Source organism: Pseudophryne corroboree, chromosome 3, assembly GCF_028390025.1.
Source record: "Pseudophryne corroboree isolate aPseCor3 chromosome 3, aPseCor3.hap2, whole genome shotgun sequence".
Lineage (NCBI taxonomy): Eukaryota > Metazoa > Chordata > Amphibia > Anura > Myobatrachidae > Pseudophryne > Pseudophryne corroboree.
Window position 1 is genome coordinate 107,302,982 of NC_086446.1, and position 485,822 is coordinate 107,788,803.

Below are 485,822 nucleotides of genomic sequence, written 5' to 3' on the forward strand. Positions count from 1 at the left end.
CCTGGAAGAAGGGGACTACATGATGTCTCGGGACATCAAGGATGCTTACCTTCATGTCAAAATTTACCCTTCTCACCAAGGGTATTTCAGGTTATGGTACAGAACTGTCACTATCAGTTCGGACGCTGCCGTAGGGATGGTCCACGGCACCCCGGGTCTTTACCAAGGTAATGGCCGAAATGATATCCCTTCGAAGGAAGGAAATTTTAGTTATCCCTTACTTGGACGATTCCCTGATAAGGGTAAGATCCAGGGAACACTTGGAAGTCGGTGTAGCACTATCTCAGGTAGTGTTGCGGCAGCACGATTGGATTCTCAATATTCCAAAATCGCAGCTGGTTCCGACGACTTGTCTTCTGTTCCTAGGGATGATCCTGGACACAGTCCAGAAAGAAGGTGTTTCTCCCGGAGGAGAAAGCCAGGGAGTTATCCGAGCTAGTCAGGAACCTCCTAAAACCGAACCAAGTCTCAGTGCATCAATGCACAAGGGTTCTGGGTAAAAATGGTGGCTTCCTACGAAGCAATCCCATTCGGCAGATTCCACGCAAGACTTTCCAGTGGAACCTACTGGACAAATGGTCCGGGTCGCATCTTCAGATGCTTCAGCGGATAACCCTGTCACCGGGGACAAGGGTATCCCTCCTGTGGTGGTTGCAGAGTGCTCATCTTCTAGAGGGCCGCAGATTCGGCATTCGGGACTGGGTCCTGGTGGCCACGGATGCCAGCCTGCGAGGCTGGGGAGCAGTCACACAGGGAAGGAATTTCCAGGGCTTATGGTCAAGCCTGGAGACATCTCTTCATATAAACATTCTGGAACTAAGGCCCATTTACAATGCCCTAAGTCAAGCGAAACCCCTGCTTCAGGGTCAGGCGGTATTGATCCAATCGGACAACATCACGTCAGTCGCCCACGTAAACAGACAGGGCGGCACGGGAAGCAGGGGGGCAATGGCAGAAGCTGCAAGGATTCTTCGCTGGGCGGAAGATCATGTGATAGCACTGTCAGCAGTGTTCATTCCGGGAGTGGACAACTGGGAAGCAGACTTCCTCAGCAGACACGATCTACACCCGGGAGAGTGGGGACTTCATCCAGAAGTCTTCCACATGATTGTGAACCGTTGGAAAAAACCAAAGGTGGATATGATGGCGTCCCGCCTCAACAAAAAACTGGACAGGTATTGCGCCAGGTCAAGAGACCCTCAGGCAATAGCTGTGGACGCTCTGGTAACACCGTGGGTGTTCCAGTCAGTGTATGTGTTCCCTCCTCTGCCTCTCATACCAAAAGTACTGAGAATTATACGGCAAAGGGGAGTAAGAACGATACTCGTGGCTCCGGATTGGCCAAGAAGAACTTGGTATCCGGAACTTCAAGAGATGCTCACGGACGAACCGTGGCCTCTACCTCTAAGAAAGGACCTGCTCCAGCAGGGGCCTTGTTTGTTCCAAGACTTACCGCGGCTGCGTTTGACGGCTTGGTGGTTGAACGCCGGATCCTGAAGGAAAAAGGCATTCCAGATGAAGTCATCCCTACCCTGGTCAAGGCCAGGAAGGACGTAACCGCAAAACATTATCACCGCATTTGGCGAAAATATGTTGCGTGGTGGGAGGCCAAGAAGGCCCCTACAGAGGAATTTCAACTGGGTCGTTTCCTCCATTTCCTGCAAACAGGACTGTCTATGGGCCTAAAATTAGGGTCCATTAAGGTTCAATTTTCGGCCCTGTCGATTTTCTTCCAAAAGGAACTGGCTTCAGTGCCTGAAGTTCAGACATTTGTAAAAGGGGTACTGCATATACAGCCTCCTTTTGTGCCTCCAGTGGCACCTTGGGATCTCAATGTTGTGTTGAATTTCCTAAAGTCACATTGGTTTGAACCACTCACCACTGTGGACTTAAAATATCTCACATGGAAGGTGACGATGCTGTTAGCCCTGGCTTCAGCCAGGCGTGTGTCAGAATTGGCGGCTTTATCATATAAAAGCCCTTATTTAATATTTCATTCTGACAGGGCAGAATTGAGGACTTGTCCTCAATTTCTACCTAAGGTGGTTTCTGCATTTCACATGAAGCAACCTATTGTGGTACCTGCGGCTACTAAGGACTTGGAGGATTCCAAGTTGCTTGACGTGGTCAGGGCCCTGTAAATATATGTTTCCAGGACGGCTGGAGTCAGAAAATCTGACTCGCTGTTTATCCTGTATGCACCCAACAAACTGGGTGCTCCTGCTTCTAAGCAGACGATTGCTCGTTGGATTTGTAGTACAATTCAGCTTGCACATTCTGTGGCAGGCCTGCCACAGCCAAAAATCTTAAAATGCCCACTCCACAAGGAAGGTGGGCTCATCTTGGGCAGCTGCCCGAGGGGTCTCGGCTTTACAACTTTGCCGAGCAGTTATTTGGTCAGGAGCAAATACGTTTGTAAAATTCTACAAATTTGATACCCTGGCTGAGGAGGACCTGGAGTTCTCTCATTCGGTGCTGCAGAGTCATCCGCACTCTCCCGCCCGTTTGGGAGCTTTGGTATAATCCCCATGGTCCTTACGGAGTTCCCAGCATCCACTAGGACGTTAGAGAAAATAAGAATTTACTTACCGATAATTCTATTTCTCGTAGTCCGTAGTGGATGCTGGGCGCCCATCCCAAGTGCGGATTGTCTGCAATACTGGTACATAGTTATTGTTACCAAAAAATTCGGGTTATTGTTGTAGTGAGCCATCTTTTATAGAGGCTTCTCTATTATCATGCTGTTAACTGGGTTCAGATCACAAGTTGTACAGTGTGATTGGTGTGGCTGGTATGAGTCTTACCCGGGATTCAAAATCCTTCCTTATTGTGTACGCTCGTCCGGGCACAGTATCCTAACTGAGGCTTGGAGGAGGGTCATAGGGGGAGGAGCCAGTGCACACCAGGTGATCCTAAAGCTTTCTTTAGATGTGCCCTATTTCTTTAGATGAGCCGCTATTCCCCATGGTCCTTACGGAGTTCCCAGCATCCACTACGGACTACGAGAAATAGAATTATCGGTAAGTAAATTCTTATTTTTTTCTCCCCCAAGCCAAAAAATCCTTCGTCACCCCCCCCCCCCCCCCATATCCCCCATAATTGGCACTAGTAAAGGGACAAATATGTGCGCGCCGTGGACGCGCGCCGCCAAAAAAGGGGTGTGGCTTCATTGAAATGGGCGTTGCTTTGCGTAAGGGGCGTGGCATTGCAGGAAAAGACTACCTTATACCCCAGTTTTGCACCTGCACGCCCAGACGTTAGCCACCACAGGAAAGAAAAATAATCCTGATTCATGCCCCTTACATTATTTGTAATTTTTCCTCCTTATAGTAATGCCCAGTATACATTATTCCACATACTGCAATGGCCTTAGCCATTATGCCACACACAATAATGCACATGACACAATATGCACACACTGTAATGCCCCCGACACATTATGCCACACACCGTAATGCCTGTGACACATTATGACAGGAATCGCAATGCCCGTTATACATTATGCTAAACACTGCAATGCCCGATACATTATAGCACATACAATGTCTGTGACACAGTATGACACACACCACAATGATCCTGAGACATTATACCACATACCACAATGCCCGTGATATAGTATACAACTCACCGTAATGCCTGACACATTATGACACACACCGCAATGTCCGTGATACATTATGCCACACACCGTAATGCCCATTACACATTAATTTCTACAGTAAGGCTTCTAATTACTTTTAAATTACCTGCTCGTTGCCAGGGGTTTCATGCTCTTGGTTCCATGCACGGTGCCAGGGGTTTTCATGCTCAGGGTGTCATGCTCGTTGCCAGGGGTTTCATGCACTGGGTGTCATGCTCGTTGCCAGCGGTTTCATGCTCTTGGTTCCATGCACGGTGCCAGGGGTTTTCATGCTCAAGGTGTCATGCTCGTTGCCAGGGGTTTAATGCACTGGGTGTCATGCTCGTTGCCAGGGGTTTCATGCACTGGGTGTCATGCTTGTTGCCAGGGGTTTCATGCACTGGGTGTCATGCTCGTTGCTAGGGGGTAGTGCTTGTTGCTAGGGCCATGCCCCCAGTGCCACATATGCCCCCAGTGCCAGATATTCCCCCACAGTGCCAGGTATATGCCCCCAGTGCCAGATATTCCCCCACAGTGCCAGGTACATGCCCCCAGTGCCACATATACCCCCCCCCCAGTGCCACATATGCCCCCTCAGTGCCTGCTCCCCCCAGTGCCAAATATTCCCCCACAGTGCCACATATGCCCCCTCAGTGCCTGCTCCCCCCAGTGCCAGATATTCCCCCACAGTGCCAGGTATATGCCCCCAGTGCCAGATATTCCTCCACAGTGCCAGGTATATGCCCCCAGTCCTAGATATTCCCCCACAGTGCCACATATGCCCCCTCAGTGCCTGCTCCCCCCAGTGCCAAATATTCCCCCACAGTGCCAGGTATATGCCCCCAGTGCCAGATATTCCTCCACAGTGCCAGGTATATGCCCCCAGTGCCAGATCTTCCCCCACAGTGCCAGGTATATGCCCCCAGTGCCAGATATTCCCCTACAGTGCCAGATCTTCACCCACAGTGCCAGGTATATGCCCCCAGTGCCAGATCTTCCCCCACAGTGCCAGGTATATGCCCACAGTGCCAGGTATATGCCCCCAGTGCCAGATATTCCCCCACAGTGCCAGGTATATGCCCCCAGTGCCAGATATTCTCCCACAGTGCCAGGTATATGCCCCCAGTGCCAGATATTCCCCCACAGTGCCAGGTATATGCCCACAGTGCCAGGTATATGCCCCCAGTGCCAGATATTCCCCCACAGTGCCAGGTATATGCCCCCAGTGCCAGATATTCCCCCACAGTGCCAGGTATATGCCCCCAGTGCCAGATATTCCCCCACAGTGCCAGGTATATGCCCCCAGTGCCAGATATTCCCCCACAGTGCCAGGTATATGCCCCCAGTGCCAGATCTTCCCCCACAGTGCCAGGTATATGCCCACAGTGCCAGGTACATGCCCCCAGTGCCAGATATTCCCCCACAGTGCCAGGTATATGCCCCCAGTGCCAGATATTCCCCCACAGTGCCAGGTATATGCCCCCAGTGCCAGATATTCCCCCACAGTGCCAGGTATATGCCCCCAGTGCCAGATCTTCCCCCACAGTGCCAGGTATATGCCCACAGTGCCAGGTATATGCCCCCAGTGCCAGATATTCCCCCACAGTGCCAGGTATATGCCCCCAGTGCCAGATATTCCCCTACAGTGCCACATATGCCCCCTCAGTGCCTGCTCCCCCCAGTGCCAAATATTCCCCCACAGTGCCAGGTATATGCCCCCAGTGCCAGATATTCCCCCACAGTGCCAGGTATATGCCCCCAGTGCCAGATCTTCCCCCACAGTGCCAGGTATATGCCCCCAGTGCCAGACATTCCCCCACAGTGCCAGATATTCCCCCACAGTGCCAGGTATATGCCCCCAGTGCCAGATCTTCACCCACAGTGCCAGGTATATGCCCACAGTGCCAGGTATATGTCCCCAGTGCCAGATATTTCCCCACAGTGCCAGGTATATGCCCCCAGTGCCAGATATTCCCCCACAGTGCCAGGTGTATGCCCACAGTGCCAGGTATATGCCCCCAGTGCCAGATATTCCCCCACAGTGCCAGGTATATGCCCCCAGTGCCAGATATTCCCCCACAGTGCCAGGTATATGCCCCCAGTGCCAGATCTTCCCCCACAGTGCCAGGTATATGCCCCCAGTGCCAGATATTCCCCCACAGTGCCAGGTATATGCCCCCAGTGCCAGATATTCCCCCACAGTGCCAGGTATATGCCCACAGTGCCAGGTATATGCCCCCCAGTGCCAGATATTCCCCCACAGTGCCAGGTATATGCCCACAGTGCCAGGTATATGCCCCCAGTGCCAGATATTCCCCCACAGTGCCAGGTATATGCCCCCAGTGCCAGGTATATGCCCCCAGTGCCAGATCTTCCCCCACAGTGCCAGGTATATGCCCCCAGTGCCAGACATTCCCCCACAGTGCCAGATATTCCCCCACAGTGCCAGGTATATGCCCCCAGTGCCAGATCTTCACCCACAGTGCCAGGTATATGCCCACAGTGCCAGGTATATGCCCCCAGTGCCAGATATTCCCCCACAGTGCCAGGTATATGCCCCCAGTGCCAGATATTCCCCCACAGTGCCAGGTATATGCCCCCAGTGCCAGATATTCCCCCACAGTGCCAGGTATATGCCCACAGTGCCAGGTATATGCCCCCAGTGCCAGATATTCCCCCACAGTGCCAGGTATATGCCCCCAGTGCCAGATATTCCCCCACAGTGCCAGGTATATGCCCCCAGTGCCAGATCTTCCCCCACAGTGCCAGGTATATGCCCCCAGTGCCAGATATTCCCCCACAGTGCCAGGTATATGCCCCCAGTGCCAGATCTTCCCCCACAGTGCCAGGTATATGCCCACAGTGCCAGGTATATGCCCCCAGTGCCAGATATTCCCCCACAGTGCCAGGTATATGCCCCCAGTGCCAGATATTCCCCCACAGTGCCAGGTATATGCCCCCAGTGCCAGATATTCCCCCATAGTGCCAGGTATATGCCCCCAGTGCCAGATATTCCCCCACAGTGCCAGGTATATGCCCCCAGTGCTAGATATTCCCCCACAGTGCCAGGTATATGCCCCCAGTGCCAGATATTCCCCCGCAGTGCCTGCTCCCCCCTCCCCCCACACTTTGCGTTGGAGGGACACGGAGCGCATAGCGCGCCTCTCCTGTGTCCCTCCTGGCTCTCCTGCCGGTCTAATAAAGGAAGTGCCGGTTCGTGAGCCAATCAGAGCTCACGAATGGCACTTCCTTTATTAGACCGGCCGGGGGAGAGCCAGGGAGGGACACAGGAGAGGCGCGCGATGTGCGCTCCGTGTCCCTCCTTACAGCAGCGGAGGGAAGGAGACCGCAGATTGACATGCGGACGCTCGTCCGCATGTCAATCTGTGCTAAGTCAGTGGCGCCCCCGCAGCCCCTCGCCCCCAAGCCACCGCGAGGACTGCGGGGGCAGTAGTTACGCCACTGGTCTACAGTGCAGTGAGCATAAGAAACCTGACAACTAGCAGGTAATTTAAAATTAATTAGAAGCATTACTGTGGGGCATAATGTGTAATGGGCATTACAGTGTGTGGCATAATGTAGAATGGCATTGCGGTGTGTGATATAATGTGTAATGGGCATTACGGTATGTGGAATAATGTGTCAGAAGCACTGCGGTGTGTGGCATAATGTGTAATGGGCATTATGGTGTGTGGCATATTGTGTAAGTGGCATTAAGGTGTGTGGTATAATGTGTCACGGACATTGCGGTGTGTAGCATAATGTATAACGGGCATTACCATAAGGAGGAAAAATGACAAATAATGTAACGGGCATGAATCAGGTTTTTTTTTTCCTGCGGTGGCCAATATCTGGGTGTGCAGGTTGCAAAACTGGGGTATAAGGTAGTAATTTCCTGCAACACCACACCCCTTGCAGAGGCCGCACCCTCTTTTTTGAGCACGCACGCCCATGGCACGCACTAATTCTTTACTTTTAATATAGCAATGGGAGGGACACCAGAATCTTTTTGGCAGGAGGGTGAAAAATGTATAGCTACCAGGGACCCCCCCCCCTCCCTTGGCCCCTGCGTAATCAGCTGCGCTCCCGCGGCCCCCCTCCCCCGCTCCCTTAGCCCCAGTGTGCCCAGCCTCGGCCCCCCGCTCTCTTAGTCCCCCCTGTGCTCAACTGCGATCCCGCAGCCTGCCTCCTCTCCTGGCCCCTGTGCTGACTGCTGAGCTCCCGCGCCACCCCCCGCACTCCTCTTGGCCTGCAGTGCAGTGTACAGACTGAGGGAGCTCCAGGTCAGGAACCTGCAGCAGCGCCGGAAGAAGAAATCATGTGAGTGGCTGCCTACACACTACACTACATTACACTACACTACATTACACTACAGTACACTGTACACTGAATCTGCGTGCGCCTTTGCAGGAAAACACTACCTTATACCCCAGTTTTGCAACCTGCACGCCCAGACGTTAGCCACCACAGGGGAAAAAATAATCCTGATTCATGCCCCTTACATTATTTGTCATTTTTCCTCCGTATAGTAATGCCCAGTATACATTATGCGACATACTGCAATGGACCTTAGACATTATGCCACACACAATAATGCCCATGACACAATATGCCACACACCATAATGCCCCCGACACATTATGCCACACACCGTAATGCCTGTGACACATTATGACAGGCATCGCAATGCCAGTTATTCATTATGCTACACACTGCAATGCCCCTGATACATTATAGCACATACAATGCCTGTGACACATTATGACACAAACCGCAATTTCCGTGATACATTATGCCACACACTGCAATGTCCGTGATACATTATGCCAGACACTGCAATGACCCTGAGACATTATACCACATACCACAATGCTCGTGATATAGTATGCCACACACCGTAATGCCTGTGACACATTATACCACACACCGTAATGCCTGTGGCACATACCGCAATGCCCGTTATACCCTATGCCATACACTGCAATGCCCGTTAAACATTATGCCACACACTGCAATGCCCCTGAGACATTATACCACATACCACAATGCCCGTGATATAGTATGCCACACACACCATAATGCCTGTGACACCTACCGCAATGCCCGTTATACCCTATGCCACACACCGCAATGCCCGTTATACATTATGCCACACACTGCAATGCCCCTGAGACATTATACCACATACCACAATGCCCGTGATATAGTATGCCACACACCGTAATGCCTGTGACACATTATGACACACACCGCAATGTCCATGATACATTATGCCACACACCGCAATGCCCATTACACTTATACAGTAAGGCTTCTAATTACTTTTAAATTACTTGCTCGTTGCCAGAGGTTTCATGCTCTTGGTTCCATGCACGGTGCCAGGGGTTTTCATGCTCAGGGTGTCATGCTCGTTGCCAGGGGTTTCATGTGGTAGGTGTTATGCTTGTTGCCAGAGGTTTCATGTGCTGGGTTTCAAGCTTGTTGCCAGGTGGTAATATTCGTTGCCAGGGGTTTCATGCACTGGGTGTCATGCTCGTTGCTAGGGGGTAATGCTTGTTGCCAGGGATTTCGTGAGCTGGGTGTTGTGCTTGTAACCAGGGGGTAATGCTTGTTGCTAGGGCTGTGCTCCCAGTGCCACATATGCCCCCATTGCCAGATATTCCCCCACAGTGCCAGGTACACATATGCCCTCAGTGCCAACTATGCTCCCCCAGGGTCAAATATGCCCCCCAAGTGCCAGATATGCTCACCCAGTGTCAAAATGCCCCCCCCCCCAAGTGCCTAATATGTTCCCCCAGTACCAAATATGATCCCCCAGTGCCTAACATGCCCCCCCAAGTGCCAAATATGTTCTCCCAGTGCCAAATATGCCCCTCCCCCAGTGCCAAATATGCTCCCCCAGTGCCAAACATGCCCCCCCAAGTGCCAAATATGTTCCCCCAGTGCCAAATATGCCCCCCCAGTGCCAAATATGCTCTCCCAGTGCCAAACATACCCCCCCAAGTGCCAAATATGTTCCCCCAGTGCCAAATATGCCCCCTTCCCCAGTGCCAAATATGCTCCCCCAGTGCCAAATATACGCCCCCTTCCCCACTGCCAAATATGTTCCCCAGTGCCAAATATGCCCCTTCCCCAGTGCCAAATATGTTCCCCCAGTGCCAAATATGCCCCCTTCCCCAGTGCCAAATATGTTCCCCCAGTGCCAAATATGCCCCCTTCCCCAGTGCCAAATATGCTCCCCCAGTGCCAAGTATGCACCCTTCCCCAGTGCCAAATATGCTCCCCCAGTGCCAGGTTAACCCCCCCCCCCCCCTCTGGGCTCCCCCGCTGCTGTGCTGTTTTGGGAAGCAGGGACACGGAGGGCACAGCGTGCGCCTCTCCTGTGTATCCTTCCTGCGTCTCAGGCGGCAGCGGCGTGTCTATCAAATTAAGTGCCGGTTCGTGAGCCAATCAGAGCTCACAAACGGGCACTTCGTTTAACAGACACGCCGCTGCCGCCGGAGACCCAGGAGGGACACAGGAGAGACGCGCGGTGTGCCCTCTATGTCCTTCCTTCCCAAAACAGAATCAGTAGCGGCGGCTAGGGCGCCCCGCAGCCCTGCGCGCCTCCAAGCGATCGCAGTGGCTGTGGACCCCTAGTTACGCCACTGAGTACACTACTGTCCACTACATTACACTACACTACAGTACACTATGCTACACTACAGTACACTACATTACACTACAGTACACTACAGTACACTACATTACACTACAGTACACTATACTATACTACATTACAGTACACTACATTACACCCTAAGGGTAGGGGGGGGGATGTAAAGTGCTCTACCTGCCGCAATGTGTAAAAGGGGGTCGTAGCTGCCGTAATGTAAAAAAAAGGGATCTCTACCTGCCGTAATGTGTAAAAGGGGGCCGTAGCTGCCATAATGTAAAAAAAATGATCTCTACCTGCCGTAATGTGTAAAAGGGGGACTCTACCTGCTGTAATGTGTAATAGGGGGCTGTACCTGCCGTACTGTGTAAAAGGGGTGTTCTACCTGCCGTAATGTGTAAAAGGGAGCTCTGCCTGGCGTAATTTGTGTAAGTGGCGCTTCTGTGCAGCGTAATTTGACTAATGGAAGCCCTGGACAATAAAATTACATTCATGTTCTCCTCCCACTACCTTCCCAGTCCCAAACACTAATTTTTTTTTTTTCTATAAAAATGTACAATATATCACAAGTATGATGAGCAGGCAGGTAGCAGGCATTGGCGGCAGTGGCGGCATCGGACTGAGATGCAAATTAGTGGCGGAGGGCTGGGTCAGTTGATGGTGGGCGAGTTTGTAAACCATTGGCGGTGGCAGCAGGTATTGGCTCAGGGCAGTAGCGGGCATTGGCTCGGCGGCGGTAGGGGTCATCGGCAGGATTCGGTGGACATTATGGCTGTAGTCCCTCACCAGCCACTGACCTCACTGCCCACGACTCCAGTCTTTACACTGAGAGAGTGCCAGCAACCATCCAAGCACGGCATTTAAAAAAAAAAAACTTTAGCATCTCCTCAGGAGGTTTAATTTTTCTCGAGTAGCTCACACCCCAATTAAGGTTGGAGACCATTGTTCTACACCCTGCTTCTCACATAAGGGTTTTACATACCCTTTACCTCCCGGGGTTCTATCTCTGGCAGCGGTGTTGTACCCCAGACTGTTAGGGTGTAATCGTGCCAGATATGGTATGTTTTATTGTTGCAACCAAATGATTTTATTTGAGTGTACGCTGAACGAAGGTGCTTTGACTTTCCAAAAAGAGCTGCTTCAGACTGACTGCCAGGGGTGCTAAGAGAGAGGGATCTTGAACGTAACCCATATTGAGATATTGGGCCAAATGTAATAGGGTGCAAGTAAATTTGTCCCGCAACTCGCAAATGTAATAGCCTGCGAATTAGAGCTTTCGAGGCTATTACAAATGTGAATCCATGCAAGTTTCCCTGTGGGTAAACTCGCATCTTGTAATGGTAGTTTCATTACAAGGTGCAAGTTGACAGAAACCTGCACGGATCACACTGTTTCTATGTGTATAAACTAAGAAAGGGTAAAAAAAAACAGGAAAAAGCATAACCAGCACCAGACGTTATGGTGCCATTCCTGGTTGTGAAAATATGGGGGGGTTTTACCTCATATTTTACACACCCAACAACGGGCACTTGAGGAGGTCCTGATACAGGAAATGTGTGTGGGGGGAATGTGTAGGGGTATCCTGTATTTCTTTCTAGCATGGGCATAATGCCACATCTGGGGGACATTCTTATATTGGTACCCTTGGCCGAAGAATTCATCACCACCCACTAGTCTGGCCAGGCCGGGGATTCCTGGAGAAGTGGAGACCCCACAATAATGGGGTCCCCCCCTCCAAGGCACCCAAGACATGGGCTGAAGCTCAGGGCTATCCCTGGCACCCCTGTGCGGTAGGTTCTAAGTGGATAGTTCATTTGTGTTAAAAATAGAATAATATTGTCTTTTACAGGGGGATTACTGGTCCCAGAAAGCTTCCTTCGCTTGCTGACATTTTGAGAACCACAAATGTCAGCATACGCAGCATTAAAGGGCCCACTGGCACCTGTAGTCCTCCTGTAAAATAAATATATAAACAAAGACAAGACACACACCATATATAGTACAAATTGAATGCATACACTCACACATACTCACCCTGTCACTGGTACCACTTACGTCCACTTGTTCAGTAGAATCCCCAATCGCTGTAATAACAAACCCATACTCGCCTATCCCTTGCGTCATCTCCTCTTCGGTCCATGTAGGCATTGTCAAAGTCAGAAAAATATCACGCTGCACGTTGCCATATATGCACCTCATGCGCGTGCCTGCTGCACGTGCACATTCTCTCCCGTGCGTGCGGATACACGCAGCCGCGTGATGGCGCCTCGGCCATGCGCTCGAGCGCGTGGTATGTGCATTTACGGTAGACTTTGTGTGCGTCTAGCGGGCGACTCAATCGTTTAATAATAGAACCAAATATCTCGTTTTATAGATAATGTTCCCCTTAATGATAACTGTAAGTTTGGTTAATGTGACTTGTTCACGGACTTGGGAATCCCTCTTTACATGGTACAAAGGGTCTGATTAAGGTTGAACAGCTGTGTCTGGTACCTAACTGAAGAGTATTTTAATAGCAATAATCCGGTGTTGGTTAGGTAAAGATTAAACGCTCCTGCGTGTAGTTATGGCCATTAGTAGTTTCTGGACATATTCTATATTTGCAGTTCATTATCCATGCGGCGGGAATCCGGAGATTCCCACCCACCTGAGCTGTTTAAAATAGTCACAGCCCACCTGTTCAAACTAACCTATGACCTTTTGATATGATGCAAGGAGACATTCCTGTGTCCAATGAACAATGAGATTGTAGGTCCCTTTGTAGTATACTGTACCCAGTGTATATAAGATCAGCCAGCCTGAACAGCTCTCCCACTCTCTCCACAAATGGTTTTCATATTGACAAACTCGGGGCTGGTACCAGGCTGCGCTGCGATCGTTCCCAGTGTGTGTGTAAGTAATTCTCTGTAATCATCTCGCTCTTTGTTTGTATTGGCCACATTCTCTCTCTCTCTCTATTTAGTTTAAGATTGTAACGTTATTGTATATTTATGTCTAGATATTCTGTTAGAATTATATGTTAGTATGTAGTGTATGACTTGTAACTGTTTTACCCCTTTTCGATATAACTAAAAGCTTGTTAGTAAAGGTGTTGGATCCTTAGCACGGTATTGTGTGTTCATTACATTGCAGAGAGTAATAGGAGCGTCTCGATCGCTCAAACAGCTTTGGTGTTAACAAGGTTAAGCAGCGTTATATCGCTACAGTGTTTCAGTACAAGGTTTACAGTATAAGAATATCCTTTCTGTGTGTTACATTCAAGGTTTACTGATTGTCATCTTGTGAGCGTCAGCGCCGCTCGTGATCTCCTCGTGGTCTCGAGCGTCCGCTACGCTGATAGCGTAGCATTACGGTTGTCGCTCGCCTATAGCGTGCTCGACACCACGCATTAAGCTGTGAGCGAGCGTGCCGCATGTGCGTCTCGATCACGACCTAGCGTATGCTACGCTAAATACATACCCTTACGGTACCCCATACGCCAATTGCGTACTGTGTCTCTTACCCATTATTGTGAAGGTTATAAGGTAATCATAATCAGCATTATCAATTGAGGGCTCGTCCGTCCTCCACATATCCGCACTAGCGAAAACAAACGTTATCCGTCAGCAAGGGCGGGAAGGCAGTATCCCTTCGTATCGGGATACAGTAGTGCTGACTAGATAAGCGTCTGTTTCGCTAGATTGAAGGAGTGCTGGTGGGATCCGGAACCGGAGGTAAGAACAATACGCTATTGTTTTTTTAAAAACTGTTTATTTCTGTTTTGCGTACACACGCACGCACACACACAACTATATCTCTTTTCATTTGTGTATTTTCACATATCACCTTCCTGTTTGCCATTTCACAATTGATAACGTGCTGAGAAAGATTTGTTGCTATTGGTAGTTAAAAGTTAAAATTAATACTTAAAGGAGTAATTATAAAAACACGCACACAGCCTGGCCTAGTTAAAGGTTGATACAGTGGAATCTGTGTGGTGTTCGGTAAATGATTATAGCTAAATATCATTTGCATTGATAAACGTGTTATTTGTGTTACTGCGGACGTGTCTGGCCTGTGTACACGTGTCTCTAACAAGGGGCAGAACGAGTGTACGCGACGCAAGGGTCGACGCACGGAGCGTATATTACGCAACGGAGCGTACGGATACGCCCACCGAAACTCAAATCGCACAATAGCATTGTTTTAGTGGGGGCGGTATAGTATAGCCACGCGATAATAGCACAAATTGATTTCAGTTTAAAAAAAAATTTAGTTTAAATACCTTACTTTACTGTAATGCCTCTGGGGAGAGCTATCAGATTACGGGAAATGATTTTTCTGATCAGAAAACTATAGAATGATAGTGGGTTGAAAACGGTATGAGTGTATTGAACTCCTCTTGGTGAAGTCTTGGTGAAGTCTTGGTGAAGTCTTGGTGAAATCTTGGTGAAGTCTTGGTGAAATCTTGGTGAAATCTTGGTGATAGGGCCTGCAAAAAAGGTCCACAATGGAAGCCAAGTGCACAGACGTTTAGCAGTCAGGGTTCAGACTGAAGAGGCTTGCAGACCCCGAGGGTCTGCTCGGTTAGTAATGTGGGGGAAGTATCGTCCCCACACTGAGACCTTTTGTGACGAATGGACACGAATGACTGTGGGGGATAAAGCACCATTTCCTGGGATAGGTAGTTTTGACTCAGAGGTATTGCATAATTTAAGGCGAAGGATCTGTCTCATAAAATCCGGGAAGCAACGAATTAGACATTATGATTGTTTACAGTTATGGCAACAGGAAGGTGAAATACAAGGAGGATTAGCTTATACAGCTGACTCTCACTGTGGTAACAAAAACATGGCAGCGAGAGAGAAGGTGGTTACAGAGAATGGCACACTGGTGAATGATAAACATGCACTTAGCAACTGTATTATAGACGATAAGAATAATTGTAATAAATGTAACAATGATAATTGTAATACTGTTAAATGTACAACTATTAACCCATGCAAGTTGCACCCCATGTTAAACTTCCCTCAGGATCACCAGCAAGAAAGTGAGCCCAGCACGATGTCGGCACCTTTTCCAGCAGCCATCACACAAGACATCCAGGTGGACGCGACCAATTCGGTAAAGGCAGTAATCAAACCCCCTAACGGAGGGTCAGGTGAGGTCGTGTCCACAGGTACGTATGGTGTTATATATCACGCACAAACAAATGTACCTCATATTGTAGAACCAACTCAGAATGACGTTATTGGACTTAATCCTGTCAGGGTAATTGCAGTGCCAAATGGGAAAACTGACACTTCAGGAGTCACTCCTGTCAGAAACATCGCCATGCACTGCCCCTTTTCCCGAACGGAATTAAGATCAATAGTGTCTGAATTCCCTGATCCTAGGAAAGATCTAGTTGCAAGCCAGAAGTACATTAGAGAGCTAGGAAATACTATGGAGCCCAATAACAAAGATTGGCGGGTATTGCTGAGGGCATGTTTACCCCCCAATGTCGACTCAGTGAAATTTATTGCTGACTGTAAACTAGATGAAGAGGTACCCCTTACGGATGTGTACAACCAAGATAATGTGAAAATAATAAATCTGCAGTTGGGAGTGTACTTTCCTGTTGTTGTCAAATGGAACAAAATTTTCTCCATCAAACAAAAAGAGGGAGAAACAGCTGCTGATTATTTCCATCGGGCATTGCAGGACATGGCTAGGTATATGTAACCCCTCCCCTAATGCTCTAATATGGAATTCTTACTTATCCCGTAAGGGATGGTTAGTTAATGTCTGTGCCTCCACCCAAGCTTAATATTTGGGCTTGCCTGGGTACGCCTCTCTCTAGTAATAATTGTTAACTGTAAAGCAGTCTATCTCATAAATGTATATATGAGTGCACCTTTTCTCTTAATGTTATACCTGTTCTTCTGATTGCAGTTCCAGGATCTCTGGATGGATTTTCAAGATTCACATTAGCATATGGTAAGTATAACACATGTATTTATTTATCACAAAAAAAGTGAAAAGGTGAATGTAGACATTTATCATCAATAAATTACAGTTTTCTATCTCATCCAACTAATTCCCTCACAGAACCTATACAAGTTATTTGCATGCAATACACAAAAATTACCTTAATGTTAGTATGAGAGTGACCCGGGTACTCCTAATAAAGTAGTGCACTACAATGGCCAATAATCTCATAAAATGAAACAGTACTTTAGAATAAATCTTTAACACCAAATCCGTAGCAAAATAATATTCTCCTTTCCTTTGTTAGTCTGTGATGCCAGGTGATGGTCTGAATGCTTAAATGCTACTGTAGCAAATCCTGTCTAGTATGTTGCACTGTATTGCTACTTAAGTTGCTCTTTTGACTATTTAATAAAAGGTGAATTTTCCTCAGTTGTAACCAACATCAGCTTTCCATTACTATTTCTGCTAGTGCAGTATGAATATAGACTGTCTCATAGGTGATATCTTGGTGGGAAAAAACACTAAATGGAATATACAGTAGATTTTAGATCATTTAAATCCTTCAGCCTTTAACTACAAGTCTCTTTGTATTTATATAAAATTTGGCTGGTTCTTGTAGACAATTTTACCCAGCCTCTCTTCAGAGATTATACCCAGCTTAGTTATTTATCACTGGGAGAGCCATAGTCAATTTTGGGCCAGCTAATTTAGTCTGATCCTCTCCTGAGATAACTAAAAGGTATTTTGCTGCTGGTATGCAGTGTAGACAGCAGATTAAATACAACAACACCTCTTCTCCCTGTTGCAACAGTAAGCTTCGCCTTATCTAGACAGCTGACAGTTCCTTCCTATGGCTTCAGGAATATGTATTTTTACCTATGGCCCAATCAGCTTAGGGTGCTGTGAGTTATTGCAGAAACTGGATTGATATGCTATCAGTAGTTTATGGTGTTATTCCAGTGTCCCTGTAAATAAATATCTTAAGTCCCGAATTCAGATCCTGCCAACTTCTCTGTATTTCAGGATATAGTTAATGCTTGTAAAAGACTACCTTCCACAGCTATAAACTTAAATGTCTCTTACTATTCTGTTCCAAGAATAATACAGGGTATGCTAGTATAAGTCACTCTGGTCACTTTATATATGTGCTTACTACTTCAATGGATACTAATGTTGCCTAGCACTGGTGTTCCTGTACATAGGTGTGAGAGAGGTGCAGGATTTTACACTCACACGTTTAGTAGAACTGCAGCTGAGCGCTCCCCCGACTCTCCTCCTTCTATTCAATGATGCAGTGGTAGGCAGGGCTGAGGTCCCTCTGTGTGTCACTGGCGCTGACTCGGCTCCACCTTTACCAACCAGAATAGCATCTCTGGTTGTTATGAGCCGCTGTCACTTTGCTGGCGCCGGCTCGCCTCTGGGACCCCTCCGTACTTGCCACCTCCTGGATTACACAGCTTCCGCTGCAGTACGCACCACCACTCCTCCGCTCCGCCGAGCGCCGATGCCTCCTCAGCCCGTCTATGCCGGGATCACACTGCGCCTCTCTGCCTCACGATCCCTGCTGGCACTTCGGGTAGTAGCGGCACAGCGGTGAGTACTCTTGCTAGTACCAGCCACGCTGCCTTTCCGCTCTCTCCAGTCAATCCTGTTCTGGCTACATCACCTGGACTCCGCCAGCCACTGTGACAGCTCTGTCAGCGGCATAGGAGATCCAGGCGTGCGCTCTCACAGGGGAACAGCATTCTGACAAGTGCCGGCGGGGAGCTTAATTTATACTGCTCTGAGCTACGGCTCGTGGCCCCCTTCTTCCCGCCTAAGCCTCGAGCTATACCCCCCCCGGTCAGCGGTACTGTAGCGCTCGCGGGCGCTCGCGATCCTCCCAGAACCTTCTGTCACAACTGTTTGTGCCATATACAATGGCTACTGACAGCAACTACTGAACCTATATAATTATTTTCTCCCTGTATTCTTTGCACTATTCTACCATAGGCCACAAGGTTAAACATCCCTGCACTTTTTTCACATTGTCTATACAATTTATACACATTTAATCCTCTCTAATTCCATCTGTATACATATATTTACAATATTATACATACATTACATACCAATACAAGAATAAATATAAATATATACCATACACATAACATTTCATATATCAACAGCCTAATATTCATATTACACTCTCCCCCTGGTGATCCATTTTTTGAATGATTTTAAGCAATCGGATCACCATTTCTAATTTGACTAACTCCAGGTGTGTATGGGTAAGTACCCATAGTAAGGCCACACATCTACCATATTGGGATGTATTATTCTGGGTACAATGCTAGGTTTTCCTAATTCATCATAAGTAAGCATAGATGGGGGTCGGCATACCCTTTTTGATCTATCCCATACCTGCTCCTTCTCTATTTCACTATAAGGATATGAAAACCTATCAGAGTCATCTGATACTCTTGGACTTTCAGCATTACAATAGTCCAGATTTCATTCCCAGGGATAGTTATCATTAGACTTTTGGATATTACCTTCCACATGTTCAAGGGGACCCTCAGTAACATGGTCATCAGTAATTTTGCCAAAATTTAAACATTCATCCTTATAATAATACCCTTGTATCTCTGGTTCATCATCTAGGTCATTTATCATACTCAATTCATTATGTATTGCATCTCTACTTCTTGTTCTTTCATTAGTCGTGCTGGTAGTATCGTTTAGTTCAAGCCCTTCTAACCGAACTTCTTTCCTTATAGGTAATAGATGTTGCCTATGATATGTCAGTATCCTGTTTTCTCCTGACTCAGGCTTGATCTTATATACAGGTAAGTTTGAAAATTTCTCAACAATCACAAAAGGATCTTCCCTCCACCTATTTGAAATTTTAAACTTTCTAGGTGTCCCTAGGTATCTCAGTAAAACTCGATCCCCTGGGACTAACTCATGGTCACGTATTCTCCTGTCATATCTGGTCTTATTTTTTAATCCCAATTTCCTGGCAGCACATTCGGCAATATCATAAGCCTCCTGTAATTCCTCCCGCAATTTCTTTATGTATTTTAAGTGGGAGATAGCAGGTTTGTCACTAGTGGATATCCCCATACATACATCTATGGGAAGCCTGGCTTCACGACCAAACATTAAATAGTAGGGGGAATACCCTGTGGCTTCATTCTGCGTACAATTATATGCATGTACTAAACGGTCAGTATGTCTTTTCCAGTACCTTTTATCAAAGGGATTTAATGTTCCCAACATATCCAATAAGGTTCTGTTGAACCTTTCGGGTTGGGGGTCACCTTGTGGATGATATGGGGTTGTCCTTGATTTGGTTATTCCACAAATTCCACATAGCTCCTTTATCAGTTTACTTTCAAATTCTCTACCTTGGTCAGAGTGAAGTCTGTTTGGAAGACCATAATGGACAAAAAATTTGTTCCATAGAGTGTTTGCTACCGTCGATGCCTTTTGATTGGGTGTTACATATGCCTGGGCATACCTGGTAAAATGATCAGTTATCACTAATATGTGGCATTTCTTTCCTGACTCTACCTCCAATGTCAAAAAATCCATGCATACCAAATCCATAGGTCCACTACTTTTAATATTTACCAAAGGGGCAACTTGCTTAACTACAGTTTTCCGAACTATACAATTCCCACAGTTTCTACAGTAGCTTTCTATTTCCTCCCTCATTCCTGGCCAATAAAATCTATCAGATATTAATTTTATGGTTTTATCGTACCCTAAATGGCCATGGTCATTGTGCAAAGCTTTCATCACTGTATTTCTGTGCTTTTTAGGCAGTACTAACTGTTGCCTTTCACCTCCTTCATGTTTTTTAGATACACGATATAACAACCCATTTGTTAGGAATAATTTGTTTTTCTGTCGTTCTAATAACTTAGCTTCCTTGGTGACTAGTCGGGACTTAGGATTCCAATTCTGTTTCATTTTTTCTATTACATCTCTTATGTCTAGATCTTGATTCTGATCAGTCTGTATCTGTCCTCTCCGGAGTCTTGGCAACCCTTCTAACTCTAAATTACTCAGCCAACAATATGATATGGGAGAGCTTTAGAAGTGGCTCCCAAAGAACTCAACCTTTCCCCTGGCATCATTTCTCCAATTTGTATTTGATGACATATCCCTTTCACATCTCCCATAGGCACTTCTATCCATTCTTCTTCAACATCACTATTTTCTTGGTTGGGAATCCTGGACAGTGAATCGGCATCAATGTTATTAATTCCAGGTCTGTATTTTAGAGAAAAATTATACAAGGTCAATGCTGCAAGCCATCTGTGTCCAGTAGCATCAAGCTTTGCAGTTGTTTGTATATATGTTAAGGGGTTATTGTCAGTGTGTACCTCAAAAGGTATACCATACAAATAGTCGTGGAATTTTTCTACCACACACCACTTTAAAGCCAAAAATTCCAACTTATGGGTAGGATAGTTCCTTTCACTAATGGATATACCCCGGCTAGCAAAAGATACAGGTTTCAGTTCACCTTGGTATTTTTGATATAATACTCCTCCTATTCCTTCTTGCGAAGCATCTGTATGAAGTACATATGGAAGGGTTGGGTCAGCATATGCTAGGACTGGAGCACTGATCAGTTTTTCTTTTAAAGCTTGGAAAGCCATTTCACATTTATGATCCCATCGATTTCCGAATGGTTCACTCGGCTTATACCAAGGGTTGGATATCATTTTGGTGGTTTTCTTTTTATTATTTGGGGGATATCCTTTAGTTAAGTCAGTGAGAGGCTTTGAAATGTTAGAATAATTTGGGACAAAACGGCGGTAATAACCACAGAAACCTAAAAAAGATCTAAGTTCTTTCAATTTAGTTGGGCAGGGCCAATTTTTTACTGCATCAACTTTGGCAGGGTCAGTTGACACCCCTTCTCTGCCTACAATGTGTCCCAAGTATTTCACAGAGGACCTACATAACTGTCATTTATCGATGGATAGTTTCAATCCTCCCTCTATTAATCTATCCAACACTTTTAATAGACGGGAGTTATGTTCGGCTAGGGAATTTCCAAAAACAATAATATCATCTAGATAGACAATAACTTCTCTGTAATTCATGTCCCCTATAACTTTCTCCATAGTCCTTTGAAAAGTAGCAGGAGCTCCCTTTATACCTTGCGGCATCTTTAAGAATTCGAAGAATCCCAATGGGCAGATAAATGCTGTTTTTTCTCTGTCTTCTGGGCACATAGGAATCTGATAAAACCCATTTCTTAGATCAAGTACTGAAAACCACCTGCTCCCTTGTAAGCAATCTAATGCCTCGTCAATCTTAGGAACTGTGTACTGGTCTGGTACAGTTCGAGAATTCAGTGTCCTATAATCTACACACATACGGATCTTTCCATTTTTTTTTTTTGCTATTACAATAGGAGAAGCATATGGGCTACGGGATTCTATAATGATTTGATTCTCCAGTAATCCCTTCAGATGTAACCGAACGTCTTCAAAATCTGCAGGTGCTATCCTACGGGAGCGCTCTCTAAAAGGACTAGTATCATTTAACTTTATGCCATGCTCTACTCCTTTTGCTTCTCCTAAGTCCCATTCTCCTGTTGAGAACGCCTGTTTCCTGTTTTCTAATTCCTTAATTAAAGATATCTTATCTTCTTCTAACATGTCGCTTTCCTGAAAACAAACATCAAATTCGTTCCCACTTTCCTTAAGATTTATTTCTGGTTGCACCAGCAAGGTATGTCCTACATCCATAAGTCGTCCATCTTTATTCTGGCACCAATTAGATAGTACGTGGTATAGCTGAGTGTTAGTCCCCACAATCACAGGGGGTCCATTTCTTTCTCCCTGAATTTCAGGACATATAAGAGCAATAAAAGGTACTTCTAAAAGCTCTTCATGGGTTTTCTTATCAAATTCAAGAGTTACTTGTACATAACCCAAGTACGGATATCTTTCGACACTTAATCCCCAGATGACTAGCCCACTGAGTGGTTGTATGGGTACATCCGATATATGATCTTTATACCATGCCTCAAAAATTATAGACACTTGGGACCCACTGTCTAACAGTACTTCACAGTTTTCTCCATTAATAGATGCAGGAACTATGGGGGCTGGCCCCAATAGACCCTCTGGCACTGTCCCGTTCCACCAGGAATTCCCCATTGCACAATAGCTGACTTCTAGGGGGACTGTGAGGGGTTCACAGCCCTCCCCGGTTCGTTTCCCTGCCCCGTAGAATTTCCTCTATGTGCATTATAATTTGTTACAGGCGTTCTTGAAGATGATTCATCAGTACTTGCGTTACATTCAAACGCTCTGTGTCCCATTCTACCACATCTAAAACATCCTCTTCCTCTATTATTGTAAGAGTTTCCTCTTCCCATGCCTCGATCAGATGAATTGTTATTACTCCTCTGAGAAGAGTTTCCTGAGTTTCTGCCATTTTGAGAGGCTATAAATTGCTCTATTTTCTTATTTTGCTCTTCTATCATTTTAACTACCTTATCTTCAAAAGGATTTACTTCTATAGAGGGTTGAACGACCTTAACCTTTTTTATTGTTTTTTCTCTCATTTCGATTAATACTTCTTCCTGCTTTATTTCTTTTAACAATTCGTTAAAAGTAGGAGTAGGTTCCCTTGTTCCCGAGCATCTAATTTTCTGGGCCACAGAATCAGTTGTCAGTGCTCCCCTTAATAACTGCTTCATTCTGCTTCTATCTACTTCATCCCGGGTAATTCCACCCTTTTCTACTATCTTGTATAAAAGTTTGTCCAATCTTATTAAGTAGGCACTTAACTTTTCTCCAGGTTCCTGGAACGTATGATGCAACCTAGATGTTAAATCCCCTACATCTTCTAATGTACCATAGGCATAATCTAACGCCTCAAAATATGTCTCAAGAGTAGCCTGCGGATTACTTCGTCTAGCTGCCTGTATTATTCCCATGGCAGGCCCCCTTAAGCTTTCAACCACTCTTTGCCTTTTTATTTGATCAGGGCATTGCCATTCCTCAGCTTGCTGAACAGCAGCTTCCTTCCAGGACTCGTACATTTCTTCACCTAGTGGTACAGGTACTATCCCCGAAAATATTCGTAATCTTCTATAGCTCCCTTCATAGTGCCAGCGTTCTAACTGGGTAACCACTCTATCTACCATTGTCTCAAACTGTGACCCATCTACATTTGCACCATTCCCTTGTGTATTACTATTTGCATTTTCCCTTTCAGGGGTGTCCACAGAAGTGGATATGTGTGCATTACTGGCTTCCTCATCTTTTCTCTTAGGCCAGATAATATACCACCGCCTCCCAATTTCCTCATTTGCCATTATCATCATTGGGATCATACATGGATCTAACTCCTTTTCAGCTTCTATTAATATAGCTATTTCTTCTCTCCATTTATCCACAATCTTAGGTCTTTTAACCCCATATAATTTGTCTATAATTGTTCTAATGACTTCTTCATCTGAAAATTCAGAGAAATTTCCCCCTATTGCTATACATTTTTTAGGATTTTTCTCTTTTTGCATACACCAAGTGTATATATCCTCTTCTGTTAAATTCTCCATTCTTACTGAACTCATATCTCAGCAGTGCCTCCAAATGTAACCCCTCCCCTAATGCTCTAATATGGAATTCTTACTTATCCCGTAAGGGATGGTTAGTTAATGTCTGTGCCTCCACCCAAGCTTAATATTTGGGCTTGCCTGGGTAAGCCTCTCTCTAGTAATAATTGTTAACTGTAAAGCAGTCTATCTCATAAATGTATATATGAGTGCACCTTTTCTCTTAATGTTATACCTGTTCTTCTGATTGCAGTTCCAGGATCTGCGGATGGATTTTCAAGATTCACATTAGCATATGGTAAGTATAACACATGTATTTATTTATCACAAAAAAGTGAAAAGGTGAATGTAGACATTTATCATCAATAAATTACAGTTTTCTATCTCATCCAACTAATTCCCTCACAGAACCTATACAAGTTATTTGCATGCAATACACAAAAATTACCTTAATGTTAGTATGAGAGTGACCCGGGTACTCCTAATAAAGTAGTGCACTACAATGGCCAATAATCTCATAAAATGAAACAGTACTTTAGAATAAATCTTTAACACCAAATCCGTAGCAAAATAATATTCTCCTTTCCTTTGTTAGTCTGTGATGCCAGGTGATGGTCTGAATGCTTAAATGCTACTGTAGCAAATCCTGTCTAGTATGTTGCACTGTATTGCTACTTAAGTTGCTCTTTTGACTATTTAATAAAAGGTGAATTTTCCTCAGTTGTAACCAACATCAGCTTTCCATTACTATTTCTGCTAGTGCAGTATGAATATAGACTGTCTCATAGGTGATATCTTGGTGGGAAAAAACACTAAATGGAATATACAGTAGATTTTAGATCATTTAAATCCTTCAGCCTTTAACTACAAGTCTCTTTGTATTTATATAAAATTTGGCTGGTTCTTGTAGACAATTTTACCCAGCCTCTCTTCAGAGATTATACCCAGCTTAGTTATTTATCACTGGGAGAGCCATAGTCAATTTTGGGCCAGCTAATTTAGTCTGATCCTCTCCTGAGATAACTAAAAGGTATTTTGCTGCTGGTATGCAGTGTAGACAGCAGATTAAATACAACAACACCTCTTCTCCCTGTTGCAACAGTAAGCTTCGCCTTATCTAGACAGCTGACAGTTCCTTCCTATGGCTTCAGGAATATGTATTTTTACCTATGGCCCAATCAGCTTAGGGTGCTGTGAGTTATTGCAGAAACTGGATTGATATGCTATTAGTAGTTTATGGTGTTATTCCAGTGTCCCTGTATATAAATATCTTAAGTCCCGAATTCAGATCCTGCCAACTTCTCTGTATTTCAGGATATAGTTAATGCTTGTAAAAGACTACCTTCCACAGCTATAAACTTAAATGTCTCTTACTATTCTGTTCCAAGAATAATACAGGGTATGCTAGTATAAGTCACTCTGGTCACTTTATATATGTGCTTACTACTTCAATGGATACTAATGTTGCCTAGCACTGGTGTTCCTGTACATAGGTGTGAGAGAGGTGCAGGATTTTACACTCACACGTTTAGTAGAACTGCAGCTGAGCGCTCCCCCGACTCTCCTCCTTCTATTCAATGATGCAGTGGTAGGCAGGGCTGAGGTCCCTCTGTGTGTCACTGGCGCTGACTCGGCTCCACCTTTACCAACCAGAATAGCATCTCTGGTTGCTATGAGCCGCTGTCACTTTGCTGGCGCCGGCTCGCCTCTGGGACCCCTCCGTACTTGCCACCTCCTGGATTACACAGCTTCCGCTGCAGTACGCACCACCACTCCTCCGCTCCGCCGAGCGCCGATGCCTCCTCAGCCCGTCTATGCCGGGATCACACTGCGCCTCTCTGCCTCACGATCCCTGCTGGCACTTCGGGTAGTAGCGGCACAGCGGTGAGTACTCTTGCTAGTACCAGCCACGCTGCCTTTCCGCTCTCTCCAGTCAATCCTGTTCTGGCTACATCACCTGGACTCCGCCAGCCACTGTGACAGCTCTGTCAGCGGCATAGGAGATCCAGGCGTGCGCTCTCACAGGGGAACAGCATTCTGACAAGTGCCGGCGGGGAGCTTAATTTATACTGCTCTGAGCTACGGCTCGTGGCCCCCTTCTTCCCGCCTAAGCCTCGAGCTATACCCCCCCGGTCAGCGGTACTGTAGCGCTCGCGGGCGCTCGCGATCCTCCCAGAACCTTCTGTCACAACTGTTTGTGCCATATACAATGGCTACTGACAGCAACTACTGAACCTATATAATTATTTTCTCCCTGTATTCTTTGCACTATTCTACCATAGGCCACAAGGTTAAACATCCCTGCACTTTTTTCACATTGTCTATACAATTTATACACATTTAATCCTCTCTAATTCCATCTGTATACATATATTTACAATATTATACATACATTACATACCAATACAAGAATAAATATAAATATATACCATACACATAACATTTCATATATCAACAGCCTAATATTCATATTACACTCTCCCCCTGGTGATCCATTTTTTGAATGATTTTAAGCAATCGGATCACCATTTCTAATTTGACTAACTCCAGGTGTGTATGGGTAAGTACCCATAGTAAGGCCACACATCTACCATATTGGGATGTATTATTCTGGGTACAATGCTAGGTTTTCCTAATTCATCATAAGTAAGCATAGATGGGGGTCGGCATACCCTTTTTGATCTATCCCATACCTGCTCCTTCTCTATTTCACTATAAGGATATGAAAACCTATCAGAGTCATCTGATACTCTTGGACTTTCAGCATTACAATAGTCCAGATTTCATTCCCAGGGATAGTTATCATTAGACTTTTGGATATTACCTTCCACATGTTCAAGGGGACCCTCAGTAACATGGTCATCAGTAATTTTGCCAAAATTTAAACATTCATCCTTATAATAATACCCTTGTATCTCTGGTTCATCATCTAGGTCATTTATCATACTCAATTCATTATGTATTGCATCTCTACTTCTTGTTCTTTCATTAGTCGTGCTGGTAGTATCGTTTAGTTCAAGCCCTTCTAACCGAACTTCTTTCCTTATAGGTAATAGATGTTGCCTATGATATGTCAGTATCCTGTTTTCTCCTGACTCAGGCTTGATCTTATATACAGGTAAGTTTGAAAATTTCTCAACAATCACAAAAGGATCTTCCCTCCACCTATTTGAAATTTTAAACTTTCTAGGTGTCCCTAGGTATCTCAGTAAAACTCGATCCCCTGGGACTAACTCATGGTCACGTATTCTCCTGTCATATCTGGTCTTATTTTTTAATCCCAATTTCCTGGCTGCACATTCGGCAATATCATAAGCCTCCTGTAATTCCTCCCGCAATTTCTTTATGTATTTTAAGTGGGAGATAGCAGGTTTGTCACTAGTGGATATCCCCATACATACATCTATGGGAAGCCTGGCTTCACGACCAAACATTAAATAGTAGGGGGAATACCCTGTGGCTTCATTCTGCGTACAATTATATGCATGTACTAAACGGTCAGTATGTCTTTTCCAGTACCTTTTATCAAAGGGATTTAATGTTCCCAACATATCCAATAAGGTTCTGTTGAACCTTTCGGGTTGGGGGTCACCTTGTGGATGATATGGGGTTGTCCTTGATTTGGTTATTCCACAAATTCCACATAGCTCCTTTATCAGTTTACTTTCAAATTCTCTACCTTGGTCAGAGTGAAGTCTGTTTGGAAGACCATAATGGACAAAAAATTTGTTCCATAGAGTGTTTGCTACCGTCGATGCCTTTTGATTGGGTGTTACATATGCCTGGGCATACCTGGTAAAATGATCAGTTATCACTAATATGTGGCATTTCTTTCCTGACTCTACCTCCAATGTCAAAAAATCCATGCATACCAAATCCATAGGTCCACTACTTTTAATATTTACCAAAGGGGCAACTTGCTTAACTACAGTTTTCCGAACTATACAATTCCCACAGTTTCTACAGTAGCTTTCTATTTCCTCCCTCATTCCTGGCCAATAAAATCTATCAGATATTAATTTTATGGTTTTATCGTACCCTAAATGGCCATGGTCATTGTGCAAAGCTTTCATCACTGTATTTCTGTGCTTTTTAGGCAGTACTAACTGTTGCCTTTCACCTCCTTCATGTTTTTTAGATACACGATATAACAACCCATTTGTTAGGAATAATTTGTTTTTCTGTCGTTCTAATAACTTAGCTTCCTTGGTGACTAGTCGGGACTTAGGATTCCAATTCTGTTTCATTTTTTCTATTACATCTCTTATGTCTAGATCTTGATTCTGATCAGTCTGTATCTGTCCTCTCCGGAGTCTTGGCAACCCTTCTAACTCTAAATTACTCAGCCAACAATATGATAATGGGAGAGCTTTAGAAGTGGCTCCCAAAGAACTCAACCTTTCCCCTGGCATCATTTCTCCAATTTGTATTTGATGACATATCCCTTTCACATCTCCCATAGGCACTTCTATCCATTCTTCTTCAACATCACTATTTTCTTGGTTGGGAATCCTGGACAGTGAATCGGCATCAATGTTATTAATTCCAGGTCTGTATTTTAGAGAAAAATTATACAAGGTCAATGCTGCAAGCCATCTGTGTCCAGTAGCATCAAGCTTTGCAGTTGTTTGTATATATGTTAAGGGGTTATTGTCAGTGTGTACCTCAAAAGGTATACCATACAAATAGTCGTGGAATTTTTCTACCACACACCACTTTAAAGCCAAAAATTCCAACTTATGGGTAGGATAGTTCCTTTCACTAATGGATATACCCCGGCTAGCAAAAGATACAGGTTTCAGTTCACCTTGGTATTTTTGATATAATACTCCTCCTATTCCTTCTTGCGAAGCATCTGTATGAAGTACATATGGAAGGGTTGGGTCAGCATATGCTAGGACTGGAGCACTGATCAGTTTTTCTTTTAAAGCTTGGAAAGCCATTTCACATTTATGATCCCATCGATTTCCGAATGGTTCACTCGGCTTATACCAAGGGTTGGATATCATTTTGGTGGTTTTCTTTTTATTATTTGGGGGATATCCTTTAGTTAAGTCAGTGAGAGGCTTTGAAATTTTAGAATAATTTGGGACAAAACGGCGGTAATAACCACAGAAACCTAAAAAAGATCTAAGTTCTTTCAATTTAGTTGGGCAGGGCCAATTTTTTACTGCATCAACTTTGGCAGGATCAGTTGACACCCCTTCTCTGCCTACAATGTGTCCCAAGTATTTCACAGAGGACCTACATAACTGGCATTTATCGATGGATAGTTTCAATCCTCCCTCTATTAATCTATCCAACACTTTTAATAGACGGGAGTTATGTTCGGCTAGGGAATTTCCAAAAACAATAATATCATCTAGATAGACAATAACTTCTCTGTAATTCATGTCCCCTATAACTTTCTCCATAGTCCTTTGAAAAGTAGCAGGAGCTCCCTTTATACCTTGCGGCATCTTTAAGAATTCGAAGAATCCCAATGGGCAGATAAATGCTGTTTTTTCTCTGTCTTCTGGGCACATAGGAATCTGATAAAACCCATTTCTTAGATCAAGTACTGAAAACCACCTGCTCCCTTGTAAGCAATCTAATGCCTCGTCAATCTTAGGAACTGTGTACTGGTCTGGTACAGTTCGAGAATTCAGTGTCCTATAATCTACACACATACGGATCTTTCCATTTTTTTTTTTTGCTATTACAATAGGAGAAGCATATGGGCTACGGGATTCTATAATGATTTGATTCTCCAGTAATCCCTTCAGATGTAACCGAACGTCTTCAAAATCTGCAGGTGCTATCCTACGGGAGCGCTCTCTAAAAGGACTAGTATCATTTAACTTTATGCCATGCTCTACTCCTTTTGCTTCTCCTAAGTCCCATTCTCCTGTTGAGAACGCCTGTTTCCTGTTTTCTAATTCCTTAATTAAAGATATCTTATCTTCTTCTAACATGTCGCTTTCCTGAAAACAAACATCAAATTCGTTCCCACTTTCCTTAAGATTTATTTCTGGTTGCACCAGCAAGGTATGTCCTACATCCATAAGTCGTCCATCTTTATTCTGGCACCAATTAGATAGTACGTGGTATAGCTGAGTGTTAGTCCCCACAATCACAGGGGGTCCATTTCTTTCTCCCTGAATTTCAGGACATATAAGAGCAATAAAAGGTACTTCTAAAAGCTCTTCATGGGTTTTCTTATCAAATTCAAGAGTTACTTGTACATAACCCAAGTACGGATATCTTTCGACACTTAATCCCCAGATGACTAGCCCACTGAGTGGTTGTATGGGTACATCCGATATATGATCTTTATACCATGCCTCAAAAATTATAGACACTTGGGACCCACTGTCTAACAGTACTTCACAGTTTTCTCCATTAATAGATGCAGGAACTATGGGGGCTGGCCCCAATAGACCCTCTGGCACTGTCCCGTTCCACCAGGAATTCCCCATTGCACAATAGCTGACTTCTAGGGGGACTGTGAGGGGTTCACAGCCCTCCCCGGTTCGTTTCCCTGCCCCGTAGAATTTCCTCTATGTGCATTATAATTTGTTACAGGCGTTCTTGAAGATGATTCATCAGTACTTGCGTTACATTCAAACGCTCTGTGTCCCATTCTACCACATCTAAAACATCCTCTTCCTCTATTATTGTAAGAGTTTCCTCTTCCCATGCCTCGATCAGATGAATTGTTATTACTCCTCTGAGAAGAGTTTCCTGAGTTTCTGCCATTTTGAGAGGCTATAAATTGCTCTATTTTCTTATTTTGCTCTTCTATCATTTTAACTACCTTATCTTCAAAAGGATTTACTTCTATAGAGGGTTGAACGACCTTAACCTTTTTTATTGTTTTTTCTCTCATTTCGATTAATACTTCTTCCTGCTTTATTTCTTTTAACAATTCGTTAAAAGTAGGAGTAGGTTCCCTTGTTCCCGAGCATCTAATTTTCTGGGCCACAGAATCAGTTGTCAGTGCTCCCCTTAATAACTGCTTCATTCTGCTTCTATCTACTTCATCCCGGGTAATTCCACCCTTTTCTACTATCTTGTATAAAAGTTTGTCCAATCTTATTAAGTAGGCACTTAACTTTTCTCCAGGTTCCTGGAACGTATGATGCAACCTAGATGTTAAATCCCCTACATCTTCTAATGTACCATAGGCATAATCTAACGCCTCAAAATATGTCTCAAGAGTAGCCTGCGGATTACTTCGTCTAGCTGCCTGTATTATTCCCATGGCAGGCCCCCTTAAGCTTTCAACCACTCTTTGCCTTTTTATTTGATCAGGGCATTGCCATTCCTCAGCTTGCTGAACAGCAGCTTCCTTCCAGGACTCGTACATTTCTTCACCTAGTGGTACAGGTACTATCCCCGAAAATATTCGTAATCTTCTATAGCTCCCTTCATAGTGCCAGCGTTCTAACTGGGTAACCACTCTATCTACCATTGTCTCAAACTGTGACCCATCTACATTTGCACCATTCCCTTGTGTATTACTATTTGCATTTTCCCTTTCAGGGGTGTCCACAGAAGTGGATATGTGTGCATTACTGGCTTCCTCATCTTTTCTCTTAGGCCAGATAATATACCACCGCCTCCCAATTTCCTCATTTGCCATTATCATCATTGGGATCATACATGGATCTAACTCCTTTTCAGCTTCTATTAATATAGCTATTTCTTCTCTCCATTTATCCACAATCTTAGGTCTTTTAACCCCATATAATTTGTCTATAATTGTTCTAATGACTTCTTCATCTGAAAATTCAGAGAAATTTCCCCCTATTGCTATACATTTTTTAGGATTTTTCTCTTTTTGCATACACCAAGTGTATATATCCTCTTCTGTTAAATTCTCCATTCTTACTGAACTCATATCTCAGCAGTGCCTCCAAATGTAACCCCTCCCCTAATGCTCTAATATGGAATTCTTACTTATCCCGTAAGGGATGGTTAGTTAATGTCTGTGCCTCCACCCAAGCTTAATATTTGGGCTTGCCTGGGTAAGCCTCTCTCTAGTAATAATTGTTAACTGTAAAGCAGTCTATCTCATAAATGTATATATGAGTGCACCTTTTCTCTTAATGTTATACCTGTTCTTCTGATTGCAGTTCCAGGATCTGCGGATGGATTTTCAAGATTCACATTAGCATATGGTAAGTATAACACATGTATTTATTTATCACAAAAAAGTGAAAAGGTGAATGTAGACATTTATCATCAATAAATTACAGTTTTCTATCTCATCCAACTAATTCCCTCACAGAACCTATACAAGTTATTTGCATGCAATACACAAAAATTACCTTAATGTTAGTATGAGAGTGACCCGGGTACTCCTAATAAAGTAGTGCACTACAATGGCCAATAATCTCATAAAATGAAACAGTACTTTAGAATAAATCTTTAACACCAAATCCGTAGCAAAATAATATTCTCCTTTCCTTTGTTAGTCTGTGATGCCAGGTGATGGTCTGAATGCTTAAATGCTACTGTAGCAAATCCTGTCTAGTATGTTGCACTGTATTGCTACTTAAGTTGCTCTTTTGACTATTTAATAAAAGGTGAATTTTCCTCAGTTGTAACCAACATCAGCTTTCCATTACTATTTCTGCTAGTGCAGTATGAATATAGACTGTCTCATAGGTGATATCTTGGTGGGAAAAAACACTAAATGGAATATACAGTAGATTTTAGATCATTTAAATCCTTCAGCCTTTAACTACAAGTCTCTTTGTATTTATATAAAATTTGGCTGGTTCTTGTAGACAATTTTACCCAGCCTCTCTTCAGAGATTATACCCAGCTTAGTTATTTATCACTGGGAGAGCCATAGTCAATTTTGGGCCAGCTAATTTAGTCTGATCCTCTCCTGAGATAACTAAAAGGTATTTTGCTGCTGGTATGCAGTGTAGACAGCAGATTAAATACAACAACACCTCTTCTCCCTGTTGCAACAGTAAGCTTCGCCTTATCTAGACAGCTGACAGTTCCTTCCTATGGCTTCAGGAATATGTATTTTTACCTATGGCCCAATCAGCTTAGGGTGCTGTGAGTTATTGCAGAAACTGGATTGATATGCTATTAGTAGTTTATGGTGTTATTCCAGTGTCCCTGTATATAAATATCTTAAGTCCCGAATTCAGATCCTGCCAACTTCTCTGTATTTCAGGATATAGTTAATGCTTGTAAAAGACTACCTTCCACAGCTATAAACTTAAATGTCTCTTACTATTCTGTTCCAAGAATAATACAGGGTATGCTAGTATAAGTCACTCTGGTCACTTTATATATGTGCTTACTACTTCAATGGATACTAATGTTGCCTAGCACTGGTGTTCCTGTACATAGGTGTGAGAGAGGTGCAGGATTTTACACTCACACGTTTAGTAGAACTGCAGCTGAGCGCTCCCCCGACTCTCCTCCTTCTATTCAATGATGCAGTGGTAGGCAGGGCTGAGGTCCCTCTGTGTGTCACTGGCGCTGACTCGGCTCCACCTTTACCAACCAGAATAGCATCTCTGGTTGCTATGAGCCGCTGTCACTTTGCTGGCGCCGGCTCGCCTCTGGGACCCCTCCGTACTTGCCACCTCCTGGATTACACAGCTTCCGCTGCAGTACGCACCACCACTCCTCCGCTCCGCCGAGCGCCGATGCCTCCTCAGCCCGTCTATGCCGGGATCACACTGCGCCTCTCTGCCTCACGATCCCTGCTGGCACTTCGGGTAGTAGCGGCACAGCGGTGAGTACTCTTGCTAGTACCAGCCACGCTGCCTTTCCGCTCTCTCCAGTCAATCCTGTTCTGGCTACATCACCTGGACTCCGCCAGCCACTGTGACAGCTCTGTCAGCGGCATAGGAGATCCAGGCGTGCGCTCTCACAGGGGAACAGCATTCTGACAAGTGCCGGCGGGGAGCTTAATTTATACTGCTCTGAGCTACGGCTCGTGGCCCCCTTCTTCCCGCCTAAGCCTCGAGCTATACCCCCCCGGTCAGCGGTACTGTAGCGCTCGCGGGCGCTCGCGATCCTCCCAGAACCTTCTGTCACAACTGTTTGTGCCATATACAATGGCTACTGACAGCAACTACTGAACCTATATAATTATTTTCTCCCTGTATTCTTTGCACTATTCTACCATAGGCCACAAGGTTAAACATCCCTGCACTTTTTTCACATTGTCTATACAATTTATACACATTTAATCCTCTCTAATTCCATCTGTATACATATATTTACAATATTATACATACATTACATACCAATACAAGAATAAATATAAATATATACCATACACATAACATTTCATATATCAACAGCCTAATATTCATATTACATATACAGGGATAGAAGACATTAAAACAAATGTGAATCATAGAGAAGTAGCTGTGTCCGTATTAATGGACGGCTTAAAAGACACACTAAGAATCAGGGTACAAACCTCTCTACCTCACTGGAGAGGTATCTCGGTGGCTGCATTAAGAGAGTCCGCTATCGAGCATGACCGTAATATCCAAAGAATCAGGGAAGCACAGGGAGAGCGGTTGATGGTGATGAGCATCCAAGCACTAAAGGAGGCATCAAATCGACCGAAACCTCAGGCCACTGGCACATGGAGGAAGCCAAGGGTTTGTTATCTTTGTAAAAGAGAAGGGCATTATGCCAGTAACTGCAACAGCCCACATAAAGTCAGACCCCCTAGACAAGAACACGAGCAGAGTTACGACACTCGGAAGTATAATCAAGTATCACACATGTCAAATTTTGGTCCACACATATAATTTATGATTAGGAAAGTTAATCATTAACCTTGATAAAGCCTGAGGTAACAGTTAACAAATTGGGAGGTCGTTCCTTGAAGACACAGGAATGACCGGGTAAAAATTGTAATGTATCTGTAAAATGTTTCTTTTTCCCCATCTCTGACGTTCACCACAACAGCTCCAACATCACCTGACTACCTGACCTTTTCAGAAGTCTACCAAACCCCAGTATGACCTACCAGCATCGATGTATCCTGGCCAGATACAAAGGGTGAGTATGGAAATACTGGTGGGAGAGACTATGCAAAGATACCATTGGACATGTAGATGTGACAGCCTGATGGTGAACGGAAGATCTGACAATGTTTCGTTGTTTATTGTTGGTTTATGCAACATATATATATATGAATTGTTCTCTCTCTCTTTTTTTTTTTTTCTTCTTTCTCATGTTCTCATGCTTTAAAGATGGTATGTCACACATCAGTTAGACAAATGGTAATGCAAGATTTTTGCTCCTTACAGAGAGATCGCTGATTTGGAAGGAATATTGTATCACCGGAGTGTTCGTTTGGAAGACTGAGAGACAGCACCTTTGAGATGACAATAAAACAAGAAGAACAACAAGACTAGAGAACTAATTATCGTAACAAGTTTCTCTCCCCCCTCAAACTGTTTTTTTGTACCCCCATTACAAATTTCTCTTTCTCCTCCTGTAAGATGGACTCGCCCCAAGAGACTGTGATCCGGATTTTCCTGTTGACCATGATGTTGACCAGAGCAGTCTGTTTCGGTGAGAGTACCAGTGAGGTCGAGAAAGGATCCAGAATGGATTTCTGATGACAGAGACGGAGGCGTAAATTTCCAATAGAAACACAATCACCGAGCAAAGGCGAGTACCGGAAAACGATCTAGCAGCCATGTTATTTGTAGACATTGTGAAGGATTGTTAGCTGAAGAGAACTGCATCTGTAGGCATTGTGACAATATAGTTGAGGATGGGTGCATAAAGAAATGTCAGTCCAGTTTTAATGTCCACATGGAACGGCATCCATTGAGTGACTATCACTCCTTAGTGGGTAAAGTGTTAAATCAGACAGACTGTTGGGTATGCTCTCAAGTACCTCAAGGCCATAGCAAATCAGCACTAGTACCATTCCCTTTAACGGTAGGAGAGGTACTTGAGCTAAGTGGTGGGAGGCCGGTGGACAAGAGGTTTAATATCTCTAGTCCTCCTAGTTTGAAGCTCCACCAATATTATGTGGATAGGTCCTTAGTGTGCTTTAACATTTCCAATCCCCGAAAGCCGGGAAATTGGGAAGTGTCATGGAGTAATCAAACCATGACATTCTTACATAGAGCCGACAGATTGCCCATAGACACAGAACTTATACGCCAGATAGCCGACCATAGGAAATTCTTTCGGTATAGGTACACCTTAGGAAGTAGGATCATGCAAGTTGGAGAAGTATCACCAGGATACTGTGCACAGATCGTACAAACTGATACGTGTACTAAACAGATGGAAGAATTAGGGCTAGGAGAGTTCACATGGAAAATTTGTAATATGGTTATGTCATACTCAGTCCCATATGTTCTCCCCGATGATGCATATTTCATATGCGGGAGGAAGGCGTATAAGTGGCTTGCCCCAAACTCAGAAGGGTTATGTTATATTGGAAAAGTACTGCCTGAGGTAATGACTGTATCCCACACTAAAATGAAAGATATTCACCGTGGTGCCCAAGCTCCTTACACTCACACTCATTACGAGCACATCGTTAAACGGCACTTGATAGAAAGAACAGAGCATTCAGCCTCTGACCTGATCCATGAATCCACCGGGATTCAATTCCTACTCGCGTTAGATATCACTCGTACCGCTAGAGGAGTGATAAATTATAAATATATATCTGCGCTTGCAAATTTATTAGACAATATCACCGAAATGTATGACGACACATTCAGGTACACTGGGAAAGAGTTACAAGCCTACAAAACGGAACTGGTTCAGCATAGGATGATTCTCAATTACCTCACAGCTGTGACAGGCGGGTATTGTGTAACCCTGGCAACTCAATATGGAATCAAGTGCTGCACGTATATTACAAACAGCACGGAGGACCCAGCCGAGGTCATAGACCAAAAGATGGATGACATTTTACAATTAAAATGGGAGTTCCGAAGGAAACACAATCTCACCCTGGCTGCTGTGGGTAATGAGCTGACCAGTTGGGTGTCATGGTTGAACCTACGAAATTGGTTCTCTGGTTTAGGAGAATGGGCCCAAGGTATTATCATGGATGTAGGGAAATTTCTTTTGTGTATTCTGGGTGTCATCATATTGGTCGGTCTGATATTTAGATGCGTTCGGGTTTTAACGAAGTGTAAACGTAGTGCCCGAGTGATGAGTTTAAGAAGCGAGGACACTGTATTAACAACGATTAATTTGATGTATGACCCAACAATAGAGACAATGTTGTGATGAAAATGTGATTCCACGGTCCGTTTCTTTCACCCGTTTCTCCTTTGTTTTCCTCCAAGGTACAAAGACACCCGCTTGGAAGAAGAATTTGACAACCTTTTACACAGACCATTGATGGACAATGCCATAGACCCCCATTTTCCCTAGTGACTCTAAAATTTTACGATAGCCCAACACTTCAAAGATTGTAAGTCTATGGACATTGAGAAAGCTTTTTGCTCAAGCAATTATAGCAAAAGCATCGGGAGACTACAGTCAACATGTACATCGAGACAAGACACAAGACAAGACCTCAATCAACAAATGTATATTAAACTCACATAGTTTATGACTGCATTTACCATAATTGCTTCTTATCTTCATTTCTACAACCTTCAGGTAATGACACACATAGTCGATAGGGAATATAGGCACAGATATCAGCACTCACATATCCCCCATTCATGTATCATCAACTAAAATGTGCTCCCCCATTTTGTTGCAACCAAAAGCCGAAAAGAGCTCGGTAAAGTTTGACAGCCCATCCACAGACCCGTACCACGGGATAAGAAGGAATTCAAATGTATACTTCGCAATACCTCAAAGCTTGATTTAAAACATGTACGGCACGATGATACATGACCCCTCAAACATGGACTCATACATACATGCTTCTACTATCTCACTAGGTCATACCTTTTTCCCACCTTCTTCTGTTCTCCCTTACCCAATCATAGAAATGTATTTTTACATGACATATATTTTTCTCTTTTTGAATTGTTTTTAGGAAATGGCAGTTATTGGTGACTGCCAAAGGGTGGACTGTCAAAGTCAGAAAATATCACGCTGCACGTTGCCATATATGCACCTCATGCACGTGCCTGCTGCACGTGCACATTCTCTCCCGTGCGTGCGGATACACGCAGCCGCGTGATGGCGCCTCGGCCATGCGCTCGAGCGCGTGGTATGTGCATTTACGGTAGACTTTGTGTGCGTCTAGCGGGCGACTCAATCGTTTAATAATAGAACCAAATAGCTCGTTTTATAGATAATGTTCCCCTTAATGATAACTGTAAGTTTGGTTAATGTGACTTGTTCACGGACTTGGGAATCCCTCTTTACGTGGTACAAAGGGTCTGATTAAGGTTGAACAGCTGTGTCTGGTACCTAACTGAAGAGTATTTTAATAGCAATAATCCGGTGTTGGTTAGGTAAAGATTAAACGCTCCTGCGTGTAGTTATGGCCATTAGTAGTTTCTGGACATATTTTATATTTGCAGTTCATTATCCATGCGGCGGGAATCCGGAGATTCCCACCCACCTGAGCTGTTTAAAATAGTCACAGCCCACCTGTTCAAACTAACCTATGACCTTTTGATATGATGCGAGGAGACATTCCTGTGTCCAATGAACAATGAGATTGTAGGTCCCTTTGTAGTATACTGTACCCAGTGTATATAAGATCAGCCAGCCTGAACAGCTCTCCCACTCTCTCCACAAACGGTTTTCATATTGACAAACTCGGGGCTGGTACCAGGCTGCGCTGCGATCGTTCCCAGTGTGTGTGTAAGTAATTCTCTGTAATCATCTCGCTCTTTGTTTGTATTGGCCACATTCTCTCTCTCTCTCTGTTTAGTTTAAGATTGTAACGTTATTGTATATTTATGTCTAGATATTCTGTTAGAATTATATGTTAGTATGTAGTGTATGACTTGTAACTGTTTTACCCCTTTTCGATATAACTAAAAGCTTGTTAGTAAAGGTGTTGGATCCTTAGCACGGTATTGTGTGTTCATTACATTGCAGAGAGTAATATGAGCGTCTCGATCGCTCAAACAGCTTTGGTGTTAACAAGGTTAAGCAGCGTTATATCGCTACAGTGTTTCAGTACAAGGTTTACAGTATAAGAATATCCTTTCTGTGTGTTACATTCAAGGTTTACTGATTGTCATCTTGTGAGCGTCAGCGCCGCTCGTGATCTCCTCGTGGTCTCGAGCGTCCGCTACGCTGATAGCGTAGCATTACGGTTGTCGCTCGCCTATAGCGTGCTCGACACCACGCATTAAGCTGTGAGCGAGCGTGCCGCATGTGCGTCTCGATCACGGCCTAGCGTATGCTACGCTAAATACGTACCCTTACGGTACCCCATACGCCAATTGCGTACTGTGTCTCTTACCCATTATTGTGAAGGTTATAAGGTAATCATAATCAGCATTATCAGCATCCAAGGTCTTCTTAAAATAAAAAAACAAACACTGCAGAGTGCAGACCCAGCAGGCATAGTAGTGATGAGTTCAGTCACTATTTCACAAATGTCCGGTAACCAGGACCATCTCTCATTGAAACAATGGGCAGAGCGTTGATTGGAGAGAGGCAAGCCCCTGACTTTCTCAGCCAATAAGCACTTCCCCTACTCACTTCAATGGTGAGAACCGCTAGGATGACCGCTGATAACCTAGTAGTTGTAGTGAATGAGTGAAGCGCTTATTGTCTGAGAGAGCTGGTGGCTCACCTCTCTCAGCCAATCATCGCTCTGCCCAGGTCACTACTATGTCCGCAGTGTTCGTTTTTTGTTTTTATTTTTAAAAGGACCATGAATGCCTACATAGAAGAGGTCATGACACAAGGGGTAGGTGCAGGGACGTAACTAGAAGTTTGTGGTCCCCATAGCAAAATTTTGAAAGGGCCCACCCTGCCGTTGTCACTGCAATGTCCCTTAGGGGAGCAGAAGAGACAGACAAAAAGGGTGGAAGGGGGAGAGAGAGAAAGAGAGGAGCAAAAAGAGAGAGAGAGAGAGGTGGGGGTGGGGGGGTTCAGGGAAAGGGAAGTCAGAAATAGAGAAAGGGATGAGAGGGGAGACAGAGAGAGGGCATCAGTAAGAGAGAGGGTGTCGGAGAGAGCAAAAAGTGTGTCAGAAAGAGAGAAGGGAGAGGAGCAAGAAAGGTAGGGGAGCGAGAAGGAGTCAGAGATAGAGAGTCTCAGGGAAAGGGTGTAGGGGAGTGATAGAGAGGGAGAAAGAGAGAGGGTGTCAGGGAGAAAGAGAGTCAGAGAGAGAGTATGTCGGAGAGAGATAGAGAGAGAGTTTCAGGGAGAGAGAGAGAGACAGTGTCATGGGGAGAGAGAGTGTGTCAGGGAGAGAGAGTGCCAAGGAGAGAGGAAGAGAGACAGTGGGGGTGATTCAGATCTTAATCGCTGGGCTGCTAACTTTGCTGTCCTGCGTTCAGATAGTCGCCACCCCAGGGGGAGTGTATATTCACAGTGCAAGTATGCGATCGCATGTGTACGCCGAGCTGCAAAAATCCACTGTGTGCAGTCTCTGCGCAGCCCAGGACTTACTCCTACAGTGCAATCACAACAGGCTGATCGGGGCCGGAGCTGACGTCAGACACCCTCCCTGAAGTGGCCTCTTCCTGTCAGTCAGCATGCGAATACCCGTGCAAATGAACTTTTTGCACCATCCTCAGGGCCTGATTAAGTGTTCTAGCCACCCTAGGCTAATACAGAAGTTCCGCCCCTCCCCCCCCAATCAATTTTTTTGCTCACATTCAGCTGTAAATGTGTATCAGGCTTGAGCCTCACCTCCATTCATATTGCGCTGATATTCCTCAGAAGTCCCAGTCCCAGCTCACTATAACAGCGAAGAGCCGGCTGTTGTTCTTCCGGCGGGCCAGGCACACCTTCCCGAAGGCACCGCGGGTGATCGGCTTCACTTCATGCTGAAGTCCTCGATGGACGGCGGCTGTGGGACCTGGAACTTGAACTTCTCGCACAGGGAAGAGTCCCGCCTGTCTGGCTCCCCCAGACCCATGCTGCAGGCGCAGTGACCGGACCACGGCGATGGCAGCGGCCTTGATGTCACTGTCCCCTGTACAGCAGCAACAATAACAAGACGGTGCAGACAGAGAGGAGTCCCGACAGCGCGTCTCCTTTTCAAATGGGGGGCCACGCCTCCACGTAACGTCACCCGGACTCCAGTCCCCACCAATAGTCTGCCTTCTTTGTGGCAGGGATGACAGCTAGGACCGGTTACAGCGGGCTGAACCTTAGCCACGCCCACTAGACAGTACTGCTCCATAGCCACTTCCACAGCCCAGCTAATGCCGTATTGTTTACTGGTGTTTAACTTCAGCTGCACCAGGAAGCGCTCCCATGCTGGCGCTGCGCCCCCCGCAGGACCCAGCACTGCAGGCTACAGCCTAATCAGCCTATTGGATAATCAGGCCCTGACCATCCTGTCGATGACTGGTGATGCCCATTGTTGTTGTCCAATGCGCATGCGCATTGCGGTGCATACGCATGCGTAGTTATAACCTGATTGCCCGCTGTGCGAAAACACACAGCAGCAATCAGGTCTGAATCAGGCCCAATGTCAGAGAGAGAGAGAGAAAGAGAGAGATAGTGTCAGGGAGAGGAAGAGACAGTGTCAAAGAGATAGAGAGAGACATGTCGGGGAGAGAGACACAGTGTCAGGGAGAGAGAGATGGAGAAAGACAGTGTCAGGGAGAGAGATAGTATCAGGGAGAGAGAATCAGTGTCCGAAAGAGAGAATGTCAGGTAGAGAGAGAGTGTCAGGGAGGGAGAGAGACAGTGTCAGAGAGAAAGTGTCAGAGAAAGAGACAGACATTGTCAGTGATAAAGGTGGTCATTCCGAGTTGATCGCTAACTGCATTTGTTCGCAGCGCAGCGATCTTGCTAAAAAACGTCAGTTCTGCATATGCGGTGCAATGCGCACGCGCGACGTACGGGCACAACGAACGATATAGCTTTGCACAGGGTCTAGCTATGCATTTCAGTCGCACTGGTTGCCGCAGAGTGATTGACATGAAGTGGGCGTTTCTGGGTGGCAACTGACCGTTTTCAGGGAGTGTTCGGAAAAATGCAGGCGTGCCAGGGAAAACGCAGGCGTGGCCGGGCGAATGCTGGGCGGGTGTGTGACGTCAAATCCGGAACTGAATAGTCTGAAGTGATTGCAAGCGCTGAGTAGGTATTGAGCTATTCTGAAACTACACAAAAAATTTTTTTCAGGCGCTCTGCGATAAAAACGTTCGCACTTCTGCTAAGATACACTCCCAGTGAGCGGCGGCATAGCGTTTGCATGGCTGCTAAAAACTGCCAGCGAGCGATCAACTCGGAATGACCCCCAAAGAGCGAGAGAGATACAGTGTGAGGAAGAGAGTAAGGGACAGAGAGAGAGAGAGTGTCGTCAGGGAGAGAGAGAGAGAGAGAGGGAGGGGCAGTGAGCACTACCTGACTCCAGCAGAGGTCTCTGATGGGGGCAGGCACTTTGCGGCATTAGGCTCCGCCCCCCTCTCCTGCCGCCGCACCTGGGGGGAACGGGGCTTTATGAGATCAGTACATCGGTGGGTGTATAGGAGCTACGGACCTTGGGTGCAGGGGGTACAGCGGGCCCTCGAAGCAGCTCGGGACCCATAGGAGCTGCACCCTTGGTAGTTACGTCACTAGGTAGGTGATTGTGGATTCTACTGGACAGGTGGACCAAGCGGTACCAGGGACAAGGTGAGTACATGTGAGGGGTATTGCTGTCTAAGTCAACTAGGAAAAAGTCGACAGTTTCTATGTCGACAGGCACATGGTCGCCACCTGAAAAAGGTTGACATGACAAAAAGATCAACATCGAAAAGGTCGACATGAGTTTTTTTACATTTTTTGGGGAGTAATTCACTCTAAAGTGACCGAGAACTAGTGCATGACGTCCCATCGCATGGCTCACTACGATCGCCATGCTTCAGGCAAGGCAGGTTACTATTCCAAATCGTAGTCCACTTAGATGCTAAAGTATGAAAAGGGCAAAAAAATGTTTTGCTTTGTCATGTCGACCTTTTCCTGTGTCGACCATTGACATGTCGACCTTTTGTCAAATTCGACCTTTTGACCATGTTGACCTAATGGCTGTCAACCATTTGTGGTCAACGTACTGACTGTCGACCTTACCCGTGTTGACCTAGCATCCAGATACCAAGTATGAGTGCATGTATGTATTAAACTTTTACTGTCACTGTGTGTGTGTCTTGTATTTTTTTTATATTTCGTTTACAGGAGGACTACAGATACTAGCGGGCCCCTGAATGCCGTGCATGCTGACACTTGTAGTTCACCACATGTTAGCATGGGGAAGGCTTGCTGGGACCTGTAGTCCACCTGTAAAAGATAATATTTTTCTATTTTTTATACTTGATTGCTATCAACTCAGCACCCACCGCACAAGGGTGCCGGGGATAGGCCTGGGCTTCAGACCAGGACTTGGGTGTCCTGGAGAGGGGGGGGGGGTGACCCTTTATTGGAGGAGTCCCCTCTTCCCCAAGAATCCCTGGCCTGTGGTGACCAATTAGGGGGGGATTGATGCTTGGTCCACCAGATCCCGTCAAGTGTGTCCCATGGCTGTGGCATTACCCGCCTGCCTGTGGAGCCGCATGCCATTCTAAAAATACAAGTGACCCCTACTCATTTTGTTCCCGGTATTTCTCTTACATCCTAGAAGATACTGGGGTCCATTTAGTACCATGGGTATAGACGGGTCCGCTAGGAGCCATGGGCACTTTAAGAGTTTAATAGTGTGGGCTGGCTCCTCCCTCTATACCCCTCCTACCAGACTCAGTTTAGAAAATGTGCCCGGAGGAGCCGGTCACGCTGAAGGAAGCTCCTGAAGAGTTTACTGCATTTATTTTCTATGTTTGTTATTTCCAGGCAGGGTTAGTTGGCAGTGGCACCAGCCTGTCTGCTTAGTGGGACTTAGGGGAGGGAACGGCCCAACCTCTTGAAGGGTTAATGGTCCCGTTCCCCGCTGACAGAACATTGAGCTCCTGAGCGAACTATTCGCAAACCCCACCACGGCGAGCGTACATTCCCGCAGCACGCCGTCACCCCTAACAGAGCCAGAAGAATGAAGAGTGATGAGTACTGAGCCGGCGTCGCAGTTAGCGGGGCACCGGCCATTATGGCGGCACGAGGGTATGGAGAAGCACGGCTTCTAAACGGGGCAGAATGCGTCTCCAGACACAGTACACAACTGCGTCTCAGTACACTGTACACAGTACCCAAACTGGCAAACACAGCCTTAAAACAGTTCTGCTTCATTTTAAGCACAAAAATTACCTCAGCCAGTATAAAAAAAGCAGGAAAACCATGCGCCAATGAAGAGGCGGGGCTTCACTATGAGAGTATCCAGCAGCTCACCAGCGCCATTTTCCCTCTGCAGTGACACAGACGCTGACTGACAGGGACGCGCAGCTCCTCTGGCGTGACTCCAAATTACCTCAGCAATACCAGGGGTTCATAGCAAGGGGGGAGCGACTATCAGGGTACTTAGTCTGCGACCCGGCTAAGATTGGCATTAGCGGTAAGGGCTGGCTCCAAACAACTCTGTGTCTCCCTGAAGGGCACTTTGTGGGTTACTTGTGCTTAACCTTTTCGTGTGTGTGTGTGTGTGCTGTCACATTTACATTATGGCCCTCATTACGAGTTGTTCGCTCGCAAGCTGCTTTTAGCAGCTTTGCACACGCTAAGCCGCCGCCTACTGGGAGTGAATCTTAGCATAGTAAAATTGCGAACGAAAGATTAGCAGAATTGCGAATAGACACTTCTTAGCAGTTTCTGAGTAGCTCCACACTTACTCGGCAACTGCGATCAGTTCAGTCAGTTTCGTTCCTGGTATGACGTCACAAACACTCCCAGCGTTCGCCCAGACACTCCCCCGTTTCTTCAGACACTCCCGCGTTTTTTCCAGAAACGGCAGCGTTTTTTCACACACACCCATAAAACGGCCAGTTTCCACCCAGAAACACCCACTTCCTGTCAATCACATTACGATCACCAGAACGAAGAAAAAACCTCGTAATGCCGTGAGTAAAATTCTTAACTGCATAGCAAATTTACTTGGCGCAGTCGCAGTGCGAACATTGCGCATGCGCAATTAGCGGAAAATCGCTGCGATGCGAAGAAAATTACAGAGCGAACAACTCGGAATGAGGGCCCATGTCAGGCAAACACTGTGTTTCTTGTACAGCGGAGTGTTGCTCTTCACTGGGTACTCAGGGTTCACAGAATAGCGGGGCTGAACCGAAGTGGGTTAATTCTCTTAAAGGAATGATCTCAACTCTTTGTACAAAATTGTCCCACAATGAGAAAGAGACGCAACACTTAAAACAGACTGTGGATGAGTTTATGAACAAAGACTCAGTCCCCAAAACAGTGTCTCAGTCCCCTCCCATTTGTCCGCAAAAGTGATCTCTGGCCCATATCCTTCAGTCTGACGCTGACAGGTCAGACATAGAGGAGGGGGAGGTGGACTCGGGGGGGTGGGAGGGGATGCAGCTCTGTCACAGGGAATAGAGGCTCTTATAGAGGCTATCAGAGATGTTCTGCATATTCCTGATAAAGTATCAGAGGAGTGTCAGGAATCTTATTTTAATGTACAAAATAAGTCCTCAGTTACTTTTCCTGTGTCAAAGGAATTGAATACCCTTTTTGAAGAACCATGGATAAATCCTGATATGAAGTTTCAGATCCCTAAAAGGTTGCTCTCATCTTTTCCTTTTCCTCTGGAGGATAGGAAAAAATGGGAAAATCCCCCGATAGTGGACGCATCAGTCTCTAGGCTGTCACATAAAACTGTATTGCCTGTTCCTGGTGCAGCCTCCCTGAAAGACACAGCCGATCGTAATATTGAGACTACACTCAAATCATTGTACACAGCTGTTGGGGTGGCCCGAAGACCCAGTATTGCATGTGTATGGATCACTAAAGCCATTGCTAAATGGTCAGGTAACCTAATTGAGGGGTTAGATTCCTTATCTAGGGGGGATGTTGTCTTACTCCTGCAGCATATACAGGACTCTATGAACTTTATGGTGGAAGCCATAAAGGAAATAGGTATGCTTAACGCACGCACCACCACTATGGCAGTGTCAGCATGCAGGGGCTTGTGGCTACGCCAGTGGACTGCTTACGCGGACTCCAGGAAAGGCGTGGAAGGCTTACCATTCACAATAAAGGCCTTGTTTGAAGACGAATTAGACAAATGGATCTCCACAGCTACTGCAAGTAAGTCTACGTATCTTCCTTCCGCAGCCCCCCCTTCCAAGAAGACTTATTCAGCTTCTAAGTTACAGTCCTTTCGGACGACCAAGTTCAAGGGCAAATCCAGAGGTGCTTCTACGTCCTCCAGCGGCGCAAGAGGTAAACCATGCAAACCAGCAACAGCAGGTGCTCAGGAACAGAGCTCAGGCTCTGCTTCCTCAAAGACTTCAGCATGACGGTGGACCGCAATGCCTGGAAGGCTGTCAGGTGGGAGCCCAACTACAATTCTTCAGTCAGATCTTATTTCCCAGGGCTACAGACTGGAGTTCCAAAAGCTCCCACCTCACAGATTCTTCAAATCAGGCTTGCCAGTTTCACAAGAGGCAAGTATAACTTTACAGCATGCCATCCAAAAACTGGTACAGACTCAGGTCATTGTTCCAGTTCCACCTCCTCTACTAAACAAGGGGTACTATTCCAACTTGTCCGTAGTAGTGTTCTTTCCATTGGAAAAGGCATTGGTAATCCAGTCAATGGTTCGGGATGTCCTGAAGCCAACCCGGGTGTCGGTTCACCTGTGCATTCACCATCTGGGAAAAATGGTGGCCTCTTACGAGGCACTTCAACACGGAAGGTTTCACGCAAGACCCTTCCAGCTCGATCTGTTGGACAAATGGTCCGGATCGCATCATCACATGCACCAGAGGATCCGTCTGTCGCCAAAGGCCAGGATCTCCCTTCTGTGGTGGCTACAGTCTTCTCACCTCGTCGCAGGATGGAGATTTGGAATTCAGAACTGGATTCTGTTAACCACAGACGGAAGCCTCAGAGGTTGGGGAGCAGTCACTCAGGGGGTGCAGTTTCACGGAAGATGGTCAAGTCAGGAAGTCATCCTTCCAATCAACATTCTGGAACTCACGGCTATATACAACGACTTTCTACAGGCCTCACATCTACTTCAAAATCGGGCAATTCAGGTCCAGTCGGACAATGTGACGGCAGTAACTTACATAAACCGACAGGGTGGAATGAAAAGCAGAGCAGCTATGTCAGAGGTGTCACGAATTTTCCTCTGGGCAGAAAAAAACGCTGTGGCGTTGTCAGCGGTCTTCATTCCGGGAGCAGACAACTGGGAAGCAGACTTCCTCAGCAGACACAACCTGCACCCGGGTGTGTGGGGGCTTCACCCAGAAGTGTTCAGGTGCTTGACAAGTCGATGGGGATATCCACAGATCGACATGATGGTCTCTCGTCTCAACAAGAAACTCAGGCGGTATTGTTCTAGGTCGAGAGACCCACAGGCGGTGGCGATAGATGCCCTGACGACTCCATGGGTCTATCAGATGGTGTACGTGTTTCCTCCACTTCCTCTGATCCCAAGAATTCTAAAACGAATGAAAAGGGAAAAGGTTCAAGCAGTACTCATTGCTCCGGACTAGCCAAGAAGGGCCTGGTCTACTGACCTTCTCGAGATGCTACTTGAAGATCCGTGGCCTCTACCTCTTCGCGAGAATCTTCTGCAACAGGGCCCGTTCGCCTATCAGGACTTACCGCTGCTACGTTTGACGGCATGTAAGTTGAACGGCTGATTCTAGCCAGGAGAGGGATCCCTAACAAGGTTATCCCGACTATGATCCAAGCCAGGAATGGGTAACGTCTAAGCATTACCATCGTATCTGGAAGAAAAACGTCTCTTGGTGTGAGAACAGAAATTATTCTTCGGTGGAATTTCATCTGGGACCTTTCCTGCTTTTTCTGCAGGCAGGCGTGGATGTAGGCCTGCGTCTGGGCTCCATAAAAGTCCAGATTTCGGCCTTGTCCATTTTGTTTCAGAAACAATTGGCTTCTCTCCCTGAGGTCCAGACGTTCTTGAAAGGTGTTCTGCATATCCAACCTCCCTTTGTGCCTCCCATGGTACCTTGGGATCGCAATGTGGTGCTGCAGTTCCTCCAATCGGACTGTTTTGAACCGTTACAGGGGATGGATGTAAGATATCTTATGTGGAAGACCGTCACACTGTTGACCTTGGCTTCAGCAAGACGTGTGTCGGAGCTGGGGGCTTTGTCTCACAAAAGTCCCTATTTAATTTTCTATGAGGACAGAGCTGAACTCAGAACTCGTCAGCAATTTCTTCCTGAAGTGGGGACCACATTTCACATCAACCAAACCTATTGTGGTTCTGGTTGTCACCGACACCTCTGCTACTTCAAAGTCTTTGGATGTTGTGAGGGCTTTGAAGGTGTATGTGAAAAGAACAGCTTGTCACAGAACGACGTACTCGCTGTTTGTTCTTTATGATCCCAATAAGATTGGGTGGCCTGCTTCAAAGCAGACAATTGCACGCTGGATCAGACTTACTATCCAGCATGCTTATTCCATGGCAAGTTTGCTGTGTCCAAAATCTGTACAGGCCCACTCTACGAGGTCGGTGGGTTCTTCCTGGGCGGCTGCCCGGGGTGTCTCGTCTTTACAGCTCTGCCGAGCAGCTACTTGGTCAGTTTCGAACACGTTTGCTAAGTTCTACAAGTTCGATACTTTGGCCTCTGACGACCTTCAGTTTGGTCAGTCAGTTCTGAAGGAACCCCAGCATTCTCCCACCCGGTTTGGGAGCTTTGGTACATCCCCATGGTACTAAATGGACCACAGTATCCTCAAGAATGTAAGAGAAAATAGGATTTTAATTACCTACCAGTAAATCCTTTTCTCGTAGTCCATAGAGGATACTGGGCGCCCGCCCAGTGCTTCGTTCTTCCTGCACTGTTACTTGGTTAAGTAATGGTTCAGCCGTTGCTGTTCCTGTTTCAAGTTTAGTTAGCTTGGCTTTCCTCTTGTTGTGTGTGCTGGTTCGGAATCTCACCACTATCCTTATCTATCCTTCTCTCAAAGTATGTCCGTCTCCTCGGGCACAGTTTCCTAGACTGAGTCTGGTAGGAGGGGCATAGAGGGAGGAACCAGCCCACACTATAAAATTCTTAAAGTGCCCATGGCTCCTAGTGGACCCGTCTATACCCATGGTACTACATGGACCCCAGTATCCTCTACGGACTACGAGAAAAGGATTTACCGGTAGGTAATTAAAATCCTATTTTTTAAAACCAGGGCCGGATCCAAGAGCACGATGCTGGTTCATTAAATACAGGGAACCCCTATGCAATTTTTCCCCTGTATGTTTTGAACCAGGACCGTTCTCCAAGAACACAGGGCTGGTTATTGTCACACGCCATAGGCGGCGTTCACCGCGCTTACCCCTGCGTGCCTGCTGGTCTGTGTTGCGGCCTCCGCCTTCGATGGTCCACGGGCTCCGGCGTCTGGCTGGCGCGGCTCCCGGCGGTTCCCCGGTGCAGGGGCGCCACCATGACACCCGGCATCACGTGGCCGGGGAGCAGGTGACGTCATCAGACTGTTCCGCCAATCCAGCGGGAGATTCAAAGGCAGACGCCGGGCAGAGCCTCGGCGCCTGAGTATCGTCTTTTCCCCTGAAGTGGATGCCAGTGCTCTTGTTCCCGGCGAATCTCTCTGCAGTCGTACCCCAGTGTCTCCGGCACTTCCAGGTGTCAGTTGCTGCACAGTTCCAGCGTATACAGCGGCTGGTGTGTTCCTCTGCAATCCAGTCACCAGTGCTTCTTGGGGTCAGCGTGGGCTGCGGGCTAAATGCAGCTCTCAAGTTCTACAAGTCATCAGTGTCTTTAAACACCGCTCTCAAGTTCTACAAGTCATCAGTGTCTTTAACCACCGCTCCCAAGTTTTACAAGTTACCAGTGTCTTTAACCACCGCTCCCAAGTTCTACAGTGTCTTTAATCATCGCTCTCAAGTCATACAAATCATCAGTGTCTTTAACCACCGTTCTCAAGTTCAACAGTGTCTTTAATCACCGCTCTCAAGTAATACAAATCATCAGTGACTTTAACCACCGTTCTCAAGTTCTACAGTGTCTTTAATCACCGCTCTCAAGTCATACAAATCATCAGTGTCTTTAACCACCGCTGTCAAGTTCCATAAATCATCAGTATCTTTAGTCACCGCTCTCAAGTCATACAAATCATCAGTGTCTTTAACCACCGCTCACAAGTGTTTCAAATCATCAGAGTCTTTAACCACCGTTCACCAGTTCTTCAAATCATCAGTATCTTTAAAAACATCATTCAAGTTCTTCAGTCACTATTATCTTGTACCAACACTCACACGTACTTCTTTTCCTGGATTCTTTAACATTGCTTACAAGTTCTCCTATAGGCCTGGACATTCCCCCCATACGTTCCTTCTGTGCTATGTGACATTATGACGTTGCTCTCTTCCTGCAATAAAGTTCTTTAATATTTTCACCAAACTTAACTGTTAGAGTTCTGTATGAGGAAGACCTATATCAAGCCATCCCTGTTCCGACCCAACTGTGGTTCCTCTTCCCTACCATCGGAAGAACCCCCGAGTTCACAACACCCCCAACCTAGGTCAGTGACAGTATACTCAGGCCTTATGGACCCGGGGGATCGGAGCCCAGAGGCAAGTACCATCCAGGACTTGATTTCTCGAGTACAAAGTCAGGAAGCAGCACAGGGCCAGGTGATGCATTATCTCCAGGAATTATCTGGTCGGCTGGATCAAATTCAGACTTCTCTGGCTTCAGTAGTACCGGCCCCAGCTCCAGTACCTGCTCCAGTGGCTGTCTCTAGTAATGTTCCATCCTCCTCTGGAACCAGGTCACGCCTTCAGCTCCCTACTCCTTCTCGCTATAATGGGAATCCAAAGAATTGCCGTGGTTTTCTCAATCAGTGCGAGGTACATTTTGAACTGCTTTCACATAACTTCCCTACTGATCGGTCCAAGGTGGCATACATTATTTCTTTGCTCGAGGGTTCAGCGTTGGATTGGGTGTCTCCGTTATGGGAGCGATCTGATCCATTGGTTTCTAGTTACACCAATTTCATTACGTCATTCCGGAGAATCTTTGATGAGCCCGGCAGGACGACCGCTGCCTCTGCAGACTTGCTTTGTGTCCGACAAGGCTCTCGTTCAGTGGGACAGTATGTGAATAATTTTCAGACCATAGCCTCAGAACTGCGCTGGAATAATGATGCCCTTCGGAACGGGCTCTCCGATCGTCTAAAGGACGAGTTGGTCACTAGAGATTTGCCGGATTCTTTAGAACAGTTGATCTCGCTCTGTGTAAAGGTGGATCTTCGCATGCAGGAACGAGGTGGCGAACGTAGTCGGTCAGATCGATCAAGGGTCCGATCTCTTCCGTCTAAGCAAACGGTTATTCCAAGTCCTGATGAACCCATGCAGATTAATCGATCTCGGCTGTCCCCAGAAGAACGTCAGCGTCGTCGTGAGGGTAGACTCTGCCTCTACTGTCGTGCCGCGGATCACTTTCTCAAGTTTTACAAGTCTCGCCCGGGAAACGGGCAGTCCTAGCTTGTTCCGGAGGAGTCGAGCTAGGGGTTTCTTCTAAACCTTCTCCGCCAGTGGACTGTTTACTCTCCGTGTCTCTGTTCTCCTAGTCAATAGCCAAACCCGTTAAGGCTCTGCTGGACTCAGGGGCTGCAGGGAATTTTATTTCCCTTTCCTGTGCCCAGGATCTGGGTTTTCAGCTACGGTCGGTCGAACGACCTATTACGTTGACTGCTATCAATGGTACCCAAATTTCTAACAGTCTGATTTCAAGTTGTACAGTACCAATCAAACTGCAAGTGGGAGCTCTGCATCAAGAACACCTGGAGTTCCTAGTGATTCGGGAGATGCCCCACGATCTGGTTCTTGGCCTTCCTTGGCTTAAACTTCACAACCCTCACGTCGACTGGAGTTCGACACAAATAACATCTTGGAGTTCTTTTTGTCATTCAAATTGTCTCACCCCTGTCTATCCGCTCCATGTATCTTCCAAGTCAGATGAAGGGCTCATTCCGGAGGCCTATCGGGAGTTTTCTGACGTGTTCTCGGAGCAAGCGGCCGATCAGCTACCACCGCATAGACCCTGGGACTGCCCCATTGAGCTCATTCCGGGGAAAATGCCACCTCGGGGTCGCACTTATCCCTTATCATTGCCCGAGACCCAAGCTATGTCGGACTATATCAAGTCTAATCTGCAGAAAGGATTCATCCGCCCCTCTACCTCCCCGGCGGGGGCGGGTTTCTTTTTTGTGAAGAAGAAGGACGGAGGGCTGAGACCATGTATTGACTATTGTGGTCTAAATGATGTCACCATTAAGAATAAGTATCCTTTGCCGCTCATTATGGAGCTTTTTGATAGAGTTCGCGGAGCCCGAGTTTTCACCAAGCTTGATTTAAGGGGAGCTTATAATTTGATACGTATCCGACAGGGGGACGAATGGAAGACGGCCTTCAATACCAGGGACGGGCATTACGAGTATCTGGTAATGCCGTTTGGCCTCAGCAACGCCCATGCCGTCTTCCAGGGATTCATTAACGAAGTCTTTCGGGATATGCTATACCTAAGTGTAGTGGTATATTTGGATGACATTCTGATATTTTCTAAAAATCTCACAGAGCACAGAATACAGGTCAAAGAGGTACTTCTTCGATTGCGAGAGAATCATCTTTATGGCAAGATTTCCAAATGTACTTTTGAGGTTCCTTCTATTCCATTTCTTGGTTACATCATTTCGGGCACGGAGCTTCGTATGGATCCTGAGAAACTCACTGCCATCCGGGACTGGACTCAGCTTCTTTCCTTGAAAGCGGTACAACGATTTCTGGGTTTTGCAAATTACTACCGGAAATTCATAAAGGGATTCTCTACCATCGTGGCACCTATTACTGCCCTAACCAAGAAGGGTTCTGACCCAAGTCATTGGTCCTCCGAAGCTGTAGCAGCGTTCGCTCAGTTAAAGGCAGCCTTTATGTCCGCTCCAGTACTTCAACAACCAAATTTTTCAAAACCATTCTTTTTGGAGGTTGATGCTTCCACGGTAGGCGTAGGTGCCGTGCTTTCGCAGTACGCTCCAGATGGGAAGTTACATCCATGTGGTTTCCATTCTCGCAAATTCTCTCCTGCGGAACAGAATTACACCATTGGAGACAAAGAGCTTTTGGCAATAAAATCTGCCTTGGAGGAATAGAGATATCTTTTGGAAGCTGCTAAACACCTAATTACAATTTTCACTGATCATAAGAATTTGCTGTACCTCAAGACGGCCCAGTGCTTGAATCCCCGTCAAGCTAGATGGGCGCTCTTCTTTACTCGGTTTTCGTTTGTTATTAAGTACCGGGCTGGGACTTTTAACACCAAGGCTGATGATTTATCCCGTTCCTTAACAGCTTCGGATGAGGAGAATTCCGTTGAGAAGGCTTTGATTCTCAGTCCAGTTTCTATGTCAGCGGCTCCCACCGCTCTGGGTCCTCCTCCTGGGAGAATGTCTGTGCCAGCTAAATTTCGACCAAGGTTGTTGCAGTGGGCTCATATTTCCAAGTTTTCCGGTCATCCTGGAGTTCAAAAGATGTGGGAGTTTCTACAAAGGTCTTACTGGTGGGACACTATGAAGAAGGATATTCAAGATTATGTCAACTCATGTCCTCAGTGTGCTCAGCACAAAATTCTTCGTTTGCCTCCTGCGGGGTTGTTGCATCCACTGTCCATTCCTCAGAGGCCTTGGACCAATATCTCTATGGACTTTGTCACCGAATTGCCCCTCTCCAAGGGTCACAATACTGTCTGGGTAATTATCGACCGTTTCTCTAAGATGGCACATTTTGTACCTTTGACCGGGTTACCATCAGCTCCCAAGTTGGCTTTGTTATTTATCCGAGAACATTTCCGCCTGCACGGCTTACCTCGGGAAATCGTCTCTGACCGGGGGGGTACAATTCACTGCAAGATTCTGGAGAGCTCTCTGTACGGCCTTACAAATAAAACTCAAGTTTTCATCCGCTTACCATCCACAAACCAATGTGTAAACTGAACGCGTCAATCAAGATTTAGAGACTTTTCTCCGTGTTTATCTTTCTCCCTCGCAAGATGATTGGGTGGAACTGTTGCCATGGGCCGAGTTTGCCCATAATCATCTGTACCACTCTTCGACTGGTGAGTCCCCATTTTTCATTAATTATGGGTTCCATCCTCAAGTTCCTGAATTACCCATTTGTCCTCCGGAGAATGTTCCTGCTGCAGCCTCTACTCTTCGGCACTTCAGCCAAATTTGGAGTCGAGTTCATGCTAATCTCAAGAGAGTCTCCGGCCGCTATAAGTTATTTGCGGATAGGAAGTGACGAGCAGCTCCCCAATACAAGGTTGGTGACAGGGTATGGCTTTTCACCCGCAACCTCCGGTTAAGGGTGCCCACTATGAAGTTCGCCCCAAAGTTTATTGGTCCTTACCCCGTGTTACAAGTCCTGAACCCGGTTGTCTGCAAATTGGGATTGCCTTCCCACCTCCGGATACCAAACTCCTTTCATGTCTCTCTCCTTCGCCCCCTTATTTTAAACCTGTTCCATTTAAAGTCCCCGAGGCCAACCTTTGCAGAGTCTGAAGCTGGAACGGACTTTGAAATCAAAGCTATTCTTGACTCTCGTTATCTTCACAAGAATCTACAGTATTTGGTGGAGTGGAAAGGTTTTGGCCCCGAGGAGAGGAGCTGGGTCAAGGCTACTGAAGTTATGGCTCCCCGACTGGTGCGGATTTTCCATTCCAGACATCCAACAAAACCTGGAAAGTGTCCGGGGGCCACTCCTGGAGGAGGGGGTACTGTCACACGCCATAGGCGGCGTTCACCGCGCTTACCCCTGCGTGCCTGCTGGTCTGTGTGGTGGCCTCCGCCTTCGATGGTCCACGGGCTCCGGCGTCTCGCTGGCGCGGCTCCCGGCGATTCCCCGGGGCAGGGGCGCTGCCATGACACCCGGCATCACGTGGGCGGGGAGCAGGTGACGTCATCAGACTGTTCCGCCAATCCAGCGGAGGCGGGAGATTCAAAGGCAGACGCCGGGCAGAGCCTCGGCGCCTGAGTATCGTCTTTTCCCCTGAAGTGGATGAAGGTGCTCTTGTTCCTGGCGAATCTCTCGGCAGTCGTACCCCAGTGTCTCCGGCACTTCCAGGTGTCAGTTGCTGCACAGTTCCAGCGTATACAGCGGCTGGTGTGTTCCTCTGCAATCCAGTCACCAGTGCTTCTTGGAGTCAGCGTGGGCTGCGGGCTAAATGCCGCTCTCAAGTTCTACAAGTCATCAGTGTCTTTAAACACCGCTCTCAAGTTCTACAAGTCATCAGTGTCTTTAACCACCGCTCCCAAGTTTTGCAAGTTACCAGTGTCTTTAACCACCGCTCCCAAGTTCTACAGTGTCTTTAATCATCGCTCTCAAGTCATGCAAATCATCAGTGTCTTTAACCACCGTTCTCAAGTTCTACAGTGTCTTTAATCACCGCTCTCAAGTCATACAAATCATCAGTGTCTTTAACCACCGCTCTCAAGTTCTATAAATCATCAGTATCTTTAGTCACCGCTCTCAAGTCATACAAATCATCAGTGTCTTTAACTACCGCTCACAAGTGTTTCAAATCATCAGAGTCTTTAACCACCGTTCACCAGTTCTTCAAATCATCAGTATCTTTAAAAACATCACTCACAAGTTCTTCAGTCACTATTATCTTGTACCAACACTCACAAGTACTTCTTTTCCTGGAATCTTTAACATTGCTTACAAGTTCTCCTATAGAGTGCACAAAATGGTAAGCTGCTCAATCAGATTGTGATGTCACTCAGGTGCTAAAAGGGGAGGGGTAATTCTGTGTAGGAAAAAAACAATGTGTTCCCTAATGCACACCGAGTGAAAAAATATTACTACATAATAGTCAGATAATACGGAGATCTTAGTTGCGTATATCTGCAGATATAGGGTTAAGCCCCCAGGCCGATCGACAAGGCTTCTCCGTCACTGGGGGTCCCTAATACTAGGTATGGGTCTGGGGTGCAGGACCCCATAACGTCGGCACAGGTCGGCTACCCCAGGTCAGCACACAGGTGAGAATTAATAAGGGTTAATAAGAAGCACAGAAGTGCTATGTAAGTGGTGTGATTAAAATAATACATAAATATATACAAAGTGATAGGGAAAATCATAAGTGTTAATAAAGTGTTAGGGTGTGCCGACCTGAAGCAGCCCAGCCACACCGACACAGGGGCCACCGCACCCCACACCCACCCCATAAATAATTACAAATATGTCTGGGTTAAATTCCCAGTGTAAGGCCACATGGTAATGGCTCCTACAGCATCTGAGAGCCAGCTCACCTGGAGATACCCCTAGCTTCTCCTATGGCACTCTGGAGTCAGCAATCCCTCCTAATGCTGACCCATCCATGCCTCTCTAAATACAATGCACAAAATGGTAAGCTGCTCAATCAGATTGTGATGTCACTCAGGTGCTAAAAGGGGAGGGGTGATTCTGTGTAGGAAAAAAACAATGTGTTCCCTAATGCACACCGAGTAAAAAAATATTACTACATAATAGTCAGATAATACGGAGATCTTAGTTGCGTATATCTGCAGATATAGGGTTAAGCCCCCAGGCCGATCGACAAGGCTTCTCCGTCACTGGGGGTCCCTAATACTAGGTATGGGTCCGGGGTGCAGGACCCCATAACGTCGGCACAGGTCGGCTACCCCAGGTCAGCACACAGGTGAGAATTAATAAGGGTTAATAAGAAGCACAGAAGTGCTATGTAAGTGGTGTGATTAAAATAATACAAAAATATATACAAAGTGATAGGGAAAATCATAAGTGTTAATAAAGTGTTAGGGTGTGCCGACCTGAAGCAGCCCAGCCACACCGACACAGGGGCCACCGCACCCCACACTCACCCCATAAATAATTACAAATATGTCTGGGTTAAATTCCCAGTGTAAGGCCACATGGTAATGGCTCCTACAGCATCTGAGAGCCAGCTCACCTGGAGATACCCCTAGCTTCTCCTATGGCACTCTGGAGTCAGCAATCCCTCCTAATGCTGACCCATCCATGCCTCTCTAAATACAATGCACAAAATGGTAAGCTGCTTAATCAGATTGTGATGTCACTCAGGTGCTAAAAGGGGAGGGGTAATTCTGTGTAGGAAAAAAACAATGTGTTCCCTAATGCACACCGAGTGAAAAAATATTACTACATAATAGTCAGATAATACGGAGATCTTAGTTGCGTATATCTGCAGATATAGGGTTAAGCCCCCAGGCCGATCGACAAGGCTTCTCCGTCACTGGGGGTCCCTAATACTAGGTATGGGTCCGGGGTGCAGGACCCCATAACGTCGGCACAGGTCGGCTACCCCAGGTCAGCACACAGGTGAAAATTAATAAGGGTTAATAAGAAGCACAGAAGTGCTATGTAAGTGGTGTGATTAAAATAATACAAAAATATATACAAAGTGATAGGGAAAATCATAAGTGTTAATAAAGTGTTAGGGTGTGCCGACCTGAAGCAGCCCAGCCACACCGACACAGGGGCCACTGCACCCCACACCCACCCCATAAATAATTACAAATATGTCTGGGTTAAATTCCCAGTGTAAGGCCACATGGTAATGGCTCCTACAGCATCTGAGAGCCAGCTCACCTGGAGATACCCCTAGCTTCTCCTATGGCACTCTGGAGTCAGCAATCCCTCCTAATGCTGACCCATCCATGCCTCTCTAAATACAATGCACCCCGCACCCATACCTAGTATTAGGGACCCCCAGTGACGGAGAAGCCTTGTCGATCGGCCTGGGGGCTTAACCCTATATCTGCAGATATACGCAACTAAGATATCCGTATTATCTGACTATTATGTAGTAATATTTTTTCACTCGTGTGCATTAGGGAACACATTGTTTTTTTCCTACACAGAATTACCCCTCCCCTTTTAGCACCTGAGTGACATCACAATCTGATTGAGCAGCTTACCATTTTGTGCATTGTATTTAGAGAGGCATGGATGGGTCAGCATTAGGAGGGATTGCTGACTCCAGAGTGCCATAGGAGAAGCTAGGGGCATCTCCAGGTGAGCTGGCTCTCAGATGCTGTAGGAGCCATTACCATGTGGCCTTACACTGGGAATTTAACCCAGACATATTTGTAATTATTTATGGGGTGGGTGTGGGGTGCGGTGGCCCCTGTGTCGGTGTGGTTGGGCTGCTTCAGGTCGGCACACCCTAACACTTTATTAACACTTATGATTTTCCCTATCACTTTGTATATATTTTTGTATTATTTTAATCACACCACTTACATAGCACTTCTGTGCTTCTTATTAACCCTTATTAATTCTCACCTGTGTGCTGACCTGGGGTAGCCGACCTGTGCCGACGTTATGGGGTCCTGCACCCCGGACCCATACCTAGTATTAGGGACCCCCAGTGATGGAGAAGCCTTGTCGATCGGCCTGGGGGCTTAACCCTTTATCTGCAGATATACGCAACTAAGATCTCTGTATTATCTGACTATTATGTAGTAATATTTTTTCACTCGGTGTGCATTAGGGAACACATTGTTTTTTTCCTACACAAGTTCTCCTATAGGCCTGGACATTTCCCCCATACGTTCCTTCTCTGCTATGTGACATTATGTTGCTCCCTTCCTGCAATAAAGTTCTTTAATATTTTCACCAAGCTTTACTGTTAGAGTCCTGTATGAGGAAGACCTATATCAAGCCATCCCTGTTCTGACCCAACTGTGGTTCCTCTCCCCTACCATCGGGAGAACCCCCGAGTTCACTACACTCCCAACCTAGGTCAGTGACAGTTATGCTTTTGGTGGGAGACCCCACACCAATCCTTTTTTCCTGATTATTAACTCCATAGGAAAACATCTGGGTCTTGATGCGAGTTTCGGCTATGTGCATAGTGGATTTGTGAGTAACATACGAGTTTGCATGTCTTCACAGCCTATTACATGTGCGAGTTTTAGAACTCGCACCCGATTACATTTAGCTCATTATATCTATACAAATCCCTAGGATCACCGGGACTTGCAATAAATCCCTGCTATTAGTCACATAAAAAATGGGGCATCCGGTCTCTAGGTCTACAATAGTTAGGTTGACAGTGTCTAGGTCGACCACTATTGGTCGACAGGGCCTCTAGGTCAACATGTTCTAGGTCGACAGGTCCAAAGGTCGACATGAGTTTTTGAATTTTTAACTGTTTTGAACTTTTTCATACTTTACAATTCACGTGGTCTACGATTGGGAATGGTAACCTGTGCCGAGCGCAAGCGGTAGCGGAGCGAGGCACCTTGCCCAAAGCATGGCGAGCGAAGCGAGCCATGCGAGGGGACGCGGTGCACTAATTGGGGTTCCCAGTCACTGTACGGCGAAAACTACACCAAAAAAGATTAAAAATCTCATGTCGACCTTTTGATCTGTCGACCTAGACCATGTCGACCTAGAGACCCTGACGACCTAGAGACACTGTCGTCCTAGTTACTGTCGACCAATAGTAGTCGACCTAGACACTGTTGACCTAAGTGTGGTCGACCTTCAATACCACACCCAAGTAATGGGATAGCTGAAATGCCTTAACTCCGATAGATTGTAAGCTTGCGAGCAGGGCCCTCCTCCGTCTATGACTGTTTGTTTTTACCCAGTTTTGTCTTCTAATTGTGTCCAGTTGTAAAGTGCAACAGAATTTGCTGCGCTATATAAGAAACTGTTAATAAATAAATAATAAACTTGCTCAGACACTGCAGTAACACCCTCTATCTTACCAAGTAAAATAAGGGACAGATTCAATGAACTATACTGCCTGGAGCTATTCAATTATTAGCCAGTTTCCCTTTGTGGTAAACCCACGGCTGTTCAATTACGCGTTAACCCATAGATTCTGGGTTAAGTACTTGGCATCTGTGGGTTACCCAGCGCCATGGCCGGATTAACAATGGGGCGGATGGAGCTGCAGCTCCAGGCCCCCATTGCAAATAGGCCCACAGCAGTGACAGGAAAAATCTCTTTCCTGTCACAGACTGCCAGCGGCCATGCTCTCTCCCGTGCATCTCCTCCTCCGGCTCCAGCACTCACCTGAGATCCGTGCAGGCAGTGTGGTAGCCGCCCCTCCCCTCCAGTCTCTCCTTCACTCAGAGCCCTGAGCCTGTCACATACAGGCCCAAGCTCCGCCCCCAGACTGTACGGGGAGCTGCTGCTGATGCTGGAAGCCTGGTAAGTTTAATGGCTTCTTGTTTAATGGAATCAACAGTGTGTGTGTACTGCATGTGTGGTGTGGTGTGTGTGTCTACTGCATGTGCGTGTACTGTGTGTGTGTGTATACTGTGTGTGTACTGTATGTGTGCTGAATGTATGTATACTATATGTGTGTGTGTAGTGTGTACTGTGTATATATATATATATATATATGTGTGTGTGTACTTTGTGGGGGTGTACTGTGTGTGTATACTGTGTGTGTATAGTGTGTACTGTGTGTCTGTATATGTGGGGGTGGTGAGTGTGTGTACTTTATGTGTGTGTAGTTTGCACTTGTGAGTGTACTGTATGATGTGGTGTGTGTGTGTATATATATATATATATATATATATATACACACACACACACACACACACACACACACACACACAAACACTGTTCCCCCGTTGCCCTGACGCTGTTCCCCCAGATGTACCCTGTCGCTAGGCAACGGACGGCGCGGAGGTGATCATGTCATAGCCGGCGGACGGAGACGCGGCGCTCGACTCACCGTGTGCTGGTGGCAGTAATTCCTACCTACTTAAGGTAAGCTTCTCACTATAGTCTTGTTGTATGTCACCTTGAAGAAGGGGCGTGTAAACCCTGAAACGTCGGTGGTGCATTTTTTGCAAATTATTTAAATACAGTTTTGACTTTTTTCATTAAGCCTCTGGAGTGCCGCTGTTTGTTTCCCCTAGCAACGGGGGAACAGTGTTTGTGTATACCATTCATACTGAGGGTACCGGAGCAGATATATATATTAGTCCATGTGAATGAACTAGCACTCTTTGCTGGAATCCTTATACGCAGGGTGCCATCACTGAGCAGTTAATGTGTAATGTGTCGAATAAACTGCGGCACTCCAAGTAGATGTAGAAAATCTTTAGTGGAAAAGTATCATTACATCAGAGTCATGTGGCTTATGTTTCGGTGCCACTCAAGCAACTTTCTCAAAGCAGACAAAAGATGTCTGCTCTGGAGTGGGGCTGTCACTTCCCTCCTCACGATGTATAAGAACCAGGCGCACTCGGTGGACTTGGTGAAAAAAATAGTGCTTTAGTGTGACAAAAATGCAATTAGGGCATAGCTTGCCAACGTTTCAGCGCCGCACAGCGCGCTTTTTTCAGGGCTCTATGCTGTAGAACAAACAGCATAGAGCCTTGAAAAAAGCACCCTGCATGGACCCCACATGCTCCCATCCAGCGTGGAGTGTTGTCATGACAACACGCACACTGGGGGGAGGGACGTCATCGGCCGGGAACTCAGGGAGCGGCCCTGGAAGTCTCCTGGAGCGGATGCCGCAGGGAGGATGCCTTTTCACTGGCGGACTTCTCACCTTTATAGGTAGGCACCTTTTTCTTAATTTTGTTCACATCACGCCCATTTACGCAGACCACTCCCCCACACCACTGGTCATGCCCCCATATCCCCCACATCATTAGTCACACCCCCAGCAGCAGCGCATAATAGGCCCTTTTGAAATTTCAGCTCCAGGCCCATGTGGACCTTAATCTGGCACTGCCCAGCGCAATTAGCTCCATGGGGTGCATTTAATGCAGATTTATTCTTGTAGCTCCAGAGGCTGCAAATCCATGTTAGGTACACCCTTCCGGGTCTTATTGCGTGGGGTAGCGGCACTAATTGAATAGCTCCAGGCAGAGCTTTAGCCGCGCAGTAAGCCCCGCAGCCAATTGAATCTACCACTTTGTCTTTCATATATATATTTGAAATAAGTCTGTTATAAAAAAAAATTTATGCATGAAAGAAAAATCCAGATTATTTCAATTTAGTTTCAATTCACATCACAGTCTAAAAATACAGCAACACAAAATGACTCATACATGGAGAAAACACAAAACACTGCTGTGAAAGAGGAACATGGACAAGGAAGTGAAAGCAGATCTGCCCGTAGCAGCAGGTTCCTCTCACTGATCTGATCCATCAGATGTAAGGGACTGTCGCTGGCTGCAGTCTCTGTGTATGTGTGTATGTGTGTGTGTGTGTGTGTGTGTGTGTGTGTGTGTGTGTGTGTGTACCTCCCCTCCAGCTGCCCAGGACTCTCCTCCCATTACTTGCTATGCTTCCTCTTTCACACATGGAGGAAAGTTAGAAGAAGTACGCCTGACATTTACAGGTACTGTACCTAATAAACGTCTAACTGTGAGTAGCGTCTAACTGTGGCGGTGACTGGAGTGCAGTCACAGGGATTCACTCTTGTACATGACAGTAAGAGTACTGGGCTAGGGGCTGACAGTGTGTTTGGGAACCCTGTTACATTAGCTGCCTTAGATCAGGAACTGCAATGTCCCAAAACCTTTGAGCTGGCATTCCTTTTAGTCTCTTCCCCGAGATATGCATGTATGGCTGGCTGGTATATGTGTGTGTGTGTGTGTGTGTGTGTGTGTGTGTGTGTGTGTGTGTGTGTGTGTGTGTGTGTGTGTGTGTGTGTGTGTGTGTGTGTGCGTGTATGTATGTATGTATGTATGCTTTACTTTTCAGTTCATGATAATGTCCTGTAATCAGTGTTACAATAACAATGGCCCTCATTCCGAGTTGTTCGCTCGCTAGCTGCTTTTAGCAGCATTGCAAACGCTAGTCCGCCGCCCTCTGGGAGTGTATCTTAGCTTAGCAGAATAGCGAACGATAGATTAGCAGAACTGCTACTAAATAATTCTTAGCAGTTTCTGAGTAGCTCCAGACCTACTCCTAGATTGTGATCAGCTCGGTCCGTTTAGTTCCTGGTTTGACGTCACAAACACGCCCTGCGTTCGGCCAGCCACTCCTGCGTTTTTCCCTGACACGCCTGCGTTTTTTTAGCAGACTCCTGTAAAAACGCTCAGTTACCTCCCAGAAACGCCCCTTTCCTGTCAATCACTCACCGATCAGCAGTGCGACTGAAAAGCGCCGCACGAACACCAGCAAATCTAAGTTTTGTGTTAAATAACTTAGCGCATGCGCGCTGCGTACCATGCGCATGCGCATTTTCCACCTATTCGCTGCATTGCGAAAAACGGCAACGAGCGAACAACTCGGAATGGCCACCAATGTCTCTAATAATTCAGTTCTCTCTGGCTCTGTTCGCTAACTCAGGTTTTCCCAAGCTCAGTCCTCAAGGCACTCTAACAGTCCATGTTTTAATGATATCCATGCGTGTTTAAATATGCATACCTCCCAACTGTCCTGTATTTCGTGGGACAGTCCTGTTTTTTTGGGACTGTCCCGCTCTCCCTCCCGCGGGCCGCAGTGTCCCACGGTGGGGGAGGGTGGGAGTTGGGAGCCTCCTGTCACTCACTGCTTTGCTAGGCAGACCAGCTGTGAATAGATGCTAATGAGGGGCAAAGTCCGAACTCTGAACCAAACAGGTCCTGGCACTGGTCCGAATTAACAGCATATCTTCCAATAGTCCCGATTGTAGTAGGCATGTTCCAAAATCATGTAAACCCCAAAGCCCAGCGATTGTTAGAAAGTGGGTGCAGTCTTGCCTGAATGTGGTCATGATTGTACAGGTTCAGGTCATGGTTTAGGACTGGGACATTTTTGGAACTAAAGTGTCTTTAAATATGAAATTAGAAATGTCACAGAATTGTCCCAGTGTGATGGGAGTAAGCTTGTTTAATTTTTTTTTTTTTTTTTTACATTTATGCCTAATGTGCACTGATTCCATTTTCTGCAGTGGGGTACACTGGGGTTCCACAGGGATAACATCGGGGTGTAGAGTTGGATCTTGATCCGAGGCACCAACAGGCTAAAAGCTTTGACTGTTCTTAGGATACATAGCACCGCCTCCTCTATAACCCCGCCTCCAGGCACTGGAGCTCAGTTTGTAAGTTGGTGCCTGCAGGGGATCCGGTCTGAAGATCGACAGTGTCTAGATCGACAATGTTTAGGTCGACCACTATAGGTCGACAGTCACTAGGTCGACATGGATGGAAGGTCGACAGGGTTTCTAGGTCGACATGTGCTAGGTCGACAGGTCTAAAGGTCGACATGAGTTTTTCACATTTTTTTTCTTTTTTTGAATTTTTTCATACTTAACGATCCACGTGGACTACGATTGGAACGGTAAAGTGTGCCTAGCGAAGCGGTAGCGGAGCGAAGGCACCATGCCCGAAGCATGGCGAGTGAAGCGAGCCATGCGAGGGGACGCGGTGCACTAATTTGGGATCCCGGTCACTCTACAAAGAAAACGACACAAAAAAAAAATCCTCATGTCGACCTTTAGACCTGTCGACCTAGCACATGTCGACCTAGAAACCCTGTCGACCTTCCATCCATGTCTACCTACTGACTGTCGACCTATAGTTGTCGACCTAAACATTCAGAGCCGGCCCTAACCAATATGATGCCCTAGGCAAGATTTTGGCTAGTGCCCCCTAGCACCACTGCTGGTTCTGCCTCTGACCTTGCACTTCTTTCCCAGAACCATCACCCCTCAGCCATAGCAGTCCTTATTTTGGTGTTTGTACCCCCTATATTTTAAATAGGAACAGTTCGCACATTTGGCGCACAGCCCACAAAGGGGTGTGTTTTTGCTGGCAAGGGGCATGGCCACACAATAGTAACCCCAATTCCAAATACGCCACACAGTACTGCACTTTATTCACATTTGATCATGCGATAGTTTCCATAATTCATATTACATCCCACAGTAGTATCACTTTACCTTATAAACGTTACTCCTCACAGTAGAGCCCCTTATTCACATTACATCACACTGAATTGCTCCTTATTCACATTACACTACACCCTATTGCTCTTTATTCACATTAGACGACACAGTAGTGCCCTTTCTATACGCAACACCACATAGAAGAGCACCTTAAACACATAATTCCACACAGTAATGCCCCTAACACATATGAGACACATTATTAATGTCCTTCTAAACATAATGTGCTTACACATTATGATGACAACCTTTATTAATGCCCTTTCACACATAATGTCCCTTACACATATGCCGCACATTATTAATGCCCTAATACACATAATGACACACATAGTGCCCCCTGCACATTTGCTGCACATTGTTAGTGCCCCTATACATATAATGACACATACAGTAGTACCCTGTTACACATACAGTATGCCACACATTATTAATGTCCTTAAACACATAATGACACACATAGTGCCCCTTATACATATGTTGCACATTATTAATGCATTTTTACATGACACACATAATGCTCCTTACACATATTCCGAACACTACTGCACAACCAACCCACTCACATGCACACAGCACTCACACTGCCGCTAACACTGTGACCTCTGCCTCTGCTTGGATACAGATGTGTCCTCATAAATATTGCCTCAGTGCTAACGTCGGGCAAATTGTTTAATGAAAATGCATCTTATTTGCATTGTTATGTGGCTAGGATGCACAAGCAGCTTCTGCTGATTAAAATGATATACAGCATGCCTTTATACTGTGTGAGACTGTGGCTGTATCTGCATATGAATTGCTACACACAGAATATAGGCATGCCGCATATCATTTTAATCAGCAGAAGCTGCTGATGCCCCTGGGCATATCAAATGCCCTAGGCAATTGCCTAGTTTGCCTATAGCTATGGCCGGCTCTGTAAACATTGTCGACCTAGACACTGTCGATTTGATGAACCACACCCGCCTGCAGTGCAGGCAGCTAACAGGGAGGGCTGTGCTGGGCAGCCCTGAAAATAGCTTTTCAGAAGACAGAGGACTTCAAGTGCTATATGTCCTTCTGACATATCATGCTGCGGCTTCCTCACTTCCCCCGGAGGCACTATATACTCCCGTGCCCTGGTTACCGGGTACTTACAGAGGAGTGCTCCAGTTTCCGCTAGGGCACACACACTTGCCGCTGCTCTCTGGGATTGCGTGACCGCATCAAGGGAAGAGGTAAGAGGGTCCCCCAGGCGGGACCCGCTGGAAATCGCGATCCGGCGCGGCCTTTAGGAGACGGAACGCGCACACTGGCGTAGACACTGTGGCCATGCAGGTACCCCACTAGACCACCAGGGCAAGAGCACAGGTCGGAATACCTCATAATCCGTTTTGCTAAGGCCCGCAGTACCCGGTGGTGAAGTCCAGCAAGGGGCTAAGGCTCTGACCTGTAGCCCCTCCCCCAGCCCCAGGCGCCATTTACTGCTAATGTTCCCACCCTGGTGCTGCATCTCTGCATATCAGCGTTTGGGCGCCATTACACACATGCTGAGCTGACTTTGGGACTGCTGGGTGCTGTCTCCTCTGTAAAGCCGCCTACATCATCAGCGCTGAGCATTTACAGAACGCTTAAGTATTCTACATGTCTTTTAGACAGTGTTAGTTAAGAACAAGTGCATACATTCAGGGCTATTTAGTACAAGTACCCTAGGATATACATCCAGTCTTTACTGTGCATTGTTATATCTATATACATATTTAGCATTACTTTGTGGTGCAGTTACTTAGTATTGCTAGTCCACTGCAGTTTTATTGTTGTTTGTAATAATTTCTGCATTGTACATGTGACTGTGTGTATGTGCCAGTAGCTGCTGTGTGATTTCCATTCCGTGTATCTCACATATACTGCTATCCCTATATTCTGTACCCTGAAGGGGGCTAAGGTGGTCATTCCGAGTTGATCGCTTGCTACCGTTTTTCGCAGTGCAGCGATCAAGTGAAAAAATGGCAATTCTGCGCATGCACATGGTACGCAGCGCGCATGCGCTAAGTACTTTCACACAAAACTTTCTAGTTTTACCCAAGCTCGAGCGACGTTTTTCAGACGCTCGAGTGTTCGTAGTATGATTGACAGGAAGTGGGTGTTTCTGGGCGGCAACTCGGCGTTTTCAGGGAGTGTGCTAAAAAAAACGCAGGCGTGCCAGGCAAAAACGCAGGAGTGGCTGCAGAAACGGGGGAGTGGCTGGCCGAACGCAGGGCGTGTTTGTGACGTCAAACCAGGAACTAAACTGACTGGAGTGATCGCAAGATAGGAGTAGGTCTGGAGCTACTCAGAAACGGCATGACATTTTTTAGTAGCAATTCTGCTACTCTTTCGTTCGCACTTCTGCTAAGCTAAGATACACTCCCAGAGGGCGGCGGCCTAGCGTGTGCAAAGCTGCTAAAAGCAGCTAGCGAGCGATCAACTCGGAATGAGGGCCTAAGTGCATCAGGGTTCTCATATAATATAGTGTTTCACAGGATATACTCTTGTGGTATTTTTCTCTGTGTACACCATGGGGGTAATTCTGAGTTGATCGCAGCAGAAATTCTGTTAGCAACTGGGTAAAACCATGTGCACTGCAGGGGAGGCAGATATAACAAGTGCAGAGAGAGCTAGATTTGGGTGGGGTGTTTTCAATCTGCAATCTAATTTGCAGTGTAAAAATAAAGCAGCCAGTAGTTACTCTGCACAGAAATAAAATAACCCACCCAAATCTAACTCTTTCTGTACATGTTATATCTGCCTCCCCTGCAGTGCACATGGTTTTTCCCAGTTGCTAACAGAATTCCTGCTGCGATCAACTTGGAATTACCCCCCATATACCTCTTAAATCCTCTGTGTGTGCTCTGCTTGCAGTCACACTATACAAGGGGATTTTTGCCAGGTACTTTGTCTGCTTATATTGTACTATACAATACAGTTTCGCTTTCATATAATGTCAGTTAAACAGGGTGATAAATAATTCTATGGCTGATCCTGCAACATGCAGTGCTACTGCCATTGATGTCTCTGAGGAGAATATTGCAGCTGAGGGTTCAGGTAGTGGGGGTTTTATACCCCTCAGTCAGTCTATAGCAATGGAGGCGACTCATGACCCGCCGTGGGCTACATTTTCTACTTTACTGACTACGCTGGTAAATAGACATGCACCCCCTATGGGACCTTCTGTGCCATTACAGCCACATATTGGGGGTCATTCGGAGTTGATCGCTAGCTGTCGTTGTTCGCTGCGTAGCGATCATTGAAAAAGGCGAATCTGCGCATGCGTATGCACCGCAATGTGCACGTGCGTTGTACGGGTACTAAGTCCTCTGTGGTTTTGCACTGGTTCTAGCGACGATTCCAATCGCACAGCCAAACGCAAGGAGTTTGACAGGAAGTGGGAGTTTCTGGGTGTCAACTGACCGTTTTCTGGGAGTGTTTGGAAAAACGCAGGCGTGGCCGGACGTTTGCTGGGCGGGTATCTGACATCATTACCGTGTCACTCGTCACAGCAATCATCGCACAGGATAAGTAACTACAGGGCTGGTCTTGTTTTGCACAAAATGTGTTTGAAGGCGTTCTGCTGCACAGGCGTTCACACTCCTGCAAAGCGCAAATACACTCCCCTGTGGGCGGTGACTATGCGTTTGCACGGCTGCTAAAAACTGCTAGCGAGCAATCAACTCGGAATGACCCCCATTGTCCCTGCAGTTAATCCGCCATGGGCAGGTACTCTGTCCTCTCAGTTACAGCAATTAACTTTGGCTAAGCAAAATCCTAACCCTCGCCTGCCTAAGACCAAGGGGTCATCTAAGCGGGCTATTACTTCCTCACAATCCACACATGTTTCAGTTACTTCATCTGATGAAGATGGCGCATATACTGACCCCTCAGACACTGATGCAGATGCTTCTGATGGGAAATCTATGACACAAGTGGATGTTCCTGACCTCTTGGAGGCTATCAGGCTGATTCTTCAAATTGATGATGACAAAAGAACCTCCAGCTCCCTCTAAGAAACCAGATAAGTTCAAGTGTCAGAAGGTTTATAAATTAGTTTTCTCTTACGTCCTAGAGGATGCTAGGGTCCACATTAGTACCATGGGGTATAGATGGGTCCACTAGGAGCCATTGGCACTTTAAGAGTTTGAGAGTGTGGGCTGGCTCCTCCCTCTATGCCCCTCCTACCAGACCCAGTTTAGAAAATGTGCCCGGAGGAGCCGGTCACAGCTAGGGGAGCTCTACAGAGCTTCTTTAGTAAAAGTTTTCTTTTAGAGTTTATTATTTTACATGGAGGCTGCTGGCAACAGCCTCCCTGCTTCGAGGGACTAAGGGGGGGAGTAGTCTCCGCCCTGCGGGGTCTGAGCCACTATCTCCGCTGACAGGACACTGAACTCCTGAGGGGATCGAATGTTCCCCGCCACAGGGGATCGCTCACCCCGGCAGCATGCCGCCACCCCCTTACAGAGCCAGATGATCAGCAGAGGCGAGATATGGTGGCACAAGGGTAGGAGCGCAGCACTGAGCAGCTGCGCTCCGGGAAGGCTCACCGGCACACAGTGTTGGCGCTTTGAGGGGCGTCCTGAGCCAGCGACTTAATACCCTACACTGGTCACAGACGCTAACCGGAGACTGAACCCTCAGGCTAGCGTCACAATCCTCCGTACTGAGACGCTCAACAGGGAACTAAATCCCCCGCCTTGCGACAGAGTCCTCAGGCCAGTATAAAGAATTTGTGAGGGAATACGCGCCATCTTCAAGGGGCGGAGCTTCTCCTCAAAGCGAACCCAGCAGCGTTCAGCACCATTTTCCTGCCTGCAGTTCCTGTACACAGACGCTGACAGAGCTATCCCTCCAAGCAACTCCAGCTATACTGTGCGGTACCAGCGGGTTATAGAAGGGGGGGGGGGGGGGGCGGTGAATTAGATCTGTGCAACTATTACAGTACACAGTGGGCGCTGATAAGGGGTGTATTTTATATATAACAGGGCTGTGTGGGGTTGGCTCTGATCTCTGTGTCTCTCTTGCCATTCTCAGGGGGGAAACTTTGTCTACCCTACCGTGTGTGTGTGTGTGTGTGTGTGTGTGTGTGTGTGTGTGTGTGTGTGTGTGTGTGTGTGGAGTGTTTGGGGTCTCCAGTTAGCTATGTCCAGGGACTCTGTGTCATATGCAGCCGAGGACATGTCCTCTCAGGATTATCTCATTCCATGTAATAAGGATTGCACTGTTGTAGCGCAGATACCAGCAAGGGAGCCGGAGTGGTTATCCTCTATCAAAACTATGATTTCTCTGATTTCTGCTAGGGTTGCTCAGAATGAATCTGCAACTCAGGTTTTACAGAATTCTATGGCCCCCCCCCCCCGTGGATTCCCACAAACGTGCTCTTGCCCAGATCATGCAAGACGACACGGATACCGACTCTGACACGGCAGACGGTGATGGGGACGTGCTCAGGGGGCCGCATCTCTTGCAAAATGGGTGCAGTTGATGATAGAGGCTATTAGAGATGTGTTGAATATAGAGATGAGAACCAAACCCCCCCAACTCCACGTGGTTTACACGGGTCCGAGGCAGCCTCGGTTCTTCCCGCCTGACTTGGAAAATCCGGACGAGGCAAAATGTCATCATCCCGCTGTCGGATTCTCGCGAGATTTTGATTCCATATAAAGAGACGCACGTCGCCGCCATTTTCACTCATGCATTGTAGAGAGAGCGAGAGGACGTGGCTACGTTCTCTCAGTGGAAAGCTCAATATCAGCTCAATATCAGTGCTCAGTATCAGTGCTGCATTGTGGTGAACAGTATACTACAGTACAATAGTCCAGTGCTGCATCTCGCTGCTCAGTGTCAATTCTAGTATCCTCATCAGTGCTCAGTATCAGTGTTCATTGTCTTGTGCTGCATTGTGGTGACCGGTATACTTACTACAGTACAATAGTCCAGTGCTGCATCTCGCTGCTCAGTGTCAGTTCTAGTATCCTCATCAGTGCTCAGTATCATTGCTCATTGTCTTGTGCTGCATTGTGTGGTGCTCAGTATACTACAGTACATTACTAATAGTGCGGGGCTGCATCTTGCTGCTCAGTGTCAGTTCTAGTATCCTCATCAGTGCTCAGTATCACTGCTCATTGTCTTGTGCTGCATTGTGGTGCTCAGTATACTACAGTACATTACTAATAGTCCAGGGCTGCATCTTGCTGCTCAGTGTCAGTTCTAGTATCCTCATCAGTGCTCAGTATCACTGCTCATTGTCTTGTGCTGCATTGTGGTGCTCAGTATACTACAGTACATTACTAATAGTCCAGGGCTGCATCTCGCTGCTCAGTGTCAATTCTAGTATCCTCATCAGTGCTCAGTATCAGTGTTCATTGTCTTGTGCTGCATTGTGGTGACCGGTATACTTACTACAGTACAATAGTCCAGTGCTGCATCTCGCTGCTCAGTGTCAGTTCTAGTATCCTCATCAGTGCTCAGTCAGTATCATTGCTCATTGTCTTGTGCTGCATTGTGTGGTGCTCAGTATACTACAGTACATTACTAATAGTGCGGGGCTGCATCTTGCTGCTCAGTGTCAGTTCTAGTATCCTCATCAGTGCTCAGTATCACTGCTCATTGTCTTGTGCTGCATTGTGGTGCTCAGTATACTACAGTACATTACTAATAGTCCAGGGCTGCATCTTGCTGCTCAGTGTCAGTTCTAGTATCCTCATCAGTGCTCAGTATCACTGCTCATTGTCTTGTGCTGCATTGTGGTGCTCAGTATACTACAGTACATTACTAATAGTCCAGGGCTGCATCTCGCTGCTCAGTGTCAATTCTAGTATCCTCATCAGTGCTCAGTATCAGTGTTCATTGTCTTGTGCTGCATTGTGGTGACCGGTATACTTACTACAGTACAATAGTCCAGTGCTGCATCTCGCTGCTCAGTGTCAGTTCTAGTATCCTCATCAGTGCTCAGTATCATTGCTCATTGTCTTGTGCTGCATTGTGTGGTGCTCAGTATACTACAGTACATTACTAATAGTGCGGGGCTGCATCTTGCTGCTCAGTGTCAGTTCTAGTATCCTCATCAGTGCTCAGTATCACTGCTCATTGTCTTGTGCTGCATTGTGGTGCTCAGTATACTACAGTACATTACTAATAGTCCAGTGCTGCATCTCGCTGCTCAGTGTCAGTTCTAGTATCCTCATCAGTGCTCAGTATCATTGCTCATTGTCTTGTGCTGCATTGTGTGGTGCTCAGTATACTACAGTACATTATTGATAGTCCAGGGCTGCATCTTGCTGCTCAGTCAGTTCTCAGTATCATCCTCATCAGTGCTCAGTATCACTGCTCATTGTCTTGTGCTGCATTGTGTGGTGCTCAATATAATACAGTACATTACTAATAGTCCAGGGCTGCATCTTGCTGCTCAGTGTCAGTTCTAGTATCCTCATCAGTGCTCAGTATCACTGCTCATTGTCTTGTGCTGCATTGTGTGGTGCTCAGTATACTACAGTACATTACTAATAGTCCAGTGCTGCATCTCGCTGCTCAGTGTCAGTTCTAGTATCCTCATCAGTGCTCAGTATCATTGCTCATTGTCTTGTGCTGCATTGTGTGGTGCTCAGTATACTACAGTACATTACTAATAGTCCAGTGCTGCATCTCGCTGCTCAGTGTCAATTCTAGTATCCTCATCAGTGCTCAGTATCAGTGTTCATTGTCTTGTGCTGCATTGTGGTGACCGGTATACTTACTACAGTACAATAGTCCAGTGCTGCATCTCGCTGCTCAGTGTCAGTTCTAGTATCCTCATCAGTGCTCAGTATCATTGTTCATTGTCTTGTGCTGCATTGTGTGGTGCTCAGTATACTACAGTACATTACTAATAGTCCAGTGCTGCATCTCGCTGCTCAGTGTCAGTTCTAGTATCCTCATCAGTGCTCAGTATCACTGCTCATTGTCTTGTGCTGCATTGTGGTGCTCACTATACTACAGTACATTACTAATAGTCCAGTGCTGCATCTTGTTACTCAGTGTCAATTCTAGTATCCTCGTCAGTGCTCAGTATCACTGCTCATTGTCTTGTGCTGCATTGTGGTGCTCAGTATACTACAGTACATTACTAATAGTCCAGGGCTGCATCTCGCTGCTCAGTGTCAGTTCTAGTATCCTCATCAGTGCTCAGTATCATTGCTCATTGTCTTGTGCTGCATTGTGTGGTGCTCAGTATACTACAGTACATTACTAATAGTCCAGTGCTGCATCTCGCTGCTCAGTGTCAGTTCTAGTATCCTCATCAGTGCTCAGTATCAGTGTTCATTGTCTTGTGCTGCATTGTGTGGTGCTCAGTATACTACAGTACATTACTAATAGTCCAGGGCTGCATCTTGCTGCTCTGTGTCAGTTCTAGTATCCTCATCAGTGCTCAGTATCACTGCTCATTGTCTTGTGCTGCATTGTGTGGTTCTCAGTATACTACAGTACATTACTAATAGTCCAGTGCTGCATCTTGCTGCTCAGTGTCAGTTCTAGTATCCTCATCAGTGCTCAGTATCACTGCTCATTGTCTTGTGCTGCATTGTGGTGACCAGTATACTATACTGCAGTACATTACTAATAGTCCAGTGCTGAATCTCGCTGCTCTGTGTCAGTTCTAGTATCCTCATCAGTGCTCAGTATCACTGCTCATTGTCTTGTGCTGCATTGTGGTGACCAGTATACTACAGTACATTACTAAAAGTCCAGTGTCTTGTGCTGCATCTTGCTGCTGTAGGGTGCTGTGGTAGTGTCCTGTCACTGTGCATAGGTCATCATCATTCCAGTCACAGTGGTATCTGGTATCTTTCTAGTGGTTTCTAATTCCAGACATTACTGTCTAATTCCATATATATTACTGGCATATAATTCCACACATTAAAAAATGGAGAACAAAAATTTGGAGGGTAAAATAGGGAAAGATCAAGATCCACTTCCACCTAGTGCTAAAGCTGCTGCCACTAGTCATGGCAGAGACGATTCAATGCCATCAACGTCGTCTGCCAAGGCCGATGCCCAATGTCATAGTAGAGAGCAGGTAAAATCCAAAAAACAAAAGTTCAGTAAAATGACCCAAAAATCTAAATTAAAAGCATCTGAGGAGAAGCGTAAACTTGCCAATATGCCAGTTACGACACGGCTAGTGGTTCAGCTTCAATTGAGGATGGAAGCACTCATCCTCCCGCTAGAAAAATTAAAAGAGTTAAGCTGGCAAAAGCACAGCAAAGAACTGTGTGTTCTTCTAAATCACAAATCCCAAGGAGAGTCCAATTGTGTTGGTTGCGATGCCTGACCTTCCCAACACTGGACAGGAAGAGGTGGCTACTTCCACCATTTGCATGCCCCCTGCAAGTGCTGGAAGGAGCACCCACAGTTCCTGATATTCAAATTGAAGATGTCACTGTTGAAGTACACCAGGATGAGGAGGATATGGGTGTTGCTGGCGCTGAGAAGGAAATTTACAAGGAGGATTCTGATGGTGAGGTGGTTTGTTTAAGTCAGGCACCCGGGGAGACATCTGTTGTCCGTGGGATGATTAAGGCCATTGACATGCCTGGTCAAAATACAAAAAAAATCACCTCTTTGGTGTGGAATTATTTTAACAGAAATGCGGACAACAATTGTCAAGCCGTGTGTTGCCTTTGTCAAGCTGTAATAAGTAGGGGTAAGGACATTAACCACCTAGGAACATCCTCCCTTATACGTCACCTAGAGCACATTCATCAGAAGTCATTGACAAGTTCAAAAACTTTGGGTGACAGCGGAAGCAGTCCACTGACAACTAAATCCCTTCTTCCTCTTGTACCCAAGCTCCTGCAAACCACCCCACCAACTCCCTCAGTGTCAATTTCCTCCTTAGACAGGAACGCCAATAGTCCTGCAGGCCATGTCACTGGCAAGTCTGACGAGTCTTCTCTTAACTGGGATTCCTCCGATGCATCCTTGAGTGGAATGCCTACTGCTGCTGTTGCTGCTGGCGCTGCTGTTGTTGCTGCTGGGAGTCGATCGTCATCCCAGAGGGGAAGTCGGAAGACCACTTGTACTACTTCCAGTAAGCAATTGACTGTCCAACAGTCCTTTGTGAGGAAGAATAAATATCACAGCAGTCATCCTGTTGCAAAGCGGATAACTCAGGCCTTGACAACTATGTTGGTGTTAGATGTGCGTCCGGTATCCACCATTAGTTCACAGGGACTTAGAGAATTGCTTGAGGTAGTGTGTCCCCGGTACCAAATCCCATCTAGGTTCCACTTCTCTAGGCAGGCGATACCGAGAATGTACACAGACGTCAGAAAAAGAGTCACCAGTGTCCTAAAAAATGCAGGTGTACCCACTGTCCACTTAACCACGGACATGTGGAAAAGTGGAGCAGGGCAGACTAAGGACTATATGACTGTGACAGCCCACTGGGTAGATGTATTGCCTCCCGCAGCAACAACAGCAGCAGCGGCACCAGTAGCAGCATCTAGCAAACGCCAACTCGTTCCTAGACCGTCTACGCTTTGTATCACCGCTTTCCATAAGAGGCAGACAGCTGACAACCTCTTACGGAAACTGAGGAACATCATCGCAGATTGGCTTACCCCAATTGTACTCTCCTGGGGATTTGTGACATCGGACAACACCACCAATATTGTGCGTTCATTACATGTGGGCAAATTCCAACACGTCCCATGTTTTGCACATACAATGAATTTGGAGGGGCATAATTTTTTTAAAAACGATAGGGGCGTGCAGTAGATGCTGACGGTGGCCCGAATAATTGCGGGCCACTTTCTGCATTCAGCCAACGTGTCCCGAAGACTGGAGCGCCAGCAAGCACTCCTGAACATGCCCTGCCATCAGCTTAAGCAAGAGGTGGTAACGAGGTGGAATTCAACCCTCTATATGCTTCAGAGGATGGAGGAGCAGCAAAAGGCCATTCAAGCTTATACATCTGCCCACGATATAGGCAAAGGAGGGGGAATGCACCTGACTCAAGCGCAGTAGAGAATGATTTCCATGTTGTACAAGGTTCTCCAACCCTTTGAACTTGCCACACGTGAAGTCAGTTCAGACACTGCCAGCCTAAGTCAGGTCATTCCCCTCATCAAGTGACAATATACAGATTTTCAAACCAGCGCTCCAACACAAAGCGCTTCAGGGTAGCCTTCACTGGTCGCCCCACTCATTCTGGTACGCAGAACTACCCCACTAATGTTGGTGGAGTTTATTTTATGAATTTATTCTATGAATTTTAGCTGCTAAATATAAAAATAAAAAACTGTACTTCACTATATTCCTTTTTCCTGGTTTATTTTGGAGGGACGAAGAGGTTGTCCGTTTGGCTCCTAAGGAAAAAGTGAGAGAATTACAGAACATTCACCAGAAACTAACTGGATATTAAGACTGTGGACTGTTATATACCTCAGAGGGTGCGCACTTTTGCAAATTGGAATTGCATTCCCCTCATCAGACTTTTGCAGAAGCAGCTGGAGAGATTGAAGGAGGAGCTAAAATGGAGCGATTCCGCTAGGCATGTGGGACTTGTGGATGGAGCCCTTCATTCGCTTAACCAGGATTCACGGGTGGTCAATCTGTTGAAATTAGAGCACTACATTTTGGCCACCGTGCTCGATCCTAGGTTTAAAGCCTACGTTGTATCTCTCTTTCCGGCAGACACAAGTCTGCAGATGTTCAAAGATCTGCTGGTGAGACACTTGTCAAGTCAAGCGGAACGTGACCCGCCAACAGCTCCTCTTTCATTTTCTACCGCCACTGGAGCTGCCAGGAAAAGGATAACGGTGATGCAGGGCAGTCAGGAGCAAGTGTTGACATCTGGTCCGGACTGAAGGACCTGCCAACGATTACTGACGTGTCGTCTACTGTCACTGCATATGATTCTGTCACCATTGAAAGAATGGTGGAGGATTATATGAGTGACAGCATCCAAGTAGGCATGTGAGACAGTCCGTACGTATACTGGCAGGAAAAAGAGGCAATTTGGAGGCCCTTGCACAAACTGGCTTTATTTTACCTAAGTTGCCCCCCCCCCCCCCCCCCTCCAGTGTGTACTCCGAAAGAGTGTTTAGTGCAGCCGGTCACCTTGTCAGCGATCGGCGTAGGAGGTTACTTCCAGAAAATGTGGAGAAGATGATGTTCATCAAATTGAATTATAATAAATTCCTCCGTGGAGACATTTACCAGCAATTGCCTCCAGAAAGTACACAGGGACCTGTGATGGTTGATTCCAGTGGGGACGAATTAATACTCTGTGAGGAGGAGGATGTACACAGTGAAAGGGGTAAGGAATCGGGTGATGAGGAGGAGGTGGACATCTTGCCTCTGTAGAGCCAGTTTGTGCAAGGAGAGATTGATTGCTTCTTTTTTGGTGGGGGCCCAAACCAACCAGTCATTTCCGCCACAGTCGTGTGGCAGACCCTGTCGCTGAAATGATTGGTTTGTTAAAGTGTGCATGTCCTGTTTATACAACATAAGGGTGGGTGGGAGGGCCCAAGGACAATTCCATCTTGCACCTCTTTTTTTTATTTATCCTTGCATCATGAGCTGTTTGGGGACTATTTTTTTAAGTGCCATCCTGTCTGACACTGCAGTGCCACTCCTAGATGGGCCAGGTGTTTGTGCCGCCCACTTGGGTCGCTTAGCTTAGTCATCCAGCGACCTCGGTGCAAATTTTAGGACTAAAAATAATATTGTGAGGTGTTCAGAATAGACTGGAAATGAGGGGAAATTATGGTTATTGATGTTAATATTACTATAGGATCAAAATTACCCCCAAATTCTATGATTTAAGCTGTTTTTGAGGTTTTTAAAAACAAAACAAAAACCACCCAAATCCAAAACGCACCCGAATCTGACAAAAATTCGAAAGGGAGGTTTTGCTAAAATGCGTCCGAATCCAAAACATGACCGCGGAACCGAATCCAACACACAAAACCCGAAAAATGCCCGCTGCACATCTCTAGTTGAATATTACTGACACAACACCTGAACAGGTTGAGGAGGTGTACTTCACTGACAATAAGAAAGCCTCGCTAACCTTCTCTGCGTCCAAAGAATGAAATGCTATATTTGAAAAAGCATGGGAAAATCCAGAGAAAAAATTCCAGATCCCTAGGAGGGTCTGGTTGCTTTCCCCTTCCCTGAGGAGGATAGAAATGGGAAAACCCACCCATAGTGGACGCATCTGTATCCAGACTCTCAAAAAAGGTGGTTTTACCTGTCCCAGGATCAACCACCTTAAAGGAGCCGGCTGATCACAAGATTGATACTACACTAAAATCCATATATACTGCTTCAGGGGCGATACTCCGTCCTACTATTGCTTGTGCATGGATTTCCAAAGCTATAGTAAAGTGGTCATGCACGTTACTTGAGGATTTGGATACGTTAGATAAGAGTGTCATTGAATTGTTTCTCCGTAACATTCAGGATTCTGCAGGTTTTATGGTTGGATCCATGAAAGACCTTGGTTCAATGGCTGCAGGAATTTCTTCCATGTCCGTCTCAGCTCGTCGAGGACTGTGGCTGCGCCAGTGGTCTGCCGACGTGGAATCCAGGAGAGGTGTGGAGACCCTACCCTACACAGGTCAGGCTCTCTTTGGGGAAGCATTGGATGTATGGATCTCCACGGCTACAGCGGGTAAGTCCCACGCTTCTTCCCTCAGCAGCTCCTGCTACGAAGAAAACTTTTTCTTCACCTGTGTCTCAGTCCTTTCAGGTTTCTAAACCAAGAAAGACCAAACCAGCCAACACCTTCTTTATAGGGGGCTGACCAAAGTCCAAGAAACCTGCTGCGGCAGGTTCCTAAGAACAGAAGCCTGCTTCAGGTGCACCAAAGTCCTCCGCATGACGGTGGACAGCGCAGCCTGGAGGTAGGGCCGGTGGGGACGAGACTCAGACATTTCAGTCACGTCTGGGTGTCGTCCGGCCCCCTGGGTACTAAATATTGTGTCCAAGGGGTACCGGCTGGAATTTCAAGATCTCCCTCCTCATCGGTTCTTCACATTGGGCTTGCCAGCTTTGCCGGCAGACTGGGCTACCCTACAGGGAGCCATCCAATAGTTGGTGGAGGCACAGGTCATTGTACCAGTCCCTCCTCAAATGCAGAACACAGGTTACTATTTGAACCTTTTCGTGGTACCGAATCCGGATGGTTCGGTCAGACCCATTCTGAACTTAAAAATCACTAAACCCCTTTCTGAGGGAGTTCAAGTTCAAAATGGAGTCTCTAAGGGCAGTGATATCAGGTCTGGAAGAGGGGGAATTCCTGGTATCCCTGGATATCAAGGATGCGTACCTCCACATTATGATTTGTCTGCCGCATCAAACTTATCTCCAATTCGCTCTGTTGGACTGTCATTTTCAGTTCCAGGCCCTACCATTCGGCCTCTACACAGCACCAAAGGTTTTCACCAAGGTGATGGCGGAAATGATGGTTCTCCGCAGGCAGGGGGTGAACATAATTCCGTATCTGGACGATCTGCTGATAAAGGCATCGTCCAAGTAGAAGCTGTTTCAGTCAATAGCTCTCACGACCCAGCTTCTCAAGGAACATGGTTGGATCCTGAATATCCCAAAATCACATTTGGAACCAACCAAGAGGTTGTCCTTTCTGGGAATGATCCTCGACACGGAGGTGCAGAGGGTGTTTCTTCCAGAGAAAAAAGCGTTGGTGATACAAACAATGGTCCGGGATGTCCTGAAGCCAGCCCAGGTGTCGGTTCATCAGTACATTCGCCTTCTGGGGAAGATGGTGGCCTCTTACGAGGCTCTGCAGTATGGGAGGTTTCACGCTCGGTCCTTCTAACTGGATCTCCTGGACAAGTGGTCGGGATCCTATCTTCACATGCACCAGAGAATACGTCTGTCGCCAAAGGCCAGGATTTCACTCCTCTGGTGGCTGCAATTACCTCACCTTCTGGAGGGCCGCAGGTTCGGGATTCAGGACTGGATCCTTCTAACCACGGATGCAAGTCTCTGGGGCTGGGGCGCAGTCACTCGGGGAAACCTTCCAAGGAAGGTGGTCAAGTCTGGAAGCCGGCCTGCCGATAAACATTCTGGAACTAAGAGCCGTATACAACGGTCTTCTCCAAGCGGCCCATCTTCTGAGAAATCAGGCCGTTCAAGTACAGCCGGACAACATAACGACAGTGGCTTACATAAACCGACAAGGCGGAACGAAGAGCAGAGCTACAATGTCAGAGGTAACAAGAATCATCCTCTGGGCAGAAAAACACGCGTTGGCGCTGTCAGCAATCTTCATCCTGGGAGTAGACAACTGGGAAGCGGACTTCCTCAGCAGACGCGATCTCCATCCAGGGGAGTGGGGTCTCCATCCGGAGGTGTTCAAGGAGGTAACAGATCTTTGGGGCGTACCCCAAATCGACATGATGGCCTCTCGTCTCAACAAGAAGCTTCTGTGGTATTGTTCCAGGTCGAAGGACCTGCAAGCAGTGGCGGTGGATGCCCTAGTGACTCCGTGGGTGTTCCAGTCGGTGTACGTGTTTCTTCCACTTCCACTCATTCAAGGAGTTCTCAAACTCATAAGGAGAACAGGAGTTCAGGCAATCCTCATTGTTCCGGACTGGCCAAGAAGGGCTTGGTACGCAGATCTTATGGATCTACTGCTAGAAGAGCCGAGGCCTCTTCCTCTTCGAGAGGACCTGCTGCAGCAGGGGCCGTTCGCCTATCAAGACTTGCCACGGCTATGTTTGACAGCATGGAGATCCTAGCTCGGAAGAGCATTCCGAACAAGGTTATTCCTACCCTGCTACAAGCTAGGAAAGGAGTAACGTCTAAACATTACCATTGTATTTGGAAAAAATATGTGTCTTGGTGTGAGTCCAAGAAGTTTCCTACGGTGGAGTTTCAACTGGGACGGTTTCTCCTATTCCTGCAAGCAGGTGTGGATATGGGCCTGAGGTTAGGATCCATAAAGGTCCAGATTTCGGCCCTATCCATTTTCTTTCAGAAACAGTTGGCTGCCCTCCCTGAGGTTCAAACTTTTTTGAAGGGAGTTCTGCACATCCAACCTCCCTTTGTACCGCCTACGGCGCCCTAGGATCTTAACGTGGTGTCGCAGTTGCTCCAGTCGGACTGGTTTGAACCTCTACAGGAGGTTAAGGTCAAGTTTCTAACGTGAAAGGCTGTCACTTTGTTGGCCTTAGCTTCTGCTAGACGTGTGTTGGAGTTGGGGGATTTGTCATGTAAAAGCCCATACTTGATCTTCCATAAAGATAGAGCTGAGCTTCGGACATGTCAGCAGTTTCTTCCGAAGGTTGTGTCAGCATTTCATGTCAACCAACCTATTGTGGTGCCAGGACTCCTCAATTTCGTCAAAGTCCTTAGATGTTGTAAGGGCTCTAAAAATCTATGTGAGGAGGACTGCTCATCACAGAAAATCGGACTCTCTGTCTGTCCTGTATGATCCCAAGAAAATTGGGTGTCCTGCTTCTAAGCAGAAGATATCTCGCTGGATCAGGTTCACTATCCAGCATGCGTATTCTATGGCAGGCTTGCCGTGTCCTAAGTCTGTTAAGGCCCACTCTACTCGTAAGGTGGGGTCTTCCTGAGCGGTTGCCCGGGGTGTCTCGGCTTTGCAACTCTGCCGAGCAGCTACTAGGTTGGGATCAAACACGTTCGCAAAGTTCTACAAGTTCGATACTTTGGCCTCTGAGGACCTAAAGTTTGGTCAAGTGGTTCTGCAGGAGCTCCCTCCTGTTCTGGGAGCTTTGGTACATCCCCATGGTACTAATGTGGACCCCAGCATCCTCTAGGACGTAAGAGAAAATAGGATTTTAATTACCTACCGGTAAATCCTTTTCTCGTAGTCCGTAGAGGATGCTGGGCACCCGCCCAGCGCTTCGTGATCCTGCAGTGGTTATTTAGTTCAGTACTGCTTAGTTCTTGGTAAGTACTGTTTTGTTACTTGGTAAGTAATCCTGTTCAGCCATTGCTGATGTTTCAAGCTTGGGTTGCCTTTTGTGTGAGCTGGTGTGAATCTCGCCACTATCTGTTTAATCCTTCTCTCAAAGATGTCTGTCTCCTCGGGCACAGTTTCTAGACTGGGTCTGGTAGGAGGGGCATAGAGGGAGGAGCCAGCCCACACTCTCAAACTCTTAAAGTGCCAATGGCTCCTAGTGGACCCGTCTATACCCCATGGTACTAATGTGGACCCCAGCATCCTCTACGGACTACTAGAAAAGGATTTACCGCTAGGTAGTTAAAATCCTATTTTGCCCCACTCTGACCACTTAGTTGACATACGACAGGAATCCTGGGAGTATCCAGGAAATAAATTCTCCCTGTCTAAAAAGATGCTAGCTCGTTATTCCCTCGCTGCAGAGTTAAGTAAAAATTGGGAAACGCCACCGCCGGTGGACTCACAAGTCGCGCGTCTGGTGGTGTCCTCTGCTCTGCTTGTCACTACTGTCACCTCTCTGAAGGAACCGACGGAGAAGGTGTGAAGGGTTGCTTGAAGTCTATTTACACTCTTGCTGGAGCTGTGCACAGGCCTACTATTGCGGCCTCTTGGGCTGCTAAAGCTATTGAGGCCTGGGTTCAGGAAGTTGAAGCGGAACTACCATCTAATTTTCCGATAATGCTAGACAGTGTCTTTCATACATTATTACAGCCTCTCATTATATTCAGGAGGCGGCAGCTGATGCAGGTATCCTGGCGGCCAAAGCGTCTACTACGTCTATTCTGGCTCGCCGAATCCTCTGTTTGCGGTCCTGGTCTGTAGATCTGGACTCTAAAAAGACCTTGGAGGTGATCCCTTTTAAGGGAAACATACTTTTTGGGGAAGACCTCAATAAGACTGTTGCTGACTTAGCATCGACTAAGGCTGCATGTCTACCTAGTACTACACTTTCGGCCCCGAAGGCTAAAAGTACTTCCTTCCGTTCCTTTCGACATCCAGGTAAAGCAAAGGGTCAGGCGTACCCGAAACAGGCTCGCACTTCCAAACCCACTAAGGCCAAACCTTAACATGCCTGGGCTGCCTGTCAGCCTGCTTTCAAAACAGACAAGCCTGCCGCATGACGGGGCGGGCCTCCCTCAGGGGGATCCCAGGGTGGGAGGCCAACTTCTACGGTTTGCTCAGGTATGGTCACAGACCACTTCGGACGTCTGGGTAAGGGAAGTCGTCGCTCACGGATACGCCATCTCTTTCAAGAAACGTCCCCTTCGCCAGTTTTGCTTGACAAACGTCTCCACAGATCCGGTGAAAGCAAAAACTCTCCATCTGGTGATGCAATCCCTCCTGGACACGGGAGTGATAGTGCCGGTGCCTCTGACTTAGAGAGGCAGGGGGTACTTAGAGATGAGCGGGTTCGGTTTCTCTGAATCCGAACCCGCACGAACTTCATGTTTTTTTTCACGGGTCCGAGCGACTCGGATCTTCCCGCCTTGCTCGGTTAACCCGAGCGCGCCCGAACGTCATCATGACGCTGTCGGATTCTCGCGAGGCTCGGATTCTATCGCGAGACTCGGATTCTATATAAGGAGCCGCGCGTCGCCGCCATTTTCACACGTGCATTGAGATTGATAGGGAGAGGACGTGGCTGGCGTCCTCTCCGTTTAGAATAGATTAGAGAGACACTTGATTTACTAATTTTGGGGAGCATTAGGAGTACTCAGTACAGTGCAGAGTTTTGCTGATAGTGACCACCAGTTTTATTTATAATCCGTTCTCTGCCTGAAAAAAGCGATACACAGCACACAGTGACTCAGTCACATACCATATCTGTGTGCACTGCTCAGGCTCAGGCCAGTGTGCTGCATCATCTATTATCTATATATAATATTATATATATCTGATTATCTGTCTGACTGCTCAGCTCACACAGCTTATAATTGTGGGGGAGACTGGGGAGCACTACTGCAGTGCCAGTTATAGGTTATAGCAGGAGCCAGGAGTACATAATATATTATATAGTGAGTGACCACCAGACACACAGTGCAGTTTATTTAATATATCCGTTCTCTGCCTGAAAAAAGCGATACACACAGTGACTCAGTCAGTCACATACCATATCTGTGTGCACTGCTCAGGCTCAGGCCAGTGTGCTGCATCATCTATATATATTATATATCTGTCTGACTGCTCAGCTCACACAGCTTATAATTGTGGGGGAGACTGGGGAGCACTACTGCAGTGCCAGTTATAGGTTATAGCAGGAGCCAGGAGTACATAATATTATATTAAAACAGTGCACACTTTTGCTGCAGGAGTGCCACTGCCAGTGTGACTAGTGACCAGTGGTGACCTGACCACCAGTATATATAATATTAGTAGTATACTATCTCTTTATCAACCAGTCTATATTAGCAGCAGACACAGTACAGTGCGGTAGTTCACGGCTGTGGCTACCTCTGTGTCGGCACTCGGCAGCCCGTCCATAATTGTATATACCACCTAACCGTGGTTTTTTTTTCTTTCTTTATACATACATACTAGTTACGAGTATACTATCTCTTTATCAACCAGTCTATATATTAGCAGCAGACACAGTACAGTGCGGTAGTTCACGGCTGTGGCTACCTCTGTGTCGGCACTCGGCAGCCCGTCCATAATTGTATATACCACCTAACCGTGGTTTTTTTTTCTTTCTTTATACATACATACTAGTTACGAGTATACTATCTCTTTATCAACCAGTCTATATATTAGCAGCAGACACAGTACAGTGCGGTAGTTCACGGCTGTGGCTACCTCTGTGTCGGCACTCGGCAGCCCGTCCATAATTGTATATACCACCTAACCGTGGTTTTTTTTTCTTTCTTTATACATACATACTAGTTACGAGTATACTATCTCTTTATCAACCAGTCTATATATTAGCAGCAGACACAGTACAGTGCGGTAGTTCACGGCTGTGGCTACCTCTGTGTCGGCACTCGGCAGCCCGTCCATAATTGTATATACCACCTAACCGTGGTTTTTTTTTCTTTCTTTATACATACATACTAGTTACGAGTATACTATCTCTTTATCAACCAGTCTATATATTAGCAGCAGACACAGTACAGTGCGGTAGTTCACGGCTGTGGCTACCTCTGTGTCGGCACTCGGCAGCCCGTCCATAATTGTATATACCACCTAACCGTGGTTTTTTTTTCTTTCTTTATACATACATACTAGTTACGAGTATACTATCTCTTTATCAACCAGTCTATATATTAGCAGCAGACACAGTACAGTGCGGTAGTTCACGGCTGTGGCTACCTCTGTGTCGGCACTCGGCAGCCCGTCCATAATTGTATATACCACCTAACCGTGGTTTTTTTTTCTTTCTTTATACATACATACTAGTTACGAGTATACTATCTCTTTATCAACCAGTCTATTTATTAGCAGCAGACACAGTACAGTGCGGTAGTTCACGGCTGTGGCTACCTCTGTGTCGGCACTCGGCAGCCCGTCCATAATTGTATATACCACCTAACCGTGGTTTTTTTTTCTTTCTTTATACATACATACTAGTTACGAGTATACTATCTCTTTATCAACCAGTCTATATATTAGCAGCAGACACAGTACAGTGCGGTAGTTCACGGCTGTGGCTACCTCTGTGTCGGCACTCGGCAGCCCGTCCATAATTGTATATACCACCTAACCGTGGTTTTTTTTTCTTTCTTTATACATACATACTAGTTACGAGTATACTATCTCTTTATCAACCAGTCTATATATTAGCAGCAGACACAGTACAGTGCGGTAGTTCACGGCTGTGGCTACCTCTGTGTCGGCACTCGGCAGCCCGTCCATAATTGTATATACCACCTAACAGTGGTTTTTTTTTCTTTCTTTATACATACATACTAGTTACGAGTATACTATCTCTTTATCAACCAGTCTATATATTAGCAGCAGACACAGTACAGTGCGGTAGTTCACGGCTGTGGCTACCTCTGTGTCGGCACTCGGCAGCCCGTCCATAATTGTATATACCACCTAACCGTGGTTTTTTTTTCTTTCTTTATACATACATACTAGTTACGAGTATACTATCTCTTTATCAACCAGTCTATATATTAGCAGCAGACACAGTACAGTGCGGTAGTTCACGGCTGTGGCTACCTCTGTGTCGGCACTCGGCAGCCCGTCCATAATTGTATATACCACCTAACCGTGGTTTTTTTTTCTTTCTTTATACATACATACTAGTTACGAGTATACTATCTCTTTATCAACCAGTCTATATATTAGCAGCAGACACAGTACAGTGCGGTAGTTCACGGCTGTGGCTACCTCTGTGTCGGCACTCGGCAGCCCGTCCATAATTGTATACTAGTATCCAATCCATCCATCTCCATTGTTTACCTGAGGTGCCTTTTAGTTGTGCCTATTAAAATATGGAGAACAAAAATGTTGAGGTTCCAAAATTAGGGAAAGATCAAGATCCACTTCCACCTCGTGCTGAAGCTGCTGCCACTAGTCATGGCCGAGACGATGAAATGCCAGCAACGTCGTCTGCCAAGGCCGATGCCCAATGGCATAGTACAGAGCATGTCAAAACCAAAACACCAAATATCAGTAAAAAAAGGACTCCAAAACCTAAAATAAAATTGTCGGAGGAGAAGCGTAAACTTGCCAATATGCCATTTACCACACGGAGTGGCAAGGAACGGCTGAGGCCCTGGCCTATGTTCATGGCTAGTGGTTCAGCTTCACATGAGGATGGAAGCACTCAGCCTCTCGCTAGAAAACTGAAAAGACTCAAGCTGGCAAAAGCACCGCAAAGAACTGTGCGTTCTTTGAAATCCCAAATCCACAAGGAGAGTCCAATTGTGTCGGTTGCGATGCCTGACCTTCCCAACACTGGACGTGAAGAGCATGCGCCTTCCACCATTTGCACGCCCCCTGCAAGTGCTGGAAGGAGCACCCGCAGTCCAGTTCCTGATAGTCAGATTGAAGATGTCAGTGTTGAAGTACACCAGGATGAGGAGGATATGGGTGTTGCTGGCGCTGGGGAGGAAATTGACCAGGAGGATTCTGATGGTGAGGTGGTTTGTTTAAGTCAGGCACCCGGGGAGACACCTGTTGTCCGTGGGAGGAATATGGCCGTTGACATGCCAGGTGAAAATACCAAAAAAATCAGCTCTTCGGTGTGGAGGTATTTCACCAGAAATGCGGACAACAGGTGTCAAGCCGTGTGTTCCCTTTGTCAAGCTGTAATAAGTAGGGGTAAGGACGTTAACCACCTCGGAACATCCTCCCTTATACGTCACCTGCAGCGCATTCATAATAAGTCAGTGACAAGTTCAAAAACTTTGGGTGACAGCGGAAGCAGTCCACTGACCAGTAAATCCCTTCCTCTTGTAACCAAGCTCACGCAAACCACCCCACCAACTCCCTCAGTGTCAATTTCCTCCTTCCCCAGGAATGCCAATAGTCCTGCAGGCCATGTCACTGGCAATTCTGACGAGTCCTCTCCTGCCTGGGATTCCTCCGATGCATCCTTGTGTGTAACGCCTACTGCTGCTGGCGCTGCTGTTGTTGCCGCTGGGAGTCGATGGTCATCCCAGAGGGGAAGTCGTAAGCCCACTTGTACTACTTCCAGTAAGCAATTGACTGTTCAACAGTCCTTTGCGAGGAAGATGAAATATCACAGCAGTCATCCTACTGCAAAGCGGATAACTGAGTCCTTGACAACTATGTTGGTGTTAGACGTGCGTCCGGTATCCGCCGTTAGTTCACAGGGAACTAGACAATTTATTGAGGCAGTGTGCCCCCGTTACCAAATACCATCTAGGTTCCACTTCTCTAGGCAGGCGATACCGAGAATGTACACGGACGTCAGAAAAAGACTCACCAGTGTCCTAAAAAATGCAGTTGTACCCAATGTCCACTTAACCACGGACATGTGGACAAGTGGAGCAGGGCAGGGTCAGGACTATATGACTGTGACAGCCCACTGGGTAGATGTATGGACTCCCGCCGCAAGAACAGCAGCGGCGGCACCAGTAGCAGCATCTCGCAAACGCCAACTCTTTCCTAGGCAGGCTACGCTTTGTATCACCGCTTTCCAGAATACGCACACAGCTGAAAACCTCTTACGGCAACTGAGGAAGATCATCGCGGAATGGCTTACCCCAATTGGACTCTCCTGTGGATTTGTGGCATCGGACAACGCCAGCAATATTGTGTGTGCATTAAATATGGGCAAATTCCAGCACGTCCCATGTTTTGCACATACCTTGAATTTGGTGGTGCAGAATTTTTTAAAAAACGACAGGGGCGTGCAAGAGATGCTGTCGGTGGCCAGAAAAATTGCGGGACACTTTCGGCGTACAGGCACCACGTACAGAAGACTGGAGCACCACCAAAAACTACTGAACCTGCCCTGCCATCATCTGAAGCAAGAAGTGGTAACGAGGTGGAATTCAACCCTCTATATGCTTCAGAGGTTGGAGGAGCAGCAAAAGGCCATTCAAGCCTATACAATTGAGCACGATATAGTAGGTGGAATGCACCTGTCTCAAGTGCAGTGGAGAATGATTTCAACGTTGTGCAAGGTTCTGATGCCCTTTGAACTTGCCACACGTGAAGTCAGTTCAGACACTGCCAGCCTGAGTCAGGTCATTCCCCTCATCAGGCTTTTGCAGAAGAAGCTGGAGGCATTGAAGAAGGAGCTAAAAGGGAGCGATTCCGCTAGGCATGTGGGACTTGTGGATGCAGCCCTTAATTCGCTTAACAAGGATTCACGGGTGGTCAATCTGTTGAAATCAGAGCACTACATTTTGGCCACCGTGCTCGATCCTAGATTTAAAGCCTACCTTGGATCTCTCTTTCCGGCAGACACAGGTCTGCTGGGGTTGAAAGACCTGCTGGTGACAAAATTGTCAAGTCAAGCGGAACGCGACCTGTCAACATCTCCTCCTTCACATTCTCCCGCAACTGGGGGTGCGAGGAAAAGGCTCAGAATTCCGAGCCCACCCGCTGGCGGTGATGCAGGGCAGTCTGGAGCGACTGCTGATGCTGACATCTGGTCCGGACTGAAGGACCTGACAACGATTACGGACATGTCGTCTACTGTCACTGCATATGATTCTCTCAACATTGATAGAATGGTGGAGGATTATATGAGTGACCGCATCCAAGTAGGCACGTCACACAGTCCGTACTTATACTGGCAGGAAAAAGAGGCAATTTGGAGGCCCTTGCACAAACTGGCTTTATTCTACCTAAGTTGCCCTCCCACAAGTGTGTACTCCGAAAGAGTGTTTAGTGCCGCCGCTCACCTTGTCAGCAATCGGCGTACGAGGTTACATCCAGAAAATGTGGAGAAGATGATGTTCATTAAAATGAATTATAATCAATTCCTCCGCGGAGACATTGACCAGCAGCAATTGCCTCCACAAAGTACACAGGGAGCTGAGATGGTGGATTCCAGTGGGGACGAATTGATAATCTGTGAGGAGGGGGATGTACACGGTGATATATCGGAGGGTGAAGATGAGGTGGACATCTTGCCTCTGTAGAGCCAGTTTGTGCAAGGAGAGATTAATTGCTTCTTTTTTGGGGGGGGTCCAAACCAACCCGTCATATCAGTCACAGTCGTGTGGCAGACCCTGTCACTGAAATGATGGGTTGGTTAAAGTGTGCATGTCCTGTTTTGTTTATACAACATAAGGGTGGGTGGGAGGGCCCAAGGACAATTCCATCTTGCACCTCTTTTTTCTTTTCTTTTTCTTTGCATCATGTGCTGATTGGGGAGGGTTTTTTGGAAGGGACATCCTGCGTGACACTGCAGTGCCACTCCTAGATGGGCCCGGTGTTTGTGTCGGCCACTAGGGTCGCTAATCTTACTCACACAGCTACCTCATTGCGCCTCTTTTTTTCTTTGCGTCATGTGCTGTTTGGGGAGGGTTTTTTGGAAGGGACATCCTGCGTGACACTGCAGTGCCACTCCTAGATGGGCCCGGTGTTTGTGTCGGCCACTAGGGTCGCTAATCTTACTCACACAGCTACCTCATTGCGCCTCTTTTTTTCTTTGCGTCATGTGCTGTTTGGGGAGGGTTTTTTGGAAGGGACATCCTGCGTGACACTGCAGTGCCACTCCTAGATGGGCCCGGTGTTTGTGTCGGCCACTAGGGTCGCTAATCTTACTCACACAGCTACCTCATTGCGCCTCTTTTTTTCTTTGCGTCATGTGCTGTTTGGGGAGGGTTTTTTGGAAGGGACATCCGGCGTGACACTGCAGTGCCACTCCTAGATGGGCCCGGTGTTTGTGTCGGCCACTAGGGTCGCTAATCTTACTCACACAGCTACCTCATTGCGCCTCTTTTTTTCTTTGCGTCATGTGCTGTTTGGGGAGGGTTTTTTGGAAGGGACATCCTGCGTGACACTGCAGTGCCACTCCTAGATGGGCCCGGTGTTTGTGTCGGCCACTAGGGTCGCTAATCTTACTCACACAGCTACCTCATTGCGCCTCTTTTTTTCTTTGCGTCATGTGCTGTTTGGGGAGGGTTTTTTGGAAGGGACATCCTGCGTGACACTGCAGTGCCACTCCTAGATGGGCCCGGTGTTTGTGTCGGCCACTAGGGTCGCTAATCTTACTCACACAGCTACCTCATTGCGCCTCTTTTTTTCTTTGCGTCATGTGCTGTTTGGGGAGGGTTTTTTGGAAGGGACATCCTGCGTGACACTGCAGTGCCACTCCTAGATGGGCCCGGTGTTTGTGTCGGCCACTAGGGTCGCTAATCTTACTCACACAGTCAGCTACCTCATTACGCCTCTTTTTTTCTTTGCGTCATGTGCTGTTTGGGGAGGGTTTTTTGGAAGGGACATCCTGCGTGACACTGCAGTGCCACTCCTAGATGGGCCCGGTGTTTGTGTCGGCCACTAGGGTCGCTAATCTTACTCACACAGCTACCTCATTGCGCCTCTTTTTTTCTTTGCGTCATGTGCTGTTTGGGGAGGGTTTTTTGGAAGGGACATCCTGCGTGACACTGCAGTGCCACTCCTAGATGGGCCCGGTGTTTGTGTCGGCCACTAGGGTCGCTAATCTTACTCACACAGCTACCTCATTGCGCCTCTTTTTTTCTTTGCGTCATGTGCTGTTTGGGGAGGGTTTTTTGGAAGGGACATCCTGCGTGACACTGCAGTGCCACTCCTAGATGGGCCCGGTGTTTGTGTCGGCCACTAGGGTCGCTAATCTTACTCACACAGCTACCTCATTGCGCCTCTTTTTTTCTTTGCGTCATGTGCTGTTTGGGGAGGGTTTTTTGGAAGGGACATCCTGCGTGACACTGCAGTGCCACTCCTAGATGGGCCCGGTGTTTGTGTCGGCCACTAGGGTCGCTAATCTTACTCACACAGCTACCTCATTGCGCCTCTTTTTTTCTTTGCGTCATGTGCTGTTTGGGGAGGGTTTTTTGGAAGGGACATTCTGCGTGACACTGCAGTGCCACTCCTAGATGGGCCCGGTGTTTGTGTCGGCCACTAGGGTCGCTTATCTTACTCACACAGCGACCTCGGTGCAAATTTTAGGACTAAAAATAATATTGTGAGGTGTGAGGTATTCAGAATAGACTGAAAATGAGTGTAAATTATGGTTTTTGAGGTTAATAATACTTTGGGATCAAAATGACCCCCAAATTCTATGATTTAAGCTGTTTTTTAGTGTTTTTTGAAAAAAACACCCGAATCCAAAACACACCCGAATCCGACAAAAAAAATTCGGTGAGGTTTTGCCAAAACGCGTTCGAACCCAAAACACGGCCGCGGAACCGAACCCAAAACCAAAACACAAAACCCGAAAAATTTCAGGCGCTCATCTCTAGGTACTATTCAACGCTGTTCCTAGTTCCGAAACTGAATGGTTCTTCCTGGCCCATTCTCAACCTCAAGTCTTTGAACAAGTTTGTGAAAGTTTCCAAATTCCGTATGGAAACTCTTCGCTCTATTGTTCTGGCTTTGGAGCCCAAGGACTATATGGTGTCCCTGGACATACAGGATGCTTACCTGCATATACCTATTGCAGTGTCACATCAGCAATTACCTGCGGTTTGCTATTGGCAAACCTTCATTTTCAATTCCAGGCCTTACCTTTTGGTCTGACTACGGCACCAACGATTTTCACCAAAGTCATGGCGGTCATGACGGCTCTACTCCGCCGTCAGGGTATCAGGATCCTTCCGTATCTGGACAACTTGTTGATCCTGGTGAACTCCCCAGAGGATCTCCTCCGTCCTGCAAGCCCACGGGTGGCTCATCAACTGGAAGAAATCCTTGCTGGTTCCTGCTCAGAGCATGGTACACCTGGGGGCATTATAACAACAAAATAAATGAAGCGCCTGTGCCTGTCCTCAGTGAACAAACAATAAATAAATAAATAAAGATATGCATAAAAAATGTGTGTATAAATAAAAATCTTATTTTCCTTCTAGAGATAAAACACACCTAAGCCCATGCTCGCATCTCTCCAGGGGCTGTATACACCCCTGAGCTGAAGTATTGGACACCAAAAAAAGAAAGAGAATTGAGCTCATGGGCTCATAGTGAGCTTATAATGTTAATGATATATTATAATATAATCAGAGCCGGTAAATAATATAAAAATGATTTAATAAGTATTATACTATAAATTACTTCAATAAAATATAACCAATATACGATTATAAGAACCTAAATATATCAGGCTAAAAAGTTCCTTGCTGGCCAGCAGTATTTAATGGCAAAGGATTTTTTAGAAAATCAGTGCACTGATTAAGCTGTAGTGTATTCAAACAGCAGATGGTAACTTAGTATCAGTCAATCAATGAACTGTAGCGCACTGAAGTGGAAGTGTCCCGGCTTGGAATATTTATTAAAGGTGTCCGTTTACCTCCTGGACTAATACAGTGGTGTGGTCTTGCCCCCACTCCCGAGCGTCCTCGGGTAGGATTACCTTTCCACGGGGGTTGCCTTTTCAGTCACCAACTATGTATAGTGAGTTGATCCACGGAGGAAGTATAACACTTAAGGCCGATGCTTCGTCCAATGCATAGAAGCAGCTTGCGGCGGGATGGACAGATGGCACAGTCCGATAGAACTCCCGCTCTGCTGAGCCGTATTTCCCCGTCTTTGCCACTGGTACTGCTGCAGCTACGGTAGAGTGGGCGGAGACTGACGCGTTTCGTCACGGATACCACGTGACTTTCTCAAAGTGGGGGCATTACTGGACACACACAACCAATGTTTGTTCTTGTCTCCAGTGAAGGTCCTGAAACTTCAGGACAAGATAAGATGCTTCCTCTCTCGCCCACATGTGTCGATACACTCGGCGATACAAGTATTAGGCCTGGTGTCGGCTTTCGACATCTGGAGTATGCTCAATTTCATTCCCGCCCTCTGCAGAAGTTGATACTCTCCGAGTGGGACGGCCTGCCTCACCGGATCAGGACTCACATGGTCTCCTTGACTCCGGAGGTCCACCTGTCACTGAGCTGGTGGCTACAGGACCAGCAATTGAGCAGGGATCGTCCCTTCTGGATATCCAACTGGCTCCTTCTGACGACGGATGCCAGTCTGCGGGGCTGGGGTGCGGTGTTGGAGCAACACTCTCTTCAGGGTCGGTGGACCAGGGAGGAATCTCTCCTCCCGATAAGCATTCTGGAATTGCAGGCAGTGTTCAATGCTTTGAATCTAGCCCTGCCTCTAGTACAGAACAGGCCTGTTCAAGTACAGTCAGACAGCGCCACCACGGTGGCATACATAAATCATCAAGGCGGCACTCGAAGCCACATGGCAATGATGGAAGTATCAATAATCCTTCATTGGGCGGAACGCCATCTGCCAGCCATATCTGCAGTGTTCATTCCAGGAGTCCTGAAATGGGAAGCGGACTTCCTCAGTCATCAGGACATACACGCCAGAGAGTGGAGCCTTCATCCGGAAGTCTTTCAACTCCTAGTGGACAAGTGGGGCCTAACAGATGTAGACCTGATGGTGTCTCAACACAATCACAAGGTTCCGGTCTTCGGAGCAAGGACAAGGGATCCTCAAGCAGCGTTCGTGGACGCGCTGGCAATTCCATGGAACTTTCGGCTGCCATATGTGTTCCCTCCAGTGTCACTCCTGCCCAAGGTAATAAGGAAGTTCAAGCAAGAAGGAGGAATACTACTTCTAATCGCTCCAGCGTGGCCCAGATGGCATTGGTTCTCAGACTTGCAGGGTCTCTCCATAGAGCGTCCTCTTCTACTTCCGCAACGCCCAGACGTCCTCGTTCAGGGCCCTTGTGTCTACCAGGATTTGGCCCGGCTGGATTTGACAGCGTGGCTCTTGAAGCTTCCGTACTGAGGGCCAAAGGATTTCCTGAGGCGGTCATTCAAACTATGTTAAAGGCCCGTAAACTGGTGTCTGCTCGGATTTATCATAGGGTCTGGAATTCTTACTTCACCTGGTGTGCGACTAACCATTATGACGCATACAAGTTCGGTACTGCCAAGCTTTTGCAACAGGGCCTGGACTTAGGCCTTCGTCTGGTCTCCCTCAAGGTTCATATTTCTGCCTTGTCGATATGGTTTCAGAGAAAAATTGCAACTCTGCCTGATGTTCATACATTCACTCAGGGTGTTTTACGGATTCAACCTCCCTATGTCCCGCCTATGGCTCCTTGGGATTTGTCGGTTGTTCTGGATGCCTTACAAGAGTCTCCGTTTGAACCTCTTGAGTCTTTGGACCTTAAGTGGCTTACTCTTAAGGTCTTGTTCTTACTGGCTATTGCCTCTGCTAGATGGGTTTCAGACTTGGGTGCCTTGTCCTGTCGGTCACCCTTTCTGATTTTTCACTGTGACCGGGCGGTTCTTAGAACTCGCCCTGGTTATTTGCCTAAGGTGGTGTTGTCTTTCCACCTTAACCAGGAGATTGTGGTTACGGCATTTACCTCTCCAGGTTTGTCCTCCAAAGAGCGGTCTTTGGATGTGGTACGGGCTCTCCGTATTTATGTGAAGAGAACAGATTCTCTTAGGAGATCTGATTCCCTCTTTGTCCTTTTTGGTTTTCACAATCATGGCTGGCCAGCTAATAAGCAGACCATGGCCAGATGGATTAGCATGGTGATTGCACATGCTTATGTACAGGCTGGCCTTCCAGCTCCTGCTATCATCAAAGCCCATTCTACTCGGTCTGTTGGACCTTCTTGGGCAGCCCGCCGTGGTGCAACCCTTGAACAATTAAGCAAGGCAGCTACTTGGTCCTCAGTGAACACGTTCATTAGGTTCTATGCCTTCGATATTTCCAGCTCCCAGGATGCCTCCTTTGGACGCCGGGTTATTGTGCCCGCTACAGTGCGTCCCCTCCCATGAGGAACTGCTTTAGGACATCCCCGATGTTATCCCTGTGGAACCCCGGTGTACCCCACTGCAGAAAAGGAGATTTATGGTAAGAACTTACCTTTGTTAAATCTCCTTCTGCGAGGTACACTGGGTTCCACAAGGCGCCCACCCTGACGCACTTAGCTTCTTTGGGTTTGTATGGCATTAGCCGCTGGTACCTTCTCCTGTTGTGAGAATGTGGTGTATGTGGCTACTAACTGTTGTCGTCTCTCTTACCTGCTACTGCATTGGACTTGTTAACAAAACTGAGCTCCTGTGCACGGAGGCGGGGTGATATAGAGGAGCCAGCACTAAGCATCCTGGGAACAGTCAAAGCTTTTAGCCTGTTGGTGCCTCGGATCAAGATCCTGTACACCCTGTTATCCCTGTGGAACCCAGTGTACCTCGCAGAAAGAGATTTAACAAAGGTAAGTTCTTACCATAAATCTCCTTTTTGCCATTCTCAATAAAAAACTGACGATATCTATACACATAAAAAAACTATAAGGGTTGTGTCTGTACATAGCAATTTTTTTGACAGCTATACTTCTAGGGACTGTGTATGAACTATGGAGACAACATTTTTTGGGCGGAATTTTTGTCTGTCTGTACGTTCTGGCATCACACAAAAACTACTGGATGAATTTGGATTGCTTTGTCACTACTGTATAGCTTAGTGACCCATTTATCAAAGTATATTTGCGGCTATATCCCCGAAACAGGTGTTTTTGGGGAGATAGCCGCAAATATTACAGATCTCCCTCCATTGCCGCCGGCAGCCACATCCCCCATAGGTTTCTACGGGGAATGCGATGCTGCCCGATTTACTTCCTGATATTGGTCCCCGCAGATACCGCCATCTGAAGATGGCGGTAGCCCATTGTAGCCTATGGACTGCAGATCACACTTGTGGCCGGCAGAGGGTTCCCCCGGAACCCTCAACGGAAGTGGCCTCTGTGCGTGTGCAATCAGAGCTGACCGTGCATGCTCAGAATACCCGGCAGATGTCACAGCACATCACAGGGACGGGCTCCTATCGGTGCTGTATCATACATTCAGGGGATAGGATCGCATATTTCAATGCAGAGGTGGATTTACACCTCGTTGGGCCCTAAGCATGACACCGTTTTGGGGCCCCCCCCTTCCTCAAATAATCCATAGCACTATATCATGTCATCACCGCCCCTGACTGTGCCTGCTGTTTGTGTGTGTGTGTGCCTCTTTCCCTCGCATGTCCATGAGGTCAAAATAAAAAGTGTGTGTGTGTGTGTGTGTGTGTGTGTGTGTGTGTGTGTGTGTGTGTGTGTATAAATACATACTGTGTGTGTATACAGTATGTGTGTACAGTGTATATATATATATATATATATATATATATATATATATATACGTCCACATGCTCCGGCTCTCCCTGGAATGGCGCTTATGCACTGGGTGCCTATACATGGAGAGATACAGCAGGCAGGTGGTATGGCACTCCAAGTGTCTTTATAAATGAAGCTCAAGACAGCATTTAGTAGACAACGTTTCAGTGCCTTTAATCTGGCACTTTCGTCAGGTCAAACAAAATAGGATAAAGTGAGCTTACCTTATAACAGCCATAGATCATTCAGTGACTGGCCTCTTCCGGAAAGCGGATCACCCGCCCGCTCCAGCCGGCGCTCAGACTTGGTCAATGATTACCCGGGTGCCCTACGCAAAAATAATGATGCATAAAGAACAAAAAACAGCGGCACTTTCGGGATTTGTGGAAAAAAATAATTCATTCTTGTTTAAAGTGTCACATAGAAAAAACAAAGTTTCTCTGACGTCCTAGTGGATGCTGGGAACTCCAAAGGACCATGGGGAATAGCGGCTCCGCAGGAGTCTGGGCACAACTAAAAGAAAGCTTTTAGACTACCTGGTGTGCACTGGCTCCTCCCACTATGACCCTCCTCCAAGCCTCAGTTAGATTTTTGTGCCCGGCCGAGCTGGATGCACACTAGGGGCTCTCCTGAGCTCTTAGAAAGAAAGTATAATTTAGGTTTTTTATTTTACAGTGAGACCTGCTGGCAACAGGCTCACTGCAACGAGGGACTAAGGGGAGAAGAAGCGAACCTACCTGCTTGCAGCTAGCTTGGGCTTCTTAGGCTACTGGACACCATTAGCTCCAGAGGGATCGACCGCATGAAACTGGCCTTGGTGTTCGGTCCCGGAGCCGCGCCGCCGTCCCCCTTACAGAGCCAGAAGCAAGAAGAAGTCCGGAAAATCGGCGGCATGAAGACTTCTGTCTTCACCAAGGTAGCGCACAGCACTGCAGCTGTGCGCCATTGCTCCTCATACACACTTCACACTCCGGTCACTGAGGGTGCAGGGCGCTGGGGGGGGGGGGGGCGCCCTGAGCAGCAATAAAAACACCTTGGCTGGCAAAACAATCACAATATATAGCCCCAGAGGCTATATATGTGATAATTACCCCTGCCAGAATCCTTAAAAAAGCGGGAGAAAAGTCAGCAAAAAAGGGGCGGAGCTATCTCTCAGCACACTGGCGCCATTTCTCCCTCACAGTTCCGCTGGAAGGAAGCTCCCTGGCTCTCCCCTGCAGTCTACACTACAGAAAAGGGTAAAAAAGAGAGGGGGGGCACTAAATTTAGGCGCAGTAAATATTATAGCAGCTCTAGGGGACATAATTCAGTTAGTCCCTGCATTATATAGCGCTCTGGTGTGTGCTGGCATACTCTCTCTCTGTCTCCCCAAAGGGCTTCTGTGGGGTCCTGTCCTCTATTAGAGCATTCCCGGTGTGTGTGCGGTGTGTCGGTACGGCTGTGTCGACATGTTTGATGAGGAAAATTATGTGGAGGCGGAGCAGATGCCCATAGAAGTGATGTCACCCCCTGCGGGGCAGACACCTGAGTGGATGGTTTTATGGAAGGAATTACGTGCAAGTGTCGACTCCTTACACCAAAAATTTGACGACATGCCAAATGCGGGACAGCCGGCTTCTCAGCTCGTGCCTGCCCAGGTGTCTCAAAGGCCATCAGGGGCTCTAAAACGCCCGCTACCTCAGATGGCAGACGCAGATGTCGACACGGATACTGATACCAGTGTCGACGACGATGAGTCAAATCTAATGTCCACTAGGGCCATTCGTTGCATGATTGAGGCAATGAAGGAGGTATTACACATTTCGGATATAAACCCAGGTACCACTAAAAAGGGTATTATATTTGGGGAGAAAAAACTACCCGTAGTTTTTCCCCCATCTGAAGAATTAAATGAAGTGTGTGAAGAAGCGTGGGCTTTCCCCGATAAAAGATTGGTAATCCCTAAAAAATGACTAATGGCGTTCCCTTTCCCGCCAGAGGATAGGGCATGTTGGGAAACACCTCCTAGGGTGGATAAAGCGCTCACACGTTTGTCTAAAAAGATGGCACTTCCGTCTCCGGATACGGCCGCCCTAAAGGAGCCTGCGGATAGAAAGCAGGAGGCGATCCTGAAGTCTGTATATACACACTCAGGCATTATACTTTGACCAGCTAGTGCGTCAGCATGGATGTGCAGTGCTGCCGCTGCATGGTCAGATTCCCTGTCAGAAAATATTGACACCCTAGACAGGGACACTATTCTCCTAACCATAGAGCATATAAAAGACTCAGTCTTATACATGAGAGATGCACAGAGGGAGATCTGCCGGCTGGCATCTAAAATAAGTGCATTGTCCATTTCTGCTAGGAGAGGCTTATGGACTCGGCAGTGGACAGGGGATGCAGATTCCAAAAGGCACATGGAAGTTTTGCCTTATAAGGGTGAGGAGTTATTCGGGGATGGTCTCTCAGACCTAGTTTCCACAGCGACAGCTGGGAAATCAGCATTTTTACCCCAGGTTCCCTCACAGCCTAAAAAAGCGCCGTTTTATCAAGTACAGTCCTTTCGGACCCAGAGAAACAGGCGAGGAAAAGGCGGGTCCTTTCTGTCCAGAGGCAGAGGTAGGGGAAAAAGGCTGCAACAAACAGCAGGTTCCCAGGAGCAAAAGTCCTCCCCCGCTTCTTCCAAGTCCGCCGCATGGCGGTGGGGCTCCACAGGCGGAGCCAGGTACGGTGGGGGGCCGCCTCAAAAATTTCAGCGATCAGTGGGCTCGCTCACAGGTGGATCCCTGGATCTTGCAAGTAGTATCTCAGGGGTACAAACTGGAATTCGAGGCGTCTTCCCCCCGCCGTTTCCTCAAATCTGCCTTGCCAACGACTCCCTCAGGCAGGGAGGCTGTGCTAGAGGCAATTCACAAGCTGTATTCCCAGCAGGTGATAGTCAAGGTGCCCCTACTTCAACAAGGACGGGGTTACTATTCCACACTGTTTGTGGTACCGAAACCGGACGGTTCGGTGAGACCCATTTTAAATTTGAAATCCTTGAACACATACATAAAAAAGTTCAAGTTCAAGATGGAATCGCTCAGGACGGTTATTGCAAGCCTGGACGAGGAGGATTACATGGTATCCCTGGACATCAAGGATGCTTACCTGCATGTCCCCATTTATCATCCTCACCAGGAGTACCTCAGATTTGCGGTACAAAATTGCCATTACCAATTCCAGACGCTGCCGTTTGGACTGTCCACGGCACCGAGGGTGTTTACCAAGGTAATGGCGGAAATGATGATACTCCTTCGAAAAAAGGGAGTTTTAATTATCCCGTACTTGGACGATCTCCTAATAAAGGCGAGATCCAGGGAGCAGTTGTTGGTAGGAGTAGCACTATCTCAGGAGGTGCTACACCAGCACGGTTGGATTCTGAATATTCCAAAGTCACAGCTGGTTCCGACGACACGTCTACTGTTCCTGGGAATGATTTTGGACACAGTCCAGAAAAAAGTGTTTCTCCCGGAGGAGAAAGCCCAGGAGCTGTCATCTCTAGTCAGAGACCTCCTGAAACCAAAACAGGTGTCGGTGCATCACTGCACGCGAGTCCTGGGAAAGATGGTGGCTTCTTACGAAGCAATTCCTTTCGGCAGGTTCCATGCCAGAATCTTTCAGTGGGACCTGTTGGACCAATGGTCCGGATCGCATCTTCAGATGCATCGGCTAATAACCCTGTCTCCAAGAACCAGGGTGTCTCTGCTGTGGTGGCTGCAGAGTGCTCATCTCCTAGAGGGCCGCAGATTCGGCATACAGGACTGGGTCCTGGTGACCACGGATGCCAGCCTTCGAGGCTGGGGGGCAGTCACACAGGGAAGAAACTTCCAAGGACTATGGTCGAGTCAGGAGACTTCCTTGCACATAAATATTCTAGAACTAAGGGCCATTTACAATGCCCTAAGTCAGGCAAAACCCCTGCTTCTACACCAGCCGGTACTGATCCAGTCAGACAACATCACGGCGGTCGCCCATGTAAACCGACAGGGCGGCACAAGAAGCAGGACGGCAATGGCAGAAGCCACAAGGATTCTCCGATGGGCGGAAAATCACGTGCTAGCACTGTCAGCAGTGTTCATTCCGGGAGTGGACAACTGGGAAGCAGACTTCCTCAGCAGGCACGACCTCCACCCGGGAGAGTGGGGACTTCATCCAGAAGTCTTCACACTGATTGTAAATCGTTGGGAACGGCCACAGGTGGACATGATGGCGTCCCGCCTAAACAAAAAACTGGAGAGATATTGCGCCAGGTCAAGGGACCCTCAGGCGATAGCGGTGGACGCTCTAGTGACACCGTGGGTGTACCAGTCAGTTTATGTGTTCCCTCCTCTGCCTCTCATACCAAAGGTACTGAGAATAATAAGAAAACGAGGAGTAAGGACAATACTCGTGGTTCCGGATTGGCCAAGAAGAGCTTGGTACCCAGAACTTCAAGAGATGATCTCAGAGGACCCATGGCCTATGCTGCTCAGACAGGACCTGTTGCAGCAGGGGCCCTGTCTGTTCCAAGACTTACCGCGGCTGCGTTTGACGGCATGGCGGTTGAACGCCAGATCCTAAAGGAAAAGGGCATTCCGGAGGATGTCATTCCTACGCTGATTAAAGCCAGGAAAGATGTAACGGTAAAACATTATCACCGCATATGGCGGAAATATGTTGCTTGGTGTGAGGCCAATAAGGCCCCAACAGAGGAATTTCAGCTGGGTCGATTTCTGCACTTCCTACAGGCAGGAGTGACTATGGGCCTAACATTAGGCTCCATTAAGGTACAGATATCGGCTCTGTCGATTTTTTTCCAAAAAGAACTAGCTTCACTACCTGAAGTTCAGACATTTGTAAAAGGAGTGCTGCATATTCAGCCCCCCTTTGTGCCTCCAGTGGCACCCTGGGATCTCAACGTGGTGTTGAATTTCCTAAAATCACATTGGTTTGAGCCACTAAAGACCGTGGATCTAAAATATCTCACGTGGAAAGTGGTCATGTTATTGACATTGGCTTCGGCCAGGCGTGTATCAGAATTGGCGGCTTTGTCAATTAAAAGTCCTTATCTGATTTTCCATATGGATAGGGCAGAATTGAGGACTCGTCCCCAGTTTCTCCCTAAGGTGGTATCTGCTTTTCACTTGAACCAACCTATTGTAGTGCCTGCGGCTACTAGCGACTTGGAGGATTCCAAGTTACTGGACGTAGTCAGGGCCTTGAAAATTTATGTTTCCAGGACGGCTGTAGTCAGGAAAACTGACTCGCTATTTATCCTGTATGCACCCAACAAACTGGGTGCTCCTGCTTCTAAGCAGACTATTGCTCGCTGGATTTGTAGCACAATTCAGCTGGCGCATTCTGCGGCTGGACTACCGCATCCTAAATCAGTAAAAGCCCATTCTACAAGGAAGGTGGGCTCATCTTGGGCGGCTGCCCGAGGGGTCTCGGCTTTACAACTTTGCCGAGCTGCTACTTGGTCAGGGGCAAACACGTTTGCAAAATTCTACAAATTTGATACCCTGGCTGAGGAGGACCTTGAGTTCTCTCATTCGGTGCTGCAGAGTCATCCGCACTCTCCCGCCCGTTTGGGAGCTTTGGTATAATCCCCATGGTCCTTTCGGAGTTCCCAGCATCCACTAGGACGTCAGAGAAAATAAGAATTTACTCACCGGTAATTCTATTTCTCGTAGTCCGTAGTGGATGCTGGGCGCCCGTCCAAAGTGCGGATTGTCTGCAATACTTGTACATAGTTGTTGTTCACAAAAGGGTTATTGTTATGAGCCATCTGTTGAGAGGCTCAGTTAAATTTCATACTGTTAACTGGATATGGTATCACGAGTTATACGGTGTGATTGGTGTGGCTGGTATGAGTCTTACCCAGGATTCAAAATCCTTCCTTATTGTGTCAGCTCTTCCGGGCACAGTATCCTAACTGAGGCTTGGAGGAGGGTCATAGTGGGAGGAGCCAGTGCACACCAGGTAGTCTAAAAGCTTTCTTTTAGTTGTGCCCAGACTCCTGCGGAGCCGCTATTCCCCATGGTCCTTTCGGAGTTCCCAGCATCCACTACGGACTACGAGAAATTGAATTACCGGTGAGTAAATTCTTATTTTCGGGTCCATAGCCCCTTTGTCAAGGTTCACACCTTGACAAAGGGGTTACGGGTCCTGAAACTTTGTTTTTTCTATGTGACACTTTAAAAAAGAATACATTTTTTTCACAAATCCCAGAGTGCCGCTTTCTTTTGGTCTTACATATTACATATATGGTGCCACCCTCATGGGCACGATGAGGTGACCTTCACAAGGATGGGTGAGTGAGGCTTATGGGTTCGGGCTGAAATGCCGGTGGTCAGAATACCAACCGTGGCATCCAAATAGTTAGAATCCCAATAGCCTAAACCTAACCCTCTTCCCCCACATCTTAAACCTAACCCTACCCAGCAGTGCCTAAACCTAACAACTCCATTTCCGCAGTCTAAACCTAACCTTCCCCAGCGGAGCCGCTTATACATGTTAAACCACAGAGGAGACGCTTATACACGTTACATCCCAGTAGAGCCACTTATACACGTTACACCGCAGAGGAGACGCTTATACACGTTACACACCAGTAAAAACGCTTATATACGTTAAACCACAGAGGAGACGCTTATACACATTAAACCACAGGGGAGACGCTTATACACATTAAACCATAGAGGAGACACTTATACACGTTACACCCCAGTAAAAACACTTATATACGTTAAACCACAGAGGAGACGCTTATACACATTAAACCACAGAGGAGGTCTGTTGTCGAATCTTTTGAAAGGGGTGCATCCTCCATGTCATATTAAACGCATGCGTACTTCATCAGGTATTTCTACTGACTCTAGTACCCAAATAGCAGAGGAATTTCGATCCTTCTATGCTTCCCTATATTCCGCTTCCCCCTAACTCCCAGGCTAGGGATTCTTTTTGGTCTTTTATTTCTACCCCTCAACTGAACTCCGACTTGGCTGCATCCTTGATGGCACCCATTACATCTAGTGATGTGTTGAAGACAATCCAACATATGAAATCAGGTAAAGCTCCTGGCCCTGATGGGTTTACGGGGGAATATTATAAAATTCCAGCACCTACTGTAGTTGATACTTTAACTGCAACTTATAACAGTATTTTATCCTCCAAATCTGTGCCACCCCATTTTAACTCAGAGGTCCTCAAAGTCTTACCCAAGCCAGGCAAAGATTTAGAACAAGCGGGCTCATATCGCCCTATAGCACTATAAAATGTGGATTATAAAATCCTTTTGAAAATTTTTGATTGCCATCTTTAATACATGAGGACCTGACTGGGTTCATATGGGGGAGGCATTCTACTACCAATTTGCGCAGGGTTTTAGCGGCGGTTCAGACAACCCTTCCTTCCGATTCCCCCTCCCTTCACACTATATTATCTTTTGATGCGGAGAAGGCCTTCGATCTGGTGTCCTGGGATCATTTATTTTATACGTTGCACCGGTATAGACTACCTGATGCATTTGTTACTTTATTGAGTGCTCTTTATGAACACTCTTCCTCCCAAATTGTATGCAATGGATATAGCTCAGATCCCTTTCTCATTCAACGGGGCACCAGACAAGGCTGCCCTCTGTCACCACTTTTATTTGCCCTCGCTCTTGAACCACTGGCTATTGCTTTAAGACAGTCCTCCCTGTTCCAGGGGATCCGGGTTGGTGCTTCTGAATTAAAAGTTGCCCTATTTGCAGACGACATGTTACTCTTTATGTCTGACCTGTCTTCCTCGGCGCAGAAGGTGATGCTTTTCATTGATCTATTTGTGTCCTTTGATGGTTACAGTGTTAATGTGGCCAACTCGGAGTTTCTACCCCTTTCTGGCTCCTTTTCTTATTTCTTATCTATCCCTATTTTTTCTCAGTTACGTCTAGCCACACCTACGATGAAATATTTAGGAATATACATCCCATATGATCCTGGAGGCTTGTTCACCTCCATTTTTACCCTTTTACTACGTACTATACCAAAAATGCTTGGAAATTGGGCGAACCTCCCACTTTCTATGATGGAAAGTATTGCTGTCATAAAAAGTGTCATTTTCCCCAAATTATTCTACCCCATGCAGATGCTTCCAATAGCTATTAGTAAACGCGGTATCTCAATATTACACAAACATTGTGGTAAGCCTCGAATAGCTTAGGCTAGATTGCGCTTGTCACGTACAGATGGAGGACTTGGAGTCCCGGATTTAACAATTTTTTTCTTTATCGTTTTTTTTCCGTTATATTTCCGATTGGTTACTGCATAGATCAATTTATACTGCTATTTCCGTGGAAACGGAACTGGTTGCTCCATTTTTATTAGCCGCCCTCCTTCACTCCCCCAGATCTAAAATTCCTCTGCATATCTGGGAATTCCCCTTGTTCAGGGATACCTACAAAGCATGGATAACAATTAATCGCAAATTGAAACATAACTGGAAATGTACCCCCCATATTTCGTTATGTCATACCTCCCAACTGTCCCGATTTCGGCGGGACAGTCCCGTTTTTCACGGTCTGTCCCGCTGTCCCACCCGCGGGTCGCAGTGTCCCGCGGGTGGGGGGGCAGTTGGGAGATCCCCCCCTGTCACTCGCTGCTCTGAGCAGAGCATCGGTGAATAGATGGTGTGCGCATGCGCACAGCGTCTATTCACGGCAGAGAGGGAGAGGGGGCATGACCAGCAGCTCTCACAGCGCTGTTCATGCCCCCATAATGATGAAAACGGGGGCGTGGCTTGCGATCGGGCCCTTTCTGTGAGGCCACGCCCCCTTTCCGGTAGGCCACACCCCCTAAAAATTGCCCGCGCACCTTAGGCTCGCGAAAGTGTCCCTCCTCGGATGAGAGAAAAGTTGGAAGTTATGCTATGTGGAAATCCTATGTTCATTCCCGCTCTGGATAATACACTGCTCAAAAAAATAAAGGGAACACTAAAATAACACATCCTGGATCTGACTGAATGAAATATTCTTATTAAATTCTTTGTTCTTTACATAGTTGAATGTGCTGACAACAAAATCACACAAAAATTATCAATGGAAATCAAATGTATTAACCCATGGAGGTCTGGATTTGGAGTCGCACTCAAAATTAAAGTGGAAAAACACACTACAGGCTAATCCAACTTTGATGTAATGTCCTTAAAACAAGTCAAAATGAGGCTCAGTAGTGTATGTGGCCTCCACGTGCCTGTATGAGCTCCCTACAACGCCTGGGCATGCTCCTGATGAGGTGGCGGATGGTCTCCTGAGGGATCTCCTCCCAGACCTGGACTAAAGCATCCACCAACTCCTGGACAGTCTGTGGTGCAACGTGGGGTTGGTGGATGGAGCGAGACATGATGTCCCAGATGTGCTCAATTGGATTCAGGTCTGGGGAACGAGCGGGCCAGTCCATAGCATCAATGCCTTCATCTTGCAGGAACTGCTGACACACTCCAGCCACATGAGGTCTAGCATTGTCTTGCATTAGGAGGAACCCAGGGCCAACCGCACCAGCATATAGTCTCACAAGGGGTCTGAGGATCTCATCTCGGTACCTAATGGCAGTCAGGCTACCTCTGGAGAGCACATGGAGGGCTGTGCGGCCCCCCAAAGAAATGCCACCCCACACCATTACTGACCCACTGCCAAACCGGTCATGCTGGAGGATGTTGCAGGTAGCAGAATGTTCTCCTTGGCATCTCCAGACTCTGTCACGTCTGTCGCATGTGCTCAGTGAGAACCTGCTTTCATCTGTGAAGAGCACAGGGCGCCAGTGGCGAATTTGCCAGTCTTGGTGTTCTCTGGCAAATGCCAAACGTCCTGCACGGTGTTGGGCTGTAAGCACAACCCCCACCTGTGGACGTCGGGCCCTCATACTACTCTCATGGAGTCTGTTTCTGATCGTTTGAGTAGACACATGCACATTCGTGGCTTGCTGGAGGTCATTTTGCAGGGCTCTGGCAGTGCTCCTCCTGTTCCTCCTTACAAAGGCGGAGGTAGCGGTCCTGCTGCTGGGTTGTTGCCCTCCTATGGCCTCCTCCACGTCTCCTGATGTACTGGCCTGTCTCCTGGTAGCGCCTCCATGCTCTGGACACTACGCTGACAGACACAGCAAACCTTCTTGCCACAGCTCGCATTGATGTGCCATCCTGGATGAGCTGCACTACCTGAGCCACTTGTGTGGGTTGTAGACTCCGTCTCATGCTACCACTAGAGTGAAAGCACCGCCAGCTTTCAAAAGTGACCAAAACATAAGCCAGAAAGTATAGGAGCTGAGAAGTGGTCTGTGGTCACCACCTGCAGAACAACTCCTTTATTGGGGGTGTCTTGCTAATTGCCTATAATTTCCACCTGTTCTCTATTCCATTTGCACAACAGCATGTGAAATTGATTGTCAATCAGTGTTGCTTATGTGGACAGTTTGATTTTACAGAAGTGTGATTAACTTGGAGTTACATTGTGTTGTTTAAGTGTTCCCTTTATTTTTTTGAGCAGTGTATTTACTTCAGGGACTGGAAAAACCGAGGCTTACGTTTGATTAAGGACCTATTTGACCCGGGAGGCAATATAATGCAATTTACTGACATTAGGGAATCCTATGGTTTATCTAATAAAGATTTCTGTATGTATCCAGTGTCGGACTGGCCCACAGGGGAACAGGGGAAACCACCCGTGGGCCCCACTACCTGTGGGCCCTCCTCCTCCTCTAGGGATCAGGTTCAAGACTCTAGCCTAATGCACTTGAATTATGCATTATACTTATGTTACATTATACTTTACAAGAATATGGTTTATTATATATTTACCAAGGGGTACTGATAAAGCTGATTAACTTACAGGACAGAAAAAGCAATGCCTTTAACTTATATTTGTGCAGGCCGCTGCGACCGCTAAGCGTGTGTGTGTAACCCCTAACAGATGTGTACACGTTGTGTAAGCACACCGTCACGCTGTAAGCATGGAGTAGCTACACGTGAGGCGGAATACACTTTATAACCCCTAGCAGGAAAGGAACACGACACTAATTGTATTTAAAAATGTTGGCATCCGACCCACCAACAGTTATTTACTAAAAGGGGGTTACAACAATAATACAATTACAATAAGAGAAAGAGGCTACAATCAATGATACATACGTTTGTTTCGCCAGCGCCACCCGGTCCCGGTCCTCGGTCAATCAAGATAGATGACTTTCAGAGAATGTGTGACCGGCAAGGCAGCTTGGCTTTTTATACATTTGTCCCGTTCATGATACAATAGACACTGGATGCTCTTCTTCCATTGGTTCGGGGGTGGTAAATATCCTGTGCACTGGAGATCATTGGTCAGCTCAAGCAGTGGGCGATGGCTAAGTCTTGAGATGTGATTTCTGTTGTTTGCATCTGAGTTCCTGCCCCATGACCAGTTAAACCCAGCACATTAATCATACATAAATCTGGTATTATTAATAACATTGTTGTAATATGTGACAATATTCTCATATGGGGAGCACATTTATCTGATGATACATGGAGGGGGAACATATATGAGTGCTACTATATGTGGATAACACCTGTCGACTATGTATGCCATTAACTGAGGGTTGCAGAGATGAGGGTAAGACATATATGTAAAAAAAATACATTCACATAAAATTTGGGTATGGTTGACGTTTTTTTCGGTTGGATGTTTCTGGGTAGAGGGGGAAACAGAGAGAAATGGTGAAAGAAACAGGCCATGAAATTCATTTGCAATTCGTATCATCACACTGTTTCAACAGATGGGTCATAAATCAAGTCTGTTGCTGTAACAACACCCTCGCTCCTTAGACTCATTAAATTTGTGCTATGCTTGCTCCACGTCAAAATTCGAACACACCTGAATATCAGACAAATAATTATGATGACTCCCAGGATACAAAGGAGAAACTTTCCCACATTCACAATAACATTCTGTGCCCACTCTCCTAACCCTGAGGACCACTTGCGTGGGTTCAACCATGAGACCCAGACGGTCAATTCATTAACCACAGCCATCAAGGTAAGGTTGTGCTTCCTCCTGAACTCCCACTTCAACTGCAAGATCTCGTCCATCTTTTGATCGATGATCTTCGTGGGGCAGGGCCGGCTCCAGGCATGTTCGACTAGAGCGGCCGCGCGGGGCGCCACCCTTAATGGGCGCCGCGCGCTGGCGCCGCCATAGTCATACCTGGAGCCGGCCCTGTACGCTGCAGCTCTCCCCGCCGTCCCCGGCCTTTGACTGTGTGTGCGCTGCGCGGCGCCGGCGTCTGACGCCAGACGCCGGCGCCGCGCAGCGCGCATGTAGAGCGCTCAAGCGGCCGGGAACACTGACAGACAGTCGGTGCCCTCAGACGGCAGCACTTCCCCTCCCAGCGCCGCCACAGGTATTGTGGTGATCATCGGGCACTGTGTGGGGGCATATCTGTCACTGTGGGATCATCTGCACTGTGGGGGCATATCTGTCAATGTGGGGGCACTGTCACTGTGTGGGGGCCTATCTGTCACTGTGGGGTCATATCTGCACTGTGGGGGCATATCTGCACTGTGGGGTCATATCTGCACTGTGGGGTCATATCTGCACTGTGGGGGCATATCTGGCACTGTGGGGTCACATCTGCACTGTGGGGGCATATCTGGCACTGTGGGGTCATCTGCACTGTGGGGGCACTGGCACTGTGTGGGGTCATATCTGTCACTGTGAGGTCATATCTGCACTGTGGGGGCACTGGCACTGTGTGGGGGCACTGGCACTGTGTGGGTGCATATCTGTCACTGTGGGGTCATATCTGCACTGTGGGGGCACTGGCACTGTGTGGGTGCATATCTGTCACTGTGGGGTCATATCTGCACTGTGGGTTCATCTGCACTGTGAGGTCATATCTGCACTGTGGGGGCACTGGCACTGTGTGGGGGCACTGGCACTGTGCGGGTGCATATCTGTCACTGTGGGGTCATATCTGCACTGTGGGGGCACTGGCACTGTGTGGGTGCATATCTGTCACTGTGGGGTCATATCTGCACTGTGGGGTCATCTGCACTGTGGGGGCACTGGCACTGTGTGGGGTCATATCTGCACTGTGGGGGCACTGGCACTCTGTGGGGTCATATCTGTCACTGTGGGGTCATATCTGTCACTGTGGGGTCATATCTGCACTGTGGGGGCACTGGCACTGTGTGGGGTCATATCTGTCACTGTGGGGTCATATCTGACCTGTGGGGGCACTGGCACTGTGTGGGGGCATATCTGTCACTGTGGGGTCATATCTGTCACTGTGGGGGCATTTATGTATCTGGCACTGTGGGGGCATTTATTTATCTGGCACTGTGGGGGCATTTATATATCTGGCACTGGGGGCATTTATGTATCTGGCACTGTGGGGGCATATCTGCACTGTGGGGGCATATATTTATCTGGCACTGTGGGGGCATATATTTATCTGGCACTGTGGGGGCATTTATGTATCTGGCACTGTGGGGGCATTTATGTATCTGGCACTGCTGGGGGGCATATCGGCACTGTGGGGGCATTTATTTATCTTGCACTGTGGGGGCATTTATTTGGCACTGTAGGGGCATTTATGTATCTGGCACTGCTGGGTGGGCATGTCACGTGTATCTGGCACTGCTGGAGGGCATGTCACGTGTATCTGGCACTGCTGGAGGGCATGTCACATGTATCTGGCACTGCTGGGGGGCATGTCACGTGTATCTGGCACTGCTGGGGGGCATGTCACGTGTTGCTGGCACTGCTGGTGGGCATGTCACGTGTAGCTGGCACGGCTGGGGGGCATGTCACGTGTAGCTGGCATGGCTGGGGAGCATATCATGTAGTGTTCCCGCTAAGCGTCTGTGGCTAGGCAATGTGTCTCAGTGCTCTGCCTGGCGCAATGTGTCTCAGTGCTCTGCCTGGCGCAGTGTGTCTCAGTGCTCTGCCTGGCGCAATGTGTCTCAGTGCTCTGCCTGGCGCAATGTGTCTCAGTGCTCTGCCTGGCGCAATGTGTCTCAGTGCTCTGCCTGGCGCAATGTGTCTCAGTGCTCTGCCTGGCGCAATGTGTCTAACATGCTCTGCCTAACGCAAAGTGTCTAACGTACTCTGCCTGGCGCAAAGTGTGTAGGAGGTTCTACCTGGTGCAATGTATATTAGCTGCACTACTGTGTGGTGTAATACGAATTGCCACTATTATGTGGCCACGCACCTTCCCCACGAAGCAACTGCCCTAAATTTTTGCTGCGCGCCTTCGGCGCGCACTGTCCATGCTCTGGCATGTGGGTAGGTGAGCACCAAGCATTACAGTATGTACAGAATTTCGCCCTCCTAACTTAAAAATGTGCCCTCCCTGTGATCAGCACCCTGTCCTAAAAAGTGAGCACTATCATGTGTAGCTGGCACGGCTGGGGGGCATATTGTGTGTAGCTGGCACTGCTGCGGGGCATGTCATGTGTAGCTGGCACTGCTGCGGGGCATGTCATGTGTAGCTGGCATGGCAGCGGGGCATGTCATGTGTAGCTGGCACTGCTGGGGGGCATGTCATGTGTAGCTGGCATGGCATGTGTAGCTGGCACTGCTGCGGGGCATATTACGTCTATCTGGCACTGCACATTATGTGTATCTGCCACTATACTGGAGACATTGTGTGTAAGGAACACTACTGTGGCTGTTATGTGTAAGGCTGCTAATTGTGTGCGTAGAGGGGGTGTGAAAATATATTTATAGTGTGATAATATGAGGCCACGTCCACTTTTCCAGGAGGCCACACCCGCTTTTCCTGGAGCGCGCGCGCCGAAGGCGCGCGCATAGGGTTTTGGGGGGGGGGGCTTTTATATTTTCTCGCTCAGGGCGCTAGTAGGCCTGGAGCCGGCCCTGTCGTGGGGTCGTCAGTGCTATTCGTAATATACGTACAGCACTTCACACCATATTGAGTTGCCAGAGTAACACAGTACCCACCTGTCACAGCCGTAATGTAATTAAGGACCATCCTGTGCTGGATCAGTTCCTTTTTGTAGGCTTGTAACTCCCTTCCTGTATACCTGAAGGTGTCATCATACATTTCGGTGATATTATCTATCAAGTTCGCCAGCGCATGGATGTACCTATAATTTATAGTTCCTCTGGCAGTACGGGTGATATCTAATGCGAGAAGGAACTGAATCCCGGTGGATTCATGGATCAAATCAGAGGCTGCGTGCTCTGCCCTATCTATGAGGTGTCTCTTGATGATGTGTTCATAATGGGTATGAGTATAAGGAATCTGAGCGTTGTGGTAAATGTCTTTCATTTTATCGTGCGCTATGGTCATGACTGTGATGTTAGTGTATTAGAATGCTTAATATTTGTAGACACTCCCTTACTAATCTGTGTAAGCCTGAATCTTCAGTGATGGTCCCTAGGACCAGGGGAATGCTGGGAAGTGGGTGGTCCAGTGTGCAGTGTGTCTGGAGTTGGTGATGGAATAAACAGCACAGCAGTAAACTCACATGTCTCTGTGTCCTGATGACTGGATTTACAAACATATGAACAAAACATGGTGTCAGAAGAAGTTAAACTTGGACTGCTAGTGCTCTCAGAGTGTGAAAGAATCTTGCAGAAGTCTGTAAGGCTGGGATACTCAGTGTCTGCAAAGCCTGCCGTGTGCTCCTCTCTTCAAACAGTGAGTAACCATGGATAAACTGGCTCCTCCAACCGGCATGCTGATGTCTGGTAACTTGCCTGAAAACTGGAAAAGATTTAAGCAAAGGTTTAATATATATCTTGCTGCATGTGGAGCTGATACAGAGGCTGACAAAATGAAGGCATCCATTTTCCTCCATGTGATAGGAGAGGATGTGCTGGACATCTATAATAGTTTTCAGTTTGATGAGGGGCAGAATATGGTGCTATCTTCTATAATGCAAAAGTTTGAAGATTACTTTGTGCCAAGGAAAAATGTGACATATGAAAGATATAAGTTTTTCACATGTGATCAGAAGTCTGTAGATGGATTTGATCAGTATGTTACAGAGCTGCAATCACTCAGTAAAACCTGTGAGTTTGGTGATTTAAAGGATTCACTGATTAGAGATCGTATTGTCTGTGGAATACCTGATAATGGACTCAGAGAGAGATTGCTGAGAGAGCAAGACCTAACACTAGAAAAGGCAGTGACTATGTGCAGATCTGCAGAAATAACTAGATTTCAAGCCAAAAAGTTACACAAGGAAGTTGATGCTGCTATCCATATAGTGCAGAACACAGAGCCAAGCAAACCTGCATTCTTAAGAATGAAGCAGTCTAAGCCACAGTCTAATAAGGAAATGTGTAGTAGATGTGGAAATGCTCACAATCCTAAAATGTGCCCTGCTTATGGTAAAAACTGCATGAAATGTGGTAGACTTAATCACTTTGCCAAATGCTGTAAAATCAAAAGGGAAACAACCAATGTGCATGCTGTTAAACAAACAGAGGAATTCTTTGTGGATTGCATTGAACTTTGCAGTGCAAATAAGAAAGAATGGATTGTCCCTTTAACTGTGAACGAGATTGTCATTCCCTTTAAGCTTGATACTGGCGCGCAGGTTAATTTAATATCATTTCAAGACTATAAGACTTTTAGAGTAAAACCTAAAATTCATCCAGCCAAAGTGAAAGTTACAGAGTACACTGGGGAGGAAATTCCTGTGAAAGGTACATGCTTAGTGACACTGAAATATAAGGGACAACAGTTTAAAACATCTCTACTGATTGTGGATAAAAATGTGCAACCGATTCTAGGATTAAGTTCCTCTGAGAAACTAAGCTTGCTAAAGAAAGTTTTTATGGTGACATCACAAGTAGAAGATGACTGCAAATCGATGTTTACAGAATACAGAGACTTGTTTGAAGGTCTAGGTTGTTTGCCTGGAGAGCATAAAATAAATATAGACACGCAAGTTTCTTTAGTGATACACCCCTGTAGAAAAGTGCCGTTTGCACTGAGAGAAAAACTGAAACAAGAGTTAAATCGCAAGGAAGCCTTGGGTGTGATACAGAAAGTTGATGATCCTACTGAATGGGTAAGCTCCTTAGTAATTGTTGAAAAGAAAAATGGATAACTCAGAATATGTCTAGACCCCAGAGATTTAAACAAAGAACATTTCAAACTACCAACCAGAGATGAAATCATGTCGCAATTTGCGGGAGCAAAATGGTTCAGTAAATTGGACGCATCATCAGGATTCTGGCAAATGAAGCTAGATGAGGCCAGCTCAAAGCTTTGTACATTTAATACACCAGAAGGTCGATACAGATTTCTTCGACTACCATATGGAATATTGTCTGCTCCAGAAGTATATCACAAAAAGATACACATGATTTTTTAACATATTCCAGGTGTTGAAACAATGGTGGATGACATTATTGTCTGGGGATCTACAAAGGAAGAACATGATTCTAGATTGGGACAAGTAATGGCACTTGTCAAGAAAGTGAATCTAAAGCTAAACAAGGAGAAATGTGAATTTGGCGTGAATACACTTACCTTTATGGACGACGTGGTCTCGGATCAAGGTGTAAAACCAGATCCAAGGAAAATATCAGCCATAGTGAACATGGAACATCCTAACAACAAAGACGACGTCAGAAGATTCCTAGGAATGATTACTTACTTAGGAAAGTTTATCTCTCAACTCTCTGAACGAACAGCCTCTCTTAGATGGTTGTTGGACAAAGATAACGAGTGGATGTGGTCACATGAACAAGAAGAAAGTTGGCAAAACTTGAAACAGATCATTACAGAGCAACCAGTGCTAAAATTCTTTGATCCTGCGAAAAGAATAAGAATTTCAGCAGATGCTTCGCAATTTGGCCTAGGCTCAGTGCTGTTACAAGAACATGAGGATACATGGCAACCAGTAATCTATGCATCAAGAGCACTGACAAGTGCTGAAACAAGGTATGCTCAGATAGAAAAATAACTTCTAGCGATCACATATGCATGTGAGCGATTTCATCAGTTTGTGTATAGTCAAACATTTACAGTGGAAACTGACCACAAGCCATTGGTAGCTATCATGACTAAATCAGTACATGACTGTCCCATGAGAATTCAACGAATGCTTATCAGACTACAGAAATATGATGTACACTTGCTGTACTGTCCCGGCAAATACATGTACATTGCTGATACACTTTCTCGTGCTGTGGACAAAAGTGAAGGTTCCAAAAGTCTGATGGATGAAGAGATAGAAGCCTATGTTAATTTGATCGTAGCTTCTCTACCAGTGTCTCTTGCAAGACAAGAACAGATTAGGAAAGAAACTGAGACAGATGACACAATGAAAGTGTTGAAAGATATCATTCTGAAAGGTTGGCCAGCAGAAAAACATGCGAGCCCGCTGTCTATCCATGATTATTGGATGTACCGCAGTGACCCTACAGTTGTCGATGGTATTATTTACAAAGGCAATAGGTTTGACATACCTGTACGACTAAGAAAAACTATGCTGTGCAAGATACATGAAGGCCACTTAGGAGAAGAAAAATGTAAGCGGAGAGCGCGTGAAGTTATGTATTGGCCAAGAATAAACCAAGACATAGGACAGACTACAGCTACATGTGAATTAAGTCTTACGTATAGACCGAAACAACAAGTCGAGCCACTGAGTCCTCACGCAGTGCCAGAGAGACCGTACCAGAAAGTTGGCGCAGATTTGTTTGATTGTAATGGGAAAACGTACATTATCGTGACTTATTATTACTCTAACTACCCTGAGGTGAAGACACTACATACAACTACTAGTATAGCCGTAATCAATTGCATGAAGTCAATCTTTGCAAGGCATGGTGTTCCTATGGAAGTGTTCACTGACAATGGTCCTCAGTTTTCCAGTGCTGAATTTAGACAATTTGCTGATGAGTGGGAATTTGTCCATACTACGTCAAGTCCCCACTATCCACGCTCAAATGGGTTGGTTGAAAGTTCAGTAAAAACTGTAAAGAGTCTCATGAAAAAAGCTCAAGAAGGTAAAGAAGATTTCTACAAAAGTCTTTTAATCTACCGCAGTACACCTTTACAGAATGGACTTTCTCCTGCACAAATGCTGATGGGAGCAAATCTCCCGATACATGATGAACTGTTTAATACACATAACTCAGCATTGGTCAGACTGAGTAAGGAACGTCAACAGGCGAAACAGAAACTGTTCCATGACAGGCGTGCAAAAAGCTTATATGATCTAAAATCGGGTGACCAAGTCCGTCTCAGAGATCACGAGAAAGGTATTTGGGGGCAGAAAGGTATTGTGTAAGCACAAGTAGCACCAAGATCTTATACTATACGTACAGAGCGTGGAACGGAAGTAAGAAGAAATCGGGTGGATTTAAGATCTCAACCTAACCATAATAAAGACAACATGACTGAAGAATACCCTTCATCTGACATGTATGATGATCCTGATAATGGTGAACCAACCACGATTCTAGGAAGGTCCAACATGGTCGATGAAACACAGACTGTGTATGAAAGACCCAAAAGGGAAATACGCAGACCTGAGAGACTCATTGAAACGTGTTAGATGATGTTCTTAATATGACGTTGTTAATTGTTGCATTGAAGCGTATAGGGCTTATCTTTAAAGAAAAGAGGATGTGATGTTAGTGTATTAGAATGCTTAATATTTGTAGACACTCCCTTACTAATCTGTGTAAGCCTGAATCTTCAGTGATGGTCCCTAGGACCAGGGGGATACTGGGAAATGGGTGGTCCAGTGTGCAGTGTGTCGAGTTGGTGATGGAATAAACAGCACAGCAGTGAACTCACATGTCTCTGTGTCCTGATGAATGGATTTACAAACATATGAACAAAACAATGACCTCTGGTAGTACTCTCCCAATATAGCACAATCCTTCAGAGCTCGGAGTAAGCCACTTGTGCGCTTTCCTCCCACATATGAAATAGGCATCATCTGGGAGAACATAAGGGACAAAATGTAACAACACCATATCACAAATCTTCCTGATAAAGAAACCAATCCCTAGTTCTCTCATTTGTTCAGTACAAGTATCGGGCTGGATGATGTGGGCACAATACCCCTGCAACACTTTTCCAACCCACATGGTTTTGATCCCACGTATATGCCGGTACCGAAAATACTTTCCACTGTTGGCTATCTTGCGTACAAGTTCAGAGTCGATAGGAATCCTATCAGCTCTGTGTGAAAAGGTCATTGTCTGATTATTCCAAGTCACTTCCCAATTTCCTGGTTTTCGAAAATTAGAAACATTAAAACACAACAGGGACCTATCTACATTGTACTGGTGGAGCTTCAAGCTAGGGGACCTAGATATACTGTATTGAATTTCTTGTCCACCGGTCTCCCACCCCGTAATTCGAGTACCTCATCTCTTGTTAAAGGGTATGGTACTAATCCTGACTTACTCTGTCCTTGAGGTACCTGTGAGCACACCCAGCATTCCGTCTGGTTTAAGACCTTACCCACTAATGAGTGGTAATCACTCAACAGATGTCGGCCCATGTCGGCATCAATGTTGGACTGACATCTTTGGATGCACCCATCTTCGACTATGTTCTCGCAATTTCTACATATACAATATTCTTCAGACAATAACCCTTCACAGTGCCTCCGAGCTCCGTGACTACCAGATCGCTTACTGATACCAGCCTTTACTAAAGTGATGTGCTGCTCCTGAGATCCTACAAATCCGTACTCGCCATCAAAACCCATTCCAGATCCTTGCTCGACGTCTCTGGGACCCTCACAAAAACAGATTGTCCTGATCAAAGACAGAGTTACCAGAAAAACCCGAAACGCAGTCTCTTGAGGTAGATCCATTTCGTTAAGGAGCAAAAAGAAAAATAAGAGGGAAAATAAAAGAAAAATGCAGTGGGGGCGGGGGGGGGGGGGGGGGGGGAAGAAAATAGTACGACAACCGTCCTTGATCCTGCCTCTCAGCTTTCCCGGTATAGACTCTCTAGTGATTCGAGGTTCTCTTCACCTTTATCTTTGTCACGAGTTTTCTCCAGGTCAGCGACCTTCTTGCAGTGGGACTTGATACGGTCCTTCCCACCTGTCTATGAGGCAACCTGAGCGTAAAAAATTTTGAATCATCACATAATCCCCAGGCTCAATGTCATGACAATTACTGTTCGGTAGATCAGGAATCACCAGCTTTAGATTTCTTTGTTGATTTCTCAGCTGCTGGCTGATCCTAACCAAGTATTGCACAGTTATTTCGTTATTGCACTTCAAATCATCCTGTGGGTCTATCATTACATGCGGTTGTCGACCAAAAAGAACTTCAAAGGGTGATAAGTTAAGCGGTGACCTGGGAGTGGTTCTGATGCTGTACAACACTAGTGGCAAAGCTTCTGGCCACAACAATCCAGGCTCAGCCATCACTTTGCTCAACTTATTCTTAATAGTGCTGTTCATTCTCTCCACCTTCGCACTTGCCTGTGGCCGGTAGGGAGTGTGCAGCTTGCTATTAATACCCATCAGTTTGCACATGACCTGAAAGACTTCACCTGTAAAATGGGTACCCCTATCACTTTCAGTCATTCTAGGGATACCATATCTGCACACAAAATCCTGCATGATTTTCTTTGCAGTGAACGTAGCAGTGTTTGTGGCAGCAGAGAACACTTCTACCCAGTTTGAAAACACATCAGTACATACTAATACATATTTTAAATTCCTACAGGGTGGTAACTGTATGGAGTCGATTTGTATTACCTGAAAAGGTCCGTCTGTAAGAGGGATATGGGATGGCTCTGTTGGTATTGCCTCACCAATATTCTTCCTCAAGCAAGTAAGACATGTCATTGCTTTCTTACCTGCATGAGAAGAGAACCCTGGTGCACTCCAGTAGGCTCTTACCAGCTTGCACATACCCTCCTTGCCCAGATGAGTCAGACCGTGTGCCGCCTCAGCTAGGCTTGGGAGATCTGCTCTGGGGGCCACTGGCTTACCGTGTCCATCTGTCCAAAGTCCTGAGGACTCCTGACCATATTCCTTCGCCTTCCAGACTGCCTTTTCCTGTAGGGAACACAAATTTTGAATGTTTTGAATGTTGTGTATTTGTTGTGTGGAGTAAAACCATCTCTAGAAAAGAGAAAATAGGGGAATAAAAAAGAAAATGTCAGGTTTGCGTTCATCATCAGGCTGTCACACCATCATGTAGATCAGTGTCTATACACAGTTTCCCTTCATTAGTATTCTCATTCTCCACCCTTTGTGCATGACAAGGCACACTGCAGTAATACTGGTGTCATTGTGCTGGTGAGATATACTGGGTTTGGGCAGAACTCTGAAGGACCAATTAGGCATGTGGTGTTTGAACTGTAATCGGGTCCATGTATTGCACCCTGCTGTAGGTGAACGTAGAAGATGGGGAGGAGACTATGAAGAATAATGACATAGAGGTTGGTAACAGATAAGTTTGTAGAGGTAAAGAAGATTTTATCAAATTTGACAACTGGATTGGGCACTACGGGGAATGACTCTCTACTTGGTCTACTCCCGTTAAAAATAAAAAAAAATTCTGTGTTTGTTGTATTGCTCTTGGGACTTTCCCAGCCATCAATCCAGTGTCTTGTCCATCCTAAGTTCAAAGGGAACACGGTATTTTTACGAGACAATTTGCTCTACCTGTGATGGACATGAATCTAGAACAGTGAAATGCAGCATTATTCTTCGTGGGTTTCTAACATATTTTGTACTTCCTGAGCGGGAGCACATTATTTGTAGTATATCATATTTAACAAATTTTCTGTTACGTTAGTCAGGGGCCATTTCTGATAGGGAAAAGTTTAGAATCATAGAGGCCCCATCTTAACCTCAGAAAGTTTTGTCAAAGGGTAATGTTGCATTTATTTTGTTCTTCCTGTCATGTCCCACGATATATGTGTTTCATGTTTTATTGCAGAGCTTTGCATTTTGTTAAAAATTGTCCCTCTTGATTTCCTGTAGCCAGGTTCTGATGTCATTAGACCTGCCCTCATCCTGTGCTCAGCTCTGTGTGTGTCGGCCATTTTAGATTCCAACCAGCTCTGGTAATACATCATCTTTTCACCTACTGCTGTTTTGTACAAGAATATCAGCTTGAAATAAACCTTCATCTGGATTCATCTCACATCTCGGCAGTTTTGAGTTGACACTATCTGATAAGGTCTCTTGGTGTGAGTACTGGTTAATGTAGACATATACCCAGAGTAACTGTCTGAAGAACACTATACTTACAGCCTAGTTATTGAGTCAGAATAGTGAAAAGATGTTTGATAAAAACTACCAGTAAGCCAGTTGCAGCTTCTGCAGATACAAATACATAACAAGCTTGCCTGCAGTGTAACAGGAAATCAGTGTTTGCAGCTATAACAGCTCATTATAGCATAACCAGCTACAAACTTACTCTAGCTTTATTCAGATCCATTTTCCTGTGTACTATCATGGCTGAAGGAAATACAGTTCCGGCTATCCAAGATGAACAAGCAGAAGTTATGGATCTCAACCTGCAGTCTAAACGCCCTGCAAAGCCTTCATGGAAGGTAAAAGAGAATCTTGAAGGTAGGAAACATGAACTTTCTTCCACTGTGCTAAACTTATGGCAAAAATTGCAAGGTCATATGTCCACCATTTCTCAGCCTGTTTGTGATGTGTCACCGCTAGAGGGCGCACTAGGACAGCTTTGTTCAGTATATGAACTTTATAAAGTGTCAAGTAAGGAATATATAAGCATTTTGAAGAAACTCAATAGCCAGGATTCTTTAGAAGAACTGCAAAACTTTTATCGTCTTAACTTGGATCGAGACAGTCTATTGCGAGAAGTTAAGTCTAAGACAGCAGCCAGAATTGCACAATTATTGGAAACATCATCACGCATTTCTGTGTCCACCAGGCGTTCAAAACGATCATCTAAGTCACGAAGCTCAAAATATTCCATGCTCAGCGAACAACTTATAAATGCACGTGCAGAAGCAGAAACTGCTAAAATACAAGCCGATTTTGCACGTGAAAGAGCAGAAATGGAATCTAGAATAGCACGTGAAAGAGCAGAAATGGAAGCTCTAGAGAAACAATGTGAGTATGCCACAGCAATGGTACGGTTAAAGGTTTTGGAACAAGCTGGCAGTGGAAGTGAAAGAGACAGCATCAGTTCAAGTGAAGTGGATGTGGAAGATCCTCTTAAGCGCACAAGAGACTACGTCCTAAGTCAAAACAGTGAACCCCTGATTGCTGCAAACATTCCTGACAGTGCGGACATCCTTCCAGGGGACATCCTTCCAGAACAAAAAGACTCCGATCCCTATGCAACACGCCACATCCAAGGTCAGTACAATGCACAATCACTTGGTCATCCTGACCCATTTTCACACAACACAGTGCACCAAGGCCCAACACCTCATCAAACTCAATATACAAATGCCTGGTCACAACCCAATATGCCAGTAAGTCACCAAATCCCTGGCAATCACACAGTTCCACATGCAGCGAGACCTACAGACCTTAAACCAGCTCTTAGGTTGAATGCCTATGCACCGCCCTATCTCCCTATGTCTCTTACCCAGAACACCACAAATAATATGAACAGCACTACACAGCCAGCAATTCCTTGCCCAAAGTCAGAGAAAACAGACATGTCAGACTTTGCAAGATTCATGGTTCGTCGTGAACTTATTAAGACCAGCCTCACTAGGTTTGATGACCAGCCTGAGAACTACAGAGGTTGGAAATGTTCCTTCAGATCCACAACTAATAACCTTGGTATTACTGCTGCTGAAGAACTAGATCTGCTGATCACGTGGCTGGGCCCACAGTCTACAGAACGCGTCAAGAGACTCAGATCCGTCCACATTGATAATCCTGCGGCAGGCCTCTTTGCGGCTTGGGAAAGGTTAGAACGAAGCTTTGGAAGTCCTGAAGCCATAGAGAATGCTCTGTTCAAACGACTGCAGGATTTTCCAAAAATATCCGGCAAGGACAATGAGAAATTCCAAGAACTCAGTGACCTACTCTTTGAACTCCAGCTGGCCAAAATGGACACTCACTTACCTGGCCTCAGTTACCTGGACACAGCTCATGGGGTAAACCCAATAGTTTCCAAGCTGCCATACGGTATTCAAGAAAGGTGGACTACACTTGGGTCAAGATATAAAAGAGAAAATCGAGTCTCCTTTCCCCCCTTTTCTTACTTCTGTGAGTTTGTCAAGAACATTGCGGAATCCAAGAATGACCCAAGCTTCTCCTACAGTGAGTCAAATCATCCTGGTTCACCTACCCCTAAGTTTGACAGCCCACGCTCTAACTACAAGAACCACAGAGGTCCAGTATCAGTGAAAAAGACTGAAATCCTTCCCACACCAGCATCAGCTCTTGTCAAGAGCAACCAAGGTGATAGGATCGAAAACCCCAACCGCATGTGTCCCATTCATAAGAAGCCACATCCCCTCAAGAAATGCATCGGTTTCAGAAAGAAACCCCTCCAAGAACGCAAGGAACTTCTAAAGAATTTTGGGGTATGTTTCAGATGTTGTGCTTCTACTGAACATTTTGCTAAAGACTGTAAAACTGCTATTAAGTGCATAGAGTGCGGCTGTGAGGACCACGTGCAGGCACTGCACCCATCTCAACCCAATACTACACCCCCTGCACATTTCCCCTCTGCACCAAGGCATGGCGGGGAGAATACAGATCAAACAGCAAGTCCTACTACTGTATCTTCTTCATGCACTAAAGTCTGTGGGGAAGATCTCCGGGACAAGTCTTGTGCAAAGATATGTCTAGTCAAAGTATACCCCAAGGGACAGCCAGAAAAGACTCTAAGGGTGTACACCATCTTGGACGACCAGAGCAACCAATCACTCGCAAGATCAGAACTCTTTGATCTGTTAAACTTAAAGGGAGATGCTTACCCCTACACCTTGGGTACCTGTAGTGGAATTACAGAGGAATCTGGAAGAAGAGCCAGTGGACTGGTTGTAGTTTCTCTCAAGGACAATCTTGAGATACCCTTACCCACACTTGTTGAATGTAATGAGATACCATCCAACGAAGAGGAGATTCCTACCCCAGAGGCCGCTCTTCATCACACTCACCTAAGGCCTATATACAACGAAATACCAACCCTTGACAAAAATGCAAAGATCTTACTTCTGCTTGGTAGAGACATTCTCAGGGTACATAAAGTACGCCAACATATCAATGGACCAAATGATGCTCCATTTGCCCAACGTCTTGATCTAGGCTGGGTTATCATAGGCAATGTCTGTATAGACAAGATGAAGACGCCTACCAATATTTCCTCATTCAAGACAAACATATTGCTTAATGGTCGCAGCACCTGTTTTCAGCCATGCCCACATCACTACTGGGTGAAAGAGAAGCTGGGCAGCAGTAATTCGCAGCATAACCATCAAGATAACATGAACATGGTCCTGTCTTGGGACGACAGCCTCGGATCGACAGTGTTCAATTCAACAAGTGAGGACAACAAGTTAGCATCTGCGAGAGAAGATAGAGAATTTCTCAAGATAATGGACAAAGACTTCACTCAAGACGATTCCAACAGCTGGGTAGCACCTTTACCCTTCCGCTTTCCAAGAGTTAAACTACCAAACAATCTACAGCAAGCAGTTGCTAGATTTTCATCTTTAAAACGAACTCTAAAGAGGAAACCAGAGATGGAAAAACATTTTGTGGCTTTCATGCAAAACATATTCGACAGAGATCACGCTGAACCTGCACCACCAGTAAAGGAAGGAGAAGAATGCTGGTACCTTCCATCCTTTGGCGTGTATCACCCACGGAAACCCAATCAAATTAGAGTGGTTTTTGATTCCAGCGCTCAGTATGATGACGTCTCCCTCAACAATCTGCTCCTTACTGGGCCAAACCTAAACAACAGCCTCATAGGAGTGCTAATTCGCTTTAGAGAAGAGCCTGTGGCAGTAGTAGCTGATATCCAGCAAATGTTCCATTGCTTCATAGTCAGGGAAGACAATCGGAACTACCTGAGGTTCCTGTGGCACAAAGACAACAACGTCAATAATGAAGTCATAGATTACCGGATGAAGGTACACGTATTTGGCAACAGCCCTTCTCCTGCTGTAGCAATCTATGGACTCAGAAGAACAGCCCAGGAAGGTGAGAAGGACTATGGATCTGACGCTCGTCATTTTGTTGAAAAGAACTTCTACGTTGATGACGGACTTAAATCCCTACCCACAAGTGAAGAGGCAATCGATCTCCTCACCAGAACACAAGAAATGCTTTCTGTAGCAAACCTTAGGCTCCACAAGATTATCTCCAACAGCCAGAAAGTAATGGAAGCATTTCCTTCTGATGATCATGCTACCAACTTGAAAGATCTTGATCTTGGTTCTGATATTCCTCCCATACAGCGCAGCCTAGGCTTGCTCTGGGACATTAAACAAGACATATTTACATTCCAGGTATCAGGCTATGACAAACCTTTCACCAAACGAGGAGTTTTATCTGTCATAAACAGTATCTATGATCCTCTTGGATTTGTAGCTCCAGTCACCATTCATGGCAAGATGTTGCTGAGACAGTTAACCAAGGTGAACTTAGACTGGGACACTCCATTACCTATTGAGCAACAACAAAGGTGGGAGACGTGGAAGAAGTCATTGAAGATATTGGAACAACTCCAAATACCACGTTGTTACACTCCCAGCTCCCTTTCAGCTGCTACCAGGAGAGAAATCCACATTTTCTCAGATACATCGATGGAAGCCATAGCCGCAGTAGCCTACCGGAGGATCTTTGAAACCAACAACAAACTACACTGTGGATTTGTCCTGGGTAAAGCCAAATTAACCCCAGAACCTGCACGCTCTGTACCAAGACTCGAGCTTTGTGCAGCTGTGCCAACAGTAGAAATTGCTGAAGTTATAAAGGATGAACTGGACATTCCAATTGATTCATTTACATTCTACACAGATAGCAAAGTCGTGCTTGGTTATATACACAACCAAACAAAACAATTCTATGTATACGTCAGCAACAGAGTAGAACGCATCAGAAGTTTCTCCACTCCTGAGCACTGGCATCACATTACCACTAGCCTTAATCCAGCTCATCGTGGAACAAGACCTTCACCAAAACCCAATCTCCAGATCGGTGACCTTGTTCTTTTAAAGGATAAAGAGGCCCATCGCAATGAATGGCCAATGGGACTTATCACCAAGGTTGTTCCCAGCGACGATGGAAAGATTCGTAAGGTAGAGGTTAAAGTGACCAAAGGAGGCTCTGCCAAAGTTTTCTTCCGTCCAATCACTGAACTAGTACTTCTCCTTCCAAAGGAAGATATCACATAAAGAAGGACATGGCTACTAGATTCACCTCATCATCGGAAGTATTCTACCTCAAACTTCCAGCTATGATATACCATCGACACCTTATTATTTGGATCATACTGTGGGTTGGTGGAAGTGTTTGCAAGTTGCGGCTTCCCCAATCCGAAGATGGGTTATCACCTGGAACTTGATCCAACATTTTCCTACTTTTATGGATTACAAGCTTCAAGACTTCGACTGAACTTATTTCTTGTTATCGTTGTTTATTGTTACAGGTTATCTCTTTTGTCTTACAGGTTGCAAGATTAGTTCTGGACTTCATCTAAGGACATTACTATAATGTTTGATTTATCGTGAAATCTAAAGATTTCAGACGGGGAGTGTCATGTCCCACGATATATGTGTTTCATGTTTTATTGCAGAGCTTTGCATTTTGTTAAAAATTGTCCCTCTTGATTTCCTGTAGCCAGGTTCTGATGTCATTAGACCTGCCCTCATCCTGTGCTCAGCTCTGTGTGTGTCGGCCATTTTAGATTCCAACCAGCTCTGGTAATACATCATCTTTTCACCTACTGCTGTTTTGTACAAGAATATCAGCTTGAAATAAACCTTCATCTGGATTCATCTCACATCTCGGCAGTTTTGAGTTGACACTATCTGATAAGGTCTCTTGGTGTGAGTACTGGTTAATGTAGACATATACCCAGAGTAACTGTCTGAAGAACACTATACTTACAGCCTAGTTATTGAGTCAGAATACTTCCCATTAGCCGAATCTGTGTTTTCTATATGGCTTTTGAATCCTTACTATCTGTCCCTTGGTCCCGTCTATGTGTTTAATACTGTGGCTTGTGTTCTTTGTCTAGGGGGTCTATATTGACTATGTGTCCTACTACTCCTACAATCCTGAGCAAAATGTCCTTCCTTTCTACAAATGTAACATATTATTGACTGTTTCTTACCATCAGAGGTCTGTGGTTTAGGCTGATGGGACTTCCCTGTAAGCAGTGACGTGCGGTGGGATCACAGGTTGGGGAGGCACTGGCAGCTAACACAAGCCCCCCCCCCCCCCCCCGGAAAAAAAAAAGTGTGGTCCCCCAACACATCAGGAAAACCAGCACTAGGCAGAACCAGCCAGGGGGAGTAGTGCCATAGCAGGGGAGACACTCAGTGTGGGGTCCCCCTGCCATAACATTAATCTGCCCCCCAGCCAGTCAGCCCAGGGTTGGAATTCCTCGGAAAGTGGGAACCCCAAAAAATAAAAATGGGGTCCCCCCTCCCGAGCAATAACCAGCACTGGGCTGATAGCCCAGTGCTATGCCCCGCACCCCTGGTGGCGGTGGGTGCGGGGTTCATTGTGTGTTAATATTGTTCTTTACAGGTGGCCTACAGGTCCCAGCAAGCCTGCCCCAGCATGCTGGCACTTGGAGAACCACAAGTGCCAGCATGCCCGGACATAAAGGGCCTGCTGGCACCTGTAGTCCACCTGCAAAGAATAGTAATATTGTTCTTTAAAGGTAGCCTACAGGTCCCAGCAAGCCTGCCCCAGCATGCTGGCACTTGGAGAACCACAAGTGCCAGCATGCCCGGACATAAAGGGCCCGCTGGCACCTATAGTCCACCTGTAAAGAAAATATTAAAATAAAACGCCACACGTCTTGAAAAGAAGCTTTATTTAACTGGGTCTTCACCTGGGGGCGGCGGCCGTTAAGCTCTTTTGCGTGGCCGCCGCCTTCCCAGGGCTTCCGGCGTCTTCACCTGGGGGGCGCCACCCCCCCAGGGCTTCCAGCGTCTTCACCTGGTGGGCGGCGGCTGCTAAGCTCTTTTGCATAGCCGCCGCCCAGCCAGGACTTCCAGCCGTCTTCTTTCTTCAGGAGCTCTTCACAGCTCCTCCTCCGCCGTCGGACTGACTCTCCTCCGCCTCGCGCTGACTTATATAAGTCAGCCGGAGGGGGCGGGGCGATGACGCGGCGAGCCGTGATTGGCTCGCGGCGGCCATCTTGAATTTCAAAAATGACGCTGAGGCGCCATTTTTGAAACTGGAACCGCTCCGCTGCCAAACTCTGCAGATAAAGGTAATTTTCCGCCGCCGCACAGCCGCCGCAACCCGCCGCCTGCTCCACCGCCGCCCGCACCACCGCCGCCGCATCCCGCCGCCCGCACAATCGCCGCATTCAGCCGCCCGCACAGTGATTGACAGCGGATCCAGTGACGGATCCGCTGGCCAATCACTGTAGCCTCACTGACAGGGACGTGCTTTCATAGGTTGAAAGCACGTCCCTGTAGGAAAGCGGCACCACTAATGGTGCCGCTTTCCCATACATTTTCAATGGGCTTTTACAGCCCATGGCTAGTCCCCGCCCGTGTCCGCCCCCCGCTCCCCATATTATCCCCAGAGATAACGGGAGGCACCACGATCGGTGCCTCCCAAACACATAAGGAGGGGAGCAATGATCAGAATAATATTAAGAAGATACATATGACACAGAAAATGTGTCATATGCATCTTCTTTGTATTATCTTAATCATTAATGACAGGGGAGGCACTGCCTCCCCTGCCTCCCCTGACTGCACGTCCCTGCCTGTAAGAGCCTGTATACTTACAGTTCTCAACCTCTCCTCCTGTTGTTCTCTGCGTATAGCGATATTCTTGTGATGTTCAATAACGCAATCTCTGAGATTATCTACTGTAACCCCTCTCCAATTAGTCAAAGCTGTTTGTACCCTGGCCCTCAATGCCTTATTGAGCCCGTCCATTAGCACAGAGACAGCCACCTCCCTGTAATTCGCATTGTTCCCTATATCCGATACCCCAGTGTATCTAGCCATTATTTGTAAGGCCCTATGGAAATATTCAGATGTCATTTCATTTTCTCTCTGTTTTATGGAGAAAATTATGCTCCACTTAACAGCAGTGCGGAAATACAATCCTAGTTGTATGTTAATTCGTTCCACGTTCTCCTGATTGGATTCGTCAGTCAGAAGATCGTCTGACTCTATTTTACACTCTGTGATAAATTTGTGGGTGTCAATATTAGGGGGTAGGCACGCTTTCAAAAGTATCCGCCAATCTTTGTTTGCAGGTTCATGGGCATTACCTAGATCCTTGATATACTTCTGACATCTGACTAAATGCTTCCGGGGATCGGGGAATTCCGAAATGATTGACCGCAGCTCTGATCTGGTCCACGGGCAATACATTGCATTATGCCTGGTGAGGGTTACTCCCTATCGGCCCTACTATTGGGAGTTACTATTTCCAAGACAGGATGTAACCCAACCATTCCATTCCTAAATTGCTCACTGTGAGGTGTTAATGTCTCTGTGTAATGAACAGTCTCACACTTACCAGTAGCTGTGATCTCACCAGTATTTTCAGTGGGAGACACCGTCACTGCTCTTATTAGTTGGGCCGTGCCCACCTGAGTTTCCTGCAAGGTGGCTGCCTGGATGAGGGCTGAGAGTGAGATGGATGCATTATTTTCCTCTGACCTATGACCTTGGAGAGAACTTAGGACAGGGTACAATATACATGGGTTACATTTACATGAATGTACATTTTACATGAATGTCCCTATCGTTTTCCAATGCACCATTGATTGTAGCCATTTTCTCCCCTTCGACCTGTGTCGGTAATGGTGTGCTCATACTCACATTCCTGCCAGGTTTGGAACCTGCTGTGCGAGTCAGTTCCCTTTGCGCCTCCCCCTCTTGCTGCCACAGATTTAAACAGTCGTTATGTCTGATCCTTTGTTTTCTAGATTTGATCAGACATATTCTAATACCTACATTCTGCAGTACCTCTGGTTCAAAGCTACCCATCCCAGGGAATGATGCCCTATCATCAGCAGTCATACGTACCCATTCATTGCAATAAGCCTCCGCGTGTGGACCATATTTCCCACACATTATAAACCTCGCTGACCCTCTGGGCCGCACTTCTTCTGCCTGAACCCTGGCTACTGAACGTCTCTCACTTGAGCAACTGGCTCCCATAGCCAAAATACACAATTCAAGCAGACGGTGAAAGTTCTCCGAGCGCTCTTCACCCGCTCTCGCCCACGTTGGCCAGTACAACGATACACTGTCGATAGTGGATCGCAATGTACCCAACCTAGGGCTCCTATAAGACCTTACAGCACTGCAATTTCTTTTCGGTGGAGGCTCTGTTGGAATATTTTCCTGAGAGAGGCAGCAAAAAATTCCTTTTCGGTATCTTTCCACTGGACTTTTTGTAGGGTGAAAAATAGAAAACTTCAATAACTATTGCTCACCCTTTCCAGTGGACTTCCACCAGGAACATTTCCTGACGTAATCAGCAAAAACCCCTTGTTTACACAATCACGTTTACGTGTGCTCCCCACAGCGCTTATGACACAATAGTATAACTTTGTGCTGTGTGGTACATACGGACGTGCGGTTCAATTGCACAGCGTATAGATACTTGTTATCTATCCGCCCTACGATCGCTGTCACCTGGTACACCTAGTTCACCTGGAACACTTAGTTCACTTGGGACACCTAGTTCACTTGGGACACACAGTTCACTTGGAACACCTAGTTCACTTTCAACTAGAGATGAGCAGGTTCGGTTTTACTCGGTTCTCAAAACGGCATCTTATTGGCTCACGGATGTCACGTGTTTTGGATAGCCAATAAGATGCAGTTTTGAGAACCGAGTAACACCGAGTAAAACCGAACCCGCTCATCTCTACTTTGAACACCTAGTTCTTTTCACATAAGGTTGCGAACCCTACGCCACTGGGCCTCTACTAACCCAGTGTTTCCTACGGGATCCCGAATTCTCCTCAGGGTTCAATACATCCACTCCTACTTTCACTCACTCAAATACACAGTGTTTTTATTTTCTGTACAGAAAATATCACTCCCTTTGACCGGCTACTTTACCCCAGAGGTAGTACAGTTTAAACAATATATTATACTAATCTGCTTTTGAAATCGGATAGTTATGTGCTATTGTATTAAATGTATACTATCCCGCCTTTAATTGAACAACTATCGTATGATTTATACCTTGCGCCACGTGTACAAACGTGCATCCACAACTCAACAAACCACACAGTCTCTATAAATGTGAGCAATAAAAGCTACTGTCGCTCACAAACACAACACACAATTTTTTACGTATAAACCTAAGTGACCACGCCGGAACTGCGTTTTGTATTTTACGATTACACCCTTAATACACTATTTCAAATATTTATATAGCAAACAAATGTATCTGATTTCACACAGATCTATAATGACTGTAATAAGCTATGACAAAAATATGGCAGCAGTATGTGAGAGATTATGCAAAGTATCGGTACGCTTTGTGTATGCTTTTGGCGCCAAAAATTTTACACACAGATTTTAAATAGCTTTTTTTCTGTGTAGACTAGACAGAGCAGACATGATCTAACAGCACAAAAGAGGGTTTTAAAACACTCAAGCAACCAGGAAAAGGTTTTACTTAAAGATGCGTCTCCACCCTTTGCTGATAGATCAAAGTCTGCTATGGTCTGCAAGTCTATGAGTGTGAGAAAAACCGGACTGAGCCCACAATTGATAAAGCTGATTAACTTACAGGACAGAAAAAGCAATGCCTTTAACTTATATTTGTGCAGGCCGCAAACATGTGTGTGTAACCCCTAACAGATGCGTACAAGTTGCGTAAGCACACCGTCACGCTGTAAGCACGGAGTAGCTACATGTGAGGCGGAATACACTTTATAACCCCTAGCAGGAAAGGAACACGACACCAATTGTATTTAAAAATGTTGGCATCCGACCCACCAACAGTTATTTACTAAAAGGGGGTTACAACAATAATACAATTACAATAAGAGAAAGAGGCTACAATCAATGATACATACGTTTGTTTCGCCAGCGCCACCCGGTCCCGGTCCTCGGTCAATCAAGATAGATGACTTTCAGAGAATGTGTGACCGGCCAGGCAGCTTGGCTTTTTATACATTTGTCCAGTTCATGATACAATAGATACTGTATGCTCTTCTTCCATTGGTTCGGGGGTGGGACATATCCTGTGCACTGGGGATCATTGGTCAGCTCAAGCGGTGGGCGATGGCTAAGTCTTGAGATGTGATTTCTGTTGTTTGCATCTGAGTTCCTGCCCCATGACCAGTTAAACCCACCACATTAATCATACATAAATCTGGTATTACTAATAACATTGTTGTAATATGCGACAATATTCTCATACCCACTGGATTACTGCTTATGTGACCCTGAGCAATATGATCCCACACATGTTATGATTATCCATTTCCACCCTCAAGATATACATATATATATTTATATACAGACATGTATATAAATATATATATGTGTGTATATATATATATATATATATATATATATATACACACATACATACATACATACATACATACATACATACATACATTCGTGCTATTACAATTTGTTAGGAAATATATATATATATATTTCCAAGAGTTTAGACTATAAATGTTATACCTCAGATATCTAAATGTCTGGTATGTAGTTTGTCAGCTGTTAGTGATTTGTACAAGCAAGGCTTGTGTTTTGTATATCTTATTGTCTTCTTGTTTGTCCTGGCTTCTAGTAAAACAATGACAGTCCAGTATCTGCTGTCTTCGACAGATACTGGACAACTCTAGAACAATGGGGGTAACCAAAGGTATATGCCTTCTTCATAGGATTTCAAAGCTTTGCGTAAACAAGTCAGTCTGATACTTTCAAGGCATTGTGCTTGAGTTTCTAGTAGAATCGCCTTTCTATGCATATGGGAGGTTTGATTAATTTATGTGTGAACAGTAACTTGCTATTGAAGGATGTACAGACAGTGTGTGATTTATGCACTATATGGGTAAAATATTGAATATGGCTTTCATGGCTTTTTTTGTGCGAATGCGTATGTTACCGTATTTACTCATACCTCGTGCTAACACGCAAGACCGCGTGAGCGATTATACGTAGCTTGTGAGTATGTGTACGCACGGCAGAACAAGCACCCGCACGGCGGCCATCTATGTGGTGTTTGTACGTGATGAGTGTGCCTATAATATTTTCGACTTTGACAGTACAGAACATGTACTCTGTAATGGTTAGTCACACCTCTGTGGTGGCTGGCCACGCCCTAGTGGAGCCAGGCTACACCATTAATCATGGGCCCCTACAATAGCATCCCCCCGAAGGGCCCTTCATGCCCCATTCTGACAATGTATGTACCTGCAGGTACATACACACTCTGCCCTCCGCATATTCCATTACGGAATCCTGTGACCCACTATTATCGTTATTGAGTTATGTAATGTCTCATACATACCATACTAGACTTCTAGTGGACATATTTTGGAAATAGCAACTTCTCCACGTCTGGAGATCTGTGTAATTAGCCTGGTCAAATGACATTCCCCAATTCCCAAAGATAGAAGAATTGATTTTACATTTTGATAGCACAATGAAACATCTCTGCACTGCGATGCTGCAAGAAACGAATTATAGAATTTTAAACAGGGCTTACGTTTCACAAGCGCAAAGGAGACACATGGTGGCAGATGTATCTGGCTGCTGTTTGAAATGCCATGCTTCGTCAGCAACCTTTCTGCAGCGGGTTACACTGTATTCCACAGGGAATAACATCGGGGTGTAGAGTAGGATCTTGATCCGAGGCACCAACAGGCTAAAAGCTTTGACTGTTCCCAAGATGCATAGGGCCGCCTCCTCTATAACCCCGCCTCCGTGCACAGGAGCTCAGTTTGTAAGTTGGTGCCTGCAAGCTGGTCACTAACAGGGAGGGCTGCTCCAGCAGCCCTGAAAAGAGCTTTTATAATGGAAAATAGAAGACTTCAAGGGCTGCATCATAGGTATTGAATACTAGATATCACTCTGACATCTCATGCTGCAGCTCCATCACCTCCCCCAGCGGCGCTGTATACTCCCACGCCCTGGTTGCCGGGTACTTACAGCGAAGGGCTCCGGTCTCCATCAGGACACAAACACTCACCGCTGCTCTCCAGGATCGCGTGGCCGCAACAAGGGAGGAGGTAAGAGGGTCCCCCAGGCGGGACCCGCTGAAATCGCGATCCGGCGCGGTCTTTAGGAGATGGACCGCACGCGCTGGTGTGGACACTGTGCTCGTACAGGGACCCCACTAGACCACCAGGGCAAGGGCACAGGTCAGATTTTACTAAAAATCCGTTTTAACAAGGCCCGCAGTACCCGGTGGTAAAGTCCAGCAAGGAGATAAGGCTTTGACCTGTAGCCCCGCCCCCAGCCCCAGTCGCCATTTACTGCAAATGTTCCCACCAGGGCCGAAACTAGGAGTTTTGTCACCCGGGGCGAGACATTAACTTGACCCCCCCCCCCCGGCATTCAACTGTGAGTATATATATATATCATAAATTCCGTAAGGGCAAAGGGGATAGCTATACATTTTCACACTTTTTTTATTTTTTATTTATTTGGGCTACAGATGAAGAAAAAAATAGAATAACTCACACATTGATACATAAAATCACACCCCTAAACACATACACGCACACATACATTCACTTACATACATACGTACATATAATCAATCACACACCTGTATAAATACATATGGGTCGGGGCTGTTTCGCCGACAGTCAGCACCCCGACACTGGGATCCCAGCCGTGAAATGGTGCCGGCGGGGTGGGGGTGGGGGGCGAGTGCAACAGTGGTTCTATTCTCACAGGTTCTACTCCCTCGCCACATGTTCTATTCCCATCCTATGGGTGTCGTGGACACCCACGAGTGGGAATAGTCCCTGTTAGTCGGCATGCCGACTGTCAGGATGTTCAGGGGGCGGGATGTAGGTGCTGGTATTGTGACCGGCGGTCAGGAGACATAACTACATCCCATACATATATAGTGACACATATACATACAGTGACACACGAGCACCCATACATCTATTCACGTACAGTCACACACAAGCACACATTCATACACACATTGTATATAGTAGTCACACACACATACACTGCCCCTTCCTTAAGTCATACTCACTATTTAGGCTGTGCTGCTGCTCTCTTCTCCTCCTCCTCTCTCTCATGCTGAGGGCTGGCTGGCATGACACTGTGTACAGTGCTGTTTAGCCCCGCCCCCTTCTCGGACCACAGGGTGCTTCTTTTCCAGTGCAGCACTGCAATGCACTGGCAGGGAGGGAGTGGAGGGGGTAACTTGTCCCCTGTGCCCACTCTTAATCCTGCTCTGCCGATCACACGCTGCAAAGATAAAACTGACAGTAAACTACAGATGTAGTTTATTTTCAGTTTCAGCGATGCGGTGTGCTCGGCTTCATAGACGGCAAGGTAGCGTCTAGTTTTTCCCACCTAGGCGGCACTGGCTCTAAGTCAGGGAATGCTGCCGCATAGGGAGGGGGCGTTAGGGGGGACTGAAGTGTCAGTCTCGGCGCCCTCTCCAATGCGGCGCCCAGGTCACATGCCCCCCTAGCCCCCCCCTAGTTTCGGCCGTGTTCCCACCCTGGATATGCTCTGCCTCCCTCACTCCCTGTCAGCGTTTGGGCGCCATTTCTCACATGCTGCGCTGATCCTGGGACTGCTGGGCGGTGAATAGACGCTGTGCGTCTGTTCAGTGGAGACAGGAGGAGAGGGGGCATGCCATCGGCTCACAGAGCGCTTGGCATGCCCCCTCAGTGACGAAAACGGGGGCGTGGCTTGCGATCGCGGTCCTCCCACGAACCCACGCCCCATTTGCACAGGCCACACCCCTTTTCGGGAGCTTCGCCGCGCGTGTGTCCCTCCTTGGGCCAGCACAAAGTTGGGAGGTATGCTTAGTATTGATAGTCCAGTGCAGTTTTATTGTTGTTTGTAATAATTACTGCATTGTACATGTGACTGTTTGTGTGTGCCAGTAGCTGCCGTGTGATTTCTATTCCGTGTGTCCCGCAGGTTTTGCTTTCCCTATATTCTATACCCTGACGTGCGTCAGGGTCCTATAGGGTCCTATGCGTCAGGGTCCTATAGATATAGTATTTCACAGGATATACTCGTTTGGTATTTTCTCTGTGAAAGTTACAGTCACTTTGTACCTCTTAAATCCCCTTTTTTTGTGTTCTGCTTTCAGCCACACCTGTAAGGGTTTTTTTTTTTGCCAGGTATTCTGTCTGCTTATATTGTACTTTTGATCACCCTAAGGATGGGCTTACAAGTAATGTCTGCTAGACAGGGTGAGGACTCCGGGTCTGATCCTGCACCAGGCAGTGCTGACGCCATGGAGGGTCTTGAGGAAAATATAGCAGCTGAGGGTTCAGGTACCGGGATCTCTGCACCCCAGGGTCAGTCGGCAGCACCAGGGGCAGATCAAGTTCCACTGTGGGCTACCTTTACTACTTTACTGACTACGCTGGTAACTAGGCTTACGCCCCCTATGGGACCTTCTGTGCCATTACAGCCACATATTGTCCCTGCAGTTAATCCGCCACGGGCGGATACTCTGTCTTCTTAGTTACAGCAATTAAACCAGACTCTGGATAAACAAAAAGCTAACCCTCGCCCGTCTAAGACCAAGGGGTCCTCTAAATGGGCCACTACCTCATCAGAATCCACACATGTCCCGGATACTTCTTCCGATGAAGATGGCGCTTACACTGACCCCAATGATACTGATCCAGATACTTCAGATGGGGAAACTCTGACACAAGTGGATGTTCCTGACCTCTTGGAGGCCATCAGGCTCATTTGTCAAATTGAGGATGATGAGGAGCCTCCTACTACCTCTAAGAAACCAGATAAGTTTAAACATCAGAAGGTGACTAAATTGCTTCTGCCCCATTCTGACCACCTGGTTGACATACGTCAGGAATCCTGGGAATCTCCAGGTACAAAACTTTCACTGTCTAAAAAGATGCTGGCTCATTATTCCCTCGCCGCAGAGATCAGTAAGAATTGGGAAACCCCACCTCCGGTGGACTCGCAGGTTGCACGCCTGGTGGTGTCCTCGGGTCTGCCTGTCACCACCGTCACCTCCCTGAAGGAACCGATGGATAAACTTGTGGAGGGTTGCTTGAAGTCCATTTACACTCTTGCAGGGGCTGTGCATAGACCCACTATAGCAGCTGCCTGGGCAGCGAAAGCTATTGAAGCCTGGGTTCAGGAAGTTGAAGCGGAACTACCTTCTAATTTTTCTAATAATGCTGGACAGTGTCTTTCCTATATCATTACGGCCTCTCATTACATTCAGGAGGCGGCTTCTGATGCAGGTGTCCTGGCGGCCAAGGCGTCTACTACGTCCATTCTGGCTCGTAGGATTTTCTGGTTGCGGTCTTGGTCTGTTGACCTGGACTCTAAAAAGACCTTGGAGGTGATACCCTTTAAGGGCAACATACTTTTTGGGGAAGATCTCAACAAGATTGTTGCTGATTTAGCGTCAGCTAAGAATGCTTGTCTACCTAGTACTACTCCTTCAGCTCCGAAGGCTAAGAGTACTTCCTTTCATTCCTTTTGGCCTCCAGGTAAAGCAAAGGGTCAGGGGCACCCGATCAAGTCACGCTCTTCCAAATCTACCAAGCCCAAACCAAAACGTGCCTGGGCTGCCCGTCAGCCTATTTCCAAAACGGATAAACCTGCCGCATGACGGGGCGGGCCTCCCCCTGGGGGATCCCAGTGTAGGAGGCCGACTTCTATGGTTTGCTCAGGTGTGGTTAAAGACCACTTCGGATGCCTGGGTAAGGGAATTCGTCACTCACGGTTACGTCATCTCTTTCAAGAAACGTCCCCCGTCTCAGTTTTGCTCGCCAAACATCCTTTCGGATCAGGTCAAAGCAAAGACGCTCCATCTGGTGGTGCAATCTCTCCTTGATAGTGCCAGTGCCTCTGGCTCAGATGGGCTGGGGGTACTATTCCACGCTGTTTCTAGTCCCGAAACCTAGCGGTTCTTCCTGGCCCATTCTCAACCTCAAGTCTTTGAACAAATTTCCAAGTTCCGTATGGAAACTCTTCGTTCTATTGTTCTGGCCTTGGAGCCCATGGACTATATGGTATCCCTGGACATACAGGACGCTTACCTATATATCCCTATTGCCATTTCGCATCAGCAATACCTGCGGTTTGCTATTGGCAACCTACATTACCAAGTTCAGGCCTTACCTTTTGGTCTGACCACGGCTCCACGAATTTTCACCAAGGTCATGGCGGTTATGACGGCTCTACTTCGCCATCAGGGCATTAGGATCCTACCATATCTGGACGATCTGTTGATCCTGGCAATCTCAACAGAGGTTCTCCTTCATCATCTGGAACTGATGGTCCACTTCCTACAAGCCCACGGGTGGCTCATCAACTGGAAGAAATCCTCCCTGGTCCCGGCTCAGAGCATGCTGCACCTGGGAGCGTTGTTGGACACACACAAACAGCGTTTGTTTTTGTCTCCGGACAAGGTCCTGAAACTTCAGGACAAAATAAGATACTTCCTATCTCGCCCACGTATGTCGATACACTCGGCGATACTGGGCCTCATGGTGTCGGCTTTCGCCATGGTAGAGTACTCTCAATTTCACTCTTGCCCTCTCCAGAAGTTGATTCTCTCCAAATGAGACGGCTTGCCCCACCGGATCAGGACTCACATGATCTCCCTGACTCCGGAGGTTCGCCTGTCTCTGTCCGGGTGGCTCCAGGATCAGCGATTGAGCAGGGGCCGTCCCTTCTGGATCTCCAACTGGGTCCTGCTGACAACGGATGCCAGTCTGAGGGGTTGGGGCGCGGTATTGGAGCAACACTCTTTTCAGGGTCGGTGGACCAGGGAGGAATCTCTCCTCCCGATAAACATTCTGGAACTGCGGGCAGTGTTCAATGCACTGACACTAGCCCTGCCTTGGATACAGAACAGGCCTGTTCAAGTACAGTCAAACAACACCACCACGGTGGCGTACATAAATCATCAAGGTGACACTCGAACGCATGGCAATGAGGGAAGTGTCAAGGATGCTTCAGTGGGCAGAACGCCATCTGCAAGCCATATCGGCAGTGTTCAATCCTGGGAGTCCTTAACTGGGAAGCGGACTTCCTCAGTCGCCAGGACGTACACACCAGAGAGTGGAGCCTTCATCCAGAAGTATTTCAACTCCTAGTGGACAAGTGTGGCCTACCAGATGTAGACCTGATGGCGTCTCGACACAATCACAAGGTTCCGGTCTTCGGAGCAAGAACAAGGGATATCCAAGCAGCGTTCATGGACGCACTGGCAATTCCATGGAACTTTCGGCTGCAGTACGTGTTCCCTGCAGTGTCACTTCTGCCCAGGGTAATAAGGAAGTTCAAGCAAGAAGGAGGAATCCTACTTCTACTCGCTCCAGCGTGGCCCAGATGGCATTGGTTCTCAGACCTACAGGGTCTCTCGATAGAGCGTCCTCTTCTATTTCCGCAAAGCCCAGACCTCCTCGTTCAGGGCCCCTGTGTCTACCAGGATTTGGCCTGACTGGCTTTGACGGCGTGGCTCTTGAAGCTTCCATCCTAAGGGCCAAAGGTTTTTCTGAGGCGGTCATTCAAACTATGTTTAAACTGGCTTCGGCTCAGATTTATTATCGGTTCTGGAATTCTTATTTCACATGGGGGTAAATTTACTAAGGTTGGAGTATTTTAAAATTGGTGATGTTGCCCATAGCAACCAATCAGATTCTATCTATTATCTCCTAGAAACAGCTTGAGAAATGTTAAGCAGAATTTGATTGGTAGCTATGAGCAACATCACCAGTTCTAAAAAAAACTCCCACCTTAGGAAATTTACCCCATGGTTTGCTGCTAAAAATGTTGATGTATTCAAATTCAGTACTGCCAATCTGTTGGCTTTTCTGCAACAGGGCCTGGACTTAGGTTTGCGTCTGGCCTCTCTCAAGGTTCATATTTCGGCCTTGTCGATTTGGTTTCAGAGAAAGATTGCGACTGTGCCTGATGTTCATACCTTCACTCAGGGTGTTCTCCGAATTCAACCCCCTACGTTCCTCCTGTGGCTCCTTGGGATTTGTCGGTTGTTCTGGACGCCTTACAAGAGGCTCCTTTTGAACCCCTAGTGTTGGTGGACCTTAAATGGCTTACTCTTAAGGTCTTGTTTTTGCTGGCTATTGCCTCTGCTAGACGAGTTTCGGATTTAAGTGCCTTATCCTGTCGGTCACCTTACCTGATTTTTCACCGTGACCGGGCGGCTCTTAGTACCCGCCCTGGTTATCTGCCCAAGGTGGTGTCTTCTTTCCACCTTAACCAAGAAATTGTGGTTCCGGCATTTACCTCTCAAGGTTTGTCATCCAAAGAGAAGTCTTTGGATGTGGTACCGGCTCTCCGTATATATGTGAAAAGAACGTAGTCGGTTCGGAAATCTGACTCTGTTTGTTCTTTTTGGTTTTCACAAATAAGCAGGCCTTGGCCAGATGGATTAGAATGGTGATTGCACATGCTTATGTACAGGCTGGCCTTCCAGCTCCTGATACCATTAAAGCCCATTCTACTCGGTCTGTTGAACCTTCTTGGGCGGCCCGCCGTGGTGCGACCCTTGTACAATTATGCAAGGCAGCTACGTGGTCCTCAGTGAACACGTTCATTAGGTTTTATGCCTTTGATACTTCTGCCTCCCAGGATGCTTCCTTTGGACGCCGGGTTCTTGTGCCCGCTACATTGTGTCCCCTCCCTTGAGGAACTGCTTTAGGACATCCCTGATGTTATTCCCTGTGGAATACAGTGTACCCTGCTGCAGAAAAGGAGATTTATGGTTAGAACTTATTGTTAAATGTCTTTCTGCAAGGTACACTGGGTTCCACAGGGCGCCCACCCTGAAGCACTTAACTTCTTTGGGTTTGTATGGCATTAGCCGCTAGTCCCTTCTCCTGTCGTGAGAATGTGGGTCTATGTGACTAACATCTACCATCTCTCTTACCTGCTACTGCATTGGACTGGTTAACGAAACTGAAATCCAGTGCCTGGAGGTGGGGCTATAGAGGAGGTGGTGCAGTGCATCCTGGGAACAGTCAAAGCTTTAGCCTGTTGGTGCCTCGGATCAAGATCCAACTCTACACCCCGATGTTATTCCCTGTGGAATCCAGTGTACCTCGCAGAAAGAGATTTAACCATGGTAAGTCTTACCATAAATCTCCTTTTTGGTCCTGTGTGCCAGAAAGAAAATTGCCACCCCCCGCTATTTCTCCACAAGGGACTCAAGGCGCATGCCTCATGGGGAAAGGGCATGGCAGAATTGATACCAGAGAAAGCCCATGCTATAATGCCCCTTCCCAGATTTTGTTATATGTATATATATATATATATCAGTAAAATGTGCGGCACTCAGGGCAACAAAGAATACACGTACACCAGCTTAGTGTCAACGTTTCAATTGTTCATGATTTTCGTCAGGACTCTCATTGTCCCGACGAAAATCATGAAAGAATGAAACGTTGTCACTAAGTTGGTGTACGCTTCCAGGACGGCAGCCTAGGTGCTATGTTGTGGATTCAGGGCCTCTGGGGATCTGGGCGTGGCTGTGGCGGGGAGGCACTTCTGTGACATTACGCGCAAAGGAGGCTCCGGGGCTCAGAGAGTATGCGGCGCAGGGAGGGCTATGAAAGCCTTCCGCCACGCCGCTTTCATACACATCTATGTTGGTGGCTGCAGCAGCTTTTGTTCCACTTGCGCCGCGGCTAGAAAGTGGGGATTGTTGATGCCGGAGGGGGCAGACGGACTGGCAGCAGGACATAGGACGCTGCAGTAAAAGTTTTTTTTTCCCCATATCTACAGTGCAGAGACTTGCTGCAGATGCAGTGTCATGCCCCCCAACTGTACTTTTTTGGCAGGTACAGTAAAAAAATGTATGGTCTGCACCGATTTTTGGCTCTCCAAACTTCCATTGAAAGTATAGGAAAAGGGGTGTGGCCACACCACTTTAGCTGTAACCACGCCCCCTTTTCGTATTTGTTCCGATTTTTATGTGTGAATTGTTGGAGGGTATGTTGCTGCAGATGCAGTTGGCCTATTTTGGGGTGTGGAACTGGAACTGCAGCTCCATCACCCCCATTGTTAATCCTGCTCTAGGAACACACAGCAGCCAAAGGGCAGAGCTCCCCATTGGATGAAACCTGTGTGGGAGGGCGTTTCTCGCCCAATCAGCTGTGGACTGGGTGTGATAGACCTGCTGCTAACCCAATGAGAGCTCCTAGCCACGCCCAGCAATATACACACAGTCATACTGGGCTATTTTATAGGAGATGAGAATTTCATTTAACTTTTGAATATTAAACCCATTTTGTCAAACTAGTTTGTAAATTCATATGCGGCTGGTTCCAGCATCAATGTATGGGCGATGAAGACGCACAAGGGGCTATTGATGTCATAGTAGTAAGGGGTATGCTATGACCTATAGGTGATTATTTGCCATCAGTTTTGTACATTGGCCCTCATTCCGAGTTGTTCGCTCGCAAGCTGCTTTTAGCAGCTTTACACACGCTAAGCCGCCGCCTACTGGGAGTGAATCTTAGCTTATTAAAATTGCGAACGAAAGATTCGCAATATTGCGATAAGACATCTCTGTGCAGTTTCTGAGTAGCTCCAGACTTACTCGGCATCTGCGATCAGTTCAGTGCTTGTCGTTCCTGGTTTGACGTCACAAACACACCCAGCGTTCGCCCAGACACTCCTCCGTTTCTCCAGCCACTCCCGCGTTTTTCCCAGAAACGGTAGCGTTTTTTCACACACACCCATAAAACGGCCAGTTTCCGCCCAGAAACACCCACTTCCTGTCAATCACATTACGATCACCAGAACGAAGAAAAAAACGTGAGTAAAATTCATAACTACATAGCAAATTTACTTGGCGCAGTCGCAGTGCGAACATTGCGCATGCGCACTAAGCGGAAAATCGCTGCGATGCGAATAAAAATTTACAGAGCGAACAACTCGGAATGACCCCCATTCTTAGGTAATAAAGGTTGGGATCTGGATAGAATGCCAGGAATATGTGGTAGTAGTGTATTTGGACAGTACTGGAGCTGTAGATTTGCAATCCCAGGCAGAACACTTATATTATATAATTTGTATTTAAAGGAGCAGACGCAGTGGGGTACATTTACTAACATTCGTAATTCCCGAAAATAGGTCAAAGTTCAATCACGAATGACATCGACAGTGTAAAACTGCAACTTTTTGAATTTATTACGATGGATTTACTAAGCTGTCGTATTCGGGTTTTTCTTTTCTTCCGATGTCGATGTCATTCGTTTTTTTTTACCTAATTTTACGGCAGTGATTAGCAAAACACTGCCGTTTTTTTTTACAATCAATCTCGGCCGGATCTGTGTGATCCGTGCTGGGGTTCTTTTTTTTTTTTTTTTTTAATTAAACAATGTAAAATCCCCAAAAAAAATGCGTGGGGTCCCCCCTCCTAAGCATAACCAGCCTCGGGCTCTTTGAGCCGATCCTGGTTGCAGAAATATGGTGAAAAAAATGACAGGGGTTCCCCCATATTTAAGCAACCAGCATCGGGCTCTGCGCCTGGTCCTGGTCCCAAAAATACGGGGGACAAAAAGAGTAGGGGTCCCCCATATTTTTAAAACCAGCACCGGGCTCCACTAGCTGGACAGATAATGCCACAGCCGGGGGTCACTTTTATACAGCGCCCTGCGGCCGTGGCATCAAAAATCCAACTAGTCACCCCTGGCCGGGGTACCCTGGGGGAGTGGGAACCCCTTCAATCAAGGGGTCCCCCCCCCCCAGCCACCCAAGGGCCAGGGGTGAAGCCCGAGGCTGTCCCCCCCCATCCAATGGGCTGCGGATGGGAGGGCTGATAGCCTTTGTTGTAAAATAAAAGATATTGTTTTTAGTAGCAGTACTACAAGTCCCAGCAAGCCTCCCCCGCATGCTGGTACTTGGAGAACCACAAGTACCAGCATGCGGCGGAAAAACGGGCCCGCTGGTACCTGTAGTACTACCACTAAAAAAATACCCAAAAAAACACAAGACACACACACCGTGAAAGTATAATTTTATTACATACATACACACATACATACATACATACTTACCTTATGTTCTCACGCAGGTCGGTCCTCTTCTCCAGTAGAATCCAAGGGGTACCTGTTGAATAAATTCTACTCACCAGATCCAGTGGTCCAGGCTCCTCGGCAAATCCAGGGATAATCCACGTACTTGAATAAAACAAAAAAACGGTTGCCCGACCACGAACTGAAAGGTGACCCATGTTTGCACATGGGTCACCTTCCCACGAATGCCAGAAACCCACTTTGCCTTCTGGCTAAGTGGGTTTCTTCAGCCAATCAGGGAGTGCCACGTTGTAGCACCCTCCTGATCAGCTGTGTGCTGCTGTCCTCACTGACAGGCAGCACACGGCAGTGTTACAATGTAGCGCCTATGCGCTACATTGTAACCAATGGTGGGAACTTTCTGCTCAGCGGTGACGTCACTTTAGGTCAACCGCAGGGCAGAAAGTTCCCATCATTGGTTACAATGTAGCGCATAGGCGCTACATTGTAACACTGCCGTGTGCTGCCTGTCAGTGAAGACAGGAGCACACAGCTGATCAGGAGAGTGCTACAACGTGGCACTCCCTGATTGGCTGAAGAAACCCACTTAGCCAGAAGGCAAAGTGGGTTTCTGGCATTCGTGGGAAGGTGACCCATGTGCAAACATGGGTCACCTTTCAGTTCGTGGTCGGGCAACCGTTTTTTTGTTTTATTCAAGTACGTGGATTATCCCTGGATTTGCCGAGGAGCCTGGACCACTGGATCTGGTGAGTAGAATTTATTCAACAGGTACCCCTTGGATTCTACTGGAGAAGAGGACCGACCTGCGTGGGAACATAAGGTAAGTATGTATGTATGTGTGTATGTATGTAATAAAATTATACTTTCACGGTGTGTGTGTCTTGTTTTTTTTTGGGTATTTTTTTAGTGGTAGTACTACAGGTACCAGCGGGCCCGTTTTTCCGCCGCATGCTGGTACTTGTGGTTCTCCAAGTACCAGCATGCGGGGGAGGCTTGCTGGGACTTGTAGTACTGCTACTAAAAACAATATCTTTTATTTTACAACAAAGGCTATCAGCCCTCCCATCCGCAGCCCATTGGATGGGGGGGGGACAGCCTCGGGCTTCACCCCTGGCCCTTGGGTGGCTGGGGGGGGGGGACCCCTTGATTGAAGGGGTTCCCACTCCCCCAGGGTACCCCGGCCAGGGGTGACTAGTTGGATTTTTGATGCCACGGCCGCAGGGCACTATATAAAAGTGACCCCCGGCTGTGGCATTATCTGTCCAGCTAGTGGAGCCCGGTGCTGGTTTTAAAAATACGGGGGACCCCTACTCTTTTTGTCCCCCGTATTTTTGGGACCAGGACCAGGCGCAGAGCCCGATGCTGGTTGCTTAAATATGGGGGAACCCCTGTCATTTTTTTCACCATATTTCTGCAACCAGGATCGGCTCAAAGAGCCCGAGGCTGGTTATGCTTAGGAGGGGGGACCCCACGCAATTTTTTTTTAAAAAATAAGCACTTTCCCACCCCTTCCCACTGATATACATGCACGGATCTCATGGATCCGTGCATGCCTATCCAAACACGAATAAAAAAAAAAGTTCTGTTTTTTTTTAGCACTTTTTTACGAGTTGTAATTTTTCACGGCAGTGTTTGTTCTTTTTTTGCTTTGCACTTCTTAGTAAATGACCGAGATTCATACTTAAACAGCCGCGTTTTGACCGATGGTGTATTCATTCGTAATTTTTTACCTGAACTAGCAAAAAATTACGAATGCCCTCATCACTGCCGTGATTAGTGTTTAGTAAATGACCGAGATTAACCGAGATGACACTTTGAAGAAAAAACGGCATCTCGGTCAAAATCGGGAGCTTAGTAAATATACCCCAGTGTTCCAGACCATGGCTCAGCTGTATCATGATGCCTCCATTAATGGAGTAGCAGCTGATGGGTGCTCCCTGACTGCCATGCCACAAGACGCCCCAGTGCTGGACGGAGTTAATGAACAGGTATGTTTGTCATGATATGAAATGCACCGTGGTTATTACTGCTGATGTCCTGGAAATAGAGACTTCTACAGTATATATAGTTGCTAATAGTCACACATGTCTGGGTTCCTGATATGAGTACCTCTTCATCAACTCTCTCAGAGAATGTGGGCACCATTTGTATGATTGAGACCTATTATGTCTCGCTTTTTTGGAATAATAAAATATTTACACTGATACCACATCTTTATATTTAGTTTGAATAGTGTTTCTACATTATTTTCCCTTTTAGTAGTTGATATTGCAGTACTGTTTTTATATTATTATATATTACTGTCACAAAGCGGCTACATAAACCTTCTCACCCTACCCAGTGCTACTGATTCATAGACTTGTGCATGCCAGCTCGTTAGTCATGTCAGGATTTACCTGTAGTTGTGGTCCGCTGCAGCGAGAGCATGGCTATCTTGCCTAAGGTCAGCTGAGCAATTCCAGCCATACACAGCTTGTCTATGCTTACATGACTCACACACAGAGTCGGACTGGCCCACAGGGGTACCAGGGAAACCACCGGTAGGCCCCACCACCTGAGGGCCCACTCCATCCTCTAGGGATCAGGTTCCAGACTGTGCACTTGTATTATACATGCTAGATATGTTGCATTACATGTTGTATTACACTGCACTAAACTATTGTGTATTTTAAGCCTCTGTGGAGACTGGCCACACCCCCTTTGAAGGCTGGCCACACCCTTAAGTATGGTCTTCTATCACTGCATTCCCCCGGTGGGCCCTTCATGCCCCAGTCCGACACTGCTCACACATCCAATCCACTGCTAGAGCTCCCTATTTAAACTGCTTCTGGCCACCTGTACCTTGCCAGTACAATAAGTCTCTTAGGATTCCTGGTCCCCTCTGGCAAAAGCAATTCCCAGTTCCTGAGCTCCAGCCTCTGAAACAGTGACCTGCATTTGTTACCTGAGTGCTCCTTTCCTCTGGTTCAGAGTACATCAGCGCTCTCCATTCTCAGCTGGTCTTTTCCATCTTCTCCTGCTGTAATCAGCACTTCCGCCTAATATGCTGTCTGCATCCTCCAGCCTACCTGTGCTTGTTCCAGTCAGGTATGCATGCAGTCTCCTCACACACTCCACCACTAAGCTGCTACTGACTGTCCAAGTTATTCTGTTGCTTCCGTAGGTACACATGCAAGAGTGTTTTCACAGACTGATCCATCCAGTACTCATTAGCTCTCCTTTGTAGTAGGTTTTAGATATTGCTACCACTGTCATGTAGAATACTGTTTTAACCTAGATTTGCTACCTCCTCGTATTAATCCATATTGGTTACTTCATGAGGAGAAGTATCATTCAGCCACCTTGCTTCATTCATCCTTGCCATAGCCAATCTTGCCCTGCGGCCCCAGCTCTGGGTACGATACAAATTCAGAACCTGACAATCACATTAATATATATTGTGACCCAAGTGCAATATTCTGCAGTTCCTGCCATTAAGCTGTACTTGTCACAATCTTATAAGTCATCTAACCAACTAAGAAGGAATACTCTGCACACTGAACACGAGTTGAAGCTAGGGTTTCAGTAGTTACGCCCTTACACCCCTGGGTGATGGACTCTGGTTATTCCCAGGTTGACACTGTTCACACCGTACCCGGGTCTTCCAGTGATCCAGGTCATCTCTAAGCGCTACTGTCCTCTCCAATCAACTTCTTTTAGACATGATCTGGGACCAGGGTCATAATTTTCAGAGTGCAGGTGACCCAGGTTGGTTCCAAGAATAACCCTTGTACTGAGTAGGGTCGTGGACCTGGGTCTGGTCTGCTCACACATATCCAAGACCAGGGACGAGCTGCAAGCCCAGGCAAAAACCCTGGCTGAAAGGGGTATTAGGCTGGAAGCCGGTGACCCATTCACCTGTTAATAGCCAGTCTTGTTTTATTGCCATCTTTGTTGCTAGTTGAAAAGTGCTGTGTATTTTACAGGTCCATACACACCACACATAACACATGGGGATGTAATTCATAATTTCCAGGGACTGTTCCAGGTTTATAAAAAGTATCCCTGGAAATGTAACTACAGGTTGAGTATCCCTTATCCAAAATGCTTGGGACCAGAGGTATTTTGGATATCGGATTTTTCCGTATTTTGGAATAATTGCATACCATAATGAGATATCATGGCGATGGGACCTAAATCTAAGCACAGAATGCATTTATGTTACATATACACCTTATACACACAGCCTGAAGGTCATTTTAGGCAATATTTTTTATAACTTTGTACATTAAACAAAGTGTGTGTACATTCACACAATTCATTTATGTTTCATATACACCTTATACACACAGCCTAAAGGTCATTTAATACAATATTTTTAATAACTTTGTGTATTAAACAAAGGTTGTGTACATTGAGTCAAAAGAAAACAAAGGTTTCACTATTTCACTCTCACTCAAAAAAGTCCGTATTTCGGAATATTCCGTATTTCGGAATATTTGGATATGGGATACTCAACCTGTATTTGGTTTTTAATTAGCTGCACAGTATTATTCATCTTATTCTACATACAGGATACTATTCTCAATGCCAGTGCCGTAACTAGACATTTTAGCGCTGTGTGCAAGAAACCGCATCGGCGCCCCCCCCCCCCTTACATTCATAAATAAGGGCCAGTGCGCGCCGGAGTCGCGCGCAAAAAATACAGGGGTGTGGCTTCATGGGGAAGGGGCTTTTTTTTTTTTACACATTAAGCAGACAGAGTCCCCTTTTTTTACACATTAGGCAGGCAGAGTCCTCTATTTAAAAAAAAAACATTATGGCAGGCAATCCCCCTATTTGCACATTGTAGCAGGCAGTCCCCATTTTTTTTTTAAACATTATGGCAGGCAGTCCCCATTTTAAAAAAAACAAAAAACATTATGGCAGGCAGTCCCCCTACACACATTATGGCAGGCAGTCCCCCGTTGCTGTTTTTTTTTTTTTACACATTATGACAGCAGTCCCCTTTGTATGAGGGGGGGGGGGGGGGGGGGAGAGAGAGAGAGAGAGAAAGACTCACCTGTGACCTTGCATCCATCTGCTGTGTTAATTTGGCAGGCTGGCTGCTGAAAGAGGCAGAGACCCGGGAGCTGATTGCAGCGCTCCCATGTCCCCTGCAGAGGCGGTGAGAGGAGACAGGCGCTGGCAGGACTCAGAGCACGGCGCTCAGAGTCCCTTCAGATGTGGCAGCTCTGGCGGGCGGCAGATGACGGGAGACAGGTGGCACTGTGGCTATGCTGGGGGGAACGCAGAGCTCATAGGACTTCAGTGGCGGTGGCTCCTGCAGCGGCAGATGACAGGCGGCAGCGCTGTAGTGAGTAGTGATAGTGGCTGCGACCGTGGCGGGGGGGCAGTTTGGGTGCTGCCGATGGTGCGCCTTCAGTGCAAGTGCGCTGTGGGCAAAGCACCATCGGCACACACCTAGTTACGGCCCTGCTCAATGCCATTTCTTATCTACTGTGCTATCTAAATCATTACCCAAAGTAAAGTAGAGTAGTTACACTGTTTATAGTATGCAGTATGATTAGATGAACCTGCTCAGAGCTCCGCAGGAAAAATTATCTCTTGGAATTGTTTAAAATAGTTGGCAGGTAAGTGACTGGGAGAAGGATCTGAGGGGAGGATTAAACTAGAATATTCAGTACAACCCAAGATTGCTCCTTATGTCCAGTGGTGGATTTTACCTATGGGCTTCAGTTCGTGAGCACTTTCTCCTGCTAGCGGGTCCGCCCTTTGTGTGATGTCACATGTTCGGGGGTGAAGCAGAACAGGGCACCTGCTGTGGTGCTGAAAAGTCCTGTCCATGCGGTACTGCTGTCCTAGCCTTCTGGCCAAAATGTACCCTGGGCTTTCTGGTACTTGCTGGAGGTGTTTCACTGCGTTCAGAACTCCTTTCTATATTTGGAGGTAGTTCTTCTCACTTCATCCTTTTTCGGAAGGTGTAATTGCTGCCTCCACTATATTTGTGGTGCATATACAGCATATTTAATGTAGAAATACAGCAGCACACCTTAAGGGGCCCATTTATCATTGCATAAATGCGGCTATGGGTGTTTTCAGGGGGTGGGCCACAAATATTAGGTAATACCTGAATGTATGAAGGAGGGACTGCCGCAGGTATACCCGATACCTGTTGCGCTCCCTCCATTCCTGCCGGCAGATGCATCCCCCATAGGTTTTTAGGGGGGATGCGATGCTGCCGGATTTACCAATATTTGGAATGCAAAGCATTCTTGATATCGGCCCTTACATCTACCACAATCGGTAGCCCATTGTAGCCCATGGGCTTCACAACGTGTAGCTGACCAGCAGAGTGTTCCCCCATACCCCTCCCCGGTGGTGACCACTGTGCAGTGTGGTCTTAGGTGACCGCGCATGCACAGACCCCCCCAGCAGCCGTCACATTCAGAGCCCTTGTCCCTGCGGGTGCTGATTAGTGCATCCGCTCGATGTGATCACATGTCGCAATGCTATCTCGGGTGGTAAGATCCTGCCCAGATTGCATTGAATATGTGATCCATGATAAATGGCCCCTAAATGTGTTTCAATACATATCTGTCATTAAGACAGTAGGTTTGATCAGGTTAATAGGCAGTAGGCTGGGAAAGCCAGGCATTCTTTCACCTGGGGAGAAGACACACACGCACACACACACACTCTTCAGAAGTGTGGCGGAATGGAAAATGTAGGGGTGGTATAAGGGTTTGAAGGGCTGACGTGATCCTGGCACTCGTAATCCTGACACCCGTCAGTTTGCTGATGCCGGAATCCTGGCAGCTGGAATCATGACAGTAAGTATGGCGGCTGGGTTAGGTACCATCAGGGGGAGGTTAGGGTTAGGCTACGGGAAGGGGGGGTAGTTATGTTTAGGCACCACCGGGGGGAGGTTAGGGTTAGGCACTAAAGGGGGAGGTTAGGGTTAGGCTATGGGGAGGGGGGTTAGGTTTAGGCATTACCGGGGGGAGGTTAGGGTATGGGAAGGTGGGATTATGTTAAGGCACCACCGGGGGGAGGTTACGGTTAGGCTATGGGAAGGGGGGGGGGGGGGGTATAGGTTTAGGCACAACCGGGGGGAGGTTAGGGTTAGGCTGTGGGAAGGAAGGATTAGGGGGTAGGAGAGAGTGGATGACATGTTTAACTCAACCCTGTTGGGATTTTAAACATCGGGATGCCGACGTTGGTATTGTGACCGCCGGCATTCCATACCAAACCCGTTGTACTGCTGCAGTGTAGAGGTAGGAGACCAGTGATATGAGAATACCACACAGAACTGCAGCAACAGCCTAACTATCAGAACAGCCACATGTGCAGGGCCAGATTAAGAACCACATAAGCCTGGGGTTGAAAATGATCAAGAGCCTATTATGAGAAGCGAGGAAGGTGTGACCAATGCTGTACCACGTGCGCCTGTACACCCTTACACTATCAGATCCACTGTCTCCTGAAAAAAAATAATAATAAACTAGTCTAATTTAGTATAATTAATGGATGAGGACAGACGGGGGGTTAACATGACGCCAAAGAAGTTCTACACTGTTTACGTTTCAGTGACATAGGTATATAGCAACATACCTGTTCTCCTGGGATGTCTGGGAGACTCCTGAACACTCCAGTAAAGTGGGCGGAACGATGATGATGGAATTCGCTGTGAATATCGGTATTACGCTGTGGGGACAGGGCCATGTTTATGTGATTAGTGGTACCACGACCCCATGCCTACCACGTGGAACTCCCAGAGGGCACCATTAAAAAAATGTGTGTGGGCCGAATGTGTACTGAGTAGTAAGTAGTTCAATGCAATTGTACCAATTGAATCTATTAATATAAACGGGATGTCTAGCACAGACCGCTCAGCAAACGCCTCTCCCCCCGCTCAGCACATCGCGATGCGCTGAGCGAGGGGGGGTGAACACGGGGGGAACGCTCATTTCACCCAGCGGTGAAATGAGCGAACTGCTAGATTGTGCCTGCATGCAGGCCAATCTAGCATCGGCGATAGCGACGCGCGGGACCGAGCATCACTGTCGCCGGCACTCCTACACACGGAGCGATGTTCTAAGCAATCCGTGTGTACCCCCTTTTAGGCTTTGAGGGGGAGGGTTAGAGTTAGGAATGGAGGGTTAGGTTTAGGCTGCAGGAAGGAAGTGTTAGGGTAAGGTTGCAAGAAGGGAGTGTTAGGCTTTGGGAAGGGAGGGTTAGGGTTGAGAGAGGGTTAGTATAGTTAATCCACAGTGTCGTGATTCTAAAATGTTGGAATGCCGCTGTCAGTCATGTGACTGCTGGCATTCTAAGTGCCGCTCACCCGTACCTGGGGCCTAATTCAGACCTGATCGCAGCAGAAAAATGTTTCTCTGACGTCCTAGTGGATGCTGGGGACTCCGTAAGGACCATGGGGAATAGACGGCTCCGCAGGAGACTGGGCACAATTAAAGAAAGATTCAGGACTATCTGGTGTGCACTGGCTCCTCCCCCTATGACCCTCCTCCAGACCTCAGTTAGATTTCTGTGCCCGGCCGAGCTGGATGCACACTAGGAGGCTCTCCTGAGCTCCTAGAAAGAAAGTATATTTTAGGTTTTTTATTTTACAGTGAGACCTGCTGGCAACAGGTTCACTGCAACGAGGGACTAAGGGGAGAAGAAGCGAACCTACCTAACTGGTGGTAGCTTGGGCTTCTTAGGCTACTGGACACCATTAGCTCCAGAGGGATCGCACACAGGACCCGACCTCGTCGTCCGATCCCGGAGCCGCGCCGCCGTCCCCCTTACAGAGCCAGAAGCAAGAAGTGTCCGGAAAATCGTCGGCTGAAGACTTCTGTCTTCTCCAAGGTAGCGCACAGCACTGCAGCTGTGCGCCATTGCTCCTCATGCACACCACACACTCCGGTCACTGATGGGTGCAGGGCGCTGGGGGGGGGGCGCCCTGAGCAGCAATATTAACACCTTGGCTGGCAAAACTGACACCATATATAGCCCTAGAGGTTATATAGGTGTAAATTACCCCTGGCAGATTTACACAAACAGCGGGAGAAAGCCCCCCGAAAAAGGTGCGGAGCCATCTTCCTCAGCACACTGGCGCCATTTTCCCTCACAGCTCCGCTGGAAGGATCGCTCCCTGGCTCTCCCCTGCAGTCCTGCACTACAGAAAGAGGGGGGGGCAATAAATTTAGGCGCAGTATATATAATACAAGCAGCTATAGGGGAAAACACTCTGTATAGTGATATCCCTGTGTTATATAGCGCTCTGGTGTGTGCTGGCATACTCTCCCTCTGTCTCCCCAAAGGGCTTTGTGGGGTCCTGTCCTCTGTCAGAGCATTCCCTGTGTGTGTGCTGTGTGTCGGTACTGCTGTGTCGACATGTATGATGAGGATAATGATGTGGAGGCAGAGCAAATGCCTGTGAATGGGATGTCACCCCCTGCGGGGTCGACACCTGTGTGGATGGACTTATGGAAGGAATTACGTGACAGTGTCAGCTCCTTACATAAAAGGTTTGACGACATAGGACAGCCGGCTACTCAGCTTGTGCCTGTCCAAGCGTCTCAAATGTCATCAGGGGCTACCTCAGATGGCAGACACAGATGTTGACACGGATACCGACTCCAGTGTCGACGACGATGAGACTAGTGTACCTTCCAATAGGGCCACCCGTTACATGATTGAGGCAATGAAAAATGTATTACACATTTCTGATAGTACCCCAGGTACCACAAAAAAGGGTATTATGTTTGGTGAGAAAAAACTACCAGTAGTTTTTCCTGCATCTGAGGAATTAAATGAGGTGTGTGAGGAAGCGTGGACTTCCCCCGATAAGAAATTGATAATTTCTAAACGGTTATTGGCAGCGTACCCTTTCCTGCCAGAGGATAGGTCACGTTGGGAAACACCCCCTAGGGTAGATAAAGCGCTTACACGTTTATCAAAAAAGGTGGCACTACCGTCTCCGGATACGGCCGCCCTAAAGGAACCTGCTGAGAGAAAGCAGGAGGCTACCCTAAAAGCTATATATACACACACGGGCATTATATTGCGACCAGCGATTGCATCGGCATGGATGTGCAGTGCTGCTGCTGCGTGGTCAGATTCCCTGTCGGATAATATTGATACTCTGGATAGGGACAATATTTTGCTGACAATAGAGCATATAAAAGACGCTGTCTTATACATGCGTGATGCACAGAGGGATATTTGCCGGCTGGCATCAAAAATAAGCGCAATGTCGATTGCCGCCAGAAGGGGGTTATGGACTCGGCAGTGGTCAGGTGATGCCGATTCAAACAGGCTACCCCACAGCAAAAGAAAGCACCGTATTATCAAGTACAGTCCTTTCGGCCTCATAAAAACAAGAGGGCTAGAGGCGCATCCTTTCTGCCGAGAGGCAAAGGTAGAGGGAAAAAACTGCAGCATACAGCCAGTTCCCAAGAGCAGAAGTCCTCCCCCGCGTCCGGTAAGTCCACAGCATGACGCTGGGGCTTCACAGGCGGACCCGGGTACGGTGGGGGCCCGTCTCAGAAATTTCAGCGCACAGTGGGCTCTCTCACAGGTGGATCCCTGGATCCTTCAAGTAGTATCTCAGGGGTACAGGCTGGAATTCGAGGCGTCTTCCCCCCCCCCCCCCCCCCCCCCCGCCGTTTCCTAAAATTTGCCTTACCAGCAACTCCCTCTGCCAGGGAGGCAGTGTTGGTGGCTATCCAAAAACTGTATTCACAGCAAGTGATTGTCAAGGTACCCCTCCTTCAACAAGGAAAGGGTTACTATTCCACAATGTTTGTGGTACCGAAACCGGACGGTTCGGTGAGACCCATCTTGAATTTAAAATCCTTGAACACATATATCAAAAGATTCAAGTTCAAGATGGAATCGCTCAGGGCGGTTATTGCGAGCCTGGACGAGGGGGATTACATGGTCTCCCTGGACATCAAGGATGCCTACCTGCATGTCCCCATTTACCCTCCTCACCAGGAGTACCTCAGGTTTGTGGTACAGGACTGTCACTATCAGTTCCAGACGCTGCCGTTTGGGTTATCCACGGCACCGAGGTAATGGCCGAAATGATGATACTCCTTCGGAAGAAGGGGGTTTTAATTATCCCGTACTTGGACGATCTCCTGATAAAGGCGAGGTCCAAGGAACAGTTGTTAGTGGGGGTAGCACTTTCTCGGGAAGTGCTGCAGCAGCACGGCTGGATTCTCAATATCCCAAAGTCACAGCTGGTCCCGACGACACGTCTTCTGTTCCTGGGAATGATTCTGGACACAGACCAGAAAAAAGTGTTTCTTCCAGTGGAAAAAGCCGAGGAGTTGTCATCTCTAGTCAGAAACCTCCTAAAACCAGGACAGGTGTCGGTACATCAATGCACGCGAGTCCTGGGAAAAATGGTAGCTTCGTACGAAGCAATTCCATTCGGAAGGTTCCACGCAAGGATTTTCCAGTGGGACCTGTTGGACCAATGGTCCGGGTCGCATCTCCAGATGCAGCAGCGGATAACCCTGTCGGCAAGGACCAGGGTGTCACTACTGTGGTGGCTGCAGAGGGCTCATCTACTAGAGGGCCGCAGATTCGGAATACAGGACTGGGTCCTGGTGACCACGGATGCCAGCCTTCGGGGCTGGGGAGCAGTCACACAGGGAAGAAATTTCCAAGGGCTGTGGTCAAATCAGGAGATTTCACTACACATAAATATCCTGGAGCTAAGAGCCATTTACAATGCCCTATGCCAAGCAAGTCCCCTGCTTCAAAACAAACCGGTTCTGGTCCAATCAGACAACATCACGGCGGCCGCCCATGTAAACAGACAGGGCGGCACAAGAAGCAGGAGGGCAATGGCAGAAGCCACAAGGATTCTCCGATGGGCGGAAAATCACGTGCTAGCACTGTCAGCAGTGTTCATTCCGGGTGTGGACAACTGGGAAGCAGACTTCCTCAGCAGACACGACCTTCACCCGGGAGAGTGGGGGCTTCATCCAGAAGTCTTCCGATTGATTGTAAACCGTTGGGAAAGACCACAGGTGGATATGATGGCGTCCCGCCTCAACAAAAAGCTAAAAAGATATTGCGCCAGGTCAAGGGACCCTCAGGCGATAGCTGTGGACGCTCTAGTTTACGTGTTTCCCCCTCTGCCTCTTTTTCCCAAGGTGCTGAGAATAATATGCACAGACACAGAGGCTGCATTCTTAGATGCAGTACCCAGAAACAGGCTGCATTCTCAGGTGCAGTACCACAGCCACAGTCGGTACGTGTTTCCCCCTCTGCCTCTTTTTCCCAAGGTGCTGAGAATAATATGAAGGGGAAGAGTGAGAACTATACTCGTGGTTCCGGATTGGCCAAGAAGAACTTGGTACCCGGAACTTCAAGAGATGCTCTCAGAGGACCCATGGCCTCTACCGCTAAGGCGGGACCTGCTGCAGCAGGGGCCCTGCCTGCTCCAAGACTTACCGTGGCTGCGTTTGACGGCATGGCAGTTGAACGACGGATCCTGAAGGAAAAAGGTATTCCGGAGGAAGTCATTCCTACCCTGATCAAGGCCAGGAAGGATGTGACTGCAACCCACTATCACAGCATTTGGCGGAAATATGTGGCTTGGTGTGAGGCCAGGAAGGCCCCAACGGAGGAATTTCAACTGGGTCGTTTCCTACCCGGAACTTCAAGAGATGCTCTCAGAGGACCCATGGCCTCTACCGCTAAGGCGGGACCTGCTGCAGCAGGGGCCCTGCCTGCTCCAAGACTTACCGTGGCTGCGTTTGACGGCATGGCAGTTGAACGACGGATCCTGAAGGAAAAAGGTATTCCGGAGGAAGTCATTCCTACCCTGATCAAGGCCAGGAAGGATGTGACTGCAACCCACTATCACAGCATTTGGCGGAAATATGTGGCTTGGTGTGAGGCCAGGAAGGCCCCAACGGAGGAATTTCAACTGGGTCGTTTCCTGCAAGCAGGGGTGACGATGGGCCTCAAATTGGGGTCCATTAAGGTCCAGATTTCGGCTCTGTCGATTTTCTTTCAAAAGGAACTGGCTTCGTTGCCTGAAGTTCAGACTTTTGTCAAGGGAGTTCTGCATATTCAGCCTCCTTACGTGCCTCCTGTGGCACCTTGGGATCTCAATGTGGTTTTGGGATTCCTGAGGTCACATTGGTTCGAGCCACTTAAAACCGTGGATTTGAAATATCTCACGTGGAAAGTGGTCATGTTGTTGGCCCTGGCTTCGGCCAGGCGTGTATCAGAATTGGCGGCTTTGTCGTGTAAAAGCCCTTATCTGATTTTCCATATGGATAGGGCAGAGTTGAGGACTCGTCCTCAGTTTCTCCCGAAGGTGGTATCAGCGTTTTCACTTGAACCAACCTATTGTGGTGCCTGCGGCTACTAGGGACTTGGAGGATTCCAAGTTGCTGGACGTAGTCAGGGCCCTGAAAATGTATGTTTCCAGGACGGCTGGAGTCAGGAAAACTGATTCGCTGTTTATCCTGAATGCACCCAATAAGCTGGGTGCTCCTGCTTCTAAGCAGACCATTGCTCGCTGGATTTGTAACACTATTCAGCTTGCGCATTCTGCGGTAGGACTACCGCAGCCAAAATCAGTAAAAGCCCACTCCACAAGGAAGGTGGGCTCATCTTGGGCGGCTGCCCGAGGGGTCTCGGCTTTACAACTTTGCCGAGCGGCTACTTGGTCAGGGTCTAACACTTTTGCTAAATTTTACAAATTTGATACCCTGGCTGAGGAGAACCTTGAGTTTGCTCATTCGGTGCTGCAGATTCATCCACACTCTCCCGCCCGTTTGGGAGCTTTGGTATAATCCCCATGTTCCTTACGGAGTCCCCAGCATCCACTAGGACGTCAGAGAAAATAAGAATTTACTCACCGGTAATTCTATTTCTCGTAGTCCGTAGTGGATGCTGGGCGCCCATCCCAAGTGCGGATTGTCTGCAATACTTGTAAATAGTTATTGTTCCACAAATCGGGTTGTTATTGCGAGCCATCTGTTCAGAGGCTCCGTTGTTATCATACTGTTAACCGGGGTTCATATCACGAGTTGTACGGTGTGATTGGTGTGGCTGGTATGAGTCTTACCCGGGATTCAAAATCCTTCCTTATTGTGTCAGCTCTTCCGGGCACAGTATCTTAACTGAGGTCTGGAGGAGGGTCATAGGGGGAGGAGCCAGTGCACACCAGATAGTCCTGAATCTTTCTTTAATTGTGCCCAGTCTCCTGCGGAGCCGTCTATTCCCCATGGTCCTTACGGAGTCCCCAGCATCCACTACGGACTACGAGAAATAGAATTACCGGTGAGTAAATTCTTATTTTTTTCTAATGTGCAAAACCATGTGCACTGCAGGGGGGAACAGATGTAACAAGTGCAGAGAGAGTTAGATTTGGGTGGGGTGTGTTCAAACTGAAATCTAAATTGCAGTGTAAAAATAAAGCAACCAGTATTTACCCTGCACAGAAACAAAATAACCCACCCAAATATAACTCTCTCTGCACATTTATATCTGCCCCCCCTGCAGTGCACATGTCTGCCCATTAGAAGAAAATACTGCTGTTGCGATCAGGTCTGAATTAGGCCCCTAATCCTTACATACTTACTATACTTACAATAGTGGGGGCCTATTGTAAAATCTTATGACATTGGTGAAATAAATAAAGCTGCTGCTTGTGGCACATACTAATTTGTATCTCCTAATAGGTCTTACTATCATTAAATTCTATTTTATCTGTGCTATGTAGTTTAATACTTTTTAATCTGATTTTATCCCTCGGCATAGAGTGCTATTGTTGTTACCCAGGATTTTCTACCAGACCATCGGATCCCCTTCCTGGATAATTGTATTAAGGCATGTCTTCATTGTTCTACAGATGGAAGAGTTTTTTGGTGACAATGGAGATTATGACGAGGAAGCAGAGGAGAAGAGATACTATAGGCGAAAGAGACTCCTAACGGTGAAGAGCGTAATATCCGCAAGCCTGGGCGCAGCCATAACATATGGGGTGTATCTGGGTACGTTATTACTCTAAGCAACCGGCAATGTACAGTTGTATACTTGTGTCATCACACAAACACACACTTATAAGAGACTGTGGGGCAGATTTATTAAGCTCGGTGAAGTGGTAAAGTGGAAGGTGATAAAGGACCAGCCAATCAGATCCTAGCTATCATGTCACAGGCTGGGTTTGAAAAATGACAGTTATGAGCTGACTGGCTGGTCCTTTATCACCTTCCAATTTATCACTTCACTGAGCTTAATAAATCTGCCCCTGAGGGGCAGATGTATTAAGCCTGGAGAAGTGATAAAGCAGTGATAAGTGCAAGGTGATAACGCATCAGCCAATCAGCTCCTGTCATTTTTTTTGAAACTCGTAATGATTGGCTGGTGCATTATCACTTTCCACTTATCACTACTTTATCACTTCTTCAAGCTTAATACATCTGCCCATCAGGGGTCTATTCATGAAGCAGTGAAAAAAGTGGAGACGTGAGCCTGTGGAGAAGTTACCCATGGCAACCAATCAGCTGCTCCGTACAATTGTATAGTATGCAAATTATAAATGTTACTTCAATGGTGGCTGTTGCCATGGGCAACTTCTCCACAGGCTCACTTCTCCACACTTTTCACTGCTTCATGAATAGACCCTTTATTTATAGTTGCATGTATCTGTTTTGTGATCATAATTTGCGATTTCTATTACTGCGTGTGCTTCATGGCTGATCACATGCAACTATGAGCAGCTGCAGGTGATTCCGAGTCCTGCAAATCTGTCACATATCCACGGAATAGGTGCGGCTGGCCGGCGTTTTGGCATTTGCATGTGGGCTAATCTTTCTGAGCGTGCGGCATGGAAGTGCAGATGGAATCACTGGCTATGGTAGTAGAGCAAATGCAGAGTCCACTCTCACAGGGATGGTGCAAATGATCACTGATAGTGACTTCACAACTTACGGATAGCACAACTGTAATTCTGTAAACAGACAAAGGGGTTAATTCAGACCTGATCACCGCTGTGCGTTTTCGAACAGCAGGCGATCAGTTCTGAACTGCGCATACGTATGCACCGCAATGTGCAGGCATGACGGAGAGCACCGGGCAGCGATGGGATTTTGTGAAAAATCCAATCGCACCGGCGATCACAAGAAGATTGACTGTGGGTGGCAACTGACTGTTTCTGTGGAGTGTCCGGAAAAACGCAGGAGGGACCCGTCGTTTTGTGGGAGGATTTGTGACGTCAGCTCCGGCCCCGTTCATCGCAGTGGCTGAGTAAGTCCTGGGCTGTGCAGAGACTGCACCATCTGCTGTTTGTGCAGCTCTCCTGCACATGTGTTCGCACCCCTGCACAGCGATTACCCCCTCCCCCTGTAGGCGGCGACTACCTGATCGCAGGGATGCCAAAAAAGGCCCCCCAGCGATCAGGTCTGAATTCCCCCTTAGATCCGGAATATTTCTATGCATGTAGGGGCTGATTCAGAGGCAGTTTGCAATATTTACAGATATGCGCACACATACACATGTGCAGATCAGGGGCTGCGCTGTCACTCGCAGTGCCCAAAATGTCACAGCATGATTGACATACTGCTGGTGGTTGTGGTGGCGTCAGGAAGCGTGCCATAAGAAGAGCATATTGGAACTGATTTCTGGGCATTGCAAAGCCAGTGGCTGCATCCTCGGACATCGCTTCACTGGTCCCGGCAGTGTTATTTTACCGCACGCCCTGAGTAACCGGAGGGTTACTCAGATGTCCAGTGTCACACAGAGTGATCTAATTCTGCGCCCACCGCAGCGGATCTGGCGAGTCGTCAGTGGGCTCCAGATGCCTCCTGTGGCTGTAGCGTAATATAGCACAGCTGCTGCGTACACAGTCATAGCGGCTGCTACAGCCTCCACCTCTGCTTCAGCCCCGTAATGCGGATGGTCAGTGTGGGATTCTATCAGCAAAACTGTGACTGCTGCACGTGTGTGTTTTTTATACCATGGAGCAAGAAGGACATGTACTTTACCCTATAGCAATTGAGATAAGACATTGGCCCTCATTCCGAGTTGTTCGCTCGTTATTTTTTTTCCGCAACGGAGCGATTAGTCGCTAATGCGCATGCGCAATGTACGCAGTGCGTCTGCGCCAAGTAAATTTGCTAATAAGTTTGGTATTTTACTCACGGCTTTATGAAGAATTTTCTTTGTTCTGGTGATCGGAGTGTGATTGACAGGAAGTGGGTGTTTCTGGGCGGAAACTGGCCGTTTTATGGGTGTGTGCGAAAAAACGCTGCCGTTTCTGTGAAAAACGCGGGAGTGGCTGGAGAAACGGGGGAGTGTCTGGGCGAACACTGGGTGTGTTTGTGACGTCAAATCAGGAACGAAACTGACTGAACTGATCACAGTGGCAGAGTAAGTCTCGAGCTACTCAGAAACTGCAAAGAAGGGGGCGTGGCTTGGCTGCCAACTGAGGTGGCTGCTTTCAATACGAGCTCCGGCCTGCTGCCTTCACAAAAACCCTCTTGGTCACCTCACCCCCGTGGGTAAGCGCAGCGGAATCGGGAGACGGCTTAGGCCGACTCCGCGGGTTGCGGCCTACCCACGTCCACTGAGCCGGGACCTCGATTTTGGGGACCTGACGGGCGGCAAGACGGAGCCGCCCGCGACATCCTGCTGCTGTGTCCCCTGCTGCGCTCCCAGTCAGCGCCGGACCCGCCGCTCCCCACTGCCGCCTGATTGCCTCCACTACTGGCCGGGACCCGGGGAGAAAGACGAGAGAGGACCTCCGGACACTCAGGCTCCGGTGCTGTGCTCATCTCTCCGCCGCCCACCGCGGACCTCCGGCCGCCCGTGCGGCTTCATCCTCCACTCGCTCCTGGCGCTGCCGGCCTCTCCGCCCCCGCTGCAACTTCCCCCGGTGAATTACCTGCACAGCGGTGCCCGAGGAGTGTGGCCGTCCGGGTGCTCTGTGTGGCGGCTCCCATGCCGGATCTCCCCCCTACCTGAGCAGAGCTATAGGAGCCCTGGTCACTGGCTGGACCGTGACCAGACTCCCCCTGCCTTCTGTGACCCCTGCATTGCCCCAGGAGGGGGGTGAGTACCCACACAGCTGGCCCATTTATATAAATATATATATACTTTTTTTTTTCTTTTCTTTTTTTCCTCCCTGAAGGGGAAGTTGGGTTCTGTACACTGCAGGATTCATCTCTGACTGTTTGGCTCCCCCCTGTGGTGAAAGGCTCCATTGACACCAGGATTTATATTTTTATTTTTTATATTTCCACCTATCTGCTTGACCCTGCCTGTATCTCTGAGCGATGCAGGGCCCCTACAGAACCACAGTTTTCTCCCCTAAGCTGCTACGTGACTCGCCTGGTGCTCTTTATTGACCCCCCAATGTCTCACCCCTAAACGTCCTGTCTCTCTCCCCTCTTGGCCCTGAGCCGAGCTACTGGAGCAACCCAGCTACCTACTTCTTTCTCAATTATCCTCGTCTCCTACGCCCTCGCAAGATGCCTAAAGGAGGTAAAAAGTCTCAGGGAGCTGACCTCACGCCCTTCCTCACTAAAAAAGGCGCCCCTGTCAAATCTAGACCTCACAATCCCGACCATTCCCATGGACTCTCCGACTCCGAATCTGAGGCTGACGATCTTGCGCCCATTACATGGCGAGACTTTCTCTCCCTTCTCAAGGAAGTAAGAGATGTTAAAACTTCTGTCCAAGCCCTCCACGCGCTGAAGTCCGACATTGCAGAGATCGGTTCCAGAACTGACCAACTTGAGAGGTGAGTTGAGGAGGTGGTGACGTTCCAACAATCCGTCGAGACCGACTTCCAGCAGATGCGCCAAGATATTTCTCAACTGCAGGAGGATCATGAGGACCAGGACAATAGGGCAATGAGAAACAACTTGAGGATCCGGGGTGTCCCAGAGGATGTAGAGTCCTCCCATGTCGACCTATACCTTAAACGCCTCTTTACCCAGCTCTCCCCTGACACCCCCGAAGATCACCTTCTTCTAGACCGTGCTCACCGTGCTCTTTGTCCTCGCTCACAGGATTCCTCCCGACCCAGGGACGTTATCCTCAGAATGCATTACTTTACTGCGAAAGAGGCCATTATGAAGGAGGTTCGCCGACTGCGTTCTGTTACCTTCGAGAATGCCCTCTTGCAGATCTTTCAAGACCTCTCCCCGATCACCTTAGCTAAACGCAGGGACTTTAAACCTGTCACTTCGAGACTTTCTCAGCACAACATCAAATACCGTTGGGGCTTCCCATTCCGTATCCTGGTCTGGCATCAAGGGAAATTGCTGACGGCCAGAAACCTGTCTGAGGCTCAATCCCTACTGTCCAAAGTAGGCATCCCCACTGATGGAGACTCTTCCACCGTACCCCCAATCACTCCAAAGCAGAGGATGCTACCTTTACCTCCCCGTTCGGAATGGTCTACAGTCCCGACAACAGCGACCTTTTCAACTCCACCTCCGGTGACCTGACTTGTCACCAGACCTCATCTTTTGTTACCTGATATCACCAGTTATGATGGTCTATAATGGCCTTGCTCCCTCTTCAGGGAGCCGTTTGAAGTTGTGTTCAGAACTCTTATGTTTTAACCTTGATAACCTTTAATTTTGCTCAAATAACTATGTTTACAGCATTTATTGTAATGTGATACCCTGCTTTTTCACTCCCTCCCTGCTTTTCTCCTGTTCTTGCTCCACCTGCTCTTCAGTCTTGCCTCTACTTCTTGCTTATCCCTCAGGTTCCCCAAGAGGGGATTGTTTGTTTGTATGTTCCCTCCCATTATTCCCATTGAGATGCACCACTCAGATGCCTTGCCGCGCCCCCTCGGGGCTTTTTGCCCTTTAGCTGACCTAGATGTTCTCCAGACATCTAGTATCGCTTCCTTTTGTCGGCGCCAATGGTCCTGGCCTCGAGTGCCGGATGACCAACTGTCCCTCCCTCCCTTCCGATCTCCTTCTTTCTCTACCTTCTCCCTCCTTCCCGCCACGATATCTCTTGTTTTCTGTTTCCTCCATGCATCTTTCCATTCCTCCACGCCATCTCTACGGTCCACCACTTTTTCTACTCTGCCTGTCTCTTGGTTGAATGCCCATGGGTCTGCGGGTTCTTTCTTTTAATGTAAAAGGGCTCAATAGCCCCCAAAAAAGAGGGAAACTTTTTGCCTCTCTTAAGCTCCACAAAGGTGACCTGGTTTTCCTCCAGTAGACTCATTTCTTGCACAACTCCCATCCTGAACTACGATGTAAGCTATACCCTGACTCCTTCCATGCGTGCGACCATGGTGCCAAAAAACGAGGGGTCGCAATTATGATTGCTCATCACCTCACTTTTGAACTTATTGAGTCTCATACTGATAAAGAGGGCCGCTTTCTTATATTGGTGGGGAAACTAAATAATAAGCTATGTACGTTGGTTAACATATATGCCCCAAATCAACGTCAAGATCAATTTTTTTCCAAACTAGACACTCTCATAACCCGATTTCGACAAGGAGAACTCATTCTCGCGGGGGATTTTAACTCTGTTCTAAACTCCACACTGGACCGCTCGGCCTCTGTACCCTCAGCCCCCTCCTCGGACTCCCTCAACTCTAGGTCTCTCCTCCGTCTCATGAAGTCCCAACTCCTCTACGATTCCTGGAGGATGAAAGATCCGTCTGCTCGGGACTATACGTTTTATTCTTCACCCCACAATTCATACTCCCGCATCGATATGATCCTGCTCAGTTATGAATTTGCTCTGAATCTTCAATCTGCCCATATCCACCCACTTATTTGGTCTGATCATGCTCCTATCTCCTGTGATATTTCAGGCTTACTCTCTCGCCCTCGTCCAATGACTTGGCACCTTAACGATTCTCTACTTCACAACCCTGAAGCCCTGTCCCATCTTCGCGACCAGCTCTCCGATTATTTTGCCCTCAACGACTCCCCAGATGTTTTTAGATCTACTCTTTGGTTGGCCCATAAAGCGGTTTTGCGGGGGCATCTGATCAGCATGGCTTCCAAGAATAAAAAACAATCCCTCACCCAGATTAACGCACTTTCCTTTAAACTCCATGACCTAGAATCCCAGCATAAAGCGTCTCCTGACCCGATTATTTTATCTGAACTTCGTACAGTCAAGGCGGAACTTGACCTCCTTCTTTCTAGGCAAGTGGCTACACGTCTTAAATGGCTTCGCCAAACGTTCTATGAGAAGGGGGACAAGGCAGACAGGATCCTGGCTTCACGACTGCGATCTACTAGGGCACGAAACAATATCATATCGATTAGAGACCCCCACAACCATCTGACTCATGACCCTGTTGCCATTAGAGCGGCTTTTCAAGCCTACTATACTGACCTGTATAACCTCCCCTCTCCTTCCCTCCCCTCCTCCTCTCTGACCCACGCCGACTTGATCTCTGGCTTCCTTTCCGAAGCTAAGCTCCCCAAAATATCCCACGACGCTTTGGAACATCTTAACACTGAGATCTCTGCGGAGGAAATTGTTCAGACTACAATGATTCAAAAATCGGGCAAATCTCCTGGTCCAGATGGCTTTACAGCCTTGTACTACAAAAAGTTCTCTACCCTCCTCGTCCCCCACCTCCAGTCCCTTTTCAATCAGGTATTCCATGGCGACCCTTTTCCCTCTGAGATGCTGGAAGCCAGGATTGTGGTGATCCCTAAGGAAGGTAAAGATCCACTTCACTGTGCTAGCTACCGTCCTATTTCCCTCCTGAACCTAGATCTGAAGATATTTGCTAAAATTCTGGCAAACCGTTTGAACCTGTATCTCACATCCCTGATCCATTATGACCAAGTGGGGTTTATTCCGGGTCGCCAAGCGAGGGACAATACCAGACGTGCTGTCGATCTTATTCATATCTCAAACTCCAGGGGATCCCCTACTATTGTCCTCTCTTTAGATGCTGAAAAAGCTTTTGATAGGATCTCCTGGAGTTTCCTCAAATCTGCTCTCGCAGCCTATGGCTTGTCTGGTGACTTCCTCACTGGCCTCCTGGCACTATACTCGACCCCCTCCGCTACAGTATTGATTAATGGCGTCCCATCTGCCCCGGACCATATCTCTAACGGCACACGGCAAGGATGTCCCCTATCTCCGTTGATTTTTGCCCTTATAATTGAACCGCTTGCCTCCCAAATTAGATCCCATCCTGATATACATGGTGTTCAAGTGGGCCATACCGACTCCAAAATCTCTCTTTTCGCGGATGACATTCTCCTCTCCCTGACGCAACCTGCAATATCCCTCCCGAACTTATTCTCGGTCCTCCGATCTTATGGTGTGGTGTCGGGCTATAAGATTAATTACTCCAAGTCGGAGGCCATGCTGCTCCATGTTCCCCCCCGAGAAGCCGACTCCCTCAGGGCAAATTTTACCTTCAAATGGCAAACCAAAAGGATCAAATATCTGGGGATATATCTCACTTCCCATTATGACTCTCTCTTCCGTGAAAACTTCCCACCTCTGTTTTCCAAGATGCAGTCTGACCTCTCATCTTGGAATAGTCTTGTTATTTCATGGCTGGGCAGGATTATCGCCGTCAAAATGAATATAGTCCCCAAATGGCTTTATCTCTTTCAGACTCTCCCTGTTGCCGTCCCTGCCTCCTTCCTTCGCAATATTCAGAAAGCCCTTATCCGTTTTATTTGGAACCACAGGCCCCCGCGTATTGCTGCAAACACCTTGAAAAGACCAGTCTCTGCCGGTGGCAGGGGTCTTCCTGAAATTAAACTCTACTATCTCGCCTCTCATCTCTCCGATATTATAGCCTCCTATGCTCCCCCTGGATCAGTTTCCTGGCTTGATATTGAATCGGCTTACATTTCCCTCCCGAATCTGACCCCCATATGGGGCCTACCTTCCACATCCCGACCCCTTACATCCAAATTACTTCCTACCATCAAATTTAATCTTAAAATCTGGGAAGGTTGTCCCGTAAAGCTGAATTTTACTACCCTCCCCTCCCCCCTGACCCCTATTTGGCAGAACCCTCTATTTCCTCCGGGATCCTCGGTTACGAGATTCCGTACATGGACTCAACTGGGGTTTAAATTCCCAGCTGATTTTACCAATCGGGGCCAATGGCTATCCCTGTCTGATCTCCAGCAGAAGAACCCCTCACAAACCTTTAACCCTTTTGAATTCCTACAAATTCGCCACTTTTTATGCTCTCTGCCCCCGCTCACGGTACTTCGTCCCCTTACCCCCTTTGAAACTCCCCCCTTTCCAGCTCTATGCCCTCCTATTAGACGCCACCCTTCCCCCTTCCAGACCCCATGAAACTGCCTGAGAACGAGATCTTGGACCTCCCCCAACAGCCGAGGACTGGGACGACATGAGACTGGGGATTGCGAGGAGCTCAATTGCAACCAATATTAAAGAGACCTCATACAAGGTTTATTATCACTGGTATTATACTCCTGACAGACTCAATAAGATCTACCCATCTACTTCTTCTAATTGCTAGAGAGGTTGTGGCTGTAGAGGTACTATGCTCCACATATGGTGGACCTGTCTGATAATAACCCCCTTTTGGGACTTAGTTCATGCTCTCTTGAACTCCCTCCTCGAGACCCCTCTGCTGAAAGACCCTTGGGTCTTTTTACTTTGTTATCCCCCCCCCCCCCCAGCCCTTGATACATTTTCAAAAAAACTAGCGACACATATCTTAATAGCGGCAAAATCACTGATAGCTCTTAATTGGAAAAAACCCTCTCCCCCTCCTCTCGCTGCCCTCAAAGCCAAAGTCTGGCACATTGCAGCAATGGAGAGGATCACCTACTACCTCCATGACCGAGGATATACTTTTGACTAGGTTTGGGCTCCTTGGCTACTTGCAGAAAGTAGATAGTCTCTTCCTCCTTTGCATTGTTAAGTTTTCCCGCGGGCCCGTGGGCGACGACTGATGTCCACCCCTTCTTCTAGCTCTCACTCTCCATCCTTTGCCTGGCCTCTTTATGCTCTTATGCTTCTCCCCCCCCCTCGTATCCTACATATCATAATGCGATATATACTTGTTGTTGTAAGATTGTATCGTGGTTTCCCTCCTCCCCCCCCCACCATTCTTCTTCAGCCCCCAGCAGCACCACCACCACTATATTAATTCGATACTGATTTCATTCTGGTTTTTGGTCTATGTTACTCTTTAAAATTACTATGGTCGTCATTGTTATGCTTTTGGGCTCTGTTTGCCCGTTTGCTACTCCTATTTGTACTGTTTCTACCTTACCTGACCATACAAAATAAAGAATAAAAAAAGAAACTGCAAAGAAGTTTCTTTCGCAATTCTACGAATCTTTCGTTCACAATTCTACTATGCTAAGATTCACTCCCAGTAGGCGGCGGCTTAGCGTGTGCAAAGCTGCTAAAAGCAGCTAGCGAGCGAACAACTCGGAATGAGGGCCATTGTGTTGTCTTGTGCAGGCTAATGAGTGTAAATGTCCATTTGGTCACTGCTGATTGCTCAACACTTAGGGGTAAATTTACTAAGATGGAAGTTCTATATAAGATGGGATGTTGCCCATAGCAACCAATCAGATTCTATTTCTCATTTATCTAGCACCTTCTAGAAGATAATACCTGGGATCTGATTGGTTGCTATGGGCAACATCCCATCTTAAATAGAACTTCCATCTTAGTAAATTTACCCCTTAGGCTTTTATTGCCTGATCCAAGGCACCAACAGGCTAAAAGCTTTGACTGTTCCCAGGATGCACAGCGCCGCCTCCTCTATAACCCCGTCTCCGTGCACAGGAGCTCAGTTTGTAAGTTGGTGCCCTGCAGGCAGGTCACTAACAGGGGGGCTGCTCCAGCAGCCCTTAAAAGAGCTTTTCTAAGAAGAAATAGAAGACTTCAAAGGCTGCAGCATAGGCATTAACAGTGCTAGATTTAATTCTGACATCTCATACGGCAGCTCCATCACCTCCCCCGGCGATGCTGTATACTCCCGCGCCCCGGTTGCTGGGTACTTATAGCGGAGGGCTTTGGCGCTGCCTAGCACACACACACCTGCCGCTGCTCTCCGGGATCACGTGGCTGCACCAAGGAAGGAGGTAAGAGGGTCCCCCAGGCGGGACCCGCTGCTAACCGCGATCTGGCGCAGCCTTTGGGAGACAGGCCGCGAGCGCTGGCGTGGACACTGTGGGCAAGGACACAGGTCAGATTACATTATTAATCTATTTTACAAGGCCCGCAGTACCCGGCGGTGAAGTCCAGCAAGGGGATAAGGCTATGGCCTGTAGCCCCTCCCCCAGCCTTAGGCTCCATTTACTGAAATCTTCCCGCCCTGGAGCTGCATATTTCTCTCTCTCCCTCACTCCCTGTCAGCGTTTGGCGCCATCACTACCTGCTGAGCTGATTCTGGGACTGCATGGGCAATGCTAGTCCAGTGCAGTTTTATTGTTTGTCATACTTTCTGCATTGTACATGTGACTGTGTGTGTGCATATAGCTGCTGTGTGATATCTACTCTGTGTATCTCACTCATACTGCTATCCCTATATTCTGTACCCTGAGGGGGCCTAAGTGCTTCAGGGTTTTCGTTTGATATAGGTAGTTCACAGGATATACTTATTTTGTATTTTTCTCTGTGATTTTCAGTCACCATATACCTCTTAAATCCTCTGTTTGTGCTGTCTCACTGCACAGGGGGTTCTTGGTCAGGTATTTTATCTGCTAATATTGTACTGTGTCGCCCGTGGTTTACGCTTTCATATCATGTCAGCTGCAAGGGGCGATAGTTCCGTGGCTGATCCCGCAATACGTGGTGATGATGCCGCAGACTTATTGGAGGATAACATTGCAGCTGAGGGTTCAGGTTCTGGGGGTTCTCTACCCCCCAGTCAGGTTGCGGCAACAGGGGCGCATCAAGACCGGCCTTGGGCTGCTTTCTCTACTTTACTGACTACACTGGTAACTAGACTTGCGCCCCCTATGGGACCTCCCGTGCCTTTACAGCCACATATCGTCCCTGCGGTTAATCCGCTGTGGGCAGATCTCTTGTCCACTCAGTTACAGCAATTGAATCACTCATTGGCTAAACAGAAACCTAACTCTCGCCCGCCAAAGACCAAGGGGTCCTCTAAGCGGGCCACTACTTCCTCACAATCCACTCATGTTTCGGATACTTCTTCCGATGAAGATGGCGTATATACTGACCCCTCAGACACTGATGCAGATGCTTCTGATGGGGAATCTATTTCACAGGTGGATGTTCCTGACCTCCTGATTCAGGCTGATTCTTCAATTGATGATGAAACAGAACCTGTAGATACCTCTAAGAAACCTGATAGGTTTAAACGTCGGGAGGTTACTAAATAAGTTTTGCCTCATTCTGACCACTTGGTTGACATACATCAGGAATCCAGGAAAGAAATTCACACCTCACAAGAAGATGCTAGCTCGCTATTCCCTCACTGCGGAGTTAAGTAAAAATTGGGAGATGCCACCGCCGGTGGACTCGCAAGTTGCTCGGCTGGTGGTGTCATCTGCTCTGCCTGTCACTACCATCACCTCTCTGAAGGAACCAATGGATAAGCGTGTGGAGGGTTGCTTAAAGTCTATTTACACACTTGCAGGAGCTGTGCATAGGCCCACTATTGCGGCTTCTTGGGCTGCAGAAGCTATTGCAGCCTGGGTTCAGGAGGTGGAAGCAGAGCTGCCGTCTAATTTTCCTGATAATGCTAGACAATGTCTTTCAAATATTGTTACAGCCTCTCATTACATTCAGGAGGCGGCTTCTGATGCCGGTGTTCTGGCAACCAAAGCATCTACTACGTCCATTTTGGCTCGCTGGATTCTCTGGTTGCGGTCCTGGTCTGTAGATCTGGACTCTAAGAAAACCTTGGAGGTGCTCCCTTTTAAGGGGAACATCCTTTTTGGAGAGGATCTCAACAAGATTGTTGCTGACTTAGCTTCCGCTAAGACTGCATGTCTACCTAGTACTGCTCCTTCGGCTCCGAAGGTTAAGAGAACTTCTTTTCGTTCCTTTCGACCTCCAGGTAAAGCAAAGGGTCAGGCGTACCCGAAACAGTCTCGTACTTCCAAAACCAATAAGCCCAAACCTAAGCGTACCTGGGCTGCCCGTCAGCCTGCTTTCAAAACAGACAAGCCTGCTGCATGACGGGGCGGGCCTCCCCTGGGGGATCCCAGAGTGGGAGGCCGACTTCTACGGTTTACCCAGGTATGGTTGAGGACCACTTCAGACGCCTGGGTAAAGGAAGTCGTCACTCATGGATACGCCATATCCTTCAAGAAACATCTCTTCGGATCAGGTAAAGGCAAAAACTCTTCGTCTGGTGGTACAATCCCTCCTGGACACAGGAGTGGTAGTGCCGGTGCCTCTGGCTCAGAGAGGCAGGGGGTACTATTCAACGCTGTTCCTAGTCCCGAAACTGAATGGTTCCTCCTGGCCCATACTCAACCTCAAGTCTTTGAACAAGTTTGTGAGGGTATCCAAGTTTCGTATGGAAAATCTTCGCTCTATTGTTCTGGCTTTGGAGCCAGGGGACTATATGGTATTGGCAACCTCCATTATCAATTCCAGGCCTTACCTTTTGGACTGACCACGGCTACGTGAATCTTCACCAAGGTCATGGCGGGGATGACGGCCCTGCTCCGCCTTCAGGGTATCAGGATCCTGCCGTATCTGGACGACTTGCTGATCCTGGCGAATTCCCCAGAAGTTCTCCTCCGTCTTCTGGATCTGACGGTCCAGTTTCTGCAAGCCCACGGGTGGCTCATCAACTGGAAGAAATCATCCCTGGTCCGTGCCCAAAGCATGGTGCACCTGAGGGCGTTGTTGGACACACACAACCAGCGGTTGTTCTTGTCACAGGAGAAGGTTCTGAACCTTCAGGACAAGATACGATGCTTCCTCTCTCGCCCGCGAGTGTCGATACACTCGGCGATGCAAGTACTAGGCCTCATGGTGTCAGCTTTCGACATGGTAGAGTACGCTCAATTTCATTCCCGCCCTCTGCAGAAGCTGATTCTTGCCAAATGGGACGGCCTGCCTCACCGGATCAGGTCTCACATGATCTCCTTGTCTCTGGAGGTTCGTCTGTCACTGAGCTGGTGGCTACAGGACCACCGATTGAGCAGGGGTCATCCCTTCTGGATCTCCAACTGGGTCCTCCTGACAACGGATGCCAGTCTGAGGGGTTGGGGCACGGTGTTGAAGCAACACTCTCTTCAGGGTCGGTGGACCAGAGAGGAGTCTCTCCTCCCGATAAACATTCTGGAATTTCGGGCGGTGTTCAATGCTCTGAAACTGGCCCAGCATCTGATACAGAACAGGCCTGTTCAAGTACAGTCGGACAACGCCACCACCGTGGCGTACATAAATCATCAAGGTGGCACTCGAAGCCGCATGGCAATGATGGAAGTGTCAAGGATTCTTTAATGGGCGGAACACCATCTGCCAGCCATATCGGCAGTGTTCATTCCAAGGGTCCTCAACTGGGAAGCGGACTTCCTCAATCGTCGAGACGTACACGCCAGAGAGTGGAGCCTTCATCCAAAAGTATTTCAACTCCTGGTAGACAAGTGGGGCCAACCAGACGCAGACCTGATGGCGTCTCAACACAATCACAAGGTTCTGGTCTTCGGAGCAAGGACAAGGGAAACTCAAGCAGCGTTCGTGGACGCACTGGCAATTCCATGGAACTTTCGGCTGCCATACGTGTTCCCTCCGGTGTCACTCCTGCCCAGGGTAATAAGGAAGTTCAAGCAAGAAGGAGGAATCCTACTTCTGATCGCCCCAGCGTGGCCCAGACGGCATTGGTTCTCAGCCTTACAGGGTCTCTCGTTAGAGTGTCCTCTTCTGCTTCTGCAACGCCCAGACCTCCTCGTTCAGGGCCCTTGTGTCTACCAGAATTTGGCCCGACTGGCTTTTACGGCGTGGCTCTTGAAGCTTCAGTTCTGAGGGCCAAAGGATTTTCTGAGAAGGTCATTCAAACTATGTTGAAGGCCCATAGACCGGCTTCTGCTCGGATTTAGGGTCTGTAATTCTTACTTTGCTTGGTGCGCGTCTAACAATCATGACGTGTACAAGTTTAGTACGGCCAAACTTTTGGCTTTCATGCAACAGGGCCTGGAGTTGGGCCTTCGTCTGGCCTTCCTCAAGGTTCATATTTCTGCCTTGTCGGTATGGTTTCAGAGAAAAATTGCGACTCTGCCTGATGTTCATACATTTACTCAGGGTGTTTTACGGATTCAACCTCCCTATGTCCCGCCTGTGGCTCCTTGGGATTTATCAGTTGTTTTGGTGGCCTTACAAGAGTCTCCGTTTGAACCTCTTGAGTCTGTGGCTTACTCTTAAGGTCTTGTTTCTGCTGGCTATTGCCTCTGCTAGACGAGTTTCAGACTTGGGTGCCTTGACCTGTCGGTCACCCTTTCTGATTTTTCAACGTGATCGGGAAGTTCTCCAAACTCGTCCTGGTTATTTGCCAAAGGTGGTGTCGGCTTTCCACCATAACCAAGAGATTGTGGTTCCGGCCTTTACCTCTCCAGATTTATCCTCCAAAGGCCCTCATTCCGAGTTGTTCGCACGCTAGCTGCTTTTAGCAGCATTGCACACGCTAGGCCGCCGCCCTCTGGGAGTGTATCTTAGCTTAGCAGAATAGCGAACGAAAAATTTGCAAAACTGCTACTAAATAATTCTTAGCAGTTTCTGAGTAGCTCCGGACCTACTCACAGATTGCGATCAGCTTAGTACGTTTAGTTCCTGGTTTGACGTCACAAACACGCCCTGCGTTCGGCCTGCCACTCCCCCGTTTCTCCAGACACTCCCGCGTTTTTCCCTGACACGCCTGCATTTTTTTGCAAACGCCGGGAAAACGCTGAGTTGCCGCCCAGAAACTCCCCTTTCCTGTCAATCATTTACCGAACAGCAGTGCGACTGAAAAGCGCCGCAGGATCCACAGCAAAACTGCTAAGTTTTGTGTTAAATACCTAAGCGCATGCGCCCTGCGTGCCTTGCGCATGCGTAATTTGCAACAAATCGCAGCATAGCGAAAATCAGCAACGAGCGAACAACTCGAAATGACCCCCAAAGAGCGGTCTTTGGATGTGGTACGGGCTCTCCGTATTTATGTGAAGAGAATGGCTTCGCTTAGGAGATCTTAGGAGATCTTTTTGGTTTTCACAAACGTGGCTGGCCTGCTAACAAGCAGACCTTGGCCAGATGGATTAGAATAGTGATTGCACTTGCTTACGTACAGGCTGGCCTTCCAGCTCCTGATACCATCAAAGCCCATTCTACTTGGTCTGACCTTCTTGGGCGGCCCGCCGTGGTACGACCCTTGAACAATTGTGCAAGGCGGCTACGTGGTCCTCAGTGAACACGTCCATAAGGTTCTATGCCTCCAATACTTCCGCCTCCCAGGATGCCTTCTTTGGACGCCGGGTTCTTGTGCCCGCTACAGTGCGTCCCCTCCCATGAGGAACTTCTTTAGGACATCCCCGATGTTATCCCTGTGGAACCCCAGTGTACCCTGCTGCAGAAAAGGAGCTTTATGGTAAGAAACTACCTTTGTTAAATCTCCTTCTGCAAAGTACACTGGGTTCCACAGGGCGCCCACCCTGACGCACTTAGCTTCTTTGGGTTTGTGTGGCATTAGCCGCTGACACTTTCTCCTGTCGTGAGAATGTGGTGTATGTGGCTACTAACGGTTGTCGTCTCTTTTACCTGCTACTGCATTGGACTGGTTAACAAAACTGAGCTCCTATGCACGGAGGCGGGCTTATAGAGGAGGCGGCGCTGTGCACCCTGGGAACAGTCAAAGCTTTTAGCCTGTTGGTGCCTCGGATCAAGATCCTACTCTACACCCCGATGTAATCCCTGTGGAACCCAGTGTACCTAGCAGAAAGAGACATAACAAAGGTAAGTTCTTACCATAAATCTCCTTATTATATAAAACCGTGTGATGACACTGACGCCTCTGTATTTCAGGCCTCCTCCAGATGCAGCTGATTTTACATTATGATGAGACTTACAGAGATGTGAAGTACGGTAACATGGGACTGCAGGACATCGATAACAAGATGCTGATGGGCATCAATGTAACTCCAATCGTTGCCCTGCTGTATACTCCTGTTCTCATCAGGTTCGTGGCTATATGTCTGCAGGAGCAACAGCAGCGTGCATCCAGGCTATACGTCTGCAGGGGCAACACTAGCGTGCATCCAGGGGCAACACCAGCGTGCATCCAGGGGCAACACCAGCGTGCATCCAGGGGCAACACCAGCGTCCATCCTGGGGCAACACCAGCGTACATCCAGGGGCAAAACCAACGTACATCCAGGCTGTACGTCTGCAGGGGCAACACCAGCGTGCATCCAGGGGCAACACCAACGTACATCCAGGCTATACGTCTGCAGGGGCAACACCAGCGTGCATCCAGACTATAAGTCTACAGGGCAACACCAGCGTGCATCCAGGGGCAACACCAACGTACATCCAGGCTATATGTCTGCAGGGCAACACCAGTGTGCAACCAGGCTATACATCTGCAGGGGTAACACCAGCGTGCATCCAGGCTATACGTCTGCAGGGCAACATCAGTGTGCATCCAGGCTATACGTCTACAGGGGCAACACCAGCGTATATCCAGACTATGGGTGGAATTCAAATGTTTGAAAAGTCGGTTGAGTGTCTGTTTTTTTCTGTCTATTAGATAGGAAAAAACAGACTCCCAACTGACTTTTCAAACATTAGACTCCCAACTGACTTTTCAAACATTTGAATCTACAGGGACAACACCAATGTGCATCCAGACTTTACGTCTACAGGGACAACACCAGTGTGCATCCAGGCTATACGTCTACAGGGACAACACCAGTGTGCATCCAGGCTATACGACTGCAGGGACAACACCAGTGTGCATCCAGGCTGTACGTCTGCAGGGCAACACCAGTGTGCATCCAGGCTATACATCTGCAGGGGTAACACCAGCGTGCATCCAGGCTATACGTCTGCAGGGCAACATCAGTGTGCATCCAGGCTATACGCCTACAGGGGCAACACCAGCGTATATCCAGACTATGGGTGAAATTCAAATGTTTGAAAAGTCGGTTGAGTGTCTGTTTTTTTCTGTCTATTAGATAGGAAAAAACAGACTCCCAACTGACTTTTCAAACATTTGAATCTCCCCCTATAAGTCTACAGGGATAACACCAATGTGCATCCAGACTTTACGTCTACAGGGACAACACCAGTGTACATTCAGGCTATATACATCTGCAGGGACAACACCAGCGTACATTCAGGCTATACATCTGCAGGGACAACACCAGCGTACATTCAGGCTATACTTCTGCAAGGGCAACACCAGTGTGCATCCAGGCTATACTTCTACAGGGGCAACACCAGCATGCATCCAGACTATACGTCTACAGGGGCAACACCAGTGTGCATCCAGGCTATACGACTGCAGGCGCAACACCAGTGTGCATCCAGGCTATACGTCTGCAGGGGCAACACCAGTGTGCATCCAGGCTATACGTCTACAGGGACAACACCAGTGTGCATCCAGGCTATACGACTGCAGGGACAACACCAGTGTGCATCCAGGCTGTACGTCTGCAGGGCAACACCAGTGTGCAACCAGGCTATACATCTGCAGGGGTAACACCAGCGTACATCCAGGCTATACGACTGCAGGCGCAACACCAGTGTGCATCCAGGCTATACGTCTGCAGGGGCAACACCAGTGTGCATCCAGGCTATACGTCTACAGGGACAACACCAGTGTGCATCCAGGCTATACGACTGCAGGGACAACACCAGTGTGCATCCAGGCTGTACGTCTGCAGGGGCAACACCAGTGTGCATCCAGGCTATACGTCTGCAGGGACAACACCAGTGTGCATCAAGGCTATACGTCTACAGGGACAACACCAGTGTGCATCCAGGCTATACGACTGCAGGGACAACACCAGTGTGCATCCAGGCTGTACGTCCGCAGGGGCAACACCATTAGATCATCAACATTTTTCAAAGGGGAGCATCCGGTGAGGCAGGGACGTAGCCAAAACTTTTGGGCCCTATAGCTACATTTTGAAGGGGCCCCCATCCCAATGCTTCTAGAGAGTCACCTCTCTGCAGCAGTTGTTAATTGTATACCCTATAATAGTGCCCTAATTCATTTTCTGAACCATAGTAGAGCCTTATTTAATATTATGCCTCATAGTAGTGCCCTAGTTTCTTTTATGAATCGCAGTAGTGCTTAAGTTCACCCTATGTCACTTTTCAGAGCTGCCAGTACCCCCAATTCACATTATGATATATAGTGCTCCCCGTTCATATTGTGCCTTATTACAGTGCTCCGGTTCATATTATATAACATTAAAATGCCCTCCAGTTCATTTTATACCACACTACAATGAGCAGGTCCAGGGGCATACCTAGATATATTGCAGGCCCCTAGGAAAAAGTTTGAAAAGACCCCTACGCACCACCCAATGGCGAAAAATGTATATAACACATGTAACTGTGACAAGGAATGTGGGCCCCTCTCAGCTCTGGGCCCCATAGCAGCTGCACTGCCTGCACCTATGGTAGCTATGCCCTTGCGATGAGGTAAGGGATGTTAGGAAATGTCTTACTTGTACAACATCAAAGAGGAATGGTCTGAAAGATGTCCTATATATAGGGGGCACAGCTGGTTTATTCAGTAAGGTCATGGGCCACCTTTTTTCCAGCTCACAGCCAGTGTCTGAGTAGCACAGAGTCCTGGGGAGCACTAGGGGGAGGGTTAGGTTGTGGAGGGAGGGGGGTTTGGCTTATGTCTTTTATTTGTGATCCCCTGAATGTACAACACTGTGTATATTACACAGTGCTGTACATTCAGGGGATCACAGTGCTATATCAATAACAAATAATAATGTTGTAATTATTAAGTATCAGTATTGTATCCTGACAGTGGCACTGTGTTCCCGATCTGCAGGTTCTTTGGCACAAAGTGGATGCTGTTCCTCTCCTCTGGGATCTACGCTTTATTTGTCTCCACAAACTACTGGGAAAGATACTACACACTTGTCCCTTCAGCCACTGTCATCGGGGTCATGATTGTTCCCTTTTGGGCATCGATAGGCAACTACATTACCAGGTAATGGTGCAAGTTACAGATATCAGTAATGGCTGCCTCTACTGTATATGGGAGACACAAGTTGTCCTAATATTAATCAACTTTCTGTCTACATCAGTGTTATGTATTATCTACATCTGTATACAAAATGTAATATCCTTTTTTTTTTTTGGGTGGGGGGGGGATTCCTGTTGATTAATAGCAATCCACCCCCCACTCCCACATGCTTTGTTATTTGATGACAGAATGAGCACAGCTTGGTGTATTACATATGCAATTACTCTAGCTCCAAACATTAGAACATCCCTGGACGCCGGAGGAATTGGGGAAGGTCATTCATAGCCTACTGGCAGACAAGGCACACGGCCCAGATGGCTACACTAATAAATTCTACAAATGTTTTAAAGATGTCCTTGTCCCAGTACTAGTCCCGGTCTTTAATGAAGCCTCGTGGACTGGGTCCTTCCCCTCTGAAATGCTGGAAGCTAGAATTGTTGCTTTCCCCAAACCCAGCAAAAACACTGCAATATTGTCCAATTATCACCCAGTTGCCCTCTTAAATTCTGACATCAAAATCTACGCAAAACTAATCGCTAACAGGCTGAATCCCCTGCTCCCATCTCTCATTAATCAAGATCAGGTCAGTTTCGTTCAGAATAGACAGTCTTCTGTTAATACCAGGAGAAATAATCAATGTTTTGGATGCCTTCTCTGCATCGACGGAACCCCTTTTGCTGCTTTCATTGGACGCAGAGAAGGCATTTGATAGATTACACAGGGGATACTTGCGGGCTGTTCTGCTTAAATCATTGGACGCAGAGAAGTCATTTGATAGATTACACAGGGGATACTTGCGGGCTGTTCTGCTTAAATTTGGTATAGCTGGAGGGGCTCTCCTCTATCACAGCTCTTTACTCCATCTGCTAGATTCTTTATAAATGGTATGCTCTCTTTGACTTTTAAGATCACTAATGGTACCTGTCAGGGTTGCCCCTTATCCCCACTAGAGTTTGTGTTGGCCATAGAACCCCTGGCAGAATCTATTAGGTCCAACACCGGTGTGTGGGGCCCGACTTTGTTTGGCCATACTTATAATGTATGTCTCTTTGCAGATGATGTCCTCCTCACTATTACTGAGCCGAACTCTTCCCTTCAGGGTTTGCGGGAAATTCTACACAATTATTCCTGTGTATCATTTTATAAATTGAGTAGCTCCAAAACGGAGGCCCTCGCAATCAATTTCTCTGCTCAGCTACTTGATAACCTAAAAGCTAAATATGATTATGCCTGGCAAACGAGTAGCCTGAAGTATTTGGGTATCCAAATCCCCACGAAAGTCTCTAATCTTGTTTCATGTAATTATCTGCCCCTGCTCCATAGATTCTCTCTCCTGACCCATGACTGGATGCTACAGAGTGTTTCATGGTTGGGTCGTATAGCGGCCATGAAGATGGTCATTCTCCCCAAACTAATTTATTTATTCAGAACTATCCCTGTCCTTTTGCCCAATCCTTTAATAGCTACATTTAACTCATTCCTAATAAAATATATTTGGAAAGGTAAGAAACCTAAGTTGGCTTGGCGTATAATGTCCCTGCCGCAATCCTTGGGTGGGTTAGCTTTTCTAGACCTGTCCTTTTACCAGGTGGCATGTATGCTTGCCCCTCTGGGGGCGTGGTTTGTGGACGACAACCCCAAACCTAGGGTCTCACTGGAGAGGGGACTCCTTTCCCCCTTTTCTTTATCAAATATTTTGTGGTTGCCTGTAATAGAAGGACTTTACTTAGCCTCAAGATCCTTAGTGGTTCAGTCCACGCATAAGGCCTCTAAAGTTGTAGAGATTTCCCTCCATTCTTTAGAACTCTCACTGCATGGAGTAGCGTGCCTAATCCCTGATCTATCATTTGAACTATGGTCCTCCCGGGGCATTAGGACCTTGAAAGAGGTTACGGAAGCGGGTGTTCTAATGTCTTACACTCATTTCCCAGCTTTATTTTCCCTCTCAAATAGAGATTTTTATAAATACTTGCAACTAAGACACTGGTTACATAGTGTTCTTCAGCCCCCCCACAGAGTGTCACGACACCTAAATTTGTGTATGCTCTAATTACAAGAGCGGATGGTAAAGGTGCAGTAGATGGTACACACTTGTAATTCATCCCCACAACATTGCTAAACTTAAATCTCAAATTAAATGGGAATCTGATTTACAGTGTTCCTTGACAGATTTGGAGTGGAAGTATGTATTTCAATCCTGCTTTCGAATCTCGAAATGTAGAACATCATTACAAGCTCCTACACCGTCAATATTTGACCCCGGCTTTACTGCATTCTATATGGCCATCAGTGGCGGAACAAGCAAGCGGTGGGCCCAGGTGCAACAAAATGCTTTGGGCCCCCCCATCCCATCCAAGTCCACCCCATGGGCAGTGCGCGGCGTAGGCGCGCGCAAAAATACATAGTGGCGTGGCTTCGTGGGGAAGGGGTGTGTCCACAAAATAATACCAATTCATAAAACGGTGCACAGTAGTCTCCATTCTTCAAATTACGCCGCACAGTAGCACCACTACACCAGGTAGAGACCCTTTTACTCCTTACAGCGAACAGATTCCCCTTTTTACACATAACGGCAGACAGTGTGCACTTTTTACACATAACGGCAGACAGCGTGCCCTCGTTACACATAGCGGCAGACAGCATACACTTTTTACACAATGGCAGACAGCGTGCCCTCGTTACACATAGCGGCAGACAGCATACACTTTTTACACAATGGCAGACAGCGTGCCCTCGTTACACATAGCGGCAGACAGCGTGCCCTCGTTACACATAGCGGCAGACAGCGTGCACTTTTTACACGTTACGGCAGACAGCGTCCCCATTTTACACATTACGGCAGACAGCGTCCCCATTTTACACATTACGGCAGACACCATACACTTTTACACATAACGGCAGATAGCGTGCCCTTTTTACACATTACGGCAGGCAGATTCTACCTTTTTACACATAGCGGCAGGCAGATTCCCCATTTTTATACATAGCGGCAGGCAGATTCCCCATTTTTATACATAGCGGCAGGCAGATTCCCCATTTTTACACATTGCGGCAGGCAGATTCCCCATTTTTACATTGCGGCAGGCAGATTCCCCATTTTTACACATTGCGGCAGGCAGATTCCCCATTTTTACATTGCGGCAGGCAGATTCCCCATTTTTTACATTGCGGCAGGCAGATTCCCCATTTTTATACATAGCGGCAGGCAGTCCCGACTCCCCCCTTTTTACACATTGCGGCAGGCAGTCCCAACAAATAAAAAAAGAAAGAGAAAGAAAGAAAGAAAGAAAGAAAGAAAGAAAGAAAGAAAGAAAGAAAGAAAGAAAGAAAGAAAGAAAGAAAGAAAGAAAGAAGAATTATACTTACCCTCTCTGTTGGCTCAGGCTCCTCGGTGCAGCTTCCCGGGCAGTAGAGAAGAAGGAGGAGGGAGGTGAAGGAGGGAGCCGCAGCAGCGCTGTGTTACTGGTGGAGGCGCTGCTGCTGCTGCCCCTCTGCTTCCCTATAGGCTGTTCTCAGAGACAGCCTATAGTGAAGCAGAGGAGCAGCAGCAGCAGCGCCTCCACCAGTAACAAAGCGCTGCTGCGGCTCTCTCCTTCACTGAGAGACTGTGACCTGTTTGTATATGAGGGAGGGAGGGACGGACCCTCCTCCCTCCTTCGTGTGCGGGTGGCCAGAATCGTTCCTTATGACGGGCGGGTCACGGGAGCGCTGGTGTGCGGCTGCGGCATGACATACAATGAGTCATTGTGACTCATTCATGTAATGCCGGCCGGCGGCTGTGGGCCCTTGAGTGCGGCGGGGCCCCAGTGCAATGCACTGCCTGCCCCGCCAGTAGTTCCGCCCCTGATGGCCATCTACACCTAACGATTGTTGGCGACACTGCAGTAAAGTAGGAACGCTTCCCCACATCTTCTGGTCGCGGCCTTTGATCACTACGCTTTGGAATCAGGTGTTCCTTCTTATTTCCAAAACTGGGGGTTTTGCGGTTAGACCTCAACCATCATTGGCATTACTTCATTTGTTCCCGGGATACTTACCCCATAGTACCCACTATGTTTTAGGCCACATTCTATTTTCCACAAAGTTATTGTTAGCACAAAAATGGCGCACATCCTTGATTCCCACAATATCCGTTGTTGAAACTGCAGTGCAATCCCACTTTAAGTTCTATCTAGACCGTCATTGTAACCTGTGTCTCTCCGATGATCGGACACGCGGCTAAATGGGCAGTGTGGACCAGTTATAAGGAAACTCACCCTATGTGTGGCAGTGACATTTTACCCATAGCCTAACCTCCAAATATATTCCTGGGTATTTCCGGCTATACTTTCGTGTTTCAATATGTAACCCCCCGATTTGAGATTTATTTCCTGGTCAGGCCTGATTCCGATTCTGGGATGTTTTCTTAACATTGGACATAATGCTCTACCCTGTGTTATTTTTGTTAGTCTCTGATGCTCACAACCAGGGACAGACACTAGGTCTACTAATTGTAAATGTAATCTTTAAAAATAATATATATAAATATGTATTCTCTAACGTCCTAGTGGATGCTGGGGACTCCGTAAGGACCATGGGGAATAGACGGGCTCCGCAGGAGCCTGGGCTCTCTAAGAAAGAATTAGGACTACTGGTGTGCACTGGCTCCTCCCTCTATGCCCCTCCTCCAGACCTCAGTTAGAATCTGTGCCCGGACGGAGCTGGGTGCATTTTAGTGAGCTCTCCTGAGCTTGCTAATAAGAAAGTATTTTAGTTAGGTTTTTTATTTTCAGAGAGCTTCTGCTGGCAACAGACTCTCTGCTACGTGGGACTGAGGGGAGAGTAGCAAACCTACTAACTGCGGCTAGGTTGCGCTTCTCAGGCTACTGGACACCATTAGCTCCAGAGGGATCAAACACAGGAACTTAACCTTGGTCGTCCGTTCCCGGAGCCGCGCCGCCGTCCCCCTCGCAGAGCCAGAAGACAGAAGCCGGCGGGTGAAGCAAGAAGACGTCAAAATCGGCGGCAGAAGACTCCTGTCTTCATCTGAGGTAGCGCACAGCACTGCAGCTGTGCGCCATTGCTCCCACACTAACCCACACACTCCGGTCACTGTAGGGTGCAGGGCGCAGGGGGGGCGCCCTGGGCAGCAATTGAGTACCTCCTGGCAAAATAGGGCATATATACAGCTGGGCACTGTATATATGCATGAGCCCCCGCCATTATTTTTACACAAAATCGCAGGACAGAAGCCCGCCGCTGAGGGGGTGGAGCTTCTTCCTCAGCACTCACCAGCGCCATTTTCTCTCCACAGCTCCGCTGAGAGGAAGCTCCCCAGGCTCTCCCCTGCAGAAGCACAATAGAAGAGAGTGAAAAAGAGAGGGGGGGCACATAAATTTGGCGTAAAAACAATATATACAGCAGCTACTGGGTTAACACTAAGTTACTGTGTGATTCCTGGGTCATATAGCACTGGAGTGTTTTCTGGCATACTCTCTCTCTGTCTCTCCAAAGGGCCTTGTGGGGGAACTGTCTTCAAATAGAGCATCCCCTGTGTGTGTGGTGTGTTGGTACGTGTGTGTCGACATGTCTGAGGTAAAAGGCTCCCCTAAGGAGGAGATGGAGCAAATATGTGTGTGAGAGTGTGTCTCCGTCGACAACGCCGACACCTGTTTGGATATGTGTAAGTGCTAAGGAGAATTTATGGCACAAAAGATTAGAGAACAGACAGGAAATCTACCCATGTCTGTCCCTATGGCGCAGAGACCTTCAGAGTCTCACAATGCTCACTATCCAAAATAATAAACACTGATATGGACACAGAGTTTGACTCCAGTGTCGACTACGATAATGCAAAGTTACAGCCAAAATGGCAGAAAAGTATTCAATATATGATTATTGTAATAAAAGATGATTTGCATATCACTGATGACTCATTGTCCCTGACACAAGGGTACACATGTTTAAGGGGAAGAAAGCTGAGGTAAATTTCCCTCCTCTCATGAGGAAAAACAGCGGGAATCTCCAGACAAGAGACTGCAGCTTCCCACGAAGAATTCTCAGGCAGTATCCTTTCCCCACTAGGGCCAGGATGTGATGGGAATCTTCCCCTAGGGTGTCACGTTTGCCCAGAAGGTAGCCCTAGCTATTCTCAGGGATCCTGCAGATAGCGTGCACATTCTGGTACACTACTCAGACCGGCGATTGTGTCGGCATGGGTTTATAGCGCTGTGGCGGCGTGGACAGGTACCTTATCAGCAGAAATTGAGACCCTAGTATGTATATATATATATATATATATATTTGTATATAGAGAGATATGTATATATATTAAAGATGCTGTCTTAAGAGATATATATAATCAAACATGCCCAAAGAGGCATGAGTATACTGGGTCCTAGAGTCAAAGCTATGTCGATTTCTGTTTGACGTGTCCTGTAGAATATGCAATGGACAGATGATGCCAACTTAAGTGGCATATGGAAGGCTGAGGTTTGTGTGGAGAAGGGTTCTCGGACCTGGTCTCCACGGCTATAGCTGGTAATACTGATATTTTGCCTTATATTCCTGCACAGCCTAGGAAAGCACGTCATTATCAAATGCAGCTTTTCGAACAAAGAAACAAGAAAGTCCGAGGTGCGTCCTTTCTTGCCAGAGGCGGGGCCAGAGGAAAGAAGCTGCACAACACAGCTAGGTCCCAGGAACAGAAGTCCTCCCCGGCCTCTACAATAATCCACTGCATGTCGCTGGGGCTCCACAGGTGGAGCTAGGCCCGGTGGGGGCATGCCTGCGTAAGTTCAGCCACAAGTGGGTTCACTCCCTGTTAGATCCCTGGGCAATAGATATTGTGTCTCAGGGATGCAAGCTGGACTTTGAGAAGATGCCCCCTCACCGACGGCCCTGCCGGCTTCCCCCCACGAGAGGGAAACAGTGTTAACTGCAATTCACAAATTGTATCTTCAGCAGGTGGTGGTCAAGATTCCCCTCCTTCAACAAGGAAAGGGTTATTATTCGACCATGTTTGTAGTACCGAAACCGGACGGTTCGGTCAGACCCATATTGAATTTAAAATCCCTGAACATATACCTGAAAAGGTTCAAGTTCAAGATTAAATCTCTCAGAGCGGTCATCGCAAGCCTGTAAGGGGGGGATTTTATGGTGTCTCTGGACATAAAGGATGCATACCTTCATGTCCCCATTTATCCACCTCATCAGGCGTACCTCAGATTTGTGGTACAGGATTGTCATTACCCATTCCAGACGTTGCCGTTTGGTCTGTCCATGGCACCGAGAATATTTACCAAGGTAATGGCAGAAATGATGGTGCTTCTGCGAAAGCAAGGAGTCACAATTATCCCATACTTGGACGATATCCTCATAAAGGCAAGGTCCAGAGAGAAGTTGCTGATCAGCGTAGCACACTCTCGGGAAGTGTTGCAACAGTCTGAATATTCCAAAGTCGCAGCTGATTCCTACGACGCAACTGCCCTTCCTGGGCATGATTCTGGACACAGACCAGAAGAAGGTTTTTCTCCCGGCGGAGAAGGCTCAGGGGCTCGTGACTCTGGTCAGAGGACTCTTAAAACCAAAACAAGTGTCAGTGCATCAATGCACGCGAGTCCTGGGAAAGATGGTGGCGTCATACGAAGCCATTCCCTTCGGCAGGTTCCATGCGAGGACCTTTCAGCGGGATCTGTTGGACAGGTGGTCCGGATCGCATCTTCAGATGCAGCGGCTGATCACCCTATCCCCCAGGGTGTCTCTTCTGTGGTGGCTGCAGAGTGCTCACCTTATCGAGGGTCGCAGGTTCGACATTCAGGACTGGGTCCTGGTGACCACGGATGCAGGCCTCCGAGGGTGGGGGGCAGTCACACAGGGAAGAAATTTCCAAGGACTGTGGTCAAGTCAGGAGACTTGTCTGCACATCAATATCCTGGAACTAAGGGCCATATACAACGCCCTAAGTCAAGCGGAGCCTCTGCTTCGCAACCAACCGGTGCTGATTCAGGCAGACAACATCAGCAGTGGCTCATGTAAACCGCCAAGGCGGCACAAGGAGCAGGGTGGCGATGGCGGAAACCACCAGAATTCTTTGCGGGGCGGAGAATCACGTAAAAGCACTGTCAGCAGTGTTCATTCCGGGAGTGGACAACTGGGAAGCAGACTTCCTCAGCAGGCACAACCTCCACCCGGGAGAGTGGGGACTTCATCAAGAAGTCTTCACACAGATTACAAGTTGTTGGGAACTGCCACAGGTGGACATGATGGCATCCCGCCTCAACAAAAAGCTACGAATGTATTGCGCCAGGTCAAGAGACCCTCAGGCGATAGCTGTGGACGCACTAGTGACACCGTGGGTGTTCCAGTAGGTTTATGTGTTTCCTCCTCTTCCTCTCATACCCAAGGTGCTGAGAATCGTAAGAAAAAGAGGAGTGAGAACAATACTCATTGTTCTGGATTGGCCAAGAAGGACTTGGTATCCGGAACTGCAAGAAATGCTCACAGAGGACCCATGGCCTCTCCCTCTCAGACAGGATCTGTTGCAACAGGGGCCCTGTCTGTTCCAAGACTTACCGCGGCTGCGTTTGACGGCATGGCGGTTGAATGCCGGATCCTAACAGAAAAAGGCATTCCGGATGAGGTTATTCCTACGCTAATAAAAGCTAGGAAGGACGTGACGGCTAAGCATTATCACCGTATATGGCGCAAATATGTTGCTTGGTGTGAGGCCAGGAATGCCCCTACAGAGGAATTCCAGCTGGGCCGTTTCCTTCACTTCCTACAGTCGGGAGTGACTTTGGGCTTAAAATTAAGGTCCATTAAGGTCCAGATTTCAGCCCTATCCATTTTCTTCCAAAAGGAACTGGCTTCTCTTCCTGAAGTTCAGACGTTTGTAAAGGGAGAGCTGCATATTCAGCCCCTTTTGTGCCACCAGTGGCACCTTGGGATCTTAACGTGGTGTTGAGTTTCCTGAAATCACACTGGTTTGAGCCACTTAAAACCGTGGAGTTAAAATATCTCACGTGGAAGGTGGTCATGCTGTTGGCCTTAGCTTTGGCTAGGCGTGTGTCAGAATTGGCGGCTTTGTCACATAAAAGCCCCTATCTGGTTTTCCATATGGACAGGGCAGAATTACGGACTCGTCCGCAATTTCTGCCAAAAGTGGTGTCATCTTTTCATTTGAACCAACCTATTGTGGTGCCTGCGGCTACTCGTGACTTGGAGGATTCCAAGTTACTAGATGTAGTCAGGGCTTTGAAGAATTATGTAGCCAGAATGGCTGGCGTCAGGAAAACTGACTCGCTGTTTATCCTGTATGCATCCAACAAGCTGGGTGCTTCTGCTTCAAAGCAAACTATTGCTCGCTGGATCTGTAACACGATTCAGCAGGCTCATTCTGCGGCAGGATTGCCGCATCCAAAATCTGTAAAAACCCATTCCATAAGGAAGGTGGGCTCTTCTTGGGCGGCTGCCCGAGGGGTCTCGGCATTACAGCTTTACCGAGCAGCTATTTGGTCGGTTTCGAACACGTTTGCAAAATTCTACAAGTTTGATACCCTGGCTGAGGAGGACCTTGTGTTTGCTCATTCGGTGCTGCAGAGTCATCCGCACTCTCCCGCCCGTTTGGGAGCTTTGGTATAATACCCATGGTCCTTGCGGAGTCCCCAGCATCCACTAGGACGTTAGAGAAAATAAGATTTTACTCACCGGTAAATCTATTTCTCGTAGTCCGTAGTGGATGCTGGGCGCCCGTCCCAAGTGCGGACTTCTTCTGCAATACTTGTATATAGTTATTGCTTAGCTAAGGGTTATGTTATGTTTGCATCAGGTTGTCTGATGCTCTGTTGTTGTTCATACTGTTAACTGGGTAAGTTATCACAAGTTATACGGTGTGATTGGTGTGGCTGGTATGAGTCTTACCCTGGATTCCAAAATCCTTTCCTTGTAATGTCAGCTCTTCCGGGCACAGTTTCCTTAACTGAGGTCTGGAGGAGGGACATAGAGGGAGGAGCCAGTGCACACCAGTAGTCCTAATTCTTTCTTAGAGTGCCCAGTCTCCTGCGGAGCCCGTCTATTCCCCATGGTCCTTACGGAGTCCCCAGCATCCACTACGGACTACGAGAAATAGGTTTACCGGTGAGTAAAATCTTATTATTGGCTGCACTTTGAATTTTCCATGTAGGATCCTGTAATAATGACAGCCATATGTTATAATGACAGCCATGTGTAATAACGACAGGCTTGTGCGGCCATGATTTCAGGAATTTCCACGTAGGTCCCAGAATGCAGAGGTCTAATATATACATTTTTGTGTTTAGTTTTTATATTAAACATTTTTGTTATATATTATAGCAATGGGATCTGATTGTACTGTGGAGAGCAGCGGCCATAGACAGGGCTACTGGGCATCATACGGAAAGTGATCTAAATGTGAGATGATGGACGTGCCTGGCATTTTGATTTACAGGATGGCTCAGAAGTATTACGAGTTTGTAAATTATAAGGAGGAAAATGTACGGGAACATCGCAGGGTTCCCCGAGGAGCCAGCCACAGATACATCATCATCTTCCAGTGCATCTTCTACTCCTTCTTCCATGTGAGTGACAGGTAGCAGAGTGTGTCCTGTCATGGTTCCTTTTTCATCCATTTTGTTTTATACCCCAGTGACTGTTTCTCTCCCTCTCAGATGAGCTTTGTCCTCTCCCAGTTTCCGATGTACTTCTTCCTCAACAAGTTCCTGTATTCCTATAACCACACGCTGTGTAACGTGCAACAGTGCGGTAGGTATCCTTCAGAGATTTTGTGGCGGCCATTTTGTCCTGCCTTCCATCCACATTGTAGAATCCTGTTGCCTCCCCACAGGTGCCTCAATACAGCACGGGATCCTCCCAGGGTTCAACGTGACTGTCCTCCACTCTCTACCTCCAAGCCTGAGCCTCATCTATGTGGAAAGTGCACTCATGGGGGCAGCGCTGCTTTCCATGCTGCTGGTGAGAGCTGCTGAGAATGGTATTATGGGATTAGTTGCCCATTGCAGTTTGCACATGTGTTACATTAACATACCCAATTTCCCCCATTCAGATTCTGGTCCTCTGTGGTTCTGCCTATCGGCCCACTGAGGAGATTGACCTGCGTAGTATTGGCTGGGGTAACATCTTCCAGCTACCCTTCAAGCATGCCAGGGACTACCGCCTGCGCTGTTTGGCTCCCTACTTCCTGTATAGCGGCTTTGAAGTGCTGTTTGCTTGCTCAGGATTTGCCCTGGTGAGTGACATTTATGTAGACTGCTGCTAAGTGAGCTGTGCATCTAATAACCAGATTATGTGTAAGTTACTGTTATCCAGATCCCTTGTACTATCTTCAGCAATTACAAATTATTTTTTTTTATTTGTTTTGAATGTCATGTTTCTTTTGTATTCATAATTATGTATTTATAGGTTTTTAGTGATGCTTCCCCTGTTGAGGCTTGTTCACACGGCTATTGCTGTACGCCAGTTTTCAAGCAGTTAGCATTGCTGTTCCCTTTGTGTATTCCGCTGCTGTGTCAATGAGCCATTGAGTCACTGACTTTTATAGTCATTTGAAGAAGTTTTTTCTTTTTTTTAAATACTTTCTGTTATTGAAACTTCAATAAGTCATATAAAGAACATGAATGAAGTATATCATTTGCATTCATCTTGAACAGTTTTGTCTGTGTCAGTATCACATGTAAAACAAATTCTATAACCTATTCCACAATAGATAACATATTCCATTAATATCAATAATTAAAGACAAAGGCAATTATGTGGGATTGTCAAATACAATTGGAAGGTCCTCCAATGCAACACGTGTTTCATACCATAAGGTTCCTTGGAAACATTTCACTAGCAAGTCTTTGGTAGATGTCGGTAAAGTCTCCATATAACTTTCCCATGATTCCAAAAATTTCCTGACACGAAACTCCTTTTGCAGGGAAGCCTCCAACCAGTCCATGTGAAATATAAAGAAGAGTTTTTCCTTAAAGAGTGTAAGGGAAGGTATGGAGTTTTGAGTCCACAATTGATATAGTTTACAAGCAGCAGATGACACCGCCAGTAACAGCTTCTGCACTCCTCTCGGAGTCCGAGAATTAACTGTCAGCATACCAAAGATTGCCCATTCAGGTGTTAGCGGGACAAAAGTAACTAAGTGTTCCATGGTAAAACGACCAACCTGTGCCAGAATTGTTTTATATCTGGACATGTCCAGGAAACAATGAAAAAAGGTCTGCTGACTCATGGGAACATTTGAGACACGTAGAACTTTCTAGAACTCCCATTTGATACCCTCTAGCCAGAGATATATATGCACGGTGAAAGATAATTGAGGAACATTTCTGAGAATTTAGCCATTGGAAACGTGTTAATTGAGTATTCTAATTGTTTCAATAAACTTTTAAATGTCACAGAAGAAAAATGTATCAACCATTGGGATATGCCAGTTTGCATGTTTGCATGTCCAAGGTATTTCTAAGATGTTTATAATTCGTAGATATCGCTCCCTTAGTCAAGGAGGTTATTGTTAGTGATTTGTCCAGGAGGTTATCCATATCCCCCGCCAGGAAAAGGCAGAGACCCTACTCACATAGGGCGGGATGTATTAAGATACATCGCCGCCCTTCGCCGCTTACCGCAGCGATGTTGATCGCATATGTACTAACATATGCAATCAATATCGCAATGCGGTGACGGAGGCCCCCCGCGATACCTGTGAGGTGGTCTGCGGGGGGTCTCCGTCACCTCCATGTGTTCCCCACACTGCCTTGATGCCGGGTAGCAGCTGCAGGCTGCCCCCTGCGCCTCCTCCTCCCCCCTGCAGCCGGAAGGACGTCCGGCTGCGTTGCTAGGGGGAGGAGGAGATTTCCTTCCGGGTCCGGTGCATCCTGGAGGAAGGTAAGCTGGGGGATAGGGGGGTCGGCTTCTGCGGCGGTGTCGACGGTGTCGGCGGGTTGCGGCGGTCGGCGAAAAGAAGCCCATAGGCTTCTATAGGGTATCGCCATCCAGAGATGGCGATACCCTGGACGCCGAAAACGCGGCGGTAGGGTGTTAGTAAATATGAAAATGCGGTAAAACCCCCATTTTCGGGGGTTTTACCGCATTTTTGCTTTAGTACATCCCGCCCATAGTGTTGAGCTTGTAAGTAAGAGAAAGTCCATCTTCCTATGACAGGGAATTTTGCCACAGCCTCAGAGCAAGAAAGAGGCTTCCATGTAGTAGCAGCCATCAGGTGACCTATTGTGCATATCCCCTCTCTTGCCCAACCAAAGAAATCCTGTGATACCATTCCATCTTGGAAATTTGGGTTATGTATAAATGGTATATGAATTGAAGCATGGGGATTCACTTTATATTTATGTCGTAAAAGTAACCAAAGTTTTCTAGTGGACATTAAGAGTGAGTAATTTAAAATCTCGGAGGGGATCTCATTATCTGTCATATGTAGAAAAGCTACAAAAGAGGTTTGGGGTATAACATTTTGTTCTAATGAAATACTAGTATAAGTAAGGCAAGCCGTCAGCCAATCTTTGAGGTATCGGAGCAAAGCGGTATATATGTCTGTTAATATATCTGGGACGTTATTCCACCATTCCCTTTTGGCTGATATAATTTAATCATGCCTATTCTTGCCCTTTTATTATTCCATATAAAATGACAAAATAATTGTGTGATAGATAGGACGTCCGTTCAAGACAATAGAATAGGGAGTACTTGTAGTGGATATAGGAGTTTTGGAAAGTAAATTATTCACAGTAAATTTGCTCTTCCTAGATATGAGATCTGGAGATGGCTCAGGCTCTTCAGAGCTTTAGTCAGTGTAGATATAATTTTGCTTATGTTATAATTATACAAACGAGTAATATTTTTGGGAAGAGTAATTCCCAAATATGACATTTGACCTTTAGCCCATTTAAGAGAAAGGGATGCCACCCATTTTGGATAAACAAATCCTTTTTTAAGGTACATAGCTTGAGACTTATCAAAGTTAAACAATGAAACCAGAGACAGGTCCAAAGGAATTTGATAGATTCAAGAGAGGGCGTAAAGATGTTGATTTGGGGTTTGAAAGATATATCAAAACATCGTCCGCGAAGGCAGTCATTTGATTTTCTATCTCGTCTACTTTAATACCATTCAAGTTTGGCCAAGAGTGAATCAGTCTAAGAAGAGGGTCAAGGGTAAGGTTAAAGAGAATAGGGGAGAGAGGACGTCCCTGTCGGGTTCCCCGGGACATAGTTACTAGATCACTCTGAGTGCCATTAATCAATAATGAGGTCATGGGAGAAGTATAGAGAAATTTAATAAAATTAATAAAATTGGTTCCAAATGAGTATGAAGATAACACTTGAAAAAGAAAAGGCCATGTTACAGTATCAAAGGCCTTGTGGGCGTCTAAACTGAGGAGCATATTTAGGGTCATTCCATGAAAATGGTCTTTTTATGTAACGTTTGTTACCAGTTTTCATGACAAGCTTTGCATCAAAATTAAAGCATATCATGTACCACACAAACAACATTTACTTTGCACAAAATAATCAAAACACATGCTCAAAAAAATATATTTCACATTAAATATATTTCAAATTGTAACGTTTGTTACCATGGAATAACCCATTAGGGGAATCAGGAGTTAAATTTGCAGCTACTATGGACACAATTGCAGTCTGTATCCCTTTTACAGAATGGCGTCCACTAACAAAACCTAGTTGATGGGGAGAAATGATTGTAGATAAAAAAAGATTGCAAACGCGTGGCCATAATTTTAGAGAGAATTTTTAGGTCTACATTCAATGAAGTTATAGGACGATAAGAGTCAGAGTGTGAGGAATTCTGACCTGGTTTTGGAATGAATGTTGTAAAGGCTTTATTAAAATTTAGATATCGTGGACAATGTTATTTTATGTATGGTACGATATAGTTCTAGTAATGTAGGAGTAATATCTAATTGCAAGATTTAAAAATACTCGCCTGAAAAAATGCCATCTGGCCCAGGAGTTTTAGATGTCTTAAGAGACAAGATTGCAGTGTTTATTTCTTGTACAGAAATCTCTGCATCTAAGAATTCACATTGTTCCATTGTAGGACAAGGCAAATCAGTTTTCATGAGTAATTTGTTCATTAATGGGTGGTTTGATGGTGGAGCAGAATAAAGATCAGAATAGAATTTATGAAAAACAGAAGAAATAATAGGAGATTTAGTCAAAGGTGGGAGACCATCGCTCGTCTTTATAGAGACAATATGTTTTTTTACGACGCCAGGTCTTAGTCAGAGAGTCTAAGAGACGGTCCGATTACCCCATCTGTAGTAACATTTCTCTGACGTCCTAAGTGGATGCTGGGGACTCCGTCAGGACCATGGGGATTAGCGGCTCCGCAGGAGACAGGGCACAAAAGTAAAAGCTTTAGGATCAGGTGGTGTGCACTGGCTCCTCCCCCTATGACCCTCCTCCAAGCCTCAGTTAGATTTTTGTGCCCGGCCGAGAAGGGTGAAATCTAGGTGGCTCTCCTAAAGAGCTGCTTAGAGTAAAAGTTTGTTAGGTTTTTTATTTTCAGTGAGTCCTGCTGGCAACAGGCTCACTGCTACGAGCGACTTAGGGGAGAGAAGTGAACTCACCTGCGTGCAGGATGGATTGGCTTCTTAGGCTACTGGACACCATTAGCTCCAGAGGGAGTCGGAACACAGGTCTCACCCTGGGGTTCGTCCCGGAGCCGCGCCGCCGACCCCCCTTGCAGATGCCGAAAAGTGAAGGTCCAGAAACGGCGGCAGAAGACTCTTCAGTCTTCATAAGGTAGCGCACAGCACTGCAGCTGTGCGCCATTGTTGTCAGCACACTTCATAGCAGCGGTCACTGAGGGTGCAGGGCGCTGGGGGGGGGGCGCCCTGGGCAGCAATGATAGTACCTTATTCTGGCTAAAAATACATCACATATAGCCCCTGGGGGCTATATGGATGTATTTAACCCCTGCCAGGTCTCAGAAAAACGGGAGAAGAAGCCCGCCGAAAAGGGGGCGGGGCCTATTCTCCTCAGCACACAGCGCCATTTTCCCTCACAGAAATGCTGGTGGGAAGGCTCCCAGGCTCTCCCCTGCACTGCACTACAGAAACAGGGTTAAAACAGAGAGGGGGGGCACTTATTTGGCGATATGTATATATATATTAAAATGCTATAAGGGAAAAACACTTATATAAAGGTTGTCCCTGTATAATTATAGCGTTTTTGGTGTGTGCTGGCAAACTCTCCCTCTGTCTCCCCAAAGTGCTAGTGGGGTCCTGTCCTCTATCAGAGCATTCCCTGTGTGTGTGCTGTGTGTCGGTACGTGTGTGTCGACATGTATGAGGACGATGTTGGTGAGGAGGCGGAGCAATTGCCTGAAATGGTGATGTCACTCTCTAGGGAGTCGACACCGGAATGGATGGCTTATTTAAGGAATTACGTGATAATGTCAACACGCTGCAAGGTCGGTTGACGACATGAGACGGCCGGCAAACAAATTAGTACCTGTCCAGGCGTCTCAAACACCGTCAGGGGCTGTAAAACGCTCATTTACCTCAGTCGGTCGACACAGACACAGACACGGACACTGACTCCAGTGTCGACGGTGAAGAAACAAACGTATTTTCCTTTAGGGCCACACGTTACATGTTAAGGGCAATGAAGGAGGTGTTACATATTTCTGATACTACAAGTACCACAAGAAGGGTATTATGTGGGGTGTGAAAAAACTACCTGTAGTTTTTCCTGAATCAGATAAATTAAATGAAGTGTGTGATGATGCGTGGGTTTCCCCCGATAGAAAATTATTGGCGGTATACCCTTTCCCGCCAGAAGTTAGGGCGCGTTGGGAAACACCCTTTAGGGTGGATAAGGCGCTCACACGCTTATCAAAACAAGTGGCGGTACCGTCTCCAGATAGGGCCGCCCTCAAGGAGCCAGCTGAGAGGCTGGAAAATATCCTAAAAAGGTATATACACACATACTGGTGTTATACTGCGACCAGCGATCGCCTCAGCCTGGATGTGCAGCGCTGGGGTGGCTTGGTCGGATTCCCTGACTGAAAATATTGATACCCTTGACAGGGACAGTATTTTATTGACTATAGAGCATTTAAAGGATGCATTTCTATATATGCGAGATGCACAGAGGGATATTTGCACTCTGGCATCAAGAGTAAGTGCGATGTCCATATCTGCCAGAAGATGTTTATGGACACGACAGTGGTCAGGTGATGCAGATTCCAAACGGCACATGGAAGTATTGCCGTATAAAGGGGAGGAGTTATTTGGGGTCGGTCCATCGGACCTGGTGGCCTCGGCAACAGCTGGAAAATCCACCTTTTTTACCCCAAATCACATCTCAGCAGAAAAAGACACCGTCTTTTCAGCCTCAGTCCTTTCGTCCCCATAAGGGCAAGCGGGCAAAAGGCCAGTCATATCTGCCCAGGGATAGAGGAAAGGGAAGAAGACTGCAGCAGGCAGCCCATTCCCAGGAACAGAAGCCCTCCACAGCTTCTGCCAAGTCCTCAGCATGACGCTGGGGCCGTACAAGCGGACTCAAGTGCGGTGGGGGGTCGTCTCAAGAGTTTCAGCGCGTAGTGGGCTCACTCGCAAGTGGACCCCTGGATCCTACAAGTAGTATCCCAGGGGTACAGACTGGAGATTCGAGACGTCTCCCCCTCGCAGGCTCCTGATGTCTGCTTTACCAACGTCTTCCTCCGACAGGGAGGCAGTATTGGAAACAATTCACAAGCTGTATTCCCAGCAGGTGATAATCAAAGTACCCCTCCTACAACAAGGAAAGGGCTATTATTCCACACTATATTGTGGTACTGAAGCCAGACGGCTCGGTGAGACCTATTCTAAATGGGAAATCTTTGAACACTTACATACAAAGGTTCAAATCAAGATGGAGTCACTCAGAGCAGTGATAGCGAACCAGGAAGAAGGGGACTATATGGTGTCCCTGGACATCAAGGATGCTTACCTCCATGTCCCAAATTGCCCTTCTCACCAAGGGTACCTCAGGTTCGTGGTACGGAACTGTCACTATCAGTTTCAGACGCTGCCGTTTGGATTGTCCACGGCACCCCGGGTCTTTACCAAAGTAATGGCCGAAATGATGATTCTTCTTCAAAGAAAAGGCGTCTTAATTATCCCTTACTTGGACGATCTCCTGATAAGGGCAAGGTCCAGAGAACAGTTGGAAGTCGGAGTAGCACTATCTCAAGTAGTTCTACGACAGCACGGGTGGATTCTAAATATCCAAAATCGCAGCCGTTTCCGACGACACGTCTGCTGTTCCTAGGGATGGTTCTGGACACAGTCCAGAAAAAGGTGTTTCTCCCGGAGGAGAAAGCCAGGGAGTTATCCGAGCTAGTCAGGAACCTCCTAAAACCAGGAAAAGTGTCAGTGCATCATTGCACAAGAGTCCTGGGAAAAATGGTGGCTTATTACGAAGCGATTCCATTCGGCAGATTCCACGCAAGAACTTTTCAGTGGGATCTGCTGGACAAATGGTCCGGATCGCATTTTCAGATGCATCAGCGGATAACCCTATCTCCAAGGACAAGGGTGTCTCTCCTGTGGTGGTTACAGAGTGCTCATCTTCTAGAGGGCCGCAGATTCGGCATTCAGGATTGGATGCTGGTGACCACGGAGGCAAGCCTGAGAGGCTGGGGAGCAGTCACACAGGGAAAAAATTTCCAGGGAGTGTGATCAAGTCTGGAGATTTTTCTCCACATAAATATACTGGAGCTAAGGGCAATTTACAATGCTCTAAGCTTAGCAAGACCTCTGCTTCAAGGTCAGCCGGTATTGATCCAGTGGGACAACATCACGGCAGTCGCCCACGTAAACAGACAGGGCGGCACAAGAAGCAGGAGGGCAATGTCAGAAACTGCAAGGATTTTTCGCTGGGCGGAAAATCATGTGATAGCACTGTCAGCAGTGTTCATTCCGGGAGTGGACAACTGGGAAGCAGACTTCCTCAGCAGGCACAACCTCCACCCGGGAGAGTGGGGACTTCATCGGGAAGTCTTCCACATGATTGTGAACCGTTGGAAAAGACCAAAGGTGGACATGATGGCGTCCCGCCTGAAAAAAAATAAATAAAAAAACTGGACAAGTATTGCGCCAGGTCAAAAGACCCTCAGGCAATAGCTGTGGACGTTCTGGTAACACCGTGGGTGTACCAGTCGGTGTATGTCTTCCCTCCTCTGCTTCTCATACCCAAGGTATTGAGAATTATAAGACGTAGAGGAGTAAGAACTATACTCGTGGCTCCGGATTGGCCAAGAAGGACTTGGTACCCGGAACTTCAAGAGATGCTCACAGAGGACTTATGCCTCTGCCGCTAAGAAGGGACTTGCTTCAGCAAGTACCATGTCTGTTCCAAGACTTACCGCGGTTGCGTTTGACGGCATGGCGGTTGAACGCCGGATCCTAAGGGAAAAAGGCATTCCGGAAGAGGTCATTCCTACCCTGGTCAAAGCCAGGAAGGAGGTGACCGCACAACATTATCACCACATGTGGCGAAAATATGTTGCGTGGTGTGAGGCCAGGAAGGCCCCATGAAGAAATTTCAACTCGGTCGTTTCCTGCATTTCCTGCAAACAGGAGTGTCTAGGGGCCTCAAATTGGGGTCCATTAGGGTTCAAATTTCGGCCCTGTCGATTTTCTTCCACAACCCCCTTTTGTGCCTCCAGTGGCACTGTGGGATCTCAACGTAGTTCTGGGATTCCTAAAATCACATTGGTTTAAACCGCTCAAATCTGTGGATTTGAAATATCTCACAGGGAAAGTGACCATGCTGTTGGCCCTGGCCTCGGCCAGGCGAGTGTCAGAATTGGCGGCGTTTGTCTCAAAAAAGCCCATATCTGATTGTCCATTCGGACAGGGCAGAGCTGCGGACTCATCCCCAGTTTCTCCCTAAGGTGGTGTCAGTGTTTCACCCGAACCAGCTTATTGTGGTACCTGCGGCTACTAGGGACTTGGAGGACTCCAAGTTGCTAGATGTTGTCAGGGCCCTGAAATTATAGTTTCCAGGACGGCTGGAGTCAGGAAAACTGACTTGCTGTTATCCTGTATGCACCCAACAAACTGGGTGCTCTTGCTTCTAAGCAGACGATTGCTAGTTGGATGTGTAGTACAATTCAGCTTGCACATTCTGTGGCAGGCCTGCCACAGCCAAAATATGTAAATGCCCATTCCACAAGGAAGGTGGGCTCATCTTGGGCGGCTGCCCGAGGGGTCTCGGCTTTACAACTTTGCCGAGCTGATACTTGGTCAGGGGCACACCCTGACTGAGGAGGACCTGGAGTTCTCTCATTCGGTGCTGCAGAGTCATCCGCACTCTCCCGCCCGTTTGGGAGCTTTGGTATAATCCCCATGGTCCTGACGGAGTCCCCAGCATCCACTTAGGACGTCAGAGAAAATAAGAATTTACTTACCGATAATTCTATTTCTCGTAGTCCGTAGTGGATGCTGGGCGCCCATCCCAAGTGCGGATTGTCTGCAATACTTGTACATAGTTATTGTTACAAAAATCGGGTTATTATTGTTGTGAGCCATCTTTTCAGAGGCTCCGCTGTTATCATGCTGTTAACTGGGTTCAGATCACAGGTTGTACAGTGTGATTGGTGTGGCTGGTATGAGTCTTACCCGGGATTCAAAATCCTTCCTTATTGTGTACGCTCGTCTGGGCACAGTATCCTAACTGAGGCTTGGAGGAGGGTCATAGGGGGAGGAGCCAGTGCACACCACCTGATCCTAAAGCTTTTACTTTTGTGCCCTGTCTCCTGCGGAGCCGCTAATCCCCATGGTCCTGACGGAGTCCCCAGCATCCACTACGGACTACGAGAAATAGAATTATCGGTAAGTAAATTCTTATTTTTTTTGTATAGTCTAGTTGCAGTTCAGCTTGAGATAGGAGAAAGTCATCAAGTAGGCTTTTAGCTTGAGTATAGACTATAAAGTAGATATGTGCGGGTTCGGATTTACCTGGATTTACCCGGATCTCAAAACGGCATTTTATTGGCTATCGGATGTCACGTGTTTTGGTTAGCCAATAAGAAAAATCCGGATAAATCCGAACTCACGTAAATTCTGGCGTTAAGTACCAAGTAAATCTGAACCTGCATACCTCTACTAAAAAGTTACTCGTAGAAGAGTCAGACACATATTCTGAGAAACGTGTACGTACTCCTTAAGAGTTTTATTACGATTGGCTATAATGTTGCCGTGCATTACAGTCTTAGAGGCTTCCCAAAACAAAATTGGGTCTCCCTAAAATTCAATATTATTGTCGACGTAGTCTGACCAGTGATTTTTGAGGTAAGACTTAATGGGGGAGATTCAAATGTGTGAAAAGTCAGTTGGAGTCTGTTTTTTTCCTGTCTATTAGATAGGAGAAAACAGACACCCAACCCACTTTTCAAACATTTGAATTCCACCCAAAGTCTTCAGAATGAAATAAGTATAAAGAGAATCTCCAAGTTTTATGTAGGGGCCCAATCGGTGATTGACGTACAGATAAGGTAATGGGCCAACGATCAGAAATGACTAGATGACTTATATCAGCTGAAGATACCATCTGAACTAAGGTTTCAGATACCAATAAGTAGTGTATGCGTGAAAACGAGTGATGGACTCCTGAATAAAAGGTAAAGGATTTATCAGATGGATGAAATAGCCTCCATACATCAGCCAGCTGATTTTGTATCATAAAATTGTTTAAAATAGCCCAAGTTTGGGAGGAAGGGTTGGATGGGACAGGGGATTTATCCAAGACTGGGTCCTTGATAGTATTAAGGTCACCTCCTAGTATACTGTAACTGGGAAGGTAGCACGTTGATCTAACAGTTGGGAGATATTGCTAAGAAAGTCTGATACTTGGTTATTAGGGGCATATACGTCATTTGAAGAAGTTTAATTATTTTTCATTTGAAACCATGGCCCTCATTCCGAGTCGATCGGTCGCAAGGCGAATTTAGCAGAGTTACACACGCTAAGCCTACGCCTACTGGGAGTGTATCTTAGCTTCTTAAAATTGCGACCGATGTAATCGCAATATTGCGATTACAAACTACTTTGCAGTTTCTGAGTAACTTCAACCTTACTCTGCCTGTGCGATCAGTTCAGTGCTTGTCGTTCCTGGTTTGACGTCACAAACACACCCAGCGTTCGCTCAGACACTCCCCCGTTTCTCCAGCCACTCCTGCGTTTTTTCCGGAAACGGTAGCGTTTTCAACCACACGCCCATAAAACGCCGTGTTTCCGCCCAGTAACACCCATTTCCTGTCAATCACATTACGATCGCCGGAGCGATGAAAAAGCCGTGAGTAAAAATACTATCTTCATTGTTAAATTACTTGGCGCAGTCGCAGTGCGAATATTGCGCATGCGTACTAAGCGGATTTTCATTGCGATGCGATGAAAAATACCGAGCGAACGACTCGGAATGAGGGCCCATGTACTAAAATATGCTTCCTTTATGATATGGTTCTCTTAAAAGATAACAGTAATAAAAACAATTTTTCCCCCATATGTTCTGAAACCCCAAAGATTGACGGATTGTCTGCCCAGTGTGTTCTGCTATGTAAACTCAAGCAGTTTTAGAGTAACACATGATATAAATGATGTATAGTGTGATAATGCAGATTGCTGATGTATTAACTATTTGTGTTGTCTTTTTCCTGCTTTATTCTTGCTGCGTTTTCTCACTGCCCTTTTTTTCCCTTCCTCCTGTCCTCACAGTGCTATGGAGTGTGCTCTCTGGGTCTAGAGAAGCTCCCGTATCTCATAACAGCCTACGGCCTGTCGGCTTCTATCTTTTCGTGGCTTGGTCTCAGTTTTCTCCGCCTGCCGCGCCAGGTCCCGATAGCAGGCGGGGCTGTACTGCATGCTTGCATCCTGATTGGTCTGTTTTTCTGGAGTCCGAAACCCAAAGAACAATCGCAGAGTTCTGTGTTGTACCTGGTGGCTGTGCTGTGGGGGATGGGCACCGCCCTGAACAAGACCGGTCTCAGCAGTGAGTATTGGTGATTGGAACACGGTGGGAAAGTGTTTTCTGCTTGTTTTCTATGTTTGCAATTACAGTGCATTCATGGGAAAAACACAGGCCCGTTAAATCAGGTGTGGTTCATAGGGTCGACCACACTTAGGTCAACAGTGTCTTGGTCAACCACTATTGGTCGACAGTAACTAAGTCGACGCCAAAAATAGGTCAACACAAGCATTAGGTCGACATGACAAAAGGTCAACGTTAGTTTTTGTTTTGTTTTTTGTGTCGTTTTCTTCGTAGAGTGCCCGGGAACCCCAATTTGTGCACCTTGTCCCCTCGCATTACTCGCTCCACTACCGCTGCGCTCGGCACAGGTTACCGTTCCCAGTTGTAGTACACGTGGATCGTAAAGTATGAAAAAGATCAAAAAATTAAGCAAATTGTGAAAAACTCCTGTCAACCTTTTGTCATGTCGACCTAGATCATGTCGACCTGGAAACCATGTTGACCTAATGCACGTCGACTAATAGTGGTCCACCTAATGCATGTCGACCTAAGTGTGGTCGACCTGGAGACCGGATACCCGTTAAATCAGTAAATGGCATTTACCCCTTAGACTTGTATTTTTGTATAGACCCTTGCAGTGTTCAAATTTCACATAAGTAAAGGAGAATCCAGCCATGAGAGGCACTTAATGTAGTGGAAGGATGAGTGCGGAATATAAGAGTTTTTGCTAAATAATATGGATGTGGTATCTGGATTGACAGTCAGTAGGTCGACACTATATGGTCAACATGATAAAAAGGGTGACAGGTTCCATTGGTCAACATGACAATGGGTTTAGTATGAAATACCTACAATCAAAATCCTGACGGTCGAAATCCCCGACAAAAATTGACCAACAGTCAAAATCCCGACAAGGGCCCTCATTCCGAGTTGTTCACTCGCTAGCTGCTTTTAGCAGCATTGCACACAACACACTAGGCCGCCGCCCTCTGGGAGTGTATCTTAGCTTAGCAGAAGTGCGAACGAAAGATTAGCAGAATTGCTACTAAATAATTCTTTGCAGTTTCTGAGTAGCTCCAGACCTACTCCTAGATTGCGATCAGCTCGGTCCGTTTAGTTCCTGGTTTGACGTCACAAACACGCCCCTGCGTTCAGCCAGCCACTCCCCCGTTTCTCCAGACACTCCCGCGTTTTTTCCCTGACACGCCTGCGTTTTTTAGCACACTCCCGGAAAACGCTCAGTTACCACCCAGAAACGCCCCTTTTCTGTCAATCATTCACCGATCAGCAGTGCGACTGAAAATCGTTGTTCGAACACCAGCAAATCTACTAAGTTTTGTGTTAAATAACTTAGCGCATGCGCTCTGCGTACCATGCGCAGTTAGCAACAAATTGCAGCATAGCAAAAATCGTCAATGAGCGAACAACTCGGAATGACCCCCAAGGTCAAAATTCCGACATTTAAAATACCGAAAAGGTCAAAATACCGACATTTAAAATGTCAACAGGTCAAACAGTCAACGCAAGTTTTTCATTGTTTTTTTAAAATGTGTTTGTTGCCATAGGTTGACATTGACACTGAAAAACTCATGTCGACTTCTTGAATTGTCTGTATTTTAAATGTTGGTAACTCTTTCTGCACATGTTCTATCTGCCTCCCCTACAGTGCACTTGGGGGGTCATTCCGAGTTGTTCGCTCGGTAAAAATCTTCGCATCGCAGCGATTTTCCACTTAATGCGCATGCGCAATGTCCGCACTGCGACTGCGCCAAGTAAATTTGATATGCACTTAGGTTTTTTACTCACGGCATTTTCATCGTTCTGGCGATCGTAATGTGATTGACAGGAAATGGGTGACACTGGGCGGAAACAGGCCGTTTTATGGGCGTGTGGGAAAAAACGCTACCGTTTCCGGAAAAAACGCAGGAGTGGCCGGAGAAACGGGGGAGTGTCTGGGCGAACGCTGGGTGTGTTTGTGACGTCAAACCGGGAGCGACAAGCAGTGAAATGATCGCAGATGCCGAGTAAGTCTGGAGCTACTCAGAAACTGCTACGAGGTGTGTAATCGCAATATTGCGAATACATCGTTCGCAATTTTACGATGCTAAGATTCACTCCCAGTAGGCGGCGGCTTAGCATGAGCAAATCTGCTAAAATCCACTTGCGAGCGATCAACTTGGAATTACCCCCATGGTTTTGCCCAACTGCTAACAAAATTCCTGCTGCGATCAACTTGGAATTACCCCCCATGGTCTTGCCCAATTGCTAACTTTTTTGGTTTGCTAACAACTCTGAATACTGTATTTATTGTTGCACATTTATTGTTGTACTGTTTCTCTTTTGGTAACAGATTTGTGTGTAGTCACAAACACATAATAGTTTCTGCAGCTGTGAGATATAGAAAAACTCTCAGTGATATATTACATATTTATACTATGGTTTAATATCAGCGCCTGATTTGAGTTTGTTTTGTGTATTCATAACATTGGGCCTAATTCAGATCTAATCGCAGCGACAAATTTGTTAGCAGTTGGAAAAAACCATGGTGGTCATTCCGAGTTGTTCGCTCTTTGCCGATTTTCGCTATGCTGCGATATGCTGCTAAATGCGCATGCGCATGGTACGCAGAGCGCATGCGCTAAGTTATTTAACTAAAAACTTAGCAGTTTTGCTGGTGTTCGTACAACGCTTTTCAGTCGCACTGCTGATCGGTAAATGATTGACAGGAAAGGGGCGTTTCTGGGAGGTAACTGAGCGTTTTCTGGCAGTGTGCTAAAAAACGCAGGCATGTCAGGGAAAAACGCGGGAGTGTCTAGAGAAATGGGGGAGTGGCTGGCCGAACGCAAGGCGTGTTTGTGACGTCAAACCAGGAACTAAACGGACTGAGCTGATCGCAATCTGTGAGTAGGTCTGGAGCTACTCAGAAACTGCAAAGAATTATTTAATAGCAGTTCTGCTAATCTTTCGTTCGCTATTCTGCTAAACCAAGATACACTCCCAGAGGGCGGCGGACTAGCGTGTGCAATGCTGCTAAAAGCAGCCTGCGAGCGAACAACTCGGAATGAGGGCCCATGTGCACTGCAGGGGAGCAGATATAACATGTGCATAGAGAGTTAGATTTGGGTGTGGTGTGTTCAAACTGAAATCCAAATTGCAGTGTAAAAATAAAGCAGCCAGTATTTAGTTACTCTGCACAGAAACAATATAACCCACCCAAATCTAACTCTCTCTGCACATGTTATATCTGCCCCGCCTGCAGTGCACATGAGGGGTCATTCCAACCCGATCGCACGCTGCACTTCTTCGCAGCGGTGTGATCGGGTCAGAACTGCGCATGCGCGGCATGCGCATTGTGCACGCACGTCATTGCCCGGCGACGGCTGTCGCCAGGCAGCGACGCTGGGAACGAGGAAAGTGGTCGCAGCGGTGACCGCAAGAAGATTGACAGGAGGAAGGCGCGTCAGGGCGTCAACTGACTGTTTCCCGGGAGTGGTCCAGCGAATGCAGGCGTGTCCAGGCGGTTTGAGGGCAGATGTCTGACGTCAAATCCGGGACCTGCATCGCTGGATCCGTCGCAAATGGTAAGTAGGTCTAGGGCTGGTCTTGTTTTGCTAGAAACTTTTTTTTAGCATAGCAGGGCTGCACAAGCGTTCGCAACCCTGCTGTGCTAAAATACACTCCCCATAGGCGGCGTCAGGTTGATCGCACGAGCAGCAAAATGTTGCTACGTGCGATCAACTCGGAATCACCCCCATGGTTTTGCCCAACTGCTAACAAATTTGCTGCTGCGATCAGATCTGAATTACCCCCATTGTCTCAAAGTATTTCCCCATTGGGCAGCTCTGGTTTTACCGTCATGCCCTAACATTATGTTTATATGCGGTAAGATTTGGAGAAACAGTGAACGATGGTGCATAAGGGAGGTAATTAAAGTAGATGAATTATCCTTGTGTTGGCCCCGCACTGACCATTTGTTTGTGCTAACAGGAATGTGGTTTTTTTTTGAGTATTACTTGGCGCTTCAATTGACACGGTGGCAGCCTCTTTACTTCACGATTGGACTTATCCTAATTTAGTCCAATAGATTCTAGTGAAAAAGTGTAAAGGTTGTGAAGAAGATGGCGCTACTGTGTCTGTGAGGAAAAAGATTATGGAAGAAGAGACCCAAGGTATACTTATCTCTATTACTGAGGGTCTTTTTTCCGGATGTAGTCTCTTCTCTGGATATTTGGATATGCTCAGAGATACATGAAGGAAATGATAAAAAAGAAAGAAAACGTGTAGGAATGTTTCAAATGGCGATGTATGTTACAGTGACAATTAAACACTATTCGAGTGCATGATTAAATTCTGAAGACCGTATCTGATGATATCTTGTGGTTATGAGGGCTGTATAATGATGCTGGCTAATCATATGCGTACCTCACTTACACAGTGAGAAGCACATTGGAGCACATCAAGATATCTTTACATAACAAATTCCTTTTTTCATACAGGAAATGTAGGTATGGTATCTGGCCACAGCGTACCTCACTTACACAGTGAGAAGAGAATTAGTGCCACGTAGCAGTTTCTTTATCATATTAGTAGGAACAGCTCGGAGCACATTCCGTTTTTCCTATGAACACTATGCATATGATGTCTAACCACAGCGTACCTCACTTACTCAGTAAGAGGGGGGTTGGTGCATATAATGGTTTCTTTATCACATGCAATAAGGCGTACCATTACTCACGGTGAAAAAGATGGGGATCCTCATTTCATGGTATCTTTACATCAACCACACTGGTATCACGATGTATAGCCAGAAAAATGTATTGTACAAAACACAGTATAAAAGGTTAAAAATAAACATAAAATTCCAGCATTGAGCAGGGGAGATGTGCAGATCTGATATGGAGACCCTGGATTTGAAGAGCAAAGTTCCGGTTCTATGCTCTGGGTCGAATTTCTAGATAAATATAAGATGGGGTCTTACCTTCTCAGAGGTGCACATAAAATCCATCTGGACCAAGGCCTCCTGATCCAACGCGTTTCGAGTAAAGAACTCTTTTTCAAGGCATTGTTTGTGCTAACAGTTTATTGATCACTTGTTTCTCCCTCCCAGTTATTATAGGCATGTTTTATGAGGACAAAGAACGTCAAGACTTTGTTTTTACCATATACCATTGGATGCAAGCAATCGCTATATTTATTGTATATCTATGGTCTGGATTGCACATGATGGTAAGAAAATGCCACAAATAAATACTCATTGTGTAACTACATTAAACCACTTCCTTCCTTCATGATTGATAAGCCCATCTTCCTATTTATTTCCTTGTAGGCCAAACTGGGGATCATGCTGGCCTCTGCTCTGATCTCTGTCCTCTCCTATCTATGGATGGAGCACAAGATCAGCTGCAAGGTGCCGCCCCGCGTTCCCAAGATCCCAGCACCGCGCCACAAGGTGAAAGGTTACCGCTACCTGGAAGAAGACAACTCTGATGAGTCTGACTCTGAAGGAGATGAAAGTGATAAAGAAGAAAGTGAGAAATCAGGAAGCGAGGAGGAAGATAATGAGAGAGAGCTGCCGGTCCGGGAGCGGAGGCGGCTCAAGCAGCATATGGTCTATGAGCAGGCAGTGGAGGAGGAGTGATGTAGGCTGACCTGGCCACACAGTCTGTATAGTCTCCTCCTTCCATCAGTTCCGTGGCTACAATTCGTTGTATTTTACACCTGTGGTCTCAGCTTTGCTCTTGTACAGTCCAGGTTTTGTGACCAATCGTCAGCACATCAGGGTTTATTTGTAACTCAGTCATTTGCTGACTGTTTGCTGAAACCTGCACTTGAGATTAGGCATAGTAAACATGGGCCCAGACACTGCACTGCATATACCTATTCCTCTGAAGACCCCTAACACAGCTGCCTGAGCTCTATGTGGTGAATAAAGCTACCTATGAAGTCAGTGCTTTTGTACATATAAGGGATTATAGCAATAAAACCACTAGTCTCTAACTGTATAAATTAATTTTCATTAGAAATAGAACCGTCACCACTGACTGTTATATAGTGTGCATGAAGGCTTTTCTAGTTTATATACATGGTTATAGTCTTTCCTGCATAAAACAAACCAAAAAATAAAACAGCTGTCAAACTAGCTGTTCACCATAAACTCCAATGGATCAGTGCCCCTAGTGGTCAATCATCCAAAGGATCAGTGCCCCTAGTGGTCAATCATCCAAAGGAACAGTGCCTCTAGTGGTCAATCATCCAATCGAACAGTGGCCCTAGTGGTCAATCATCCAAAGGAACAGTGCCTCTAGTGGTCAATCATCCAATCGAACAGTGGCCCTAGTGGTTAATCATCCAAAGGAACAGTGCCTCTAGTGGTCAATCATCCAATCGAACAGTGGCCCTAGTGGTCAATCATCCAAAGGAACAGTGCTCCTAGTGGTCAATCATCCAAAAGAACAGTGCCCCTAGTGGTTAATCATCCAAAGGAACAGTGCCCCTAGTGGTCAATCATCCAAAATAACAGTGCCCCTAGTGGTCAATCATCCAATGGAACAGTGCCTCTAGTGGTCAATCATCCAAAAGAACACTGTCCGTAGTGGTCAATCATCCAAAGGAACAGTGCCCCTAGTGGTCAATCATCCAAAGGAACAGTGCCTCTAGTGGTCAATCATCCAAAATAACAGTGCCCCTAGTGGTCAATCATCCAAAGGAACAGTGCCTCTAGTGGTCAATCATCCAAAATAACAGTGCCCCTAGTGGTCAATCATCCAAAGGAACAGTGCCTCTAGTGGTCAATCATCCAAAATAACAGTGCCCCTAGTGGTCAATCATCCAATCGAACAGTGGCCCTAGTGGTCAATCATCCAAAGGAACAGTGCCTCTAGTGGTCAATCATCCAATCGAACAGTGGCCCTAGTGGTTAATCATCCAAAGGAACAGTGCCTCTAGTGGTCAATCATCCAATCGAACAGTGGCCCTAGTGGTTAATCATCCAAAGGAACAGTGCCTCTAGTGGTCAATCATCCAATCGAACAGTGGCCCTAGTGGTCAATCATCCAAAGGAACAGTGCCTCTAGTGGTCAATCATCCAAAAGAACACTGTCCCTAGTGGTCAATCATCCAAAGGAACAGTGCCCCTAGTGGTCAATCATCCAAAGGAACAGTGCCTCTAGTGGTCAATCATCCAAAATAACAGTGCCCCTAGTGGTCAATCATCCAAAGGAACAGTGCCTCTAGTGGTCAATCATCCAAAATAACAGTGCCCCTAGTGGTCAATCATCCAAAGGAACAGTGCCTCTAGTGGTCAGTCATCCAAAATAACAGTGCCCCTAGTGGTCAATCATCCAAAGGAACAGTGCCTCTAGTGGTCAGTCATCCAAAATAACAGTGCCCCTAGTGGTCAATCATCCAAAGGAACAGTGCCTCTAGTGGTCAATCATCCAAAGGAACAGTGCCTCTAGTGGTCAATCAATAGACTTTGCAGCTCTTTGCAATTTAATAACAAAACGTCTTTTAGGCCTGTGTAGTAAGAACAGCTTGTCAAATCATATTGTTATTTTAAAAAAAAGATAATATTTCAGAATAATTCAGCTTCTGGATAAGTTGCCTACAATTTATAGTCCACTATGAAGACCCTCATTGTGTTGTTAAAGATGCAAGAAAAGTAAATTAGGTCAACAGAAGACAATGGCAACGTTGCCCCTGTAACAGAGCGGCCTTAGGGGCAAATTCAGACCTGATCGCTTCTGTGTGTTTTCGCACAGCGGGCGACCAGGTCTGTAATGCGCATGCATATGCACCACAATGCACCGGCGCGTCGGATGGTGCGAAAAAAGCGATCGCAAGGTGACTGACAGGAGGCTGCCGGTTGTGGGTGGCAACTGTCCGTTTTGTAGCAGCGTCTGTGAAAACGCAGGAGGGACCAGGTGTTTGGAGGGAGGGTTTCTGACATCAATTCCGGCCCCGATCATCGCAGCGGCTGAGTAAGTCCTGGCCTGTGCAGAGACTGTACAAACTCATGTTTGTGCAGCTCTCCAACAAATGTGATTGCCGGGTTGGTGACGCTGCTAGTGACGCGGCAGGGGCGGCGCTGGGAGATCACATGATCTCCCAGCGCCGCCCTCCCATACACTGTGAACGGGAGCCGTGTCGCCTCGACATGGCTCCCGCTCACACTACACAGCTTACCGGGTTGAACACGTGATCAACCCGGAAAGCTACCCGGGTAGGATTCCCGGATCACTTGATCCGGGAATTTGCAGGGGGACCCTTTTCCACCAGGAAAAAACACGGGTAAATGCACGCCCCCGCGCATTTACCTGTGTTTTAAAAGCTAGTGGTAAAGGGGTATTAGTTACAGGCACTATATAAATCTTACAAAAAAAACGGCTCTGCAGACTTCAGTAATCTTGCTCATTTTTATTTGGAGAAAGAATGATCTCACATGCTGGAAAAACCCGGCAGTGGCGTTTAATAACTAGAATTGCCATATAACATGTGTAAGTACATATTTAAAGTCTGGCTTTACAATCAGAAGTCCCTGGCTAACCTGTTTTGCTGGTTAGATGTCTTCAGAGGGAGGGTAACCCTAACCTAAGTCACACAAACTATCTTGCAAGAAAACGAGCATATAGGGGGTAATTCAGACCTGATCTAAGGGTGCGTTTTTTGCATCCCTGCGATCAGGTAGTCGCCACCTACAGGGGAGGTTATTGGATGTGTGCAGGTGTGCGATCGCATGGGAACAAACAGCAGTTTGTGCAGTGTCTGCTCAGCCCAGGACTTACTCAGCCGCTGCGATGATCGGGGCCGGAGCTGACGTTAGAAATCCTCCCACAAAACACCTGGTCCCTCCTGCGTTTTTCCGGACACTCCCTAGAAACGGTCAGTTGCCACCCACTAACACCCTTTTCTTCTCAATCTCCATGCGATTGCCAATGCGTTCGTAATTTTCGCACCATCCCGTCGCTGACCGGCGATCCCCGTTGCTGCAGTCCATCATGTCTGCGCATTGTGGAGCATACGCATGCGCAGTTCACACTTGCTCGCATGTGAGAAAACGCACATCAGCGATCAGGGCTGAATCGGGGGTGTGGTGTGCTTGACCGGCAGTCAGTATACCGACGCCGGGATCTCTGAACCACAAATGTTAACAAGTATGGGAACAGTGGGGGCTGGACAAACAGCAAACACAAAGGGGGATATGTATCAACCCTGGGAAAGAGCGATGTATTAAAGATGTTGCCCAATACAACTAATCTGCATCTGAAGGTCCATACACACGGTGAGATTCGGGCTGTCCCCGATTCTCACTATGCGACATGGAATGTGGTTGGTATTGCAAGCAAAGATGACTGTGCTTGTGATATCGATTTTGGCTAAGTGACAATTTTGACTATCTTTTACACAAGTAAAAACAGTCTGTTTTTGCTTGCGATGCCAAAGCCGCGGGAGAGCGCATCGGTATTGCAGCTGTGTACACACAGTGCAATGTGCACTAACTTTCCTTACGATTTTGACTATATAGTTAAGTGCATATCGCACCGTGTGTACACAGCTTAACTGTCTTATATCTAGCACAGTCACAGGAAGGACAGAATCTGATTGGATGCTTTGGGCATAATAGTTCTATGTAAAACATCTCTGTGCGTCATGGCAGCTAGCAGATAGGAAATCAGACAGGGCTATTTATGTACAGTACTCACAGTGCAAAACTGACCTTAAATCCCCAATAATGAGCAATAAGCCTTTATCTGTCTGCAGGGTCAGACTGGCCCACAGGGGAACAGGGGAATTATATATTAGTTTATTATATATTTACCAAGGGGAACAGAACATGCACTCTGTAATGGTTAGCCAAACCTCTGTGGTGGCTGGCCACGCCCCAGTGGAGCCTGGCCACACCCTTAAGCATGGGCCCCTACAACAGCATCCCCCCATGCCCCAGTCCGACACTGTCTGTCTGTGTCCAGCTGACCATGTATGTCTGGTTACTATGGGTACAGTACCTTTTGATTGAGATGTATGAAATATGATAGTATCACTTTTCCATGTATGTTTAGATGTCTTATGAAGTGTTCCGTGCCCAGTTATACTATAATGAAGCCTTCCTTGAAAAATAACATAGCAACAACAAAATCTTTATTATATTTGTATGTTAGTGAAAAGCTATTGTGTATAGATTGATCGGAATACATGTAATAGCTCTCGGTACGTGTGCTCTTGCTCCTTGGTGTTTAGAGATGGGCAGAAGTAGGGCATGCTGTGAGGTATGTACAGCCTCGGGGCGGCAGATGCCGGCAGGTAACTCACAGCAGGAGCTGACCGTCCTCTAATTCTAGAATATTGTATCTGAATGTGATGGTTTATAGCAGGGTTTTTTTTATGTTAATGTAGCATGGAACAATATAAGTGTTTTTATAGTTTATTGTTTTCATGTATTTTATTTTTTCCTCCATTTTGTACCTATTCTGTCTTGGAAAAATATATACTATGCCTGTATATTTGTTACAACCCTCTCTTTGTGCCTTTCCATTCTGACTTCCTGGTAAGAAAAGAACCAATCAGCAGAAGGTATTTCCTCTTAGACAAGAAGACAGAGGAAGCAGGAGTGGGATTACAACCTACGTTATTTATTTACTTTGTGCCCACAGGTTCAGTCTCTCAGAGGCAGTCCTCTGACTACATAATGTGCATTAGTCTGCACAGGGCTGGCTCCAGGCCTACTAGCGCCCTGAGCGATAAAATGTAAAAGCGCTTTCCCCCCCCATGCGCGCTTCCGGAAAAGTGGGTGTGGCCTCTGGAAAAGTGGTCGTGGCCTCGTAACCATATCATCAAACTATAAATATATTTTCACACAATTAGCAGCCTTACACATAGCCACAGTAGTGTTCCTTACACACAATGTCTCCAGTATAGTGCCAGATACACATAATGTGCAGTGCCAGATAGACATGACATGCCCCCCAGCAGTGCCAGCTACACGTGACATGCCCCCCAGCAGTGCCAGCTACATAAATGGCCACACAGTGCCAGATATGCACCCACAGTTCAGATACATAAATGCCCCCACAGTGCAGATATGCCCCCCACAGTGCCAGATACATAAATGCCCCCACAGTGCCAGATACATAAATGCCCACACAGTGCCAGATACATAAATGCCCCCACAGTGCCAGATATAAAAATGCCCACACAGTGCCAGATATGCCCCCACAGTGCCAGATACATTAATGCCCCCAGTGCCAGATATGCCCCCACAGTGCCAGATACATTAATTCCCCCAGTGCCAGATATTCCCCCACAGTGCCAGATACATTAATGCCCCCAGTGCCAGATATGCCCCCACAGTGATAGATACATTAATGCCCCCAGTGCCAGATATGCCCCCACAGTGCCAGATACCTTAAACGCTCGCTGAAGACCCGTAAAAGTATCCAGGCTATCGGCCCCTGTCTTCAGTGTGGCCTGGTCCAATGTGTAAATGCTTTTTCAGTAAGATCATATTCTTACCTTTACATACCTCCCAACATGACCCTCTCCAGGAGGGACACAATGCTCTGCTTCTGGACTTTTCTCCTAGTGTATGATTGCTGGCACCTGTGTTGAACAGGTAAATGGATAAGAAAGGTGTTTCAGCACAGGTGATGGCAATCATACATGAAGAGAAAAGTCCAGGAGCAGAGTATTCTGTCCCTCCTGGAGAGGGTCATGTTGGGAGGTTTGCCATTACTTCTCTCACTCATTTCCCGGATGCAATACCCTGGCCCTGACTTGTAAATTTGTTAAATGCTTTTAACTCCAAATAATGACTTCAGGTGGAAATTAGTGCGAGAAGCTGCACGCTCTCATTGTGCAGAGGCGTCTGGGTGGGCTTTGTACGCTGATATAATTCTAAAGCTACGCAATGCTTTCAGAACTGTTATGTTGAATATTTGCCTCCTGATATTATATAATTATATTAATAATTGTGCTTCTAGAAACGTAGCCTTTAACTTCAGGCCAGTGCTTGCTGAAAGGTATGGAAGAGTTTGCTATATATTCAGGCCTGGCCGGTAGCGTCCGCAGCTGTTTACCTGATGTCAGGCTGCACTCCTTGTGCTGGATCTCGTCCACTGGCCACACAATCTGCAGAGTCCCGGAGGCAGTAAGGTCCACGGTGTGGCGCAGACTAAGCTAAGGTCTGACTCTGATCGGCTCTGCGCGCCATGTGCGCTGTGCGGCGCCGCTGACGTCAGACGCCGGAGCCACTGCCGCCGTACAGCGACAGCGCGCACAGCCTGGGTAGTTTACATTTAGTCCGCGGCCCGCCCACAGTACTCCCCCTCGATGACTCATCATCGGTACGGGGCAGCAGGCACACCACAAACAGTCAGCCGCGGCTGTCCACTGCTGTTGTCGCTAGGCAGGCTACCTACTACCACTATTAGCAGGCGGGCGGGCCGGGGCGGGAATGGATTAATCATGGACGGATCGCTGTGTGCTGCAGCCGGTCACAGATGCTCTCCAGGCTCCACTGCTCCAGCCAGGTTCCAATATGGCGGCGCAAGCATGCGGCGCCCATTAAGGGTGGCGCCCTGCGCGGCCGCTCTATTGGAACATGCCTGGAGCCGGCCCTGAGTCTGCATTCAGTTAACATCTTCAATTATGTTAAAGTTTTTTTTGTCATCTGTTGACCATCTATGGTCTGATTCCTGCTACTCGGCCCTAACCAGGGCCCATCTTAATGTATGGATAGGCACACTGGGCAGCTGCCCAGGGCCCAACGATTGTAGGGGCCTTCGAGCAGGGGCGGGTGGATGATGGTCACACACTTAGAGCGGTGAGGCAGCATTCTCTTCCTGCCTCCCAGCCTGCAGCAAGACAGTGAGTGGCTGTCAGCATGTTGATTGGTGGATGGCTGGTGCTATCCACCAATCAGAGTGCTGATAGCCATTTACTGTTTGGAAGCATTTGGAGATATGCCGCAGGACCACATGTGGGGCATATTCTGATTTGTTTCATTTGGTTGTTGATGATTGGGTGTGTAGAGGCCCCAGTGCCTTCTATGCTGCTGAGATGGCCCTGGCCCTAACACTGTATAATGCTCCTCTATTTTCTTGTCGCGGGATGTCAGATTAGCCAGATCTGGCTGTCACCCTGTCAGATACAGCAGCTGCGGGGCAGTCAGTGCTGGCAGCAGATGAATACACAGACTGACATTGGTCATCTGCTGACTGAATTGTAATGCCCAATAAATGGCTTGATTTCAGTATGTGTGCCCTTGATTATGGCTCTTATTTTATTTCTACATTTGTGGTGACATTTGGGCAGTTTGGAAATATTGTGGTGTTTTTGACCTTCAATGTCCACGATACGTATTGTAAACTGACACTGCACAGTGACATTAACTGTGTGTTATTTTCAGGGCCGGTTCTTGCCCTTGTGGCGCCCCGGGCAAAACGTTAGGGACGTGGCTTAATACGGGGCGTGGTCAGTTACGCCCCCATTTGTAGCGCCGCTGAAAAAAAAGAAAAAAAAAGTATACTTACATCCCTGCTCCTGATTCCAGACCTCCGCCGGCGCCGCTCCTCTCCTCGGATGCATAGACACTAGAGGTCAATAATGACCCCTAGCATCTGTGCCACAATGCTGTGCGGTGCGCGATGACGTCATCGTGCACCGCTCAGCAAAGGTCCTCTCCACGAAGGGAAACTAGACGCGTAGCATCTGGTTCTCTTCACAGCGGGGGACCAGCGGGGGGGGGGGGGGGGAGGGGGGGGGCACAGCGGGAGGCACAGTGGCGGATCTTGCCATGGTGCGGCGCCCTCCGGAAGGCGGCGTCCCGGGCAAAAGTCCTGCTTGCCCATGGCAAGATCCGCTACTGGTTATTTTCACAGATTGATATATTATCATGTCCAGGCCACAGCTGCCTCCTTCACGTCTGGGTCTATACCTGTGTTATTCCCTGCCTCCAGAAACAAATGTCACCTTCATAGTAAAAAAAACAATAACTAATAATGAGCTGAATAAAAGTGACATTACATAAGACACATTCACATTGACAAATATATGAGACTTTGGGATAAATTTACTAAGATGGGAGTTCTATTTAAGATGGGATGTTGCCTATAGCAACCAATCAGATTCCAGGTATTATCTTCTAGAAAGTGCTAGATAAATGAGAAGTAGAATCTGATTGGTTGCTATGGGCAACATCCCATCTTAAATAGAACTCCCATCTTAGTAAATGTACCACTTTTTCAGAATGAAACATATTTGTGATTATTTTCTTAATTGTGTGGAAATAATTGTAACTTTATCGACCACTTTAAAATGCTTCTAGTTTTTATTTAGATAAGGGTATGCAAAATATCTTCTATCACAGTGTTTGTGAATGTGAAAACTTATTTTCATACGGTTCCTATATAAAAATATATACACAATTTGGATCTAGTTTGATACAAGGCAAATCTCTCATGGTGTCATTTTGCACAATCTGGCACAATTTTACTGAAATAGGCATTTTTTTATATCATATTAATTGCATTTAAGATGGTCAAACGACTGTTCTGAGTGATTACCGTTCAGTGTATGGACCTTTATGATAATTGTTCACAACGGCTTAAAATGTGTCTGGATCATTTGGTTTGGTTATCAGACATATCCTATCCACCCAACCATTGTTCAGCCAACTCTGGCCAGTGGGGGTCATTCCGAGTTGATCGCTCGCTAGCTACTTTTAGCAGCATTGCACACGCTAGGCCGCCGCCCTCTGGGAGTGTATCTTAGCTTAGTAGAATAGCGAACGAAAGATTAGCAGAATTGCGAATAGAAAATTCTTAGCAGTTTCTGAGTAGCTCCAGACCTACTCACAGATTGCGATCAGCTCAGTCATTTTCGTTCCTGGTTTGACGTCACAAACACGCCCTGCGTTCGGCCAGCCACTCCCCCGTTTCTCCAGACACTCCCGCGTTTTATCCTGGCACGCCTACGTTTTTCCGCACACTTCCAGAAAATGGGCAGTTTCCGCCCAGAAACACCCACTTCCTGTCAATCACACTCTGATCACTTCAACGATGGAAATTCTTCGGTCGGACGTGAGTAAATCTACTAAGTTTCAGCTAAAATACTTAGCGCATGCGCACTGTGTACCATGCGCATTTTCGCCTTAATCGCTCCGTTGCGAAAATCGGCAACGAGCGAACAACTCGGAATGACCCCCAGTGACCGTGAATTTAGATTGGATCTATACATCTTGCATACGTATGAAGGACTTCTGATTATCAGACCATTGCACCTTCCCTTGTCCATGTCAGCTGCACTATCGTGTAAGTGTATGGCAGCTTTACAACATAAAATGCATTTAGAAGTGTAGAGGATTTACGCTCCAGTCATTTCATTTCCGCCTAGGGAAGACTTATGGACACCCCTAGCCACTGTTGGTGCGGAGAGCAGGCACAGATATATGGACCTTCTCAGCCACTATGAATGCAATCTTCTTCTCGTAGTAAGCTGCCTCGTTAATGAACACAGGATAAATAGGTCGTTCTCCACTGTAAGGAATGGTTTTTCCATCAAAGTCCATGAAGGCGGGTTCACCGGGGTGGAGTGGAGAAAAATCCCTATCCTGAGGAGGGAAGAGACGTTACGCTGTTGTGTGGGTCACATTTCTTAAGCAATAAGCGCAATGATCATGTTACAGTAACCTAGATGTGTTGGGGACGATTGTTCTAAATAGACAATAGTAACTTGTGGATTTGGCCATTCTAAACCCTGTTCCACTGCAGCAAACTTTCCCATGTTTCTGGGGCCATGCGGATAGCTGATCCATCAGACCCTGACGATAACTGATAATTGTCAGATACTGTGACGTTCTGTGACACCTGGAAGAAATGCTTTTCACTTGAATTCTGGGTAATGAAAGCAGGAAAGCTGCTGGATGGATGGATTGTATGGGTCTGGGACTCAATGTCGACACACCTTAGGTCGACACCTGAAATAGGTTGCCATGGACAAAAGGTCGACATGGAAAAAGGTTGACATGAGTTTTTCAATGTTTTTTTGGTGTAATTTTCTCCGTAATGTTACCAGGAACCCCAATTAGTGCACCATGTCCCCTCGCATGGCGAATGAAGGCAAGGTGCCTTGCTGCGCTCGGCACAGGTTACCGTGCCCAAATGTAGTCTGCGTGGATCGTAAAGTAAAAAAAAAATTGGGTTTTTAAAAAAACTCACATTGACCCTTTTCACATGTCGACCTCTTGTCTGTGTCGACCTATTTCAGGTGTCGACCTTATTGGTGTTGACCTGGAGTCCGGATACAGGAACATATACACCGTTTATTATTGAAATTTCAGTCCCACTTATCCCAACTTGATATCTACCTGTAGGGAAGGGTGCACATATGCGGATATTTCTCCATCAGGTGACCGAGGAAAGTCTACATGTCCAGCATGCTGATAAACGTCAACTTCAAACGCCGGAATCTCCATTCCTGAGGGACAGAGAATGTGACAGCAGAAAATAACATGCAGGACCATCCAGTCGGCCCTTTTGTCTTGTTGCTGCCCCAATGAACAATACCCATTGCATTAACGCTTCTACGGTTACCCATCCTGCTCTTTTAAAGTTGGTTGCAAGGCCAAATGTTAATAATAATGTCCCTCCGGTATTACTGACTGTGATGATTTACCAGCAAAACATACAAAGAGCCCCCCGTGTTTTTCCCCACTGTTATAATTTCTCACCTTTACCTCTGCGTACCGTAATATAGTTGGACTTACCTACGCCCACTTGCTCACTACACATCCTGCTTTGCCATTTGTCCCATTTCCAATATACTATTTCAGTATTATCATCAGTTATTTCTGCTTATAGTATGTTGTACTTTTGCTTATTCCAGTGGATCACAAATGTTTTTGAATCACGGCGCCCTAGAGTATCAGAATTTTTTTCAAGGCACCCCTAGGCTAAAAGTTTCTTACTGAGAAATTTAGAAAGTGTCTCGGGGCACCCCAGGGTGCCATGGTACACAGTTTGAGAAGCACTGATTAATCTGTTTTGATACTGCCACCTACTGTCCCCTCTTTTTCTCTCTGCAATCTCCCACTGGATGTTACACTAGGGATTTCCATAGGGGAGTTAGCCATTGATCAGGGGCTGGCTGGCAACTTTCAGCCTGGACGGCAAACACAAGCATGTGTCCCTGGCTTTTCTAACAGCAAACCCCGTTGGAAAGATTAGTGTAACAAATATCTTGCAGGAGTGGTTTATCTAGGACACTTAAGACAATCGGATAACAATGGGGTCATAGAATAGTACCAATTCACATTATTCACATTACACCACACAGTAGTACCCCTTATACACTTTATACCACAGCAGAGCCGCTTATACATTACGCCTCGTAGTATAATCTCTTATACAAGTTACGCCACAGAAGAGCCCCTTATACACATTATGCCATGGTAGAGCACCGTATACAAGTTACTAGACAGTGGAGCCCCTTATACACATTATGCCATGGCAGAGGAATGTAGATCGTTGGGTCGATGGTAACTAGGTCAACACGGTCATTATGTCAACATGGAAAAAGGTCGACATGGGTTTGTTTTTTAAATGGTGCCGTTTTCTTCGTAAAGTGACTGGGAACCATTTCCCCTCATTAGACCATCGTGTCCCCTCGCAGCTTTGGGCAAGGTGCCTCGCTCCGCTACCGCTGCACTTGGCGCAGGTTACTATTCCCAATCGTAGTCCACGTGGATCGTAAAGTATGAAAAAGTTAAAAAAAGTGAAAAACTCATGTCAACCTTTTCACATGTCGACTTAATTACCATATCGACCTAAGTGTTGTCGACCTAAAGACTGGATACCATATAAAAAATAAGTCCACCTGTCACAGATGTTAAGGCACCGCTTCATCAATGTAGGCGCAGGGGTGTCCGGACCATTTGCTGGGCGGGCTGTGGCGGCTTCGTGATGTTACACACAGCTGCTGCGATCCAAAACATGGCGGGTTGCCGTCTGCCATAGCAGCTGTCACAACTGAGGGCCTGAGCTGACGGGAGGCAGCCTCAGTTGTAGGGGCTGAGATGTACCGGAACCTGGGAGGTTGTATCAGACCCCTGGACATGTAAGTAACATGAATAATAACTGCCCGAAGGCGTGACCACGACAACTTGGATAAAAGTCAATGATGTTTATTATGACAACTCCGCAACACAGCAGCAGTAAAAGAAAACGTAAAAGTCAGCAAAGAATAAATACAGTTCCTGGGTACTACAGGATGGCAGGAGCCACAGGGCACTGGTAGTGTGAGATAGTTCTTATGATCTTCTAGATGGAAAGTCCTTACCAGGCCCGACTGTAGCAATGGAGATAACCCAGGATTGTGCCAGCTGGTGTTCCAGGAAAAGCTGGGTTGCTGAAGATAAAACAGCTGCTGTGGATACTGGCTGGAACCAGACTGTTGTTAGCACGGAGTGGATACTGGCTGGAACCAGTTAAATAATAAATGAACTTGTGAGCGATGAAATATGAACTGAAATGTAGAACTTGAGAGCGGAGAAATAATAATACCGGTGGAGAGTGGTAAAGTGTAGAAAGGACACCGGCCCTTTAAGGGAAGCTGGACTCTGCTGGAAGCTGAGCTGGAAGCAGGTAATGTTGTAGCTGGAAACAGATGAATCCACAATGGATTGGAGAGTCAGGCTACACCGCAGGTGGAATGCTGGTGCGGGTCTCTATGGTGGAAGTCTTGAGACAGGAGCTGGAACCTGGAAGACAATCACAGGAGAGAGACAAACAGGAACTAGGTTTGACAACCAAAGCACTGACGCCTTCCTTGCTCAGGCACAGTGTATTTATACCTGCAGCAAGGAAGGGATTGGCTAGGCAATTATGCAGATTATCAATACTGAGAACAGATTGGTGGAAATGATCAGCTGACAGAATCCAAGATGGCTGCGCCCATGCAGACACTTGGAGGGAAGTTTGGTTTGTAATCCATGTGGTAATGAAAACAGTAATGGCGGCGCCGGCCACCGGAGACAGTAGGCGCCAGGCTGACAGATGCACATCCAACCACGCGGACACAGCGGAGGCCGCGGCTGACGTAATCGCCACTCAGACACTCTGCATGCAGAAGTTCAGGGACGGCGGCGGAGGCCGCGGGAGACGCCATGCCAGGTGTAATATGGCGTTTACTGTGACAGCGTCCCAGAGTGACAGGAGAGGATACAGGAATGTACACATCAGGATAACAGATGGGATCCGGTCCTGGAGCGCTGAGCCAGCCTTAGGAGGCATCTGATGGGTAAGAAATGGCGTCCAGATACCCGGATCGTGACAGCACCCCCCCTTTAGGAGTGGCCCCAGGACACTTCTTTGGCTTTTGAGGAAACTTGGAATGGAATCTCCGGACCAAGGCAGGAGCATGGACATCAGAAGCATTGGTCCATGAACGTTCCTCAGGACCATAACCCTTCCAGTCAATAAGATATTGTAGTTGACCGTAACGGTGACGTGAGTCCAGGATCTTGGCCACTTCATACTCAACGCCTCGTTGAGTTTGGACTTTCGGAGTTGGAGGAAGTGAGGAATGAAACCGATTCAAGATCAGCGGTTTCAACAGGGAAACATGGAATGTCCTGGGTATTTTTAAGAAGGGAGGCAACTGGAGTCTGTAAGCAACAGGATTGATGACTTGTTCAATCTTGAAAGGACCGATATAGCGAGGTGCAAACTTCATACTGGGAACTCTTAACCTCAAATTCTTCGTGGATAACCATACCCGATCACCCACCTTGAGAGCAGGAACTGCTCGACGCTTCTTATCCGCAAACTTCTTGTACCTGAACGATGCCTTGAGCAGAGCTGATCGTACGCTCTTCCAGATATTGGCAAACTGATGCAAGGTGATATCCACTGCGGGAACAGAAGTTGCTGGAAGCGGTTGGAACTCAGGGACTTTAGGGTGGAATCCAAAGTTAGTGAAGAATGGTGTTGAAGCAGATGAAGAATGATACTGGTTGTTATGACAGAACTCGGCCCAGGGAAGTAATTGAACCCAGTCATCTTGAGAGGAGGACACATAGATGCGGAGGAAGGCCTCCAAGTCCTGATTCACCCTCTCGGTTTGACCATTGGTCTGAGGATGGTAAGCCGTGGAAAACTTTAGCTTGACTTGGAGGACTTGACATAAACTTCGCCAGAATTTGGCTGTGAATTGAACTCCTCGATCTGAGATAATTTCTTCAGGAAGACCGTGGAGTCGGAAGATCTCTTGTATGAATACTTGAGCCAACTTGGAAGCTGACGGAAGACCGGTGAGAGGAATGAAGTGTGCCATCTTGGTGAACCGGTCAACTACCACCCAGATGGTATTGAACTTGTTGCACATGGGTAAGTCTGTAATGAAATCCATCGACAAGTGGGTCCATGGTCGACGGGGAACGGATAGTGGAACCAGTTGCCCCGCAGGCGACTGGCGGGATACTTTATGTTGGGCACACTTTGGGCAAGATGCAATAAACTCCAAGACGTCCTTTTTCAGAGTTGGCCACCAATAGGACCTAGAGATAAACTCCAGGGTTTTTTGGATACCTGTATGTCCGGCAAAACGGGAAGCATGGGCCCAATACATGAGCTTCTTCCTTAGCATCGGCTTCACAAAACTTTTCCCTGATGGGGGCGTAGAGTCCATCCCTACCGTGGAGAATGCCAACGGATTTATAATAGGATGCTTGTCTGAAGACTCTGACTCATTTTCTTGCTCCCATGAGCGGGAAAGGGCATCGGCCTTGCGATTCTGAGAGCCCGGACAGAACTGGAGTTTAAAGTCGAACCTGGAAAAGAAAAGTGCCCATCTGGCCTGACGAGGGTTGAGACATTGTGCGCCCTTCAGGTATAAAAGGTTCTTGTGGTCTGTAAGTATGGTGATTGAATGAGAAGCTCCCTCCAACAGATACCTCCACTCTTCTAGAGCGAGCTTGATGGCTAGCAACTCCTGGTCGCCAATGGCATAGTTGCGCTCAGCTGGGGAGAACTTCCGGGAGAAGAAACTGCAAGGGTGTAAATGGCCATCTTTAGCCCTCTGAGATAACACCGCTCCTACTCCAACGGAGGAGGCATCCACCTCTAAGATGAAAGGAGAGTCGATGTCAGGCTGTTTCAGAACAGGCGCAGAGATGAACCTTTGTTTTAAAAGATGAAATGCTTGCATGGCTTCTTCAGACCACTTGGACGGGTTAGCACCCTTCTTAGTGAAAGCAGTAATAGGCGCCACAATGGTGGAAAAGTCTCGTATAAACTTTCGGTAATAGTTGGCGAACCCTAAGAACCTCTGGACCCCTTTGAGGGTTAAGGGTACCGGCCAATTTTGGATTGCTTGTAGTTTCTCAGGATCCATCTCTAGTCCGGAACCGGACACAATGTACCCTAGAAACGGAATGGACTTGACTTCAAAGACGCATTTTTCTAATTTGCAATAGAGATGATTGACACGGAGACGGGACAGAACCTCTTTAACCCAAAAACGATGTTCCTCTAAATCGTTGGCAAAAATGAGGATATCGTCTAGATAGACCACGACATGACGGTATAGAATGTCTCTGAAGATCTCATTGACAAAATGCTGGAAGACAGCTGGAGCATTGCTCAATCCGAAGGGCATGACGAGGTACTCATAATGTCCGTCACGGGTGTTAAAGGCGGTCTTCCACTCGTCACCCTCACGGATCCGGATGAGATTGTATGCACCTCGCAAGTCCAGCTTTGTAAAGATGGTAGCTCCGCTAACTCTGTCAAAGAGCTCAGTAATCAGGGGTAAATGATAACGGTTCTTGATGGTAATGTCGTTCAAACCTCTGTAGTCGATGCACGGCCGCAGACCACCATCTTTCTTTTTTACAAAAAAGAAGCCTGCGCCGGCTGGAGAAGAAGAAGGTCGAATGAACCCCTTTGCTAGGTTCTCTTTAATATATTCCTCCATAGAATGCGTCTCAGGCAGAGACAACGGATAAGTTCGGCCTCGAGGTGGAACCTTCCCTGGAACGAGATCAATCGGACAGTCCCATTCTCTATGAGGAGGAAGGATATCAGCAGAAGCTTTACTGAACACATCCGTGAAATCTTGATATGGAGGAGGTGGAACATCAGACGACCTGGGGGAGGAAGAACAGACAGGCAATACTTTAAACAAACATGTCTCAGCACAGGAGGAACCCCATGCCAGGATTTGCGTAGTCGTCCAATCAATTGTAGGATTGTGAAGACGGAGCCATGGAAGGCCCAGGACCACAGGATGTGTGGCTCTTGGAATCACTAAAAAAGAAATAAGTTCGGAATGAAGAACTCCCACTCTCAGACGAACTGGTAGAGTCCTTAAAGAAATAACTGCATCAAAAATTTTGCTGCCATCCACGGCAGTTAAAGAAATGGACGAAGGAAGTCTCTCGGTGGGTAGGGACCACCGTTTAACATAGGCTTCGGTAATAAAGTTCCCAGCTGCTCCGGAATCAAGGAGGGCAATGACGTTCCGATAACGTTGAGCAACTTGAAGCGAGACTGGGAGATTACAATCTTGAGGAGATGGAGAGGAGATCATTACTCCTAGCCGGCCCTCTCCTTGGCGAGCTAGGATTTGGAGTTTCCCGGACGTTTGGGACAGGCATTAATGGTGTGAGACGGAGCTGCACAATAGAGACAGAGAAACTCGGAGAGACGTCTTCGGCGCTCAGCAGGAGTTAAACGGGAACGGCCAAGTTGCATGGGCTCATCTTTAGATGGTGACAGTTGACGAGGAGGAGGAGCAGAAGATTTTGGAGCAGATGATCTTCCACGCTCAGTTGCTCTCTCTCTGAAACGTAAATCAACTTTCGTGCAGAGTGAGATTAGCTCATCTAACTTAGAAGGTAAGTCTCTGGTAGCTAACTCATCTTTAATACGCTCAGATAAGCCATGCCAGAATGCAGCATACAGGGCCTCGTCGTTCCATGCCAGTTCGGATGCCCGGATCTGGAACTGTATCAGATATTGTCCTACAGTACGTGACCCCTGGCGTAAACGGAGAATCTCGGATGAAGCTGAGGTTACCCGGCCTGGCTCGTCGAAGATGCGCCTGAATGTTGACACGAAGGCAGTGTAGGAAGATAGCAGGGTGTCGGACCTCTCCCATAACGGTGATGCCCAATCAAGGGCTGAGCCACTGAGAAGAGAAATAATGTAGGCAATTTTTGTACGGTCACTGGGAAAATTGCCAGGTTGTAGCTCAAACTGAATCTCACACTGGTTGAGAAATCCCCTGCAGAATCTTGGAGATCCGTCAAATTTTGCTGGCGTTGGAAGATGAAGACGTGGAGCAGAAATGGGTAAGGTGGGTGGGGTTATAGCTGGAGTCACTGTGGTTGACGCACCAGACGCGCCTGATCCACGGAGAGTTGTCTGAATCCCATCCAGCCGAGTAGAGAGATCCTGGAGACAGCGGATGATGTGGCCCTGTGCAGCCTCCTGATGTTCTAGTCGGGCTGCCAGTTCTTGCATCGGCCTGGCCGCTTGATCCTGGTCTCCGGCTGGATTCATTAGGTCAGTGCTTACTGTCACAACTGAGGGCCTGAGCTGACGGGAGGCAGCCTCAGTTGTAGGGGCTGAGATGTACCGGAACCTGGGAGGTTGTATCAGACCCCTGGACATGTAAGTAACATGAATAATAACTGCCCGAAGGCGTGATCACGACAACTTGGATAAAAGTCAATGATGTTTATTATGACAACTCCGCAACACAGCAGCAGTAAAAGAAAACGTAAAAGTCAGCAAAGAATAAATACAGTTCCTGGGTACTACAGGATGGCAGGAGCCACAGGGCACTGGTAGTGTGAGATAGTTCTTATGATCTTCTAGATGGAAAGTCCTTACCAGGCCCGACTGTAGCAATGGAGATAACCCAGGATTGTGCCAGCTGGTGTTCCAGGAAAAGCTGGGTTGCTGAAGATAAAACAGCTGCTGTGGATACTGGCTGGAACCAGACTGTTGTTAGCACGGAGTGGATACTGGCTGGAACCAGTTAAATAATAAATGAACTTGGGAGCGATGAAATATGAACTGAAATGTAGAACTTGAGAGCGGAGAAATAATAATACCGGTGGAGAGTGGTAAAGTGTAGAAAGGACACCGGCCCTTTAAGGGAAGCTGGACTCTGCTGGAAGCTGAGCTGGAAGCAGGTAATGTTGTAGCTGGAAACAGATGAATCCACAATGGATTGGAGAGTCAGGCTACACCGCAGGTGGAATGCTGGTGCGGGTCTCTATGGTGGAAGTCTTGAGACAGGAGCTGGAACCTGGAAGACAATCACAGGAGAGAGACAAACAGGAACTAGGTTTGACAACCAAAGCACTGACGCCTTCCTTGCTCAGGCACAGTGTATTTATACCTGCAGCAAGGAAGGGATTGGCAATTATGCAGATTATCAATACTGAGAACAGATTGGTGGAAATGATCAGCTGACAGAATCCAAGATGGCTGTGCCCATGCAGACACTTGGAGGGAAGTTTGGTTTGTAATCCATGTGGTAATGAAAACAGTAATGGCGGCGCCGGCCACCGGAGACAGTAGGCGCCAGGCTGACAGATGCACATCCAACCACGCGGACACAGCGGAGGCCGCGGCTGACGTAATCGCCACTCAGACACTCTGCATGCAGAAGTTCAGGGACGGCGGCGGAGGCCGCGGGAGACGCCATGCCAGGTGTAATATGGCGTTTACTGTGACAGCGTCCCAGAGTGACAGGAGAGGATACAGGAATGTACACATCAGGATAACAGATGGGATCCGGTCCTGGAGCGCTGAGCCAGCCTTAGGAGGCATCTGATGGGTAAGAAATGGCGTCCAGATACCCAGATCGTGACAGCAGCTAGGCTGCGCAGGCAGAGGGTAACCCTAAACAAGTGATTGCATCACCATCATGCGAATGGGCTGGGCATTCCCCCGCATGCCAGTGTAATGGGTTGTAGATGTGCAATTTTTTGCACATCTACAACCCATGTTGAATTAGGCATGGATCGCTAATTAGAGAATTCGCAAATGGATTGATTATTGAATGACTGTGCATTCGTAGCGTTTGCATTGCACGCGCGCATGGGGTAATAGCAAGAGAAATTGCTTACAGATCGTAGACGCAATGCAGCTGCTGTTTGGCTGACAGGAAGACGGCATTTCTGGGCGGAAACTTGCCGTTTTCTGGGTGTGTCAGAAAAAACGCAGGCATGGCCAGGCGTTTTTGGGAAGGGTATTTGACATCGGCACAGACCACTTCCAGCCTGTCTCAGTCACAGATCAGTGGCAGCCTGAGACCTACTCACATTTGCTCAGACGGCAAAGACTCTTCGATATTCCAGGATTTGCGTATGCATCTGCGAGTGTATAAAGTTCTGCGATGCTTTCTCAAATATGCACGGGGCGCTTTTTCTTTCTGTCAGGGCGGCGCCTTTCTCTACTCGTAGACAACTGCAATTTCTCAGATTTATGATTCTTGCTGACTTAGGCCTTTAGGCAGTTCTGGATTTTTTTGTTTTTTTTACATTATTTTATTTTTGTTCATAATTTTTTTTAAATAATTCATTTAAAATAAGAATTTACTTACCGATAATTCTATTTCTCGTAGTCCGTAGTGGATGCTGGGGACTCCGTCAGGACCATGGGGATAGCGGCTCCGCAGGAGACAGGGCACAAAAATAAAGCTTTAGGATTAGGTGGTGTGTACTGGCTCCTCCCCCTATGACCCTCCTCCAAGCCTCAGTTAGGATACTGTGCCCGGACGAGCGTACACAATAAGGAAGGATATTGAATCCCGGGTAAGACTCATACCAGCCACACCAATCACACCGTATAACTTGTGATCTGAACCCAGTTAACAGTATGACAAACGTAGGAGCCTCTGAACAGACGGCTCACAACAATAACAACCCGAATTTGTTTGTAACAATAACTATGTACAAGTATTGCAGACAATCCGCACTTGGGATGGGCGCCCAGCATCCACTACGGACTACGAGAAATAGAATTATCGGTAAGTAAATTCTTATTTTCTCTAACGTCCTAAGTGGATGCTGGGGACTCCGTCAGGACCATGGGGATTATACCAAAGCTCCCAAACGGGCGGGAGAGTGCGGATGACTCTGCAGCACCGAATGAGAGAACTCAAGGTCCTCCTCAGCCAGGGTATCAAATTTGTAGAATTTTGCAAACGTGTTTGCCCCTGACCAAGTAGCAGCTCGGCAGAGTTGTAATGCCGAGACCCCCCGGGCAGCCGCCCAGGATGAGCCCACTTTCCTTGTGGAATGGGCCTTGACAGATTTAGGTTGTGGCAAGCCTGCCACAGAATGTGCAAGTTGAATTGTGCTACAAATCCAACGAGCAATCGTCTGCTTAGAAGCAGGAGCACCCATCTTGTTGGGTGCATACAATATAAACAGTGAGTCAGACTTTCTGACTCCCGCCGTTCTTGAAATATATATTTTCAATGCCCGGACCACGTCCAACAACTTGGAATCCTCCAAATCGTTAGTAGCCGCAGGCACCACAATAGGCTGGTTCAGGTGAAACGCTGACACCACCTTAGGCAGAAAATGAGGACGCGTCCGCAGTTCTGCCCTGTCCGTATGGAAAATCAGATATGGGCTCTTATATGATAAAGCCGCCAATTCTGATACTCTCCTGGCTGAAGCCAGGGCCAGTAGCATGGTTACTTTCCATGTAAGATACTTCAACTCCACCGATTTGAGCGGCTCAAACCAATGGGATTTGAGAAAATCCAAGACTACATTAAGATCCCACGGTGCCACTGGGGGCACAACCGGGGGCTGTATATGTAGTACTCCTTTTACAAAAGTCTGGACTTCAGGAACTGAAGCCAATTCTTTCTGGAAGAAAATCGACAGGGCCGAAATTTGAACCTTAATGGACCCCAATTTGAGGCCCATATACAATCCTGTTTGCAGGAAATGTAGGAATCGACCCAGTTGAAATTCCTCCGTGGGGGCCTTCCTGGCCTCACACCACGCAACATATTTTCTCCAAATGCGGTGATAATGTTGTGCAGTCACCTCCTTCCTGGCTTTTACCAGTGTAGGAATGACCTCTTCCGGAATGCCTTTTTCCCTTAGAATTCGGCGTTCAACCGCCATGCCGTCAAACGCAGCCGCGGTAAGTCTTGGAATAGACACGGTCCCTGCTGAAGCAGGTCCCGTCTTAGAGGTAGAGGCCACGGATCCTCCGTGAGCATCTCTTGAAGTTCCGGGTACCAAGTTCTTCTTGGCCAATCCGGAGCCACTAGTATCGTTCTTACTCCCTTTTGCCGTATAATTCTCAGTACTTTTGGTATGAGAGGCAGAGGAGGGAACACATACACTGACTGGAACACCCACGGTGTTACCAGAGCGTCCACAGCTATTGCCTGAGGGTCTCTTGACCTGGCGCAATACCTGTCCAGTTTTTTGTTGAGGCGGGACGCCATCATATCCACCATTGGTTTTTCCCAACGGTTCACAATCATGTGGAAGACTTCTGGATGAAGTCCCCACTCTCCCGGGTGTAGATCGTGTCTGCTGAGGAAGTCTGCTTCCCAGTTGTCCACTCCCGGAATGAATACTGCTGACAGTGCTATCACATGATCTTCCGCCCAGCGAAGAATCCTTGCAGCTTCTGCCATTGCTGTCCTGCTTCTTGTGCCGCCCTGTCTGTTTACGTGGGCGACTGCCGTGATGTTGTCCGACTGGATCAACACCGGCTGACCCTGAAGCAGGGGTTTTGCCAGACTTAGAGCATTGTAAATCGCTCTTAGCTCCAGTATATTTATGTGAAGAGACATCTCCAGGCTTGACCATACTCCCTGGAAGTTTCTTCCCTGTGTGACCGCTCCCCAGCCTCTCAGACTGGCATCCGTGGTCACCAGGACCCAGTCCTGTATGCCGAATCTGCGGCCCTCTAACAGATGAGCACTCTGCAACCACCACAGAAGAGACACCCTTGTCCGTGGCGATAAGGTTATCCGCTGATGCATCTGCAGATGTGATCCGGACCATTTGTCCAGCAGATCCCACTGAAAAGTTCGTGCGTGGAATCTGCCGAATGGAATCGCTTCGTAAGAAGCCACCATCTTTCCCAGGACTCTTGTGCATTGATGCACAGACACTTTCCCTGGTTTTAGGAGGTTCCTGACAAGTTCGGATAACTCCCTGGCTTTCTCCTCCGGAAGAAACACCTTTTTCTGAACCGTGTCCAGAATCATTCCCAGGAACAGCAGACGTGTCGTCGGGGTCAACTGAGATTTTGGAAAATGCAGAATCCACCCGTGTTGTTGCAGCACTAGTCGGGTTAGTGCTACTCCGTCCTCCAGCTGTTCTCTGGACCTTGCCCTTATCAGGAGATCGTCCAAGTAAGGGATAATTAATACGCCTCTTCTTCGCAGAAGAATCATCATTTCGGCCATTACCTTGGTAAAGACCCGAGGTGCCGTGGACAATCCAAACGGCAGCGTCTGAAACTGATAATGACAGTTTTGCACCACGAACCTGAGGTACCCTTGATGTGAAGGGCAAATTGGGACATGCAGGTAAGCATCCTTTATGTCCAGGGACACCATAAAGTCCCCTTCTTCCAGATTCGCTATCACTGCTCTGAGTGACTCCATCTTGAACTTGAATTTTTGTATGTACAGGTTCAAAGATTTCAGATTTAGAATAGGTCTTACCGAGCCGTCCGGCTTCGGTACCACAAATAGCGTGGAGTAATACCCCTTTCCCTGTTGTAGGAGGGGTACCTTGACTATCACCTGCTGAGAAAACAGCTTGTGAATGGCTTCCAATACCGTCGCCCTGTCTGAGGGAGACGTTGGCAAAGCAGACTTTAGGAACCTGCGAGGGGGAGACTTCTCGAATTCCAACCTGTAACCCTGAGATACTACCTGCAGGATCCAGGGGTCCACCTGTGAGCAAGCCCACTGTGCGCTGAAATTCTTGAGTCGACCCCCCACCGCTCCTGAGTCCGCTTGTAAGGCCCCATCGTCATGCTGAGGGCTTTGCAGAACCCTGAGAGGGCTTCTGTTCCTGGGCAGGGGCTGCTTGCTGCCCTCTCTTACCCCTTCCTCTGCCCCGAGGCAGATATGACTGTCCTTTTGTCCGCTTGTTCTTATAGGACCGAAAGGACTGCGGCTGAAAAGACGGTGTCTTTTTCTGTTGGGAGGGGGTCTGAGGTAAAAAGGTGGATTTTCCGGCAGTTGCCGTGGCCACCAGATCCGATAGACTGACGCCAAATAATTCCTCCCCTTTATACGGCAATACTTCCATATGTCGTTTGGAATCCGCATCACCTGACCACTGTCGCGTCCATAAACTCCTTCTGGCAGATATGGACATCGCATTTACTCTCGATGCCAGAGTGCAAATATCTCTCTGAGCATCTCGCATATAAAGGAAAGCATCCTTTAATTGCTCTATAGTCAATAAAATACTGTCCCTATCCAGGGTATCAATATTTTCAGTCAGGGAATCCAACCAGACGACCCCAGCACTGCACATCCAGGCTGAGGCGATGGCTGGTCGCAGTATAACACCAGTATGTGTGTATATACTTTTTAGGGTAGTTTCCAGTCTCCTATCAGCTGGATCCCTGAGGGCGGCCGTATCAGGAGACGGTAACGCCACTTGTTTTGATAAGCGTGTGAGCGCCTTATCCACCCTAGGGGGTGTTTCCCAGCGCGCCCTAACCTCTGGCGGGAAAGGGTATAATGCTAATAACTTTTTTGAAATTAGCACTTTTCTATCTGGGTTAACACACGCTTCATCACATACATCATTTAATTCCTCTGATTCAGGAAAAACTACAGGTAGTTTTTTCACCCCCCACATAATACCCCTTTTTGTGGTACTTGCAGTATCAGAGATATGCAAAGCCTCCTTCATTGCCGTGATCATATAACGTGTGGCCCTACTTGAAAATACGTTTGTTTCATCACCGTCGACACTAGATTCAGTGTCTGTGTCTGGGTCTGTGTCGACCGACTGAGGTAAAGGGCGCTTTACAGCCCCTGACGGTGTCTGAGACGCCTGGGCAGGTACTAACTGGTTTGCCGGCCGTCTCATGTCGTCAACTGATTTTTGTAATGTGCTGACATTATCACGTAATTCCATAAACAAAGCCATCCATTCCGGTGTCGACTCCCTGGGGGGTGACATCACCATTATCGGCAATTGCTCTGCCTCCACACCAACATCGTCCTCATACATGTCGACACACACGTACCGACACACAGCAGACACACAGGGAATGCTCTTATCGAAGACAGGACCCCACTAGCCCTTTGGGGAGACAGAGGGAGAGTTTGCCAGCACACACCCAAGCGCTATAATATATATGGGAACAACCTTATATAAGTGTTGTTCCTTATAGCAGCTTAAATATATCAAAATATCGCCAAAAAATGCCCCCCCTCTCTGTTTTACCCTGTTTCTGTAGTGCAGTGCAGGGGAGAGTCCTGGGAGCCTTCCTCACAGCGGAGCTGAGCAGGAAAATGGCGCTGTGTGCTGAGGAGAATAAGCCCCGCCCCCTATTTCGGCGGGCTTTTCTCCCGGAGTTTTAGATATCTGGCATGGGTTAAATACATACATATAGCCTCAATGGCTATATGTGATGTATTCTTTTGCCATAAAGGTATTAAATATTGCTGCCCAGGGCGCCCCCAGCAGCGCCCTGCACCCTCCGTGACCGCTTGGTGTGAAGTGTGTGACAACAATGGCGCACAGCTGCAGTGCTGTGCGCTACCTTCATGAAGACTGAAGAGCCTTCTGCCGCCTGTTTCCGGACCTTCAATCTTCAGCATCTGTAAGGGGGGTCGGCGGCGCGGCTCCGGGACGAACCCCAGGGTGAGACCTGTGTTCCGACTCCCTCTGGAGCTAATGGTGTCCAGTAGCCTAAGAATCCAATCCATCCTGCACGCAAGTGAGTTGAAATTCTCTCCCCTAAGTCCCTCGATGCAGTGAGCCTGTTGCCAGCAGGACTCACTGAAAATAAAAAACCTAAAAACTTTTTCTAAGCAGCTCTTTAGGAGAGCCACCTAGATTGCACCCTGCTCGGACGGGCACAAAAACCTAACTGAGGCTTGGAGGAGGGTCATAGGGGGAGGAGCCAGTACACACCACCTAATCCTAAAGCTTTATTTTTGTGCCCTGTCTCCTGCGGAGCCGCTATCCCCATGGTCCTGACGGAGTCCCCAGCATCCACTTAGGACGTTAGAGAAAAGAAAGTGGTAAATGGCTAACAGGCCAGCATGTGCCAAATGTACCTATATAATGATACAGCTATGCTACAAACCTCTCCATTTTGCCGTAGCCTAATAAGTACATATGTTAAGTGAAATGGTTGATTCCTAAAATGGTATTATTTTATTGTGAGACTGCTTAACATATTACACAGTAAAGTCACATTATTATGACCACCAGCTAATAGCCATAGTAACCGGGCAGTACGGATGGTGTAATGGTTAGCATTACTGCCTTCACAGCACTGAGGTCATGGGTTCGATTCCCACCTTGGCCCTAACTGTGTGCAGTTTGTATATTCCCCCCGTACTTGCGTAGGTTTCCTCTGGGTACTCCGGCTTCCTCCCACAATCCAGAAATATACTGGTAGGTATAATTGGCTCCCAACAAAATTAACCCTAAATGTGTGTACATGTGATAGGGAATATAGATTGTAAGCTCCACTGGGGCAGGGACTTATGTGAATGAGCAAAATATTCTCTCTGTAAAGCGCTGCGGAATATGTGTGCACTATATAAATAACTGGTAATAAATAATGTACAGCAGCTAGACAGGCTGAACTGTCATTTTAGACACACGTCCGGTAGTCCCCAGGTTCAACTTGAAGGTGAGCTGCTTCACTGTAGCGAGTCGGTCGGCCCTCATGCACCTTCGTAGCCAACGCTCACCTCTCACATCAATGGCACGTGGTGCCCCGCAGTTTCCATGTTGGTTATTTGCAATGGGGCCATTAGTCATGGATACACCTTCACCACAATAGCACGGAAACAGTTCACAAACTGCGCTGTGTCAGAAATACTGCCACCCTTGGCCCGAAAGCCATTAATCATCCCTATTTGCAACTTAGATATATCGCCCCTTTTACCCATGACAGTAATGAGTGATATGTGTGCAGTCGGCCTATCGCACACCTTATACACCCACTAAGCCAGCGCACGACACGTGACGTACTTCATGGACTACGCACTGACGACGTAAAATGTAGGAGGTGGTCATAATAATGTGACTCGACCATGTATATTGTATAATAAGATCACTAAACCTAAAGACTGAGGTTCCAACCCTTTAAATGTTCCCTTTATATTGCAGGCAGGTCCAAACTAATGGGCCTGGCTTAATAGATCGGTGGCATGTCCACAAAGAAATGGGCATGCAATCAGGGGCGTAGCTATGTCAGTCGGGGCCCCATAGCATAAAATTATGCCCCACCCCCACCCCCACTAATTACTCAAAATTCCTCTTCCCCAGTGAACTTCCAGCATCACTCACCGTTGGGCCACTGCCGCCTCATCTGCTCTCCTGGTCTGCCTGACTTCGTCTTGTGTCTCCTCACAGACGCTGGGAAGAGGTGTGGCCATGGTCCAGCATTAGTTAGCACAGTTAGTTCAGACGAGGCGGAGCCAGACGGGTGAGCAGGTGTGGCTGCAGTGCAGCAGCCACACCTACTGAAGGTAAAAGCTGCCAGCGTCGCCGCCAGGGTTCAGCATCAAGGTGCAGGGGAAGGCTAGGGCCCCAGAGACAACTCGGGCCCCATAGCAGCCGCATCCCCTGCACCTATGGTAGCTACGCCCATGCATGCAATTAGTTGGTATGGGATTATGAATTATTCTTTTCAGCTTTTTATTTGTTTTGTTTTAAATTTGATAGATCGATTAGGGATAAAGTTGTAAACACAAGGATATGCTAGACTGGCCCAGTGCAGGGACTGAAGCCGCTATTGGGCCCAGAGGAAAGGGTGGTCCATCAATGCCAAGTCAATCTCTCAAGGCCCCCTAAGAGAATGCTCGGGGGCAGCGCATGCACAGTGAAGCTCCGCCCCTGGTAACATGTATTGCTATGTGCACCAAGCTTCCTGTATTAAAGTAGGCTAAAGCCCATAGACAGTAGACCTCTATAAGTCTTTGATTGCTGATAACAAAGAGTGTACTGTAAATTAATTTTCAATATAAATATTTTGGGTACTTCTAATTTGTACCTTTATTCAGTTGGTTGATGAAGTCCAGAGTTACTTGAACAAGTGTTCTCATATTCTGCAGCGTGTCAGCTCGGACAACTCCTTGCGGTTGAGGACCCAGCTCAAAACCTGCAGACAAATGCTAAATAGCATGACCTGTATCATATAACATGTAGCTATGGCATCAAGTAATTGGCCAAAATTCCAAAGTGCAACAAGAAAATAAAATTGTTAGCCACAAGAGTGGCCATTATCCAAAACGGGAATGGTCTTCTCTGCCAACAACAGCTAAAACTATTTCTAAATTACACTTGGATATCTCCCGGGTGATCCTCTACACCAGGCATGTCCAAACTGCGGCCCTCCAGCTGTTGAGAAACTACACATCCCAGCATGCCCTGACACAGCTTTAGCATTCTCTGACAGCAAAACTGTCAGGGCATGCTGGGATATGTAGTTTCACAACAGCTGGAGGGCCGCAGTTTGGACATGCCTGCTCTACACCCTCCTGCTGCTGGTGGTCCTTGTGCCCTCCTGGTGCCGGATCTCCTCCGTGCCCTTTTGCTGCTGGAGCACCTCTGTGACCTTTACAGTTGAACAAATCTCCATCCTTACATTGAGCTGTTTCATGATTCCCAACTGTCTGGTTTCGCATGCTGTCGGCCCATATATGTCTGTATTCTTGCTTTATACTACATTTATGGTGTCCGTTTTACATTTTGTCAACTTGTTGTTTCTCCCATTTGCTTTGAGGAATATGGGCAGTATTCAATTGAAGTCGAAACTGCCGTCTAGTCGGAAAGACGTCAGTTTCCAACTTTTTTAGGTAGAATCATGATTCGACCTATTCAATGGGGCTGCCGTTTTTCCGACTTATCAGAAAACACGTGGTTCGGCGGATTAGCCGCGGATCCACGTGTTTTGACAGATTTGCGGCCAAATCCAACAGGTTTTAGTCCCATTTTCTACAATGTCAATCCGACTTTAAAAGAAGTCGCATTGACATTGGCGAAAAAAGGCCAAAACCCGTCAGATTTGGCCTCAAATTGAATACTGAACTGTTGGATCCTTTCCTTCGGAAAAGGATCCAACATCAAGTGAAAACACCTACATGTTGTTCTGTGCTTAGTGGGGAGCGGAAGGAGGGTGGAAAGGCTAATATAGAATGGTGGAGAAAAGAGAGAGGCTTGGGCAGAGCTGAATTAAGGAGGAAAGGGTGGGGGGCATGTGTGCGGGAACCCCTTAATAAGGTGCCTCCCTCAGCCTTTATTAATATCTGCAGTGTGGGAATGATCACCGATGCCGTCTGTGCTATACTTAAATAGCAAAACTATCGATCATATTTGCCAAACCAATAACGGTTGTTAACCTTTGAAGATGGATGGCCATCCCTACTGCGAGGCTGAGCTGCCATGTAGGTAGAAGAGGAGTAAGGGGAGCAGAGGTCCGAATAGGGAGCTACACAACACGTTGTACAGACTTGACACCTACAGGCACCATGGGCTATAGGAAGATGCTGCAGTCAGAGTGACACCTACCTGGACTGTAAGGTATGTTTGTGTATGTGTATCCAGGAAGAATAGAAAGGACAGGGACTGGAGTGCAGCCTGGAACTAGGCAGGCCACTTCTGACATTTGGCCATACCCATTCTGGTGGTAAACATTGGGTCACTTGGGTAGACTTTACCCAGACTTATAGTTGCCAGCCAGCTTCTAGACCCAGTACTCCCATTCTCGTCAGCTGATGCTGGCCCTTCCCTTGGCTACTCGCCTGCTTGATATTCCTGCATGCCTATCTCTCACAGACCTGCTGAACGGATCTGACTCTTGCGCACAGGAACAATAGCGCAAGCGTAACGGTCAAAAGTGTTACTTCTGATTGATTGTATATGTATACATGTTAATTAAATATTGTGTGATGGAATTGGTCTGACAGCCTCTTTAATGCTGACCACCTACTAATAGCCCACTTTCTTAAATTGTGACACATCGGGGGGCCCCAAAGCCTTAATCCTGCTTTGACGTGAGCAGGCATGCAGGGTGGTGACGATGGGGCGCGGGGGGGATTGGGGGGGGAATCAGAGAAGTGTCTATTTCTCTGACGTCCTAGTGGATGCTGGGTACTCCGTAAGGACCATGGGGAATAGACGGGCTCCGCAGGAGACTGGGCACTCTAAAAGAAAGATTAGGTACTATCTGGTGTGCACTGGCTCCTCCCTCTATGCCCCTCCTCCAGACCTCAGTTAGAATCTGTGCCCGGCTCGAGCTGGTTGCACACTAGGGGCTCTCCTGAGCTTCTAGTAAAGAAAGTATTTGTTAGGTTTTTTATTTTCAGTGAGATCTGCTGGCAACAGACTCACTGCTACGAGGGACTTAGGGGAGAGAAGCGAACCTACCTGCTTGCAGCTAGCTTGGGCTTCTAGGCTACTGGACACCATTAGCTCCAGAGGGATCGAACACAGGCCCAGCCTCGGTCGTCCGGAGCCGCGCCGCCGTCCCCCTTGCAGAGCCAGAAGCAAGAAGAACATCCTGGAAATTGGCGGCTGAAGACTCCGGTCTTCATTAAGGTAGCGCACAGCACTGCAGCTGTGCGCCATTGCTCCCTATGCACACCACATACTCTGGTCACTGATGGGTGCAGGGCGCTGGGGGGGGCGCCCTGGGCTGCAATTAGAGTACCTTACATTGGCAAACAGCACATAATATAGTCTAAAAAACTATATATGTGCAATAATCCCCCGCCATAATATAAATATAAGAGCGGGAGAAGTCTGCCGAGAAGGGGGCGGGGCTATCTCCCTCAAAGGGTAAAATAGAGAGGGGGGGCACTAAATTTAGGCGCAAACTGTATATGTAAAGCAGCTATAGGGAAAAATCACTTTGTGTTAGTATAAATCCCTGATTATATAGCGCTGTGGTGTGTGCTGGCATACTCTCTCTCTGTCTCCCCAAAGGACTTTGTGGGGTCCTGTCCTCAGTCAGAGCATTCCCTGTGTGTGTGCGGTGTGTCGGTACGGCTGTGTCGACATGTTTGATGAGGAGGCTTATGTGGAGGCAGAGCAGGTGCCGATAAGTGTGATGTCACCCCCTGCGGGGTCGACACCTGAGTGGATGGATATGTGGAAGGTATTAACCGACAGTGTCAACTCCTTACATAAAAGGTTCGATGACGCAGCTTTGGGACAGCCGGCATCTCAGCCCGCGCCTGCCCAGGCATCTCAGAGGCCGTCAGGGGCTCAAAAACGCCCGCTACCTCAGATGGCTGACACAGATGTCGACACGGAGTCTGACTCCAGTGTCGACGAGGATGAGACAAATATACAATCCACCAGGGCCATCCGATGTATGATTACGGCAATGAAAAATGTGTTGCACATTTCTGACATTAACCCGGTTACCACAAAAAAGGGTATTATGTTTGGGGAGAAAAAGCAGCCAGTGACTTTTCCCCCATCTGATGAGTTAAACGAATTGTGTGCAGAAGCGTGGGGTTCCCCAGATAAGGAACTAGTAATTTCTAAGCGGTTACTAATGGCGTACCCTTTCCCGCCAACGGATAGGTTACGCTGGGAGACATCCTCTAAGGTGGACAAAGCGCTCACACGCTTATCAAAAAAGGTGGCACTGCCGTCTCAGGATACGGCCGCCTTAAAGGAGCCTGCAGATAGAAAGCAGGAGGCTATCCTGAAGTCTGTGTATACACACTCAGGTACTATACTGAGACTTGCTATTGCTTCAGCATGGATGTGTAGTGCTGCAGCAGCATGGTCTGATTCCCTGTCAGATAGCAAAATAGTGTCCCTGTCAAGGGAATCAATGTTAACTATAGAGCATATTAAAGACGTAGTCTTATATATGAGAGATGCACAGAGGGACATTTGCCGGCTGGCATCTAGAATTAATGCAATGTCCATTTCTGCCAGGAGAGTATTATGGACTCGGCAGTGGACAGGTGATGCTGATTCTAAAAGGCACATGGAAGTTTTGCCTTATAAGGGTGAGGAATTGTTTGGGGACGGTCTCTCGGACCTCGTGTCCACAGCAACAGCTGGGAAGTCGACCTTTTTACCTTATGTCCCCTCACAGCCTAAGAAAGCACCGTATTATCAAATACAGTCCTTTCGGCCTCAGAAAGGCAAGCGGGTCAGAGGCGCGTCCTTTCTGCCCAGAGGCAGGGGTAGAGGGAAAAAGCTGCACCAGACAGCCAGTTCCCAGGAACAAATATCCTCCCCTGCTTCCACTAAGTCCACCGCATGACGCTGGGGCTCCACAGGTGGAGCCAGGTGTGGTGGGGGCCCGTCTCCGGAACTTCAGCGACCAGTGGGTTCGCTCACAGGTGGATCTCTGGGTTCTACAGGTATCTCAGGGATACAAGCTGGAGTTCGAGACGTCTCCCCCTCGCCGTTACCTCAGATCAGCCTTGCCTGCTACTCCCAAGGAAAGGGAGGTAGTACTGGCGGCAATTCACAAGCTGTACCTCCAGCAGGTGATAATCAAAGTTCCTCTCCTTCAACAGGGACGAGGTTACTATTCCACAATGTTTGTGATACCGAAACCAGACGGTTCGGTGAGACCCATTCTAAATTTGAAATCCTTGAACACTTATATAAGGAAGTTCAAGTTCAAAATAGAATCGCTCAGGGCGGTTATTGCAAGCCTGGAAGAGGGGGATATTATGGTGTCACTGGACATCATGGATGCTTACCTACATGTCCCCATTTACCCACCTCACCAGGAGTACCTCAAGGTTGTGGTACAGAACTGCCATTACCAATTCCAGACGTTGCCGTTTGGTCTGTCCACGGCACCGAAGGTGTGTTCCAAGGTAATGGCCAAAATGATGATACTCCTTCGAAAGAAGGGAGTTATAATTATCCCGTACTTGGACGATCTCCTTATAAAGGCGAGGTCCAAGGAGCAGTCGTTGATCGGAGTAGCACTATCTCAGGAAGTGCTACAACAGCACGGCTGGATTCTGAATATCCCAAAGTCGCAGCTGGTTCCTACGACGCGTCTGCTGATATTGGGCATGTTTCTGGACACAGAACAGTAGAAGGTGTTTCTCCCGGAGGAGAAGGCCAAGGAGTTGTCATCTCTGGTCAGAGACCTCCTGCAACCAAAACAGGTGTCGGTGCATCATTGCACGCGAATCCTGGAAAAGATGGTAGCTTCTTTCGAAGCAATTCCCTTCGGCAGGTTCCTTGCAAGGAACTTTCAGTGGGTCCTGCTAGACAAGTGAGGATCGCATCTTCAGATGCATCGGCTGATCACCCTGTCCCCGAGGGCCAGGGTGTCTCTGCTGTGGTGGCTGCAGAGTGCTCATCTTCTCGAGGGCCGCAGATTCGGCATTCAGGACTGGGTCCTGGTGACCACGGATGCAAGCCTCCGAGGTTGGGGAGCAGTCACTCAGGGAAGAAACTTCCAAGGACAATGGTCGAGTCAGGAGACTTCCCTACACATAAATATTCTGGACCTAAGGGCCATTTACAAGGCCCTAAGGCAAGCAGAACCCCTACTTCAAAACCAGCCGGTGCTGATTCAGTCAGACAACATCACGGCTGTCGCCCATGTAAACCGACAAGGCGGCACAAGAAGCAGGATGGCGTTGGCAGAAGCCACAAGGATTCTCCGATGGGCGGAGAATCACGTGCTAACACTGTCAGCAGTGTTCATTCCGGGTGTGGAAAACTAGGAAGCAGACTTCCTCAGCAGGCACGACCTCCACCCGGGAGAAGTCTTCACGCAGATTGTGAACCGTTGGGAACGGCCACAGGTGGACATGATGGCGTCCCGCCTCAACAAAAGCTAAAAAAGTATTGCGCCAGGTCAAGAGACCCTCAGGCGATAGCTGTGGACGCACTAGTGACACCGTGGGTGTACCAGTCGGTTTATGTGTTCCCTCCTCTTCCTCTCATAACCCAAGGTACTGAAGATAGTAAGTAAGAGAGGAGTAAGAACTATACTCGTAGTTCCGGATTGGCCAAGAAGAACTTGGTACCCGGAACTACAAGAAATGATCTCGGAGGACCCATGGCCTCTGTCTCTCAGACAGGACCTGTTACTGCAGGGGCCCTGTCTGTTCCAAGACTTACCGCGGCTGCGTTTGAAGGCTTGGAGGTTGAACGCCGGATCCTAACGGAAAAGGGCGTTCCAGATGAAGTGATTCCCACGCTGTTAAAGGCTAGGAAAGACGCTGCCTGAAGTTCAGACGTTGTTAAGGGAGTGCTGCATATTCAGCCCCTTTTTGTGCCTCCAGTGGCACCTTGGGATCTCAACGTAGTGTTGGATTTCCTAAATCACATTGTTTTGAGCCACTTCAGAATGTGGAGTTGAAGTATCTCACGTGGAAAGTGGTCATATATATATATTTGGCCTTGGCTTCGGCTAGGCGTGTGTCAGAATTGGCGGCTTTGTCGTGTGAAAGCCCTTATCTGATCTTCCATAGGGACAGGGCAGAATTGAGGACTCGTCCCCAATTTCTCCCTAAGGTGGTATCAGCGTTTCATTTGAACCAACGTATTGTGGTGCCTGCGGCTACTCGGGTCTTGGAGGCTTCCAAGTTGCTGGATGTAGTCCGGGCCCTGAAAATCTATGTTTCCAGGACGGCTAGAGTCAGAAAATACTGACTCGCTGTTTCTCCTGCATGCACCCAACAAGCTGGGTGCTCCTGCTTCTAAGCAGACTATTGCTCGCTGGATCTGTAGCACGATTCACCTTGCACATTCTGCGGCTGGACTGCCGCATCCTAAATCAGTAAAAGCCCATTCCACGTGGAAGGGGGCTCTTCTTGGGCGGCTGCCCGAGGGGTCTCGGCATTACAACTTTGCCGAGCTGCTACCTGGTCGGGGTCAAACACGTTTGCAAAATTCTACAAGTTTGATACCCTGGCTGAGGAGGACCTTGAGTTTGCTCATTCGGTGCTGCAGAGTCATCCGCACTCTCCCGCCCGTTTGGGAGCTTTGGTATAATCCCCATGGTCCTTACGGAGTACCCAGCATCCACTAGGACGTCAGAGAAAATAAGAATTTACTCACCGGTAATTCTATTTCTCATAGTCCGTAGTGGATGCTGGGAGCCCGTCCCAAGTGCGGATTGTCTGCAATACTTGTATATAGTTATTGCTTAACTAAAGGGTTATTGTTATGAGCCATCTGTTCAGTGAGGCTCAGTTGTTATTCATACTGTTAACTGGGTATAGTTATCACGAGTTGTACGGTGTGATTGGTGTGGCTGGTATGAGTATTACCCTGGATTCCAAATCCTTTCCTTGTAGTGTCAGCTCTTCCGGGCACAGTTTCCCTAACTGAGGTCTGGAGGAGGGGCATAGAGGGAGGAGCCAGTGCACACCAGATAGTACCTAATCTTTCTTTTAGAGTGCCCAGTCTCCTGCGGAGCCCGTCTATTCCCCATGGTCCTTACGGAGTACCCAGCATCCACTACGGACTACGAGAAATAGAATTACCGGTGAGTAAATTCTTATTTTTTCATTTCTAAAAGGTGCCAGTTATTGATCTGGAATTTGTATATTTTGAAAACAGGTGATTCATTCCATCTTCCAAATGTGATGAAAGGGTATGTAGTCAAAATGTCGACAAGTTATTTTGTCACCATTGTTAAAATGTTGATATTGAACATGTCGACATGTGCAGAATGTGGACATGTGAAAAACCGACATTATGCACTGACCGGTAGCGGAGGGTTAGGGTTAGGCAGCGGGAGGGGCGGTTGGGGTTAGGCACTAGGTCAGGCATGGCCAACCTGTGGCTCTCCAGCTGTTGTGAAACTACAAATCCCAGCATGCACTGTCACAGTTGTATCATTCCCTAATAGCAAAACTGTGGCAGGACATTCTGGGACTTGTAGTTGGACAGCAGCTGGAGAGCCACAGGTTGGCCAAGCCTGCACTAGGTGGAGGGTTAGGCTGCTGAAGGGGAGGTTAGGGTCAGGCACTAGGGGGAGGGGGTTAGGATTAGGCAGCGGGAGGGGAGGTTGGTCAGGCACTAGGGGGAGTGTTAGGGTTAAGCTGCGGGAGGGGAGGTTAGGGTCAGGCACTAGGGGGAGTGTTAGGGTTAGGCTGCGGGAGGGGAGGTTAGGGTCAGACACTGGGGTTAGGATTAGGCAGCAGGAGGGGAGGTTGGTCAGGCACTAGGCGGAGGGTTAGGGTTAGGCTGCAGGAGGGGAAGATAGGGTTAGGCACTAGGGGGAGGGTTAGGCTGCGGGAGGGGAGGTTAGGGTCAGGCAGTAGGGGGAGGGGGGAGGATTAGGCTCTGGGAGGGGAGGTTAGGGTCAGGCACTAGGGGGAGGGTTAGGGTTAGGCTGTGGGAGGGGAGGTTAGGGTCAGGCAGTAGGGGGAGGGGGGGAGGATTAGGCTCTGGGAGGGGAGGTTAGGGTCAGGCACTAGGGGAGGGTTAGGCTGCGGAAGGGGGGGCTTAGGCACTAGGGGGAGGGTTAGGCTGCAGGAGGGGAGGTTAGGGTTAGGCACTAGGGGGAGGGTTAGACTGAGGGAGGGGAGTTTAGGGTCAGGCACTAGGGGGAAGGTTAGGCTGCGGGAGGGGAGGTTAGGGTCAGGCACTAGGGGGAGGGTTAGGGTTAGGCTGCGGGAGGGGAGGTTAGGGTCAGGCACTAGGGAGAGGGTTAGGCTGCGGGAGGGGAGGTTAGTGTTAGGCACTAGGGGAGGGTTAGGGTTAGGCTGCAGGAGGGGAGGTTATGGTCAGGTACTAGGGGAAGGGTTAGGGTTTGGCTGCAGGAGGGGATTTTAGGGTTAGGCACTAGGGGGAAGGTTAGGCACTAGGGGGAGGGTTAGGGTTAGGCTGTGGGAGGGGAGGTTAGGGTCAGGCACTAGGTGGAGTGTTAGGGTTAGTTAGCGGGAGGGGAGTTTAGGGTCAGGCACTAGGGGGAGGATTAGGGTTTGGCTGCAGGAGGGGAGTTTAGGGTTAGGCACTAGGGGGAGGGTTAGGTTTAGGCTGTGGGAGGGGGGAGGTTAGGGTCAGGCACTAGGGGGAGGATTAGGGTTAGGCTGCGGGAGGGGAGGTTAGGGTCAGGCACTAGGCGGAGAGTTAGGGTTAGGCTGCAGGAGGGGAGGTTAGGGTCAGGCACTAGGGGGAGGGTTAGGGTTTGGCTGCAGGAGGGGAGTTTAGGGTCCTTCACTAGGGAGAGGGTTAGGGTTAGGCTGTGGGAGGGGAGGTTAGGGTTAGGCACTAGGGGGAGGGTTACGCTGTGGGAGGGGAGGTTAGGGTCAGGCACTAGGGGGAGGATTAGGGTTAGGCTGCGGGAGGGAAGGTTAAGGTTAGGCACTAGGGGCAGGGTTAGGTATACTGACTGCTGGTAGTCATCATCAAATGACCGCCGGACCCGGAAGACATCACTAGAGACGCTGGGCCAGGTAAGTCACTGGTAGACCACCAGTGACGTTTTGTCAACATTTCAATCATGTAGACATTTCATTAGTGTGGTCAATTTCATATAGAGCACATCATTTTCTGAAACAAAACTATTATTTCCATTCATATATAAAGTTACACTTACTGGTACTCACCAATGCCGTACCTGGAAACAGAGCATAGATCATAAAGGTTCGCTCCTGGGTCAGCATACAAATATATACAGGGGTTATAATTTGGGAGTTGGTTCTGAAGATAAAAATGACATTAATGAAAGCGAATTTAGTGTCCTGTCCACGCCAAAAATTACTTTATTGATTTATTTTGACATTATTAATTTGATTTTAGATACTCAGTAAATTTTAAGGGAGTAAATTTTCTTAATAAGTTACCACACACAATTAACAGATTATTAAAAGTAAAAAGTTACACTGCTCACAATTCATATTCCTTTAAAGCAGCAACCCCATGGGAAAAAAAATAGATGTGTTTTCTTGAACATTAGGCAATGCAGAAATCTATAAGCTGTAACTTTTTAATAAATAAACAATCATTCTTCTTCAGCCTGCTATTTATATTTCTAATTTTGAAATGTCATATGGGTACCGTGGCAACCACAGTCACATGGCACATTATGGGGCAGATTCAATTATGCCCTGAGCTATTCAAACCTATAGATTTTGCGTTAAGTGCTGGAATCTATGGGCTTCTATGCGCGCCTAGCTCTGGATGGAGCATTTAGCACAGGTTTTTTTTTAGCAGATCAGAGGCATAGCCAGAACTTTGTGGGCCCCATAGCAACATTTTGAAGGGGCCTCTGTCCCAATGCTTCTAGACAGACTTCACAAAAAATAAATACACCTGGCGCCAATATCTTCAAAGTACTTTGCAGCTAGTCTCGGGGATTAAGTTCCAAATACCCCAAATATAGAAGCAAACAAAAAAGAAAGAATTGAGACAGCGCATTTTACTTTGAAAAATATATATTTTTATATATAAAACATATTATTTTTTAATATCACATATGAATACCGGCCAGTATCCTTATTTAAAACAATTAATTATACAAACTAAAAATAACAAACTGACAGTGAAAAGAAACCACTTAGCATTTCTTGTGGCTACCAATTTCAACACTCTATTAGCTATAACACAGTTTGCCTATAAATTAGTCTATCCTCTATGGAGACAATTTAATAGGTATATTATCCAAGTTGCAGTCCCACTGTAGTTATTTCCAGCACAGTTCTCATAAATGCAGCATGCAAGTAATCAATCAGATTGAGTCAAACAGTCCTGTAAGCATGCTCAGGAACTAGTAGATTATTAATTTATGTTAGTAGAAAGCAGATTCTCCAAAGCAGTGATGAAATGGGACTAGGGCTTGTTAGTATGGGTTAGAGCTTCCCAATACTTTTAGAAACCATACACTTAATAACTGATGTTGTTATGTAGCAGTTCTTTTAGGTGCACCATGCAAAGCTTTGCATTGTGCACCTAAAAGAACTGCTACACAACAACATCAGTTATTAAGTGTATGGTTTCTAAAAGTATTGGGAAGCTCTAACCTAGGGGTGGGCAACAGGCGGCCCGCGGGCCGGATGCGGCCCGCGGACCGATCCTGCCTGGCCCGCTGTGCCCCACTAGAGTGCAATGACAAGCGGCCCGACATGCCGCTTGTCATTGCACTGCTCTCAGACGTGGTGCTGCTGAGAAAATCCCGGTCACGTCACAGGGTCAGCTGACCGGGATTTCCTCTGTTATCATGCGCTGGGCGGCACGGGTGGCGGGCACTGCAGTGAGCAGGAGCGGCGGGCGAGAAGCGGCGGCCAGTGAGGAGAGGAAGCGGCGGGCAGCGAGCGGGAGCAGGAGAGGCCACATCAGCAGTGACTCCGGCCGGCAGCAGCGCAGATCATCGGACAGCGGGGATCGTCTGCCACTGTGACAAACAGGTAAACCTCCTGTCCAGCCAGCCCCTGGATCACTGCTTAAGCTGCCATATAGGTTTAGGGGTGGGCAGGGAGAGGAGTTAAAAACTGCAATATGGGTTTAGGGGAGGGGGGGGGGGGAAAGGGGGTAGGGACTGTCTGCCGTAATGTGTAAAAACGGAGGCGCTGTCTGCCGTAATGTGTAAAAACGGGGACGCTGTCTGCCGTAACGTGTAAAAACGGGGGCGCTGTCTGCCGTAATGTGTAAAAACGGGGGTGATGTCTGCCGTAATGTGTAAAAAGGGGACGCTGTCTGCCGTAATGTGTAAAAACGGGGGCGCTGTCTGCCGTAATGTGTAAAAAGGGGACGCTGTCTGCCGTAATGTGTAAAAACGGGGGCGCTGTCTGCCGTAATGTGTAAAAAGGGGGCGCTGTCTGCCGTAATGTGTAAAAACGGGGGCACTGTCTGCCGTAATGTGTAAAAAGGGGACGCTGTCTGCCGTAATGTGTAAAAAGGGATCTCTTTTTGAGTATTTTGTGTGTGGCCCTCGAATATTCGCTGGAAGTGTTAAGCGGCCCCCCAGCTGAAATAATTGCCCACCCCTGCTCTAACCCATACTAACAAGCCCTAGTCCCATTTCATCACTGCTTTGGAGAATCTGCTTTCTACTAACATAAATTAATAATCTACTAGTTCCTGAGCATGCTTACAGGACTGTTTGACTCAATCTGATTGATTACTTGCATGCTGCATTTATGAGAACTGTGCTGGAAATAACTACAGTGGGACTGCAACTTGGATAATATACCTAATAAATTGTCTCCATAGAGGATAGACTAATTTATAGGCAAACTGTGTTATAGCTAATAGAGTGTTGAAATTGGTAGCCACAAGAAATACTAAGTGGTTTCTTTTCACTGTCAGTTTGTTATTTTTAGTTTGTATAATTGTTTTAAATAAGGATACTGGCCGGTATTCATATGTGATATAAAAAAATAATATTTTTTCTAGACAGACTTCTGTACAGTAGTTGTTAATTTATTGCATCATACTGATTCACTAGTTCAGTGGTTCTCAAACTTTTTTGAATCATGGCGCCCTAGACCATCAGAATTTTTCCCCCGGTACCCCTAGGCCATAAATTTCTTACTCCCATTTTATTCCCACCAGCAGCAAAAAAAAAGGAATAAAAATCCCAATCCAATGTGGTTTAACAAAAATATAAAGGAAATAATGGACAAAAAAAGATGAGCATTTCAAAAATACAAATCTGAGGGGGATGCGGAGTCATTTCAACACTATAAGGACTGTAACAAAATATGCAAAAAAGGAATAAGAGCGGCTAAAGTAGAAACTGAAAGACTAGTAGCAAAGGAAAGCAAAGCGAATCCCAAAAAATGTTTTAAGTACATCAACAGTAAGACTAAAGAAGGAGAGTAAAGGCCCTTTAAAGGACAAGAGGGGAGTCTTAATCAAAAATGATAATGACATAGCAAACAAACTAAACAAGTTTTTTTCAACGGTATTTACCAGAGAGGACCAAATGCCGGGTCTAACACAAAATCTCAACAAAGATAATGTCTCACTGGTAAATGCTTATTTGTGTGAGGAGGTAGTCTGTGACCGATTAAAAAAGTTAAAGATTAATAAGTCACCTGGTCCTGATGGAATTCACCAGAGGGTTCTTGGAGCTGCACGCTGAACTAGCAAGACCTCTATTTTTGATCTTCATGGATTTGGTTAAATCGGGTATGGTTTTCAAGGACTGGCGTATAGCGGAGTTAGTGCTGATATTTAAAAAGGGGAGCAAAGCTGAACCAGGTAATTATAGACCAGTTAGTCTTACATCTATAGTGGGGAAAGTATTGGAAGGTATTCTAAGGGACAGTATTCATAAGTTCCTTGAAGCAAATAAGGTCATTAAAAGGAACCAACATGCATTTGTGAAGGACAGATCATGTCAGACCAACTTACTTGGCTTTTATGAAACAGTAAGTGCGAACCTGGATCAGGGTAAGGAGGTGGATATAATCTTTTTAGACTTTGCCAAAGCTTTCGACACTGTACCACACTTGCGTCTTATCTATAAGCTACAAGAAATAGGGCTAGGGAGCACAATATGCACTTGGGTCAGTAATTGGTTAGATAATAGGAAGCAGCGCGTTGTGGTAAATGGATCATTTTCAAAATGGACTAAAGTACTAAGTGGTGTGCCACAAGGGTCTGTACTTGGACCACTTTTGTTCAACATTTTCATCAACGACCTAACAGTAGGTCTAGAGAGCATGGTGTCAATTTTCGCAGACGATAACGAATTGTGTAAGGTTATAAATACGGAGGGGGATGCTGAGTCTCTTCAGAACGCTTTAACTAAACTGGAAGCATGAGCAGCAAAATGGAGAATGAGATTCAACACAGACAAGTGTAAGGTAATGCACTGTGGGGGCAAGACCACAAATTACGCCTACATACTAAATGGGGTAATATTAGGGGATTCTGTACTGGAAAAAGACTTAGGGGTTCACATAGATAACAAATTAAGCAGCAGTACCCAAAGTAGGAGTGCAGCAAAGAAGGCTAATAAGATATTAGCATGCATAAAACGGGGAATTGATGCAAGGGACGAGAGTATTATACTCCCATTATATAAATCACTAGTGAGGCCACATCTTGAATACTGTGTGCAATTTTGGGCACCATATTACAAAAAGGATATCCTGGAGCTATAAAAGGTTCAGAGGCGGGCGACCAAACTAATCAAGGGCATGGAGACACTGGAAAGGCTTGCAAGGCCAGGCATGTTTACATTGGAAAAGAGGAGACTAAGAGGGGACATGATCAACATCTACAAATATATAAGGGGTCAATACACAGAGCTTGGGAGGGACCTGTTTTCTATAAGATCAGCACAGAGGACATGTGGTCACTCGCTTAGGTTAGAGGAGAGGAGTTTCCGCACATTGAGGCGAAAATAAGATTTTACTCACCGGTAAATCTATTTCTCGTAGTGGATGCTGGGGACTCCGTAAGGACCATGGGGAATAGACGGGCTCCGCAGGAGACTGGGCACTCGTGGGCTTTGGCTTTAAGTTGTTGGCTGTTTTCGTTGGCTATTTATTGGCGGAAAAGAACGGCAGTTTTGTATTGTAGGGAAAACTGTAGTGTTTTTTACAGTTTGTTGTGGTTTAGGTGCACTCACCTCCATCGACTTATGGCCGCTTGACCACCCGTCCGGGAAGGCAGCGGCAGGGCACCCAGGAGCGGTGGGTAGTCACTGTGGGGGTTGAGTTGTCACCTATTACCGGTTTATAGTAAGTTTTAGTAAATTTATAGGGTTAGTTATTTAAAGTTAATTCAGATTAATTGAGCCGTTCTTTTGGGCCGCCACCAAATGCCAGCTGGAGCGGCATATTAAATTAATTTCTTTATTACAGGTTTCCTAATGGATAGGGACAAATAAATAGCTAGCAATTTTCTGCCAAAATTCAAGTCTCAGTGTCGTTATTTCTGGTTCTAGGTTATGAATGCTTTACTTTCAAAGAAAGGGGTCCACCAAATATCACTAAGATGTTTACCACTGCCCTAGTTAATTTCCTGAACCATAGTAGTGCCCTAGTTAATGTTATGCCCCGTAGTAGTGCCTTAGTATGTTTTATAAACCACAGTAGTGCTCTAGTACATGTTATGTCACATTGTAGGGCTGCCAGTACACATTATGTAACTCAGTACCCCCCACACATTATGACATACAGTCTCCCAAGTTCATTTTATGTCACATTACAGTGCCCCCAGTTTATATTATGCCCCAGTAAAGTGCCTCCACTTCATATTGTGCCCCATTACAGTGCCCCAGTTCATATTATGTAACATTATAATGCCATTCCGTTCATTTTATGCTTCATTACAATGAGCAGGTTCAAGGGCATACCTAAAATACCCCAAATCAAAGGTTTGTAAGGGTCCCCATATACCACCCAAGGATGAAAAATGCAAATAACACATGTAACTTTGACAGGGAAGGTGGCCCTCTCAACTCAGGGCCTCATAGCAGCTGCACTCCCTGCATCTATAGCAGCTACGCCCTTGGCTCCCATGTAGTGAACAGAAAGGCAACCCTCTGAGTTGTTTCTACAGTAAAAGCCTCCTGCTTTTGAAAAGGAGATAATGATTTGTAGGACAGCTAAGAAAATGGTCATCTTACTTACCTAAGTTGTAGGACTCCTCTCTGGGAGAAGCCTGAAGAGGAGACACTGCAACCAACTTAGGGGAGCTGGGCTGGGCTAACACATCATTAGGCCCCGCCTTCATAGCGGGAAAATACCACGATTTGTGGTTCAACAAGGAAGGGGTGAGGCTAAATGACACGGTTTTGCATCATTTAGTCCTGCTCCCTCAAAATGGAGCAGCGATTTCCAGTGATTTCTCCACATCCTGCCCGCTTCCCTATAGAAGTGGGTGTGATGTGGGAGATCTGGTCACTCTCCCGGGTGTATGGGGGACTACCCAATAAATCAGGAATCTCCCGCAACTGTCGGGAGAGTAGGTAAGTATGCATTAGATGCATGTTTAACATTTTCTTAAAACTTTTTTTTTTTTATGTGGAATTGCTGCTTTAAGATCCATTTTCAAAGGGATGAATTTGATGTTTGGGAGTTCATTTAAACATGGTCAATTGTCACTTACAAAACCTTTCTTAAAACTATTTATTTATTTTAAATATTAACTCATGCATTATTTTGCAGCTCTGTACTAGAGTGAAATAAACAGAAATTAAACATAAATCAAGAATCTGGGTTATTTATATAAATGTGTGACATCTACAACACTTTTTTTGGACACTGGGGGGTCTGTATAGGTTCGCTGGTACGATAGAGTAATGGCCCGATTCTGAGTCGCAGGCACTGACGATGTTGGACTCGTCAGTGGAGCGATTTGTTTATATCACACTGCGACTGCATCTAGATCGCCCCTTTGGGTCTTGGTTACCTGTATGTGGTGGCAAACATGCATCTCCAGGTGCTGGTGGGCCTCGCTGAGAATCAGACAGACCCCCATGTTAGACGTGGTGTTGTGTAAATCCAGTATCATGTCAAAAGCATTTGGGCTGCCTCTGGGGCCAAGTACACGGTTGAGCTCTCTTGCCCTCTTCACTTCATATGGATCATCTTGTAACTCTGGGGAGCTAGAGAAAGGGTTTCTTGGTTATGTTGGTGAGACATTACTAGCAATGAGAGCATCTATAACATTAACCAGTGACTAGTACTGGTTGCACAAAAGATCAGTCTTCTTCAATCATGTAAGTAAACAGGAGCTTTCTCCCTCTGGCCCAGATTTATCAAGCCATGGAGAGAGGTAAATAGCACAGTGATAAAGTACCAACCAATCAGCTCCTGTCATTTTTCACAATCAGCTCCTAACATGGCAGTTAGGAGCTGATTGGTTGGTACTTTATCACCATGCAATTTATCACTCTCCAAGGCGTGATGAATCTGGGCCTCTGTTCTGTTCCCTATAACTGGAGTTATACAGCTATGGAATTAAACTCAAAAGCAAAATGCAGCATGACAGTAGTTATATCAACCTGACTGACAAATGTAAAGCTAATATATTGTCTAGAATCTTTTTATAGTTTTACTTTCCCAACCCCTAAAATGATGTCACTGTCAGTTCTTCCATTTCTCCAGCAAGCATAGTCAGTGACCGCATGTTAGGAATGGACATCAACCATCAATGTTTAACAGACATTGGGGTATATTTCAATTAGGGTCGGATCCATTCCAACATGCATTTGTCGGAATGGATCTGACAACCCCTAATCAATCCAATCTCAATTCGACTTCATTTGCTGGAGCCGGGTGGACGCTGCCGTGAGCGGCGCGGCTGTGATACATCCTCCTGCAGTGCTGTGCTGTAGCGCTGCTCTCCCCTGTATGCCCGCGGCTCTCCCCCCTCTCCTCCTCTAAGGTCCCTCATCTGAGTCCGACATTTTTTTATGTCGGACTGAGATGGTCGGAAACGGGGCCAAATCCTGTCGAATTTGGCCCTGTTTCCCTCAAAAGTACGTGAATCGGCAGCAATACCGCCGATTCACGTACTATTCGACAAGTCGAATTCCCTGTCTTGTTGAATAAAAATAGCTGGGAATGAATAGGTCGAATCACGATTCGACCTTAAAAAGTCGAAAACTGACGTCTTTTCGACAGATGGCAGCTTTTCGACCCTAATTGAAATTCCCCCGTTGATGGTTTGCCACTAATTGTAGATGTTTTGATGGTGACGCAACAATTTTTTCCCCTCATCACAAGTGACTTACCCCCCACCCTTCTGTGATTCGCTCCTTAGCCTTGCTCTCTTTCTCTGATTGACCCGCCACGGTTATGTTTACACTTATGTCAACCACTGATGGCTTAAACTATCAACGGTTTTCTGTCAATGGTTCCCTTGTCAATGGTGAAATTGAGGAAGACCATCAATGGTAAACCATTCAATGTCCTTCTCTTCTGTAAGTCAATCTGTTATTTTGGGCATGCTCACTGAGATTTTAAAATCGACCAATTGTCCTAAAGATCACATAGAGTACTTAAGGCCCATATAGACGGGCCGATGCGGGAGAGATGTGTGCTGAGCGAACCGCTCAGCACACATCTCTCCCGCCGCTGAGCACAGCGCGATTTGTGCTGAGCGTGCGGGGGGAGACGGGGGGGGCGCTCATTTCACCCAGCGGGTGAAGTGAGCGACCTGCTAGATTGGCCTGCACGGCAGGCCAATCTAGCAGCAGCGATAGCGATGCGCGGGGCTGCGCATCGCTATCGCTGTAGGGGGTACACACGGAGCGATAATGCTCAAATTCTAAGCATTCTAGTCAGATTGCTTAGAATATCGCTCCGTGAGTACCCCCCTTAAGGCGGACATGTACTAAGCAGCAGGGGCGGAACTGTGGGAGGCAGTGGAGTCGGCTGCCGCCGGGCTCCTGACCACAAGGGGGCGCATCTCCTCCACTGTCTCCCGCAGCCTGAGAACTGCGCTGCTATTGTGGACGGAGGAGCAGTCACTGACACGGAAGCTGCCTCCTGTAGGGAGAGATGGCACTGGCTGCAGCTAGGGGGAGCTCCAGAGCACAGCTCCTCTTCTAGCCAGCCGAGGGAAGCTCTCTGCTCCGTCAGCCTGATGATGAAAGCCAAAGGTAGACACTGTGTGGGGGGTAGGGGAGAGGTGTATTTGGGGGGAAGCACTGTGTTTTGTGTGTGCTTGTTTTTAAGTGAGGTGTGTGTGTGTTTTTAATGAAAGTTGTGCATTCAAGTAAAAGGCATGTGTGTGAGTGATGTGTGTGTGTGTGTAAGTGAGAGACATGTGTATGTAAGTGAGAGGCATGTATGTGTGTGTAAGTGGGAGGCATGTGTATGTAAGAGAGACTTGTGTGTGTAAGTGAAAGAGACGTGTGTGTGTGTGTTTAAGTGAATGAGGCGTTTGTGTTTTTTTTATATATATATCTAGTGTTCACGCTAGGTGTCTGCACCTTTTTTTAGACAGATGAATCCCACCCTGCCCGTTTTTGTGCGCCCTACCAACCCGCCGTTTTCTGCCTGCCGTACCCCGCCACGCCGCCAGACCCAGCCGTGCGCCGCCGGACCCGGTAAGCACATGAGAGTCCCCCTGGGCTAAATTAACCTTGTAAGTATTTTGCAGCTGTAAACTTCAATCTCAGTGCTCTCTACCTGGTGCAGTGTGCCTCAGTGCTCTCTACCTGGTGCAGTGTGCCTCAGTGCTCTCTACCTGGTGCAGTGTGCCTCAGTGCTCTCTACCTGGTGCAGTGTGCCTCAGTGCTCTCTACCTGGTGCAGTGTGTCTCAGTGCTCTCTACCTGGTGCAGTGTGCCTCAGTGCTCTCTACCTGGTGCAGTGTGCCTCAGTGCTCTCTACCTGGTGCAGTGTGTCTCAGTGCTCTCTACCTGGTGCAGTGTGCCTCAGTGCTCTCTACCTGGTGCAGTGTGTCTCAGTGCTCTCTACCTGGTGCAGTGTGTCTCAGTGCTCTCTACCTGGTGCAGTGTGCCTCAGTGCTCTCTACCTGGTGCAGTGTGCCTCAGTGCTCTCTACCTGGTGCAGTGTGTCTCAGTGCTCTCTACCTGGTGCAGTGTGCCTCAGTGCTCTCTACCTGGTGCAGTGTGCCTCAGTGCTCTCTACCTGGTGCAGTGTGTCTCAGTGCTCTCTACCTGGTGCAGTGTGCCTCAGTGCTCTCTACCTGGTGCAGTGTGTCTCAGTGCTCTCTACCTGGTGCAGTGTGTCTCAGTGCTCTCTACCTGGTGCAGTGTGCCTCAGTGCTCTCTACCTGGTGCAGTGTGCCTCAGTGCTCTCTACCTGGTGCAGTGTGCCTCAGTGCTCTCTACCTGGTGCAGTGTGCCTCAGTGCTCTCTACCTGGTGCAGTGTGCCTCAGTGCTCTCTACCTGGTGCAATGTGTATAACGTCTCTATCTGTCGCAGTGTGTAGGAGGTTCTATCTGGTGCAATGTGTATTAGGTGCACCACCGTGTTGTAATAAAGTGTTTGGCCCCTATTATGAAACAACGCCGCTAGATTTTTGGAGCGCGCCTTCGGCGCGCACTGTCCATGTTTTGGCCCATAGGTATGGGAGCACCAAGCATTATAGTATGTACCTAAGTTTGCCCATCCCTCCCCGTGATCAGCACCCTGCCGTAAAAAAAATCCTACAGTGAACACTAATTATATCGGCACACCACTGCGCCAAAGCATCTCCATCGAGACCTGCTGGCGGGTGAGGGAGCACTGTAGGTGTACTATAATGGTATGCTGGTGTCTGTTTTATTGTAATAACTGACTTGGTGTGCGTCCACTTTGTATGTGTATCTATATTACTACTGGGAAAGGTACCTGAGCACGCTGCTACTGTTCACCCTTAGTGCCGGATAGCTACATATGGTATGTGTGTGTATGTGTATATGTAGGGGGGCACCAACATTTATCATGCCTCCGGGCGACTGGGACGAACTTACGCCACTGCTAAGCAGTGATAAAAGTGGAGAAGTGAGCCAGTGGAGAAGTTGCCCATGGCAACCAATCAGCTGCTCTGTACATTTTTATAGTATGCAAATTATAAATCTTACGTCAATGCTGATTGGTTGCCATGGGCAACTTCTCCGCTGGCTCACTTCTCCACATTTATCACTGCTTAGTACATGTCCCCCTTAGTTTGAATTTTAGGCTCATGTCTCTGATTAATTTAATGAGAGTGACCTGTATCACGGCCAGGATTTATTTAGCATTTACTTTTTGACTGAACTGTCCTTGGGTCAGTAAATTACTTTATATGAAGAAGGCCTTTTTATATCAATGAAATATCAGAGTTTAATTTAAATAATTAAGTAGGAAATCTCAAACCAATTTATGAAATGGTCCATGTTAAAACGTTTGTCACTATAGAAACTGTGTTTTGAAACAACTGCAGAACTAAGATGCAATCTGATGACGCAATGTATAGTACTTCCTGGATTTTCCTCTCCTCTGCCCGCCATACCCATAAATGCGATCAGTACTAAATCCCGCTGGACGGGATCCCGGCGGTCGAAATCCCGACGCCGAAATCCCGACCATACAATCCCGACAGGGGTGGCGAGCAAAATGCAGCCCCTTGCGGGCTTGCTGCGCTCGCCACGCTGCGGGCACGGTGCCTCGCTATGCTCAGCACACTAATTTATTCTCCCTCTATAGGTGTCGTGGACACCCACGGAGAGAGAATATGTCGGGATTGTGCCGGTCGGGATTCCGACGTCGGTATTTCGACCGCCGGGATTCCGTACGGCGGGATCTTGACCGCATCCCCCATAAATATAAGAAAATAAGCTGTCATGGAGATTTCGCTGCAATAGCCCTAGGCTACACAGACATGAAGAACAAATCACAGCTATATAAGACTAGACTACGATTGTCGCAGCTGTCACCAGGAAATTTGCCCAGTCTTCTGGGTGTCCAATTTCCGGGAGTCTCCCGGACGTTCCGGGGCAATAGGCAAGTATGGGCCACCAGCAGGGCCGGTTCTAGACCTTGTGGCGCCCAGGGCGAAAGTTTGCTTTGGCGTAACCCTTCCCTCCCAGACAGGCAAAACAGGGTTAGTGCGCAGCGAAGGCGTGCGTAAATAAATGGGGGCATGGCTTCATATGGAAAGGGCGTGGCCCCTGTAGTTGTGCCTCCAGTAGATGTGCCCCCTGTAGATGTGCCACCAATAGAGATGCCCCTGTAGTTATGCCCCCTAGTAGCTTACAAACACAAAAAAAAACAACACTCACCAGCCCCGCTCCTGCTTCCCGATCGCTGCTGCTGCTGCCGCTGCTGCTCCGTCTCTGGACACCCGCTCCTCGGATCTATGGGAGAGATGTCATGGCGCCTCTCCCATAGCGCCGCACAGATACTAGAGGTCAATTAAGACCTCTAGCGTCTGACAATGGTGCCGACTGCAGCGGGTGCCCACAAGCCCATGCGGGTTGCTGGTGGGCTGCGGGTTGACTGCAGCCGCGCACGCGGGCCGCAGTGCCCCGGGCGCCCATCCTGCTTGCCCGTATCTAGGTCCACTCCTGGCCACCAGCTGTATCCTGTGTTAAACAGCAAAAAAAAAAAAAACATCTCCAGCTAATTGCTGCAATAAGAAAGCATCGCCAGGATGTATTAAAAAGCACAAGCAGGGTCAGGGGCTAATGCAACCACTTTACTTCAGGGTTCAGAACCCCAGCATGCTGCTGCACATGTGTAGTCATCAGACCGCACATGTGTGAGTGGCCACAGCCGGGGGAAGGATTATTTGGACGGTGTTAGCTCCACAATGTAAGCATTCCAGAGTTTGGGAAATTCGACATTTTAGTTTCCATGGGAGCTGCTTTTGCCTCCAATATCTGCTATGGTCCCCTCTAGACACATTCTAGTGATGCTTAATATTTGCGGGTGGTCCCCTAAAACAGGTGTTTTTCCCGGGCTGGCTTTCCATACCAATCCACCCCTGCCACTGCCTCTATGTATAAATACTCTTTCCCCTCTGCCATGTTTATTTAACTTAGCCATCCCATTTCTTTAAGTAGACCATAGAGCCAAGGAGCGCATTCACCTAGGTCACCTTGAACAGTCCTTCACTAATTACACTAATGTTTGAGAGTTAATAAAATTGCTGATTATTTCACTATGTAACAGATTTATCGCTACAGATACAGCATAGTTGTGGAACAGGCCTCACGTTCACCACAGATTGACCAATAACAGACTCTGGGACAATTAGTAACTATGGGGGTGATTCAGACCTGATCGTAGATGTACTAAATTTAGCACAGCTATGATCATCCACGCTGACATGCGGGGGGACGCCCAGCACAGTTCTAGTCCGCCCCGCATGTCAGGCCCGGCCCTACCGCACAAGTACATAAGCATCGCACAGCGGCGATGCTTTTGTACTTTAAGAGTAACTCCCAGCTAGCGCAGCTCCTGCGTGCTGGCTGGGAGTTACTCGTCGTTGTGATGGTCGCAGCGGCTGTGTGTGACGTCACGCAGCCGCTGCAGCCCGCCCCCGCAAGGTCCGGGCATGCCTGCGTTATCCGGAACGCACCCATAAAACGGCGGCCAAACACTGCCGTGCCGCGCCCTCCCGCCCAGCGACCACCTCTGCCTGTCAATCAGGCAGAGGCGATCGCTGGGCTATGACAGCCGTCGGCTGTCTGTCATGCGCCGGCGCACTGCGGCACCGGTGCATGTGCACTTCTGACCTGATCGCTGCACTGCGATGAACGGCAGCGTGCGATCAGGTCAGAATGACCCCCACAGTCTATGTCCAGCTTCCTTCATTCAAGGTAGATTGCCAATCTCTATTACTCTTACAACACAGGGTGAGATGTATCACATATTCTGTTTTATGTCAACACTATAACAGGGTGCCAATGCACCCTGTGCGTCATTCGCCCCCTGGACAACGTTCACGCCATCATGAGCAATCGACACAAGGGGCAGTCAGCTCGGTCTTATTGCACCCTCTTACTTGCTACTGCTCAGAGCGTCTTACAGACATTTCAAGAAGCAGCGAGCTCCCGCGGCACCAGGGGAGAAGACACAGTGCCGCTCTCCACACAGTACGGGAGTCGGAGCAGGGGGGCCTGCAGCTGACGGAAGGTACAGCTGGCACTGGCCCCAGGCTGTCCAGCCCTGTGCGGTCACACAGCCCACACACCCTTCCATATGGCCCTGCTCTATGTGATACATCCCACTCCTTATTTCATGCATAGCGGCGTTTATTAACGTCCTATGTATGAATAACTACATTAGCATCAGCTCTTCCAAGAAGATATGAGGACTTCCAGGTTTATGTCCCGAGAATCCTATTGTGTATGTGTGGCTGTCGTCTAGCACATGCCAAGTCGCGGTGTGGATGGAGAGGGATCTTTCGTATGTCATATGTGTATTTATTTAGGTCTGGAATGCTGCCCCATACCATTAACTTTACAGTTGGCATAATGCAGTCAGGCAGGTAACATTCTCCCGGTTTCCACTGCTCCACACTGTCCACAGTCCAGTGTCGGTGTGCTTTACAGCACTCCATCCGACGCTTGGCATTGGACTTGGCTTTGTGAGTCTTGCATGCAGCTGCTCAGCCGTGGAAACCCATTCCATTAAGCTCCCACCGCACAGTTTTTGTGCTTTAATGTCATTAATGCCAGTGGCAGTTTGGAACGCTCCAGCTATGGAATCAGCAGGGCGTTGGCGACTTTTACGCACTATGCGCCTTAGCAGTCATTTACCCCGTTCTGTGGTTTTACATGGTCTTCTGCTTCGTGGCTGAGTTGCTATAATTCCTAAACACTTCCATGTTCTAATAATTTCATTACAGTTGACCCTGGAATATCAAGCAGGGGTGAAATTTCAGGAAGCGTCTTATTGCAAAGGTGGCACCCTATCACAGTAACACTCTTGTAGTCACCGAGCTCTTCAGAACGACCCATTTTGTATCACAAATGTTTGCAAATGGAGACTGCATGGCTAGGTGCTTAATGTTATACACCTGTGGCAACGGGTCTGATCGAAACACCTGAATTCAATCATTAACAGGTGTGGCCAAATACTTTTGTCCATACCTATATACCACCTTCTCCTAATTCCCTAGTTAAGAAGGAGCTCTTTATTTGTATGGAGGGGAGGGGGATCTATATCACCCCTAAAGCTTTAGGAAACATATCGTCGACTCCTGACTATCTGCTGGATGGAGCATTGAAGTTTCTGCTGACTCATAAGCGCCGCCTCCAGAAAGGCCCATGGGAGGTGCTGCTGTTGCTGGTCAGCTTTAGAAGATCCCAGTGTGTCTGTCTCTGGGCGGGATGTGTTAACATACATCGCCGCCCCTCACCGTTTACCGCAGCGATGTTGATCGCATATGTACTAACATATGCGATCAACATCGCGATGCGGTGACGGAGGCCCCCCGCGATACCTGTTAGGTGGTCTGCGGGGGGTCTCCGTCACCTCCCAGGGGTCCCCACACTGGCTAGATGACGGGAAGCAGCAGCAGGCTGCCACCGGCGCCTCCTCCTCCCCCCTGCAGCCGGAAGGACGTCCGGCTGCGTTGCTAGGGGGAGGAGGAGACTACCTTCCGGTTCCAGGGCAGCCTGGAGGAAGGTAAGCCGGGGTGAGGGGGGTCGGCATCTGCGGCGGTGTCGGCGAGTTGCGGCGGTCGGCAAAAAGAAGCCCATAGGCTTCTATAGGGTATCGCCATCCAGAGATGGCGATACCCTGGACGCCGAAAACGCGGCTGTAGGGTGTTAGTAAATATGAAAATGCGGTAAAAGCCCCGTTTTCGGGGGTTTTACTGCATTTTTGCTTTAGTACATCCCTATGTGTGCCTAGTGTCTCTGTCTCTGTGTGCCCGGTGTGTCTCTGTAACTGTGTGCCCGGTGTGTCTGTCTCTGTAACTGTGTGCCCAGTGTCTATGTCTCTGTGTGCCCAGTGTGTCTGTCTCTGTAACTGTGTGCCCAGTGTGTCTGTCTCTGTAACTGTGTGCCCAGTGTCTATGTCTCTGTAACTGTGTGCCCAGTGTCTATGTCTCTGTAACTGTGTGCCCAGTGTCTATGTCTCTGTAACTGTGTGCCCGGTGTGTCTGTCTCTGTAACTGTGTGCCCAGTGTCTATGTCTCTGTGTGCCCAGTGTGTCTGTCTCTGTAACTGTGTGCCCAGTGTGTCTGTCTCTGTAACTGTGTGCCCAGTGTCTATGTCTCTGTGTGCCCAGTGTGTCTGTCTCTGTAACTGTGTGCCCAGTGTGTCTGTCTCTGTAACTGTGTGCCCAGTGTCTATGTCTCTGTAACTGTGTGCCCAGTGTCTATGTCTCTGTAACTGTGTGCCCAGTGTCTACGTCTCTGTGTGCCCGGTGTGTCTGTCTCTGTGCACCCAGTGTGTCTGTCTCTGTGTGCCCGGTGTGTCTGTTTCAGTAACTGTGTGCCCAGTGTCTATGTCTCTGTATCTGTGTGCCCAGTGTCTATGTCTCTGTATCTGTGTGCCCAGTGTCTATGTCTCTGTAACTGGGTGCCCAGTGTCTATGTCTCTGTAACTGTGTGCCCAGTGTTTATGTCTCTGGGTGCCCGGTGTGTCTGTCTCTGTGCACCCAGTGTGTCTGTCTCTGTGTGCCCGGTGTGTCTGTCTCTGTGTGCCCGGTGTGTCTGTCTCTGTGCACCCAGTGTGTCTGTCTCTGTGCACCCAGTGTGTCTGTCTCTGTGCACCCAGTGTGTCTGTCTCTGTGGGCCCGGTGTGTCTGTTTCTGTAACTGTGTGCCCAGTGTCTATGTCTCTGTATCTGTGTGCCCAGTGTCTATGTCTCTGTAACTGTGTGCCCAGTGTCTATGTCTCTGTATCTGTGTGCCCAGTGTCTATGTCTCTGTAACTGGGTGCCCAGTGTCTATGTCTCTGTAACTGGGTGCCCAGTGTCTATGTCTCTGTGTGCCCGGTGTGTCTGTCTCTGTGCACCCAGTGTGTCTATCTCTGTGTGCCCGGTGTGTCTGTCTCTGTGCACCCAGTGTGTCTGTCTCTGTGTGCCCGGTGTGTCTGTCTCTGTGTGCCCGGTGTGTCTGTCTCTGTGCGCCCGGTGTGTCTGTCTCTGTGTGCCCAGTGTGTCTGTTTCTGTAACTGTGTGCCCAGTGTCTATGTCTCTGTAACTGTGTGCCCAGTGTTTATGTCTCTGTGTGCCCGGTGTGTCTGTCTCTGTGCACCCAGTGTGTCTGTCTCTGTGTGCCCAGTGTGTCTGTTTCTGTAACTGTGTGCCCAGTGTCTATGTCTCTGTATCTGTGTGCCCAGTGTCTATGTCTCTGTAACTGTGTGCCCAGTGTCTATGTCTCTGTAACTGTGTGCCCAGTGTTTATGTCTCTGTGTGCCCGGTGTGTCTGTCTCTGTGCACCCAGTGTGTCTGTCTCTGTGTGCCCGGTGTGTCTGTCTCTGTGTGCCCAGTGTGTGTTTCTGTAACTGTGTGCCCAGTGTCTATGTCTCTGTATCTGTGTGCCCAGTGTCTATGTCTCTGTAACTGTGTGCCCAGTGTCTATGTCTCTGTAACTGTGTGCCCAGTGTCTATGTCTCTGTATCTGTGTGCCCAGTGTCTATGTCTCTGTAACTGTGTGCCCAGTGTCTATGTCTCTGTAACTGTGTGCCCAGTGTCTATGTCTCTGTGTGCCCGGTGTGTCTGTCTCTGTGCACCCAGTGTGTCTGTCTCTGTGCGTCCGGTGTGTCTGTCTCTGTGTGCCCGGTGTGTCTGTCTCTGTGTGCCCGGTGTGTCTGTCTCTGTGTGCCCGGTGTGTCTGTCTCTGTGCGCCCGGTGTGTCTGTCTCTGTGTGCCCAGTGTGTCTGTTTCTGTAACTGTGTGCCTAGTGTCTATGTCTCTGTAACTGTGTGCCCAGTGTCTATGTCTCTGTAACTGGGTGCCCAGTGTCTATGTCTCTGTAACTGGGTGCCCAGTGTCTATGTCTCTGTAACTGGGTGCCCAGTGTCTATGTCTCTGTGTGCCCGGTGTGTCTGTCTCTGTGCACCCAGTGTGTCTGTCTCTGTGCGCCCGGTGTGTCTGTCTCTGTGTGCCCGGTGTGTCTGTCTCTGTGTGCCCGGTGTGTCTGTCTCTGTGCGCCCGGTGTGTCTGTCTCTGTGTGCCCGGTGTGTCTGTCTCTGTGTGCCCAGTGTGTCTGTTTCTGTAACTGTGTGCCTAGTGTCTATGTCTCTGTGTGCCCGGTGTGTCTGTCTCTGTGCACCCAGTGTGTCTGTCTCTGTGCGCCCGGTGTGTCTGTCTCTGTGTGCCCGGTGTGTCTGTCTCTGTGTGCCCGGTGTGTCTGTCTCTGTGTGCCCGGTGTGTCTGTCTCTGTGCGCCCGGTGTGTCTGTCTCTGTGCGCCCGGTGTGTCTGTCTCTGTGCACCCAGTGTGTCTGTCTCTGTGTGCCCAGTGTGTCTGTTTCTGTAACTGTGTGCCTAGTGTCTATGTCTCTGTAACTGTGTGCCCAGTGTCTATGTCTCTGTGTGCCCGGTGTGTCTGTCTCTGTGCACCCAGTGTGTCTGTCTCTGTGCGCCCGGTGTGTCTGTCTCTGTGTGCCCGGTGTGTCTGTCTCTGTGTGCCCGGTGTGTCTGTCTCTGTGCGCCCGGTGTGTCTGTCTCTGTGTGCCCGGTGTGTCTGTCTCTGTGTGCCCAGTGTGTCTGTTTCTGTAACTGTGTGCCTAGTGTCTATGTCTCTGTAACTGTGTGCCCAGTGTTTATGTCTCTGTGTGCCCGGTGTGTCTGTCTCTGTGTGCCCGGTGTGTCTGTCTCTGTGTGCCCGGTGTGTCTGTCTCTGTGCGCCCGGTGTGTCTGTCTCTGTGTGCCCGGTGTGTCTGTCTCTGTGTGCCCAGTGTGTCTGTTTCTGTAACTGTGTGCCTAGTGTCTATGTCTCTGTAACTGTGTGCCCAGTGTCTATGTCTCTGTGTGCCCGGTGTGTCTGTCTCTGTGCACCCAGTGTGTCTGTCTCTGTGCGCCCGGTGTGTCTGTCTCTGTGTGCCCGGTGTGTCTGTCTCTGTGTGCCCGGTGTGTCTGTCTCTGTGCGCCCGGTGTGTCTGTCTCTGTGTGCCCGGTGTGTCTGTCTCTGTGTGCCCAGTGTGTCTGTTTCTGTAACTGTGTGCCTAGTGTCTATGTCTCTGTAACTGTGTGCCCAGTGTTTATGTCTCTGTGTGCCCGGTGTGTCTGTCTCTGTGTGCCCAGTGTGTCTGTTTCTGTAACTGTGTGCCTAGTGTCTATGTCTCTGTAACTGTGTGCCCAGTGTTTATGTCTCTGTGTGCCCGGTGTGTCTGTCTCTGTGCACCCAGTGTGTCTGTCTCTGTGTGCCCGGTGTGTCTGTCTCTGTGCGCCCGGTGTGTCTGTCTCTGTGCGCCCGGTGTGTCTGTTTCTGTAACTGTGTGCCCAGTGTCTATGTCTCTGTAACTGTGTGCCCAGTGTTTTTTTTTAAATTCAATAATTTTTATTGAGATTTTACATTTTGTAGAAACACAAATACAAAACAAATTAGAAATGCTGTAGCATGTGCAATTATTCGTGGCAGAGTATAGAATATACATCAAAAAGCTGCAGATCAAGATGACACATGGCATACGATTCAGCATAAGTAGGTTGACTCCCCACACCATAGTACGCAGAGGCCCACAGGCGCCATGTGGGCCCACACAATTTATCCACAGAATAAAATGAGGAGTATCTAGTCCCTACACATGTCACCGTGAAGTCACATTATCGTTAAGAATAATCCAATAGGATATAAAACGTCTGCCAAACAGCCATAAAAAGAAAAGAAAACCCACAAAACAAACCACCCCTATAACCCCCCACCCTGTATAGCCTACCCCCAACTCAGGTATACTTGGATCCCTAAAACCCCATCCCCCTCTCTAACTACACTAACTAGCAAACCTCCCCCCCCCCCCCCCCCCATACTAAACTAATAGGAGCAATAAACTAATGACCTTAAACTAGGCTAAATCCGTCTCTCCCGCTGAAGAGCATAACTTTCCTCCCGCGTAGCGTGCTGAGCAGTATATAAACTTATACATAGCATAGATAGGAGATTCAATCATATCAGAGACCCAACTCTCCCGCTACACATAAAACATCACTATAGCACAGTCGTATGAGAAAATAAATAAAAATAAAATAAAGTTTGAAATAAAATAAAAATAAAATACAAGGAGATGGAAACCATCCCCACCAGCAAAGCTTAGCCGACAATTGGGACACAGTGTTACATTAGTCCGGCCAAGGCTCAGCACCATGATAGGATATGCCGAAAAGGAAAAACCTGGTCCAGCACAGACAACAATCAGTAGGGGAATGTCCAGAGAATGCAAAAGTCAAATCCCCCAGACCTGGTGCGAACCAAAGAGATAGGGGATGGATTTTCGGAGAGGGCACCGTTAGCTCCATCCAGCCATAGTATGTCACGCTACACGGTGTCCGCATAGCAGCAGGAGAGACAACCCCAACAACTACAAAGAACACAGCACAGTCGAGGCAGTCAGAATGTAGACAGCAGAGGATATTAGGAGCAATTCCAACGGAGGATGACCGAGAATCCAAACGGGTTTTTGGCTGGACTGCAGGAGAGTCAGGGCATACAGGGATTAGATCAGCATCCTGTACATTAGAATCCACAGTGTCGGAATAGGAGATAGCCGGAGAATATTTTGATGCAGGAAGCGCAGTGAAGGCAACCATGGAGCTGGGGGATACATCCACCATTTTGGTAAGCTGAATATCAAGTCTCTCTGTAGTGGCATAAATAGCCTGGAGTATGTGACGCAAAGAGCCAGCCATCGTAAAGGTACGTGGACGCCAAGACAGGAGAGTGGGCACAATAGCCAAATCTGAGCACCAGCTGGAATGGCCACAAATGGTACAGACTGCAGGAATCTCAGGGTATCAGGTATAAACCTCCAGAGGCAAAATGGCGGCGGCCAGCACGCCACCAAGTCACATCCAGCAGGGAACTCGGATAAAGCAGCCAGCTAGTAGCAGCAGACCCGCTAAACAGGGGCAAAGAAACAGGCAGCCGTCGTCACCCTCACCATCAGAATGTACAAAGCAGGAATGATATCCAGGGGGCCGTCAGAGGAGAAGTAAGCAGCAAAATGGCGGCCGTCGGCGTCACACACACCCGCAGGCATCAGGAGCTAGGCAGACAGCAGAAGACACACGGAGGATCCCCAGAGACACAGCCGAAGAATGGGAGACAGCAACAGGTGAGTATCGCACACCGCACTGCAGCCGCTGGAACCAGAAGCAGAGGCAACGGGACTCTGTGCCGAGGCCGGGCCGGCCGTCCGATCTCCAAGATGCACACGTGGAGATCTCGAAATTTCGACACTCCAAGGAGCTCCGCAGCAGCGGGAGAGGGTCCAGCAGAAACACAAGGTGTTTGGGGGGAGAAAACAGCTTCTAGCAGGATATTTTCAGGATATCAGCGGGAGAGCCGGAAAAATGCTGCCTGTCCCCAGCTACTCCAGGCCACGCCCCGTGTGCCCAGTGTTTATGTCTCTGTGTGCCCGGTGTGTCTGTCTCTGTGCACCCAGTGTGTCTGTCTCTGTGTGCCCGGTGTGTCTGTTTCTGTAACTGTGTGTCCAGTGTCTATGTCTCTGTAACTGTGTGCCCAGTGTCTATGTCTCTGTAACTGTGTGCCCAGTGTCTATGTCTCTGTGTGCCCGGTGTGTCTGTCTCTGTGCACCCAGTGTGTCTGTCTCTGTGTGCCCGGTGTGTCTGTCTCTGTGTGCCCGGTGTGTCTGTCTCTGTGCACCCAGTGTGTCTGTCTCTGTGTGCCCGGTGTGTCTGTCTCTGTGCACCCAGTGTGTCTGTCTCTGTGTGCCCGGTGTGTCTGTCTCTGTGCACCCAGTGTGTCTGTCTCTGTGTGCCCGGAGTGTCTGTCTCTGTGTGCCCGGAGTGTCTGTCTCTGTGCGCCCGGTGTGTCTGTCTCGGTATCCGGACTCCAGGTCGACAGCACATAGGTCGACACACCTTAGGTCGACGCCAATTGGTCGACACACCTTAGGTCGACATGGACAAAAGGTCGACATGAGTTTTTCGCGATTTTTTTCTTTTTTTGAACCTTTTCATACTTAACGATCCACGTGGACTACGATTGGAACGGTAAAGTGTTCCGAGCGAAGCGGTAGCGGAGCAAAGTCACCATGCCCGAAGCATGGCGAGCGAACGCGGTGCACTAATTGGGGTTCCCGGTCACTCTACGAAGAAAACGACACCAAAAAAACAAACAAAAAACTCATGTCGACTTTTTCCACGTCGACCTTGTTCCTGTCGACCTTTTGTCCATGTCGACCTAAGGTGTGTCGACCAATTGGCAGCGACCTAAGGTGTGTCGACCTTTGTGCTGTCGACCCTCAGTCCCAGACCCGTCTGTCTCTGTGTGCCCGGTGTGTCTGTCTCTGTGCACCCAGTGTGTCTGTCTCTGTGCACCCAGTGTGTCTGTCTCTGTGTGCCCAGTGTGTCTGTCTCTGTGTGCCCGGTGTGTCTGTCTCTGTGTGCCCAGTGTGTCTGTCTCTGTGTGCCTGGTGTGTCTGTCTCTGTAACTGTGTGCCCAGTGTCTATGTCTCTGTGTGCCCAGTGTGTCTGTCTCTATGTGCCCAGTGTGTCTGTCACTTTGCGCCCAGTGTGTCTCTGTAACTGTATGCTCGGTGTGTCTGTCTCTGTGTGCCAAGTTAGTGGCAGAACTTGCGAGTGGCGGGCCCAGGTGCAAAAAGTATGCTTTGGACCCCCCTCCTCTGCCCCATGGGATGAGGCAGTGGGTGACGGGGAGAGGCAAAGGGTATCAGTGGAGTCATTGGTTGACAGTGAGTGACTGGTGAGGCAGAGGGTGACAAGGAGAAGCAGTGGGGGATAGCAGGAGGCAGTGGGTGACAGGAATAGGCAGCTGGTGGCAGGTGAAAGCAGGGGGTGACAGGGAGAGGTGGGCAAGTCTCCCGCTTTCCCCGCAGCCCCTCTGCATCCCCCCCCCTCGGCCGCCCACAGCAGAGAACAAGTGGGCGGTCGAGGGGATCCAATTAAGCGAGATGCGCTGAATCGCGCCATCGTCGCTCCGCCCTCGGCACTGTATAGTGGGGCGGAGCCACAATGACGCATTTGTAATGCCACACCCCCAGACTGCCCATTTCCCTGTCTGCCATGCCCCCAGACAGCCCACATTGCTTTCTAGTCACACCCCCAGACAGCCCATCTTTCCATCTGCCACGTCCCCCTGCGCCTACAACGCTGCCTCCTCCCGGAGGAGGTGGAAGCAAAGTAGGCAAGTATGACCTACCTCCCTCCAGTCTCAGTGCATGTCCTCGTGTTCTAATACTTCTCTTCATTTGAAGAATGTTTCCCTACTTGTTAAAACCCTTTAAAGTTTCTATCCTTTCCCTTCTCTGCTCCAAACTATACATATGGAGATTTTTTTTTGTCTTTCTGAGTATGTTTTGTGATGTAGGCCATGCACCACTTTAGTAGCCCTTCTTTGTGTAGTCTCTGATGTATTAATTTCCTTCTGAAGGTATGGCTTCCAGAACCGAACACAGTATTCTAGATGAGGCCGTACCAATGACCTATACAGTGGCATTATTACTTCTTTCTGCTGCTGATTCCTCTCCCTATGCAACAAAGCATCTGACTTGCCTTCCTTTTTGCTTTGTTACATTGCTTACCTGCCTTTAAGTCCTGAAATAGTGACTCCTAGATCCCTTTCCTCCTCAGTAGTGTTCCAGTATAGTGCCATTAACACTATATTTAGCCTTTGGATTTTTGAGACCCAAGTGCAAGATTTTGCTTTTTATTTTATATTAAACTGTAATTGCCACGCTCTTGATCATACCTCTAGTCTACCTAGTTCCTCAATCATTTGTTTTACCCCTCCTGTTGTGTCTACCCTATTGCATACGATTGATTCATCTGCAAAAATGCATACTTTCCCTTCAATACCATTTGCAATGTGCCCAATAAAGATATTAAAAAGCACTGGTCCAAGTACAGATCCTGGGGTACTCCACTGGTAACATTTCCCTCCTGTGAATGCACTCCTTTTACTACAACTCTCTGTTTTCTATCCTGCAACCAAGATCTTATCCATTCAACCATCTTAGAACACTATTCAGCATCAGTTGCAGTTTTGCTAAGCTAAAATACACTCCTCAGTGGGCGGCGGCATAGCGTTTGCACGGCTGCTAAAACTAGCTAGCGAGCAATCAACTCGGATTGACCCCCTTATTTAGCAGTGTGTGATGTGGGACAGTGTCAAAAGCCTTACTTAAGTCTAGATAAGCTATATGTATGGCCCCACTCTTATCGATTACTTTAGTCACACAGTCAAAAAAGTCATAAAGTTTGTTAGACATGATCTCTCCCCAGTAAATCCATGCTGTTTGGGAACCTATAAATTGCTGGATTTGAGATCATCTACAACTCTTTATTTTAAGAGTATTTCCATCAATTTCCCTACTACTGATGTAAGGCTTTCTGGTCTGTAGTTGCTTGCCTGTTCCTTGCTTCCACCTTTGTGAAGTGGTACCTTACAAATGTGTGCTAAGTGTGTCTGACCCTATAAATGTGTGCCAGGTGCGTCTGTCCCTATAAATGTGTGCCTAGTGCGTCTGTCCCTATAACTGTGTGCCAAGTGCTTCTGTCCCTATAACTGTGTGCCAAGTGCGTCTGTTCCCATAACTGTGTGCCAAGTGCGTCTGTTCCCATAACTGTGTGCCAAGTGCGTCTGTCCCCATAACTGTGTGCCAGGTGCGTCTGTCCCTATAAATGTGTGCAAAGTGCGTCTGTCTCTATAAATGTGTGCAAAGTGCGTCTGTCCCTATAAATGTGTGCAAAGTGCGTCTGTCTCTATAAATGTGTGCGAAGTGCGTCTGTCCCTATAAATGTGTGCCATGTGCGTCTGTCCCTATAAATGTGTGCCACGTGCGTCTGTCCCTATAAATGTGTGCCAGGTGCGTCTGTCCCTATAAATGTGTGCCAAGTGCGTCTGTCCATATAAATGTGTGCGAAGTGCGTCTGTCCCTATAAATGTGTGCAAAGTGCGTCTGTCCATATAAATGTGTGCCAAGTGTGCCTGTCTCTATAAATGTGTGCGAAGTGCGTCTGTCCCTATAAATGTGTGCCAAGTGCGTTGGTCCCTATAAATGTGTGCCAAGTGTGCCTGTCTCTATAAATGTGTGCGAAGTGCGTCTGTCCCTATAAATGTGTGCGAAGTGTGTCTGTCCCTATAAATGTGTGCGAAGTGCATCTGTCCCTATAAATGTGCGCCAAGGGCGTCTGTTCCCATAAATGTGTGCCAAGTGCGTCTGTCCATATAAATGTGTGCAAAGTGCGTCTGTCCATATAAATGTGTGCCAAGTGTGCCTGTCCCTATAAATGTGTGCGAAGTGCGTCTGTCTCTATAAATGTGTGCCAAGTGCGTCTGTCCCCATAACTGTGTGCCAAATGCGTCTGTCCCCATAACTGTGTGCCAAGTGCGTCTGTCCCTATAAATGTGTGCCAAGTGCGTCTGCCCCCATAAATGTGTGCCAAGTGCGTCTGTCCCTATAAATGTGTGCCAAGTGTGCCTGTCCCTATTAATGTGTGCCAAGTGCCTCTGTCCCTATAAATGTGTGCCACGTGCGTCTGTCCCTATAACTGTGTGCCACGTGCGTCTGTCTCTATAAATGTGTGCAAAGTGTGTCTGTCCCTATAAATGTGTGCGAAGTGCATCTGTCCCTATAAATGTGCGCCAAGGGCGTCTGTTCCCATAAATGTGTGCCAAGTGCGTCTGTCCATATAAATGTGTGCAAAGTGCGTCTGTCCATATAAATGTGTGCCAAGTGTGCCTGTCCCTATAAATGTGTGCGAAGTGCGTCTGTCTCTATAAATGTGTGCCAAGTGCGTCTGTCCCCATAACTGTGTGCCAAATGCGTCTATCCCCATAACTATGTGCCAAGTGCGTCTGTCCTATAAATGTGTGCCAAGTGCGTCTGCCCCCATAAATGTGTGCCAAGTGCGTCTGTCCCTATAAATGTGTGCCAAGTGTGCCTGTCCCTATAAATGTGTGCCAAGTGCGTCTGTCCATATAAATGTGTGCCATGTGTGTCTGTCCCTATAAATGTGTGCAAAGTGCGTCTGTCCCTATAAATGTGTGCAAAGTGCGTCTGTCCCTATAAATGTGTGCCAAGTGTGTCTGTCCCTATAAATGTGTGCAAAGTGCGTCTGTCCCTATAAATGTGTGCGAAGTGCGTCTGTCTCTATAAATGTGTGCCAAGTGCGTCTGTCCCCATAACTGTGTGCCAAATGCGTCTGTCCCCATAACTGTGTGCCAAGTGCGTCTGTCCCTATAAATGTGTGCCAAGTGCGTCTGCCCCCATAAATGTGTGCCAAGTGCGTCTGTCCCTATAAATGTGTGCCAAGTGTGCCTGTCCCTATTAATGTGTGCCAAGTGCCTCTGTCCCTATAAATGTGTGCCACGTGCGTCTGTCCCTATAACTGTGTGCCACGTGCGTCTGTCTCTATAAATGTGTGCAAAGTGTGTCTGTCCCTATAAATGTGTGCGAAGTGCATCTGTCCCTATAAATGTGCGCCAAGGGCGTCTGTTCCCATAAATGTGTGCCAAGTGCGTCTGTCCATATAAATGTGTGCAAAGTGCGTCTGTCCATATAAATGTGTGCCAAGTGTGCCTGTCCCTATAAATGTGTGCGAAGTGCGTCTGTCTCTATAAATGTGTGCCAAGTGCGTCTGTCCCCATAACTGTGTGCCAAATGCGTCTATCCCCATAACTATGTGCCAAGTGCGTCTGTCCTATAAATGTGTGCCAAGTGCGTCTGCCCCCATAAATGTGTGCCAAGTGCGTCTGTCCCTATAAATGTGTGCCAAGTGTGCCTGTCCCTATAAATGTGTGCCAAGTGCGTCTGTCCATATAAATGTGTGCCATGTGTGTCTGTCCCTATAAATGTGTGCAAAGTGCGTCTGTCCCTATAAATGTGTGCAAAGTGCGTCTGTCCCTATAAATGTGTGCCAAGTGTGTCTGTCCCTATAAATGTGTGACAAGTGTGCCTGTCCCTATAAATGTGTGCCAAGTGCGCCTGTTCCCATAACTGTGAGCGAAGTGCGTCTGTCCCCATAACTGTGTGCCAAGTGCGCCTTTCTGTATAAATGTGTGCGAAGTGCGCCTGTCCCTATAAATGTGTGCCAAGTGCCTCTGTACCTATAAATGTGTGCCAAGTGTGTCTGTCCCTATAAATGTGTGCCAAGTGCATCTTTTCCTATAAATGTGTGCCAAGTGCGTCGGTCCCTATAAATGTGTGCCAAGTGCGTTGGTCCCTATAAATGTGCGCCAAGTGCGTCTGTTCCCATAAATGTGTGCCATGTGCGTCTGTCCATATAAATGTGTGCCATGTGTGTCTGTCCCTATAAATGTGTGCCAAGTGTATCTGTCCCTATAAATGTATGCCAAGTGCGCCTGTCCCCATAACTGTGTGCCAAGTGCGTCTGTCCCCATAACTGTGTGCCAAGTGCGTCTGTCTCTATAAATGTGTGCCAAGTGCGCCTGTCTCTATAAATGTGTGTGAAGTGCGCCTGTCCCTATAAATGTGTGCCACGTGCGTCTGTCCCTATAAATGTGTGCCACGTGCGTCTGTCCATATAAATGTGTGCCAAGTGCGTCTGTCCATATAAATGTGTGCAAAGTGCGTCTGTCCATATAAATGTGTGCCAAGTGTGCCTGTCCCTATAAATGTGTGCGAAGTGCGTCTGTCTCTATAAATGTGTGCCAAGTGTGCCTGTCCCTATTAATGTGTGCCAAGTGCCTCTGTCCCTATAAATGTGTGCCACGTGCGTCTGTCCCTATAAATGTGTGCCACGTGCGTCTGTCTCTATAAATGTGTGCAAAGTGTGTCTGTCCCTATAAATGTGTGCGAAGTGCATCTGTCTCTATAAATGTGTGCCAAGTGCGTCTGTCCCTATAAATGTGTGCCAAGTGCGTCTGTCCCTATAAATGTGTGCCAAGTGCGTCTGTCCCTATAAATGTGTGCCAAGTGCGTCTGTCCCTATAAATGTGTGCCAAGTGCGTCTGTTCCCATAAATGTGTGCCAAGTGCGTCTGTCCATATAAATGTGTGCAAAGTGCGTCTGTCCATATAAATGTGTGCCAAGTGCGCCTGTTCCCATAAATGTGTGCGAAGTGCGTCTGTCCCCATAACTGTGTGCCAAGTGCGCCTTTCTCTATAAATGTGTGCGAAGTGCGCCTGTCCCTATAAATGTGTGCCAAGTGCCTCTGTACCTATAAATGTGTGCCAAGTGTGTCTGTCCCTATAAATGTGTGCCAAGTGCATCTTTCCCTATAAATGTGTGCCAAGTGCGTCGGTCCCTATAAATGTGTGCCAAGTGCGTTGGTCCCTATAAATGTGCGCCAAGTGCGTCTGTTCCCATAAATGTGTGCCATGTGCGTCTGTCCATATAAATGTGTGCCATGTGTGTCTGTCCCTATAAATGTATGCCAAGTGCGCCTGTCCCCATAACTGTGTGCCAAGTGCGTCTGTCCCCATAACTGTGTGCCAAGTGCGTCTGTCCCCATAACTGTGTGCCAAGTGCGTCTGTCCCCATAACTGTGTGCCAAGTGCGTCTGTCTCTATAAATGTGTGCCAAGTGCGCCTGTCTCTATAAATGTGTGTGAAGTGCGCCTGTCCCTATAAATGTGTGCCACGTGCGTCTGTCCCTATAACTGTGTGCCAAGTGCGTCTGTCTCTATAAATGTGTGCCAAGTGCGCCTGTCTCTATAAATGTGTGTGAAGTGCGCCTGTCCCTATAAATGTGTGCCACGTGCGTCTGTCCCTATAAATGTGTGCCATGTGCGTCTGTCCATATAAATGTGTGCCAAGTGTGTCTGTCTCTATAAATGTGTGCCAAGTGCATCTGTCCCTATAAATGTGTGCCAAGTGCGCCTGTCTCTATAAATGTGTGCGAAGTGCGTCTGTCTCTATAAATGTGTGCCAAGTGTGCCTGTCCCTATAAATGTGTGCCAAGTGTGCCTGTCCCTATTAATGTGTGCCAGGTGCCTCTGTCCCTATAAATATGTGCCACGTGCGTCTGTCCCTATAAATGTGTGCCACGTGCGTCTGTCTCTATAAATGTGTGCGAAGTGCATCTGTCCCTATAAATGTGTGCCAAGTGCGTCGGTCCCTATAAATGTGCGCCAAGGGCGTCTGTTCCCATAAATGTGTGCCAAGTGCGTCTGTCCATATAAATGTGTGCAAAGTGCGTCTGTCCATATAAATGTGTGCCAAGTGTGTCTGTCCATATAAATGTGTGCCAAGTGCGTCTGTCCATATAAATGTGTGCCAAGTGTGTCTGTCCCTATAAATGTGTGCGAAGTGCATCTTTCCCTATAAATGTGCGCCAAGTGCGTCTGTTCCCATAAATGTGTGCCATGTGCGTCTGTCCATATAAATGTGTGCCATGTGCGTCTGTCCATATAAATGTGTGCCAAGTGTGTCTGTCTCTATAAATGTGTGCCAAGTGCGCCTGTCTCTATAAATGTGTGCGAAGTGCATCTTTCCCTATAAATGTGTGCCAAGTGCGTCTGTTCCCATAAATGTGTGCCAAGTGCGTCTGTCCCCATAACTGTGTGCCAAGTGCGCCTGTCCCTATAAATGTGCGCCAAGTGCGTCTGTTCCCATAAATGTGTGCCAAGTGCGTCTGTCCCCATAACTGTGTGCCAAGTGTGTCTGTCCCTATAAATGTGTGCCAAGTGTGTCTGTGCCTTTTCCTGTGAATGTTTAATTAGCAGCTTGGCATATCATGGCCAGCAACACCCAATAATGGAGCACAGGAAACCTAGCGCTGTTCAGACGGCCATAATAGGCAAATACAGGCACAGGCGAATATCACAGGAAGGAGAGTCTGTTGCTGTACATACAATTATTAGTCAGGTGACACATTACTTACGATAAGATGTCCATGGTGAAACAACGGTTCAAGTCCCTTTCATAGAAACGCACGCATTTTTCAGTTGCCTTTGGATTGGCCAAAAGTGGTACAGCAGCGAATGTGTCCTTCACCAGCTCTGAGGAGTCCCTGAGCCAGTGTTTTACAAGAAAGACCCCCGACATCTCATTGCCGTGTGTGCCCCCAGTCACTGCCACAAGGCGGAGAGGACTGGCAGAGACAGTACTGGGCATCCTAGGAAAACAGAAAGATGCATTAGAGTCTGATGGAGCTAAACTAGTCATCTCAGGATGTGCAGTTGTTGATGGGATAATGCACAGGCCAGGCCTGTTGCTGTAATGCACTTACATTTTAGCAGTGACTAAGCTTTCTCTCTCAGCGAGTTTAATGAAATCACTCTTTCATGCTCACTTTATAAACTGTCTCACGTTGGTGGCTTCGGCCTCTGTGTGTGTCTGTTAGACACTCATTGCAGGATAGGTTAATGTATGCCACAAGTAATATCATTACCTATTAACCCCAGTAATGCTGACTGGATCAAAGGTCACGTGTAAATTTCTACTGCACGTTATTACAGGTGATTGGGAAGTCCGACCCCCTCCTCGCACATTCATACCATGGCCTGACCTCACACTGACTCTGACCCCTCATGTGTGCTCTCAGACAATACAATCATATGACCAGGACAACCTGAAATGTCACCACATTAACACCCTACACACCAGAGCCCTGCAGTGATAATTATATCACTACATCATTCACTGGAGAAAGAAAGAAAAAATCTGCACGCACAAAAACCATGTGGCTTTATTAACGCTTTATTTTTATATATAAAAAAACAAATGAAATTGTTTGATTATCCCAAACTCTGCAAATTAGTATCTAAAATAACGTTTCCATCCTTTTTTTCTTTTTTTTTTTTGTGTTAGAGAGAGCACCCTGCTCTGTCTCTCCATCCAGGCATTATGACCCCAGAACAGCTTAAGGCGTGACCTCCAACCCTTGTGTGCTACTGCGCAAAAAAACGGCGTGTCCAGCAAAGTCCTCCATGCATCCCGGCGGTCAGGAGGTCAGCAGTCATGTGACCTACGCCGGAATCCCGACACCACTCGGAATCCCAGCACCAGAACACTGAACGTCGGCATCCCGAAGGTAAGTATCGGGGTGACGGTTAGGCATAGGCACCTCATGAATCTTAGCCCTTGTTGAGGAATACAAGAGTCTAGTACAGTGTTTCCCAACCTCGGTTCTCAAGTACCCCCAACAGTTTATATTTTTCAGGTCTCCTCACAGGATTGCAAGTGAAATTATTTGCTCCATCTGTGGGTCTTTTAAAATGTGTCAGTGGGTAATGAAAACACCTGTGCACCTGTGAGGTGATCTGGACAACACAAACTGTTGGGGGTACTTGAGGACCGAGGTTGAGAACCACTGCTCTAGTAGAAAGTGAAATATACTTGCCTACCTGACCCTCTCCATGAGGGAGAAAATGCTCTTTTCCTGGACTTTCCTGGTAATGTATGATTGCCATCACCTGTGGTGAAACACCTTTCTTATCAATTAACAAACTCACCCCAGGTGATGGCAATCATACATTACCGGGAAAGTCCAGGAACAGAGCATTTTCTCCCTCATGGAGAGGGTCAGGTAGGCAAGTATGAAGTGAAACCCGGCAGGCCTGAGAACAAAAGTGTTAAGATCTGATAATTGTGGAGAATATGAAACCAGCTATCATGCTACTTTTCTAAAGATAAATGGTATCCAACACCAATTAACGGTGCCTACACCCCTGAGCAAAATGGCAGGAGTGAGAGGGTGACTAGAACAATGCTTGAGACATACCTCCCAACATGACCCTCTCCAGGAGGGACAGAATGCTCTGCTCCTGGACTTTCCCCTTCATCTATGATTGCCATCACCTGTGCTGAAACACCTTTCTTATCCATTAACCTGTTCAACAGAGGTGCCGGCAATCATAAATTGAGAGAAAAGTCCAGAAGCAGAGCATTGTGTCCCTCCTGGAGAGGGTCATGTTGGGAGATATGCTTGAGAGAATGTGAACTATTTTAAGTGATGCAGGTTTGGATAAAAGATTCTGGCGGAAACAGTTCAAACTACTGTAATGCTCAAGAATGGAACACCTTCAGTGGCAGTGAAAGATAAGACACCGCTGGAGGTGTGGTCTAGTAAACAGCCAAGTGTCAATTATCTCCATGTATTTGGATGTAAATCATAAGCTCATATTCCTAAAGAAAATGCAAGTTAGGTCCCAAGTCAATCTTGTGCTATGCTTGGATATTGTTATCAGAGAAACGGCTATAGATTCTGGGGCATTAATAGAGATGTGCACTTGAAATTTTTCGGGTTTTGTGTTTTGGTTTTGGGTTCGGTTCCGCGGCCGTGTTTTGGGTTCGACCGCGTTTTGGCAAAACCTCACCGAATTTTTTTTGTCGGATTCGGGTGTGTTTTGGATTCGGGTGTTTTTTTTAAAAAACACTAAAAAAACAGCTTAAATCATAGAATTTGGGGGTCATTTTGATCCCAAAGTATTATTAACCTCAAAAACCATAATTTCCACTCATTTTCAGTCTATTCTGAATACCTCACACCTCACAATATTATTTTTAGTCCTAAAATTTGCACCTAGGTCGCTGGATGACTAAAGGTGTGTACACACGGTAAGATATTTTCTTCCGATTCTGACTATATAGTCAGAATCGGAAGAAAATATAGTGCAGATCGCAAGGTGACAGTCACCTTGCGATCCCGATCCGATGCCGATGCGCGGCCCCGCGCGGTCGGCATCGGAAGAAAAAATAGGCTGTGCAGGCAAGTCAATCCTGACTATCTCTATAGAAGAGATAGTCAGGATTGAAATCGCACATAGCCAGCATCGCAAGCACAGTTATTATGTGCTTGCGATACTGGCTAAGTGCCGACCCGGCCCCCTGTCGCACGGTGAGAATCGGATAAGTCCGAATCTCACCGTGTGTATGCACCCTTAGCTAAGCGACCCTAGTGGCCGACACAAACACCGTGCCCATCTAGGAGTGGCACTGCAGTGTCACGCAGGATGGCCCTTCCAAAAAACACTCCCCAAACAGCACATGACGCAAAGAAAAAAAGAGGCGCAATGAGGTAGCTGTGTGAGTAAGATAAGCGACCCTAGTGGCCGACACAAACACCGGGCCCATCTAGGAGTGGCACTGCAGTGTCACGCAGGATGGCCCTTCCAAAAAACCCTCCCCAAACAGCACATGACGCAAAGAAAAAAAGAGGCGCAATGAGGTAGCTGTGTGAGTAAGATAAGCGACCCTAGTGGCCGACACAAACACCGGGCCCATCTAGGAGTGGCACTGCAGTGTCACGCAGGATGGCCCTTCCAAAAAACACTCCCCAGACAGCACATGACGCAAAGAAAAAAAGAGGCGCAATGAGGTAGCTGTGTGAGTAAGATAAGCGACCCTAGTGGCCGACACAAACACTGTGCCCATCTAGGAGTGGCACTGCAGTGTCACGCAGGATGGCCCTTCCAAAAAACCCTCCCCAAACAGCACATGACGCAAAGAAAAAAAGAGGCGCAATGAGGTAGCTGTGTGAGTAAGATAAGCGACCCTAGTGGCCGACACAAACACCGTGCCCATCTAGGAGTGGCACTGCAGTGTCACGCAGGATGTCCCTTCCAAAAAACCCTCCCCAAACAGCACATGACGCAAAGAAAAAAAGAGGCGCAATGAGGTAGCTGTGTGAGTAAGATAAGCGACCCTAGTGGCCGACACAAACACCGGGCCCATCTAGGAGTGGCACTGCAGTGTCACGCAGGATGGCCCTTCCAAAAAACCCTCCCCAAACAGCATATGACGCAAAGAAAAAAAGAGGCGCAATGAGGTAGCTGTGTGAGTAAGATAAGCGACCCTAGTGGCCGACACAAACACCGGGCCCATCTAGGAGTGGCACTGCAGTGTCACGCAGGATGGCCCTTCCAAAAAACCCTCCCCAAACAGCACATGACGCAAAGAAAAAAAGAGGCGCAATGAGGTAGCTGTGTGAGTAAGATAAGCGACCCTAGTGGCCGACACAAACACCGTGCCCATCTAGGAGTGGCACTGCAGTGTCACGCAGGATGGCCCTTCCAAAAAACCCTCCCCAAACAGCACATGACGCAAAGAAAAAAAGAGGCGCAATGAGGTAGCTGTGTGAGTAAGATAAGCGACCCTAGTGGCCGACACAAACACCGGGCCCATCTAGGAGTGGCACTGCAGTGTCACGCAGGATGGCCCTTCCAAAAAACATTCCACAAACAGCACATGACGCAAAGAAAAATTAAAGAAAAAAGAGGTGCAAGATGGAATTGTCCTTGGGCCCTCCCACCCACCCTTATGTTGTATAAACAGGACATGCACACTTTAACCAACCCATCATTTCAGTGACAGGGTCTGCCACACGACTGTGACTGAAATGACGGGTTGGTTTGGACCCCCACCAAAAAAGAAGCAATTAATCTCTCCTTGCACAAACTGGCTCTACAGAGGCAAGATGTCCACCTCATCATCATCCTCCGATATATCACCGTGTACATCCCCCTCCTCACAGATTATCAATTCGTCCCCACTGGAATCCACCATCTCAGCTCCCTGTGTACTTTGTGGAGGCAATTGCTGCTGGTCAATGTCTCCACGGAGGAATTGATTATAATTCATTTTAATGAACATCATCTTCTCCACATTTTCTGGATGTAACCTCGTACGCCGATTGCTGACAAGGTGAGCGGCGGCACTAAACACTCTTTCGGAGTACACACTTGTGGGAGGGCAACTTAGGTAGAATAAAGCCAGTTTGTGCAAGGGCCTCCAAATTGCCTCTTTTTCCTGCCAGTATAAGTACGGACTGTGTGACGTGCCTACTTGGATGCGGTCACTCATATAATCCTCCACCATTCTTTCAATGGTGAGAGAATCATATGCAGTGACAGTAGACGACATGTCCGTAATCGTTGTCAGGTCCTTCAGTCCGGACCAGATGTCAGCATCAGCAGTCGCTCCAGACTGCCCTGCATCACCGCCAGCGGGTGGGCTCGGAATTCTGAGCCTTTTCCTCGCACCCCCAGTTGCGGGAGAATGTGAAGGAGGAGATGTTGACAGGTCGCGTTCCGCTTGACTTGACAATTTTGTCACCAGCAGGTCTTTGAACCCCAGCAGACTTGTGTCTGCCGGAAAGAGAGATCCAAGGTAGGCTTTAAATCTAGGATCGAGCACGGTGGCCAAAATGTAGTGCTCTGATTTCAACAGATTGACCACCCGTGAATCCTTGTTAAGCGAATTAAGGGCTCCATCCACAAGTCCCACATGCCTAGCGGAATCGCTCCGTGTTAGCTCCTCCTTCAATGTCTCCAGCTTCTTCTGCAAAAGCCTGATGAGGGGAATGACCTGACTCAGGCTGGCAGTGTCTGAACTGACTTCACGTGTGGCAAGTTCAAAGAGCATCAGAACCTTGCACAACGTTGAAATCATTCTCCACTGCGCTTGAGACAGGTGCATTCCACCTCCTATATCGTGCTCAATTGTATAGGCTTGAATGGCCTTTTGCTGCTCCTCCAACCTCTGAAGCATATAGAGGGTTGAATTCCACCTCGTTACCACTTCTTGCTTCAGATGATGGCAGGGCAGGTTCAGTAGTTTTTGGTGGTGCTCCAGTCTTCTGTACGTGGTGCCTGTACGCCGAAAGTGTCCCGCAATTCTTCTGGCCACCGACAGCATCTCTTGCACGCCCCTGTCGTTTTTTAAAAAATTCTGCACCACCAAATTCAAGGTATGTGCAAAACATGGGACGTGCTGGAATTTGCCCATATTTAATGCACACACAATATTGCTGGCGTTGTCCGATGCCACAAATCCACAGGAGAGTCCAATTGGGGTAAGCCATTCCGCGATGATCTTCCTCAGTTGCCGTAAGAGGTTTTCAGCTGTGTGCGTATTCTGGAAAGCGGTGATACAAAGCGTAGCCTGCCTAGGAAAGAGTTGGCGTTTGCGAGATGCTGCTACTGGTGCCGCCGCTGCTGTTCTTGCGGCGGGAGTCCATACATCTACCCAGTGGGCTGTCACAGTCATATAGTCCTGACCCTGCCCTGCTCCACTTGTCCACATGTCCGTGGTTAAGTGGACATTGGGTACAACTGCATTTTTTAGGACACTGGTGAGTCTTTTTCTGACGTCCGTGTACATTCTCGGTATCGCCTGCCTAGAGAAGTGGAACCTAGATGGTATTTGGTAACGGGGGCACACTGCCTCAATAAATTGTCTAGTTCCCTTTGAACTAACGGCGGATACCGGACGCACGTCTAACACCAACATAGTTGTCAAGGCCTCAGTTATCCGCTTTGCAGCAGGATGACTGCTGTGATATTTCATCTTCCTCGCAAAGGACTGTTGGACAGTCAATTGCTTACTGGAAGTAGTACAAGTGGGCTTACGACTTCCCCTCTGGGATGACGATCGACTCCCAGCAGCAACAACAGCAGCGCCAGCAGCAGTAGGCATTACACTCAAGGATGCATCGGAGGAATCCCAGGCAGGAGAGGACTCGTCAGAATTGCCAGTGACATGGCCTGCAGGACTATTGGCATTCCTGGGTAAGGAGGAAATTGACACTGAGGGAGTTGGTGGGGTGGTTTGCGTGAGCTTGGTTACAAGAGGAAGGGATTTACTGGTCAGTGGACTGCTTCCGCTGTCACCCAAAGTTTTTGAACTTGTCACTGACTTATTATGAATGCGCTGCAGGTGACGTATGAGGGAGGATGTTCCGAGGTGGTTAACGTCCTTACCCCTACTTATTACAGCTTGACAAAGGCAACACACGGCTTGACAAATGTTGTCCGCATTTCTGGTGAAATACTTCCACACCGAAGAGCTGATTTTTTTTGTATTTTGACCAGGCATGTCAATGGCCCTATTCCTCCCACGGACAACAGGTGTCTCCCCGGGTGCCTGACTTAAACAAACCACCTCACCATCAGAATCCTCCTGGTCAATTTCCTCCCCAGCGCCAGCAACACCCATATCCTCCTCATCCTGGTGTACTTCAACACTGACATCTTCAATCTGACTATCAGGAACTGGACTGCGGGTGCTCCTTCCAGCACTTGCAGGGGGCGTGCAAATGGTGGAAGGCGCATGCTCTTCACGTCCAGTGTTGGGAAGGTCAGGCATCGCAACCGACACAATTGGACTCTCCTTGTGGATTTGGGATTTCGAAGAACGCACAGTTCTTTGCGGTGCTTTTGCCAGCTTGAGTCTTTTCAGTTTTCTAGCGAGAGGCTGAGTGCTTCCATCCTCATGTGAAGCTGAACCACTAGCCATGAACATAGGCCAGGGCCTCAGCCGTTCCTTGCCACTCCGTGTGGTAAATGGCATATTGGCAAGTTTACGCTTCTCCTCCGACAATTTTATTTTAGGTTTTGGAGTCCTTTTTTTACTGATATTTGGTGTTTTGGATTTGACATGCTCTGTACTATGACATTAGGCATCGGCCTTGGCAGACGACGTTGCTGGCATTTCATCGTCTCAGCCATGACTAGTGGCAGCAGCTTCAGCACGAGGTGGAAGTGGATCTTGATCTTTCCCTAATTTTGGAACCTCAACATTTTTGTTCTCCATATTTTAATAGGCACAACTAAAAGGCACCTCAGGTAAACAATGGAGATGGATGGATACTAGTATACTTATGGATGGACTGCCGAGTGCCGACACAGAGGTAGCTACAGCCGTGGACTACCGTACTGTGTCTGCTGCTAATATAGACTGGATGATAATGAGATGAAATCAATATATATATATGTATGTATATATAATATCACTAGTACTGCAGCCGGACAGGTAGATAATATATTTATTAGGTAATGATGACTGATGACGGACCTGCTGGACACTGTCAGCTCAGCAGCACCGCAGACTGCTACAGTAAGCTACTATACTATAGTAGTATGTACAAAGAAGAAAGAAAAAAAAAAAAACACGGGTAGGTGGTATACAATTATGGATGGACTGCCGAGTGCCGACACAGAGGTAGCTACAGCCGTGGACTACCGTACTGTGTCTGCTGCTAATATAGACTGGATGATAATGAGATGAAATCAATATATATATATATATGTATGTATATATAATATCACTAGTACTGCAGCCGGACAGGTAGATAATATATTTATTAGGTAATGATGACTGATGACGGACCTGCTGGACACTGTCAGCTCAGCAGCACCGCAGACTGCTACAGTAAGCTACTATACTCTATAGTAGTATGTACAAAGAAGAAAGAAAAAAAAAACCACGGGTAGGTGGTATACAATTATGGATGGACTGCCGAGTGCCGACACAGAGGTAGCTACAGCCGTGGACTACCGTACTGTGTCTGCTGCTAATACAGACTGGATGATAATGAGATGAAATCAATATATATATATATATGTATGTATATATAATATCACTAGTACTGCAGCCGGACAGGTAGATAATATATTTATTAGGTAATGATGACTGATGACGGACCTGCTGGACACTGTCAGCTCAGCAGCACCGCAGACTGCTACAGTAAGCTACTATACTATAGTAGTATGTACAAAGAAGAAAGAAAAAAAAAACCACGGGTAGGTGGTATACAATTATGGATGGACTGCCGAGTGCCGACACAGAGGTAGCTACAGCCGTGGACTAACGTACTGTGTCTGCTGCTAATATAGACTGGATGATTGATAATGAGATGAAATCAATATATATATGTATGTATATATAATATCACTAGTACTGCAGCCGGACAGGTAGATAATATATTTATTAGGTAATGATGACTGATGACGGACCTGCTGGACACTGTCAGCTCAGCAGCACCGCAGACTGCTACAGTAAGCTACTATACTCTATAGTAGTATGTACAAAGAAGAAAGAAAGAAAAAAAAACATGGGTAGGTGGTATACAATTATGGATGGACTGCCGAGTGCCGACACAGAGGTAGCTACAGCCGTGGACTACCGTACTGTGTCTGCTGCTAATATAGACTGGATGATAATGAGATGAAATCAATATATATATATATATATATATGTATGTATATATAATATCACTAGTACTGCAGCCGGACAGGTAGATAATATATTTATTAGGTAATGATGACTGATGACGGACCTGCTGGACACTGTCAGCTCAGCAGCACCGCAGACTGCTACAGTAAGCTACTATACTATAGTAGTATGTACAAAGAAGAAAAAAAAAAACCACGGGTAGGTGGTATACAATTATGGATGGACTGCCGAGTGCCGACACAGAGGTAGCTACAGCCGTGGACTAACGTACTGTGTCTGCTGCTAATATAGACTGGATGATTGATAATGAGATGAAATCAATATATATATGTATGTATATATAATATCACTAGTACTGCAGCCGGACAGGTAGATAATATATTTATTAGGTAATGATGACTGATGACGGACCTGCTGGACACTGTCAGCTCAGCAGCACCGCAGACTGCTACAGTAAGCTACTATACTCTATAGTAGTATGTACAAAGAAGAAAGAAAGAAAAAAAAACATGGGTAGGTGGTATACAATTATGGATGGACTGCCGAGTGCCGACACAGAGGTAGCTACAGCCGTGGACTAACGTACTGTGTCTGCTGCTAATATAGAGTCTAGACTGGATGATAAATTATTGATAATGAGATGAAATCAATATAATATCTCTAGTACTGCAGCCGGACAGGTACTATATATATTTATTATGTAATGACTGATGACGGACCTGCTGGACACTGTCAGGTCAGCACAGCACCGCAGACTGCTACAGTAAGCTACTATAGTAGTATGTATAAAGAAGAATGAAAAAAAAAAAAACCACGGGTAGGTGGTATACAATATTATATATATATATATATATTATATACAATTATATATATATATATTAAACTGGTGGTCACTTCAGGTCACGTTGCAACTTGCAACTAGTACTCCGAGGCCTAAGCAGACAATCACAAAATATATTATTATACTGGTGGTCAGTGAGGTCACAACAATGGCAGTGTGGCACTGACTCTGGCAGCAAAAGTGTGCACTGTACGTTATATGTACTCCTGAGTCCTGCTCTCAGACTCTAACTGCTCCCCACTGTCAGTGTCTCCCCCACAAGTCAGATAATACACTTACAGTCACACTATCTATTATCTAATCTAGTATAAATATCACTTCAGCAAGTAGTATAGTAGTATACAGTATAGTAGTACTCCTCCTAATAATGCTCCCCAAAATACTGTGTCTCTCTCTTCTCTAAACGGAGAGGACGCCAGCCACGTCCTCTCCCTATGACTCTCAATGCACGTGTGAAAATGGCGGCGACGCGCGGCTCCTTATATAGAATCCGAGTCTCGCGATAGAATCCGAGCCTCGCGAGAATCCGACAGCGTGATGATGACGTTCGGGCGCGCTCGGGTTAGCCGAGCAAGGCGGGAAGATCCGAGCCTGCTCGGACCCGTGTAAAAAACCTGAAGTTCGGGCGGGTTCGGATTCAGAGGAACCGAACCCGCTCATCTCTAATTACTAATCAAAAGCTCATAAAATCAAGAGATGTAATCTTCCATGAGGCAGCTTTAAGCAAAAACAATGTAATTGTCACAACTCCACAATGACTTGTGATGTTAGACCTGCCAACAGCTGGAAGCATGTCAGAAACAGAGATTACATGTGCAGATGATCAACCGCAGAGCAGGAGCTCTATAAGGAGCAAAAAAGGGCAACAACCTAAAAGATACAGCGGGGAGTTTACTAATTCTGTTTGCTATAAACCTCAAAAGATCTAAGAAGCAAAGTCAAGTGGTGGAAATCAGACATAGACAAAGAGCTTACTTACAGCCTAAGATGACAATGACACATGGACCATTGTGGACAGGCCATGCAACCGTAAAACATCAGCAAGTGGGTCTTTTGCAAGAAACTAAACACAGAACTTAATTCATACCCGATTACTGCAGCGGCAGCGATGTAGCCTGATGCCCTTTGGGGAGTGCGCAAGCGCACTGCGCACACGCACCCAGTGAGATGCGAAAACATCTCACTGCTGCAATCACCTCTGCCTGATTGACAGGCAGAGGCGGTCGCGGAGAGGGAGGGGGCGTGCCAACGGTGTTAGGATGCTGTTGTTGGTGTGCGGTCCGGACAACGCAGGAGTGTCTGGACCGTTGCGGGGGTGGGCCGAGGCAGTGGTTAACCAACTGCCAGCGCGGGGTGGGGCAGGGTAGGGCCTGACATGTGGGGTGGAATAGCCCTGTGCTGGGCGTCCCCGCCCGCATGTCAGAGAAACTGACCGTAGATGTGCTAAAATTACACACCTATACGATCAGGTCTGAATCACCCCCACTGATAGAAGTCTTGATCGCAACAAAGCCTGACTGTTACCAAGGGTAACACCCATAAATCAAGCATTGACTACGAAGAGATCTTCTCACCTGTTGCAAGGTTCGGTACGTTACATAATGTCATTGCTATATTTGCTATGTATGATTTACTGCTATACTGCCTTTTTAAACAGTTAGCCAGCTGAAGAAATCTACATGGAGACAACTGAACATTACAATGTAAATGCATCTCCAGAGGGAAATGTATTCTTAATGAAGAAATCATTGTATGGGTTAAAACTGATCACTGCCTATACTATAAGTAGAAAGAAAACAAATTGTTTATCATAGTTGCATTGGGTAGAGAGGAGTGGACTTCTATTGGGGGTAACTAGTTTCCCCATGAGTTCGCACTTAGTGTTGTGTTGCCCTGTGACACAGGGTACGGCATGCGTGCTGCCATCGGAACAAAAGGCAGTGACATGTGGTAAGGGCAGACTAGATGGGCCACGTGGTTCTTATCTGCTGTCAAATTCTATATTTCTATGATGCAGGAGATCTGTGCCACCCGCCCCCCAACAATCCTTGTACTCTCCCCTCCTCAGCAGCTGCCACTTGAGGGCGAAGCAAAGCTCAGCCTACTGTTCCCCGGCACAGTTACACCTGCTCCCGAATCCGACAAGGTGGCATCTCCGGTGCTAAGGAGAGCTGAGGGGGCCTGCACCTGGGTCCGTGTGCCTCCCTCTCTTACTCAGAGCGGTGAGTGCCTGGGGGAGCCCTGTACCCCTTTACTCACGTGTATGTGACCACCCTGTACCCCTCTACTCCAGTGTGTGTGTGTGTGTGTGTGTGTGTGTGTGTGTGTGTGTGTGTGTGAGAGAGAGACATCCTGTACCCCCCTATCTCAGTGGGAATCCAGCACTTAGGTCAACACTCATTAGGTCAACCACTATTGGTCAACATGCAATATGTCGACATTATCTATAGGTCGACATGGAAAAAGTTTGGACTTTTTCATACTTTACGATCCACATGGACTACGATTGGGAACGGTAACCTGTGCCGAGCGCAGCGGTAGCGGAGCGAGGCACCTTGCCTGAAGCAAATTTTTTTTTCAAAATTATGCTATGGGGCCCACAAAGTTCAAGTTACGCCCCTGTGTGGAATTACTGTATAATGCTTAACAGTAATCTAGCCTGATCCCTGGTCTCTTCCCCCCGTCGGTGCGTGTGTGCAGAGTAAGCCTGTGATAGAGTTTAAAGGTCAAGATCCTTGAACGTGCACCAAAGGACACTCTCATCAGTATTGGGATGTTGTTTAGACCCTATTCAGCTATAATGAGATTGACAGTTGCCCAGTGAACTGACAATCTGTGTGAGCCACTGCATACGGTACATGTGTATAGGTAACAATAAACTGTATAAGAGATAATACAACCTTGCATTTATGTCCTACTAAAACATGGGCTGGAACACATTTTTCTCAGCAGCTGAATTCATACTGCGCTACTGCACCAGTGTCAGATACTCACTGACTATCCTGTTATTGAAACTCTGCGTAGGAGCCCTTGTTCACTGTAAACAAAACAGAGTCTGAGCAGAAAAGAGCTGAGCTAGCCTGAGCGTGAGATCCATAGGAAGGGGACAAGGGGTTGCACCTACACCACACTGCCAAGTAATATGGGGTGAAATGTATGAAGCAGTGATAAGAGCGGAGAAGTGAGCCAGTGGAGAAGTTGCTTATGGCAACCAATCAGCATTGCAGTAACATTTTTATATTTGAATACTTTATACAATTGTACGGAGCAGCTAATTGGTTGCCACGGGCAACTTCTCCACTGGCTCACTTCTCCCCTCTTATCACTGCTTCATACATTTACCCCATGGATTGTAGATTCATGATGAGATCTGCCAGCAACATGACTGAAGCAGAGACTTATGATTGTATGTAGGTGGGGGATACCGCACTAAACCAAAGATACTAGGCCTATCGGCCTAAGCGAACCATAATATATTAAATGCTATGGATAAATCCCTATAGATTTAAGTATTGGTGGTGCAGTATTCAGTATGAACTAATCAATTGAACACCAGAGTGCACTCTTAGAACAGTCAAAAGACGACTATGATGTTGAAAATGTAAAACATATATATTTAATGTTATATATTAAAAATAAATGGTCTATTTCTCCCTGATGTACATATGATTGTATATCAGAGGCATTTATACACATAGTGCCGCTCCTCAACAAGATGTGTAAAACAGTCATTTACACAAGTTTGGGGATAGACCTAAGGCTATGCTAAACCTGCAAAAGCAAAGGGTTAATCAGTACAGGGCAAGGCCGCCCAGCATGCTAAATGGCCTGCCCAGTGGTTGCGACTGCAATTTAATTGCATTTACAGCACCTGTGGACGACCCCCTGCAGACGCAGCTAGGCTGCGTATGCAGGTGGTCCACCACCATTTTCTTGATTGGAGCAGCTGCCCCCGCAATGCTCGGTTGCTGCTCCCCGACCTGCCAGGATTATTGCGGTCCCATCGATTAGCAATGTGACCTGAATAACCCCTCCAAATACGGTCTGAGGGGCTTTTAGGATTAAAAATGGCTAGACTAGATGGGATGTGTATGTTGTTACTTATTAACAATTATTAATACAGCGTAGACACATTGCGTAGCACTTTACAGAGAATATTTGGTCATTCACGTCAGTCCCTGCCCCAGTGTAGCTGAAATCCACACACTAGAGAACATATAAACTCTGCCCAGATATGGCATTGGTTGGGAAATGAAACTCCTCATCTCGATGCTGTGAGGCAGCAATGATAACCACTGTTTAGTACATTATGGAAGATCGGTGTCATATTACAAAATTATATAAGCCGCTCATAACTTTATTGTGATTACATAAACCTTTTACTTAAGCTAGCTTATCACTAAATAAAACCACACCACACACTGAAATAAAGAGACGGACACCGTAGCTGGAGTTAAAGGTCAGACGATGTTTATTAATCGCTGACCAACTCTTTAAACTAATAATTGAGGCCGAATTAGAATTGAATTGAATATATAATTAACTTTAGTTTGGAGGATGGCAAACAGAAAACCGCTGCCAAACACCAGCACCCGTCACCTAGATGAAAAACCACCAAACCAAGGAGGGGAGTACACATACCCCGCCTCCTTCCCGCATAACCCGCATTGTGCTGGCCTTACCCCTCTTTCTCTGGCAAACGTTCGGTTCCCGCAGGGGAACGTCTAAATGTCCAACCGCAAGAAAAGGACACACCTGCCATCCATTTAAAGAGGGAGCCCCACAATGACCACTTATGCCTGTGTGACAGCTGGTTGGCAGCGATTTCCCGCCAATCTGGCTTTCAATAGCCCACAGCAAGAACAAAAAACGTAGACGCATTCTGGGAGGGCGGGCGGGCATAAACTGAAAGGCAAGAGGGAGTCTAGCAAAATGGCCACCCCCTATATACTAACCTAAGACCCTCCTCCTCATGCACAACACTCTAATCCAATAGGAAAAAACCAACCGGGAAAACTGATCTGCCTAGCAACTGCTTAGTCATTTAACAACCAATCACAAAAAGTTGATCGCTTATATGGCCTCAGGCTTATGCAGCCTTCAGCTTATCTAAGCCGCTCATAACTTTATTGTGATTACATAAACCTTTTACTTAAGCTAGCTTATCACTAAATAAAACCACACCACACACTGAAATAAAGACACGGACACCGTAGCTGGAGTTAAAGGTCAGACGATGTTTATTAATCGCTGACCAACTCTTTAAACTAATAATTGAGGCCGAATTAGAATTGAATTGAATATATAATTAACTTTAGTTTGGAGGATGGCAAACAGAAAACCGCTGCCAAACACCAGCACCCGTCACCTAGATGAAAAACCACCAAACCAAGGAGGGGAGTACACATACCCCGCCTCCTTCCCGCATAACCCGCATTGTGCTGGCCTTACCCCTCTTTCTCTGGCAAACGTTCGGTTCCCGCAGGGGAACGTCTAAATGTCCAACCGCAAGAAAAGGACACACCTGCCGTCCATTTAAAGAGGGAGCCCCACAATGACCACTTATGCCTGTGTGACAGCTGGTTGGCAGCGATTTCCCGCCACCAAGGTTTACCAAACCGCCACCGCCATCCGCAAACAGAACATTAACCAACCAGTAACTAACTAGCTCATACGGAAAAGACCGAAAATATCCTCCAGAAAAAACTGCACTCCTTCCGGAGAAAGGTGAACCCCATCGTCTCTATAGAACTGCCTGTTCCGCAGCACCAGCAGAGGATGCTTAATTGCCACTCCGCCTATGGCCTTGACAAAAAGAGACACCGTCGAGTTCACCTTTTTGCGTGCTTTCTCCAGCGCCGAGAAACGCACCGCACCACGCCAATGGAAACGGGGCACCATTTCCGACCAGACAATGCATACCCCAGGCCAGTGACAACGTATCGCCACCACATCCGCCTTTATAGACAAAATCAAGTCTATGCCTTTAACTCGGCCCAGATCATTACCACCCAGATGAATGATAATACAACTGGGGCGACCCCAGCGGCGCTCCCGAGAAAAAAGGACGCGCAACAAATCACCCCATAACATGCCCCTAACACCTAACCATCTAAATTGCCTGGACCCAAAAATCTCAGTCGCCCTAGATGCCATGGGATGTTTCTCCGCCCAAAAAACATAGGATTGACCAACCATCCATATTTGGTCTCCAAAATTGATGACAGCTGTAAAAGAAAATATCCTAATGTCAGATTATGCACATAATCTGTAACTTAAACACAACGTAACCAATTAAACCCAAGTGAAGGAGAAAACTCAAAAAACCTCCCGTGGACCTTGATAGAACAGCCAATTGAAATTAGGCCCCCTCGGAGGAAAAATTTTAAAAATTCGCTTCACACCCTCGATTCCTGAACGGTAAGCGTTCAAAAACCGACGAGTAAACATGTTTTGGGGTTAGCGCAACAGGCGCACTTATAACTTATCTATACGGACATAGGACTTATAGGAGGCCGACCTCCAGCGACCCAACTCCCGAATAGCCGCCGGTGATGAACCAGCGGCCGCCGCATGGGTAGCCGCCCCAATCCGAAAGGAATGAGTACCGAAGTCCGCCTCCTGCAAGCCCAACGCCGTCAAACATTTCTTGAACACCGATGAGAACTGAAACTTTGTCAGAGGGTCCGACTGCGCGTGCACCAACAACTGGTTACCCCCCGGAGGTCTTAACCGCACATACTCTTGCGTCAGCCGCAGCAGGCAAACGCCCGAACCTCCCTGAGCCTCCAAGGACAACCAGCGACCCCGACCTGTTTGATCTGTCTTGGACCGCACAATCCTACAGAGCAACAGGCCCTCCTGCAGGCGCACATTCTCGTAGAGCAGACCCGATTCCCGGGACGCCTTGCTGCTCGCCACTAACTCGCTCACCCGAAAAGCCCCAAAAAAGGCCAGGGCATACGCGCTACTAAACAATGCCACCTCAAATTCCGAGGACGCAATCTGAGGTAGCACGCGCAGCAATTCTGCTAGCAGCTGCAACGTTATAGGCCTACGCGAATCCGCAGGCGCCGGGTGCAACCTAGCCCAGCCTTTCAGCGCTCTGGAAAGGACAAACGACCCCGTGGGGTCCGCCGTCCCGTGGAGCCGCGAGTGAAAGGCGATGCCCGCAAGGGCAGTAGCCATGGCCGCTTTTGACCTGCCGTTCTGGTAATGCTCCCAAACAAAGGTCAACAGGGCGTCGGCCGAGGACTCACCTGCTACCCCGTACCTACTCTGAAAGGCTGACCAATCCCGCCATGCAGCATCATACGCTCGTAGCGTGGAGGGAGCCAGTGCACACCTGGCTAACGCCGTTAAACCGCTTCGACCATCTGCCAGACAGAAGGTGGGCACTGTAACCCCTCTGCCTCCGCACCCGGAACCAACGTCCTGAATTTGTCAAACTGGAACCGGGACAATGCATCCGCAATTCCATTGTCAACTCCAGGAACGTGGCGAGCCCTAAAATTAATATTGCGCTGCAAACAAACCAACACTAAATGCCTTAGCAGTCGCAGCGCCTGTGGAGAGGAGGAACGCTGATTATTAATCGCATGCACTTACCCCCAAGTTGTCGCAAAGAAACAAAATCTCCCTATTTGCAAACCGTCCGGCCCATAACTCAAGCGCCACTATGATCGGGAACAATTCCAGCAACAGAAGGTTCTTGGTAAACCCACGCGCTACCCAAGATGCCGGCCAGGCCGCAGCGCACCATGCGCCAGCGAAGAACGCGTTAAACCCTAGACTGCCGGAAGCATCCGTGAACAATTGCAGCTGCTTACTGGAACAACAAGGAGCGGGCCACAAAACCTCCCTGTTGAAGGACACCAGGAACGAGACCCAAATCCGCAAATCATCCTTGATCTCGCGGGAAAGGTACACGGAGTGATTCTGCCGAACCGTCCCCGCGGTGGCCCGCTCAAGTTTGCGACAGAAAATCCTGCCCATGGGGATAATCCGACACGCAAAATTGAGAGAACCAAGCAAGGACTGCACCTGCTTAAGTCGAACCCTGCGTTTTGCTAAACAGTCTGTAATCAAACCCAATAGTTTCCGCACCTTATCCTCGGGCAAGCGACAGCACCCCCCTACCGTGTCAATTTCTATACCTAAATAGCTAAGACAAGTGCAAGGACCCTCGCACTTATCCTGCGCAACCGGTACCCCTAAAGCGCAGAATAACGACCTGGCCACCGAGAGAATGTCCCCACAGACCGAACTGTCTCCGGGCCCTACAAAAAGAAAGTCATCCAGGTAGTGAGCCACCCCCAGCTGCCCGGAGGCGGTCTGGACGCACCAGTGCAAAAATGTGCTAAAGCACTCAAAGTAGGCGCAGGAGACAGAGCAACCCATGGGGAGACACCGATCGACGTAGAATTCGCCCCCTATTTTGAAACCCAGAAACCGCAGGGAATCTGGGTGTAGCGGGAGTAGCCGAAAGGCCGACTCCACGTCCAATTTTGCCAACAGACTCCCCGGACCACAATCCCGCACTAATCGCAGCGCGTCGTCAAACGACTGATATCGAACTCTGCACTGGGCTTCCGGGATAGCGTCGTTGACCGACAACCCCGGCGGGTGCGACAAGTGCTGTATCAAACGAAACTTACCTATGGCCTTCTTGGGCACTACCCCTACTGGGGAAATGCACAAGGAGGGCAACGGGGAAAGGGCGTAGGGCCCAGCCATGCGCCCCAGCCCAATCTCCCCGTCAACCTTCCGCCGGACTTCCTGCGGGAATTCCCGAGCCGATCTCAAATTCTGGCGTGCTACCACATACACCGAATCCGGGATTGGCAAACGAAAACCGTGCTGAAAGCCCTCCAAGAGGAACGATGCCGCAGACTCATCGGGGTACAAGGTAAGCCAGCGCTGCAACTCGGGAACTATAATCGGGGAGAAGGCCTTACTTGCCAATTCCACCGGCCTCGGTGGAAGCGGCAGGCTTACCGCCTGTCGCCGCGGTGCATTCCGTGGCCGGGTGACTGGCTCCGCACAACCTACATGAGTGGCGAAAATGACAACTCGTTCCCTTGACGCATTTGCCGTCGTTGTAGGCAAAGCACTTGCCTTTTCCCGTCAATCTAGAAGCCACCGCCCCGGCCGCCCCGGGCTTCTTGGCCGTGACGTCCGGGGTGGGTTTGACCTGCTGCGTGACCTCCAACCACACCTCAACATCCTTAAAACCCGCGGGCAGGATGGGGTTGCCATCCTGATTGCGACGAAACTTCTCGTCGTAATCCCGCCACGCGGAACCCTTGGATTTTAAGTACATATCGTGTACTAAAAACAAATATTTCACCAAGTTGGCATACTCCGCGGGACGCGATTCCGTGTAGAAAGCCATGAACACCAAAAAACCACGCAGCCACTGGTGAAAATTGCGAAACGCATTTTCCCCAATACCTCCCGGTTTCTTGGCCGCGTCAAAACCCTGCCGCATTTCCTCCGTAAGGGTGAATATGTCTACATACTTCCCCTTACGGATTTTTTCCCGCATGCGCTTACGAACCCCCCTTGTAATTGCCGTGTTGGCGCAATGTACCATCTCGCCGTAACGGGGAGGGTCGGAGGGGACCACCTGCGCAGGAGCGGCCACCTTATGCGCCTCCTTGGCCATTCGCCGCGCGATGAGCCTAGCTAATTTACGCGGGCGCCGCGGAGAGCCGGATGATACGCTGCTAGAAGACGAGGAACTACAAGTTGAAACGTGTAAAGGAATATTTAGCTCACCGGAGTTTGAAGGACCCGGAACCGCGTCGTCCGCTGCACCCGCCTCCGCTGATGGCCGTACCTCCACGTTCGCAGTCGCGCTCGCCCGTGACCCTCGCCTCGTGACGGGCGTAGCCCCTGAATTAGACGGGACCTGCAAGGGAGAAAAAGAGGGGACAACCGGCACCGGGGGAACCAGAAGAAGAGAGTATTGACTGCATAGGAGAGGAAAGGGTTAAACATCTGGGGAGGGGTGGACCTAGCTGTAAGGAAAGTACAGCCTTCTTTAAGGGGAGGGCTTGATATATATAGGGAAGGTGAAGGCATTTTAAGTCTCTTGGTGATTCGGTTAGGTGAGTGCTGCAGTGCAAGCAAAACTTTGTTTTATTAGGGGATTCTTGCTGTGCAAGTTACAGTTACAGTTCAGTGAAGTGTCTGGAGTCAGTGTCTCGGCACATGAGTCATGACTCATCTGTAGTGGAATGTGTTGCAGAGACTGCACATGAATCAGTGAGTTGCCAGTGCTGGAGGATCAGTGCTGGACTCATGGAGTTATTCAGCTGCAGTGATTGTACAGTGTATCTGGGGGAGGCAGCTGCTTATGCCCTGATAATAATATATTAACATAGATTTACTGTTATGTTGATATATTATTAATAACCACTTATTGCATACTAGTTATAGAATATGACATTACTTCTGGCTGAGGAGAGAAAGCTTAACAGCCATGAAACACATCATTCATTCTGTAACTAAACCAAATAAAAACGTTTTTTTTAATCTTGCATACTTTGCTAATTGGATGATTTTAGGTGGGCTTGGATTTATTATATCATCCACTATCTAGCCTCCAGGGAGTTTTCCACCCACAATCACACTGAGCAGGATCAGTGAGCACTGAGCCGAGAGCCCTGTACCACAGGGGCTCCACCTCCTTGCTGCATGAATCAGCTCCATCCACTGAGTCACTGAGTCTACACAGTGTACAACTGTCTCACTCACTGGCAGACTCAGGATGAATCATGATTCATGACATGGATCAGGCACAGCAGCAGAGCACTCACTGACTGGTGAGTCGTGACTGCTCCCTCCCCCCTCCCACTGGGTGTCACCTGGTATAGCCTCTGGCCAATCACAGCTAAAGACAGCAGAACACACTGACTGAAGGACACAGGACACAGAGTTTCCTCCCTCTGTCTGAGAGAAGCTGCTGCTGCTGCTGTCTCGACTCATGAAACAGTGAGTGACTCGAATCATTCACACTTCCTGATGATTCCAGCTACTGTGTTGAGACAGAGTCAGTAGCCATCTCTATTGTCAGCCCCCTGCATTTAGGTCACACATCAGTGCTCTGGCTGCCACTCGCCCACGACGGTCCGCCGGGACCCCAGCCCGTTACCGCTCATCTGGCGGTGGGGGCTGGTTCCGGGGGCGAGCTGGCTAGGGCCTCCTAGAGGGATCTGGCGGAAGCCGGGCCGGCTGTGACTGGCGGGAGCGGCCGACGAGGAGGATCAGAGAGGGAGTCAGGCCGCACGGAGGTGGGCGGGCAGCAGCCCTTGCCTCCAGGCATGGCCGGGGAAGCCCCAGTGCCGGGTGCCCGCGGGAGCGCGCCGCACTGGGCGCTCATCCAGGGACCGGAGACTGAGTTCGATGCCCAGCTCTTCCCCCTTGCCGGGGCCGGCTAGTGGTTCCAGGCAGGGGGAGGGCACTGGGCGGGGGACGGTGGCCAGCTGAGCGAGGCCTGTTGCAGGGCCTCGCACGACGTCATCCCCAAACGCTTCGGCTGAGAGAGCACGGACCGGAAGCGGTGGGACGCGCGCGCGCCCACGCGCGGCTCCGGCGGTGCCGCTCGCGCACGTGTGCGCGCAGCGGCGCCGCTTTCCTCCTTGTCTCCTCAGCCCTCTCCCCCGCAGCCGGAACACGGTGTGGAGCGGGGAGGGAGGGGGAGAGGCAGTGATCAACCAGGTTAAGCTAATGGGGCTCTTAATGCAGGAGCCCAGACAAGAGGCCTTGTGGTGACAGAGAGCAGTGGGGCGCGCGCCCGAGGTGCGCGCGCGCCCACGCTCGCCTTTGGCGCCGCTAGCCGCGCACGTGTGTGCGCAGCAGCGCCGCCGGCCCTGCTGTCTCCCCTGCTATCTCCCAGGCAGCCGGAATCCGGCGGGAGCCGGGGATAGAGGGGAGACAGGGCAATTATGATCACTGGCAGGGCAGTGCGATACCAAGGAGAAGGGGTGCGGCAGCAAGAGGTCACGGGGTGCGTGCACAGGAGGTGCGCGAGCCCGTGTCCACTGCAAGCGGAGCGGTGCGCACGCGCTCTGCTGCGCCGCGGGGTTCCCGGTCTTTTCAGATCACTCCCCCGGGGCCGGAATCTAGCGGCCTGCGGGGGAGGAGGGGGGACAGGGAATGGGTTAGTGGCCGCGGGGCTGCTGCACGCGCCGCAGGAACTCGCGGCGGTCACCCCCCCCCCCTCTGCGGCATCGGATAGTTCCGATACACGGGAAGAGGGGACAAATTCAGAGGCAAGGGCAGTGCGGGCGCCGACAGCGGTGCCTCCGCTTTCCCGCAAGGGCAGCGTGCGTCGGATGCCCGGCACACGCATGTCGGGCGGCGAGCGCGTGGTCGCACGCGGGCCCCGGCGAAGGACCCAGGACCGCGCTTTGGGGCAGTCACGACCCCTCCGGAGCGCTGGCTCGGCCCTGGCCACAGCGGTGAAGGTGTTAGGGCCGCTAGCCGCGGCTGCCTCCCCTAGAACGGCTGTTCGTTCCGGCGGGCTATGGCGGCGCAGCGGGTGGCACGCGCCTGCCGTGAGCTCGGGACGGCCGCCGCAGAATTACAACAGGGTCCAGGGCAGGACGCGGGGGAGCTCACGGCCGCAACGCCCCCAGCACGGAGGCCGCGGCATGTGCCGCGAGTACTGGAGGGGTCCTCCGCTTCTTCCTCTTTTTCAAGGGAGCTCGGGGATGAGGCGATGGCAGATTTCGAGGAGGAAGGCAACGATTGGGACGCGCCGGAAGATTCCATGTCGGGGGAGTCGGCGGCATCAGGTAAGGTGGTGCAGTCGGTATTCGGGTTCCTCCACGAGCTTTAGTTCGCGTAGTTCTTCCTCTTCCTCCTCTTCATCTTCAATGTCGTCACAGGCGTCCGAAGTCAGTAGCACAAATAGGGCAAAGAAGCGGGCAACTAAATTCGCCAAGAGGGCAGCGGAACAGGCGCAAGCGGCTTAGCGAGGAAGCGCGTAGGGCCAAGAAGCTCGCAATTTGCCCGGTGTCGTGCGATTCGTCTATACTGCTGTACTGCGGGGGCTGCGAGATAGCTGCCGCAAGAAGATTTGGAGGGGGGACTTCGTGGACGTGTTCGTATTGACGAAGGTCGCGAAGAAAGAGTATAAGGTGGCGGCGCAAAGAAGGGCATCGGGGCTGAGGCATTCCGTACCTTCGATAATTGCCTGGCCGGGTTCTGGGTCTTCGCGGCATCTTACCTGGAGGACAGGCCAGCAGAGCACACGAATATAATAAGGTACCTGCATCTCATACATGACATGCAGCGCACGTCTTCGGGATCGGAGTGGCGCAGGTACGATCAGGAATTCAGGGAACAACAGGAAGGTTTGCAGGTCATGGACTTCGGGTTCAAGGACGTTGAGGTTGGGCTCAAGGTCACCCGGGCTTCGCTACAGGCGGAGGAGCCCCGGAAGCCGGGGGCGGACGGGCACCACGCAGGGTCGTCCTCCCAGGGGTTCGGCGCGGACGGCGGATTGGCCAAGTCAGGTAGGTCGGCAGTCCGCGCAGGGGGGCGTGCCACCACAAAAGGAAAATGTTTCGCGTTTAACAACGCGGTGTGTTCCTTCGGGGGATGACTTGGTCATCTCTCCAGTGGGGGTGGTTCCTAAGAAGGCTCCAGGCGCCTTCCGGCTCATTTGAGTTCGCTTTTAGGTGTGTACTGCCGGAAGCTGTGAAGGGCGACTGCGGGGTGTGCCAGAACGCACCATTTCGTGCGTTTGTCCTCAGAGATTAAGAGGGATTTGGCAATATGGGCCTCGTTCCTCGAGGACTTCAACGGGGTGTGTATATGGCAGGCCCCAATGGCGGACAGCGCTAGGTTGCAGCTGTTCACCGACGCAGCGGGCGCCTCTGGATTCGGTTGCCATCTGGAGGGATCTTGGTGCGCGTGGCCGGCAGAATGGCATCGCGGGGGTTTCACGAAGGACCTTTTGCTTCTGGAGTTTTTCCCATTATGGTGGCGTTGGAGGTCTGGGGCGATCGGCTGGCTAATCGCAGCATTTTGTTTAGATGCGATTATCTGGGCGTGGTGCATGCGATTAATAACCAAAGGGCAAATTCGTTGGTGGTTATGCGGGTGCTAGGGCAATTGCTTTTGACATGCTTGCGTAGGAACCTGTGGTTCCGCGCGCAACATGCGCCCGGTTTGGAGAATGGTATTGTCGACGCTTTGTCGCGAGGACAGTGGGAGAGGTGTTGGTTGTTGGCACCTGAGGCCAACGAGCAAGGATTTCACTGTCCCGGTTAGGTTTGGCAGGTGATCGGGCCGGACTGGAGGGTATAGCGTTGCGGTCAGTCGCGCCAGCCACGCTCAAGGCTTACGGACATGCTTGGAATGAGTGGGACGAGTTTGTCCAAGGTCGTCAGCAACAAGGTAAGAGCAGGCATCGGCTGATGCTTTCTTTTATGTGGCAGCTTTACGTCTCTGGTAGGTCACGAGCAGTGGTTTCGCGGTATTTGGCAGGCATCTCAATTTTCTGCAAGCAGCGAGGCGTCCCTGACGTAACAAAAAGCGAGGTTCTGCGGAAGGCAATGAAAGGATGGGCGCGAGTCGCGCCGTCGCCACCGGATAGGAGGCGGCCCATCGATGCGGCGTTGTTGCCGGCCGTCATCGAGGCAGTAGGGCGAGTCGCGTCGTCCAGGTTTGAGACGCTTTTGTTTAGTTTGGCGTTCTCAATGGCTTACCACGGGGCCTTTCGAGTTTCTGAGTTGGTAGCGCCTTCCAAGAGAGCAGATTCGCGCATGCTGGTCGGAGACGTAGTAGTGGGTGAGAGGTCCTTGCTGTGCAGGTTGCGACGCTCCAAGACGGATCAAGGGGGGAGAGGGCGCTGGGTTACAATGGTTCCAGCGCTGGAGGAGAGCGTTTGCCCGGTGGGGCTGGCAAGGCAATACGTGGTGGTGCGACCCGTTAAGGAGGGGTCTTGGCTGTTGCATTATGATGGGCTGCCAGTCACGAAATACCAGTTTCGATGGATGCTGAGTCGCTGTTTGGCGGGCTTGGGCCTCCCACCCACTGTTTTTGGTACCCATTCCTTTCGCATAGGCGCAGCGACGTTGGCTGCTGCGGCGGGTTGCTCCAGAACTGAAATACAGGCGGTGGGGCGATGGAAGTCGTCAAGTTATAGACGATATATTCGCCCCGTCACATGAGAGGTCGGTTTGCGCTTGGGCTTTGTTTAAATTTGCAATGTATTATGTTGTTACAGTTCTGTGATTTTATGGTGTTGTGCGTCTGTTGGTGTTACCCCTTTTGTTTTTTTTTGTTTTTTATCCTACTCAGGGATTAGCTTACTCGCCGTTGCTGGCATGAGTCGGCAGCGGGGGTCTGGAGTTATTTGCGATTTTTTGCCTGACTTGACGGACTGAATTCTAATCTACAATTCGGCTAATTTGGTCTAATCAGAGTCCCTCAGCAGGTCTTTACGTTTCACCTCCAGCTGAGTTATTACATGTGTTTCCCATTTTATACCCCCGCCTCCCCCCCCCCCCCCCCTGTTTTTATTTCGTTTATTTTATTTGATCTTTCCCCTTTGTGTCTTTAATTGCGCTTTTAAATTGGCTACGAAACATGGTGCAGTCGGCTAGGCCGTGACTGCTGCAATAGCGAGATCTAAAGTTTTCTTTTTTGGCAGATCCTTCAGTATAAACAATTAATAAGCCTCTTAGTAATCAATTCTACCCCTCTTTTTCCCTTCAGGATGGTTCGGAGACTATTTGCCCATTTGGGTGGTTGGCCACTCTTACATTTACTGGGCGGCCAGGTTTGTGGCCTCGGAAGGGTCTCAGGCATTGCTTGGAGCACAGGGTGTCAGATGGCTTGGCTGGCGAGGAATGATGTGGGGTGAGCTGAGGAGTAGGTTAGTGAGTCAGGCCAGCAAGCATGGAGTCCCTAGGGTTTTTGGTTGTCCATCTAGGTGGCAACGACCTGGGGAAGAGGACATCCTTGGATCTGCGGTGGGCCATGATACAGGATCTGGCAAGTGTGACCGCGGCATGGACCGATTGTGTGTTGGTTTTTTCCATGATGGTGCCAAGATTGTGTTGGAGGGGTGTGGCGGATGGTCGCCAGATTGATGAGGCCCGGAAAAAGGTGAACGGAGCGGTGGCAAAGTGGGTGCTGTCCCACGGTGGGAGGGTGGTTCGCCACCCGAGGAGTCGGTTAAAAGACAGCCACCTTTTCCGGCGCGATGGAGTACATCTATCCAATGAGGGGATGATGTTTTTTCGGGAGGATCTAGGTTTCGCTTTGCAGGAGTTAGGGTAGGTTTATGGTGGCGGTGCGAAAGACTGTTGGGGATGAGTCTTTCGCTGTTGGCGGAAAAGAACGGCAGTTTCGTATGGTAGAGAAAACTGTAGTGTTTTACAGTTTGTTGTGGTTTAGGTGCACTCACCTCCATCGACTTATGGCCGCTTGACCACCCGTCCGGGAAGGCAGCGGCAGGGCACCCAGGAGCGGTGGGTAGTCACTGTGGGGGTTGAGTTGTCACCTATTACCGGTTTATGGTAAGCTTTTAGTAAATTTATAGGATTGAGTTATTTAAGTTTAATTTAGATTAAGGAGCCGTTCTTTTGGGCCGCCACCATATGCCAGCTGGAGCGGCATATTAAATTAATCTCTTTTATTACAGGTTTCCTAATGGTTAGGGACAAATAAATAGCTAGCAATTTTCTGCCAAATTCAAGTCTCTGTGTCGTTATTTCTGGTTATGGTTATGAATGCTTTACTTTCAAAGAAAGGGGTCCACCAAATATCACTAAGATGTTTAGAAGAGAGTATTGACTGCATAGGAGAGGAAAGGGTTAAACATCTGGGGAGGGGTGGACCTAGCTGTAAGGAAAGTACAGCCTTCTTTAAGGGGAGGGCTTGATATATATAGGGAAGGTGAAGCCATTTTAAGTCTCTTGGTGATTCGGTTTCCCACCCACCCGCCCTGGTATTTGGAAATGGTGGCACGTGGTGCTTTGGCTCTAAGTTGTTGGCTGTTTTTCGTTGGCTATTTATTGGCGGAAAAGAACGGCAGTTTCGTATGGTAGAGAAAACTGTAGTGTTTTACAGTTTGTTGTGGTTTAGGTGCACTCACCTCCATCGACTTATGGCCGCTTGACCACCCGTCCGGGAAGGCAGCGGCAGGGCACCCAGGAGCGGTGGGTAGTCACTGTGGGGGTTGAGTTGTCACCTATTACCGGTTTATGGTAAGCTTTTAGTAAATTTATAGGATTGAGTTATTTAAGTTTAATTTAGATTAAGGAGCCGTTCTTTTGGGCCGCCACCATATGCCAGCTGGAGCGGCATATTAAATTAATCTCTTTTATTACAGGTTTCCTAATGGTTAGGGACAAATAAATAGCTAGCAATTTTCTGCCAAATTCAAGTCTCTGTGTCGTTATTTCTGGTTATGGTTATGAATGCTTTACTTTCAAAGAAAGGGGTCCACCAAATATCACTAAGATGTTTACATCATTAACACTTGTCCGCAAGTGCGGAGGCGGAGAGCCCGTCCCTCCGCTCCGCGGCGGATGGCCGCCCGGCAGCTGCAGGGAGGGGGCCCCCGCCGAGGTGTACCCGATCGACTGCGTAAAGGCTGACCCGCTCACTGCACCAAAACTCGCGGGGTAAGACGGCCGCCCATCCGTATGCGGCGGGCAGCCGCCCGCCCCCGCCCATCCGTATGACGCCGGAAGGAACTGGGGGGGGCGCCGCGAGAGGGGGCCAACTCTGTGCCACCTGATACCCACCGCCCGGTGCCTGCCCTGACTGCAGGCCCGCAAAGGCCGGCAAGGGTACCGCGACTCGGGGGCCACCGACCGACCACGTGGACTGCACGCCGGCGCCCGCGCTGGCCCCGTGCGGGGAAAACTGTGTGCCGGACACCGTCATGAAGCCCATGGAAGGCATGCTGGCGGCTAAGGGGAATGCTGGAGCCGGAGGCCACGCAAAACCCCCGGGGAAGGACTGGCTCCCCGCGAAGCCTTGCTGCGCTGCTACCGAAAGCGCCCCGCCGGGCGTCATATAAGCCGCCGAGACGGATGTCTGTGTAGACCCAAACTGAAAAGGACCGGGCAGGGCGTGGAGAGGGGTTTGAAAACCGACGAGCGGGGGCGCCGTTAATGGCGGCGGGGCGTCTGACACCCAGGAGGAGCCCGAGCAGGCCACCGAGGCCGGGGGGAAACCCTGCCATGTGACTGTCGCCGGGGCGGGTGTGGCGGCAGCCGCTGCCACGTCCCCTGCCCCAGCGACACTAGGCCCAAACGGCCCAATATTATTTAAATTGAGGTGCGGTGTGCTAAACCCCTCGTTGGAGGGGGGTAGTATGGGGCCCTGTATTGTCCCGGGGACAGCGGGAGCCGCTACCCGCTGCCCTGGGCTCATATCCCCCAGCTGCATATTGACCCCCCCCTCGCCCCCCGCAGCTCTGCCGCGGCCGTCCGGCACAGCTTGTGCCCCCAGGACGCCGCTGAGAGCCGACCGCGGGGATGGAGGAGGAGGGCCGGAGGCACTTATGGAAGGAGGGAGGGAAGATGGTTCGCCCGCGGGAGGCGCCGGGGAGCGCGGCCCAGCCGGACCGCGCGCACCCGCGCCACGTGCAGAGCGGCCGCCGGAGGGGGAGTACTGCAGACGCCCGAGGCAGGAGGGAGGGGAGAGGCCCGTCCCGCTGCGAGCGCCAGGACGCGCGGCCCGGCCGAGCCGCGCGCATCGGCACCACGTGACGAGCGGCCGCTGGCCGCCCGTCTCCGTGCGGCAGGGGAGCGGGCTGTAACTGCCCGTCCCCGCCGCCTGTCAGCAACTGGGGAAAAGCCTCTCTGAGGCGCAATGCTCGGGGAGCGGGAGCGGAAGGCGCTCCCCGCTTCCACGAGGCGCCTGGGGGGGGGAGCTGATCGTCTAGGACGAGGCATGTCAGGGGAGGGAGACGTCGGCAAAGCAGGAATGACCGCACAGAGAGGGGGTACAGTACGATATAATGCCCTAGAGAAGGCAAATGAAATTCAAAAACCAAGTTGCAGGCAGTCAAATTAAGCAACAGTACTTATCCTTCCTGGGCATAAACTGAAAGGCAAGAGGGAGTCTAGCAAAATGGCCACCCCCTATATACTAACCTAAGACCCTCCTCTTCATCCTGATGCACAACCCTCTAATCCAATAGGAAAAAACCAACCGGGAAAACTGATCTGCCTAGCAACTGCTTAGTCATTTAACAACCAATCACAAAAAGTTGATCGCTTATATGGCCTCAGGCTTATGCAGCCTTCAGCTTATCTAATAATTGTAATACCGTACTATAATGAGGCATTCCATAAATGTACAGACCATAATATGCCCAGCATGTGGGAATGACACCAGTTGCTGCAGCTCTCTCTGTGATGTCACTGACCAGTTCTGACACGGAGGCCTGTTTCCATACTATAGTGCTGACGGCAGGCTTGGTGCTGGACACAAGATGGCCAGCTATGTCCTGCTGGCTATCCTAATTATCAGCACGCTGCTCACTACAGTGATCCATGGATACAATGCGAAAAGTGAGTCCTAGTGTAAAGAGAAATTCTAAGCATTATTATCTATAGTTTATATTGTTGACAAGTATATTATAACAAAAGGGGGAGGGAGATGCTTCAAGTGGGTACTACATTTTATAGGGTGACCATACTAGCCCTTTAAACAGGGACACTCATGAATTATACAGGTTCTGTGGCTTATTAAAACCAGGTGAAATGCAGGCTTGAAGTCAGCCAGCCACAGAACCTGTGTAATTCATGAGTGTTCCAGTTTAAGGGGTTAGTATGGTCAGCCTACAATGGCAGATCGCAGAGTCAGGCAGGTAAAGCTCACTGGAATGGACACTTTGTTGATAACCACAGTTTCACACAAATCAACCTTTTTATATGGACTTGTTAGGGCACAGGTTCTCAAACACGATCCCAAACAATTCATGGTTTCCAGGTCTCCGCACAATAAAAGTAATTAGGTCCATTTGTGGATCTTTTAAAATGTGTCACTGAGTAATAAGTACACTTGTGCAACTGCTAAGTGACTTGGGAAATGTGTCAGTAAGAAATGAGCACACCTGTGCAACTGCTAGTTGACCTGGGAAATGTGTCAGTGAGTAATAAGTACACCTGTGCACCTGCTGGGCTACCTGAGAAATGTGTCAGTGAGTAATGAGTACACCTGTGCACCTGCTGGGCCACCTGGGAAATGTGTCAGTGAGTAATGAGTACACCTGGGCACCTAAGTACAGAAGAATAAAATGGAGGGCGCTGTCAATAGCCGCTGGTGTAGGGGGTGGTAATCCCCAATATGTGGAAACACAGAAAAAACAAAAAACACCTGCGCTCTGTTGCTGATAAAAGGGATATATCCCTCTAATAGATAAAATAAAAATTGATTAATAATTAATAAGGACGGTAGGTTTAAGTTGAATTAATACATAGTCAGTTTAATTAGAATAATGTCTAGAAACATATAAGATGTCTTACATATAAAATCATCTCAATAAATAAATTCATAGGTCAAGGAACATTCACCAATCCCCTTAGGAGAAATATATCATACCCCAGGCTAGGATTCTCTCCGGAATATAGTCCACAAGTATAATTGCAAGTGAGTGGTAGATTCGATAGGTCCCTTTTAAGCACAAAGTGCAAGCTTTTCCATGCAGGTAGGGATGTCTCCAATCTCACCGTAAGTGGTAGTGTCCAAAGGAGAGAGTCCAATTGGTGCCGTCCGGGTAAAATTTAAGAGAAAGTTCTCCAGTTCCAAAGAGAGGATATTTGTGAAATGTCCAGCAATATCGTCGTTTCACAAATATCCCCTCTTTGGAACTGGAGAACTTTCTCTTAAATTTTACCCGGACGGCACCAATTGGACTCTCTCCTTTGGACACTACCACTTACGGTGAGATTGGAGACATCCCTACCTGCATTGAAAAGCTTGCACTTTGTGCTTAAAAGGGACCTATCGAATCTACCACTCACTTGCAATTATACTTGTGGACTATATTCCGGAGAGAATCCTAGCCTGGGGTATGATATATTTCTCCTAAGGGGATTGGTGAATGTTCCTTGACCTATGAATTTATTTATTGAGATGATTTTATATGTAAGACATCTTATATGTTTCTAGACATTATTCTAATTAAACTGACTATGTATTAATTCAACTTAAACCTACCGTCCTTATTAATTATTAATCAATTTTTATTTTATCTATTAGAGGGATATACCCCTTTTATCAGCAACAGAGCGCAGGTGTTTTTTGTTTTGTTTTTTTCTGTCTTACACCTGGGCACCTGCTGGGTGAGCTGGGAAATGTGTCAGTGAGTAATGAGTACACCTGTGCACCTGCTGGGTGAGCTGGGAAATGTGTCAGTGAGTAATGAGTACACCTGTGCACCTGTTGGGCTACCTGGGAAATGTGTCAATGAGTAATGAGTACACCTGTGCACCTGCTGTTGACCTAGGAAATGTGTCAGTGAGTAATGAGTACACCTGTGCACCTGCTGGGCCACCTGGGAAATGTGTCAGTGAGTAATGAGTACACCTGGGCACCTGCTGGGTGAGCTGGGAAATGTGTCAGTGAGTAATGAGTACACCTGGGCACCTGCTGGGTGAGCTGGGAAATGTGTCAGTGAGCAATGAGTACACCTGTGTACCTGCTAGGTAACCCAGGAAATGTGTCAGTGAGTAATGAGTACACCTGTGCACCTGCTAGGTAACCAAGGAAATGTGTCAGTGAGTAATGAGTACACCTGTGCACCTGTTGGGCTACCTGGGAAATGTGTCAGTGAGTAATGAGTACACCTGTGCACCTGCTGGTGACCTAGGAAATGTGTCAGTGAGTAATGAGTACACCTGTGTACCTGCTAGGTAACCCAGGAAATGTGTCAGTGAGTAATGAGTACACCTGTGCACCTGCTGGGCTACCTGGGAAATGTGTCAGTGAGTAATGAGTACACCTGTGCACCTGCTGGTGACCTGGGAAATGTGTCAGTGAGTAATGAGTACACCTGTGCACCTGCTGGTGACCTGGGAAATGTGTCAGTGAGTAATGAGTACACCTGTGCACCTGCTAGGTAACCCAGGAAATGTGTCAGTGAGTAATGAGTACACCTGTGCACCTGCTAGGTAACCCAGGAAATGTGTCAGTGAGTAATGAGTACACCTGTGCACCTGCTAGGTAACCAATGAAATGTGTCAGTGAGTAATGAGTACACCTGTGCACCTGTTGGGCTACCTGGGAAATGTGTCAGTGAGTAATGAGTACACCTGTGCACCTGCTGGTGACCTAGGAAATGTGTCAGTGAGTAATGAGTACACCTGTGTACCTGCTAGGTAACCCAGGAAATGTGTCAGTGAGTAATGAGTACACCTGTGCACCTGCTGGGCTACCTGGGAAATGTGTCAGTGAGTAATGAGTACACCTGTGCACCTGCTGGGTGAGCTGGGAAATGTGTCAGTGAGTAATTAGTACACCTGTGCACCTGCTGGTGACCTGGGAAATGTGTCAGTGAGTAATGAGTACACCTGTGCACCTGCTGGTGACCTGGGAAATGTGTCAGTGAGTAATGAGTACACCTGTGCACCTGCTAGGTAACCCAGGAAATGTGTCAGTGAGTAATGAGTACACCTGTGCACCTGCTAGGTAACCCAGGAAATGTGTCAGTGAGTAATGAGTACACCTGTGCACCTGTTGGGCTACCTGGGAAATGTGTCAGTGAGTAATTAGTAAACCTGTGCACCTGTTGGGTGACCTGGGATATGTGTCAGTGAGTAATGAGTACACCTGTGCACCTGTTGGGTGACCTGGGATATGTGTCAGTGAGTAATGAGTACACCTGTGCACCTGCTGGTGACCTGGGAAATGTGTCAGTGAGTAAAGAGCACACCTGTGCACCTGCTGGGTGACCTGGGAGATGTGTCAGTGAGTAATGAGTACACATGTGCACCTGCTGGGTGACCTGGAAAATGTGAACTGTTTTGGGTCCTAAGGACCGAGTTTGAGAACCAATAGGTTAGGGCACAGGTTCTCAAACTCGGTCCTCAGGACCCCACACGGTGCATGTTTTGCAGGTCTCCTCACAGAATCACCAGTGAAATAATTAGCTCCACCTGCGGACCTTTTAAAATGTGTCAGTGAGTAATGAATACACCTGTGCACCTGCTGGGTTACCTGCAAAATATGCACTGTGTGGGGTCCTGAGGACCGAGTTTGAGAACCACTGGGTTAGGGTATATGCATACTTGCCTACCTGACCCTCTCGATGAGGGAGAAAATGCTCTGTTCCTGGACTTTCCTGGTAATGTATGATTGCCATCACCTGTGGTGGAACACCTTTCTTATCAATTAACTAGCTCACCACAGGTGATGGCAATCACACATTACCAGGAAAGTCCAGGAACAGAGCATTTTCTCCCTCATGGAGAGGGTCAGGTAGGCAAGTATGGGTATATGAAGTTATGAACATAGGTTTGATTAAATAGTGAACCTAATTATTGACCTATATAGTAGATTATTTTTATTCTAGTAAGTCAGGTTCACATGCAGGACAGCGGGACAATCCTTCAGACTGCCACTGTCCCACCAGAAGCAGGACAGCTGGGAGAGTGACTTTATAAACATGACCTACTAACTGTATATTCTCTGCCCTCTCTCCTAGGCTGTGGTAAGCGCCCCCTGGTGGAGAGCTATGGCAGCATGCGGATTGTCGGGGGAGTGGATGCTCAGCCAGGAGCTTGGCCATGGCTGGTGAGCATACAGATCCCTACTCGGACTGGTCATCGCCACTCATGTGGAGGAACGCTTCTTAGTGAGGTGTGGGTAATGACAGCAGCTCACTGCTTCAAAGCCATGCAGAGGTGAGGAAGGGTAAACAATAATAACAACAATAAGGCTATAATTGATGTTATAATGAAATATATATTAGTCTTGTGGGCATATTTATCAACGGAACCCTTATCACGATGATAAAACTGGGTTTTTCTCCTTATTCATTGCTAATTACTCTTGTTATGCAATACCTGCCAAGAGCTGTAAGGATTAGTGCACTGCTGTGCAGGGCCAGTCTTTGCAGATGTATGCATGCGCAGTGCAAACAGAAGGCCAGAACAGATATCGCTGTGGTACAGGTATCGCCACAATACTGGTCAAGTAGGTTTCCAAAGTGCAGACTTAATGCTGTCAGGGAGTAACCCTTTGATGAATAGGGGCCTATTTATTAAGCTAATTTGCCCCCCAAATTGCCATTTCCACATGATGTCAAGTAACCTGCCTATGTAAGAAGAGTCACCGCGTTCACGCCAAACCAAGCCACACCCAAACGCGTTTCATTCATTCAGACTTTGCCACTGACGAAGTCAAAACAGATAAAACGCGTTTCATCCATTCAGACTTTGCCACTGACGAAGTTAAAACAGATAAAACGCGTTTGGGCGTGGCTTGGTTTAGCGTGAATGCAGAGACGTCACGGAACCGGGTTTTGCTGTGAGTGTGGCTGCATGCCGGAGTTGCCGGGGACTGCGATACAGTGGAATCTGATGCAGTTTTAAAAGTGAGTTTGTGATATATGGCATATATATCACCGCGTTTTATGTGGGTGTACAGATTTTAATCAGTAAAGTCTTCAACTCTTAAAACACTACACTATACTGTAGTGCGCCCCTCATTTTTAGTTTTTTTAATGTGTGTATATATATATATATTCCATAGACAAAAAATGTTACGGTTTCACAGGTCCCATTAAGGCTTCTTACACATGATCTGGCATTTCAGAAACCGGTTGTAACTCTTCCACTCAAACTCCAAAGAGCAATGAAATTCCGATAATTAAGGCTGACGCCTTAATGGACGTGTTCCTTGCGCAATACAGATATGGTATGCCATCACAGCCTGTGGGTAAGTGCAGATTCAGCACTCTCACAGAGTGACATTGCTGTCACTCACACAATGGTGGAGCTGCTAATTCACAGATTTGTGTGCTCATTGGAATACACACATGCAGTCTATGCAACTGAAGGTCTGAGCAGTTATGTGGTACTCCCATCACACACAGTGCCCACAACCATCCCATTAGGTCACCACAACAATCCCACCTTGTTACAACATCCTTGTTACTCCATATATCCATCTCATTTAGTATACACATTTTGCTCCCTCAAACATCTTGGTTAAGGGCTAAAACTTTAATACCCCATCTACGGTCTATGCATCTACACATACTTCCCCTATACACCCCCATGCTGCTCTGTTTTCCACAATCCCTACTGCTGTGTTCTCCCATCTGTGCTAGTCTGTACTAAATTATCTGCACCATCTGTCTTTCCCCACCTGTGCCTTGTCTGTACCACCGTTTCCTTCTCTCTGTGCTGCTCAGTGTTTCCCTCTTCAACGTCACTCTGCCTCCTCCAATACATGGCACACTGTCTTCTCTCCCATCTGCACCAGTTTTCTACCCATCCGTGCCAGTGTTTTCAACCCATCTGCATCGTTGCCCCCATCCGCACCACTCTGTCTCCCTTCCCATATTTGCTGCTTAATCTACCCCCTATCCATACCACTCTTACCCCATTCATGTAGCTGACATGCTGAAGGTAAGTTTCGTGGGTCACTATTGAGGGGGTTTGCCCTATCCAACCCACCCAAGGATTAAACCTAGCTGCCACCCCCGAAGGGAAGGTAAAAATACTTATCCCCTCCGATGTTGGGACTGTATTCCCCTCATCCATGCTGCTCTGCCTTCCTCATCCATGCCGTTTCTTTCCATCTGTACTGCTCTTACTCCTCCCACATCTGTGCTGCTCTCTCCCCCTCATCCACACGGCACTGTCCACCCATCCACACAGCTCTGTCTCCCCACCATCTGTGCCACTGTCTTTCATCCATCCGTGCCACTGTCTTTCCCCCATCTGTTGCACTCTTACCTCCCCCCATCTGTAGGGGTAATTCAGAGTTGATCGTAGATGGGCTAAATTTAGCACATCTACGATCATTTACTCTAACATGCGGGGGGACGCCCAGCACAGGGATAGTCCGCCCCGCATGTGTCAGGCCCTACTCCCCCCCACACACAGGTATAAAAGCACTGCACGGCGGCTATGCTTTTGTACCTGACAAGTAGCTACCTGGTATCGCAGCTTCTGCGCTCTCGGCAGGGGGATAACCACCGCAGCTCGCCCCCCCCCCCCCAATGGTCCGGAAACGCCTCCGTTGTGCGGACCATGCCCCGCCAATGGCGTTCTAACACCATTGGCATGCCCCCCTCCTTCCCCGCAACTGCCTCTGCCTGGCAATCAGGCAGGGCGATCGCAGCCAGTGAGATGCTGATAGCATCTCCCTGGGCTACCGGGGTACGCACGCGCAGTGCGGCTATTGCGCGTGCGCACCCCACAAACTAATTCAGACTGCGGTCGCTGCTTCTGCAGTCTGAATTACCCCGTGTTTCTTTGTCCCCCCCCATCAGTGCTGCTTAGTGTTCCCTCTATCCACACACTTCTGTTCCCCCATCCACACCGCTCTGTCTCCTCCCTCCAATCAACAACACTCTTACCTCATCTGAGCAGCTTTGTCTTCCGCTCAGACCTTCAGTTGCATAGACTGCATGTGTGTATTCCAATGAGCACACAAATCTGTGAATTAGCAGCTCCACCATTGTGTGAGTGACAGCAATCTCACTCTGTGAGAGTGCTGAATCTGCACTTACCCACAGGCTGTGATGGCATACCATATCTGTATTGCGCAAGGAACACGTCCAGATCATGTGTAAGAAGCCTTAATGGGACATGTGAAACCGTAAGGTTTTTTGTCTATGGAATTTCATCGCTTTTTTTTTCAATTTATTTTTTTAATTCAGAAATGTAATATTTCACTGTAAGAATAAACATTTGGGGCCAAATGCAATGGAGTGCAATTTTTTGGGTGTCTAAAAAAATCACATCAAATTGCAACATGTGATTTTTTTGCTAAAAATCGCAAATGTAATAGGGTGCGATTTTTTTTTTGGGAAAAATTGGAGGCGCATGCAATGTTTTGTGATTTTTTAGTAAAGGCAACATACGGTTTTTAGTAACAAAAACATGCGATTTGTAAGACATGTTTTCATTACTTTGTGCACTTAGCCAGAAGCATGCACAGTTCAGAGTGATCCGTGCATGCTTCTGTATGGAACAGTAAAGAAATAGTAAAAAAATAATGACATGCAGGTCGCCCCCAAATGCATAACCATCCCTGGGCTCTTTGAGCCCGTCCTGGTTGCAAAAATAGGGGGGGGGGAATTGATAAGGGGATCCCCGTATTTCAACAACCAGCACTGGGCTCTTGGACCGGTTCTGGTTCAAAAATAAGGGGGACAATAGAAGTAGTGGTCCCCCGTATTTTTAAAACCAGCACCAGGCTCCACTAGCCAGAGAGGTGATGCCGCAGCCTGGGAGCCAACCTGCGGCTGCAGCATCACTCACCCCTGGCCGAGGTACCCTGGGGGAGAGGGGACCCCTTAAATAAAGGGGTCCCTTCTCCGGGCACCCAAGGGCCAGAGATTAAGCCAGAGGCTGTCCCCAGCACCCAAGGGCTTTGGTTGCCAGGCTGATAGTCATTAAAAGTGTCAAAAAAGTATAATTAAATATTGGTTTTTGTTGTGGAATTACAGGTCCCAGCAAGCCTCCCCCACATGCTGGTACTTGGAGAACCACAAGTACCAACATGCGGGACATGAAAGGGCCCGCTGGTACCTGTAGTTCCACAACAAAATAAATATTCAAATAAAGACACACACAATGTGACAGTTTAAGTTTATTAAAACACACTTACACATACTTACCTACATCCCACGCTGCCATTCACGTCCCCTACTCCGGTAGAATCCATTAGGGTACCTGTAAAAAAAGAAAAAAATTAGAAACTCACCAACAATCCGGCAGAGATCGGTCCTCTTCGTTCCAAGTAGGCATCCACAGGGTAAAAATAAATAAATAAAAGGAAACAACCCGGTCCTCGCAACTAAAGGTTATACATGTTTACACATGTATCCCCTTTTCCCGAATGCCGGGACCCTTCGTGACTCCTGTCACTATAGGACCCGGCAGCCAATCAGGGAGTGCCACGTCATAGCGCTCACCTGATTGGCTGTCCGCTCCTGGCTTGTCAATCAGGCCTGGAGTGCATAGGCAATGATGGAGGATCGCGATCTTCCATTATACTCAATGGTGGTAACTTTGTGGTCTGCGGTAGACCACAAGGTTAGTTGAGGTCACCCACAAGAGTGTCAGGTACTGCGCGTGTACGTACGTGTGTGAGGTGACGCATGCGCGTGTGTCAGGTGCCGCATGTGTATGTGTCAGGTGATGTGCATGTATATGCATGTTAAATGCTATGTGAGTGTATGTGTGTGTCAGGTACTGCATGTGTATATTAGTGTGTCTAATGCTGTGCGTGTATATTTGTGTGTCAGGTGATGCTTGTGTATGTGTGTCAGGTGATGCTTGTGTATGTGTGTGTCAGGTGCTGCGTGTGTTTGTGTGTGTCAGGTGCTGCGTGTGTATATTAGTGTGTCTGATGCTGCGTGTGTATGCATCAGCTGCCACGCTCGTGTGTGTGTGTGTGTCAGGTGTTGTGCGTGTGGTTATCAGATGCTGAAGGTGTATATATGTGTCAGGTGCTGCGCATGTATATGTGTGTGTGTGTGTATCAGGTGCTGCACGTGTATGTGTCAGGTGCTGCACGTGTATATGTGTGTCAGGTTCTGCAAGTGTATGTGTGAGTGTCAGGTGCTGCGCATGTATATGTATGTGTTTTTCAGGTGCTGCGTTTTTATATTAGTGTGTCAGCTGCCGTGTGTGTCTCGGGTGTTGCGCGTGAATATGTGTGTGTGTAAGTGTCAGGTGATGCGCGTGTACATGTGTGTCAGGTGCTGCGCGTGTATATGTGTGTGTGTGTGTGTGTGTGTAAGTGTCGTGCGTGTACATGTGTGTCAGGTGCTGCGCATGTATGAGTGTGTCAGGTACTGTGTGTGTATATGTATGTGTGTGTCAGGTGCTCCGAGTGAATATGTGTGTGTCAGGTGCTGCGAGTGTATATATGTGTGTGAGTGCCAGGTGCTGCGTGCGCATATATGTGTGTGCGAGTGTCAGGTGCTGCGCGTGTATATGTGTGTGTATCAGGTGCTGTGCGTGTATACGAGTGTGTGTTTCGGGTTGCTGCGTGTGTGTTACATGGCACATGTGTGTATATGTGTGTGTGTGTGTGTGTCAGTTGCTGCATGTGTATATTAGTTTGTGTGATGCTGTGCATGTATATGTGTGTGTCATGTGCTGCCTGTGTATGTTTTGTGTCAGGTGCTGCGTGTTTGTGTGTGTGTCAAGTGTTGCATGTATATACAGTATGTGTTTCAGGTGCTGCGTGTTTATATTAGTGTCCCCGTGTGTGTGTATATGTGTGTATAAGTGTCAAGTGTTGCGCGTTTATATGTGTGTGTGTGTCAGGTGTTGCGCGTGTATATGTTTGTGCTGGCTGCTCCCCTCTATGACCCTCCTACCAGACTCAGTCTAGGAAAACTGTGCCCGAGGAGACGGACATAATATGAAAGCAGAACAAAACAACAGCGGTGAGGCAACAAGGCAACACACAACCATAAACGAAAGGAGGTCGCTCTCCCGAACAGGGGACAGCAACACCAACCTAAACCAGATAGCACGGCTATCCCAGCACCAAAATGGGACCGCAACACCGGTCCAACCAAATACTTACACAGGTAAGCAGGAACGAAGCACTGAGGCGGGTGCCCAGTATCCACTATGATCTAGGAGAAAAGGAATAGGTATTAAATTCCTATTTTCTCTTACGTCCTAGTGGATACTGGGGTCTTGTACTTTAGTACCATGGGGAAGTCTCAAAGCTCTCAAACGAGTGGGAGAGTGCTGAGACCCCTTTAAAACCGGCTGACCAAACCAAAGGTATCAAACTTATAGATTTTAACAAACGTATTCGAACCAGACCAAGTTGCAGCTCAGCACAACTGTAGGGCCTAAACACCCCGGGCAGCCGCCCAGGAAGAGCCCACCGACCTCGTCGAGTGGGCCTGAATAGACGACGGCAAAGGCAGAGCTGCCGAAGTATAGTATATGCACAAGAAGAGAAGTATGACTCTTGTTTGGGCACACTCTTATTATGATATCTAAGTGTTAATAGATAGGTGATAAGCCTAACAATCAAGAAAGTAGTCTTTATTCCTGCTCTTTAGGATACATAGAGACTCAGCATGACCTATAGGACATATGTCTGAAAAAATGAAATGTTCAGATCTTAGTTATGCCTGGATAACCGCATATTGGAGGGTAGCTACATATTAATCTGCTTCCGTCTGCCAAAGATCTGTACAAACTGTGTTTGTATTAATGCACCCTTTGTTGGGTTGAGTGAGTGGGTGGGAAAACCCACACACTATAGGAAATTCTGATAATCGACCACTGTCATGGATAGATCGTGACGAATGAGGATTCAAAAGTAATGAAGTAGAGTATAAGTGGTGATACTGCTGTTGGTGTTCTTCTAACAGGGAAGGAAAACCTCCTACTCCACTGGGTATTCCCTAGAGGTCGCCCATCTAGGTACTGACCCAGCCCACCTTCGTTTAGCTTCCAAGATCGGACGAGATTGGGCGTGAGCGCAGGGGTATGGTCGTAGAAAGGTTTGACCCTATGCCACCAATGAGAGTGCACCGAAACGGAAGGATGGAGTCCTCTTCAGAAAAGAATTAAGGATAGGACTGGGTGGTAGCTGCAGTTAGATGGAGGTTGCAGCAGTTGGATAGGTGTGAATCTGCTGTCCACGTTAGACTGAGGAGACGTGTCCCCTAGGGGGCACGCTCCCCAGAATCGTGGATGAGAGTTCACAGAAGGAAGACAGATAGAAAATGGAGGGGGTACAGAATAGAAGGATTGGTGCAGGAAGGTGGAGATGTTAACTAGTACAATTGAATTGCAATATAGCGAATCCCTTGTTGGTTTGACTGTCACTTTCTAGCCGAAATTTATTAGATAGGAACAGTTGTTGCTTTCTGTTGTAGGAGCTTATGCAGGAGGCGGCTAAAATATGCCATCTGTAATAGTCACTGGGGTGATTAGCCCTTGGAAAGCCTGAGGCAGACTGTTAGTGAAATTGCACACCACCTGTCACTATCACATAAGGTGTGAAGGAAGTGCCATATATCTCATGCTATACATAGACAAAATAAATATTCTATGTTCGTTCACTGGAAAATACCAGTATTGTAAATAGCAGGAATAACCTTTACAGATATCAGACAGGTAGCTGCAACCTCCATCTAACTGCAGCTACCACCCAGTCCTATCCTTAATTCTTTTCTGAAGAGGACTCCATCCTTCCGTTTCGGTGCACTCTCATTGGTGGCATAGGGTCAAACCTTTCTACGACCATACCCCTGCGCTCACGCCCAATCTCGTCCGTTCTTGGAAGCTAAACGAAGGTGGGCTGGGTCAGGTCCTAGATGGGCGACCTCTAGGGAATACCCAGTGGAGTAGGAGGTTTTCCTTCCCTGTTAGAAGAACACCAACAGCAGTATCACCACTTATACTCTATACTTCATTACTTTTGAATCCTCATTCGTCACGATCTATCCATGACAGTGGTCGATTATCAGAATTTCCTATAGTGTGTGGGTTTTCCCACCCACTCACTCAACCCAACAAAGGGTGCATTAATACAAACACAGTTTGTACAGATCTTTGGCAGACGGAAGCAGATTAATATGTAGCTACCCTCCAATATGCGGTTATCCAGGCATAACTAAGATCTGAACATTTCATTTTTTCAGACATATGTCCTATAGGTCATGCTGAGTCTCTATGTATCCTAAAGAGCAGGAATAAAGACTACTTTCTTGATTGTTAGGCTTATTACCTATCTATTAACACTTAGATATCATAATAAGAGTGCGCCCAAACAAGAGTCATACTTCTCTTCTTGTGCATATACAATTGTTTCTTTTTGACTCTGGGCGCACCGCCATACGGACAGATAGGAATTTCCATAAACAATGTCCACTTCTGGCTACTATTTGATTATTAATGTATTTTGAATCTAAGGTCGGTGCAGGATCAAAAACCCTCTCTTTTTTCTGCCGAAGTATAGGCCTGTTGAATGGTCAACCTGAGCCAATGAGCAATAGATTGCTTAGAAGCTGGACGACTAATCTTGGAGGCATCATAAAGGACAAACAGCGAGTCAGATTTCCGATGATGGGCCATCCTTTAGACATAAGTCTTCAGAGCTCTGACCACATCCAAGGACTCAGGACCAACGGATGCGTCAGACAAAACCGCAACCACAATAGGCTGATTCACATGAAAAGCTGACACCACTTTCAGCAAAAACTGAGTCATAAGTTCCGCCATGTCTTCATGAAAAATCAAATAAAGACTTTTACAGGGTAAGGCCCCTAATTCGGAGACACGCCTGGCTGACGGCAATGCCAATAACATCACCGTCTTCCAGGTGAGAAAATTCAACTCCACCCTATGTAAGGGTTCAAACTAATCCGATTGGAGAAAAGACAGAACCACATTGAGGTACAAAGGGCTTTTGCATATGAAGAACACCCTTCAGGAAAGTCTGTACTTCAAGCAGCAAGGCAAGCTGTTTCTGGAAGAAAATAGCGAGCGCCGAAATCTGGACTTTGATTGAGCCTAAACGTAGGCCCATATCCACTCCTGCTTGCAGGAAAAGTAGAAAATGACCAATTCTAAATTCCATAGGAGGAACCTTTCTACTTTCACACCAGGAAACATACTTTTTCCAGATACGATGATAATGTTTCGACATAGCCATCTCCCTGGCCTGGACTATGGTGGAAATAACCCGGGAGGGAAGACCTTTTCTTGCTAGAATCTCCCTTTCAACTTCCAAGCCGTCAAACGTAGCCGCTGTAAGTCTAGATAGACGAATGGACCTTGCTGAAGAAGATCATCTTGGAGTGGCAGAGGCCAGAGATCCTCCAGAGCCATGGCCCGGAGGTCCGAGTACCATGCCCGACAAGGCCAATCCAGAGCAATGAGAATTGCTATAATGCTTTCCCATCTTAGCCTTTTTAGCACCCTTGGGATCAGCGGTAGAAGAGGGAACAGGTACACAAACTGGTACGTCCACGGTGTCGTCAGCGCATCCACTGCTACAGCTTGGGGATCCCTCATTCTGGAACACTAACGGCATAGCTTCTTGTTGAGACGAGAAGCCATCAGATCTATCTGTGGACATCCCCACCTGCGAACTAATTGTTGAAACATCTGGGGATGTAGGCCCTATTCCCCCAGATGGAGGTCGTGCCTGCTGAGGAAGTCTGATTCCCAGTTGTCCACTCCTGGAATGAATATGGCTGAGATGGCCCGTGCGTTGGCCTCCGCCATGAGGAGGATTTTTGATACCTCTCGCATCGCCGCTCTGCTTCTTGTTCCCCCTTGCCGGTGGGAGGCTTGTAGAAGAGCATTGTAAATTGCCCTGAGTTCCAGGATGTTTATCGGTAAAGCCGATTCCTCAACTGACCACAACCCTTGGAACTGGGCCCCTTGGGTTACCCCTCCCCAACCCCGGAGGCTGGCATCCGTTGTCAGTAGAATCCACGAGTGGGCATTGAAACTTCTGCCCTCTACCAGGTGAGGAATTTGAAGCCACCATAATAGAGAAATCCGGGCTTTCGGAGATAGGGTCACTTCCTGATGCATATGAAGGTGAGAACCAGACCATTTGTCTAGCAGATCCAGTTGAAATGGCCGGGCATGAAACCTTCTGTATTGGATTGCCTTGTAAGCAGCCACCATCTTGCCCAGTAATTGGATGCAAAGATGTATGGACACCCTGCGAGGACTAAGCACCGTATCCAGTATCATCCCCAGGAACTGAAGACGCTGGGTTGGTTCCAGGTGAGATTTTTTGTAAATTTAGAATCGACCCATGATCCGTGAGTAGGCGAGTAGTCAGATCGATGCTGTGTAGCAGACGTTCCCTGGACACAGCCTTTATGAGGAGATCGTCCAAGTAGGGGACTATGTTGACTCCCCTCATGCTCAGTTGCAGCATCATCTCCACCATGACCTTGGTGAAGACCCTCGGAGCTGTGGATAATCCGAAGGGTAAGGCCTGAAACTGGAAATGGTTGTCCAAAATGATGAACCTGAGGTATGCCTGATGAGGAGGCCACATGGGAATGTGAAGGTAAGCATCCTTGACATCCAGAGACACCAGGAACTCCCCCTCCTCCAGAGCGGATACCACTGCCCTGAGGGAATCCATATTGAATTTGAATACCCGCAGATATGGGTTGAGAGACTTTAGGTTCAAGATGGGGCGCACCAAACCGTCTGGTTTGGGAACGACAAAAAGACTGGAGTAAAACCCCTGTTGCGTAACGGAGGAGACACAGGAACTACCACCCCTGTCTGCAAAAGCTTTTGAATAGCCTCTTGCAAGGTAACTTTTGCTGTGGGTAAAGCTTGTAAGCCCAACTTGAAAAACCTGTGAGGAGGTAGTGTTTGGAATTCCAGCCGGTATCCATAGGAAATGAGGTCCCTCACCCAAGTATCCCGGCAAGACTCCGCCCACACGTTGGTGAAGAGTTGAAGGCGAGCACCTACTTGAAAGTCGCCTTGTCTCTGGGGCCAACCGTCACGCGGAGGGTTTAGCAGCAGGGGACCTGGTGGTCTGGTCCAGGGAAACAGCAGGTGCAGGTTTACGAGACTTACCACGAGATCCACTGGAAGTGGTGGAGACCCCTGCCTCTGAACCTTGCCACACAAAAGCACTGCAAGGAGGGTCCGGTGTAAGAACGTCTAGCAGGTGGCGCAGCCAACAGCAGATAGGTAGACTTACCCGCCGTTGCTTGGGAGATTCACTTATTCAATTTGCCTCCAAACAAGGTATCACCTGTAAAGGGAAGGTTTTCTACACCCTTTTTGGAATCAGCGTCCGTCGCCCATTGACGTAACCACAGAGCTCTGTGCGCTGAGAGAGCCATAGCAGTAGTGCGGCCATAAATCTTACACAACTCCTTTATAGCCTTGCTCATAAAATTTGCAGCATCTTGTATATGTTGCAGCAGGGTAACTACCTCATCCCGGGCCATAGTGTCTAAACATCAATAACATGATCAGACCACTTTACCACAGCCCTGGAGATCCACCCACAAACTATTGTGGGGTGCTGTGCTTTGCCTGCTGCGGTATAAATGGCCTTGAGCGTTGTCTCAATTTTACGTTTAGCAGGCTCCTTCAGGGATACAGCCCCTGGGACAGGTAGAACCAATTTTTTAGACAGTCTGGATACAGATGTATCGACCAATGGGGATTTTTCCCAGACCTTCCTATCCTCAGCTGGAAGGTAGATAAAAACCTCTGAGGAATTTTAAATATTTTATCAGGGTTTAACCAAGCCTCCTTGGCCAGGGAGTTTAACTCCTTAGACACTGGAAAGGTAGCTGAACTCTTGGGTCTTACATTAAAGCATAACTCCTCATCTGATTCCGCCTCCTGGTTCGGTATGTGAAGGACCTCTCTTATGACAAAAATGAGAGCCTCCACCCCAGGGGACAGAGAGCTGTCCTCATCCATAACATCATTCACATCTGGTTGATCAGAATCAGAATCGGACTGTAAAACCTGTGGCAGTGAGTGTTTGTGTGGAGCCACTAGAGGGGACTGTGAAGCCTTCCTGGAATCTTCTGCCTTAGCTACACAATCAACTGAGTGTTTTAACACCTGTCTCTCCCTTTTAGCTGCAGCTAGTTCAGAATTGACACTGTGAATCATGCTCTTAAAGCTGTCCAACCAGTCAGGTGCCTGTGAGCTGGGCCCTTGAGGAGACAAGGAACATTGCTCACACATGAGAGACCCCGCGGAAGATGGGGTAGAAACACAAGCAGCACACATAACAAAGTCTTCAGACGGGATGCAGTCAGTTTACCTCCAATCAAAATCCCGACAATCAAAATCCCGACACCAATTGACCGATGGTCAAATTCCCGACATGGACAAAATACCGACATTTAAAATACCGACAAGGTCAAAATACCGACATGTAAAATGCCGACGGGTCAAAATACCGACCTGAGTTTTTCATGATTTTTTCCATTGAAACCGACTTGTTCATACTTTACTATCCCAGTGGACCTGGAGGGGGAATATAATAGTGTGCCGAGCGCAGCGAGGTACCGTGCCCGGTACACTTTATATGGTGTCCATATTGACTTATGTCGACATACACACAAAAACCAACAAAAAAATGCATGTCGGTATTTTGAGCTGTCGACATTTTACATGTTGGTATTTTGACCTTGTCGGTATTTTGTCCATGTCGGGATTTTGACCTTGTCGGGATTTTGACCATCGGTCAATTGGTGTCGGGATTTTGAACGTCGGCATTTTGATTGGAGGTATTTCATACCGATCCCCTTCAAACATTATACAGTAAACAACAGCGCAGCCCTATGCCCAACACCTAGAGAGCCCTTTGGAGTGACACTGAGGAGCGGACCAGCACACAAAACACAGCAGCATAATGGCCCTCATTCCGAGTTATTCGCTCGTTATTTTTTTTTCGCAACGGTGCGATTAGTTGCTAATGCGCATGCGCAATGGCCCTCATTCCCAGTTGTTCGCTCGCAAGCTGCTTTTAGCAGCATTGCACACGCTAAGCCGCCGCCTACTGGGAGTGAATCTTAGCTTAGCAAAATTGCGAACGAAAGATTCTCAAAATTGCGAATAGAAAATTCTTAGCAGTTTCTGAGTAGCTCGATACTTACTCTGCTACTGCGATCAGTTCAGTCAGTTTCGTTCCTGGTTTGACGTCACAAACACACCCAGCGTTCGCACAGACACTCCCCCGTTTCTCCAGCCACTCCCGCGTTTTTCCCAGAAACGGCAGCGTTTTTTCACACACTCCCATAAAACGGCCAGTTTCCGCCCAGAAACACCCACTTCCTGTCAATCACACTACGATCACCAGAACGAAGAAAAAACCTCGTAATGCCGTGAGTAAAATACCTAACTTAATAGCAAATTTACTTGGCGCAGTCGCACTGCGGACATTGCGCATGCGCATTAGCGACTAATCGCTCCGTTGCGGAAAAAAAATAACGAGCGATCAACTCGGAATGACCACCAATGTTCGCACCGCGCCTGCGCCAAGTAAATTTGCTAAGAAGTTTGGAATTTTACTCACAGCTTTATGAAGAAATGTCTTCATTCTGGTGATCGGAGTGTGATTGACAAGAAGTGGGTGTTTCTGGGCGGAAACTGGCCGTTTTATGGGTGTGTGCGAAAAAACGCTTGCGTTTCTGGGAAAAACGCGGGAGTGTCTGAAGAAACGGGGGAGTGTCTGGGCGAACGCTGGGTGTGTTTGTGACGTCAAACCAGGAACGAAACTGACTGAACTGATCGCAGTGGCAGAGTAAGTCCCGAGCTACTCAGAAACTGCAAAGAAATTTCTATTCGCAATTCTGCTAATCTTGCGTTCGCAATTCTGCTATGCTAAGATTCACTCCCAGTAGGCGGCGGCTTAGCGTGTGCAATGCTGCTAAAAGCAGCTAGCGAGCGAACAACTCGGAATGAGGGCCAATGTGTGAAAATAAGTGTATGTAAAATCAGTGCAGCTGTGTTACACACATGCTCCCCCTGTCTGTGACCCCCTGGTACCAGTTCAGACAGTCTGTAACAGCGTGGGTCCTGGAGGAGCAGCGTGCATGCAGCCTTCAGGTTCCGCAGCAGCAGAAAAATGGCGCCGTCCCACGCCGGGAAGCCCCGCCGCCAAACTACCGAGGACCCGCTAACCGGGCCCCCAGTGTAACACTCACCGCACCTGGTCTTCGGCATCTCTTAGAGGGTGGCAGCTATCTACTGGTGTGGGCACAGTGTTTCCAGTATGCCACCGGTATCAAGAATGGCTTTGTCCTGAGTTAGTAGGGTACTTTTGCTGTGTCATGGGGTGATCACCCTATTTGGTGGTGTTGTATAATGTAGAGCATTGAGCAAATAACAAATCTGCTCTGGTTGCTGAGGAAATAAATGGCACAGAGAACAAAGACCGCAGTTTAACGGAGGACTCTGGCTCAAATACCATCAGCAGGGCCTGGGAAGTTTCTCCCCTGGTGGTGAGAGTTATCAACACGTAAGAAGTCCCCTGTTTTTGGCATACCACTCTACATTATACAGCACCTCAAAATAGGGTGATCACCCCGGGACACAACAAAAGTACCCTACTAACTCAGGACAAAGCTGTTCTTGATACCGGTGGCATACTGGAAAAAGGCTCACAATTGTTTGAGTCATTGTACTGCTGCACCTCAGTGGGTGAGAATCTTGCTTTTTTACGAAATATAACAACCAGTGGTTGTAATTACTCTTTATAATGTGTGTGATTTTTAAAATTATTAAATATGTATCGAGTGCACAGGGCACACAGCCCTGGACGGCTGTGCCCCCCTCTGTCAGACCTGCCCTGCCCTAGATACGCCTCTGCAGGGGCAGCCCGGCAGCAGTGATGGACTGCCGCAGCTGCCCCTGAACCTCATCACGACTCCTGCTCCTCTGCCGCCTCTGCCGGGGATCCTGGGCTGCCCACCCCACCGCATTATGCCAGGTGATCGCGGTTGGGGGATATAGTTATTACGGGGGGTGGGGGGAGATCTTCCTCCCAGCTCCTGCTGGAGCTCTGCCGCTGACGGGTCCCGGTGTGACAGGGGCAGCCTGCCGCAGCTGCCCCTGGTTTCCCTCCGGCTCCACCGCCACTGCTGTCGGATCCCGGTGTCAATGGGGCAGCCGGGCAGCAGTGAAGTACTACCGCCGCTGCCCCTGGTTCTTCTCCTGTCGCTGCAGCAAATTGACAGGGACAGCCCGGCAGCAGTGATGGACTGCCGCAGCTGCCCCTGAACCTCATCACGGCTCCTGCTCCACTGCCGCCTCTGCCGGGGATCCTGGACTGCCCACCCCCCTGTATAACATAAACACAATTCCCCTAACACACTAGAATTTGAGTTAGCGGGCAGGAGTCGGCCATGATGGTGCACCCAAGTGAAGCCACTGTAAACCCCCTGCAGGTGGCTATGTACTGCGCAGGCGCAACAAATTTAAATTCCCTATCTCTATAATGGGGCATAGTTTACTAAATTTAAAAAAATCTGTAACTTTCTGAAAGACCACAACCCCAAAAGGCACTACACTGGGACAAGATCTATCTAATAAAACAAACCCCAAGTCTCAATTCGTCCTCTATCCTGAGTTATGCCTTCCCAAAAAACTTTCCATACACTATATGGGAAAACCATCCTCAAAAGCCAAACAGGAAGTCGCAGAAAAAAACTGACAGTTGAAACTTTAGGTTACTCCCAATTCCTAATTTTTTATTATTTTGCCCTAAAATTTGGCATGCAGCTCCGGGTGACGATTCTACGCGTCCATGCCAAATTTCAGCTCAGTACATCCAATCACTTTTGAGGTGTAGCCCCTCAAACACCATGACCCCATCTCAGAAGTTCCCTATGGGAGAATTCCGTTTGTTCGATTCAGCCTTATTATAGGGGCACGACCGTGCCCTTATAATATATATATATATATATATACACATATATATATATATATTTCTCTAACGTCCTTGAGGATGCTGGGACTCCGTAAGGACCATGGGGAATACTAGAGATGAGCGGGTTCGGTTTCTCTGAATCCGAACCCGCACGAACTTCATGTTTTTTTTCACGGGTCCGAGCGACTCGGATCTTCCCGCCTTGCTCGGTTAACCCGAGCGCGCCCGAACGTCGTCATGACGCTGTCGGATTCTCGCGAGACTCGGATTCTATATAAGGAGCCGCGCGTCGCCGCCATTTTCACACGTGCATTGAGATTGATAGGGAGAGGACGTGGCTGGCGTCCTCTCCATTTAGATTAGGAGAGAGAGAGAGATTGACCTGAGGCTGATACTGTAGAAGAGAGTGCAGAGTTTAGTGACTGACCACAGTGACCACCAGCAGTGCAGTTGTTTTATTTAATATATCCGTTCTCTGCCTGAAAAAAACGGTACACACAGTGACTCAGTCACATACCATATCTGTGTGCACTGCTCAGCCCAGTGTGCTGCATGCCTGCATCATCTATGTATATATTATATATCTGACTGTGCTCAGCTCACACAGCTTATAATTGTGGGGGAGACTGGGGAGCACTGCAGTGCCAGTTATAGGTTATAGCAGGAGCCAGGAGTACAAGACAGTCACATACCATATCTGTGTGCACTGCTCAGCCCAGTGTGCTGCATCATCTATGTATATATTATATATCTGACTGTGCTCAGCTCACACAGCTTATAATTGTGGGGGAGACTGGGGAGCACTGCAGTGCCAGTTATAGGTTATAGCAGGAGCCAGGAGTACATATTATATTAAAATTAAACAGTGCACACTTTTGCTGCAGGAGTGCCACTGCCAGTGTGACTGACCAGTGACCTGACCACACTGACCACCAGTATAGTTAGTAGTATACTATATTGTGATTGCCTGAAAAAGTTAAACACTCGTCGTGTGACTTCACTTGTGTGGTGTTTTTTTTTTTTATTCTATAAAAAACTCATTTTGCTGACAGACCGTGTCCAGCAGGTCCGTCATTATATAATATATATACCTGTCCGGCTGCAGTAGTGATATATATATATTTTTTATATCATTATTTATCATCCAGTCGCAGCAGACACAGTACGGTAGTTCACAGCTGTAGCTACCTCTGTGTCGGCACTCGGCAGTCCATCCATAATTGTATACCACCTACCCGTGTTTTTTTTTTCTTTCTTCTTTATACATACATACTACTACATCTCTTTATCAACCAGTCTATATTAGCAGCAGACACAGTACAGTACGGTAGTTTACGGCTGTGGCTACCTCTGTGTCGGCACTCGGCAGTCCGTCCATAATTGTATACCACCTAACCGTGGTTATTTTTTCTTTCTTCTTTATACATACATACTACGACATCTCTTTATCAACCAGTCTATATTAGCAGCAGACACAGTACAGTACGGTAGTTCACGGCTGTGGCTACCTCTGTGTCGGCACTCGGCAGTCCGTCCATAATTGTATACCACCTAACCGTGGTTTTTTTTTCTTTCTTCTTCATACATACATACTACGACATCTCTTTATCAACCAGTCTATATTAGCAGCAGACACAGTACAGTACGGTAGTTCACGGCTGTGGCTACCTCTGTGTCGGCACTCGGCAGTCCGTCCATAATTGTATACCACCTAACCGTGGTTTTTTTTTCTTTCTTCTTTATACATACATACTACGACATCTCTTTATCAACCAGTCTATATTAGCAGCAGACACAGTACAGTACGGTAGTTCACGGCTGTGGCTACCTCTGTGTCGGCACTCGGCAGTCCGTCCATAATTGTATACCACCTACCCGTGGTTTTTTTTTCTTTCTTCTTTATACATACATACTACTACATCTCTTTATCAACCAGTCTATATTAGCAGCAGACACAGTACAGTACGGTAGTTCACGGCTGTGGCTACCTCTGTGTCGGCACTCGGCAGTCCGTCCATAATTGTATACTAGTATCCATCCATCTCCATTGTTTACCTGAGGTGCCTTTTAGTTGTGCCTATTAAAATATGGAGAACAAAAATGTTGAGGTTCCAAAATTAGGGAAAGATCAAGATCCACTTCCACCTCGTGCTGAAGCTGCTGCCACTAGTCATGGCCGAGACGATGAAATGCCAGCAATAAATACCGATGAAATACCGGTGTTTGTGTCGGCCACTAGGGTCGCTTATCTTACTCACACAGTCAGCTACCTCATTGCGCCTCTTTTTTTCTTTGCGTCATGTGCTGATTGGGGAGGGTTTTTTGGAAGGGACATCCTGCGTGACACTGCAGTGCCACTCCTAGATGGGCCAGGTGTTTGTGTCGGCCACTAGTGTCGCTTAGCTTAGTCATCCAGCGACCTTGGTGCAAATTTTAGGACTAAAAATAATATTGTGAGGTGTGAGGTATTCAGAATAGACTGAAAATGAGTGGAAATTATGGTTTTTGAGGTTAATAATAATATGGGATCAAAATGACCCCCAAATTCTATGATTTAAGCTGTTTTTTAGTGTTTTTTGAAAAAAACACCCGAATCCAAAACACACCCGAATCCGACAAAAAAAATTCGGTGAGGTTTTGCCAAAACGCGGTCGAACCCAAAACACGGCCGCGGAACCGAAACCAAAACACAAAACCCGAAAAATTTCAGGCGCTCATCTCTAGAATAGACGGGCTCCGCAGGAGATAGGGCACTTTAAGAAAGCTTTGGATTCTGGGTGTGCACTGGCTCCTCCCTCTATGCCCCTCCTCCAGACCTAAGTTTTACACTGTGCCCAGAGCAAGATGGGTGCACTGCAGAGAGCTCTCCAGAGTTCTCTGCCTAGAAGCATTTTTTGTTTGAATTTTTTCTTTCTACTTTTACTACTTTTTCACAGGGAGCACTGCTGGTAACAGGCTCCCTGCATCGAGGGACTGAGGAGAGAGGAGCAGACCTTCTTGTCAAAGATAGGCTCTGCTTCTTCGGCTACTGGACACCATTAGCTCCAGAGGGGGTGAACGCAGGTTCTTACTGGGCGTCCACCCCCGGAGCCGCGCCGCCGTTCTCCTCACAGAGCTATAAGTACAGAAGACAGAAGTCGTCAGGCGGCAGAAGCCTTCAGCTTCACTGAGGTAACGCACAGCACTGCAGCTGTGCGTCATTGCTCCCATACACCTCACATACTCCGGTCACTGTAAGGGTGCAGGGCGCAGGAAGGGGGGGGGGGCGCCCTGGGCAGCAATATAATCCTCTGCATGGCAAAAAGACTATATACATGTACTGGTGGGCTCTGTACATGTATATAAAAGAGCCCCCGCCATATTTCACTAAGTTTGAGTGGGACAGAAGCCTGCCGCCGAGGGGGCGGGGCTTCTCCCTCAGCACTCACCAGCGCCATTTTCTCTCCACAGCACTGGTGAGAGGAAGCTCCCCGGACTCTCCCCTGCTTACACACGGTGAAAGGGTGCTTAAAAGAGAGGGAGGGGGGGCACATAATTGGCGGTTTACATATTACACAGCGCTGCTGGGGAAAAACATTTTGTGTTGGTCTCCAGGGTTATTGCGCTGGGGTGTGTGCTGGCATACTCTCTCTCTGTCTCTCCAAAGGGCCTTGACAGGGATACTGTCTTCAGGAAAGGGGTTCCGTGTGTGTGTGTGTGTGTGTGTGTGTGTGTGTGAAGTGTGTCGGTACGCGTGTGTCGACATGTTTGACGAGGAAGGCTCGCTTAATGTGGAGGGGGAGTGCTTGAATGTCAGGTCACCGTCGGCAACGCCGACACCGGAATGGGTGGATATGCTGAATGTCTTGAATGCAAATGTCAATCTATTGCATAAAAGATTAGACAAAGCAGAAGCTAGGGATCAGTCAGGTAGCCAGTCCATGCCTGTCCCTGGGGCGCCAGGTCCTTCTGGGTCTCAGAAGCGCACCATATCCCAGATCGATGACACAGATACCGACACAGATACTGACTCTAGTGTCGACTATGAAGATGCAAAATTACAGCCAAAGGTGGCTAAGGGTATACGGTACATGATTATTGCCATTAAAGTGGTTTTGCATATTACTGAGGAACCCCCTGTCCCTGACACGAGGGTACACATGTATAAAGGGAAAAAGCCTGAAGTCACTTTTCCATCCTCATTTGAATTAAGTGACTTGTGCGAAAAGGCTTGGGAATCTCCGGATAGGAGACCACAAGTTCCCAAAAGGATTCTCATGGCGTATCCTTTTCCACAAACTGACAGGATACGCTGGGAATCTTCGCCAAAAGTTGACAAGGCGCTGACACGTTTGTCCAAAAAGGTGGCACTGGCTTCTCAGGATACGGCTTCCCTCAAGGAACCTGCTGATCGCAGGCAGGAAATTACCTTAAAGCACATTTACAATCATTCCGGTACTATTGCTCGACCGGCTATGACGTCGGCCTGGGTTTGTAGTGCGGTTGTGGCATGGGCAGATTCCTTATCTACGGAAATTGACACCTTAGATAGGGATGCCATTCAAATGACCATATAGCATATTAGAGATGCTGCCTTGTATATGAGGGATGCTCAGAGAGACATTTGTTTATTAAGCTCCAGAATAAATGCTATGTCTATTTCTGCTAGGCGGCTCTTGTGGACCCGACAGTGGACGGGAGATGCCGATTCAAAGCGGCATATGAAGTCCTTGCCTTACAAAGGGGTGGAGTTGTTTGGAGACGGCCTCTCGGATCTTGTCTCTACGGCTACGGCTGGTAAGTCAAATTTCTTACCTTATGTCCCCCCGCAACATACAAAAAAGGCACCTCATTATCAAATGCAGTCCTTTCGTTCCAATAAAAACAAGAAGGTACGTGGATCATCCTTTGTTGCCAGAGGCAGGGAAAAAAAGCTGCACACAGCTAGTTCCCAAGAGCAGAAGTCCTCCCCTGCGTCTGCAAAGTCCACCGCATGACGCTGGGGCTTTCCGGGGGGAGGCAGATCTGGTGGGGGCTCGTCTTCGATTTTTCAGCCACGTCTGGGTTGACTCGCAGGTGGATCCCTGGGCATTAGAGATTGTTTCCCAGGGATACAGGCTGGAATTCGAAGACTTGCCTCCTCGCCGATTTTTCAAATCGGCTCTGCCGGCTTCCCCGTCAGAGAGGGAGCTAGTGTTGGCAGCAATCCAAAAATTGTATATTCTACAGGTGATTGTCACAGTTCCTCATCTCCAGCAAGGAGAGGGATATTACTCAACCCTGTTTGTGGTCCCGAAACCGGACGGTTCGGTCAGACCCATTTTAAACCTGAAATCTCTGAACCTGTACTTGAAGAGGTTCAAGTTCAAAATGGAATCACTCAGGACGGTCATCGCCAGCCTGGAGAAGGGGGATTGGATGGTGTCCCTGGACATAAAGGATGCTTACCTTCATGTTCCGATATTCCCCCCGCATCAGGCGTTCCTGAGGTTTGCAGTGCAGGACTGTCACTACCAATTTCAGATGTTGCCATTTGGGCTTTCCACGGCCCCGAGAATTTTCACCAAGGTAATGGCGGAAATGATGGTGCTCCTGCGCAGGCAGGGGGTCACAATTATCCCATACTTGGACGATCTCCTCATAAAGGCGAGATCTCGGGAGAAGTTGCTGGACAGCGTGTCTCTGTCCATGAAGACGCTGCAGTTACACGGCTGGATTCTCAATATACCGAAGTCACAGCTAGTCTGACCTTTTTGGGCCTGATTCTAGACTCGGACCAGAAAAAGGTTTTTCTTCCGATCAAAAAGGTTCAGGAGCTCATAGCCCTGGTTAGGAACCTATTAAAACCAAAGAAGGTTTCAGTGCATCATTGCACGCGGGTCCTGGGGAAGATGGTGTCTTCATACGAGGCAATCCCTTTCAGCAGGTTCCATGCGAGGACTTTTCAATGGGACCTCTTGGACAAGTGGTCCGGGTCCCATTTACAAATGCATCAAAGGATCACCCTGTCTCCCAGGACCAGGGTATCTCTCCTGTGGTGGCTGCACAGTGCTCACCTACTGGAGGGTCGCAGGTTCGGCATTCAGGACTGGGTCCTGGTGACTACGGACGCAAGCCTCCGAGGCTGGGGAGCAGTCACACTGGGAAGAAATTTCCAAGGTCTCTGGTCAAATCTAGAGACTTGTCTCCACATCAATGTCCTGGAGTTGAGGGCCATATACAACGCCCTGCGTCAAGCGGAGAAATTACTTCGGGAAAAACCGGTTCTGATTCAGTCAGACAATATCACGGCAGTGGCTCATATAAACCGCCAAGGCGGAACAAGGAGCAGAGTGGCCATGGCGGAAGCGACCAGGATCCTACGCTGGGCAGAAGGCCATGTAAGCGCGCTGTCAGCAGTGTTCATCCCGGGGGTGGACAACTGGGAGGCGGACTTCCTCAGCAGGCACGACCTGCATCCGGGAGAGTGGGGACTTCATCAAGAAGTCTTCGCACAGATCACGGATCGGTGGGGACTGCCTCAAATAGACATGATGGCATCCTGTCTCAACAAAAAGCTAAGGCGGTACTGCGCCAGGTCAAGGGACCCTCAGGCAGTAGCGGTAGACGCTCTGGTGACACCTTGGGTGTTCAGATCGGTCTATGTGTTTCCTCCTCTTCCTCTCATACCCAAAGTGTTGAGAATAATAAGAATAAGCAGGGTCAGAACAATCCTCATTGTTCCAGATTGGCCACGGAGGACTTGGTATCCGGAGCTGCAAGAGTTGCTCACAGAAGATCCGTGGCCTCTTCCTCTAAGGCAGGACCTGCTGCGGCAAGGGCCCTGTCTGTTCCAAGACTTACCGCGGCTGCGTTTGACGGCATGGAGGTTGAACCTCGGATCCTAGCGGAAAAAGGGATTCCGGAGGAGGTCATTCCTACCCTGATCAAGGCTAGAAAAGACGTGACGTTAAAACATTATCACCGTATATGGCGAAAATATGTTTCTTGGTGTGAGGCCAGAGCTGCTCCTACGGAGGAGTTCCATTTGGGCCGTCTGCTTCACTTCCTTCAAACAGGAGTGACTTTGGGCCTAAAATTAGGGTCCATAAAGGTCCAAATTTCGGCCTTATCCATTTTCTTTCAAAGAGAATTAGCCTCTCTTCCTGAAGTACAGACTTTTGTGAAGGGGGTGCTGCATATTCAGCCTCCCTTTGTGCCTCCGGTGGCGCCTTGGGATCTTAACGTGGTGTTGCGTTTCCTCAAGTCACCTTGGTTTGAACCACTCAAAACTGTGGAGTTGAAATACCTCACGTGGAAAGTGGTCATGTTGTTGGCGTTAGCTTCGGCTAGACGTGTTTCAGAATTGGCGGCTTTATCACATAAAAGCCCATACTTGGTTTTTCACGTGGATAGGGCAGAGTTGAGGACTCGTCCTCAATTTCTGCCAAAAGTGGTCTCATCTTTTCATATGAACCAACCTATTGTCGTGCCTGTGGCTACACGGGACTTGGAGGATTCTGAGTCCCTGGATGTGGTCAGGGCTTTGAAGATTTATGTGACCTGAACGGCTAGAGTCAGGAAGACTGAAGCTCTGTTTGTTCTGTATGCGGCCAACAAGGTTGGCGCTCCTGCTTCAAAGCAGACTATTGCTCGCTGGATCTGTAACACGATTCAGCAGGCGCATTCTACGGCAGGATTGCCGTTACCAAAATCGGTTAAGGCCCATTCCACTAGGAAAGTGGGCTCTTCTTGGGCGGCTGCCCGAGGGGTCTCTGCATTACAGTTGTGCCGAGCAGCTACTTGGTCGGGGTCTAACACCTTTGCAAAGTTCTATAAGTTTGATACCCTGGCTGAGGAGGACCTCCTGTTTGCTCAATCGGTGCTGCAGAGTCATCCGCACTCTCCCGCCCGTTTGGGAGCTTTGGTATAATCCCCATGGTCCTTACGGAGTCCCAGCGTCCTCAAGGACGTTAGAGAAAATAAGATTTTACTTACCGGTAAATCTATTTCTCGTAGTCCGTAGAGGATGCTGGGCGCCCGTCCCAAGTGCGGACTTCTTCTGCAAGACTTGTATATAGTTATTGCTTACTTAAGGGTTATGTTATAGTTTGTCGGTTGAACCGAGGCTATGTTGTTGTTCATACTGTTAACTGGGTAGTTTATCACCAGATACACATATGCCCCCAGCCCCAGCAGTGCTGCTTACCGCTGTTCACCGCCACCTGCTTGCTCTGCCGCCGCTCTGCTGAGAGGGTCCGGTCTCTGGCATCAGGGAAGGCGTAGTTCCTTGAGCCAGTCAGGAGCAGCCGCGATGTCTGACTCCTGCTACCCAGCGCCCTCCTCAGTGTGGCACCTTACTCAGCCGCATACACCAAGTATGCGTCGGGCCGGCTCTGAGCTTGACACAGGGACAAATCCAGAGGAAAATAACAGGGGAGGCACCATGATATTAATAACTGGATTTCTCCTTTCAGGATTCTAAGATTAAAGTTAATTTTTTTTATTTATTCTTTAAGTAGCTGTCTGTTTAGGAGGTAAAAGGCATACCTAAAAGTTCAGAGGGTGATCTCATATATGTGTTATCACTATATACCTTTCAAGATGATAATGCCCCCCCACACATACACACACACTCACATACACATACATGCATGCATACAGATACATACACAAATACTCACATACACTTTCTCACTCATTTTCCCTCAGGGTCTCCACTACTTATCATCTGGCTGGCCAGACCTGCAGCAGTTTGTCCCCCTCTGCTGTCTGGTCCGTGTAGCTCCGCCCCCTCAGCCCATGAAGCCCCCGCCCCCTTAGTTGCATCAAGCCCCGCCTCCTTTTCTTCTGTCAGATGTCTCAGTGGGGTAGGAGTCTGGCTGGAGGCTTCAAGCTGCCGATGCCTGGGCGCAGCAGCAGAGAGAGAGAGAGCGCCTCTCCAGCCTGGCGCCTACCTGCTCTGCATCCCTAACACCAGAAGCCGCATGGGGATGCTGGGCACCCACTGAGGTTATATTACCAGCGGGTGCTGGCACTTTCCTCTCAGCGGCAGCCGGAGCTCACTCCTGAGCTCCGACTTCTGGCTGTGTGCGGCTGTGCGACGCTATGGGAGAGACTTCATGACGTCTCTCCCATAGATCCGAGGAGCGTGCAGCCAGGTGGAGGTCAGCGGTCCGGAAGCAGGAGCGGGGTTGGTGAGTATTGTGTTTTGTGGGGGAGGTTTTGTATGTGAAGCAGCGCTACTAGGGGGCATAACTACAGGGGACAACTGTACTGGGGACAGCTTCTACTAGGGGCATCTGTACTGGGCATAACTACTGGGGGCATCTGTACTGGTGGCAGCTCTACTGGGGGCATCTGTACTGGGTGCATAACTACAGGGGGTATCTGTACTGCAGACATCTGTACTAAGGGCAGCTCTACTAGGGGCAGCTCTGCAGGGGACAGCTGTACTGGGGGCATAACTACAGGGGGTATCTCTTCTGGGGGCATAACTACAGGAGGCATCTGTACTAGAGGCAGCTTCTACTGGGGGCATAACTACAGGAGGCATCTGTACTGGGGGCAGCTTCTACTGGGGGCATAACTGCAGGGGGCATCTGTACTAGAGGCAGCTTCTACTGGGGGCATAACTACAGGAGGCATCTGTACTAGAGGCAGCTTCTACTGGGGGCATAACTACAGGAGGCATCTGTACTGGGGGCAGCTTCTACTGGGGGCATAACTACAGGAGGCATCTGTACTGGGGGCAGCTTCTACTGGGGGCATAACTGCAGGGGGCATCTTTACTGGGTGCATAACTACAGGGGGCCTCTGTACCGAGGGCAGCTCTACTAGGGGCAGCTCTACAGGGGGCATCTGTACTGGGGGGCATCTCTACAGAGGGCATCTGTACTGGGGGCATCTCTACAGGGGGCATAACTATGGGGGCATTATTACTGGGGGCAATACTACACGGGGCATTATCACTGGGGGCACTACTAATGAGTGCCTTGCATAGGGGGCACTTAACTTCACTCCTGGGGACATAAGGGGCACTACTACTGGGGGCACTGTATAAGGGGTACCAATACTATGGGCTTTGCATAAGTGGCACTACAACCGTGGGCACTACCACTAAAGTGGGCATTGCATAAGGGGCACTACTACTGAGGGCATTGTATAAGGGGTGCTACTGCTGTGGTCATGTTGGGTGACCACGCCCCTTTCTGTTTTGTGTCCCTTTTGTGACGCGCGTCTACGACGCCCGCGGGGAGGGGGGGGGGTTCCACCACCTCTCCAGGACCACTTTAAGCCCTGTGTATATATATATATATATATATATATGAAAGAGAAAAGAATTCTCGTGGGAGCCAATATGCCTTTTGTATGACAATAATTAAAAGTTTTTATTCATACAGAAACAAACGATATTTATCCTAAACGTTCGTCATTGATACAAAATTCTAAAAATTCAATAAAACAATGTTACAGTCTTATGCATAAACATATTCCAATTGATGTGAGGATTTTTACAGTCAGGTGATCACAGTCAGAGCTTGAAATAGATGTATCTCCAACCAGATGCTTGTAGAAAAGGATTAATTAACCTTAAAGCCTGGTCTGCGAGACATCCTTGAGCTCCTAGTCTGGGAACCACTGCATTAAAGTGGACCTGTAAGTGGAGAAGATCAGAGTACAAGATTGGCAACGTTCGACCGTCATCTGCTTCTGAAAGGGGATCACTGTATACGGGTCCATTTGGAGTTCAGGGAATAGCGCTGTTCAGGATTGGAAATTTTCCAAAGTCCTCTGTTTGGTGACGCTTATTGAAACAAAGGTGGACTATAGGGCTCCACCAACCCTGATGAGAATAGGGAATATAACATCACCTAACTTCAACCTAATTGTTATTTTTTGATTACGATGAAGTTTATTTAGATACCATATTTATTGAATCGAACATGTGATTGGATGTAACATTGGAAATTCTAACCTGTTCCAATCAGTGGTAATTACTTCTATTATAATAACTGATTGTAAACCCCTGATGAAGTCCTAACGGACGAAACGCGTTGGGTTTCGCGACATCGGGTTAATAAAGCCTTTTCTACAAGCATCTGGTTGGAGATACATCTATTTCAAATTCTGACTGTGATCACCTGACTGTAAAAATCCTCACATCAATTGGAATATGTTTATGCATAAGACTGTAACATTGTTTTATTTAATTTTTAGAATTTTGTATCAATGACGAACGTTTAGGATAAATATCGTTTGTTTCTGTATGAATAAAAACTTTTAATTATTGTCATACAAAAGGCATATTGGCTCCCACGAGAATTCTTTTCTCTTTCAAATCTACTTTTAATTGCTTATCTGACAGAGGGTATTTCTTAGTGGTTTGAGACTAGTGGTATAGCGCAGGAAATTAGGGTTGAATCTTTGTTTTGTGATAGATAGATAGATATATATATATATATATATATATATATAGATCTTGCTACAGGCAAGCAGGATTTTTGCCCAGGGCGCCACCTTCCGTAGGGCAAGATCCGCTACTGGTTCCACCCGCTGCTGTGTAAATGCTCGATGCTGTGAGGCGCGCACCGCACTGCATTGTGGGAGCGGCAAATAGAAGCTAGAGGTCATAATTGACCTCTAGTGTCTATGCGGTGCTATGGGAGGGACGTCACAGCAAACACTGTAGGGGGAAATCACCCCTAGCACCCCTAGGGTTGGGATAGCAGCACTGAGTATTTCAGGAGAAAACAAAACTATGAAAGGGCTGGAGCAATTTACACCAAACTTGGTACACATCTCCCTTACAATCTGGGAACAAACTCTGTGGGGGTTAGACACCCCTAGCACCCCTAGGGGTGGGACAGCAGCACAAAGTATGTCAGCTGACAGCATAACTGTGGAAGGCCTGGAGCAATTTACACCAAACTTGGTACACATCTGACTTACAATCTGGGAAGAAACTCTGTGGGGGTTAGACACCCCTAGTGCCCCTAGGGGTGGGACAGCAGCACAGAGTATTACAGGAGACAGCATAACTCCAGAATGCCTACACCAATTTACAGCAAACTACGTACACATATGACTTACAAGCTAGGAACAAACACTGCGGAGGTAAGACACCCCTAGCACTCCTAGGGTTGAGGTAGCAGCACAGAGTTTTTCAGCAGACAGCATAACTCTGGAATGCCTGGACCAATTTACACCAAACTTGCTACACATATGACTTACACTCTGGGAACAAACACTGTGGGGGTAACACACCACTAGCACCCCTAGGGGTGGGCCAGCAGCACAGACTATATCAGGACATGCATGATATGTAAGCGATGACAGGGCTGCATGTGATAGGGCCAGTGACATGATGTGAGGAGGGGAATGGAGCTAGCACGAACCCACACACTGATAGTTATATAGTGGAAGTAGCACAGTCCCCCAGCAGCACAGAGTATATCAGGAGATACATAATGGGGGTCATTCCGAGTTGATCGCTGGCTACCGTTGTTCACAGTGATCAGACTAAAAATCTGCATTTCTGCGCATGCGTATGCACCACAATGTGCACGCGCGACGTACGGGTACAAAGTCCTTTGTGGTTTTGCACAGGTCCTAGCGAAGCTTTCAGTCGCACGGCAGAACGCAGGAAGATTGACATGAAGTGGGCGTTTCTGGGTGGCAACCGACCGTTTTTAGGGAGTGCTTAGAAAAACGCAGGCGTGTCGGGGAAAACGCAGGCATGGCTGGGCGAGTGTGACGTCAAAAGCCATCCCTCCGTCGTTAGAATCAACGCACATGAAGAGTAACTACAGGGCTGGTCTTGTTTTGCACAAAATGATTTTGCAGGCACTGTGCTGCAAAAGCGTTCACACTTCTGCAAAGCGAAAATACACTCCCCAGTGGGCGGCGACAATGCGTTTGCACGGCTGCTAAAAGTAGCTAGTGAGTGATCAACTCGGAATGACCCCCAATGTGCTGTGCTATATAAGAACTGTGGAGTGTTTGGGGGAGGAGGATCTATCTAGGTACTTATCTAATATATAAAAGCAAAAAATTGTCCTTCTGTCTTGTTATATAAATCCACAGTTTACAAGCGAAGATCGTGAAATTTTACATACGAGCGTATTGTTATTTATACTGTGTGTTTAATATTAAAATTCACTTTTGTAAACAAACATTCTTAAAATCCCGGCCAACGCTGGGTACTCCACCTAGTGTGTGTGTGTGTGTGTGTGTGTGTGTGTGTGTGTGTGTGTGTGTGTGTGTCTGTGTATGTATGTATGGATGTGTATGTGTGTGTGTATATGTGTGTGTATGTATGTATGTTTGTATGTGTATATGTGTGTGTGTACATACACAGGGTATCCCGCACTCTCACCCAACCTAATCATCCGCTGGGGTGCCAAATTAGAGTCCAACCCAATCATGGGAAGGACCCATAGTACAGTACAGTGTTTTCCACCAACATTTCGGTCCCCATCTGGGACCTTTTTCAAGGTTTCGCAGCAATCCAGCAATAGCCGCAAGTGTAGATATGATATAGAAATGGAACTGGACTGAGAGGATGGGGACCGAAACGTTGGTGAGCAAAGTACTGTATACATCCGGAACTGTTTGAATTTGTTCAGTAAAAAACTTTTTTGTGAGTTGACTTCTAGTACTTTCCCCGTTGCCCTCCGCTTATTACTTATTACTTACTTATTACCCGGCGATGCATGGCATTAGTGATATAAACCATCCAATCCAGGGATAAAGAACAGGAACCTCCCCCCAGTAAATCCTTTGTTTGCCCCTGGGGTCCTCCGGTTCCATCAGCAGGCTTGCAGGTTTATTGTGAACACCAGTAAAAGTAGCAGCAGCGGTGACAATGGTAATAGATGCAGCAGTGGTGCAGCCATGTAGTTGTGGTAACAGATATTACACCTTGGCTATGATGAGCTTGGTGCTGTACATCTGTGCAGCACTGCGACACTCAGCACAGTGACATGCGCAGGGTCGCACATGTGCAGTGACTCTCCCGGGGACTATCTTGGAAAAGGTGCCTGGCCGGCTTTATTAAAGGAGATAGGAGACAACATACTGTAGGAGGAGCGCATTCTTCTCCAACAACACTGACGTATGGATTGCTGATTATCAGCCTAAACAGAGCTGGTCAATGACTGTGTGAAATCTCTGTACAGCGTAGTAGATACCTCTCCATGCCAGTTGATTTGCAGCTGAGGGCACCAGATTGTACGACTTGAAGAGGCCATTTACACAGGCAGCGCTTCTTGACTGATATAACCAAAGAACCAGTTATGAATGTGCATATAGATATACATGTCTCATTGTGTAAATCAGCCTATGCACTCCTATCACTCTCATACCTTCCCTTATGAGGGGTAGCAGTTGATTTACCGACGGACACAATACAGACGGTCATAATCCCGACAGCTATTGACTGACAGTCAAAATACTGACACGGTCAGAATACCGACATTCATTATGCCGACATGTTCAAAATGCCGATTCAGTCAGCATACAGACATGTCAAAATGCCGACATCCATTTTTTTAAGGATTCTTTGCCCCCAAACAGACTTGTTCATGCTTTACTATCCCAGTGGACCTGGAGGGGGAATATAATAGTGTGCCGAGCGCAGCGAGGGGATACGGTACACTTAGACGGTGTCTATGTCGACAATGACACACAAAAAACCCTCTTGTTGGTATTTTGACATGTCAGCATTTAAAATGTCGGTATTCTGACCATGTCGGCATAATGGATGTCGGTGTTTTGACCGTGGTGTCGGTATTTTGACTGTAGGTTTATGACCGTGGGTATTGTGTCTGTTGGTAAATCATACTGAACCCCTTATGAGATTGCTTGCCTGCTAAAGGCAATATGGAGAAGTCCAGCAACAATGGAAGCTACAGGGATATTGCCCAGGACACAGTCTCTGTGTCTTACTATTAGACCAGGATTATCCTTTGGTGTTGTAGTACTTCTGTATTATCAGGAAGATAAACCATTACTCAGCACTACGAGTCAGCTCACCATTGTATACACTCTCTGCCATTTAATTTAGATGTAATATATTATTACTGACAAAATATTTGCACACATTGATCCACAGTCTTGTGGGCTGACAATTGTCGCACGCTATTTTGATTGATCGTCAAGTTGTCCAAAGCAACTAATCAGGTTTTAGCTATCATTTCATGGAATGTTCTAGCATCAGATTGGTTACTTTGGGCAACTTCACTCTTTAAAGGGTATGATACATCTCCATCCTTATTAAAGGGTTTGTGCACCTTTACACAAACTATAAAAATAACTAATTAAAGCAATGTTTACCATGTTGTTTTCTGTTGTGACCTGGCAAGGTATGTGGACAAGTGGAAAATCGTTGTGGGTGGTTTCCAGTTGTCTGAGTTATCCAGTGAGGTCCAGATACGATCTGTCAAGTCGTACGTTCAGCATGAGGAATACAACCCGCGCATAGAGGCCAATGACATTGCAATGATTGAGTTGAATTCACCTGTGAAGTTTGATGATTATGCTCAGCCGGCCTGTCTTCCGAGGGCCACCCTGAACATCACCTTTTTGCATCCATGCTATATAAGTGGCTGGGGAGTCATGGCGGAGAACAGTGAGTAACTAATATTACCTTCTGCTCATGGGGAAGGGTTGGGAGAAGAATTAGTGGTATTTAGTATGTGCTTCATTTAATGTTAGGAGTAAATCCTGCTTTTTAGTTTTTACATCTAGTCACAAATACTGGGAAGATTTACTTTGACACTGTGGGGGGAATTCAATTAATTGACATGTTGCTCCTATACAATTAGTGGGGTTTAACCGCGTGCGGGCCCACAGAGACTCACGACTGGGTAAACCCTGCTAATTTACCAGGGACAGACTGAACCTTAGAGCTACTGGAAAAGTCTGAGTAAAAAAAGAAAATTGGTCCCATGCAGGAAAAAGAAACACGTGGTTTTCCTTGCGTGATTTTTGGGCATACGAAAAAGGCTATTTTATTGAATAGTCTTTCCTCGTGGCGCAGGTTTTTTTTTGCCGGCAATTGAATTGAATTCCCTACTTTAAGATGTGCCTAGTATCATCTTTCTAAAGGTGGCCACATGGGCTGATCTTGCTGCTTGGCCTAAGTGCCCAGTCACAAAATTACTATTTACTTTGTCCGCACACTTAGTTGGGATGTGATTTGCCCACCGGCATTACAAGTTTTCTGTGCAAGGGAAAATTTGCAATGCCAGTGGGCAAATGATTACCGTAAATAGCTGATACTGTATGTTGGTATCACCATGGTATCCGGCTGCGGGGCCAGATTAACAATGGGGCAGATGGAGCAACATCTCCCAGCCTTCACAGAAAATAGGCCCATCGTCATGATGACCAACGACAAGATGGCCACATAGTCGTCCAATAATCATAAATATTAAAATTGTATTTCTAGTTCCTTATGAAAATTACGCAATTTTTATACTTTTACCTATTTAGGGAGACATTGGGTCTGATAGTTTAGAGATGTACATGCCCACATTGATCTGGTCACACCCACACAGCACTGGTCACACCCACACAACACTGGTCATGCCCCCTGGTCACAGCTCCTCTGCTTCTCACAATAGGCTTTGATCATGTTTATTTTTTTATTTTTATTAAATTTGCAAAAATCTAAAAAAATCTTTTTTCACATTGTCATTATGGGGTATTGTGTGTGGAATTTTGAGGGAAAAAAATATTTATTCCATTTTGGAATAAGGCTGTAACATAACAAAATGTGGAAAAAGTGAAGGGCTGTGAATACTTTCCGGATGCACTGTACTTATTCTACACAATGTTGTGTCTGTGGCCAGATCTAGGGGCCCATTTACCATTGATCGCATATTGAATGCAATCTGGACGACAACTTACCGCCCAGGATCGCATTGCAGTATGTGTTCTTTCCGTCTGGATGTAACATACAGCACGTGCAGGTACAGGGTCTCCCAAAGGAGCCTGTCCCTGCGATGTTCTCAGACGGCTGCCGGGGGGTCTGCACATGAGCGGATATATGTGACCGCGCTGCGCAGAGCCCACGTTCGGGGAGGGTACCGGAGGAACCTTTGCCCGGCCACAAGTGCGGTGAGTAGCCCATAGGCCACAAAGGGCTACCGCCTCATCTTCAGATGGCGGTAGCCCCAGGGACCAATATCGGGAATGCTTCGCATTCCAGATATTGGTAAATTTGGCAGCATCACATCCCCATAGAAACCAATGGATGATGCGGTTATGGGCGGCAATGGAGGGATCGCAACAGGTATCAGAGATACCTGCTGCGGTCCCGCCTACATACATTCAGGAGATACCATATATTTGCGGCTAACCCCTGAAAACACCTGTTCTAGTCGAAAACACCCCGATACAGCCACAAATATACTTTGATAAATGGGCCCCTTAGTGTACAATGATGCTCTCACCATCTCCACAGGTGTGGAAACAGCAGATGTCCTACAGGAGGCTAAGGTGAACCTGATTGGACTGCAGAAGTGTAACAGCTCTAAATGGTACCATGGGAGTATCCGGAAGTACAATCTGTGTGCAGGGTATGAGGAAGGTGGTATTGACAGCTGCCAGGTAGGACACACAAAAATAAATCAAGTTTGATAAAGTAAATATGAAAACATTGAATGCTCTTATTTTATCTTGTTTTTGATTATTGTCTAGTGATTGGTTACTCTTCTAATGAGAAAAAAAATGCACATGCTGCTAATCCTCCCAGAGCTACATATCTAGTGAGACAAAGGGGATATCCAATTAATAGTAGTAGTAATAATAATAATAATAATAATAATAATAATTGTTATTATTATTTTATTTATATAGCGCTCTTTCTCCAATAGGACTCAAGGCGCTTAACAGATACATAGGATAATATAGTACAGAAAATAATAAAGTACAGAAAAGCTTTTCATAAAATACAGAAGCATGTAGATACTAAAGGGACATTATGGAAATGCTTGAGTAAACAGGAAAGTCTTGAGTATACTTTTGAAGGATTCTATAGTTGGGGCCTCTCGCACTGTGCGGGGAAGTTAGTTACATAGAGTCGGAGACGCATGACTAAAAGCTCGACCCCCAGAGGAATTACAGGAGATTCTAGGTACTGCTAAAAGTCCTTAATCTACAGATCGCAATAATCGAGTGGGGCAGTATGGGGTCAGAGGCTGCTTCAGGTACCTTGGGCCCTGGTCATGTAGTGCTTTGAAACTCAGTAAGCCAATCTTGAAGATGATTTGCCATCTTACAGGCAGCCAGTGAAGGGAGTAGCGGATGGGTGTTATGTGGCTAGAGCGGGGCTGGTCGGTTAACAGCCTGGCAGCTGTGTTTTGCACCAGCTGTAAGCGGTGCAATTCTTTTGCTGGGAGACCAAGGTAGAGGGCATTACAGTAGTCTAATCGAGATGATACAAATGCATGTATGACATAATCTGAGGGAATTAAGTGCTTGATTCTGGCTATGTTCCCAGGTGAAAGAATAAGGATTTGATTGTGGCTGATATCTGATGTTTGTGTCAAGCCACCATCCAGGACAACGCCAAGATTCCGCACACGATCAGTGGTTTGTAATTCTGAATCCCGAGTGTAAGTCCAGTTGGTTGGCTATGCTGCAGTCTTGTCCTTTGATGTTGCGGTCCTATCATAAGGACCTCTGTTTTATCTGGGTTCAGTCGCAGCCAACTGGCGCTCATCCACTCCTGGAGCTCAGCTAGACAGCCATTTAGGGTTGCTATTGGGTTATCCATGCCTGGAGCAAAGGACAAGTACAGTTGTGTATCATCTGCATAGCAGTGGTAGACCAGGCCATGGCACCTGATTATTTCACCCAGCGGGAGCATGTATACTGCAAAAATGATGAGGGATAGTATAGAACCTTGTGGGATACCACATGGAAATGGCACTAATGGTGATGAGTATACTCCAGACGATACTCTCTGTGACCTGCCTGTGAGAAATGATTTGAACCAGCTTAGGACTGTGCCATCCGGTCCACAAAAATGTATCAGTCGCTCAATCAGAAGCCCATGATCCACAGTATCAAATGCTGCAGAGAGATCCAGAAGGATTAATATTGAACAGTCACCTCTGTCTCTTGCCATCAGAAGATCATTTAACACACACACCAGGGCTGTTTCAGTGCTATGTCTTCTTCTGAATCCTGATTGGAATGGATCATAGATATCATGGGTTGTCAGGCGTGTTTCCAGTTGATTTGCAACCACTTTCTCAATAACCTTTCCTAGAAAGATACCGGTCTGTAGTTGGTCATGCAGTCGGGATCTAAATTAGTTTTTTTAAGAAGAGATCTAACAATTGCTTCCTTTAGGCGTCCAGGAAAAATGCCTGTCTGCAAAAAATCATTGAACAATTTTTGCAAAGACAGGACCAATTATATCCATACAACCTATTAGAAGCTTGGTTGAGGCAGGGTCCAGATAACAGGTGGTGGGACGCAAACTCCGAGCAATTTCAGCAATGTCCTTTACATCCACTCGGTCAAAGCTGGTCCATGAAGGCAGGTGGCTTATATTGGCGGTCTTTGTAGTTTGGCACTCCTTTGATGGCACTGTAAAGATTCCAGCCCGGATGGTGGATATTTTATCTGCAAAGAAGTTTGCAAACTCGTTGTATCTTGCCTGGGAGAGGGTTTCATCAGTCTGCAGGCATGCTGGCTTGCAGAGCATTTCCACTGTGCGGAAATGTTGAGCTGGCCTATTGTTTGCTGCTGTGATCTCATTTGACAGAAACTGTGATTTCTTACGGGTGATTGTCGATTGATATTCTTCATTATGCTTTTATTAGTTTTATTTTGTCATCCACTAGGTTAGTCTTCCTCCATCGTCTTTTCTCTGACGTCCTAGTGGATGCTGGGAACTCCGTAAGGACCATGGGGAATAGCGGCTCCGCCGGAGACTGGGCACAAAAGTAAAGCTTTGGGACTACCTGGTGTGCACTGGCTCCTCCCCCTATGACCCTCCTCCAAGCCTCAGTTAGATTTTTGTGCCCGGCCGAGAAGGGTGCATTCTAGGACTCTCCTGAGTTTCTAAGAAAAAGTTTAGTTTTAGGTTTTTTATTTTCAGTGAGACCTGCTGGCAACAGGCTCACTGCATCGAGGGACTAAGGGGAGAAGAAGCGAACCTGCTTGCTTGCAGCCAGCTTGGGCTTCTTGGCTACTGGACACCATTAGCTCCAGAGGGACCGAACACAGGCCGAGCCTCGGAGTCCGGTCCCAGAGCCGCGCCGCCGGCCCCCTTACAGAGCCAGAAGCAAGAAGAGGTCCGGAAAATCGGCGGCAGAAGACATCAGTCTTCACCAAGGTAGCGCACAGCACTGCAGCTGTGCGCCATTGCTCCTCAGGCACACTTCACACTCCGGTCACTGAGGGTGCAGGGCGCTGGGGGGGGGGGCGCCCTGAGCAGCAATAAAAACACCTTGGCTGGCGAAAATACCTCACATATAGCCCCCAGGGCTATATGGATGTATTTTAACCCCTGCCAGAATACAGCAAAAAGCGGGAGAAAAGTCCGCCGAGAAGGGGGCGGAGCCTATCTCCTCAGCACACAGGCGCCATTTTCCCTCACAGCTCCGCTGGAAGGACGTCTCCCTGACTCTCCCCTGCAGTCCTGCACTACAGAAAAGGGTAAAACAAGAGAGGGGGGCACTAATTGGGCGCAGTATTAACATAACAGCAGCTATAAGGGGAAAAACACTTATATAAGGTTATCCCTATATATATATATATATATATAGCGCTCTGGTGTGTGCTGGCATACTCTCCCTCTGTCTCCCCAAAGGGCTAGTGGGGTCCTGTCCTCTATCAGAGCATTCCCTGTGTGTGGGCTGTGTGTCGGTACGATTGTGTCGACATGTATGAGGAGGAAAATGATGTGGAGGCGGAGCAATTGCCGGTAATGGTGATGTCACCCCCTAGGGAGTCGACACCTGAGTGGATGAACTTATGGAAGGACTTACGTGATAGTGTCAGCTCTTTACAAAAGACAGTTGATGACATGAGACAGCCGGCTACTCAGCTTGTGCCTGTCCAGGCGTCTCAAAGGCCATCAGGGGCTCTAAAACGCCCGTTACCTCAGATGGCAGATACAGACGCCGACACGGATACTGACTCCAGTGTCGACGGTGAAGAGACAAATGTGACTTCCAGTAGGGCCACACGTTACATGATTGAGGCAATGAAAGATGTTTTACACATTTCTGATAGTACAAGTACCACTAAAAAGGGTATTATGTTTGGTGAGAAAAAACTACCCGTAGTTTTTCCTGCATCTGATGAATTAAATGAAGTGTGTGATGAAGCGTGGGTTTCCCCCGATAAAAAACTGATCATTCCTAAAAAGTTATTGGCATCATACCCTTTCCCGCCAGAGGATAGGGCACGTTGGGAAACACCCCCTAGGGTGGATAAAGCGCTCACACGCTTGTCAAAACAAGTGGCACTACCGTCTCCTGATACGGCCGCCCTTAAGGAACCTGCTGACAGAAAGCAGGAGAATATCCTAAAATGTATATACACACATACTGGTGTTATACTGCGACCAGCAATCGCCTCAGCCTGGATGTGCAGTGCTGGGGTGGCTTGGTCGGATTCCCTGACTGACAATATTGATACCCTGGATAGGGATAGTATATTACTGACTATAGAGCATTTAAAAGATGCATTTTTATATATGCGTGATGCACAGAGGGATATTTGCCGACTGGCATCAAGAGTAAGTGCGCTGTCCATTTCTGCCAGAAGGGGGTTATGGACGCGGCAGTGGTCAGGTGATGCGGATTCCAAAAGGCATATGGAAGTATTACCTTATAAAGGGGAGGAGTTATTTGGGGTAGGTCTATCAGACCTGGTGGCCACGGCGACTGCTGGGAAATCCACATTTTTACCCCAGGTAGCCTCTCAACATAAGAAGACGCCGTATTATCAGGCGCAGTCCTTTCGGCCCCATAAGGGTAAGAGGGCAAAAGGCTCCTCTTTTCTGCCCCGTGGCAGAGGAAGAGGAAAAAGGCTGCAGCAGACAGCCAGTTCCCAGGAACAGAAGCCCTCTCCCGCTTCTGCCAAGTCCTCAGCATGACGCTGGGGCTTTACAAGCGGACTCGGGTACGGTAGGGGCCCGTCTCAAGAATTTCAGCGCGCAGTGGGCTCACTCACAAGTGGACCCCTGGATCCTTCAGGTGGTATCTCAGGGGTACAAATTGGAATTCGAGACGTCTCCCCCTCGCCGTTTCCTAAAGTCTGCTTTACCGACGTCTCCCTCCGACAGGGAGGCGGTATTGGAAGCCATTCACAAGCTGTATTCCCAGCGGGTGATAATCAAGGTACCCCTCCTGCAACAGGGAAAGGGGTATTATTCCACACTGTTTGTGGTACCGAAGCCGGACGGCTCGGTGAGACCTATTTTAAATCTAAAATCTTTGAACACTTACATACAGAGGTTCAAATTCAAGATGGAGTCACTCAGAGCAGTGATCGCGAACCTGGAAGAAGGGGATTATATGGTGTCTCTGGACATCAAGGATGCTTACCTGCATGTCCCAATTTACCCTTCTCATCAAGGGTACCTCAGGTTTGTGGTACGGAACTGCCACTATCAGTTTCAGACGCTGCCGTTTGGATTGTCCACGGCGCCCCGGGTCTTTACCAAAGTAATGGCCGAAATGATGATACTCCTTCGAAAGAAAGGAGTTTTGATTATCCCTTACTTGGACGATCTCCTGATAAGGGCAAGATCCAGGGAACAGTTGGTAGTCGGAGTAGCACTATCTCAAGTAGTGCTGCGGCAACACGGTTGGATTCTCAATATCCCAAAATCGCAGCTGATCCCGACGACACGTCTTCTATTCCTTGGAATGATCCTGGACACAGTCCAGAAAAAGGTGTTTCTCCCGGAAGAGAAAGCCAGGGAGTTATCCGAGCTAGTCAGAAACCTACTAAAACCAGGCCAAGTATCAGTGCATCAATGCACAAGAGTCCTGGGAAAAATGGTGGCTTCCTACGAAGCAATCCCGTTCGGCAGATTCCACGCAAGAACATTCCAGTGGGACCTGCTGGACAAATGGTCCGGATCGCATCTTCAGATGCATCAGCGGATAACCCTGTCTCCAAGGACGAGGGTGTCTCTCCTGTGGTGGTTGCAGAGTGCTCATCTTCTCGAGGGCCGCAGATTCGGCATTCAGGACTGGGTCCTGGTGACCACAGATGCCAGCCTGCGAGGCTGGGGAGCAGTCACACAGGGAAGAAATTTCCAGGGCTTGTGGTCAAGCCTGGAGACATCGCTTCACATAAATATTCTGGAGTTGAGAGCCATTTAAAATGCTCTAAGCCAAGCAAGACCTCTGCTTCAAGGTCTGCCGATACTGATCCAGTCGGACAACATCACGGCAGTCGCCCACGTAAACAGACAGGGCGGCACAAGAAGCAGGAGGGCAATGGCAGAAGTTGCAAGGATTCTTCGCTGGGCGGAAAATCATGTGATAGCACTGTCAGCAGTGTTCATTCCGGGAGTGGACAACTGGGAAGCAGACTTCCTCAGCAGGCACGACCTCCACCCGGGAGAGTGGGGACTTCACCCAGAAGTCTTCCACATGATTGTAAACCGTTGGGAAAAACCAAAGGTGGACATGATGGCGTCCCGCCTCAACAAAAAACTGGACAGGTATTGCGCCAGGTCAAGGGACCCTCAGGCAATAGCTGTGGACGCTCTGGTAACACCGTGGGTGTACCAGTCAGTGTATGTGTTCCCTCCTCTGCCTCTCATACCCAAGGTGCTGAGAATTATAAGATGGAGAGGAGTGAGAACTATACTCGTGGCTCCGGATTGGCCAAGAAGGACTTGGTACCCGGAACTTCAAGAGATGCTCACAGAGGACCCATGGCCTCTACCTCTAAGAAGGGACCTGCTCCAGCAAGGACCCTGTCTGTTCCAAGACTTACCGCGGCTGCGTTTGACGGCATGGCGGTTGAACGCCGGATCCTGAAAGAGAAAGGCATTCCGGAGGAAGTCATCCCTACCCTGATCAAAGCCAGGAAGGATGTAACCATAAAGCATTATCACCGCATTTGGCGGAAATACGTTGCTTGGTGCGAGGCCAGGAAGGCCCCTACGGAGGAATTTCAACTGGGTCGATTCCTACATTTCCTGCAAACAGGAGTGTCTATGGGCCTCAAATTGGGATCCATAAAGGTTCAGATATCGGCCCTGTCGATTTTCTTCCAGAAAGAACTGGCTTCAGTGCCTGAAGTTCAGACGTTTGTCAAGGGGGTGCTGCATATACAGCCTCCTTTTGTGCCTCCAGTGGCACCTTGGGATCTCAATGTCGTTTTGGGGTTCCTAAAATCACATTGGTTTGAACCGCTTAAATCTGTGGATTTAAAATATCTCACGTGGAAAGTGGTCATGTTGTTGGCCTTGGCTTCGGCCAGGCGCGTGTCAGAATTGGCGGCTTTATCCTGTAAAAGCCCTTACCTGATTTTTCATACGGACAGGGCAGAATTGAGGACTCGTCCTCAATTTTCTCCCTAAGGTGGTTTCAGCGTTTCACCTGAACCAGCCTATTGTGGTACCTGCGGCTACTAGGGACTTGGAGGACTCCAAGTTGCTGGACGTAGTCAGGGCCCTGAAAATATATGTTTCCAGGACGGCTGGAGTCAGAAAATCTGACTCGCTGTTTATTCTGTATGCACCCAACAAGCTGGGTGCTCCTGCTTCTAAGCAGACTATTGCTCGTTGGATTTGTAGTACAATTCAGCTTGCACATTCTGTGGCAGGCCTGCCACAGCCAAAATCTGTAAAAGCCCATTACACACGGAAGGTGGGCTCTTCTTGGGCGGCTGCCCGAGGGGTCTCGGCTCTACAACTTTGCCGAGCAGCTACTTGGTCAGGGGCAAATACGTTTGCTAAATTCTACAAATTTGATACCCTGGCTGAGGAGGACCTGGAGTTCTCTCATTCGGTGCTGCAGAGTCATCCGCACTCTCCCGCCCGTTTGGGAGCTTTGGTATAATCCCCATGGTCCTTACGGAGTTCCCAGCATCCACTAGGACGTCAGAGAAAATAAGAATTTACTTACCGATAATTCTATTTCTCGTAGTCCGTAGTGGATGCTGGGCGCCCATCCCAAGTGCGGATTGTCTGCAATACTTGTACATAGTTATTGTTAACTAATTCGGGTTATTGTTGTGAGCCATCTTTCCAGAGGCTCCTCTGTTGTCATGCTGTTAACTGGGTTCATATCACAAGTTGTACGGTGTGATTGGTGTGGCTGGTATGAGTCTTACCCGGGATTCATGAATCCTTCCTTATTGTGTACGCTCGTCCGGGCACAGTATCCTAACTGAGGCTTGGAGGAGGGTCATAGGGGGAGGAGCCAGTGCACACCAGGTAGTCCTAAAGCTTTACTTTTGTGCCCAGTCTCCTGCGGAGCCGCTATTCCCCATGGTCCTTACGGAGTTCCCAGCATCCACTACGGACTACGAGAAATAGAATTATCGGTAAGTAAATTCTTATTTTCAGTCTACGCCCCCTTTTCTTGAGTTCACTAACACTGTTGTCGAACCAGGGAGCTCAACGTTGTGGTTTATGAGGTCTTATACGCACAGGGGCGATAATATCAATTGCAGCCATAACATCCCTATTATAATAACGGACTAGGGAACAGGGATCTTCACAGGCACCCAGGTATAGCAGAGAGATCCAGATTCGCTGTTAGAGCCTGGGGAGTCATACCCCTCCACGGGCAGAGATCTAATTTGAGGGGTTGCAACTGAGAACCAAAGGGAGTGGTGGTCTGACCAGATGACTAGGTTTATATTTAGGTCAGTGACTTCTAACCCAATCTGAAAGACAAGATCAAGATTGTGGCCACTTTTATGTGTGGTTACCCACAATAAAACATAGGGAGTGAAAAGCGGACATTTTTTGCGATTTTACCTGATGATGTTTCACTTATATTTTTTTTACAGTTTATCATCCAATTAGATCACCCATTAAAAAATAAATTTTCTCACAAAAACACACAGGTTCAGTTCCTCTGCTCATGCTCATGGTGATTTTAACATTAGGGAAGAAGCTTGTACTGTCTAATTGGATTCGTAGCTTCCCACCCAGATTGGAACAGCTGAAAACTTCTCTGTCATGTGCTTTGAACGTCAGTCCACCCTCCCTGACCTGGATAATAAGGGTACCCTGTTTTATAAAAAATGGGGCCCATTTATTGAGACTTTTGAGCACTCCCATCGCCAACATGTGTTACGGTTCTTTGATGAGATCTCTTGGAGCACTTAGCAGAGGTTATCCTCTGTCTAATAATCATCTGCACCCACCCTTTCCTATTTCCCCTTTTTACTTTGGAGGTTAGACACTTGAGCACTCCTCCTCCCCCCATTCCCCCCACCCCTGTCCTCTCCCTTCCCTATAGTCATGTCCTCAGTCCTTTGGGTTTGTTATTTGTGTCTCTTGTTTATTTAGAGGTTTGCTTTATGACTATTACTAATTTACTATGTTTGGTGACTTGACTCTTTTTGTATAATCTCTGGTGGATTCAGTCTGAAATACTGGAGGTTGAGATCCCGGCGGTTAGGAGACCGACGCCGGTATCCCGACATTCAGAATTCCAACGGCGAGCACAGCAAGTCCCCAGGTGGGCTCGCTGCGCTTGGCACACTTTGGGCCTGGTGGTGAGCTTAGCTCACCACACTATTATATTCCCCCTTCGGGTGGTGGCGTGGACCACCACCCGAGTGGGAATACGGGGCTTGGGTCGGGATTTCAACCACTGGTATTTACACAGCCGGGTTATTAATTGCATCTCTCTCTGATTGATAAAACCCCTGTTCTGTATATCATTACTGGATTCATTCCCTTACTTGATATGATGGACTATATTTGGTCCTTATCCCGTCTTATTACTTGACTCTGTTTCAGATTGGAATGTGGTCCTGATGTATTATCACATTGTCCTATTGCTGTATCATTGTCATTTGTTATTGAAAAATTCAATAAAAACACTTACAAAAAAAAACACACAGGTTCAGTGAAACCTGTATGTTTTTGCCGGCCACAGTGCCGGTAGGTGTGCAAAGACACATACCTAAAATTATCGTTACATCATCATCAGTCATTTTAAAGTACCATCCCTAGCAACTCATATAAGTGCGGTATCCAAAGAGAAAATTAGATGCTTACACTAAAGGTAATTTTTAATCTCTTTTTTTTTTTTACAAAGGTCAGCCATTATTCCCTCATAGCATAGTCAGAAGTGGAACATTGGCCAGTCCTCGTTTCCACACCTATATCTGCCCTTTTTCCATATTATAAAGCTGGTGCAATATTATTCATTTCTCATTGCCGCTTATCACGGCAATAAGAAATAATGGTTTGTCCGAATGTACCATTAAACACGTACAGTACAGTACATGTGATTTCTTAGTTTTTTTATTTTTAATAAATTTACAAAAATCTCAAAAAAACTTTTTTCATGTACACATTGGCCCTCATTCCGAGTTGTTCGCTCGGTATTTTTCATCGCATCGCAGTGAAAATCCGCTTAGTACGCATGCGCAATGTTCGCACTGCGACTGCGCCAAGTAACTTTATTATGAAGAAAGTAATTTTACTCACGGCTTTTTCTTCGCTCTGGCGATGGTAATGTGATTGACAGGAAATGGGTGTTACTGGGCGGAAACACGGCGTTTCAGGGGCGTGTGGCTGAAAACGCTACCGTTTCCGGAAAAAACGCAGGAGTGGCCGGGGAAACGGTGGGAGTGCCTGGGAGAACGCTGGGTGTGTTTGTGACGTCAACCAGGAACGACAAGCACTGAACTGATCGCACAGGCAGAGTAAGTCTGGAGCTACTCTGAAACTGCTAAGTAGTTAGTAATCGCATTATTGCGAATACATCGGTCGCAATTTTAAGAAGCTAAGATTCACTCCCAGTAGGCGGCGGCTTAGCGTGTGTAACTCTGCTAAATTCGCCTTGCGACCGATCAACTCGGAATGAGGGCCATTATGTGGTATTGTATGTAGAATCTTGAGGGGAAAAATGAATTTATTTCATTTTGGAATAAGGCTGTAACATAACAAAATGTGGAAAAAGTGAAGCGCTGTGAATACTTTCCGGTTGCACTGTACGTAAGGCAGCCACATGGTCTTCCATTAACACATTCATTAGACATTATGCCTTTGATAGCTTTGCCTCTCCTTAGTAAAAAGCACATGGCAGCCTGCCTGGAGTTTGCCAGAATGCGCCTGAAGGACTCTCAGACCATGAATTTTGAGGGAAAAAATAAATTTATTCCAGTGTGGAATAAGGCTATAACATAACAAAATGTGGAAAAAGTGAAGCGCTGTGAATACTTTCCGGATGCATTGTACAGGGACACATGCTCTGAAAGAAGTCTGTCCCTGCAACCAGGGCCGGTGCAAGGTCTCTATGCACCCTAGGCAAAGCTTCAACCTGGTGCCCCCTAACCTGCAACCCCCCTGCAGGAGGTGCCGTGGGGGCGCCCCTCTGGAGCCATAGTTACATCCGCCTCCTATATGCCTTCACATGACTTGATGTTATTTATATCGGCACAGAGGAAGTGCTGAGGCATTATGTGGTACAGCCTGACAATGGTAGCTGCACCTGGTTAGACCCGCAGCAGCAGCCAGCGCAGTGTAAAAGGAGGAGGCCGCATACAGAGACATCCTTCAGTTTTTTGCTAGATGAATTCAGTGACGCCCTCAAGGAGCTGATGCCCCTAGACAGCCGCCTAAAGCTGCCTAATGGTAGAGCCGGCCTTGCCTGCAACGCATTAGAAGAGAATGTAGTTAAAAGGTTGACATTTACCAGTGTCAACAGTTACGATGTCGCAATGGTTACTATATTCACAGGGAACGCACCAAAAGTCTTAAATTTGTCAGAAGGGTTAAGGTTAGGCTCTAGAAGGAGGGTTAAGGGTAGGGATTAGGGATAGGGAAAAAATACTGGAATGCCGGAGGATCGGAGGTTTGATCTGTAAGTGACCCTGAAGACGATGCTGGAGCCGCCAGGAGAAGGTAAGTCACTGCTGGGCCACCAGGGACAATATGTCGACATTCATCACTGTCCGTGTCTACATGTTGAATGTTGACATGGTCAATGTCGACATTAACAACTTGACATTTTCATGTCAACGTGATGTCAACAGGGCATGCTACTATTCCTGTGCGCTTTGCTGACCACGGATGTGTGGCTGCTCATTGCCAGGTGCAGTATGGTGCGGTAAGTTTCTCACAGGCTACAATCGCTAGCTCCTTCTAAAGAAACCTATGGGGCTGCTTGTGCAGTGGAAAACAAAGAACTGCAGTAGATATCTCCGATATCTCCCACGACCCCATATATTTGTTTGATATTTAACATTTGTGGGTACCCCTAGGAGAAGTGCTAGGGACATATCATTTAGGGGCGTTAATCATACATTTTGCAATGATGGGCTGACTTTTTGTAGTAAGCATTGCTTGTTTCGTAGCTACATACAGTTTCCGGTGTTTATACTGATCAGGGGCATCAAACATTAAGGGGGATATGTAATTGCCTCTGCAGCCCCCCGCAGAAAATGCAGGCTCGTGTGCAGAACGGGCACTGCGCATGTGCCCACATCTTTTTTGTAATTTTTGCGGTTGGAGCGCGATCTGCGATCTAACCAGAATCAGCCCCATTGTCCTTAAGGTGCCCTAACGGTCCAGGTTTTAAAGATATCCATTCTTGTGCAACCTAGTTTTGCCGTGTAAATGATGACCACTTGTAATCATTGGGCAGACTAGCCGGAATTCTTCCATTGCCTGCATCATGCAAGTTATTACATTTCCCCCTACATGCAATATCTATTACAGTCTAATAATAATAGTAATAATTTATACTGTAAATAAATAAAAAAGTTGAATTGCACAGGAAAGGGTAAAAATGTACTGAGACAAAAAAAATTGAACATTTTTATTCCAAAACAAAATAAATGTTTTTGAATACACGATGCATCTTCCCTAGTAATGCTTGCTACAACCCAATGTTTTCCCATAGGAACTATCCAGCACCTGTTAATAGTTTTCTTTTTCCAAAAAACCCTTGCAGGGTGACAGCGGGGGACCCCTCATGTGCCTGGATAAAGCTACCTCTAAATATCACGTGATCGGGGTGACAAGCTGGGGCCGCGGCTGTGCCAAGTCACACAATCCCGGTGTCTACAGCAGCACTAAGTACTTTCTGAAGTGGATCCTGGGAAAAATGGCTGATTCCTCCAGGCAGGCACCTGTCCAGAATAGTGCGGGAAACACATCACCGGTTACAGAGAAATGCTGCTCCTCCTCCTCCAACCCTGTGTAGTCAGAGAAGCTCACCCCATTCTGCTTTTCTATATTCATCTATAAAATGATCTCAGCAGAACTCTGCGGTTTGTTGTTGTGACAGAACTGGGCCTGTCTGCAAATATGAAATCAATTCCGAATCTTACAGTAATAACACTTTATTATACCATCACCTTCATTTTTTTAGTTACTGCTCAGTGAAGCCACGCCAGGCACTATACCGACGCCGGGATCCCGGCCGATTCGGAGCCCGACAGTCGGCATGTCGACTAAGAGGAGCTATTCATACTCGTGGGTGTCCATGACCGTGCCCGCTGCGTAGCAAATGCTGCGTGGCGAGCTCCGTTGCGCTTGCCCCCTCGCTAGCAATCTAAAGATTGAGATCCCGGCGTCGGTATGGTGACTGGCGGGATTCCATCGCCAGTCACCCGAACCCATCCCGTTTAAATAACTAATGACATTAAGGTACCCAGGGGCTAAATCCATTTTGAATGTCACAATCCAATTAACTCACCCCCCGCAGGTGAGGGGGGTGACTTGCCGTTGCGGTGGCATGTAAATGTAGGCAACAGCATCGGAACCCGCAGCCCTATCTTGCCCCAGATTTGTGGATGTTTGAGTGCTGCCCTACAGGGCGGCAAACAAATATCTGCAATTGTAGCAGTACTGTAATTGTGGCATGTAAGCGCACTTGCACCAACTAGTTAATCGCAGGTAATTGGACTATCCAAAATAAAATACACCTAGGTATAGCCAATTATAGCCACCTTTTAGGACGTGTATACATTGTACTGTTTTAATGTCCTAAAAATACTAAGGGGCCTTTTCATCAACTAATCCGTAAAGGATATTCCCCCAAAACAGTGTTATCGTTGGCGCATGTGCAGGAGTACTGATACAGGAGTGAGGAGACCTTTGGTGCAGTCACATGACTCCGAACCCATGGCAGTGACTGGCACCTTACAGAGCCCCTGTCCCTGAGGGTATATATTGATACATTTGGCCAGTATTTAATACCTTATTACGGAGAATAGCGATGATAAGAAATTACAACTATTGAGTCCATAACGAGATAATTGATAAATGCGTCCCATAATCTAATGTTTGCAGTTTGTGCACAGGTGCAGGATCATTTCTGCTGGGAGCCTTTATTACACCACAGAACATAAGCTCCACCCACTTCCAGCAAGTTACTCCAATCACAAGTAGATCCAGGCCCATATGTACTGTAATAGACTGCAGTTTGCTGGTCCCAACGTGATTTCAGCAAGATACCCACTAGATTTAAAGCAGTAAGGTGCCCATTTACCTGTGATCGCATTTGCAATGCAATCCTGGGTGCTAATATCGCGCCCAGATCGCATTGCATAATGCAATCGCATTGGGTGCATTTATCACCCGGCACAGGCGAGCCCATCCCTGTGATGTGCCGAGGCCGCTGTGCATGCGCAGTCATCGTGACCGCCATGCACAGGGGCCATTTCCGGTGGAGGGTTCCTGGGGACCCTGCCGACTCTACTGTACATCTCGCTAAGTGAAACCCATAGGCTACAACAGGCTACTGCAATCTTAAGATTGCGGTAGCGGCAGGGGCAAATATCAGGAATGCTTCACATTCCCAATATTGATACATCTGGCAGTATTGCATCCCACATAGGACAATATTCAATTAGTGTCTACGTTTTTGACAGGGCGGAAAGACGGCACTTTCCGCCGATAAACGGCACTTTTCAACACTTTCAATTGAAGTGTCGGTTTTCCGCCCAGAATCTCAGATCATCCATGTGTTTTCGACCCAGTCGCGGTCAAAAACGAGTCCGATTTCAACCATTCATTTTCGCCTATAAGAGAGGACAAAAATGAATGGTCGGAATCAGCGGGGAAACGGGCGGAAATGTCCCGCAAATAGAATAGTGAAGTGTCTCATCCGACACTAATTGAATTCCCCCATAGAAACCTATGGGGGATGCAGCTGCGAGTGGAAATGGAGTGATCACATCAGGTGTCAGAGATACCTGCTGCGATCCCTCCTTCTTACATTGCTGGGATATATAATATTTGCGGCTAGCCGCCCCAAAAAGGGTGTTTTTGGGGACATGCCGCAAATATTGTTTGATAAATGGGCCCCTTGGGCTTTATTTTTGTTGTAAAAATAATTGCTGCTTTAAATCTAGCGGGTATCTTGCCAAAATCACGCTATGACCAGCAAATCGCAGCATGTAACATATGGGCCGGAGTCTGCACTCCTGCAAATGAACTTCATTCTATTTAGTGAATACATAAACCTGGCTCCATATAAACCAGATAACCTGTGCAAACATTGATGCATAACAACACAATGCCAGAAACTGCTGCATTCATGGCTGTAGCTACTTAACTGTACAATGGGTGCAAGGGGTGCCATTGCTATGGGGCCCAGAGGTTAGAGGGCACACGGACCAGGGCATATACCTGTCTATTAAGTTCCCAGAAGTACCTGCTGAGCAGTTGAGTCCAGTCTGGTGCATGTCTTGAAGGTGGTGCCATTCAATTTTCAGTGAGTGGCATGTGTTGTAGTTGTTTTAATAGTAAGGGGGCACTGTAATGTGGCATAATCTGAACTGAACACTGTTAATGTGACATACTATGAACTGGAGGCCCTGTAATGTTGCACAATATGAACTGTTAGCACTACAGTGTGGCATAATATGAACCTGAGGCACTTCGGTGTGGTGTAATATGAACTGGGGCCACTACAATGTGGCATACTATGAACCGGAGGCACTACAGTGTGGCGCAATATGAACTGGGGGCACTACAGTGTGGCGTAATATGCACTAGGGCACTACAATGTGGCATACTATGAACTGGGGGCACTACAGTGTGGCGTAATATGAATTGAGGGCACTACAATTGGCGTATTCTGAACTGGAGATACTTCAGTGTGGGATAATGTGTTCTGGGAACACTGTATGACATAATGTGTATAGGGCGCACACAGGGCCGGATTAAGCTTTGGGGGTGCTCGGGGCACTTAAGAAAGGAGGGCTCCAATGGAAGGTGGGGGATGTAGATTAAATTGTGCATACTTCCCAACATGTCCCATTCCAGAAGGGACAAAATGCTCTCTATCTGGACTTCCCATTTAATATATGATTGGTGTCACCTGTGTTGAACTATTTAATTGATAAGAAAGGTACTTCAACACAGATGATTGCAATAATAAATTAAAACGGAAGTACAGGTAGAGAGCATTTTGTCCCTCCTGGAATGGGTCATGGTGGGAGGTATAAATTGTGTATATTAAATTTAAACCAATGGTGTATATTAGTTTTAACTAATAGTTTAATAATGCCTGGATCATGTTTATAGCGTCACCTAATTGAAAGACAACTATTTTATAAACTTTTCTTGTAGTGGAACAAAGACAACTTAACCTTAAAATACACATAGAAAAATAAAATAATTTATCTTGTCACATGGAAGAATAGCAGCATCCTCTGTACTACTTACACACTGGAACAGGACTCAGGAGGACTCTGTGTGTGTCTCTATCTCTAGACCCAAATGATTTGGTTGCATACCAGTTTACACAGGCAGAGTGGAGGAGAAGCTGGGATCCCTGTGTCACTTACAGCTCTCTCCACCCATTTATCTCTCCTCTCGTTAGAAATCATTGTCGGTAGCTCATTAAACATGATATTCCTGTGTCTCTGCCTGCGCTGCATACTGTCCTGCTTGCATTCTGGCTGCTGGTTCTGCTGCTGCTTAAGAGAGAAAGCTAGTGATGTCAGTGTGCTCTGGCCGGGGGTCCCCTGACAAAGGGGAGCCTGGGTAACAGTATGCCCTGCATTCCCCCCCTTAATCTGGCTATGGGGGCACGACACTCTGTGACATAATGAATACTGCCATTTTGTGAACTATTGTACGGTTCATAAAATGAACAAACTGCTGCAGACAGAGGTGTCTCATAGGAAGTATTAGGATAGCGGCAGTTCTAAATGTTGTTACGGGGCCCACAAAAGTCTGTCTACGCCCCTGGCTGCAGTGGTGCATGCAGGGCGGGGGGGTTTCTGAGTACCCAGAACCTCCCCATTCCCCCTCCCCGATGGAGCAAATTTATTTTGTTGCTAATTGCGGCTAGCAATTGTTGCTCCGCCAACTCATGTCATTAGGGTCCACCCACTCACAACATTTTGTCACGATGGGCCTGTGGATAGAGCTACACACACTGACCTCTCGCAGTCAGTGCCAGGTGAACCAGAGCTAATGGTCACAAGTCTTGTGAGGTTGCCTAATTTGAATGTGACCACACAGACTCATCCCTTTCTAGCTGATCTCGGTAAGGAACGTTTGCCTTCAATCAATCATTACTTAATATGCAAAAGGTCTTTAAACACAGTGGGCCTCATTCAGGTTGGATCGCAACTAGCGATCCAACCTCAAAAATTACTAAAATGATGCGGGCGCATGCGCATTTTCTGCGGGTGCCCCGCAGTAAATGAGAACGCTTCTGCCTGTCAATCAGGCAGAGGCGTCACGGGGCGGCAATGCTCCATTTCCAAGGCGGAGACAGAGCACTGCGGGGGCGGTGATTGGGCAACGGAGGCATGGTGGCGCGAACATGGGGCATGGCGTGATTGGGCAGCTACGTTACATCACATGGAGCCGCTGCGTTCAAAAAGATGGTGGCGGGCCTCCTGCAGGCAGAGCCAGGCTGTGCCGGCAAGGGACAACCATACTTTCCGCGATCACCCTGAAATTGCAGTCTCCAGAGGGGGTGTGGCTAGCTGCCATAGAGGTTTGGCTGACCATTAGAGAGTGCACAGCCTTGGCCCCTTGATAAATATATATAGTAAATACTGCTAGTGCATGCATTATAAATGTACACTATAGTCTTGTGCAGTATAAGGTAACATATGTATAATGTATAATTCAACTGCACAGTCTGGAACCTGATCCCTAGAGGAGTAGGTGGCGCCCCCAAGGCAGTGGGGTTGCAAAACAGCATTTGCTGTGTCTGAAGGCACAGTCGTAGCCCCCAGCAGCCTACATAAGCCAAAGCGTACTCAGACTGGCCGTCGGAACCCCTGTTCTGGGTCCTGGAACTCTTCAACCAACAACACAGACCTTGAGCTCAGCATGCCTACAAAACGAGGGTGACACACCGCAAGTCCTGCACAGAGGACAGGAAATATCTGTCCTCTGTCGGAGATCCTGGCTTATTCCCTCCCCCGTAATGGCGGGGACACACCTCCATTTGGAGAAAAGGATGCCGTCGTTGCCCCCTCCCCGCCCCCAAACGACATCAGACTGTCAATCACGGACAGTCTGTTGCCGATCAGCGTCTGTCATCGCAGGACCCGTTCATGTATGCACAAAACCTGCACATGCAGAAGGTGACGATAATCTATTTTTCTGCATGTAAAGTGACTCCAACCACATGTGAATTACCCCCAGGGTGCTATTTATGTGTCTGTCTCCTCCCACAGTCCAACACTAGTAGATTTATTGGCTTCCCCCTAAAAGTTTCCTCATTGTGCTTTTGTGCCTGTGGAGGAGAATATAAATTGTTAGCGCCGCTGCCAGGGCCGGGAACACAAATCTTGGGGCCCGGTACAGTGATATCTCAGGGGCCCCTTCAGATTATATATATTAAAGGGCAAAAGAATTTGCTGCTCAATATAAGAAATGTAGTAAATAAATAAATATATATATATATATATATATATATATATACTGCTCAAAAAAATAAAGGGAACACTAAAATAACACATCCTAGACCTGAATGAATGAAATATTCTTATTAAATGCTTTGTTCTTTACATAGTTGAATGTGCTGACAACAAAATCACACACAAATTATCAATGGAAATCAAATATTTATTAACCCATGGAGGTCTGGATTTGGAGTCACACTCAATATTAAAGTGGAAAAACACACTACAGGCTGATCCAACTTTTATGTAATGTCCTTAAAACAAGTCAAAATGAGGCTCAGTAGTGTGTGTGGCCTCCACGTGCCTGTATGACCTCCCTACAATGCCTGGGCATGCTCCTGATGAGGTGGCGGATGGTCTCCTGAGGGATCTCCTCCCAGACCTGGACTAAAGCATCCGCCAACTCCTGGACAGTCTGTGGTGCAACATGGCGCTGGTGGATGGAGCGAGACATGATGTCCCAGATGTGCTCAATTGGATTCAGGTCTGGGGAACGGGCGGGCCAGTCCATAGCATCAATGCCTTCGTCTTGCAGGAACTGCTGACGGCACTCTACCATATATCCCGCACCAGACTTAATAATTCAAATACAATAATGGTAATATATTCGAAGGAACCAGCTAATTATACCTTTCTCTTCTAAATTTCAACTTTCAAGTGCTGGAGGTGCTCCTGCAATCAAAGTAAACAGAACTGCTGACACACTCCAGCCACATGAGGTCTAGCATTGTCTTGCATTAGGAGGAACCCAGGGCCAAGCGCACCAGCATATGGTCTCACAAGGGGTCTGAGGATCTCATCTCGGTACCTAATGGCAGTCAGGCTACCTCTGGCGAGCACATGGAGGGCTGTGCGGCCCCCCAAAGAAATACCACCCCACACCATTACTGACCCACTGCCAAACCGGTCATGCTGGAGGATGTTGCAGCCAGCAGAACATTCTCCTTGGCATCTCCAGACTCTGTCACGTCTGTCACATGTGCTCAGTGAGAACCTGCTTTCATCTGTGAAGAGCACAGGGCGCCAGTGGCGAATTTGCCAATCTTGGTGTTCTCTGGCAAATGCCAAACGTCCTGCATGGTGTTGGGCTGTAAGCACAACCCCCACCTCTGGACGTCGGGCCCTCATACCACCCTCATGGAGTCTGTTTCTGATCATTTGAGTAGACACATGCACATTTGTGGCTTGCTGGAGGTCATTTTGCAGGGCTCTGGCAGTGCTCCTCCTCCAGCATGCACAAAGGCGGAGGTAGCGGTCCTGCTGCTGGGTTGTTGCCCTCCTACGGCCTCATCCACGTCTCCTGATGTACGGGCCTGTCTCCTGGTAGCGCCTCCATGCTCTGGACACTACGCTGACAGACACAGCAAACCTTGCCACAGCTCGCATTGATGTGCCATCCGGAATGAGCTGCACTACCTGAGCCACTTGTGTGGGTTGTAGACTCAGTCTCATGCCACCACTACAGTGAAAGCACCGCCAGCTTTCAAAAGTGACCAAAACATCAGCCAGAAAGCATAGGAGCTGAGAAGTGGTCTGTGGTCACCACCTGCAGAACAACTCCTTTTATTGGGGGTGTTTTGCTAATTGCCTATAATTTCCACCTGTTGTCTATTCCATTTGCACAACAGCATGTGAAATTGATTGTCAATCAGTGTTGCTTCCTAAGTGGACAGTTTGATTTCACAGAAGTGTGATTGACTTGGAGTTACATTGTGTTGTTTAAGTGTTCCCTTTATTTTTTTGAGCAGTGTGTGTGTGTGTGTGTGTGTGTGTGTGTGTGTGTGTGTCTCCAGTCGGCGGCACTCACAGCTCACTTTAAAAAACAGCCTGAACATCGGAGGATTCTGTCAACGTTTCAATGCTCATTCAAACATTTTCTTGACGAAAATGTTTGAATGAATATTGAAATGTTGACAGAATCCTCCGTTGTTCAGGTTGTTTTTTGAAGTGAGCTGTGAGTGCCGCCGACTGGACACATATATTGGATAGTATGTATTAGTATCACTGGAGGGCATCGGCCATTATGGTTCTATTCTAATACAGGGGAGTGAAGTGCTGCTGACTGCACAAGATATGTATATATATATATATATATATATATATATATATATCTCATACTTGCCTACTCTCCCGGAAGCTGCGGGAGGCACACGTTTTTTAGGGTAGCCCCCCGCACCCCTGGAAGAGTGGGCAGGTCTCCCGTATCCTGCCCGCATCACTAGAGATAATCTCCCGTATTTGCGGGTCCGTGCGGTTGGGAAGGGGTTAAAATGACGCAAATTGCGTCATTTTAGTCCCGCCCCCTTCCAGCGGACCCCCGAATTGCGTCATTTTCCAATGTTGGGATGGGGCTTGATGATGTCACAGCCCGGCCCCGCCCCCGCCCCCCAAAGTCTCCTGCAGCGTTTCCTCTCTGGGCTTCTCCCGGAGAAGGGAAATCTAAAGTAAGCAAGTATGATATAGAGAGATAATATATATATATATATATATATATATATATATATATATATATCTCAATCAAAGAAAAGGCGGCACTCGGAGACTGTCATAAAATCTTGTAATAGTGCAAAAAGAAATCAAAGTTTCGGGGACCAGTTCCCCTTCTTCAGGATAAGTGTAACCACAGCACTACAAACATTTAAATACTTAAAAGAAGTACTTACCCCCCACATCACACCCAATCACCTGGCGCCTCCCCTGGTCATGCCGCCGATCTCACCGCCCGGCGCCGCCCGGCGCGTCTGCCGCAGCCGGAAGTGACGTTGCGGGAGTATGCCGCGTTACCATGGAGACGCTGGCAATACATAATAGAAAAAACATATGCAAACATCGTTTTAAAAAAAATACTGTGCAAACTAGGAACTGGTTACATAATACATACTAGTGCAAATCTGTATTAAAGTGCTAATATCAAATGTAAAAACAGTGTTTATACACATATTATATACCCATGCAAAAAGGAGTTCTGTAAGAAGTGGGTGTCGGTGCTAAATAAGTGCTCAATGGACTTAATACTGCTGGTAGTAGAAGAGTCCACCAAAGAGTGTGAGAAGACTAAGGAGCAGATCACAAGTTTTGAGCAGGAACATGTTGAGCTTTTGGCGTCCACGGAGTCCAAACAGTGGATGGACAAATTAAAAGAACAAGTAGATACTTACAGGACCAATCTGATTAAATTTAAGAAGGAGAAGCTCCGCAAAGTGCAGATGGACTATGCGCACCACAGGGTGTACCCATGGTTGGGCAACTCTTCCAATACTAACACCAGACCCAGGTCCTTTGTGGGCAGGAGGGATAGGAGAGGCATGGTCCCTAACACCACCTCAGCCAGTGACTCTGACGACACACATGGGTCAGCGTCGGTTTCTTCTCAACGTGAGACCCCTTTAGAGCCAAGAACCCGTGCTGGGTTGGCCGCACGGGGACGAAACGATCCTACGCGAGGCGAGGGGGACAAAACAAGCGTCAAAAGCAGACCGAAAGCACCAAAAACGAAGAAACGGTAATCTTTAACCTCTCTCCAACACCATTGACACCAGCCGAGGTGAGAGTACTCAACAAGGGCCTGTCTTATGTTCCGACGAACTTTGGAAATTAATTTAATCAGAAAGTTAATTTTTACAAACTGCACCGCACTTTAAAATTAAAGGAATATTACAGTAAACAACCCCCACAACAAGCGAAGGCTCCGCTACTAGAGATGAGCGCCTGAAATTTTTCGGGTTTTGTGTTTTGGTTTTGGGTTCGGTTCCGCGGCCGTGTTTTGGGTTCGAACGCGTTTTGGCAAAACCTCACCGAATTTTTTTTGTCGGATTCGGGTGTGTTTTGGATTCGGGTGTTTTTTTCAAAAAACACTAAAAAACAGCTTAAATCATAGAATTTGGGGGTCATTTTGATCCCAAAGTATTATTAACCTCAAAAACCATAATTTACACTCATTTTCAGTCTATTCTGAATACCTCACACCTCACAATATTATTTTTAGTCCTAAAATTTGCACCGAGGTCGCTGTGTGAGTAAGATAAGCGACCCTAGTGGCCGACACAAACACCGGGCCCATCTAGGAGTGGCACTGCAGTGTCACGCAGGATGTCCCTTCCAAAAAACCCTCCCCAAACAGCACATGACGCAAAGAAAAAAAGAGGCGCAATGAGGTAGCTGTGTGAGTAAGATTAGCGACCCTAGTGGCCGACACAAACACCGGGCCCATCTAGGAGTGGCACTGCAGTGTCACGCAGGATGGCCCTTCCAAAAAACCCTCCCCAAACAGCACATGACGCAAAGAAAAAAAGAGGCGCAATGAGGTAGCTGTGTGAGTAAGATTAGCGACCCTAGTGGCCGACACAAACACCGGGCCCATCTAGGAGTGGCACTGCAGTGTCACGCAGGATGTCCCTTCCAAAAAACCCTCCCCAAACAGTACATGACGCAAAGAAAAAAAGAGGCGCAATGAGGTAGCTGTGTGAGTAAGATTAGCGACCCTAGTGGCCGACACAAACACCGGGCCCATCTAGGAGTGGCACTGCAGTGTCACGCAGGATGTCCCTTCCAAAAAACCCTCCCCAAACAGCACATGACGCAAAGAAAAAGAAAAGAAAAAAGAGGTGCAAGATGGAATTGTCCTTGGGCCCTCCCACCCACCCTTATGTTGTATAAACAGGACATGCACACTTTAACCAACCCATCATTTCAGTGACAGGGTCTGCCACACGACTGTGACTGAAATGACGGGTTGGTTTGGACCCCCACCAAAAAAGAAGCAATTAATCTCTCCTTGCACAAACTGGCTCTACAGAGGCAAGATGTCCACCTCATCATCATCCTCCGATATATCACCGTGTACATCCCCCTCCTCACAGATTATCAATTCGTCCCCACTGGAATCCACCATCTCAGCTCCCTGTGTACTTTGTGGAGGCAATTGCTGCTGGTCAATGTCTCCGCGGAGGAATTGATTATAATTCATTTTAATGAACATCATCTTCTCCACATTTTCTGGATGTAACCTCGTACGCCGATTGCTGACAAGGTGAGCGGCGGCACTAAACACTCTTTCGGAGTACACACTTGTGGGAGGGCAACTTAGGTAGAATAAAGCCAGTTTGTGCAAGGGCCTCCAAATTGCCTCTTTTTCCTGCCAGTATAAGTACGGACTGTGTGACGTGCCTACTTGGATGCGGTCACTCATATAATCCTCCACCATTCTATCAATGTTGAGAGAATCATATGCAGTGACAGTAGACGACATGTCCGTAATCGTTGTCAGGTCCTTCAGTCCGGACCAGATGTCAGCATCAGCAGTCGCTCCAGACTGCCCTGCATCACCGCCAGCGGGTGGGCTCGGAATTCTGAGCCTTTTCCTCGCACCCCCAGTTGCGGGAGAATGTGAAGGAGGAGATGTTGACAGGTCGCGTTCCGCTTGACTTGACAATTTTGTCACCAGCAGGTCTTTCAACCCCAGCAGACCTGTGTCTGCCGGAAAGAGAGATCCAAGGTAGGCTTTAAATCTAGGATCGAGCACGGTGGCCAAAATGTAGTGCTCTGATTTCAACAGATTGACCCGTGAATCCTTGTTAAGCGAATTAAGGGCTGCATCCACAAGTCCCACATGCCTAGCGGAATCGCTCCCTTTTAGCTCCTTCTTCAATGCCTCCAGCTTCTTCTGCAAAAGCCTGATGAGGGGAATGACCTGACTCAGGCTGGCAGTGTCTGAACTGACTTCACGTGTGGCAAGTTCAAAGGGCATCAGAACCTTGCACAACGTTGAAATCATTCTCCACTGCACTTGAGACAGGTGCATTCCACCTACTATATCGTGCTCAATTGTATAGGCTTGAATGGCCTTTTGCTGCTCCTCCAACCTCTGAAGCATATAGAGGGTTGAATTCCACCTCGTTACCACTTCTTGCTTCAGATGATGGCAGGGCAGGTTCAGTAGTTTTTGGTGGTGCTCCAGTCTTCTGTACGTGGTGCCTGTACGCCGAAAGTGTCCCGCAATTTTTCTGGCCACCGACAGCATCTCTTGCACGCCCCTGACGTTTTTTAAAAAATTCTGCACCACCAAATTCAAGGTATGTGCAAAACATGGGACGTGCTGGAATTTGCCCATATTTAATGCACACACAATATTGCTGGCGTTGTCCGATGCCACAAATCCACAGGAGAGTCCAATTGGGGTAAGCCATTCCGCGATGATCTTCCTCAGTTGCCGTAAGAGGTTTTCAGCTGTGTGCGTATTCTGGAAAGCGGTGATACAAAGCGTAGCCTGCCTAGGAAAGAGTTGGCGTTTGCGAGATGCTGCTACTGGTGCCGCCGCTGCTGTTCTTGCGGCGGGAGTCCATACATCTACCCAGTGGGCTGTCACAGTCATATAGTCCTGACCCTGCCCTGCTCCACTTGTCCACATGTCCGTGGTTAAGTGGACATTGGGTACAACTGCATTTTTTAGGACACTGGTGAGTCTTTTTCTGACGTCCGTGTACATTCTCGGTATCGCCTGCCTAGAGAAGTGGAACCTAGATGGTATTTGGTAACGGGGGCACACTGCCTCAATAAATTCACAGATGTAGAGAATAGAGAAGAGTCGTGGCGCCAACCGATATATGCTGCAATTAACTGGTAAAAGGGGAAAACCCCAGTCCCCAAATAGAATTGTGATAAGTGGAATTTAACCAGAAAAATATGCGCTAATCGGAACAATAAGTAATAAAATTGTTGTTACTTCCCTTATAAGACCACTTTCGTAGCTTCTCACATGAAATTCCAATATCAAGGATCCATATGTGGAAGGAAGATTAAAATATATGGTGTAGTATGTTCATAATAAATACTTAAGAATACACTTACGAAAAAAGAATTTGAATTTTTAAACGTTTCAGAACCCTCGATACCCACAATTTACATACTACCAAAAATTCATAAAAATGTGACAAAACCTCCGGGAAGACCTATCGTGGCAGGTATTGGAAGCCTAACTGCAAAATTATCTGAATTCATCGATGCACATCTACAACCTCTAGTAAGTAAAACAGAATTTCATCTAAAGGATACAACCGATACATTGCAAAAACTTAGAAGTATTGAGTGGAACAACAATATGTTTATGACAACTGCAGACGTGGAAGCCCTTTATACCAACATCCCTCATGAAAAAGGGATAGAAGCGGTCAAATACTATCTTGACAAGACGGATCTTACTGAAAATAAGAAAGAGTTACTTATACAAGGTATCACCTTCATATTGAAAAACAACTACTTCTATTTCAATGGATCTTACTACAACCAACTAATCGGAACTGCTATGGGCACTAAATTTGCGCCGAGTTTCGCGAACCTCTATATGTCATATTGGGAAGAGAAACATATGAAGGTGAATTCTAACTTTAAGACAAACCTCAAATTGTGGTTTTGTTATATAGACGACATCATATTTTTTTGGGAAGGCCCGCAGGAGGATTTGAATTCTTTTTGTCAGTCGCTCAACAACAATGATTTCAACCTGACCCTCACCTGCACAACAAGCCAAAAAGAACTTCACTTTCTAGACCTCAACATATATATCGAGGAAGGGAAACTGGAGACAAAGTGTTACAAGAAACCTACTGATGCCAATAATTATATAGATGTATCAAGTGAACACCATATGAACTGGCTAAATAGTGTGCCAAAAAGCCAATTCCTCAGGTTAAGAAGGAATTGCAGCAGGAAGAATGTTTGTGAAGAACAAATAGACCAAATGAAAATAGGTTTTGAAGAAAAGGGCTACGATAAAGTCCGACTGGGTAAATTTAAAGAAGAAGTGTTGAACAAAGATAGGGAAGAACTTCTGAAAGTGAAAGAATCTGAAAAACCAGAAGAGGTCACAACCAAATTGGCCTTCATCACACAATTCACCCAACAGCATAAAAAGATTGAATCAATAATAAAAAAACATTGGCATCTCCTACAGAGGGACCCTCTCTTGAAAGACACTATACCAGCAAGGCCCAAATTCATATACCGAAAAGCACCGAATTTAAAAAACAAACTCACTAAAAGTGCACTAACATCACAAGTCAATCATCCGATTCGAAGTAAAGGCTTTTATAGGTGCGGTACATGCCAGGCCTGTCGTGAAGTACAAACTGACAAATCAAAATATGAAGAATTCAACGCAAATGGGAATACCTATAAACTTCATAACTTTATGACCTGCCACACTACGAATGTAATATATCTTATAGAGTGCAGTTGTCATATGACATACGTGGGAAAAACCAGTCGGGCGTTAAAAACCCGTCTGGGTGAACACATAAGGAACATCAAAAAGGGAGTGATGACACACCCCTTATCCAGTCATTTTAAAGAAAAACACAACTCCTCCACTAAACATATTCTACAGTTTGTGGCAATTGAAAATATTAAAAACACTTGGAGACATAGAGATGAAACATCCCGTCTAGCAAAATCAGAAATGAAATGGATATTCAGACTTAAAAGCCTTATCCCTAATGGCCTTAACGCAGACTTTGAATTAAAATGGTTTCTCTGATCTCCGTCCCACCCTTCTATTCACTATTCACACATGTTTTTAATATTTTACCACCCATCTTAGGCTTTATATTATCTGTTTACACCTGCCACCAGCCACATGCATGAGTCACTTTATATATATATTTTAAAGTGCATAAGATAGATTTTTAACCTTACATAAAATATTTTTCTCATATCTTTTAATTATGCTACAAACTTGTTAATTATACTAATATTTCTACTAAAGCAGTCTGGACTGATGTAAAATGTACTGTTTTAAATGTTTATTAAGTGATTTACGATCTATATACCATAGGTTAATGAAAGGCAGAAAACGGATCCGTATTTCCTGTGTTTGCGGGTCATTGACAGGAAATACGTCATCGGAAGACGGTTTGCGGGTCAATATGCGTTCCAGATACCGGAAGTACCGGACGGACGCATGAGGAGGTGTTTAAACATGAAACACACCGCACCTAGCCACCATTACCACCAACGAAGCCAGACAGGAACTCTACAGAGTATTTATCTAATACCTAAAAGTGATTTTTAAGACTTTAAACTGAACTTAAAATCGCCGGACCGGAAGTGAAGTTATGACCACATCCGGTGATTACCCGATCATACTGCTTCTTAGTTACAGTTTTGTTGAAAAAACTATTATATTATACAGTATCCAAATAGGAGATAGACTTTTTGGTGATTATTTTATTATATGAAAAGATTGAGAGATTTTATGATGAATTTCAGTGTTGTTTATGTATGACCCCCTGACCCGGAAGTGCTACACTTGAGAGCTTAAATAGCACAATTTTTTAATAGTCTGTCATGCAGCCTTGATGAAGGGAGAGATCCCGAAACGCGTCGGCACTGTATGACAGACTAACCACTGAAGGAGGAAGCATTTGCCAGACGGATTGAGGATTGCTGGAGAATTTGGTTCCGGAGCCGATATCTCCCCCTGGGTAACATCTTGAATGCAATTACTTCATCTGAATCTGGTAAACCTCCACCTTCACTTGATTTCAGCATCTGGAAGTTTTTTACATTGTATTACTGTGCATTTACCTTTATGCTTTGGTAATTATACACCTACCACCTTTGCTTGCAGCAACTGTATACCAGCATTTTATTAATAAATTCGTTTATTATGAACATACTACACCATATATTTTAATCTTCCTTCCACATATGGATCCTTGATATTGGAATTTCATGTGAGAAGCTACGAAAGTGGTCTTATAAGGGAAGTAACAACAATTTTATTACTTATTGCCTCAATAAATTGTCTAGTTCCCTGTGAACTAACGGCGGATACCGGACGCACGTCTAACACCAACATAGTTGTCAAGGCCTCAGTTATCCGCTTTGCAGTAGGATGACTGCTGTGATATTTCATCTTCCTCGCAAAGGACTGTTGAACAGTCAATTGCTTACTGGAAGTAGTACAAGTGGGCTTACGACTTCCCCTCTGGGATGACCATCGACTCCCAGCGGCAACAACAGCAGCGCCAGCAGCAGTAGGCGTTACACGCAAGGATGCATCGGAGGAATCCCAGGCAGGAGAGGACTCGTCAGAATTGCCAGTGACATGGCCTGCAGGACTATTGGCATTCCTGGGGAAGGAGGAAATTGACACTGAGGGAGTTGGTGGGGTGGTTTGCGTGAGCTTGGTTACAAGAGGAAGGGATTTACTGGTCAGTGGACTGCTTCCGCTGTCACCCAAAGTTTTTGAACTTGTCACTGACTTATTATGAATGCGCTGCAGGTGACGTATAAGGGAGGATGTTCCGAGGTGGTTAACGTCCTTACCCCTACTTATTACAGCTTGACAAAGGGAACACACGGCTTGACACCTGTTGTCCGCATTTCTGGTGAAATACCTCCACACCGAAGAGCTGATTTTTTTGGTATTTTCACCTGGCATGTCAACGGCCATATTCCTCCCACGGACAACAGGTGTCTCCCCGGGTGCCTGACTTAAACAAACCACCTCACCATCAGAATCCTCCTGGTCAATTTCCTCCCCAGCGCCAGCAACACCCATATCCTCCTCATCCTGGTGTACTTCAACACTGACATCTTCAATCTGACTATCAGGAACTGGACTGCGGGTGCTCCTTCCAGCACTTGCAGGGGGCGTGCAAATGGTGGAAGGCGCATGCTCTTCACGTCCAGTGTTGGGAAGGTCAGGCATCGCAACCGACACAATTGGACTCTCCTTGTGGATTTGGGATTTCAAAGAACGCACAGTTCTTTGCGGTGCTTTTGCCAGCTTGAGTCTTTTCAGTTTTCTAGCGAGAGGCTGAGTGCTTCCATCCTCATGTGAAGCTGAACCACTAGCCATGAACATAGGCCAGGGCCTCAGCCGTTCCTTGCCACTCCGTGTGGTAAATGGCATATTGGCAAGTTTACGCTTCTCCTCCGACAATTTTATTTTAGGTTTTGGAGTCCTTTTTTTACTGATATTTGGTGTTTTGGTTTTGACATGCTCTGTACTATGCCATTGGGCATCGGCCTTGGCAGACGACGTTGCTGGCATTTCATCGTCTCGGCCATGACTAGTGGCAGCAGCTTCAGCACGAGGTGGAAGTGGATCTTGATCTTTCCCTAATTTTGGAACCTCAACATTTTTGTTCTCCATATTTTAATAGGCACAACTAAAAGGCACCTCAGGTAAACAATGGAGATGGATGGATTGGATACTAGTATACAATTATGGACGGGCTGCCGAGTGCCGACACAGAGGTAGCCACAGCCGTGAACTACCGCACTGTACTGTGTCTGCTGCTAATATATAGACTGGTTGATAAAGAGATAGTATACTCGTAACTAGTATGTATGTATAAAGAAAGAAAAAAAAACCACGGTTAGGTGGTATATACAATTATGGACGGGCTGCCGAGTGCCGACACAGAGGTAGCCACAGCCGTGAACTACCGCACTGTACTGTGTCTGCTGCTAATATATAGACTGGTTGATAAAGAGATAGTATACTCGTAACTAGTATGTATGTATAAAGAAAGAAAAAAAAACCACGGTTAGGTGGTATATACAATTATGGACGGGCTGCCGAGTGCCGACACAGAGGTAGCCACAGCCGTGAACTACCGCACTGTACTGTGTCTGCTGCTAATATATAGACTGGTTGATAAAGAGATAGTATACTCGTAACTAGTATGTATGTATAAAGAAAGAAAAAAAAAACCACGGTTAGGTGGTATATACAATTATGGACGGGCTGCCGAGTGCCGACACAGAGGTAGCCACAGCCGTGAACTACCGCACTGTACTGTGTCTGCTGCTAATATATAGACTGGTTGATAAAGAGATAGTATACTCGTAACTAGTATGTATGTATAAAGAAAGAAAAAAAAACCACGGTTAGGTGGTATATACAATTATGGACGGGCTGCCGAGTGCCGACACAGAGGTAGCCACAGCCGTGAACTACCGCACTGTACTGTGTCTGCTGCTAATATATAGACTGGTTGATAAAGAGATAGTATACTCGTAACTAGTATGTATGTATAAAGAAAGAAAAAAAAACCACGGTTAGGTGGTATATACAATTATGGACGGGCTGCCGAGTGCCGACACAGAGGTAGCCACAGCCGTGAACTACCGCACTGTACTGTGTCTGCTGCTAATATATAGACTGGTTGATAAAGAGATAGTATACTCGTAACTAGTATGTATGTATAAAGAAAGAAAAAAAAACCACGGTTAGGTGGTATATACAATTATGGACGGGCTGCCGAGTGCCGACACAGAGGTAGCCACAGCCGTGAACTACCGCACTGTACTGTGTCTGCTGCTAATATAGACTGGTTGATAAAGAGATAGTATACTCGTAACTAGTATGTATGTATAAAGAAAGAAAAAAAACCCACGGTTAGGTGGTATATACAATTATGGACGGGCTGCCGAGTGCCGACACAGAGGTAGCCACAGCCGTGAACTACCGCACTGTACTGTGTCTGCTGCTAATATATAGACTGGTTGATAAAGAGATAGTATACTCGTAACTAGTATGTATGTATAAAGAAAGAAAAAAAAACCACGGTTAGGTGGTATATACAATTATGGACGGGCTGCCGAGTGCCGACACAGAGGTAGCCACAGCCGTGAACTACCGCACTGTACTGTGTCTGCTGCTAATATAGACTGGTTGATAAAGAGATAGTATACTCGTAACTAGTATGTATGTATAAAGAAAGAAAGAAAAAAAAAACACGGTTAGGTGGTATATACAATTATGGACGGGCTGCCGAGTGCCGACACAGAGGTAGCCACAGCCGTGAACTACCGCACTGTACTGTGTCTGCTGCTAATATATAGACTGGTTGATAAAGAGATAGTATACTCGTAACTAGTATGTATGTATAAAGAAAGAAAAAAAAACCACGGTTAGGTGGTATATACAATTATGGACGGGCTGCCGAGTGCCGACACAGAGGTAGCCACAGCCGTGAACTACCGCACTGTACTGTGTCTGCTGCTAATATATAGACTGGTTGATAAAGAGATAGTATACTCGTAACTAGTATGTATGTATAAAGAAAGAAAAAAAAACCACGGTTAGGTGGTATATACAATTATGGACGGGCTGCCGAGTGCCGACACAGAGGTAGCCACAGCCGTGAACTACCGCACTGTACTGTGTCTGCTGCTAATATATAGACTGGTTGATAAAGAGATAGTATACTCGTAACTAGTATGTATGTATAAAGAAAGAAAAAAAAACCACGGTTAGGTGGTATATACAATTATGGACGGGCTGCCGAGTGCCGACACAGAGGTAGCCACAGCCGTGAACTACCGCACTGTACTGTGTCTGCTGCTAATATATAGACTGGTTGATAAAGAGATAGTATACTCGTAACTAGTATGTATGTATAAAGAAAGAAAAAAAAACCACGGTTAGGTGGTATATACAATTATGGACGGGCTGCCGAGTGCCGACACAGAGGTAGCCACAGCCGTGAACTACCGCACTGTACTGTGTCTGCTGCTAATATAGACTGGTTGATAAAGAGATAGTATACTACTAATATTATATATACTGGTGGTCAGGTCACTGGTCACTAGTCACACTGGCAGTGGCACTCCTGCAGCAAAAGTGTGCACTGTTTAATTTTAATATAATATTATGTACTCCTGGCTCCTGCTATAACCTATAACTGGCACTGCAGTAGTGCTCCCCAGTCTCCCCCACAATTATAAGCTGTGTGAGCTGAGCAGTCAGACAGATATATAATATATATAGATGATGCAGCACACTGGCCTGAGCCTGAGCAGTGCACACAGATATGGTATGTGACTGACTGAGTCACTGTGTGTATCGCTTTTTTCAGGCAGAGAACGGATATATTAAATAAACTGCACTGTGTGTCTGGTGGTCACTCACTATATAATATATTATGTACTCCTGGCTCCTGCTATAACCTATAACTGGCACTGCAGTAGTGCTCCCCAGTCTCCCCCACAATTATAAGCTGTGTGAGCTGAGCAGTCAGACAGATATATATAATATTATATATAGATAATAGATGATGCAGCACACTGGCCTGAGCCTGAGCAGTGCACACAGATATGGTATGTGACTGAGTCACTGTGTGCTGTGTATCGCTTTTTTCAGGCAGAGAACGGATTATAAATAAAACTGGTGGTCACTGGTCACTATCAGCAAAACTCTGCACTGTACTGAGTACTCCTAATGCTCCCCAAAATTAGTAAATCAAGTGTCTCTCTAATCTATTCTAAACGGAGAGGACGCCAGCCACGTCCTCTCCCTATCAATCTCAATGCACGTGTGAAAATGGCGGCGACGCGCGGCTCCTTATACAGAATCCGAGTCTCGCGATAGAATCCGAGCCTCGCGAGAATCCGACAGCGTCATGATGACGTTCGGGCGCGCTCGGGTTAACCGAGCAAGGCGGGAAGATCCGAGTCGCTCGTACCCGTGAAAAAAAACATGAAGTTCTGGCGGGTTCGGATTCAGAGAAACCGAACCCGCTCATCTCTATCCGCTACCACAGAGAATATCACAATTGGGCCCCAAGTCACGGTTTGACCCGATCACTCACAATGCATCATTAAAAACGTTTCACAGAATGCTGGAAATTCCTGATAAGAAGAGTGGGGCACGTAAATTTCACAATTTACAGCATGTAGAAAGAGGGGCTTTGAAGGCATTAAGTGAAAGAAAGGACATAGTGATCCGCGGAGCGGATAAGGGCGGCTCCGTAGTGGTCCAAAGTACCACAGACTATACTAATGAGTGTTTGAGATTACTCAGTGATGTTAACACCTATTGCAAGTTAGCAAAAGACCCTTCACAGACGTTTAAGTCTGAATTAATCCAGCTTTTAGAGCAAGCCAAGTCTGAGGGTATTATCACTGCTGATGTGTATGCAAGGTCGTGTCCTGATTTCCCAGTAACGCCCATCTTTTATACGATCCCTAAGATCCACAAAGACGCACAGAGGCCTCCGGACAGACCCATCATTTCTGCCAGGGGGTCTCTGTGTGAACCTGTGGCTATCTACCTGGATTGCTATTTGCAACCCTGTATACAGGGAACGAGCACACATCTTAAAGATTCCAGCACATTATTAAGAAAATTTCACTCCATTGAACAGGTACCGGCCGACACAACGTTGGTTACCATCGACGTTACTAGCCTATATACTTGCATACCACACCAACAGGGTTTGAATGCAGTAAGACGTTTAATCACAGGTAATGCATTGTACACTGGGCCGGATATAGATTTTTTCATGGAGTTATTACAGTTCACCTTATCTCACAATTTCTTCATTTTTGACGGGCAATTTTATAAACAGCGAACGGGGTGTGCCATGGGATCTTCCGTGGCACCCTCGTTCGCCAATGCCTTTATGTGGGAGGTGGAACGTCAATTGTTTTTGGCTGACGCAATAACAACAAGACGTTTGTTCATCTATTACCGATATATAGATGATGTACTGATCTTTTGGCGAGGTGAAGTGCAGGATTTAATAACCCTAATTGACAGTCACAATGCATCAGATAGCCCCGTCAAATTTACGATGAGTTTGAGCCAACATGAAATGTGTTATTTAGATATTCTTATCAAATTACACGAAGGCAGGATTGATACATGCTTGTATAAAAAACCCACTGACCGCAACACAGTGTTGCGGTATGACAGCTTTCACCCGACCTTCACTATTAGGGGCCTGCCATACAGGCCCGGCGCTACCCGCTCAGCAAAGGGATGCAATGCAGGTAGGCGCCAGGGAGGAGAGGCGCTTTCCCTGTACTGCATCCCCGCTGCTGCGCCGTCCTGTCCCCCCCTGCTGCCGGCTGCTGTGCCTGTCACTGTATGACAGGCAGCGGCGCCGGCAGATTAAAGCCTCCTCTCCTCTCCCTTTGACATTCTCTACGGTAACAGTTCTCCTCCCCCAGGCGGCGCTAACATACGCTACCCATTGTTTTTTCCCCGGGCCTCCCCTCGCTGGAATTACACTTGTTCCGCCTCTTTTCCGCCGCGGCCACTCAGACATCCCAAGCTGTGGCATGTGCGCATGCACAAGAAATAGCAAAGGGGGAGCGCGGCATCAGCGACGCTGAGACCTGAGTTGCCGCTGCGGAGCAAGTGTGATACCAGCGAGGGGAAGCCCAGGGACAAAACAACAGGGAGCGTATGGCAGCGCTGGCTGGGGGAGGAGAACTGTTACCATGCAGAATGTCAAAGGGAGCGCAGTGAAGGCAGCTGAGTACATCCTGCCCTAACTGATCGGACGAAGGGGGCGGAGCTTCACAGACGAAAAGGGGGCGGAGCTTCACGGTCGAAAAGGGGGCGGAGCTACACGGAACCAGAAGACTGCAGTACCACAGAGGAGCGGGAAGATCCTCTTCAAATGTAAGTAGTCTCTCTCTCCCCCCCTCCCTCTCCCTTCCTCCCTACCAACTTGACACTTGCCTGCCGTACTGTATAAAATGGGGACACCTGCTTGCATAATGTGTAAAATGGGGACACTTGCCTGTGTAATGTGTAAACTGGGGACTCTCGCCTGCGTAATGTCTACAATGGGGCACTTGCCTGATGTACTGTGCAAAATGGGGACTCTTGCCTACTGTAATGTGTAAAATGGGGACTCTTGCTTGCGTAATGTGTAAAATGGGGACTCTTGCTTGCGTAATGTGTAAAATGGGGACTCTCGCCTGCGTAATGTGTAAAATGGGGACACTTGCCTGCCGTACTGTGTAAAATGAGGACTCTCACCTGCGTAATGTGTAAAATGGGGACTCTCGCCTGCGTAATGTGTAAAATGGGGACTTTCGCCTGCCGTACTGTGTAAAATGGGGACTCTCGCCTGCGTAATGTGTAAAATGGGGACTCTTGCCTGCCGTACTGTGTAAAATGGGGACTCTCGCCTGCGTAATGTGTAAAATGGGGACTCTTGCCTGCTGTACTGTGTAAAATGGGGACACTTGCCTGCCGCACTGTGTAAAATGGGGACACTTGCCTGCCGCACTGTGTAAAATGGGGACACTTGCTTGCCGCACTGTGTAAAATGGGGACTCTTGCCTGCCGCACTGTGTAAAATGGGGACACTTGCCTGTGTAATGTGTAAACTGGGGACTCTCGCCTGCGTAATGTCTACAATGGGGGCACTTGCCTGATGTACTGTGCAAAATGGGGACTCTTGCCCACTGTAATGTGTAAAATGGGGACTCTTGCCTGCGTAATGTGTAAAATGGGGACTCTCGCCTGCGTAATGTGTAAAATGGGGACACGTGCGTGCCGTACTGTGTAAAATGAGGACTCTCGCCTGCGTAATGTGTAAAATGGGGACTCTCGCCTGCGTAATGTGTAAAATGGGGACTCTCGCCTGCGTAATGTGTAAAATGGGGACTCTTGCCTGCCGTACTGTGTAAAATGGGGACTCTCGCCTGCGTAATGTGTAAAATGGGGACTCTTGCCTGCCGTACTGTGTAAAATGGGGACACTTGCCTGCCGCACTGTGTAAAATGGGGACACTTGCCTGCCGCACTGTGTAAAATGGGGACACTTGCCTGCCACACTGTGTAAAATGGGGACACTTGCCTGCCGCACTGTGTAAAATGGGGACACTTGCCTGCCGCACTGTGTAAAATGGGGACTCTTGCCTGCCGCACTGGGTAAAATGGGGACACTTGCCTGTGTAATGTGTAAACTGGGGACTCTCGCCTGCGTAATGTCTACAATGGGGGCACTTGCCTGATGTACTGTGCAAAATGGGGACTCTTGCCTACTGTAATGTGTAAAATGGGGACTCTTGCCTGCGTAATGTGTAAAATGGGGACTCTTGCCTGCGTAATGTGTAAAATGGGGACACTTGCGTGCCGTACTGTGTAAAATGAGGACTCTCGCCTGCGTAATGTGTAAAATGGGGACTCTCGCCTGCGTAATGTGTAAAATGGGGACTCTCGCCTGCCGTACTGTGTAAAATGGGGACTCTCGCCTGCGTAATGTGTAAAATGGGGACTCTTGCCTGCCGTACTGTGTAAAATGGGGACTCTCGCCTGCGTAATGTGTAAAATGGGGACTCTTGCCTGCTGTACTGTGTAAAATGGGGACACTTGCCTGCCGCACTGTGTAAAATGGGGACACTTGCCTGCCGCACTGTGTAAAATGGGGACACTTGCCTGCCGCACTGTGTAAAATGGGGACTTTTGCCTGCCGCACTGTGTAAAATGGGGACTCTTGCCTGCCGTAATGTGTAAAATGGGGACTTTTGATGTTTGTTTTTTCCCCCTGTGGTGGCCGTGATGATGTCAGATGAGACCACGCCCATATCAATGAGGCCACGCCCCCTTGCCGGGAGCGCGCCCATGCTTTTTCTTTTTATAGCTAGGGGGGTGCTTTTTTTAAATGTAAATGGGGGGGCGCATTTTGAAATCTCGCACTGGGAGCCAAATTGGCTAGAAACAGCCCTGGACCACATCCTTTTATTCAGCGGCGCTGTCCCTTTGTAAAGTATGGGAGGGCGCACATTTATAGTTTGCAGGAGGGCGCCGAACACCCTAGCACCGGCCCTGCTGCCATACTCACAATTTCTGCGGGTATGCAGGTCCAATACAAATGTGGAGGTCAGGGACAAACAACTGGATGAAATGGAGGGCAGACTTCAGGACAGGGGCTTTCCCCCAAAATTGTTACGCAAGGCCCGTAAAAAGGCCACAGCCATGAGAAGAGAAGACACCCTCCAATCAGTACCACCTAAGGATACCTCCAGCTGTATTCCGTGGGTGAGTGCATACGATGTCAATAGCGGACAGGTTAAGAACAGACTGCGAGGGCTGTGGCCCATATAGTCCCATCGGACCCTGAGCTAACAGTCTTCAAGAATAAACGTATTATGCCGAGTTACACTAAAGGGCGTAGTATCAAAGACATCCTTGTCAAAACTGACATGGCTAAGTTAAAAGTGGCCCCCACCCACCATTTTTTAAGTAGAAAAAATGGGTGCTATAAATGCACGGGCTGCACGACGTGTGCACATATGTCCCCAGGTGATAGTATTTCCCACCCCTTCTCAGGAAAAAGTTTCAAGATCAGGTGGCCCTTAACTTGTAGCACCAGGCTTGTTATATATGCCATCATGTGCCCATGTGGCCGGTATTATATAGGGAAGACTGAGTGCCAGTTCAAAGTGCGAATGGCTCAGCACAGACAAGCTATCAGGAATGCTTTGGCGGCGGGCAGTGGTGAACAGCCGGTGGCTAAACATTTTGTGGAGTTCAGACATAGCATGGCGACATTTAAACATCGGATCATTGATCATGTGCCAGAATCCCCCCGGGGGGGGGGGATAGGGGTAAAAAACTTTTGCAGCTAGAATCCATGTGGATTCATAGACTGCAAACCCTGAAACCGGGGGGTCTTAATGAGAATTTAGGGCTCATTAATTTTCTTTAATTCTCCTTAGTGGCGAGGGGTATGAGGTCCTTAGTGTGCTAGTTGTTGAGTCCAGGATTGAATACACCTCAATAGTTTTACAGCACTGACAGGCGAGGAGGAGTTAGATGGACGGAATACATGATGCAGCAGGCCAGTGTATTCTTTTAGATCAATTTGCCTATAGTATGGAGGCTATTGGAGGAGTAGGTTAATATATGGTCAGGGATGAGTTCCTGAGAAAGATTCCCCAGAAGTTGTAATACTAGATACTTTATACATACATTGTCGACACGGTTCAGAACCAGGACGGACAGTAGCTACACTGGATATTAGTATTAGTATGCAGGATGTTTACTTTTTATTTATATTTTTTGCACGGGTATATAATATGTGTATAAACACTGTTTTTACATTTGATATTAGCACTTTAATACAGATTTGCACTAGTATGTAACCAGTTCCTAGTTTGCACAGTATTTTTTTAAAAACGATGTTTGCATATGTTTTTTCTATTATGTATTGCCAGCGTCTCCATGGTAACGCGGCATACTCCCGCAACGTCACTTCCGGCTGCGGCAGACGCGCCGGCGGCGCCGGGCGGTGAGATCGGCGGCGTGACCAGGGGAGGCGCCAGGTGATTGGGTGTGATGTGGGGGGTAAGTACTTCTTTTAAGTATTTAAATGTTTGTAGTGCTGTGGTTACACTTATCCTGAAGAAGGGGAACTGGTCCCCGAAACGTTGATTTCTTTTTGCACTATTACAAGATTTTATGACAGTCTCCGAGTGCCGCCTTTTCTTTGATTGAAATATTTTGGGGGGCCTCACCAAAGCCCTCCACGGAGGAAGGCACCGGAGCAGGACATATCCCCCAGCGGATACTGGGAGTGCCGGGGCAGTAAGGTACAATATATATATATATATATATATATATATATATATATATATATTTTATGTGGCAGTCCAGTCTGGATGCCACACCGGGTGTTTGCAGGACAGGGCACGACAGTTCGGGTGCTCTGGGCTAAGGCAACCTGGGTGTAGGACTGGACCAAGAGGAAGCCCAGGGAGGTGTTGGGACACAGCAGGTTGTCTCTTTAATGTTGTGTCAAAGATTATCTGGCAGTTGGAAAGGGTGGTATTCATGTGACCGCAGGTCAGCTGACCGACAGTCACATGACCTCCTCCACGAGCCCGACGGCTCACTTTCCCGATGGTCGGCATGCCGACCAACAGGGACTATTTCCACTCGTGGGTGTCCACGACACCCATAGAGTGGGAATAGAACCCGTGGCGACCGCAGGTCACCACCGAGCCCGCAGCGTGGCGAGCGCAGCGAGCCCGCAAGGGGCTTGCTGCACTCGCCCCTCCCCGCCGGGATCCCGGCGTCGGTATGCTGCCGGGATTCCGGCGTCGGTAAGCTGACCGGCGGTCAGGAGACTGCCGGTCAGCCATACTACACCCGTTGGAAATGATAGTATTGTATTGCTGTTGATACACAGAAATACCCTGCAATTTTATACATGAGATCCCTTCCATGTAGGTCCAGTCTAGGTATTGGAGCAAGCCCTCCCAGTAATCAGGCACACCTGTGCCACACTTGTATAAAGCTTGTTAGGGCAAGGGCTCAGGGCTCCTGATGCCAACAAGTGGCCAGGTGATAGTGTGATAGCCAGGCAGGGCCAGGCTCCGTCAGTCATTTTTAAAAGCATTGCACGCCAGGCCGTTTCGTCACATAAGCAAGCAGTTTATTCACAGTTCAGTCAGAGTTATCACGACAATAACATTTAACACCTTGTTCTTCTCTCCAGCGTAATATTCATATGGGTTACATCAGGTTACATCTCCTTTCTCTAACGTCCTTGAGGATGCTGGGACTCCGTAAGGACCATGGGGAATAGACGGGCTCCGCAGGAGATAGGGCACTTTAAGAAAGCTTTGGATTCTGGGTGTGCACTGGCTCCTCCCTCTGTGCCCCTCCTCCAGACCTCAGTTTTACACTGTGCCCAGAGCAAGATGGGTGCACTGCAGAGAGCTCTCCAGAGTTCTCTGCCTGAAAGCATTTTTTGTTTGGATTTTTCTTTCTACTTTTTACTACTTTTTCACAGGGAGCACTGCTGGCAACAGGCTCCCTGCATCGAGGGACTGAGGAGAGAGGAGCAGACCTTCTTGTCAAAGATAGGCTCTGCTTCCTCGGGTACTGGACACCATTAGCTCCAGAGGGGGTGAACGCAGGTTCTTACTGGGCGTCCACCCCCGGAGCCGCGCCGCCGTTCTCCTCACAGAGCCAGAAGTACGTCTCAGGCGGCAGAAGCCTTCAGCTTCACTGAGGTAACGCACGGCACTGCAGCTGTGCGTCATTGCTCCCATACACCTCACATACTCCGGTCACTGTAAGGGTGCAGGGTGCAGGGCGCAGGGGGGGGGGGGGGGCGCCCTGGGCAGCAATATGAACCTCTGCATGGCAAAAAAAAAACTATATACATGTACAGGTGGGCTCTGTACATGTATATAAAAGAGCCCCCGGCGATCTGAAAAGGGGGTGTGGTCTCGACTGTAGTGGGCGTGGCCTCACTTGAGTGGGCGTGGTCTCGTCAAATGGTCTGTTTTTTTCCTTTTGGGGGCGTACCCAGCGCTCTCACAGCAGCTGTGCAGCCTCCGCTCCCCTCCTAGCTCTGAATACATGCCGTGCGCGTGCGCACAGCATGTATTCAGTGATCACCGGCTGCTTTGCAGAGCAGAGCAGTGGGTGATCAAAGCCTCCCCTAACTGCCCCCCCACCCGCGGGACACTGCTGCCCGCGGGTGGGACAGCGGGACAGGGTCCGAATAGCGGGACTGTCCCGCTGAAAGCGGGACAGTTGGGAGGTATGCACATGTATAAAGAGAAAAAGCCTGAAATCACTTTTCCATCATCATTTGAGTTAAGTGAATTGTGCGAAAAGGCTTGGGACGCTCCAGATAGGAGACCACAAGTTCCCAAAAGGATTCTTATGGCGTATCCTTTTCCACAAACTGATAGGATACGCTGGGAATCTTCACCTAAAGTGGACAAGGCGCTGACACGCTTGTCCAAAAAGGTGGCACTGCCTTCTCAGGATACGGCTTCCCTCAAGGAACCTGCTGATCGCAGGCAGGAAATTACCTTGAAGCACATTTACACTCACTCCGGTACTATTGCTAGACCGGCTATGGCGTCGGCCTGGGTTTGTAGTGCAGTTGTGGCATGGGCAGATTCCTTATCTACGGAGATTGACACCTTAGATAGGGATGCCATTCAAATGACCATAGAGCATATCAGAGATGCTGCCTTGTATATGAGAGATGCTCAGAGAGACATTTGTTTATTAAGCTCCAGAATAAATGCTATGTCTATTTCTGCTAGGCGACTCCTGTGGACCCAGCAGTGGACGGGGGATGCCGATTCTAAGCGGCACATGGAGTCCTTGCCGTACAAGGGGAGGAGTAGTTTGGAGACGGCCTCTCGGACCTTGTCTCTACGGCTACGGCTGGTAAGTCGAATTTCTTTCCTTATGTCCCCCCGCAGCATACTAAGAAGGCACCTCATTATCAAATGCAGTCCTTTCGTTCCAATAAAAACAAGAAGGTGCGGGGATCGTCCTTTGTTACCAGAGGAAAAGGCAGGGGAAAGAAGCTGCACACAGCTAGTTCCCAAGAGCAGAAGTCCTCCCCTGCGTCTGCAAAGTCCACCGCATGACGCTGGGGCTTCCCGGGGGAGGCAGATCTGGTGGGGGCTCGTCTTTGGTTTTTCAGCCACGTCTGGGTTCAATCGCAGGTGGATCCCTGGGCAATAGAGATTGTTGCTCAGGGATACAGGCTAGAATTCGAAGACTTGCCTCCTCGCCGGTTTTTCAAATCGGCTCTGCCGACTTCCCCGTCAGAGAGGGAGTCAGTGTTGACAGCAATCCAAAAATTGTATGTCCAACAGGTGATTGTCACAGTTCCTCATCTCCAGCAGGGAGAGGGATATTATTCAACCCTGTTTGTGGTTCCGAAACCGGACGGTTCGGTCAGGCCCATTTTAAACCTGAAATCTCTGAACTTGTACTTGAAAAGGTTCAAGTTCAAAATGGAATCACTCCGGGCGGTCATCGCCAGCCTGGAGGGGGAGGACTGGATGGTGTCTCTGGACATAAAGGATGCATACCTTCATGTTCCAATATTCCCCCCTCATCAGGCATTCCTGAGATTTGCAGTGCAGGACTGTCACTACCAATTTCAGACGTTGACGTTTGGGCTTTCCACGGCCCCGAGGATTTTTACCAAGGTAATGGCGGAAATGATGGTGCTCCTGCGCAGGCAGGGGGTCACAATTATCCTATACTTGGACGATCTCCTAATAAAGGCGAGATCTTGGGAGAAGTTGTTGGACAGCGTGTCTCTGTCCATGAAGACGTTGCAGCTACACGGCTGGATTCTCAATATACCGAAGTCCCAGCTAGTTCCTACAACGCGTCTGACCTTTCTGGGCCTGATCCTAGACACAGACCAGAAAAAGTTTTTTCTTCCGATCGAAAAGGTTCAGAAACTCATAACCATGGTCAGGAACCTATTGAAACCAAAGAAGGTTTCAGTGCATCAGTGCACGCGGGTCCTGGGGAAGATGGTGGCTTCATACGAGGCCATCCCTTTCGGCAGATTCCATGCGAGGACTTTTCAATGGAACCTCTTGGACAAGTGGTTCGGGTCCCATTTACAAATGCATCAAAGGATCACCCTGTCTCCCAGGACCAGGGTATCTCTCCTGTGGTGGCTGAACAGTGCTCACCTTCTAGAGGGTCGCAGGTTCGGCATTCAGGACTGGGTCCTGTAAACCACGGACGCAAGCCTCCGAGGCTGGGGAGCAGTGGCACTGGGAAGAAATTTCCAAGGTCTCTGGTCAAGCCTGGAGACTTGTCTCCACATCAACGTCCTGGAGTTGAGGGCCATATACAACGCCCTGCGTCAAGCGGAGAACTTACTTCGGAGAAGACCGGTTCTGATTCAGTCAGACAATGTCACGGCAGTGGCTCATATAAACCGCCAAGGCGGAACAAGGAGCAGAGTGGCCATGGCAGAAGCGACCAGGATTCTACGCTGGGCGGAAGGCCATGTAAGCGCGCTGTCAGCGGTGTTCATCCCGGGGGTGGACAACTGGGAGGCGGACTTCCTCAGCAGGCACGACCTGCATCCGGGGGAGTGGGGACTTCATCAAGAAGTCTTTGCACAGATCGCGGATCGGTGGGGCCTGCCTCAAATAGACATGATGGCGTCTCGTCTCAACAAAAAGCTAAAGCGGTATTGCGCCAGGTCAAGGGACCCTCAGACGGTAGCGGTAGACGCTCTGGTGACACCTTGGGTGTTCAGATCGGTCTATGTGTTTCCTCCTCTTCCTCTCATACCCAAGGTGTTGAGAATTGTAAGAATAAGCAGGGTCAGAGCAATCCTCATTGTTCCAGATTGGCCACGGAGGACTTGGTATCCGGAACTACAAGAGTTACTCACAGAAGATCCGTGGCCTCTTCCTCTAAGGCAGGACCTGCTGCAGCAGGGAACCTGTCTGTTCCAAGACTTACCGCGGCTGCGTTTGACGGCATGGCGGTTGAACGCCGGATCCTAGCGGAAAAAGGAATTCCGGAGGAAGTCATTCCTACCCTGATCAAGGCTAGGAAAGACGTGACGTTGAAACATTATCACCGTATATGGCGGAAATATGTTTCTTGGTGTGAGGCCAGAGCTGCTCCTACGGAGGAGTTCCATTTGGGCCGTCTACTTCACTTCCTTCAAACAGGAGTGACCTTGGGCCTAAAATTAGGGTCCATAAAGGTCCCGATTTCGGCCTTATCCATTTTCTTTCAAAGAGAATTAGCCTCTCTTCCTGAGGTATAGACTTTTGTGAAGGGGGTGCTGCATATTCAGCCTCCCTTTGTGCCTCCGGTGGCGCCTTGGGATCTTAACGTGGTGTTACGTTTCCTCAAGTCACCTTGGTTTGAACCACTTAAAACTGTGGAGTTGAAATACCTCACGTGGAAAGTGGTCATGTTGTTGGCGTTAGCTTCGGCGAGACGTGTTTCAGAATTGGCGGCTTTATCGCATAAAAGCCCATACTTGGTTTTTCACGTGGATAGGGCAGAGTTGAGGACTCGTCCTCACTTTCTGCCAAAAGTGGTCTCATCTTTTCATGTGAACCAACCTATTGTCGTGCCTGTGGCTACAAGGGACTTGGAGGACTCTGAGTCCCTGGATGTAGTCAGAGCTTTGAAGATTTATGTGACCAGAACGGCTCGGATCAGGAAGACTGAAGCTTTGTTTGTTCTGTATGCGGCCAACAAGGTTGGCGCCCCTGCTTTAAAGCAGACTATTGCTCGCTGGATCTGTAACACGATTCAGCAGGCGCATTCTACGGCAGGATTGCCGTTACCGAAATCGGTTAAGGCCCACTCCACTAGGAAAGTGGGCTCTTCTTGGGCGGCTGCCCGAGGGGTCTCGGCATTACAGTTGTGCCGAGCAGCTACTTGGTCGGGGACAAACACCTTTGCAAAGTTCTGTAAGTTTGATACCCTGGCTGAGGAGGACCTCCTGTTTGCTCAATCGGTGCTGCAGAGTCATCCGCACTCTCCCGCCCGTTTGGGAGCTTTGTGGCTATGTTGTTGTTCATACTGTTAACTGGGTAAGTTTATCACAAGTTATACGGTGTGATTGGTGTGGCTGGTATGAATCTCGCCCTTAGATTTACAAAAATCCTTACTCGTACTGTCCATCTCCTCTGGGCACAGTTTCCCTAACTGAGGTCTGGAGGAGGGTCATAGAGGGAGGAGCCAGTGCACACCCAGAATCCAAAGCTTTCTTAAAGTGCCCTATCTCCTGCGGAGCCCGTCTATTCCCCATGGTCCTTACGGAGTCCCAGCATCCTCTACGGACTACGAAAAATAGATTTACCGGTAAGTAAAATCTTATTTTTATTTGCTTCACTGGCAATAACAGCATAAACAATGATGTGACAGCATTACAGTACAGTATATACCAGCGCAGTCTCTGGGAATCAGTAGTGCGGCATCCGCAAACTGAGATTAATTTCAGTGTGCTCTCCCCCATTCGCTAGGGGCTCCGTCTAAACGGGATCTCTCATGGACACATTACTGGGGGCCTTCCGCCAAACGTGGTTTCCTACCACTCACCCAGGTCCTCTCCCGAAGACTCACACCTCCCGTCCTGCTTCTTGGGTACCCCTGAAGGTGAAGATCCCCTTTGTTTCTTCCACTGATTGCTTATGCTGTTGCTGCTCTCACACTGCAAATCTGGATATCTCTTGCTCTTCCTAGCAGCACCTATATGCTGTTCTATAATGCCAGGGACTGTGGAGTACCATGCTTGTTCCACAGTCCTCAGACTGCGTTTCTCCTGGACACTTAGCCTGTGCCCTCCATCTCAGTCCTCAGCTCACACTGAACTCTAGCCTGTGTCTTGTTCCTTGTCCTAAAACCCCCTACACTTCCTGTCCTAACCTCTTACATGTGTCAGGGTCTGCCAGAACTGGTTTTGGGGCCATAAACTCCCCCACTCACTGATAAGAATCAAAAGGCTTTTGGAACTTTCCATTATCTCTTGTCTCCTAACATTCCAGTATGCCACATACACCCCTGCTAAAATCTTGCGTGTCCCCACGCAATATACCTATGAGCTTGCAAAAAGTCTAGCACGGAACAGTCTCTTATACTCTACAGCAAGGTCAAAACATAACACACAATAAACAAGAATAATTACAGTATATATCGCACACAATATAACAATCACATGAGCAGAAAAACATGGCATGCAAAACATCACATGAAATACAAATCACATATACTGCTGCCTTTTTCCTGTGAATTATAGTCTTGGGTCACAGATGATCATGAATGTTCCAACATCTTCTGGCAATGGTGCCAAACATTTAGAACCTGCCCGTGCCGGCCCTTGTCTCCCCCAGTTCGCTGGGTCAGAAGAGGTAGGTGGCTTTCATGGGCCCCTCCCAATAAAGTTTTCCCCCAAATTGTGAAATAAATCTTCGGTACCGATCCTGTTCGCGGACGCCAAGTTGTGATAGCCAGGCAGGGCTAGGCTCCGTCAGTCATTTTTAAAAGCATTGCACGCCAGGCCGTTTCATCACATAAGCAAGCAGTTTATTCACAGTTCAGAGTTATCACGACAATAACATTTAACACCTTGTTCTTCTCTCCAGCGTAATATTCATATGGGTTACATCAGGTTACATCTCCTTTCATTTGCTTCAATGGCAATAACAGCATTAACAATGATGGGACAGCATTACAGTATAGTACATACCAGCGCAGTCTCTGGGAATCAGTAGTGCGGCTTCCGCAAACTGAGATTAATTTCAGTGTGCTCTCCCCCATTCGCTAGGGGCTCTATCTAAACGGGATCTCTCATGGACACATTACTGGCGGCCTTCCGCCAAACGTGGTTTCCTACCACTCACCCAGGTCCTCTCCCAAAGACTCACACCTCCCGTCCTGCTTCTTGGGTACCCCTGAAGGTGAAGATCCCCTTTGTTTCTTCCACTGATTGCTCATGCTGTTGCTGCTCTCACACTGCAAATCTGGATATCTCTTGCTCTTCCTAGCAGCACCTACCTGCTGTTCTATAATGCCAGGGACTGTGGAGTACCATGCTTGTTCCACAGTCCCCAGGCTGTGTTTCTCCGGGACACTTAGCCTGTGCTCTCCATCCTCAGTCCTCAGCTCACATTGAACTCTAGCCTGTGTGTCTTGTTCCTTGTCCTAAAACCCCCTACACTTCCTGTCCTAACCTCTTACATGTGGCAGGGTCTGCCAGAACTGGTTTTGGGGCCATAAACTCCCCCACTCACTGATAAGAATCAAAAGGCTTTTGGAACTTTCCAATATCTCTTGTTTTCTAACATTCCAGTATGCCACATAGGCTGTTTGTGAACCGGTGCTTAATTGAGGTACCCCTTGAACATGCTGTGAAAAGTCTGTTTGCTATGCTGTGGAAGTAAACGGACTACTTTTCTTTTATACAACTGTGTCAGCGTTGTTTCTGGTGGAAGGTCGCTTGTTACAATATATATATTTATTTATTTATACACATATATAAATATGTATATCTTTCCTTCCTCCCCCCCCCCCCCCCCCCACACACCCAGGTGCTTCCCAGGTGCGACCCGGCTTGAGACCCCTTCAGACTTGTGGCCCGAACCGGCATATTGCCAAGTTGGTGATGTCACCGCTGACGCTGCCGGAGGCGGTGCTTGGAGATAATAATCTCCAAGCACCGCCTCCTCCTATGTAGAGAACGGGTGCCGGGTCACCTTGACCAGGCTTACCCGTTCACACTGCACTGCATCCCGGGTCGATTCCGGATTCATCCCAGGTCGAGACCAGGGATGAAATACCGGGACGCTCGACCCGGGATATTCTCTCAGGACCCTTTCACACTGAGCAAATTCCCGGGTTGATGCGTGTTCATGTGCAATAACCCGGGAAATATTTGTCAGTGTGAAAGGGGTATGTCTCCCTCTCGCCTTCCTCCCACACACCCCACAGTCTGTCTCTCCTCAATGACTCCATGCTGAATTCCCAGCTCCTCCACCCCATCCCAAAGTCCTGTATTCCCTCACCAAGCCACTCTTAAACCCTGAGGAAGGATTATATCCGAAACGCGTTGGTGCTATTACAGGAGGACCCCGGGCTTGACCACACCGCTGATGTTGGTAACTATTCCATGTTTTTTTTTCATCTTAATCCCATATGGGCTGATATCATTCCCCCATTCCATTTTAGGGGTGGAAGTGGAAGTGGCCTTGCCAGTTCTATCAGGGTGCCTCCTGTCTTTATATTGTTGGACTTTTTATGCTTCACAGTGTTTGTGAAAATAAATTGTATTTTTTGAAATAAGTGTTTTTTAAAGTCTGCTGTCTCAACTATACATTGGTGACGCAGGAGGTCCACATACAGGCGGGGACTTAAAGATGCCTTTCAGTGCACATAGGGCTTATTATAAAGGTAAGCCGTGTTCATATGGGCCATTTGTTATCAACTTGAGGTGACACTATCCGAGTATATGGAGTTTTAAAAGAAACCTTTATGGGAACGTGCCTTTTTTAATACAGGTCAGTTTCCGGTGACAGTAATCAGGATCAACAAAAGCATTTGAAACCGTTAATGGATGTGTCTTTTATTATGTTCTTTTTTGAGGATCGTGGAGAAATACGGATCTAAATCGTATATACTGTAGCAGCGCTTGGAGATTGCTCTTCTGTTCATGGGGGGTCGTTCCGAGTTGATCGCTCGCTAGCTGCTTTTAGCAGCAGTGCAAACGCTAAGCCGCCGCCCTCTGGGAGTATATCTTAGCTTAGCAGAAGTGCGACCGAAAGGATCGCAGAACGGGGTTAAAAAATTTTCTAGCAGTTTCAGAGTAGCTGCAGACCTACTCCTTCCTTGCGATCACTTCAGTCTGTTTAGTTCCTGTTTTGGCGTTCGGCTAGCCACTCCCCAGTTTCCCCCGGCACGCCTGCGTTTTTTAGCACACTCCCGGAAAACGGTCAGTTTCTCTCCCCACCGATCAACAGAGCGACGGAAAAGAGTCACTCGACCTTGTGTGAAACTGCATAGTTTTTGTGAAAGTATGTCGCGCGTGCGCACTGCGGCCCGTGCGCATGCGCAGAAATGCCGATTTTTAGCCTGATCGCTGCGCTGCGAACGGCAGCTAGCGATCAACTCGGAATGACCCCCATTGTTGTTACCCCGGGGAGAGACTCACCAGTGCTACACTCCCCAGTATCCAGACACAACACCGCACAGCAAGCACCATGTGGCACTCACACCCCAACAGGCCCCCAGCACGGCGCAGGGCACGGGAATCCTGGCCAGCAGAGCGGCTGCCATGTCACGTAACTGTCTGCAACAGAGTTGGACCTGGGAGAGCAGGTGCACACTCACATCGTACAGTCGCTGTGTGGTCTATTCATGAAGCAGAGAAAAGTGTGGAGAAGTTGCCCTGGCTCAGTTAATCCTATTAAAGGCCAAGATAAAGATGGCTCCATCTGTAGCAATTGGGCAAAACCTGCAGGTGGGGCAGATGTAACAGAGAGATTTAGATTTGGGTGGGTTATATTGTTCTGTGCATGGTAAATACTGGCTGCGATAAATACTGGCTGCTTAATTTTGACACTACAATTTAGATTTCAGTTTGAACACACCCCACCCAATTCTAAACCTCTCTGCACATGTTACATCTGCCCCAGCTGCAGTGCAATATGGTTTTGCCCAACTGCTAACTTTTTTGGTTTGCTAAACATACCTGAGTAACACCCAAAGGACGACAATGTAAGGAATTGAAATGGCAGACTATTAACACCTCTACCAATGAGCAGGTGGTTCAGCAAATAATGCGATTCACTGCACTATGGGGGTCATTCTGACCCGTTCGCTCGCATTGTTTTACGCAGCAGAGTGAACGGATCCCTACTGCGCATGCACCGTAGTGCGCCGGCGGGGATTCGATCGCCTCCGCCTGATTGACAGGCAGAGGCGATCTCAGGGCGGGAAGGGGCGGGAACGGCGGCATTTGGTTTGGTTCGTGGGTGCGGTCCGGCCAATGAGGCGTGGCCGGACCGAATGGGGGGCGGACCGCAGCGGCTGCGTTACGTCACACGATGAGTAGCTCCCTGCCAGCACGCTAAAGCAGAGTACAGCGATGAGTAGCTCCCGGCCAGCACGCTAAAGCTGCTCTGGTCGGGAGCTACTCTTGAAGTGCAAAGGCATCGCCGCTGTGCGATGCCTTTGCACTTCTGCGGGGGAGCCGGCACTGACATGTGGGGCGTACTAGCCCTATGCTGGGCGTCCCCCCGCATGTCAAGGAAGGTGATCGTAACTGTGCTAAATTTAGCACAGCTACGATCAACTCGGAATGACCCCCTATGCTCCCACATCTATCATGATGACCAACCTGGCTTCTAGAATCTCCCAGAGGTCACCATTCAAACATTGGCAGAATGACCTAACCAGATATTCCAGACTCTGCAATGCCCAGGGTATTAGCACATTCTGCTGCCCATCTGTAAGCCTACTACAAATTTGTTTGCTTGGTGATAGTCATATTTCTCAAATCCACCTATCACGGTCAACTATCTCCTGACTGCAGCTTAGGAAAACTCTTTGCCATAGCTCCCAACAGTGTCAAAAAGAAAAATGGGACACGAGTAAGCCTCTGTCACGATCCGCCATAGCCACATCCAGATCTATCCACACCACATTCAAATTATGACAAGGCCAAACCATACTTACCGACTCCGCAGGAATTTCTGGGTGACTGAAGATTTTGGGGAGTGCTACAGGAACATAGTGAGAGGGGACAACCTTTCCCGGGTCAAAACCCACATCTTATTTATTATTATTTATTAACAGTTTCTTATATAGCGCAGCAAATTCCGTTGCGCTTTACAATTTGAAAATAAGAATTTACTCACCGGTAATTCTATTTCTCGTAGTCCGTAGTGGATGCTGGGGACTCCGTCAGGACCATGGGGAATAGCGGCTCCGCAGGAGACAGGGCACAAAATTAAAAGTTTGACCACTAGGTGGTGTGTACTGGCTCCTCCCCCTATGACCCTCCTCCAAGCCTCAGTTAGGATACTGTGCCCGGACGAGCGTACACAATAAGGAAGGATTTTGAATCCCGGGTAAGACTCATACCAGCCACACCAATCACACCGTACAACTTGTGATCTGAACCCAGTTAACAGTATGATAACCGAAAAGAGCCTCTGAAACGATGGCTCCCAACAATAATAACCCGATTTTTGTAACAATAACTATGTACAATTATTGCAGACAATCCGCACTTGGGATGGGCGCCCAGCATCCACTACGGACTACGAGAAATAGAATTACCGGTGAGTAAATTCTTATTTTCTCTGACGTCCTAAGTGGATGCTGGGGACTCCGTCAGGACCATGGGGATTATACCAAAGCTCCCAAACGGGCGGGAGAGTGCGGATGACTCTGCAGCACCGAATGAGAGAACTCCAGGTCCTCCTTAGCCAGGGTATCAAATTTGTAGAATTTTACAAACGTGTTCTCCCCTGACCACGTAGCTGCTCGGCAGAGTTGTAATGCCGAGACCCCTCGGGCAGCCGCCCAAGAGGAGCCCACCTTCCTTGTAGAGTGGGCATTGACAGATTTAGGCTGTGGCAGGCCTGCCACAGAATGCGCAAGTTGAATTGTGCTACAAATCCAACGAGCAATCGTCTGCTTAGACGCAGGAGCACCCAGCTTGTTGGGTGCATACAGTATAAACAGCGAGTCAGACTTCCTGACTCCAGCCGTCCTTGAAATATATATTTTTAATGCTCTGACAACATCCAGCAACTTGGAGTCCTCCAAATCGCTAGTAGCCGCAGGCACCACAATAGGCTGGTTCAGGTGAAACGCTGACACCACCTTAGGGAGAAACTGAGGACGCGTCCGCAGTTCTGCCCTGTCCGAATGGAAAATCAGATATGGGCTTTTGTACGATAAAGCCGCCAATTCTGACACTCTCCTGGCCGAAGCCAGGGCCAGTAGCATGGTTACTTTCCATGTAAGATATTTCAAATCCACCGATTTGAGTGGCTCAAACCAATGGGATTTGAGAAAATCCAAAACTACATTGAGATCCCACGGTGCCACTGGAGGCACAACCGGGGGCTGTATATGTAGTACTCCTTTGACAAAAGTTTGGACTTCAGGAACTGAAGCCAATTCTTTCTGGAAGAAAATCGACAGGGCCGAAATTTGAACCTTAATGGACCCCAATTTGAGGCCCATAGACAATCCTGTTTGCAGGAAATGTAGGAATCGACCCAGTTGAAATTCCTCCGTGGGGGCCTTCCTGGCCTCACACCACGCAACATATTTTCTCCAAATGCGGTGATAATGTTGTGCAGTCACTTCCTTCCTGGCTTTAATCAGGGTAGGGATGACTTCCTCTGGAATGCCTTTTTCCTTTAGAATCCGGCGTTCAACCGCCATGCCGTCAAACGCAGCCGCGGTAAGTCTTGGAATAGACAAGGTCCCTGCTGAAGCAGGTCCCTTCTTAGAGGTAGAGGCCACGGATCTTCCGTGAGCATCTCCTGAAGTTCCGGGTACCAAGTCCTTCTTGGCCAATCCGGAGCCACGAGTATCGTTCTTACTCCCCTTTGCCGTATAATTCTCAGTACCTTGGGTATGAGAGGCAGAGGAGGGAACACATACACTGACTGGTACACCCATGGTGTTACCAGAGCGTCCACAGCTATTGCCTGAGGGTCTCTTGACCTGGCGCAATACCTGTCCAGTTTTTTGTTGAGGCGGGACGCCATCATGTCCACCATTGGTCTTTCCCAACGGACCACAATCATGTGGAAGACTTCTGGATGAAGTCCCCACTCTCCCGGGTGAAGATCGTGTCTGCTGAGGAAATCTGCTTCCCAGTTGTCCACTCCCGGGATGAACACTGCTGACAGTGCTATCACATGATTTTCCGCCCAGCGAAGAATCCTTGCAGCTTCTGCCATTGCCCTCCTGCTTCTTGTGCCGCCCTGTCTGTTTACGTGGGCGACTGCCGTGATGTTGTCCGACTGGATCAACACCGGCTGACCCTGAAGTGTCACAACTGAGGGCCTGAGCTGACGGGAGGCAGCCTCAGTTGTAGGGGCTGAGATGTACCGGAACCTGGGAGGTTGTATCAGACCCCTGGACATGTAAGTAACATGAAGAGAAACCGCCCGAAGGCGTGACCACGACAACTTGAGTAAAAGTCAATGATATTTATTTATGACAAACTCCATGCATCACAGTAGCAGTAAAAAGAAACATAAAAATCAGCAGAGAAATAATAATACAGTTCCTGGGTACTACAGGGTGGCAGGGGCCACAGAGCTCTGGTGGTATGAGACAGTTCTTATTATCTGCAAGTTGGAAAGTCCTTACCAGGCTCAACTGTAGCAATGAGGAAAGCCCAGGGTCGTACCAGCTGGTGTTCCAGAGAAAGCTGGACTGCTGTAGATAAAATGCTGCTGTGGGTACTGGTTAGAACCAGACAGGTGTTGGCACGGAGTGGATACTGGCTGGAACCAGTTAAATAATAGATAAAGCTTGAGAGCGATGCAATATAGATGAAATGTAGAATTTGAGAGCGGAGAAATAATAATACCGGAGGAGAGTGGTAAACTGCAGAAAGGACACCGGCCCTTTAAGAGAAGCTGTACACTGCTGGAAGCTGAGCTGGAAGCAGGTGATGTTGTAGCTGGAAACAGGTGAGTCCAGAATGGATCGGAGAGTCAGGCTACACCGCAGATGGAATGCTGGTGCGGGTCTCTATAGCAGAAGTCTGGAGACAGGAGCTGGAACCTGGAAGACATTCACAGGAGAGAGACAAACTGGAACTAGGTTTGACAACCAAAGCACTGACGCCTTCCTTGCTCAGGCACAACCTATTTATACCTGCAGCAAGGAAGGCATTGGCTAGGCAATTATGCAAATTAATAATACAGACAGCAGATTGGTGAATATGATCAGATGACAGAATCCAAGATGGCTGCGCCCATGCAGACACTTGGAGGGAAGTTTGGTTTGTAATCCATGTGGTCTGGAAAACAGTAATGGCGGCGCCGGCCACCGGAGACAGGAGACGCCAGGCTGACAGGTGCACATCCAACCACGCGGACACAGCGGAGGCCGCGGCTGACGTAATCGCCACTCTGAATGCAGAAGCTCAGGAACGGCGGCGGAGGCCGCGGGAGACGCCATGCCAGATGTATAAGGCGTTACTGTGACAGCGTCCAGAGAGACAGGAGAGGATGCGGGAATATGCACATCAGGATAACAGATGGGATCCGGTCCTGGAGCGCTGAGCCAGCCTTAGGAGGCATCTGATGGGTAAGAAATGGCGTCCAGATACCCGGATCGTGACATGAAGCAGAGGTTTTGCCAGGCTTAGAGCATTGTAGATTGCTCTTAGTTCCAGTATATTTATGTGAAGAGACGTCTCCAGGTTTGACCACACGCCCTGGAAGTTTCTTCCCTGTGTGACCGCTCCCAAGCCTCTCAGGCTGGCATCCGTGGTCACTAGGACCCAGTTCTGTATGCCGAATCTGCGGCCCTCTAACAGATGAGCACTCTGCAACCACCATAGCAGAGACACCCTTGTCCTTGGCGACAGGTTTATCCGCTGATGCATCTGCAGATGCGATCCGGACCACTTGTCCAGCAGATCCCACTGAAAAATTCGTGCATGGAATCTGCCGAATGGAATCGCTTCGTAAGAAGCCACCATTTTTCCCAGGACTCTTGTGCATTGATGCACAGACACTTTTCCTGGTTTTTGGAGGTTCCTGACGAGTTCGGATAACTCCCTGGCTTTCTCCTCCGGAAGAAACACCTTTTTCTGAACAGTGTCCAGAATCATCCCTAGGAACAGCAAACGTGTCGTCAGGATCACTTGGGATTTTGGAAAATTCAGAATCCACCCGTGCTGTTGGAGCACTACTTGAGTTAGTGCTACTCCGACCTCCAGCTGTTCTCTGGACCTTGCCCTTATCAGGAGATCGTCCAAGTAAGGGATAATTAATACGCCTTTTCTTCGAAGAAGGATCATCATTTCGGCCATTACCTTGGTAAAGACCCGGGGTGCCGTGGACAATCCAAACGGCAGCGTCTGAAACTGATAATGACAGTTTTGTACCACGAACCTGAGGTACCCTTGGTGTGAAGGGCAAATTGGGACATGGAGGTAAGCATCCTTGATGTCCAAGGACACCATAAAGTCCCCTTCTTCCAGATTCGCTATCACTGCTCTGAGTGACTCCATCTTGAACTTGAATTTTTGTATGTACAGGTTCAGAGATTTCAGATTTAGAATAGGTCTTACCGATCCGTCCGGCTTCGGTACCACAAATAGCGTGGAGTAATACCCCTTTCCCTGTTGTAAAAGGGGTACCTTGACTATCACCTGCTGAGAATACAGCTTGTGAATGGCTTCCAATACCGTCGCCCTGTCGGAGGGAGACGTTGGCAAAGCAGACTTTAGGAACCGGCGAGGGGGAGACGTCTCGAATTCCAACCTGTAACCCTGAGATACTACCTGCAGGATCCAGGGGTCCACCTGCGAGTGAGCCCACTGTGCGCCAGTATGTGTGTATATACTTTTTAGTGTATTCTCCAGCCTCCTATCAGCTGGGTCCTTGAGGGCGGCCGTTTCTGGAGACAGTAACGCCACTTGTTTTGATAAGCGTGTGAGCGCCTTATCTACCCTAGGGGGTGTTTCCCAGCGCGCCCTAACCTCTGGCGGGAAAGGGTATAACGCCAATAACTTCTTTGAAATTAGCAGTTTTCTATCGGGGGTAACCCACGCTTCATCACACACTTCATTCAATTCCTCTGATTCAGGAAAAACTACAGGTAGTTTTTTCACACCCCACATAATACCCCTTTTTGTGGTACTTGCAGTATCAGAGATATGCAAAGCCTCCTTCATTGCCGTGATCATATAACGTGTGGCCCTACTGGAAAATACGTTTGTTTCTTCACCGTCGACACTAGATTCGGTGTCCGTGTCGGTGTCTGTGTCGACCGACTGAGGTAAAGGGCGTTTTACAGCCCCTGACGGTGTTTGAGACGCCTGGACAGGTACTAACTGGTTTGCCGGCCGTCTCATGTCGTCAACCGACTTTTGCAGCGTGCTGACACTATCACGTAATTCCATAAACAAAGCCATCCATTCCGGTGTCGACTCCCTAGGGGGTGACATCACCATTACAGGCAATTGCTCCGCCTCCACGCCAACATCGTCCTCATACATGTCGACACACACGTACCGACACACAGCAGACACACAGGGAATGCTCTGATAGAAGACAGGACCCCACTAGCCCTTTGGGGAGACAGAGGGAGAGTTTGCCAGCACACACCCAAGCGCTATAAATATATAGGGACAACCTTAAATAAGTGTGTTCCCCTTATAGCAGCTTAAATATTATTAATATCGCCAAATAAGTGCCCCCCCTCTCTGTTTTTACCCTGTTTCTGTAGTGCAGTGCAGGGGAGAGCCTGGGAGCCTTCCTAGCAGCGGAGCTGTGTAGGAAAATGGCGCTGTGTGCTGAGGAGAATAGGCCCCGCCCCCTTTTCGGCGGGCTTCTTCTCCCGTTTTTCTGACAACCTGGCAGGGGTTAAATACATCCATATAGCCCCAGGGGCTATATGTGATGTATTTTTAGCCAGAATAGGTACTTTCATTGCTGCCCAGGGCGCCCCCCCCAGCGCCCTGCACCCTCAGTGACCGTTGGTGTGAAGTGTGCCGAGAGCAATGGCGCACAGCTGCAGTGCTGTGCGCTACCTCATGAAGACTGAGAAGTCTTCAGCCGCCGGTTTCTGGACCTCTTCTCTCTTCGGCATCTGCAAGGGGATCGGCGGCGCGGCTCCGGTGACCCATCCAGGCTGTACCTGTGATCGTCCCTCTGGAGCTAGTGTCCAGTAGCCTAAGAAGCCAATCCATCCTGCACGCAGGTGAGTTCACTTCTTCTCCCCTAAGTCCCTCGTTGCAGTGAGCCTGTTGCCAGCAGGACTCACTGAAAATAAAAAACCTAACAAACTTTTTCTAAGCAGCTCTTTAGGAGAGCCACCTAGATTGCACCCTGCTCGGACGGGCACAAAAACCTAACTGAGGCTTGGAGGAGGGTCATAGGGGGAGGAGCCAGTACACACCACCTAGTGGTCAAACTTTTAATTTTGTGCCCTGTCTCCTGCGGAGCCGCTATTCCCCATGGTCCTGACGGAGTCCCCAGCATCCACTTAGGACGTCAGAGAAATAACAATAACAAAATGGGTGATAACAAACAGTCATAGAGGTCACATCTCCAGTGAAGTGAGCAGATCTACTAATTATATTCATACAATGACATTATCCTACAAGCCAACGTTAGTGATTGGGATATCAGAGTGATATGCAGCCTTCTCGGCTACAGTGGGCTGTGTGCGGTGGAGGCACCTATTCTCTCTATGGCCAACATGGGAATACCACCCAACCTGACACTGGGGCAGCCCCCTCAAATAGGGACTGTGGTGCTGCTATTGGCACGGTTTGGAGAGATTCATTATTCCATGGATTTGCAAGTTTCTCGTACATCTGGAAGTCTCCCAGGCGGCTAAAGTTGTGTCTGCAAACAGTAGCGGATCTTGCCACGGGCAAGCAGGACTTTTGCCCGGGGCGCCGCCATCCGGAGGGCGCCGCACCGTGGCAAGATCCGCCACTGCTGCCCGCTGTGTCCCCCGTCCGCCTCCGCTGCCCGCTGCCGTCCCCCTCCTGTGAAGGGAACTAGACGCTATGCGTCTAGTTTCCCTTCGTGGAGAGTTACTTTGCTGAGCGGTGCGCGATGACGTCATCGCGCACCGCACAGCAAAGGTCCTCTCCACGAAGGGAACTAGACGCATAGCGTCTAGTTTCCCTTCGTGGAGAGGACCTTTTGCTGTGCGGTGCGCGATGACGTCATCGCGCACCGCTCAGCATTCAAGCGGCGCTAGCAATGTACAGGGGGCGTAACTGACCCCGCCCCCTGTATTAGGCCACACCCCTTTTCCTGCCCGGGGCGGCCGGCCCTGTCTGCAAACCAAGTCATCACGGGCCAACCATTGCAGCGTGTTAATGCCAAAACACACCAACCTGTAGTGGTGGAAGCCTCTTATATATCATGACTAAAACTCCGCCCACTGACTTTGATGATGCAAAAAGCATCATTGAAGCAACAATGTGTATTGCATTAACACGCCTTGCTCAATGATGCAAACTGCTTAACCCCTCCTCAAACCTACTAACCATGACCTGGCATATTTTACCTCTGTAGCTCTACAGAGGGGTTCAGTATGATTTACCGATGGACGGGATACCGGCTGTCAGTATACCGACAGCGGCATCCCGTCCATCATAATCCTGACAAGCAACCAGAAAGCCCACTAACCCTCCTCTACCTCCTACCTTAACCCTCCCTCCCCGGTCCATTGCCCTAACCTTGCCAGCCCTGCACTCTAATTCTAACCCCGCTTTTCCAACCTAAACCTAACCTCTCCCCCTCATTGAGTCCCGCAGTCAGGGCGATTGGGATGCCGGCATCCCAAGCGGCGTCGGTATCTAGACACTGGCAGTGCGTCCTACTTCGGGATCCGCTAACTGCTTCCCCTCCAGAGCAGGTCTACAAAGTCAGCAAATAAGTAAAGATTAAAAAAACTAATAAAAAAAATAAAAAATTATAAGAAATAAATTGGTGATTGGTAAATTTCATTTTATCTACGTGCCAATAGCGCCATCTAGCGGTCGCAACTTCGTCTAGTCTGCCCAGGTGTAGTTATATGTTTCGGCCATCTTGGATGTTCCCGGAAGGTCGCTGTTTTTGGAGAAACAGGAGAGCAGCCATCTTTGATGCTGGCAGTTAATTTTTTTTAATTTACCTTGTGAAAACTTAACAGCGTGGAGAGCGAGAGTGTATCAGCTACTGTGTTACATGGCGTTTCCGATGCCGCTTTGGTGACTTTCCATGCAAGGGCACCTTTGGCCTTTGCTGAGCCACGTCCCGGTATTGGCAGCCGGCAGGCCTCTCTGTGTTAGAGCTGGGAGCTTGAAGGTCAGGTCTGGTACGGGTCACTGATGACAGCTTTACCTCTACGTACATTTTGTCGCTTCTCCTTTCTTTTCTGTTATAAAGTAGGCGTGTTCTGTAATTTATCCTTGTAACTGTAAGAATTACCCCTATATCTGCTTTCTATCTACTGTATAATATCTATCTACTATAGATATATCTAGATCTATATATGTACATACATATGTATATCTATACACATATATAGATCTATATCTGTATCTCTCTCTCTCTATATATATATATTGATATAGATATCAGATAGATAGATAGATAGATAGATAGAACTCAGATAGGGGTAACTTCTCCAGTTACAGGAATAAATTACAGAACACATCTTCTATTACAGAAAATACTATCTATCTATCTATCTATCTATCTATCTATCTATCTATCTATCTATCTATCTATCTATCTATCTATCTATCATGGTGAATGTTCCGTAGAGAATAGAGGGGCAGATTTATTAAGCCTGGTGAAGTGATAAAGTGGAAGGTGATAACGCACCAGCCAATCAGCTCCTAACTTCCATGTTACAGGCTGGGTTTGAAAAATGACTGTTATACCCCTTTCACATCGCAAATAAACCTGGTATCGGCCTGGCATATTGCCGGGTCGGGAAGCCAGCGCAGAGGCTCTAATGCCGGATCCCACCTGGGAAGGACCCGTTTCCAATTTCCGGGTGGGATCCGGCATTGGAGATGTAAAAGGGGTATCTGGAGCTGACTGGCTGGTACGTTATCACCTTCCACTTTATCACTTCACCAGGCTTAATAAATCTACCGCAGAGTCACCTGATGGATCATCGATCCCTATAGTAGTGATCTGTCCCGGTCACACTTACGAATGAATGATCCATGCAGAATTACAGCGTGTTACACCTTTTTTTACGATTTTGACTATATAGTCAAAATCGTAAGAAAATATCTCACCGTGTGTACACACCATTAAAGACAACATATGCACAAGCTTATCTGTTACCATGCTGTTTTTGGTCCCCTCCCCCATTATGCCACAAACCGCACACCCATGCATGGATATAGAGGTAGAACAAAGCTAGCTGTAGAATGCACTGTTACTAACTAATAGCACAATTTCTTGATCAAATTCAGTACAGTCTTTCGCAGAAATGTAGCAGCGTGCGCAGATCAACTAAGAAATACTTTTTTATACAAAAAGTTGTGTTCTGATTTTCCACTTGTGACCCACCATGCAAGTACCCTTCAAGAACGTACAAATAATATATTTTGAGGTTTATTTGTAGTATTAAGGAGATTCTTGGGTGGTTAGGAGAAGGGTTATGGTTAGTTACACTGAGCGCTCCTGTCGGGATTATGGCAGACAGGAATCCGGGAGTCGTTATTCTGACCGCCGTCATCCCGTACCCAACCCGTATATAAACCTTGTCCATTTCCTGCTATGTTTTGTACTGTTAGCCACTTTCTTTTTCTTCCGTTCATACTCTCTCTGTTTATGTCTGGACCCCTTGTAGTGTCATATAAATAATACAGGTTGAGTATCCCTTATCCAAAATGCTTGGGACCAGAGGTATTTTGGATATGGGATTTTTCCGTATTTCGGAATAATTGCATACCATAATGAGATATCATGGTGATGGGACCCAAGTCTAAGCATAGAATGCATTTATGTTACATATATACCTTATACACACAGCCTGAAGGTAATTTTAGCCAATATTTTTTATAACTTTGTGCATTAAACAAAGTGTGTATACATTCACACAATTCATTTATGTTTCATATACACCTTATACACACAGTCTGAAGTTCATTTAATACAATATTTTTAATAACTTTGTGTATTAAACAAAGTTTGTGTACATTGAGCCATCAGAAAACAAAGGTTTCACTATCTCACTCTCACTCAAAAAAGTCTGTATTTCGGAATATTCCGTATTTTGGATATTTGGATATGGAATACTCAACCTGTAATATATATATATATACACAGCAGAAATTTGCGTCTCGCAGCTATTGATAAAAACCAAAACATTATGGGGCTTTAACTGTTTGTGGTTTCATCCTGTAGTATCCAATGTTCATACGTCCGTCTCTGCTCTCCCGTGGCCTCTGCACCAAGAACCCCCAGCACTGTCCTAGTGAAGCCCTATCCCCTGAGACCGAAAAACGTTGTCGGGAGATCCTGAGCAGAAGCCCTCTCCCCCAGCGGGCATCAGCTGGCGTTCTGGTGACCCTATGCACCTTCCGAGGGGCTCCCTCCTTCCTGTACACCTTGCGCTCCTCCAAACTGAAAGGGAGACATAAGGGTGATGTCAGGTAGGTGGTGGTCTGGACTATAATGAGCACAGTAAACCTGATAATGTAATATAATAGCGAAAAAGGGTTCAACTTTTTTTTTTTTCCCCAAGCTGGTACTTCCAAGTGGCATTGCTTAATTTTTATTTTATTTTTTTGAACTCCAAAAAATGCCCTATTGCATGTCTGACAATTAGGGAAACCCAAAAACAGACCCCGGAGTCACACTTGGGAGTTTGTTTATGTATGGATAAAGCTAGGGAGTACTGTGAAAGGGGATTAGGAATATTGCCAATTAGATAAGGGAATTAGGGGGAGGGAGCCTTGGAGTGCACAATCTAATTGCAAATATAATGAGAGGTGCTATCATGCTGAGACTTGTAGTTCCATAAAGAAAGAGAAAATATAATGCCGATGCACACTCCACATTACCAAGCACTGCTAAACAGAATAATAATTGTCAATTCTGCAATGTGACTTAGAGCAAAATTGAGGTTCTTTGCATGCTTTCTGGATCAAAACCAGTGTCCACCAACCAGTGTCCAGGTGACCTCGCCTCTGATATAAAGTTTGAGTATGTACACAGCAGGCAGTTGTAAAAATAAAAAAAACTGAATAGAACGCTTTTTAGCATTTTAATTAATGCCGCTCACCTATGTAACACTTTTTAACACATAGCTTTTGCTTCTTTCTTATTAACACATTATCCTCTCAGTGTGCTACCCTGGGGTGACTGGCCTTCACCGGCTTGGTGGGGTTCTGCACCCTGGACTAAACTTAGTAATAGGGACCCACCAGAGAAGAGGTCACCTAGAAGTCGGTTGGTGGGCTGGAATTTTTGGGGGGCAAAAAGTATGCTAAGTATCTAAATTTTGCTCTACAGCAGGGGTGGGGAACCTCAGGCCCGAGGGCCGTATAAGGCCCTCAAAGCCACTTGATCCGGCCCGGCCAGGCTCACCTAAACGAGAGGAGATGGCGAGTGCCTGCTGAGATTTTACCACCAGTGGGTGCCCGTCTCAGCAGCAGCCGGAGGCAGGAGCTCACTACTGAGCTCCAGCTTCTGGTGGCTCAGTGTACATGTGTGGCTGTGAGGTGCTATGGGAGAGACGTCATGACATCTCTCCCATAGTTCCAAGGAGAGGGAGGGCAGCGGTTCCGGAAGCAGGGCTGGTGAGCATTGTGTTTTTTTTTTCCCTTTTAGTGTGTGTGTGTGTGTGTAAGCGGCGCTACTAAGGGGCATATTTAATGGGGCATAACAACTGACGGGGCATATCTAATGGGGCATAACAACTGACTGGGGGCAAATCTAATCGGGCATAACAAGAGACTGGGGGCAGGCTAATTTTTAAGTTGATAATTTTTTTATGGCCCCGAAGGATTTTATAAATATCCAAATGGCCCTTGGTAGAAAAAAGGTTCCCCACCCCTGCTCTACAGTATGTCACATTACAGAGCTTATTATAATTATTCTGATAAGCAGTGCTGTAATGTGGAGTGTGCATCGGCCTTATATTGTCTAGTATATACACGGTTAGGATTTGATGGATTAAACAATAACAACTTGAATCTGTCCACTAAAATTATTCAGCAAACAGCTTTTAAATTTGGAGCTCATATATGCCGGGAAGTAGAGGCCTTTTGTAAGCTGACTCTTAGTAAATAAGTAAATAAACCCCCTGGATTCAGTCCTATTAGATTCTGATATTATAGCTTTAATAGTTAACTAAGGTAATAAGAAAGAGGGGGTTCAGCATGATTTACTGGCGGACGGGATGCCGGCTGTCAATATGCCGATAGCGGCATTCTGGCTACCAGAATGCCGGCAGCGGGGTGAGCACAAAGAGTCTCCTTGCAGGCTCGCCACAGGATCTGTTCCCACTCTGTGGGTGTCGTGGACTCCCACGAGTGAGAATAGACCTGATGCGCCGGGATTCCGTCTGGCAGCATTGTCGGCTGTCGGGATTCCTGCATCGGTATCCTGACCTCCGGGATCCCGACAGCCGGCAAATTACACACATCCCGAAAGAGGACCTAGCTTAGATGAATCTGAAGGCATAACGTGTAATGATAATTATGCTCTGCATAGTGGCAACATATTCTGCAGTGCTGTACAATCTTGCTCCGACACATCAGTCCCTGAGCTGCAGTAATTAGCCTGCTGTTTTCTGCTGGTATCAGTTTGGAAGACAGCCAATAAAAATAAAACAAATAAGTGTGGCTGTAACGTTATTGATGTGGGATAATTCATCCACATTACAGTATACTGTTACTGGATGCATGGTGCAAGTCAGGAGAGCACTAGAAGGACCGAGTAGTTAGGGTAGGGCCACACATAGTAGCCAACCGGGTCCCGCTGCTTGGCCACAAGGAGACCCCACATGGGCGCCTATGCAGGTGCCTACACATATGTGGCAGTCCCGCCACCGCCGGATCCTACCGCAGCATGCTGAACACATACATTTCAATGTATGTGTTCACACAGTGCGGTGAAATCCCGTGTGTCACTGGCCGGATCCTGTTCTGCGGCACCCCGCAGAACAGGATCCATGTGAACACAAAAAAAACTCCCGGTTCAGCGGGACCCGCTTGGCCGCTATTTGTGGCTTTGGCCTTAGAGTGGCACAGTGGTTATCAATGCTGCCTCACAACACTGGGGCCATGGCATCATGTGCATTCCCATTTCAGTGACACCGGTAATATTATTTAATGAATGAACCAGTTACACCGCCATCAGCAGTGGTTGCCAAAGTATCCATGCTACAAGTTGATATGTATATATTTTATGCTGTGTAGTTTCCCAGGAGGGAAGTGTGATGCATCAGACAGAGATGTCATAGACACTGCATTACGGGAGGCACAGGAAGAACTTGGGGTGGCAATCTCCCGTGACAACGTCTGGGGCCACATGAAGCCAATCACAGATTGGGTAAGAATAAGAACACTCAGAATATAACCTGCAGAGTACAGCATGCTCCTACAGAAGGAAAGCACTGTATGTTACTCCTTTACCTGCCCGGCTTGTTACTGTGGAACTCCGTATTTTCTGGAGTTCTTTGTCAATTTGATCCTGTGTTATTGTCCATAGTCACAGCCATTGGTAAAGTATTGAATGAATGATATGAATTGGCATTAGTGCTGGTGAGTAGAGGCACACTTATGCGGTACCACTGCCTAATATCTCTCCTTCTATTCTTGCAGACTGGGATGGTAATAGTACCCGTATTATCAAATATAGGATGTCTGGAGGATTTGGCAGCAAAGCCCAATCCAGAAGAGGTTAGTAACGTTGACAGAGATGTTACACAGTGTTTTAGACTCATGCCAAGCTATACAGAATATCTGTAGATTTTCATATGAAACAATAGCAGCTTTGCAAGAAAAAAAAAAACTAAAAATGTACTTAAAACACTTCATCTGTATAATGAAAACAGACACAAACAGCGGACGTGTTGTAGAGCAGCGCGGGCCATCAGCTAGAGGGGGTAAACAATTCTGTACAGGGTAGGTTGGGTACAGAATCCCGGCAGTTGGGAATCTGTCAGAAGACAGACAGTGGAATCCTGACAGATCTCTGTATGAGTATTTTCACCCTACCCCAAACCTCCTGCAGCCTATCCCTAACGGGGCCTGTTTCTGCCGAAAACACACAGGTTTCACTGAACCTGTGTGTTTTCGGGAGGTCAGCTTTTTTTTTTTTTTTTTTTTTTTTAACGGGTGGTCCATATTGGATAGCCTGTAAAAAACAAAAATTGGTGAACCATCGGAAAAAAAGTGTTCTTTGGGATCCAATTTTAATTCACCGGTAACTGGATATCCCCCTTAAAGTGTATGGCAAATTAAATTACTCAGTATGTGTAGTATGGCCAAGAAGCAACAAGAACGTAGAAGTGCATGTTACAGATTCAGTCAAGTATAGCGCTGTTTCACCGCCCATGCCTTAGAAAGCAGTCATATTGTGAGGCGTACTCATCTCTGGTTGTTAGACGTATTGTTTAGATAAAGGGAGCCATTCAATCCTCCATAGTTTCTGGCTGCTTATATCATCACTTATTACAGTAAGCAACATTTGCTCATATCCCTGCACACCTCTATGGGATGTGAGGAAAGATGAGGGAAGATAACCTACACCATAGAGTACTGTTCTGGTGGAGAGAACCTCAGTAACGTGTGTTCCCAAGATAGCGTACTTCCTGTGCCTGTTGGGACCTGATATGTTCCTAGATGTAGCCCCTCTTCTCTTTCTTATATGTAAGCTGACCCTGCCTGACAATGTGGTAAGCTAGCACTGGGAGACTTGCGTTGTTCATAATGTGCCTCATTGCCTAGTAGTGGAGAGTAACCTGGGAGGAATGGTCAGAGTCCACCTTTAACTTGAGGAGAATTTAAAAAAAAAACAAGAGGATACCAGGTAAATCCTTTTCTTTGAATCCATAGGAGGCACTGGAGTACACCTGGGATATAGACGGGACATTAGCAGGGACAGTCACATTTAAATATTTAAATTAGTAACCCTCCACCCCCTCCATACTCCCAAGGTACCTCAGTGTTTTTTACTGAGCAGAACAGGAGCGACAGAGAGGATGAACAATGGAGAATTACATATAACATAACATAACGGACAACTATAAAGTTGACACAACAATAGATAACAATCACCTTAACATTTGAACAAGTCGGTGAGAATGTGTTATTATTATTATTACATTTTATTTATAGGGCGCCACAAGTGTTTCGCAGCGCCGTACAAAGGACAGTACAGGGAGACAAAACTTAGCATAACAGTAAATAAATAACAAAAATGGAGTGCAGGTAACAAAGAGCAACACAATTCTCAAAACATAATACAGCTTAGATGTAAGTAGCGAAGGAGTAATCATTGTACTACTTGGGGCTGGCAGCCATAGATAGAGATGAGCCTTTACCAGCAGGAGAGAAAGCAGGTAAAGATGGTCGCTGAGTGAAATGTGTCAAGAAGAGGGTTTAGACAAGAGGAAAGAGGGCCCTGCTCTGAAGAGCTAACAATCTAGTGGGGAGGGGCAACAGACAGATGACATGAGGTGTTACCATAAGATTTACTGAACTTATCACAAGCCAGGTGACACTGCTCTGGGTGGGCGTCCAGTGTTCCCTGTGGATTCAAAGAAAAGGATTTATCTGGTAAATACCAAGTACCAAAATCCTCTTTTCTTTATCATCCACTAGGGGTCACTCGAGTACTTTTGGGACATACCAAAGTTTCCCCCATGGGCGGGAGAGCTGGTTGGCACCTGTAACACTAGACGGCCAAAGCTAGATGCTGATGCCGCAAACGTATCAAACTTGTAAAAGAGCACAAACATGTGCACTGATGACCATGTAGCCGCACGGCAAAGCTGCGTCGTAGAAGCTCCACGACCTGCTGCCCATGACATTCCCACAGAACGCGTGGGATGTGCTGAAACAGATGAAGGCAGTTTTAGACTAGCATGAAAGTACGCTTGATAAATGGTCAGCTTAATCCATCTAGCAGCTCTATCATCATGAAATACCAGATACGGTGCCTTGCATGACAAGGCACCCAATTCTGAAACACGCACTGCCAAAGCTAAGGCTTGGAGAAACACTGTATTCCAAGTTAGAAATTTAACATCCACATGTTGCAAGGGTTCGAAAATTGAAGACTGCAAAAAATCCAAAACTAGATTCAAATCCCATGGAGCTGTAGGTGGTATAAATCGAAGTTGAATTGTAAGGACACCTTGCAGGAATGTGTAAACTGTTGGCAAAAGAACCGAACGCCTTTGAAAGAAAATTGACAAGGCAGAGACCTGCACTTTTAGTGTAGCTAAACGTAGTCCTCCATCTAACCCCGCCTGTAAAACTAGCAAAAAACAGGAAAAGTTGAAAGAAGATATCGGAAACTTCTGAGCTTCACACCAACCTAAATAAGCTCGCCAAATTCTGTGATAATGAGCTGCTGTAACTGGCTTCCTAGCACGTAACATGGTTGGTATAACCGACTCTGGAATGCCCTTTCGTCTTGAGAGAGCGGTTTCAACAGCCACCCAGTCAAGCGCAGCCGCGTTAAATCGGGGTAAACGAATGGATCCTGTTGTAGTAGGTCTGGACGTAGCAGAAACAGCCACGGATCATCCGCTAGTAGACCGCGGAGATCCGAGAACCACACTCTCCGTGGCCAATGAGGCACCACTAGTATGACGGTCGTGGATTCTCTTTTGATCTGCTCTAGCAACCAAGGAAGCAGCGGAAATGGTGGAAACAAATACATCAGGCTGTACGGCCACGCTATTGTGAGAGCATTCACTGCCACTGCCTTTGGATCTCTTGTTCTGGACACATACTGGGGTGTTTGATTTTGGTGAGATGCCATTAGATCCACCTGTGGGTAACCCCACCGCTGGACCAACATCTGGAACACCTCTGGATGTAAGGCCCATTCTCCTGGATAAAAATCCTGATGGCTGATATAATCTGCTTCCCAGTTGTCCACTACTGGAGTGAACACTGCCGACAATATCACTTCAATTCAGTATTCAAGCAACTTCTCGCATGGTCTTGCGGCTTTGAGTCCCTCCTCGTTTGTTGATGTATGTGACTGCCGTTGCTTTGTGTGACTGAACCCCAGGACCCCTCCCTTGGAGCGAGTGAACTGCCTGTTGCAGCGCGTTGTAAATTGCCCAGAGTTCCAGGAAATTTATTGACAGTAATCCTTCTCGGTCTGACCATAGACCCTGAAGCTGACAATGTAGGACCACTGTTCCCCCAACATCTGAGACTTGCATCCATCATCAGAATTATCCAATTCCAGACTCTGAACCTTTTTCCCAGAGTGAGATTGTGTCTGTGGAGCCACCAGAGTAGTTATACTCTGGCCCTCGGAGACAACCGCACCATCTGATGAATTTGTAGATGAGAGCCTGACCACTGTGCGAGAAGGTCCAATTGAAAAGGATGTGAGTGAAATCTTCCGAACTGGAGTGTTTCGAAAGACGCCACCATCTTTCCTAACAGTCGAATGCACAAATGCACCAAGACTGTTTGAGCACTAAATGTACCAGATGACGAATACTTTGTGCTTTCTGTTCTGGCAGGTAAATTCGTTGATCCACCGTATCCAGAATCATTACTAGGAATTTAATTCTTTGACGCGGAAACCAGGCTTGATTTCTTGAAGTTGACAATCCAACCGTGCTGAACTAGTACATTGAATGTTAGTTTAGCATGTTGAAGGAGTATTTGTTGAGACGGAGCCTTGATGAGAAGATCGTCTAAGTACGGAACTATTAAAACTCCCAGGGATCTGAGATGAGCTATCATCACAGACATCGCCTTTGTGAATACCCGAAGCACTGATGAGAAGCCAAACGGTAGTGCCTGAAATTGATAATGGTTTTGTTGTACTGCAAACCTTAAGTACGCCCGATGCGGTGGCCAAATTGGAATGTGTAAGTATGCATCCCTGAGATCCAGCAAAATAATGAATTCCTGTGGTTCTAAACCTGCAATCACTGACCGCAGGGATTCCATCTTGAATCTTTAGTAAGTCACATATTGATTGAGCCCCTTCAGGTTCAATAGCGGTCTGACCGAGCCGTCCGGCTTTGGTACTACAAAAAGATTGGAATAACCACCTTGACCCTGTTGGTGAACTGGAACCTGAATCAAAACTGCTGAGTCTACGAGAGAGTCAATCGCGGTCTGTAGAACCGCCTTTTTGTCTCCTGACACAGACAGGCCTGTCTTGAAAAACCGCATTGGTGGTAGACAATCGAACTCTATTTTGTAACCTTTGAACACTAAATTGCAGATCCACTGATCTGTGGATGTCTGAAACCACGCCAAGTGAAACGTCTGAAAGCGTGCTCCCATAACGGACGATCCGAGATGGCCTGGAAGCCCGTCATGCCGCTGGCTTGTCAGTGGCCTTTGTGTTCTGACGACGGTTAGGGGTTTGTTGAAAACCACGTCCTCTATTACATCTACTCTGTATGGTTGTTACTCTCGCACGGCCTCGAAAGGACTGAGGTCTAAAAGATTTGAACGCTGGTACAGCGTTATTTCTATTTAGGAACTTGTGCGGGCAATGGCAGGAAAAGACTTTCCCCAGTAGCCTGAGAAATCCATTTGTCCAATTCAGGACCAAATAATAAAGGCAACGCTTCTATTCCTCGTTTTGACTCTGTCTGCCAAGAACGCAGCCAAAGTGCCCGCCGGGCCGCAACTAGTGAAGCTGAAAGCGGAGAACTAACCTGGCCGGCGTCCATAGAAGCCGTACCTAAATACTCAGCAGATTCACAGATGTAATCAGCAAGAAGTATAAGCTGGTCTAAGGGAAGATCCTGTTGTAGGCCCAACTTGAGCTGTGTTGCCCATACAACTACAGCCTTGTTAACCCAAACTCCAACTAAAGCAGGTCTAAGCAATACCCCTACTGCTGTATACATTGACTTTAGCATAGCTTCTAGCTTACGCTCTGATGGGTCTTTAAGCGTCATTGCAGCTGGAACTGGTATGGTTAACTTCTTTGAAAGTTTTGAAACAGAGGAATCCACTGTTGGTGGATTTTCCCATTTAGTTGTCATGGGTGGTCATTCCGAGTTGTTCTCTCGCTAGCAGTTTTTAGCAGCCGTGCAAACGCTATGCCGCCTCCCACTGGGAGTGTATTTTAGCTTAGCAGAAGTGCGAATGAAAGATCGCAGAGCGGCTACGTTTTTTTGTACAGTGAAACACAAGTCCCCACGACTCAGTAAAAACAGGATTTTGATACCTACCGGTAAATCCTTTTCTCCTAGTCCATAGAGGATGCTGGGGACCACATCAAGACCATGGGGTATAGGCGGTTCCGCAGGAGCCATGGGCGCTCTTAAGACTTTTCAATGGGTGTGAACTGGCTCCTCCCCCTATGCCCCTCCTCCAGACCTCAGTTATAGAAACTGTGCCCAGGGAGACGGACATTTCGAGGGAAGGACTTACTTTAATACTAGTGGTGAGATACATACCAACTCACACCCCCAACCATGCCGCACACATGGCATTTAACATAACACACGCCAACAGGCATGAATTAATTGCAGCAACATGCTGAACTTAGATAACACAACTAGTGTAACTCTAATAACTAAAACTGCAGGTAAAGTACGCACTGGGACGGGCGCCCAGCATCCTCTACGGACTAGGAGAACAGCATTTACCGGTAGGTTATCAAAATCCTATTTTCTCATACGTCCTAGAGGATGCTGGGGACGACATCAAGACCATGGGGTCTATACCAAAGCTCCAGTACGGGCGGGAGAGTGCGGATGACCCTGCAGCACCGATTGACCAAACTTTAGGTCCTCATCGGCCAAGGTGTCAAACTTGTAGAACTTTGCAAATGTGTTTGACCCTAACCAAGTAGCTGCTGCTCGGCACAGTTGTAATGCCGAGATCCCCCGGGTAGCCGCCCAGGATAAGCCCACCTTCCTAGTGGAGTGGGCCTTTACCGACGTCGGTAACGGCAATCCAGCCGTAGTAATGAGCTTGCTGAATCGTATTTCTGATCCAATGTGCAATAGTCTGCTTGGAAGCAGGATACCCAATTTTGTTGTGAGCACACAGGATAAACAGGGCCTCTGTTTTCCGTATACGAGCCGTTCTAGCCACATAGATTTTCAAAGCTCTAACCACATCTAGAGACTTTGATTCAGTGAATGTGTCAGTAACTACTGGCACTACAATAGGTTGGTTTATGTGGAACGATGAAACCCCTTAGGAAGAAAATGTTGTCGCGTTCTCAACTCTGCCCTATCTTCATGGAAGATCAGGTAAGGGTTCTTGTGAGACAAGGCCCCCCAACTCAGACACCCGCCTTGCGGATGCCAAGGCTAAAAGCATCACCACTTTCCAAGTGAGAAACCACAACTCTTGTAGAGGCTCAAACCAATCCGATTGAAGAAACTGCAACACCACGTTAAGGTCCCATAGTGCCGCTGGAGGCACGAATGGAGGCTGGATGTGCAGAACCCAATTGTTTTTGGAAGAACACTGACAAGGCCGAAATCTGGACCTTGATTGATCCCAATCGGAGGCCTGCTTCCACACCAGCCTGTAGAAAATGGAGGAAACGTCCTAAGTGAAACTCTTCCATAGGAGCCTTCTTGGATTCACACGAAGACACATATTTTCTCCAAATACGGTGGTAATGTTTCGACATTACCCCTTTCCTGGCCGAGGATCTTCTATGAGCAACTCCTGAAGATCCGGGTACCAAGCCCTCCTTGTCCAGTCTGGAGCAATGAAGATTGCTCGAACCCTTGTTTTTCTTATGATCCTGAGTACCTTTGGGATCAGCGGAAGTGGAGGGAAGACATATTGACGGGAAAACCCACTAGATCCCTAGTGCATCCACTGCTACTGCTTGAGGGTCTCTCGACCTGGAACAGTATCTCTGAAGCTTCTTGTTGAGGCAAGATGCCATCATGTCTACTTGAGGAACTCCCCAAAGACTTGTCACCTCTGCGAAGACTTCTTGGTGGAGGCCCCACTCTCCTGGATGGAGATCGTGTCTGCTGAGGAAGTCTGATTCCCAGTTGTCTACTCCCGGAATGAATATTGCCAACAGAGCTTGTAGATGTTTTTCTGCCCAGCGGAGGATTTTTGTAGCCTCTGCCATTGCCGCTCTGCTTTTCGTTCCGCCCTGCCTGTTTATGTACGCAACTGCTGTTACATTGTCTGCTGGATCTGCACGGGACGGTCTTAAAGAAGATGTACCGCTTGTTGAAGGCCGTTGTAAATGGCTCCCAGCTCCAGCACGTGTATGTGAAGGCAGGCTTCCTGGCGTGACCAACGTCCCTTTTAAGTTTTCTCCCTGAGTGACAGCTCCCCAGCCTCGGAGACTTGCATCCGTGGTTACCAGGACCCAGTCCTGAATCCCGAACCTGCGTCCCTCTAGTAGGTGAGAGCTGTGTAACCACCACAGGAGCGAAATCCTGTTTTTTGAGGACAGGATTATCTTTCGGTGCATGTGCAGGTGTGACCCAGACCACTTGTCCAACAGGTCCCACTGGAATACTCTGGCATGGAACCTGCCAAACTGTATGGCCTCGTAGGCCGCCACCATCTTCCCCAACAACCGAATCCACTGATTGATCGACACACAGGATGGTTTCAGTATCTGTTTTACCATTTTCTGTATTTCCAGAGCCTTTTCCAGCGGAAGAAATACTCTCTGAACTTCTGTGTCCAGAATCATCCTGAGGAAAGACAACCTTGTCGTCGGTTCCAACTGTGACTTTGGATAATTTATGATCCACCCGTGTTGTTGGAGTATCGACAGAGAGAGAGTGAGATGTTTTGTAACAACTGCTCCCTAGATCTCGCCTTTATCAGGAGATCGTCCAGATAAGGAATTATATTGACTCCTTTCTGACGGAGGAGGACCATCATCTCCACCATCACCTTAGTGAATACCCTCGGCGCTGTGGAGAGGCCAAAAGGTAACGTCTGGAATTGGTAATGGCAATCCTGAACCGCGAATCTCAGATACGCCTGGTGAGGAGGATAAATGGGAACATGCAGGTAAGCATCCTTTATGTCCACCGACACCAAGTAGTCCCCCTCCTTCAGACTGGAAATCACCGCCCGAAGTGATTCCATCTTGAACTTGAACTTTTTCAGGTAGCAATTCAGATCTTTTAGGTTTAGGATCGGTCTGACCGAGCCGTCCGGCTTCGGAACAACAAAGAGGCTTGAATAGAAACCCCGTCCTTGTTGTGACAACAGTACCAGGACTATGACCTGGTCCTGACATAATTTTTGGATTGCCGCAGTTACTGCTTCTCGCTCTGGCGGAGAAACTGGCAAGGTCGATTTGAAAAATCGGCATGGGGGAACGTCTTGAAACTCCAGCTTGTATCCCTGGGATACTATTTGCAACACCCAGGGATCCAGGCCAGACAGAATCCAACCTTGGCTGAACAGTTTGAGACGTCCCCCCACCCGAGCGGCCTCCCGCAAGGGAGTTCTAGCGTCATGCTGAGGATTTGGCAGGAGTAGGGGTAGACTTCTGCTCTTGGGAACCAAGAGCCGCTGCAGACTTCTTTCCCCTTCCCCTCCTCCTACCTGCAAAGAAGGGGGAACCTCTCGTCTTTCTGTATTTATTGGGCTGAAAGGACTGCATGTGCGGGTGATGGGTCTTTTTTGCCGGTGCAGGCGCAGAGGGCAAAAATGTCAACTTACCTGTGATAGCCGTTGAGACTAACGCATCCAGGCCATCGCCAAATAAGGCCTCACCTTTATATGGGAGAGCCTCCATGTTTCTTTTGGAATCTGCATCCGCTTTCCACTGGCGAATCCACAACGCCCGCCTAGCCGACACTGCCATGGTAGCGGCTTGTGAACTCAAGAGTCCGATATCCTTCATTGCTTCCAGCATGTAGGCGGCAGTGTCCTTGATATTCCCTAACTTAAGGAGTATCTCATCTTTATCAATTGTGTCAATTTCCGATGACACGCTTTCTGACCATTTTTCAATAGCGCGACTCACCCACGCGCAGGTAGTAGATGGCCTGAGCAGCGTACCATTGGCTACATAAATGGATTTCAATGTCGTTTCCATTTTACGGTCTGCTGGCTCTTTAAGTGAAGCCGTGCAGGGTGCAGGGAGAATTACCTTCTTTGTCAACCTGGAAAGTGCACTGTCTTAACACAGGGGGTGATTCCCATTTTTTCCTGTCCTCAGCCGGGAAAGGGTAAGCTATCTGAATCCTTTTGGGAATACGAAATTTCTTATCAGGATTCACCCACATCCCTTTAAAGAGAGCATTCATTCGTGTGAAGGAGGGAATGTGACTTTGGATTTCTTTTCCTTATAAAAATAAGCCTTCTCCTGAGGTACAGGAGTGGTTTCTGTAACCTCCAACACGTCCCTTATAGCCTCAATCATATATTGTATACTTTTCGCCAATTTTTGATCTATCTCTCTGGAATAACTATCGTCGACACAGGAATCAGAGTCCGTGTCGGTATCAGTGTTTATAACATTCGCAAATGGTCTCTTATGTGACCCAGAGGGGCCGCCTGCATAAGGAATAACAGAATCCTGAAAAATCCCATCTTTCACAGATTTTCTCCAGCATGCAGCCTTAGATTCAGACTTATCTAATCTACGGTTAATCAGATGCATACTGTCACGTATCTCTTTCACCCATGCAGGCTCTTGGTGTGCCGGCAGCGCCACCACATTACAAGTCTGTGTCCCTAAAATGGCTTCCTCCGGGAAGGAACTCCCTGCCTCAGACATGCCTCACACGTGTACAGCACACTCACAGACACACTGGGACTTATTTGGGGACAGACCCACAGTAAAATCTGTCAGAGGAACACAGTATAGGAGCAGCCAGTTCACAATCCCAGCGCCCGTAATGAGTGTGAACACAGAATGCCCACAGCCAACTAGCGCTTTTATACAGTTAATCACACTATAAAATTGCACCACAATGCCTTGTGCCCCCCCCAAATATCACCCTGTACTTGTCAGAAGTGGAGAGGACCAGCGTGTTCTCTGCAGCCTGAGAGAGAGAAAATGGCGCTGAGCAGTGTGCTGGCTGCCTGCGGAAGAAGCTCCGCCCCTGCAATGTCGCGTCCTTACACTCAGTAATCACAGTAATATTTATATTGGCAGGGGTAGGGCTGTGCCAGCGGCACCTTATGCCCCCTTTTAGCCAGTTTTGAGGTATATTTTTGCTGCCCAGGGCGCCCCCGCGCCCTGCAGTGCCTGTGTGTATGGGCAGCAATGGCGCGCTGCGCTCCCGCCAGCCGCGCCGGACCTCAGCCGTCACTTATTTGATAGAAGTTCATTCTTCTCATACTCACCTGTCTTCTGACTTCTGGCTCTGTTAGGGGGGTGACGGCGTGCTGTGGGAGTGAGCATCTAGACACGGCTAGCGTTCAGTACCCTTCAGGAGCTAATGGTGTCCTGTCAGCCAGAAGCAGAGCCATGAAACTCTTCAGGAAGTTGGTTCTGCTTCTGCCCCCTCAGTCCCACAAAGCAGGGAGTCTGTTGCCAGCAGATCTGCCTGAAAATAACAAACCTAACATAAGTCTTTTCAGAGAAACTCAGTAGAGCTCCTCAGAGTGCATCCAGTCTGCCTGGACACATTTCAAAAACTGAGGTCTGGAGGAGGGGCATAGGGGAGGAGCCAGTTCACACCCATTGAAAAGTCTTAAGAGTGCCTATGGTCTTGATGTGGTCCCCAGCATCCTCTAGGATGTATGAGAAAAATGTAACTAAAGTGTGTAAAAGTCAGAAAGTGCACAGCACCTGAAACACACTAAATTTGTTAAAGATGTGCTTCACTGAAATTTCTACGAACACCCCTGCACCCACCAGTGGCCGTTTCCTGTAGAAAGAAACAGGAAAGCATTTAAAATGGTGTCCCACCATGTGCTTTTTTTTTTTTTTTCCCCTCATGTAAAACATACATGTGTTAATAGGTCTACCACATGTACCATCCCAAACACAGTTCCAGACTTAATAGCCTAGAATAACGGTCAATCCGTTGCCATCCCCCCATATTTGTGGGGAACGATGGACTAGGGACTTCATCACCTGTCCCCCACCATTTGCTGCTACTGTAGACATAGCTATTTTCACCCCAAAGCACTACAAACCCCCCTTTACCTCTCCCCCTATACACTGTGAGAGGCAACGGCGGGGAAGGGACTGTAAGCGGCTATCAAGCATAACAGTGTCGGCAGAGAGAGCAGGGGTGACGGGCGGCCAGCGCGTGAGCTGGGACAGCGGGCTCCCAGCAGTGACAGCAGGGCTGTCCGCGGCTGTGCGATCAGGGACACAGCGGGCGCCCAACGATGGCAGCATGGCTGTTCACAGCTGGGCGATCAGGGACACAGTGGGCGCCCAGCAGCGGCAGCATGGCTGTCCGTGGCTGGGTGATCATGGACACCGCAGGCGCCCAGAGGCGGCAGCATGGCTGGGCGATCAGGGACACAGCGGGCGCCCAACGATGGCAGCATGGCTGTTCACAGCTGGGCGATCAGGGACACAGTGGGCGCCCAGCAGCGGCAGCATGGCTGTCCGTGGCTGGGTGATCATGGACACCGCAGGCGCCCAGAGACGGCAGCATGGCTGGGCGATCAGGGACACAGCGGGCGCCCAGCGGCGGCAGCGTGTACGCTGACTGTGGCTGGCCTGGAGAGGGGTGCAGGCATCAAAGCAAATATGAACTCCCTCACATGGCGGGGCGGCAGCAAGATTTGACCGCCCCTGCTCCTTAAAGCCCATTCACGTTACAACGTATAACGGAGCGGCGGCAGTGTGAGCTGCCTGCCCGCTCCTTACCCGTGTTAAGTGGAGGCTCTGACGGAGCTTCTTTGTCAAGCTCTGTCCAGCTCCTGCAGCATTAGGCTGAATCAGCTACTGCTGATTAGGTCTATGGCAGGGCTCCTCTGAGCGCCGACAAGCCAATGCTGCACTTAGCAGCATACCCAAACCCGGCCCCACGCTTCTTAAGCTGGGAAGGAATTGGGAAGTGGAAAAAGAAAAATCCTTTTTAAAAGAAAAGTTTAGTCAGGAGATCTTCTCCAAACGTGTGCCTTCCCGGCGAGGCATAAAAAAAACACTGAGGTATCTTGGGAGTATGGAGGGGGTGGAGGGTTACTAATTTAAATATTTAAATGTGCCTGTCCCCGCTAACACCCCGTTCATATCACCAAGAGTACTCCACTGACCCCAGTGGAAAAAAAAAAAAAAAAAGTTAACGAATCAACCCAATTTTACGTTCCTCCCTTTTCACCTGTGTGACTCTGCATTATGTGCCAAGTCTCCACACTGTTATTACACTCTCCATGCCGATACAGAACCAGTAGGTGGTGTATAAAACTCCTCAACTCATTCTATATTATCCACAGCATATGCCAGGGGTAGGCAACAGGCGGCCTTCCAGCTGCTGTAAAACTACACATTTGCTAACGAGGCATTCTAAACCTGTGGCACGCCATACTGGGATGTGTGGTTCCACAGCAAATGGAGTGCCACACATTCGCAGCATAAAGCACTGATTAAATACAGATGTGTACCAGCACTTTCCAGGTTGTTGTTTTTGTCTCCTGAATTCTTGCATTCAGCATCCTATGTCATTGTGTTTCCTCAGGTGGAGTCTCTTCTTACACTTCCGCTTTCCCTGGCATGTACAAACTCTGCCCGTGGGTACACGTGCTTCCGCCAGCATGGACGCTACTCCTACACCCTACCAGTCTTCCGGCTGCCAGGGCACAAGGTGTGGGGGCTTACAGCCATGATGACAGACTCGGCCCTTTCCCTGCTGTTCCCCAGCTCGTATAGCAGTGTCCTCTGTGGACCTCACTCCAGATAGCACAGCCACTGTACTGACTGGGCACCTCAGTGCTGCTGTCCATCCCAACAGGAAACAGAAGAGACTTTCCTTCCATGGAGACTACAAGTGCAGCACCATGAGCTGTTTATTACTGATCGCACAAACTTCTGGACAACGGCAGTCAGCTTAGAAAGTAGAGGTTTATTAGCACAAACATCACATGGTCCTCATGCACTTATTTGCGCTGTTAAATAAAATAAATTCCATTATGTCATCTTAATTCTCCTGGGTTCTCAGACGCTGGCCTGTTGTCTCTTCGCTGCGTGAAACAGTTTCATTCGTTCCTCCAACTCGGGACGGAAATGGCGGATTAGACCCTGCAAGAAGAACACAAACACTCAGAGTTTAGCCAGTCGCCCACCCCACTGGGATTTGTGAGAATACGGTACAGCTTTTATAATATGAGGTTTAGACCACAAGCTCTTATTTTGAAGCTTGGACATAATGAGCCATATATATCTAAACTGCAGATGGATACGGATACGAAAAATGTCTTAGAATCTAAGAATGACAACACTGCAAAGTAAAAAGACACAGACATAACGAAGTCAAACTTGTGGCTTCAGTTAGTGACATTCTGAGCAGATCATGTATGTGTAAGGGGCCACAGAACCATGTGCGGAACAGATGTTATATTGTCACAGGCTCAGGGGTGGGTGGTGTCTTTAGTCAGGTTCGTCGCTTAAAATACACACTTAATATATGTCAAACAATAAGTCACTATTTCTTTTGAGTTTGTTCCTAATATGAAATACTTGCATTGTGAAAGATGCAAAGGAAAGAACAAGCTTGAAGTGGTGAAGGCGCTACTATGTCATTAACTTAGAATATGACAGCAGTCGTCTGCTAAACACATGTACATGCACACACTTACACACTACAGTCAATGTTTAGTCCGGAGCCAATTAACCTGCCAGTATATTTTGGGATTGTGGGAGGAAACACATGCAAGCAAGGGGAGAATATACAAACTCTACACAGGGCCGTGGTGGGACTAGAACCCATGATCTCAGTGCTGCGAGGCAGTAACGCTAACCATTACACCATCCGTGCTGCCCATACTATTATGTCCCTCTTTCACCCATTTGAATACAGAACCGAATGTTTAACTCTAACCAACAGTCAGGCTTCTGTTACAGGTCAGTCACTTGTAAACATAACCCTAATTACATAAAGATGGCACAGATGCCAGGCAGGTATTTCTTCCAGGAACAGATTGGGTGCACTGGTAAGAGATTGCCGCAGTACGCATTTACCTGTACAGGCCATGCGGCACCATCTCCCAATGCACAGATGGTGTGGCCCTCGATTTGCTTGCTGATCTCCCATAACATGTCGATCTCTGCCTCACGGGCGTTCCCTTTGCACATTCGCCATATGACCTTATTCATCCAGTCGACCCCTGGTGGTAGATTACAGGTGCAGAAATGAGGAGAGCACAAATATAACATTTTCAGTCTTGTGTACTATGGGCCTGATTCAGAGTGATCGGGACTGTGAGTGGGACGCAGCAGATTCCTGAGTATCGGGAATCTGTGACTGTGTAAGGGGCCTTGTGCTGTTGTAATGAGTTCCTCGCTGCCTGATTGACGGGCAGCAGCGTTGAGGGGAAGGGCACTCCTAAAAATGGGGGGGTGTCTCCCCCATTTTCTAGGAGGGGAGAGCCAGGGGTCTGCGCTACACCATGCAGACTTCCTGGCCTCGCAGTTGACCCCCCCCACACACACACTTCCGTTGGCCAGCTGTGCCAGCCGAGGCATACTAAGCTGCCCGCCTGTGCGGAACATCACGACCAGCATCCCAGCAACGGTGGTTGCAGTGCCGGGATCGTAGCTATATGCAGGAGGCGTCTCTTCTACTGAGATGTCTCCTGCATGCCTCTCCTAGAGAGCGGACGGAAATTCAATGCTGCTTGCATGCAGCACTGAACTTCCATCCATTGCAGAAGATGTAAGAAGCAGTGACAACAGTGGAGAAGTGAGCCAGTGGAGGAGTTGCCCATGGCAACCAATCAACTGCTACCCATCATTTTATAGCATGCACTTGAGAAATGTTACTTTAAAGCTGATGAGAAACTTCTCCACTCCTGCACCCTTACTACCCTCTCCATATGTTCCTCTGCTCTCCCCACCTGCTCCTGCTGAACCTGAGGTGAAGTCCGGCAAAGACACCATCTTACCTTCTCTGCAGGGCGTGCACTGACCGCAGCTTTCATGTTTATAGAACTCTATGAGGCGAGCAATGGCTCGGACAATGTCTGTCTGCAATAGAGAGCACAGCAGGAATCAGAGAAGCCAGAGCAATGTTACAGCTATAGCCGATATACATGAGCTTAGTCACAGGGATAGGCTACCACAGACAGGGTACGTATACAGAACCGTGGCACTTACAGATTTATCCATCACAATGACTGCAGCGGTGCCCAGGCCAGTCTGTGCCTGGACTAGAGCATCGAAGTCCATGAGGACAGTCTCACATACAGAACGTGGGATGAGAGGGGTGGAGGAGCCGCCAGGAATCACAGCCAGTAGGTTATCCCAGCCACCAGTAACACCTCCTACAGGAAGGAGAGAGGGTCGGCCATTACACATCACTGGGCAGCAATGCAGTGCACAGACCACTCTAGTACTTACTGTACTGTAGATACATTATGCACAGAGGGCTCTGCAAAACACTAAAAGTCATCTTTTCAGTTTTAAGTTACGTTTTTTAGGGGATGGAGATAAAGTGGACGGAGATAAAGTACCAGCTAATCAGCTCCCAACTGTCATTTTTCAAACCCAGCCTGTGACATGGCAGTTAGGAGCTGATTGGCTGGTAGTTGATCTCAACCCAAGGCTTAGTAAATAGCCCCCTCAATCTCAGATTTATTTTTGTCTCATTCTATATTAGTTTTACTCTACTTAATAACACAGAACATGGCTCCAGAAAGAAAATAAATACATGTAAAGTTGATTAATCTTGAAGCGATTATTTACCACAGCTGACTCTGCTATACAACATCCACCCCCCACCCGTTAAAGCTTCCACCGCCAAGTACCGGCATGTCTTTCTATCAGCTCCTTGAGTGGGATGGACATCTCTTCCTCCACGGTACACGGATTGTTGACATGTCCAGAGATGTTGAACAGTTTGGTTCCAGAATTTCTTTCACGGCCAAAACCGGCAAACCAGGAGCCTCCGCGCCGGCAAATGGTGGGAGCCACAGCAACCGTCTCTACATTAGCAACAGTTGTTGGGCAGCCAAATACTCCTGCAAGAGAGGTGAAGACTGTTACCATTTCAGGTTTTCTTTAGGATTGGCAAGAAGAGCGCATGTTTAATGAAAATGTGCTAGTGGAGACAGCTAGAGGTGGGCATGCTGTGGTAGAGTGGGGACAGAGAAGTTGGAAGGGACTAGGGGCATGTAGGATGAGATGAGTGCAGAGAGTAGACTTTGGTTGCTGGAAAGAATAGACTGCGACTGGATTGGGCAGTGTAAAAGAAAGTGGGCGGAGCGTCTGGTATTTCAGCATTAGGAATTTTCTTGTTGAATGTTTAGGATTCTGTCTTTGAAATATGTAGCCAAATCATGGGTTATGCAGGGAGGAGGGGGTGGGCAGAGATGTTAGTATGAAGGTGGCAAGAGGGATTATTGGATATTAGGTAAGTGAAGTGCATTTGTTTGGTAAGTGAAAGGGCAGCTTTGTAAAATAAAAGAGCAATGGAGACAGGCTGCTTTGTAGCAGGATTTCCTCTAGTGACTCTCAACACTGCGGTGGCACGTTTTACAGTATGTGGATAGTTTGAAGATTAGATTGCGGAGGCCGGAGCGTCATTGCTAAGGGTTAAAGATAATAATATGTTGTTGTAGACAGAAGCAGTGACATCAGGACTGGACAGGGCAGTCATAAGAGGGAGAGGGAGTGGTAGAGTTAGTGAATATGAGATGTGTAATTGGGCAAGGTTATTTACGGTTCTCTGTTGCGGGTGGAAAATTTCTGCTTTACTTGTAAAGTCACTTAGCACATAAGCACTCATTAGTAACTTCAACTACCCTTATAATCTATAGAAGACGGTAGCATATACCCTATGTAATGGCAAAACTCGGAGAGAGATTGCAAGAGATAAAGGGGCAGATGTATGAAAGTGCGCTGTGGTTTCTGCTGACCACAGCACACGTAAACCATGCATTTACCACAACCCCGTAATGTATCAACGGCGTCTTAACGCTGTGTGCTTCACCTGCTGCGCGCCCCCGCCGCTTCGGCTTCCCCGCAGTCACCAATGGGACACGAAGGGCAGAGGCAATGTATGATTGCCTCTGCAGCCACTTTACGCCTCCTAAAGCCGCCGGTCCGGAACGCCTTCCCCGGGCAGGCGATGTGTGGTTAAAGCATTGGTGGATGTTTTTTTTTTCCTCCCACTAAAAAACTTTATTGATAGAGGACAAACACTGCCTCATAACGCCAGTGGCGCCAGCTAGAAGCAGGGGAAAAGGGCGCATGCGCACACACTGTGGCGCTGAGACCAGCATGCGCACACACTGTGGCGACGAGACCAGCCAAGCCGATGTGGAAGGTGCGCTATCGCGGGACAGGTAAGATAACGCCCTCTCACATCGGCTGCCACATATGTAATACATTGTGCCGCAGGGACCGGCTGTATCACCACGATAATGTGGTGATACGGCGCCAGGCACATAACGTCCGTAAGGACGTTTTTCATACATCACCCTCAAAGTAACTACCAATCAGCTTCCGCTTGCCTTACATTTTAAAGGCTATGCTTGAAAAATCACAGTTAGGAGCTGATTGGTTGGCACTTTCTCTCTCTCCAAGCTTTAATAAATACCCCCTTTAGGGGTATATTTACTAAGGTGCGGGTTTATAGAAGTGGAGATGTTGCCGATAACAACCAATCAGATTCTACTTATTTATCTATCACCTTCTAGAAGATAATAGCTTTAATCTGATTGCTCGCTATCGGCTACATCTCCACTTCTATAAACCCGCACTTTAGTAAATATACCCATTAAAGTGTGAAATACTGTAGGTCCAGGAAGAAACAGTTAGAAATCCCTTTAATTCACCATGGTAACATAAAAGCAATGATACGGCCAAGCCATCCCATAGCAGTACACAAGCTAGAAGTGTCCCAAGTAGCCCGGTCACTACAGATACTCCTGGTAGTGGTATCCTTGTTGGGTAATGACACAGATACTAACGAGAAATAATTGCAAGATAAAGACAATCCATACCAACGTCAGCGGGGAACGGAGGCTTGAGGCGGGGCTTCCCTTGCTTTCCTTCAATACTTTCAATTAGAGCAGTCTCCTCCCCACAGATATACGCTCCAGCTCCTCTCACCACGAACACATCAAAATCAAATCCCGAGCCACAAGCATTGCGACCGATAAGCCCTGCAGCATAAGCCTCTTGGATGGCCACCTGTTCCAATGACAGCATTGTAGTTCAAGAGCCAAGTTCCCAAGATTTATGAGCCTCCTACCCTTACCTGACCCGGTGAGTACCTGTAGGTTGGATGCCTCGTTGTAGAACTCTCCTCGGATGTAGATGTAAGCTGCCCGTGCACCCATGCTGCGGCCTGCCACCAGGCACCCCTCCACCAGCTTGTGGGGATCATGTCTCATGATCTCGCGGTCCTTACAGGTGCCTGGCTCCCCTTCATCTGCATTCACCACCAGATACTTAGGCCTGAGAGAGTGAGCAGTAGGAAAGTACTAAGCATAGACTCCTCATATATTTGTGATAGAGGCAGTTAGCCAGAGAACAGCTATAGGGGTATATGCAATTCCGGGCGAATTGCGGCACTTTTTCGCCCGTTTTTAAATTCGACACAATTCGACCGTCGAATTCCGGCAGGTGGGTGTCGGAATTCGACATATTCAATAAAAAACGGATTCGACAGTCCCGCTGTCGAAAAACGGCCGATTTGACGGATTTTGATTCGATTTTTAAAAATGTTAAAAAAATAAGAATTTACTTACCGATAATTCTATTTCTCATAGTCCGTAGTGGATGCTGGGGACTCCGTAAGGACCATGGGGAATAGCGGCTCCGCAGGAGACTGGGCACATCTAAAGAAAGCTTTAGGACTATCTGGTGTGCACTGGCTCCTCCCCCTATAACCCTCCTTCAAGCCTCAGTTAGGATACTGTGCCCGGACGAGCGTACACAATAAGGAAGGATTTTGAATCCCGGGTAAGACTCATACCAGCGACACCAATCACACCGTACAACTTGTGATCTGAACCCAGTTAACAGCATGATAACAGAGGAGCCTCTAGAAAAGATGGCTCACAACAATAATAACCCGATTTTTGTAACAATAACTATGTACAAGTATTGCAGACAATCCGCACTTGGGATGGGCGCCCAGCATCCACTACGGACTATGAGAAATAGAATTATCGGTAAGTAAATTCTTATTTTCTCTAACGTCCTAAGTGGATGCTGGGGACTCCGTAAGGACCATGGGGATTATACCAAAGCTCCCAAACGGGCGGGAGAGTGCGGATGACTCTGCAGCACCAAATGAGAGAATTCCAGGTCCACCTCAGCCAGGATATCAATTTTGTAGAATTTTACAAACGTATTTGCTCCTGACCAAGTAGCTGCTCGGCAAAGTTGTAAAGCCGAGACCCCTCGGGCAGCCGCCCAAGATGAGCCCACCTTCCTTGTGGAGTGGGCATTTACAGATTTTTGGCTGTGGCAGGCCTGCCACAGAATGTGCAAGCTGAATTGTACTACAAATCCAACGAGCAATAGTCTGCTTAGAAGCAGGAGCACCCAGCTTGTTGGGTGCATACAGGATAAACAGCGAGTCAGATTTCCTGACTCCAGTCGTCCTGGAAACATATATTTTCAGGGCCCTGACAACGTCTAGCAACTTGGAGTCCTCCAAGTCCCTAGTAGCCGCAGGCACCACAAATAGGTTGGTTCAGGTGAAACGCTGAAACCACCTTAGGGAGAAACTGAGGACGAGTCCTCAATTCCGCCCTGTCCGAATGGAAAATCAGATAAGGGCTTTTTCAGGATAAAGCCGCCAATTCTGACACGCGCCTGGCCCAGGCCAGGGCCAACAGCATGACCACTTTCCATGTGAGATATTTTAACTCCACAGATTTAAGTGGTTCAAACCAATGTGACTTTTGGAACCCAAAACTACAGTGAGATCCCAAAGTGCCACTGGAGGCACAAAAGGAGGCTGTATATGCAGTACCCCTTTTACAAACGTCTGAACTTCAGGGACTGAAGCTAGTTCTTTTTGGAAGAAAATTGACAGGGCCGAAATTTGAACCTTAATGGACCCCAATTTCAGGCCCATAGACACTCCTGTTTGCAGGAAATGTAGGAATCGACCCAGTTGAATTTCCTCCGTCGGGCCTTACTGGCCTCGCACCACGCAACATATTTTCGCCAATTGCGGTGATAATGTTTTTGCGGTTACATCCTTCCTGGCTTTGATCAGGATAGGGAGGACTTCATCCGGAATGCCTTTTTTCCTTCAGGATCCGGCGTTCAACCGCCATGCCGTCAAACGCAGCCTCGGTAAGTCTTGGAACAGACAGGGTCCTTGCTGGAGCAGGTCCCTTCTTAGAGGTAGAGGCCACGGATCCTCCGTGAGCATCTCTTGAAGTTCCGGTTACCAAGTCCTTCTTGGCCAATCCGGAGCCACGAATATAGTGCTTACTCCTCTCCATCTTATCAATCTCAGTACCTTGGGTATGAGAGGCAGAGGAGGGAACACATACCCTGACTGGTACACCCACGGTGTTACCAGAGCGTCTACAGCTATTGCCTGAGGGTCCCTGGACCTGGCGTAATACCTGTCGAGTTTTTCCCAACGGTTTATAATCATGTGGAAGACTTCTGGGTGAAGTCCCCACTCTCCCGGGTGGAGGTCGTGCTGAGGAAGTCTGCTTCCCAGTTGTCCACTCCCGGAATGAATACTGCCGACAGTGCTATCACATGATTTTCCGCCCAGCGAAGAATCCTTGCAGCTTCTGCCATTGCCCTCCTGCTTCTTGTGCCACCCTGTCTGTTTACGTGGGTGACTGCCGTGATGTTGTCCGACTGGATCAACACCGGCTGACCTTGAAGCAGAGGTCTTGCTAAGCTTAGAGCATTGTAAATGTCCCTTAGCTTCAGGATATTTTTGTGAAGTGATGTCTCCAGGCTTGACCATAAGCCCTGGATATTCCTTCCCTGTGTGACTGCTCCCCAGCCTCGCAGGCTGGCATCCGTGGTCACCAGGACCCAGTCCTGAATGCCGAATCTGCGGCCCTCTAGAAGATGAGCACTCTGCAACCACCACAGGAGGGACACCCTTGTCCTTGGTGACAGGGTTATCCGCTGATGCATCTGAAGATGCGACCCGAACCATTTGTCCAGCAGGTCCCACTGGAAAGTTCTTGCGTGGAATCTGCCGAATGGGATTGCTTCGTAGGAAGCCACCATTTTACCCAGAACCCTTGTGCATTGATGCACTGAGACTTGGCTCGGTTTTAGGAGGTTCCTGACTAGCTCGGATAACTCCCTGTCTTTCTCCTCCGGGAGAAACACCCTTTTTCTGGACTGTGTCCAGGATCATCCCTAGGAACAGAAGACAAGTCGTCGGAACCAGCTGCGATTTTGGAATATAGAGAATCCAATCGTGCTGCCGCAACACTACCTGAGATAGTGCTACACCGACCTCCAACTGTTCCCTGGATCTTACCCTTATCAGGGAATTGTCCAAGTAAGGGATAACTAAAATTCCCTTCCTTCGAAGGAATATCATCATTTCGGCCATTACCTTGGTAAAGACCCGGGGTGCCGTGGACCATCCATACGGCAGCGTCTGAACTGATAGTGACAGTTCTGTACCATAAACCTGAGGTACCCTTGGTGAGAAGGGTAAATTTTGACATGAAGGTAAGCATTCCTGATGTCCCGAGACATCATGTAGTCCCCTTCTTCCAGGTTCGCAATCACTGCTCTGAGTGACTCAATCTTGAATTTGAACCTCTGTATGTAAGTGTTCAAAGATTTTAGATTTAGAATCGGTCTCACCGAGCCGTCCGGCTTCGGTACCACAACAGTGTGGAATAATACCCCGTTCCCTGTTGCAGGAGGGGTATCTTGATTATCACCTGCTGGGAATACAGCTTGTGAATGGCTTCCAAAACTGTCTCCCTGTCAGAAGGAGACATCGGTAAAGCAGACTTTAGGAAACGGCGAGGGGGAGACGTCTCGAATTCTAATTTGTACCCCTGAGATATCACCTGAAGGATCCAGGGGTCTACTTGCGAGTGAGCCCACTGCGCGCTGAAATTCATTGAGACGGGCCCCCCACCGTGCCTGATTCTGCTTGTAAAGCCCCAGCGTATACTGAGGGCTTGGCAGAGGCGGGAGAGGGTTTCTGTTCCTGGGAACTGGCTGATTTCTGCAGCCTTTTTCCTCTCCCTCTGTCACGGGGCAGAAATGAGGAACCTTTTGCCCGCTTATCCACGAAAAGACTGCGCCTGATAATACGGCGTCTTCTCATGTTGAGAGGCGACCTGGGGTACAAACGTGGATTTCCCAGCTGTTGCCGTGGCCACCAGGTCTGAAAGACCGACCCCAAATAACTCCTCCCCTTAATAAGGCAATACTTCCAAATGCCGTTTGGAATACGCATCACCTGACCACTGACGTGTCCATAACCCTCTACTGGTAGAAATGGACAACGCACTTAGACTTGATGCCAGTCGGCAAATATTCCGCTGTGCATCACGCATATATAGAAATGCATCTTTCAAATGCTCTATAGGCAAAAATATACTGTCCCTATCTAGGATAATAGGATTTTGGTACTTACCAGGTAAATCCTTTTCTTTGAATCCATAGGGGGCACTGGAGTACTCTTGGGATATGGACGGGCGGAGCCGAACAAAGGCACTGAATATTCAAATTTAGGACCCTCCCACCCCTCCATATCCCCGAGTACCTCAGTGTACTATCTCAGTGTTTTTTACTGAGCGAACAGGAACGATATAGAGAGGTTGACAATGGAGAATACCTATACATAACGGACAACAACAATGTTGACCCATAACCTTACTGTCAACTAAACAGTTGACGCCATAACCGATAGAACTTTATAATTTGAACCAATCGGTGAAAATGTGTTACCATAAGCTCCTCTGAGCTTAATATCAATCAAGTAAAACTTGTTACCCTAAGCTCCCTTGAGCTTAAAACAACACAGGTAAACTGCTCTGGGTGGGCGTCCAGTGCCCCCTATGGATTCAAAGAAAAGGATTTACCTGGTAAGTACCAAAATCCTATTTTCTTTTTCATCCACTAGGGGTCACTGGAGTACTCTTGGGACGTACCAAAGCTTCCCTCGTGGGCGGGAGAGCTGTTTGATACTTGTAACAGTAGGCAGCCCAAGGCTAGATGCTGATGGCGCCCCATTTATAACGTGTAAACGTGCACCAACATGGTGCACATGAAGGCTATATAGCCGCGTTTTAGACACTCCACGACCCACTGGGTCTGACATTCCCACAGAACCTGTGGGATGAGTTATTACTGACGTAGGCGATTGTAACCTAGCCTTAAAGTAAGCCTGACTTGTAGTCATTATTATTACCCAACTGGATAATGTCTGCTGAGAAACTGGCTAACCCCAGTTGGCAGTATCATAGAGAACAAACAACGTATTCATATCACGTACTGTTGACGTTCGGGACATATATAAACGCGTAATGCGTGTACCACATTCAGAATTCTAGAATGTGCTGTCCACACAGGAACCCCTATTGGTACATTGATGTGAAGAATACGAAAGCGTGATTCGTCCGAAGATCTGCTTTGTCATGAGAAAACTGAAATACGGTGGCTTGGAATACAAGGCACCCAAATATGAAAACAGAACCCTTGCCGAAGCCAAGGCTAGAAGAAAAATGTTTTCCCAAAGTGAGAAACTTAATTCCCATTTGTTGAAGGGTTCAAAATATGAAAACTGTAAGAAATCTGAACCCAACTTCAAGTCGCCTGGCGCTGTAGGTGGGATAAATAGAGTGTGAACTTTGATGACACCTTGTAGAAAGATGTGTACAGACGCAAACAGAAGCAAACGTCTTTGAAAATAAGTTTACCACACAGATACCTGCACTCTTCGTGCAGATCCACGCAGTTTTCCATCCCACCCCGTTTAACAGAATACGGGTTACTTGAAGGATGATGTTGGAACTTCCGAGGTTTACAACCTATGTAAGCACACGAAATTTTGTAAAAATGAGCTGCCTTAAACGGCTTACTATTTCGTAACATGGTTAGTATAACCGATACTGTAATGCTCAATTTCTTAAGAGGGCGGTCTGAACCCTCACCCCGTCAACCGCAGCTGCGGTACTTAGATAATAGGTACATAGGTAACTATGGGTAAACTAACGTTCCCTGATGTAACAGGTTGGACGTATTATGAGCGGGCCAAGATCGTGTGCAAGTATTCCTTGAAAATTCGAGAAGCAAACGTCTCCGAAACCCATGAGATACCACCAGTATGACTGTGACAAACTGTCTTATGATCCGTTTTGACAACGGAGAGAGCAGTGGAAAATGGTGGAGCCAGATACACGATGCTGAATGACCACATGAATGTGAGAGACTCCACCGCCACTGCCCTTGTGATCTGTTTTGTACACATACTGAGCTTTCGTAATTGTGGCGAGATGCCATCATGTATACTTGAGGGTAACCCCCTTCTGTGGACTCACATATGAAACACCTCTAGATTTAATGTCCAGTTTTCAGGATCCAAATCCTGACGGGTGAGATCCTCTGTCTAACAGATGTCCACTCACATAATGATCTCTTGACATTTTCACATAATGGTGTTCTGAGCCATTGAGGATTTGAGTTACCTGCCGCATTGCCATGCGGCTACTTGGTTCTCACTGGTTGTTGTGTATGCAACTGCCGTTGCCTTGTTTGACTGCTTAAGGCCAGCGTGAGACAGGCATCAAAAATTTACCTGAAACTCATGGTTGTTCCTCTCCACAGCAATCTTTAGTACAAGGCGAAAGATTTATTCGTCCTGAAGAGAAACCAGAGTATATACCTGGTCCGACTGAAAGCGAATCATGTATAGCATTGTAAAATGCACAGAGTTCTAGGACATATATCGACAATCTGTCGTGTTTTAGAACCTTTGTTGCTGATTTTAACTACAAATCCTGACCCTCTGCGACTGTCGTCCAGAGTATATGCACCCTTTTCCCTCTGTGGGAAATGCGAGTGAAGGGTGGCGAACTAAATTGAAAAACCCATCGTTATTCTTAATAGGTGAATACACCAATGTACCGCTAGTGTGCGTGCTTTGCCCTAATTACTAGACGTACATTTGTTATTGCTGGTGTAGTAGGTAAAAGTCTTTGATTTACCGTATTTATCATCTTACCTAGGCATTGACATCGTTTAGACGGAATTAGATGCGATTGTTTTCGAACTTGATCTGCTACCGCAGTATACCTTAGTAGCGCAAGTTAGAGGAACTTTGTTGAGACAGAGTTCTTATGTGAGATGAGCTATCATCCCAACATCACTTTTGGTAAATACCCAAAGCGATAAGCAACGGTAGACATGAAATGGTTAATGGTTGTGGCGAATTGCAAACGCTAAAACCTGTGATGAACAAACCGGAATGGGTATATACGCATTGTGAAGATCAAATGCCAGTATTCAATTTTGTGGCTCCAATATGTCAATACTACCCGCAGCAAATCCATTTTCAAACTGCAGTAAGTGATTTGCTGATTGAAACTGCGACGGAGCTGTATGGATTGGTTCCCCCAACCAGAGGGGAATAAGCCACCCTGACTCTGCCTGTATTATAAAGACAGCTGAAACCCAGTAGAAACCAAATGGCTACCTGCCAATCCGTTCGACAGAGGCAGTCATGTCCCTGTTGAAGTCTGGAAACCCCGCAAAGGTAACATGTAAAGACGCGCTCCCACAATTGGAAAAGAGGTCATCAAACTACTGGCTTGCAGACCGTAGCGACCTGTCGTTACAAGGCGTGAGTGTGTGTATCACCGCCTTGAAAACTGAAGTCTAAAGGGATTAAATGCCGGCACAAGAATTCCGTTTCGATTAACGGCTGAATATCAAATGTAGGACCAACAAGCTGTGGCCTTGTGCTGAACTGGCGACGATGAAACGTCGTTAGAAGCTTTACAGATATACTCTGTAGCTTCTTTTAACCGTAATGTCTAGTGACCCAAATGTTTCATGGGTCTTTATAATGTTTGACACAGACGCATTTACCAATGTCGGATGGCGTCATATTGTAAACGATTAAATAGTGGTCAAAGTCTACTAAGTGGAACAATGGAGACCTTGACTCCCTGTAATTTAGCAATGTATGTTGGCAACAACCCTGCACTATCTGAGTGCTGGTCTAATGAACCCTTCTCACTCGTAGTTATCTGTGTGAGATTTGACATAGAATCGTGCATTACATTAGAAGACCAGTTAAATAAACACTGTGGTACCCAAAGGGAATTCCTTTGGAAAACTGTCTTTTGTTAGAGCTGGCGGAATAACTTCCGAGACTCCGATGCCAATGTTATTTTTAGTCTGCACTAGAGCCTTATTCGCTATGCAGACAGACACCCCAATAGGCCACGGACAGCCATTGCACGCCTTATGACGTTATCATGTCATATATATATATTGTATTGGTGAACAGCAAAATAATATTAACTCAAGGTTGATTCTCTCTACGGAAATCTTTAGTAAAAACAAAAGATTTATTCGCTGTGAAGAAAAAACAGAGTAATCTTTATGTGAAAAGCAGTTCACATGGCCTATGAAACCCGAACCAAATTCCTACTAACCCCCCTACGCCTCTGGTGGCTTAGAGATGTAGGGCAGGAATGTTCTAGAATCATGTAGAAAAACAGTTTACATGGCTTACTTATGCTGATTAAAAATTCCCACTAACACCCCTGCGCCTCTGGTGGCTCAGAGATGTAGGGCAGGAATGTTCCAGAATCACAAACTGGAAAACAACAGGCAGCATGGTTAAAATGGCCCCTTTGCCATGCTGACCTTTCCGTATAGGTTATTATACAGTATAACCACAGGACGGTTACAACTGTTCTATGAATAAATATATACATAAGCTGATAGGCCATTATCACACCAGACATTAATATTAATATATTAATATAGGCTCCCTCGCCTTGTTAATCGCAGCCATTAATATAGGTTCAACTCTGAAAATCACAGCCAGTAATATAGTTCAATTATTACTGTCAGTACCGGTAACAAGCTTATATCTGTGATAGATATATATATATATATATACCCAGCTGGTCATATATCCGCCAGCTTCCACCGTGCCTCTTCCCCCCCTATGATCATCTGCGGGAAGCCTGCACTTGTGATCGTCTCTGTACTGAGACTGATGGGCGGCCGGACGTAGCTGGGCGGCCGTGTTGGAAGCCTGCCCTGGCATTTGTGTATGCAGGCCGGGACGGAGCGGCGGTCATACTGGTACTAAGTATGGCTTACCTGCTGTGCAGCCGTACGGAGCCCAGTGTGCGGCAGGACGGAGCTGGCGGCTACCGGAGCGCTGGGACGGGCGGCCTGATGTCAGACGGAGCAGCTGCTTCGTATGATCTCCCCCTGCTGTGCGGCAGGAGGGAGCTTGGCGGCGACCGGAGCGCTGGGACGGGCGTGTCCCCGTCTTGATACATAGCGGCTGTTTAGCGTCGTCTGATCTCCCCCTGCTATGCGGCAGGACGGAGTTGGCGGCTGCCGGGGGACGGCTTGTCTCCTCAGAAGGTAGTGGCTGGCTTGGCGGGTATGAGCTCCCCCTGCTGTGCGGCGGGACGGAGCTGTATTGTATTAACCTACTGCACATTAACCCACACATAGCGGGGCGGCAGCCTGCGCTGACCGCCCCGCTCCCCAGCCTACCTTTCTGTAACTTCTGGCTGTGACGGGACTTTCTGTATAAGCTCCGGCCAGCTGCAGTGGTGTGACTCATGGCTGCAACGGCCTTCTGTAAGCTCCGTCAGCTCTGTAGTCCTGGCTGTGACGGGGCTTCTATGTCTGTAAGCTCCGTCCAGCTCCAGTCAGCTTCCAGTGATCTATGGCTGCGACGGCTTCTTGCAAGCCCGTCCAGCTCTCTAGTCCTGGCTGCTGTTTGTAGAAGCAGTGCTGTCTGTGGCCGTGAGGGTGCTCTTTGTGAGGACCGACACGCCATGCTGTCTGTGGCTGTGAGGGTGCTCTTTGTGAGGACCGACACGCCATGCGCTGCCCGTGCAGCGGCACTCCAAGTGTGGCTATACCACAAGCCGATGTTCGTGCTGTGAGCACCGAAAAAACACTGAGATAGTACACTGAGGTACTCGGGGATATGGAGGGGTGGGAGGGTCCTAAATTTGAATATTCAGTGCCTTTGTTCGGCTCCGCCCGTCCATATCCCAAGAGTACTCCAGTGACCCCTAGTGGATGAAAAAGAAATCAATATTTTCAGTCAGGGAATCCGACCACGCCAACCCAGCACTGCACATCCAGGCTGAGGCGATTGCTGGTCGCAGTATAACACCAGTATGTGTGTAAATACATTTTAGGATACCCTCCTGCTTTCTATCAGCAGGATCCTTAAGGGCGGCCATCTCAGGAGAGGGTAGAGCCCTTACAAGCGTGTGAGCGCTTTATCCACCCTAGGGGGTGTTTCCCAACGCACCCTAACCTCTGGCGGGAAAGGATATAATGCCAATAACATTTTAGAAATTATCAGTTGTTATCGGGGGAAACCCACGCATCATCACACACCTCATTTAATTTCTCAGATTCAGGAAAACTACAGGTAGTTTTTCCTCACCGAACATAATACCCCTTTTTGGTGGTACTCGTATTATCAGAAATGTGTAAAACATTTTTCATTGCCTCAATCATGTAACGTGTGGCCCTATTGGAAGTCACATTTGTCTCTTCACCGTCGACACTGGAGTCAGTATCTGTGTCGGCGTCTATATCTGCCATCTGAGGTAACGGGCGCTTTAGAGCCCCTGACGGCCTATGAGACGTCTGGACAGGCACAAGCTGAGTAGCCGGCTGTCTCATGTCAACCACTGTCTTTTATACAGAGCTGACACTGTCACGTAATTTCCAACAGTTCATCCACTCAGGTGTCGACCCCCTAGGGGGTGACATCACTATTACAGGCAATCTGCTCCGTCTCCACATCATTTTTCTCCTCATACATGTCGACACAAAAGTACCGACATACAGCACACACACAGGGAATGCTCTGATAGAGGACAGGACCCCACTAGCCCTTTGGGGAGACAGAGGGAGAGTTTGCCAGCACACACCAGAGCGCTATATATATACAGGGATAACCTTATATAAGTGTTTTTCCCCTTATAGCTGCTGTATAGTTAATACTGCGCCTAATTAGTGCCCCCCTCTCTTTTTTAACCCTTTCTGTAGTGTAGTGACTGCAGGGGAGAGCCAGGGAGCTTCCCTCCAACGGAGCTGTGAGGGAAAATGGAGCCAGTGTGCTGAGGAGATAAGGCCGCCGATAAGGGGGCGGAGCCTATCTCCCGTTTTTCTATGTATTCTGGCAGGGGTTAAATGCATCCATATAGCCCAGGAGCTATATGTGATGCATTTTTTGCCATCCAAGGTGTTTTTATTGCGTCTCAGGGCGCCCCCCCCCCAGCGCCCTGCACCCTCAGTGACCGGAGTGTGAAGTGTGCTGAGAGCAATGGCGCACAGCTGCAGTGCTGTGCGCTACCTTGTTGAAGACAGGACGTCTTCTGCCGCCGATTTTCCGGACCTCTTCTGCCTTCTGGCTCTGTAAGGGGGCCGGCGGCGCGGCTCTGGGACCCATCCAAGCTGGGCCTGTGATCGTCCCTCTGGAGCTAATGTCCAGTAGCCTAAGAAGCCCAATCCACTCTGCACGCAGGTGAGTTCGCTTCTTCTCCCCTTAGTCCCTCGATGCAGTGAGCCTGTTGCCAGCAGGTCTCACTGAAAATAAAAAACCTAAACTAAAACTTTCACTAAGAAGCTCAGGAGAGCCCCTAGTGTGCACCCTTCTCGTTCGGGCACCGAGATCTAACTGAGGCTTGGAGGAGGGTCATAGGGGGAGGAGCCAGTGCACACCAGATAGTCCTAAAGCTTTCTTTAGATGTGCCCAGTCTCCTGCGGAGCCGCTATTCCCCATGGTCCTTACGGAGTCCCCAGCATCCACTTAGGACGTTAGAGAAAACTGTAAAAAACCCGAAAAAAATTTGCGTGGGGTCCCCCCTCCTAAGCATAACCAGCCTCGGGCTCTTTGAGCCGGTCCTGGTTGCCAAAATACGGGGGGAAAAATGACAGGGGATCCCCCGTATTTTAACAACCAGCACCGGGCTCTGCGCCTGGTCCTGGTGCAAAAAATACGGGGGACAAAAAGAGTAGGGGTCCCCCGTATTTTTTGTACCAGCACCGGGCTCCACTAGCTGGACAGATAATGCCACAGCCGGGGGACACTTTTATACCGCTCCCTGCGGCCGTGGCATTAAATACCCAACTAGTCACCCCTGGCCGGGGTACCCTGGAGGAGTGGCGACCCCTTCAACCAAGGGGTCCCCCCCCCCAGCCACCCAATGGCCAGGGGTGAAGTCCGAGGCTGTCCCCCCCATCCAAGGGCTGCGGATGGGGGGCTGATAGCCATGTGTAAAAATGAAAGAATATTGTTTTTTTGCAGAAGAACTACAAGTCCCAGCAAGCCTCCCCCGCAAGCTGGTACTTGGAGAACCACAAGTACCAGCATGCGGGGGGGGGGGGGGGGGACGGGCCCGCTAGTACCTGTAGTTCTTCTGCAAAAAAAAGACCCAAATCAAAACAGGACACGCACACCGTGAAAATACAACTTTATTTCACACATGCCGACACATACATACTTACCTATGTTGACACGCCGACTGCCACGTCTCCAATGTCGACGAATCCGGGGTACCTGAAAATAAACTTAATACTCACCTAAATCCAGTGTCCTGTGATATTTGTAATCCACGTACTTGGCAAAACAAAAAAACGCATTTACCCGATCCACACGGACTGAAAGGGGTCCCATGTTTCCACATGGGACCCCTTTCCCCGAATGCAGAGACCCCCCGTGACTACTGTCACAGAAGGTCCCTTCAGCCAATCAGGGAGCGCCACGTCGTGGCACTCTCCTGATTGGCTGTATGCGCGTCGGAGCTGTCAGACGCGCATCGCACAGCCCCCTCCATTATCTTCAATGGTGGGAACTTTGCGGTCAGCGGTGAGGTCACCGGTAACCCCACCGCTGACCGCAAAGTTCCCACCATTGAAACTAATGGAGGGAGCTGTGCGATGCGCTGTCTGCCAGCTCAGACGCGCAAAGCCAATTAGGAGAGTGCCACGAAGTGGCGCTTCCTGATTGGCTGTAGGGACCCTCTGTGACAGTACTCACAGGGGGTCTCTGCATTCGGGGAAAGGGGTCCCATGTGTAAACATGGGACCCCTTTCAGTCCGTCTGGTTCGGGTATGCGTTTTTTTTGTTTTGCCAAGTACGTGGATTACAATAAAAGAACCGGACACTGGATTTAGGGGAGTATAATTTTATTTTCAGGTACCCCAGACGTCGACATTGGAGACGTGGCCAGAGTCGGCGTGTCAACATAGGTAAGTATGTGTGTCGGCATGTATGTAATAAAGTTATACTTTCACGGTGTCTGTGTCCTGTTTTTATTTGGGTATTTTTTTTGCAGTAGAACTACAGGTACCAGCGGGCCCGTTTTACCCCCGCATGCTGGTACTTGTGGTTCTCCAAGTACCAGCTTGCGGGGGAGGCTTGCTGGGACTTTTAGTTCTGCTGCAAAAAACAATATTCTTTCATTTCACAAAAGGCTATCAGCCTCCCATCCGCAGCCCATGGATGGGGGGGGGGACAGCCTTGGGCTTCACCCCTGGCCCTTGGGTGGCTGGAGGGGGGGGACCCCTTGATTGAAGGGGTCCCCACTCCTCCAGGGTACCCCGGCCAGGGGTGACTAGTTGGGGTTTTAATGGCACAGCCGCAGGGACCGATATCAAAGTGTCCCCCGGCCGTGGCATTATCTCCCCAGCTAGTGGAGCCCGGTGCTGGTTCCAAATATACGGGGGACCCCTACGCTTTTTGTCCCCCGTATTTTTGGCACCAAGACCGGACGCAGAGTCCGGTGCTGGTTCCAAAAATACGGGGGACCCCTACGCTTTTTGTCCCCCGTATTTTTGGCACCAGGACCGGACGCAGAGCCCGGTGCTGGTTCTAAAAATACGGGGGATCCCCTGTCATTTTCCCCCCCGTATTTTTACAACCAGGACCGGCTCAAAGAGCCCGAGGCTGGTTATGCTTAGGAGGGGGGACCCCACGCATTTTTTTTTCTGATTTTTAACCCATTCCAGAAAATAAAATATATATATAAAAAATACTTGTGCCTCCTAAATAGACAAACCAAGTACCTAATCCCTTCTAATATAAATAGATATGCTATTACCAATAAAAAAAACACCAAAAAAAACATGTTTTTAAAATTTTTTATTAGATTCCGCCAGCAAAGTGTGGCGGATTGAAAATGACGAATTTGCTGTCTAAAAGCACTGTTGTCGAATTTACAATCTTCAATTGAATATACTTTTGTCAAAATGCCGCATTTGTACCATTGCAGAAATGTCGAATTTGACAAATGTCGATTTTCAAAAAGTCGAATTTGGAAAGTCCATTTTTTTTTACGAAAAGTACTGAATTGCATTGTCGATTTTTTTTGGGGGGCGAAAATGTCCCGTTTTTCGACATTTTCGGGAATTCAACCGCAATTGCATATACCCCTAAATATTTTATATAGGTTTGAAAACACATTATTACACAATAATAACGTAAATAAATACCCAATTTTCACTGCTGAGGGAGCATCATCAATGTATCATAGGTCAGGGTTCTAGTAACAACCCATCCACACAAGAACACTGGGCAACAGAGCTTACAATACAGAGCTTGCTAAATAAGAATAACTCATACTTTTGGAAAACTTGGATAATCTGTAGATTTTTCTTGGGTCATAGGTAATCTTTAAGGATGAATTAAACTGTTCTCCCTTTCCTGCAGAGCAGAACTAAACTATTCCCTATCATTAATGCTGGGCATACACAGTCAGATAAAATGCATTTTATACCGACAGGCATTTTATCTGCCCCTGCCGATATCTGGGACAAGGGCAAACCATAATCTCCCCCACATACCAATTTTGCAAAGGGAACATCTCCTGGACAAATAAGCTTTATGTTAAGGGTCCAAAACTTGCTCTTAAAAACATCTATGTGGGATTTCACCTTTACGAACTCAGACCAAAACAAGTTTGTTGGAACATCCACACAGAACATTACCGTCCATCAGATGGCTTGTTCATAAAGCTCCATTTGAGCCCTGTAGGGAAGCCAGCACCTCCTCTTCCACGCAGGCCCGAAGCTTTCATCTCCCCCAATATCCAATCCACTCCTTTCACCAGAATTTCCTTGGTCTTGTACCAATCACCACGGCTCATAGCCCCCTTCAGCCTGCACAAAGAGAGATGGGGTTGGTGGCGATCAGGCAACAATGCAGGTACACGATAGGACAATGCTAAAGACAGAAGAACATGAAGCATGTACAGTAGGACAATGGCCCTCATTCCGTGTTGTTCGCTGCGTAGCGATAATTTAAAAAAAACGACAAAACTGCGCTTGCACCGCAATGCGCACGCGCGGTGTACGGGTACAAAGAGCATCGTTGTTTTGCACAGGTTCTAGCGACGCCTTCAGTCGCACTGGCGAACGCAGGGAGATTGACAGGAAATGGGAGTTTCTGGGTGGCAACTGACCGTTTTCTGGGAGTGTTTGGAAAAACGCAGGCATGGCCGGGCGTTTGCTGTGCGGGTATCGGACGTCATTACCGTGTCACTGATCGCAGCAATCATCGCACAGAATAAGTAACTACAGGGCTGGTTTTGTTCTGCACAAAATGTGTTTGCTGCCGCGCGCGCGGCTGCTCAGGCGTTCGCATTCCTGCAAAGTGAAAATACACTCCCCCGTGGGCGGCGACTATGCGTTTGCACGGCTGCTAAAAACTGCTAGCGAGCGATCAACTCGGAATGAGGGCCAATGTGTGCTCACCTCCAATCATGACGGCCATATAGATTAGTGAAAATTCGGTCCTCATCGTTTAAGGGCCCAAACTTTGTCTTCTTTGGCGCCTAGGAAGATAGAGAGACAACTAGTCCCTTAAGAGACATTTTCCAGCAGAAAAGTTGTTTGTACAATATTAAGCAGAATTATACAGTGGATAGTCAAATCTAAATAACAAACTTACTGGCCAAACATAAAATATAAGATGATGACAAAAGGATGCACATCTTGATAAGAAAGGAAAGGACGAGATGAAAGAGGGCACTGATCATGAGTGCTAACAATCTTATCTTGGGGGGGGGGGGGGGGGGGGGGGGGTTGCTTTTAAAACTTTGAAGGCAGTTCAGAGCAATGGCTAGGTGCAGAGCAGTAAATTAGAGATCTCTGAAGTGGGAGGGGGCACAGTCATTTTCAGAACAGAAAGTGGAAGATTGAGCTTTAGCAGGCTTTTAGGAGCCAGTGTAGGAATTGGCAGCATGTGAATGCAGGAGAGGAAACCTCAATCTTATATTGTCACCTACATGCTAAGGAAGGATGCAAGGGGGAGAGGTATGCAAGACAGGAGAAGGACACAGCAGCTCAGAGATGAGACATTATATCTATCTACAGTGTGTGTGTGTAAAAAGCATTAAGCTCACATCCTTCGCCTTCATGCGTGCACCCGAGATTCGCACAATTCAATTCGAATTGCAATTCGCACTATTTTTGCAAATTTTGACCAAAAAACAAACTGGGTAAATAGCATTAAAAAGTGAGGAGGCCTTCCTAGACCCCAAAAAGTGACAACTTTGTTAGAATTATATAGGAAACGGTTAGTGGGCATAAGGAAAGTACTACATTTTTTAAAAGGTGTCAAATACAGTAGCTGATTTGTGCTCTTTCTTTATAAAAGTAAAGCAATGTAAAAACCTTACGAATTTCATGTAATTACCAAGGAATTTTATGAAAAGTGCAAACAAAAAGAAGTGATTTGGGACTAATTTGAGGCCAATTTTTATTTTGTTTCCCTTTCTTTCTAATATGAAGTGCAAAAACTAATGTACAAGGTGATTTTGCTGTACTTTAAGATTTTGTCTCCTAAAATATGACATGTAATTATTGACTCAATTAATTTAATTGAAAACTATTTTTTTATTTTTTTTATTTCTTGGGGGGGAGCTAAGTGCTGACATTGTCATCCTACATTTTCACCTGCTCAGGGGGGTGTGGACAAGTGTTATGGTCGACAGTCATTAGGTCGACCACTACTGGTCGACATTGACATGGTCGACACATGAAAATGGTCGACACATGAAAGGTCGACATATGAAAAGGCCGACATGAGTGTTTTAACTTTTTTTGGTGTTGTTTTTTGCGTAAAGTGACTGGGAACCCCAATTAGTGCACCGCTTCGCTCGCCATGCTTCGGGCATGGTGCCTTCGCTCCGCTACCGCTTCACTCGGCACACTTTTCCGTTCCAATCGTAGTCCATGTGGATCGTAAAGTATGGAAAAGTTCCCCAAAAGAAAAAAAAGTTAAAAAAACTCATGTCGACCTTTTCATGTGTCGACCTTTCATGTGTCGACCATGTGTCCATGTCGACCATGTCAATGTCGACCAATAGTGGTCGACCTAATGACTGTCGACCATAACATGGTCGACCATGTGAACGGATACCGACAAAACCAGGCAAATTTACTCTGAAAATGGAATGCGAGTTGCAATGCGAATTTGCTGTGAATTGAATCCCTCCAAAGGGTCACACCCTGGCAATGTTACTGAGGTGAAAGTGACCGGCCTGGGTGACAACAAGGCACCGGACTTGAGGAACTTGTTGTCAGCAGTGAGGGAGATGTGGGGAAGACTATGGAAGAGGGAAGATGATGATATCACAACACAGCGACCTTTAGGTAGTGTTGAGACATTAATGAGGAGGTGGCAGAGAGACAGGTGGACACATGAGATAGGAGAGGTCAGGGAGAAGGTGTCTCGTCCACTTGAGGGGCGTGGGAGAATTGTGCTAGTTCGGATTAGTCTTTTCACAAATTCAATACAAATTGTTGTATACAAAATGCATTGTTTTACAGAGAATAATCATTTACATCAGTTCCTGCTCCATTTGAGTTTACAATCTATGGGGGAGATTTATCAAAGCTTGGAGAGAAATAAAATACCATCCAATCAGCACCTGTAATTTTTCAAACACAGCCTGTAAAATGACAGCTACAAGCTGATTGGCTGGTACTTTATCTCTCTCCAATATTTGATGAACCTCCCCCTATATTTTCTACCACATAACCACACTTTCTTTTCAACCAATCTGTATGTTTTGTACACTGGAGGAAACAGACACAAACATGAGCCCTGGTTGAAATGTAGTCCATAGCTCCGGAGCTGTACAACAGCACTGCCAACCACTGTGAATCTGTCCAGCCCACAGTATCCATCATTAGAACTATAGTGGATATATATTTTCTTCATGTACACGGTATATTTATATAGGTTGTATGATGAATAATGGAAGCCAGCTTTATAAACACCACAGCATTTTCTATATGCAATAGAGCAGTGGTCCCCAAACGCAGTCCTCAAAACACTCCAACAGTCCAGGTGTGTGATACGGGAGCCCGGCGGTCACATGACAGACACCGGCATCCTGACAACTAGAATGCACACAGGAGGCAGGGTAATAAATTTACCCCTCCCCTGCCCTAACCTTGACCCTCCTGGGTTGGCGGCCATTGCTAAGATAGTGCGGGTGGCGGCTAGGGCTAACCAGTCCCCCTTTAGTGCCTTTATCTAACCCTACCCCCGGGCCCTAACCCTAACCCCGATATTTACCTTCGGGATGGCGGCGGTCAGTGTTTTGGCATTGGGATTCCGGCATCCCAACCGCCAGGATGCTGACCGGATTCGTTAGGCACAGGTGACTTAATTAGTACCCCAGTAAATTAGATTATACCATCTGTGCACAAGCATGGATATCCCTAAAACCTGGACTGTTGGGGTGTCTTGAGGACCGCATTTGGGAACCACTGCAACAGTGTTCTGGTGGTTGGTGAAGGGACTCGCGCTGTGTGGGCATGTAATAGGTGCAGCCAACACTATCCCAACAGGAAATTATCTTGAGTCATCAGAATTTAATCCCACCTGGGAATAAAGCAAATGATTTCAGGAGGTAACAATCCACAGGATACAGGAATTGATATGGAATCATAGTGTGCAAGTGAGTCACAGGCAGGAGAGAGCGACCCCTGACAATGGGTAAGAGCAGCAAGCGGTGCACACAAGCAACAAACCACTATGATCTGTTCCACACAATGCAAGGCCTATGTTTAGTTGTGTAACCCCAGTATCACTGCTTTCACATACCTGTTCAGGTGCTGTAGAGTTAAACCTGGCAAAGGTGACCGCTGGAGCAGGGGAGGGAAGGGACAAACGAAAGATGTGTCGGACAGACAGCATCATCCTGGCTGGAGAAGGCCTACGAGAGACATCATGGTGAGAGAAAAGGTATGTAATCCATACAACAACCAATTTACCATAGTTACACAACATAACAGACTTGGAGGAACATGCACAAGTAATGGGTCCTACACACTTACAGATTTCACTGCACGATATGAACGTCCTTGTTCATATCGTACAGTGTGTAGGCACCATTGATGAACGATGTGCGGCCCCGTGCTCGTTCATCGTTGGTGCCGGGTCGCTTATACATGTAGGCCAATATGGACAATCTCGTCCATATTAGCATGCACTGCTATGGAGCCGGGTGACGGAGGGAGTGAAGAAACTTCACTCCCACCATCACTTTTGCCCCCCGCCGGGTCGCCCGTCGGCCGTATCCGCCGCCAGGCAGCTCGGCGGCGGATCGCCAAGTGTGTAGGGCCCATTAGGGAGGATATTAAATACGTACTGATCTACCTTGCAAAGATGGCATGAAGCCTTAATGTTGCCAATTACTTTGACATGTACAGGAGGCCTCGGAGTATATTTACTAAAGTGCATCTAGAATGTGCTTGATAAATGCTAAGTAGAACCTGATTGGCTGCTTTGGGCAACATCTCCCCTTCTGTGAACCCGCACTTTAGTACATAAACCCCTTAGGGTGAGCGTTACCATTGGTATTAGGGACAGAATAAAAAGAAAAACTGTTGACACAGCGTCATTTTTCAGAATGGTCAATGCTGACATCATGAACAGGTCGACGTGTTCGATCGCGACATTCTCATGTTGACTGATGAATATCGACTTTGTGATTGTCTAACATATATACTGAACTCTGACAGACAGTTCATTAGTAATTAAAACAAAATGCCCATTGAATTGGTCCAAAAAAGGGCATGGCATCTCAGGGACACCGCAGGCCCGCTAAGGTCAGCGTGTAATCATCAGGCAGCTGGGGTGCCCATGCCTCCATAAGGTCGGGGCATATTTGAGGTTTTTCACTTTTTTGTGTCGTTCTCTTCGTAAAGTGACTGGGAACCCCAACTAGTGCACCGTGTCCGCTCGCCATATTTTGGGCAAGGTCACCGTTACCAATCGTAGTCCACGTGCAACGTGAAGTATGAAAGGTTCAAAAAATTAAGAAAAAAAAAAGTGAAACATTTACATACAACCTAGGATTCCTTTTTTGTCAGAAGACAATTAAACTACCAGTACAGTATGTTTTTTGGTTTGTGGGAGAAAACCGGGAGTACCTAGAGGAAACCCACAAAAGCACATGAGAACATATAAACTCCACACATAAAATATCCGATGAGACACAACCTCTTGACCTCAGTGCTGTGTAAGGCAACAATTGGAAAATGTGGAAGAGGATCACATTGACAGGAGAAGCACATAGTAACAGACATGTATATAGATATAATTTGTTATACTGTATACAAGGGTTCGAGCAGGATATAGGGCCGGGCACCTTTGCACTAGACTGCCCATTTAGCAGGGGCATGACATAGGCAGAGTCAGGTATGGTATAGCACATGCATTGCTTTATGTAACCTGCAGACCCTGGCACCCTGTCCCATTCCCCTTGCAGCCAGGTGTACATGCCAGGACAGCACCCGTCACCTCGACAACGTGCCTGCTACTCCCAGCATAACAACCATGCACCATAACCCCAAAACTTATATCATGTTTACATAATGTCACCTTCAGTAGCGGCCCCTCTGCGTTATTGCACTCCTCCTCTTCCTGTGCCGGGGCGATGACGTCACTCCTGGCATTTATCACTCCGCGCTGACACGTCACCTGCACGGAGCGACCATATTTATTTCTGGCAAAAGCCTTCTCTGTTACATATAACAGGCTTATATAATCTATATATAGCAGATCGTACAAGCATGTTGTGGAAAATACGACATAGCATTAGCATAACAGCCCGCTAATATCAATGAATTTGCCACAGTTCCGTATTAGGAAAAGGGGATGCTGGGTTTTGTTGTTCCACAGAGGGGGTTTACTTATTTCCTAACTTATTTAGTGAAGAATATAAAAAATTTTAAAAACATTTAGTTGAGTTGCAAAGAGTTATATTTTTATTCACTTGTTATATCATGTCTATGGACTTAATGGGGCTATTTATACGCTCTATATACATGGGTGTGTATCATAGGGTCGACCACACTTAGGTCGACAGTCATTGGGTCGACACCTGAAATAGGTCGACATGAACAAGGTCAATATGGAAAAAGGTCGACATGAGGTTTTATTTTAAATGTTGGTGTCGTTTTCTTTGTAAAGTCACTGGGAACCACTGGCGTTTCTATAATGGGTGCAGTGTTTGCGGTGCACATGGGCCCTGAGTCCAGAAGGGGCCCCCACCGCGCACGCTGCACCCATTTTCTGAATACTCACCCCTCCGGAGTCCCGCGGCGACGTCCACGGCGGTGTTAAAACTCTGTGAAAATGGCCCAGCGGACATTTTCACGGAGTTCTGCGCATGCGCAGTAGAGAAATCTCAGCGAACATGGCCGCCGTGCCATTTTCCCGGAGATCTGCGCATGCGAAGTAGAGTCTGAGCGCTCTAGTGCTCAGACTCTCATCGCTGCCGGCAGAGAGGAGGGGGCCCAAACGGAGCAGGCTGCACCCGGGCTTCTTCCTCTCTTAAAACGCCCATGCCGGGAACCCTAATTAGTGCTCCGTGTCCCGTTGCATGTTGAGCGAAATTTGGGCAGGTGACTATTCCCAATCGTAGTCCACATGGATCGTAAAGTATGAAAAAGAAAAAAAAAAGGGACAAATTCATTTCGACCTTTCTCCATGTCGACCTAGTACATGTCGACCAATAGTGGTCAACCTTTTTACTGCCGACCTAAGTGTCGTCGACCTAGAGACCGGATACCGCTTTCATACAGTATTATTGGGCGTAGGGGTGTAAGGCTGGATATGTGCTGAATACAGAACTGTATAAAATGGAAAAGTTACGTTTGATGTACACAGTGCTTACTTACCCCAAATTTTGAGTTTATTACATATTTATGTTTATTATAGATAGATAGATGGATGAATGTTGTGGGCATGTGGCCACATCTCTGCTAGTTGAGGCGGGTATACAGAGAAGTGATGCCTTTTTGTGACAGATGTTTTGCACCCATTGTGTGGAGCGGGCAAGTGCAAATGGCAATACTTATGACAGCTGCAGATGGAAAGCCAGTGTGTGGTGCGACCATACACATACTGTAAGGCAATAAATCTGGCTCCCGTCAGAGCCTGCTGTGGACATCGGCACTTGCAAGCAGGGTCGGACTGGCCCACAGGGGAACAGGGGAAACCACCGGTGGGCCCCACTGCCTGTGGGCCCACCTCCTCCTCTAGGGGTTAGGTTCCAGGCGGTATCCTAGTGTACTTTAATTATACATTACTTTATACCACACAGGACTATGGACCCAGCCTATGCACTCTCTTATGGTTAGGTGGGTCTCTGTGGTGGCTGGCCACACCTCCACTATTGCCTGGCCACATCCTTAAGCATGGGCCCCTACCACAGCATTTTCCCCGATGGGCCCTTCTTGCCCCAGTCCGACACTGCTTGCAAGCGATTTACGCATTTACTTAGAATCAGGCCCATAACGATCAAATGGGATGTCTAAGATCGAGTACTATAACAGAGGTTCGCAAACTCCACTATTACAGTCCAGGTTTTAGGGATATCCATGCTTGAATTGAGATGGTTAAATCAAATTGACCAAGGTACTAATTAAGCCATCTGTGCTCAAGCATGTATTTTCTTAAAACCTGAACTGTTATGGAGCAGTTTGGGAAATGCTGTACAACAAGAAAGCTTTTTAAATGTGCTTCAGTCAGTGCAGGGTATCGTAATCATCAATGGTTTATGGCCAATGTCGAACGCTTTTGCCACCATCGATATGGAGAACCAGATTTCCATCCATCGATGGCACATCATAACCAATTTTTTTTTTTTACAAGGTGTTGGTACACTGAGCATAGATCTGACCCTGACAGGTGTGAAGCCCCCACCCCAGGTTCTGATTGGCCTGCTGGCCAGTCAGTCAAAAAACAGGGATAACCATAGGTTGGTAAAACCATTGATTGTCACCCATTATATATTTAGCAACCATCGATGGTCACTTGCCATATTGACATTGATGATAACCATCGATGGTAACCACACCGCTGACCATCCCTAGTGGAGAGAGGGGCCTACAAGTAGGCTTACCATACTATCCCTTTAAACGGTGAGATGCATGAATTACACAGGTTTTGTGGTTGGTTGACTTAAGCCCAATGTTGGACTGGGACACGCTGGGCCCACCGGAGGAATGTAGAGGTAAGGGCCCATGTTTAAGGGTGTGGCCAGTTTCCACAGAGGCTTGGCTAACCATTATAAAGCGCACGGTCTGGACCTCTTGATAAATATATAGTAAACACTGCTAGTGCATGCATGATAATGTATCAGATTAATAACAGCAATGCACTGTAGAAAATACACCATAGTCCTGTGCAGTATAAGATAACATATGTATAATGTATAATTGATAAGAAAGATGTTTCAACACAGGTGATTGTAATCATACATTAAGAAGGAAGTACAGGTAGAGAGCGTTTTGTCCCTCTTGGAATGAGTCATGTTGGGATGTATGGATTGTGTATATTAAATTTAGCCCAATGGTGTATATTAGATTTAAACTAATAGTTTAACAATGACTGGGTACTGTTTAATGCTCCACCTAATTGAAAGAACTCTATTTTATAAAGTTCTCCTGTAGTGGAACAAAGACAACTTGAACAACCTTAAAATACACATAGAAAAATAAAATATGTCACATGCAAAAATAGCAGCAGCCTCTGTACTACTTACACACTGGAACAGGACTCAAGAGGACTGTGTGTGTGTGTGTGTGTGTGTGTGTGTGTGTGTGTGTGTGTGTGTGTGTGTGTGTGTGTGTGTGTGTGTGTGTGTGTGTGTTTGTCTAGACCAGGCATGTCCAAACTGCGGCCATCCAGCTGTTGTGAAACTACACATCCCAGCATGCCCTGACACAGTTTTGCTGTCAGAGAATGCTAATGCTGTGTCAGGGCATGCTGGGATGTGTGGTTTCTCAGCAGCTGGAGGGCCACAGTTTGGAAATGCCTGGTCTAGACCCTCATTAGATAACAAGTTACATAGGACTCAGACACCCGGGTGTAGAGAGAGCTGTGACACAAGGATCCCACCCTGTGTCACTTACAGCTCTCTCCACCCTTCTGTCTCTCCTCTGGTTGGGAAGTTCCGTCGATAGTTAATAAAATCTGATACTCCTGTGCCTCTGCCTGCACTGCATACTGTCCTGCTCGCATTCTGGCTGCTGGTTCTGCTGCTGCATAAGTGGGAAAGCTAGTGATGTCAGTGTGTTCTGGCCGGGGGCCCCCTGACACAGGGGTCCCCGGGATACAGTATGCTCTGCATCCACCCCTTAATCTGGCTATGCATGAGAGCAGTGATCATACATATATATCATACACAGATAGGCAGAATCATTAGCACGTACCTGTAGCAAGTACAGTAGGCGCCTTCTAAGAGGTCTATGTGCTCCTGTTGCTGGGCTGCATCTGGTGAGCATGCCTTTGCTAAACATGGCCTACATAAGAACGCCACGTTCCTCCCCTCCTCTGCCTCTCTGGCTGTAAGGTTTGATACGTGCAGAATCCTTGTGTGCTTTATATATAGAGGATGTGCAGAGTGAAATAAGAGAAGTAACGCTACACCAAACTTACCAACTTTCTGTCTGTCCCCACTGGCAGTGCTGGGGGAGTTTGTGGCCAAGTGGGTGAGGCGTGATGGCATGATCGAGTCATTGTGGCCTGCTCCCCCTGGTATACAATTTCCATCAATGTTAAACTGCCGTGGGGCCACATAGCCCAATAACCAAGCTGCCCCACTACGCTTGGGAAATGGGCAGCAGCTGGTGGCTGCGAGGAGACTCCGGGAGATTTGTATACATTTCCGGGCATCCTGGAGAGCCACCTGAGTATATCCAACACAAATTGGCATATTACACCACGTCCGCTAGTGTTTAGTCACAGTACTGAAAATACAAAAACATTATGAGCTGCTGTTCATTAGCTGATCTTAAATTTGCACCATAAAGGGTTAATATCCATTTATAATACAGTCAAATGTGTCCCTGTACAGACACAGGGCCAAGGGCCTAATTCAGACCTGATCGCAGCAGCAAAAACATTTTTCTAATGGGCAAAACCATGGGGGTCATTCCGACCCGTTCGCACGCAGCGGTTTGTCCTACGAATAAAGCGGCGGTCGCAGATCCGACCGCAAGAAGATTGACAGAAAGAAGGCGTTCCTGGGCGGATCCGGACCGTTGGCTGCCGTTTTCAGGGAGTGGTAAGGAAAACGCAGGCGTGTCCAAGAGAACGGAGGGCGGATGTCTGACGTCAAAGCCGGCTCCAGCATCGCTGAGATCGTCGCACAGGGTAAGTATGTCCAGGGCCAGTCATGTTTTGCTTGAAATTTTTTCAGCTTAGCAGGACTGCACAAGCGATCGCAGCCCTGCTAAGCTTAAATAAACTCCCCCATAGGTGTGTTCTAGTTGATCGCAGCAACAGCAAAAAGTTGCTGGCTGCGATCAACTCGGAAAGACCACCCATGTGCACTGCAGGTGGACCAGATATAACATGTGCAGAGAGAGTTAGATTTGGGTGGGGTGTGTTCAAACTGAAAACGAGTTTTATGGTAAGAACTTACCCTTGTTAAAACTCTTTCTGCGAGGTACACTGGGCTCCACAAGTCTAGACAATGGGGTGTAGAGTAGGATCTTGATCCGAGGCACCAACAGGCTCAAAGCTTTGGCCTTCTTCCCAAGATGCATAGCGCCGCCTCCTATATCACCCCACCTCCCAGCACAGGAGCTCAGTTTAGTTAACCAGCCCAATGCAGTAGCAGGAAAAGAGACGACAACGGTTAGTAGCCATATACACCACACTCTCACGACAACAGAAGTGTCAGCGGCTAATGCCATATCAACCCAAAGGAGCTAAGTGCGTTAGGGTGGGCGCCTTGTGGAGCACAGTGTACCTCGCAGAAAGAGTTTTAACAAGGGTAAGTTCTTACCATAAAACTCGTTTTCTGCTGCGGGGTACACTGGGCTCCCCAAGTCTAGACAATGGGGATGTCCTAAAGCAGTTATTTATTGGAGGGGACGCACTGTAGCGGGCACAAGAACCCGGCGTCCAAAGGAAGCATCCTGGGAAGCGGCAGTATCGAAGGCATAGAGCCTTAAGAACGTGTTCCCGGAGGACCACGTAGCCGCCTTGCACAATTGATCAAGGGTCGCACCACGTTGGGCCGCCCAAGAAGGTCCAACAGACCGAGTAGAATGGGCCGTAATATGAACAGGAGCTGACAGACCAGCCTTCACATAACCATGCGCAATCACCATTCTGATCCACCTGGCCAGGGTCTGCTTGTAAGCAGGCCAGCCACGTTTGTGAAATCCAAACAAAACAAAGAGAGAATCAGACTTTCGAATAGAAGCAGTTCTCTTCACATAGATATGGAGAGCCCGTACCACATCCAAAGAAGCTCTTTGGGAGACAAATCAGGAGAGACAAAAGCTGGAACCACAATCTCCTGATTAAGGTGGAACGAAGAAACCACCTTAGGCAAATATCCGGGACGAGTCCTAAGAACCGCCCAGTCACGGTGAAAAATCAGATATGGGAAACTACAAGACAAGGCACCGAAATCCGACACTCTTCTAGCAGAGGCAATAACCAACAGAAACACCACCTTAAGGGAAAGCCACCTAAGGTCAGCTGAACCAAGAGGTTCAAATGGAGACTCTTGTAACGCCTCCAAAACCACCGACAAGTCCCAAGGAGCCACAGGCGGGACAGAAGGGAGGTTGGATATGCAACACACCCTGAGTGAAAGTATGAACATCAGGTAAAGTCGCAATTTTTCTCTGAAACCACACCGACAAGGCAGAAATATGAACCTTGAGGGAGGCCAGACGCAGGCCTAAATCTAGGCCCTGCTGTAGAAAAGCCAAAAGTTTGGCTGTACTAAACTTGGACGCGTCATAATGGTTAGATGCGCACCAAACAAAGTAGGAATGCCAGACCCGATGGTAAATCCGAGCAGAGGCCGGTTTCCGGGCCCGCAACATAGTTTTAATGACCTCTTCAGAAAAACCCTTAGCTCTTAAGACGGAAGCTTCAAGAGCCACGCTGTCAAAGACAGCCGGGCTAGGTCCTGGTAGACACAGGGGCCCTGAACGAGGAGGTTTGGGCATTGTGGAAGTAGAAGTGGACGCTCTGACGATAGGCCTTGCAGGTCTGAGAACCAGTGCCGTCTGGGCCATTCCGGAGCTATGAGAAGCAGATTTCTTTTTTCTTGCTTGAACTTCCGAATTACCCTGGGCAGGAGTGACACCGGAGGGAACACGCACGGCAGCCGAAACCTCCACGGCACTGCCAGCGCATCCACGAATGCTGCTTGAGGATCCCTTGTCCTTGCTCCGAAGACCGGAACCTTGTGATTGTGTCGAGACGCCATCAGATCCACATCTGGAAGACCCCACCTTTCCACGAGGAGTTGAAACACTTCTGGATGGAGGCCCCACTCGCCGGCATGCACGTCCTGACGACTGAGAAAGTCCGCTTCCCAATTCAGGACTCCCGGAATGAATATTGCCGATACTGCCGGTAGATGGCGTTCTGCCCAACGTAGAATCCGTTTGGCTTCCTTCATTTCCAAACGGCTTCGAGTGCCACCTTGATGATTTATGTAAGCCACTGTGATGGCGTTGTCCGACTGTACTTGAACAAGACGGTTCTGAATCAAATGCTAGGCTAGGTTCAATGCATTGAAGACCGCCCGCAATTCCAGAATGTTGATCGAGAGGAGAGATTCCTCCTTGGTCCACCGACCCTGCAAGGAGTGCTGCTCCAGCACCGTGCCCCAACCTCTTAGACTGGCATCTGTCGTCAACAGGACCCAGTTGGATATCCAGAAGGGACGGCCTCTGCACAATTGTCGGTCCTGGAGCCACCAGAGCAGCGACAGACGGACCTCCGGAGTCAAAGAGATCATTTGAGACCTGATCCGGTGAGGCAGGCCGTCCCACTTGGCAAGAATCAGCTTCTGGAGGGGAAGAGAATGGAATTGAGCATACTCCACCATGTCGAATGCTGATACCATGAGGCCCAGCACCTGTATTGCCGAATGTATCGACACTTGCGGATGAGAAAGGAAGCAACAAATCCTATCCTGAAGTTTCAGGACTTTCTCCTGAGACAAGAACAACCTCTGGTTGTGAGTGTCCAACAGCGCTCCCAGATGCACCATGCTCTGAGCAGGGACCAGGGAGGATTTCTTCCAGTTGATGAGCCACCCGTGGGCTTGTAGAAACCGTACCGTCATATCCAGATGACGCAGGAGAAGATCTGGGGAATTTGCCAGGATTAACAAGTCGTCCAGATACGGCAGTATCCTCGAGTGACGACTTCCCGTACCCAGGCATCTGAAGTGGTCTTCAACCATTCCTGGGTATACCCTAGAAGCCGGCCCCCCACCCTGGGATCCCCCAGGGGGAGGCCCGCCCCGTCATGCGGCAGGCTTATCGGTCTTGGCTGCTGGCTGACGGGCAGCCCAGGCTCTTTTGGGCTTCGGCTTACCAGGTTTGGAAGTGCGGGCCTGCTTATGGTACGCCTGACCTTTTGCTTTACCTGAAGGACGAAAGGGGCGAAAGGACGTGCCTTTGGCCTTCGACACAGAAGGAGCTGTATTAGGTAGACAGGCAGTTTTGGCAGTAGCCAAGTCAGCCACTAGCTTATTTAAGTCCTCCCCAAACAGAATATCCCCCTTGAAAGGGAGTACGTCCAGGGTTTTTCTAGAGTCCAGATCCACAGACCAGGATCTCAGCCACTATATCCTGTGAGCCAGGACTGACGTAGTAGAAGCCTTGGCTGCTAGGATACCGGCATCAGAAGCCGCCTCTTTAATATAGCGAGAAGCTGTGACAATATATGACAAGCATTGTCTAGCATGGTCAGAGGAGATTTCAACTTCTAACTCCAAGGCCCATGCTTCAATAGCCTCTGCCGCCCATGTAGCTGCAATAGTGGGCCTTTGTGCAGCACCTGTGAGGGTGTAAATCGCTTTTAGACAATCCTCGACACGTTTATCCGTAGGCTCTTTTAGAGACGTGACGGTAGTGACAGGTAGAGCTGAGGAAACCAGGAGGAGGCGTTTCCCAATTCTTAGACAGCTCTGGCGCGAGGGGATAGCGAGCCAGCATCTTCTTTTGAGGCACAAACTTCATACCCGGGCTTTGCCAGTGTTCCTGACGTATATCCACTAGGTGGTCAGAGTGAGGTAAAACTTTTTTAATCACCTTCTGACGCTTGAACCTATCTGGTTTCTTAGGAGGAACAGATGGCTCGGGATCATCCGTAATCTGCAGAATTAACTTAATAGCCTCCAAAAGATCAGGAGCATCCACATGTGAACTACCCTCCCCATCAGCCGTATCTGAGTCAGAACCTGTGGGGTCAGTGTATGTGCTGTCTTCATCAGACGAGATGTCAGTGACAGTAGTGGATTGTGAGGAGACGAGCGCTCACATAGAGGACCTCTTGGACTTAGGCATTGGTCAGACTTTTTAGTAGTCAGGGACTGGTTCAACTTCTTTAATTGAGCAGATAAATCGTCCGCCCACGGCGGGTTAGCTGCAGGGACCACATACGGTTGTACCGGCATTGGGGGTCCCATAGGGGGTGTTAGTTTATGAACTAGCGTATGCAGAAGCGTGGAAAAAGCGTCCCACGGTGGGTCAGTATGTGCCTCCGTTGCCACAGTCCCACGGGGGGCAAGAAGCCCCCAGAACCAGAGCCCACAGCTGCTATATTCTCCCCATATGTGCCTGTGGCTTCAGCAACACCAGCAGTGTGTTCCGCCCCAGAACCGTTACCCTCAGAAGCAGACATGATATAACTTGCAGTATGAAGTAACACAGTACAATTATTAGCAGCACTATATCCCTAAACCCAAACCCCTGCGCAGTGTAGTCAGCACCAGCAGAGATAAAGGAGAGATATAGTGACTAAATCACAGAGAAAAATACGTAATACAGTATATCTTTGTGAAAACCCTATATAAAATAACACCTGACGCACCAAGCCCCCTCAGGTTATAGAATATAGGGATAGCAAGTTGAGTGAAAGACACGAGATGGACACCACTCAGCTATCAATGAACACACAAATAGTCACAGTTTGCACAATGCAGAGGTTATTACTAGTGATGTGCACCGGAAATTTTTCGGGTTTTGTGTTTTGGTTTTGGGTTCGGTTCCGCAACCGTGTTTTGGATTCGGACGCGTTTTGGCAAAACCTCACCGAAATTTTTTTGTCGGATTCGGGTGTGTTTTGGATTCGGGTGTTTTTTTAAAAAAAAACTAAAAAACAGCTTAAATCCTAGAATTTGGAGGTCATTTTGATCCCATAGTATTATTAACCTCAATAACCATAATTTCCACTCATTTCCAGTCTATTCTGAACACCTCACACCTCACAATATTATTTTTAGTCCTAAAATTTGCACCGAGGTTGCTGGCTGGCTAAGCTAAGCGACACAAGTGGCCGACACAAACACCTGGCCCATCTAGGAGTGGCACTGCAGTGTCAGGCAGGATGGCCCTTCAAAAAAATTGTCCCCAAACAGCACATGATGCAAAGAAAAAAAGAGGCGCACCAAGGTCGCTGTGTGACTAAGCTAAGCGACACAAGTGGTCGACACAAACACCTGGCCCATCTAGGAGTGGCACTGCAGTGTCAGGCAGGATGGCCCTTCCAAAAAATAGTCCCCAAACAGCACATGATGCAAAGAAAAAAAGAGGCGCACCAAGGTCGCTGTGTGACTAAGCTAAGCAACACAAGTGGCCGACACAAACACCTGGCCCATCTAGGAGTGGCACTGCAGTGTCAGGCAGGATGGCCCTTCCAAAAAATTGTCCCCAAACAGCACATGATGCAAAGAAAAAAAGAGGCGCACCAAGGTGGCTGTGTGACTAAGCTAAGCGACACAAGTGGCCGACACAAGCACCTGGCCCATCTAGGAGTGGCACTGCAGTGTCAATCAAGACAGGATGGCACTTCCAAAAAATTGTTCCTGAACAGCACATGATGCAAAGAAAAAAAGAGGCGCACCAAGGTGGCTGTTTGACTAAGCTAAGCGACACAAGTGGCCGACACAAACACCTGGCCCATCTAGGAGTGGCACTGCAGTGTCAATCAAGACAGGATGGCACTTCCAAAAAATTGTCCCCAAACAGCACATGATGCAAAGAAAAAAAGAGGCGCACCAAGGTGGCTGTTTGACTAAGCTAAGCGACACAAGTGGCTGACACAAACACCTGGCCCATCTAGGAGTGGCATTGCAGTGTCAATCAAGACAGGATGGCACTTCCAAAAAATTGTCCCCAAACAGCACATGATGCAAAGAAAAAAAGTGGCGCACCAAGGTGGCTGTGTGACTAAGCTAAGCGACACAAGTGGCCGACACAAACACCTGGCCCATCTAGGAGTGGCACTGCAGTGTGAATCAAGACAGGATGGCACTTCCAAAAAATTGTCCCCAAACAGCACATGATGCAAAGAAAAATGAAAGAAAAAAGAGGTGCAAGATGGAATTGTCCTTGGGCCCTCCCACCCACCCTTATGTTGTATAAACAGGACATGCACACTTTAACGAACCCATCATTTCAGCGACAGGGTCTGCCACACGACTGTGACTGAAATGACTGGTTGGTTTGTGCCCCCACCAAAAAAGAAGCAATCAATCTCTCCTTGCACAAACTGGCTCTACAGAGGCAAGATGTCCACCTCATCATCATCCTCCGATTCCTCACCCCTTTCACTGTGTACATCCCCCTCCTCACAGATTATTAATTCGTCCCCACTGGAATCCACCATCTCAGGTCCCCGTGTACTTTCTGGAGGCAATTGCTGCTGGTGAATGTCTCCACGGAGGAATTGATTATAATTCATTTTGATGAACATCATCTTCTCCACATTTTCTGGAAGTAACCTCGTACGCCGATTGCTGACAAGGTGAGCGGCTGCACTAAACACTCTTTCGGAGTACACACTGGAGGGAGGGCAACTTAGGTAGAATAAAGCCAGTTTGTGCAAGGGCCTCCAAATTGCCTCTTTTTCCTGCCAGTATACGTACGGACTGTCTGACGTGCCTACTTGGATGCGGTCACTCATATAATCCTCCACCATTCTTTCCATGGTGAGAGAATCATATGCAGTGACAGTAGACGACATGTCAGTAATCATTGGCAGGTCCTTCAGTCCGGACCAGATGTCAGCACTCGCTCCAGACTGCCCTGCATCACCGCCAGCGGGTGGGCTAGGAATTCTTAGCCTTTTCCTCGCACCCCCAGTTGCGGGAGAATGTGAAGGAGGAGATGTTGACGGGTCACGTTCCGCTTGACTTGACAATTTTCTCACCAGCAGGTCTTTGAACCTCTGCAGACTTGTGTCTGCCGGAAAGAGAGATACAACGTAGGTTTTAAATCTAGGATCGAGCACGGTGGCCAAAATGTAGTGCTCTGATTTCAACAGATTGACCACCCGTGAATCCTGGTTAAGCGAATTAAGGGCTCCATCCACAAGTCCCACATGCCTAGCGGAATCGCTCTGTTTTAGCCCCTCCTTCAATGTCTCCAGCTTCTTCTGCAAAAGCCTGATGAGGGGAATGACCTGACTCAGGCTGGCAGTGTCTGAACTGACTTCACGTGTGGCAAGTTCAAAGGGTTGCAGAACCTTGCACAACGTTGAAATCATTCTCCACTGCGCTTGAGTCAGGTGCATTCCCCCTCCTTTGCCTATATCGTGGGCAGATGTATAGGCTTGAATGGCCTTTTGCTGCTCCTCCATCCTCTGAAGCATATACAGGGTTGAATTCCACCTTGTTACCACCTCTTGCTTCAGATGATGGCAGGGTAGGTTCAGGAATGTTTGGTGGTGCTCCAGTCTTCTGTACGCGGTGCCTGAATGCCGAAAGTGGCCCGCAATTCTTCAGGCCACCGACAGCATCTCTTGCACGCCCCTGTCGTTTTTTAAATAATTCTGCACCACCAAATTCAATGTATGTGCAAAACATGGGACGTGCTGGAATTTGCCCAGATGTAATGCACGCACAATGGCCCTCATTCCGAGTTGATCGCTCGCAAGGCGAATTTAGCAGAGTTGCTCACGCTAAGCCTACGCCTACTGGGAGTGTATCTTAGCTTCTTAAAATTGCGACCGATGTATTCGCAATATTGCGATTACAAACTACTTAGCAGTTTCAGAGTAGCTTCAGACTTACTCGGCATCTGCGATCAGTTCAGTGCTTGTCGTTCCTGGTTTGACGTCATAAACACACCCAGCGTTCGCCCAGACACTCCCCCGTTTCTCCGGCCACTCCTGCGTTTTTTCCGGAAACGGTAGCATTTTTATCCACACGCCCCGAAAACGCCGTGTTTCCGCCCAGTAACACCCATTTCCTGTCAATCACACTACGTTCGCCAGAGCGAAGAAAAAGCCGTGAGTAAAAATACTATCTTCATTGTAAAATTACTTGGCGCAGTCGCAGTGCGAATATTGCGCATGCGTACTAAGCGGAATTTCACTGCGATGCGAAGAAAAATACAGAGCGAACGACTCGGAATGAGGGCCAATATTGCTGGCGTTGTCCGATGTCACAAATCCCCAGGAGAGTCCAATTGGGGTAAGCCATTCTGCGATGATCTTCCTCAGTTGCCGTAAGAGGTTGTCAGCTGTGTGCCTATTCTGGAAAGCGGTGATACAAAGCGTAGCCTGCCTAGGAACGAGTTGGCGTTTGCGAGATGCTGCTACTGGTGCCGCCGCTGCTGTTCTTGCTGCGGGAGGCAATACATCTACCCAGTGGGCTGTCACAGTCATATAGTCCTGAGTCTGTCCTGCTCCACTTGTCCACATGTCCGTGGTTAAGTGGACATTGGGTACAACTGCATTTTTTAGGACACTAGTGAGTCTTTTTCTGAGGTCTGTGTACATTTTTGGTATCGCCTGCCTAGAGAAATGGAACCTAGATGGTATTTGGTACCGGGGACACAGTACCTCAATCAAATCTATAGTTGCCTCTGAATTAACGATGGATACCGGAACCACGTTTCTCACCGCCCAGGCTGCCAAGGCCTGAGTTATCTGCTTTGCAGCAGGATGACTGCTGTGATATTTCATCTTCCTCGCAAAGGACTGTTGGACAGTCAATTGCTTACTGGAAGTAGTACAAGTGGTCTTCCGACTTCCCCTCTTGGATGACGATCGACTCCCAGCAGCAACAACAGCAGCGCCAGCAGCAGTAGGCGTTACACTCAAGGATGCATCGGAGGAATCCCAGGCAGGAGAGGACTCGTCAGACTTGACAGTGACATGGCCTGCAGGACTATTGGCTTTCCTGGTTAAGGAGGAAATTGACACTGAGGGAGTTGGTGGTGTGGTTTGCAGGAGCTTGGTTACAAGAGGAAGGGATTTAGTGGTCAGTGGACTGCTTCCGCTGTCACCCAAAGTTTTTGAACTTGTCACTGACTTATGATGAATGCGCTGCAGGTGACGTATAAGGGAGGATGTTCCGAGGTGGTTAACGTCCTTACCCCTACTTATTACAGCTTGACAAAGGCAACACACGGCTTGACACCTGTTGTCCGCATTTGTGTTGAAATAATTCCACACCGAAGAGCTGATTTTTTTTGTATTTTGACCAGGCATGTCAATGGCCATATTCGTCCCATGGACAACAGGTGTCTCCCCGGGTGCCTGACTTAAACAAACCACCTCACCATCAGAATCCTCCTTGTCAATTTCCTCCCCAGCGCCAGCAACACCCATATCCTCATCCTGGTGTACTTCAACAGAGACATCTTCAATTTGACTATCAGGAACTGGACTGCGGGTGCTCCTTCCAGCACTTGCAGGGGGCGTGCAAATGGTGGAAGGCGCAAGCTCTTCCCGTCCAGTGTTGGGAAGGTCAGGCATCGCAACCGACACAATTGGACTCTCCTTGGGGATTTGTGATTTTGAAGAACGCACAGTTCTTTGCTGTGCTTTTGCCAGCTTAAGTCTTTTCTTTTTTTCTAGTGAGAGGATGAGTGCTTCCATCCTCATGTGAAGCTGAACCACTAGCCATGAACATAGGCCAGGGCCTCAGCCGTTCCTTGCCACTCCGTGTCGTAAATGGCATATTGGCAAGTTTACGCTTCTCCTCAGACGCTTTTAATTTTGATTTTTGGGCCATTTTACTGAACTTTTGTGTTTTGGATTTTACATGCTCTCTACTATGACATTGGGCATCGGCCTTGGCAGACGACGTTGATGGCATTTCATCGTCTCGGCCATGACTAGTGGCAGCAGCTTTAGCACGAGGTGGAAGTGGATCTTGATCTTTCCCTTTAACCTCCACATTTTTGTTCTCCATTTTTTAATGTGTGGAATTATATGCCAGTATCAATAGCAATGGCCTACTACTATATTTACTGCGCAAAACTAAAATGCACCACAGGTATAGAATGTAGATGGATAGTATACTTAATGGATGACGAGTGACGACACAGAGGTAGGTACACAGCAGTGGCCTACCGTACTGCTATATATAGTATACTGGTGGACACTGTCAGCAAACTGCAAAACTAAAATGCACCACGGGTATAGAATGTAGATGGATAGTATACTTAATGGATGACGAGTGACGACACAGAGGTAGGTACAGCAGTGGCCTACCGTACTGCTATATATAGTATACTGGTGGATACTGTCAGCAAACTGCAAAACTAAAATGCACCACAGGTATAGAATGTAGATGGATAGTATACTTAATGGATGATGACACAGAGGTAGGTACAGCAGTGGCCTACCGTACTGCTATATATAGTATACTGGTGGACACTGTCAGCAAACTGCAAAACTAAAATGCACCACAGGTATAGAATGTAGATGGATAGTATACTTAATGGATGACGAGTGACGACACAGAGGTAGGTACAGCAGTGGCCTACCGTACTGCTATATATAGTATACTGGTGGACACTGTCAGCAAACTGCAAAACTAAAATGCACCACAGGTATAGAATGTAGATGGATAGTATACTTAATGGATGACGACACAGAGGTAGGTACAGCAGTGGCCTACCGTACTGCTATATATAGTATACTGGTGGACACTGTCAGCAAACTGCAAAACTAAAATGCACCACAGGTATAGAATGTAGATGGATTGTATACTTAATGGATGACGAGTGACGACACAGAGGTAGGTACACAGCAGTGGCCTACCGTACTGCTATATATAGTATACTGGTGGACACTGTCAGCAAACTGCAAAACTAAAATGCACCACAGGTATAGAATGTAGATGGATAGTATACTTAATGGATGACGAGTGATGACACAGAGGTAGGTACACAGCAGTGGCCTACCGTACTGCTATATATAGTATACTGGTGGACACTGTCAGCAAACTGCAAAACTAAAATGCACCACAGGTATAGAATGGAGATGGATAGTATACTTAATGGATGACGAGTGACGACACAGAGGTAGGTACAGCAGTGGCCTACCGTACTGCTATATATAGTATACTGGTGGACACTGTCAGCAAACTGCAAAACTAAAATGCACCACAGGTATAGAATGTAGATGGATAGTATACTTAATGGATGACGAGTGACGACACAGAGGTAGGTACACAGCAGTGGCCTACCGTACTGCTATATATAGTATACTGGTGGACACTGTCAGCAAACTGCAAAACTAAAATGCACCACAGGTATAGAATGTAGATGGATAGTATACTTAATGGATGACGAGTGACGACACAGAGGTAGGTACCGCAGTGGCCTACCGTACTGCTATATATAGTATACTGGTGGACACTGTCAGCAAACTGCAAAACTAAAATGCACCACAGGTATAGAATGTAGATGGATAGTATACTTAATGGATGACGAGTGACGACACAGAGGTAGGCACAGCAGTGGCCTACCGTACTGCTATATATAGTATACTGGTGGACACTGTCAGCAAACTGCAAAACTAAAATGCACCACAGGTATAGAATGTAGATGGATAGTATACTTAATGGATGACGATTGACGACACAGAGGTAGGTACAGCAGTGGCCTACCGTACTGCTATATATAGTATACTGGTGGACACTGTCAGCAAACTGCAAAACTAAAATGCACCACAGGTATAGAATGTAGATGGATAGTATACTTAATGGATGACGAGTGACGACACAGAGGTAGGTACAGCAGTGGCCTACCGTACTGCTATATATAGTATACTGGTGGACATTGTCAGCAAACTGCAAAACTAAAATGCACCACAGGTATAGAATGTAGATGGATAGTATACTTAATGGATGACGAGTGACGACACAGAGGTAGGTACAGCAGTGGCCTACCGTACTGCTATATATAGTATACTGGTGGACACTGTCAGCAAACTGCAAAACTAAAATGCACCACAGGTATAGAATGTAGATGGATAGTATACTTAATGGATGATGAGTGACGACACAGAGGTAGGTACAGCAGTGGCCTACCGTACTGCTATATATAGTATACTGGTGGACACTGTCAGCAAACTGCAAAACCAAAATGCACCACAGGTATAGAATGTAGATGGATAGTATACTTAATGGATGACGACACAGAGGTAGGTACAGCAGTGCACTCTGCACTGTACTCCTCCTATATAATATTAATTATACTGGTGGTCCCCAGTCCCCACAATAAAGCAGCACACTGAGCACAGATATGGAGTGTTTTTCAGGCAGACAACGTATACTGGTGGTCACTGTCAGCAAAACTCTGCACTGTACTCCTGCTATAGCTGCTCCCCAGTCCCCACAATTAAGCAGTGTGAGCACTCAGCACAGATATATTATGCAGCACACTGAGCACAGATATGGTATGGAGCGTTTTTTTCAGGCAGAGAACGGATAAAAACTGGTGGTCACTTATCAGCAAAACTCTGCACTGTACTCCTCCTAACAGCTGCTCCCCAATCCTCCCCACAAATAAGCAATAAATAACCAATGAATCAAGTTCTGTCTTCTACAATAAACGGAGAGGACGCCAGCCACGTCCTCTCCCTATCATCTCCAATGCACGAGTGAAAATGGCGGCGACGCGCGGCTGCTTATATAGAATCCGAATCTCGCGAGAATCCGACAGCGGGATGATGACGTTCGGGCGCGCTCGGGTTAGCCGAGCAAGGCGGGAAGGTTCGAACCTGCCTCGGACCCGTGTAAACAAGGTGAACTTCGGGGGGGTTCGATTTCCGAGAAACCGAACCCGCTCATCACTAGTTATTACAGACAATAATACTGCACTGGACTAGCTTACACAGCTATATAACAATAGATATAACACTACACAGTAATAAACTGGATGTATATCACAGGGTAATTGTACTATAAACCCCTGGCTAAATGCACTCTTTCTTACTAACTGTTAGGGTCTCCTGCCCTGTGCTGCCACGTCGTCATGGCAACCGGGAGACAAGTGCTAGTGGAGTAACCTGAGCGCAGCTGATACTCCGGTTCGGGTCTTTTGCTGTGCAGTGGTTATAGGCTCTGTGCACGGCAGGGGATCCGGTGCTGGTTTTTGTGCTCACAGTCTGTGAGGTCTGAGTGGGGCGTGGACAGCACCTGCTTTATAAGGCCTCTTTTCAGGGTAAGCAGATGCTGCTGAATCTTTGTTGGTTAGTCAGTTCATGAAAGTTAGCCAGTACTGTGTAGCTTTGTATTTGTTTGTTGCTTACTGCAAATAGGCCTGGGGATTTGGTATTACACTCTGCCAATCCAGACCTAGCAGTAAGACTGGAGTCAGTCGTTTAGCTTGCTGGGGTTCTGTTACCACTCTGTGAACTTAGCAAGTTTGCGGCTGTATTCTAAGACTTGCCTGTCTAATCCTGTCTCACTGTGCTAGGTGTCAGGGGTCAGTTTAGTGGCAGTAAGCTAAAACCTGTGCACTGCAAGTGAGAAATAGGATTGTGGAGACTCTCCTTGTGTCTATCATTCCATCTCTGACCAAGGAGTTTACTGCCACACCCGTTGGTAACCCTTTAGGGTTTTGCTGTTGCCCTTAGCAACAGCATTTCGGGTTCTCTATGTATTAAAACACAACATCTTGCTTTTTCCATCTGTGCAGTTCTAATACAAGGGAGATACCCAGTTCCTTAGCCTCTGGGCTTCTCTGTTCACTTTGTGTGTATTTTGTTACCCTATTACCTTCTGTGTACGTTATGTCATATTCCCCAGTTTGTCTGTGAGTCCATTTGTTTTGCATAACAGTTCAAACACCAGTACATTCCTGCAGACACTGGAGTGCATAACAGTTCTGACACCAGTACTTTCCTGCAGGCACTGGTGTGCATAACATATTCAGCAGCCTAATACTCCTGTTGAAATTTTGTGGGACTATGGAGCATACCCCTCAAAATACGTTGCAACAGGTGGTCGATCAGGTGCAGGTCCTGACTCGACAATTTAATGATTTGTCCATTAAAATGCACACCTCCCAGGCTGCTGGTGGAGCTCCCGCAGCAGCAGCACCTGCAGGGGTTAAGGAGCCGAAAGTAAATCTCCCGGATCGTTTTTCTGGAGATCGCTCGCAGTTCTTTTGTTTCAAGGAGAGCTGCAAGCTATACTTCCGGCTTAGGCCTCAGTCTTCTGGGTCGGAGATTCAGCGGGTGGGCATAGTGATTTCCTTGCTACAAGGAGACCCACAGGTCTGGGCATATGGGTTGCAGCCTGACTGTCCGTCGCTTAAAAGTGTTGATGTTTTTTTTACGGCACTGGGCATGTTGTATGATGACCCTGACAAGACGGCCTCAGCCAAGGCTCAGATTTCGATCCTTAAGCAAGGGCGAAGGCCAGTTGAGGTTTACTGTACGGAGTTTCGGAGGTTGGCCCATGATACCCAGTGGAATGACCCAGCCCTGAGACACCAGTACCGAAGAGGTCTTTCTAACCAGATAAAGGACCAACTGGTACAATATCCCTTGCCTGATAGCTTGGATCAGCTCATGCAGTTATCCATCCGGGTGGATAGACGGCTGAGAGAGCGTAGGCTTGAAAGGGAGACTGAGATTTCCTTCCTTCCCAAGGGAACCTCAGACTCTGAGGAATTTTCTGAGGAGCCTATGCAGATTGGGGCTACCCGCCTCTCCTCGCGTGAGAAGACGCGGAGGAGACAGCAGGGGTTGTGTTTGTACTGTGGGAATAAAGGTCATGTGGTAGTATCATGCCCAGAAAAGCCGGAAAACTTCAGGGCCTGAGGGTGATGGGAAATATCCTGTCAGGCCAGAAGTCAGAATTTCCCAAGAAGACTTTTATCATTCCGGTGACCTTGAAGATCCTCGGTCAAACTGTCAAGACTGAGGCCTTTGTGGACAGTGGGGCCGACGGGGTTTTTATGGACCGCCAATTCGCCCTGAAACACTCTGTTCCCTTGGCATCGGAAATTGAGATTTGTGGGTTAAACGGGGAACCATTATCCCAAGGTAAAATTACCTCTTGCACTAGCCAGATTTCTTTGTTTATTGGAGCCACACACTCTGAAAAATTGTCCTTTTATGTGACTGTCTGTACTTTTGCCCCATTGGTGTTGGGGTTACCCTGGTTAAGGGCCCACAATCCTCAATTTGACTGGGTCTCTAGGGAGATTCTTAGTTGGGGTACTGATTGTTTCAGGAGTTGCTTGAGCCTTCCAGTCAGGCTCTCGCAGCTAAGTTTGCCAGGATTGCCAGGGTGTTATGCAGATTTTGCGGACGTGTTCTCCAAAAAAGTTGCAGAGGTACTACCTCCCCATCGCCCCTATGACTGTGCCATTGATTTGTTGCCAAATGCTAAGCTTCCCAAGAGCAGGTTGTACTCCCTGTCACGTCCTGAGACTCAGGCTATGGCAGAGTACATTCAGGAGAACTTGGCTAAGGGATTTATCAGACCTTCACAGTCTCCAGTTGGGTCGGGGTTCTTCTTCGTGGGTAAAAAGGACGGTTCGTTGCGACCCTGCATCGACTTCAGGGAATTGAACCGTATCACGATTAAAAACTCATACCCACTGCCTCTCATTTCGGTCTTGTTTGACCAGCTTCGTACTGCCACCATTTTTTCTAAGATTGACCTACGCGGTGCGTACAATCTAATCCGAATAAGAGAGGGGGATGAATGGAAGACTGCCTTTAATACCCACTCAGGGCATTATGAATATTTGGTGATGCCTTTTGGGCTCTGTAATGCCCCGGCAGTCTTCCAGGATTTCATGAATGATGTGCTCAGGGAATATTTGGATAGATTCTTAGTTGTATACTTAGATGACATCCTAATCTTCTCCCATTCCCTGGAGGAACATCGGAAGCATGTACGCTTAGTCCTCCAGAAACTCAGAGACCACCGGCTTGGGGCGAAGCTGGAGAAGTGCGAATTTGAAGTTCAGCAAATCGCATTTCTAGGATATATTATCTCCCCAGAAGGTTTCCAAATGGAGGGTTCCAAGGTACAGGCAGTCCTGGATTGGGTGCAGCCCACTAGTTTGAAGGCGCTTCAGCGTTTCCTGGGCTTTGCAAATTTTTATAGACGATTTATCGCTGGATTTTCGTCTATAGTGGCGCCCTTGGTGGCACTCACTAAGAAAGGGGCGGATGTTGCTCACTGGTCTTGTGAGGCTAAAGCGGCTTTTGCCCGTCTCAAAAGGGCATTTGTTTCGGCCAAGGTGCTGCGACACCCAGATCCAGAGCGTCCTTTTGTGGTGGAGGTGGATGCCTCTGAGATGGGTATTGGGGCAGTGCTTTCTCAGATGGGAGTGTCTGATAATCGCCTTCATCCCTGTGCTTACTTTTCCCGTAAATTTTCGCCTGCCGAGATGAATTATGACGTGGGTAACCGGGAATTGTTGGCTATTAAGGATGCACTCGAGGAGTGGAGACACTGGCTTGAGGGGGCTAAGTTTGTGGTCTCAATTCTCACTGACCATAAGAATCTGGCATATTTAGAGTCAGCGAAGCGTCTCAATGCCAGGCAGGCACGATGGGCTTTGTTTTTTGCTCGCTTTAATTTTTTTATAACATATCGCCCTGGGTCAAAAAACATCAAGGCTGATGCGCTCTCGCGGAGTTTTGCTCCAATCCAGGAGACCACCGAGGAGCCGTTGCCCATTGTTTCCCCATCATGTATTAAAGTGGGCATTACCCAGGACCTCTTATCATTAGTCCTTAGAGCACAGGAGCAGGCTCCTCCAGACCTTCCGGTAGGTCTTTTGTTTGTGCCTCCTAGGTTAAGACAGCGAGTGTTCCTGGAATTCCATGCCAAGAAGTCGGCAGGTCACCCGGGTATTGCCAGAACTCGGGAGTTGCTATCTAGGGCGGTGTGGTGGCCCTCGGTGGCTAAGGATGTGGATCAGTGGGTTCGGGCATGTGACATCTGTGCCCGAAATAAGACTCCTAGAGGGGTTCCTGTTGGCCCATTACATCCACTCTCTATCCCATCTAAGCCATGGACCCACATTTCAATGGATTTTGTGGTGGACTTGCCCAAATCCTCGGGGATGACAGCCATCTGGGTTGTCGTTGACAGGTTTTCGAAGATGGCGCACTTCGTTCCACTGGTTGGGCTGCCATCAGCCAGACGCCTGTCTGAATTATTTATGCTGCATGTTGTGCGTCTCCACGGGTTGCCACTTGATGTGGTCTCTGACCGCGGATCCCAGTTTGTGGCCAAATTCTGGAGGGCATTTTGTTCCGATCTCCAGATTTCTGTCAGCTTGTCGTCAGGCTACCATCCGCAGTCTAATGGGCAGACTGAAAGGGTGAACCAGTCCTTGGAGCAGTTCCTCAGGTGTTATGTCTCCAAGTGTCAGACTGACTGGGTTGCTCATCTGTCCATGGCGGAGTTTGCCTATAACAACGCGGCTCACTCTGCTACAGGGATCTCTCCCTTCCTTTGTGTGTATGGGCATCATCCTAAGGCCAATTCTTTTGACCCCCTGGACTCCACGCCTGGTGGTTCCTCTGTGGTTTCGGTCCTTAGAGGTATTTGGCGGAAAGTGAAGAAAGCCCTTGTGTCTGTGTCATTAGTGACCAAAAGGGTTTTTGATAAGCGGAAAAGACCCTGCAGCTTCAAATTAGGAGACTTCGTCTGGTTGTCTACCAAGAATTTGAAGTTGAGACAGCCATCTCATAAGTTAGGGCCCCGGTTCATCGGCCCATATAAGATCACCAGGGTTATCAATCCGGTGGCATTTCAGTTAGATCTGCCCCGTTCTTTGGGTATCAATAAAACATTTAATTGTTCCCTTTTAAAACGGGCGATTAGTAATCCTTCTTCCAGTGGAAGACCTTCCCCTCTTCTGATACGTGGCCAGAGGGAGTTTGTTGTTGAAAGGATTCTTGACTCCAAGGTGGTTCGGGGTCGGCTGTCATTTTTGGTGCACTGGAAGGGGTATGGCCCGGAGGAGCGGTCGTGGGTGCGCAGTTGTGATCTTCATGCCCCCAGACTGATACGCTCTTTCTTCTCGCAGTTCCCCGATAAACCCGGTGGTAGGGGTTCTTTGACCCCTCGTCAGAGGGGGGGTACTGTTAGGGTCTCCTGCCCTGTGCTGCCACGTCGTCATGGCAACCGGGAGACAAGTGCTAGTGGAGTAACCTGAGCGCAGCTGATACTCCGGTTCGGGTCTTTTGCTGTGCAGTGGTTATAGGCTCTGTGCACGGCAGGGGATCCGGTGCTGGTTTTTGTGCTCACAGTCTGTGAGGTCTGAGTGGGGCGTGGACAGCACCTGCTTTATAAGGCCTCTTTTCAGGGTAAGCAGATGCTGCTGAATCTTTGTTGGTTAGTCAGTTCATGAAAGTTAGCCAGTACTGTGTAGCTTTGTATTTGTTTGTTGCTTACTGCAAATAGGCCTGGGGATTTGGTATTACACTCTGCCAATCCAGACCTAGCAGTAAGACTGGAGTCAGTCGTTTAGCTTGCTGGGGTTCTGTTACCACTCTGTGAACTTAGCAAGTTTGCGGCTGTATTCTAAGACTTGCCTGTCTAATCCTGTCTCACTGTGCTAGGTGTCAGGGGTCAGTTTAGTGGCAGTAAGCTAAAACCTGTGCACTGCAAGTGAGAAATAGGATTGTGGAGACTCTCCTTGTGTCTATCATTCCATCTCTGACCAAGGAGTTTACTGCCACACCCGTTGGTAACCCTTTAGGGTTTTGCTGTTGCCCTTAGCAACAGCATTTCGGGTTCTCTATGTATTAAAACACAACATCTTGCTTTTTCCATCTGTGCAGTTCTAATACAAGGGAGATACCCAGTTCCTTAGCCTCTGGGCTTCTCTGTTCACTTTGTGTGTATTTTGTTACCCTATTACCTTCTGTGTACGTTATGTCATATTCCCCAGTTTGTCTGTGAGTCCATTTGTTTTGCATAACAGTTCAAACACCAGTACATTCCTGCAGACACTGGAGTGCATAACAGTTCTGACACCAGTACTTTCCTGCAGGCACTGGTGTGCATAACACTAACACTGACTAAAAAGCAGTGCCGGTTCAAGGGCGCAGAGCGCCCCGGGCAGGAAAGGGGCGTGGCCTAATACAGGGGGCGTGGTGAGTCACGCCCCCTGTACATTGAAAGCGCCGCTTGAATGCTGAGCGGTGCGCGATGACGTCATCGCGCACCGCACAGCAAAAGGTCCTCTCCACGAAGAGAAACTAGACGCTATGCGTCTAGTTCCCTTCTTGGAGAGGACCTTTGCTGTGCGGTGCGCGATGACGTCATCGCGCACCGCTCAGCAGTTACTCTCCACGAAGGGAAACTAGACGCATAGCGTCTAGTTCCCTTCACAGAAGGCGCCGAGGACGGGGACGGCAGCGGGCAGCGGAGGCGGACGGGGGACACAGCGGGCAGCAGTGGCGGATCTTGCCACGGTGCGGCGCCCTCCGGATGGCGCCAGCGCCCTCCGGAAGGCGGCGCCGCGGGCAAAAGTCCTGCTTGCCCGTGGCAAGAACCGCCACTGCTAAAAAGGCAGGTAGAATACTTAAGTGTCACGTAAAGGCACAGCGCTGACAACCAGGCGGCTTTACATAGGAGGATTTGCCCAAGCAGTCCCAGGAACAGTGAACTGAGGAGTAATGGCGCCGCAGACACTGACAGGGAGTGAGGAAAAGACAGAGTTGCAGCTCCAGGGCATACTTACCTACATTTTGGCTGCTCTCTACGGGAGAGAGCAGCCAGGTCAGCTCAGAGGGCGGGCAGGGGAGGCTGTGACGTCGTGGAGGGGGTGGGCCGGAGGCGGGACAGGGTGGAGTGGGGGCGGAGCGGGGGCGGGGTCATGATGATGCCTCTTTTAAGCCACGCCCCCACTCTGTAATGCCGCGGTCACCGGCATTACACTGCAGGGAGCGTGGCTATGATGACGCGATTCAGCAAGAATCGCGTCATCAACTGCCCGGACCGCCCACTTTACACACTAAGTGGGCGGACGGGCAGGGGGGACCCCACGAATCGGGAGACTTGCCTGCTCTTCCGGGGGGCCGGGAGGGTCACGCGATTTTCGGGAGCCTCCCGGCCATTCCGGGAGAGTAGGCAAGTATGCTCCAGGGCGGGAACACTTGCTGAAAATGGCGCCCTGGGGCTGGGGGAGGGTCTTCAGGTCTAAGCCTTATCCCCCTTGCTGGCAAAACCACCGGGTACTGTGGGCGTTATTAAAATCGGTTTTAAGAGAAAACCTGACCTGCGTCCATGCCCTGGTGATCTAGTGGGATCGCCTGTATCCACAGTGTCCACCGCCAGCGCGCGCGGCCCGCCTCCCACTGACCGCGCCGGGTCACGATAAAGACCGGGTCCCGCGAGCGGGACCCACTTACCACCTCCCGAAGCGCGGCCACGCGATCCTGGAGAGCCCCAGCCGTGTGTGTCTAACGTGAGGAAAACCTGAGCCTCCGCTGTAGGTACCTGGCAACCAGGGCTCGGGAGTGTACAGCGCCGCTGGGGAGAGCTGGAGCTGCAGCAGTGAATGTCACAAAACATTTACCACCGCTGCTGCCCTTGAAGTCTTCACTTTTTACCTCATAAAAAGCTTTTCTTAGGGCTGCTTGGAGCAGCCCCTCTGTTAAGTGCCTGCTTACTGCAGCACCAACTGACAAACTGAGCTCCTGTGCTGGGAGACGGGGTGATCTAGGAGGCAGCGCTGTGCATTCTGGGAACAGTCAAAGCTTTGAGCCTGTTGGTGCCTCGGATCAAGATCCTACTCTACACCCCATTGTCTAGACTTGTGGAGCCCAGTGTACCCCGCAGCAGAAATCTAAATTGCAGTGTAAAAATAAATCAGCCAGTATTTACCCTGCACAGAAACAAAATAACCCACCCAAATCTAACTCCCTCTGCACATGTTATATCTGCCCCACCTGCAGTGCACATGGGGGGTCATTCCGAGTTGTTCGCTCTGTAAATGTCTTCGCATCGCAGCGATTTTCCGCTTAGTGCGCATGCGCAATGTTCGCACTGCGACTGCGCCAAGTAAATTTGCTATGCAGTTAGGAATTTTACTCACGGTTTTTTCTTCGTTCTGGTGATCGTAATGTGATTGACAGGAAGTGGGTGTTTCTGGGCGGAAACTGGCCGTTTTATGGGTGTGTGTGAAAAAAACGCTACCGTTTCTGGAAAAAACGCGGGAGTGGCTGGAGAAACGGAGGAGTGTCTGGGCGAACGCTGGGTGTGTTTGTGACGTCAAACCAGGAACGACAAGCACTGAACTGATCGCAGATGCCGAGTAAGTCTCGAGTTACTCAGAAACTGCACAGAGATGTCTTATCGCAATATTGCGAATCTTTCGTTCGCAATTTTGATAAGCTAAGATTCACTCCTAGTAGGCGGCGGCTTAGCGTGTGCAAAGCTGCTAAAAGCAGCTTGCGAGCGAACAATTCGGAATGACCACCATGGTTTTGCCCATTAACAAAAGATTTTGCTGCTGCGATCAGGTCTGAATTAGGCCCACTAACCCTTAACTACAGTATATGTGTATTGTGTATATATAAGACTTGTGATGTCTTCATCACTGGCTGTTTGTGTGTTGCTGGCCTCACCTCAGGATACAGGACTGACTCATAGATTGTATCTCAGTCAGGCTCCATCCTACCCCAGGACCACTGGAGAGTGACCCCGCTGCCCCCAAGACAATGCCAGGAGATAAACCTCTGACCAAGAACTATGGGCTCTTTTCCTTCAAGGGGAGACGCCCAGACATTTTTACTTTTATCACTTATAAACAATGATATGAGTGGTGGAGACTTTCTGCAAGCCTGTATATCTGATGTCAGCTCCTGTCAAGGAGTGTTAAAGATTTATTACCGGTGCTCACCCTGCAGTGCAATTAAAGGGAAACACAATATTTATTGGTGTAACCAGGGACATAGCAGCCATTAAGCCCAGTACCCACGGGCCGATGCAGGAGAGATGTGTGCTGAGCGAACCGCTCAGCACACATCTCTCCTGCTGCTCAGCACAGCGCGATCTGTGCTGAGCGTGCGGGGGAGACGGGGGAGCCGCTCATTTCACCCAGCGGGTGAAGTGAGCGACCCGCTAGATTGGCCTGCATGCAGGCCAATCTAGCAGCAGCGATAGCGATGTGCAGGGCCGCGCATCGCTATCGCTGAGGGGGCTACACACGGAGCGGGTGGTCTTCTGTTTGCCGGCGGTCGGGCTCCCGGCACTCAGTATACCGGCGCCGGGAGCCCGACAGCCGGCATACCGACAATTATTTTCCCTCGTGGGGGTCCACGACCCCCATAGAGGGAGAATAAAATAGTGTGGCGCGCGTAGCGCGCCACCGTGCCCGTAGCGTGGCGAGCGCAGCGAGCCCGCAAGGGACTCATTTGCGCTCGCCAAGCTGTCGGTAAGCCGGCGGTCGGGCTCCCGGCGCCGGGATGCTGGTCGCCGGGAGCCCGACCGCCGGCCAGCCGTAGTGAACCCTACGGAGCGATCAGGCTGATATTCTAAGCAATCTAGTCAGATTGCTTAGAATATCGCTCCGTGAGTACCCCCCTTTAGTCTGCCCCAACACATGCCAAATTTTGAGATATCTGCTGTGGAACCTCCTTCATACATTTGGGGGATTCCCCAGGTATCCAGGGAAAAGTGTCAGCAAAATTCTCGACCATATATTCACATGCTGGAGGCCGCCCAGTACAGGGCAAGAGCGCCCAGCAAATCAATTGCGATTGCATCGAATAGAGGTTGATCCCTGCCTACGCAGCCTGGCTGTATATGTAGGAGCACTGCCGCCATGTTTCCACACACAGGAAACGTCATTGGCCGGCCCCGAAAATGGCCATGACACACCTGCATTCCCAGGCCTTCTTCCTGTCAATCTCCTTGTGATCGCCCATGCGAATGGATTCTTCGCACAAACCCATCGCTGAGCGGCGATCCGCTTTCGCGCCTGTGCACTGCGGTGCATACGCAGTTTGTGTCTGATCACCTGCTGTGCGAAAATGCACAGCAGCGATCAGGTCTGAATTATCCCCATAGGGACATGTACTAAGCAGTGATAAAAGTGGAGAAGTAAGCTTGGGGAGAAGTTACTCATGGCAACCAATCAGCTTCTCTGTATATGTTTATAGTATGCAAATTATAAATGTTACATCAATGCTGATTGGTTGCCATGGGCAACTTCTCCACTGGCTCACTACTCCACTTTTATCACTGCTTAGTACATCTCCCCCATAGACTGCCAGTGCCGTCACAAGGCTGTGCCGCCTCCGCCCCTTAAGCATGTGATGTCATGAGCGAGCGAGGCCACCAGCATCTGTCAGTGCAGTGCAGTGCAGCGCACCCCTAGTTACAGCCCTCAGAGGAGGTGCTCACTATGCCCTTCTGAGAGCAGACTGTAGGCCATGGAGACCATGGAAGCTGGAATGGCATTGCCAATCCTTCACCAAAACGTTGCTATGGGTGTGGAGATGCAGAGCTCGCCCCCTGTGGTTACTTTTACTGCCAAGGGCCACAGTGCCATATAGGTCACAAGACTCTTAAGAAAACATGCCACCAAATCTAATTTATTATGGCAGCAACTGTAGGCTGCTCTGGACAATCAAAATGATCTACAGTAATACATAGTTAGGGACAGGAGGCATTTGATATGCCGACTGTTGGGATCCCGGCACTCAGTATACTGGCATCGGAATTCCAATAGCCGGTATACCGACAACTATTTTTCCTCTTGGGGGGTCCACGACACCGCTGGAGGGAGAATAAATAGCACGGCGTGCGTGGCGTGCCACCGTGCCTGCAGCGAGCCTGCAAGGAGCTCTTTTACACTCGTCCCGCTGCCGGTCGGGATCCCAGCGCTGGTATGCTGGGTGGCGAGATCCCGACAGCCGGCATAACATACTACGCCCGTTATGGACAGGGTGGTTTTGGAACAAGAGTCCTTTCAAAGTGTTTTGTAATTACAGTATCCAGGATAGTCATGGCCTGGCAGACTGAATCCCTTTAAATTAGATTTCTTATTTCCCGCAATCGTATTTTTCTAGATATTAAACAGCCACTTGTATCCATTCATGGGCATTCCCGGAAATTAGTGGAACTCCTCGCAAAAAAGTTTAACCCTTTTCAGGAATAAGAAAAAAGAAACTAACCATTTCATTACCTTTTTCACTCTTTAGACTCCATACAGTTTATTACTTCTTTTTACTTAGTCTAATCCTAAATTTTTATGCTTTTATTTTAAATGTAATTTTCATTTTCTGTACATTGTTTATGAGTTGTTGTTGGGTTTTTTTTTTTGTTTTTTCCATTGCAGGTTTGACCCCTGAGGCCATATACATTTTGCTAGGACTTGTAGCCAAATCCGTAGGATTAACAGTACAGCAAACATAAATAACAGGTGCTAATTTAGTTTGGCCAGAGCATACATGCGGTGTAACATATTACCTGGGTCATTTGCTTAAGATGCAAATGAGTTAATTAGAGCTCACACTCTAGATTGCCCAGTGTAGTTAATGATTATTTAAGTCAAACACATACAGTATTATGGGCCTGATTCTTGTTTGTAAGTAAAGCATAAAACGCAAGTAACTTTGAGGGTCATTCAGACCAGGCCGCAATAGCGTCCCGCAGCACAGTTTGCCGGTGGTGATCTGGCAATGCGATCTCTGATGGATGCAACGCAATGTGATTGACAGGCCGGGATGAAGTTACGGAGTAGCAGGGGCGGCAGCCGCTCCGAAAAAAAAATGCCCGCTGACCGTCTGGCTGCGCTGCCAAGGGTCAACCTTAGACCCGATGCATCCGCAATTAGATTGCAGATTCATCGGGAGGCGGCCTCACACATGCTGGTAGGCCTTGTCCAGTGTTGGGCGGCCTCCAGCATGTGCAGAGATGAACGCAGATCTGGCTGCGTATGCTGCAATCTGCGTTAATCTCCGTGTCTTGATGTGTCTGAACAAACCAAGTTGCCATGCAAGGGGAGGAAATACAGTTATATTTTTCTGTGCAGGGTAAATGCTGTCTGCTTTTGCATGTAACCCACAAATGTTAGACAGCTTTAGTTTTACACTGTAATTTAGATTTCAGTTTAAACACACCCCACACAAATCTAACGCTCTCTGCACATGTTACATCTACCCCGCCTGTAGTGCCGCATGGTTTTGTCCAGTTGCTTGCTTTTCTGCTTTACTTACAAACATTAATCAGACCCTATATGACCAGGAATAATTCTTAATGACTGGGACCCACAACCGTCTGTCAGTAGACAGTTCCTCAAAGCTTGGTGACATGCACTAAAAATAAATGCATGTTTGGATATACTGTTGGGGGAGGGGCATCTTTGCTTTAGTCGTGTTTACATTTCCAGTGTGCAGTGAATCTATCTATATGTTACGATAATATGCAGTAACTGGACTGGCTGAATTAAGTCCACCTGCTCGCAAATAACAGTGGTTCTGAGTTAGAAGCAAGGCCCAATGCGGACTCATCCTGCGGACAGCTGCAAATTGCTCATGTGTCGTAGAAAGCAATCGTACACTTGGCATGCACCACTCCATGCATACGCTGAGAGGCGGGGATTGAAAGGGCAGATGGTCTAATCTGTCCATTGACGGACTGCTCTGTTTATGACGGATCTTTATCACCCAGCATGCACTCACATCAGTGTGCACTCACATCAAGTGTTCAGTGTATTATACATCCTGACTGTTCCTTGTTTGTACCAAACCCCTATCCAGCTACATAGTGTTTTCTCTTATAATGTGTCCCTCTATTGTGAATATGTGGCTTTTTATGGACAAAATCACCCATCGTCTTCTAGATGTATTTGTTTCTCTACCAAATGTTGGCCGACATGTCCTTTATATATTAGCGCATGCTTCAGTGTTTGTGTTGTTTGTAGTTGGGGTGTCTACTTAGCTGTGTGTTATTACAATACTGCTGAGACCCATGAGGAATGTCACTTGTCACTGGATGTCCACAAGTGAAGTATTATACATAACCAGACATTGGGCCGGATGTATTGGAATGCGAGACGGTGGAAGCTCCGAGACTCCGGCTGAACTTGTATGTTTTTTTTTCAAGCAGCAAATGTTTACAAGGCTTAACCAACCTGGTTTTGCTTTTTAAATGTTTGCTGCTTTAACATTTTTTACGAGTTAGGCCGGAGTCTCGGAGTATTGGCCGTCTCGCAATCCATTATCTCCGGCCCATTGGCTGAATACAAATACGTTGGGGCTTGTGACAAATTTTCCTGTAAATCGCAATTGTACTATGCATCCTGGAAATAAATCTGTCAGCGCTGGCCGAAATAGGCATTATGTGGCTCCTTTACTCCTGGAGACAACAGTGGTATATGCGCCTGGCTTACGCCAAGATATGTGGCTGCCGGTGCTAACAGTAAGTCACACACAATGCAGTTCATGTCCACATAGTATTAATAGCTAATAAAGTGACATAAACCAGGTCAAAGGAAATGACACTAAGACGCAAAGACAAATGAAAGTTTTTATTAAGTTCACAAAAAATACACTCATCCATCATCCTCATTCATAGATGAAAAGGAAATGTGCTTTACAGCTGATACTACTGTGATGATGCCAATGGATGGCTAGAACCAATATTACTATAGTAGTGACATAAGCAGGAGAGGTCCAGAATCCAGATACACCTAGCCAATCAGAAGCGAACATCAATCATCATCCTTATCCTGTATTTTGCATGGAGGGCTGAGAATCTGCGGGTGTTCTGCCTCCACATGCAAATGCACCTGTCTTGTCAGAATGACATGCATTTTGCGTGAATGTGCCAATAATACATATGGCAACACAAATACACCCCTTCCAACCCCATCCTGTCTGCCTTAGTGCAAGAGGTCGTATACATAAAATGCATCCCAGTTGGCATTGTGAATGCTGACAGTCGGCATGTCAGCAATGTGACAATGTGATTTCCCTTCATTTGTAATGTGAGAATAACCTTAACCCAAACTGCAACCTAATTCTAATCTAACCCTAATCCTAATTGCAGCCTATCCTTAATAATCTAATATCCTAAACCAAATTGCAGACTAATCTAACCCTAATCTGTTCATGTCGATATTCAGACCATGTCAACATTCTGGCTAGGCTTCGCGGTAGAGTATAGTTAAAAAAAGGGTATGGATCATAGCGTCGACCATACTTAGGTCGACCTCTATTGGTTGCCAGTAAGTAGGTCGACATGGTTTCTAGGTCGTCAGGGTCTCTAGGTCGGTTTTTATTTGGTGTAGTTTTCTCTGTAGAGTGACCGGAAACCCCAGTTAGTGCACCGTGTCCCCTCACTTTGCTCGCCATGCTTCTGGCAAGGTGCCTCGCTCCACTACCGCTGCGCTCGGCACAGGTTACCGTTCCCAATTGTAGTCCACGTGGATCGTAAAGCATGAAAAAGTAAAAAAAATGAGAAAAATAAAATTTTGTCGAAAAACTTACGTCGGCCTTCTGTCATGTCGACCTAGAACACGTTGACCTATAGACCATGTTGACCTTGAAACCCTGTCAACCTACTTACTGTCAACCAATAGTGGTCGACTTAAGTATGGTCGACCTAGAGACCGGATACCGTTAAAAAAGCCGACATCAGTACATGGATAATCATGGCAAAATGCCGACAGGACACGCTGCGTCGCTAGTTACACACGTAACAATAATAAAGCAGGAAGATGAAATCTCAGGTGCAAACCACAAAAATTCAGGCAAGTGAAAATGGGGGCTAAAGGCCACGGACCACCATAGGGCATGGAACCCTGTGTCTCATGTATGGTATCTCGTTTTATGACAGTTGTAACAGTAACTGTAGATATACAAAGACTCCCAATGCTATTTTAATTTTTGTCAGTGTTTCTAGGGTTGGTCAACCCCTGTTTCATAGTTTATTTTACTATAAAAATGTATTTATACATTATTAAATAAATATTATTATTAATATTAACTACCAAGTGGTACAATAGCTGGACGATATATCTGGCGATACGTCTGTGACGTCCGTCGTTCACAGACGTATCGCGTCGGCCCCACAGCACAGCCGACGGCCAATATATCTACAGATATATTGGTGCGTCGCTGTGTGTGTACGGGCGGTTGGCAGCCGGCGGTGATTGACAGCTGAACTGGGCGGGCGTGTGTACACGCCCGCCCAGTTCATGACGTCAGTTCCCTACGGAATGGGCAGTGTGTATGCTCAACACACTACCCGATCCGTCCATAGATATATCTGCCGATCAATTGATTGGCAGATATATCTATCAGTGTGTACCCACCTTTAGAATGATAGATAAATTAAATTGTTAATCTTAAAAATTAAAATTGTTCATAATGTGCAAAAAGATGTGAAATTCAGGTGCAATAGCTAAGTCATTGGTTCTTAATCGTTTTTGAATCACGCCGCTCTAGAGAATCAGAATTTTTTTCACGGTGCCCCTAGGCCAAACGTTTCTTATTGAGAAATTTTAAATTAAATATTAAATTAAGCAAACTGTGTTTATATGTCATCCTTAGGTTCCATTGTGTGGTGAGGGACAAGATTTGCTTCTGTTTGCCCACATATTTTATGATTGGCAGCCACCAACACTGGTCTTGACTATTACATTAGAAATAATATGAAATGGTTTTGGACCACCAATCCAAGGCACCCCTGCAAGTGTCCAGAGCCACCCCAGGGTGCCACGGCACACAGTTTGAGAACCACTGATCTAAGTATTTAAAATATGGGTTGGGTGACTGGCGGTCAGCATACCGACGCCGGGATCCCGTCCGCCAGGATGCCGGCAGGGGGGCGAGTGCAACGAAGTTCAATTCCTGAACATGACACCATATGTGTGGAGTTTGTATGTACTCTCTGTTTTTGCATGGGTTTCCCGTAGGAGCTCCTGTTTTAATCCTCACTCCAAAATTATACTGGCAGGTTAACTAGATTCTGACAAAAAATAATAATTTAATCCTAGTGTGTGTGTCCATGTGACGGAATGTAAAGATATATTTCTAAGCCTTAAATTATACCCCTTTTCCACTAGGGAAAAACACGGGTAAATGCGCGGGGGCGCGCATTTACCCGTGTTTTTTCCTAGTGGAAACGGGTCCCCCGGCAAATTCCCGGATCAAGTGATCCGGGAATCCTAACCTGGCAGCTAGCCGGGTTGAACACGTGTTAAACCCGGCTAGCTGTCTAGTGTGAACGGGAGCTATGTCGAGGCGACACGGCTCCCGTTCACAGTGTATGGGAAGGCGGCGCTGGGAGATCATGTGATCTCCCAGCGCCGCACCTGCCGCGTCACTAGCCGCGTCACCAACCCGGCAATTGCGGGGTTGGTGAGCGCTGTCTTTCGGGGCCAGTAGCACGGGTCGCCGCCGTGTCAGGCGACATGGCTGCGACCCGTGCTACAGTAGTGGAAAAGGGGTATTAGTGGTTCTCAAGCTCAGTCCTTAAGGCACCCCAAAAGTCCAGGTTTTCAAGAAATCCATGCTTGATAACAGGTGGCTTAAGTAGTACCTCAGTCGATTCGATTTAACCATCTGTGTTCAAACATGTGTATCATAAAAACCTTGACTGTGAGGCTGCCTTGAGGACTGAATTTGGTAATCCCTGCCCTAAATATTTATTCCTGTTCAAATTGCTCCAAGTCACTGGGCTACACACAGGTACACACTGAAATGTGTTACGTTGGAGGGTAAATATATATATAAATATTGTGGCTAATATGCTTATTTATTATTTGTGTGTATTTTATTAGATGCAGGGTCAATAATTGAACTCACACAAATGGGGAACTTTTTTTAAATAGAATTTGGTATTATTTGTTCCCAGCAGGACCCCAGACTACACAGCAGAATGTATTGTTGTCTTATCTGCTTTTTTCATAGACTAAATTCCACAAAATGCAAATGTACAAATTGAGCGCAGAATGATGAAGCTAAAATAAAGCTTGAAGATCGTATCGCACTTTTAAACAGCTTCTCCTGGTGCAAATCTCAGCTCGCTCACAGTTTCACAACCCCCTATCTACATGTGACAAAAGATGGTAAGGAATGAATAAAGAGATAAGCATGTAAGTAAAGGTATCCGCTCTCTAAGTCGACAGTGTCTATGTCGACCGCTATTGGTTGACAGTAAGTAGGTTGACATGATTTCTAGGTCGATAGGGACTCTAGGTCGACATGTTCTAGGTCGACATGACAAAAGGTCGACTTGAGTTTTTAACTTGTTATTTTCATTTTTTGAACTTTGTCATACTTTACGATCCACGCGGACTACAATTGGGCACGGGAACAAAAGCATAGCAAGCGAAGTGAGGGGGACACGGTGCACTAATTGGGGTTCCCGGTCACTTTACAAAGAAAATGACACCAAAAAAAAGAAAAAAAAACCCTCATGTTGACCTTATGTCATGTCGAACCAGTACATGTCGACCTAGAGTCCCTGTCGACCTAGAACCCATGTCGACCTACTAACTGATGACCAATAGTGGATGCATGCCAAATCTAGAGTCCGCGATTGCGCCGCGCATCGCTATCGCTGGGGGGCATACACACGGAGAGATTCGCTCTTAATTTCTAAGCAATCAGATTGCTTAGAATTTAAGCACGGATCTCTCTGTGTGTACCCCCCTTAAGACAAAGAGAATTACTGCCATGGCTGCAACTGTTCCTGTGAGCTTACTGCTAGGTGGTCTCTACTTTCCTTTCCTAGCTTAGATGTAGCCCATTAGCAAAGTCATCTATATGTGAGCCTTTCACTGCATAATTAGGACAAATGGCTTATTGGGGCTGTAATTAGCAGCTGTTAAGCATTCCACAAGAAAGATCATCAAAAGCTTCTATGTCTACAGACAGGTAGATAATACACATTATCAGACACAAATAAGCACACTGGAAGTAGTGGGAAATAACATAAAGCTAGTACTACTCAAACAAGACAAATAGACATGAATATTTATAATATGTACAGTCAGAGCACAGAGCCATATGCTGTGCTATCCAGTTAGGATTGCCAGACTGTGTCAGCACATTGGTGGTCATTCCGAGTTGTTGGCTCGGTAAATTTTTTCGCATCGCAGCGATTTTCCGCTTAGTGCGCATGTGCAATGTCCGCACTGCGACTGCGCCAAGTAAATTTACTATGCAGTTAGGTATTTTACTCACGTTTTTTTCTTCGGTCTGGTGATCGTAATGTGATTGACAGGAAGTGGGTGTTTCTGGGCGGAAACTGTCCATTTTATGGGTGTGTGCGAAAAAACGCTACCGTTTCTGGGAAAAACGCGGGAGTGGCTGGAGAAACGGAGGAGTGTCTGGGCGAACGCTGGGTGTGTTTGTGACGTCAAACCAGGAACGACAAGCACTGAACTGATCGCAGATGCCGAGTAAGTCTGGAGCTACTCAGAAACTGCTAAGAGGTGTGTGGTCGCAATTTTGAGAATCTTTCGTTCGCAATTTTAAGAAGCTAAGATTCACTCCCAGTAGGCGGCGGCTTAGCGTGTGTAAAGCTGCTAAAAGCAGCTTGCGAGCGAACAACTCGGAATGAGGGCCATTATACAAGGTTCAGTATTTACAAACAGCAATTTCCTTTATGTATTTTTAAGTTTATTTCAAAATACCTGTAAATGTGAAAGTGGTGACAGCGTCTACATGAGAAAGGCGGACAGGGAAGAGGAGAACGTGGGACCCAAGCTCACAATCAGCCGAATTAACAACAGGGGAACAGGGGCGATCATCCTGGGGCAGAGTTGCCTACTCTCCCTCATTCTGCAGGAGACTCCCTGAAATAGCAGCAATCTCCCTCACTCCCTGAATAGACCAGCAATCTCCCTGATTTTACCGTACCCCCAATTATAGAGCTGTTACATTCTTGGGGAAAAGATAAATTAGAGATATATACATTCAAATGGGATCATCAGCGCCATTTCCCTGTATTGGTTATAAGGCACAGTGATCCCTATGGCTACATTCATTTTAAATAAGGTTTCTCATGGTCACTTACAGTATATGTATATACAGTATACTAACTTTGGGGCTCATTTACGTTTTGATGTAAGTCATTTTTATGACACGTCTCTCAGATGTAGCAGCACACATCCGCGCTTATAGGTGTTGATTTCACAATCTCCCTGAAATGCTTTTTCAAAAGTAGGCAAGTATGTCCTGGGGCCTTTACACACATATACAGTAGCTATATTACCAACGTGGGGGCACTGTGACATGTGGATTGGGGTTCCTGTGTGGCATAACATGAATTGGCACTGCAGGGTGTTTAATATATTTGTGGCGCTGGGAGTATTTATGTACACATTATGCTTTTTAATAACATCGCCAGCTTATCTTATTGACAGTTTTATTGGTAGGGGCCACCACAAGTTTCCCTAGAGCCCCCACAAACCCTTATCTTCAATATGAAAGGCTTGTGCCAACACATCCCCATGCCCACTAGAGCAGTCTCACCATAGTCCTGTGCACAGCACTCTACCCAGAAACACAGCCATCTGGTTATCACCGTGCTCTGCCTAACATGTATAGCCCTGTGCCCAACATAGCTGACATATACCCATAAATAAAAACCCTGCAATAGCGCCAGCACTATCAAGTGTCAACTCCATGCCACCATATAGAGTTACAGAGGCTTGCCTATGTTCTGCATACAGCATCATGCCCAACACATGTCCCTGGCACCCACTAGGCTGCCCAGTATTAATAATAACAGCCCTACAATCTTGCAATATTATTTCATTTTATCTTACTGTGGATAGTGGTCATTCCATATTACCCAATCAGTTCTCTGATAGAGGAAGCTCTCCGTAGGACAGTACAATTACCATGGGATTCAGTAGTAAAGCTGCAATGTACTGAGGCCGAGCAATTATTACTCATATTGGTAGAGTGAAGATCAACTGAAGCTGTGTGGCCAGACAGTGGGCGGGATGTACTAATGTACATCGCCGCCCATTGCCGCCCTGTGCCACGATGCTGATCGCATATGTACTAACATATGCGATCAGCGTTGCGGAGGACAGCTCTACCGATTAGAGCTGTCCTCTGCGATGCACAGCGGCAGCCTGACTTCCGGGATTCGGCCCCAGACGTCAGTCTGCGCATGCGTGGGGTGACGGGAGCGGCCGCAGAGCATGCTGGGAGGGATCCGATTGGATCCCTCACACAGCGCCGCGGAGAGAACCTCATAGGCTTCTATGGACTATCGCCAGCAGCTGGCAAACCCCGCCGTGGCGCTGACCTCGCGTCCGGGGGATAGTACATCAGGAAAATGCGGTAAACAGGGGGTTTACCGCATTTTCCGCTTAGTACATCCCGCTCAGTGACTGAATGCACTGTACCATGTGATGGCTTTGCCGGCCCCCAATTGCACAGCACTATTGGAAGGTAAACTCTAAAGGGCTGGCGCAGAGTTGGCAATAATTGCACCACAAACTGTAGATGCAGTTTGCGTAACTTTGTGTTCATTTTAAAAACCGCAATTGCGTGCATATGCAAAACGGCACCTATCCTAAAATAACCGGCAACAGTGGCATATGCCTCTGCTAAAACTGTGGGTCTCCTAGGGCAGACTTAGTTCACTGTCTCTAATCATGTCTTGTAGTATGGTGATTTTAATAGCTCAATACTTACTCCTCCAGTGCGAAGAAACTGGCTGATCAGGTCCGGAGCTGATGTCACACACCCTCCCTGAAAAAGCCTGTGTTTTTCCTGACACTCCCAGAAAATGGCCAATTACCACCCACAAATGTCCTCTGCCTGTTAATCACCTTGCGAACGCCCGTGCGATTGAAATTTTCGCACCATCCTGTCGCTGTTTCGCGATGAGCCTGTGCATTGCGGTGCATATGCATGCGCAGTAGTTCGATAATCACCCGCTGTGCAAAAACGTCCAGCAGCGATCAGGTCTGAATCGGGCCTAATCATTTCATGCTTCAATAAAGAAAAATATTTTAGAAAAAAAACAAAAACAAACTAAAATCTCTCTAAAATACAGCAGAATTGTGCATGGAAAACAAAAGCATATGAGCATAATATATGCCCAAGGTACAAATAAATCACCAGTCACCACTAGTCTAACATCTGCAAACAGCAAATTGCAAGTGTTTCTCTAGTGTCAGGACCATAATAATCATCATCATCTACTATTTCCACCGTACCCTGACTACCTGTAAAATAACGTTTTCCTAGAGGGAAGCAGTCAGGATCCCGTCAGTCAGAGTACCGACGCCGGAATCCCAACACTATTCGAACGCCGGGATCCCGTGTGCCGAGATTTCATACCAGGGACGTGCGGTGAGGTAAATGGCTGAGGAGGCACTGGCTGGCACCAGAACCAGATTTACACTAAATAAATGAGCCAAAGGGTACATCTGGGCATTATACACAGGTGCAGCAGTATAAACTCCTGGAAATTTGGTGAGATTTGATCAGAGATGTGCGGATAAGGTTTTTGGCTATACAAATGATTAGAACAATGCAAAGAAGATATTTCTAACATATTCTTTGTATTTTTCATATACTTTACACAGTCAAAACTCTGGCACAAACGTTAGTATAACAGGAAAGGCTCTGCCTCACCTGCCTCACCCCACCGCACGTCACTGTACTGATCCCTTCCTAAAGCATATAGGCACCTACGTCCAGTCTGCATGTGTACTGGGCCCATGTTACAGCGCCCTCCGTTCCACCTAACCAGGCGAGAGAAGGCATAAGTGCAGAACCATGCAAATCTGCATGGGCTCACATGCTGTGCCCACTGTTCTGGGCATGCACTCAGCGATACCACGTAATATATGGCCCGCAAACTGGCATAGCACTAGATGTTGTATTACTGTGGTGCACACCTAATACTACAGAGCTTTGGTCCTGTGCTCAGACAGGCTGGGAGCTGTCAGCAGGTCAGGGACACTGAAATACAAACACTCAGATAAAAGTAATAGCCCTTATCAGAATGCTCTGCAGTCCTGTAGATAAAAGAGACAGCTCTTGTCAGATCCTCCTATAGAGTGAGATAGAAGAGACAGCTGGAATCTGGCACCAGGGACACATCTGGAGAGCGTCTGTCACATTGCCACACACAATGACCTGACACAATAATAAAATACATGCACAAAGCAACAAACATCCGCACACACTCTGGTCCATGTCAATATACAGACAGCAGGAACACTATGCCACAGTCTTACTATTAGAACAACATATCAGCCATTTTGGTCTCCACTGTACACGAATATCTTCCACAGGTCTCAAGGTGAAGCTGCCAATTCTTACACGGTTATTTAGGGGTCTATTCATGAAGCAGTGAAAAGAGTGAAGAAATTAGCCTGTGGAGAAGTTGCCCATGGTAACAAATCAGCTGCTCTGTACAATTGTATTGTATGCAAATTATAAATGTTACTTTAATGCTGATTGGTTGTCATGGGCAACTTCTCCACTGGCTCACTTCTCCACACTTTTCACTGCTTCATTAATGCGCACGCGCGAGGCCAAACTGCGGAAGAAATCAGCGTCTTTTTTTATCGCTAGGCGTACGCAGGTTGATTGACAGGAAGCGGACGTTTTTGGGGAGTGTCAGTAAAAACGCAGGTGTGGCCAAGCGTCGTCACGTCACGTCGCGTGTGTGACGTCAGCTCCGGCCCCGATCAACCTGATTCTATTGCACTGGAGGAGTAGGTCCTGGACTAAGCACAGACTGCACAGACTGTTCTGCTACACAAACATTCGATGGTGAGTGAGTTGCAAATGGATTTGCAGCTGACCGGCGTATGCAGAGCTTTTCGCACGGTGTATTCAGACTTGGACAGGGCGGATTTTCACTCTGTCTGGGCGGCACCTATCCGATTGCAAACCACTGCAAATTCGCAGAGGAGCGATCAGGTCTGAATTAGGCTCTTTGTGGTTGTAGTCGATGCACCATGCTGTTACTGTATTTTAGACATTGACTTCGACCTATAGTAGGACTGCATTGAAAGTCACCTTAGTCAGATAATGTAGATCACGCCTTGCTCAGAATAGGAGATGGCTCTCTTAAATTGACAACATCTCCCTACACAATGGGGGTCATTCCGAGTTGATCGCTCGTTGCCGATTTTCGCTATACTGCGATTAGTCGCTTACTGCGCATGTGCAAGGTACGCAGGGCGCATGCGCTTAGTTATTTTACTAAAAACTCAGCTGTTTTGCTGTAGTGTCTGCGGCGCTTTTCAGTCGCACTGTTGTTCGGTAAATGATTGACAGGAAAGGGTCGTTTCTGGGTGGTAACTTAGCGATTTCTCGGAGTTGGCTAATAAACGCAGGCATGTCAGGGAAAAACGCGGGAGTGTCTGGAGAAACGGGGGAGTGGCTGGCCGAACGCAGGGCGTGTTTGTGACGTCAAACCAGGAACGAAACGGGCTGAGCTGATCGCAGTGTAGGAGTAAGTCTCGAGCTACTCAGAAACTGCTATGAAATTTCTATTCGCAATTCTGCTAAGCTAAGATAAACTCCCAGAGGGCGGCGGCCTAGCGTTTGCAATGCTGCTAAAATCTGCTAGCGAGCGAACAACTCGGAATGCCCCCCAATATTATATGTTGTAGCTGGTGAGCAAATGCCCTTTATGTCCATTTACTATACTGTTTAAGCTACACTGACACAAGGACCAGTAAATGATAACAGCCTTGGTGTATACAGGTGATATATAAAAGCAGCAGCAGTGGGTACATACAGTAGGAGCAGTCACTATGTACTCAATACACTGCTCCCAAATATCCCACTTATTAGTACTACTATGAATGTTCTATTGGGTAGCCTTTTTATTATTATGTATCAGGTGGATTGGGATCTGCAGCAGTCGGGTATACAGGTGTGTAGAACCAGTGATAATCCTGACTCACACTGAATAATCCCATGCCCGACACAATAATCTGTGAATGTCCCTTATGTGAATTACAGCCTTTATTCAGCGAGTGTAATAATATTATGCTCAAATCTCTGCATTAGGAGTTTCCACCTATGGTACAGGTGTTAAAAGCAGCCACGTGTCGTGTACAGATGTGTTTTAGCAGCAGCCACATGTACAGATCTATTGTATTAGCAGCCACATGTACAGATCTATTGTATTAGCAGCTACATGTACAGATCTATTGTATTAGCAGCTACATGTACAGATCTATTGTATTAGCAGCCACATGTACAGATCTATTGTATTAGCAGCTACATGTACAGATCTATTGTATTAGCAGCCACATGTACAGATCTATTGTATTAGCAGCTACATGTACAGATCTATTGTATTAGCAGCCACATGTACAGATCTATTGTATTAGCAGCCACATGTACAGATCTATTGTATTAGCAGCTACATGTACAGATCTATTGTATTAGCAGCACATGTACAGATCTATTGTATTAGCAGCCACATGTACAGATCTATTGTATTAGCAGCCACATGTACAGATCTATTGTATTAGCAGCTACATGTACAGATCTATTGTATTAGCAGCCACATGTACAGATCTATTGTATTAGCAGCACATGTACAGATCTATTGTATTAGCAGCCACATGTACAGATCTATTGTATTAGCAGCCTACATGTACAGATCTATTGTATTAGCAGCCACATGTACAGATCTATTGTATTAGCAGCCACATGTACAGATCTATTGTATTAGCAGCCACATGTACAGATGTATTGTATTA

At 47.6% G+C, this 485,822-nt stretch overlaps 5 protein-coding genes, 2 long non-coding RNA genes, 1 other non-coding gene and 2 pseudogenes across 17 annotated transcripts; 4 read left to right on the forward strand and 6 right to left on the reverse strand.

Moving 5' to 3' along the window:
• Positions 1 to 10,166: 10,166 nt before the first annotated feature.
• Positions 10,167 to 20,477, forward strand: LOC135054916 (uncharacterized). Its single transcript, XR_010243589.1, has 3 exons — positions 10,167 to 16,235; positions 18,989 to 19,057; positions 20,401 to 20,477. It is a non-coding gene; the product is annotated as an uncharacterized LOC135054916 (long non-coding RNA).
• A 1,936-nt stretch (positions 20,478 to 22,413) lies between these two features.
• Positions 22,414 to 23,805, reverse strand: LOC135057212 (paraneoplastic antigen Ma1 homolog). The gene has a single exon (XM_063963105.1). It carries the CDS (start codon positions 23,803 to 23,805, stop codon positions 22,414 to 22,416), a length of 1,392 nt encoding a protein of 463 aa, XP_063819175.1.
• Positions 23,806 to 24,052: 247 nt separating this feature from the next.
• LOC135054917 (uncharacterized) lies at positions 24,053 to 38,774 on the forward strand. 2 transcript variants are annotated; one of them, XR_010243590.1, is made up of 4 exons: positions 24,053 to 24,100; positions 26,852 to 26,920; positions 31,920 to 31,964; positions 35,091 to 38,774. It is a non-coding gene; the product is annotated as an uncharacterized LOC135054917 (long non-coding RNA). The 2 variants fall into 2 exon arrangements; XR_010243592.1 differs by lacking the exon at positions 35,091 to 38,774 and adding an exon at positions 34,747 to 34,833.
• A 21,886-nt stretch (positions 38,775 to 60,660) lies between these two features.
• Positions 60,661 to 207,295, forward strand: UNC93B1 (unc-93 homolog B1, TLR signaling regulator). Of its 2 annotated transcripts, none has more exons than XM_063958394.1 (11): positions 60,661 to 60,763; positions 157,795 to 157,936; positions 173,889 to 174,042; positions 176,884 to 177,045; positions 187,529 to 187,658; positions 187,749 to 187,842; positions 187,925 to 188,052; positions 188,144 to 188,326; positions 199,832 to 200,105; positions 205,192 to 205,310; positions 205,411 to 207,295. In XM_063958394.1, the coding sequence occupies exons 2-11, from the start codon at positions 157,795 to 157,797 to the stop codon at positions 205,720 to 205,722; spliced, it is 1,698 nt and encodes a 565-aa protein (XP_063814464.1). In that variant the 5' UTR covers positions 60,661 to 60,763; the 3' UTR covers positions 205,723 to 207,295. The 2 variants fall into 2 exon arrangements, with proteins under 2 accessions (XP_063814464.1, XP_063814463.1); XM_063958393.1 differs by lacking the exon at positions 60,661 to 60,763 and adding an exon at positions 62,263 to 62,351.
• Positions 207,296 to 214,415: 7,120 nt separating this feature from the next.
• Positions 214,416 to 273,061, reverse strand: ACY3 (aminoacylase 3). The gene is made up of 7 exons (XM_063958404.1): positions 272,944 to 273,061; positions 272,596 to 272,829; positions 249,619 to 249,814; positions 242,859 to 242,952; positions 233,345 to 233,452; positions 216,445 to 216,554; positions 214,416 to 215,688 (listed from the first exon to the last, which is right to left on the reverse strand). Coding segments are annotated over exons 1-7 (942 nt in total). The 5' UTR covers positions 272,946 to 273,061; the 3' UTR covers positions 214,416 to 215,490.
• NUDT8 (nudix hydrolase 8) lies at positions 251,735 to 417,136 on the forward strand. Of its 7 annotated transcripts, none has more exons than XM_063958400.1 (10): positions 252,180 to 252,265; positions 273,525 to 273,747; positions 284,579 to 284,732; positions 306,200 to 306,398; positions 337,434 to 337,699; positions 339,539 to 339,684; positions 400,299 to 400,546; positions 403,319 to 403,451; positions 403,724 to 403,801; positions 416,674 to 417,136. In XM_063958400.1, the coding sequence occupies exons 4-10, from the start codon at positions 306,238 to 306,240 to the stop codon at positions 416,893 to 416,895; spliced, it is 1,254 nt and encodes a 417-aa protein (XP_063814470.1). In that variant the 5' UTR covers positions 252,180 to 252,265; positions 273,525 to 273,747; positions 284,579 to 284,732; positions 306,200 to 306,237; the 3' UTR covers positions 416,896 to 417,136. The 7 variants fall into 7 exon arrangements, with proteins under 7 accessions (XP_063814467.1, XP_063814470.1, XP_063814471.1 ...); XM_063958401.1 differs by having other exon boundaries at positions 284,582 to 284,732; XM_063958397.1 differs by lacking the exons at positions 273,525 to 273,747; positions 284,579 to 284,732 and adding an exon at positions 251,735 to 251,815 and having other exon boundaries at positions 252,159 to 252,265.
• On the reverse strand, positions 313,096 to 313,214 carry LOC134896454 (5S ribosomal RNA; annotated as a pseudogene).
• Positions 417,038 to 443,349, reverse strand: NDUFV1 (NADH:ubiquinone oxidoreductase core subunit V1). 2 transcript variants are annotated; one of them, XM_063958396.1, is made up of 11 exons: positions 443,251 to 443,349; positions 441,469 to 441,580; positions 438,105 to 438,184; positions 437,340 to 437,510; positions 422,429 to 422,612; positions 422,156 to 422,345; positions 419,957 to 420,169; positions 419,307 to 419,473; positions 419,096 to 419,177; positions 418,173 to 418,318; positions 417,038 to 417,233 (listed from the first exon to the last, which is right to left on the reverse strand). In XM_063958396.1, exons 2-11 carry the CDS (start codon positions 441,562 to 441,564, stop codon positions 417,150 to 417,152), a joined length of 1,413 nt encoding a protein of 470 aa, XP_063814466.1. In that variant the 5' UTR covers positions 441,565 to 441,580; positions 443,251 to 443,349; the 3' UTR covers positions 417,038 to 417,149. The 2 variants fall into 2 exon arrangements, with proteins under 2 accessions (XP_063814466.1, XP_063814465.1); XM_063958395.1 differs by having other exon boundaries at positions 443,241 to 443,318.
• LOC134899885 (U5 spliceosomal RNA) lies at positions 428,891 to 429,005 on the reverse strand. Its single transcript, XR_010173434.1, has one exon. It is a non-coding gene; the product is annotated as a U5 spliceosomal RNA (small nuclear RNA).
• LOC134899944 (U5 spliceosomal RNA) lies at positions 430,623 to 430,728 on the reverse strand (annotated as a pseudogene).
• Positions 443,350 to 485,822: the final 42,473 nt, after the last annotated feature.

What these genes read in the sequence shown, in the direction of transcription:
- LOC135057212 (XM_063963105.1), bottom strand. Translation starts at nt 23,805, where the DNA reads ATGGAGAATTTAACAGAAGAGGATATATACACTTGGTGTATGCAAAAA.
- UNC93B1 (XM_063958394.1), top strand. Translation starts at nt 157,795, where the DNA reads ATGGAAGAGTTTTTTGGTGACAATGGAGATTATGACGAGGAAGCAGAG. An exon ending in GTGTAACGTGCAACAGTGCG is followed by an intron (nt 187,843 to 187,924) that starts GTAGGTATCCTT and finishes GCCTCCCCACAG; the next exon opens with GTGCCTCAATACAGCACGGG. An exon ending in GGTCTGGATTGCACATGATG is followed by an intron (nt 205,311 to 205,410) that starts GTAAGAAAATGC and finishes ATTTCCTTGTAG; the next exon opens with GCCAAACTGGGGATCATGCT.
- NUDT8 (XM_063958397.1), top strand. Translation starts at nt 252,163, where the DNA reads ATGAATCCCACCCTGCCCGTTTTTGTGCGCCCTACCAACCCGCCGTTT. An exon ending in TGCTTCAAAGCCATGCAGAG is followed by an intron (nt 306,399 to 337,433) that starts GTGAGGAAGGGT and finishes TGACCTGGCAAG; the next exon opens with GTATGTGGACAAGTGGAAAA. An exon ending in GTGGTATTGACAGCTGCCAG is followed by an intron (nt 339,685 to 400,298) that starts GTAGGACACACA and finishes TTCATCCTGTAG; the next exon opens with TATCCAATGTTCATACGTCC.
- ACY3 (XM_063958404.1), bottom strand. An exon ending in ATGTTTGCCACCACATACAG is followed by an intron (nt 242,953 to 249,618) that starts GTAACCAAGACC and finishes TTTTATCTTCAG; the next exon opens with AACCAACTCCCAAATTATAA. An exon ending in CATCAACCAACTGAATAAAG is followed by an intron (nt 216,555 to 233,344) that starts GTACAAATTAGA and finishes TCTGTCCCTCAG; the next exon opens with GAATGGAGATTCCGGCGTTT.
- NDUFV1 (XM_063958395.1), bottom strand. An exon ending in TATGGCCGTCATGATTGGAG is followed by an intron (nt 437,511 to 438,104) that starts GTGAGCACACAT and finishes CTCTTTGTGCAG; the next exon opens with GCTGAAGGGGGCTATGAGCC. An exon ending in ACGAGGCATCCAACCTACAG is followed by an intron (nt 422,346 to 422,428) that starts GTACTCACCGGG and finishes TCATTGGAACAG; the next exon opens with GTGGCCATCCAAGAGGCTTA.